The sequence below is a fragment of the Pteronotus mesoamericanus genome, unplaced genomic scaffold, assembly GCF_021234165.1.
Source record: "Pteronotus mesoamericanus isolate MK-2021 breed Mesoamerican mustached bat unplaced genomic scaffold, CSHL_Meso_final scaffold_507, whole genome shotgun sequence".
Classification (NCBI taxonomy): Eukaryota; Metazoa; Chordata; class Mammalia; order Chiroptera; family Mormoopidae; genus Pteronotus; species Pteronotus mesoamericanus.
Window position 1 is genome coordinate 7771546 of NW_026555319.1, and position 576716 is coordinate 8348261.

The 576716-nt window shown below is 43.7% G+C and overlaps 2 protein-coding genes and 1 non-coding gene across 5 annotated transcripts; all 3 read right to left on the bottom strand.

Annotated features, from left to right (window-relative positions):
• Window positions 1–55652: 55652 nt before the first annotated feature.
• MED13L (mediator complex subunit 13L) lies at window positions 55653–309190 on the bottom strand. Of its 3 annotated transcripts, none has more exons than XM_054594117.1 (31): window positions 308953–309190; window positions 275572–275809; window positions 180065–180149; window positions 167933–168016; window positions 111036–111181; window positions 108341–108532; window positions 107774–107962; window positions 103757–103922; window positions 101595–101699; window positions 98497–99228; window positions 97448–97673; window positions 96348–96453; window positions 95905–96029; window positions 93231–93330; window positions 89496–89713; window positions 88986–89191; window positions 84595–85532; window positions 80753–80932; window positions 79937–80160; window positions 77634–77826; window positions 76392–76818; window positions 75601–75820; window positions 74303–74491; window positions 70686–70909; window positions 70353–70495; window positions 67188–67346; window positions 65730–65906; window positions 64237–64394; window positions 61193–61354; window positions 58978–59090; window positions 55653–58486 (listed from the first exon to the last, which is right to left on the bottom strand). In XM_054594117.1, the coding sequence occupies exons 1-31, from the start codon at window positions 309022–309024 to the stop codon at window positions 58354–58356; spliced, it is 6630 nt and encodes a 2209-aa protein (XP_054450092.1). In that variant the 5' UTR covers window positions 309025–309190; the 3' UTR covers window positions 55653–58353. The 3 variants fall into 3 exon arrangements, with proteins under 3 accessions (XP_054450092.1, XP_054450091.1, XP_054450093.1); XM_054594116.1 differs by having other exon boundaries at window positions 89496–89716; XM_054594118.1 differs by lacking the exons at window positions 275572–275809; window positions 308953–309190 and adding an exon at window positions 220841–220894 and having other exon boundaries at window positions 89496–89716.
• On the bottom strand, window positions 131231–132040 carry LOC129087297 (actin-related protein 2/3 complex subunit 3-like). The gene has a single exon (XM_054594119.1). The coding sequence runs from the start codon at window positions 132018–132020 to the stop codon at window positions 131514–131516; it is 507 nt and encodes a 168-aa protein (XP_054450094.1). The 5' UTR covers window positions 132021–132040; the 3' UTR covers window positions 131231–131513.
• Window positions 309191–485940: 176750 nt separating the features above from the next.
• LOC129087519 (U6 spliceosomal RNA) lies at window positions 485941–486046 on the bottom strand. Its single transcript, XR_008530906.1, has one exon. It is a non-coding gene; the product is annotated as a U6 spliceosomal RNA (small nuclear RNA).
• Window positions 486047–576716: the final 90670 nt, after the last annotated feature.

Sequence of the window (576716 nt, forward strand, 5' to 3'; positions counted from 1 at the left end):
GCCCCACCACAGCGTGGCCCTGGGGGACAGGTGGGGGGCGTGCTGGCTGCCCAGGGTCCCACCCAGGGCCACCGCTGCTCCCTGAGCCACACCGTGCAGAGAGGCCGAGTGTGTGTGCGTCTGCCTGTGTGAGTTCATCTAAGCTCTCGCATAAACTTCTTTTTCCTCTTCTCCGTTCTCCACAGACCATGTCACACACCAACACAGACTGGACGTTTCCTGGAGACCCAGGGACTCCCAGACTGTCCCCTCACTCACTCGTCTCCTGTGCAGCCGTTCATTCTTCAACTCTTCACGGTGCATGGGTGTGGCGGGCACGGCTGTGGGTTGAATTTTATCCCCCCGAAAGGTATGGCCAAACCCTAACCCCAACACCAGTGTCGGGACCTTATCCGGGCATGAGGTCCTTTCGGAGGGAGTCGGGTCCACCGGAAGTCTCGCTGGGTTAGACTGGGCTCGCGTCCTGTCTGGAGCGCTGCGACGGCCGCCGCGACGGCTCATTCTGGGTGTGCGCTTGGCCAGGCCATGGTCCCCAGGTATTCGGTGAGACATCAGATGTCACCAGGAAGGTATTTTTCTTAGCTGACGTTAACATTTCTCAATCAGCAGACTTTGAGCAAACCTGATTACGCTCCACCAGTTGAAGGCCTTAAGAAAGAAAGGCTGAGGTCCCCCCGCACCCCGCCCCGGGCAGAAGAAATGCTGCTCAGACGCACTTCCGACTCGAGCTGCAGCAGCAGCTCTTCCCTGGCTCCCCAGCGAGCCTGCAGGCAGACCCCCAACACTCTAACGCACCACCAGCTCCGCTGCGTGATGGAGCTGATCCCTCAAACTCTCCCTCTCCCTCCCCCGCCTCTCTCCCTGCACACATACACACACACTCTCTCTCTCTCTGATATATAAATATACTATTATATATTTATATTTTACATAAATATATTTCTATAATTATAAGTTATACATAAATTACATACATAGTTATAAATTATAATTTATACAGTCTCCATTTTGAATGTGCGTTTTCCTTGTTGAAGAAAACAGGTCATTTTTTGGTTTCCTGTTTCTGCTGTAACAAATGGCCACAAACTTAGTGGCTTTATTATTTATAAATTATAATTTATACTTCATTTACATATGATAATTATGATTTATAATTATATATTTGTACATAAATGGCAATTATATGTAACATGTCTATTTCTAAATTATATATTTTACATATATAACTTCTATAATTTTGTGTAAATTACATATACCTTTCTAAATTACATACTTTTGTGTGTGTATGTGTGTATATATATATAAATATGCCTGCTCTTCGCTCTGTTTCTCTGGAGAACCCAGACCCAGCCTCCAAGCCAGATCCCCTGCCTCGGCCCGGCTCTTCCCATCCACGGCCATTTCTGTATCTTCAATCGTGAAGCTCCCTGTGCCTGGAACTACCCCCCCGTCCCAACTACTCTCCTCCCCCCGCCGCCCACATTCCCCTGCTTGTCCCAGCGCCAGCCTGAGATCAGTCAGCGTCTGACTGGAACCCCAGTTCCTTCATCTGGCCCCAAAGTCGTGCCCGTAACAATGGTTGCTCAGTGGTAAACTTGTACGCTAAGTCTAGTGAACATTTTTTTAATTCTGGGAATCTCCAATGTATATAAAAGTAGGAAAAAACAATATAATGAATCCCTTGGCCCATCTCCTAGCTTCAGCAGGTAGCTCATGGCTATTCTTCTTTCACCTGTATATATATATCAAGAAATCAGAGATATATATTGCTTTTATTCTTTGTTCACTCAAAAAAAAAAAAGTCCTTTCAACTTTTAGGCAAAACAAAATGATAATAATAGTCAAGAAAGAAAAGAGGTTTTCAAAAATATTTTTGAATAAAGTAGAGAAAAATGAACTTCCGAAACAAGGCAAAGAATTCGCATACCCAGCATGCTCTGCTCAGTGTCTCTGAGAGCACCGTTTATATGAACTCAATTTTCTGAGCACCAACACCTTTCTGGGGTCTCCATGAGACACCTGAAAACACACCCACAGGAAGGAAGGTCCTAGCCTACATTCAAAACAAAAACTATACAAACCAAAAGCACAGTGAGACACCACTTCGCACCAGTTAGGTTGGCTGCCTTAAAAACAAACCAAAAGACACAGGAAGGAACAAGAGATGTGGAGAAATTGGAGAAATGAAACCTAGAACTACTCTATGAACCAGGAATGCCACCTCTAGATACACACTCAAAAGGACTGAGAGCAGGGACTTGAACAGGCTTTTTGTGTGTTCATGTTTCTAGCAGCCACAGGAGGAAACAACCCAAGTGTTCATCCAATGATGTCTAGAAAAACAAAATGTGGTATGCCCATGCAATGGAATATTACTCAGCCTTGAAAAGGAAGGAAATCCTGGCACCTGCTACCATATGAGTGGACCTTGCAGACGTTATGCTGCCGGAAGTAAACCTGACACAAAAGGACAAATACTGCCTGATTCCACTTGTATGACCCAGAAGAGTCAAATCCACGGAAAGTAGTGTTGCCCGAGGCTGGGGGAGGGGGAAATGGCAGAGTTAGGGTTTAAGAAGGATGGAGATTCGGTCTGGGATGATGGAAAAGCTCTGAAGGTGGAAGGTGGTGAATAGCTGCACAGCATCACAAACACATGCCAGGCTGAAAATAGTTAACATGTTAACTTTTATGTTATGTATTTTCTACCAGAATAATAAAAAATGAAAGAAAGAAATACAAATGTATCTAATTTCCTTGCCACTGGAAAAGCCCTGCTCTCAAAACCAAGTACGAAGAAGAACAACCGTTTGCCAAGAGACATATAAAGAAGAAATTGTTCCAGGCAGGAGGAGGCGAAGAAGAATAACCACTTTGGGCCCAAGACATGGAGTTATTTTCGTTTTCTTCCTTTGTTGCCGCTCATGTTTTCAATTTTCTGAAATGGCTACATCTCCGGGTTTTCAAATGTCAGCGGCAGAAGGGTTCTCACCATACAGAATCCCCCAGAACGCTGTCATCAAATTACACACCGGTCAACCGTGCCATAAACATTCATCTCTGTCACAGCGGAACATCATATTTCACAGCAACTGGTCTTTTTTTTTTTTTTTTCCTGAAAGCAACTTTAGACCCAAGGATGTAAACTTGGCAAAGAGAGTGGAAAAAGAAGCAAGCAAAAAGGGGAAAACGCTTTTCAAAAGCTTTTAAGATGCGGAGGAAGAGCCATCGGTGATAAAATGTCAATTCGGTGGGAGGCAGGTACCACGGCTGAAAACACAGCCTGGAGTTACCTGCCCCCCTGGACTGGGAGAGGGACAGCAGGGGACACAGAACCTGGCCCCCTTTTGCGAGTGTATGGATTTAAATGATATGACGCCTTTTGGTTCTTCATCTTTACTGGTCTTCTGATTAAAAACTATTCAATCCATATCGATATGGGTAAATCAGAAGATGGAAACTTCATAATCCTATCGTGTAGAGAAAATACTTTTAACAATATTGGAAAACTCCCAAATGTTTTTCTAGGTAGAAACATATATAATCATATGTATTAGTGTATATGCAAAACATAATTATTGTACTTACATATAAAACTATATATGACATATATAATAAAGTATATATATTTTGGAAGATAAAATTTTCTCTTCAAAATTAGGATCATATACACCATTATCTTTGAACTTGCTTCTTTAAATTATCAAGCAACCGTGGACATCTCTGTGTATTGACGCATGTCTCTCTAACTTGACCTTTTCAATGGCCACGTCAGATCCCACAGACAACAGTGCTCACCCATTAACTTACTCCCCATTAATTCAGGACCTTCTAGGGGAGAGGAAGAGTGTATTTAATCCCTTCCGAAATCAAAGCAACGTGAAAGACACTTGCTAAAACCCTCTCTTTTCAGCCTACTGCAAGGGACTCAGGAAAGGTAAACACTGTCTCCTCTTAACGTGGATTCTATCAACGTCAGTTTTGACCGTTGCTATTGGTTGTCTGACTAAAAATATTCAATCCATATGGATATGTAACAGCCATAGAATAGGATCCTAGTAACTCTTCAAACGGACAAAATCGTCTAATGGATGATAATGAAATCATCTCCAAGGCATATTATGAAATGAAACGAGTAGGAGGTGTTGTATGATAGCATATGCCTTACAAATATTTAGAGCTCTGTAAAGTCTTTGCATGAACTATTTGCATAGAATAGCGTGTAAAGGAAGCAAAAGAAATGGCTGATTGCTTCCCAGGAGGGGACCTGGGTGGCTTTGGGGAAGCCTCACAAGCTCTTTAGGTAGAAGATATTATTATTAAGAGCACCTCGACTATGGGGTTGTTTGGTCAGTAAATGAGACCCAGTAAGCAGCAATCTGCTCCCTGCAGGGCTCAATAGAGAGGAGCCAGTTTCTGTAACAATAGTCACTAGTCTTATCATTGATTTTGCAGCTCCTCTCAGCTGCTTTTGCCAACAGCTCTGTGCCTTACAGGAGGCTGGGAGGGCTTCTGCCACACCCATTTTAGATAAAATCGAGGCCCAGATAGTTGGAGGCCACCAAGGTGGCTTCCGGAGGTGGTGGTGTCTGACCACAGGCTCTGCCACTAGATGGCAGGACGGAACCCTGGCTCTGCCCCTTCCTCGCGGTGGGGACACTGAGTGCCTTAATGAAGCTCTTCTGTGCCCCGGTTTGTGCATCTGTACCAGGGAAACACGAAAAGTACTACTTCCTAGAATCGGGAGGCTGGGATGAGGGGACACACGTTCATTACTGCAGCCAGTGGCCCTTTCCAACACGGAAATCAGGTCATGCGACGCCTCCCATCACCCTTCCCTGGGCTCCGATCTCACTTGGGAAAAAAGCCAGAATCCTTCCGGGAAGGAGGCCCCCACCGCCCCTGTCTTCTCATCCTCTGACTCATTCCTCTGCCCGCCTTGCTGGCCCTGCCTCCAGCCGTTGCGCGTCGCATGCCCCCTGCCTGGAACGCTGCGCCCACAGGCGGCCTCGGCGCTTCCCCGGCCTCCGCGGGCCTCGCACACCTGTCGCTCCCAGAGCCAGCCTTCTCCCCGCCACCCTCTTCCTTGTCCGGCTCAGTTTTCCTCACCGGCACTCATCGCCACCACATACCTGTTCATCTGGATATTCATTTCTCATCTTTAAATATAAGCTCATGCCCTGTTTTGGTCATGGCTGCATCCCCAAGACACAGAACAGGGCGTGGCCTTCCTTGGGCATCCATGACAGGTCTCCCTCGGGGAGGCAGGGAAGGGCGATGAGCCAGGGGCACAGCCTGAGCAGGGGCACAGGCTTGGGGGTGGGGGACAGGGCGTGACCCCAGCAGGGAGCCATCACAGTCCCTGTGACCTGTCTTCCCCATCTGTTATGGGAAACAGCCTCTGCCACCCTCAAGCAGCCCAAAGCATGGAGTCCCTGGAAGTCCAGCCAAATGCTCTGGCTGACAGGCCATCTGAACCCTCCCCGTCCCTTCCATCGTTCCCTGGGGCCACTGCTGCCTTAGTCTCCTGCCCCGAAGGCTAAGGGTCCGGGCAGCCATGGTGGGGGACTCCCCTTCAGTCCCAGCCAGAGGCTCTGGGGACTTTGGGGCAGGCTGTGTCACACGGAATGAGGCAAAGCGCAGGGGGAGGAAGACCCCCAGAGGGAGGCTGCCTTGCAGCACATTCACAGCCAAACGGCACAAGGAAAACTGGCAAGGGCCTGCGTCTCCTCTGTCCCTTTAAGAGAGACACCTCTGGACTCTGGCTGGAGGTCCCAGTAGGAAACCAAACACACACTGAAGGGCTTCCCGGACAAGTAAATAGTCGTTTATGAAGGTACTTGTCTCTCAGCAGGAAGTCAGCATGGGGAAGCCTCCCCAGAAGACCACCATCTTTAAGAGACAGAGTGAAAAACTTGATCTGAAACACTTGTCTCCAGATGGGACCCGTAAAATCCCAGGCCCTCAGCCTGGTTTCAAACCCCGCCGGCAAAGGAGGGAAAAAAAAAAAAAAGCAATGAACTTTCTAGAACCTTCTTTTGAGGGCAGAAAGAAGGGCCCTCTCCAGGCCGCCCTGCGGGCTGGTTCACCAAGGCTGCCCCCAGACTGGCTTTCTCTGAGGTCACGGCTGGGGCTGAGATGGCCGCCCAGCGACACGTTTTGTTTCTGCAAAGGGAGGCTGTCTCTGAAATGGAACCGGGACGTGGTCTGAACCAGGGTTTCCTGGTCAAGCTCTGGGCGGCACCCCCAGGCAAGCGTGGGCATCATCGCGGCTCTCCGTTCTTGCAAGGGCCCCCTTCTCTCCTTCCGCGGAGCCTGAGCAAGGCTTTCTCGCTTTGCCTGGAATGTTCTCTCTCCGCCCCACCGCCACCCCCGCCATCAGCACCAGCACCCCACCATGGGCTGGGTATCCCTTTCTCATCTCAGGACGCGGCCCCCCAGGAAGGCATCTCTGGTCACTGTGAGGGGTTCAGAGGCCTTGCTCTGGGCTCCCCTGTCCCCGCCCCTGGCCCCAGAGTGCAGCACAGCGACCATCTCTGTTCACAGTGGTGGGACTGTCTATTGCCACCCTTCTCCACTGCTCCTCTCATGCTCGCCTTGACAGCCATGGTGCGTGACACATAGTAGGCCCTCAATTAACGTGTGTTCAATGAATGAATAAATGAACCCTCAGAAAAAATAAGCGTGTACACCTCAGGCTCTGAGGCGAGGGTTCACACATGTGAATGCATATATGAATGAGTGAGTGAATGAATGCATGCGCGAGTGAGTAATCAATGTGTGAGTAAATAGATGAGCGAGCGAGTGAGTAAGCAGTCAATGAACAAGTGAGCGAATAAGTGAACAATGAATGAGTGAGTGAATGAATGCACACATGGAATAACAAATGAGTCTATCAAATGAGTGAATCGATGAATGGGTGACTGAGTGAAACTAAACAAGAGTGAGATGCATCACGCGCCGCGGCGGCGCCCTCAGGGTGACCCTATTGGAGAGGGCCCTTCCCCTGTCCCTCCTTGTCTCTGCGCAGTCCAAGGGCGAAGCAGGAGAGGATGGCAGGAACGTGACTCCAGCCAACACGCAGCAAGAGGAGGGCACTGCTCAACAGGGCCCGTGGGGGCGGGGAGCTTCCAGGCAGGAGCTGACCCCGAAGGGGCAGCTCTGTCCCTGACCCTTTTCACCTTCCCTTGTTCTGATCTTTATGGGGCCATCTGCCTTTTAGCATCAAAGGAGACAGCGGGCCGTGATTTGTCCCACAACAGCTCTATAAAAATGTAATTACCCAATAACCCACTGTCTGCAAAACAAACCATCTTCCTGTTTCTTCTCCTATAAAAAGCATTTGACAGCCCTGTTCTATCAGCTTATAAAACCTGGAGAGCGTTGACTTGGCCCTCTGTGGAATGAGGACCTGGGGGGGAGGGGCGAAGCCGGGAGAAGCACACCTCTGCTCCCCCAAGCCGTCAGCTGCGGCGTCTCTGGAGGTTTCCGGGGAAGGCAAGGGGGGGCGAGCCATCGTGGCCCGATGTGGGACTGGACAATGCAAGTCACACCTAGAAAGGGCAGGGGGCTTGGAAACTCGGAGAGCCCAGGCCGCCGCGGGCCCCGGCAGCGTCCTCCCCACTCCGGGAAGGTCATTCGTTCACTCAGTCGCTCAGCAAACATGGGCCAAGCCCCTACTAGGCACTCGGCATTAGGCTAGGGTTCAAGTCCGGCACAACATGTGCAAGGAACGCACATCTATCATATGCATTTATTCTAAATGATGGTGGAGCACTTTGATCTGAATTTATTGACATGTAAAAAGTATGCATAATCCATTTTTACATGAATGGGGCAGGTTATAAAACAGGATAGTATGTCTCCAATTTTTTTTTTAATTGAAGGAAAAAATAATGGAATTTGAGAGAGGGGTGATAGACTTGGTCTATGGCTTGACCGTGGAGCTATGCAGCAGGGTGAACTGGGTCTCCCGCAAACACCTCCACCGAAAGACATGTTATATCCAAGTCCCAGCTCCTGGTTCTGGGGACCATGACCTTATTTGGAAATTGGATCTTTGCAGATATAATTAATCAATGATAATTAAGGTGAGGATGAAGAAGAGGTCACCCTGGATTAGAGTGTGTCCTAAATCCAATGAGAGGGTCCTCCTCAGGGAAAGGAGAGGGAGGCTGGTCGCCCACAGGGGAAGAGGCCAGGGAGGTCCTCCCTGGAGCCTCAGCGGGAGGGAGCGTGGCCCTGCCGACACCTTGATCCAGACTTCCGGCCTGCAGAACTGAGAGGATACATTTCTGTTGTTTAAGCCACCAAACTGATGGCAATTTGTTACAGCAGTCATGGGATGCGGTTGTCAGTGAAAGGTTGGCTAAAATGGGTAAATTCTACTATATTTAAATTATACTTTTAAAAGTATTTTCAAAACAGAGAACAAGGACCCGAGCAGATATTTCTCCAAAGAAAACATCCACGTGCCTAATAAGCACATGATAAGAGGCTCAATGCCATTAGTCATTAGGGAAATGCCAATCAAAACCCCCAGGAGACACCACTTCACACCCCCTAGGATGGCTATTATCAAAAACAAAACAACAGAACAAGTGTTGCAGAGGAGGAGGAAAAACTGGAACCCTCAGGCACTGCTAGCGCAAATGATAAATGGCTCAGCCACAAGACTTGGGCGGTTCCTCAAAGAGTTAAACAGAGTCGCCACAGGCTCCAGCAAGCCCACTCCTAGGTACACACCCAGCAGCATTGAAAGCTGGGACCCAAACGGGTACTTGTACACTCACATTCTTAACAGCACCGTTCACAATAGCCGAAGGTGGGAAGTGCCCATAAACAGATGACTGAATAAACAAAACACAGTATGGACAGACAATAGAATATAATCCGGCCTTAAAAAGAAATGAGACTCTGACATGTGCTACAACATGAATGAACCGTGAAGACGATGCTGAGAGAAGCCAGGCACAAACGGATAAACAAGACATGGCCCCACGTATGGGAGGTACCCAGAACAGGCAAGTCCATGGAGACAAAATGTAAAATGGGGACCACCGGGGGCTGGGGGCGGAGCTGGCGTGTCCTGGGTGCGGAGTTTCTGTCTGGGCTGACAAAAAGGTCCTGGGCACGGACAGCAGCGATGGTCCCGCGATACTGTGAATGCGCTTACAGTCACCGAACTGTACGCTTAACACGGTGAAAATGGTAAATTTTTGTATCTATTACGTGTCTATCTAATATATTTTACTTATTATAGAGGTCTAAATAATAGAAAACATAAAACTTATCACTGTAGCCATTTACGTTATATACATTAATATATATATGAAAATAAGAGAGACACATAAATGTTACCAGGAACTTGAGGTGTTTTTTTTTCTTTATACTTGGTACTTTTTGGTGTTTCTAATATCTGTTTTACTGCGAATGCATACTGGATAAAGAACTCACAGTCCAGCAGGGAGACAGACAAGGAAACCGGCTATCACACTATGTGGTAATGCACACACAGAGCTGGAGGCCCCTCACATCGTGGGGTGCCACGGAGGGGTCCCCAGAGAAGGGCAATGAGCAGGGATGACCCTGGCAAAGAGGTGAGGGTGGCAAGGAGAGGACATTCTGGTGAGAGCCTGCACTGAAATCACAGGACCGCCCAGTGTGATTCTTGGCCTGGCTACACACTTGCTGTGTGTCCTCAGGTGAATTAATTAACTTCTCTGTGCATCAGTATCCGCTTCTGTAAAATAAGGATAATTGTACTTCCCCACTGGATGTTGTGAGCATAAATGAATTAAAATATATGAAGTAATTACAACAGTGTCTAGCATATGGTAAAAACCATATAAGAACTGGGGTTTTGTTGTGCTGTTTTGTTTTGTAATCCTTACCCAAGGATAGGTTCATTGAGGGAGGGGTGGGGGGAGAGAAACATCGACCACTTAGTGCCTCCCCTACATGCCCTGACTGACTCACTGACTATAAAGAACAGGAAACTTCTGGATACAGTACAAAAGAGGAATGGAACAGCTGACGGGGCCTGGGGAAAGAGCAGTATAAGAATCATCTTCATTGAAATAACCAGCAAGGAAAGCCTTCAGGGGCAGGGCAGGGGAACAAAGAGAAATCACAAATCTGGGCTTATGAGGACGGGGTTACAGCTTGGACCCAGACATTTATAGCTAACAAAACGGAGTCAAAACGGGTTTTGACCAAGCAAAAAGAGGCTGAGCGTGCACAAAGGAGTCAGCTCTTTGTCGGAGAAAGCGCCACTGTGTCCGCATTTGGGATCGATGAGCTGCTGGTTTCCTATGGGGCAGAAAGTGCCTTAACGTTTCCTGGTGAGTCTTCCTTCCTACCCCAGCACTCTCGGTGGCGTCCTACCCCAGCATAATGTCCCCGCTGGGGCACGGATGGGTGTGTGTACACAGACGACGTTTGGAACGTTAGCAGTTTGGAGGCTCAGAGCGGGATCTGCCATCTTCATCGAAGCGCAGGCAAATCCACGGCAGAAGCATTCCTTACGGTCACAAATTGCTGTTCAATAAATTCCAGAATGTCAAAGCCGTGGCGTGAGTTCCAAGCCAGACAGCATGGGAGCCTTCAGGGCTGGGTTCCAACCCTCCAGCCTCCCTGGAACCACAGCCTGGGGCTCTGGCAGCATCAGTGTGGCCCCTTCATCCTCCCCGGGGTGTGGGTGGTGTGTTCAGCCAACAAGAGACAGCACGTGCTCTGCAAACAGCCACAGCCTGTGCTTCAAGGCTCCCAGATCTGCTTTGAGATGTTAAATGGCGAATCTTTGGGAATCATTCCTCTGCATTATCATCTTTTAAATGGGTACAGCAATAGTTCTTCCTGGCAAGTAACGTCTTTAATCTTGACAGGAAGGGGGACTGGGTCAGTGTAAGACTAGAAATATTGGTACTTTATTTTGCATTTGAAGGAAAGGTTTGAAAACAGTCTTTTATCCATTAGGAATACATTCAGCTTCCAATGGGGGAAAAAAAAAATCTCACTACAGTGCCTTAAGTTAATTCATTTTTCTTACATAAGAAATACTGTGGAGGTGATCCGCGATGTGTTGTGGTTCAGCAGTTCAGCGATGTCTTGACTAAGGTTTTTGACAAAACAGCTGCTACAGCTCCAGCCATCACATTCAAATCCAAGACAGAGAAAAAAGTGGAAGTGGAAAGTTCTGCATCTGCCCCCTCTTTCCAGGGAAATAATTTCCCCCTAGAATTTCTTGAAACAGACCTTTTGGACAGAAATGGATCACACACCCTCCCAGCTGCAAAGAAAAAGACTGGGCAATTAGGGAGCAGAACTGAGACCAATTAGGATCCATACCCTGGGTCTGGGTTCACCAGGAGACACTGGACTCACTCTCACAGGCCGGCGGAGAGAGTGAAATGAAATCATCCATAGGGAACTGTAGGTACTGTGCCTAGCATACAGCAAGCATTCAGTAGGTGATAATTATTACTCAAATTCTGAGTTTCTGGGGTTCATTTGATCTTTTTTTTAGTTGTCTTGGCCTGCACAGTCTTTGAACCCAGCCATGCCCAATGATTAGTCCTTACAGGTGTTTTGAGATGTCTGAGATCAAAGTACTTTTTCCTAGTCTATGCAAATCAGGAAGTACCTAGATTAATGTCAAACAAACTGAACATGAAGAAATAAACCAAAGAGTGATGCGAAGTTTAATTTAAAATAAAGAAAGATAAAGTAACTCCCAGCTCTCTTAAAACCAGTAGTGGTCAGGGGAGGCCTAAAAGTTGGGCTCAAAGACATCTTGCCTGTTTTGAGCCATGAAGAAATTTCTCAAGTGATAGGATTGGGAACATACATCTTGATTCATTTGGGACTGTGTGGCCACATTAAGCCAAGTCAATAAGAAGAGTTATTTAAGCAAATGGAGAAAAGCTATTTATTATTTAGCACTTTAAATTTGCAAAGGGCTGATCTGTTCTCTAACCCTACCCGTTCCTGACCCCACGCTGCTAATTAACTTTTTCACCCATGGGCAGGTATCCTCGGGGCTTGGAATGAGCAGGTGCCCGACTTTACCAATGAAGAGCGTAAGGCAAGGAGAAACGCCCAAACGAGAAGGCTGGCACAAGGCCCCGCTGAACCTGGTTATCGGCTGAGGAGGTCAGAGCAGGTCTGACTGGGAAATGGAACCCAAATGTGGGTGAACGGACCCCAGATCAGCCGAGACGGCCGCCCACAGGTTGTGCCCCGAGAGTCCATAGACTCAGATGTCCTGCCCAGGGATCAGAGCTGTGTGAAACTCAGAGCGTTCTTAATAGCAATGAGGACAATAAGGACGTAGATGCTGCTGTTCCTCACTCTTTTCCAGGCACTGGGCTCCGTCCTTTGCATTCACTGCCTCTTGGCTCCTCCCCAACCACCTGAGGAGGCAGATTCTGCAGTCAGCCCCACTCTACAGACGAGGACACGGAGGCAGAGATGATGGTAACCTGTCCAGCACCCCTCAGAGAAGCAGCTGGCAGCATCCTGGCCGCACACAGAGAACAGACTCAACCTAGACACATGCCGGAGGGCAGGACGTACGCTGCTGCGGGCAGAGCTGGCGGAAGACGCAGGACAGTGCAGCACCCCGGGGCTGGCGCCAAGGCCGGCAAGAGCTGCCCCCCTACCCTGAGGCCCGGAGGGCTGGAGAGGAGCCCAGGGAGTGGGCTGCCTGTCAGGGGCTGTGACCTTAAACTGAGGGCACAGCAACCCCCACACCGAAGGGGTGGGAACAAGTGTCCCAGTCCCTCTGACTCCCTGCTGCTGCCCGTTGGCTGAGCCGAGGGCACGGAACTGGGCCCCGCAGTGGCAGAGGTCAGCCCCAGGGCGGAAGGCAGGGTGGGGAAGCAGAGACAGCGGATCCGGCAGGGCAAACGGAAGATCCCCAGCTGCTCAGGGACCCCGCAGCCTGAGAGTGCCATGCCCTCGCCTGTTCGCAGGTTGTGACCAGCAGTGATAGTTGTGACGATGGCCAACACCGAGCATGTAAAATAGAGAGAGGGCTTATATAAGAACAGAGGAGCAAAATCTCCTGCCACACAAGGTCCCCGTCCCCCCAGAGCCCCGAGCGTCATGGAGGCCAAGAACAGACAGTGGCGAAGCCGCAATGACAGAGAAAGCCCTGCGTGCTGTGCGAGCTCAGGGCACGTTCCCAGCTTTGGGGGCTCCAGGACCACTTCCTGGAGAAGGGGCCCCTGCCGGGCATGGGGTGGGGAGGGAGCCATGTGAAGGGGCAGAACACCAGGGCCAGCATCCTCAGGGCGCGGCAGAGAGGGCACCAACTTAACTTCAGAGAGTCCCCTGGCTGAGGGTGGCATCTGAGGCAGAAGAGGTGAGAGGTAAGGCTGGGGCCAGCCCACGCGGAGCCTCGCAGACCGTGGGGATGAACTTGACCAAGAACCTGGGGGCAACAGTGAACGCTGGAAGAGATTTATTTAATCAGGTGAGCGACGCTGTCTCCCGCACCTAGAAGAGAGTCAGAGGGAGAGAGGGGAGAGGGGGAGGGGAGGATGTGGAGAGATTGCGCACATGTGTGGAAATAGATCCTGCGACCGGGATGGAGCTTTGCCTAGAACCAGATATAAGCGCGGGAGTGTGTCTGGTGTCTAATTTCTGCTGGCGTGTGCGGCCAGGAGAAGCACATGTGTGACCTGACCTGGGAGGAGGTCACAGTGACCCGCAAACAGCTGAACATTCCTGATCATTCTATTTCCAATCCAGGAGTTGTTTCCAGGAGCTCAGCAACTTCTCCTGGCCTGCAACGTCCGCCCACAGGCAGCATCTCCCGCCCCCGCCCCCGCCCCCCTCGCCCCTGCATGCTCAATTGCAGAGCTTGCCCAGCTGCCAAAATGCAGCGGGGGGAGGGGCGGGGGGAGGGGCGGGGGGGCGAACACTTCAGGACTCAGAATGACACAGACAGATTACTCAGCAGACAAAAGAGTGACCTGTCCTCCTGCGGACAGGCACTGCGAGGGGGGCAATGAGCTGTCAGGTATAATTAGCCTAAGTCCCAGCAACAGGCTCGGTGCCCCGTTCTTGTCAGCACCCTTCTCCTCGCATCTGTTTTGGGCCTAAGCACCGGCACTTTATCCAGCCCCTGACCTAGGGAGCCTCCCAGCAGAGGAGGGGCCTGGTTTTGCTCTTCCGTGGGCGTGGCCACGCCCAGGGCCCTAGAAAAATGAATAATCATAATAATGAATGATGGCAATAACAGAAGTAATAACGATGCCATCAAAGCCACCACCTTTGGAGTATCCACTTTGTGGCAGGTGCTCAGTGAGGTCCTGAACGTACATGACCTCGTTTAACCCACCCCCTAACCCCATGCAGAAGGAAATCTTATCCTTGTTTCCAGATGATGAGAGGCTCAGAGGCCTTTGAGTGAGAACAGCAAACTTCGAACTCAGGTTTCTGGACTTCTAAGCACAAGTTCTTAACTGCCATGTCCTACTGATCGGTCCTGCCGACCAGGGTGGCTTCTAAAGCGCGCTGCCATTGGCCGGGCTCGGGAGCGAGTTGCAGGCTCTCGCCTTGGATTCTGAGCACTGGATCCGCTGGGGACTGACCCCACACTACCAAGTCTTCGTCCCCCTGTGACCAGCTTGCAGCATGGTGGTGAGTAGTGGTAAAAGGGGAACTCGGTCCCCTCCTTGGAAGGCATGAGAGGGGCTGGATGAAGACCGTGAAATTAGCTACGCTGGCCTCAGTGCTGATGGCTATATTCCAAATGCCCTTCCCCAGCCCGGCTTCCGTAGTAGGGCCCGCAGGTAAGTGCTCAGGCTCCCGAAGCACCGACGGAGTCCCTGCCAGATACGGTGGGCTGCCATCGGTGCTCTACCAAATGCAGGGAGGGTCCCAAGGATGACCCCCCAGCAGATTTACTCATCAACTGAGGCAGGAAACCGCTTCTCCACATAAGGCAGGGGTGCTCGTCCCAGCCTGCAGTCTCAAGGCTCCCAGCCACTGTTGGGTGGCACCTGGGCGGACAAGGAACCTGGAGACAGCGGGGTTCTCACCTCCCAGCCTCCCAAGTCCACGGTTCCCCACCTCCTCGCCAATCCTCCTCCGTATCTTCTTCCAGCTCTCTCTACACATCCTCGAGGTGAGAACAAATCGCCCCCCTTCTCATTTCAGAATCAGCTGCGCCTTTTGGGCAGCGGTGCACATGCTGATAGAGTCTTTCTGAGGGGATCCGACCCAACCCCTCTTATACCAGAAGGCCCTGTTTACCCATTAGCGCAGCTTCGGCCACTCGAAGCAGACAGGCTGGCTCCAGGGCATTCAAAAGGTCACGAATCAAAGAGCCCAGGGAGGGGAGCTGCTGGGATGCTGGTCGGCAGAGCCTCAGAGAGGAGCAGGACTTTCTAAAAGCACCAACAATGTGCTTTGTCCTCAGAGAGAATGAGGCCCAGGGTCAGAGGGGCCAGAGGCGGCCCATAACCCTTGGAGGCCTGCCCTTGGCTGGAAGTGTTGCCCAAGGCCTGGGGAAACGGGGGCTGCCCTGGGGTAACCTGCTTGGAAAAAAGTGAGGCAGTAAAACAAAAGGGAATTTGGCCACATTGCTGGAAGCTGCTGGAAGCCATGGGTTCCTGAAGGATGATCTCTAATTCCAACCCAGCAGTAGAGTTTGTTTGTAAACTTAACAGAGTCTTTTAAAAATCACTTTCAGGCCTGGTTGGGTAGCTCAGTTGGTTAGAGCAGCATCCCAATATGCCAAGGTTGCAGGTTCAATCCCCGGTCAGGGCACATACAAGAATCAACCAATGAATACATAGAATAAATCAATGTTCCTCTCTCTTTCTCTCACCCCCTTCCTCTCTCTAGCAACCAATGAATGCATAAATACGTGGAACAATAAATCAATGTCTGTGTGTGTGTGTCTCTCTCTTTCTCTCCTTTCCCCTCTCTCCCTAAAATCAGTAAAAATTTAAAATCACGTTCAGGTACTGGACATTCCTTCTGAACCCTACACATATTATCTCACCTAATATTTGAATCCCCATATTACAGGGGAGGCTCAGGGAGGTTGAATCTCTTGCCCAAAGTTATCCAGCTGGTTAAGGCGTGAGGCTGGGCTTTGAACCCCGGTCTCTGAATCTAGGTTGGCCTGGTAAGGGTGCCGGGTGAAAACGGCTGCCACCCGGCACTCGGGAGACAGAAAGGACCTGGGGCAGAGAGCTTGGTGAAGCCCGGATTGGCGGGAAAGGGAGGTTTTTTTTTTTTATTCGTGTGTTTGTTTTTCCCAGCACAGTCCTGGGAGGAGGCGGCTGACCGGCTGAACCAGTCAGACTGGGGGTGATGCTGTGAAGGGCCTACAGGCCCACGATGACTCACCTCCTGAATGTTTTAGGGCTGGGAGAAAACACAAAGGCGCGAAACTGGCTGGCTGGTATCTTTGAAGAAGAAACTCTCCTCATTTCATAGGTGTGGACACAGCTGGAAAGTGTCCTGCCCCCGTCCGGACGGGTGCCTAGAACACTCCTTTTTCAAAGATCAGTAACAAGCACAATAATAATAGAAGCAGCCAGCATTTTCCTGAGTGCTCAGCGTGTGTCAAGCCCTGGGCTGAGCATCATGCATGCACGCTATCCAGACTTCACCAAAGCCTCGGGGATAAGTTCCAAGGCGCAGAGACACCGGGTTAACAGCCCAGATCACACAGTAGTAAATGGCAGAAAGGAGATTTTAAACCTTAGCCTGACTCCGGAATTGGAACTTGCAACACCCAGGCTAGGCTTCCTCTATAGAACGGTGCTCAACATTGATTAGGGCCCCAGGATGTTCTGGAAGTTCACTCTCCGCGAACTCACCAGATCATCGAAGAAACGGACACATAAATGGATAATTTATTAAAACATTTTAATGGGGGAGGGAGCAAATAATAGCCTCAGGTGGACAAAGACTATCAACAGGGGTTACATGAGCTGGGTTTTAAGGGATGAGTAGGAGTTCACCAAATAAGGGCAGAGACAGGTATTTCAACAGAGTAGCAAAGCATGAGGCAAGAGCTTCAAAGAAGTTCTCTAGAGAACAGTGAGCGATCCCAATGAGCAAGGACATGAAGTGGGGAACGGGAAGAGAGGAGACTGAGGCAAAAGCCCCAGTGCCTGTCAAGTAAATCAACTTTTAAAAATTGTGGCGTCACTATACGATGGAATAAAGAGAAACAAGTAATATAAGCAACAATATGGGTGGATCTCAAAGCCATTATGTTGAGGGAAAGAAATTAGAACCAGACACAAAAGGATAGACACTGTATAACTCTATTTAAATAAAATCCTAGAACACCAGCAACAAAACTGTGTGATGCTGATAGGAAGCCAACCCGCCATTCCCTATGTGGGGGAGGGACTGCTAGAAAGGCGAGGAAGGAAGATCCTCCACATCCTGATTGCGGCAGCGGTTGCATGGGCATGCGAGTTTGTCAAAACTCATCAAGGGAAGCTTGTAAGATGCGTGTGTTTCATCACGTGTAAATTATACCGCTGTTTGGAAGGAGAGAGAGAAGAGGGCACGGAGAGGGAGCGAGGGAGAGTCCGTGTCTGGAGGACTGAGGGCTGTGAGCCTCAGGTCCCAGCTGGGCACTAGCCAGAGGCCACGCTCCTCACTGCTTGCCCCACAGGCCTCCCCAGCATGGTAGCGTGCTTCATCAAAGCCAGCTAGCAGGAGTCTGCCTGCAAGAGAGTGGCTCCAGGCTTGCGTAATGGAGCCAGGGGAAGGACACCCCACCGCCTGTCCTATGTTCCCCTGGAGAGAGGCCCGGTATAGGCAGTAACCAGTAGCGAGTGGTGAGACCCCTCCCACGGGGCAGACCAGGTCAGCCGCCGGCGGGGGAACACCAGCAAATGCAACGTCCTACCCTTGGCCAACGCTGAGCAGAGGCATGAGCTGCATCCCGAAACAACCAACCAGTGCTCACGCTTGCCATGAGCCTCCTCCGTTTTTAAATGCCACATGTTCTGCATTGCTTTTGGAACTCATAGAAGTCAGCTCTCAGCCCTGGCCGGTGTGGCTCAGTGATAGAGCACCGGCCTGCGAGCCACAGGATCACCGGTTCACTTCCCCGTCAGAGCACATGCCTGGGTTGAGGGCCAAGTCCCCAGTGCAGGGGGCACAAGAAGCAACCACACATTGCTGTTTCTCTCCCTTTCTTTCTCCTTCCCTTCCCCTCTCTCTAAAAATAAATAAATAAAAATTAAAAAAAAAAGTCAGCTATCACTACTGTCTGTCTCAACTGCCAAGGTTCTGACCACAGCCCCACCCTGGGCTTGTGCTGTAACCCCTGGGCTTGTGCTGTAACCTCTCTGTGCCTCAGTTTCCCCTATGTAATATAGGGATAATATACACTGTGAGAATTCAATGAGACATAAGTACAAAGTGCTTAGAATAAAGATGTAAAAGCATCCAAAAGTTAGCTTGAGTTATTTTTGTTTTGGTATCATGTTGATAAATTATTCTTTATTATCAGCATTCTACCACATAACCTCTCACAGGAAAGAGACTGAATCGACAGCAACCGGGAGTGAGTCCCTTCACAAGCAAAGATGACAGCACCAAGAGCCTTGACCCTTCCGGAGCTCTCAGGACTTGAGCCTTTTGCCAAAGACAGTGACGGCAAGAACGCGTTTCTTTGCACCCACAGGCCGGCAGGGAGACCGCCACGCTGGGACGGAGGGGCCGCAGCCTGGAGGCGCTCATCACCCTGAGCTCTGCTTGGAAACCCCTACTAAAGGCAGGACCTGGGGGGAGGGGGGGACTCCGCGATCGTGCCCTGAGATAAGAAAAGTAGAAAGGGGGCCTGGTTGAATAAATCGATGACTTTTATCTGGTTTTAATCCCATCGCTGCATCCTTTACTTTGTCTCCAGAATTTGCTGGCAGCCTGGCAAAGGCCAGGAATGCCCAGCAACTACGTTCGCTTTTGTTATTTATGTGTCTTAATAGGTCTATTTGGACGGGTTCTCCTAACGCCCACAGAGGCCAACACAATCAGCTGTCGCTAGAGGGAATTCCACGGCCTTGGCTGAAGGTGGTTCCGGGCCGTCTCCTCTGGGTGGCTACCGCGCGCCCAGAGCCCGAACAGCGTTAAAGTAATTAAAGCAGCTGGGATTGATTGGGGTCCTGTGTGACCTTTTGGTAACTCACCTACGCCTGCCATTTAGAGAAAGAATAATTTATGATGCGAGTCAAAGTGCAGAAAACCAAGGCAGACAGAAGGAGAATGCTGATTAGCCTCCAAGAGGCCCGCTGTCAGGAGGGGCTCCCGGAGCCCCTGGTGGAAACAGGCAACAAAAGCAGGAGACACTCAGGTTCGCCCCGACCCAGGCGCCTGCGGCCTGGGGTGCGCCTGCTCTTCCCATGTACAGAACCCAAGGATTTCAGCGCGGGGCAGGACTTGGAGGTCATTGGGCCCATCGACAAAGCTGGGCTATGAGTGGTTGATGAACATCGTATCAACGTTCAATCTCTGAAGTTGGTACTTTCGATGTGGTTACCTGAGGCTACCTGTATCCTTTGGATATAGACACTGAAATACTTAAGGGTAAAAGGCCCCATTTGATGTGAGCAACTTGCTCTCAAACTGAATATAAATTTCTGAAAACTATATATAAATGAGAAAAAAGGAAAAAGCAAACAGTAAAATGTTAACAGGTGACCCTGGATAAAGGACATACAGATGTCCTTTGTGCTCTTGTTATTTTTGAAACTCCCCTGTAAGTTTGAAATTATTGCCAAATGAAGAGATTTCTGCAAATTGTGGGGTGAGCCTGGAGACACCTCGTATCACATAGTTCTGGGTTTTCATCTAACAGCCCCGTCTGCAAAGCAACCCGGTGAACTGCCACCCGGGAGGGGCCCGCGGCTGGGCCCACAGAGGAGCGAGCATGTGACTCCCACCCTCCCTCACGGCCAGCGCGGCCAGTCAAGGCGACGCCCTTTCTCAGTCCAGACACGGCCTCTGAATCCTCCTCGACCCAGCTCCTTCCGGTCCAGCCGAGCTGGCGGCTACATGGGACAGCCAAGGACTGGGCCCCTTCTGACAATTTCTCTGTTCCAGGTGGGGGCTCATCAAGATTCCCAGTCTTTCTTGGAAAGGCACGTCAGCCCCTGGAACGCCTGCGTAGACAGCCCTTGAGCGGCAGCTCGCTCAGTGCTTTTTCCCCATCAAAACACAGACTTGGTTTCACCTTCGTGCAAGGAGGGTCTACATGGTCGGAAGAGTCTAGTAGCCCGATATCTTTGTGTTGGAAAACCGCCTCTGTCACTCTCCAACCTGACAAGTCGCTTTAACTTTCCCGTGCCTCAGTATCCCCATCTACAGAAAGGCGGTCACGACCCCTGGCTTAGGTAACGCAGGCGAGCGATGGCACCCTTTCCAGCTGAACGGCGTGGCTCTGGTGACTGTGAGGATCGACGTCATCACAGTCACCATCTTTGCCCTTTGTTGCCTCTCTGACCACCCCCGCCCACGCAGCCCTGTCTCTCCGCCCTGGGCGCACGCGGTGCAACGCCCCCTCTGCCCCAAACATTTCCAGCGTGGGTTTTTCAGCTGCCTGCGGAGCTCTCCTGCCTTGAACCTGAGTCATGCTGGAGTTTCGAGAGGGCAGTTCCATGTCCATTTTCTTCGATTATCACGGAAAGGTTAAGTGCCCCGGCCCTCAGCCCCAGACGCCCATCTCGGGTTTCCATTATGAGCCGAGCGGGGGAACCTGGGCTGCAGCTCAGTCTCTGGCCCTGGCCCGCCTGCTAATAGAACCTCAGCCACTCTCTTGAGCAGAAAGCTTTCTCCCCGGGCACAGCCGACCAATTTAGATGGCACTCACGGCTCATGGCCGCATGTCATGGGCTCGGAGCGCTCCCGGGAGCCCGAGCAATAGAATCTATTAGGCCTCCTTTGTCCCATCTTGTCGTGAACTTCTAAGAAAAAGGCACTAAGAAGATCAGTACCCAGAAAAAGCTTCATAATTGTGGCTTCTACACAGCGAATGAGGACAATTACCAAGGCAACCGGCCAGTCGTTCTGGTTAAGGGCAGAGGGAGTTGAGTCAAGAAGAGGCTGTTGCAAACATCTATTGTGCTATAATCAGAGAGTAACCAACATTTTAAAAGGTCCTTGTGTAAAAACAGGAGGGATGGCAGGGGAGGGAACGAGGAGGGGGGAGGAATTAATTTCCTCCCATTTCCTGCCTGCCCCATTGATTGTGGTCTAAAGGCAAAATGATGCTCTGTCCCCTTGCACCTGGGGCCACGGGCACTGGCCGCCGGGCAGGGAGCTTGTCTGATTGTACATAGGCGTTTATTTATTTTCCTCTCTGGCCCCGGCATATGCAGCGCCCACCTGGTGTCAGGTGTGGGGAAGGAATCATTGAGAATCTTTAAGGACAGTCTAGGGCCCCTTCTAGTCCCTTCCTGCCCTGTGAGAGTCAGGATAACCACGCATTCTTCTTTCGCCAGCCTCCCCCACCTCGGGTGCTGGTTGGGGCAGATCATTGTGTGACGACGTTGTTTTTCTCATCAGAGAGTCTCCTGTGAATGTAGGTTGGAAATCAAGGTAAAGTTGCAGTAAAGTGATAGCGGGGACTTGGCGAGCACACAAAACAACAGACGTGCTCCCCACCGGGGGCTCTGGAGACTCTGGCTGGGACCGAGCTGGGGGCTGCTGTCTCCCTCCCGGGCCGTGTGGGAATCCTGGAAGGGTTGAGGAGAATTGGTGCACAGTGTCTGTGACTCCTGCCTCCCTCCCCACCCGCGCCCCCTAAACCTACCAGCCCTGGCCAGCAAAATACTCAATGACCCGCTCCATGTTTGTTCATCTTCCTGGTAGAAGGACCAGCCCACTGGTGAAGTAAAAAGCTACCTTTCCTGGTAATAAGCTCCCCATGACAGGAGGTATGAAAAAAAGGAGGTGTCCCTAATGGAGGAGTTTCATTTATTCACTCCACAAATACACACTGGGCGCCATTCTTCCAGCATTTAGATGCAAAAAAATCATCCCCACAGCTCTTTCTAAAGAGCAGTCGGCAGCCCTGGTTGGACTGAGAACAGGAATGAAAATAGCGGCAAGGCCCCTCCTCAGCTCCTCCCGATCACACCCCTGCCGATTCGGGGACCCGGCCTGCTAGCTCCTCCGACTCTTGGGAGAGAACTCAGAAATCCAGGTTCATAGGCAAAACCTTCCTATTTTTAAAAGACAAAAGATTTATACGATCTGAAGAAAAACCAGAGTATAAAATCTTCCTATTTTTACAAATAAGAACAAGTTACCCAAAGAGCACCACCAAAATAAAGCGGGACAAAACCACCACTGTGGGGGCCAGAAAACACGTCCAAGGGCCCCCAGTCTGCTGCCCCCCCTGCAGACAAAGCCGCCCAGAATCGCCAGGCCCTGGGGCACTGGCCTGCCTCTGAAGCCACTTCCCTGTGGGCCTTTAAGCGTCCACCACGGTGTCACTAACTAGTGTCACCATGCGGCACATCAGGTCCCCAGAACTTGCTCCTTTGGCATAACCGCAGCCTTGCGCCTTTTGTCCACATCTTGCCCCTTCCTGCCCTGGAAACCCCCAGTCTACCTCGGCGTCTCTGAATGTGGCTATTTTAGGTTCGACACATTTCACTTCGCTTCACGCCCTCCAGATTCATCCGCGTTGGCACAATATTGCAGGATTTCCTTGTTTTTGAAGGCTGCCTAATATTTCGCTGCAAATCTCTATCACTTTTTTTTTTTTTTTGTCCACTCACCCACCAAGGAACATTTCGGCTGCTTCCAATTCTCAGCTATTGTAAATAATGCTGTGGTGAACGCATGGGTACTGGTATCATTTCGATGAGATTCTGATTTCATTTCCTTCCGATACGTTCCCAGAAGCGGGGCTGCTGGATCACATGGTGGTTCTACCGTTTAATTTTTTGAGGAACCACCACACTGTTTCCGTAGCGGCCGCACGACCTGCATTCCCCACGCTGCCCACGGGCTCCCTTCGCTCCACATCCTGGCCGACACTTGTTACTTCTGTCTTTTTGATGACAGCCATTCTGACGGGGTTTTTTCATTCAAACAGTATTTTATCCTTAAAAAAAATAGATGATCTGCATACAAGGCATATAAATTCTCCTGTAATATCATGTACCAGAATGGCCTAATTGTTTAAGGTTCCCCAGCCTGAGAGGTAGAAGCGCCTGGAGAGACGGTAAACACAGAACAGGCGGGGCGTCGGCGGAACGCCCCAGAAGAGCGGGATGCGGTGGCCAGGCTGTTCCCGGGTGAACCTCTGCTGCGCCGTGGCCCCTCCCCTTCACTCCCTCCCCGCGTTCATTCTCCACGAGCAGCCGGAGTGGGCTTCTCAGACCATCATTTAGGTCCCACCACCCCCTGCTTAAAGTTCCCAGGGATCTCCCTCCCATCACATTTAGGAAAAAAACCTCAAACTCCATCAAGACCCCGCATGGTCTAGACCAGGGGTTGACAAATTTCTGTAAAGGGCCACATCAAAAAGATTTTCAGATTGGCGAGCCACACGGTATCTATGGCAGCTGCTCCACCCTGCTATGCATTACGAAATCAGTCATAGGTGATATGTAAATGATTGGTCCCAGCGTTGTCCTCATAAAACTTCATTTGTGGGCACAAGTGGAGGGTCGGATTTCCCCCATGAGCCATGGTGTGCCTGCCCCTGATCTGGACTCTTGTCACTCAAAGTGAGGTCCAAGGACCAGCCGAACCAACGTCCCCTGGGACTTTTTGGCACTGCAGACATCACCCTAGACCCACTGAGTCAGAATCTGCATTTTAACCAAATCCCGTGACTCTTACCCACAGATCCACACTAAGCTCCTCCTCTCTCCCCTTTACTTCCTCCTATCCAGGCCCTTGTCTTCCTGTTATTTTTTAACTGAGAAACAATTGACATGTGACATGTGCTTTCATGTGTACACCGTAATGATTCAATGTCTATATATTCTGTAAGGATCACCCCAATAAGTCAGGTTAACATCCATCACCACACATAGATACAAATTTTCTTTCTTGCGATGAGAACTTTTAAGATCTACTCTCTTTACAACATTCAAATCCACAAACAGTATTACCATCTGTAGTCACCCGGCTGAACGCCACAAGCCCAGGACTTGTTTTAACGTAAGTTTGTGCCTTTCGACCACCTTCTTGCGATGCTTGAAAGATTCCAGGTCCTCTCTCACCTCCAAGTCCTTGCACTCGCCTTGAATATTCTCCCTCCATCTCCCCCCATGGCTCCATTTCCAGCAGAGTCTTTATCACCTTCTTGAATTTTCCTGCTGACTTTTTCTGTTGACTTGTTTATAGCCTGACTCTCCTGTTAAAACAGAAGGTCTGAGTCCAAGGAATTTGTCTGGATCACTCACTGTTATATCCCTTGAGCCCCAGAACAGCGTCTGAGGCAGGTGGGTTCGCAATCAAAGTTTGCTGAATAAAAAAAGGAAGCAGGATACGGAGAACTTCCCCCACCCCCCAGGATAAGGAAGACAGGGACATATGAGGAAGGAGGAGAAAGAGAATTTAATTATAAGAGCTACCTGTGAGCCGTATCACCTAGCCACAGGTTCTGGGTCCTAAAAACATCACACCCACTCATGTTTCAATTTCTACAGAGGGCTGGAAACGCTGGCATCAATATTCCATAGCTCTGTAACCTGCCGCTGGATTGCGGACTGGCCGGCGACTGGCTTGGACTAACAGAAAATGGTAGGAGTGACATTTGGGGTCCCCGAACTTAGGTCTTCAGACACTCTCAGCTTCCACTCTCATTTTCTCGGCACCCGGCCCTGTGCCGTGGGCCCAGCACGCGCAGCGAGAGAGAGCTCGTGGAGAACCGAGGCCACCCAGCCACGAGCCGGCGCCGGCGCCAGCGTGGGAATGAAGCCCCCTTGGGCTTTCCAGCCGCCCCAGCTCCCCGCTCAGTGCAGCCACGTACGTGGCCCCAGCCGCCACCCGCCAGAGTGGTCCCAGCCAGCCGAGCCCTGAACAAATCACAGCGTCGAGAGCCAATAAACGGTGATATTTAAGCCGGGATGTCTTGTTTACAGCGAGAGATAACTGAAATAATGCCCTACAAACATTCACCCCCAAGAAAGCATTCCCCAATCAGTGTATAAGAACCCGAGTTACGCATATCAGTGACTCCCGTCCCTGGGCAGAGTAGAGGGGGGGTGGGGTGGGAGGGGCCTTTTCCGGAAGGGCCCAGGAAGGACCGAACCTTTGACTTTTGGGGGGCCCTGCAGCTCACGAATTGCCGTTTTAGTGTAGTAACATACACATAACATACACTTCACCATTGCAACCACTTTTAAGTGGACGGTTCGGTGACATTGTCCATTTGCAATGTGGTGTGACCCTTGCCACTGTCTAGTTCCAGAGCGTTTCATCAGGCAGGAGCCCTGTGCCCCTTAAACAGCCTCTCCTTATCCTGCAGCCCCTGGGAACCACCGGTCTGCCCTCTGCCTACGGATTTGCCTGCTCAGGGCAATGCATATCAATGGGCGGGCCATATGCCATGTGACCTTTCGTGTTAGGCTTTTGCTGTTAGCCTGCTGCTTCCAAGAGCGCTCGGGGTCCTCGCACGCACCAGCACGCCGTTCCTTTCTACGGCTGCATAAACAGTCCTCCATCTGGACAGAACACAGTCTGTCTTCCTGCTCCTCCGCTGATGAACATTTTAGCTATTGTGAGTAGAGCTGCTGCGGTTATTCATCACACGCGTTTTGATGGAACCCAGTGGTTCTCAACCGAGGTCCTTGTGCCCCCTGGGGACCTCTGGCAATGTCTGGAGATGACTTTGATGGCCACCGTGAGGGGCGGTGCCGTGAGCCCCTAGGGAATTCTGGCCAGGGCTGCTGCTCAGCATCTCACCACGCGCGGGAGGCTCCCAGAACAAGACGTGCCCAGCCCCGGCGTCACCAGGGCCGAGGCTGGGAGGTCGTGCCTCCCCCAGGCTCCAGGCGGGTCTAGAGATTACTCCAAATTTTCAGAGCTCCCCAGGAAACGATAACTTGATCTCCTCCCCAGCTCAGAATTCACAACCTGGTGGCCAGTTGAGAAATAACCGTGATTCTTTTTTAACACCCACCATCTCCGAGAGGCAAATCAAAACAAAACCCTCCAAATCAATTTGTGGGAAAAATAAAAGGATATTTCTGATGTTTTTCTAAGCTTTTCATCCTTTTTAAAACCGGGGGGGATAAGTGGCAACCGAGGAATAAAAGCGAGTGTTCAAAAGCATCAGCGACCAAAAAGTCCCCAGAAAATCAAAACAAGCCCGGCTCTCAGTGTGCGTAATTACGGGTCCAATCAAGTCATGAAAGCTTTATTAGTTTAATGTGATTCCATCAAGTACCAAAAAGTGGGAAGGAGTGGGAGAAAGAAAGAAAATGCACATGAAAGAGGAGAGGGAGGGGGACACATGAAAGGGTGTGGAAGAGCAGAGAGGGTTAACCGCGGGTGCATCTGTAATTAAATAAACTATCTGCCCCGTGTCAGGCCCGCGTCTGCCGCAGGCAGCGGCAGCCCCGGGCGCCCTCCCCAAGCCCTGTGCCTTTGCATTGCTCCGCAAGTCCTCTTCCAACCCTCTGTGCTCAGCACTGGTTTAGGCGGCAGGAACCCAGCAAGGAACGAAAAAGACCCAGTTGCTCCCTTTCCCCGGGTGCTTACACTCCGGTGGGGAAAGGAGACAGTAAATGCAATCGGTGCACGATGCTTACGCAGAGGAACATACAGCCGGAAGGGGACAGAGAGAGTCAGGGATGGAGGGTTTTACGGCAAGTGGCCTAGGAGGGGAGGAGAGGCAAGCGAAGACCTGAAGGGAGTGAAGGGGGAGACGAGGGCGGGCGGGTCCAGGGCAAGACCAGTGCAGGCAGAAGGCAGAGGAGGTGCAAACACCCTGGGGTGGGGCCTGCAGGGCAGGAGAGGGAGGTGGCCCGTGTGGCTGAGATGCGGCAGGCAGGCGACGCAGGCCAGGCCCCGCAGGGCCTTGGAGGGCAGAAAAGGGCCTTCGGCTGCTGCCCTGAGTGAGAAAGGGGCCCCGGGAGGGCTCGGGACAGAGGAGGGACACAGGGCTGCTCCAGCTGCTGGGTAGAGAGGACAGGGAAGCAGGACAGGGACCAGGCTGAGGCCCCGGAGGCACACAAGGTGGGACAGATGCGGACTCTTGGGGCGCTGAGGGCCTCGCTCACACCGCCCAGCGCCAGCCCAGAACAAAGGGCTATTCATGCCTTCACGTAAAGAACCCGTGGTGCTTGCTGACCACCCCACCCAGGGTATGGCCTCCCATGCCAGCCCCCCAGGATGGCCCTAGATGCCACTTGCCACCTCGCCCAGGATCACACCCCTTCCCAGGCTGCGCTTGTAGACCTAGACGTTATCATCATCCAGGTATGATAGGGCCGGCAGATGGGAGATGACCGCCGCTGACGAGACAGTGGGTCCTGCTCGCGGGTCCCAAGAAAAGGGGGCCTGCTGGCCATGGGGCCACTCGGGGCAGCGCCTGGGTGGGTCAGGAGGCCTGGGGAACGGGGGGCAATGTGAACAGGAGCCTTCAGGGGGGTTCCCACCGGACAGAATGAGCCAGGCGGTGTAAGCAGACTTAGATGGGCTAGTTTGAATAATGTCAGGGGCTCTGGGGTGTAGGGTCTGCCCCTAGGTGCCTGGTATCTGGCCCTGGAGTAAGGAGGGTAGGTGACCCAATAAAGGAGATTAATGAGGGTGTGGACTCAGAACTGGGCGGTAAGCTTGCAGGGGGTCATCCATTAGCTCTGGGGACTGGACAACCCTGGGGAGGGGCCCAGACATCAAAACATCAGAATAAAAACACATGCCTAATACAGGGTGGCCTGTATCACCCTCACTGGTCCATGCAGGGGTATGGAGGCCTGGGCCTCCCATTTTCACTGCTGTATAGTATTCCACAGTACAAATCTATCCAGTTTTCTATAAGACTATTATGAACACTTAAGTCAACAGGCAAATCACAAAAGAGTTTCTCCAAATGGCCAATAAACACAAGAAAAGATGCTCAGCATCATTAGTTACCTCACAAATGCCAGTAAAGACCAAAAGGGGGCACTGCCACTGCCTACCCCCCAGAATGGCTGATGTTTTAAAAAGTGGAAAATACCAGCTGTTGGTGAGGACATGGCGCAACAATGCTGCCCTCTCTCCAAGCCTGGTTCCTGGCTGAGAAATTGGCTGTGTTCACCAGAACCCAAGGAAGCCGAGAACCCCGGCGATTGCTCAGAGACTTCAAATCCACAGGGTCGCTCCTCCATGCAAACACCAGCCGGGCAAGTTCCCCTGCCCCCCGTTCCCCCTCCAGCCCCATTCCAGCTCGGCTTTCCCCTTAAGACAATGAACCCAAGCAGAGCGGAACAGGGGCATACATTTGGCCACAGCTCCAAACCAAGGAACAGAGAACACACGTGCCACCTGAGATGCAGCTGCGCGCTGCCGCCCGAGACGGGAGAGCCGGTCAGGCGGCGGACGGTCACATTTCTTTGACGTATCGCCGGAATCAGGACCGCGTCAAGCCTTGTTCAGCTCTGGTTGTTTTGATACGCATCCAAATGGCTTTCAAAAAATAAAAATAATCTAAGAAGTTACCGTGATGGATATTGAAATCCGAATCCTAAAAGCCCTCTGACTACGGTGCTCCAGGTGGCTTAGAGATATGTTTTTTTTTCCCCCCCTTTTAATCTAAATCATGTTCCCAGACAGCACAGAGCCTGGTATAAATTGTCTTCTGCACTAATCTTTTATATACTTTTATGCTTGTCTGAGATGATTGAACATGACTCATTCATGGTTCTGTTTTCAACCGCCACTGGTCTCTTCCAGTCGGCAACATCTGGTTTTTTGCAGTTAAAGGTTCCCTTTGTCTATCACGTGGCTCTGCGGTGTTCTTAGGAGAAGGGGCGTCTACACCAAAGGCTGGTCAAATGCCAGCAACTGCCATGCATGATAGTAGAGGCCGGACCATCTGCTCTATTTATTGATGCTGATATGAAATTGGATGTCAGCTGAATCAAAACTGCCAGCTCTGTGGTGTAGACTGGTGGATTTCAACCTTTTTTATTGTTTTGGTTGCAAACCTCCCCCGCCCCCTTTTTTTCCCAAACAACATTGAAATAAAACTTTGAAAGGGATTCGTGGTCTGGGAGCAACACGCCCTCCCCTTTGCTCTCAGAGAATTCCTGGTGCACCTTCTCCGAAGCGCCAGAGCTCCGGAAGGCTGCTTGAAAGGCATAGTATAGCCCAAGTTCATGGTCGCATTCTGGCTCATGCAGGTGATTTTGATTTTTCTTCTGCTTTTTCTGTATTTTAAATTCTCTATGACGAACATTTATAACTCTGTAATCATAAAATAAATTGAACGACTTAAAGAGAACGAGTATTGTTTGACGTTCCTTAAGCATACCTCATAAAGCATCAAGCCAGTTTCTGGCAATCAGTCCTTAAGTATTAACCGAGTGTGAAATGTGTGCCAGGCATCGCTCTTGGCATCGAAGATACGGTGGTGAAAAAGATGGATAGCAGCTGACCTCAAAGATCTGACATTTTAATGGTGGGAAGACAGGCGCGGGAATGGCTCCGCTCACCAGCACCTTCCAGCAACTTGCTTGAGGAATCTGTGCTTTCTGTCCCTGTAACTCTGTGGCTTGGAGGTCGTAGGGCCCACAGGGAGGAGACTTCCGCCACAGGACTCAGTAATAATCCCAGTTAACTCAGATCTGTGACTGTCTCCAGCCACTCTGGGCAGCTCAGGCCAGCTGGCCAGCAGGCAAAGCCGTCACTATGCTGGCAACAATGAACTTACCCGTTCTTCTGTGGACGGAAATCTGGGTTTCCGGTGCTTAGTGACTATGAATGGAACCGCTACAAAAATTCTTGCACAAGGTTTTGGTGAACGTTTGTATTCCTCTTGGATAAATACCTAGGAAAGGAATGGCTGGGTGATCGGGTGGACGCAGACTTAACTTCCTCCAAAAGTTTTCCAAAGTGGTTGTACCATTTTACACCCACACTGTGTGAGAGTTCTAGTTGCTCCAAATCCTTGTCAACATTTAGTATTGTCAAATTTTTTATTTTCACCACCCCAGGGGGTGTATTGTAAAATGATCTCTCGTTGTGGTTTCAATTTGCATGTCCTCAAAGGCTCATGAGGGTGAGCAACTTTCCATTTGCTTATGAGCCATGCCTATCTATTTTCTTCTCAAATGTCTTTTCAAGTCTTTTTCCCATTTTATTGAGTTGTTCATGTTTTTATTATTGATTTATGGCTTTTTTTTTTAACATATACTAGATACAAGGCCACAACAGATACAGATACATGTGTTATGGCTATTTTTCTCATGTGGGGCTTGTTTGTTTGTTTTAAAGACTTTATTTATTTATTTCTAGAGAGAGGGGAAGGGAGGGAGAAAAGGAAAGAAACATCAATGTGTGGTTGCCCCTCACACACCCCCTTTTGGGGACCTGGCCCACAACCCAGGCATGTGCTCTGACTGGGAATCGAACCGACAACACTTTGGTTCACAGGCCGGCCCTCAATCCACTCAACCACACCAGCCAGGGCACAGGACTTGTCTTTTTTAATAGGGTCTTTTGTTCAACAGGAGTTTTAATTTTGATGAAGTGCTATTTATCTTGTGTTTTCTTTTATGGTTAGTGCATTTTGAGCCTTTCTAATAAATCTTTTGGCTACTCCAAAGAATGCTAAGATATTCTCTAACATTTTCTCTAGAAATTGTATAATTTAGGTCTACAACCCTTCTCCAGTAAGCTTTTGTCTATAATACAAGGCAGGAGTTGAGGTTAATTTTTCACACATTTATCTAGCTGTTCCAATACAACTGGCTAAAAAGACCTTCCTTTCCTACTGGAATTGGGGTATTTGTTAAAAATTATATGTGTGAGAATCGATTTGAATCAATTTCTGGGTTTGAGATTCTGTTCCATTGACCTATTTGTCCATCCCGACGCCAGAGTCGTGCTTAGCTTTTCTCCCTGTCTTGCCATGTCCCCCCCACCAAGAGAATTCTCTTCAATCACTTGCATAACATGCTCATCATTCTTTCCAGGGAACTAGACCTAAGACAACAGATGACTGACATGCAGGTTAACCGTTAAAAGAGCCAACGTTCACGTGCTCATTACTGAGAGGAATAAGATAAAAACGGCAACGCTGTGAAAAGGAACCGGTATGGGGTGGGAGCTGGGGAGTCCAGAAAAGGCCTCTCTGAGGCAGTGACATTAAGTCAAGCCCTGAGGACTGACAATATAATTGGGCGGTGGAGGTCGGGGCAAGGGGCCAAGAAGGTCTGGGGACTGAGACAGGAGAATGTGAGCATTAGACCTTGACCAACATCAAGGTTGAAGCCCTGGGCATGATGGTGAGGGGGGATGGAATGGGGGCCAGAGACCTGCTGCGCCAGGCAGGGCGTCCGCTGAGAGGCCCTTCAAGTGAGCTGGGGGCTTTGGAGGGGGAAGGAGTGCAGATCAGCTCACAGCATCTGTGGGGAGCACGGAGGACGCCTAGCCCCCCAGGCTGATGCCCTCGGGGCCAGCAGGAGAAGGTCGGAGCGGGAGGCGGCCTTGGGGAGCAGCCGGGTGTCATTTGGCAATAATTTGACCAATGGTTCTCAAATCTGAGCATGCAGCAGAATCGCCTGCAAGTCTAGTTAAAACCCAGATTTCTGGCCCCGCCCCAGGGTTCCTGATTCGGAAGGTCTGGGTGGGACCCAAGAACTTAGATCTCTCACAAGTTCCCAGGTGCTGCAGGTTCAGGGAGCACACCGAGGACCAATGACTGACAACAAGAGATCCAGGGAGATTTGAGTCGTGGTGGGTTCGGTGGGTCAACACCGGCAAGGCCACTGACAGTTTTTGTTAATAAAGTTTTACTGGCACGCGGCCACGCCCATTGGTTCCCAGGTGGTCTATGGCTGCTCTCTAGAAACAGTGAAAAAGATGAGTGGTTGCAACAGAAGCCACAGGGCTTGCGAGGCTTAAAATATTTACTGTATGTTTCTTCATAGAAACAGTTTCCCAACTTTCATTCTGTTTTACTACTAGACTGCTGATGTTTTTTCCGCCTCACCTGAGGATATGCTTATTATTTTAAAGAGCGGGGAAGGAGAAGGAGAGGGAGAGAGACTTTGATCCATTGCCTCCTGTATGCACCAGGACTGGGAATCGAACCCACAACCTATATATGTGCCCTGACGGGGAATCGAATCCACAAACTTTTGGTGTTTGAGAGGATGCTCCAACCAACTGAGCCACCTGCCAGGGCCTGAAATGTCTTGATGCTGTGCCTACGGGTCAGGTGTAAGCGAGGAAGCACCCAAGACCAGCAGTCACCACCTCTTATAACCTAATTTCCTCTCTCCCGTCCTCTTTGAACTTGTAGGTTCGTGCTCTTAGAGCATATTTCACTCTTTCATAGTGAGTTTCCAGTAGGAACTGAAATATATATGTTGTCCACCCACAAAGACAATGATGTTAATTTTTAATAGGCATATCTTTTAATAGGCAACGGGTCCATAGAAAGGAGTCTTTACCAAACTTCTCAGAGGGGAAGTAATTTCTACAAAGAGGAAGCGGAACACCCTGCGCCTCACCACCGTGGGCTTCTCCCTCACCCACCCTGGGCCACTTCCTACTGGCAGCTCAGATGAAGATCTGCTGCATCTGGACCAAAATGAAAATAAGAAAAAATTTTTTTTGTTTTTAAGTAAAACCAAGCATGCTCATTGTCCGTTATTCTAAAACCCTCTTCCCAACTCTTCTGGTGTTAAACCTGTGTTTTCTTAAAAAAAAAAAAGAAAAGAAAAAGAAAACCCACAAAATAAACAAATGTGATTCTTGAATGGCAGGGACTTCTTAATTTTCAGTCTCTGCACAACAAGAAGTGGACCACCTTGTGTTAGTCACTGTAACTTTCAAAAATTACACTCATCTATAAAACCCAAAGCCTGGGAGGAAACGTGCTAAGGTATCATAGTGGTTCTGCCTGCAGGTTTCGCCTCCCTTGCCCTCACCCTGCCGCACTGTGTTGAGTGGGATTCCGAGGGCCCGTCTGATCGCACGGGGAAGGGCGCGGTGATCAATTAATGATGTCTGCACGGTGCGGGAAGTCAGAGTCGAGCCTTAGCGGCCCTGCACCTGCCACATATCATGAGCATTATTATCAGCAAATGCACATTTATGGGTCTGAGCTTGAGATCAAGGTAGTTCCAAGGTCACAGAGCACACTGTGGACAGTGACCTAAGGTTGCAAGAGAAGGAAATCGGGGGCTGATACACACCCCCCCTGCAGAAAACAGCTCGCTCACAGGACCTCAGAGGTCACCTGGAAGACAGAAGCAATCGTGGAACCATGAGGTGGATCCCGCTTCCCCACAGAAACAGGTCACAACAGGTGGACCTGGCCAATGATGGCCCCGAGGAACCCAAAATTTAATAAAGTGGCACCATGCGTGCGATGGTAAAATGTAAATAGCGTCTGAGCTCTTTTCATCGGCACCTCCCCCAAAATACACACAGCTTTTGTCACCCTGGGGGTGACAGCTCCCTCTTCCCATGGGAGTGTGAGGACAGGACAACGTCAGGGCCAGTTTACGAGAAGCTGCCTGCCTCCCTCAAGCAGAGACGCTGAGGACTGCGGGGCCAGCCCTTGGCGATGGAACCGTTCACTGGTAACGCTCGCTTTCGGAGCCTTTGAACTGCGAACACGCATGGCCTGTTCAAAGACAGACTTCAAAAACCAAAGCTTCCAGGGCCGTCATTTCACAAGGGAAAGGGCGTTTGCTGATGACCAAAGGAAAAAGAAAAAGCACCGCCACAGAACAAAACCCATCTTTCGCCACTTTGCCCGGGATTAAGAAATGAAACATACAGTCATACTGCTGTGTTTCTCTAAATGCGAACATTTAAAAAAATAAACACTTACTGTGCAATATGGCATCGCATGTCATTGTTTTCTTAACAGAAGGCAGTTATTTTGGGCAACTCTTAGGTGGTTGGTGCAGCTTGAAGTAAAAACTCATCCAGTGTTTTCCGGCCAGTTGTTTCCACCATTTTGTTGTCCACAAACCCCCTCCCCCGGGAGTGGGGGACACACTCGGATCCGCACGCTCAGCGGTGGTTCAGAGGCCGGACTGACCTGGGAGAAGCCGAAAGGACCCAGCAACCAAGGCTCTGGTCCGTGGCCACGGGTCCGAGTCTCAGCCAGCAAGTGTTATCACAAATACGTATTTCCTGGACTAATTTATTTTTTAAAAAACTAACCTATCACTGGGCATTTAAAGGACTTACTAAGGTCTCAAAACAGCCGCACAAAGTAGACACCGCATCACCCACTTCACAGTGGGGAACATGGGAGCTCAGAGCCGTTGGGGGACTGGCCCGGAACACGCTGCACGCGAGCCGCAGGGGCAGCATCCAGGCGCAGCTCAGCCAGCTGGCCGGGTACTCACCCGGGACGCTCACAGGCGGTCGCAGCTCACGCGGCGCCGGCTCCCTTCTCGCAGCTTTGCGGCCAGGAGGGTGGCAGCTGAGGGGGAAGGAGACAGCCAGGAGTCACAGGCCTGAGGGTGTTCTCGCCTCGGGTGCGGGGACAAGCCCTGGCCCATGTGTGGACTCGGGCTGCTTCTAGCACAAGCATCCTCTGGGCTTCCCTATTCATGCCGACCCCAGCCGGCGCCCCTGGTCATGTGCAGGTGACACCTCGCCTAAGGAAACGACTCAGGGACACCAGGCTTGCGGAGCAGCACGGGCCTTTGAAGGAGACAGGTGAGTGCTCATGCCCACCTAGGCCAGGCCTGTCTACCACTCCCCTACCCCACCCCGAGCCTGGAAACCATTTCTTAAATTTTAAAACGCGGCGCCTAAGCCGGGAGAGTTGATGAGAGGCCGCCTTATTATCACAGGAATCGGGGGCCCTCCTGGCAGAATCGTAACAAGATCCTTCACGCAGGGAACTCATCACCCTGGAAAGTTTTGAGGGTAGAGGGGGCAGAGACATGGCCACAGCCAGCCCAGCCCGGGTCCCCGCAGGGACCCAAATAAGAGACCAAATCTTCTCGGCAGAGCCCTGGCAGATCGGCCTGACTGCACCTGCCAGGGCCGGGTCTGTGCCTGGCGCATAGTAGGTGCTCAGTGAACCGTCCCTGCAGGAAGTCACATCCAAGGACTTCACGTCCACTTCCCTCACCCCTGCTGTCCCAGGAGGCCATCGGCTCCATCTGAGCAGCTGGGTCGCGAGCAGCTGGACAGACATTTCCCAGAGCGGAAACCTACAGAATTGGTTCTCACGTGGCAGGCACTTCCGGAGTTGACGGCAGCACACGACCAAAGCCACGAACCTAATTGCCACCTCTTCTAACTACTCTCAGGGGCTGTACCGGGACGAGCTGGCCTGGTTTCCTTACTGGTACCCCCAAAGGAACACACGCTGGCCCCTCTCCACGCACTTGCCCCAGGCCTTCCTTCCGCGAAGAATGGCAGCCCTTCCCTGCTCTAGGCGTCCTGCTGGTCCTTCAAAGCTCAGCGCAGGTGTCTCCTGCCCAGGGACACTTCCCTTAAAGAGGAAGGACCCCCCACTCTGGCTAGGGACAGTCGACTGTTGACATGTCTACATTCTCTGCTCCGGGCTAAGACACACCTGGGTAACCTCAGGCAAATCACTGACCTTGCGGAGGCCTGATCTTTTGAAAGCCTCACCAGAGCTGCTGCCGCCAGCACACCGAGCGAACATAAAGCGCAGTGTGCGTACTCGGCAAGCCCTTGGTCGCTGGGAGTTGTTTTTACTGAAGACGAACCCCATTTTCTGCACCTCTCTCCACCCCCAACACGCACACACTCCTCTGAACACGGGGGTTGCTCAGCTGGCTTCCTTGGTGAACGGCTGGTGATACAAACAGAAGAGGGCGAACAGTGCATCTTGTCTCTATTAAGCACCTACTGTGTACAAGAACTGAACTTCAGCGGGAAATGAGGAAGGAGAAATGGGCTGCGTGTTGTGTGCGTGAGGGAGCCAAGAGCTGCCAGCTCCAGGGAACAGGGCCTCCTTCCCCAGACTCTGCACCTTCCCCAGACTCTGCACCTTCCCCAAGGCCGCATCCTCACCTGCAAAAGCGGCCGGGGCTGCGTGAGCATTGGGTAAAAGAATCTGAATAAAATGCTAGTGCAGAGGAAGAGCTACAAAATGTTAGCCTTCGTCAACAACTGTTGCTAGGGGTACCAGCCCCTGGAGGAGCGTTGTTAGAACCTTGGGGAACAAAGTGATGAAGTGCTACCTGGGCCTGGGCCTTCCTTCTGCCCTGAAAGAGGAAAGGGCCGGCGCTGGGAAGAACTGTCCTAGTTAGCAACGCGCTCAGCCGCAGGGAAGCACCGGGTGGGTCCCGCCAGGAGCGCCTGAACCGCGGTTCCCTGTCCCCGCCTGCCACGGCCAGAGCCGGCCAATGCTGGTCACACACGTGGCTTCCCGTGCTTCCCGAGAGCCAAGGAAGCCGGGGGGGGGGGGGGGGGGGTGCACGGCAAACAGAGGAGCCGGGTTTACCATGACTGCTCAGAGTGGTCGCATCATTCACACCCCGGGGCTGGGCTCTCCCCAGGACTAGATGCTGCCCCCTTCATCCCCTTAAAGAAAAAGGCGTCATTAAGAGCACGTTGGTGGGGGGACACTGTGGCGCCCACCATGATCTCCTTCCCTGGGGTCACATGCTGGGAGGAAAGAGCAAGAGACCTGGGCAGAGAGGGTCCCATCCCCAACACCCCCAGGAGCTGCAGGTCAGTCAAGGCCTCGGGTGGAGCCTGGGAGCTGCCTCCTGTGTGCCCAGCGTTGGGCCTGGCCCTGGGGGAGGCACAGGGGACACAGGCCCTCGCCCTAAAAGGACAATGTTGTCAAGCCATAGATTTAAGACACACACACACACACACACACACAGAGCGTCTAAAGGGTGGACAGCATGAGCAGGTCCCACTGCCCCGAAGAGCACAGAGCTCGAGGGGCGGCCAGGTGGGAGGGCCGGGCCCCCGGGGGAGGGGCGGAGCCTGAGCAGGGGCAGAGAGGAGGTGGCGCTCTCTGCCACCCCGAGTACACTTCCATTAAATGTCAGGGTCCCCACGGAGTGAGGGAACCGGGACAGGACTCCCAGTCCCTGTCCTCCGTGAGCTCACCGTCCCTCGTCCCCAGCCGATTTCCATACCGCAGCCCGTGACCACAGCGGCCATACACGGGGAGTGTTTGCTGCCCCAAGCACCGGCACAGGCATGTTCACATCCGATGGGCAGAGCAGCCCTGCCGCGGGCACCATCGCAACCCACATTTCACCGATGAGAAAACTGGGGCACGAGGAGGTGAAGTACCTCGAGAAGCCATGGGATGGCGACGGTGCACCCCAGCAGCGCGCGAACATCAGCTTGCCATCCAGCGCCACAAGGATTCTCTGTGACCCTAAGCTAGTCCCCTCCCCTCCCTGGGCCTCAGCTCTCCCACCTGTAAAAGGGCGCATAGAGCTCTGCGAGATGCACGGTTCTAAGCCTGTGGTTCCCAAACATTGCTGCACATCGGAAACACCTGGGGACCTTCTCAAACTCCTGGTACCTTGGGCAGATCACAGGCCACTTAAGTCAGAAAGCCGAGAGCAGGCGGCAGGCGTCCATGGTTTCTTTCGTTGCTTCTTTTGTTTTCGGTAAAGTCTCCAGGAGACTCCAACACACAGCAACGCTGGGGGACCACTGGTCTCAGGATCCCCGTTTCCTGGCCTCCTGCGGAACAATGAGGATGGTCTGGTATAGAGAGAAAAGGGGGGTCCCTAATAAAATTAAATTAAATATCCAGACGAGGCACATCCATAGTGACAGAAAGCAGATTAGTGGTGGCGAGGGGCCGGGGGAGGGGAGGGTGGGATCACTTTTCGTGGGGGATAGAAACTGGGCAGCGCAGTGGCTGCTCGGCGTTGTCAACGTACTACATGTGCTGAACTGCACACTTTAAAAGTGTTAAATGATAGGTTTTACGTATTTTTTTTTACCACAACAAAAATATTAACAAGCTAGAAATCCATAAACAGAACACAAGTAATTCAATTAAAAACAAGATGTGTCAAGCCCTGACCGGTGTGGCTCAGTGGCTTGGGCGTGGTCCCCCAAACCGAAAAGTCGGGGCACATGCCTGGGTTGCAAGCCAGGTCCCCAGATGGGGGCGTGTGACAGGCAACCAACTGAAGTTTCTCTTACACATCGATGTTTAGCTCCCTCTCTTTCTCCCTCCCTTTCCCTTTCTCTAAAAATAAATAAAATCTTTAAAAAATAAAAAAATAAGGCATGCCCCCTGGAAGGTCAGAATGTGGTCAAGCAAGGAGACGCAAGGGTCAGAGCGTGGCTTCCGGTGGCAGACCTGAGTTCGTTCAACCTGCTAACTGGGTGCTGTGCACCCCTGAGCAAGGGCCTGACCTCTCTGTTCCTGTCTCGTTCTTTCTAAAACAGAAGAAAACTAAGAATTCAGTGAGTTATTCTGAGGCTCAAACAGAAAATGCAACACACTGTTAGTGGAAGTTATTATTACTCTGAGCCACCGAAAAGCATCGCGGGGTTTTACGAGACCAAGGAGGCTGGGGCCCAGAGGGTAAGCGGACTTGCTCACAGTCACCCGGAGGAGTAGAGTCCCAGCAGCAGCAGGAGCACCTGGGTTGGGGCCTAGTCACCTGCCTCCCCCAGCGGGGCCGGGGCCCTGACTCACCTGGACCCGGGCGCGGGGCGGGGTTCCCGCGCTCTCCTGGCGCTGCAGGCGGCCCACACCCGCCACCCGCCTTTCATCTCCCTCCCTGTGGCTCCGGGCACTGCTTTCCCAATTGCCCGGGTGACGCCAAGGCCCAGGCACCCGGCTTCCGCGGGGTGCGGGGCGGGCGGGCGCGGCCGCCGCCAGGTGGGGCCGCAGCCAGGTGAGGCCGCTTTGCCGGAGGCCCGCCCGCCGCGCCGCTTCGCCTCCTTCCGGTCTGTGGCGACACCTGCTGGCCGTCCGCGGAAGGACACAACCTCTGCACCTACTACTTAGTTCAATCCTGTAAATTAATTCCTACGCACCATAGAAACGGGGTAAAAGTAATCCAGGCAGTGCAAACAGCTTGTGCCAAGGCCCTGAGGAAGAAAGGAGCCTGGCTATTTGTTATGTGACAAAGACCAGGAGCTGGAACATAGTGAGTGTGGGACGAAGTAGGAAGAGACCAGACAGACTGCGCTCTCACTGTTGTCTTGGGAGCATTGACACCTGGAGGGGAAAGACAATGCCCTGAGTCACAGAGTGCGGCAGAGACAGCCGAGTGTAGTGGGCTCCCAGCCCAGAGCCCTATCCACCACTCCATGCCAGTCGCGACTGCTGTTGGTGTCCAAGAATCCACTCATCCAAAAAACATCCCTTGAGCAGCTATTATGTGCCAAGGACTGTGCTGAGCATTAAGGGCATAATGAATGATAAGTGAGACACATACCTTGAGGTGTTCCTAATCTAGTGAAGGTATCTAACCAGAATAGAAGATTAGAGAAGTCTCCCCTTTCCCTGCAAGAGGCGACACCAAAGGAATGAATCTCTAATGGTGGAAATCTGGGACACATAGAGGCCAGGAGAGGAGCGACTTCAGCACTCTTCAAAGCATATCATAGGAAGAAATTATTTTAATTAATCTTTACCTCTGTACTCTGACCCGGCTCCCAAGTCCTCGACTGATTAAAACCAAAGAAGGTTTATAAATCACCGTCCCCATTCCAGCACCGCAGTTTGGGGCTGGGACACCCAAAGGAAAGGGCCACCCTTGAGCAGCTCACAGAAGGGGCAGGGGATATTTAAACAAGTAGGTTCAAGTTGACGTGATAACATCCTGCCATGGAGGTCACTTCCAGTCCCGAGGAAGAGGAGAACCCTTGAGAGAGGCGCACGATGGGAACCACAAGTATGCGTCTGAATCTCTAGTCCAGTGGTTCTCAAAGTTGGTCCGGAAGCAGCAGGGCTTTTATCACATGGGAATGTGTTAGAAATGCAAATTCTGAAAGTGAAACTCCAGTGTGGGGCCCAGCGATCTGTGTTTTAACACCCACCTCCCAGGCGAGTCTGGTGCTCACTGAGGATTCAGAACCTCCAGCCAAGGTGGAGGAGCCAAAAGCCTTGGGTGCTTGTTTTAAAAAAAAAAAAAAAAAAAAACAAATTTTAAAAAACCCTGTTTTTAACAAGTACCCAAGCGATTTTTCTATGATCCGAGTGTCTGGAAATGGTTCTTTTAGCTGGAATCAGTGATTTTTCTTTTCACCCACCTTTTATATTTCCTTTTTTTAAATTTTGTCTCAGAATTCTTGTCTTGTCTTAATCCTGTGAGTGTATTTGTTCTCATACAGTGTCAGGACCTCACCAGAAAAGCAAAGCTCAAATGTGGTCGATTAGGGATATAGCGACCAGTCACCTGTTTGCCAGGGACATGTCTGGTTTTAGCACGGGAAGTCCAGGGCCCAGGAAATCTTTCAGTCTTGGACAGTTGGTCACCCGAGGTGGCCATTTATTTGTGTGCTTTACTGTGATAAACAACGTGAAATGCTGAGAGCTTCAAGTTATCATTTCTACAACCTTTTTTTATGCCAGTGCTAATCCCAACCTGGACTTTGTCATCTGTTGTCTTCATGATTTCGTGTTTCTGACCCACTTTAATGAACAAAGCACAAAGGCGAAACACCACACATTTCATTTTTAGGGCCGTTGGACCGATAAATATCATTGAAACTTAACTGTATAAAGTCAGAAGCAAACATCCTCTGATGCAGCAACTCTGTCCTCGGGAAGAACTTTTAGAGAAATTAGATACAAGAAAGTTCACGGCCACCCTGGTTGGCATAGTCTCGAAATGTACAGCCTGGCTGATCAGCAGGAGTGGAGAACTGTCACATCGCAGTGTTTTCAAACGCGGCAGTGAAAAGGGATGAACCAAAGCTGCACGTGTCAGCAACAGAGATAACGTTCTCTTCCCTGTGTTCTTTTACCCATTTACAGAGATTTCTATAAACACGTTCTCTGCGCCAGGTACCATTCTGAGTGCTTTATACACATCGACTCAGTCAATCCTTCTAACAAGCCTCTGAGAAAGGGACTACTCTTGTCCCCATTTTATAGGTGAGAGAACCGAGGCACAGAGAGGCTGAGCAACTTGCCCATGCTCACCCAGCTTGTAAGCGGCAGCGTCAGGGTTCAAACTCGTGCAGTCAGGCTCCAGAGCCTGGCTTCTTCACCACTATACAGCACTGGAAAGACCCCATGGGAATGTATGGAAACTAGTTCCCATATCATGTCTATTGATAATATGTGGTGGGAGGTGAGAATGCTTCTCAGCAGGGAAGCATTCCATGGAAGCATCCATGGGAAAGTATGTGCCCCACCGCAAACCCCTAGGATGGCCCCCAGCCCGTGAAAGCACTTGGGAGCCCATCCCTGGATTAATGAATGAATCCAAAAATATTTGGGTACAACCTCATGTTCCATAGCTTTTTCACATGGCCAGCATCTAGCCCAGAAGTCAGCACGCAGTAGGACTAAGAGATGGAGGGGTGGAGAGGGAGGAGCAGTACTGGCTCCCAGTAGGCCCTCAGGAAATGACCGATCAATTAATGACCGGCTGGTGGTGTCTCTCCTGCTTCCTGTCACTCCGTGCCGATTCTCCCTCTGGACGGCGAGCTCCAAGGGGGCAGGGAACCCCGCCCCCAGCCCCGCGCCTGGCACACAGTAGGGGCTCGGTCAAAGCTAAGAACCCGTGACCATGCAGAGTGGGGCCCGAAGTACATGCATGACCTGAGCCGGGCAAGTCCTAGGAGCTTGGGTAGGGTGACCCCAAGGGCCAGCACCCCGGCTACAGCGGGCAGCTCAGGATGTCGCCCAGCCGTGCCCAGGTGAGGGGCGGCAGGGCCCACCCCAGGGGGCGCAGGGGCCTGGCTGGAGCCTAGGGCCAGGCAGGGCCCTGGAGGAAGACTGCCGGCTGTCGGCTGGGGGTCTGTGGCCCAGGCGGCCCCCTCTCCACCAGGAAAGAGCACCCTGGCCCCGAGGGATAGGCTCATGAAAGAAAAACATGACAGGCTCCCCCCAGAAGGCCCCCTCCGCCCCCCACAAAGCCTCCCTGTCCACCCTCACACCCAGGAAGAGCCTCCTTCTGCCCGAGCGCCCCCAATCCCACCCAAGAGGCAGTATTAACAACCCAGCCTTTCTTCTCCCAGTTGGCCCGGGCCTACCCACCCCTCCCCAAACTCAGTCCCTTCCAGCCCTTTCGCTTCCTCCCCTCCGGGAGGGGAGACGCCCATCATTAATTTTTGTAAAGGTCCACGAAGCCTCTAATTGTGGGGCTCTATGTAGTCCATTAGATCTGGGCTGTGAATTGCGCGGTTCCAATCTTCCGTATTCTTACTTTTCATACAGCTCTCAAGTACTGAGAGAGGCATGTTAAAATCTTCCACTGTAATTGTGGACTGGGGCCATGTTAAGTGCATACAAGTTTAAAATTATTAGAGCTTCCTGTAAATTAAGTCTTCTGACACTGTGTTGGTAACCTCTAGTTCTGACAGGGCTCTTTGCCAGAAAGTCTTTTTGGGCAGATAGGGATATGGCCCTGCCCGCTTGCGTCGGCAATGGTCTGACTTGCATTTCTGTATCCTTGTATTTCTAATCTTCCTGCATGCTTACGGTTTTAGCTGCCTTTTATATACAGTGGGTAGCTGGTTATTATTTTTATTTCTGGGCTTAATTCGGTAAGACAATGTTTCTTTTCTTAATTGGTATTACCGATAGAGTTTGATTTACTGTGGTTGCTGATCTTTTTAGATCTGTATCTAATGTCTTACTTTTTTTCACTATGTATTTTGCTTTTTCTCCACGGGTCTTCTTTCCTTCCTTTTCGGCCTTATACTGGACAGGCTGGGTTTTCTTTATTTCCCCCTTTTACTTTTCAGGGGTTGGAAGCTATACATTCTGTCTGATAATTTCACTTATATTTTTGACTCGTCCCCTTGGTTTCAAGCTAATTGTGGGTGAATGAGTTAACCAATGTTTATACCTCCCTCTCCAACAATATGGAGACTTAGAACACTTTTGTCCAGGTTATCCTGTGACAATATTTAGTTCCACAGCATTTTATATTCTCAAAAAAAAAAAAAAAAAAAACCACTGTTTTTTCAAAAAAATACAATTAGTGCATTTCCATTTACCAACTTCTTTGCCAACTTCTTTGTGCAATTTCTTCCCACAGCCTGGGCCTCTCCCGCCTTTGGTTTCCTTCTTGCGAAAGGAGGTGCGTAAGTGGCCGCTTCAACATGTCTGTTGGTGAGAGAAGCTTTTCCTTCACTTATTTGAAATTGTGTATTTCCATGCTCCTTCCTCACCGGTCGTTTGGCTGGGTATAGAGCCCTGGGCTGTCAGGCACGATGGTCCCAGCACTTCGAAGACGGTGACATTCACATTCTGCGTTGCGCTCGAGGAGTGCGACATCAGGCCCTTGTTGGTCATCAGTCTTTCAATTGATTATGATCTTTTCAAGTGTCTGCCATTCTTTCTTAGGTCCTGTGCCACAGATATATTATGACATGGATTTACTTTCCTTATCCTACCTAAGGGTGGTTGTCTGTTTTTAACCTGAGGATTCATGTCTTTCATCCATTATGAAAACCACTCTTTGATTGATGGCTCCGTCCAATGTTCTTTACTCTCTCCTGCTAAAATTCCTATTATACTCCTGTCGGACCGTCTCATTTTAATGTCAAGGCCTCTTTTTTATATTTTCTGTCTCTCGGTCTTTTGGGGTGTCATTCTGAATACTTCCTCACATTGTCTTCTAGTTCTTTGTCATGTCCTGTTTACTCTGAGGTTATCGTCATTAACTTTGTTGTTTAATCTTGTTTCATGCCTTAACTTTTAATTAAAAAGCTCATATATTATTATAGCAGAACTTTGTTTTTAATACTTAGCTTTTGTTACTATAAGACACCTAGTTACACTTGAGTTTCAGATAAATAATGAATACTTTTTGAGTATAAGAATGTCCCAAATATGGCATAAGCTATACACACACTGAGAATCATTTGTTGGTTATCTGAAATTCAAATTTAACTGGATTCCCTGTGTTTTTATTTGCTAAATATGGCAACCTTAGAGCAAAGGCACCTGCAGCAGCAAGGGACAGAAGGAGGTGGCAGAGGCGAAGCTCGAACATGGCCTCGGCTTGCGGGGGAGGCGGGCACAGCGGTCACGTCATCGGTAAGGACAGTGGGTCCTACGATGTGGCCTGGAAGTGCTGACCCAGGGAAGGTGGCCAAGGGCCTGGAGTCCACCCCCTGCCTCTGTCCTTGTAAAGGGACAGTCAGGTGATACACACAGACAGTGGCCACAGGAGGGAAGGGGAGGTGCCTGAAAAATCCCTTTGGTGAAGGGGGACCACTGCCATCCCAGAGACTGGCACCGTCAGGCTCTGGCACAGAACAGGGTCCCCAAGAACGAGGTGTGTCCCGCTGCACACGCACGTCACACACACACACTCTGAGCCCCATCTGTCTTCTCCAAACTAAACAGGAGCTTCCCAGATCAGCAGGGGCAGGACACATTTTGTTTATAATCAGGAAATGCATTACCTTCCAAAATGAAAAATGAAAAAAAAACAAACAAGCAAAAACAAAACAAAACAAAACAAAACAAAAAACCACGCAAAAAACCCTGCCCCCACACTCTACAGAATTTACAGATTTTTAAATTCAGTTCTTTATTACAAAAAACTCCAAGCATCCAAAAAAGAGAGAGGAGAGCACAGTAGACCTCCGTGCACTTGTCACTCAGGCCCAGCGAGAGCAGCGCCGGGCCAACCTGGCGGCCCCCGCGCCCGCGCCTTGCTGTACGCACTCAGACGGCGTATTGTTTCATCCAACTTTCCAACTTTTAAGGGGTTTGCACACCCGCCAGGCACTCTCTGAGAGGTGGGTATTACAATCCCATTTTACACATGTGGAAACTGAGGCTCAGAAAAGGGAGGTCCTTGTCCAAAGCGACGGAGGTGTGCAGTGGGACGGGCACCAAGCTGTCAGGACCCCCGGCCCTAGGGCGCCCCTCTGCCCGCGAGGCCCCTGGCCAAGCCACGGGCGCCCAGAGCTGAGCCCCCGCCCCCAGCCCTCCTTCTCTCCCCAGGGCAGGGCTCCAGACAGGCAGACTTTGATCTCTGCCAGGGCCGAATTCCAGATGGAGGCCTCCCCAGCCCCCTCGGGCCGCACGATTGATGGGGTGTTAATGATGTCAGGGTTTACAGACAAACTCCGGGCCTGCTCCGGGCGGAGGGCCGACCATCAGCGGTGATGGGAACCAGACACCTTGGCCCCCTCGGCTCCCAGAGAAGGCGCGGAGCGCGCGGAGGCCTGGGGCTTCCCACGCAGGAGCAGGTAGTCCAGGCCCCTCGAGGCCCTCCAGGTGCTGGGGTGTCCTAGAGCTCTCCACCGAGGACCCGGTGGGAAGGGCCCCTGACAATGACTTTGCTCCCTCTCTCCCTTGAGGCCTCAGCTTGCTCACCGATAAGGAAGGAGTTGGGATTAGCTCAGGGGTCAGCTAAGCTTCCCCGGAAAGGACCAGATAGCCAGTGCTTCAGGCTTTGCGAACCCCATGGTCTCTATTTCAACTACCAGCCTCTGCCATTACGTTACAGTGTGAAAGCCGCCATAGACCAGATCTCATTGGGTGGACGTGGTTGTGTTCCAATAAAACTTTATTTACAAAAACAGGTGGTGGGCCGGGTTAGCCTCCTGCTGCAGTTTGTGGAGCCCTGGGCCAGCCACTAAAGGCTCTTTGAACTGTGAGAAAGGCACCGGTCAGAGATCGGGGCTCACACACGTGTGGGGGCCAGGCAGACAACAGGAATGAACAAGGCAACAGCCCTCACGAGGCATCAGGGAGCAGCGAGGACTGCAGCCAACTGGAGAACCTATGCCTTGACTGAAAGCAGATGGGGCGGGGTGGTCTCTACTTGTGCCAGCCGATTGCAGCCAGATGGAAAAAAAGACCAACTGGCTCCCAGGTAGAAATGACCTCTGCTTTTTAAAAAATGGGCACTACCCAGCTTTGAAATGTTGGCTGCTAACTCCAGCTTTGTGTGGCCCAAATCCCACCACACATGGCTGCAGGTCACACGAGGCCCGAGGGCCACCCATGGGCAAACTCTGCCTTCCATTCAGAGTGCCCCTGCATTACAGACACGGCGTTAGAAATTTCTAGGAGCGCAGAGATTATTCGGAAGCTCACCCCAAGTGGGCTGGGTTTTTCTTCCACATTTGGAAGTCCAGAGGCTGGTGGGAGGGTCCTGAATGTTGTTGAAGGAAGGTCTAGCCAGGAATAAGCCTCCTGGCGGGCTTCTCTGCCTGGGGCTTGGGAAGGAAGGAAGGAAGAATGTTCCTCCAGCCACCTGACCTAAGTCCGCAAATGGCCAACCCGCTCAGGCCCCTGGGGGCTTGTCCCTCTGAGCTGACTCCTGGGAAAGGCCCACACTGCCCTTGTAAATCACCTTCTTCCGGGCCGAGGCCAGGGTCCCAGCCTGTCAGCGAGCGTTCTGCTGCCAACTGTCTCTAAGGCAACATCCAACCAAGATGCGAAGTCCCGGAAATGGCTGCAAGGGGCAGGGGCAGAGTGGGCAGATGTGTGGGGTGAGCCCAGGATGGAGATGTTTATTTTTATTTGGGGGCACTGTAGGCCTGGGAGCCATTAAAAAATGCCTATTAATCTTCCTGCTGATCTCAGGGGACAAAATTAGAGCCAGAAATGAGTCTATAAGGACGGGAAGATATTTAAAAGCTCTGCCCATGCAAACCCAGTGAGGAGAAAGGGACGCCTTCCATCACTGCCCCGCCTGAGTTATCCACTGTGTCCTGTTTTCAAATCTTTGGAAATCAGGCTTACTGAGGTGCAATTTGTTTTCAAACAAAGGCATCCATTCTGGTGCAGCCATGGTGGAGAACAGTGTGGCCATCCCTCAGAAGAACTAAAACTAGAACTACCATAGGTCTAGCAGTTCCACTTCTGGGTATCTACCCAAAGGAGTTGAAAGCAGCGTCTTGAAGAGATGATGATGTGTCCACGTTCGTAACAGCATCTTTCCTAATAACCAAAAGTCGGAAGCAAGTCGAATGTCCCTGAATGGATGAAAAAAATGCCATCTCTCCCAGCAATGGGATTAGTCAGCCACGTTACCACATGGGTGAGCCTTGAGGACATGATGCTTCATGAAAAAAGCCAGGCAGGAAAGGACAAATACTGCCTGATCCCACTTATAGGAGGTACCTGGAGTCATCCAATTCATAAAGACAGGAAGTGGAAGAAGAGTGGTTGTCGGGGGAGAGGGAGGAGAGAGCACGTTGTTGTTTAATGAGTAGAGTTTCCGTTTGGCAAGATGAGGAAGTCTGGAGCTCGCTTGTACGGCAAAGAGAGTGCTCTTAACACCACTTAACACCCCGAAGTGGTTAAGACAGTCAATTCCATGTTGGGTGTTTTTAACCACAATTAAAAATTAAAATTTAATTGGGGCGGTGAACACCTAATACAATATACAGATGATGTATTATAGAATTGTACAATTGGAACCTATATAATTTTATTAACCAATATCACCCCAATAAAAATGAAAAAATAAATTTAAAAAAAACATTAAAATGTAAAAGAATGCCTCCTATTTAGTGTAAAGATCCTCGGCCTTTGCCAAATATAACATCACCCCCATCAAAAAAGAAACATTACACTCACCCCAGAAAGTTCTCTCGGGCCCCACTTCAGTCTAGACTGGTTTTAAAAGTTTGGCCAAATTAACATTTAATTCCATAGGAGCGATACCCCCGCTGCCCTGGGGTCTGGGCCAAGCCTACTTCTCTGCGGCTGCAAAGAGCTGTTCTATACTGGGGGCCCCTTCCTACCTGGGCCAGTGGGTGGGGCTGGGACATTGGCTTTGGCTTCTTAATTTCTAACCGGCTGCCTAGGTATTGCAAGCACCAACATGAACTATTCCCAGCCCAAACACACACACACACACACACACACACACACACACACGTACACACGTACACAAATACACACCTATACATGCACCATCCTCCTCCTTGGCTCGCTCCTGAGACACACTATAAATTTGCCAAGAAAAGGCCAGGTTGCTTTTCAAAACCACCCCCACACCTGGGCCTGACGCCCAGTTTGGAGTCTGTCCCCTGGGGCTGTTCACCCAAGTGAGGGGTCCCCTGGGAGAGTGGACTCAGGCCAGCCCGCCTGACCTGCCCCCCACAGCCTTGGCCTCCTGCTGTTCAAAACCCCTGACTTTGGCCCATAAAGATTTGTCGGTGAAGGTCGCCCCCTGGTGGACATTCTGGGACAGAACAAAAATATGTCTGCTTGAGGTGCCGAGTAGAATTTACTTGAGCTCAAAGTAATTGAGGGGGGGAAATAATAACTTGAGAGTGAAGAAACCGGGAAGACACCACCTTATCCAAGTGATCGAGATTAATGCCACTTACAGTGGCCCAGAGGAACATCATGCACTGCGCGTGATGTGCTGAGAAGGGTACCCTTTCTGTAGTATCCTTGCCCCAAAATGTGTAACCTCAGCTCAACCGTAAGAAAACCTCAGACTAACCCACGGAACGACATTCTGTAAGACAACTGACCAGCACACCTAAAAATGTCAAGGTCGTGGAACAACGAGGAAAGACGGAGAAACAATCGCAGATCGTAGGAGGCTGAGGCGCGATGAGGTGAGTAAACAAACGGGCATCCCGGACCAGAAGGACATGAGAGAGAAAAACGTGTGCCTGCTGAGGACAGCACAGAGTTTAGTGAGGGTCCTGCACCAGGTTAACTGTCTTAGTTCTGATGATCGTCCCGGGATTATTCCAGGCGTTAACCCGAGGGGAAGCCAGTCAAAGGCATGCAGGAATCTCCATGCTACGTCTGCAACTTCCCCACAAGTTTCAAATTTTATTTCGAAATACAAAGTTAACACAAGATTGTGTGTGGACCTTCTTTCTGTATCAAAAAAAAGCCCTTGTCTCCAGGTTGGGGATGCAGTTCCTGCCTTCACGGGCCTATGTCCTGGTAGGACAGGCAACAACACCCAAACAAGCCAAAAAGCCGTGTCTGTGCTGAGCAATAAGGGCTGAGAAGCAAACATGGGAAAAACACAGGGGCCAGGCGGCAGCTGGTGGCTGGGGGGTCAGAAGCGAGCTTTCTGTGAAGATGACTCTGGAGTGAGGACCTGGATGGAGGAGGGAGCCCCGCCACCTCGTGCCCTCATTGAACAGCTGTGTTTCCAGCCCGGTGCCTGGGGATGCAGCCGCAAGCACATTCCTGCGTCCCTCGCCCTGCGTACCTTCTAGAAGGAAAGAGAAAGCAAGTCATCAAGTAATACCGAGTGTCTGCTCATGCTCAGTGCTGGGAACGAGTCAGGGGAGGAGCCAGCAGCATGGGAAGGGGGTGTGTAAAGCAGAGGCCCGGAGGAGGGGGAGGGAACGGGGCGTGAGAAGACCCAGCAGTGGGAGTGTGTGTGGCGAACACCTGGGCCGGCAGGACGGCCGACGTGGGGGGACCCATGGCAAGGGAGAGGCGCTGGGGCCGGAGCATGCCGTGTTCTGTGGGCTGCAGTTTTGGGGTTCATTCCCACCCTGGTGGGGAGCCGAGGGCGTGGTTCACTTTCTGAGACCCACTCTGGACGCTGGACAGACATGCAGGGAGGAGGCAGCCCGGCGGTCCAGGGGGGGCAAGTACTTGGCTTCGGGATGGTCAGAAAGCAGCCTCTGGTCCATCTTGAAGGTGGGCTCACAAGATTGGAAAAAATAAAAAAGGATCAGATGCAGAGGGTGAGAAAAAGAGGTCGGCTAGAGCAACCCTGAGGTTTGTGGCTTGAACTCCACACCTGAACAAAAAAGGTTTGTGGAGGGGACACAGGTTTAGGAGAGAAATCGAGAACCCCATTTAAGCCATGTTCGAAGGCCTATTTACCAAACACGTACGGGGGCAGGGGGCTGTGGTAAAGTAAGCCTTGTTGCAACTTCCAGAAAAAAGCAAGAACTGACGTTTACCGAGTGGCTACGGCGTGTTGCGTGCTGTAGCTGCCACGCGTGGGTCCTTTCATTTCATCCTCACACCAGGCGAAGGGACGGCCACTGGCTTCCCAGTTCTGCCAATGAAACAGGCAGAGGAAGGGACGGTGGGGTCTGGCTTTGAATTCAGGACATTGATGGCAGATCTGGACGCAAAACTCCATATTTGTGACATGTTAGAGAGGAAACTGGTGTCAAACAGACCTACTCTTTCAAGTTTAGAAGGTTCTAGAAAAATGTCCAAGCCAGGAGAGAAGGACTCATCCACCATGGCTCATGAATCCGCTGGCTCATCAAAGGTCTCCTGCGGGGCAGACAAGCAGGGTCCGTGGGGGAAATAGTAAGCTGGTAGCACAGTGCGGTCACGTCGCAATGGGGGAAACGACAGGCAGCCTGGGGTCCCGGGAGGGACAGGGAGCCAGACAAGTGAGGGAAGGGTCCTTAGAGGCCGAGACGCGCAGGCTGAGACTTTGTCTGCACCGAGACTGGGGTGAGAAAGGCATCGAGGAGAGCGGGCCTTTCTAGGTGTGAGCCACAGCGCAGGTGGAGTTTTGGACTATGGCGTGGAGACAAGAGAGCAAGACGCCAGGGTCCCCAGAGCGAAGGACAGCTCTAGGTGAAAAGATTCTGCCCGGACTGCAGGTCCCTGAGTCATGAGAAAATGGGAATGGGAATGGACTTGGACAAGCAGATCCGAGAGGGTTACTTTTATTAGAATGGGAATGTATGGAAGCAGGGGCACCATGTTTGTGGGCTGTTTAAGGCAATCACGAATGGAATTCAAAAACGAAGATTTCTTTCCAAAATGCTCTAAAAGATAAATGCAAACAGCAGAGTCCACACACAAAAAAAGGCAAAACTGAAAAGCAAATAAATATATACGTGCGTTTATACGAAGCGGCTGGCAAGTCGCTGTGTAACACAGAACAGGAAACGCAAATGGTGAAAATTACCCTGTCGAAACGGAATTATCATTTTGTAAAGTGATCAAATGTAGCAACTTGTATAAAGAACACCTAACACAAAGAGGGAAAATAAATGGGTGGCCAAAGATAATGCAGGAATTCTGATAAAAAGGGGTGATAATACTAATAGCGAAGGGTCACCGAAAGCAAAGACTATTACGCAGGATGAAGAACCACTACACAGAGATAAATCCTATGACAGACACACATCAGAAAACTTAGTGCAGCACTGATGCAGTACAAAAGAACAGACCACCCCAAACTGCAGTGGGACGATTTAACCTCTACTATGGGCCTGTGACAGACCTTGAAGTCCACCCAGACAGGGGCGTGGCAACCATTGGATGGACATTCAAGACAGAATTCATCGATTTCAGGTCGCACGCCCGAAGTCTGCACTGCCGGGCAGGGTAGCTAGCTGTATGTCTGCTTGACGCTTTGAGAGTTGGCAGGAGGGGCTGTGGACTGATGTTTAAATTTTAATTAAATTTAAAATTTAAAAACGGAAGCAGTATAAAATACATTTTCTGTTAAATGGGACTTGATGGTTTTTGTAGATCTACATCTTGCTTTAACCACTGAAAATTTGGCATCCAAGTAGATGTGCCATAAACATAAAATAAATACCCGATTTTGAAGACTTATTGCAAAAAATAAGCAAAACATGTTACCATTTTTATATTATTCATTTTAAAATAATAAACATTTGGATATGTTGGATTTAAATAAAATGTTTTTGGGTTTTTTTTTAACCTTTTGAATGTGGCTACTAAAAATAGAAAATTATACTTTATGGCTCACATTGTATTTCCACTGGGCAACCCTGCCTAAGAAATTGGACATACCTTGTTTTGAAGGTTTCAGAGAATGTTTGCAAAAAGCAATCATTACCAGATTACACTGTAGTAAGAGAAAATTATAGCAGGAGAGACTTCAAACCCAGAGAAATTTCCTTTATTAAAGAAAAACAAAAAACTAAGAGTCTAAAAATAAAAATGAAAACAAACATCAAAACTTGCAGGATACCATCAACTTTAACATAGTCCCAAATCAGTCATTGTTCATTGCTTTTAGGGTCAGACACCTCTGATCACCCTCTCCCTAAAAAATGCAGACAGACAGAATTTTGCACAGAATGTGAGGAGGGCCCCACCCATCCAAAAGCCCCCAGGCTACCAGGGCCTGTATCATCAAAAGTGAAAATAAATGAACTAAGCAGGCAATTTAAATTCAAGGAAAATGAAACAAAACCCTCAAGGAAACAAGGAAAAGAAACTGCAATATAAAAGCCAGGAAAAAAAACAGTGGAATTGTTCAATCCTTGAGGTATTTCATTGAAAAACCAAATGGAACTGAAAAATGGCAAAATGCTAAAAAAAAAAAAAAATCCATCAGTAAAGGAAAAAAACCACATAAATATTATAAGAAATAAGGAAGACCATACATTACCAAAAAAACGAGTTTCAGAATTCAGGGAATACTCTGCACAATTGCATAACCACACGTGTAAAAAACCAATTTTTTTTCTGTAAAAATCTAAGTTACCCAAATTGACAAAATAAATCATCAACCTAAAACCTAAATCATCAACAGCAAAAATCCCTTTATTTTCTAATAAATAATATATTCTCTGCTCCCCTTCCCCCACACAAAGGGCATCAGGATGTGATGAAATTGTTGGTACCTTATTTCAGATTTTTGAGGTTCATTCCGAATGGTCTGTGTTCAACAAACATGTCCTGGGCGCTGACCCCTGGCCCCTGTAGAGTCAGCTCAATACGGTGTCACTGTCATGTAAGGTACACCCTTCTGGGTCACAGAAAATGGCTGGAAGACCACAGGCTTATCTTACAAAGTACACATGACCTTGATCTCTAATAAGAGGGACAGCTTCCTAAGCTTTGCGGTGATAAAAGAAATAATGGGAAAAAATATGCGTGTGTGTAGATAAAACTATGTAAACATCACCTCCTCCCCAATTCAAGAGCACATACTCAAAAAGGAAGCCGACATAAATTACTTATGGAAACGAAGCAACTAAGTAAGAACAACATCCTCAGTGAACAAAATAAGATTTACATAAGAGGAGCTCATAGCAAATGCTCATTGAAAACGTTCAAGCTCAAATTAAGTAAGACAATGACTATCTCACGCGTTAAATTATTTAAACTGATGCTCCCCTCCCCCCAGCAAACATCTCCTCGCGTTAGCCCTCTAATTTTCGCTCTCGTGGGGCTGATTTTCCCGAATTCCGTCGCATTTTATTTAGCGGGTACATTGGAAGGCGCCGAAGCTGCTGGCCAGGCAGCAACCATCAGGGAACCGCTGGGAGGCGCTGTTCATCTCACCGCGTTTGCCTGTGCGGGGTGCTGGGTCACTCTAAGCGCTCCTTGCGCTCCGCGGCAGGCTTGCCTTGCCGCCTGCAAATGAACGGAGCATTTAAGTGACAGACCAAATGCCGGTTTTAGATTAGTAAAACAAAACATGTGCTTTTCTCACTTCCCTGGGTTTTTTTTGTTTGTTTTTTGTTGTGAGACCGCCTCGGTGTTTGCCTGCTTCTTCCCGTCACCTGGTAACTAATGCTCATCGAGGAAATAGCTTTTCCAGAGAAAAATCAATCCCTTAGTCTTACACAAGCTCTTCCCTGCAGATTAACCTTTCTTTCCTCATCAACTACTCCTTACCTGCTTCATTACTTTGGAGTCCCAGCCAGAAGCAGTAAGTGTCAAAAAACCTTTTTTAAGCCTGACCTGAGCGTTTCCAGGGAAGGGGCGAGAGGCTGGTACATCTGGTTCCAAGCACAGCAGGGCGCCCTGGGCGGTCAGTGCTACCACATAATTACCTGGCACAACAGAATTTCCTAATGGCGTCTCATTAGGTATTAATGATTTGAAATAATTACTGTTAAAGTGACGTTTTTGTCAAGGGGATGTAAGCACGCGAATCCTCTGGCACGGAGATAGCACAGTAATACACTAACGCTGTGCTCTGAAGGGGTTTTAGCATGGGGTGAATTTAAAGGTGAAAATCTCCTTCGTACCGCGGCTTGCGTTGTATAAACGGCAAGCACCAAAGACTGTTTTCAGTGCGTGGCTCATGCTTGGGCATTTAAGTCCTTTATAAGATGTCTGCTTTTAAAAACTTCTATTGACAAAACTGCACTTTCTATAAAGATTTTTATTGGCTCTTTGATACCAGTAGGAAACAAATCCCTGGCCCCGTGACTTCCTGAATAGCAGGAACATAAAACTAGGCTATGGCATCGTTGGAGGGGTTGACTTGGGGTTTAGCAGAATCTAAGCAAGGAAAACGGCTGAAAGCTGATGGTGGTTCCTGAGTGCCAAGTCAGATTTATCTACATCTAATTTGCAAAATGTATAAATGCATTCAAGAAATAATTTTTCCCACCTCAAAGAGTCGCTGTTGCCAAATTGGTAGAGCTAGTAGTGGTTATGAAAACAAAATTCCTAGTACAAATAAAAGCAACATTCACTAACGACTGGACAAAGCACCACCCAACGCATGAGCAAAGCTTCGAGGCTAACGAATGCTTGTAAAATACCACCTAATGTTCACACAGGAATCATTGGTGACTGACCGGATTACATAAGATCTAGGAAATGTGTGAACAATTTTTTAAAATGTATTAAATTCTTGTATACTGTTCTTGGCACGCAGCATGACAGTGTGGCGACACCTGGACAGGAGAGAGACCAAATCATCTTTGAACTGAAAAACGTGGCCTTGTTTTGATCCGCCTTTGTCAAAGGCACACCTATAATAATGAAGATACGGCTTTTGAGTCCGCAAAGCATTTCCCAGGGAAACGCCTTCCTCCCCTTTGCAGATCAAACAACAGAGGCTGAGCGGTTTCAATAGTTTTGTCTTTACATTCGGATAACCTTAGATTCAGAGCAGTATGTTTCTAAATAGACGGAGGAAAATTTACCGAGATACCCCATCCCTAGAGTGTGTGGTTTTTCCTACTGGATGAATTCGCGGAGCACAACACAGTGGGCACCACACAGCCAACAAGCGCCTCGCTTGCGAGCGGTGTGTCAGGTGGCATGTGACCATCACAAGCCTGCAAATCAGGGAAACGTGAAGGGAGATGTGTCTGTTATTTCTAAGGAACGGCAAAGAAACTGGCTGGGACTGTCGAGAGAAAGAGCTACAGAGTTGTAATCTGTTCTAGGGTGGACCACAATCCTAGAGTTGGGAAACATCGTTAAACGTGACTCAAAACAGTTTAAAGAGCCCAGCACCAGGGCTCCTGACTCAATGGTGTGTGCGCTCTGACACCAGACCCGAAGTGACCTTGCACCTTCAGGCAGGAGAGTACCGTCTGGGAGCAGCTGTCGGAAGGGTGATTAGGGGGCAGTGAAATGCTCTGGAAGGTGCCCCGTCATGAAACGTTCAGTCTGTAACACAGACACCACGCGAGTAGGTGTAGGTTGCTTTTATTACAAAGGCAGGATGGGAGCCGAAAGAAGCCACTCAAAGTTTCAGTAATTCAATAATTTATTCCTCTAAAAAAGTGTGTAAAAGTATATAGCTCTCATTCACAAGGTATATATGAATGACATTTAAAATGGAGGCCTTTTAGTATTGTTTCTTTTTATCAAAGTCTTTTAGTGTACTGTACCAGCGCTATACTGTAGTTTTTTTAAATGAACTTCACATATTTTTGTATTCTTTCAAATTGTTTGCTATATATAAAAGAAGCTCACTGCAAAATGCCTGAAGGAAAAAAGGAAACAAAAGGAATTCAGAACTTCCCAGAAATGTACAGCTTTTACATGTAAAAAAGGTTCTGAGATGTACATACAAGCATGCCGGACAACCCTCCCCTCGCCCTCCCCGCTCCCCTTTTAGTTCAAACCAGGGTAAGAGTTCTGATTTCTGCAGAATTTCAAAAATTAAAAATAAAGAAAAAATAAAATAACTTCTCACTCTGTAGCAAATCCAGGGCTTGTACATTTCAGATTAATTCAGTAAAAAACTCACAAGTAAAATAATGCATATTTAAGGGAAATATTATACAGACTTTTTCACACAGAAGTACATAATAAGATTTTTTAAAATCTATTGCCATTCATTTATTTTTGCACAAAAACGTATAAATATGTCACCAGCTTTTCTTAACTTAAAAAACTTAAATAAAAGACACCAGATGAAAACTACCCTTTGCTGCCTTTTTTTGAAAGTATTTTTGTAGGGGTTTTTTGTTTTTTGTGGGTTTTTTCTTTTTCTTTCTTTTTTTTTTCTTTTTTGCTTAGAATTGGGTTCCTAGGGAAGAAAAGCCCCTGCATTAAAAACAGCCCATTTAAAAAAAATTCAAAGTTCTGATGAATCCTGGAAAAAAAAGCAACCCCAAAGTGGTAAAAGATTACAAATATCTACTTTACAATTTGTCTTCTCACCAAGATAATTTTATACAAGTTTACAATCTTCAACATCTTATGCTCTTCAAAAGGCCTTGAGAATTTTTCCTTTCTGATTAAGAAAAAATAGCACTGCAATATTTTAAAGTCAATTTTACACTGTACACATTAGATACAAATGATTTTGATATATCAGATTTTTTAACCTATACATTGCGAAAGTTACCCCCCCACTGGTGGAACAGAGAACAAAATCATCCATTTACAAGTTCCTTCTCTGCTTTCACGTTCCCACCACACCACTTTTTTTAATATAATGTTTTAAACGTTAGATTATTTCAAGAAAAATACTTTTACAAAATCCTATCAGTTACTACATTTTTCCTTTTTTTGTTAATAACCAGGACATGGTAGTCTCTTGGAAGAACTTTAAAATTTGCATGATTCTCTCCACAGTGCCTAGCGCTCAGCAGCCCGGGCAGAGCGGCTCCGGGAGGCCACCAGCGCCGCCCTCTGACAGCCGCCGCGCAGGGCGCGCAGGTGAGGGTGGAGGCGGGGTCTCACAGGCAGCCCTCTGGGGCCTGGAATGAGGAGTCATAAAATACTTCAATTAGCCATTAATGCTCTAAAAAGGCATTTTTTTAAAAAAAGTCCCACCGGGAAGGCTCAACTTCAAGTACTAATTTAATGGTTAAGTTGTAATATTTCTTTGAAATAATGTTCCTATGGTCCAGAAAAAATTCACCATATTTATAACTGATTTTATGAGCAAACACTTTCAATTGTAGTATGTACATGAGTCCCTTTTGATCTAATGAGAGGAGAGACCTGGCTTTCAGTAAGAATTCACTAGAAAATATACTTCCATTGTGACTGTATAAAACTAATGAAGGTGCGTGCCTCCGTGGCGCTGGGTTGAACTGGACTGCCTTCTGTATGAAAATATTACCCTTCAGGAAGCGCTGGCCTTTTCACAAGGAACATGGCAGAATGTCTACCCAGTGTGTTCTCAGCAAGCCTGCGGCTGGCGGTTTGGGATATACTACTTTTTAGGCATATGCTCTCCCAGATTTGTCTCACTCCTTTTCCGGCTTCTAGGACAGAGGTATGTAGTCAAAGAATCCTATGGTGGATCTGAGTTGGGTTTCAGCTACTGTACCTGGTCCTCATGAATTAAAAAAAATTAAAACAAAGTCACAAAAACCATATGACAAAACAACTTAAAATAAATAAACAAATGGAGATGTCTCCAGACCTTTTGTGTCTACACACAGGTATGAAGTTAACCAAAGCACTCACGCTGATCAAGATGGGCGCACTAGGGAGAGAGAAACCCCACTGTGAAATTGTGTATTTGAGCTGGTTCTTATTTTTAAAAAGTCCCAGAATAATGAGTTCAGGTAACCCACAGGCCATACACCAATAACTAGAGGATTTTATCCAAGGGCAAACTACCCTTATTTTTAAACAGAGACTGAAAACACAGACTCTTGTGCAAAAGGATACTGTCTGTTTCCCTCTTAAAAATCAACACCAACAAAAACTTCCTGTGAAACCAGTGTTTTAGGGTTGCACACCCCCCAGCACTGGCTGAAGTCACTGCTTACGGAAGTTTCCGGGTCCACGAGAGAAGTGTCAGTGAGTCACTCTGGTAATGAACGCTGCAGAAACGACATGTGCCTGCGGAGGAGGACCCACAGTGCAGGACTGCGGAGAGTGGTCTCGAGAAGAGGACGGGGCCTTTGCAGAGTGTAGCGGGTTCCTTGGACTGAGGTTGCAGGGAGAAGGAACTGAGCCAGAGAGAACAAGTGCTTTTCTAATTAAAGTATATTCATGATGGCATTGTACAACTGAGTGAGCACCACAAAGTGGACGGGAAGGCAGGAGGTCCGGTCCTGGGTGGCCGGATTGCACGTGAGCCAGGACAGAGCATTGTACTGCTCCAACACAAACCTGCCGGAGAGAAGGCACAGGTCAGGGTGCGAGGCACGACGGAGGCAAGGTGCTCCGCAAATTCCCACGTTCCCCGTGTCCGCAGGAGGAAGGCCTCCCATGCTTCCCTAACTTGCCCCAGGCGCTCTCCCACGTCCCCCTCCCTCAGACCCCATGGTCCGGTCCGAGGCGGCAGCCACGGGGCCATGCGTGAACGCACGAGCTCAGAGACTTCGTATTTAAAAACCATGTAAAATAGCTCCTGAATGTTTTTATATTGATCGCAGGTGAAATATTTCGGATATATCTGATGTTATTCTGATTATTTTTTATATAACTGGTGAATTTATTACTAAAATTAACCTCACTGATTTTTTTTATTACAGTGCCACTCGGCACAGGGGTAGCATCTCCTCCATGAATACCACACTTTAATTACCACACTTGGAAAACCAGGAACAAAGGAATGTAATTTTAAACCGGGCCGCCACACTGCCTGGGTCTGAACCTACCTCAGAACATCAGATGTGGTTTTGGAGTCGAGGGGGTGCGGAACCCGCTGAGAATTCCTGGCAGGGAGCAGCTCGTCCGTCTGTGCCACCGAGATGTGGTGATGCAGTGAAGCCTGGAGAGAGACCAGAGCCCGTCACCCTCCCAGCCTACCAGCTGCGGGGCAGAGAGAGGTCACCTCCCGCCCAGAGCACGTGTTCTTAAGGTTGCAAGTTGGGGCTTCTGTGTGTCTCTGAATTTTAAGCTGCTCAGTAACCCCAATGTGATCCTACAAAACTCTATATTCTAGAATTTGGCGGGGGGGGGGGGTGTGTGGCAGGGGCCGCGGGGGGCGGGGAACGCTAGCATTGTAGATGAATAAACAATGTGCCCCCGTGGGCCTTAACCTGTAGAAGGCCCCACAGTGCGCATATGGCTCACTGTCCCTGTGGCCTTCTTCTCTCCTGCTTTCCATGAGTTGACAGTTCTCGAGGCTCAGTTAGGTCAAGGTTATGGGGGGCGGGCGGGGGGCGGGGGACGAGACGAGTACTTTATAACTGGCGCTGTGCCATTCTTATCACATCACATCAAAAGGCACTTAATGTCTGCTGTCCCGCTTGCGTATAACTGATCACTGGATTCAGGAGGGACCGGCATGCTCCATCCATTATAAAAGTTCCCTATCAATTTTTAACTTAATGGTTTTAGCATAGTTTAATTTATTAAATAACTAAGAAACATAATATGCAAAGGAGAAGGAATATAAATGCTTGATTCTTTCTCTTTATTTTTCAACTTTCAGGACAATGAGCTGCTGCTCTAGCAGCTTCAGTGTTTTATTTTTCAGCATGATCATGAACGGATGGACTCACTTCAACCCTCTGCTACTGCCGCTCTTTTGAAGACCAAATGGCACCATTCCTGGGCAATGGAAACCCCTCCATGCTGCTGGGCTCTCTGCTGAGATTCTAATAATCTTACGTAATGTCCTTGCTTTTAAGCATGACAAGATGTCCCAGGTTCATCTTGCATAAGTCTTACTTCAGACCTGGAATCAGTCATTTCTCCAAAGAATTCCAGTTCTTTTCAATACTAAATGGTGTTTAGGAATCACAGTCCTGGCAAGAGAGGCGCTTATCGCTGCTAAGTTGTCACTGCTCCTAAGTCTTTTCAGTAGACAGAGCTAAAATATGTATATACATTATAAAAGAGGAGACAATAAACCTAGCTTCACACTGATAGTTTTAATTAAAAAATAAGGATTACAAAAAATGTTATATAACTTCTTTGATTTTGTAATAATATGTTAAAGTCTCCAGGAAAAGAAAATCCCTTCAATCATGTTTGGTTCTACCGCTCAGGGGGGTGCGGGGGAGTGTGTGTCTCACACATTACTGCCTGGTAATCTATGTTCCACAGATGATTATATAAAAATATTCCTCATTTTGTTATGGGCAACCAATACTCCACTGCTATAGTTTATTCAACCAGTTCCCTACTGTTGGACATTTCAGCTGTTTCTAATCTTTTACATATGCCATTTCTTGTTTTTGCCAAAGTTTCTTTTGAGTAGATTTCTAGAGTTGGGATTGCAGCATCAAAAGGAAAATGCGCAGGGCTGTAGAATCTGGCTTATCCCCCAGCCCCGCCAACAGAGTGATGTTGTCAACCCGTTGGCTCTTTGCCAATCTGTGGGTGAGGAATGAATTTCTTTCCAGTTTCCTTCTTCCAAACTGGAAGTGGGTGATCTTTCGTATTTAACCCTTAATTTGGACTGAAAGTTTCCAAGCAATACACAGGAAGGAGCAAGTGTGAACGTGCTTAGCTGGCTCTTGCCCCACCCTCGTGAAGCATGTGACAGCCTGTGGCAGAGGAGGAAGGAGATAGCTCCTCACTGCCTCCGCCCAGGTTAGCTTCTCCGACAGCAATGCAGTGGGACCAGGGAGAGAGACAGCAAAGTGGAACCATGTGTCCATCCTAGAGGTACCCTTCGGGCCCCACACTCTCCCTCCTTGTGTTAGTGCGGTTCACTTCTTTGCGACATGGTTTTGGATTCCTCTTCTAAATTGTACTCTCCACCTCTAACTGTACCTACCCTCAGAGCACACAGAGATATGAGACACAGGGAACAGAGTAAGGCCGTGGTGACAGGGAGTCCCAACCAAAACTGAATTTAAGCGGAAGTCACTCACTCATTCCCCTCCCCACCCCCAACTTCAAGTATGACACCAAACCAACCTTTAGGAAGAGGGGGCACTGGTTCTGAGCCTGGGGACACGATGACCAAAACCACTGGGGGAGATTCTCAGCTTTGGCAGTTGATACAAAATACCCAAGGGCCAGAGGCTGCTGCTTCAGCTCCTCGGGGGCTTCTCTGGAAAGCAGGCGCTCACCCTGGCTCTGAGACACAAACCCCGAAAGCACGATCAGCATTTACCACCACGTGAAACTTAAAAAAAAAATCAATGAAAAAAACCTGAAATATAATTGACATAAAACATACTAGTTTCAGGTGTCTAACACAATCATTCCTATTTCTATGTTTTTTATATACTGCAAAGCAATCGCCGCAGTAAGCCTAGTTAACATCCCTCACCATACACACTTACAAAAATTGTTTCGATGTGGTAAGAACTTCTAAAATCTACTGTTTTAAAAAGTTTCAAATATGTAATACAATATTATTAACAATTGGCTTCTTTTAGAACCGGAACTCTGTGCCTGTTGACCACCTTCGCCGATTCGCTGTCAACCCCCACCCCCCCGCCCCGCACACTGACATGAGCGAGCCCCCTCTCTGGCAGCTCCTCACACGAAAACGCCAGGTAACCAAGAGCGGTCAACCTGGGAGGCGCCGCCTTTGCCGCACACAGATACCTCATGAAAAGTATGGCTCAGGCAGAACATATCAGCAAAACTAATGACGTCAGTCGTTTAGGTGCAAATTTATTGTCTTTGGTTCTCTGCAGAAGGTCAGCTCTGTTGCGTGTCACTATTAGGTATCAAACTAAAAATGACGAGAGCGAGTCTCTGCTGAAAGCACCTCCGCGCTCCGGTGCTCTCTCACCCGCAACCAGCCCAAAAGCATGGCCTCGGCAACGCCGGGCGGGAACACAGGCGCTTCCCTGGGGTCGGCAGGGACGGGGCCACTGCCCACCGGCAGCGCGCGCTCTGCTCGCGAAGAAGCCTTGTTTTAATTTACAGCGGTCCCCTTAATAACAGGCTCCTACAGAGACGTGTTGTGCATCCCTTCATCTGGGCATTTCCTTCGTCTGAGTCTTTTAGTTAGTTTCAAGAGTTGAAAATACAGTTTTCATGTAAGCAATAATAAATAATCTGTTTTTAAAAGCCTTCTGTTTCAAGGAAAAATTAATCAACTACTACACTAAGTTGTATTAGTTCCGAGATAGTTAAAAAATAAAACTTACTGCAACTTGGAACAAACTCTTTCCCTTGTTGTAATGTCTTAGTTAAATATCAAAGAACGCTTAATGGTTCAGAAAGAGGAAATGCTTAAAACCTCTTGGGAGTCACCTGGCTACAGGTGCTCTGGGTTGAAAAAGGCCACCTGACTAGCTAGCTTCAAAACAGTGCTGTTAAAACTGTGACAGTCAATGAAGGCCTTTAGGGCTGGAGTCTCCAACAAAGTGAGAAAATACAGCACACTTCTGTTTCTTATAAAACTAACATTACGGTTCAATTACCAACTCTCTGTTCATGGATAAACTGAGTTACAAACACCAGCATTGGAGGTAGTTGCTATTATTTCCATTTCACAGATATGGTGACCAAGGCTGAGAAGGCAAAGTGAGCTCGTCCAAAGTCACAACGCTAGTGAGCTGGACAGCTGGAGGTCAGAGCTGCGTTCATCCGGGCTGTGCAATCTTAGCTGCTATGCCATTCACCTCTAGAATTCACATTAATCCTAAATTAAAACTATCCAATGTAAAACTTGTGTTCCTGGTTCCTATCACAATAGCCTCCAGTGAATTAATAAGTTGTCATTAACGGGCGAATGATTTTGGAGGAACTGAAGACATTCAAAATCGCTTCCTTCCCAGAGGTAGAGGACAGGCAGTAATTTGAGGGCTGCCCAGTGAGCTGACCTTCCGTGGTTTCATGTGCTCTGTGACTGAAGTTTTGTTTTTTGTTTTTAAGATTTTATGTATTTATTTTTAGAGAGAGGGGCAGAGAGAGACAGAGAGGGAGAGGAATAGCAGTGTGTGGTTGCCTCTCGTACGCCCCTAACTGGGGCCCTGGGCCACAACCCAGGCACATGCCCTGACTGGGAATCAAACCGGCGACCCTTTGGTTCACGGGCCAGCACTCAATCCACTGAGCCACACCAGCCAGGGCTGAAGTTTTAAATCTCCCTCCTTTTGATTAAACTCAGGGCTGGCAATAAAAGTCCCCCTGACAGAAACTTAAGCCCTCTAAGTACATCTTTGTGTCTAAATGAGTGTGAGCAGGGCTGCTCATACTTGCCCAGTTTAATACATTAGACCTAGCAATTTTCTCTGTCTTAACCCCTCAGTCTCTGAACAGTTTGAATAAAAAGTACAATGGAGTATTAAGGCGCGAATCACCTAGTTTAAACAAAGTGAACACGAGTTACGGCAGCACCTTTTACTCTTCAATCTTTTGTTAATCCACCTCTAATATCCCTACGATATTTAAAGATGAGCACAGTTGTAAGCTCTGTTTTTTTTCCTTAATGCTCTGGCATCCTCCTGACCATTCCCCTGTGTCAGCCTCCAGGGACTACGCCGCTCCCAAGGGCTGGCCACAGGGGGGAGCAGACGGCGCAAACACAGGCACCTCGCCACTGAACAGACCGGGCAGGCTCCTTTCAGAATAATTAACCATCCACAGTGTGGTCTTCAATTAACACAGTTACTTTGCATTTAAATAAGCAGGACTGTCAAACTAGCCTCTGAAAAACCACTATTTTGGCAAAAATTTAAAAATAAGTAGGAAGCAGCAAGCAACGAAAACTAATTTCTGCTAAGAAAACAATAATTGCACACAACCCTTGCAGCTGTAATAGGTCTATTCCTCTGAAAAAAATTGATCAGGAATAATAATACATTTCTTTCAAATTCCTGCCTTTATCCAAAATGGGATAACTACAGAGTCACTTTCCCACACTGGTCTCTCTCATATCGGGGACCAAGACCATCAAGGAGAAAGGTGCATGCAGTAAAAAGATGGTCACGCTTTTTGAGGATTATTTTCCTGAAGGCCAAGGTTGTTTTCAACAGCCTGCCTCAAACCACCCTTACCCGGCTATGCTGGAAGTGGGAGCCCACGCCGATTCCAGAAGGAGAGCCTGGGGACGGGACTGGGGAGGAGTTGGGGGAGGAATGGAGGTTCCCAGTTATTAATATGCCAATGTCATTGTCCATATCGTCTGGGAATGGAAGGTCAACGAACATGTCATCTAGAGGGGAGGGAGGAAAAAAACACAACAACTTTAAAAAATTACCTATCCATATCCCCAACGTATTAACCAATTCACTCTTTCTGGGGGACTATGACTATTACAGGCAGGTACTATTAACAAATTAGTACGATTTAATGTGTGCCTACTGAGTGCAAGGTGCTGCAAAATTATTCTTTCATTTTGTACCATCTCCAATGATCTCCTAATGTGAAATATGAACAGAATGAATAAAGAAAGAAATATGGATGGCAGAACTGCTAAAGAAAGAAGAATTAATTATTTAATTACTTAACAAAGAATTGACACCATCTAGGAAAACAGCAGACTCCATCTATGCAGCCAATTAGCATCTAAGATACTGGAGGCTGAATTACTGTATGTTACCAGGCTTAGTAAACTTGCCTTGAAACTAAAGGCCCAGTCCACAAGCAGATCAAAGCACCATGTTGTCACTAAGAAATCCCCCCCTCCCATATCATACAAGTAAGGTACATGCACATCAGGAAATCTGAAAAGTATAAAAGAGGAGAACTTATCACCCATAACCCAATTACCATGAACATTTGTTCTGTGATTCTTTTTCTTATTTGTTATTCTACTCTGATCAGACTACACATGGTATGAACGGCGGGGCGGAGTGGGGGAGTAGGTTTACAGTTGTTCCTATGGAAAATAATGCAATAATAAATAATAATACAAGCATAAACTCTGTGTTTTGTGTACTCACAGCTGTAAACCTACTTTTGCCCCAACTTGTATACATACATAGAGTATGGTGTCCTTTTACCTTCCCCCTTTAATGAAATAAAATGCTAGTAGCTGTTAAAAATTCTTAAAAACACAATGCAAATGGCTGAATACTGAGCATTTATAGTTTATAAATAACCATTTCTTAATAAATGCCTTAATATACTCAAACCAAAAATATTTATTAATAATAATCAAGTAAAAGTTGTTTTAAAACAAATTGGATTCCCAATGATTAGGTAAAAGCAGGCACTGTCATTACATTGCCTAGTAGTCTTCAAACATTTCAAATCAGATCAAGAAATATTTACTGAAAGAGTATCACCCATGTACTATACACTACCAAATGGATATTACTTTTGCCTTTAATGAAAAACAAGAGAAAGTGAATTACCCGAAAGAGGAAAGTATTTCTTTGGTCTTGGTAACAGAGCAAATTAAATCTTCAAAACCAAAAAGATTCTCTAGCCTTCAGCCCCTCCTCCTGTTCCCCACGTTGTTTACGGCAGCACAGAGCGGCCCGCAGCAGCCCCGGAATCCCATGGAAGGAGCTGAGCTTGAGGCGCACGTGGCCCCCCCACTCACCATTGTTGGGGCTAAACCCATCTTCATTGGGATAGTTGGCCGGAGCCACTTGGATGGTTGACGATGTTGGGAACACCAAGATGTGTGTACAAGAAGCATCTTGAGGGGTGTTGAGCTGAGATGACTGCATGTTTAATGCAGTACTTCGGCCAAAAACAGAGCCCATCGTGACAGCATCTTAAAAAAAGAAAAAAATGTAACAATTCCTTTTGTGCGGCAGTGAATGACTCCAGAAATGACGTTTTTAAGAGGACGTGAACTGGAAAGACACAAGTCTGACACAACTGTCACGATGAACAAACACATTTAAAGCTGAGCGAATGTGTTTAAGTATCTTTAAGAAATTGACTCTGGGCATATAGCTACGATAACCCAAGCCTCATTTCATACTGGAAAGGTTAACATAAATCGGACCAAGTCTACCAAATGGGATTTAATTACTTATATAAGAAGTATTCCTAAAAATAAATCTCCCATGTTCCTTCTTCCTGTGGTTGTTCACAATTTATAAAGCACTATTCTCCTAAATGATACAATTCTGTAGAAATGGTACCATTCAACTAATAATTGTTAGAAGTAACATTTATTGAATGCTTAGTACATCCCAGATTCCGCGCTAAATTCTTTATTCACATCATTTCATTCAATCGTCATGGCCACCTCAAGGTAGGAACTATTACTCCCACTCTGGGATGAGGACAGAGCACAAAGCAGCTGCGTGATTTGCCCAGGTGGTGCACCGGGCAGGCCAACACAGGCCTTCTGTCTCTCACACCACGACACCATTTACTTTTACAGGCCATGAGTGGACAGGGTCTCCCCTTTGATCAAAGAAACATCTGGGTGGTAAAAACAGGCTTAAAAGTATAAAACTGCTTTGTTTTAAAATTACACAATAGCTTAGTCACTCATTTAAAAAAAAAAAAAATCTGTGGCCACAACGCTTTGGCCATCCACATACTGGCACCAATGGAGAACGTGCCGTGAGCCAGGCATTCCGTGTACTAGCTGCTTCACCCCACGTGCCTCACCATTCATCCTCACTGTGTAAGCGAGACTCTAAATATGCTCTCTTAAGGCTGCTTAGAGATTCTGTCAAACATCTATCTTCAAAATGTGCATCATGCTGGTGTCCGCGTTAGTCATTTTTGGAGGGCGATCCTGATAACCTAATAACAAGCTGGGGTCAGGCAAGAGTCATTAGCCGTGACTCTAAGACTGCTCAAGCACATCCAGAACATAGGCTCTCTCCCAAGCTATGATCAACAAAGATAATAAAATCACAAATTACTCCCCTTGGAAGAGACCAAATAGTTTCCCTTTTTTAGCCCTAAGTACAATCTTCTCTAATGAAATAAAAAAAATAAAGATACATTCTACACTTGGCTATAGACTTAAGTTCGAATGTACTGAACCGATGTGACACCTCATTAATGGAACTGACAAGAAGAGATTTACCTGGCATCACTACAAAGGACCCCTGGGGCTCCATGGCAACCAGGCAGGCACTAAGGATAGAAGGAGAGTCTGCGGCAGAGATTCCACACATCCGGCACACGTCCTTGAGCCGTTTACTGATTGTCTGTAGTGAACATTCTCCAAGGAGGATACTCCAATCTGAAATCAAATATCACAGTCATACACAGTCTTTAAAATTCATAGTGCTATGAGGTTTGAGTGTTTTACCAGTTTTGCCTGGTAAGTGAATTTCCAGGATTGAGCTTTAATGGGAATGTGGCTTTACAGAGGTTCCCCCTCTTTGCCACAAAGGAAATGTTACTGGACTTTTATTACACTTCATTAAGAAAGAAACAAAGGCCTACTATTCTGTAGACGGCAGTCAGGTCTGAAATGACCTGTGAGAGCCCAGCACAGACCTCGGTAGATTTAGATACTTCAGATGCTTTTTAATGATGATGCCAGTCTGTTCTCTCCTTCTCCTTCTCCAGGTCTGGTTCTTTCACAGCCCCCATCAGCACTTCTCTTTAGAGGAGAGCACAGTTGGGCAAACCTCAGTTCTGCTTACTGCCGGCTGTAAATTGGTTGTTTCCTTGAAAGGCAAGGAGCAGCAGAAACAAAGGAGAACCTTTTTTTTTTTTTTTAAGATTTTATTTATTTATAGAGAGAGGGGAAGGGAAGGAGAAAGAGAGGGAGACACATAAATGTGCGGCTACCTCTTGCGTGCCCCAAACTGGGGACCTGGGTGGCCACCCAAGCTTGTACCCTGACTGGGAATCGAACCAGCGACCCACTGGTTGGCAGGCCAGCACTCAATCCACTGAGCCACACCAGCCAGGGTGAAAACCTTTTCTATAAAGCCCAAAAGCACTAATAAACAATGGGTGTCAGTAAAGTGCTCCAAATGATGCCACAATAATCACGCAGATTAAAAAGTTGGCACAGGAAAATTAAGACAACTGTAATAGAATAAACATGATTTATACATTTTAAATAAGTAAATAAACAAAAAAAAAAGTTGGCACAAATTTTTCTAATATTTGGTTCATTGTTTCCGAACAAAGGCACTACATCTATTCACAGAGGGTAACGGGTTATATTAACTCTGGGGATTGAAAGCACTCGGCCCTCTCTTTTGACCTCCCTGGCACACGTGAAGCATGTCATACTCCGGCCATAGCAATGGCCATCATGTTGCGTTCCACTGATGAAATGACACTCCTGCAGGTTTCTCTCACTCTGTATGTTTTCAAACAAGCTGTTTTCCTCTTAAAGAGAAGGCGAAAATTTTTTTTCATATTTCATAATCCTAATTAACCTCAAACTATAGTGGCTGAAATAAAAGTGGCCGAGAACACAGACAGGTATTTTTAAAAACCACAGAAAAACAGATGTGAGTTTTGTACTTAAAATCAAATAAGAAGGAAAAGGTGGTTTCTGTAAATATTTTTTTATCACAAAGACTCTGGTGATAAAGAACAGAAATTCACAAAGCTACTCTGAAATCTATAGGCTCATATCTGATACTGCCCCACTGAAACGCAACGTGTGCAGACCTCTGACCCCTGAAGGGAGAACTGCAGGTCAGTAAACTGATTTAGGCTCTTCTCTATGTTTTCATTTCTTTAAAGTACATTTTCTTTCCTCTTCCGACAGAGCCCTCAGTCATACTTAACACTCTGCCCCTCGAAGAGGTGAGAAGGGTGTGCCCCTCCTAATAAATCATACAAGGGAAGGCAAAGGCCTTAATAATTTTCCAAAATACAAAGTGACTACTAAGCTACATTTTTATCCCCTCTTCTCCTTTTCTATTACATTCTAACTTTTCCCAAGGGTTAAGAGTAGCTCAAAACCTTTAAGAAATAAGATTGACTAAGAGGCATACTAGGAGAGAAGATAGGAATTCTGACAGAAATGAAATGATAAATCCCCTAACGTATCAGACCTCCAGGCTACTGATAAAACATTCATTATAAGTATGATTTTCTTTAAAAAATGAAAAGGGTGATAGTGTCTATTGGTCTACAATATAATTACTAAAAAATTTATGTACAATAGATTCCTAAGAGAACATTTAATGCATACTATGTAATATTTGTATAACTGCTGATACATTCTAATAATTCACTCACTCAGGCTCTTGTTACCATGCAAGTTCTATCCATATCAAAGATTTTACTTCAGGGGTTCCACAAATATTTGACCTAAATTTCATGTAAAGAAATAATGTGTGTAGCCTAATCCAAGGGTCAGCAAACTGTGGTCCCAATGCCAAACCCTGCAGTTCTGCTTTTGTGCAGACCTTAGAAAAAACTTATCCTATCTATATGTATATACTGAACTTTTTATAAACGTGTCGCTAATTAATAGGGCTTTTAAAAGAATAATCTAGGCTTTTAAAACTGTACAAGTAACTACACTGGGGTAGTAAATGAGCTGGGCTCGCGGCCTCGCAAGACAGCTGCTGGTGGCCAGCTGCATTATGTTACTGTTAGTGCTTTGTGACTGACTATTATATTTATAAGAAATATAAGCAGTTGGTAGATATATTTGGTGATTCAACTTAAAAAAAAAAATCTCTTCAACTTCCGGACTAAAGAATATCAGACAGTGGCAATGTGAATAAAGACTTTCAATCTGCAACTACTAGTAAATAATCTAGTAAATAAACTACTTGTAAATCAGGATTATCTTGCTATTGAGCTGCTGAAGCAAAACACAGAAACACACAACTCATCACCATCAATCACCAAAATAAATGAATGAAAGAAACTGAACGCTATTCTTACATATGACCTCTACTATTGCCTATAATCTCTGACATAAAATTTTTGTGTTAAAACTGACCTGTTCGGGTCCTTGACTCAATATACAAAAATTGTTAGAAGTTCTAATACATAGGGTATCACTTTTATACTCATAAAATATTGTCTTTCTGTATTATACATTGGGGTTCACTATTCAAGACTTTCTTAAGGTATATGGTTTTGTTGCCAATGAAGAGTTTAAAAACCACTGGTTTTGTGTACATTTACAAGAGTGTGGGAATATAACCTGCTTTATTCTTACTACCAGCCGCACGATTTTCTCCCTTAGTGCAGCGAAGGACAGTAGCTCAGCCCCGTCCCTTTGTTTCTCGTGCACACCGCTTCAGGAATTTCTCACCTTTAAGCTCCCCGTGGCCCAGGCGCCCAAGCCGCCCGATAACAACCCTCCAGGGCAGAGATGTCATCTGGACAATGCCTATGCACCATTCCCATAGCTTCTGCAGTCCGATTTTACGTGCAGATACTTTACTCCTCCGCGACCTAAAACAGAAAGAAATGGGGAAAAGGTCCCCAAATGAATCAAAGTTATCACTTAGACAAAACCCAGAAAATTCCAAAGAACCCACCTACAGGAGACCCACTGCATTTAGACAGAAGAGTGAGAAAGATTTCTATCTAGGGAAAGGCAGAGCATCAGCTTTCATGCACCACACACAGCAAGGCTCCTCACCTGTTTGGTAAAGCAATATTTACAATACAAGTTTCTAATAACTCCCCATGGAGGTCCGTGCAGGAAGCCAAAAGCCAGCGCTGGTCGTGAGACAGACAATAGCCCACAAAGAGCACATTGTATTTCTGGCTCGCTTCGCCAAACGTCTCTCCCAGCTCTGTCTGCTTGTCTTTGATTGGGGCCAATATAAAAGGAGGGGAGTAAAGCTGGATTGGGCTGGGCCTCTGAAATCGAAATCAAAATCAATATCAACACAAAGCCACTCAACTTCATGTGTACAACAAAACCTAGAAGTGTACTGAATGAAACCAACAGGAAATAACAACAGTAGATTGCCCCCCACCAGAACTATCTACGTAAATAGCAATGATAACACAAGCAACAGAAAGATTGTTTAAATGATCTAAGCTAGGGGTACCCAACCATCCAAATATTTCCTTATTAAAAGAAATTACTATTTTAGAAAGTAAACTGGCCCGACTTCATTAGTAATTAGAAAAGTGGAAATTAAAACTACAATGAGACACCACCACACACCCACCTGACCTTCTGAAATAAAAGACAGGAAACACCAAGTGTGGTTCATAACTGCGTTACCATACCCGCTCTAAACAGAAAATAACCTGAATCCCCACCAACAGCAAGATGAAGGACACACTGTGATAATAGTCAATCAGAATATTAAACAGCAGAGAGAAGTAAAGAACTACCACTAAAAGCAATAAAAAGGATGAATCTCAGCACTGAATAAAAGAAGCCAGACATAAAAAGATTATCAATTACATGATTCAATTTATATAAAAGAAAAAAAGACAAAACTATGTTGCTTTAAGTCAGAACAGTGATTACTGTTGGACTGACTAGAAAGGAGAGGTTTCTGGGTATTTGCTATGTTTTGTTTCTTGTGCTCATTACATGGTATTTTTACTTAGTGAAGATTCATCAAGCAGTACACTTATGATTGAGTACTTTTCCACTTGTATGTTATATTTAAGTGTATATGGGTACAATTTAAGAAATCAAAGCAATAGCTGTTACCTAAGATAAACATGCCAGATAAACTGTGACATTTAATTGTCGTCTTTGCTTACAGTTATTACACACTTTAATATTTAATAAACTATAGCAGGGTCAGCAAACTTCTATGCTATAACACGGATGAACCTCAAATATTATGCCAAATGAAAAAAGCCAGACATAAAAGGTTACATATTGTATGACTCCATTTACATAAAATGTCCAGAACAGGCAACCCCATAGAGACAGAAAGTAGATTAGTGATTGCCAGGAGCTGGGGGAAGAGCAAAATGAGGAGTGATTGCTAACAGGCGTAAAGTTTCTTTCTGGACTGATGAAATGTTCTAAAGTTAGATAGCGATGACAGCTGCAAACTCTGTGAATAAACTAAAAAGCACTGGACTATACACTTTTTACAAGGGTGAATTTTATTAACATGTGAATTATGTCTCAATAAATCTTTTTTTTAAAAAAGGGAGCAGTTGAGGTTGCCTAAAAAGTTTTGTGTGAAACAACAGGTTAAATGTCAAATATTTTAGATGCAACAGATAGCCTGTGATAAGTCACTAGGTACCACATTCTTCTCAAACTTTGTTTTTGAGATGGTGGACGTTCTATCAAAAACAAAAGTGATACTAGTGACAAGATTTCTTCCAACACTTGAATGATAAATACTAAAGTACATTCTTTTTTATGTGAAAATGTGCTTGCATGAGACTGGACCATTGCAGAGAACTAGAACTCTTTCCTAGAAGCAGTGGCCTGTCACTTCGGTTCCCTGTGCATCCTCACCACCTAACAGGGCGCCTGGCACACAGCAGACACTCAGCAGCACCCACTGAATATAAGTGCGATATTCTAGCTGCAGGCCGAGGGGGAGGCAGCGTTTGGCGACTCATCGTCACCCGTAATGCAAGTGAAAGTGTGGAACCCTCGGTGACTATTCAGAGCATTTGGTTCTTTTGTTTTTAGTAAAGTCAAGTGATTCATTTCTCTCTTTCTGTTCCAAAACAAAAGGGAAGAAAGCGTATTTTTGGCATTTATTTTCCCTCTAAATCTCGCTCTATCTCAGGAACTCGTCCAGATGGTGTTCTGCCAGAATGTTATAATCTTTAAAAATGTTATGTCATGTCTTGGGATATCTTAACATAAGTAGTCAGCCTTTACTCTCCTCTATGAAAATGCAGAGCACTATTAATTACCATTTGAAATTGTGGTAACTTCTTACCAAAGCATAAGAAGTGACTGCATTTGAATTGTGGGATAAGCACAAGAAGTGAAGAACTCAGGTTATTTTAAAAAGCAGTAACTCAGAACTTCTGGAGACAAAATAAGAAACAAGTAAAAACAAATTAATTTTTTTTTAATTTTAGAAAAGCTAATAGAGAAAACTGATCAACTGCTCACAAAAGTGAGAAATACAAACTCGAAAGAGTACACTAACTTAAAACTGCCAAATATAGAAATTTTACATAACCCCAGAATGAATGTAGGTTGTCAGCGAAGCAGCTTTGTCTCTTGGGACCAAGTTGACATGAACCAAGTTACAACAAATGCAGTATTATCTATAGTTGCATCATTTTTCCACTTCTAAGTTTTCACTTACAGAAGGGATAAGCATTTTATAGACTTTCCCCAAAAAACTTTCATTTCCAACTAAAATCAGCAGTTTTGGGGCTTTTAAGTTCTCTTATGATGAAGAGGTCTTTGTTGGTTTTTTTATAGAATTTTTTTTATCCGCACCCGAGGACATTTTTTCATTGCTTTTAGAGAGAGAGGAAGTGGGGAAGGGAGAGGTGGGGGGTGGGGGTGGGGCAGGGGGAGACATCTCAACTTGGTGGCCTCTCCGAGGCTCGCCTGCGACCCTCCAGTGCACGGGACAAGGCTCCAGCCGCACCACACTGGCCCGGGCTCGTTGGCTTTTATTAAGGGGCAACCTTCCATGCAATAAAGTTTGGGGAACTGATTTTTGAAGGCTCTGAACATTCTAAACATTGACTTGTGCTTCTATCTTCAGAGTAAGGTGATCAGTAAAACAAAGTACGTGTACAACTTTTGTTTAAAACAGCTTGGCTTTGGTGTTTTAAAATTCCCTGTGAGGCACATATCTGTGGGAGGTAGGTTTAATAAGACAGAGAGAAAAAACATTCATTTACATACAGAAGTCCTGAGACAAGAGGAAAAGAAAGCAGACCCCTGAAAGAATGTGGATCAGAAAATGCGGGGCCCTTGTGAAATAAAACACCCACACAACTGCTGACCAAGAGAGAACTAGAGAAGGCAGAGAGTTAGTGATCGAAGACACAGATTAGCTTCAAAAAAATAAAGAACAAGATAAACACTGGGAAGTCAAACATAAGTAACAGTGATAAGCAAATTGTCACCTTAGGCTCTACATCAAAAAATACCAAGAGTTTCCTGCCTCTTTTCTCAAAAAATTTTACAAATTCAGGAGTATCTCCCCTATTTTAACTTAAGGATTAAAGAAACCCACCACTCTTAAATAAAGGGAGAAGGCCAACCAAGCCACCAATGTTCCTGGCTTGCATCTTTAGTATAAAATTCCCTTTTTTGCAAATTTCTGCCCTGCTACTACCTACCTCCGGGTTCTTGAGCGTCATCTCAATGCTGGCGGCAGGCCCGAACCCTGTGAGGGATTTAATGTGGATCTGTGTAGGCAGAGGTCGCCTGCACTGGCAGTACACTGAAAATGCCATGGATTTCAAGTACTGAATGTAGAAAACTTGTTCATCCTTCATTGTCTGCAGCATGGACTGGCAAGGCACAATCTACAGACACAGACACAAACAAAACTAGAAACTGGGATCTGATCCGCTAACAACAACGTTGAAAACGAAATGCATGAATTCTTAACTTGAATGGGAGAGGAAACGAGTTCTAAAATTATAAATACCAAACATATTATACCTCAATCTTAAGTCCTTCCAGGTATATAAAATCCTGTATCCAAATATATACCAGCAATTTAAGAAGAGATACCATTCTATGAGCTAAGTCACAGTTAACTTAGAAATTACCCTGTTTCTATTTTAGCGGCAAATTCTTAATACATTGTCTCTATTCCTCAACATTTAAAAACCTGTTTTTTTAATAGATTTCTCATTTTTATAATACATAGATATAGTGTGCATGGCATCTTTGGAATTACTGTCTAATCATTTGAGAGACAAACTTCAAAACAATAAAAAACTATTAACAACCTATTCTAGTAACTTAAATTTCAATTTTTGTATAAGATGGCTGCAGTTAAAGTAACAGTAAAACAAAACCCAAACAACCAAGGCATTGTTTTTCTCCTACTATACAATTTTTAAAAAATTTATTATGCTGTAAAGCTGTCAACAGGGCAGTAAAAATGGTCACCCACTCACTGCTGAAAGAAATGTAAATAAGTATACCTTTTTGGAAAGGAATTTGGCCATGCTTATCAGTATCTATATCTAAGAATCTACTTTAAGAAATGACCTGAAAGGTGAGGAAGAGATTTTACAGAAAGATGTTTGTTATCAGTTTGTTTATGACAGTAAAAAGTGGAAGCAGATTAAGTCACTAACTGTATAGGCATGATCAAATTTGGAAGATGTGCGGTCATTAAAAATGTTGCTTTTGAAAATAACATGGAAAAGTATTCATGAATAACTTTAAGTACAAAAAGTCTATAAATTATATTTTAAAAACTATGATCTCAACTGTGTAAACAAACATACAGAAAAAGGCTAGAAATACACCAAAATGGTAATGATGGCTAAATCAAAACGGTACAAATAAAAATATTCTTTATTTTTCTGTATTTCCAATTATTTAAAAAATCATGAACTTGTATTTACTTTCATAAAAACAACAATAACAAAGGTAAAAAAAATAAACTTGTGAATACCTGGAGAATGAAAGAATTTCTCATATGCTCAGGTAAATTATCCAGCATCTCTGTGTAGCAGCGCATCAGACTCAATAGCCAAAAGTTCCCGGAAGTGGAGTCTTCCTCTGCAGTATAGGTGAAGGGGTCCACCATGTAAATGACGACAGCTGGAGGGTAGGCTTGGCTGTCTGCGGAGTCCGGTTCTGTGGGGATTCCTATTCTCTCCCTCTCTGTAACACTGCAGAGAAAGTTGCTCATGAGATGTAAAGCTAAATATAAATTACATAAAAATAAAACCAATTCTAGAGCATGCAGACACCTTGGACAATGGTTTAAGATTAAATGTAACATTAACACATGTCATATTACTGAAATGAAGGCAAACCAAGCCAGTTAAGCATCAAGATAGGAATAAATGACAGTAACTGCTTCTAAAACAGGAGATTTCTCTTTCAACTCCCCCTTTTTCCCTACGGCTATAGTCTACAAAGATGGTTCACAATATTATATTAACAGTAACAGCTTACTGCTACCCATATATTATACTCATATAATAATATTAGTATTAATAGTAATAGCTCACTGTTAAGTTGATGAGTTTAATAATGAGTTGATAAGTTAGATCACAAGTCTCAAATTTCTTAACACTGAAGCTACTGATTGACAGCTGTTACTTTCACTTGGGAAGAAAAAGAATAGATCACTTGACTGGATTTGGAGACTTGTGAGGTTGAAGAGCAAGAAGGATGTAGAAGAGCAGAGAAGGGGCCCAAGTTGAGGCTACCCACCTTGGTCAGCGAGCAACGTACCTTTCCTGTCCGTCTTGTGAGGGCTGAGAGGAGCTCTGCCCAGGCTCAGGGTCTCCACCACAGCCTATGTTCCCCTGCGCTCTATCAGCAGAACTGGCCCCAGCGCTGGGGTTCTGCCCTCCGACACTACCGCTGAATCCTGATGAAGAGGTAGTGCTCAGCTGGTTAACAGTGGGAGCAGAGGCGGATGATGAGACGGGTGGCATGGAGGAACCAGATGTGGAGCTACTTGCTGCAGGGTTCGCAGAACTGCCATTGGAGGTGGGATTAAATGCAGTGCCAGCCGAGGGAGCTGCTGATCCTGAACTTGAAGCTAAAGGTCCGGCATTCCCAGGAGTAGCTTGTCCCTGTGCTGCTGCTGGTGGGGTCTGGTATTTAGGTGGTATCAACAGGCTGCTATCGAGCTGCAGAGTGGCTAAATAAGGTGCTGAAAGAGTACATGCAGAGAGGTGACTTTAGTGAGGCTCTGCAGGATTACACAATCAAATTCAAAATGGTCACTTTAAAAAATAATATTTTATTTATTTATTTTTAGAGAGAGGGGAAGGGAGAGAAAAAGGGGAACAGGAACATCAATCTGTGGCTCCCTCTTGCATACCCCCTACTGGGTTGTGGGTCCACAACCCAGGCATGTGCCCTGACGGGGAATTGAACCAGCAACCCTTTGGTTTGCAGGCTAGCACTTAATCCACTAAGCCATACCTGCCAGGGCAAAAAAAAAAAAAAGGTCACTTTTTAAAAAAGTATGCTTTAAGGCTGCAATGCTCTGGTTATGACGCCTGAAATGCTATCTCCACAACTGAACATACGCTGCAAATATAGAAATGAACATGGAATTTATTATAAATACTGAAAAAAAAAGCTATTTAAAAAGAAAGAAAATTAATCATTTGTAACATCTTCCTTTCAGACTGACTCCATACACCATCACTGAAAAATGAGAGGCCTTCCATATATTCTACAGCCACTGAGATACATTACACTCATATGTATATATGGCTTTACAAGCTTCTTAGATTCTCGCGGGAATCTGGGATAAAAATTAAACAGTTAATGCCAAGCCATGCTGCTAAGTTTTCAAAATCATGGAGTAAATTAGTTATTAACTTCTTTAAGTAACTTTAATGGAACATTAGACAAAAGAAGCAAAATGTTGCACCCTAACAGGTTTGGGGATGGGAGGGCAGTGGATTTGGTATTTTACCTCTCAAATTCTACTTTGCCTAATCAATTCCTATTTACCTAGGTGATGGCGGCAAACTTGCGCATAAAGTTTGAGTCTGGAATGATTGTCATTCTCCTCGCTGCTCCACGGCTGGTTAAACCACTCACTCACAAGCTCATCGGTCAGCTTCTGTGCCACAGTCTTCCCCACGCGCATGATCCCATCACGTAGCACTTTGCAGATGGGCTTGTGCTGCCCAAGCCTACACATCTGATACCACAAACAAGATCATTACTTACAACAGGAACCACTGCTCTGTTTGGCACATAGCTTTAGCGAGGGAGATTCTGTACCATAAACATGGAAGCATTTTCCTTTTTCTTTTTAGTGTGACTGCATGCAACCAAACGAACATTATAAGCTGGTCCTATCTGGTAATTACTATGAACCTTGAAACAGCTGTTTGTGTCTCCAAAACCTGGACTAGCTTCTCTACAGAGAAATAAGTGTTTCTTCTGAAGAACCATCAATTTTTCTGTGCCCCAGCCCACTCCCCCTGCACAAGGGAAGGCTGCTGAGCACTACCTGATTGCTAGCGGTCAAAGAAGGATAGCCCAATCCCTGCCTGCTGAGGCTGACTGAGACATACGTCCGCTAAGACTTCCTAAACAATCCCAACTCATAATGCTTTCCCGTAAGATAACATTAACATTTTATGGGCCATCTGTTGGACCATTACAGACATTTGGCGATCACCAATACCAGAGGCCACAGAAGTGCTGGATAAGCCGGTCACTTTCTAAAAGTAAAAGGCTGTTTTAGCACGAGAATCTGTTATTAACCTCCAGGACACTAAAGGGCAGCGAGCTGATACAACTGCCAAAAGTAGGTTACTTAACTACCTGTTCACCAGCAGGAGAGCCCGTATTATTATCCCTTACTAGAGTTGATGAACTGAAGCCTTACTGGCCTTACCAAGTCCCTACAAAATTGTAAGCAGGCATGCAATACTGCCAAATGAGCAATTCTAGTAGAGTTATTAAGATCTAAAAAGATCCGGCAAGCCTTTCTATGTTTTGTTACTTATGTGAAGGCTTCATTCAAGAGAATGGCTGGGCTTTGAAATTACTTAGACAAGTTGTCTGTGTTAAGGTAAGTATGGTTTAATATTATTACGTATCCATGGGCCAGGCACTGTTTAGAAATTATTGTATCCAAGGGCTTTCTTCAAGGGCTTAATTGATGCCATTACCTAATACGTTAACATCTCCTCACTTCTTTGCAGCAACACGTAAGTTTACTACTTCATCTGTACTCTTTCTTATATTTATAGAGTGGATGCTCTGTTACGGAATATTTTTGAAATTCAACTTGGCATCTTATTTAACAACCACATTTGTAATACTTATAATATGCCTATCACAGTTCTAACCACTTTATAAAAATCTTAGCCAATGTCACCCCAATAATTTTTTTTAAAAAATACTACCTTATTATAATCTTCCCAAATATAATGATACTAGAAGTAAAAAGCACAAAGAACTTAGTGTATATGATGTGGCAGTTCCTCTTCAAAGACAGATTTGATTCTAATTTTTCAAAAGTAACATGAATTTGTGTACTAAATATATAAAATTATCTACTTGGCTCTTACTTCATTATGGTTATTACATTATTAACCTGTACCACAATCTTAGTTATCAAGGTGAATGTAGTGTTAAATAAAACATAACAGGGACATAATTCATTAAACTTATCTTTCAATTTAGAAGTTTTCAAGCTAAACGTTTTATACAGTTTTCAGGAACTTCCCCCTTCTCCCAGCCCCCGTGAAAGGAGTAGATGTGCCTTCTTTTTGTAAAGCTCATTTTCTGAACAGTCACTTTCACTTGGTGAATAATACTTTTATCTTTTATTCTTTTTTAAAGATCTTATTTATTTCCTTAGGGGACGGAGAGATACATCGATCGGTTGCCTCTCGCACACACCCAGACCAGAGACTGAACCCACAACCCAGGCATGTGCCCTGACAGGGAACCAACCAGCAACCTTTTGCTTTGAGGGATGCCACCCAGACAACTGAGCCACACCGATCAGAGCAACACTTTTAAATCTGAACACATAAATGGGGAAAACAGCAAGAGGACTTTAAGATATGTGGTAAGGGCTGGTAGAGGAAAGTCTTCTAAATCTAATAAAATATAAAGCCAAGATGGGAAAACAATTTACTTCTAGAAAAACTTAATTCTATCCTTTATCCTCCAACTAATTGCAAGTTTTCTCTGAGATCTATTTTGAAGATATTTATTCTTTTAAATTTAATCATAACCAGAAACAACCTGAGGACTCATGCTATAAAAACTACGTCCAGACCTCTCACCTCATATACAGCGCTCAAGTCCCTGAAGAAAGTTTTGGCTCCTTCGAGCAAGGCCTCATTTTCTGGACACACCACAATATAGGCAACATCACGGTGGCCCCCATACGGGTCCAACAACAGCCTCTCCCAAAATGGCAAGGAGAACGGCGAGATGGTGAGGAAGTCCTTGTCATAGCCTACCAGCAGAGTGGGGATCGGCAACGGCTCAGGAGATTCTTCTGAACCTGAAACAACACTGCAGTTTAGGAAGGTGCCTGACAGTCTGTTAGCCACAACCTGAACAATATAGATGCTCCCGGCACATCAGTCTTAATTCTGGCATCAGACGCTTCATTGTACTCTGAGCATCATGTACTCAGGTCGACATGATACTCTTAAAAGTATTTTCCAAACCCTCGCATTAAACGGCCCCTGATAAAGAACTTAACCAAATGAGTCAGAGCATGGCTACAAAGGTTCAGTAAAACCAGAGGGCAGAGTGAAACAAGTTAAAGTTCCTTTTCCAAGAAGCATTATGTCACTTCCTTTGTTCCTGACTATGAAGAAGTTCATTCAAATGAAAATGCATAAGGATCAGGAAGATGAAACTCTAATAAAAATACTCCACTTAGGGATTATCTTCCTCATTGACCCTGAGGACCAATGTTTAGAAAACTTACTTCAATACTGACTTTAGGAAAACAAAGAGAATATAAAACTTTAAAGTCATCAAGAAAAAGATTCCATTTTGTCAGTGAAGCAAGGACTCGATAGTAACTAAAGCTGCTTTTCATGAAACAAAAAGATGAGCAGGAGCTCAGCAGGGAAGGACCGTACCGTAGGTGCCCCGGCCTGCCATTTTGTGGAACTGCTGCCAGGTGAGCGGCCCCTGCACGTGCTGGATGTTCTCCCAGGTCCTGCCCGTGCGTTTCTTTTGGATGGCGTCTTGGAGAAAGGGCTGCAGGGACAACAGCATACGGACCACGTCTTGGGAGGAGAGCATGCTGATGTCTAGCACTGGAACAGACATTAAATGAAAAGAAACAAAAATCATAAAGGGAGACTAGATTGGTCCTCTCTCTTGCCATCATTTTGGACATCCATGACAAAGACATTGGTGGAAGAATCTATTTTTAGTAGATTCTAAAATACTTAAGAGCCAGGAGGAAAGATATTCTTGCACTGAAGTAGAAAAAGTAATTTATTATTGGAAATAATACAAGGGAAAATAGGTTACTCTATATAAATAAAGAGGTTAACTGTAGAACTGCTTAAAAGTGGAAAGATGGATAGACCTGACTTGTTAAAATCATACAACCTGTTTCCAAGGATGCTCACAAGAGAGCTGCAAACGTTTCTTAATTATTGTATAGCCTTAACTTACAAACATCAATGGTTTGATTATGTGGTAAGTGGGAAAAGGGAAAAGCTTTTGGAAACTTTAAAAAATGTTCTTACTATAAAATATTTCCACACAATACAAAATGTGTGACGGAAAAGAAACCCTTCAACGCAGAGAGAAGCATATGAAAACATGGCAGAAGCAACAACAGGACAGTATCCAGAGGAAGGGAGGGGACTCATAGTTTCAGAACAAATGTCCCCTTGCTGGCAGGAGGGATTCTTAACCTAGAATTTGAAAAAACACCTGACACTATGCAAAACTGCATGCACACATGCATGAACATATGTTTATATGTTTCCCAGGAGAGAAGGTCCATAATGCTCATTAAATTCTCAAAACGATCTAAAGAACTAATTAAGTTCAAGGTGATCGGCTATGAATCTACACAGCTGGGTTCCTTAAGACCATTCTTTCCTCTTACTTGTCTAGCTGATTGGGAAAGGGTACATGCCCTTTCCCTAGGTAAATCTAAGGCTTACCTATGAAAAAATCTGAAACACAGGGTGCTTAGGGGTCTTAAGGCATTTTAAGATTATGTCCTTTAATCAAACACAGGTAACAAACTGATGGGACCACACAGTTGGGTTTTTTTTTAAATTTTGAGTAATTTTCTCCAGGAAATCTCATGCAAAAATCTACATCTCTAGCTTTTCTTTAAATAAAACTGGGAGACCTGGCAACCCTGGGGCTGAGACCATATTCCTGCACGATCACCTCTTGCTGGAGCAGAGGAGGGACCAACCCTTCAGACAGTTCTCCTCGGTCCTCTCTGCTGTCTGCCTGAGACTGAAGCAGTGTTAATCATCTTTACTCTCAAGCCTGTGCTTCTCTTTTTTCTTACAAGTAAAGAAAACAGTAAAGGATTTCTTGCACCCACAGCTTTATCAAAAGCAGGAAAATGACAGACCAAGAGAACCAGATTAAAAGCAGAAAAACTGCCTGTGAACTCTATTCCTGTGCATAGAGAACAGAATGTGTGCTGTGGAAGGAGACAATTCGGGGCACTGCTTCTTGCAAATCTGGCTCCCTGCGTCATTCATTTACATGATGTCTGGTACCTCCAAGCACCTGAATTTGGAACCCACCCCTCCCCTGCAACAAAAGGTGCTTTTCTTCATATCCAAAAGTGTCACTACTGTTCCTCCACACAGGCTGCTTTTCTGTCCGGAGGCCACTATCTAGTAAAAGGGACATCAAGATAATCAGCCACATTTCTTTAGGGGAAAGAATGTACTTTATTTCATAAATTCATCCAGGAGATATAACTAAAGGCCTGTAAGTACAGGGCAAGCTGCTTAAACCTAAGCAGTCATAAAAATGAGTATGACTTTTGAGTAATTCCTTAGGAGTCTCCACGTCCAAGAAGTGTCCCTCCTTGGCCAGCTCAGAAAGCACCTGTCTTTCCCTACTCCACGGATCTTTGTCTTCTGGGCATACTTTATTATTCCAGCGCTCAAACTGTACCTAAGAAGCCAGCACAACCTTCGCCCCTACAAGCCTGGAGCAGAGTCTGCGTTTCATTCGCGTAATCCCTCTAGCCTGGCCTCCGTTCCCCTCATTCCACTGAAGCAGCTCTCACTGTCTGTGCAAGACTGCCCTTACCTTAAAAGCTCAGCTGCATTTTAATGCTTGTTGACCACTCTCTCCTTCTTGAAATGTGGTGACTTGGCAGAAGTCAGCAAAGCCTGTCCCAGGCCCTCCCCTTGTTCTACACTTTCCTCCTCCCCAGTGCCTCTGACGTGTTATCTGTATGACCACTACTCTTTCTCCTCTGAGTTTCAGGCTCGTCAAGTCCCAAATGTCTACCTGACGTTTGCACCCAGATATCTCAAAACAATCTTTACAATTTCCAAAACTCAATCAATGAACTCTCTCCTCAGACCTGGTCTTCCTCCAATCTACTTACCTCTGACCACCACCACTGTCTGTCCAGGTATACAAGTCTCAAATCTGGGTGTCTTCCTTAACATCTTGCTCTCTCCCTAAGCCCCCAAAATTCAACCAATTACCAAGTCCTGCAGCGCTACTTCCTAAACATTTTTTGAATGTTTCCACGTCTCCATTCACTTTGCTAAGGCACTAATCAAGCCACTGTTTCTTACCTGGTCAACTATAATACCCTCCTAGTGTCCCAAACCCATTTTCTAGTTCACAGCCCTCATCAGGGTAAGAATGCTTTTTAAAAAAAAAAACAAACCAAAAAACACACACACACAAAATCTGATGTCAATGCCTCTTCATAAAACCCATCAAGACTTGTTAGGACTCTATGAACGAAGACCCAAGGGCCAACATGTCTCCAAAGGCTCTTGGTAATCTAGCCCCTGCTGGCCTCTATTCATTTCTTTGAAAGCCCCAAGCTCTACATAACTCTGGGCCATCACACTTGCCACTCCTTCTGCTCCTTCTGCCTGGGACACAATTCCTTGCTTCTTATTCTCTTTACCCAGTTAATCTGTATTCATCGTTGTGACTGCAAATGTTCCTACCTCTTCCAGGAATTCTTCCCGGACCTCCAGCCCAGGGTGGTTCTCCTACTCCTTGCCTTCACCATTTGCAACAGTTTGTAACAACATGCTTCTGTGTAATGTCCATTTTCCCTAATACATTAGAAACTCCCCCGAGGACAGGTACCTTGTTTGTTTCAGTCACGATTTTAACCCCCAGGACGCACCACATTACTGATAGTGAATGAATGAGCAAAGGAGAGAGCAAGCTGCCTGGCGCTCTCAGAGTTCCCCTCCAAAAATGTTTGTCAAGGGGAGCTTTTAATAATAGGAGGGCCAATGACATGGCCCAGTAACCGCAACACAAAGTCAAATGTGATCATTGTTATAAGAGATAGAAAATATTGAAAAACAGGAAGAAGGAGAAAATACAGTCACTGAGGCTATAATCTATGCATGGTTCTAATGTAGCATGGACACCTGACCTAGAAGAATGAGTGGATTTAAACATGAAAGGTTGTGTGAATTATCAGTCTGTATACTCTTCACGACTTAGACACTCTGCAGTCACAGGTTTCCATTATGAAATGCCTGTAGGAGTTAATACAGGAGGAAATTTTCACAAAGTGGTTACTCCTGTCCACAGGTGTTTCGATGTAAAACATTCCCCCAGTCCTTGAAATTAGGATGATATTGACACAGCTCATATTTTGGTTGTCTTATTTTTTAAGAAATGAAATTTAAAACTTTGTCAGAGAACAAAGAAAATGTGTAAGCTATCACACCAAGACCCTCTCCAAAACGCACCTGTATCCTGGGACACCTACCGTTGCTATGAGGCCAAGAGTGCACAGTGGCACTTCTCACCAGCGCTTCATCCACTTTCCCACCCGTGGGATTGTCCACATACTGCCGGCCCTGCTCCAGGGCGTTAAAGCATTCCGTCCAGTAATCATTGTTATCTGCCTGCACCCGATCATAACTCCAGCTCACGCAGGGAAGAGTTTGGCGATTGTTAGAGGAAATGTAGTCCAGGAAACTCAGTGAAGCAAAAGGTTGTGTGTGTTGGTTCTGGAGGAGGAGGAGAAGGCTTACAGGTGGCTCCAGGGGTTTTCTGGCTGCCTCCATCTGAGGAAGGAAGGTGGTCTGACACATCATTAAGCGCCTCTCTGCAGCCTGACCGATATCAGAATTCTTCCCAAAAATATCCAACTCATCTTCCAGGAAGAGTCCTGAATTGTAGCCAAGTTTGCGATTCATAATCGCACTAAACCCACAGGTACAGCGGTACTGGTCCTCGTTGGAAGAATCGGGGATGTAAAGCCCGACATCTGCTCCTTTGATATTCATGTTGCAGGCACAGATGCAACAGCTGTCAAAGTTTCTGTCTTTAAAGATATTCATCACAGAATCAGAGAGAATCAGGGTGACATAGAGACTGTGGGCTTCAGGGATTGGCTGCATGGTGGCAGGCTCCACAGAGTTAAGGGGCCGCGTGGTAGAGGGGGTAGAGGCTGGTGACCCCTGGTCGGTGCTGTCATATTTAACAGACCCTTGACCACTGGCAGTGCCCCCACCTCTGGGAGTTCTTGGGGTCCTGGGGGTTCGTGGCGTGGGGACAGAGAAGCGAGGGGTTGCTGGCGATGGCAAAACTCCTGCTCCACTGTTGCTGGCCGGGGCAGCGCTGTTCAACGTCACGGGTGTGTTCATCTGCGGTGTGTTCAGATAGTCTGGGTCTGCTAGGCTCCCGACACTAGGCACATTGCTGCAACAGCACCAAGTGAGAATCAGAGGCCTGCCACAGATGCTGGGATGCACATGTGTCACCCTGACCTGGCCTGTGCATTTCTTAGCGCTTATGCTTGCTATTACTTGGTATACTCAAATTTCTCTTAAAAAAAAAAAAAAAAAAAAAAGGAGGATTCAACGGAGTCAATGTAGTATGTGGGAAAGCAAAAAGCAAGGAATGAGGAATAAATCATTTTCCTTCTACTCATTTCACATTTAAGCAGTCCTCATCTTAATCTTTTGAGGGAACTTTTAGTATTTTTACAGAAAACATGATGCTGGGTTTGGTCAATGTAATTCTGAAAAAATGATGACTACTAAATGGAACTTTAACACATGCGTTCAGATGCTAAATTAGCTAGAAGACCATAGGATGAAATTTCCATCTAATTTGCAATTACATTTTTGTCATTTTTTGAAATTGAAAGTCTGCTGGCGTACTTGTTCTCTGAGGCTATAATCTATATATGATTCTAAAGTAGTTATAATCAAATGCACATGAAAATTTAACATTTTTCTAACTTTCAAAATGCAGTCCTATCTAGGCTTGCATTTTAATAGTAATGTGTGACCATGAGGGAATTCTATTTTAGGAAATCCACTGGCCGGTACTACATTATAATAAATAAAAATATATATGCTGTTAAGAGGTGTCAGTATTAATTAGATGGTGGCACAAAAATACACATATTGTATTATAATTTCCAAACCTGTAAGATTTCTGTGGGGTGAAAGGCAATTCTAGTTCACTTATTAATTTCAATATGCTATGTATTACCTATAGCACAATTACTTTTAGTTCCTAGGCTTGATAGGACTGTGCTATTTTCTCGTAAGTAATGGCTTCTTTTTGGAATAACCACATGGAAAACAGAACAGTATCTGCAATGTCTGCTGTTTTATTACTGCAGAAAATTTTCTTGATGTACATTCTTAAAGATACATGTAAACCAGCACATGAGACCATTCTTTCTGATTAGAAAGTATCAAAAGAACACGGCTTTTGTTTAATGCTTGGTATCCTTTTGAAAGCTATTAATAATGTGCTTAAACTAATGTTCCTCCAATAAACTACATATTCATAAAGTAATGGCTCTTCAAATAATTTTCTTGTGATTTTTAATTAGCTATGCCTAAACGACCAGCCTGAAAATCCAAATCAGGCTCTCTAAAGAAATTTTAAATCAGAGGCACAATGGTATTTTTGAGCACAGATAAAAAATGACCCAGAAACCTTGATTAGCAATCACTGCTATCTCTGAGACCAAAATAATGTAAAAATGATCTTTACTCTAATTGGACTCCTTTCAAATTTTCCTGTTCAACAAATTCTAAAATTATTATGCGGTTCTGATCAGAAAAGGAACTATGACTACTAACTGAAAAACCTTTATAAATAATTAATTGCTCCCTAGGTAGTAAGAATGGTTTAGTCTGTATAGTAACCTTATTTCTCACAGTCAATAAAAATGAACTGAGTACCAGCCCTATACTAGATGCTGGATATTCAACAGTGAAAAAGAGGAAGAAAAGTTTGCTCACAGCGACTGTGATAGGCATCATGCAAATGAGTGCTGGTACGCTGAGTGTGACAAGCATGTGTGTGGTGGGGGCGGGGTGGGGGGGGACATCCAGAGTGATGGAGACACAGCAGGAGGATTTTGCATACTCCAGAACTGTGCTGTTCTGTGCAATAAGGCAGGCACTAACCCCGTGTGCTAAATTTAAATTCACTTAAATAAAACTAAAAATTCAGTCTGGATCTCAACTAGCCACATTTCACGTGAGACAGAGCTACACCATGAGGGTTGTAGATGCCGCACTGGAAAGATAGATACAAAACAAAGAAAGTTCTATGAACAGTGGCAGTTTAGAATATCAAGACTCTTTAGATGGCAAGTAATACATTTAGTAGATCTAAACAATGATCTAAATTATTATTTAAAACTATCATAAAGCGCAGGGTTTCATGTCAGTTTTTTGTGTGGTTTTTTTTTTAGGAGCCTATGTATGTCAGAGATTCACCTGTCAAATGGGTTTCTGAAGGTGCTGCATCGCCTGCGTGCCAGCCCCTTGTGAGCTGGCCACACAAGTCTATAATTAAATAAGCTACAGCAGAACTGGAGCACAGCCCCAGAAGACAAGCCAGGGACTCATATGCCTTCCCAGTGCTGGTGAGTTGTTATTTCCACAATACTTTGACAACCATTAGTTGTTGCAGCCTTTCAAAAATCTGCGTGAGAGGCAGGGCAGGATGATCCATTTTAAAGAAGGGAAGACAGGTAAAATGGTCACTCAAGGTCATACATAAAAAACAAAAAAGACAGAGTCCTCTGAGGGTTCTATGACATTCTAGTGATATCTTCCCAGGAATACGAAATACTGCTTCACTGTCCCAGTTTTTCATTCTAATACTGACTTTACATACATAAGCATAAAGCCCATTTAAAGCATTAAAGCTGATATCATCAAGATGGTTTTCTACAGTCACAAATAAGTACCCTACAGACTGGATCTGGACCACAAATTTGTCTTATTGCCTCTTAAAATGCCACTTTGAATTAACTGACAACAAATTTTGAATTAACTGTCAACATATTTAAAAAGGAAATTTACACAAAAATCTAGCCCTCTAGTCTCCCACTTTCCTCCCTGAACAACTGGCTGCAATTAAATAGCAAATATCCCTTTAAATGGTATGTACTCTCAACAGCTCATCACAGACCCTGGCACCTGCTGTCCCTCACAATCCTCACAAAGACACTGAGCATCAACAGCACCAAGTCTTTTGTTTATCTAGTCCATTTAATCCCCATATTGCTTAGCTGTTCCCAACAGAAATTGGAGTTTGTGGCCTTGTACTCAATAGCATTTAAATTACTTTATTAGGAAGTTATTAATTATATAGGAAACTGATTCTACACTATTGATTTAAGTACCACTTTCTGTATGTAAGTACCACAGTATGAAATTGGTCCAGGATGCAATAAATACCTCCTTTTCCTTCCCCCATACCACAATTCTGTTGCTGCTTTCTTACATGATGTGGGGTCAGTGACGGAGACACTGTCTACGTTAATACTTTGTTTTAAAGGGTCTTAAGTAAAAACATTTAAAAATCACCAATTTACATAAAACAAAGTACTTGCCATCATCCCCCTCAAAATATTACCAAATGAATCTAGTGCTTGATTTTGTAGTAACCACTGATTTGACATTGAATGAGTATGAATGCCATGATTCTCTACAAAAATAATCTTAATTTCTACATATATATGAAATTTGGTTTAGAAAATAATGCACATTTTCAACACAAAATAATGTGCACAAAAACATGAATGGCCAATACAAGTTTCAAATAATATACTACTGCCATCATTTTTAATAAATACTTAGTTGAGATAAAAATCGCACTGAGTGCAGCACATACTTGTAGCCATCTCTAATGAAAGTGGCTGCAGGTGGCATGGGCAGTTGTTCAATTTTAGGAGGAATTGCCCATGAAGGCCGAAACAGACAGGCATCAGGTATCTTCAGAGGTAGCAGGCACTGGCTCGGCAACATCTTCAGTGGAGCAAACATGGAGGACCCCACAAAAGGTTGAAAAGCTGGAACTCTGTGCACATATGAGAAGTCCTGCAACGACAAGGTGAGCTTGGTGACGCTGGTAAACGACTTGGGACACAGCACGGTAGGGACAAAAACGTTTGTAACTCAGAATTTCTCTTATCTGATCAGTAGAAAATGCTAATGCCAAAATTTTGAATTAATCAAAAGACACTATAATTAATACACCAAGCAATGTACCTCATGATCCAATTCAGAGAATTCTCGGCAACTTATGTGTATGTGGCATAAAGACAGTATTGTTTTAAACAAGATGTAGTGAATTTGCTTGAAAATAACTCTGGCTTGGTAAAGTTAATATAGTGGCAATTACCTTTATTTCCTCTGGCTTGGGACTTCCCAAGCCATCTTCCACCTCCATTTTGAATTCAGTGAGCTGTGCTGAAACCATACTGACCATAGGACTCTCCATCATGCCTAATGCTGTCACTGTCTCTGAACTGATTCCGTCTTTATAATTCATCACAGGAGAAAATGCAGGGTGCTGTTCCAAAGAAGGAGGGGTGGGGAACATCCTTTGCAGGTCTGCAACTGCTGAAAGAAAGAAAGGAAGGAAGGGAGGAGAGGGGAGGGGAGGGGAGGGGAGGGAGGGAAGGGAGGGAGGGAGGGAGGGAGGGAGGGAGGGAGGGAGGAGGGAGGGGAGTGAGGGAAGGAGGGAAGAGAAGAAAAAAGAAAGAAACCATTTTTTTAAACAGGCAGGACTTATTAAAAAAAAAAAAAAATCCCAGTTCATAGCCAGGAACCCTATTTGGCATTGGAAGTAATGCTAAATGAATGATCAGATTAGTCACACAACAGAATATTAATAATGGAAGTCTCAGAGAAGAAGGCCATCAGCAGAAAGGTACACTTCTCTGAAACTTTATCACTATTCTCTTGATCCTTTAGGTCTATTAAGGGTGTTCAACCTGCAGCCCAGGATGACTATGAATGCGGCCCAATGCGAAATCGTAAATTTACTTAAAAACTTTTTTTGCTCATCAGTTTTCATTAGTGTTTGTGTAGTGTGTGGCCCAAGACAGCTCTTCTTCCAGTGTGGCCCAGAGATGCCAAAAGGCTGGATACCCCTTTAGGATTTGGCCTCACATTAACGAAGTGAACAAAGTGTACATACTTTTTTCTTTCAACAATTGATTCCCTGAGAAGTCTAAGAAGCTGGAAGCAACTGGAGGGAGTAACCGCTTTATTAAAAGTTCTATCACTATTACAAGTATGTATGAAATATTTCAGAAATATATAATAATTGTTATGCAGCAAATTTTACATAGAAAAATCCACCAAGCACTTGTATTTTAGAAAAGAAAAATTGCTTAAAGCTATAATGATGGTTTTTATGTAGTAGGATTACTCAGCTAGTTTGACATATCCACAACATTCACTGTTCTTTGAGAAAATGGTTCCACACTCTTTCCAAATTGACATTAAAATTAAACTTCATAGTTAGGACTAACAAACCTACCTAGAACCGAAAGACGATTTACTGAGAACTGAGAAAAAAAGTATCTTTCAAGAAATACTGAGAAAAATCCATTTAAAAAATTATTTTAATGCCCTAGGTTAACCATTATCAACAGTAACTCATCAAGGCACTGATTCTTAAAAGCAGGAGTATATATAATGTAATGCAAGTTGTGGTTGTGAAATATGGCCACTAGGGGGTGCCCTGTACAGCAAATTCACTTATAAATCTGGGGCCACAAGTTTGAGTCAGTGATTTGGAATGGCATCCGATGTCCTAATTTCCAATCGTATTGCTGTTTCTAGCAACCTCAACATTTAAACAAGCAAATAGTAGCCACTGAATAGATGATGATGTGACTTCTAGCTCTGAATCAGAAATTAATAAAGAATAACTGCACCACGCTCTCCCCTGGGCTAGAGTCTAAGGCACAGCTGTCTAAATGAGAAGCAGTTCCACAATCCAGGTGCTCCCAGTGCAGCACTGGTATGCTCTCGTGGCGTCCTCTCTAGGGACCTCAGATCCTTCATCTAAAAAGGAAGGCTTGATTAGATGTGTGATTCTCACCAGGCTTTGCTTCATTCTTTTGTCTTATAGGGGGAGGGGGAAGCCTCCACATAGGCACACAGAGGCAGAAAAGTGTTGAGCACCTCTGGATTCAATGATTTTTACAATGTTTCCTAGTTAAACAATTATGTAATTCTGAATAATTTACCCTTTCTTGGTCTCAGGTACTTAACTTGATATTACTAGTTGTTACTTGCTATATACCTAGTTGTTACTGCATGTTGCTTTCTTCTTCATTACAATGAAGGATGAATAATTATGGACCTGTACCTGTCCAACTCCGAATCCACTAGCCACATGCGTCTACAGAGCACTCAGAATGGGCCTTGTCCAAAGTGAGATGTGCCCGCGTATGTAAAATATACACCAGGTTCCAAGGAGTTAGTACAAAGAAGAATGTAAAATATCTCAGTATCTTTTATACTGATTGCTTTTACACTGATACTTGTAAGATGACAGTATTTTGGATACTGTCATTATTTAATATGTATTATTAAAGTTAATTTAATATTTTTTAAAAATACAAGTAGTATAAAATTTAAAATAGCTTGCGTGTATCTCACTGGTGGCTCACCCTGTATTTCTATTAGATGGTGCTGTTCTAGACATTAAATTTCATGTCTGTCTCTCTACCCCAACATACAATAAAGCTACTGCCATGCTATTTTCATTGTCCTGTCTTGGGAGGAAATACTGTGTATATACCCACATACACATACTTCTGTACACATGAAAATAACCTTCTTAAATCTTACATATCTGTATTTTCCTGATGTTAATATGTTTGTTACATTTCAAATTCAATGACTTTTATCAAACTGTACTTTAACAAAATATTGAGTAGCTTCCTTTTAAAACAATTTGATTTTGAATAAAAATGAGGGAAATAAGAGAGTACACCATATACTTTACTGGGCAATGACAGTAACCAGAAGGATGGCTTGTGAATGAATAATCTTGGACAAGTTATCAGACATGTTAACATGTAACATCACTGCATATCACTTAATGTCAAAAAGATAGAGGATTAACTAGTTTAATACAAGAAAAAAAATTCACTCATCTGACATATTCCATATGTATCTACTTTAACACTGGTTCTTTTAATCTGTGAGTTCCATGTTTGTAAAATTCTGCAGTGCAGAGTAATAAAAAAAGAAAAATGTTTAATTAAAAAAACTACAGCAACTGGCTGGCTATCATTATTCATTTCCATACATGTCATGCTTGAGAAAGCCTTGCATATTTAAAAAAGCTATGGATCCACTAAAGCTGTCAAAACCCAATCTCTGTATTTTCACACTTCTACATTTCAGTAAATCAGCTCCACATTTATAGGTTCATAAAACTTTTTGACTCATCCCTATGACATGGTGGTTTTTCCCCTCAATTTGTTCTCATTACCAGCTAAAGTTAATGAGAAGGTATTAAAGAATGATTTGCAATGGGATTATGTTTCTGCTTCATAGTATCCATACAAGCTACGTTGACTTTCTTTTCTTCTGTAGAATAATGTGGTTTCTTGGGGTAAAGAATAAGTAGAAAAAAGGAAGTTTCTCTTCTTGTCAGCATACATAATATTGATCTCAAAAGGAAACACAAAAACTTCAGTATAAATCAGGAAAAAACCCCACAGAAAACAAACAGTACTCATCCTTGTGTGAATTAATTTATGAAAATTAAAACATTTTACAGAAGCTCTTATAGTGGAATATTGCTCTGAAAAATTACTCTGTGCTAGGAAAAGGGCTATTAGAAAAACAAACACTGAACATGTTTTCCACATTTTAGACATAAAAGTTAATCCCTAATTTGAAAACAAAGGGCCAAGGAATTCAAATTAAGATGGTCTTTTAGCTGCCTGCCATCTTAGGGATGCCAATTTATACAAGTTTAATTCACAGTTAATATTTTGTTAAAAGGAAATAAAAAAAGGAGAGGGTTCTCAGATAAGGCACCACTGAGTACGATATTACATGTATGTTACAAGCAGTAAGCCAAAGCTCGATTTCCTTTTCTTACTTGGTGGGTAAGGAACAGCAGCTCTTCCATCCTTCCCAAGAGGTCGGTCTTCAGTCCCAACCGTAGGCATTTTTGATGAACGAAGTGCAGGTGACACAGCCTAAAAAGAGAAAAGATGATCCCTTATTAAGTGCTCACCTGGTGAACTTCTAACAATACCAGAAAACAGTGAAACAAAGGAGATGGTTACAAGCTTCTCAACTACAAGGACCTGGGTGCCGGAGTCTTCTCGCTCCGGTGAGGGCAGACAGCACCCTCAAAGCAGAGCCCGCAGGTCTCAGCAAGCCTTCCCTCCCAGATCACCAGAGGAGGGGATTCAGGGACGCAACAATTACACTAGGGCGGTGCCTTCACCGAACAATTGGCTGTCAGTCTGGTTTCCCCTGTTTGGGAGAAAGCTGCTAGAAGAGATGCCTCAAACTCTCTCAAACAATTATTCTTTTACTTTTTACCACACACACAAAAAGGTGTATCTTCTGCTCCTATGTTCAGTTACTGTTCATCTTCATAAAAAAAATAACCCTATCTCATAAAATATTGAAATATACACAGAAGGATTTGTTATTCAAAACAAATTCTCTTAGTAGGCAAGATTATCTGTAACAACTCAAATAAATTGGTAGTAAGAGAAAATAAAATAAAGCAAAATAAAACAAAGATCCTCACAAATCGAAGACTTTTAAAAAAAATGTATACTTATTCAATGTCAGACAGTTAAAATGTAAAATAAAATTCAAAGACATTTGAGACGAAAATTTGGACAACAGCCTCCCAACACCAGATACTAGTTAAGTAAATTAGCAAAAACAATTCTAAGGTAAACCATTCCCTTGATTAATTGCCAGGGTGAGTATCAGAGAAATAAAAATTAGATTGAAAATGTCTAGCTCCCCTTGTACAGTGACATTATTTTACTAAAAATATACTCAAGAAACAAAGTAACCATTGCTTCATTTAGTCCACAGTAGTTCATAATTTATACAGAGAATAAGTACAATGAATGGCTCACAATCATGAGGGATGGTGGTTATGAACAGTACTGAGCTATTCCACAATGCTTGCTTTTTTTCCCCTTTTCTCACTCCCTTTCTACTTCTTTTTTATTCCTTTTCTTTTCATGCTTTGCTCCCACCATCACCAGCAAAGCACCGAACCTAGCCCTCAGGAGCATTAAAACCAATCCTAGGTCATGCTTGGCTTTAGGGAGATCATCAAGTTTAAAAAGGATTTCCCATGTCTGGATCAACAACAAGGAAATGTGTCCTTCTACCAAAGTTCGCCACGCTGCCATATCCTTTTCCTTCATGCAGCCCCTGCCTGAATTCAGGTTCTCGCGCGCTCCTGCTTTGTGTGCCACACCGACAAGAGCCAGCACTCACTGCTACCAGGTCAGTTCTACTCTCAGCAGCCTTCAGAGGACCACGGTGCTGGCACAGCTCAGAGTCCACAGCACTGAGCATAGCCGAGAACCTTCCTAGTCCCACCGATCTTACCCATCATTCTGAAAACAGACCCAGGGAATAGTCTGTTCATTATCAGCCAAAGCCCAGCTAGTTTGTTCTCACTGTGTAACCAGGACTCATTGCAGGCTCAAATTAATGTCCCTCCCCCACATCCCACTAACCCAGTCTTTCCACATTTCAAGTCATATTCACTCTTTGAGGCCATTATGATCTCATGATCTTCTAAGTACTTAAAATACTAATGATGTATAATATCTGTTAATCAGATACATTTTAGAGTGAGAAAGGGCTTTAGAAATCTGATTCCTACTTAACCTTCCATCCTTAAGTTAAACACTGTTCGTCTGTCATTTTTGTACTTGAGTATCCAGCATCCTTAGATTCAGGTTACTCCCCTCATAGCAATAAGCATAATTTTAACTTTATTTATATGTTGTTGCTCCTGAAGTCTGTGGGTGTTTCAACTATAAGAATGGTAATTTGATAATATTTGTAATCTCAAGTACCTGCCACAAAGGAACTAATCATCAAATGATTAACAAATACATAAAATAAATGAATGGGAAGGAAGATAAAACATAAATAAAAGAAAAATAAGCTAATAAACTGATTTCCTTGGAGAGAGAGCCGATCTTACTAATTTCTAGGCACCTCAAAAATAACAGGCACTTCTGTTGGTCCAAAGGCACTGAGCTGGTGGGGAGGACAAGAATGCAAATTTCCTGATTCAGCGCCACTGTTCTCCAAAGAATGAGAATTATTATCTGTCACTTTAATCACATGATGCCTTGTATTATTTAACATCTATGTGCATAAATTCTATTTCCCTACGATAATGCCATAACCTTAAGAAGTATATATTATACTGGTATATTCCTCAAAATGCAGAGCTAAAAGAATTACATAATACATTTCTATTGGTCTTATTTAAAAGGATTTTGAAAAACAAATTGAGAAAGATTTTAGTATTTACACCAGGAATAACATTAATAAAGAAAAGCCATCAATAAGTAAAACCCAAGGAATGTTACAACTACACTAATAACTATTAGAATCCTTTCATAGTACACAAGTATTTTTTGAAGAATATTTAAGAATCTGAACTAAATGCCCCCAAGTTCAGCAGACTGAACTATAAAGAAATACTGTGACACTGAAGAAAGTCCTTCCATTTAGGAACATTTTTGTTTGTGTGGCTGTGGCAGACTCACCCCAAGTTCGTCGTCATCAGAATTATCAAAGATGTTGTCTAAATCATGCAGGGAAGGTGCCAAATCTGTCACCTGCGTAAGGCTACTGGAGCCAGCTCTGCCAGCAGCATTATCCTGCCGGACATCTGTGGAAAAGGAGACAAAAGACACAGAATGAGCAACTTCATTAAGAGAGAAGTAGTGAGGAGAGGGCACGGATCTCAATGTGCAACACCTGCCTGTGAATTTTTTCCCTATGTTTTCAGCTAAATTTAGAGACAATTATTTCCAAATATGTTTATCAGTTTTGAAAGGAACTGAAAAACAAACTATGAAAAGTATATTAAAGATGAGATCGAATTACTGCTATTACAATAAGAATATAATTTTAAAGTGAGAAGCGTATCTCCCTCGCATTTTATTTTAGCAACAATCCAAGTGAGGCAAATAATCATTGTACACACCTGTTTTAGTAGCAGAACTGAAAATAGACATGGCATTTTTCCCATCAGGCACCGGCGTGGAATGACCTGGTGTAGTGACATCCTTGGTACCAAATCCATCCTCTGACTGTATAATAAATTCAGCCAAACAAAACACATGAACACCAACCCAAAGTGTGGAATATGAGGGAGAACACAAAGAATTAGAGGGTAGAATGGAACTTGTTATGAGCACAAGTATGATAAACCATGGTCTATGCAACCAAAAGAAATAAAAGATATGTCCCTGTCCCTGAATTTAAACAGAATCAAAAACCCCCACACTTTCCCCTCAATCCTATGGAGCATTCTGAGTCAATCAGGGTTTTATGCCTAAATGGTACTGGTGGCCTTTGATTACTGACCTGCCAAAGTGTGAAAAGCTGCCTTTAGCATTTTGGATGCTGAATTAGTTTAAGTTTTCTAGATCTAGAGAAATCTCTGTAAAGGAACGTAAGTAGCAGTCTCCTGAAATACACTGGCCTCTTTTAATTATCTTACTTCTATGCTCAAGAATACCTCTTTAAGTGGCGCAGTATTTTATAGCATTTTAAAATTTAAGGCTAAAGACAGCAGACACCCCCAGTACTCATTTCTGTGACAAGGAAATCAGTGAAATTAATACTGACACAGTCTAGAGTGGTGCTGATAGTAATTCAGAGAGACACAGAGATAAAGCGCTCGGCACAGTAAACACAATGAGCGCTCAACAGACAGTAGATACTGTTATCAACATTTTCTCTTTACATTTTGGGTATTTTGGAATCATAATGAAAAGAAATAAGCAGGGAGCATAGGCCAACAAGAATTAGCATATGAGAGGAAACATGCACTGTACAAGCTATAGCCTGCAAAATATGAGGCTTCATTTATGTTCGGCTGACTTTTAAACAAAGGTGAGCCATGACATAAAGGGGAACAATATGCTGTTCAATACAATAGTACCAAGAGCATGAGTATGGGGACAGAGCAATCAGGCAAGACTATTTCAAACATTCTGCCTCAAAAGTTTTCCCACACGCGTTCCACTGACAGAGACCAAAACCCACACCATGTTGGACTCTCTCTCTGTTAAATGGTACCTTATTCTTTTTCAGGGAATCTTTTTCCGCCCCTTGTTTGCATTTCTTGTTTGCTGTGAAGATGTATTTTATGTCACCATCCTCAAAGGTGTATGGGTCGTTGACTTCTCCCAAACTGTCTCCAGGTTGTTGTGATAGAGGCAATGGGTCAAGGAAGAGGAGTGGCTGCATCTGGGGCTGCTTGTCGTGCCAGATTTTAAACCGTTTATTAGGTTGTGCTAAGAGTCTAAAAGGGAAAATAAATGACAATGTAGGCAAGATAAAGTAAAAAGATTAATGTCTTAAAAAGAGCAGCATTTATGAGTTAAAGCATTTGTAAAGCTTAAACTAAACTTAAAATTAATTCATCTATAGTGAATTTCTTTTAGTGACTATATTCATAATTAAATAAAACTTAGCAGCCTTTGTCAGGAATATATGTTTTTGTCTCTGGTTCCATGGATTCCACTTAAAAGCACAGATGGGCTCAGGACAGATTGTTTAGGTTTGAATTCCATCTGTGTCATTTACTACCAGCATAACCCTAGTTTCTTTCTTAGCTATGAAATTAAGGTGGTAATATGGTTGTGGTGAAGATTAAGTGAGATACCCTGTGCAAACTGTTAAGAATGAGCTCAAAAGCACTGTAAATATTAAGTATTATTACCAGACAGATAATACATAACTGAATACATACAAAGCCTTCCTTCAAAGTGTCAAGAAACAAAGTACTGACTGTAACACGGAAAGTCTCATAAAGCTATATTCTTCGATTAACAAACAGCAGGCCCAAAACAAAGGAATGCTAGTATATTAAATGCCACAATGAGACCTTTATATGCCAGCATGTTTCAATAATGGCATGTGTGTTAAACCTCCCGAACGACAAAGCACTGACTTCTAAACATTTTCCAAATGCAGACTGTAGAAGGGTGAAGAAAGCCTCTTTCATTTTGGATCTGAAGGTCTGGCCGAAAGAGGGGAGGAAGAAAGCCCCCGACTCATGGAGCCTGTGGCCTTGGCCCTTCGTTAGAGAGATGACCAGGCAGACGGTGTGGAGAGTCGCTTACCTTTGCAATGCAGTGCTCTCTGGGTTTACCTCCGTTTTGGCATCCCACCTCTCACCCTGGAGCTCTGGAGGCCGGAATTCAGCATCATCAATGGGTGGGAGGCGAAAACTATGCCACCACTTATCTGATGACTCCAGGTTCGAGGGCCTGATCCCACAATATAAGGCTGTCTCGCTGACCTCTGCCATCAGAGGCAGTCTTTGGCCTACGAGGACAGTTCTGTCATCCAGAGTAGACAATTGCTGGAGTTCTAGCCCATTTCCATAGAGGGCCGGATTCACAGGGACAGATGGTGGGTCCAAACTCTCTGTTTCCTGACCTCGTGGCTGAGGGCTGAGTGTTGGTGGCAGAGGGGAAATAGGGGAATGAGGAGAATCCATAGGATTCAGATTCATTTGCTTGCTTGTATTTCTGGAAGGCACGGCCATTTGCTTATCATACTTCCTACTGCTAGACACCTCTAAGGAGGAGTCTATCCCTGCCAACCCTAGTTTCTGTCCTGGTGTATCCTGTTCCATGCATAACTCTTCGGCCACAGAGGGCCTATGGTGAAATGGTATCAAGGGTCTCTTTTGCAACTTGTCTCCCTTTTCCTGTCTTTCTGTTGTTTTGTGCTTAGAAGAAGCAGGAGGTGGTAAAGATGAAGATGATGATGGTCCTGCACTGAACCCTGGTTGAGATATTGTGGGAGGTCGATTGGGTCCTATGGCACAACGTTTTAAAAGTTTATGCCTGAAATGAGAATTAAAATGAAGTCAACAAATACACAGATGAAAATAACTGCATCATTATAACATTACAGAAGAGATGCCTCTGACGAGGTTATGTCTTTTTAAGTACTCATTAGATGTACTAATACATAAAAAAGGGCTCTAGGTGTTAATTATATTTTTAATGACTAAAAACTGCAAAACACCCTGATGGAAAGTGATAAATCAATCACATACAAGTTAAGAACATAAGAGATGATCTTGAGAAACAAACTCATACATTGCTAATCCCTACAAAATTACTGATTTGAAAAAATCCCCAAGTCTTTCGAATTTGGTGAGGGTCTCAATAATCTATTCATACTGCATCTTAAAGCCAAGAGTTATGAGATCATCTCCCAAAAAAAGCAAGAGAGAAAAAAAGCTTCCAGTTTCTATTACACAACACTTTATTAGCTCCAATATAGAATCACTTATAATGGCTTGTAGTGTTGTAAATCAGGAATAAAATAACTGCGCAACTCTCCCCAAAGTGTGAAACTAAGATAATGAGTAATGAAGGTGAATCCTAAGGACATTTAATAGCCCAAATGTACTAGAAACCTTATATGCCACTATTAATCTCAGAAAGAGGGGAAAAGACGACTTTGAATCTTATAGATACAAGTTAAAATGAGGCATGTAAAAAAGGTAGTTGTGAGTAAACACACATCCAAACTCATATGAAGTAACTAGGCAGGAACAGCAAGTCTGCTCTTATCGTAACATACTTCTTGGCAAGGATGGCTATGAGAAAGTGCTCAGAAAGAGTCCTCGATGATGCCAAGGTTTAATCTGTGCAACCAAGTTATACAGGAGGTCAGCTAGTTCCTCCCAACATATAAATCACTCCCAGGGAAAAATGTAAGCTCTCCAGTAACTCTCTGAGGCCACTAGGGTGGCATTAAATTACTGCTGCATTGCGCTAAATGATGCCCTAGTGGGCAGTAAAACGGATTTGTGTGGCATAAGGGGGTGGTTCGGTGGGGCAGCAGGGTGGCCGCCCTGCCCCACAGGGCCATTAAACAGTGTAAGGAGCGGGCCATTCCATGATGGGTTTGGTAATCCTGCCATAGATAATCTGAAACTCTCTTGCCAAAGTCTTTGCTCCTCTAAAAAACAAAAATCCAGACTTTGAAGAAGGCTGTTTAAGCATAAAGCTATTGTCACCAAGGCAAAAACTGTGCTTTCAGTCCCCAGAGCACAGTATCACAGTAAGAGATCAATGCCTCATCTGAGAATATCTCAATTATACCTTCTAAGGGTGCTTATTTTAAAACTGACATTCTAAAAGTCATTTACAGACAACTTCTTGGATTTTCTCAGAGAGCATTTAACCACATCTGTCCTTTGATAGAGATTTTATGGTAGCCTCTTCAAAGGAAGGGCTTTTTGCAAAGTGAATAATCTTATAAAGTCTTATTTTGTATTGCATTTAATGACTCAGCTACATTGTGAAATGGTTAGAATTAGGAATATGCCAGTAAGTAACCAGCAAGTATTGCAAATTTCTGAACAGAAAAGGACCTCACTGAAGCAAGCAGCGGGAAGATCAGCCTCAGAGGGCTAACGACACGGGTGGCCCAGTGGTGGGAAGCAGCCAGAGGCAGGTCCAAATAGTGTTGAAACACATGGAGGCTAAAAAAGTGAGGAAAGTAGAATGCCTACAATGGACATTTCAAAGGAAGTCATTTTAAAATGCAATGATAAAACTGATCTAGGAAATAAAGAAAAGTAAATGTTGAAGTTTCTAGACTGAGAAAATTGTGATAAAAATGACCACAATAAGGTACGTGATTTGGGAGGTACCCTAAAAAATACAAGACTAGAGTACCTTTGAGAAGTCAGGTCTATAGATAAATATTTGGAAGTCAATGGACTAGAATGCATAACTAAAAGAAAGACCCCAGGGATACAAGATATTGGTGAGGAAACAGAGCCATAACTCCAGAATACCCCCCCCCCAAAAGTATTGTTTGTTTGTTTACACTTCAGGTAAAAACAATTCAAGATAGAAAATAAAAATGTAATAGAAATCAATAAAGATTTTTTTTTTTTTACATAGTGAAAAAGGAAAAGAGCAAGGTAATAAGACGAAGAAATAAAGTTAAATATGCTTATATTCTTACGTACTTTCTAAAGGTGAACTAAACCTGAAGAAATCCTAAAAGTGAAGAAATCTTGACAATAAAACTGTATCATCTGCATATAAGACGTATCCTTTTCTTCTCTCCCGGAGGAGGAAAATTTAAAACAAAACAACCAGGCAGAAGGGGTCTTGGGCAGGACAGAGCCAACAAAACGTGCTACCATTCCATCAGACAACCGTTCTGCCTTTTTCCTACCTACCTAGAGCAAGAACAGCTGACTCTTTGGGTTGGATCCACAAAATCCCAAGTAGCAGGATTGTTAGCAGGCTCTTCTTCAAGAGTTGGAGTTGACATTTGGTTCCTCCTAAAAAAGGTTAAACATGTGACTTGTGCAAACATAGTATCTTTGGAGAGAAAAATTATTTAAAGTACCTGAATACATTCTACGTAATAACAGTATCCTGCAGATAGATAGTTCCGAGAACCCGAGGGGGTCAGTGGAGTGGAGCGCAGTGGTGGAGGCTACTACTTGTTCTGTGCACCAGAAGAAGTCTACTTAAGTTTAGTGCATATTTTAATATGGGTGGTACACAGGGCAATTAAAACACTATCTGTTGTCACTTTTTTAAAAGCCACCTGAATTTTGCAAAAGTAACCTAAATTTTTAAAAATTATCTTTTCACAGCATCTGTAAATTATATACCCTTTGATATATGCAACTCCTATATTTGCTAGTATTAAGGGCAGCACTCCAAACTTGTAATGTAAACTAAAAGACAAGAAACAAAAATATCTCCTACATGTCACTGACAATTGGTAGCAAAGCGGATGCTTATTATAACAGTGAAAATAAGAACACTGGGCCAAACTTTTTATTGCTGATTTTACTATAGTTAACACTGCAAAGTGTTTCAATGATGGCTCTACAAGGAATTCTTTTGTTCTCCACCCTTCCCTGCCTTTCTGGGTGTCTCATTTCTCTGTTCTGTGTTGCAAATAGAGGGGATATAGTCTATTAGAGTTGGTGGAGATAAAAGGTTAATGGTGATAAATATAAAACATGGTAAATGAAAGGAGAAAGAAAATGTTAATTTGGAAATTGTCTAGGCATTGCAAATAAAAGGAAAATATCTGTACCAATTATTCTAAAAGAAAGGATCATTTTTAAGTGACTAGAGATAACTTTTTCATTCTAGAATGTGACATAGGATTTTTCATGACTACCTGTCCCTTAGCAGCCTATCCTAGAACCAATGCATTGAGAAATATATACTATGAGTTGCTAAAAGCTAGGTCCAAAGGACAGGTTTTGAATCTGTACATAAAAAACAGTGAATAACTGTCATTAAAAAACATCTAACTGACTTCTACATGAGTGGAGTTCTTAGCAGTCATTGGCAAGAATATCCATATTTATTCTATTCCAGAGAATCAAGACTCTTTGTTTACTTGCATCAGTTAAGAACACGGTCATCCCCATTATTTCAAAACAGATATGAAAATATGCTGAGTATGTTTATGTAAATATTGATAAGTGGAAAAGCATTTATTGACTACTGTTTGACATTATCATTCATGCAATTAAAATAATCACCAGTAATCTCTTATTATAATAAATTCTTCCTCTTTTCCAAATGTATATTAAGGAAGGGAGAAATGGGAGGCAGTAAAGGAGGGATAAAAGGAATAAAGGGTAGAAAGGAAGGCAAGTTAAACAGGGGAATAAAAAGAATACAGTTTTCCCCAAATCAACAAACAGAAGTACAACAGTGGGCAAATACCCCTCTATTTGTTGATTAAAACCTGTGGTACACCTATGGTGCCCTAATCAGCACCGTGGTTTGGTTGGTTAGGGATCGTTCTGCAAAGTGAAAGGCTGCCCGTTCAATTCCTGGTCAGGGTACATGCCTAAATTGTGGGTTCAGTCCCCAGTCCAGGCACGTACAAGAGGCAACCATCAATGTTTCTCTCCCTCCCTTTCTCCCTCCGTTCCCCCCCAAAAAATAAATAAAATATTTCTTAAAAAATAAGTAAAACATAAGGCCAATGTACAATAGGAAACATGGCAAAGAAGGTCATTGCACCCCGTAACTAGGAAACATTCATAAATTGGTATACAAAGGAAATCCAAACACACTGATTACTCTCCTAAGCCATTCTGTGCTAAAAAATGTCAGATGAACACCATGCCAACATGGGATGATCAGGAACTTCAAAATTTCCTGACTAATCAAATCAGGTGAAGTTATCAACTTACTTTAACATATAAATTTTGTCATATTATGTGCAAAAAGATGAAGTATCAATCCAATGATTCCTCAGGTTTGGTCACACAATAGTGCAGTACAATTGACCCTCTTCATGTAGTAATCAAAGAAATGGTTACTAAACCACAATCCAGATGAAATGCAAAATACATACTTGGACTGGGTTCTGTTGAGGATGCATTCCTTCCAGACTCGATGGACCATATGATTGTGGAGTTTTGGAGGAATCTTCCCCGATCTCTTTGGACTGTGCATAGTTACCATACCCCCGTCTTGGGAACCTATATGACTGACAGCACTCTGCATACCTCCACCCTCACCTGGAAAAGACAAATAGGAATGTCATTTTTCTGAAAATGTCTTCTAGTGCATAGACTGCTGGCTTACTTGACAAATATTTTAATTGTTGAAATTCATATCCATTACCTCCTTGCAATAACACTGTAGCTATGAGCAAAACTTGTGTCGGTATAGTCTTTTGGGGGGCACTTTGTACGATTCTTTGTGTTCTCCCTAAAATGCTTTGGTTAACCACACCGGAACCCACAAACTCACACTTCTTCATGAGCGCACCCGTGCGGAGGCGCCCTACTCCACGGGCACCGGAGATGAGTTGCACAGACAGGTTCACACACCATAATATCAAAGATATAAACATGCCTGGAATCACTGGAATCATTGGGCTGTTTTGAATTTTGAAATCCCAATGCAGTAAATAAGTTTAAAAGAAAACAAAATAGTAGACGGAGTTTTGTGTTTGTTTAGCTAAATGGCTGTGTAACTACTACACGCAGTGACCTAGAAAGAAGAAAACACTTAATGGCACAAAGCTTTCAACAGGTCAAATTTCAAATTTGCATGTGGAACTGTTTGTCCTTATGCTTGACACTATGAAAGCGCAGCATTAAAACACTGAAAGAGGTTGTCTCAACATTTTATATCAGAGGATTGAAAATTCACTGGTTTCTCCTTAACTCCATTTTTTTTCTCCAACTATAGTTGGTATGTAATCCATTTCTTCCTATTATGTCCATTATGATTGCTGAAAATAGTGATTATTGGTTATGCCATGAGTATTTTACTACTTCTATCTCACACAAATCAAATACTGAAGTCAACTTTCAATATTAAATTTCAATTACTTTCAACAATTTGATTTCATAAATACATTGTGGATTTTACTCTGAATAGAACTATGATGCAAAACATCTTGACCAAAATAATCAATTTTAACAATTCTGGAAACGCCTACTCTAATCTGAAAAAGAAAGAAGCAACCTATATAACAAACTAATATTCTTGGTGTAAATGCAACCAAACCACTGAGTTGGGTTAGGCTCAGCATTATTTAAAAAAAAAAAAAGAAGAAGAAGAAGAGGAGGAGAAGTCCTGGCCAGTATAGCTCAGTTGGCTGGAGCGTTGTCCCATGAACCAAAAGTTTACAGGTTCAATTCCCAGTCAGGATACATGCCTAGGTTGCGGGTTTGGTCCCCAGTCTGGGCATATACAAGAAGCAACTGATCAGTGTTTATCTCCCTGCCTTTCTCCTTCCTTTTCCCTCTCTCTAAAATCAATAAGTATGTTCTCAGGTAAGGATTTAAAAAAAAAAAAGAAACCAACTCCAACTGCTTACATTCTAAGAAACTGAAGCTTTCTTGTTCCCTAGGAAAGTACTGCTGTATTACAAATGAAATAAATTAAAGGAGACAGGAAATTTGGTTTTTATCACTACCTTTTATCTTAAAAGGTCCCTGACTTGGTTCATTGTGCAAAATAATTCATTTTGATTTTACAATGGACTTTAAAATGCCTATTCTAAAACTAAGTAAAATGAAGAAACAAAGAGTAGAAGAAGTAGCTAACATAGCCCTTTGCCCATAACAAGCTATGATACAGCTACAGAGATAACATCCCCATGCTATTAAAAGAAGTAATTTATGACCAATAAATGAGAGGGATAGGGAAAACAAGCCACAGAGTCTTTTCTGATTAAAGTTGGGTTGATGCTTTTCAGCCGCTTTTAATGATGTAGCTAAAATACATGAGTGATACTTTATATGGAATTAAACTAGACTTGTACTCCATGCTGTTAAGTGCATGTTGAACAGTTTCTTAAAATTGTCTTCATAAATGGAAGAGGCATGCTGGTGTGCCTATCCATGAGTGATTTCACCAAAACTAGTAGCCCTCCTATGTCCCCTGTTACTCTAGGCAACCCTTTCTTGGCCATCTGAAGGGGCAAAGTAACCCACTTTGTCCTAAATCTGGAAGACCATAGTAATGCTCAATATTAGTCAAGTGCAGAATGGTAAGGCTGAGCAGGACTCTTTCCAATGGAGTATGAAGAGATCTGAGGTGTAATTTAACATTACATGATATAAACATTTGGACTAATTCATTTCACAACAAAGATTCCAGTAGCTTTATGTAGGTTTTTTTGTTTGCTTGTTTTAGGGAAGAAGCATCAGCGGATTATTTACCCAGGGCCAAGCACAATGACATACAGAGATAGAGGGGAAGAAACTGGAAGTCCACACTGAAACGCAACATAAAAAAAACCTCTGGGTTTTGAGTTACGAAATGTAGAGTTCTGAACTGATGATGCATCAGAGGTCAAGGCATTATGCACACAGCAGGCCTTCAATTTTAAGTTGAATACAAACTTTACTAAATACCAGGCAAAATAAATAAACAAAAATGAATGACAACTGATGTCATGCAATTGTTAAAAATACAAACCTTTAAATGAAATGCTTAAAACTTTTCAAAATGCTGAAACTTCTAGTCCTTCTTTAATATATCTTCTCTATGATGACTATTATAAAAGACTACAAAAGTATTTTTCTTTTTTCAGTTTAAAGTGGTTTTAATAAAAATTTGTCAAGCAAATCCTTTCACAAGGAATCATCCAAATTCTCTGCATTATCATGTTAGAGCTGGATAAGTATATATTTTCACCATCTTAGCAACTACATGGCTCTTAAAAACAGAGGCTATGTGTTGTCCATTTCTATATCTCCCACATAATCTCTGAGTAATTCCTTCCACACGGCATAATATGTGCTGAAACTGGAGTTTTGAGAACTGCTTTAAGGTTTTACACGACCATTTGTATATTGCATAATTGCTTACACAGCACGGTCAAGTACAATACCTAAGACACGTAACAACCTTTTGGTGTATGTAGTATTTAACAGAGAAGGAAAGTGAGGTTCGGAACAAATAGGAGAATTAAATAAGGTCACTCACCTAGTAAAAACTATGAACAGGTTTTAAAATTAGGTGTGTTCAATCACACAGTCTACATTTTTCCCAACATACTGTTTAACAGAATATCCACTATGTGCCAAGCACTATGCCAGAAACTAAAATATTGCATCAAATGCTCATGAAAACTACCATGTTAGTATGCATCTTGCTTGAGAATGTTTTCGAAGTTTGGCAGCCAAGATTTTATTTACTGATGGTCCTGGCAACATAGCCCCCCTATTAAATGTCTATAAATAATCTTATTTCAGCTCAAATATGATGAATAGCTTTTCCTTAGTGACTAAATTTCCAGTTAAAGTCAATTACCACAAAATTTAATATATGAAATATACTACTCAACAAAGGAAAAGTCCTCCCAATTTACATAATTTCTTAATATTTCCATGGAGGAACACTGTCAAAATTTTCATATTTGACAGTATTTCTCATTAATGCAGAGAGATTACTGGTAGGGCAGAGCATTTATTCGGAGCTCCTGAACGCTAGCCTAACTTTATAATAGAAAAAAGGACTATCTAGGACACGTCCCCTGTCTGGCAAGGGTCAACTGAGAAAATTATCAGCCATTTTATGATTTAGGCTTTTTCCATTTGTTTAAAATAAAAAAGCAGCCTACATCTTGGCTCCTGCCCATATGTGTGCACATGTGCACATGTATGTATCAAGGGGCAGATGTGTATGTAGAACTTAACAGAAACAACTACATTATTTAATTGTAGTAAAAACTAAAATTCTGAAGCACATAAATTCTGTTGTTTAAATTTTTCCTTTTCCATTTTGTAAAATTCTCATGTTACTCTACCTAGATCTCTTCCACCAGGAATTTCTCACGTTCCAAGGCAAGGGAATGACATGATCTCTTGTGCGCCCTTCCATCCAGGACGTTCCCAGCCGTACTCACCGATGATGGCCTGTTCTGGAGAGGTGGGAGGAGTGAGAGGCATCCCGCAGTTACTTGGGTCTTTCACACTACCAAGTCCCTGCTGCCCGACTGTAATATGGCCCCCAGCACTGGCAACACTCTGCGGAACTGGGATGTCATTCTGGGAAATCAGAACGAATGCTGAAGGATACACCATCCGCACACCACCTGTAAGGATGGCACGAGGAGAAATCAGGCCTGAGATAAAGTGCGCACTGGACTGCCAGCTGCATCATTCCAGCGGCCACAGTCAGAGCTCTCTGGTGAAAATGAGATACTCATTAAGTATTGTAAAAAGTTTCATTCTTCCGGAAGTTAATAGCTGTTTAAACATGTGCTCCAACATTATGATAATAGCATTTGGAATACAGGGACCATTGGTGCTTCAGGCAAGGTAACTACTCAGCATATACCACTGTGTCAAGAGAATAAAAAAATGGGAAAATTATGGAGATTATTTTTGATGAATCTGAGTGATTATCTTTTTAAATTAAGGAAGATGAAGGAGAGAGAATAAAGTTCTTCAGGCAAAATATTTTCTCTTACCAACAATTACTTCGACTGCCACAGGGAAATCATCGTCATATCCCAACTCCTCTTCTTTCAATTCTTCTTTCTTTTTCAGCACCATTGGATAGAAATACTGCCATTCCTCAATCAACTTACGGGTGGCTGGGTCTGACATCTTGTATGCTTGGCCCGTTAGCGTGCCGTTTAATCCATAAGGACTTACCAGTACTAAGGCACAGAGGAAAAACATGTTACAGATCAGAGTAACAATTCCTACTTAACTGTAACACTACATACGTACGTGGTAATTTTAGGTTAAAGCATGGCATCACTCAAAGTATACTGCTCTTTATTTCTTAATTCCTTTCAAAGTGTTTTAAAAGTTTCTCATTTTACTACTTACATATATGCCTCTCAGCTCACATCAATTTTTGAAGGAAATCAAATGTGAGAGATATAACACTATCATTCAGCTCTATCAACACACAATATATAAACTATCAATACATTAAAGCTTATACCCATCTGTTTGTTAATGGTTTACATAATTTAAACACTGATATCTTCCTTAACAGACGAAAAGCATTCAATACATACAACCCCAAAGCCTGCCAAGAACTTGAACACTCTTCCTATGGTTCCTGACACTTCCTAAAATCTGTGGTTAATTAAAAAATAATGTATAAACAAAACTTTTAATTAAAAAAAGACCTAATTTACCAACTCTGAAATATAATGCTTAGTTAAAATTTCAGTTATGACTGTTTTGGAGGTCTGTTGATGAAACGACTCCAAATAAAGTGCATTTCACTAAAGGACTCGAAATCCTTCTTTCTCTTTCAGTATTTGACCTTGATGTCATTTTCACTGAGCTAGACACAAAAATGTAATTAATACAGTACTGTGTATAGCCCAGCCAATTCTTAGCCTCAGGAAATTTCAATCATCTGAATAACACTTTTCTGGGAATAAAGGTCACTTTTTCTTACTCCTAATTTTAAAAAGTCTCAATATAGTTATTAAATGGGATGTTCTTTTTTTTTTTTTTTTGATGGCTTCATTTTTTTTAAAGCTGGATGATATATTGGATCAAGACAGAGATGGCTGTAGACATCACATATTTCTCAATGCTTTTCTGCTGTTCCTCACTCATTCAAATGGGGTAAAATTACTGACTCCAGTGAACACATTTAATCGAGGGCAATTTTCCTATATTAACACTTCTAAGAAACCCCCACATCGGAACCGTTATGTTCACTACAGTTATCTATAGGCCAGCACCTGCGCTAAGAATGTACCTCCCCCACACTAGTCACGAGAAATAAGCAGGATGATGTCCCACAAAAGTCTTCCATGATTTGAGGAATTAGTAACAAACCAGTAAGATCTAAAATAAGTGGTCCCTATGGACCCCAGGTATTCCTAAAAGTATCTTTACCAACTTAGGTTAATTACCTCCCCTTTAGACTAGTATCTCCTTTTGTTTCCATAAATGAGTATTTTTTATTTTGAGTGATAAAGTCTAGAATGAAGTCAGATGGTCTTCAGCACCTTCACAGTCAAGGAAACACAATATTTAAATAATTCTGGCAATCTGTAATATGCACATACTGTACAATTCTTGAGTGCACACTTTGAGAATTGGGTTGTTTTTTTATAGCAGTTCATACATGAAACACCTCAAACTACAGAATAATAAAGAAAATAGCTTAAAATGTGTTGCAGGGTGGGGGGGGCGGTAAGTAATAATTAGGACACAGTTAAATGAGCATTCAATGTTCTTTTTTTCCTTTTAAAAAAAGCTTAATTATCTTTAGGGCAAGAAACAGATGCTTTCATCAAATTAAATCAGAATCGTCTGTAGAAAACCAAAAGGCAATCATAAATAATATGGAGGATAAACATTCATGACAGGCTGTTACATCAATAAAAATACTTCAGTCATGTCTGTTAAAATATCAGTGTTTTTAAAATTACATTGTGTGCTATACTAAGACTATTTTAATCAGACATTTCTAGTAATGATAAATTAGACTGAACCAAAAAAGATACTTCCATATGGTTCAATCTAATATTAAAACATTTGAAAAGTTACTCATAGAAAACTCTGAATTCCAAAGACAAAACCAAAGACAGAAAGAATGTACAATTAGAAAAAAGGTACATGGAGTTATTTTGGTGATATTTAGGTGATAAGCTGAGAATTAATAAAAATATGTATGTTAAATTACAACAAAATACCTACAATCTATGCAGTCTATAAAATAAAGTAAGTTATTAACATCACTGAACAAACTATATACTACACAACTCTAGAAATATGCTTTTGGTTGAAATTTCAAATACTAAATCTAACAGTAATTACCTGTAAGTCATTACATTCTTAAAACCATGGAATAAACAATAAAAACCTTTAATTTATAGAATTTACCAATTACTCACTGATCTTCTTTTGTCCTGAAGGAAATTCTTTATATTTATTTTTCAGTACAGCTTCACATAAGACCACATTGAAAATACAATAAATGTTCAGGGGGTGAGGAGGAAACCTAGCAAGCTATTATTATTTAATTGGGAAATGTTGGTCTTTCCTTTCTTCTTCAGAAATCTTATGCTTACCTTTAAAGTGTCCATTTAAGAGAACATCTCATCCTGCAAAACTTTACTGGGCAGGGTGGCTATGTACTATATGGAGGAGGGGCGAAGAGCAGGGGCATCCCCATTTTCTTACCTTGGAACGGTGCAGGTGAAGACTGAGCCATGTGTATATGTTCCTCATTGATCAAATAAATTGGCTGGTGTTGGGCAATCTCCACACTTGTGCATACATTACTTTCCCCATGGAGAAAGAATGTGAAAGCACAGGACAAATGCTCACTAAAAAAGAAACAATGAGAAATTCAACTCTACATATGGATTTTAAAAAAAGATGCTAAACACAAGAACTACAGACTGGATATAGCTTTATCAACCATCCAGCAAAGCTTGCCTCTAATGATATTAACAGCATAAATTTACAGTTGATTGTGGACACGTAATATAACAATAACCTGTTAGCAAACTAAATTAAAGGTGTCAGGTAAATCTGAAAAATTAGTTATGTACCATTGTGACAATTCGAAAGCTATTGTGCAGAACGCTTCCTGTTTTATTTGCATACAGTCTCCTGTGCTGACTTACAAAGTCTCAAGAACAGAAAAAGAATGACATTTTTCTATTTTCTCATGTAGTAGTATCTGACTTGGCTTTTAACTGATTCTAGGGACAATAAGAAAATAGCTGTGCTTAGGTTTGGTATGACATAACAATAACATCAAACTTACAAGCTTACAACATTACAGGAAGGTTAAAGCTACTGATTTTTAACTAACAATTAAACATACTACTGTATATAAATTCTCAATGTATAACAGCTAAGGTAAGACAAGCGCTCAAAAAAGCTGGTAATCTATTACATTTATTTTTGCAATTTTACTTCTAACCACAAAGTTTTATGAAAGCATTCAACACATCCCAGTTTTCACACAATTAGCTAAAAATTGACAAAAATTATGTGTTTTGAAAAAAATAATTTCAGAAGTACTACAGAGGCACATTATTTCAAAGCTGTTAACCTTGGCCCTAGCCCAGCCATAACATCTCCACTTCTCTGGGCAGCTTATAAGAACATGTGCCCGATGAGCCAAATCACCGCGGGTCAGGCAACCACCATTTAAAAAATCATCTCCAAAATTTGCTTTTCAAAAGTTATTTAAAATATTATAAAGTGTATTTTTAGTACTACTCAAAACGTTAAGTTTTGTTAAAGTAAAAAAACAAACAAACAAACAAACAAACCGAAACCCGTAAGGCTTTAAGGAAAAATTGAAATAAAAAATGATAAATTTCCACTCTATCACATGGTGAGGTGCATATATTCTTCCTTGACAAGTATTTTAAGATAACCTGAGAAAATTTTGTGTTTTACTAGAATGTGAACTTTCATCAACAGGAAACATCAAGTCTTGGCATGTGGGTATTTAACACAACACAGTAGACTTAAGACATTAACTAAAATTTATTAAAAATGTTTAAAAAGTTAAACATCCCCTTGATACCTTATTTTTTAAGTTTCAAGTTCAAAATGAGAAAACTATGCCATGGGTATAAAACTATCACTAATAATAATAAAGCGGTGTCCTTTATGAAAATGACACCAGAAACACATCATCTACGGATAAACAACATTATGCCTGGCACATAACAGGATCAAAATATAAGTTTACGGATAATAGGCTGGAAAATTTTCCATCTGTAAATTTCAGTAAGGCGTTTGCGCTGACTTATTCCTATTTGTGCCTACTATCCCTTATTGTCAATAGCATATTTATAAAACAACTGGTTAGAGGTAGAGACGTTGAGAGGTAGCACAGAATACGTTCTCTTTTCCACTGATTCCAAGCTGTTTATAAACAAATGCAGCCAATATTTATCCTTCAACTAGTGAGCACAGTGAATGGTGCAAGGAGCCTGAAGTGACGCTGAAAAAAACACGGTGCTTGCCATCAAGAAGCATATAAGCTAACAAAAGATTGATATGAACACACATCAATAAAATAAAGCCAGGCAAACACAGAAGCAAAAAGGAAAAACAAACTGCAAAGGTGTACTGATTTGTTCAATATGGAAGATCCAAATGCATCAAGAAGACAAGAACCAGTAAAAATAGGTTATCAGTAGCGCAGAGAAAAGAAAAGGTAAGAGAGACAGCATGAGGCAAGGGGTAGAGTAGCTAAGAGCAGAATATATTGGGTTGGCCAAAAAGTTCGTTTAGTTTTTTCTGTAAAATAAAAGACACATTCTTCATTTTCATCAATAACTTTATTGATTTGGATATCCTGAGTATGTTGGCCATCTCCCACTATTGGCTTCTAGTGGGTGGAGGCCGGGGTGCTGCTAAACATCTTTCAATGCATAACACAGCCCTGGAGCAAAGAGTTACTAGGCCAAAATGTCAATAATATCAAGAAACTTCACAAACCATTTTGAACACATTCGATCAGTCACAGCACCTTCTCCATACACTGCACAAATCTTTTTTTTTTTTGTATTTCAGTTGCATTTTTACTTTCCTTGAAATAATAAAGCATAATAAGCAAAAAATATTGCATATTCTCTTCCAACTCCAATATTAAAATGGCTGCACAAAAACTCACCAATTTTGATTTTTTTAAATGCACACTGATACGATAGCCGTCACAATACAATTTAACGAAACTGTTTTGAATGACGTTAAAGACAACTAAGCACTACCTGAACCATCGTATGGAAAAAACTAAAACCTTTTGGCCAACCCAGTAGTTTGGAAATTCTAAAGGGAGGAATGATGCGACATGATGGGAAAGGAGTCTGAAAAAGGAGTCAGAGGTCACCTTTTGAGGCAACAAAGAGACTTGTATGTGAAAAATAACAGGGAGCCAATTTAAGGCTTGGTTTAAAAAAGTCAGCTGAATCTAAAGAATCATGATGAAAATTTCAAAATAGTATTCATTTGATTTTGCTACATCCCATGAGACACAGCAGAGAAGCACAAATGACAAAGGTAAGAAATGAAGCAATGACTTATTTTTTATATTGATAACCTGAAAAACAAAATGTCTTTCTAAATTAAAATAAAACAGCAAGCTATAGTTGAAATGTAACAAAGGCCACCAATAATTATATAATTTTTGGTAAGTTACTTTACCTTTCTGAATATAGTTTCCTTATACATAAAATCAGCTCCTGGCACAAATTGCTGCCCACCCCCCCCCCCGCCCCCGCAGAAGTTCTGATTCAGAAGGTCTGGGGTGGGCACCACAAATTTGCATTTGTATCAAGTACTCAAGTGATACTGCTGCCACCTCTAATCCAAGGACCAAATTTAGACCACGCTGGTCTAAGGGTAAGTAAATCCCTTTCCAGCTATAAAATTCTACTTTTTCTAAAGCTATGTGAAGCAAGAGGGCAAGGATGGCAGTACTGAGACTAGGAAGGAGAATTCCCCTTTGGCCTAGCAATACCACTTCTAAAACTTTATTCCACAGAAAAGAACCATTGTACAGTCATTGCTTGTAATAAAGAATAAAAACAGCCACCATATCTATCAGTAAAGGACTAGTTAACTCAACTATGATATATCCCTACAAAGAAATACTGTGCAACCATGTAAAAGAAAATGACCATACTGACATGGGGAAAAACCCCATCAAGAACTCATAGATACGAGAAAAAAAACAAGGTATGAAACAGTGTGAGTAATATACTCCCATTTGTATAAAAATGGGAAAGGGGAATTTATATGCAAACACAATTCGCTTACCCTGGCAGAAAATTTCTCTGGGAAGATGCACTTAAAAAACCTAATCATCTTGGTTGTCTAGGGGAATAAAGCGTCATGACTGGTGGAAAAAGAGAGAATTCACAATAGTCTTTTATACTTTTTGAATGTGGGGCCATATGTCACACAGAGAGTAATGGATCTGAAGGAAGCCCCTGCCTCCTATCTTTGTGCTTGTTGGCCCAACTAGAGGAATGCTCTAGAAGAATCCATGGTGTTTCACCTTGTCATATTGTATTTCACCTTGTTGTATTTGGCTCTGAGTTGAAGCCTGCTGAGATCACCTTTGATTCTGATTCTGTTATCTAACATCCCAGCTATTTGATCAGCAAGCCATCAATATCTTCACCCACATTGCTGATAAAAATGGTGGAAAAGACTACACTGAGGATAGAATTTTCCCAAGTTACAAAGTCACCCATTTACTATCTCTTGTCTATAAAAGATAAACACAAAGATTATGTCAAATGTCTTAATAAAATGCAGATATATAACAACCATCCTGTTTTTCTGATCTACAAATTTACCTAACTAAAAGTAAAATTCAGGTAGTCTAATATAAAAGCCACCCCCTCACCCCTATTTAAAAGATGAGAAATTAGGGCTAAAAGCCTGGTTTCCCAATGCCATTTTAGAGCCACAACTGGAACTAGACTTAAAATTTAACATTCTTTCCGCTAGCCAGCTTGCTATAAATGAGGGTATTAATTACTATCTCTACCACCTTATATTTTTATATAAGTAAAATGAGATCACATTTGTGAATGAATACGAAAAACAAAGGGCTCTACAAACACAATTACAGATATAATGTTAGATAGTGTTATTAGAAAGTTAGGAGGTAAAAGCTATTACAAACTCCTTACCTGTTTTTTGCTTCCTCTCATCCATCACCCACTTTTACCTGAATCTTTAATCACTCAATTCCATCTATTTCATACAATCCATCATTTGAGAATTGAAAAGGGATTTAGAGATGATAAAGCTCAACCCTTTTCTAATTCAAGGGGAAGGCAGGTCAGTGCCCAAAGTTACACAAGCAGTTTAGAACATAGTTGGAACAGGAATTCAGGTCCTCCTTCTTAACATAGTGTTCATAATAAATTCATGATGTTTGACCTCAGATCAATGCTACACTCACCCTACAGAATACATCTGCTCATCAACATGATCACACATGTAACCTAAACCAGTCCCTGCATCATTTCTACTAACACCCTACTGGAACAGACCAGAAGGTACTATCAAATGAATACACAGAACCAAAAACATGGTCATTTCATTCAAACTGAAATTGGAGGCTCACCCCTATTCTCTTAGGACACTCCACTTGACAAGTATTCTAAGCCTTCTCAGCTCTGTTTATTCTCCACATTTTTCTTAGTAAATCAAGCCTGATTCAGGTAATTCTTGATTTAACCTCTTTTTCACCTTAAACATGTCTGTAGTTACACTTCTCTCACTCTTCCCCATAGTCCTGATGGACTACATATTTTCTTTTCTCTGAAAAGGTACTCCCATACTCATTCTCTTGTTATTTTGACCCCTTTACTTGCTCCAGGTTCCCCAACCCTGAAATACCTTCTGTTGACTACGTTAACCCCTTTAAGGATATTATCTTTTTCCTTGTACTACCATCAAATATCAATATGTAGGTAAAATGATTAGTATAATATAATAACATCACTCAATTATCTATAAATAACTTCTGAGATATAAAAGAAGTATTCAAATCAAGAAGTTGGGGGTAAAATACAAAAAAGTACACTCAATGAAAACAGGTGAGTCAGAGACAAGCTTCTCTGAAAAAACGGGGAACACAGGGCTTGGATCTTAAGAAACAGGAAAGTGGTGAAGACCATTCCAAGAAGAGAAAATGATATGTACAAAGGCATTGAGTTAGAGAGTTTGCCACTCTAAAGGAAATTTTTAAAAAGAGGCAATGTGGCTGTATCACTGTAAAAATGAAGATGAATTTGGGAAGATAAAAGTCATTCATTACCTGCCTTTCAAAAAGACAAAGACTGGCAGAGTGACTGAAAAAATTAAGCAATCCATCTCTATAATGCTTACAAAGGCACACAAAGTAAAATCACTCCAAAAGAATGAAAACAGAAGGTAGAAATGACATACATGGCAAATTTGAATAAAAATAAATCTGGTATAGAAATAACAATAAAATATTTTTAAAAATTAGGTTCATCATTACATTACAATAGAGGAATTCAACAAGAAATTTGGCTAATCTTGAACATGTATGTATACTGCCATATGGCATGCAATATGACTTAGAAATGTATTTTAAAATGATAGAGTTACAAGAAGAAATGCACGAATCTGCAATTAATAAAGATGATTAAGAATACAAAAAACTGGAATTACAAAAATATATAAACCTGAGTATTTACGTTGGCTCTTCAGAAATAAACCATCTATTCTCTTTCAAGAACACATGGAAGATGTATAAGAATGGACTGGGTACTAGGATGCAAGACCAGCCCTTAATATCAAAGAATTGATATCACACAGACTACAAATTCTCTAACCGCAGTTGCAATTTAGTTAAAAATGAACCATTTACAAAAAATGTTAAAATAAAATCTGCTTGTTTGAGAACTTAAACATACACTCCCTAAATAAATCATGGGTTACAGAAGAAATCACAACAGCTATCACAAAATATTTTAAAATTGAGTGACTACAGAATACCTGTCAAAATCTGAGAAAAACAGTATTTAGACAGTAATTTATACCCTTATTGCCTAAAAGAAAATCTTAAACAAGTATTCAAATAAAGTTGGGGGTAAAAAACAAAAAGCCAGCTCAATGAAAAGAGAAAGATAAAAATAATGACACAAACATATGAAATAATAAAATAGAAAAAAAGAAAAGCAATTGAAAAAATTTACAAAATCAATCCCTGTTCTTCAAACAGACTAAGACAAACCACTGAGCTCACTGGTTTGAGGAAGGGATGCTGGACAGATGACTGTGCAAGGAGGGAGGGGACATAAACAAACTATCCTGGGAACCAAAAAGAGGAAGTAACCACAGAGAAAGTAGGAATGCTTTAATGATACAAATGCTATACGTAACTTTATGCCAATCAATGAAACACATGAAATGAATAACTTTCCACAGACTTAGAATATTTTAAAAATAACTAAGAAATTCACTTACCCACCAGCTTAGAAGTTTTTATAAAACTGTCAAAAAACAATCTTTACGCAAATTGTTTCAGCAAATGATAAACAAGGAAGAGCCTCTCAACCTTTTCCATTAGGCTTGTACACCTTGGACAGCAAAACTAGGTGTGGTTATTTACCAAAAAAAGAAAGTAATCACCTAAAAATTTCACTTGTGAACACATATGCCAAAATACAAAATTAAATAACAGTAAATTAAAAACAGAAGTGGTCCAGAGATCTACAGTACAACCAAGTATGATTTATGCAGGAATCCAAGAATGGATTAGCATCAGCAAATCTATTATCGAAAAACAATATATAAAGAGATGAAGGGGAGAAAAAAAAATCAAAGAATCTATCTCAATATAAAGTGAAAAGCATATATTAAAATTTAAAAATCTTGTAATTATTGTTTTTAAAATAAACTCTGAACAAGCTGGGAGTTGAAAGAAACCGTCTACTTAAACAGATAAAGCAACTATCTTACCTAATGTTAAAACTTTAAAAGAATTCCTTTCTTTAAAAAAAAAGAGAAGCAACTTCTTGAACCTTTTGGGTTTATAAGACAGATGATTCACTTATGTAAATGATTAAAAATATGAAAAACTAAGGTGTTACAGTGACCCACATGAATAAAAATTGTGCCGTGTGATTCTGGAAATGGTGGTGCCACAGTTTAGTCATTGGGGTAGAGGGAAAGCTGAAGTTGGGAAAGGCCCGTGTCATTGGCCAAACACAGAAAATGAAGAAATACAGGTGGTGGCTTGATTTTTAAGGTGCTATTCTATTCTCTAAAACAGGTATCTAAATCATGTGAAATTTAGATACCTACTGAGGTTGGGTTAAAATCTCTGAATTAAAGTGACCAATATAATCCTTTTACAGTTCAAGGAAATGTAAGGTTCCTTCCAAGCACTGTGGCCAGAGAGAGCCTTACAGGTCAACGTAACATTTGAACTAAGCTTCACGTAACTCATTGCATTGTGATAACTGAAGAGACAGGAATAGCATTTACTCAAGTAATAAATTTTTTGAGTGCCTACTTAAAAAAAAAAAAGGAGCAAGACAAGGATATCTGCTCTTATATACAACACTGCCCTACATGTTCAAGTCAATGCAATAAGACAAGAAAAGGAAAAAGAGTCATAAAAACTGGAAAAGAAGAGGTAACACTCGTTATTTTCAGATGATATAATTCTCTTAGGTTTTCTAGGTAGACAATAGGTAGACTAACAGAAGTAATAGGAGAGAACAAGAGTCAAGTTAGTAGACACACAATCAACAACAGCTGTGTTCCTACAAGCCACTTAGAAAATACAGTGAAAAAAAATAGACCATTAGCAATAACAATGAGTACCTAGAAAATAAATTAATAAAAGACATGTTAGGCTTGAAGAACATAAAAGAATATAAAAAATCTTTTAAAAAATGTGTAATATGTCTGGATGTATCAATAAAGATTACAATTTTCTCCAAATTGATCTATGATTTCAATTTAATTCCAACCAATATCCAAGTAAGTTTTTTGACAAGCTGATGCTAAAATTCATCTAGAAGAACAAAGAGTCAAGAATAGCCAATGCAATTTTAAAAAAGAACGAAGCAAGAGACTTAACCTACTAGTGTCAAGATTTATTATTAACCACAGTAATTACAACACGTTATGTTAGAACTGCTTAGTTTGAATATTTGTAAATCTTTAAAAGAAAGCATTTATTTCTAAGTATAAATTAGAGGTTTTGATAAATAATTCATGTATCACTGTTTCTTTTGCTATGCTAAAACTTTAAGGGCTTTCCAAAGAGACCAACTTCTCTGCTATCAAGGGCACTTACTTTCTGTTTGGCACCTGAAATATTGGAACTCATTTAATCAACGAATATTTACTAGGCATGTCTATCTATCTTATGCCAGACACTGTGCTAGATTTAGGGATATGGAAATAAATAAGACCAGAGTCAGCCCTTGAGTATTTTATGGTTTCCTAAGCAAAGTGCCTAAAAAACTTTAAAAGGAACAATACTGACATGAAACTATGATACTCACTGACATGAATAGCAAGATCTCAAAGAATTCAAGAGATAAAAAAATAAAGATGGAGAATTTCTGGTAGGATACCTCAGTAAAAATTTCTGTACTTTAATACTGAATCTTTTTAAAAATCATGTAACTATAATATTCTGTATTGGTTTGTACCCTATGCAACCTTAAAGAATTATCAGTTGGTAAGGAATGACATGAACCCATGGGAATAAGGGGAGGCTGGCTGTATTCCTATTATTTAAAAAATATCCTATATTCCACCTTATTCTCAAATTTGCTAAAATTCTACATTCTCTGAGGTCCAATAAGTAAAACTATATTCTATCTTTCCAACATCATCTCTCTTTACATTAAAATTCATATGTCCAATGCTTCCATAACCCAGTTTTTTTCCTCACAGGGCTTGTCATAATTTGCAATAATTTATTTTGATGGTTATCTCACCAAAAGGTAAGCTCCCTGAGAGGAAGAATCATGTCTGTCTCACTGCCCTCTGCATCCCTAGCACCTAGCACAGCTCATAACACATAAAACTTAATATTGTCACCTAATAAATAACCGTTTTAGTCACAACCAAAGACCAAATTACTCTTCTTTAGAAAGTTCCGTCATGAGACGAACATTTGATGTTCACAGAGAATACTTTTTTAAGTGGGAAGAAGTTTAATTATTAATAGAAGGAGGTAGCATGTAATTTCCAGTGATAGGGAAAAAAGGGCAACTTTTAAAACTCTTCAGTTAGGAAACACAGGGGTTGGAGTGGGTTGTACCTGTATACCTGGGAAAGCACTTGCAGAAATGCAACCCAAAACGGCTAGTATTCCAAACTATTTTAGCCTCTTATAATATTCTAAATCTTAAGTTTTTTTTTAACTTCTTACATCGAGTTTTCAGAATGCAATGTGTTTTCAAATGCATTATGAATATTAATAAACTCCTATTCTTTTCATGGTGTTAAGAGTGTTTTGATAACAAATTCATAATGCAGAACGCATTTATATAATTTTATCTTAAAATTTTCCAAGTTGTCATAAACCAAATCTCTCACAAGAAGTAATTTGCCTCACTCTACAGACACTCATTTGGGAATATTTTGCTAATGTTCCTTTATCACTTCCTTTCCCTAAAAATATACCATTCACTTTGGCAGCATTCACAGACCATGTCAAGATCCTTTGCTCACTAGCATATTAACCTTTCTCTTATTAGACAGGCCTTCATTTTCATCTTCTTTTTAAAAGAAGGTGGTGGTATAATATTCAAATAATAAAAGCTGATTAAATTATCTTATAGAGCTCTGCGATGCTTTCACTTGCTATTTCATATATCTTCCCTTTAAATTATAAGTTAAACCCGATTACAAAGGCAATGAAAATGTCCAGGGAAAGTTTATGGCATATATATTTTTTAAATGAAGGGTAGTACTTAGAACTGTTAAATTAGCATCACCATTCCATGAATAATCACTCTTCTAAAAAAAAAAGTTACTAATTACAATTGTTACAATACAACATTGCTTCAGTGATCAGTTTGCCTCCATATATAAATATGTATATACATGTGTTACACACACACACACACACACACACACACACAGACACACACACAAGAAATTAAATTAGCAAGCTTTGTGACTTCCTTTCTACCATTCCATCCTCACTGGGGCAGTACATGAGTTCTTGATCACAAAGGGACCATTGCTAGCAGTGCAGTGGTAACACACAGGAGGAACATACCTTGCATTAATGCAAAACAGTGCCCTAGTGGCCTGAAGGATGTCATGCTTCTGCCCGGGTACCTCACGCACTAGAAGCAAGGACAGTGTGGAGGCACTCAGTGTGTCCCTGACCCACAGGCTGGCAAAGTCTGAGGATTCCCATCCTGATTGTACACAAACTATGTAAGATAATTTTTAAAATGCCAAAATAGACAGTGATGTGTGCTCGCAAATCAGAAGCCAACATACACAAAATATGAGGAGGATTATGAAAGTCATCTTATTAGAATCTCTGATGAGTTACTAAACTAGGCCAGATCTCTACCACAGTCCCTCGCCAGCCCTCTGAAAATTCAGTGGGAATGTGTCTGGCACAGAATACAGATACAAGAGACATTTATATTAGGTAACTCACAACCACCGAAGTCCTTTTATTGCTTACTTTAAAACATGCCTGGATTCCTTTTTTTTAAAAAAGTATTAAAAAAACAAAAGCTTTTACCCTTGTTTTGGTGGACAGTAACAAAGTGGAGGGTAGAGAAATGGAGAGGGAGCTAATGCAGAAGCACATAAAATTTTCTACTACTTTTCTCATTAAGTACTACTAAGGCATTATATATTGTGAGAAAGCCAAAATAATCAACTGACACTAAAATAGCTAAGACTTGATGTATCCTTTTGCCTCTCTGCCTGAGAGCACAAACTTGTTTTCTCCTTTGCTTCTTACTGCTAAAGGGAAATGCTCTATCTTCCCAGATTGCAAAATACATTTGTACAGTCCATCTTAAAATCATCAATGTTTACTTATCTTTTACATAAAACATCCAACAACTAAGACAGATTTCCGAGGAGGAGCCCGAGTGGCAGATATATGGTGGAGTTCTTGCCAGCCTGAAAGAAACACAGGGACAGACCCCTGACATCTGTCTAGATTCCCACATCCAGTTCACTGTGGGAGAAATGACCTGTCAAAAAAGTGTAAAGCAGATGGGAATTCCAATGTGCTGCCATTCGTCAGGTGAACAACAGCAAGTAGGACTTCACCTACATGGTCAAACAAACAATGGAAAAAAAAAAAGGAAATCTGTTCGGTTCCAGTGCTAGGTGTATAGCATTTGCTTTCATAGTGTTATTTCTCCATACTCCACTACTGCACTTTCCATCACAAATGATTATCAAACTCTTACTATTTTTCCTGTCTCATTATATTTATTATACGTAAACTACCTTAAATACTTCTATAATGGGATGAGACAGGAAAAAGAGAGGAGGATCCATACTGAGATGTTCTTTCCCTCTCATACCCCAATTCTATTTAAGGAACTCACAGTGTCATAGTATTATTTTACAATATGCATTTAATGGGAGCTGATATATAAAGAGTACAACATCAGACAATTACTTTATGACCCTAGTCACAGTAAAGGTTCTGGTTATATTTTTAAAAACACTGCCTACAATAAACAAGCAGGGGGAAAAAATCTACCTTTTTCTATCAGTCCATTTCAGATTTAGCAGCTGCCACTCAGTGCGGCTTGGCAAGTTCTTGAAAAGGCTTTCCACCATTTGGCATTAGTCTACCAGGGAGCAGGGCCTTTTATATTCAGCTCTGTGGCAAAATTTCTCACTCACCAGTACTCAAAGAAGGTCACAGTTTTCCCAGCAAAAGGAAAGTAAAATTGGAGTTGACACTTATTTCGTAGAATGCTGTTATCAGCAAGTATATATCTTCCATACTCTTCCCATGACACAGGCCTACACCAAGAGCTAGGTTTTCTTTTACTTTAAACAAAACACAGTGCAGCCTTTAATCAGCAGCGTTGCTTGTGATCCCAGCTCCCCTATCCCTAACATAAAAAAATAAATCTGATGGCTGAAACCCACAGAAAAATAAACAGAAGCTCCTTCTATACTTTTCTTATGGTCTACTTAAAATTATGAACTCAAGATAGCTATATACATGTTTTGCAATACGTTATACAAATTCTAAACAGAATTAACTTTGATTCTTAAGAGTTAAAAGCAATTTCTCCTACTAAGGTAAGTTTCAACTGAGAAGATATAAAAGAGGAAACATTAAAACTGAGAGTCATTAGGTACTATAAATCTGAAGGATAATATTTATTCAATATAAGACTGGCACGAGCATCTCATTGAAGAGACAAACAGAAAACACAAGGTCCTTCAGGTGATACAGCAGCACATAAGTTGGTACCACTCTTCAAACTATTCTAATGTATACAGTAGTTACGCAGACAGTGATTTAATGACAATCACTAACCATCAGCATCTGATCACTACCCCAAAATACGAATGCTTAAAATTATGGATGTTCACTATTTTTTTGAGAGCACTAATTTGCAAAAGGTTTAACAATTACAAGTTTCTGACAGAGAATATCCTCTCTTCACCAGCAGCTTAGGCGACTTTCAGTTTACTTGTTCATTCAACACACATGGAAGCAATGTCCTATATGCTAAACGCACCAGAGTGAGGAAGGCCCAAGGACTCCTGATTCTCACAGAGTTTAATTCTGCTGGGACCAGGCCAGTTTAAAAGTTTCCTAAAAGATGATTCCAGGGAAAAAAGCTAGGAAGAAAACAAAACAAGATGATGTATTTGAGAGGGGCAGTGAAGGGAGGCAGGGCAAAGAGATGACACCTTAGATGGGAGGCAGTGGTGGGCGTGGAAGGGAGAGGAAAGAAGTCAGCCCCCTCGCCCCTGAGAGATCTAAGAGAAAGGGTTTAAGCAGAGGGCACATACAAAGGCCAGAAGTATAGAAACAAGCTTAATGTGTTTGGGGAACAGAATGGCCACTATGTATGAAGCTTATAAATAGGAAAGAGACAGGTACAAAGTGAGGTCAAAGAGGTAAGCACGAATTAGATCACGTAAGTATTTCAACAATGGGATGGGGCTTGCATTTAATTCTATATACACTGATAAACCCTGCAGGATTTTAAGCAAAAGAATTAACAGGGCCTCATTTATATTTTCAAAAGTTAACTTTAGTTTCTCTCTGGACAATTCGTTACAAAACGTTAAACAAGGAAAACAGCTAGACGGGTATTTTGGCAGGTCGGGTGAGAAAAGCGTGGCTTAGAGTAGGCTGGTAGCCGGAGAGACAAGGGGGCAAGGACTCGAGATGTATTTTAGAAACACAGCGGGCAAGTCATGCCAAGTACAGATCCCATGAAGTACGTCTGGACACATCAGTAAAGAAAAGAGGTGAGGGTGAGATACCACACTGGGGGCGGGGGGGAGTTTACTTGCGGTATTTAGAGCCAAGGGGATGTGAGGGAGCATCGGTATCTGAGTATGAGAGGCTCTACCGAGAAAAAGGGATACAACACAACTTCTGCTTTGACATTTTCAGGTTCTTTTAAGGGGGAGTGGCAGTAATGCTACCATGTTTTCAGTAAGCCAGTGTGTAAAGCATATATTTTAATGATATTTCTCCTAACAAGGGGTAAAGAGAAAAAAGAAAGTTGTGATTTTGCTTAATTTTTATGATAGGAGCCTGTATCTATCTGTCTGTCTGTCCATCTCTCCCTCTCTCTCCTCCACCTTCCCCTCTTCTCTGTTTTTCACTTGGACTTTAATAAATTTAAACCAAACAAACCCATTCATCTTTTATCCTTTCAGAACTCTCTTTTTAAAAATTAGAATTCACTAAGTTTAGTAACAAAATACACTGAAAACAAATGAAGTTATAAAATACTATTTAAATCAAATTATCATCTGAATAGATACCAGTTTTTCTAATTAGTATCACACCTATGAATCTGATTAGTATCACAATCTGAAGTAACAATAAATGAGGCAATCACATCTATTTTACATTAAATTCAGAGATTTCCACATAAAATAATTTTTCTCTTTCATAATGCTAATAAATGTCGGGGAGAAATGTGTTAGTTGCTTTTCTCTGGATAAGGCTGGGCCATTTACTCAAAAACAAGAGACTTCAGATCTACTACTTTCTCATTGAATGACTCTGGCCAAGACTTATTTACTAATTTCAAACATTTATCAGGACTGAAAATTACCCAAACTCCAATCAATAGCACAATGGTAATAAATTGAAGTAGAGTTACACAATGGAATGTTTCTATACAACAATCAGAATAAGTGAACTGCAACTACACAGAGCAACCTGAAAAACTACCACAAACAATGTTGAACAAGAAAAGACACAGAAGAATACATACTGTACGATTTATGTAAAATGCAAAAACAAACGAAACTGTTAGAACTCAGAATACTACTTATGCTTGGCAGGGGAAAGGAAGTGACTTGAAAGGAGAATGAGAGAGGTTTTCTGAGGTACTGGTAAATTTCTATTTCTTGATCTGAGTGCAGGTTACATAAATGTATTCAGTTGGGGAAAACTCACTGAGCTGTGTATACTTATGATATATGTATAATAAAGGCAGATGGAGTTAGCCTAAAATTCAACCATTGCTTGCATAAGTGTAGGACTTTCCAAAGAACAACTAGAGAGGGTTTTAACTGACAATAAGAGGTATTTAAATGTAACTGCCAAAAGAAACTAAGGCAATCCTAAGATGCAACAATAAACTAGATGCAGAATACACACCACATCACAGTTGGGAAGTGGACGGTAATTAGAATTCCCAAGGGAGGCTGATTTTCAAATCAGACAAGCCCATCTCTCCTAAAAACCACTGGCCTAGTGAGGAGACGGTTCCTGATAAGTATTTGCCCCATGCATTAGATAGGCTGGGGCAGAAAATGTGAAAAAATCACTGGTTAAGAACAAGGGAGCTAAGGATGTACTCTGCTCCCGCTGTAAGCTAGTCAGAGAATGCTCAGGGTGTTTAGTCTAACTCTGTATACCACACTTAAAAGGATATTAAGCAAACTGGAACCCGTTCAAAAGAGAATACAGAAAGAACTTAAAACCACTCAACATGATGACATGGAAGTATATCTATTTAAACCAAGAGATGAGACGACTTAGGGAAGAGAATAAACAATCTTTGACGCACAAGCTACACTCAATTACACCATGCCATGAAACCTATTTTTGCTCATCGTTATAATAGTATATGCTGTTCTCATTATGGCAAATATCAATTGTACACACTGGTCAAAATGTAGCAACATACTTTTCAATACTTCATGGTACACCAGAACCATGGACACCAGGTGCACAGAACTCAGGCACAACAGTCAAGCACCACTGATGCAGATAAACACTACAGAAAAAGAGATTCCAAAGCAATATAACAAAAACTTTCTAAAGAAAAAAAAAAGGGTTCTCATGAAAGGCAATTTATTTGCTATCCTGAAGGTGTGGAAGAAACTCAAATGTATTGAAAGAGGTGAGGGACAGGATGACCTTTAATGGTGTCTTTGAAATTCTGAGATTCTAATGATTCTATATCTCAGTTCTAAGCCACGCTGTGCCTATTTTAAAATATCCCATACAAGCTAGAATACTGAAACTCACAGCACATCAACTAACAAGGGAAAGAGGCACTGCAACAGAGCAAAGAGAGGGATCTAAAAGACCCCACTCTGAAACCTGAATTGTGTATTGCTAGCAACACCTCAAATACACAAATTCTTAAATCAATCCAATGAGCCAAAACTTTTCTGCTCTCCCTTTATTACCAGGATTACTATTTGAAAGCAGAACTTACATAAATACCCATTTATAAAAGCAGAAAGTAACAGAGGTAAATAAACAAATTTATTCTCCCTAGAAAGGAGACAGGAGTCTGGCAGCCTTCAAGAGCGGCATCCTGTCAGACAGAAGTACCAGTCTGAGTTGGAATGAGAAAAGTCGATATTGTTTGAATAGAAAGTTACAAAAGAAGAAAATTGTCCCTGAGCATGGTGCTATTACACTATCTTACCCTCAAGAGCTGAACTCTCAATTAAAATCTTTGAATGATAAAGGGCTGAATTTACACACTGTTAGCTGACATTTTTTGAACGATGTACTCACAGATTGTAAACCTTTACATTTCCTATTCAGTAACACTTAACTTCTGTGCCTGGAGTCATCACTGGTTAAGAGTTCCTAAAAATATTCCTTCTCTGGAGATATTTTCAGCTACCCTGGAAGAACCACCATCCAAGCACAATGGATGGTTCTATTCCTCTCTCCCATTTAATCATTATACACGGAATCCCCTCTACGTCAATTAAGCATACAATACAGTGCACTACATAAAACCACAATAAGCAATACAAAAAAAGGATTAAAGCCATGAAAATGCATTAATTTATTCTACGCAATGTACTTGTAATTCTTCCACGTTCAGTCAAGATCACAGTACAGTTTAATAGTCTGGTTCAGGGACCAATTAATCCTTTTATATTTAAATCTATCACTGATTCCTCTCCGAATAGAATAATTTAGCTTCTACATGCTGCCTCCCATTTGATGTCTTTGGGGAGAGAACACAGTTAACCCTACGTAGCACATTAATCATGCTTGATAATAGCAAAAGAAATGCATTCTCAGAGAAATCTCATACCGAAAGAAGGGAACGCTCTATAACATGTTAGCATAATCAGTATGCATCCTTATTTTCTCAATTAAAACAGGGAGGTTAACCTGAAACTAAAAGTGTACCCTACATCTGGCTTTTCACAGTATGTGAGCATGCATGTACATATTTATTTTGATTATGCATAAAATATATATCCAGAAATTAAACCACTCTACACAACTCCTCTCCTCACTACTGTCTGTTTCCTCTTTGCCATCCCAACAAAGAGTAAAATGACTCGATGAGGCTTAAGCATCAGGAAGGGAGGAAACTAACAGAAAAAGTGTGCATTTTATTCAAACTGGCATGTGTTTGGCACCTTGCCACAAAGCCGTGTCTTTCTCCTAGAATAACTCTAAGGTCTAATTAATAGGGTTAATTCAATGCAATAGTCATGTCTTATCTAAAGATTTTTACCTCTGCACGTAGAGCAGGTGTCCATGTTTTACGAATATTTTCCCTAAACAAGTGTGTCAAGAAAACATTAAGAGTTAATGCGTATAAGAATGACAACAATGTACTAATGCTACTTCTTTCTTTGACCAATAGCAAGAGAAAGAGGTCTTCTTTTCATTCCTGGATCTTATTCACCACAAGAATAGCCAACTTTGTATTCTAATGGCCACACCATGGATTATAAATGAATGATTTAGCTTCAGAAATTTCAAAGCAAACATCAGCACTTTTCAAATGGTCCACAAGTGTTTTCCAAAAAAATTTAACTGATTCATTTTAAATGTAGATCCAGTACTGAAAAAAGTGGAGTTATATCTTGGCATAAAACAAATGCACTGCTGACTCAGGAGCTATGCCAGTTCAAACAATTCCAAAGGGAGGAAAGCACAGTGAATGTCAGCTCTCTGCTCACTTCACACCAACACAGAGAAGTCAAATGGTAATAGTTTAAGATCAGCTCTGTGATACTTAGTGGGAGAAGGGTTTTTAAAAGGCCATGCTACAGGCAGTAATCCAAACTCATAAGAGCACACAGCATCTAAAAACAGAAATTCAAATGCCTGCCTACAGTAACTGTCACAATGAAGGAATATTTCTCAGGGTGTGTAAACTGAAAACCTTTGAGAATTTGGTTGACAACTATGACCTGCAAATAATAATCAGGTGGAAAATATTGAGTGTTACTCCTCTCTAATCCCCAGAACAGTCACATCAAAGAGACATCTGGAGAAAACACAAGATTTTTTGTCTGTTTTTTTTTTTTTTAATAACTCAAAGTAGAACGCAACACTGCTAATCAAGATTCAGCAAGTTAACCAAAGCTCATCATCAAAAATCATCCCCTTGTCCCTAATATATGAAGTCACACCAGCTAACAAGCTACCATCAGTAGGATGCTTGTATCTTGTGTCGATTTCATGGTGGCTTGAACAAGTGTGTGTGGATTCGTTCACACTCCCCTTTCTAGCTTTCCCTTGCTAAGCAAGAATCTGAAGTGCCACACATAAACACAAAGATGGTAAGTGACCCTACAAGACCACTGCAAAACACACAAATAAACACCAGCAGTTAAATGCAAGGGGTGGTGGGAGTCTATATGTGTTTGGGTAGAACGCACTCTCTATTTCAGTGACTGTACCTCTCAGATGGTGAATGCCAACAGAAAAAATGTTACAAGTTCTTTCTGGATTCGGTTTAGGACAGTGTTCAAAACCAGATCATAAAATGCCAGAAACAGTTTTTTGAACATTGGTGGAATCTGTCCTTTTTTCTCTTCTCCGCTCTTAATGTAGCTGTCACAGTTCTGTGCCCAGAGAGCACTGGTCCCGTCTGGCTGAGACAGCCAATGAAAGCTTCCCTTGCCACAGCCCCAAAGTGCTCCTCTTAGGCTTAGCTTCTACCTGAACTGCTCGGGACAGCTGCCTCGCATCATCCCACAGCAGAAGCTGCACTCAGCTTCGGGATGGGATCTCAGGTACTTCTTAAGAGCCCTTGATGTGGTGGGTTCTCTCCTCCTCTACTAGGCTGTGTGGACTATAACTGACTATTCCTGTATCTAAGGCAATGTATAAAACCTACCCTAGAAAGAGACTAATGCTTAAAAAAGAAAAAACAGGTTTATAAAGCATCTCATTTGTAAGCCAATATTAGAATTCAGTCTTTCTCTCTCTACATTAACATACCATGTCTAAATCACGATAACAGAGTGGTTTATAAGTCACACACAGAAGAGAAAGAATTCTTGATTCTTCTCTTATTTTTCAAAGTTGAATTGGTTAATTTTAAATAGTCATTGTAAAAACAAAACAAAACAAAACAAACACACTGAGTATTAGCATAAAAAGCCTTGAAATGCCCTCCACTGGCTCATTTATTTAAAAAAAAAAAATCAAAAAAGAAATAGTTAATAGTGTGATGTAAAATCCAAAGCCAAATGGATGTAAATAATTCTATCTCCCAAAATAATAGCTGGAATAGCCATTTAAAAGAAATTTTGGATATTTAATGCCTTTATTTTATATTTTATTTTCTTTGTTAAATTCAACATTCAAACACAACTCCAACAGTACTTTGAAACAAAAAATATAATTGGAAATAAAGAACAAACTGACAGTCACCAGAAGGGAGGGGGTAGGTGGGTAACAGGGAAAAGAAGGGGAAGGGTCAAGTCAAGGAACTTGTATAAAAGGACCCATGGACAAGGACAATGAGGGGGGAGGGGGGGAAGGGGAGGGGGACTGAATGTGGGAGGTGGGTAGGGCAGGGGAGGGTAATGGGGGAAAAGTGAGGACAACTATAATTGAACAACAATAAACATATATATAATTAAACATATCTGATCAATTCATATGGAAATTTTAATAGCAAATTAGTATTTTTCATTCCTACCTGTGTACACATAAACATTTTAAAACAGAAAGAAAAAAGAAAATGCCTTTCTTTACTTAACAACCAAGTAGGGCACCCACCCAAGTTAAACATCTTATAAGGACATAAAAAAAATTACAAAAATGTCTAGCTAGTTGTTTTATAGATGTGTATACAAGAATGTTGACAGTGGGAAAATACTATTGCTTTCATTTTGATAAGTGGGTTGTCTTAGGTTAGCTATATGGTAAAATGACATTTTCTTTTTTTTTAAATGTTAAAAATTTCTTTATTATTATTTATTAAGCACCAGTTTAATACTACAGAAAATTTCAAGTCACCCTTTGACAACTTATTATTCCACTCCCCCTCAAATTCTTGATAATGAACTTTTCAAGTAAAGACTTGTGCTCTTCTATCTTCTGTATAAACTTCATGAAATAAAGGCAAAGAACCGTGTACATCTATATCTTGCTGGAAAATGCAGCCCTCGGCTGTGGAGACAGCGTCTGCCCAGGCTCCCTTTACTGTCCAGGTCCTGAAAGACTCTTGTTCATGAACTGTCTCTTCCCAAAGCAGGTCCACCACTTGCTGGGTTTATCATTCTGAGGGTCAAAACTTTCTCACAATGTCTCAGACCAGTCTCTTGTCTTAGCTGCTGTAAACAGGCCCTCATCATTTCATCTTCCTGTTTGTTTGCAGGTTTGGCATAAATTCCATTACATGGAAAACCAGGTTCTCCAGGAATGGGAAAATTAGTGGTTCCCAGTGTATACATTTCTTTCTCACCTTGGCTTTTGAAGTTACACTTTTGGAGTTTCTTTAGAAACTGAGAAATGTAGAGTGTTATGTATATCAAGGTTCTATCAGCTTCATTCTTAATTTCATAGTTTTTGAAGAAGACACTGGCCTTGAGGTAATAGATGGCTTCATCCACAATGTCTATATCTTTTGTCTCTCTAGGCGCGCGTCCTTTGAACTGACTTCTGATAGGCAACAGTGCCGTGTTTCCAATGAGTTTGGAGTCAGGATCCACGAGAGAAGAGTGGTAAGCTAGCATGTTTGCAGCCCCCCGCCCCCCGAGTTTCAACCCAGCTCTTTTCTTGACAGTCAATATAACTGAAGGTAAAATAATGTTAGTGATTAAAAACTCCAAATTAAGGAAAACATGATAATGGGGAAATAGGGGCTGATTGTGAAAAGGTATAGGGAAAGGAGTGAAGAGTCAAAAGATTAGTACAATATCTCAGAGTGAGGTGATGAAAACCTAGATTAGAACACAACAGTGAAAACGCAAAGGAAAAAACATTTTACAGGTGCACAAACCAAAAAGTATAACTTGTGATACCATATCGGTATGTTCTTGAATTAGTGATGTTTAAGACATAAACAGAATGAAGTTTTGTCTTTTTAAATATCCAGAAAAACCATTTTTCTGGAGAAGAGCAGAAAAATAAGCTGTTATCTACATCTTACTTGGAGTATTATCTTTTGCCTTTTAACTGGGAGGTGGGGGCAGTGCATCAAGTTACAGACAGCCATTATTACTAATGCTGATTTCTATTTTTAAAATCACTGGTTTTTTAATAGTGTTTTAAAAACTGAGGAGAGACAATGATATTCTAGTATTCTTGCATTGTCTCTACTTAAATCTTGTTCCCAAGGTAACAGCTAACTATTCAATATCAGGCGCTGCATAATTATTGACTACAAAGGAAGTATGCTAGAATGAGACATTTGCACTTTAGCAGAATGAAACTGACCTGCTTGTCTTTTTGCTTTGATATCGAACAAAAGTCTCTGATTTTCATATAGAGACCAGAACTTTCTACTAGACATATGCTGACAAGAATAGGTTCCATTACTTAACATGTTCTTGGCAGCAGAATGTTACTATTTTCAGTGGCATTCTATTCTAGATTAAAACAAAGACAACTGAAACCACCTTTATTTTTAGACACTAGTGACAGCCTCTTCTGGAAGAGGCTCAGCTTTGAAGTCATTCTGTTACAGCATAAATGGAGATAATTGCTCATAAACCATCATGTATGAACATATTTCCCAAGCCCAAAAAGGCTTAAATAATGTTAGTGATTAAAAATTCAAATTTAAAGAAAAAGATTAAGATAATGATTTTATTAAAATGATTTAAATTCAAATGATTTAAATCATTTAAATTAAAATGATTTAAATTTTTAAAATTTATATTTTCAGCAAAAAAGCCCAACATAAATTTTCTTGAACATATTATATAATTTCTGTAACATTAACTATAAATCTCCTACCTTTTATAATCAGCCCCTTTTCTAGAAAACACTTAAAATTTTAGCATCGCAAAAGATACAGTGATATATGATCCATTTGCAGAGTTAGGAAAAAGTAAATGAAGTATGGAGGGTTCATTTTCACAATTACTGTCAAAACCTCTAATTTATACTTATAAATAGATGCTTTTTTGTTAAGCATTTACAAATATTCAAACTAAGCAATTCTAGCATAACCAGTACTTGGTCTAAAAATATAATGCACACGGACATTTTATTTTGACCCAAATAGTCAAGTGACAAAGGTAGGTTGGCTAACTGAAATCTCAGCCTTATTTAGCACTATACTTGAAATTAAAATAAACACTGATTAAGAAAATATCCAAGAAATAAAATTCTAGCACAGGGTTTTTCAAATGGTAGGAGCCATAAAGTCAATTAGTAGATTTCAACCAATATTTTTTATTTAAAAAGAATAGAAAAAAATAGAATTTCAAGCTCAAGAAAGCAAGAGAGAAACACACACAAACACATATACTAGGCTGCAATGTAAGATCCATTTCTTTGAAGGTAGTGTAGAAAAATTTGAAAGTACTTTAAAATATAAAAATACTGTGATAAACCTCAATTTAGTATCTCAATAACATAAAGATTTCTTATTATACTGGCCTTTTAAAATGTCCTGTTAAAGACTCAAAACATAATTCTGCATGACTGCATGAAAAGTCTGACTCTGAGAGTTCAATTAACTCCTTCAGGATACAAGATACAGCACAGCTTTCCTAATACTGGTACCCTATTATATCAGGATGGTATAGTATTAGAGAACAACTGGGAAGATGCACAAAACCTGAAAATTGAAATGACAATTTCACCAAAACTTTATTAGGCAAATGTGCATGCTATAAAATTTCTCTCTGTACACATGGGGTCAGGCCCCATCAATACTAAAACTCTCTATAAACTAAATGTATCTACTAAGTGGAAAATTAAGAATGAACACCACTGAGGCATTCTTATAACCAGTGGCAGGACGCCAAGCCTGACTAATACAAAAGCAGTAAAATTAACTGAGACTCTTTCCTCTGAATTAAAAGCACAGCCTACTTAGAAGATGGTAATTTTTTTAATTCAATAGTTATGTCAGTTTTATTTTGATATCCAAATTAATTTAAGCTCATAGTTCAAGAAATACATTCTTCAAACTTAGTAAAATTGCTCATTTTTCAAACAGTTAACAATAAACTTTAAAAATACATATATTGTATCAAACTGTATGCATCATATTACCTCTGTCACTGAGCAGTAGAAGTTGGCTATAGGGTCATATGAAAAGAGTAATGATAAATGACAACAATTATATTAAAAGAGATATAACTGTCCTGTGTCTCAGGTCATCTCTGATGATGGAGTAGCCACACTGCTATTAAGGAATAAGGTGAACCAGAGCCATACTTCTAGCATTTAAAGAGATGTATACATTAAGAAATCACATGCCAAAAAGTCACAATCAAATTCTAGCTTGTCCCTCAATGTAATAGTAACAGTAGCCAACCAATTTTCAAAAGTCTAAAGTTAACTAACTTTCAAAAGCACACTTCAAACAGCTGAGAGGCAGAGAGACAGTTTCTTGGGGTAAATGACTTGTACAATGCAACCAAATCATTAGGGGGCAAGAATTAGAATTCTAAGCTTCGAGTGACTTGTCTTTTGTTAGCTCAAAGAGATGACCTGATACACAGGACAGAGAAACAAAAAGGTCAGACTAAAAGGCTAATGAAAGTCGGTAGGAGATAAAAGGTTGAAAGGGAATACTGCCCTGACCAGTGTGGCTCAGCTGAATGTTGTCCCTGCAAAGGTCACCAGCTGGATTTCTCCTGGTTAGGGCACAACGCCTGGGTTGCAAGCCTGATCCCAGGTCAGGGTGTGTGCAGGAGGCAAGCGATCGATGTTTCTCTCCCTTTCTTTCTCCCTCCCTTCCCTTCTCTCTAAGAATAAAATCTTAAAAAAAAAAAAAAAAAAAAGGAAGAAAGGGAATGTTGCTAGGTTCAGTATTACTGGGCTAAGACCTCCATTTAGAATGCCTAAAGGCATCCAGTTCTGCAGGAGATTGAACCTAAAGACCGTAACAAATGGGAAAACTTCTTCAAGACTATACTGAGCTATGCTGTAGAAATTAATGCTTCATCATCATTGAGAAAAATGTGTTAGTATCATTCTAAAAAAGTTCAATCCATTGTGATCTTTGTGGGGAAAAGCTGGAAAGCATCATTCACTCTTAAGTGTCAGCCAGTTAAGAACAAAAACCACTAATCATGTGCTGGACTGTGGTTTGCATTACATGGCTTTGACAAATGAACCATTCCAATCTTGTTTTGCTTAAACTAATATTACAACCTGCTTATATACTCAAGAGAGCAGGGGGACAGGGTGCTGGGTGCATAGGACAAGCTAAGCAAGTATGAAAGATTAATAAAGAAGAATTTACAAGATTTAGAAAAACAACCCATATGTGGGTAACTGAAGTTTTAATGCATTTTGATTAAATGAGGAAGTCAAATATTTTTCAAATAAAACAATAGGCAATGTAGATGTAAGTTAGGGTTCATCATTAATATCTTGCAAAAGCAAAGATATATAGTCCATTGTTCATTTATAATATTATATTTTATATTCGTTATATAATATGTAATCCATTATTCATTTTTTAATGTAAAAGTCTTTCTGAAAGAGTTACAGAAAACATTTTCTCCATGTGTCATGCACTATGTAAGAAATCAAGAAAACCACAGTACTAATTTTAGAGTTTCTTATTAGAGTATAAAATCTCTTTATTGGATGACTTCTAAATTCTTGGAAAGATATCACATAATTAGGGATTTAAAAGCATATAAAACATAAAATCTATCTTCAAGGAACTTATACTGTAGGACAAAAATGTAAAATATAGCCACAGATAAATATAACAGCTCCAAACTGTCAATAAGCAAATGTCAATAAATGGAATATAGAAATTAATTGTGGTATATTCATACAATAGATTATACAGCAACAGAATGAACAAATTGCAACTGCACACAACATAGCTCATAAATACAATGTTGGGAGAAAGAAGCAAGACACAAAACAGTGTAAACTGACTACGATTTCACCTAAATAAAATTCAAAAACAAGTAAAAGGTGCTTATGGTGCTATTGGGATAGCAGGTCCTTTAAGGGGAGGTCGTGGTGTAAAAGAGGCACAGACGGGGCTGCTGACGATGTTGGTAACGTTCCATTTCCTGATGAGAATGCTAGACATAAGGATGTGCTCATTTTATACAAATGGATGGAGCTAAACACTTATGACATGCAAATATATATGTATATTTCAATAAAGATTTTTAAAATTCCAATAAGAATATAATTGTTTATAGAAGGCCCACTGCAAGTAGGATAATTGAAATGTGTCACTGAAAAAACCACGTTAACGTGTAAACTTACGATCCCTACTTTCGGTGAGACTAAATGAAAAAGCAAAGCATGTTCATGTGACAAGTTAGTTCTTTAAAAAAAATTCCCTCCTGTGAAGACTATTATTTTAACAATGTTTCTAGTGGACCTTCCAATGGAAGAGTCATAGAACTACTGGTTTTTAGCTGTAAAAGGCCCTTAGAAAATGCAACTGCCACCCCTAAAAGAGCTAACTTAACAACTTTAGTAAGTTTCATTAAATATCTGGGATGCTAATAATAAGCTCCATGGGCAAAGTAGGAAAGGACTAAAGCCAAGATCTCAGGGGCAGTTCAGGGAGCTGTTGGTAGCTCAAAGGTGAGTTTGTTAAAATAGGACCCTGACCACAACACCAGCAACACTCTGAGAAGACAGGGAAATGGTGGAGTAGAGCCATTACAAGCAAGTGTGTTAGAATCAGACCCAGATTTCAGATCTAAATGTATCACCTTGCAAAACTACTTTTTTTCCTTATCTGTATAATTAGTACAATGAGACCTACATACTAGATTATAACCTAGGATTACTGTTAGCTTTAAAGGAAGGTAACATACATGTACAAGTATTTTACAGAGCACACAGTGGCTATGATGGTGATGGTGACAATAATACAAGATGTAGCAGTCAGTGGTAGTTGTGTTCTGGGTATAACATACAAGTCCAAAAGAAATGGACCTGGGGAAAAGGCACCTAACTTCTGAAGTGACTTTCTGTAACACAGGGCATGGAAACAGTGGGGCAGGCACGGCTGCACAGCTCTACAGACTGTCATACGGAGAGCACTGTGATCTGGCTGTATTATACCACAGTGACTAATTTTATCTACAAGTGCATATACTTCCTAACTGATTGATAAATAACATTTCTTTACTCATAGAGCCTATCTAGATCTGCAGGACCTTAGTTAAGTATAAGAATCAGTTCCATCTATTTCAGGTGATGATAAACTCACAATCGAACTACATTTGTTTTCTTTGAATTCTCCAAGTAGCAATAAGAGGAATTTGAGAATCATCATCAATTAAGATTCTCTAAGAGTCTTTAAGAAATTACTTTTTATCTAATCTTAATGACTGCATAATTATAGGATAAAATTAATATCCTGGGTACTAATTCAAGTTGTACTTAATGATCTTAGAGAATTAAATTACCATAGATAAAAGATACATTTTTCTTGGTTTCTGATCTTTATTTCTGTCTTTAAATCTTAACAAACCTCTTTAATTCATCTTCCTAACTTGGCAGGTTTACTGAAATCTGGAATACAGTGCAGTTACTTATATGTACTTAGTTACTGTATTTCCTCCACAACTGACATAGATAATATTCGTAAAGGAATAAAGATTGTCTTTTTCCCTTCTCAGAATTAAGTATATTCCCGTGTGAAACAAAGTTAACCTAGAAGCAAAAGTGACCAGCAGCAGAATCCTTGGAGAAAATTAGTGGAGCCATTTAACAGAAAATGAAGTTGACTAACACCTGAAGGAATAATCATCATAGCAGATTATTTCAAGTTGCACAAACTACAGCCTATAAAATAAAGCTCTATGAGGCAGACAAGAGTCCCAAAGAGATTACATTTAATAATCCTAAAATGGTAGAGGAACGTTCCACATGAAAGGTAAAACAGACTCTTAAAGGATGACAAAGACGGTAGCCGTAAACTTGAGAGGAGATGCCAAATCTCTAGCACCCAAACTCCAAAGTCTGTTCAGGGATAGAGCTAAATTGCTGCATTCTAAGTGGCTCGGTAGGCATGTGCCATGCAGAGCTGCACACCACCTTACTGTCGGCTGCCAGAACACTCTGTCATCAGCACTTAAATTCTAGAGAGAGCTTTGTAGGCAATGATCTAGTAAATGAAGATGCAGCATTCTATTTATGAGATGCTGGTGACTATTCCTCTTCTTCTGGATAAGCCTAGTCCATCCCAAACTCAGATAATGGTCTTTATTATGGTCTCTGAAACAGTTTACAAGGAGATAGACCGTCTGAAAGTCCATTTCCGTATCTCTATGTCCATCTGGCAAAATATGATCATTTCCCTTAACTACTAAAATATGCTGTCAAAAATATGCCCTAATTTTGAAAACGTGGTATTCAAAATACTAACTTTAGAAAAGAGACTTAGTATTTTCTTTCAAAAAGCTGATGGTTACAAAAGGAAACTTCAAAAGCTTATTTTACATCAATGACCTACCTATATCTAGTACATTTATAAATAGGATTCAGTTCATTAAAACATATTACTTTATGTTTTTCATGTTTTCAGAGCCAATGTCTTATGTACTCTGAAATGGCATTATTACTTGGTTAAGGACTTAAACAAAAATTTATTTTTATTACTTATTTCTGGCAAGACATATAATAGAAAAAGAATTAAAGTCTTTAAAGTACTAAAAATGATCCAACAATACTTTCTTCCTGACCAAGCTAACACAATTAAATTGAAAAGTGGTGATTATTTCCTATTTGATAAGTTTTTAAAAAATGCATCAGATGAATATCAGAATGCTAAGATTTGACATTACATTTGAGGCATATATCCTTCTCAGCTGATCTGATTTCTCATTTTAGGATGTGAACAAGGGCACTGGAAAAATACACCCTTATTTGTTTATTTTCAACCTAAGCAATAATAAGCATCTAAGATTCAAAACCAGTATTTCCCTCATACATATACTTGAGATCAAGTCTGTGTAATATTGAACTCATAAATCTGTACATGTAATACAATTAAAATAAATGCTGAGATTATTAAAAGTAAAAAAGTTTATATTATAGCATAAACTGGCAATAAGACCTTATACTTTGTAATCTTTATCCACAATGGAAGAGAAACAGACTATGGGTTAATGTATTATCTTGTTAATGATTTATATAGTTATTTTTAACTCCCAAAATATTTTTTTGAAGATCATCAAAAGATGAAATAGAAAAACTTTCTATTAGAGATAAGTCATTAATAACTATTCTTAAACAATGTTGTTGGAAATAGAATGTCATCCAATAGAGGAAGATGAATTTAAAACAATCTAGCCAAATGCAAAACAAGGAAAGGATAATGGAGTGCACAGCGATTTACAGACTTCCATATTTAGCATTTATGTACTTTCAAATATTTTCATATTCCTCCACCTCCCTCAGTAACATTCTATAACATTAGTTTTTCATGTTTTTTAGTAGTCAGATTCATGTGCACAAATGTAAAATACATCAATGGAAAATCATAATACCATACAAGTATATACAGGTGTTACCAATAAAATAACAAGGTGTTATGCTTATAAAAGACACATGAAGTAACTGTTTCCATTCACAGGTTTATATTAAACACTGAAGATGATCTCTGACTTAAGATTTTTCAACTTTATGATATATAAAAGCAATACGTATTCAGTAGAAACCGTACTTCAAATTTTGATCTTTTTCCAGGCTAGTGACATGTGGTGCGATACTCTGATGATGCTGGGCAGCAGCGGCAAGCCTCAGCTCCCAGGGTCACAAAGGTAAACAACCAATACCCTACAGCAGCGATTTTCAACGGATCTGCCACAAGAATTTTAGAAACATGAAACACCTATTTGGTTAGGGGCAATGACCTCTTTTCCCTTAGATTCTCAAATTTAAAAAAAAAAAAAAGGACAACAGCCAACACAACAATAGCCAATAGGCGTGAATGAATCAAAATTATACCCTTTTCTTGTCATATAGAGAAAAAATACATTTTTTTGTGTGTTACAGAATTTTGGTAATTAGTTTCTATGTGCCACAAGATGAAAAAGGTTGAAAATCGCTCTTCTACAGTGTCCTGTGTGGCCAGCCTTTTTGGACACTATGATTCCTGTTTTCACGCCCCACCATGTTTACAAAATCTCCATCTGTGTTTCCTCCTTCGGGTGAGAAGAGACAATGACTCTTGAGATGAAACTGAAGATCATTGCCCAACCATAGGCTAATGTAAGATAGGCTAGGCTAAGCTACGATGTTCGGGTAGGTTAAATGTATTAAATGCATTTTAGACTTACAGTACTTTCAACTTGCAATAATTTGGGGGAACATAACCCAAATAACCGATTTCAAGAGCATCTACAGCTATAATAAAATAAAAGTTTACAATGTATATGACAAGTTTGCTCAAGCGAGCTTGAATTCACAGGCAATGCCCCCCCATCAACCCTCTAAAGAATAATTTTACACTTTTAATCACTATAAAAGTGTTTATAATCTAAAATACATTAAATGTAATTGATTAATACTGGGGGAAGTTATTTGAATAACGGAAAAGAAGAAAAAAGACTCAGGAGTAAAAGACATGAATAAATCACCAAGAAGAAGGCTTGAAATGATAATTTACATCTGATTTATTTTATTACTTTTAAGTAAAATAGAGAAGTAACAAAAAATATTGCTTCTTGGCCTTTTGGCTAAGATCAAGTGGAGACTAACAAATATAAATCACTGCCATAAAATCAAACATTATCATCTAAAACAAAATACTTGGAAAAAGTCCTGTTTTTCCTCAACTGTGGGGCAAGAACCCTTTCAAATGCTAAAGTTATACAAGTCAACAAATGAAATTCATACATTGTGAGAAGAAAGCAAAATAAATTCAAGATTGCTCCTGTAGGTTCCCAGGACTATCTCACCTTCTCCGAACTTGGAGCATTTCTCTGTGTATCACTGAAAGTGTCTGAGGTGGTGCCAACTTTCATTCAACTAGGCACATTTCTAATGAGCCTTAAAATTTTTAAATTAATTCTGAAAAATTCATAAGACAGGTAGAAAAACAATGATGACATACACTTTTGCAAATGAGGACTAAGTGGCCAGGAGAAAAGCTACTTTGTATTGAATACACTTAGTATTCAAAATTAAAGAACTATTTTAAAGCCTGAGATGCTAAGAGCAACAATATGTATACCAATAATTTGATAATTTAACCATAGATTAAAATTATTAGATTGCATGGGGGAGATGGATTTTATAGTCAACCACACTGTAAGTTTACACATACACAAACACACAAGTGACACTTGTTTTATGAAGCTCTAACTTTCGTAGAATTATTAGTTCACTGAAGATAAATGAGAGTGAAAGCATGGAGATGAGAAGAAAGTTAAAGATGTGAAACCATGGTATCATCTTTAAAGAGAAAAAGCAGAAGCTCAAGATGGCACATGAGTATCTGTGTTTCCTGTTACTCTCCATTCCCTGATTTCCTCCCCCTTCCACTGTGGAGCCTCAACTCACATTTACAAGCAAACCAGACACTAAGTTGAGGCTTCTTTATGAGGTCTTAGCAAACTATCTTGATAAGAATACAGATTACTGTTATCATCCTTAATTTAAAAAACTGAAGTTAGTCATTTTAAAGTAAGACTTTCCCAAGTCACAAGACATACCTATTTCCAAAACTAAAATTTCACTGACTGTTCTGACTTTTAAATTATATCTTCTAAAGTTGTCCACATGTGTATTTTAACCCAAATGCATTTTTTTTGCTATTTATAAATAAACCACAGTTATAAATAATATGCTTATTTTAATGTAAGGCAATACAATCAATTTTTAATTGCTCACCACTAAGAAAGGCAATGTCAGAGGGCCTTGCAATGAGGCAGACCTGAGTTCAAATGTGTCCTATTATTAGTGGCCTGAAGTTAATTAACCTCTCTGTATTTCAGTTGTCAATGCTATAAAATAGAGATGATAACGCCTAACAAGGAGCGGCATGCATATTAAATAAGATGTGATCATGCTCTTGATAAAAGTTAGTAAAATTAATTAAAGCCCCCACTATAACTTAGAGTCAAATCATCTGCTCAACAGCAAACATCCCAAATTACCTATTGTAAGTATGGGATGTAATTTAAATCTTACAATTCAAGTACACATATAAGAAAACATACTAGAAAGGAAAATCCACTCCAAAATCCAAATAACAAAGTATGACATAGCCACATCCAAACAACAATGCCTTGAACCACTTCTGTTCCATTGGTTTTCAACTCTTTCCAGCAATAATGCATTCCTTTCATATAAAATTTTATACATGCCTCAATATATTTTCAAAATAAAAGGAGGAAAAACTCCAGAGAGGCCCAGGCTAGAGTGACGGCTCCTTTCGCTCAGACGGCCTCATGGCCCTGCACGCTGCGCCCCATCCCAGAGCTGCTTCCAGTAGCCAATCAGATCTGTCTGCACGATGTCCCACACAGAAAGTAGACACGCTCTGTGCCTTTCCTGCCCTCTTCTAAAATACTGGCTCCTCCTCCTTCTTGTCTACTTTATTTCTCAAAATAAGTTCAAGATTGTTCTTGTAGGCTTCAAGGATACAGAATAATACTGAACTTGGAGCACTTTTTCTGTTCACTCACCTGGACCCTAAGGATAGCATCTTGCTTACTACTACTCAACTCAGGCAGAGTTTTTATCTTCTGTCCACACCTAGCTTACCCATGAGGGCAAGGTATGTGTCAGCCTCTGGGAAGCCTTGAAGAGAATCTAGAAAGCCACTTTTTGTATTAGTAGTAGTCACTGAGTATAATTTGAGGTGGGAAACCCCAGTCATTTTAACTAAGCATTGTTTTGAATTATCTAAGCTACTGTTTCCTTCAAACAGTAGCAAATTTTCTAGTTTCATATACCTAAAAAGCAGACTCTCATTCAGCGGGATGAATTTAATATCAGCAGGGCCTAAGACTAATCAAGCAAAAGCCTTTTTAAATCACCACCAAAGAAAGTTTTAATTGAAATTTATAGCTTTAAAACTGTGCCGTATATATTTGTATATGTAAGTATACACTTAGTAATTATGATACCGATATGACATTACTAACACAAAAACATAAACAGTAGTTACTATTTATTTCTTATGAGAGAGGTTACTTTGATTATACTTCTCTTCCTAAAAACTTTGGAATCTGGTGCTCCAGATGCCTGGAGTATGACTTCCTGGGGAAGAAAGCATGAGTGAGAAAGCAAGAAGCCTTGACGACAAACAGCTTAGTTATGTCTCAGACTGCAAATGGTGTTCCCAGGGTCTCATTAATACTCACAACGTCTAGAGGGCTGCTTTGGCAAAGGCAGACAGGAAGACTGCTTAAACACACAACACAGCAAGTGAGTCTTCTACAGTACTAAGCTTAGTTCCTCTCCTTATAGCTCTTCTGACACAGCTGCACTCCTGACTTGACACACACTACTACATGGCCCATTTCTACTCTATAAATACTACTCAAGTGTAAATGGCATGAGGGCAGGGACCACATCAATTCTGTCCACTGCTATACATCCCTTGCATTCAGAAAACTACATGGCATGCAGCAGACCCCTCAATAAAAAGGAAAACTGTGTGTGTGCGTGCCCACGTGCGCGTTGCAACAAGAAGAGAGCATTCTCACTCTCACCATCACAATGACATTTTACAATGTGACCTGAAGATACAGTTTTAAAATCATGTGAGATGTATCACATTCATAAATTTTTGCATAAGGCAGGATTACAGGTAGAACATTTAATGTTATTTCTGGCCAAATATGAGTTTTACTTATAAACAGTTTAGAAGAATCTGAAGAATATACAATTGCAATACAGCAGAATCTCCAGCATTCTGGCACCACATCAAAAACTTGCCCGAACAGGCCTAATATTGCATGGTCAGCGAAGAGGAAAAGTGAAAGGAGTCTTCTACTTTGCTGCTTCTCTGAAAACGGAATCACATTAGGCTGCTAAGTAGTCAGATACATTATTTTATTGCTTGCAAAACCCTTGGGTAATAAAGAATGAGCACAAATTGCCACAGGCAGTTTTGGAGGAAAAACAGAACTGTGCAAAACAATGCCAGCTGCTCGACTGCAGCGCTGGACTACTGCAGCACACAGTGCATCAGCTGTCGCTCTGCTGCTCAAGTAGAGCGCTCGGCCGCGTGTGAGGAGGAGCTACACAAGCACATAATTCTGCAGAATCTGGGGGTAAAGGCACAAGTAGAAGAAAGGTGAGAACAGTGTAAACGCATTTTATGAAATCCACCATGAGTCAGATTCGGTCACACTGATACATTTCCATTTTCTTCTAAATAAGGAAGACCTATGGGCAGCTATAGTGAAAAGCACATACCCCTTGGGGACACGTAAGTAAAAGAAGTAAATACGTGGTGTTGAGGGGGAACATTAATGCTTTTCCATGAAAATGCTAGAACATAAAAATAAAAAAGGATGTTTCTTTAACACAGTCTATAATCTAAGAAAACAACTTACTTGCCATTCCAAGAAAACTAACTCACGTCACATCTTGTACAGGTAAATAGCAAGAATGTGTGGTTTATTTCCATGGGATTCAGAAAATAAAACTAGAGTAACATCTTTAATCTTACTTGAAGGATGTTGTAAAATGTCATGCTTTCTTCTGAAGACCAACTGTTCTACTCTAACCTCTTTATTGCACTATTTTAAAGCCTATGTGACAATTTTGTTTTATACATTGCTATATATTAAATTTTTTAAAGTATGAGAATCCTTTAATATTATACTTATAAACAATGTAACAGCTTTACTTTCAATTGCATATAGAATCTCATTAGAAAATTATGTAAGAGTTTTATCTATGACAAAATATAGAAAAACCCCTCTTTCAGAATTCTCAACTTTCAAATTTTCATCATGAAAAAAGGGAAAACCTCTTGAGTAAAAGAGTCAACACTACCAGCTTCCAACAGATGGCATCAGTGGTTATAGGCAGCCACACCAGTACCTGCTATTTCATCCTCTACAGTCAAGCTTAGTTTTTTCTTTTCTTTTCTTTTCTTTTTTAAGAGACAGACAGGAAGATAGACAGAAGCACTGATGTGAGAGAGAAATGCCGATCAGTTGCCTCCAGTACACACACCCAACTGAGGATCAAACCTGCAACCTTTTTGTGTACAGGAAGACGATCCAACCAACTGAGCTACCAGGGCAGTTTTATGGAGTTTTAATAAGATAACTGACCCTTTGATGTTCAACAAACACAAAAAAGACACAAATAAGACATGTATAATCAACAGAAATAAAATCGGAGATCATTTTGACAACTAAAAGTGTTCATGAATGTTTGTCAGTGGAAATAACTGTAGAGGACAAAGTGAACCCTGCACTATTGGAAATAATCAACAAGAGATGAGGAAGTTTTAAGATGGAAAGATATTACTGCTGATGATCAGCATCAATCAGTGTTTGCTTACTAGCCTAATAATATCAGTTGAGGAGAATTTAGAAGGATCAACAGGGTCAAAATGTAATAGAGGATGCATTCAATGAATGAGTTCAAGGCCAAATGAAATCTGCACACCATTGACTGAAATGAGTGCTAAGTCAACACTGCTCTCTGACATCTCTGTCAATCATCAGATGGCAGGCGATCATCACCTGCCTCAACACTGCTAACACGGGCCTCAGTGGTACACCCTTTGGAAGGCACTTGATAGTACTTATATTGGCCAGAGTGCACTTGGTAACATAGATGATGGGAGGAATTCTAAGCAGGAGAGAGAAAATTTGAAAAAACAATTTTGATTACATACACCTACCAATGAAAAAATAAGTCAGCACACATCCCCAATATGTATCTATTTGTTTGTTTTCAAATTTTCTACATGTACCTCTATATTTAAATGCATCTAAGATATCATTTTAGACACACTTTATTAACCACTAAGAAAAAAATGCTAATTATAATTCTTATGTAAGAAATATCACAATTTGAGATGTTAAAATGAGGAGGAAAACTATGTTTTAGAATCAATGAAATGTAGTACTTGACTAATACTAATGTATTTTGTATGTTTTAAAATACACACAAAGTTGGAATTGTTAATAGGAAGGAATAAAACAAAATAGCATTTTTTCCCCAGCACTTCAAGAAACTGTATTTTGTATACCAGTTTGGCAATCCACTATCAGGATAGAGGATGAAAGAATGAACTGGTAGAAGATGATGTTAGAGCTCAATAAACACTTAACTGAAAAAAATAAGTAGATGCTTTATCTCTTCTTATTACATTCATTATACATCACATGAACATACTCTTTAACAAACTCAATGAGGAGAAAAACCAGACAATAAATATTTCTCATAAAGCCCCCACCCAACCCCTGCCGCCGCCGGGTTCTTCATTAATTAGACTAATGTAACTGTTGAGGCAAAGGGCACAGATTTCAGAGCAGACCAACTGGCTCTGTAGCATGACTGTCTATGCCACCCACTGTGAAAAACACTGTGGACACTACAGAGTTCTCCTCTATAAAATGAAGATAACAGTTCTTACCTCACAGGATTAAAATGGGGGATTAAATGAGTAAATGCACATAAAGCTTTTAGCTAATGCTCAGAACATAGCAAAACTCAATAAATGGCAACAAAGGGATCATTTGTGGAAATTTATTTCATCTACTAAATTACTTTAGGTGATCTGAGTTGTTGGATGGAAAGATGACACCTGAAAGTATTTGACTTAAAATCGGTTTTATTCACCAAGGCCACTTTTAGATGTTACAATCACTGAAAGTGACAACAAATACTTAAAGGAAGAACCCTCAGATCAAAATCCATTTTTGCAGACAAACTTTAGTGAAGATCAAACAAGGGAACTGAACCAAAAATTACATGCTGCCTTCTTTATCTGACATCAGGTTCAGGTGGTGGGACGCTTTGTTAATCCAGCGCTGGGGAGTTAGGGCTCTGGGCCTCAGATGAGTCTGACAGCTGACAATGCTAATGGGACAGCAAAACACACTGTCGACAACACAAAGCCAGGAGAATCTCCAGAACAACAAGGCTCATTTTAACAGGGCAGTTTTCTTAATGAGTGCTTTTAAAACAAGTAACTAAATAAAATTTTATTGATAATCTGTTCTCTAAGACTGTATTCAGCCAAATACCACTTTTCAAACACTAACATTCTTCAAATGCAAACACTCCCAATATATTGTTTAGGATTTCCAAATGATTAACTAGAGCATTTCACCGTGGCATAATCCCATAGTGGATGGCAAAACACTGGCTACATTTGTGGTAAACAGGACAGTAGAATCACTGGTCTATGAATCTGTTTCCTGACTCCTGCCTGCTTCTTGTTTATTGCCTTAGGATTGGCAACAGCTATTCTCAGAATAAGAAATCCAAACTCTATCTACTACCCTGAATTGACTTTCCATGTACGCTTTCTCAGAATGTCAGTGTTTTGGATTTGAACTGTTAATTTACATTTTAAGGACTTTCAGTCTGCGTTCTCCCTGGAATAATACCTGCCTATTACTGTTGTGCACAACAACATGCTAGCACTGGCATCACCCTTTATGCACTCATGGTGGGCCACAGGAAAAGAGCATGTCTCCAAAATATAAAAATCTAACGGGGGGAGAAAAGGCAGGGCCCCAATTTAAGGTTCGCAATCTGACAGCTCTGGTCCTCACCTAGGGAAAGATCTGAATAAAAAAGCCAAGATACTCAAGAGAATGCAGCACTAAGGTCATGCCCTAGTCCACAAGAACCATCAGGGTACTACTCCCTCCCAAGAGTGACTGAGAAAAGCTCAAAGCCCAAGGAACACAGAGGCTCTGCCTCATTTGACTTAAACATCCTCTCACTGCAACAGCTCATCAGCCAGATGCTTGTAAGCCAGATACTTAGTAGTGGAAATGGGAAATACTGCCAAAGGAATCATGAACAGCCCTATTAGGGGTGATACTTGGAAACAAGATCTGCTAGCCAAACTCATCCCCCATTTAGAACAATCCTAGTTTTTGTCTTTTTCTCTAAAAGATGCTGCCTAGCCTAGCTTCAAGTCCAGACAAGTTCTTTCAATTGGCTTAGGATCCCCGTCTTCAGCCAGCATGTGAACTGCTCGGTCTGGTGGCAAACCTGCCCTGATCCACATTCTGACCCAGGCCACCCAGTCCTGACATGGAGCTATCAGACCCCACCCAAGTCCAGGGGACTGAGGTTCAAGAGGCTGTGGCAGAGTGTTAGGGAAAAGGACAGGCTCTAGAGACACACTGCCAGGCTCAAAGCCCAGCAGTCCCCTTTCATTTGCAGGCTGGCTAACTTTCAGCAAGTTACTTAACCTCTTGGCACCTTAGGTTTTACTCATCCATACATTACTATATTATTTCATACATTATATGTAGTAAGATAATTATTACCTATTAGAATTGTTATCAGTATTAAGCAATCTATTAAAAATGCTTAGAAAAGCAATACACAGTAAGTGTACTATTTATATTTATTTTATTTGTATAGTTTTATAAGGACCAGGGGCTTACCAGGAAAGAAATACTGCAAGAGTATCATTTGTTGCTTATTCGTCTGTTTTACAAAAGAAATAATAACTAGTTATATGTTGATTATAACATATCTCAATAAAAATGGGGAAAGTTTTTTTTAAAGAAATAAAAAAAAACTATCACAGGAATGGGGTTTAACTCATAAATTCACCTAACCTTCTCTGACTTACTGAGATGATACAGAAAGAAGGGGGACGGGACTGTGATTAACACATTAGCTGTCAGTCAAGCATCTGTTGAATGGGGGCGGGGCAGGAGAGAAGGGAGAACCATGGACACAAAATATAATTACAAAAAAATCCATCACCTCTTGCAGTTTCTGCTTCACAGATTTCACAAAATCAGTACCAGGAATCACTCTGCTCCACACCATCACTTTACATGTAAAAACACTGGTATTCAGAAAGAAGACTTGTATAGAACCTTTAACATTATTAACAAATTATTTTATATTAATGTAAGCATCATGCATATTTGCTACTTGTGATTACTTAGAAGCACATTGTATGTATTTCAGAAATCCATATAATGAAAATATAAATCCATATTTGGACAAATATTTTTCCTTAGTTATTAAAAAGTAGGGGATTTTCCAGTTATTGGCTCATCATAAATAATACAACTACAAACACCTTTGAGAAAAAAGTTTTTTACACTATACCATTTGTTAAAAATAGAATTATGTGGTGAAAAGACAACATGAATTCTCTAACTCTCATTTTGTCATGCTCACACAAAGCACTGTTCACACAAAGACTAGACTTATTGACATTCACTCACACAGCAGCAACAGGTAAGTGTGTGCGTTGTCCTGAAGAGTCACCAACTGTTTCGTATTTTTATTTTTTGCTTCTTTAATGGACATGAATTTGTAATTCCCACTTGTTTTTTTCTGCATTTCACTTAAGTAATAAGTAGGTGAACAAAATTTGTTTCTTGGAAACCTTCCTGTAAACACTAAAACTGAGCTTTTGCCTCATAAATGCACCACTCCCAGAGGAGAAGAGCCTAATTAATATATTCAACTTCAGTATTTTCTGGACATTATATTTTATATTTTCTGAACATTTATCATGTTCAGTTTGTTGCTTTTCTTTTCTGAGTGTTGCTGGTTTTCAAGTACTTTTTGAAAATTTTTATTAAAGCCATGAAAATACAAATAAATTATCATTGTTATAGTAAGTTTTTAAAAAGCTTTTAAAGCACAGACAAAATAAAGTCTTCTGGTATATATGCTTTTAATAAAGATGTTCCATTTCATATTTGGCATTAGTGCATATATTCTAAATTACAAGTTTCAGGTTTTTTGAATATTAACACAAACTTTCCCCAGAAAATTTATTATAATGTTTCTTTTCCCAATGATGTTATTTCACCCAAGCAGGTATTTGTTACACTCATATAAAGATGACTCTATTCTAAACTATGTGTCTTATTTAACTGTATGGGGAGGGGGGGTTGGAATATCAAAAATTTTAGAAAACTTTCACTTTCTGTATCTTAGAAACCAGGTAAGACAATCCCCCATACGCCCTTTTTACCCATGAGAACCATGTCTGATTATTTTTTCACACATACTTGACCATAATTATGTCAAGTTTTATAAAACATAAGCATCACTCACTCTTGCCATGATGCATTAAGGGCTAAAATAGATAAAATAACTGACAGGAACATGTTCAAGTGCTACAGCTATTATAAGACAGGCACTTATAATCCCCACACATTTTGTAGTCTGACAGCCCAGAATTTAAATCCCAGGTCCACAATAAAAGCTGTGTGACCTTAAGCAAATTATATAATCTCTCTGAGCTTTGCTTTTAACATCTATAAAATGTGAATGCAATCATCTCTTTCTAAAGGTTCTTATGAGGATTAAATGAGGTATTTATTTGACTAATAAACAAGCATAAACTATGTCAGGCACTCTTCTAAGCACTTTGTAAATTTAACTCATTTAATTCTCATAATAATCCTATAAGTAGGGACAATAACTGCCTCTCTTTTACAGACAAGCTGAACAAAAACATTAAATAACTTTTACTTGCCTAAGGTCACACTGAGAGCAAGTGGCAAAGCCAGGATTTGAACCCAGGCCACCTAACCTCAGAGTCTATGCTCTAAAGTACCACACTACAGTGCCTCTTAAAATACCTGAAGCACATGCCTGGCACTTAGCATAAGGATAAGGAAGATGATAACACACACAGTGCCCAGTCTAGCACAGTAGCATGTAGCGCTCTAGAGACACAAAGAAGGCTGGGGGCCACGGTGTTAGGATGACACGTAAAACACACAAGTGCTTCCAGATTAAATTTACATCATATAGAAATCTCTAAAAATACAAGTTGATACTGATGCTTTAGGAATTTTTAAAAAATCGCTAATGAATTATTTTGAATCACTCTCCCAGCACTGGGAGCCTGGATTTCCTTTTAGTATTGTTAAAATAAATCTTGCAAGTAATTAGTAGTTCACATTTTGGTCCTATCAACATTTAGCACTCAATTTCCATTATAAACTACAGGCACTAAGTTTTAAAAGAAAATACTATTTAAAATAAGCTTACTTCAGTGTAAAGTTTCAGAAGAAAATTAAATATATTCTGTTTACCTTTTAAAAAAATTATTTTTCTGCTTAATAATATAATATGTGTTAAATGTAAAACTGAGAAATACAGAGATATAGAGAGAAGAAAACAAGAATCACCAGTAATTCAACATCATCTTTCCTTTTCAACTTAGTTTGAGACATTTAATTTCAGATGATGACAGCTTCTTTCTTTCAATTCTGAAAACAGATGAAATTCCATGGACCGAAGCAATTATCGTCAAGGTGCTTCAGGAAAGCAATGTTCTTCAAATAAGTGAGAAACATTAGCTCCACTTACCATTGTTTTAAATAATGAACGCTTTCTCCACTTCTTATGCTTAATGTAAACTAAGTTCCATCAACAGACATGATTGACTGAATTCAACTAAAACCTTTTTTTAACGTATTTTAATAAAATAAAAGTCATATGTTTAGAAACTGATTATTAATTAACGACAAACACTGGAATTAGAATTCATTCTCTTCCGTACTTCAGATAAGGCTCCTTCTCACTCAAATCACTCAATTGATATCACTCAAGCATAACATGTTTTAGTTTGGTTCCAGATATGCTAAAAAATTGAAACAGAAAAGTAACTTTTGTTCTTCTAAACATAGTGTCCTATGAAAACAAACTTTCAGGCAAAACCAAGACACTTTAGGTAAGTACCTATTAGAAATGCATTTACACTCTCAGTATATTTACATCAATAGTCCCCAAAAGCCAATAGCAAAATCCAGGCCACTGTATCAGCCAATAAAAGGTAAGGAAAACAGTAATAAAAAGTGGTAAAGTAAACTGCTCTTCTCCCGCCCTCATATACCCCAACAGTCTATGGAATCTTTCTGGGTTTTCTTCCATAAAACCAAAAGCATATTTAATATGATTTCATTTTGCTCTAATTTACAGGGCAGATAAGGCTCCTTCTGCACCTTTCAATCTTTGAAACTACTAACAAAACTTAGTTTAAAATGATTCCTTTAAGTATCCTTTTTGTCATTTTGAATCTTAAATCAGTGAATTCACAAATCAGTTTCTTAAAAGCACTCCAGTACTGTGGTAATTCAGAATTCACATCAGTTTTGGGAAGTGACTGTTTATACCTCAGGAAGTTTAATTTGCAGGAGTTTTCAGCTTCTACGTCTTATTTGATTTAATGTTAATCAAGCTAACACTGGTTTTTATTATATGCTCAAATAGGTTTTTATCCAAGTTGTTGATATGCTACTTGAAGAAGCAGCAGGCTTGTCATTCTGCAGATACTCCTGTCAATGACTCTTTACGCCCTTTTTAGGCAGTGTTTAAGCACTAAGCATATTTTCTTTATATTTCATTAATAGTGATGAAACAAAACAAGAATTCTTTAGCTGAATTTCATGAAACCTAGAGTTCCCATAAACTTCACATATGGAAACCCAGTGTACCCATGGCTGATTAGTACACTACATTTTATTGTCTGTCAGGGTAACGGGCAGACGAGATTCCTGCTGAGTCCTGGTAAACGTTATTTACAGGGGCCACGCTCTCTACCCCTCACACTATACCACCACCAGCACCGCCGCTTACATTCCAGTCAGCTTTCTGCCCCAAACATCATGCCCCCATTTCCAGCCATACCCCCTGACATAAGAGGCACTACTGGCTTATAAATTAGCTCACCGAAGTATGCAGAACGAAGTTGAGATCTGGCCTGAAATATGTGGGATTAGATTTTTATTCATACTGAATGTTGCCTAATCAATCCTGACTCCATGTTGCAACTTTCCACATCTGTAAAATTTCGTTTTAATTGGAATCAGCAACTGAAGGAAAAAGCAATTGAAGCAACTGGCACTAGCGCACCAATCCCTGCAGCAAACAAGCAGACTCTGCTTGCTAGGAAGTGTGGTCAGGCCTAGCCCCTGCACACAATTGCTTTTGAGTCTAAAGAAACATAGCTTGATTCCCTGAGGACAGAATAAAACTAAAATCATAGACATTTGTTATGCAAAGGTCCTTAAAAATGACCTGGTCCAACTCCCTCATTTTCTTGATGAACTGTGAAGAATTAAATTTTTACAATCTCAATATTCAAATATGTGCTATGTGTTGGGTGTTAGTTCACGGTTTTGCTATTGTAAAGAGATTCATTTAGTACAAACATGAAACATGCCTGTCTATGATATATATTTCACTTCTGAGTCTACAAAATGAACTGAAAGGCAGAACAGATTACTGGGAAGAGCAGAAATATAAACCTTGGAACCACTTAGTGCAATTAAGTACAGTGGAGCATATGCAAATCACTTAACCTTTTCTTTAAGAAGCTGTCTTATTTCACAGGTCTTTCCAAGTCCAGTAACATAAATCAGATTCCTTTGTTAAACAGTAGCACTGAGTAGTTTGAAAGTCCACACTTGGACACCAAGAAATTGAAGTAAAATGGCAAGTGTTTATACTTTTCCTTAATTTCATGGTAAATAAAAATTACCCATAAATACAATATTTTAATTTTCTGAATAAAATTTCCAAAAGAATACATAACACACCATTCACAGCGAACATCTCTTGCTGACTGGATAAAGGGCAAGGGAAGCAAAAGAGGCAGGATTTCTGCTGCCTTCAAAATGACCTAATTTCCTCATGGGCATGTATAATTTTTTTAAAACATCAATTAAAAAAATTTGCACTTCAATCATGGGAGGAGACAGAATACAGCAAAATGTACAACGAACTAGAAAAGGAGAGAGAAGAGTTCTAGCCTGGCTCTGTCTTGCTCTGTGCCCTTTATAAGTATATCTGAGTTACAATATTCTAGTTTTCTTATGAAAACAAGAATGAGACTGCTCATTCTGTCACCAACCCACTGGACTCAATTGTATATAAACTGGTCTTAGTTACTTTTCTCTCATTTGGTCATTCGGTGCATACATCATACACTGGAAGAACAGCAGGAGCTAAACAAAAGCATTAGAAAAGAGAGTGCAAAATTATTTCCCTATACTGAAAATAATTTAAAGCTCAAAAAACCTATCAGAGTTCTGAAAATGTTTTTATTTGCTGAGGAAAAAGAAAGGAGGGATAAAAAATAAACTTGGTGAAAACCCAAAATCTCTTACTAAGAAAGGTAAATAACTATATATTCAGACCTTGACCTAAATGTTTCATTAGAACACTTTCAAACATATGTCAGTAAAGTAATTAAATTAAAAAATTATTCTCAATCACATAAATTACAACTCTGCTGGGGTTAGGATACTGCCTTCATCTTAACTGATTGATGGATTATACTTTCTGTCTCTAAATACTAATTCAATTATTGATCTTCCCTAATGATGGATCTCAATGCCTAAAATTATTCTTTGTACCTTAATATTCATCCTATATCAGAGAAAAATAGTTTGTTACTGCATTTTCCTTCCCAGCTTTAAGAGACTATCAACAGGATCACGTGGTTATCAAAGCAATTTTCTCATAATTTATTATTAATCTGTACCACTCTATTGTAGTCTTCTCCCATTTCACATCTCTTGAATATATGTTTAAATATTAAAACTTAAAGTCTTCTTAAGCATTTAATAAGGTATGCCTGATTTTTGAGCTCTAAAAAAATGCTTTTTCTTAGACCTTGTCTAACAAATGAGTAAAAGGAAAACAATATTTCTTCCTCTATAATTCTAAGTTTGACTAAATGCCACAAATAATCTGTCTTTTAATTTACTAATAAGCACCAGTCACTGATTTTTTTGGTACACCTTCAAGAGGCAGACAAAAAACCTCGCTTCTTGTGTACCCCTGATCTCTCTATTCCTTTGACCCAAAGATTCAAACTGATCTGAGATAACCGAGTATACTACCCATTTCCCCTTTGGCAGCTCTAGGGGAAGATACAAACCATGTGACCACAAGGGAGTCCTTGAGAACAGCTTCCAGCTTAGCCCCTTAGGGCAAGTGCCATGACCACTGCTTATTAATTGAGAGAATGCGCAAGGATGGCAATCTCTTTCTTTCTTCCAAATATGCTTTTAAATACCCGAGTTGGGGCTTCACTGTGCAAGCAAGGTCCGTCAAAGAAAAGTATGATTAGACAATCTCCTTCAAAGCCTGAACACTACCACCTCTGCAGCCTCCCCTTTGAGTCTAGTCTCCACAGTAGTTTTTCCATTGTTTGCAGTTAGACTTTATAAAGAGTAAGTCATCCTAGTTTTTATTTGTTCTACGTTATTTCCATTAACATTAAGCCTCTGTGTTTAACCTTCCTCTTTTTCATTTTTTAGAGTACTTATTATTTGTTTGTTAGGAATAAGAGGTAAGAGTCTTGGAAGCAGATGGATCTGGCTCTACCCGTAATAGCACTGTGACCCTAGGGCATGTTATTCATCTCTCTGTGTCTCCATTCCTTTCACTAAAATTGGGACTATCTCTACTCCTACCACTAATTTCAAAGAGCTGCTGTGAGGAATAACACAAAGTACCTAACAAGCAGTAGGTGCAAAGCAGTAGCTGCTCTTCTGGAAAATACTCTTCTTAGCTCTAGCACCTTCTAACTGTTGCTGAAACTCTCTTTTTCTCATCCATAAAACCAAAGAAAACAACACAAAGCTCCAGGTATAGAGTGATTAGAAATAATTTACATAAAGCAGTTAGCACAATATCCTAACTTACAAATGTTCGCTCCTTCCCTTCCAGCTTGAAGTTATGCGGCCGAGCATCTCTAAATTGACTGCTTTTCACTTGACCATTTCGACTTGTCCTTTAATGAGCATCCAACCCTGTACGGCAGGCACCAGGAAGGAGGACTGCCTTTCTGCTGGTGGCTTCCCTTCAAGTTTGAAGTAGATGCCAACTGATTAAACACATACGGAGAGGCGATGAGCAGCACCAGCGAGCACTATAAAGAAACTCTGGTTAATGCTAAAATAAGGTTTAGGTGCTTCTCAAGCACAATAATGTGAGATCTACTCCAGCTTTAAATAAATTAACCTGAGAGATAGGAGTCTACAGACTATAAATACTAAAATTCTTGGCAGAAGACCAAATAAGACAATACAGAAGGCACTAATGAAAAACAGTCCCATGCTATGTTAATAAAACCTGAAGAAGCAAGAAGTCAAAAGCAACAGGGAAAGGTTATACATGTAGCCATAATTTAGTTGTAAGTTGGGACGGGATCCTCAAAAGCAGGCTCAGTTTTTCTGAGCTTTACTTTTTAAGCTTTAAAAAAAAAAATCTTTAACTCTCCAGCCACTGCTTATCTATGGCTCTGGAATTCTGCAATTCTTAAATTCTAACAAGCAACTATCCTAATTTGTTACTCATTACTAGAACAACCAAAGTATCCTAATGAACTATCACAATTCATCTAAGTTTTGTGACTTTCGAATTTTATCATGGTTCTAAACTTGCTATATTGATGTTATGTGAATTCTCAAAGAGCATATTCTTTGTCCACATTCATTCAGCAAAATACCTAAACAAAAGCCTCAATAATCAATCACCGTGGCATATGGCAGTATAATGCCTATGAGCAATATTCACTCACAGCAGTTCTCCACCACAAATGAACATCTAGACAGTCTGTAGGTGATTCTTAGTACAAGCACATGACTTCAATCACATACAAGCCCTTACAAAGCAATTCATCATCTTTTATATATCGTGGGCCCACGGCAGAAAGGAAAAGACATAAAAAGACTTTCTTTATAACTCTCCCGATCACTCGAGCAGTCCTCCTGTTAGGCATTACCTCTTATTATCTGCCATTGCTGCTAAGCATGCACTTTCCTCTTTACGCAGTCCAGTCTTTCCTTGAGACAGCATGGTGATATGTCTTCGTTATGCTATTTTCCTCACCATAGTTCTAACCCAAGCCATCCAAAACCTTAGATCTGTCAAAGCCCATTTATTAACTTCATGAATCTCTTCTCTTCACTAGAACCCAAACCAAGAACTCCCAATTTTCACCGTCAGTGCTTATTATCTATTGCTTTAAGTATTTACACCTTACCGTCCTAATACTACTATATTATTTTGCAGAATTTTTATCAAGTTATTTTACTCATGTGCACCAAATACCAAAGCAAGATCATTTTTTTAAAAAACTGTTAGAAAAGATATTCATGGAATATAAATAACAAAACAAATAAATTCTAAAATTAATAAGTCTGATAGAACAAATGTTCAGAGTGAATACAAAGTATGTTTCTGCTTTCGAACAGCCAATAGTCTTATATGCATATACTTGGACTGATCTTCAACATTTCATCACTAGCTACTAAGTAAAATGAAGCAATGGAAAAAGGGCAGAGTATGTATACCATTTTATACAGATACACTATCTGTATAAAAAATAGAAATATATACAAGCATGCACATATATCTGCATAAACTAATCTTTAGAAAGATAAAAAGAAACTGGTAATAGAGTCTAACACCTACAAATTGGCTGACTGGCCAGTGAGTAGGGAAGAGACTTACTTTTTCACCTAAGTCGTTTTGTGCTATTTAAATTTTATACTATATAAGTGTATTTACCACTCCAAATAGTATTTTAAACAGAATAATTACTTAGCTTGTCTGTTAAAAACATTTTTAGATATGTGGATTTTAGAGAATTAACCCAAGAATTAAGATGCTCTACTATACATATGATTCATTATGATAAAGACTCACACTCATCTAATCATTTCTTGGGTAACTAGGGAGATTCTCAATGATAGCCCCTATACAACTTTATACTTAAACTTTTATCTTAAAAAGTTATCTATAGTCACTTCTACATTACATCTGTAATCATTAACCTTACTAGTGAAGACAGAATGAAGAACTGAGAAAGACAGTGTTGTGAAACCAGAAACACAGGATGGCTCCCAGCTATGAGTCAACTCATCTGAACAGCAATTCTCCTGTTCAGGGCAGAGGCCAGGGCCAACTCCAGCCTATCACCTCTTTTTTGCAAAGTTTTACTGGAAAGCTATGCCTGTTTGCTTGCGTAACTATGACTGTTTTTGCAGTAAAATGTCAGACGTGACTAACTTTGACAGAGACCATATACACCTTACAAAGCTGAATATATTCACTATCTGGACCTTCATGAGAAAACCTACCTGTCCCTACCTAAAAGTGGAATGCAGAGAGACCACATATACAGGGAAATTTTTTGTAAGCATTAAAAAATGTAAAGCTCCACTCCTAGCAGGCAGCACATCAAACCTATTTTCAGAATAACATGAAGACATTATTTATCTTTTCCTCTGATTTCCCCCAAGTGTACCATGGAGCTTTCCAGAGGCTACACAATATGTGATGTCACAACAGACTACATGCAGAAGCAGACATGAAATACAGCTGTTTCCACTTAAGCCAGGCATGAAAGAGATTTGAAAAAACAGGGTTAGTCTTCTGACTAAATGTTTTTTCTTTTAGGGAATTGTTATTTTAGTTAATATGGGCTATCTGTGTTAACATGAAATGGGTTTATTATTGTTAATTTTAGTTTTCTCAGTTTTAACTGCTCTTAGTAAATATTGGTAAATTAACCCACATAAATAAAAGCTTTCTTCCCTGCTCAATAATGTTTATAGGTGTTTGGAGACCAGGAAGTTTGAGAATCCACTATACTACAACTCCAATGCATCCGAGTGGCACAGCTAACTGGCCCCCCAGAGCAGCCTATATGCTTGGCAGGGTTTGGATAAACACAGAGTGGAGAGTCTACCAGAACATCAACACCACCAGCACCACCATCCAGTAGGCAGTTTAAGGAGAGAAATTTAACAATTCTAATTAGAAGCTCTCTGGAGTACTTGTTAAAATTTTTTACTAAAAACTCTGAAATGAAGTCAACTTGCCCTCTCAATGTCATACAGGGGAAATGCCCATCCAAAGATTATCTACTGCCTCCATTTCCCAATGGTGACCACAGCACCCCAGACCCCTGCAACAGCTTCACAGGGGTATGGCAGGGTATTATTAATTTTAAGGGGTAAACAAAACAACATTTGTCAGAGACTATGCAAACTACCAGTTCAAGGTAGTACATCATTTGAACATCAAATTGATTAAATTGTACTACATTTCCTGCAATAAAGTCAAATCTTTGTGAAACTGGGTTTTCAGTGGTGATTGTGATAATAAAGTAAAATCACCATGGACAGGAAGTAAGAGCAGATGTTGTATAGTGCCCAACAGGGTTCCAGGGTTTGAGACGTTGTATAGTGCCCAACAGGCAGACACATCCTAATAATAATAAGCAATTATGGTTATTTAATAATAAAATCTTATTCTTTCAATTCATGTGCATTATTTGTTCAAAGAGCTTCTACACTGTAAGTACATAAACACTCATTTTCTGTAACAATCTAGCTATTTTGACCTTGTTTTACTATCTCACTAATTAATTAGTTGATTAAGGTATCTGGCATTTGTTCATTTTTTATTTGCACTAGAGTTCCAATTTTACCTTTTTGTAAATTATACTTTAATAGACTGAAGTTATCCTTTTCCAGTGTGTCTAGAAATACATCTATTTTAAAAAGCTAAGTTTTAAAGATTTCACTAACTCATTACCAAGCACTGCAGAAGAATGAATGTATAGGAATACATAAACTATCCAAAAAGACTTCACATACACTCTCTTGTTCAATTAAAAGACATATTTATATGTTAGAATAAAATTAAACAATCAGATAATTCTATGTGGTTTTAAGCATTTTTCAATTTTTAATAAATATATCAATCCTTCTGTAATCAGAAAAATACACTGTAATTTTTTTTAATGTTTGGGATGATTTATGAACATATTCTTTAAAAAGAGGAGTATTAATGAAAGCTTTAAAAAGTGAGTGGCATTAAATTAAAATTCTGTCCAAAAAAATAATTTAGCACTTTTTTTTATTAAACAAAGGAAAAAGAAACAATGGCCTCTGCCCACCTTTCTGTCTGGGAGAAAGATGTCCTGGGGTCGCCTTGATGCTAGACACTGCAGTCCTTCCCTGTATGCCGTTGGTACCTTTCAAGCTGCTACCCTGGTACTGGAGCTCAGAGGGTGTGAGCTGGAGTAGGTCCATGTGTGGGTGTGTTAAGAGGAACTGCTCAGGACTCCAGAAGTTTCTTTTCTGACTCAATCCCCACTGGTTTTTGCAGCCCCAAGCTATGTGGACTTACCATCCTCCCAATGGAACCCTGGGCTGGGAGGCCTGGTATGAGGCTGGGGCTCCTAGCTCCAGAGACATCCTTCCCAAATTTTTATTCACCACACATGGATGTGGCTTCTTTAATTCTGTCATTGGCAGATTTCCATTCAACTTGATTTCTGAGACTTCTGAGTGATGGTTGTTCTATAATTTAGTTGTAATTTTGACATGTTTGTGCGAGGAGGCGAGCTGTGTTTACTCATGCCACCATCTTGACTGGACAGTTATTACAATATTATTGTAATATGCTGTACTTTACATATCCACGACTATTTTAAAACTACCAATTTGTGCTTCGTAATCCCTTCATCTTTTTCACTCAACCCCCCTCCCCTCTGGCAATCATCAAAATGTTCTTTGTATCTATCACTGTATTTCTATTTCATTGTTCACTTATTTTGTTTTTTAGATTCTACATATAAAAAATCATATGTCATGTCTTTCTCTGTATGACTCATTTCACTCAGCACAATACCCTCTAGGCCCAGCCATGTTATCACAAATGGCAAGATTTCATTCTTTTTTTTTTATAGCTGAGTAATATTCCATTGTATATGAGGTCTGTCCAGGAAAAGTCCAGCCATTGTTAATAGAACTGTTTGTGACATCAATATAACCTGGCAGCCAAGGAGAGTAGACTGGAATGAGCATGTGTGAACATTGACAACTACACTGTACTATACTCAGTGAAGGCAGTAGACGCCATTGAATGAGTATGTGTACTGTATGGCTGTCGCATTCAAAAATGACAGCGAAAAGAGCAGTGAATCTGAATCAAACTTGGCATCAAGCTTGAACATTCCTCTGCAGAAACTATTTGGATGACTCAGAAGGCTGTAGTTATGGGCAACTGGTGATTGGCAGCTTCATCATGACAACGCACCCACTCATGCATCATGTCCCGCAGCTGTTTAAAATGCAGCTGCTGCAACACAATTTACAATAGCCAACTGTTGGAAGCAACATAAGTGCCCATCAATAAATGAGTGGATCAAAAAACTACGCTACATTTACACAATGGAATACTACATAGGAGAAAGAAAGAAGGAACTCCTACCCTTCACAACAGTGTGGATGGAATTGGAAAGCATTATGCTAAGCAAAATAAGCCAGGGGGTGAAAGACAAATACCGTATGACCTCACCTATATGTGGAACCTAATCAACAAAACAAACAAGCAAGAAAAATATAACCAACACCATTGACAGAAAAAACAAACCTACAGTAACGAGACAGAAGGAGGGAGGCTGGTAACGGGAAAAAAGGGGAAGAGTCAAATCAAGGAACACGTATGTATAAAGGATCCATGGACAGAGCCAAAGAGGGGAAAGACTGAGGGTGGGAGGTGGGGGTAGGTGGGACAGGGTAAAGTGATGGCAGGAAAATGGAGACAAATGTATTTGAACAATAAAAATAAAAATAATAAAATGCAGCTGTTTTCCAGAACAATCAATTTTATTCACCTATGAGAATGGTCTATTGGATAAAATGCAATATACTTCTAGGGTGTTTAGATTCAGTCCCTAAAATTTATATGATGAGAGACACATATAGACAACATCCCAAATGAGACTTAGAGGTAAGAGCAAATCAAACAGTACTTCGTTCACATTACAAAATCATTTGAACCTCCATTCATTCGTCCTTACGCTTCAGCTGATTGTTTTTTCCAATAAGGTAATTAAGCAGCCTTTTGCTAAGAAATCTTAAGCAAAGGTAAAATAGGTGGTCGGCTACATGATAAAACTAAGGAACACCTCAAGTTAATTCCAGCTTGGTACCTAAAATTTCCTCTTGCCTTTTCCTAATCAGATCATGATTATCATTACTAAAGAAACCTCCCATACCTTTTGGAAAGGAAATGTCAAATCCTTTGTATTGGTAAATAAGGAGTTACTTTCTGCTTGCAACAAAACCAAACACAACCAAGACAATATGCTCCTGGTGGTAGAATAAAGACACATGCACGAAGGTGCATGTGCATGTGCATGTGCACAGGAGCAAAAAGAAAGAAGGAATGTAAGACATTTTAGAAATAAAATAAACGCAAAAAACTAAAATTCAGAGGGATTCATTAAGTCCCATAAGGTCTAATCAATAGTTAACAGAAGAGAATCCATATTTCTGGATGATGTATGGTCTACTGAACAAAGAGAGCTCTGTTTCCAGCTTAGCTTCAGTCCTCTACCAGGAATGAAGGGGGAAAAAAAAAAAAAGGAATTACACAACAGTCACCCAACCTCTCTAGTAGACTTAAAATCAAGGTATCCTCTTTCTGTAAGGTGTTTAAAATCCTTTTTGAAAGTAGACAGTGTATCTTTAAACATTTTATTTTAAAATGTGAATCAATCATTGATATTGAGGATATATGTTCTTGTATACTATTTAGACCACTAATAGGACAAATAAAAAATAAAAGCTAATGGTGATCATCTCTTTTTGGTTATTAAGAAAAAAAGGAAAGAAAAAAAAAAATCACAAACCCACCTGGAAAGTATACAGCTGTTTTAACTATCACCACCACTGGCTGAACTGATCTTTCAATGTAACATTCTCTTCTATGCATAATGTTTATGAAAATATAAAGCAGACTGCCTAGTATATGAAACAAACTTAAAAAAACCACAGACAGTATCAACTAGTTTTAGCACAGGCTCTTATTAAATGTTTGTCTCCGCCCTTCCTATATGCCACTGTTTTCATTTTGCAGCTACTTGTAACAAACTACAGCAAATACCTTCACTGCATTCAGTACCTTCATTTTAACTCTGTTGAAAACTCAAGTTACTACCATTGGAAATTCACCACCTCGCTGAAACTGCTCATGTTATGTTCACCATGTCTACATAATTGCCTTATCTACTAGTATTCTTAGTATGGATTTTATATGACTTCTACGGCAAACACAGCTGACTAATCTTGAAACTTTAAAAAACCCTAGTTGTGGTGACACCAATCTTTCCGGTTCTTATCTCTCACTGACCTTTCTTAGTTTCCTTTATATATTCCTCTTTCTCTACCCATCCTGTAAATGTTGATGCTCTCTAGTACCCCAACCTCATCTCTCTTCTCACTTTTCACACAATTCTCAAGAATATTCAAGTGACAAAATACACAGTATTTTTGATATATTTTCTAGCAGATAAACTAGCAGAAAATGACTACATATTTTATAGACCTATGGGGGGGAAGAGCTGTAAAACAATGATGTATGATTAGATAAGTCCAAATTGTCCCATTAATACTCTTTTATAGATTGCCCATCATCTAGCCCTTTTTTAATAGATAAGCAGCAAAAGCACCACATGTACAAAGTAAATTTATGAGAAAAACTGAAAAAAATTATCACTAGTGATCTTATTTTTCTGAACACTTGGAGAGGATTCCCTTTACCCTTCACACTGTAAATATCTGTTTACATGTCTGTTTACCCTCTGGATAAGAGATCCCTTTCCCTGCCTTTTCGTCTTTGCACCCCTAGAAGGAAACAGATGACCAGACTATCACAAGGAGAATACAGGAGAATGGGAAGAAAAGTGAGCAGTGAAGAGAAAGGGGAGGGTGAAAAGAGGAAAGAGAAATTTTAAAGTGCTAAAAAAAAAATTCTGCTATATAAACATATTTCATCTTGTTATATAAAAATCACTTTTTGCTCTTAAACGCAAAAGACAAGGCGCTTCTTGAATATGTACATTAGGTAGTGTACGAACAAAAAAGTAATCCCAGGCTTAAGACCAGAGAAAATATCCACATGAAATAACACAAAGGCAGTCAAAATAATATATTTCCAATTATGCGTGAGTGTGCACACACGTGTGTGTGACATACAAAAGTGATTTAAAAATTTGAAAGTGTATAGAGGCTATTTGTAGCATTATCCAAGAGCAGAGGTAGGTTTGCCCGTTAAGAAAAGACAGCTAAGCCCTGGCTGGTGTGGGTCAGTGGACTGAGCATCAGCCTGTGAACCAAAGGGTTACAGGTTCGATTCCCAGTCAGGGCACATGCCTGGGTTGTGGGCCAGGTCCCCAGCAGGGGGCACACAAGAGGCAACCACACACTGATGTTTCTCTCCCTCTCTTCCTCCCTTCCCCTCTGTCTAAAAACAAATAAAATCTTTTTTAAAAAGACAGCTTTTTTAAAAAACTGCCCTAGCAAGTTGGTTATTTGTGTTAACCAATATTTGTATTAACCCAACTACTTTATACCTGATACCTAGAAAAGATCAAAGGTGTAAACTGTTATGGGGGCAATTATTTGGCTAAAAATGGCATTCAAAGGCTAACGTGTATACACTGAAAATTCTGCTGTAATCAAATGTGGGCTGGAACTAGGCTGCATTAGAAAATCAATAGCTCCTAAAGGAAAGAAACTGTGTGATTGGAATAATTTCTCGATCATATTAAAAATGTATTTTTCACTGGTTTGTTTTTAAATATATACTGACAAAGACTTTTTCAAGTTCAATATACTTTAGAAACCAGAATTATTTTATGTTTGGTATTAGTTGTCATTACTCTTTAGGAGAAAGCCAAAGTTTTCTTTCCTACTTATTACATACCAAAGGATATGAATAACAAAGGATATGTCACTAAAGAGGAAAAAAAAAGATATGAATAAATTTATTTTTTCTTCTTGCTGCTGCATGGTCAAATTCTGTATTATTATATATGTAATAATTGTTCTAAAACTATCCTGAGCATCATTTCATATCAAACACTGAGAAATCTATTTTAGAGTTCACCAGCAAATAATTTAGTTTTGCTACTAACACAGGGAGAAATTACACGTATATGCTATTATAAGTATGTACTATTAAATTATAAGCAATGCTATTAATCCAACAGCTGAAACCTATTCATCAATATATTCATTTGTTTCCACTGTTATAATTATTTTAGCTACATAAAATATGCCATGTGTTCAATCATATTTTTAACACATTGAACAAAAGTGAATGTGTTAGTATTACTGTACTTTGTATTTAGAGTATATTCCTTTTATTCATATCTAATAGCATCGAATAAGAGCATTCCTAAAAATAATTTGTGCATACAATTTGTTTAGCACTGGGCAGCAAATTTTCCTCTTCATTGGTCACTAAACTGATATATACAAAAAATAAGCTTAAAGAAAACTTATTTTTGCTTTTTCTCAAGTTATAAGCTAGCCACATAAATTATGTCATTTGAGTCCCACAATAATCCCCTAACACTGTAACTGCTACTCAATTAACAGCAAAAAGCAAAAGTTCAGCTCAGGAAAAACTAAACACCTGTCCAAAGCAAGTAACTTGGAAAGAAAGGCTAGAATGTGATACCAAATCTTATAGTTATAAATGTCCTCCTCCACAGTGTCATTCTTGTCCATCCAAAATGAGGTAACTGTCAAGATCCTCTTTCAATATCCAGCAGGAAGTTCTATGAGCTACTCAGCAAAGAATAGTGAAACAGTCATCACACTTACTCTATATAAAACAGGCTGGTAACTACACTTGACTTTTAAACACTATTTTTCACTAATAAAATACTGCTACTCCTTCAATCATTTTATTTCTACATTTCCTCTTCATCCCCCAAATTCCTGTCACATCATCACACAAACACCTCTACCTATTGACAAACACCTATACTGACCCAAATATTTGGGACAGGCTCAGTTAATTCATCAGTGAGCAGTTTTGGGAGTGCATGTAGAGGCATACTAATAATGGTATAAAGATCACTATGCTAAAGCAACTCCATATTTAACCATTCAGACTCAATATTAAGAGCCATAACTTTAACCATTCAGAAAATTGAAGAAAAATGCTAATTATGTCCTTGGAACATCTGTATTAGCCAGATCAAACCATTATATATATAAGAAAAAATTTTCCTCTCTATCAATCAAAACATCTGTAAACAGAAACACTTTTACACACCCATATATACTGGCACCCTTTTAAAAGTATCTTTATCCTTTCCAAACAAACTTTAATATACTGTACATAATGCATAATAGAACACAGTATGTTCTATTTAAATACACTTCTTAAATAAATCCTAAAGGATTTTAAATGTACTAAAGAAAGAAAAATATTTCAAGGAAGTTCATGGTGATTTAATCATGGCAGACAGGGGCAATCCTGATTTTTATTTGATTTGAAAAAAGAGATCCCAATTTTCATAAATTCGGTTTGGTTAGTGAGGATACAATCACTTCGACAAAGCTTTAAGACATAAATGTTGCAGAGAAGGCTGATAAATGAATCTCTGATAAGAATAAGGAAATTAAAAAAGTAAAGGTTTCAAAAGAGGCAAGATTTGACAGCCAAAATCCTGGCAAATACCCAAAAGCTCTAACCTTACAGCTACCATAAAAGGCTTCAAGCGCTTTTACCTACAGCCAGGAGCTGAGACCCTTAGCTTAGGGCAAGTTCAAGGGCAGTAAAAAGAGGATAAAGATTGTGTACCTTGCTCTTTGGAAATGAAATAATCATTATCAACTTATGATTCCAATTAAGTCTATGTTGTATTCAGACGTGAGGTTAAATATTTGATTCTGAGGGTTTTGTTTTTTGATTCTGGTTTGATTAATCTAAACCTCCATGTTTGTTTAATATCAAGGACTGCCTTTGATGATTAAAAGTTTAGCACTGTTTAAAAGTATCTCACAGTCCTAGTTTGACAATTATCAAGGAAGTGTTGACTGACTTTTAAGGGGCACCAATCAATTCTATAAATATTGTCACCATTTGAATTCACTTTGCTGTTTTTAAGGTTATGCCATATAATACTTTAAGGATATTAAAGTACTTAATTTTATTGTATTTTAATTTTATTTTAAGGAAAATAAAGAATAATAAAAAAATTTAGAAAACAGAGTATTTCAATTCTAAATATGTAGCAATAAGGAGTTTCCACATAGGTAGTATTGATAATCATATTTCTAGTTCAATTTTTAATATTCCACAAAAATTTTATGATACAGTATTTAATAAAATGTGATCCAGGAATCCATTTTAGTACATCTAAGTTACTAACATTGTTAGAAAATAAATAAGCTGCTTCCCCACCAACCTCTTCCCCAAAGACAGTTGTGGTCAAGCAAAAGAAACCAATAAAACCAAAAGCATTTTAAACACTCACCTTTTGTTGACTGGCTTTTCATCCTTTTCATACGGACGGACAAACCATTTCCCAATCCTAACGAAGTTCTTATCCATTAGGCACCTATGATAATTACATCAAGAGTTACTTTTATAGTTATAAATTAGGAAGTCATTGCATCAATAATCACAGATAATGTACACTTGGAAATAAAAACATCACCAATCAAACTATCAAAATGTTTCCCTATCACTTAAGTTTTTATGATACACTTACTGAAAGACCTTTCTGACTTCAGACATAGATTTTTATAATATATTATTAAGCAAAATTAATTGGTTGATGTATTCCTGAATTATACTTCTGAATTACTTCAAATCCAATCACACTTGTGCATTACTTCAGTTCTAGGTTATCAGGAATGCTGGGAATGCAAGCAGCATATTTTAAGAGCACCTCAAAGATATTCTTCCAAGTCACTGATGCCCATTTTGCAAATTTTAATGCCGGCTCTTTCTTGTTTGGCATGTGATATGCAATCCTTAGCAATGATTTCAGTTTTAAAAAAAAGCACAGCAGAGCCTATTCTATTTAGGTATTTTCCTTCTGGAGGCATAATAAAGCACTTGGTTATGGCTTTGCAAGAAAGCAAAGAACTATAGTCATTTCTTCAATAACAAGTATTTGCTACCCTCATAACTATGTTGTGCCCTGCTTTTGTGCCCATGATATTTTGTGTACATTGTGTTTCAATGTCAAATCACTGAGTAATCTTTCTGAAGACACGTTAAATGGCAATTGAACTCAACCAACAATGCACACAATTAAACTGAAGTGACAACAATACAGACAGCCTTGACCAAGTTCACTCATGTGCAGGCAAATGGCGACTGTATTCTAACTGCCATCTAGCCAATTGTGAGATGCCATCATTTGTAAGGAGTATCCTTGATTTTAAAAGTATGAAATTGTAGGAGAAATTGTACATTTTCAAATTGATGAAATGCAATAATCTCTAACATTATTCAGTGAAATAACACAGATTTTGCCAGGAAGCTTGATGTGATTCTTCTATACAAGGTCCTACCTACCAGTGAAAGAACAGTATGGCAATTCTTTACTCAATAGTCAGGCAATTCTGCACGTGGCTGTGCCTCTGTAATTTCCACACCATCAAGGAGAACAAAAGCAATTCAAACCTTCACTCAACTCATTAAAGGTTAGATAGATTAGTAAGTGGCAACAGTTTCTGCTGGCCACAATGTAACTTTCAATGGGCAGAGACTATTTGGAGCACAGCTGTATTTAAAAAACTCACTGATTTTAACTTGGAAACAAACTTCTACAACAATCTTCCTTGCTCACAATGAAAAAAAGTCATTTTCAAAGTAACCCACTCTGTTTCCCTAAGACTATAAATTAACTTACTTTCTAGGGTTAAAGACAATGTGACTCCATTCAAGTTAGGATAGGAAATATGGAATACCAAATAATGTTCAAGTACTCAAGAAGCAAAACTGAAAAAGTATCTTACCCAAGAGACTTAATTGTATTTTTTATCTAGACTACATATATAGATATTTCCAATGGAAAACTCCAGTGCTGGATATCAGGTTTCTTCCTCCAATAATACTACCCAATAACTACTATTACAGTCACTACTACCACCACTGTATTTCATTACTAGGCCCAGTATGTCATTTAATCATTGAAATAATTATATGATATAAATGTTACAATTTCAATTTTTATACATGAAGAAGTTGAGGCACAGTGAGCATGTCACCTTGACAGGGTCATACAGCTAACAGCACTGCTGGGACTAAGCCCAGGTATATCTGATCACAGAGTCAGGACACTGAACTATTTTACCATATACTGACTCTCATGTTGTCACATTTCCTCAGTGCTTTCATTTTTGAAACCCAGATGCATCTTGTAATTGATGAGTCTATTTAATGTTTCTTTATTCTCCAAAAGCTGTTATAAATTGAAGGTATGGCTTAAAATCAATGATGCTGAGAATGAAAGCAACAGGGCATGTAACATACAGAATCACATCAAACACTAAAGTTGTCTTCTACTGACATGCATCCCCACTTAATAAATACCAGTTTAAATAAAATATTCATTCTCTCATATATATCTTGAATGCCACAATTCAAAAAAAATCATTTATTCAATAACAGAGAAAACAACATTAATTTACGGTTTGTGGATAGGAAAAAACATCCAAGGCTTTAGACAATATGAAAAAAAAAGATAAAATCTCTCTCACTAAGGGAGACAATGTGTAAAGTTTGTTTCAAAACCCTTGCCCTTCTATGAAGTAACAGCCACAAATTTTATTTGCTGATTTCATCTAAGAACAAACAAACAGGGAGTTTGAGGGATGGAGGAGCAGCATATAGACAAGACCACTCACGGGCAAAGACAAAAGGCAAAAGGCAAAAGGCAAAAAAAAAAAAAAAAAAAAAGTAATAATAATAATGGAAATGCCGCGATTCTAATTCTCTGTGCTAATATATATCTCCTGGAGTCCCCACTACAGATATTTCTTTGTCAAGCAATGTCAACAAAAGGTCATCATCACTACTACCCAAAACACTCATGGAAACTACTGATCCTTCAATCCGAAGCCATCTGGTTCCAAGTGAAGATCATAAATTACTTATGTGATTTTCAACTGCTAATCAGTTTCCATGTGATCAGTGATGTCCTATATACTGAAAGGAAAACATGAGAACACAATTGTGCTGGATGAAGTAATCTTTTTACTCAGTTTTCTAGGTACTGGATTTGTAACTGACATCTCTGCATAAGTAAGCAACCAGAGCCATGCTGTCAGCAGTGATAATGGCAAAAAGTTAGCCAAATCACCATGTACCTTACGTAAGTTTGGGACCAAATTATTGAAAGTGCTGAGTACTATGCTCCTTGTCTCTTTCCTGACTCCCAATCAATAGAGAATTAATTGCTCAGTCAGATAGAGAGATGTGTAAGTATGACCAAAAGTCTTCTTTTACTCAAGAAACAGGTGAAAAGAACTCAGCAACTATCATAATCAATTTCTACACTCTTCAATTTCCTAAGACTCAAATCTGGCTGGTACAAAAAAAAAAAGATTCACTAACTTCACTCTCTCCACCAGACCCCCTTCTGTCTGTCGTCTCTCTCTCTCTCTCTCTCTCTCTCTCTCTCTCTCTCTCTGTCTGTCTCAACTTCGAGTTATGGGAAAATATCAGAAAAGTGGGTGCTGTCTTTACTAAGGGAGGCAGTCCTACTATATTACTGATACTTGGGGTTACATGGCTCAGTAGCAGACTATACTGAGATAGTAAGCCCTTAGTTCTCAATTATTTGGGGATCATGATTCTATGATTATTAAAAATCTAATGCGTTATTATAGGCTCTTTCTCCTGAAAAACATGTAGAAGAACAAAATATCACATACAACTCCACATAATTACTGAACTCCCTCAAGCACATCCTAGATTAAGAACTTCCATACTAAATACTACCATTAATCACAACTAACCCTGCTGTGGCCTGGAATCCTACTCGTGTCCCATTCTATCCCTTCCTTATCTATTTAAATCTGTTCATCTCTCCTGTCCCAGATCAGCCTGCTCAGTACTCTTAACATCTGCAAATCAGCACTTTCACAACTGAACTGTACAATAATAATTCACTTCTATGGCTCTCTTCTGCTAAGAAACTATAATAATGTGGGGAAAGACAAGAGTATCTATCCTATTCACTAACAATATTAATAAATATTTAAGTGTCTATTATGTAACATACCTTTTGTTCTTTGTCCTAGTAGGTGCTCAATAAATATCCGAGAAATGAATGTTATACACCAAGGGTGTTTTCCCACTAACAATAACACTATTCTTCTTGTAACCACAAATCATGAACAGCCTCATACTATTAATTAATTTATTTTTTGTTTGTTTGTGTTCTCTCTAGTGGGACAGACACTCAATATTTGAGGAGGAAAAAAATCTACATATTTCACTTCTTCATAGCCTATGAACTCTCGCTTCAGACTAAAATCATGGTAGATATTCAATATGTAGGGAATCACACAGATGCTAAAAATGTTTTAAAAAGACTAGCACCACTGCCAATATGCTTTAATTATACTTGAAGAAGAGAATACAGTACAGCTTTTTAAAAGACATAATTCTACGATAAAAAACTTAAAGAATACCAAAAGTATAATCTCCCTTTTGTATATTCTATCAATCTGTATTTTATTATTTTTGAGCGAAAACAATTTATATTTAACTGAAATAAATGAATCTAGCAGGCATACTCCATCTGCCAAAAAACTGCTGTAAATCAACATCATACATAGTGCTAAGAATACGTATCAGTTAACTCTGGTTGTCCATTTAGTAACCTCAGTCATTATTATTGAAATTTTCAAGATTACCTTATTATTAAGATACAACATAATTCTGTAAAGTAGTGCAATATTATCTTGCAACATCACTATGTAACTCCAGATTTATAAAAATGTTCAAGTGCCCTGGCCAGATGGCTCAGCTGGTTAGAGCACTGTCCTGAAACACCAAGGCTGCAAGTTCAATCCCTGGTCAGGGCACATACAAGAATCAACCAATGATGCATAAACAAGTGGAACAACAAATCGATATGTGTCTCTGTCCGCCGCCCCTTCTCTCTCTCTAAAGTAAATTTTTCAAAAATGTTCTTCAAGCAATGATCCTTGGAAAGCATTTCTCTTTAGAAATAATTCCCAGATCCCTATTACTGCCCAAAAATCACTTTTTCAAGAAGAAAAGAAACAGCTGTTGGAAAATGAAAATGAAAATGAAATCGGGTTTGTGTGTGTGCGCGCGCGCACATGTGCATGTTATGCCATATGGCTCTAAATAATTAACTGTAAGAGTAACTTGACTCCAAAGATGGCAAGCCCCAACCTCTAATCCTAAAGCAATGGGCAGACCTCATATAAGATGACAGGTGTCACAGCAGCAGCGTCAGCAAGCCATTTCCCAGATAGGACAGTTAGGAGATTTACAGGGAGCCACCACTCTCTCTGACTCCTTTTGCGCTCCTCAAATTATAAAATTATGCAAATGTGTCAGTTTTCATAGATTAAAGTCCCAGGATAATGTTCCTCTACCACACCCTCAACCAAACTGCACTTGAGTGTTATCATCTAGTTACAGAGCTGCTCAGGTAGACTAATTTTATATAACTTCATAGAAGAATAACCTCACCATCATCAAAGCCTTTTCCTTACTACCTTAATCTATGTCAAACACATATGCAAAGAAGTCTGCTTTTTAGAAACTGCAGGGCTTCCAATTCCCAAGCAGATAACAGAAACCCCTATAATTTAGGGGCTGAAGAAACCTTTCAGCTGGTTCCTTCTATCTCCATTTTATTGGGTTCCTTCTGTGTCCTAGGGGATGCTACCTCCTCTAGGCAAGCAAACCCTATTACTTCTGCTGTCTCCCAAATTTCTGTATGGTTGGGCTCCTTTATAGGCCTAGTCTCACCTGAATGCAACTCACTTCTAATGCAATTCCAAAGAACCACACAAAAATTTTTTATTTTTTAAAAAATTTAAAGTCTTAATCTCTCCCTGTCCTAAAAATATTAAATAAATAGATAATATGATTACTGTTACAGTGAACATGTTTCTATTTATTTACAATTGGTCATGTGCTTTCATTCACTATGCCTTTAATGACTACTGTCTCTCCCTTTAAAGCATACACCCCTTAAGTCTAAAAGGCTCATTTTCTTACTGTCTTTTGAGAAGTGCACACTGTTATAATTCAATACAATGGGATTTTACTGATTCCTCTCCTGTAACTACATTATCCTCAAGGACTCTCAATGTTGCAATGTTCTGTCACCACTTCTTCACCTAGGGCTGTACCTGTTGCCGTGCTCTGCTGAATACATGGCAGGCAAAAGTAAGTTTACTGTTGTGAGTACTGGAAACACAAACTTTATTCTTGTATTATTATGTATTAATTATTGTATTATTTATTTGTATGACGACTATAAACCTGGCTTTCGCCCACCCCTGCATGTTTCCTATTTTGAAACCCCTGGCCCACCACACCCAAGGACTTCGCTCACTTGCCCTCTGATGATCACCTCTATTGGATAACAATACCACAGGGCATTAAAAGCTAGTACTTTACAAATATGTTGTTACCATAATTATAATTCCAATTTTAATTTTATGTTTACTGTATCTTTCCAAATGAATATCTTCACTCCAAAGAACAACTCTTGGCAAACCAAGAGGCTCTGGGCCAAAGGCAATTCTACAGCTTCATTACAAACACTGAAGGGTGAGTACGCTGACAATCCATTTAGGAAAGCAGCACCAGTGGACACCTCTGAAGAGCCATTATGTTTTACAAATGCCAGACACCCACAGATGAAAGTCTCCCACAGTAAGGATGGGCAGGACAGAGGGTAACAGCTTCCAAAGACCCATGGAATCTTCTGCTGTGTGCAAAGCAATCATTTGCATGTTAGAAGGAAAAAATGCTTTTCCATCAAAATAAGCTTATGTTTTATTCTAAAAAATTATGATATTAACATTAAGGTCTGTTACCACACACGAAAAAGCCAATTTGAAAGCATTGTGACATTTAAAATATTTCTATGAAGTCACAAAAGCAAGATGGCCTGAAGTCCCAGAGATGGCACAGCCCACTGGGGCAACAGTAAAAACTCAGGATGACATGAACTGCACATATTTCCCAGGTTTTTATTTTTTTAAACTAGTTAACCCAATGCTTTACTTCATTTAGCTACCTGAGTGAGAATATGGTATATTATTAAAAAATATACAAAGGAGACTAACATAACAGTGATAGCCATTAAATCTGTAATACTAAAAATGGCAAATGAAGAAACTCCTAAAGAAAAGACTGCAGATTTCTGTTTCCCCTTATCTAGTCCCAGCCAAAGCATTTTTCCATTAGTGAGCAGTGGGAGACAACCTAGACTACTAAGGTTGTCTCCTACTTAATAAAATACTAAGAGTAACCTTTGATAAGTTCATTATAAATATATAACAAAATCCCACTAAATTGCAAAGCCTAATGAAAAACAACCTGAACTAGTGTAATAGGGCAAAAGAGAAGGAGGGAGGGGGGAAGGGGAAAAAATCAAGTCAAATTAGCAGAAGTTCTATATAAGTAAAAACCAAATTAATGGTACTTCATCATTCTGGGCATTTCGCCAAAAAGAGATAATCAATCATTAAGAAAATAGGGCGCTCTATTACCTTCTCAGGAAAAAAAAAAAAAAAGCATGACTGCATGATCTAAAATTGTAATAGTTGGAAGGCCTAAATATTCAAATATTGAAATTCTAAGAAATCATAAATGGAGAAAATACCGAAAGACGCCAATATGGCTGAATTTTTAAAAACACATATTAATACATTCATAATTATGTTTTAGAAACATATCTGTGTTAAAGTAATACAACCAACACCTGTTTGGAGAGTACATTATTAGAAGGGAGAGAACTTTAACTGACAGGACGGCAGACTGTACCCTTTTCTCAAATATATGCTGTCCCTCCCTCCTCCACTGCTATCAGGCCTGGCCATGTAACATTGGTTCCTCCCACTAATGGATATTACTTTCTCATCCATTTGACTTTGGTGGTAAAACATCTTGGCCAGTAAAATGTGCACAGAAATGACACACATCACTTTTGAAGAGAGGCTTCAATGGGCCATTATGTACTATACCACTGCCGTCTGCAAGGAGCCCGGCAAGGCTGTCAGGGCTGCTCTGTCAGCACAGCTCCTGCCTGCAGGAGAGACAGTGCTGCCGCAAAGGACTCACAATGGACAAGTTGCACGGGCAGGATATACCTCAGCTGTTGTAAGACAGTCAGATCTTTCAGGTCTTTTGTTTTTGAAGAGCAACTGAACCTAACCTGATTGGTGAAAGAGGCCACTGCAAAACTTCATGAAACACATGACATCTTAAAAGTAGGCCAGTGGCAACCAAAATAAAGAGAATGGGACTGACTACAGAAATATCTGGAAGGCTGAAGGAAAGGTTGGATATTCAATGTTGCAGGATGGGAACCACATGAAAGTAGAATTAGATGAATTACATATGACCCCCAAAGAAAAGAATTATGGTAAGAAATGAAAGTTACAGGGTGACAAATTTCTGCTCAGCCTAAGAAAGACTTTCTAACAATGAATGCTCTCCACAGATAAAAAGACCTCCTCCGGGAAGCTGTGCTCACATAACCAGAGTATTCAAGAAAAGAATACATGACCACATAAAAAGGATATTATAGAATGGGATTCCAGAATCACCTGGGTAAATAGCCTGATTTTTAATGCTGTGCCCAACTCTGAAAAGTGACATCAATACTCCTAGTAGCTGATATTAAGAGCAGTTAACCATTTACTGAACTCTGCGCTGAGCAAAACAATCGTTCACCATTTTATAGGTAAAGAATAGGGGCTCAGTGAGCTTGAGTCACTCTCCCAAATCATATAGTTACACAATTGGCAGAGCCATGACCCAAAATATCTCCTGTCTCTGAAGGCAGGGAAAAAATGGACTTCTATAAATGTATGCTCCTGTACAGATATAAAAAATTAAAGCCAGATATGTTAGCTTCTGTGTGAACCCTTGATGGAAAATGCTCCTGAATAAGCTGCCCGGGGGCGTGCGTGTGTGTGCGCGCGTGCGTGTGTGTGTGTGTGTGTGTGTGTGTGTGTGTGTGTTATGGCAGAAAATGCTGGTAGACGTACATACTATATAGCATATTCAAATACCTAAGATTTATAGGAGAAATGAGTAAATGAATGACAAAATATGTGAAGTCATATTACCCTAGAATCAAACTCTCCACAGTATTAATATAGTATTACCTCAGTACCAATCAATAGCAACAAGAAATGAAATTGTCTTATTCTGTGGGAAGTCCACAATGCTACCTTAATTTCTGTAGGGAAATTATTTTTTAATAAACCAATGCAGTGACTTATGGTTCTGTACACACTAACCACCACCACCTTTTGGAAGAAAAAGATTGATGTATATGACTCCTGCTCAACTATAAGTGAGAGTTTCTTAAGGTCATTCATGAAATTCCCTTTTAATTAAACAAATCTATATGCTTAAATAAAAAGCAGAAAAATAAATCACTTGTAGAAGCTTTTAACAGGCAAACCTAAAAAAAATGGTTCAGGAAGCACAAATGCCCTTCAAGTGATACATTCCTTGGTGATCTGTTTCAATAACCTCACTTCTGACTTTCTACACTAGAAACTCCAAACACCCACACTGGGAAACCACATGGATCTTATCTGATTGGAAGTGGAATGGCATAACAGAAAGTTGCTGGAAATAAGAGAGTAAACTGTATTTCAATAAACTGACACTGTAAACAGTTAAGTAAATTACAGCAAATGGTCTAAACTATGAGAAGAACAAAAGGGCAAGCCCAGATTAGCCAATCCACTTTCTATTGACAATGAATAGAGTGCTAAAAACCACCATTTAAAATGCTTCCCTGCCTGATGAGTACGGTAATTTTCATTCATAAAACACAATTACTTAAAGTTATTTTAAAACACAAAAGAATCAATTTTTTAAAAAACAAATCTCAATACATCCATTCTAAGAGCTAAACAGCTTGATTATTAATAATTTTCTAAAATAAGCATTATTTGTTTCAAAATAAACTCTTATAAAATGAAACCAAGGTATCCAAAATAGTAAATATATGGGGTAAAAGAATTAATAATTACTGAACGTTAACAATAGGCCAAATATTATGCAATGCACATCATATACATCATCTAATGAAATCTCAAGGTGCACAGTATCCTATACTTAATTTAAAGGGCATTAACTAAGACTGAGTGAGGTTAGGGCAACAGGCCCAAGTAACAGATCCTCAAATCAAACCAAGGTCTAACCCAAGGTTCTTTAGAACTATCCCAAGCTTTTATTGCAATACGTATTGCAAATGTCACAATTAACTTTCTTATAAAAGAATTCATTATGACCTGGACTTCAGTTTTTATCACCAATTCTGTATTCATGAGCACAGAATAAATGAATTATCTGCATTTCTCTTCTCTCCCAGTATTTGTTTTCTAATTTCTTCCCTCTCGCAAAAAAGGAACATGCTACCATTCAAAATACAAAAAACAAACAAACAAACAAAAAAAACCCTGAAAAGAATTCAACCACAAATTCATTAGTATTTTTCTAAAATTAAATTATAAAAAATAACAATGACCTACAATTTTTAAAAATACATACCTTGTCCCTTATACATTAAAAACTTAGGTAAAAAGGATTGTGTTTAAAGATACATTAATTACTTTATAGCTATAAGAGCTTGACCCTGAAATAAGATTATGAAAACAGTAAAACTTCCTTATTTTCCTGGACTTTGTATGTACTATGCCTGTATTTTGTCCTCCTTTGCAGTAGGAGAGAGAAATACCAAATACATGGAATATTTAAGACTATTCAACTCGTAAAATCAATGCTTCTAAAATATACTGCCCCTAGTAACAGACTGCCTCTTTGTCTACTCCAAATCACAGAGGGAGGAACTAAAGTTCAGAACGAAAAAACAGGTAAATTTTGTGGGAAAGGTCTTTCTGAGTGACTTCAATGATGACAACTTAATCAACTGTAGCTTAAGAATCCTAAGCAGTGATAGTATAGTGATATTACCCTAGATAATAGCTTAGATAAGAAACAATGACACTAGGATGTCCTTTGATCACCTAGAAGTACTATATATAAACTGGGGAAGAGAAGTGGAAAAGATTTTCCTATAGAACTAACCTGTTCTTTCTTATCTATTTCTTCCCTTAAAACACAGCCCAGAACCTGAACATACTGTTATGCCAGGAAGTAACAAGTGCTCAAACAATGATGAGGACAAGTCAAAACACGTAGGAGCCATCATGAAGGGGCCTCCCCTAGCCAAATGTGAAAGAATTCAAGCATCAAGATAAATAAGGGCAGTTAATTATAATATATTGAATAAAACAGAAATTCATTTTTCCAAATTTATACAGAGATAAAGATTAAGAGAGATAAAGACATAAACACATTCATACATGGGAGAAAATGGAAAGCTCTTCCTTTCAATAGAATGCCAACTAATAAAAGTAGAAGGAATAGTAGCATTCGAAAATTAATATTACAGCCATAATAGTCTAACTGATTTAGACATGGACCACGAGTAGAGGCTAAAACAAGTGAGGCAAAATTTGATAACAGGATAATTACACAATCTCTTAGGAAAAGGCCACAAAATACTTATTAACTTTACAGAGAGAATTAAGAAATATAGTTAACAAGCACTTATTAATTTACAGTGGAGAAGCCTGGCAAAATATCACCTCAAAGATGTGATCAACAACGTTTATATCATTAAAAACAAAATACTGAAATCATGGGCCATCTCCTATGATACACTGAGAAGGACACAATATCACTTCTATGGTATTCCTACTAAAAAGCATAACCTAAATCTAATCATAGGGAAACTATCTCAAATTAAGGGACTTCATATAAAACATATGGCTTGAACTCATTCAGAATGCCAATGTCAAAAAAAGAAAGAGAAAGGCTAAGGAACTCCTTCTAGATTCAAAAAGGCATATGAACTAAATATATATATGACCATGGACTGGATCTTAGGGAAGGGAGGTTAAGCTATAAAGAACATAACTGGGACAACAGATAACACTAAAACTGAACTACAGATTTGATAATGGCATTTTACCAACATATGCAAATGACACAACTGGTTCAGGGAATGAGTGTGTGCATTATATATACATGTGCGAGCATGCAGGCACACATACACACACTCCCAGGGAGGAAGGGCTTAGGACAAGCGATCACACTAACTAGAAAGCAAACTGGGCACACAAAAATTACTGGTGAATCTATGTAAAAGGATATATGAAGTTCCTTGTGCTATTTCTGAAACTTCCCTAACTTTGAAATTGTATCAATATAAAAAAAGAGATTTATAAAATTTTCTTTATAAAACTGTGCATGGAAGCATTTTGAGAACTACAGGAATCCTCTGAGTTATCTAGCATACTTAGGTTTCTCAAAACCACCTTGATGCTGTTTCTTCTCTTACCTTTCTAACAGATTGTGGATCGCTTTGAAGAGCAGCGTCCGACATTCATAGGAAAGGCCATTTTCCCAGAGTCCTTCTTCCACAACTGAAAAGAAAAAAGAAAAATGAACCAGTAAGTGGGCATCCAAATAAAAAACTCTAAACACATGTTTTCTAAAGTGAATGAGTAAATGTAAATAAATTATTTCACACTGAAACAGAGGAAGTCATAAAATACAAAATACTGAAGGGAATACGTGTTTAGATTTTGAAGTCTTTGAAATATAAGCATGGCATAGAATCCCTCTCCCATAAGTCTTTCCAACCTGCTTATTCCAAGTTTAAAGTCATTTGAAATTCTCCAATCAACCTGTCTACCTTATAGTGCCACAAAAACTAAGTCTGTTAAAGTTCTATTTAAAGGTATTTAAATAGAATTAATACCGAAGTTTCACACATATTTTCACAGGAAAAAATCAAAAGGAAAAATGTCCAATAATGTCAGAATTACACAAAACTTTTTAAATGTTTTGAAGGCAGTTATCTGGATAGGAATTAAGGACATGATTTTAGGGAGAAAGTCAGAAAATTAAATCTTAATATAACATCAATTTATTTTCTGGACTCATAATTTCATTAATGTTTGACACTTGGGAAAATACTGTACTTGCCTTTGAAATATATTTTAACACTGAGCCACAAGTAACTCTAACACCAAGAGAATCCAACAGACAAACAATGCCCCATGCATTCCTAACATTCTTTTCATATATAAAAAGACATAAAACGCCCTAAATATAGCTAATTTTCTTTTAAATTGTATTAGTTCAATTCAAGATAGCAAAAAATTGGAAGGATGGAAAAGACATTTGCAAAAGAAAATTTCCTCTCCCTTTTACTTGTTATCTTGACAAAAGCATTCACCAGAAAAAATTCTGACAGAATTAAAACACATGTTAAATCCACAATGCTTTTTTAATGCTCTTATCACACTAACTGACATCTCAAAATGTATCTCTTTATTCTCCAATCAGGTAAACTTTGAAGAAGTATGTTTACATTCATGGGTTTTATTTATAGGACTTTTTAAATGCTAAAACAAGATAAATATTTTTTGTCTTCATATGTCAGATAACTATTTTCCTGTCTATGTAGCTCATAATGATACACCAAATTTTCCCAAATCAATCTCTGGCAGAAACATTGTATTTTATTGATAACCACAGAAATGAAAGTAAAATAAAACAAACAAACACACAGTCCTGCTAACAACAGACTGTCTCTGTTCAAGACAAAACATCCAAAAGTTTTCTACAATTCTTTGAAGGTGTCGTGAATCTCTGTTCTCATACATTTATCTTTTGAGTAGACCTTTTCCTGGGTAAGAAAGACAGCTACCATTTCAAAAAAAGAAAACACCCCATATTACTTTGCTTTTCCTTCTTAATGTGTTTCACTGAATGTAAGACATGATCAATTTTAAGATATAGCATTATTTTATGTATCACTGGAGGTGGATGGGTAGGAAGAAGCTCCCTATTAAATTGTAACATGGTTTCTAACACTTAGAATTTTTAATTTCTAATTATTTAAAGAGCTCCTTTAGATTTACTGAGATATATTTTTCAATTATTATACAAACATAAAATGAATAATCTGTTCAAGGAGGTAGGTTAAAAATTCCTAACACTTTATCGACACTCAAAGTCCAACTCTGAGCCACTCTTCAACTCAGTAACTCTACATAGTAGTCTTTTGTGCCATAAAAAGTACTGGAGATGCAGCATTTGTGAAATGAACATCAGCTCTTCTTTCCAAGATCTTCTTCTAAGTTGGTAATGGCTATTCTGTACATTCTTTAAAAACCTTTTGTAATTAACATCTTCAAACACACTTTAAAATAGAATAACAAGTCTCAATAAACTCCTAAACCAAAATTATCAACATTGTGCCATCTGCTTCAACCACACTGCTTCCTCTTTCCTCCCTCCCTCCCTCCCTCCCTTCCTGTCTTTCTTAATACACTTTAAAGCAAATCCCACTTCTAAGTACTTCTGTAAACATCAAATCAGAATCTAAACAAGTTCGATCAATTGCTCTCAACTTATATCTCTTAAGTCTCTTTACAACAGCTCACCTCCTTTTTTTCAAACATGCCATTAACTTATCAAAGCAATCAGATTAATTGTCTTATAGGATACCCCACATTCACATCTAATTGCTTCCTTGTGACATCATTTTTGAATGTTGGTGATACTTTGACCTTATCAGAAGATATCAAAGAAAAGTTCTCAGGCAGCAACCAGAATTCTTTATTTCTCCTCAAATAGTCCACAAATACTTTAATGGAAATGTTAAAGAGGTATAGCTGTCCAGTCATGCAATATGGAATACTAAACAAGTTTGCTAATGAACATGCAAGGCCAACTACATCACTATTTTAAGATATCACTATGATTTCATCAACTAAATTTTTTTTGGGGGGGGGGGGGAATGTGAAAAAAAGCAATTACAAAAAAATGTACAACTAACATCATACCTAATGTTTAAAAAGAAACCTTATTATTTCCCTGCTAACATATCAAGAACAAGGCAAGGATGCCGTTCTCATCCCTCCTATTCCACTTACAGAGGACGTCTTAGCCAACACAATAAGGCAAGAAAAAAAATACCACACATACTGATTGGAATGGAAGAAATAAAACTGTCTCTATTCAGAAAGAAATGACTATCAGACCATCCTAAATAGTCAACAAAAGAAGCTACAGTTCTTTGGCCAACAGTTCTTGACTGTTATCCCTGAAGCACCAGGATAGAAATTAGGAACGCTCTCAAAAGCTCCTGAAGACTTTGAAAACCACTGTGATTTAAAAACTACTGTGAGTACTTTGTAGAACACATAAAATGTCTTTCATTTCAAAATGATAATTATAAAATAACTTTTATTTTTCAATATTGGTTTTCTATCCAGAAAAAGAATCTTGTTCATTTTCTGAGGCTTTATTCTATGTGCCAAGTTTTAAATCAAGAACACTACAACTAAATGGGGTGAATGCGGAGAGAACTTTTCACTACACTATGATACAGAGTAAATGACATGTGCCCTTCGCTTTAGCCACTTAGCATCGGACATCTTCCTGTCACTGCAGATTGCCTACTTCATGAATTCTGGTTGGAGTCTAAGATGGTTACCCCTAACAGGAGCTGAAAATACTGATTCTCTCTTTTCCACACCCTCTTGCCATGTGGACAAGGTTATATGTCCTAAACTTTGCAAGATGTTCCTGCACCACACCTCTGACTCTGGATCTAGAAACACAAAAGGGAGTGGAAGAAGAAAGATCTTTCCATTGGCATTACAAGCAGTAGCAGAGGTGCCACTACCTTAGCACTTAGTGGTGATAGCACTAGCTTCTCATCAAACCAATTATGCAGCAATGGCCCTTTAAGTGCCAAAGAGTTCTGTGAACATTCAATATTCTTTTAATCAACTCCTTTTCTTAGTTTGCAACTAAGAATTCTGACAAATACTGTTCATCCTAAACTCCATTATACAAATGAGAAAACTAAGGCTTAAAAATCTTAAACTTTCCCAAGGTCACATAACTAAGTTCAAGAATCTAGAGTCAAACATAGCTACTACACTCAGCAGCCAAAAGGATTAAATGTATTTTATATCTACTTTTAGAAACAGTAATTATTCTATTAATTAAACTCATCAAGGGAGTTTATTTTCATAGCTGCAGCGACTAGGATATTTCAGATATTCATAAACATGTGTTGAGTTGACCTGATAAACTCCTTATATCTAGGTTAAGAGGATTAGTGGCAAAGATGAGATTCAAATCCATGTTTTCTGACTCTAACACCCATGTTCTTTCCATGAAACCATACTTCTCCATATGGTTACTGTTAAGTTAACCCACTTCATCCCCCTCTTTTACTCTTAGTACTGGCCAGAAAGGCAATTTCCAACACTTAAGTTAAATTACCCTTTGAATCCACCATTTGCACTTTAAATTAATGTTTTCTAAATAGCTGCAAGTAACCTTTTCAAAAGTTAAACAAAATTAAAATTGCATCTGCAATCTATTTGTACAGCTCCATGGTAAAGTAAAAAAAAAATAATCAAGCTAATTTATATGAGACATCCTCTTCCAAAAGTAAAATTTAAACCAACACTTCATTTGCTTGAGATTGAGATACTGAGATTCTTCAGAAAGCATCCTTTGGCATGGGGTGGGAGAGAGCAGTTAGTCTACGTTAAGCTTCTATAAATGATGTAAGATGCACTTGCTACCTAATTCCCATCTCCCTTCCAAGGTGGACTGAGGAAAAAAAGCGACTGCAGAGCAGTTTATGAGGCCTGCAGGTGCTAGGGCCTGTTGTTACAAAACCTACAATCTCCCAAGGGTATACTGTCTCCATATTTTTTTAAAAAGCCTTTCTAATTCATTTGATCTTTCAAGTTGCAACTTAAATGCATATTAATTACTTCAGAATATAAAGCTGCAAGAAGACAATCTCTATAGACTATATTCATAAACCAATTTACATATAGCAAAAGATAATTTTCTAATATTTTGTCAACAGTATCAGAGCAGAAAGCACCAAGAGACCTAAAATGTATGAACCATAGAGGAGTGGCACGCATCAGCCAGCACAAAGAATTCCTAAATTAAAATGTTCTCCTGCTGTTGTGTGGTCTATGACAGCCACACTAAAACTGAAAAATAAAACTAAGTACCATCACAGCTGCCTATTTACAAAGAAAAACTATTTTGGGCACTAAAGTTATCTCACTTATACTGTAAAAGCTATAATCAGAATATTTTTAAATTGCTGTTATTCAACCTTTTTAAAAATAGTAATCCTCATAATCAAATACTTAAATTGCAAAAGAACTACATAAATTTTTTTTGCAGAATGTAGTGTTTTAGAAAGTTTAATTATCACTAATTATTGCTCAGTGCCCAAATTAGTTTTCAAAATCCTCACAAATTGTAGTACAAAACTATTAACTTCACAAAATACAGCTCTTCGCAGAATTAGTAAGTTTCTCTGAAAGAAAAACCATATAAGTTTCAGAGGGGAAAAAAGTCAATATGACAAAGTATCAAAGCAGTTTATACTTCAATGATTGTGTGTTTCCCGGCAGAGAACTTGGAAAGATATACCTTCCAACTGACAAATGAAACTGACACACTTCACTTGAAGGGGAAAAAATAAGAGGAGGGGGAAAGGAATAGAGTAGGGAGGAGCATAAAGATGGAAACCTTTAAGAAATTCAAGCTCATCCACTTAGAATTCAGGTCACCCTGCCTTATACAGTTTAAAAGTAGAAATACTTTCAAAGAATACATATTTCCTCTGAGCTATGATACATATTTCCTTTTAATGTATCATATTGCAGCAACAGCTGAAATGAAGGTCTAGACATCAAAAACACTTCTTACTCCCACCTACTGCTTTTTTACCTCAGGCATCAAAACTAATGAAACCTATTATCCAGAACATTGAGTTCAGTAACTGCACTGGCCATTGCAAATATTGGAGGGGGAGGGGCACTTTCAGGGACGACACTCCTTATTCAGCCATTAAAATTACTGAAAATCAAATTTTGCTCCAAACTCCAGAAGCACAAACAGATTAAAGCAAGGCACATGAAACAAGATTATTTCCCAGTTAGATTTCAATGACAAGCATAAAGATAGAGCAGCTCTGCCACCAATCGGCCCCACTGCCTTTGTTTTCACCTTTATCTGCACTACGTAAAGCAGGCTACTTTTTAAATACTGTTTTTAGTTATTAAATGTACTACCTAAGAATTGCACTACAAAGACATTATAAGAAAACATAATTTATTTCATGGGTTGCATCAAATGAAATTTAAAGATAAACATAAAGAGAATTTTTAAGTATCTGCTTTCTTAAAATTGACTTACAAAAAATTAAATAACAAAGTAGCATAATACTACATTAATTCTGAAATATAGCATTATACACATAAAAATCCAATTACGTACAACACTATTGATTGATCACAGTTGTGCCTACATAGATTGGCTTGTAAAATCTATATCTGAAGTCATTAATAACTAAATGGTTATTACTTCTATCAAATTCAACCCACTTAGAGCTCTGGCTTCCTTGAATAGCTTGTATCTGTGGCATATTTGGTATCACTTATCAAATCTATGTTGAAAATGGATTTTAACTTTCCCCATGTCAATTCATCAAATGAGAATTAGGAATAGAAGATGTGTATCAAAATGCTCCATTTGTTTTGACCTATTTGCAACTTTAAATGATTATGAACACTAATAATATTCATCAGACAGAAGCAGAGTTGTGATTCAAATCTTAACAGTATAATGTCTTCCTAAGGAGTCTGGCAGCATGAGTTCTCTGCCAGTTACAGGATAACCAGAATTTTAATGATGGTTTCCACACAGCATTGTAGCAGTTGAGAAATGACCCAAGTTAGCATTTCAATGGATCACAGAACTCCATGTAAAGCCACTAAACTTCAAATTGAAGGAAACCATAAAACTAAATTTCTACATAAATTGAACAAGGCCTTCAAAAGACATGCGCTACAGAAAACAGGTTACAGTGTTACTTTAATAGCTACATAGGGAAAAAGAAAACTTGTGCAATGACTGTCACTGACTTCAAAGAATGAAATTTGCCCCCACTTGCTACTCCACTTAAAGATTTTTAAATAATGATTACATTTTTACCCTTTAAAGCGACGAATATACTCTTAATTTTGTTATATAATAAGCATAAACAAATAAAGACCTAGAAGAAGAGCCATCAAAATTAACAGCTTCTTAGGTTGCTGGAACAATTGTTTTTCTTTACCCCTGTGTATTTTCCAGGTTTTCTTCCATGAACATGCATTTCCTTTACAAGCATATATCACACTTGAAATAGATCTTTTTAAAATAAGGCTATTATGTATTAAACAACTATATGCTTTAAAAAGCGACAGGCTCAGAAGTTACAGAAAAGGTCATTATCAGGACCGGAATCACAGGATAAAATTAAATTTACAGAAAGAAAACCAAATATATGATTGTTAGAACAGTTATACTTAAATCCACCAATACTACAAAATAAACATTTTATAAACTTCCTCTAACACAAAGACCTTCACCAGGCTGACTCAACTATTGATTTCAACACTGACACAAATGATCAGTAAAAGTTAAAAATATTTCCACCCACTCTTCAGACACAACCTGATTTGAAATATACACATATGCATGCACACATGTGTGCACACACATGGCCCTAGATTGCTACTGAAAGTCTGAGAGGGCAGGTCCCCAAATTGCCTTTTACACTAAAGCTCAAACAGTTGTCTGTTGTCTGTCACTGCTATTACAGTGAATAATCCTTGCAGCTGTAACTGTTTGAAATGCAGCTGTCTTGTTGGTATTCTCTCCCCAGCCCCACTCATCCAGCATTTCTGTTCTTGCTACAATAATCTTAAAGAGCATTTTACAGGAGGCTTAGCCCTAACTGAGGGCATTCTACTGCGTGACCGAGAGAACATGGAAACACGATTCATTAGACACGCCTGGAGTGATAACAATGGTGTTGCTTCTTGCTGCCTTTCATTTCGTACATCAGTCTGAGACTAATGCATTCTCATTACACAACAAGCGCATTTATAGACAGGAAAAAGCTGTAATCACCTTTGATTAAGAGACAGCATATTTTTCCTATATGAGCCGCCAGTCATACTGACATAGTAATTATTTTTTTAACTGCAGGTTAGAATAGCAAATGTAGCAAAAATAACATCAGAGAGAGAGAGACAGAGACAGAGACAGAGAGACAGAGAGAAATGACTACTATGAAGACTCTGTACACAAAGGTTTCTGTAAACCAGGCTCAGTGCCAAATCCTTGAGACCCAATGGTTACCTCGCCTGTATTTAAACTAGACAATCTATGGCAAATAGACTAGGTCCTTATTAAGCAATCCTATGTTATATATCCAATTCTTTGGAGATAAAAAATACAAAATGCTTTTGTCATTTTAACCGCTAATTTTTAATTTTTCTTTTCACTTCTTCTGCCATAGGACTACAAAATTCAACAGCAGCATTAATCTTTTTTCTTTTTTCATTATCTTACTTTTACTACAAAAAATGGAGTTGTCCTCTCCATTTTTTGTTATTTAGCTTCACTACAAAATAATTTGTTTCCCTTTATATAAAGTGCTCGGCCAAAACAGAACACCTGCTTTCTATTTCAAATAAAACTAATAAAAATGTAATTCTGATTAAAAACAGGAATGTAGCGTAATTATTTTATAACAATCTATCATTTAACCCAACTTCCATCAATCACTGGACATGGCAAAGGTTGGAGTTTGTAAATATAAAAGCCCTAACTTAAACTGCTAAAAACTGAGAGAAAAAAAGGCACCAACCACATTATACTGACAACATGTAGAGTCAATTTTCTAAGAGGATTCTGAAAAGTGAACCACTTCCCACACCCATACAGTTGCAGTCTTCTGTGGATTCATGCATACTTGTATGTGTTACTGGGTGGGTGTTTATGGTGAGTTTGGTAACTGACAGAAATATAAATATGTATTAGCCAGTAACTGAGAGATTATAGTTAAACCAAAATAATGGAAAGTATTTTTTCAAGGTTAGCCAACTCTGTATAACTAAACATTTTTTTAAATGGTCAGTCCCTCTTTAAAGTTTTCTATAACACTACTATATTTTACACTAAGAATATGTTACAAAACATTTGCACATGTGGAATTCTGTTACAAGACTACAGGACCAAATATAAGCAAATAACAGAAAAAGTTAAGTCTGGCTCACAAAACTCTGAGATGTAAAAGAGCATTTTTAAAAAATGGTTATGTAGCACAAACAAGTTTGCGTAAACAGAAAAACGCGTGGGCAGCGTTTTCTAGCTGCTGGGTATTAGAGTTTTCTGACCTGTGCTACCACACCAGGTTAGAATAGGAAACCTGCAGCCTATCTTTCATGTGTCTGTAAGTGAACCAGTGAGCTAAAACTTGCATTTAATTAAAAACAGCGTGTTCTGAAGAGAAGTCCGATGTGTGCCACACTATATTAGAAGTACACAAGTTTAAAATTTTTATCATTTGGAATAAAGTAGCAAGTCTTATTACAGAAGATAACATCTATACAATTTCTACTCTAAAAGTGTCCAGGTCTCCCTCTCTCTTCTTTAGTATATTTTACTGATTATGTTATCATCATGGTCCCACGTTTTCTCCTTTTGCCCTGCTTTGCCCAGTACCCCCTTCCCTCTAGCAATATCCCCTCCTTAGTTCATGTCCAATGGTCATGCATATAAGTTCTTTGGCTTCATCATTTCCTCTACTATTCTTAACATCCCCCTGATCCTACTATTTTGTTCCTGCCAATTTAATCCCCGCACCTTTTCCCCCATTCTCCCACTCCCCTCCCCCTCAGTTATAAACCTCCAAACAATCTCTATACCTATGATTCTGTTTCTGTTCTGGTTGTTTGCTTACTTTGTTTGTTTAGATTCAGTTGTTGATAGCTGTGAATTTGTTGCCTTTTTAATGTTCACAGTTTTGATTTTCTTTTTTCTTAAATCCCTTTAACATTTTATGTAATAATGGCTTGGTGATGTTGAACTCCTTTAGCTTTAGCTTGTCTGTGAAGCACTTTATCTGCCCTTCCATTCTAAATAATAGCTTTACTAGATAGAGCAATCTTGGTTGTAGGTCCTTGCTTTTCATCACTTTTACTTTTTGCCAGTCCCTTTTTGCCTGAAAAGTTTCTTTTGAGAAATCAGCTGACAGCCTATGGGTACCCCTTTGTATGTGTAACTCTGCTTTTCTCTTGCTGCTCTTAAGATTCTCTTCATCTTTTACCTTTGGCATTTTAATTATGTGTCTTGGTGTGGTCCTCTTAGAGTCCAATTTGTTTGAGACTCTCTCTGTTTCCTGGACTTGTATGTCTATTTCCTTCACCAAATTAGGGAAGTTTTCTTTCATTATTTTTTCAAATCAGTTATGAATTTCTTGCTCTTTCTCTTCTCCTTCTGGCATCCCGACTATTCAGATGTTGGCACATTTGGAAATGCCCCAGAGTCATCTTATACTATCCTCATTTTATTTTTAAATTCTTGTTTCTTCTTTCTGTTCTGGTTTCATGTTTATTTCTTCCTTTTATGTTGTTTATGTTGTTGCCATACTAAAGGAGTTCTCTGAGCATCCTGATCACCAGTGTTTTGAACTCTGTATCTGATAGGTTGGCTATCTCTGTTTCGTTTAGTTCTTTTTCTGGGGTTTTGTTCTGGTTTGTTTTTTTCTTATTTGAGCCTTATTTCTTTGTCTCGTCAATTTGGCAACCTCCCTGTGTTTGTTTCTGTGAGTTAGGGAGAGGTGCTTTGACTCCCTGTAAAAGGCACCTGTAAATTGTGTGGGGTGGAGCCTTACATACTCACCAGGGTGGGGCAACCCACTTCACACTGCTTATGGCTCTCTGTGGGGAGTGGGAGGAGGGCTCGCGGAGGGGGCGGTGCTGCTGCCTGACTTCTGGGGGTTTGCCTGGCACTCACCCATGTCCAGTCACTTTACCCACTCCTTGTATGTGACTGGCACCCTTCCAGCTGTTTCCCTAGTGTTGAATCCCAGAGTGGGTTGGTGTGTGTACACTTTAAGATCATGCGGACCTTTATGCAAAGCTTTCTGAAAATCCAGCAGTTTCTTCTGCCATCCCAACCCCCACATTAGATTTTACAGCCAGATGTTACGGGGAGTTATCTTTCTTGCACTAGAATCCTGGGCTGTGCAACCTGGCCTGGGATGGGGATCACTCATTCCCAAGGTATCCCTCCTGATTTTTATCAACCACACGTGAATATGGGACTGCCTGAGTCCGTTCCAAGGCCATGCCACCTCTCTGCATCAGACCGCGTCTCCTGGCCCTTCTGGCCCACTTTCGCGTCTCTGCCCCCCAACCCCTCTGGATGAATGCAGCTTCTTTAAATCCTTGGTTGTTGGGCTTCTATACAGTTCAATTTTCTGACAGTTCTGGGTGTCATTTGCTTTGAAATTTAGTTGTAATTCTTTTTGTGGTTGCACAAGGAGGCAAGGTATGTCTACCTATACCTACATCCTCTTTTTTTTTTTTTTGGTTTTTGTACTGTATAAAAAGCATAACTTTTCCCAAACTAATTAAAAATTACTTCTCTAAGCTTTCCCTGCCATCGCTGTTTGGAAAATATAAAACCATCAACAATATAAAACATGTCATCACACAAAAAAATTACTTTAAAAATGTAGTTTAAATGAGTATCTTATTAATCAGAACATTTTACTTCAATAAATGACTATTTGGTTCACACATAGGTTTCTTTTATATTAATCTGGTTCTTAGAAGAATCACAAATGTATTATTCTTCACTTTTAAAAGCCGGAACATATAATTCTCCCCTCGAGTCTCCAAAATTAGTTTTTTAATTCAAAACAACCTATTGGAAAGCTATAAATGGTCCTCAAACTTTAAATTGAAACATTTCCAGGAAAATATTGTCTTTATCCAAAACTTTTAACACACTAAAGCAGTTTCCAACTCATAAGCAAAAAATTAATAAATGACCTAAATATTCTAGCACTGCCAACATTTTCACTTCATATAGGTGTTTCGACACTACTAGATTCCTTTGCATTAACACAATTCAATTTTGAAAACTCCACGTACTTTGGGAAATAAAAATCAGTTATTACACATTGGTGTGAAATCAGTTCAATCCCATTGTCTTCCTAACTTGGCCAGAATGGCATTTTGATTGGAGGGTGCAGTGAGCCAGTAATTTGAGATAGGACACAATGTGGGGTAGGGAAGGGCCACATAGGTTTACTAGCGCACGGGGGCAGTGGTCTCTCCTTGTGGTCCTGGGAGTACTGTGCCCTGTGGATGAGCCCCAGCAAGTCTGGCCCTTTCCATCTCCACATCTTAATGAGTATCGCTGCGGTTTTCTCCGATTATCCTTTTATCCATTATAAATAATGGGGTTTTACAGAAAGTTCATTTGAAAACATAAATAAGTCAAAGAGTTTGCAAAGAACAGAACTTGCAAACCACCAGAAAAGGAAAAGGAATAAACGGGACCAGAAACACTTCCCTGGTTCTGCTGTTTCTTTAGTAGCTATCTCGCCTTCCTTTGAAATTCTTTCCAGCTCTTAAATTGCGTGATTCTAATGAAGTTCCTTAGAATGTGGGACGCTTTCCCAGTTAGATGGTAAGGATTTCAAAAATTTAGAGGCAAGTCTAGCCAATCCACTCATTCTCATCACAAAACCTAGAACACAAACCAATACTCAAGTTAAGCACTGTATGTTAAATCAGCTTTTTATAGGCTGCCCTTAGAATTTATCCACCAGTTAGAATAGGTTTTTCATGAGGGGAAAAAAAATATATTTTCCAAATAATTAACTCATAAATGGTCTTTTAGAACACGATGGTATTAATATTGACTTGCTTTGTCAACAGGTATTGTTGGCCCCTGTTGATTCTCCTTTCCACAGTTTAATAACTAGCTATTATAAAATATAACAATTAAAAGTTACTTTAATTAGCATTCACCACTTAAAGAAAAAGAAGAGAATTTTGTTAGTGAAGCAGTACTCCAGAAGCTTCTACGGTGCCTGTTTATTCCTTCAAGGCTATCCACTTGATTGCTAATGAACAATAATTTATTATTTCGTATGCAATTCTCCATATTGATAGCTCACAATTTTAAAGCTTGTTTTCAACTATACTTCAAAAACAAAAAATACATATGAAATAATGAAAGGTTAAAAGTTCAACTGTATATATACTATGAACACAACTTTTAAGATTCACATCCAACTGTGAATTATAATGAAATAAACAGAATTTATAAATGCTATAACTTTAACCAAACCTTTTAAACTACATTTTAAATATAAGTACCTTTATATAGTCCTTAAAATAACATTCAATGCCCTAATTAAAATACGCATATATTCAAAGGGAGTATTACCCCAAATATGACTTAACAATTCAAATATTTATCAAGTGATAAAGAAAATAGCCTAAAAAAAGAAATGCAGCCCTGGCTGGTGTAGCTCAGTGGACTGAGTGCGAGCCTGTGAACAGAAAGGTTGCCAGTTCGATTCCCAGTCAGAGCACAGGCTTGGGTTGCAGGCCAGATCCCCAGCTGGGTGTTTGGCAGAGGCAATCAATTGATACATCTTTCACACACTGACGTTTCTCTCCCTTTCTCCCTTCCTCACTTTCTCTCTAAAAATAAATAAATAAAATCTTTAGAAAAAAAGACAAGAAATGTGGTAAACATTAAACAGATGCTGTTTGGACAGAAGATACACTAACACTCTATAAAGTACAGATACTATTAAGTTTCTTTTACAACCCTGCTTTATCAAGAAGCAAAAGCTTTGTAACTGCTCTTACTGCTTTCACGCAAGTCCATTCTCCATGAGAGAGCCATCACTCCACAGCATGCTTCTGCTTCTAATAGCTTCAATAGCTTCCAATATAGCTTCATATGGCATTAGTAATTTAAACTCCTCACCTTGGCCTACAATGTCCATCTGATCTCATCTCAAGCAATCGCTTCCATTTCCCACTGATTTACCAGTTTCAATGGCACAGGCCGTGTTTCTGTTTCTCCAACAAAGTGAGCTCAAGTGTTTTGCCCTTATTTCCCTTTGGCTGGGCTGGCTTATCCCCAGGTCTCAACTCAAATGTCATCTCCTCCCAGCAGCTTTGCCCAACTAAAGTAGCTCATCCCCAGTCGCTCATTTTCTTATCAATTGCTTTGTGGCAAATAACCACATGAAATTATTCATTTATTTGTTTATTACACCTGTCTTTTCACTCAGAGAAGAGTGTCACCTCCAGATACACAAGGATACTGTCAATACTTGTATGCTTACTATACTGCACAAAACCGTCCAAAAGAAAAGGAGTCAAAGTGGAGCACAGGCAGCCTACCACCCAAAGATATGTTAATGTTAAGCTTTGCAGGCAGGAGAATTATATATGTCATGGCAGCATGGTATACTATGTGTCTAAGAATTCTGACACTATGTATAACAGCAAAATAGACACTTCCATAAAAGATGTAGCTTTTTTCCTACTGATAAGTTAAGGAAAGCTGTACACATTCTCAGAGTTGTGATTTTATATTGTTTCCAAGGAAACCAAACAGGGTCATAATTAAAGCACAGAAACATTTCTATAGAAACAAGTATAAAGATATAATGAAAATAAGATCTTATTTGAACCTGGGATAATTAGCAAGATTAGAATGACTAATGAGAAAAATTCTTGAGGGGAAAATCAAGAAAACTATACTAAATTAAAAGGCTTTATAATAATGACAATAAACTATCACAATGTAAAGCAGTTACTGTCATGAAGTAAGCCTCCTATGCGTTTTGTGTGTTAAAATCAGACAATTCTGAATTTTAAAACTTCGATCCCAATGAACAACATTTTAAAGTAGAACTAACTCTTTGTCTTACCTAGGCTGATTCTAGTTATCATTCTATAGGCTATTGTTGTTGTTGCTATTATTCTTATCATCATCATCATCATCATCGACAAGGCTTTCTCATTTCTTTAAATTCACAATGTCCTCTAATTTCTAATGGCTGTCACTCCTGTGCATCAAGTTTGGAGTAACAAAATAAGTTACATAATTATGAAGTAACATTAAGTTGTTATATTCACATTTTACATTGATATACTGAATAGAAACAAATACAAGATACAATAAATGTGGTATCTGTCCCACTCTATTAGGTACAGTTAGCCAAAAGTTCCTACGTAGTTATCTAAAGCCACATCTACAAATGGGCCCAGGGAACCCTTTTATTTTTCTTTGGGGATTGACAGGGGCAGAGGAAAACATGAGAAAAAAAATTTGTAGAAAAATATTATAGAATCATTTCTATGTAAGTTTTAGCAATTTTTTATGATTTTCTTTCTGGGACATTAGCTTCACTATTATTATTCTCAATTATCTCTGGCCTATTCATGGACACCCACTTTTTGTGACTCAAAAAATTTTAAAAATAAACATATTTTTAATAAAGTATAACTTAGATATGAGGATCAGTGATAATTCTTAACTTGAGAGGCAATATTTAAAAGATGTATTCTATCTATTTGATAATAACCCAAATATTATGTATACACTGCATGAGATTACTAAAAATCCCATTTTCATCAGCAATGCTTAAAAATGAAGGTAGAGAAGAAAAACAAACAATGGCTTTATTAAGCTGACTAAGCAACTATTCACTCTTCATATTCATTTTGTATCCTTCAGTCTAGAAAAAGCAAGGCCCCTTCTAACTTTCAATTAGTCATACACTATCCTGTTTAATTTTTCTCTAACCATTTCGCTCTTTTAAAGGTGAACTTAAGTTAAAGACATATAATAAACAGACAGTCATTTAGAAGTGGATTTTTGCCTCCCCAAACCAGACAGTATGCCTTGCCAACAGAGAAACTCTGTATAAATAAGACTATTCACAAGATAGGAAGCATCAGCTCTTGCCCATTTACCTCCCGGGCAGTTGCCAAAACTTCAAAGCACCACTGAGCACAGCATCAATGCTTTTGTCTACAAGATCTCAGAGACTATGAGTGATCTTGGTATCATTATATCTATGACTTCCCAGGAAACAAATGGGTTTCTTATAGTCACAAGCAACAGTCTAAGCATTTCTTATAAACTATGAAAATCAGAGCCTCCTCCTTTAAAGGTGAACACTCTGTATGAGTTTAAGAAAAAAACTAAAAACTTGTTGCCACATTGAAATAACATAAAAATGTTTTATACTTTCTTTACTATAATTCAGGTTAAGAACAACTATTTTAAAAATAAAACTCCCCAGATTGTGTGGTTTCAATTTTCCACTGCTCATTTCTATGACAATCTGACCAAGAATTTCCCTGGGGAGGAGGGGAAATGATATTCTGAAACCTCGTTCTCAGAAAAATAAGTATCTTTGATAACATGTCCAGTTTTTCTGAAAATATTAATGAAAAGGTAATGATAGCATAAACTGAAAGCCAGTTTTAGAAATGAGCAAGTCAATCTCATCAAAAGGCCAGAAAGGACTTTCTGGAAAGAATGATAAGCATCTTGGAATCTCACTACTCCTTACTCCTCTCTCACACTGAGCTCCAATCTGCAGCCGTTTCCCTCGGAGCCAATGCACTTGATGGGTGTGATAACAGATGGATCATTGTATCTGCCAACTTCCTGTGATGTACTGTATGGGGACTGATAATTTAGTAACTACAGAAGTCCTACAACAGACAGTGCAAGCAATCCTGGCATTCAGTAAGTAGCTGCTTACAGTCCTTTGACAGTCTATAGGTGTTGAATATGTGGATTATTGTACAAAGTAAGCTCTTTGCAAGTATCTATGCCACTGTAAAAAAAAAAAAAAAAAAAGAACTGTAAAACTGGGCAAGCTAGGAACTGAATAGAAAAACAGTAAAGAACGTGCATCTTATGTTTAAAGTGGCATTTTTCACTTAAAACACATGAAAAATATATACTGCTCAAAGGTCTTATTAGAGTTTCATGACCAGATTAACCAGAAATATCCGGGTACACAGAAAAAGTATCAATTGTGGGCTTGGTTTTCAGATTTCACCACTTGGGTAACATTAGCATTTTGGGTGAAATAACTCTGTTGCAGGGGCTGACTTGCGCATTACAGGATGCTCAGCAGTGTCTCTGGCCGACCCATGAGATGCCAGTGGCACCCTGCCCCAAGCACTGACAGTCAAAAATGTTTCCAAACATTGCCAAATGCCCCCTAGGGGACAAAATCTGCCCCTTACTTTCCACTCCCCTCTACATACACACCCAGTTGAGGGCCACTGGAAAAGATAATCTAGAATTGCTACTCCTTCAATTCTAATGTTTATTTTGGAGGGGACTGAGAGGGTATAAGTAAAGGGAGTGATTATTTATGGAAATTATTCACTAAATAATCAAACATCTACAGAGTGTGGACCAGTTATGCACATATCATTAGAAAGAGGAAAGGCCATCTGAAGATCCAGAATTTGAAAGGCAACTCCCATTAACATAAGAAGTATACCAATTCTCTCTGCAAAACAGAAAAAAAAAAAATCACAGCTCTGCTACAATACAGTATACAAATGATACTGATGATACTTCACAAATCTTAAGCAAATAAACCGCATTAGGCTGGGCACTCATTTACAGAATTCTCAACTTTAAAAGATGCTTAAAAATGAAACTTTCTAGGTGTTAAGTTCCAGTATTTAAAAAAAAATCTTCATATTTATGCATTTACATATGTGTGTGTGTGTGCGTGTGTGCATGTATATACACTCAAAATTCCAACGTGATCACACTTTAGAAGTATTAGCACCAAATTAAGTATTGCCATGTTATTTTACTTGCATATCTCTGGAACCTGCCAAATTTACTCAAGTTATCGGGAAGAGGATTAGTCTGTCATTTTTGCAGCAACTCTAATGTAATGGTATTCTCTTAGTCTAAAGCACAAAATCTCTTTTAAAATATTGTTTTAGCATACTACACAATACTAATGCTTGGAGTAAATGTCTCATAATCAAATTAAGTGTGCTATTTGTACATGGAAATGTAGTTCTCTTTCTGCTCATTTCCTTCTGCCTGCTCGTTCTACAAGTTCACTACTTGCCAATCATGAGCTACAAGGTGGAAGAGAACGGGAAGGGGAACTAACTAGGAGAAATGAATTCCATGTTACTTGCCGCACAGTACCTATTCTTCGATTAGGAAAATCAGAACTAGAAAGTCTTGAAAACCATCAGTAAATCTGGTTTACTAATGATGATACAGGCATAAAAATCAACGAATCCTTGGTACTTTGACAGAAGGACCATAGTGAAGGGGCAAAATTTCCAAATAGCAAGAGGCCATTATCACAACTGAACAAAACCAGAACTTCTGGCAGGCTGTACAGTTTTTCTTCTTCCCACACTTCTCTCTCTTTTTTACTATATGAGCAGCCTTTGTTTTCAAATTCACAAAGTGCATACATGAAACATAGCACTTTACCCTGCGACACTCACCTAACCCGTCAACTCAGCCTAGATGAAGAGAATCCAGAACTAAGCCTCCCCCTCTCCTCCTGCCTGCAGGGCTCCTAAAACAAAGGCTCAATCTAAGTAAGAGTAGAAATGGGAGCTCGTAACAATCTGGGACTGTCTATGTGTGGAGAAGAGCTAGAGCCCTGGTATGTCTGTAGCTCAAGCTAATACTACAACTTGTGCTCTGCTCAAGAAAGCAGCCTTAGCAGGCCGGCTCCAGGACTGTGGTGAGTAACTTGAGACCTCTGGACATAGACAGACAAGCCCTCAAGGTTATAGCTCCCTCAGGCTGACACAGCCCGTTTCCCAAAGATGGCTGCTGTAACATACCGCAGCTTCCATGATCTTTCTATACTGTGATATCACTCTTCCTCTCAAGTGGTAGGGTCTGTGTCTCCTCCCCTGAATCTAGGTGGCTCTCTGGAACTGCCTCAACAAACAATGTGGTCAGCGTGACACTATTCCAGACTTCAGGTCCAAAGCTTCGGATACTGACAGTCTCCACATCTTGCCTCTTGGAAGGCTCGTTTTTGGAATCCAAAAACTGAGCTGGAGAGGCCCCATCATCATATGGTTATTCCGGCCAACTGTCTCAGCTGAGGTCCCAGCCAACAGCCAGCATCAACCACCAGCCATGTGAGTAAAAACAACTCCAGAGGATATCTGGCCCTAGCCGTAAGAGTCGCTCCCCAGTTTTGGATTCATTCCAGAGGAGCCCTCAGACATCCTGGAGCACAAACCGGTAGTCCCTCCTTGGTGCTCTGTCTGCGGTTCTAACCCGGGGTCCACGGGCATGAAAAACATCGCTGTTTTTGCCACTGCATAATTCATCTAGCACAACCACTGTCCCAGGCAGAGGAGATCTGGTGCCTCGTTCACATAAACAAAAACATTGTATTACTTCACACTAGTTCTGCTGTAATACAATTATGAATGATTTATCATTAGGTGATAAATCATTAAGGTAGAAGTGTTATATTAACAGTAAAAAAGACTGAATTTTAAAGTTACATGATTTTATTACTAAGCACAACATAAACAAAGATCTAGAGATTCAGTGAAACAAAATATTTAGTTTATAATTAACATTAAATATCAATATAGGAAATTCTATGAGAAATAGTATGACATAATCGAAAAGGCACTAGGATGGTCTCAGCTCTCACACAAACTGGATATGTGGCTTTAATTCACGTATTTATTCATTCTATATTTACTGTCTATGATGAGCTAGGCAATATTCTAGGGCTAAAAATCTAGCAGTGAAGGGAATAGGTGCTTATGTTCATAAAAATTTCATTTTAACAGAGGGGACAGATAAAAAATTTTATTTTATAAAATTATTCCAATCCATGTTAAATGCCATTAAGACAATAAAACTATTGCTATAAAGGGCAATGGAAGGACCATGATGTTACTTTATAAAACATGATATGGCAGTTTTAAAACATGACCCTAAATTTTATGACATTCCTTCCATTGAGAGGTAGGGTCTGTATCTGTTCTCCCTGAAGCTAGGATTAATTTGTGATTGCTTCAACCAACGAGTGGGATGAAAGTGAAGTCAAACAATCTCTAAGGTTAGGTTAAAAAAGTCATGCAGCTTCCACCTAGTTCACTGGAACACCTTCTCTAAAACCCTTCATGTATTGAGTCTGACTACTCTGAGGCCACTACGCCGAAGGGAGGTCCGAGCAAGTGAAAAGGCTCTTTACATTGACACCATTCATCAGTCCCAGCTGAGCCCAGCCTTCAGGACATCCCAACCCTGAATTCAGACAGATGAGAGAATCAGCCTCCAGATGATTCTAGCACTCAGCCTTTCAATTAATTGTTCCAGTTCCCCCAGCTAAGGCTTCAGAAATCATGGTGCAGAGACAAACCATATCTGTGAGTATAATAAAATGGTTGTCATTTACACCAAATTTGGGGTGATTTGTTACACAGCAATAGATACTTGGAGTAAGTGACAACAGGAAGACCACTACAAGGAGTAGCATTTGTTCTGAGATTTAATGCTATCAAACAGCCAGACTCAGGAGGATGCGAGAGAAAAGCTGTCCAAAAAGGGAGAACAAGAAGGAACGAGGAGGTATGACCTAAGTCAAGTCAATCAGATGGCTGAAGCTAGATGATGGGGAATTTTGTATGCCTCGATGAGTTACTTAGAAATTATTTTTACTGTACAAGGAAGCCACTGTAATGCTTTAAGCAGGTCAGTTTTCAAAGTTTTGGCTGCTGTGTGTTTCTTGATGTTAAATGAGGAAACAACTAAATGCTATGGTCATTTAGATCGACCATGCAAAGACTCGGTGTTTCTCAAATTGGGTCTCTAGAAAATCCTGCAGCTCTCTACAACACATCTATCCTGTATTTAAAAAAAAAAAAAACACAACAGTAATCTTCCAAAATTAGAGCTTATTTGGATTCATCAAAATGACCCCATAACTGAAAACCACTGCAAATTTCCATGTGCATGCAATGACGTGTATATTTCCCCTATAGGTTTAGTATACCTATGATAACTTCACACCAAATGAAGCTACTATAAGCTGTGCGAAGGGAAGTTTAAACAGAAGAAAATGGTAGAAGAACCTAGTCATAACACCATCCACAGCAGAACAGGCAAGCCAAAATTAAATGGAGCTGTTTCAAAGCAGACGGGGCCAAATTCTTGCTATGAGCCCAAAGTTAGATTCAAGTAAATATCAGGTAACATAAAATACTATGGTATAAATCTGTTTTTATTGCTTATATAGTTTTGATTATTATATTTAAGCTACAAAATTGTTTCAGTTTTATAATTATTTATGCTATAAGAATAAGAACATTGATTCCAAATTAGTAGTATCCAAGTTTCTAAAATGTTTATGTAATAAAATGCTTTCATTAACAACAGTGAATAAAAATTGGTGACTTTCACATCATACAATATTAACATGCTATATGTAAGTTTTCATAAACATTTTATTTTCCTGAGTAAAATAAGATCCCCCTTAAGATAAAATAAGGTCACCCTTAAGATCCCAACTGACCTATGTCAATTATTTTAAATTAACATAAACAGATGATAACTGAGGTAAAGAACCAAAAGTAAGTTATTCGGAAACAACTATTTTAAGGAATAGCCTTCACCTTCTCACTTTGGTAAAATCTTTTTCACTTCTCAAAGTCTCATTCAAGTACCATCTCTGTATATGAACACCCCAAACCCTTGGAGCCCAAATTCCTATGAACCCCCAGACACTGCCCGCACCGTTCCCAGGCAGGCTGCCCCCACTGCTAGCTACTGTGTGTGTTCTTGTCAGCAAGATGTCTGATGAGGACATGACAACGGTGATGGTGGTGGTGGTGCAGTAATGACAATGACAGCAGCTATCATTTCCCTAAGTGATACTTTAAGTTCCAGGCACAAAATTCACTCTCCATAGTGATCTCCATTTTAGAGATACAGAAACTGAGGTAACAGGTTTTATGTAATTTTTTTCAGGGTCACAAAGTGAACAAATGAGCTACATACTCAAAAACCCTGGTCCGTTTTGTAACACTAGTGCTAATCAAAGCACGGGACCTTTGGAAACTCTACAGAATCACAGGGGATGTAAAAAATTAGATAGAAATTCTCATATATGCCAAAGTACATTAAAATCTCAGGGAGATGGGCTTGAGAATCTACTGACAAGCTTCCCAAGTATATTCTTATCGGAAGGTTGACAAATACATTGCACCTAATGCTGTTCTGCCTCCATCTAGATTATACTTTTTGAGAATATGAACAATCTTCATCTATATAGCTCTTCATCTAAAGAATACAGTAGTATACCTTGCAAAATAGTAAGAGCCTAAGGTAGGTTGCCACACTTTTATACTGACATAAATAAAAATAAGCCATTTAAATTATATTGCTGTTGAACTCTAAAAATTCTGAATTACTCCATGAAATAAATTTTATAAAACATAGTTCCCATTCTATATGTATTTACAGCCTAGACTTGGAAAACAATGATAATTTCCATGGTTTCCAAGGGTTTTTTTTTAATATACACATATTAGAGTGTGTTGATGTTAGGGATACAGGCTGGAGGACAGGATAGAGAACAGGGTGGTAATAACATGGAAGGCTGGAAAGAAAAAGATTATAGAGAAAGTGAAAAAAACCAGAGACCTCTTGGGTGGTCCCTGAAGTTCTCTCTCAATGCTCTATTCGGCATGAAAACCACAGGCCAAACTAGAATGCTCCCAAATCTACAGTGTCTTTTACTCGTTCCATCTAGCTCTAGAGTTTTATGATTCGGTGAGGTGGGTGGTGAGTTAAGTTGCTATCTTTGTATACCAAGCATTTGTCTGTGACCATCAGGATAAATCTGGGGAAGCTCAATTAGATAGCTTTCTGGAGAAGGGGGATTAACACGTATCTGAATCTTGGTTAAGTCACAATTCCTTTAAAAAAACATCTGCCATTCGGTGACCTACCAGAAAACTGTAAGCAAAGGTTACAAGCTGGCAGTGAAAGGTGTGAAAGCTTTATTGTGTAGCATTTTTTTGTTCTGTTTTGTTTCACTACAGTTCAAGGTGTTTCAAAATAACTGAAATCTTTACCTTAGGATTTCTTTAGTACCTAAATCAAAGGGAAAGCGCTTGCGTTTTCAAATCAAACCACCCTTAAATGCCTATTTTATTGAAACTGATGAAATCCAGAGCAATTAACCCATTCAGTTAGTGGAAGACACCACAAAACCATAATACTGTTGAAAAGTATTTCTGGATTCTCTGAATCCACAATGATTACCACCTTAGTTGTAACAAACGGATCAAGAATAGGATGTAGATGAGACACACTGTTCTCACCTAGAAACAAAAAACAAACCAACAAAAAAGCCAGAAATGCAATAACATGCCATGCTTTCACACTGCTAACCAAACACCCTTTGAATCAAGAACATCATAAATCACGTTTCTCAAATTTTAACTATGCCAACATTTCGAAGTCCGAAGAAAGGAAACAGTCTATCGCCCAGTATCTTAGTGATTGTATAAACTAAAACATAAAGCAGATAGTGATTCAATGTAGATTAACAAAAACTTGGTAGGTTTTTCAAATTACACTCAGCAGGAAACAATGCATCATAATGTAGATTCTCCATTATTTCAAAGAGGGGTATCGCAATCTCCACAGAAAATATTGCTTTTTGGTGGTCAGTATTATAATCCCACAAAGGGGGTCCCAGTTCATAATAGTCTGTCATCTGAAGTCAAAGCTAAAATGTTTTGTTATGCTTATCTTTTTCTAAGAAAAGAAAAACGACTCTTCCACAGTTACCATAAAATGTTACTTTGTTTAATATCTTCCCGGCCTGATTTAAGACTACTTAAGGGCAGAGAACATGTCTTTAGTCTCTTTTATCTCATATAGTAAGTACCTAGCACACGATAACATCCTTGCTGTGTATTTACTAGATAAATAGATGGATGTGAACTGTTCTAGTTTCCAAGGAAGACAGAACCTTTAAAACAATTTTTATAACTCAGCTAGGAACAAAATCATGAAAAGAAAAAGCTGCGTGAAGTGAACAAAAAGCATACTCCCTCCGCTTTTCTAGCATGCTCTATCCTCCTTATCCTTCTTATATTTTCTCCAAGCATTTACCACCATCTGACATACTGTATATTTATATGTGTTCGTCTGTCTCCTCAACCATTCCCCAACTAGAATGTAAGCTTAATAAAGGCAAAGATTCGCTTGCTTTGTTTGAAGGCTACATCCCCAGAACATTCCCTGGGATATATTAAACATTCAGTAAGTATCTGTTAAATCCATCTTTGGAGTTCCTTAACGATGCTCTTACTTCTCCTTGATTCATCTATTTAGAGATCTAGTTTTACATTAACAAATGAGTAAGTTTTACAGATATATATATGTAAATATATATATATGTACACAAAAATCATTTCATCCCTCATAAAATCCAAGTACCTGGAGAAGGGCATGTTTGAGATAACAAGCCATCACAGTCGTGTCGAATCACAAAAAAAGAACCCAGAAAAGCGCACAATTACTAAAACTGGTCTGAAACCATAATCTTCAATAATAAGCGGTCATCACTACAGTAACTGTTGTGCAGCAGCAAAGATCGGAACTCAGCACTGACTTGGAAACTACCACATTACTAACACTATTCCTGCAACATCTTAATTTATTCTGGCTAGGTTTCTACCTAGTGTTATTCATATGCAGCAATAAAGCAGGGGGGTGTGTGGCTAAAATGATACAGTCATCACATTTTAATCTAATTGCTTTTTAAGTGTTTATCTTCCTTGTTGGACTCTAAGTTCCTTACCTATGGGGTCTGCATCCGTTGTCCTGTTTGCTTCCTTCAACTACTAAGTATTTCATTATTTGCTTACTTTTTTAAACCTGTCCTCTAGTCGTCAGAACATAATCATAAGGGCAGAGACACAATGTGGCTGAGTCCAAAAAATAAGTATTTGTTGAACTGAAGTCAATACCGAGATCAAGATGCCAATAAAATTAATTCTCAATCTACAACCTTACTGCTAGATAATTCAATTATCACATTAAATATCCATACCAGAAACCTAATATGAAGGCAATTAAAAAAGCCTCAATTAATCTGGTAACATTCTGTTTCAAATTAATATTAAAACTGTGCATAACCAGTTATTGTAACTGTAATTATATAAATGAGTGGCTATAAACATTAGGTGGCAGTAGCAGTACACTGCATTATAATCATGAAACTGATTTTTTATATGCTCATATGTAGAAATCTGATCCACCTAAATGGAATTACACAAGTAGTCCCACATATAAATGTGCAAAAGGAACTGAAAATATAACAAAACATAAAAGTAACTATCTCTTTGTATGCAGATTTTCCCAATATTTTCTATAATAAAATAATTGAGCAATATCAAAAAAGCACTGGCGATTTCTACAAATGTACTCAAATTTTTGCTTTTCACTTGCTCTCTCACATACTACACATCCAAGTTGCCAGCTCCTACCTTCAAAATTGTATCTACAATATGACCGCCTCTGACCATCCTCACCACTCGCACCGCTACCAGGGCTCACCTGGGTCTTTACGACAGCTTCCCTAGGTCTGCGCCTTCCCAGCCCCTCCCCACCCGCAACACAGTCTACTCCTCACACCGTAGCTAGAGGGATCCTTTACAAAAGTTCAGTCACCTCATGCCTCTGCTCAGAACCCTTCAATGGCTTTCCAACTCAGCGAAAGGTTTCTACTTTGTCTCTGATACCCTCTGTGAGCTGAACCTAACATACCCAACCCCAAATTTACCCCCACTCTTCCCCATGTTCATTCTACCCCAGAAACAGTCCATCATCAGGTCAACAGACGCTCTCCGCCTCAAAGGCTTTTGCATTTGCTCTACTCTTTCTGATACGCTCTTCTGAAAAATAGCCACCAACATGGTTTCCCCCCAAATCTTCTTCAGGTCTCTGCTCAAATGTCACCTTGATCTGTGAGGCTTTCTATGACCACTCTATTTAAAATAGCAAACATACTCCTCCTCCACTGCTTCATTTTTGTCCATAACACTCAGCAGCATGTGACATACTTAATTTCATGTGTTTACTCCTTTCCTAGAACTTCAAGTCCACAACAACCATCATTCTAGTATGTTTTCTTCACTTTTTTATTCCCAGTGCCTGGTAAGTAGTGGCAATTAAATATTTGTCAGTAAATGACTCCTATTATCAAACAAGCATACAGCAATAGTTTTATAGCTGTTTCTCACTCCAGATAAAAGACTACATTAAAAGTTCAAGACTACTGCTGATTTATTTACTATTTTTAAGTTCAAGTATGCACAAATTCATGTGTGAGTATGTATAAAAATAAAAGGACACTTTTGTAATAGGTAGGCGTTAAAGCAATGTGAGTTGAAGTCAAATGTGTTACAGTGGCCATATTAATATGTTAGAATTATATATTTTAAAAATTAGAACTATTTTTACAGTGCCTTTATATATTAGAATTGCAAGCAATCAAGATCTTCTTTATACTCAGATCAAGCAGGTGAATTCAAAACTGCCTATTGTATTTCATCTTATCTCCTGACAAGCTTTGTGGGTTCGGGCTCTGCTGGCTTCAGAGCTAGAAAGAATTACAGGTTTGCTCTCCACCAAATGACTCTGCAATCGGTGTTGATTGCTTAATTCTGAACTACATCAGTAGCTAACCACCAATTATGAAATGCCCAGATTTATTTTATTTTCTTTACTGTTTACACACTGTAGAATAAACTTTTGGGCAAGAGAGAGAACTACCAAAGAGCCTCAAGAAACTTGCAAAATGTAGTATGCCTCTAAAATTCTCACATGACCTTTGTCAGGATGATCAGTATTGTGATTAACCTCCTAGAAAGTGACTTAGAGAGCATCGAAACTAAACACGTATGTGAAAAAGCCATCACTGTCACTTCTTTATTGTTAAATGTGGCAAGAGCCTTTTTTTTTTTTTTGCATAGCACACTTGTGCATGTACCAAAGAAAAAGTTACAAAATTGCTTGGAAAAGGTTCTTTGTTTTTCTTTGTACTGTTTTGTTATTGTTCTTGAGGGGTGGGGGGATACAGAGCACAAAGAGAAATTTTAGAATTTACCCAATGCTAAGTATTTTTCCTTCTCCCTTCATGCCAAACTCAGTGAGGGCATGTGCTACTTTTCCACACCAATGTACACAGAAAATTCTCATGTTACGTTTAATGCATATAATAAATGAAATACAACACAAAATTACTTCTTGGTCACAAATTAACTAAAGAGAAACAATGACCACCAGAGTCCTGGAAATTTAGGCATACCCTTGGCTTCTTTAAAGTTGGTTTAGAAAGATCTCAATTACAAATGGGTTGTGTTCCAAAATTTTATTTGTAAATCACGGACTTGGAATTTAGAACTTTGTTCTCCTACAGAAACAACATTCAATAAATCGGTTAGGTTCCCAGTTTGTCCATAACAGCTGATATTACCTTAATTTACACATCCACTTAGGAATTGACTCACCTCCATTATTCTTCTCCGAGACCCCTTCTTCTAAAATGTTTCAATTAAATTGTGCATTAACTGATTATGTGGTCTAAGCTACATATATAACCACCATGCTTGTTATATATTGCTATGAAAACAAGCAAACGAACTGCAGGGCAAGGCAAGAAAAGACGAAAAACTGAAAATACTTTCTTTTCTTCATGTCTCCAGAAAGTAGCCGCTAGACTAGGGGTGTCCAACCTTTTGGCATCTCTGGGACAAAATGGAAGAAGAGCCATCTTGGGCCACACATTAAATACACAGACACTAAAGAAAACTGATGAGCAAAAGAAAGGTTTTAAGTAAATTTACAATTTTGTGTCGGGCTGCATTCATAGCCATCCTGGGCCTTGATGCATTCATTGTTCATGTTCACAAATGGCACATATATTAAAGTTACAAATATTAAATCATGTAAAACGAGTATATGAAACCTATTTCCAAGAAAATCGTAGCAATTTCTACCTTTACAAAAACAGAAGACCACACACATACATACACCTCCTTCAAATGCCCAATTATTTAGCCAAGGCTACAGAACGCAAATAAAAGCCAGGTGGCTACCCAGAGCCACAGAACAGGCACATGTGCAGCTCATCCTTGCTTGCCTTTTCCTTCACTCCTGTGCTCCATACGCCACATACGAGAAAGGGTCCTGAATGAATTGAGCAGTTCTTGCTATTCTACTGTCCCAAAGGTTTAACTCACCCTTTGGAAGTACTTACAACATGATTCCATTTAAATTAATGTTTGACAATAAACTTTCCTGATTCCTAAATCAAATGCAGGATCAATAAGGCCATATCCTCATACAGGGTGAGAAAGCAAAGTTGGTGCTCAAGTATCCCTGAAAAACCCCCTATCTCCTGCCGTGTACTGTCCCAAAGAGCTCAGCTCACAATATCCAACACAGTGATTTTAGATTCCATTTCTGAAATTCTGGGGGATTCCAACACTGAGTTTGGTCTAAAGATCTTTATCCCAAATCTGTTTTCACATGCACACACAAGTATCTTTCAATGAAAGAACCTACTCCAGAACATGGAATTTCCGTTTAAAGCATTCTCAAAATGTATTCTCTATGTTAATGGTTAATCAGTTTGACTAATATAACTAACTTACTGTAGCCACAATGAATGCATGGTCTCTCAAGCTCCAACTACTTCATGGAGAGATGTTTAAGGATTAACTAAGATAATACCTAAAGGTACTGAAAAGTGTCTCTGGAAGAGAGTAAAGGTACCATAGAAGATTGTGATAGCCTGTGCACAGAAGCAGTCTGACTGCTGCATGCTAACATGTCTCAGGGATTTAATTATTTGCTACTAACAGCCAACATCTGTGCTCCACCCACTTCAAGCTGCACTTCACAGTATCAATGCTGTGCTCCTGCCTTGTAGTTGTCCCACTTAACTCATCCCACACACTTACAAAGGTAGTTACGTGTTTCGTGGTGTCGAACAACATAGCATTGCAGAGCACATTTCTGTACACTAAATTCATATTATAATCCCATTATTTTCATATGGTCATTTAAGTAAAATTGGTTTATCACCATCATCTACAGATCAATAAATACCTGTCTGAACCAAGGAATCCTGACAATTCACCTCTATGCACATCACTGTGTATCCTTTGAGAAAGGAAAACCAGAGTATACATACAAAGATTTCCTTTTCCCAGGTTGAGATGGATTTTCTGGAGCTGAGTCCCAGGGTAACTGTATGCTTGGCCTGGCTCACCTTTTGAAGTTCCGTTCCAGCCCTGAGATTCGTCTATGTTCTCTCCTGCTGCTGTGTGGTTTTCAAAGTAAATGGCACATGGTAGTTCCTGAGTTACTGTTCAGAGTACTTTACCAATTAGTCTAAGCTTATTGAGGGAAAACTTAAAAAATTCCCAACACAACAGTTACAAGTTTTAACAGCAGGTTCCAGACTCTCTGCAATAGCTAAACAATTCAATAAATAAGAAAAAAATATGAATCCTTTCCTATTTGTGACAAGAAAAGTTTTTAAAAATACTAGCAAGAAAATTACTTTAAATTTTGATTAAAATTACTTTAAATTCTCTAAATAGTGCCAACTCGAGAAGAGTGGCAATAGTCTAAGTACAGACAAAAAGTATCAAATATTTGCCTATTAAAACAAAAGTAACCATCTCTCAAATATTTATGGTATGCCTACTATTTAAAAGAGAGTATTATTAAAGAAATAAGAAAAATAATTACACCCCTGGGCCTAGGCCCTCAGAGACAATAAGAAATATATCCATTTAACTAATATTCAACAACTATTTATTATGCAAACTCTGTGCTTATTTAAAAAGCTTGTACTATAGAAAAAGAGTGGTTAATGCAATCTAATATAGTCAGGTTTTGGCTAAAATGAAGAAAAGGTAGTCAATCAAAGTTATCGAAACCAGCTTTTTTTCTTTTCCTACTACAAATGTAAAGAATAGCCTTTTTCTAAAGCCCTGATATAATTTACCATTTCACATATTAAAAGCAGCACCTCACTTTGCTACATTTGTCAAATTTGGCAATATAAAACTGATTCCTTAATCTAAGAAACTACCCTATTGATATTATTGGTGTTGAATAACATGAAATCATTAAATATACTGCTAAAAGACGAATTTTTTCCAAGATGCTAGGAGTGAATTAGTGTTAAAAGCCATTTATTTTCATTCATTCATATGTATGCAGATACACACATATTCATTTATTTAATTACATGAAAGTTCAGGAGAGAAAGAAAAAAGTATTAAAGGAACTCAAGTTATTTATTTAATTTTCAGTGTGCCAGTAACTCTCAACTCTTCCATCTACAATTATACTTGTTTCTTTAAAGAACAAATACTAAATACCTCCTTATGGAATCATGCAATAATATTATTTACATAATTTGTTGCTGGTTTAGCTTTATAAATGTGGATTATATTTCTCTCCTACAAAATGAGGAAAGCTATGGTAGCTCAGAAAGAGAAAAAGAGGGAATAAAGTCTGGAAAATTCTAATGTCAATAGCAAAAAAAAAAAATGCTTAATATAGTGACCACCTAAAGATAAAATTAGCAAAGAAATGATGTAACAGGTTGACAATCTATACCAAAAACCTGTTTGCTTTTTATTTATGTCTGCTCATTAACCTGGTCTGCATTTGTACCTAAAATCACCCTGGATTAAAAAAATACATATTTTTTATATATATATACATAAAATAATAATATATAAAAATATATAATAAAAGTAGCTTATTTTGATTTTGTTATCTTGGGGAGAGGATAGTAAAAGGAAGGGAAAGTAGTAGAATTTAGGGTACCTTCTAGAAAGGTACAGAATTGAATACGCTATCTAGCCAATTAATACCACATTTTGAAATATTACTCTCCTTCAGTTTCCCATAAAAATTTGTTCCCTACTACTGCCTTTGATCTAGTCTTCTCACCATTTCCCAAGTTGTCTTGATAAAACACAGCTCTGATCATGTTACTCCATTGTTAAATTTTTTTACTGCCTAAAAATAGAATTCAATGATCTTAGAACTGTTTGGGGGTTTTTTGTTGGTTTGTTTTTGCCCCTCCTATTTGTTAGGTTTTCTCTGGGTACCTCCTTTTGTCTGTATGTTCCCACCCACTAACAACTCATTTTAGAGACTTTAAACATACTCTATACATTCATACCTTTGCTCATTCACTGTACCATGTATCTGGAAAAGGACACCCTGCTTCCATGTTTGCTAATATGCCATGTTTTCTAAAAAACATCCCTCATATCCCCCAAGTGAAATTAATTTCTCTCTTTCCTGACTTCTCAAATCATTCTTGATTATGTTTATATTACAAAATTTGTCAGGTCTTGTCATGTATCATAGCTATATATTGTACAAGTACAATACCCCCCAATAGATCAAAGGTTTATCAAAAGGAGCTGCAATCATGTCCTATTGTTAAATATACCCTCCCCCAAACAACCCTTAAAAAGAAGTCCGCATGTTTTAGATAATCAATAAAATGTTTCACCTGTGATTTTATCTGTGATCCATGTTTTCACTGTTTAATTCTCATTTGACAAAGAGAGCTAGCTTTATGAATGAGAGCCCAGGCTATGTCCAAAGAGTCAAACGGTTTGTGACTGAACAAATAAGCAACTTAAAGACCAGTATCTAGTATTTGTGACAGAAGTTTCTAAATGCCAAATCCTCCTATTATATTTAATCAGATCTTGAAAAACAGGTGATGATCTGAATAAGGAAATAGAGACATTAAGGAGCAACTGGCCAATAGAGATGACCCAAGCAGAGGAAACAACATGAATACAGGTACAGAGAAAACAGGCAGTGAGACTAGCTAAGAGATGAGTGAGTGAGCAATGTTACGTTCCTTTCATATGTCTCCATAGAACCTGGAACTAGCTGGTAATTAAAAAAAAAAAAAATTTGGTAAATGGATGATAAAATACCTTTCAAAGGAGACAGGGTGGAGGGGCGAGGAAGGGGGCAAGGGGTACGAGAAAAGCAGAAGGAGTGGGAGAGAGAAGCGTAACAGTTCTTTCATTTTGGCCTCTGATCATTACATTTTTAAAACTGACTATAGTAGTGACATAAATTGACTATAGTAGTGACATAACTGACATAAACTGACTATAGTAGTGACTCATTTCCCTTGAATTGGATTATATACCCCCCCCAAAAAACCCTAACTATATATATTTAATAAATGTACACATGGAGAGATTTAGCTGTCAAAAACATGGCTCTAACTGCAAAAATCTCTGCAAAGATCTAATTGGAATCAGAGATGACACTGAGATCGCTGCTGTACCAGTATGGCCTTAAGCCAAACCTCTTATTCTGGCTGACCATGCAGCCTATGTCACCAAACATTAACTTCACACAATGCGCAACAAGCCACCAAGTGTCTAGTCCTCTTGTGTCTGCCTAAGGCCAGATCCTACCTCCACTTACAGCAGAGCCAGCTTATCAACATGCTCAAATTATTACAACAAAGTATTGAAAAGAAATCCAACAGGGCAAAAATAAGGTGATTTCTAGTCTTGTTATTAATATTTACATATTGTCATAATTTAGTAAACCGCATTTCTATATTAAGTGAAGTGAGAAGGCCTTAAGATTCACCAGGCTGGCACTCCAAATCTCTCACAGCCAGGCCCAAGCATCCATCCTGGTCTCATCTCCTGCTCCTCCTTTAATGTACCTCTACTCTCCAGCTAAAGTTCACTGGCGGCCCCCACATAAGCTTTGCTGATGCTCAGATTCATCGGTTATTCCTCTGACCTTCCACAGAACTAAGGCGCACTGCTCTCACATTTGGCATTTCCTAACTTTTATTGTTAACTCTTTGCAGGACTCTAAAGCCAGGAAGATAGTGAAACCTTACTTTATAGATGGGCACTTAAGAATAATGGAAGTACATAAGCTTTGAAATTAGATAGGTCTCGATTTGAAAGCCAGATCTGCTGCTTCCTGGTTGTTAAGTCATAGACAGGTCTTTAACTCCCTCAATCCAACTTTCTTCTTTCAAACTGTATCACTATTAATGGCTCTGAGAATTAGAGCCAGTATACATAAGGCTTCCGGTGCTATCCTAGGCCCACAGCAGGGACTCGATACATGGTGGCCGTTACCATCATTCAGCCTTATACCTCCTGCACACCGCTCTCCACAGGTCCAACATATCACCTTATTTAAAAAAAAAAAAAATGAGAAAAATAAAGTCATAAAGAATAAACTGGGCCCATAATTTAAGTCTCATCTTAGGCTTGCTGCAACCAGAATTGCTTGGGGAGGGGGGAAGGGAATCTTTGGCTATAACATTGTTATTCAAAAGAAATGTGTATTAAAGAGGTCTTCATGAAGAAGCCAATTTTCATATATAATAGTTTAAGATATCAGAAATGTCTTAAGTTACTATAGAAATGTCAGAACTGTTAAATGCTTTAAGTGAAAATGTTTCTTCACATCCTACCTATAAATTGCTTCTTCAATAAAAAAATTATTTTTAAAAAGAATCATGAAGAAGCTACATTAGCAAGGGGTTATGACAAAAAATTAGCAATATACATAAACAATGGAATTCCTTTGTTACTGATTTTGGACTAAAACACAGTGAGACGATATTACACATGGCCTTTAGGAGAATGCGGGTATGACACGCCCCGCTGAGTGGCTGAGCCTGAGCAATGAGAAGCTGCATTACAAAAGACCTCACTGCAGGAACAAGTCTACATCGAGTTTTAGAAAATCAGAATTTACCATTATGTCAGAAAGCCAAATGATGCCTTCTGCCTACAGTGGCTGTAATAGGGGAGCCATGCAAACCCATGTATGCCTACTGTTAACATACACAAGGGTGAAAGTTATTAAAGACAAAAGCACAGAGACAGGGAAGCAAAAGGTAATGCAGGTCTTTCAGAAAGACCTTTCCTAAATCTAAGGACATTCAAGTGTATTAACACTCAATTTCTATTCCCCGTGCTTTTTCAACTCTATACTGCTATGTGCCTTCTTCAGTTTGCCCCAGATGCCCGAATGCCAAATTCTCTTTATATGGACCATTCAAATGCCATCTCTTCCCATTCCCCTACACACTCAGTTAGAAGTAGTCCCTCTCCCCCTCACTATGTCCTAAGCATTTTCACCCCCTCTGACTTGTAGCACTTCTTCCATCTTACATGGAATGTATTTTGTTTCATGAAGGTTCTCTCTCCCCTACTGGATTATAAACTTGCTATGAACGGAATGTTCTTATAAAGCCTCCAAGGGTTGTGAAAAGAGTAAATACTCAGTAAATGTCTGACGAATGAGAGAAATAAAAATTTTTGCAAAGTCTGAAATTATGTTTAGCATAATTATACTGGCATAATTATATTGTTTCCATGTCTAAATAAACTTTAATAGCAACAATGGTTCATATCCTTCTAACATGAGGGAGATAATGAAAAGATATGTACCTACATACGTACACGCGCGTGCGTCTGTGTGTGTGTGTTGTTCTGTTGGGAAATAGGTGATTGAATTGTCAAACTCTGCGTGTGTGCGTGTGTGCGTGCGTGCATGCGTGTGAGTTGTTCTGTTGGGAAATAGGTGATTGAATTGTCAAACTCTGCAGGTTTCTTCAACTTCCAGCATATGTCTACCACTCAGAGAATGCAAGCTACATTTTACACAACACCTCAGGGGCTTCCTACTCTCTTTGCCCTCTTCTTGCCACTTACCCTGTCCTGGTCCCTCTGAAAGCAGGAGGGTATCCTAGGTAAGAATTTGGAGTCACAAGACCCACTCTTTTCAAAACCCACTGGTACAGAAAAAAGAGAAGGGGAGAAGGTTGTTCAACATAAAAAAAAAAATCTAAGAGCAATAACTAAACAAAGTGTGTGAACAGAACAGTGTGGTTATGTAGGAAAATGCTCTAATTTTTCAAAGATGCATACTGAAATAAGAAGTGTCATGATTTATAAGACTTGTTTTAAAACTTTCAAGAAAAAAATTTATAAGATGAACATGGCAAAACAGGTGAGCAGTATGTGGGGTGTTTAGTATAATTTCTACCTAGCTTTTCAGCTATTTCAAATTTTTCATTAAAGAAGATAAAAAGAATTTTAAAAATTGAAAAAGAGAAATCTGAGTCTGTGAGACCTGAATTCCAGTCCCAGCTAAATCATGTATTACACAGGTATAGCTAAGGTACTGAACCCCAGTAGTAAGCCATAGTTCTTCATTGGTTTAAAAAAAAAAGAAAGAAAGAAAAGGCAGTAATAGAAAAATCAAAGAGTTGTTCAAAGATTACATTGTTACATAATGTAATTAGGACAGTGATATCAAACAGTAATTATACAATGTTATTAGCTATTATTAATATTCCTGCTGAAAGAAGGAATAACCTGGTCAGTCAATCTTTCTTCTCACTGTACACAGAACTTATTGCCTTAGGGGAAGAGGGGGTGCCTGGAAGAAAAGATCAACCACCCTTCTTCAGCCCCACATTTGCCAAGAAACTACGGTGGAACCTAAAAGCTACAAAATGGAACAAAGGAAGCTAAAGTGCCACCTCCATAGTAGGGATCTAATATATGACAGCCATTACTGTCCCTACTACAGAGGTGGCAAGAGAAGACCTAGCATACTCTGTGACTGGCAGCTACCACAAATCTCCCACCTTCCCCATCTCCACGAGCACCACAAATAAGTTAAGAGAAAAGAGAACCAGCCCTGACTGGTATGGCTCAGTGGGTTGGACATCCTCCCTCAAACCAAAAGGCTGCCAGTTCGATTCCCTGTCAGGGTACATGCCTGGGTTGCAGGCCAGGTCCCCACTGGGGATGGGACGAAAGGCGGGCCAATCGATGTTTCTCTTGTACATCAGTGTTTCTCTCCCTCTCCTAAAATAAATTTTAGAAAATCTTTAAATAAAAAAGAGAACCAGAAGCAATCAATTTCTACAATAGCAATAATCTGATATGTCATTAATAACAAAAATCTGTTTTTGTCCATACTATAAAGAATTAAAGGTAAGAGCTGTGAACACTTAAAGGCCAAAAGCAGGTTAAATCCACTCTCCTAGAAGAAATAATGGTCAATATTCCAATGGCACATCCCCATGGGAGGCAACTGTTTCTCTCCTCCTGAAAGAAAGGGACCAGAAACAGAAAACATCTGCTTCCATTTTAACCCATTTCCCTTACTGCAGGAAGTTTTGTAAACAAACAAAAAAAACTTTCTAACTTAAATATGCAAAGAGTATTTAGCTTAATTCTTCTTTTTGTGCTTAGTACATTCGTCCATAAGTACACTGAAGGCCTACTTATACCATGGCCTCACAGGTCCTTCCCTTCCCCAAGTGGACAACATTCAGATCAAAACAAAAAATGACCTCTTTATTAAAAATAGAAAATAGAAAACCTAATACATATACATATATTAATGTCAGTGAAAGGAAAACTAAATTAATAGTAGACATAACAACAAAATAAAGTCATAGGTGCCCGGAGCTTTGTTCTTGTAGTAGTAACAGAAATGGTGATGTTGACATTAACAACGCTTATACTTACAGTTTTCTATGAGCTAAGTGCTGTGCTAAAGTGATTTCTATGTATTAAACTCATGTAATCCTGAAATTCAATCAAGTGTTATGATGACTCTAATTCCCCAGTTTGCAAACAAAGAAAATGAAATTTAGTGGTTTGCCAAGAGTCACAGAGCTGGCACCCAGGAGAAATGGGATTTAAACCCAGGTTTGACTCCAAAGCCCATGCTGTTAATTATTGTACTTACCTAGAACCCTCTTTCAAATGGATCCCTACCCCTGCCATTAGCCTGGACCTAGGACTCGGGTATTGTCAAGGCGAATTAGTGGCACTAACAAAGATAAAGCAGAGTCATCTTCCCATCTCCCAATTAAAAAACTGTTAAAACCTAATTCTAGTCAGTACACTTTCAGGAGAAAATTCTACTTTTTAAAAAATTTGTCTTTCCAAAGTTGTCAGTTCAAGCTCACCTTATCCAGAAACCTCTGTTTTGAATGACTCATTCTGAGGATTTCAGATAACTGAAGAGGTACAGTACTGAAGAATGGAAAATGTGTGCAGCACTACTAGTTCAATAAAATAACGTATAAAGTACCAACAGTGCATAAAAATAGAGACTCTTAACTTTTTCTTTTTAAAACCTATTAAAACATAGATATTTAATTCCAACCAAAGAAAATAAGTACTCAACTTTTACAAGTAATATTTTTGGGAAAAAGACACTCTTTTTTAGACTCTGAATACTTCCAAATCCCATATTTATCTTAAATTAATTTAACGAAAGGCCAATAGGCTAGATAGAACAAACCTACCACAGTTCAGTCACAGTATGTACATTTCATATTTGCCCATGAAAATGTTTACAACTTGAAATAGGAGAAACTTTTTTATCTGACCTTATTAGTACTAGGGGCAGTGCTGAGAGTTCATTTAACTGTCAGAGTAGCATTTTGCCACACACACAACATCTTAAAGAAGTGTCTGGTTCACACTTACATATAACTAACAGATAAAACAATCAAACTTGAAACTCTTAACATATTAATTATCCTTTACTGCGCCTAGTCACAGAATCTGTCCTTCAAAAGACTAAAACAAATATATTGATTCTCAATTCCAAGTATTCAATCTTTCATTTTAATAAAATGATCAAAGATATGTAATTATACATACAATATACATTTATGATTAGAGTAGTAGTAAGATAACAAGTAGAAATTAAAATACCATTTCAATTATGTAATGTACATATAAATTTATATTCCGGTTACTTTTTATTCAACTGAACAGCGGAAAAATTTCTGAACATCAATTATTTCCATGTTTCTAAGACAAGTCACTCTTGAATGGTTTTCCTTAAACTTTTTACTTATAAAAATGTTCCTTCAATCTGTTACTGCAAACAACTGTCATGGTTTTATTTCTTTAAAATAAAAGTGAAATTCTTAAAGTTTCTGTTACTTCAGCAACATGTTAAGGGTCAAGTTCATCACCTTTAAATTTATTTTTGCAGTGGTACTAAATCTCTCTCCAACTATATGATAAACATTTTCCAGCAAAAATAAGCTACAACTTACAACTTTTCACTGAAGCATATACTCTATATAAAACATGAGTACATCCATTAAGATACTGTTTTCTTATTCCAAATTAATAAAAGAATACTGGATTAAAGGCAGCACAGGATAAATGTGAGGAGCCTCCAATTCCTGAAAAGATGCTTTAATAGGCCAATATTAAGTTAAATACATGTGACGGGAGAGAAGTGATGTTAATTCTAAGCCAAGCATCAGTGGTAAGTTAAGGAAACGATGCTGTACACTGCAGGCCAGGTTTCCACGTGCTAGCCTTCTTCTTATATATGAGTATCAAAGCATCTAAGAGTATAAACAATAATTATAGGTGTATGTATGCAGAAATATAATAATAGGCAAAGCAAAGTCAGATTTGGTGTTGTTTAAATAAATGCATGATATTAATTCTTGAGAATCTGAAAGAAAATAAGACTATAAGAGGCACTCTAAGAGAGTACATTCCCAAAAAGCTTTTTCCTTTTTTTCCCCATCACCTTACACTTCCACAATAAAAGATTCAACAATTGCAAATACGAAGGAACATGTAACACCAACAAAATGAAAGATATAAAGTAGACATGAAATGATGTAATGACAAGAGGAACTGTCATGTGACTAGCATTTTAATAATATTGATAATGATTAGTAATTATCGGACATTTACTATGTCATTTTAAATACATTATCTCATTTAATAATTTTTATAACCCTATGAGGTAAGTACTATTAATACACCCATTTTACAAATAAGGACATTAGAGCATAGAAAGCTACAGTAATATTTCCAAGATCACATGGCTAATGAGTGGTTCATTTGGATTCAATTCTTTCCTAGTCTATAACAAACCCAGAAATTTAAGAAGTGTCAATCACGAACCAATAGTTGTTAAGATTTCACTTCTGTAGGAAAACAAAAAAATTTCATTTCCACTTCCTTCAACTACAACAAAAAACCCACCACTGTTACTTACTAGGAAAGAATTCTCTTTATTGAGTTTTTCTAAGTTTTAAAGGAAGGGCAACATCTAAAAGTTAATAATCAACAGTATAATATTTATTTAGAAGCTTCTTGAAATAAATGAATTCTCTTTTCTGTGTCACTGAATACAATAGGGTCAAAGTAGAAGCTTTGAGATTATACGTCCAACAAATGAAGGTCCCAATCTCCAAGTTTATGTAGACATTACAAAAACCTTTTCAATAGTAAGCATTTATTTCAGTATTGGCTCTCTGCCCAGAGAGTGCCAGAACACATTTTAACCAAGTGGACAGAAAACGAAGTGGGATGGATATGAACTTCACTTTAAATCTACTCAGGTCTATATAACTCCACAATACAATTTCCTCTCTCGTTACTTTTATATCCAAGTAGACTTAGGAGGTGAACAGGTAATTTTTTTTAAGTTCCTTAATTCACTTCTTATAATTTTAACTTACAGTTTACAGTTCTGTATACTTCAAATGTATATTTTAACTGAATTTTGGAGATTTAAAGAAAAGAAAAAAGCAGCCTTGGCTGGTGTGGCTCAGTGGATTGAGTCCCACCCTGCAAACCAAACGGTCGCCAGTTCAATTCCCAGTCAGGGTACATAGCTGGGTTGCAGACCAGGTCCCCTAATAGGGGGCATGCAAGAGGCAACCACACACTGATGTTTCTCACCCTCTCTCCCTCCCTTCGCCCCTCTCTAAAAATAAATAAATAAAATCTTAAAAAAGAAAAAAAGTAATAAACCTTGATACCTTGTTTTATAAGGTGCTGCCTGTGAAAGAGTTGTAATATTAAGAGTATACACAAGTAGTATGTTTAACTGTCTGGAAAGAACTATAAAGATTGTACTGTGTTTCTGAATATATGTAAATATATAAAGTTATTTATAGATCATATGTACAGCATCTATATTTTAATTCTATAATAACTGCTTCTCTCGCTTTTTAAAGTAAATATTGAATTTTACACTAAGTGATTCTCAAGAGGAAAGAATTATAAATGTGCCACATCCTGTTCTTTATGTAAAAGCATCAGGGTGAAATAATAAAGAGCTAATGTGGTCCTGACAATTACTGTAGTCATTGAATTAGTTATGCAAACTCTGTGATTTCTTCTTCATAAACATTACTCCACTATTTGCACAGGAACAAAAATAACATAAACTAAAAAATAATTTATACCATTTTTACTGCTGAGTTTTCCAATAATTCTATTACAATTCAAATCATCACCACCAGATCAAATTTCATTCTAGTGAAATTGACAGAAACTTCACATTTTTTCACAAAGAAATATAGAAGTCCAAATAAGTGTTCATTAACTTATGTTAATACAGGTCTGGCACAAATAATGCCCCTTTTTTATTGCAAAATCTTTTATTACAAAATCACAAGCATGTAGTTCTGTAACATAACACCATCACACTCAAGCATACCATATGACATCTTAGGTGAACTGTTCAAATTAAAATAATAAATTATTACACCCATATTATTACCCTACCAACCACACTCAAGCAGGCCTTACTTATGCTGGAACCTTTAGTTTAAAAATAGTGACAACTAATTTTTAAGCAGTAGGGTTTTTCAATTTTCAAAAGCAATCGCCCTGCCTTTTTTTTCAACATACATTTCAATGCTACTACATGAAACAAACTTAATCAACATAAAACAATTTATATGAACCATGAGGCATCACGATAGTGACCACCTCTCTTTGTTCAAAAGGTTTGTGGGCACTGCAAGGAACACCCCAGAAACACCATGGTACAGCAGGAGACAGCACAAAGCAAAGCAACAGCAGCCAGCATGCTTGCTTGTATGAAACTGGACAAGTCATTTAGCACCTTGGGGTCTTGGCTATCATCTGTAGGAGCTAGATTGTTAGTCTGCAAACTTTTAAAGCAGAATCCTGGCTACTGTCAAGCCCCCAGAATAAAATGAATAAAAACAGACCTGCACTGAACTCCCTTCAGTGGCAGCTCCAGAAGCACATCTGGGCAGCACCCAGGGCCTCAGCAGAGTGCAATCTCAACACCCAGGAGTTTGAAAATAACTATGACCTCTTGAGCAATCTCCAGTACTAACCCCCAAATTCTTTGTATGTAACTAAGTTTACATAAGAACACATTAACTGCTCTCAAAAATATCAGTAAGAAACTAGATAAAGCAATTATATTCAATAAATATTTACTGAATATCTACCTGGAGCTAGATCCTGAGGATTAATGACAAAGACAGAGTCCCTCCCTTAAAAGGAGCCTACGAATTGTAAAGGAAACAGATACAACCAATTATACAAACTAGCAAAAGCTGTTGCAGAAGTGGCAGAAGGTGCTGCGAAGACACATACTAAGGGCAGCTTACTCAAACTGGAGATGTCACATCGTTCAGTGAATGAGCTGACCCGACCTGTCTATAAACAATTTAATTTCCTCAACCAAAATTCTTATGTCTACAATAGAAAAAAAGCTAGTAACAAAAAGGAGGCTAAGAAATAGAGCAATAAAATATTAACGAGAAACAGTTTTTGTTTATTTATTTAAGCAAAAGAGAGGCTGCTGCAGCTGCAAAAGCCTCTTCTGACTGATGTGACATGAGTTGTTACATTTAAAAACAGATACTTTATAAACAGATGGCTATTCAGCTAAAGGCTGGAGACATTATCTCCAACTCTCAGTCACATGTGCCAAAGACCGGGGCACCCGTTTTCTACTACAGCTTCAATATAGATACACTGACAATTACACGTAGGACTCAGACTGGTGATAAAAACTGCTAACCAATGTCACTTTGCCTGCCATAATTTACATTTAGAAGATGGTTGTGAGTTATGAAGAAACACCAGGAAGCAGAATTTGAAGCCTAGGTAAAGAATTAATTTTATTCCATTGTGTAAAGGTACCGGAGTTTTTTAACCTATTCATCTACGGATGGGCACTTAGGCTGTTTCCAACACTTGGCTATTATAAATAACGCTGCTATGAATATGGGCAACCACGTGGGGACTGACTGTGGGAGGGGTAGGGCTGGGTGGAGGAGGGTAAAGGGGGCAAAACTGGGACAACTGTGACAGAATAAACAGGAATTAAAAAAAATAAATCCAGCAAAAAAAAAAAAATGTTATTTTAAATGCCTTAAATATAGGCTATAGCTAATGTACAATTCAAAGACTGCCCTGTATTAATAAATACTTCAGGCTGTGTTTACTCCTGATGATTCACTCACGTCGGAAGTGTCCACTGCCTAAGCAGCGAACATACCCACAGGCATTCTCTCCAGGAGAGCCGCACTGGTCTTCTTTCATTCCAGGAGTCTACCAAACCTCCTGTCACCAAGAAATGCTATCTTCCCTGTCACAGAACATTGTCACTCCTCTCTTCACCTACTTCAATTCTGAATCTACTTCTACTCCACATCTCAGTTCAAACGGCTTCCTCAGATAACTCTCATTTCCTTTTATGAAGTTCCAGATTATCTATGTTACCACATAGCTCACAATTGCCGTACTTAGTTGCAATTTTTTTCATTTATTTTTGTGATTTTTTAATGCACACCCCTCCCCCACCGTAGCCCAAATTCACAAATTGCAAGTTCAAGTTGTTTGTTCTTGCCACTATATTCCCCAGTGCTTATCGCACAGTGACTGGCACAAACTAAGCCCTTAATAAATATCTGTTGAACAAATGAGTCAAGAGGGGGATTAAAAAAATCAATATGTATCTTTCAGTAGGAAAATTTATTACCACATTTTCAATAGCAATCCCACAACAATTTATTTTCACTGTATAGGAAATTTGTGAAAATTACTCTTTAGGGACCAAATTTTTCATGCTTTGACTTCAAGCATTAAGATAAAATTTTTCATACCTGACCCCATGAATTTACATCACAAAAATAATAGGGTACTCTAGACTTAAATCTTTAAAAACCGGGCTGTGCTTTAAAGAGACAAAAGATTAAAGATGAGTTTGTAAAGACAGAGAAATAGATAGGAAAATGGATTAAAAAGAAATCTCAGAACATAAAGAAATTCCCTGAAGATAATAGTTTTACACATGAGAATATATTTCAATTTCTGTTAGAAAAAGATACAAGGTATAAAATTATTGGCAAGGTAAGATTATTATGATGTTTTTAATACATGAAAAAGCACTCCTCAAATAAAGGCAAATTAAATAACTGATTTTTTTTAACTGAGAAGCAAATTAGATGCCAGCCTGCTAAGGGTGTAACACTTCATTTTACAAATGTCACAATCAACAGCCCAGAAGATACTGCATATCACTTATTTTTCCTTTTTAGAGTTATGTTGACTTACAGATTTGAAGGTTTAATTTTTCCCCATAATATTTACACTTCTAAAAATCTTATTCTTTAGGTAAGGGCCATATAAGTACTTATTTTATGTAGAGATCACTTTAAGGTATCAAAAGATCGATTCATCATATTCTACATATTCCATTAGGACATAATTTACTGTGGAGAGACCCAAAATTACAGTATGTGGTGACCATCTAAATGTAGCGACCATAAATTGTGTAAGCCTATGTGCATATTCCAGTGTGTTCTTTTATCACCTAAATTTTCATTTTCTTGACTTTCTTGTTCATTATTACTTCACTGCTAACATTTCCTTTTGATGTGTATTGATCATGCTAACAGCTATAATACTGCTTTTTATGCCTGGAATTGAAGGACTGTATTTTATAAAAATCCATATGAATTGACAAATGAGTTTATTTAATGATGTTTATTCAAAAAAATGACATTTTCTAGATATTTTTACCACATCCAAAATACTCGAGATAAAATGTTAGCTTTAAAAAAAAAACTTTCAGAATCACCTTAATACTTCATCATAATTCACATGTAATTTTCAGACCACCTAAACTACAGGTACCATCAAGTTTCCATCACCAGAGCCTATTAGGCCAACCTAATCTTGTGCTCTCTACCTGTTCAAAGTATAAAACAGCCATATGTGAGTGTAGTTTTCAGTATAAAACAGGCATATGTGAATGTAGTTTTAAGTATAAAACAGCCATATGCGAATGTAGTTTTCAAAGTTTAAAATGAAGAAATTTTTATTCATAAGTACAAAATCCTAAATGTTACAAGATTTAACTAAATTAGCCATGAGAATAAGAGTACAGTACTAAACAGAAGTAATATACCTCTTTATTTAACTCTCAGAAGAGTAGTACCTTGTGCTTTTAATAAACATAAACACTTTTCTGACTGAATGAACAAATTAAATAGCACAAATATTTGTGATGAGACACTATTAGGCTCCTTCACCACTCACTCCCTGGCCTCCAATGAGAAGAATGACAAGGAAACTGAACATACCTTAAATGTGGGCAACCCATAAGCCTGCAGAATCCAACTAATTCTACATGCAAAACTATTTAATCTTGCCAGATACTTCTTGGAAATCTTTCTGTTTTATAAAGTCCTATTATATTAGTTGGAACTTAGGGGTGATTCAAGGCAAGATGCAAACTAAAATAAGAATTCTCTTCTTAAACATCCCTGAAAAGCCAGTGCTCTGTTTAAACAATTCCAACAACGGTTGTATGAGGGAGGAAAAAACAATTGTCAGGCACATAATATAGACACTCAAATGCTTTTTGAAAGAACATAATCCAAAATGGAAATCCACCAGATATTACAGGCAAGGCGGAGGACAGGGCATGTGGAGGGAACCCAACCTCTGAAATAAAAGCCAATAAAAAGGTATAAACAAGCCTAAAGGAGTCCTCAAAGAGTGACAGAACCAAGATGTCCTGTGAATCCAATCAAAGGGATCAGAGTTTGCCCTTAGAAAAACATTACTAAAATGTAAATATTACATACAACAGTCAGAGCACTGAGTCAATTATGAGACAATGGGCCTTTGAGTGACTTTTTTTTTTTTTAAAGGAGTTTGTCCAAAGCAGAAAAAATGCCAAACATGACAGGCACTAGGCAACAGAGACACGCAAATACTGTGGAGCACAACACAATACTAGACTTTCTCATAACCAGAGCAAAACATCCAAGAAACAAACCCAACCCTAATCTTGTGCTATTACAACAGAAGAATCTTTATTACCATTTTAGTGGATATCTGGGCAATGGAGCTCAAGAAAGAAGAGAAGACACAAAGTCAAGAAAATGAAGCTTAACCAAAGGCAAGGACAAAAACGTTCTCTGGAAAGAACAAGTGGTAGGATGTGTCCAAACTCAAGTCAAAAAAAAAAAAAAAAAAAAGAGCCCTGGCTGGTGTGGCTCTGTAGACTGAGTGCCACCTTGTGAACCGAAAGGTCGCTGCCCAACATCAGTTGGTCGGGGCGCATGCCTGGGTTGCAGGCCAGATCCCCAGCCAGGGCAGTGCGACAGGCAGCCACCCCATGTGCCTCTTGCACATTCACCAGCCTATCACTCTCTCTTTCTCTCATAACCTCATTTATAGCTTCACTAAGGAAAGTAACTGAAAGATAGTTTTCTCAGACTCCCAACTCAACATCAACCGAAATACCAGAACCTGGTGCTCTCCTCTATTACCATAAATCACTGGTACTAAACCTGAGCAATTCTGACCTCTAAGGAACATCTGGCAAATTCTGAAGACACTTTTGACTGTCAAGACTGAGGGAGTGGAGTACACTACTGATATCTAGCACATGGAGGCCAGAGATGCTACTAAACATCCTACAATGCACAGGACAGCCCCTCAAGCAAAGAATTAACCAGTCCAAAATGTCAATCGTGCCAAGATTGAGAAACCCTGACATAGATGAATTTTCCGTGTTCCTATCTAAAGCCAAGTCCTTGGAAGGTGCACTAGATTCCATCCACTCTCAGCTACTACAGAACACAGGTCCAGCAATTCTCACCTTTCACTGTTACATCAATTTGTGTACAGTAAGAGGGAGAATCTTAATTTAATGAACCCAATAAATTTTATTTAAAGTCATATATATTTTAAGATGTCTAAAAATTGATTAGTCAAATTTAAAAGATCCAACCAAAGCTGTTGCAGTTCCTCCTTAACATATACTATTGTTTATACATGAAAGAAATTTCTGAAGAACATGAAAATGAGTTCTCTCTTGAATACAAACGTTCATCTTGAAATCTTATCTGCATACATCATTTGAGTGTTTTCTTTTTTTAAAAAAAGTTACAATCCAACTTTAAGATTTTTTCCCCCCAATTCAAGCATTTAGCCTTCTGTTTAAGAATATTCATGACATCAGCAAAACCTAAATTTCCTTTGCACATCCAACTGGAATCTGGCACTGACAACTTAGAAAACAGGAATACAAAGCACTCTCTCGTCACCACAAATTACGTTATAAGACAGTCATTCCTTTAAAGTAAATCAAAGTTTTCATTAAAATAATGTTTGTGAGATGGAACAAAAGAGGATAAAAAGATCGCATCTCTACAGTTATGCGTTTGTTATTTTTTTAATTGGAACACTAGGAGAATCTCAAACTTTGTTCTGGTGGTGGGAGGTTGGTTATTTCAACAAACTCTCACTACCTAATGCTAAGCCCTAATATCGTATTTTCAACTGCTATTGCCACAACAAACTTTGGGGAACTGGAAACCTCATGGAGGTTGTAACTCACAGGTTCCACCACCTTTCACTATCCTTCATGCCTTCTACCATTTAAATTCCATGGCTGGTCACTGTAATCATTCCCGTACATCAACACTCCCTTGGCCCCTTCTCAGTCCTTTGCACACTCTGGCGAAATCCTAGTTAAATCCAGTTCCCCGGCTAATCTGTGCCTGAACCTGTGCAACTGAATGTGACTACAAAAACCCAAACCCACACAAACTGGTCTTGCTTTAAGCTCAAAACCACAACTTAAGTGGGCCCTTGCCATTGTATAGTGAATTAATAACATTTCCCTAAGCCCTTTACTTTACTGCTCTCCCAGAAGACTAACTCTTTTCTTCTGTACTTATCACAAGCCTGTGACATCTCTTCCTCTATCTTTGCTCTCAAGTGATGACCTTGCTTCCTTTTTTCAATGACAGAAACCACTGAAGAAGAAATTCCACATTCCACACCTACCACCTTATCTACATCTGTACTCCTCAATTCTGCCTTCTCTCATTACCACAGATATGTCCTTGCTCTTATCTAACACCAACCCCCTCCTGCCACAGCCAGGTGGCTCAGATGGCTGGAGTGTCATCCTGTGCACCAAAAGGTTGTAGGTTCGATCCCCAGTTTGAGGGCATACAGGAGGCAGCTGATGGATGTTCCTCTCTCATGTCAATATTTCTCTCTCTCCCCCTTTCTCTCTCCCTAAAATCAATAAACATATCCTAGGATGAAGATTTTTTTTTTTTTAAATTTAAAGCCAACCCCTCCCTTGTGTACTTTTCCCCATTTCCTACAGCTTACGGAAGAACACCTGACAGTGTTCCAGCAAAGTCTACCTATCCTCTCCAACACTTTCTCATTCTCCATTGTATCAATCCCAGCATATAAAACAAGTTTTAAAAAAGCAGAAAGGAGAAGCACGGAAACATAGATACCTCCTCATAAATTTAAAGATCCACAAAACACAAAGTGGAAACCAAGGGACACCAAAAAACATCTTACCTTTACTCTCCCCACCCTGAGATCTTGGTCGTTATTCAAGGACCACCCCCTTCAAAAAATTTCCTCCCTCTCCTCCTACCCAAAGTGCCTGCAGGGCACTCGGAGAGCACTTTGATGGCCCTGCTAACGTGCTGCTCGCTCTCCTCGATCTCCGAGTACTACAGAGAGATACCTATGTCTACCTCTCTTCTTGAGATCTTAAACTCCTTGAGATTTAAAACTGTGTTTTAGTAACTACACTGCATGGCACATAGCAGGTAGGCAGCAAATGTTCATCGGGGGAAGGAAAGAATTATTTTTTTGCATGAATTTCTCGTAGTTTACAAATCTGAAAAAAAGTGACCAAAAATTTGTTGTGAAAAAAGCTGATTTAAATATGTTACCACTACCTTTGAGGAGAATCAGAGATGGATTAGAAAATAATAGGAACCCATAACTCACAAAAGTTAATGAACAGCTACTTGCTTGGATGTGAATATTGGGAAATAAATTCACAGTGGTTAAAGTGGCTCTGAAGATTACAACTGTGCTAAAAAAAAATCTCTGAAATTTTCACAAACCATGTTGTGAGCAAATAAATATTTTAATAGTTTTTAAATGAAACATCACCTATGATCAACTTCTTCAGTTTAGTAGGAACCTCAGGCTGCATTTTAAAATGACATTTTTAAAATCACAATCTGTAAAACTGAGTTAAAACATAATATTATAAAGCGCAGCAAATAAAATGACCAAGTATCACCAACAAAGACATTTGATTTTAAAATACCAAGTTTCTGAACATCACCTTATAAATTCCGAAACTGCCCATTCCTAGTTTTTATGAACAAACATATCTTTTGGTACTGAGGCCTTTAAGTAAATTTTGTAAAACACGCAAAACACCCATTAAGGTAAAATGTCATTTTTCAACTATAAGACAAATATTCCAATATGTTCATAATTTCTGAAAATTTATTTTGTTTAAAAATTCATAGGACTCCATGAAATTAGCACTTCTTTAGTATGAAGAAAAGAGAGAAAATCAATATCGGATTCTTTCCCCAAGCGGGTTACAAATTCTCCTTCTATAGAAAAAAAGTACATGCACATGTCTGCGCGCGCGCACGCGTGTGTCTGTGTGTGTGTAAAGATCAACAGCAACAACAAAAGGCTGCCTTGACAAAATAAATGAGAGAACTGTCTTTGAAATATCGGGTTAAGACAAAACTCCAAGGTCTGTAATGTCACACTGCGGAAAAGCCAGCAAAGCTCCAAATACAGTTTACAAACTACCATGCCAACTCCCCGTAAGCCTCATTTAAGAAGGATTACTGCCTACAATCTAACCTCACTGTGCCACTGCTTTAGTGGTGAATCCAAAAAACTGATTAAACAAACATGGGTTTCAGTAAATGTACTCTTCATTAACTACAGGGACACACTGAAGAAAGCTATTCAAAGTTCAGAAAGTCAGACCCCCGCTGTAAGGTGGCTACAATCTTTAATTAAACTTTAAACTTTCAGGATAATTATAATCAATCTGCAGTAAATGTGGTGGATGATATTCTGTTGCAATATTAAATGATGAAAACTAAGAGAAGTAAATTAGCAGTTACAGAACATGGCTGGTATGCAAAATAGAGTTTTTAAAAGTGCATAAATGGAAACTGTATACTTTCAGGAAATGTGAAGTTTGTATAACAAAGAAAAGAGGGATGTTTTCAACTAAGTGGCAACTAGCCAGTGTCTCACTTTGAATCAAATCTGTCACTGAAATGAGATTTTCCAGGAAGCAATAAGAATAACAAAACTCTGGGCTTCAAAGAAACACAGTTTAAGAAAAAATTCTGGGGTAAATACTCAAAATGTCAGTAAAATAACAATAAATCATTTATCCAACCTGAAATCTGAACAATTTCCGGAGATTTCAATTACACCAGACCTCTATCTAAGTTGCAGGTTTGGACTACTTCCCTGATGTCAAATACTCACACATCTACACAAAATCAATAAAAACCATTATTTTGATTTAAACCACATATCTGAAAACCATTAACTATTTATCACTTGAATTGGCATTCTGGCTTTTACAAGAAAACGAAAAGTCATTCCTACTAGTTTCAATACTATGCAAGGCTTATTTGACAATCACTACCAAATATTCATGACCCATGCCTGTTAGAAATAGCGTTGTGCATAGTGGAGGGATTTTTCACAAGAATACAGTATTTGAGTTTCAAAGACAATACTTAGGAATAGCATCACAGGAAGTGTCTTCAGTGCCAGTGAATCACAAAAGACCTAAGAAAAGCCCACACATCCAAAAAATTTGTTCTGTATTATCAGCAGACACTAACTCACACAAATTTTATCCAAAATGTACATCAAGAAATTTTAACATACAAATGTTTTTATTCTTGAAATATCTTGTTTGGTAAAAAATTTGTAATGGTCGAAGACTGGGATTCAATTTAATCTAAGTATGAAAAACCACAGATTGTTTCATTCTCCTACAAGTAGTCAGAAATATTATGAACCACCAAAAAGAACAGATAAAGGCAGCAACATTTTTATTTTTAAAAATACAGAAATACTATATACTAATTGGGATATGAGTAACAAGACTCACTTGATCACTGTAACACAAGTTCATTCCTGAAGTGTTATTTCCAACACAAATTTTTGGGGTGTTTCCAAGATCTTGGTAAGCCTAAAACTGCTGTAAATTGCTCTCAGGTAATACCTTAGGAAAATCAACAGGATTGCTGATCATAACATTTAACAGCATGCAGCATCTAAAATTCCTTAGTATACTAATCAAGGCCCTTGGTAATCTAATCCCAACCTACATTTTTTACCTATTTCCTATTACTCCCGCCCTGCCCATTTATTACAAAAACACCAGTTTTCTGGTCACACACTCTTCTTCCGCCATGCCTTTATTCATTATAGTCTCTTCCCTGAAACATAATAAAATCTCTTCAGCATCTCATCACACTTCTTTCAAAGCTCATCAATTTCAAATGCTACCTCCTCCACAAAACTTTCCCATTTCTCCCAAGCAGCAATAATCCCTCTTCTGAATTACCACAGCATAGCTATAATTACCGCATGAAATATCATTATGTATGTAACATTATACTTAGTTACATATCTTAGTATGTTCTCTCTCCCCCACTTGACTGAGTGCCCTTGTGACTGGGTCACACCTGCAGAATCAAAACACTGAGCCATAAAGCCCAAAGCCAGAAGAGATTAGATAATAGCTTTGTAGAAAAAAGCAGTCCTCCTACTCACCCCATGGGAGAAAAGAGAGATTCGATTTCTGTATCTGTATTTCCATTCCTATTTAGGGGCTTTATTGCATACCATATTGTTTTTTGGGGAATAGTTTATATGAATCCAATAAATTAAAAGCCTTAGAATATGTCACTTAATTGTCACAAAGATTCTTACTTAGACGTGTGATACTAAGCCCATTACACAGCAGAGGAAATTAAATCTCAAATGATTAAGTAACCCATTACAAGGTCATTACAGTAAGAAAGTGGAAAACGCTAGTACCAGAATGAATCCAAGCTTTTGTTTCACAACTATCCTGCCTCTGGATAATCAGTTGCAAAACTAAAGCATAAAACTTACAGTAGGGCAGACAGAATAAAGAACAAAAACACGGTGATAACCTCTGTGGTCTTCTCTAGTTGTAAGACCCCACAATTAATTCATCAAATAGATTTCTGTTGTTCCTCTAAACAGCAACCTAGAAAATGTGTTCCCAGGTCCACACTTCGCAATCCAAATTTCTTACCCTAACTAATCTAACTCATCTTTTCTACTGCGCTCCCAAACTTTCAGCTCCCAACAGCTGCTTACTGCTCCGCCACATACAGCATTTTTATTAATACCCAATGCTTTGTGCTCAAGCTGCTATCACTTTACTACCCACACTTGTCCTAATTTTTTGTGTTCTCCAGGCAAACTGCCTTAATGACTCCAGCCCACAGATTTCAGACTCCTATTACCTATGAAATCACACTTTGCTTTTTATTATATGTGCTCTTCTCTGCAGAAGTCAATGTAAAGGAGTGGCTAAAACCAAAGATCTTGGAGCCAGATGTCCTTCTCTATCATTTGTTAGAGAAGGACATCTTTTTTTTTTAATTTTCAGATATTATGTATTTATTTTTAGAGAGGGGAAGGGAGGGAGAAAGAGAGGGAAAGGAACATCAATGTGTGATTGCCTCTTGCTCGCCCCCTGCTGGGGAGCCTGGCCAGCAACCCAGGCACATGCTCTGACTGGGAATTGAATCCACGACCCTTTAGTTCGCAGGCTGGCACTCAATCCATTGAGCAACACTAGCCAGGGCCCATTTGTGCGTCCTTCGGGAGGTTATTTAACTTCTCCACGCCTCAGTTTCCCTATCTATCAAAAGGAAATCATACGATAATCCCTACTCCACAGTAATGATATCATGTTAAATGAGTTAATAAAAAAAGTGCTTTGAACAAAGCCTGACACATAAATAATGCTCCACCGTTAGCAGCTATCATTGTCATTTCTTCCAGTATCATGGTTAGTTTTGTCTCCACAGACTATTAATTATCCCACAATGCTAGACACATACTGTGTTATTTATGATATATTTTAATGATAAACTTTTAAGTCTTTTAAAAAAAGGTCAATTTATCAGGTTTTCTCGAACATACATCTTTTATTTTATAATGCAAAACAGCGTATGTTAAAATTTTATTTCCATAATACAGAAAACATAACTATGCTAATCATAAGGGATATACAGCGGTGAATATCTGCTCCATTAAATCTGGAATCTCTACTGATCCAACTGTTCCATTTAATCAAACACCATGCGAACTATTAAGAGTTCCTTCTGACTTTAACAGCCAATTTCCCAAAGAAAAAGCAAGTGCCTGATAAAAGCTCTTAATAATCCACAGGGCCTGGAGAGTACTGCCTTTTTTCTTTTTCTTTTTTAAGTTAAAAAAGGCTTTTCCTCTCAACAGAAATCAATGAAAAGCCTCTTGAACACAGCAAGATAAAGTTGATTTTAGCTACAATGTAAGTCCCTGCAGAATTTCAGAGTGCCAACAATAGTGTCACTTTTCTCATTCATTGAATTTATTCCTGTTTTTTCAGGACTAAAATAATCTGAGCAATGTTACTAACACCTCACTAGTATTACATTTTATGTAATACAATTAACAAATTATAAAAATCATTGTCATATCCCAGCTGCTATTATTAGTCCTAAACAGAAAGTCTAAACATGAAGGAAGAAATTAATTATATTATGACCAACAAGACCTATTTTACATTTCTAAAACCATGTTTTTTAGGAGTTTGAAGAGAGCTAAATATTCATGTAAAAAAGTAAAGGGGGGGGAAATATCTATGCCCAAATTAAAGGATGTATTATTCAAAGATCCTCAATCTTCAAGCACCTAAAATAAGATGGGAAAAGTCATGAAGATACATATTGATCTGAGTTCAAATTTTACATAGCCAGTAAACTACACAGATGCCAAGAAGCTAAGTAAAATAGAAAATAAACCACTATCTAATGAAAAGAAAAATGATCCATTTATGTTTTTAATTGAGCATCTTACTTTGAGATAATTGTATATTTACATGCAGTTATAAGATATAATACCAAAAGATCTCATGTATCCTTTATCCAGTGTCCCACAGAGCTAAGTGCTTTCAAAACTAGGATACAATATCACAACCAGGTCAATAACACTGATACATCAAGGTAAAGAACATTTCTATCATCACAAAGAGCCAAACTTTTCCTCCCCTTCCATTGCTACCTAAACTCCCATCAACCATTAATCTGTTCTCTGTATCTTAAGTCATTTTAAGAATGTTATACAAATGGACTCATACAGTCTATAAACTTTGGGGTTTGCTTTTTCTTTTTAATTGTTGTTCAATTACAGTTGTCCCCATTTTCCCATTACTCTCCCCTGCCCTACCCACCCCCAACTCCCACATTCAATCCTCCCCCACTCCCACTGCCTTTGTTCATGAGTCCTTTATACCTGTTCCTTAATGACCCTCTCCCTACTTATCTCCCTCACCCCTCCCCTCTGGACACCGTCAGTTTGGTCTTTACTTCCATGTCTCTGGATCTATGTTCCTTGCCTGTTTGTTTGTTGATTAGGTTCCACTTATAGGTGAGATCATACGGTATTTGTCTTTTACCCCCTGGCTTATTTCACTTAGCATAATACTCTCTGGTTCCATCCATGCTGTCGCGAAGGGTAGGCGTTTCTTCTTTCTTTCTGCTGCATAGTATTCCATTGTGTAAATGTACCACAGATTGCTTTTTCATTGAATATAATTCTCTGGAGATTTATCTAGGTTGTTGAGTGTATCAATATTTTGTTCCTTTTTATTAACCGGTAGTATTTCACTGTATGGATGTATCATAGTTTAACCTTTCATGTGTTGAGGAACATCTGGGTTGTTTCCAATTTGGGGCTTTTATGAATAAAGTTGCTTTTAACACTGGTGTACAGGTTTTTGTGTCAACGTACATTTTCTCTTATCTGAGATAAATGTGCAGGAGTGTAACTGCTGGGTTGTATGGTAGTTGCATGTTTCGTTTTTTAAGAAATTGCAAAAAACTGTTTTCTATAGTGGCTGGGTACCATTTTACAATTCCACCATCAATGTAAAAATAATCCAGTCCCTCCACACCCTCTCTAGCATTTACTGTTGGCACTGTATTTTATTTCAGCCACTGTGATAAATATGTAGAGATAACTGATTACAGTTTTAAGTTGCATTCTCTTAATGGCTAATAACATTAAACATCTCTTAACGTATTTGCTTCATATACCTGTCTGTTCATATCTTTTGGCCATTTTCTAATTGGACTATTTGGGTTTTTACTACTGAGCTCTAAGACATCTTTACATGTTTCATATACTAGTTCTGTGTCATCTATCAGGTTTACGAATACTTTCTCCTACTCTAGCTTTTCTTTGCAACCTCTCAAAAAGAGTTTTTGCAGAGCACAAGTTTTTAATTTTGATAATCGATTGATCAATTTTTCCTTTTACAAGCTGTGCTTTTGGTATCAGGTCTAAAAATTCTTAACCCAGCCCTACATCACAAAGATTTATATATATATTTGGTGGGGAAAGAAGAGGAGGTGGCAAAAGTTTTATTGTTTTACATTCAAAACCTGTGGTTCAATCTGAGTTAATTTTTGTATAAGGCATGAGACTTGGGTCAAGGTACTTTTTTTTTGCCTATTGATGTTCAATTACTCCACTACTAATGGTTGAAAAGGTATATATTAATTTTCAGCACATGAAATTTGTGCATGTTTTGTTAGATTTACACCTAAATATTTTCTGAGCAATTATAAATAATATTGTATTTTCAATTTTGTTGTTCATGTGTTCATTGCTAATATATAGAAATACAAATGATTTTTGAATGTTTATCTTATATCCTATTACTTTGCTGAACCTATTAGTTCTGGACCTTTATTTTTTGTAGATTCCTTGGAATTTTCCACAAAAACAATCATGTTATCTGCAAATAAGAACAGTTTTATTTCTTTCCTTTTCATCTTCATGACTTTAATCCTCCTCCTTTGGGGGGGGGCTTACTGCAGAGGCTAGAACTTCAATATTACACTAAATAAGAATGGTGAAAGCAGACATTCTTGCCTTGTTCCTGATCTTAGAGGGAGAGTATTTGGTCTTTCATTATTAAATGTGTTACCTGCTGGTTTTTGTAGGTGTCCTCTATCGAGCTAAGTAAATTCCCCCATTACTATTTTTCTGAGAATTTTTATCAAGAATGAATAACTTTTTAACTTGAGTTTGTCATAATTTGCAAAAGGAATTCATGAAGAACTTTTGCTTTGAAATGGTTTTCAATTTTGTTCATTTTTCTTAAGTTGAAGCTTGTGAACACAGAAAAATTGCTCACTACATAATTTCTGAATTCCTCTTTATTATACAACATATGCCTTATAGCAACAGCTTCAAGTCTTATTTTTGTCAGGAAGCAATCCAAAACATGATCATTTGGGCAACATGTCAAACAATCTCATATTTTTTGTTAAATCAATTCATCAAAACTAAGTGCTCCTTTGCGTTCCATGCTTTTACAAGTTCACTTGTTATAACTGCAGTGTAAACTGTGATGTAGTACTATACTGTTTTAAACAACACAATTTGACCTTGTCAATGAAAATGTAAGAGACTTTCCTATCATGGGATGTTTCTGTTGCTACCTTGAAAATCACAGCTTAGTTCAGTCAAGAAACAGTCATTTCCTGTCAAAAACCTCAAATAAAATTCTGTCCTCTAATCACTATTTATCTAGTGTTTAAAACTGCAGTGGCACTCTCAAGAATCAAACTCTTAATTTAAACATACATCTGTTTCTAGCTCTCAAGTTTAAAACTGAGAATTTTAAGGGCACAAAAATCTAAATTTAATTTACATGTACGATAGCATCAAAATTTAAAAGTCCAATTACTTCAAATCACCAGAGATTATCAAAGGGAACATAAAGGAGGGGATATACTCCAAGTATATTAACAATCTTATCCTACCTAAAATGGCATTTATTTTCTTAGTTAACAAGGTCAATAAATAGAAAAAGTAATTAAAATGGGTATGCTAAAATAGTTAATATTCAAATGCTAGGAAAGCAGATAAAATGATTAAGGTAATGCTTTTTTAAGGGCTTGAAAATCACTGAAACAACTCATGAAAGGAAGCAAAACAGCAACAATAAACTTACAGGGCGAGGGAAGGGCTGCTGGTTTTTGTAGGTGTCCTCTATCGAGCTAAGTAAATTCCCCCATTACTATTTTTCTGAGAATTTTTATCAAGAATGAATAACTTTTTAACTTGAGTTTGTCATAATTTGCAAAAGGAATTCATGAAGAACTTTTGCTTTGAAATGGTTTTCAATTTTGTTCATTTTTCTTAAGTTGAAGCTTGTGAACACAGAAAAATTGCTCATCGCCTTCATAGGGCCGCCCCCCCCCCCGCCTCCTCCTTTCAGGGCCAAGACCCCCGCCCCGCCCTGACCTCATTTATTTATGTATTATGTACCCGCGCACTCTTCTTGCCTCCCAAATAACAGAGCACAATAAAATACTTTTTGAACCAAGTATACCAAAGTTTGAAAACAGCATAGCTGCAGAAAATTTAATTCTCTAATATTTAACAGTTATGTTTGCTTTAAAGATAAATGAAACAAACAGGATTTCTACCTGCTCAATCTAAAAGAGAATAAAGAGCAGAAAACGAATACAAATGGAAAAAAACTGACAATAACAAAAATGAAAATTGTAAGTTAATCTCATTTACACACATTTCAAAAGAGAAATAAAATCTGAGTTAGCAGACCACTAACAAAAGGGTTTCATGGTCTACAACTTCGTAAGACTTATTCTATGAATACAGGACTGTTCTTCCTGAAGTTACATTAAATGCATATATTGGCAACCTGAATATGACAGTGTTAAACTTGTGTTACAAACCTACGTAGTAAGCTGGACAGTTCAAGACTCTTCAATTTCCAAAACAGTGACAAGAATAAGTAAAGGGAATAAGAAAAACTGACTCTTTATTTCTATACTTCAACACTAAATTAATAATTTTAAAACTAATTTCTTTTAAAAATAATCAGAAGTATTTTCAATGTAATATTCAATGTAATGGAAGTATTATATTGTCAGTACTTTGCCTCAGGATAATCTAAACTTTAAATTTAGATAAGCATGGACATCAATTGGAAATAGATCAACATATTAATTTATTATTTTAGAAATAGCTTGAAATGTCAGTCATCTACTTTTTCAATATTTCTACATAAAAGCTCTAATAGTATATTTAAATATATTATCAAATCTAATCTAGGTAAAAATCTAGCATAAGTAGAAATCTCAGGGAAAGACAGCTCCTGGCAGTCGCCAAAAAAAAAAAAAATCCCTCAAAAAGATAGGTAATTCTTCCTAATTCCTCAACATCAGTGTCCCCAGATAAAATAAAAATATCTATTAACTTTTCCCTCTAAATTTAAAATAGGTAGAAAAACAAAAAAGCTGTCAATGTAGGATGCATTTACACTATGAAATTTTAATTTTCTTTTTGGTCGCTCAGTTGTCCACATGGCTAAATAATCTACTGGTTTTGTCTAAGCGAGTTAAGATACACAACTGGTTAAAGTTTTGTATGTTTTAGCACTACTGGATTAATAAAAGTGCATTAATTTTAGTATTACATGGACATGGTTTCAAACAATCATCTGCATTAATCATTTATTTTGATGGGAATATATATCATTAGAAATCTTTCAAAGATACATAGTCACTTGAAAAGTAACCATGTAAGTCTGAAACCCAAGTTACAGATAGAACATCAGTTTGGTATTCCCATCACGAAGTATATTCTTTGCTGAGTAATAAACAGCATATTCACATTAATCCAAATCTCCACCCAGGTGATCCATAAAATTACACTGAGTTCTAGTGGATGAAAGCCCAGGAGCTAATGGCAGAAGTAGAACTGCACAGAGCGGAGAGCTGGCCTTGTTAACCTGCACCGTTCAGGGACACATTTTTGTGACAGCACAAGAAACACACCACGTGCTTTTCCAGATATCTGTCCATGTCAGTAGGCCTTTGGCTTGCTGCCATAAGAAACACTTATCTCTGTTCTCTGCTTTATCTCTTTGTCCATTCTTCACTCATTTAGCACAACCACTACTCTATTTTCATCAATAAGATGTTCTTCTGAGACAAAAATGGGAACTCTGCCTCAAAAGCAGTTACTCACCAGCTGCTAGCTAAAATCATGAAAATTAGAAAGCAACACTTTATGATTTTTTAATCAAAGGAGCATAACATTTCGAATTGGCATTTACCACCCAGTAATCCATCCTCTTTTATAGAGAGCCAAAGGGGGAAAAAAAGTTAACATGTTCAAAAGCAATCACTTTGATAAGAAATTTTTACATAAGAGAACACTTATTTAGAAAAGGCCTGTGAAATCACAAGCTCATTAAGCAGAAGAAAGACCATCAATGGTGTTTATGTAAGTATGGCAGATAACTAAAACATGAGCTGTTATTCATTACTTTCCTTCCACATACCAAAATCTCAATATTTTTTTACTGAACATAGAAAATAATTTAAAGGAAGTACTAAAGAACAAAAATAAAATTTAAAGTATTTCATCTTTTCTCCTACTCAGATCTGACCTGTACAATCAATCTTACATTACAACTTGGTCTCCATTTGCTTCTTCCTTCCCTGCTGACATAAAATTCTACGTTCAAGTGACCTAAGAGTATTCAATGTATCCTATGCCAGTTATATATTTCCCCCCCACACACAAAAAAAAGGGAAACATGCCTTTCTTATGTTGTCTGCCTTGAGTAGCTTTTCCTTCCTCCCCTCCTAAACGAAAGAGTACTCTTCTTTAAACACAATAATAGTTCAGCTACTTCTGCAAAGTTTTCATCAATAACCAAATAGAATAAATTGCTTTCTCTCCACACAGAAGTTTTGGCCTACCTCTTCACATTGCAACATGTATCACAACTTCACAGGACTGAGGGAGCAGTGTTTCAAATGGAAAACATTCTGAATATTACTGTTGTCATAATTTACAGTGTCATAGTTACCTTTCCCTTAGTGTCTATCACCCTGTCTCTAACACCTTTAGACTAAAAGCTCTTTAATGATAGGGCCTCAAGAAATGCCTCTCTTAGTCAGAGCTCTCAGCACTTACAGCTCTCCACATAGTAAGCATGCAAATATTGTTTGACAAATAATAAAAACTGAGTGTATTAATGCACTCTAAGAAACTGAGTACAAGGAACATAAGACTTTAAAAATATAATTACACAGAGTTAACATCTACTACTACCTCCCTTAAGTCCTTATTTCCTACCTCCCTGCCCCTAGAAACCACTGAAATTTATATATCTACAGCTTGACACACTGCTTAGGGACTGTACAGGTATTATCTGATCCATTCAGAGAAAAAGTTACCATTTTCTTATTTGCTGTTCTTTCTCTCTGCTATAAGCATCTGATACTGCCCACCTGTGATTCCCTCCCCTCTCCAGTCCACTTGTCTTCTCATCTGTTCCATTTTCTCTCCTAGATCAGCTTTTACATGAGAAGGCTGACCCACTTTATATAACACTAGTCAGCTAGAGAAATACATTTTATTCCATGCAGTAAAGCAAGCTTTAATTTTAATAGACTTAGTAAACATAATCTCAGCCAGTTCTGCCTAAGAAATCAAGAAGACAGTTTAAACAAAAGTGATAGAGGCTTCATGCATGCTTTATTTTTATGTCAAATAGATAGCTTCCTACAGCAATACCCTCATCTGCAGGAAACACTAAGTCTTTATTTAGGCACACTAAGTTGTGTCACACCTGAGGCTTACAGAATTTATCTGATTTTTAAACATTCTCTATCTATTAGAAAATACTTTTACCAAATGCCAAAATCTCTACTTTCAGTAAGGGTGTAAAGGCATTAGCACTGATTGCCCTAAAGCACTTTCAAGAAAATAGTTCCCATTTGGTTATACAGTCATCAAATTTTAAGACTGGGACTCCATACTGATAGAACACAATTTTTTTTTATTCATACCTGCACCAGAGGAAATGATATTTTGGTCCAGTGCCAAATCCCATTCTTTCCCAGAGCCCTCAAAATAAAGAAATGCATCTTCTCTAACATCACACCTCCAACACTGAAAAAGCTAATAAAATAAAACTAGATACCTTTATACACTAACAGACACTGATTCGAAGGACAAATTATTTTCCCAGCAAAATATTTTCAAATTGAAGGTTATATGAGCATTTCCAATCCTGGACTGTGTTTTCCAGGTAATATAATTTAAATCAGCAGACAGGCAAAATACAGGATGGTGCAGAAGTAGATTCATAGTTGTTTGTATGGAAAATACAGTAATTAATAAATAATAATACGAGAATAAACTCTGTGTTTCGTGTACTCACAACTATAAACCTACTTTTGCCCCACCCTGTATTGTTATGGTTGAAATAAAAGAGGAGAAAACAAACATATTCTAAGTAGCTTATGTGAAGAAATATGTGATTAAATTCACCTACAAATGTAAGATTTGTTTGATAAAGTGACACCAATCCTTTTCCTTTTTTAAGTGTCTCATTTCCTACTTAGCCCAGGAAAAAAAGCAGTTAACAGCCACATGACACTCATTCAACATTTTCAAAACACTTTTGTACTTTTTACAATGTTAACAACTTAATATTTTTTAGCCACTTTTCTCATCACACACCCAAAAATGATGCTAAGCCAAGATATCAATTATATTCACAAAAAATTATCACACTTACTAGTAAAATACCATCTGCAGTTCAAAATAACTTGAAGCACTGAGAGAAATAGGTGAAGAAAAATAATCCTTCCTCTCAGGTCTATATTGTCAAACTACTGGGAATATATTCAACTAGAAATTGTTCAAATCTTGTTGAATTATTTAGCAGGCACCAGGTTAATAGTACTAAGAATATGTACAGGGACTGCCCTCAAGAAGCCCAAGGCCCACTGAGAGGGGAAAAAAAGCACAGAAAGCAAACAGTTCCGGGGCATGGGCCCTATGATAACATTACTGAGATATACCAAGTGCACTTCAAAGACAGTACCCTCTCTGAACCTCTATTTTCTATCAATAAATTTGAATTCTTTTAATTGATGAAATTGGCAAGTACTAATCAGCAAGTCAAATTTTTGAAATAAAAGGGTGGAGATAGAGTATCACAAAAGATCCTGTCACATAGCAGATATCATAACTACTGTTGCTGTTATAACTTAAAAAGTTGGGGGCAGGGAGCAAATGGGCCCATCCTCTGAGTTCAAAACAGAGATCCAATTCAGAGAAAGCTGCAAAAGAAGAACAGCCATTCTCAAAATTAATTAGTAAATACACCTGCTAGCCTTGAAGCCATTGGCAAGATTTCAAAATGTAAAAGAAAAATGACTATACAAAGACTAGAGCATCAACTAAATATAGTAACATGCGTCCACTAGTCTGATAAACAAGCCCCCATGGCCTGCCACATGAGAGTGTCTAGCTTACCCTAAGGCTCAATTTTCTCTTTAAGTATTCTATCCCGAATTGAAAATATCACTTGGAAAGAGTATCACAGAAAGTATAAAGGAAAGAACCTCTACGAGACAAAATGAGATATTCACGTTTTTATTTTAATACCACATAAAATCCAAATAAGGGCCTGTGATAGTAAATCAAGAAACCCTGAGGTGGATGTTTCTTTCACTGAAAACAACTGTAAGGATGAAGAAAAATAAAAACATACAATAAGACAGGGAAAGAAAAATGGTACATTTGTAGATCAATACCATATAGTATTTTTTAAATAGTGACTTAAATATTTTATAAATCTACAATCTGTGTAAGAAAGGTAACTTTGGCTCACAGTCACCAGCATTATCCATGTCCTCAGTGGGCTTCAGGGGATCTGCCCAGGGGAGCTCTGTCTCCCCACAACTAACCATACAGTTTTAGGAGCATGTCCATCGATGTCTTTTCTAGGAAATCATGAAAAGCTTTCTGCAAATTTCAAGTGGGTAAATGACTTAGAAGAGTTAAGTGACACTCATCTAAGACTGTAAGTTTCCAACATTCCTAAAGTTAATTTTCCTTGAAAATGAACAATAAGAAAACAAGTTACAAGAATAATTAGATTAAGAACAAGAGTAAAATAAGCTATCATCAAAATTCCATGTAAATCTTTTTACAGCATGAAAGAAATATACTTTATTCTATTTGTAAGCTGTAAATTTGAAAATTTAAAATTTTAGGAAACTAAACTAGCTTTACAAAACAGATGTTGTTGCCTGGGCCATTTAATCAATTCAAGTCACATTCCTAGAAACAATATAGCCATCTGATGAGTTCAGCGTCAATGGAATGAGCCAAATCCACACAACAGCATTTTACAAAAATAATCAGTGGTTTAAAGCAGGGCATGTGCAAGATTCCTGAAATAACACATACATAATTCACTGCCAAACTCAGATCAATTCAAAATCTGCAGAGGCAAGAAGCATTATTATGGCTCTGAAATCCATATTCAGTAAGGCTGTGTTCAGAAAGTTTCATTTCAATTTCAGGAAAATAAATGACTAGGGAAGCTTGATAATGATTTTGGCAGATACCAGTACCCTTCATTCAAAGCAGAATCATTTTACACAGCTTAAGATTTTTTAAAAAGATAAAGCAAAACTCCAATTTATAGGACCTAAGTCTTGAATTTAAGGATGAAATTCATCTACTGAGAAATATAACACTATACTTTCTCAGCTGTTACAGCTCTCCAGACAACAGAGGCGAAAGAGTGCAATGGAAAAGGAAAAAGCACAGCCTCATTGGAGATGAGGTTGCCATTCTGGCTCTGCCACTAACAAACTACATGATTCTGAGCAAGTTGCTTCAACCCTTGTGTGCCTTGGTTTACTCATTTCTAAACTGCCTAGGCCCTGATGCACAAGGAATCCCTAGAGTCCCCTAATAAACCACCAACCCCTAACCACCACGCAGCCCTTTGGGTTCTTCAGAGCCAGCATCTTCCCACAGTCTCACTCAAGTCCTCCTTACCAAAGCAATTTTAATGCTTTAGGAAAATTAAAGTTCCTTCTCACAAAAGCTTGGGAGTAAATGCAAAGACAGAAGATTCTCAGAAATGTAAGAACGTCTTGCAAAAGAAGGATGAAAGAAAAATTATATAGCTTTACAAAAAGCAGTGCTGTTCTTTCTAGAAATCAATGCTAAGTACCTGGAAACAAGAAGGACGGGCTTTGCAAAAGCTTTTGAGATTTATTTCATCGCTGTTTTCCACAGAAATCTACACAGGACCTTAGTCTGAGTTTTAGCACCTGCCAGCGTGGGAGATTTGGACTAAAATCAATGGGCTTCCAATCACATTGCTCTCAACTCATAGGTTCTGCGAAAGTGCCTCACAGGTCTCAGGACAAATACCTTCAAGCCATCTTCCAGAAGGAAAAATGACAGCTATATTGTTTTATGTATGTTTCACTTTTACAAGTAAGGTTAAACTACGTAAGGGTTCCGTGTAAGATGCAGTTTTACAAGTAGGTTATACTTAATTTTTGCAGATGATGCATAAAGAAATGGTCCTTAAAGTTCTCACATTCTTTAAGCTTATGACTATCTTTTTGAAATGGAATTTAACAGTAAAATGATATTTGCCATATAGAAACTTGCTTTGCAGTACATACACTGATAGGCTAAATCTATTTAATACTCCAAGAGATACCTAATATTACTTTTCAAGTACTATCATGGTATGTAAAAGTTAACAAAAAGCCTCAATGCAATTCAAAAAATGAGTAAAATGAAGATGCATTTATTAAATGTTAATACTCTTACTGAAACTCATTCATTCTTTCAATCAGAACAGAGAAAAATGTAAGTTAAGATCCCAGAAACTTGAAAGGCTGACATTACAACTAAAACCCCCACTAAACTGTACATTATTATATTATAGGGATCTCCCCACCAAAAAAAACACACACAATGATGGATGGTTGGATTATTAAATAGTAGGTCCCAATAATGACAGCATCAAGACATTTAGCATCATGTTATACAGCACTTAAAACCGAACTTTGAAAGAAACTTTGCAACTTGAAAATTATAGACATACTAAAGTATTCGATAGCAAAAGTCAAAAAGGGGGGGAGGGAGAGAGATAGTGTTTTGGTATTTAATTATTTTATGAACATGATTTAATTTTAATCCACTAGAACTTCTAGGAGACTGAATTCATTCAACAAAATATGTAACAATGGAAATTTCAAAATTCTTCTATATAATAAACAATTTTCAATCATACAGTTAAAGTACTGAAAATATATAACGATGGTTTTCAAATGTAGTACTAAAATTAACCTATATATCCTCAAAGACAAATAGCTAAGAGCATCACTACACTTTTAAAGGTGTGTGAGAAAATTCAATAAACATTTAGCCTTTCCTTAATAAAAGCTCAAACAATAGTGCTTACTTTTGTATTTCTACAAGGAGGAAATTTATGAAAAATGGTAGTAGTACGATGGGCATAGAAAACATGGATAACAGAAGGTGTATACTAACACATGACAACAGCTATAGTTATTTACACACTGATGAAATTTCCAAATAAGAAAAAAAATTAATAATCCGAAGAAACCACATATAAGAGAGGGGACCCAAAAAAACCCAGAATTTACTTATAAAAATTGTTTGTTTACTCTTGCATGTTTAAATTTGGGTCACTTTCAAAGTACTCTGCATTTGATGCAATACAACTATAGAGACATTTTTTCCACTGCTCAAAACAATTTTCCAACTCATCAATTTTGGTGCCTAAATTTTAGTGCTTCTGCCGTTTTTTGTTTCGCCTCTTCCATATCAGCGAAACATTTCCCTTTAAGAACTTTTTTCATCAGGGGAAACAAACAAACAAAAAAGTAGCTTGGAGTGAGGTCAGTTGAATAGGAAAGGTAGGGCATGGGAGACATGCACTTTTTAGTTAAAAACTGCTGAACACTCAGCATGGTGCGGGCAGGTGCACTCATAAATTTCCCACCATGAAACGGGCAAAGTGTTGAGTCTTCAAAAAAAAAGAATTCACTGAAGCCAAACACAGCTTCTCACAACAATGCCAACTAGTACACTGATACAGATGGGTTCCTAGAATACTCACCTAGCAGGGGAGGCCTGTACTATAAAAGGCCCACCCTCTAGAAGATAATTCCAAATTTTGGGGGGAGTCCCCCCTTATATGTCTCCATATAAGCAAGACTATCATAGAATTACACCACTATATTTATCCCCAGAACTACTGTATTTTGCCATGTATAGTGCACACTTTTTGCCCAAATTTTTGAGGGAAAAATAAGGATGTCCATTATACTTAGACACAATGAGTACATACCATGGGTATAATAATCCCGTGTACAATGCGCACAAAAATGTGCTTGCACATCATATACTGGAGCACATTATATACAGTAAATGTCCACCTTGAACAAAGTTAACATCTAAAATGTTATTTTCATAAAGTTCTTCTAATGGGAAACCATACCAAAAAACTGACATGAGAGTTACAGAAATAAATATATGCTGTTTAATTCCTCGATGTCTCTTTTAAGAACTTTATTTAATATGGTTAGAATCATAAAATCCCTGCAACTCAACAATTACTTAAGGTAGTATCAATTTACAAATAAATCAGTATAAATTTTCAAAAGAAAATCTACATATGAAGGGGAGAATACAGAGAAGATTCTTGGCATTGATAGATGTCAAGTTTTCAGTTTCAACTATTCAAGACTCAAAGAAAGGGCCACTGAAATGTAGTAACCTGCAGTTTTGCAGAGGCTAGAATGGGAACTGCTGGCAAGCTGAGGCTGGAGAAAGGGAGCAGTCATTTCACTTGCAAATGAGCTCCACATGTGGGTTGTTTGTAATTTTGTTGTTGTTTATGTTTCTCTATTTGTTGCCAGAACACAGTAACTTCCCGGAAGTTACAGTTTTAAAAGTTTTTTTTTTTAATCAGAAATGGACATAAAAATTAAAAACCAGCCAACTGCTAGAGCTGGCAGTAGAGGTGGAGGTTTAAGGAATGGGCCTGTATTAGACAAAAATACAGGGGGGAAAGTCATTGGGGATCACTCAGACTTATGAGCTAAACCAGCGAACCATATGCTTAGTCAGAAACATGAGAAAGCCATCTGCAAAAATGTTTTTTGGTGAGTGGACCAAACAGGGCAAAAATTTTATTTTATGAGGGAAAATTATGTCAATGATATCTGCAAAAATGAGACTTCTGGAAGGCTTCAAAAAGCATCTCTTTCAAATGTCAACAACGTGCTGTATCACAGTAACATAGTGATCTGCTTCCAAAAGTGAACCTAACTCAAACAGATCAAGACTTTATGGACCACGATCTAGAAATTGGTCTAGTAGAAAGAGAGAAAACTAACAGAACCTAACTTACCATAAAACTCCAGTGATTCAGATCAGCTGCTCAAGAGTCATGAGCTGCCAGATGGAAAGTGAATTGCTGCATTCTCTGCTGTCATCTGGGAGCAGCAGCTACTGCCCAGGAAGAACCTGTAAGAACTTTCAGGGCTAGGAAAGACTGCTGTCTCAGTAGCCTCGGCGCAGGTGGTTCATACCAGTGCTCCCAACAGTCCTCTTTTTCTGTGAAGATGGATGTTCTGATTCCTGAATTATAAACCTTTAAACCACTGACTTTCCTCTAGTGTGTGTCCTGGTTTGCTTTTAATATAGAACCCTGCATCACTCCCAGCTATAAGCTCCCTTTCTTTATCTTACTTTCTATTGCATGTGCCTTCGTTTAGCCTGCTCCTACTCTGTTTCAACCCACTGCACTCCCTACACCTGGCTCCTGCTCTTAAACCTAAACTTCCCTTGTCTTGTGTGTGGACTCCAGTTTGCTACCTATGTTCATAAGTTAACCCAGCCAGAGTCCTAGATGAGTTGGCAGAGGATAAGACATGATCCCTTTTAGAATACATGAAATGGCTAAGACAAACAAATAGGAATAATATCATTGCCAAGAAAAAGCAGCAGTACATTACTGGTGGTGATCACAGTTGGCACTCACTCACTAATACCACTTCTTTACCATCTCTTCTCATGGATACCAAGGACGTATCACAGAGTGGAGAAGGAGGGCCCTTTCTTCCAACTTCACATGGACTCCTACAATTACCCAATTACACATGCGGTTTGCCTTCTAGGGCCCATGGGTTAATTTTCAAAACGATGCCAAAGCCTAACAAAACTGAGAAAACAGTGATGGAAATGGCAAAGGTATCAGTTAAAGGAAGCAAGAAGCCAGATTGTACCTTCATCTGTTTGTGCTAGAGTGCTGGCCTCGCACACACTTCAAATGCCACTTAAATGTGTGTTGCAATAATGCCTGAAAAATGAGATGGCACTTCAAAGAGATGTACTATAAAAAAAAAAAAATTCTTCCAAGTCATTTTTACCTCTTTTTTTTCCTGGCTTATTTTCACTCAGGGACACTCAAATAGGACTAGGACTCTTCTCAGTTACTAAGGACTCAATTACTAAGGACCAAAGACATGGCTTCTTACTAGATTCTTTCCTTTCCACCCATGAAGAAAGCACAAATGGTCACTCCTCCTCCCTCAAAAAAAAATCACCTTCTCAACTGTCCTACAGATAAAAAGGAAGGATCTTTTAAAAAGAAAAGCTAACTCTTTTCCACCACTTTGTTTGGCCAGAGGAAGGAGGAAACCCTCAGCTACCACTTCCATAAAGAAGAAATTGGGTTACAGATGGACACCAATCTAATCCATCTGAGATTATTTTTCTACCCAGACCTTTCATTCAGATCTACCTTCTGCCATTCCTGGAGCCTGAGGAAGCAATAACAATTCCTGATTTGAGGAAATAAAACCTTCATCACTTGGCTAATCATAAGCACACATATTAAATCTCCCATAAAAAGTATGCATTTAATATAATTGTTTTCTTCTTTGAAGAATTTAAAATATATTGCATATCTAAAATCATGGATCTTTTATGTTATATAAACAAAACATGAAACTTAATAATGATAATTTGGACATTAAGAAACCTACTAACCTATAGGGAATTAACTTCAGTAACTACAGTAGTATTAAGTATTATTGTATTTCAAAAGTTGTCAAAACATAGGAGCATCTAAAACCTTATCTTAAACTCAAGCTAACAGAGCCAAGAGGTACTACTTCTAATAAACAGAGAAGGAATGATACTTCTTCACATGGGAGACAGAAATAAAGTTATTTATATCAGTACATTCAAGACTCATCAGTCTCAGCAATGAACATCTATAGTGAGGAGGAATGACAATAATTTACAGAAAGGGGAAAAATGATAATGAGATGAAAAATTAGTAAGTCAAAGGGACAGCAGGGACAACATAGCAAATAGCCTGCCTCACCCCCCCACCCTTTGAACTTGCTCTCCTCTCTTTATTATTAATTACCTGGGGATCCTGAGCATAAGGGAGATACAAAGGCAGTGATTCACAACTTTATTATCTGTTCCTATTAAGATTTTCCAAAGTAGGATAAAACCAAAGATAAATCTACAGCCTCCAAACAACATGCTATTTACCAAGCTAAAAAATAAAACGTGTGTTTCTACACTTGTTCAAATATGCCTGTTTTGTAGATTTATTTGGCTTTGGAATCACATTTTTAATAATTATAAAACAAGATTAAAGTTTTAGGACAAACCCTAAAATATTCAAAATAAAATAAAACAAACATGCCTCACTATGTAACCAGTTGGGTGATAAATCCGCAGAGTAATTATTCTGAGTGATCCTGAAAAGCATATACTGGCTGGCATATACACAAAGGGCAACAAAAAATTATCAGTAAAAATGCATATATATAGATATCTATATAGATATCTATATAGATCTATATAGATCTATATATCTCAATAACAGAAAACAACAATAAAAAGTACTGCTTTCACTAGAGCTATTTTTGATAGCAGTGTTTGTATTCTAAGAATATTGTATTTACAGTATGGGATAAAGCAAATGAGAAACTGTGGGGAGCATAAGTACTTTGGGCATTGGAGACAGATGATACAGATGTAAGAATGATAACATTATATAAAAACTCCATAGTCTTGAACCCGAACTGCTAAGTTATTTGTATGAATTACTAGGACATTTATCTTAAAAAAAAAAAAAATACATGTATCTAGGTCTGTTCACTGAAAAGACCAAAAACAAAGACTGAGTTACTAGTAACAAGAATTCCCAATGCTCAGACTATGATCTCTGAATACTAGACTCCACTTAAAGGAGCAAAAATTCTTCAGCAAAACTGCTAATTCCAGATCTGGATCAGAAAATGTTCAAGAGAAAGTCTAGAAGACCTTGTCACGCCAAAAAGCAAGGAAGGTGTCAATGACTACTGAAGCCATGTCAACTGGACTCCGAAGCCATCTAGAGTAGGCTTCTACCCGCCAAAGGTAGGACGATTTGAACATCAAGAAGGATAACAACTGTAATCGACTGAAACAATGTTTAAAACCATGAGTTTATAATTCAAAAATAAAAACTCACAGGTCATCTTCGGAGGAACAATTAACTATCATTCCATATAGCAAAGTAAACATATAAAAATGTCTTTAGAAAGTTTTCTTCAAATACCAGTCATATCACACCTGCCATTTCAATAATAACTCGTAAGATTTAAATGTTCCAGTTAGGGGAAAGGGGCAAAACTAATTCATATATTCTCTATGAAAAGTAATGCAGCAGAATAAAAATGAAAAAGTGTTACTTGGTCAAATGTGATATAAAAAATGGAAATGTTAATCCTCCTCCCAAAAGAGTCATCATATCTATTTTATGCATTCCAACTTACATGTCTGCATATATATGTTTTGGTAAAGTAAAATGCACCTATGCAACAATTATCAATGCTTATGGGGAGTGCAGGGAGCCTAATGGCTTGTTAAACTGTCAACACTTTAGGTACCCATACCAGGAGAATTTAAATATCGCAAGTGTATTACAGAGAGGGTAGGCTTTGAAGTTTCCAGTTCTGGAGGAATAATTAAAAACGAAGGAGATATGTCTCCATGTTCAACATCCCTTAATAACTTCTACATTGGATTAAATGAAAACCCAAAGTCCATACTGAGGAAATACTTATAAATTGTCCTGAGAAAAAAATCATATAGGCTAGATGTTATTCCTTTAAAAATTCATGGCTTTGTTTAAAAAAAAATTTTCTTCTGTAACGGTGCCACTTTATTAGTCTCTTGCCCTTTCTGATGCCTTGTCTAGCTAACTATTACCATCTGTGCTTTTTTAAAGCACTAACAAAAAAAATCACTGCTTTTCACTTACTTTACATACCCAACCCAACTATCCTCTACTGTGTTTTCCTTCATAAGTATGTTTCCTTTTTTGTTTTGTTTTAATTAATTTTTTACTGAATTTATTGGGGCAACACTGGTTCACAAAACCATACAGATTTCAACTGTATAACTGAACAAAACATCATATGCACAATGGATTGTGTGTGTGCCCATCACCCAAAGCAAAGTCTCTTTCCATCCCCATTTCCCCTCCTTTGCCCACCTCCACTATCCCCCACCCCCTTTCCCTCTATCACCGCACTGCTGTCTGTGTCTATGAGTTTTATATATGTATTTTTGTTTGCCTACCCCCTTCCTTCTTTCATCCAGTGTGTTTCTTACTATTTTTCGCTGCTTCCTACCAAATGCTGAGGGAGTGTGGCCAGATTACTATTAAGGCCCACCTCCTACCACAGTGAGATTTGTCCCAAACCTGCTTGCACAGTACCAAGGCCAAAATAAAACCAAGATGCTATTTCCTCAAATGACAGAGTCCTCAAACTGCGGTAAACCCATAATATTTCTAAGTGGTTCTACTATAAACCAGGCCTTTAATGCGAATGACATTTAACCATGGTTTGACCAGAATCAGGCTTCCTCCTGAAATACTCTGAAAAACTCTTAAGAATTTCCCTATATTTTTCCAATGTTATAGGCAGTCAATTGCCACAAACTACACTAAGCCAATATGAGTGAAGATAAATGCAAAAGCATTCCCCTCCTGTTGCAACTTACACATTAAATGAAATAACAGCATTGTGGGAGGGAACACAAGCCAGTTTAGTCTAAAGAACAAGTCTCAAAAGTATGGTTAGTTAGCAGTGGCACCGTGAAATGATTTCCAGTCACCACAATGGCACACAGACATCCTCTACACTATATTCAAACAATCAGAATCCTCAGTGAAATCATTTCAGGACAGAGTATAAATTGGATTGCACATCTGGGCCTTCAGTTATACTCAAAGAACAGAGACTGCTCTGAAATGCTGCCATACCTACCTTCCTAAAAGAAATCAGGAAAATTGCTGAGCAAGTGCTATGAATAATTTTCTTACTTCTCTCAAACCTCTGAAAGCATTTAATAAATGTTCAATGGAATAAATAGCATGTCACGTTTCTCTTTTAACATCTCTCCAAAATGAATAAACAGACCAAAATCAATCTTAGAAGGTAACAAACATATGTGTGTATATTTCTACAACAGATACCAACTACAGGTCTTAAGGGAAAGTGACTATGTTCTGAGGAGCAACTAACATTTGTTGCACAAATATACTACCAAAAGCCACAAAGGACTCTAAAATCCAAAACTGGCACAATTAATCTATCACATTTATTTTCACACATTAGCAGAACTGTACCAAAATAAGCCTCCACGAATCTGGCCTGCATTTAGGGAAAATGTAAATAGTAAACTGGCCAAGGTTAGGAATAAAGGAACCTCTAAATAAAGCTAATAGAAGTGGCGAAATGAAAACTCAACAGATCAAAATAAATCATGCAAAAAAGTGAAAAGTGCTCTCAGGTTTACCACCTGAAGCTATGAACTTGAAAAGCCTAGGATGGTTTTCATCAAGAAAACTAGTTCCCTATCCTAATAAGTAAGTTTAGTTTATCAGCTTAGAAAGAAGGGAGGAGCAAAGGGAGAACTTCGGGAAAACTTCATGATAAACTTATGGAACCCCAAGCCAGATGAAGAAAACTTGTTACCTCACGGCTGTCTCAATGATCTTCTGTTAGAAAACTTTTAGTGCCTCTTTCTTAAGACAGATCAAAAATGGCCCTTCTGCCTTTTCCAAAAACCACAGGTCTGCCCCTTAGACCAGCACTATCCAACAGAACTTCCTGTAGTGACAGAAATGTTTTGTATCTGCACTGTACGGCAGGGTAGCCCCTGGACACATGTGACTAATGAGCACCTGAAATGTGCCCTGTGATTTAGGATCTAAATTTCTCATTTTATTTAACTTTATTAATTTATATTTAAATAGCCACACATGGAAAGTGGCTACCATATCAAACAGTGCATCTCTAGAGTCAAGGTGAGTAAGCCTGATATTCTATTGTTGAAGGCAGTTTTCCTAACACAATACACCTGTAAGATAGAAGGGCAGCTAATTGACTTAGGCATGAATGAACAGAAAAAAAATTTTTTTCCTCGAAATATCAGCCATGTAAGCTCCTAAATACTAAAAGGCATGCCCTAACACTGGTTTATTTGTACTTCAAAAAAGCTGAATTTGCGGGTCAGAAATAATTTTTATGATACAGAGGAAAAATAAGTGACAAAAGAATTGAATAGAAAAATAAATAAATCTACACATTTCCAAGATTTTTCTTAGTTGAACATTTTTAAGAAATAAAAGTAACTATTCATCACAGGTCCCAAACTGCCAATCTTTATATTCCCAGTTTTAAAAGTTCCCTTCTTAATTACTGTCTGTATCACATTTTAGTCTTCCATTACATTCAGTTTAAAAACTACACTGTGCATGGCTCTGTTAAGTAGCATTTACTAACAGAACTGTGACAAAGAATTAAGAAGACTATAAAGCAACATGAGAACAGAACTAATAGTAGCTCTATAAATAACTACTGAAATAAGTTGAAATAATAAAAACCTCTTTTTTGAAATGTTTATTAAATTATGTCTATATATAACATTTTGTCTGAGGAGGCCAAATCTGCTAGATAACCATATTATACCTTTGTAATTAAATTTTAAAATTTGCAAACAGCACCCTCATAGAAACCCATGAGATTAGGTGACTAATTGTTTAATAATAATTGTTAGTTTTTATAAGTAATTAAAGTTCATGCTATTATTTTTTTCTATTTGAATAAATACAGCTCAAGAATAATAAGTTCTCTCATATGAAACCATCAAAACTTCTAAGTATCAGAGAATTCTATCTTATAATTTTCTTTGGTAGTTTCATCTATAACAGTATTTCTTGTAAGATGGCCTTCCTACTAGAAAGAATTTTTTAAAGGCCAATTACAGATAGTTAAAATTATACCATAACAGTACATATGGAACATGTTAAATAAAATCTACTTCTCTAACCTAACGTGGTATTCAAATTTAATCTACTGAAGCACATATAATCAAAAAAACAAAAAAACAACAACAAAAAACCTTTAACCTACAGTCTGAGCAAACCACATAAAGAAAACAAAGTCAATCATGTTCTGCCCTAATCAATCAAATTATACAAAACAACAGCCTCCAAATAATAGCAGGAATCTCAAGTGATTCTTAAAAATACATAGTCCTTACAGACAACAAAACTATAGCAGGAAGGACAGAGAGAATTATAATGTACATTATCACCTTCCTTTCAAAACTAAAATTTCCGGTATAATTTCAGAAAGTCAAGAGTAATGCTCAAGGTAACTCCTTGACATGCTTCCATCAGATCAACCAGAATAATGTCTTCTGGGATGTTGCTATGGCAATCAGAGATGGCTATCCTTAAAAAAAAAAAAAAGCTATTACTACTGTCAATTATAGTCTCAATACTAGCATATAAAAACAAATCCAGTGCTAGAAGAAATGCCATTTCATAAATTAAGTATAAAGCTTACTGCTCCCATAATTTGCACGGTCTGATGAACTTCTACAGTTTAGACTTCAGTTCTCACTCTCCTTCAATAAACCAACCAGGTGTCCTTCCCAACAATTCCCTTTCACAAAAATAGAAGGACCAATAGACTGAAAGGGGGATGGGGAGGGGGACAGGAAGAGTAAGAGGGAGGGGAGTCCTCCCAGCTATATTAAGAACAAATCATGAGTTTTTAACCTTTAAACTACTTCCAAATCAAAGGCAACTATAGAAGGGCAAATAATTAGGAGTTAAAAAAAATAATATTAACACTAAAATTATTTCAAAGTTTCTTTTGAGATGCAAAAATTACATTTTTTTACATTTTATAATTTATTGTTCCTAATTCCTAAATTTGATGCTTCCAACTTAACAGTACATAATAATAACTACCAAGTAAGAGATCCTTTTATTTCAACGGGCATATTATTAGTGGAGTGTTCATTTATCTACAAGTTAATAAAAAAGCCAGAAAGGCTTTCTGAAATCTTTGCTCATAAACCCAGAATTTAAAGTTCCCATCTTGCAAACACAGCGTTACATCTATCTTGTATAGACTGCCTTTATAACCCCTGAAACACACATACACAAACGCTGGAGGAAAAACTCTGGCCGTATCTTTAAAGGCACAATTAAGTCACACAGTAAAGTGTAGGATTATTTAGTGATGTAGACTACTCCAATAGATACGAAGTTCTGAAACTACTTTTTACCAATAGGCCAGGTTAAGTAACAGATACAAAATATAAAATTCTCCTGCCAATATGTTGTAGTCATGATAATAATAAGAACAAAAAAACCCTATACTGTTCTTTGGACCATCTGACTCATCTAGTCATAATTACTCATCTGAGAGTTTAAAATCACTTAATAAAACTGGAATTACCAAGAAACCATCTTTTTTCCCTCAGACTGCCAAAAGGTTGTAGAAAAGAAAAGAAAAGAAGCTTCACAACACCTATTTCAAAGGTGTGAGACTGGATCAAATATTTTTGAAATAGTAACTAAAAGACTAATTAACACAAAATCAAACTTGAATACTATATTAATACTCATCTAAAATTTGGATGAAATGTAAGTATCACTAAAATTTCTCCCTATTTAGATAACAATATCTATGAAATATATGATTTTTTTTTAATAACAGCTTGCTTCTCACAGTCTTCTTCAAACTTAGACAGAAATGAGTAGAAATGGTTGGCTCAAAATCACTTCATTCAACAAGCTTCAAAGTAAATGAAATAGTCCAGTCCATATTATCTATATAACTAAAAACCTTTTATCTGTCTCACGGCAATGTCTATCAAGTGGTCAAAACAGTGTATTTAGTTAGCTCTATACTCCTTTATCTCCCTCAAAAAAATCATACATACATAATAATCTGTGCTGCCCCACAAATACATCCTTTCATTAGACTGATAAACTAAATTCAGGCTACCTTATTTGAAAATGTAAGCCCACCAATCTGACCTCACATAACTACTATGAAATAAGTGTATCCTAATATTTTCAGGACTCCCTTAATTATACAAATTATCAAAATCTACATAAAAATTTCAAAGGGTATCATTATGATACATGCACAAATTGAACTAATAATAGGTTAATTCCTTTTCAATGTCCCAATAAAAAGGTTTCAGAGGGAGGGACGATTAAAAATATTTTATTTTTGCTTAATTATGACCAACAATCTATTATATTGATTACATGCTTAATGTATTTATATGTGATTATTATATGTAACACTGATTATATACAAATGTTATTATATGATCTCTGTGCTTTTCACCCATGAATGAAATTGTCTAAATGATAATTAATACTGTCTGTAAGCGAAAACTGCCTAACAGCTTTCTTTCAGAAATGACAAACGCATATTTCCAGGTTATTTTACTCGGCAATCTTCGAGAAATCTGCCACCAGGCATTCCATATAACCTTCAAAGTCTTTGTCCACTGTCTAAGGGTTAAAGCCAAGGAGGTCTTAGACAATCTGATTCCTATTTACCTGCCTGTCCAGCTTCAATGACCTTCCCCATTCTGTCTCCTGTTCTACCACACATTCTATAAGCCCCGAACACATGTACTCAGCTTCTATCCAATTCAATTTCTCCTATCCTATTAAAAATATAAAAACCTAAGGTGCTAGAATAATGTCTTTCTTACTTTTAGATCCACTGTATATAGGAAACATTATTTGTCCAATGCATGTTAATGGATTAATATGAATCCAGCCTCTTTTCCCTACATTTCAGGTTGATTAATTTTAACATTGATATCGATAAATTAAAACTCACATAAAAGTTCAATATTTAAGAATCAAAAAACTAAATGTGATTAAAAATATACAAAATGGCTATTAAATGGTTCTCATGGTATTTCACCAAAAACAACTAAACAGACTCCTAATATTCTCCTTATCACTAACTTCCTTGCTCCAATTTGTTTAACACATTGCAGCTCAGATTAATCCGTCTAATTGCTCAAGACTCCAAAGGATCTCATTAATGGTCTATTGAATGGTGGCAATGCCTTAACCCAATAGTCAAGGTTCCCCATAACTTGATTTGAACTACCTTTCTGAACTTATTTCCTCCTCTTCTCTTTATCACGCCCTTCTCAACAGCCAAGCTGAAATTCTTGCTGTGATATACTTCTTCACAATGCGTTTACACTTGCTAATCTCTCTTACTGTCCCTGAACCCCACATGATTTTAAATACCACTTCCTCCAAAGACTTGCTTAATCTGTACTCTTCCAAATTTCCAGGGCACTTTATCTGTACCTCCATTATGATTTCTACTGCAGGATAAAGTGCATTATTACTATTGATAGTCATCACTCCTACAAGGATCTAAACAACTTCAAGAATCAATGTTTGTCTCAGGAAAGGACACAGAGATGCTCCTGAAGGGAAGCTATGTTATGAGTCTCAAAACAGTTGGAAAAAGAGAAAACCATGGCAAGGGCTGCTCAAGAACACCAAGTTTAAATATGTGCTGATTGGTGATATAAATACCGGGGGGGGGGGGGGGGAGTCTGAAAGGTCATTTTACTGGTCAACGTGAGAAGCATGCAGCTATGCTGAGATTTGAACCATTCTCTTTTGTTCCAAACTTTCGGCATCTCTAGGCCACACTGGAAGAAGAAGAGTTGTCTTGGGCCACACATTAAATACACAAACACTAACAAAAACTGATGAGAAAAAAAAAAGATTTTAAGTAAATTTATGATTTTGTGTTGGGCCACATTCATAGCCGTCTTGGGCCGCATGTGGTCCGTGGGCCACGGGTGGGGCACCCCTGCTTGACTAAGGGATGCAGCTGGCCAAGAGAAATTTGATGGTATATGAGATGATAATTGGAGCAAAGACCAACATGCTCTTGCTGTGTTTGACATTAAAAATCCCAACAAAGATATAGCTGGCTACAAGACAGATCTGGTATGTATAATATTTTTTTTAAAAAGTCATAATAATATATGCAAATATCGTAAGATCAGCAAAGGTGATACTAAGAACAGAAAACTGTGGGCAAAATCCATTGTTTTCTACTAGAAAAAAAACTAATTCTTTGACATTTTGACAAAACCGATAATTTAGCTTTATAGAACATTAATTGAAGAAATTCACTCAATTTGATTAAAATGTCTAATCTCACCACTTAAGATTATCACTGCCCAGGAAAGACAGAGCAACACACGAGCACGAATAAAAGGTTGCTTAGGCACCTATCCACCTAAATGAAGATAACAATCTATGTCGGAAAGAAGCAGGAACCTATGAAGAGAAGGCAAGTTTTCATAAGCGACTGTGGTACTAAGGGCACAACATGAAAAAATCTGGGGATGCAGAAGAAAAATGACAAAGCAAAATTTTTTAACTTTACATTTGGGCCTGCATATTTAGCCGTCATGAACCCTAACTACATCCCCCTTGAGTTTCATTTTTCCCTCCTATCTTGAATTTATGGAGGTGACATTGGTTAATAAAATGATACAGGTTTCAGGTGTAACATTCTATAACACATCACCACTCCAGTCAAGTCTCCTTCCATTACCATTTATCCCCTCCATACCTCCTTCTACCTGCCCCCACCCCTTCAAACACAACATTAGTAAAGTTCTATAATCCTCTTCCCACCAAAAAGAAAGAAAGTTCATGTCCAGCTCTTTCTATCATCCAAGGTAATGGCATCTTAAAAAAGACAAAACTAAGCCCTGGCTGGTGTGACTCAGTGGACTGAGTGCTGGCCTACGAACCAAAAGTCTGCTGGTTTGATTCCCAGTCAGGGCACATGCCTGGGTTGTGGGCCAGGGTCCCCAGCTGGGGACATGCAAGAGGCAACCAATCAATTTATCTCTTACACGTGAATGTTTCTCTCCCCTTCTTCTTCCCTTTCCCTCTCCCTAAAAAGTAAATAAATAAAATCTTAAAAAAAAAAAAAAAGACAAAACTCAAACTTAGTTGGCTAAACATTCTAAACTGAAGACAGAAATCTCTGATGTCACAACAGGAACTACAACTCAGAGTATAAAACATGAACAGAGCAGAAGTACTACCCCTATCAGAACATTTGTCAAATTGTATTGTGTACTTATCTAATTGTCCCATTATAAACTCTAAGGGAGCCAAGAATTGAGTTGTCCAGTTTACCAGTGAATGCTGAATACCTAGCACATATCTGGTTCCTGTTAAAAGTACAACATCTTAAGACTGAATAAACAAAAAGACACGGTAAGAGTAAAGAAAACCCACTTAAAACCTCACAAGCATCCTGAGAACTGTTCCAAAATAAAGTGCACTAAATTCATATATTTGTTAATTAAATTTCTGGAAAAAATGAACACCTAATTATATACATCAAGCTCCTGGAAAGCAATGATCATGTATTCCCACACACAGCACAGTGCCCACACTCAACAAATGCTTGTTGAATTGAACTCTGTACTTTCCTCCTCCTCCAAATATAAAAGATTTGGTAACAGAACTACCTAATTAGCCTCATTCTAATTAAACCTTTGCAGGTCATTTTAGAACTACTGAACTATATCTTAACCCAGAGGCATCCAGTGGTCAAATTTACCTCACATGATACTGTTTTTAAAAAGGTGAAACACAGAATAAAATATGAGATTTAAATTTTTATAAATTTTCCTTAATAGTATCCTTAATCTTAACCTTAATCTAGCACTCTATGAAAAGAAGAAAAAAAGCTTCTTTAAATCTATTATTTAATACATTGGGCAATTATTGCCAACTATCCCTAAGTATAAGCAAGTCAGGACCAGTTTTCACTCCGTTCAACAAGCATTTGAACACAACTCCTACAATGCCAACAATTATAATTATGTCAACCAGCCACCATTTACAACACAAAAAAAACATGTGTTTATATCCAACATGCCTTTATCCTAACTCTGGAATTCATAGTTCAGTACTCCATGTACTTTTGGCATTTTCCAGAAACTCAACCTTCAGAAAACAGTTTCATACTTACATTTTCTCTTATGACATTAAAACCATATTTTTAGAAAAGGATAATGAAATTGTAAAATAATCTCCAATTTCAAATTTCTTCTCCAAATAACCCAAGACAAATTCTGTAAATTAACAGAGTACTAATCAGAATTATGCAAAGCACTTAAGACTACCAGTAAAATATTCTCAATGCTGGGTTTTCCAGAGAAATTACTACATTCATAATTCAATGGTAATTTATATTTCCCTCACTATTTGCATAAATCCAAAAGCTCACAAAGGATAGCTTTAAAGACTTTTTCAATTATCTAAGGGACACAAATGAATTGGATATATGAATATAACTTTTCAGCGATCTAAACAAATGCCTACCTTAAGAATTTAATCATAGTTCTTACAAGTTAGAACGAAAAGTGTCAGTGAACATTCAAGATATAAAAGCCAATTCATAGATCATTTTAGTCAGTTCAAAATATGTTGGAAGCAGACAGAATAGCAATAATAAAGAGATGAGCATTTTAATTTTTTTCTCCTATACATAACTGGACTCATTTTTTATTTATATACAGAATGGAATTTTAAAAATATATAATCAAGGAAAATGAAATAAAGAGGAAGGTGCCTATTCATAAACATGAAGAATTAAATTCTATTTGGTATAGTGTAAATTTCTGCTACATCAAAAAAAAAGTTTAGCAAACTGTTAAAGGTGAAGGCAAATGTCTATTTCTACCAGCGTTCCAGTATTATAACGACCTATAGTGGTACCTCAGTACTCACTTTTTATTCTTTCTGGAACTTCCAAGTACCAAACGATGAAGCACTTTCTCTTGCAGGGCAGCGTCCTGACTCTCCAAAAGCACTGAGCAAGCGCCCAGACCTGAAACACTTTTTTCTCATCAAAATGTGACAAGTACAAGGTTTGACAAGTTCTGAAGCTGACAAGTACTGACGTACGACTGTATTTATAGGATAAACTTAAATTAGCATATATTGTAAATATAAAAACGAAGAAGTTTATTTCAGAAGGAAATAAAGATTTCTATACCCAACTCATTAATTTTATGACTCCTTTTTTTTTTTAACTTTTTTAAATTTATTGATTTTAAAAAGAGATGAAGGGAGAGAGGGAGAGAAAGAAACATCAACCCATTGCTCCATCCCGACCCATGCACCCACTGGCCATAAACTTGAGAATTAATTAACCAAATAAGTTATCAGGTAATCTTTTGGGCACAATACTTAACCTTGGGAAAACCAAAGGGAAAACACAGTGTGGTTCTCCCATTTGAGTAAAGCATTTCAACCATAAACTACTACTAAACTAAAAAGTCAGTGATTAGTATGAAGTCCCTCTAGTGTTCAACTAGTTACATTAACAGTCTTAGTATGGAAAAGACTGCTACATAGTTATTTCATAACTTCTAAATCTGTCCCACATATTAAATAAAAATGGATTTAATAAACATAAAAAATGCAAAAACAAATCAGTGAATCTTAAATTTTTCCCTGTAAATCATTCAAGATTCAGAAAGAAAGAATAAATCCAAAACTACTTTCTACTCCCAAGACTGATCATCAAGCACCCAGCATGATGCCTAGCACACAGCAAGTAAAACTATAAATATTTGATTATTGTCTGGTTTCTAGTTTCAACATGTACATATTTCAAACCATCATTTATTCTTAGTTTACTGTGCTACAAAATTAGGCACAACAGGCATAAATAAAAACTATTCTGCACATAAGAAAACAAATAGGGAAATAGGCTTAATGTGGCATGCAACATGAATTTGGAATAGTAATCCTTGCTAAGTCTGTATTGTGTAATAGTCAACAGAAAGTCCAAAACACTGGTCAATTGATAATTAACATATACCATACACTTAGTGCAATATTCAAGGACCGGATCATTATCCCTGGTTAAAATAATATGGAACATCATTTTAATTTTTTACTCTAAACTCCCTTTAGGAGCAAAGACATAGGTATTATCAACCACTCTTGCACAGCCAAAACAAGAAAATGGTCAATTATAAAAAACCTTTTTTTTTTTTTTTAAGTCAAATGCCTATATAATTTAATTAAGACAATGCTGATAATGTCAGGTGAAAAAGGATTCAAATTTTATCTGCAGGCAGAAATTATGGATAAAACTATGAATTATAAAGTAAATTGATGAAGATTTATACATTTTGACAGTGGAGTTCATTAAAGGAAATGTATGCCTATAAGCTCATGATCTTCACTTCACATTATATCATAAAATAAAGCTGTAATTCCCATACTATAGATAAGAACAAAAGGTGAGCTAATCTAAATGACTTCTCTATGATGACATATTGCAGGAAGAGGCATAGTATGAATATCCCCTCTTATTTTTAGTTTACTTACCATACTAATGGTGTCTACTTCTCCAAAGGTAAAGGGTAACAAAAAAATGGTAAATTTCTTCCTGGCCTCTGTTCCATTTTGGATACATCAGGGTAAAGAGGAGGAAGTAAGCCACAATCCATGACCTATACATCTGCTGACAGCCAGCTGAGCTAAGGTCACCAATGGAAAAAAAGGATGACACATGGTTCCTGGGCACAAAGGTATTATTATTCACTAATGATGGAAGGACTCTTCAAGCACCTTCTACATGACTGCATGCCATGTGTTACAAAAATTACACCCAATATAGGAAATTTGAGTTACTGCAGGTATATTGCAAAAACATGTTTGCAAGGATCTTTTGAGGGGGACAGATCAACTTTGCTAACAGTCTTTGAAAAATACCATTTTAAAATTACAAAACTTGCAAAGTATTAACTTGCTATCTTAAATGTTTAAGAAGTAGATGAAACCAAAAGGCTATCTTTATGCAATAGAACAAAAAAATATACACCAACACTAAAAAATGTCTATTAAGGATTTCACTGAAAATGTTTGCTTAAATCGGCCCTGGTTGGTGTGGCTTAGTGGACTGAGCACCAGCCTGCAAACCAGAGGGTCACCCGTTCACTTCCCAGTCAGGGCACATGCCTGGGCTGCAGGCCAGGTCCCCAGTAGGGGCATACAGGCAACCACACATTGATGTTTCTCTCCCTCTCTTTCTCCCTCCCTTTCCCTCTGGCTTAAAATAATTTTTTTTAGTTTTTTAAAAAAGAAAATGCTTGCTTAAATTATACACTGACTCATTCTATCATATAGTGTATTTAGCCATGATATTTACATTAGTTAATAATTAATTTGGGATTTCAGGGTGAGAGAGAAAAGTTCAATGAAAGCTTTCCAGTCATTTGATCCTACAGTGAAACATGCAGTTCCCAGAGAGCCTCAGCTAAGCAATCTTAGCTCATCATTTTTATGTAGGAAGTATCAACTCTAGTGTTGGGCTAGCAATTTATAACGTAAGGAGAAAAGCCAAAGTCATTCAACCTGTGATGTTAACAAGGATTCTGACATATAAATATCATTACACTCCTTTACCCAATAAATAGCACTCTTCCATAACCAATGCTCTACACAGTACCACTAGAACATAAGTTGTCATTTGTCTAATCTACCTGCTACCTACAACGTTAATAATTTATGAAAAATTAATTTTAATAAAACTTTTTAAATTAAACTCTAGATAAAAAATAAGCAACTGCCAAAAAGGAAGAAAGTTATATTACTTCTTTTCATATGCAGTTACAAAGAAATCAATTCACCAAGAAAGTCTTTCCAATGTGGTTGATATACTCCATTTAAAACAGTCTCCTATAACAACAGGATGTTCTCCTGTGTGATCCAGAATACTGAGAGGACCTCATAGTATGCAGTAGTGTTAGACTGATGACCTTTATACAAACTTCTATTACACTCATTCATTTACTAATTAATTTATTTTTTAAAAGATATTTATTTATTTTTAGAGAGAGGGGAAAAAAGGGAGAAAGAGAGGGAGGGAAACATTCATGTGTGGTTGCCTCTCGCACACTCCCTACTGGGGACCTGGCCTGCAACTGAGGCATGTGCCCTGACTGGGAATCGAACTGACGACCCTTTGGTTCGCAGGCTGGCACTCAATCCACACCAGCCACACCAGCTCGGTAATTAATTTATTCAACAAATATGCACAATACAATGATGGACAAAAGTTGGACGCAGGTCCTGCCCCTCCATGCTATTTATAGCCTGCAGGGAGCTTCCCATCTAGTCCTGTCCGAAAACTCTCAAAACCCCCAACTACCTATTAAAACCAAACTCCTTAGCCTAGTGTTTAAGCACCATCACCATCAGGCACAAATATGCATTTTCAATCAACTTCTCACCTTTAACTCTTCTCCAATAAATACTCCAAACTTTCCTCCTCTATATCCTTATACATGCAATTACATACACATAAAAAATGTCCTTTCCCTGATATAGCCATATATGCAAATACACAAATTCTTCCATTCTTGGAAGGCTCAGTTCAAGAATCAACTTTTCCTCAAAGCTCCGCCTCCTTCCAAGTAACTTCAATCACACTGTGTGCCTCTCTTAAGACAGCTGTAATGATGGTCTATGTACATATGCTATCTTCCCTATGAGACTGCCAGCTTCTGAAAAAGAGAGTATGTTTCTGATTCATTTCTTTCTTCTGCATAGCACCTAACACAATGTAGGCTCAACAGATATCTGTTAAATAAATACACTGTGTTAATTATAAATACGAAAGTGTTAATCATAAAACAATGATAACACTTTATAAAGCTGAAAGAATGCTTTTAAAACATCCTTCACACATTGTTTTATCACTGTTACACAATACTATAAATTCAAATATGGGGGCAACTGAACTGAGTCTGTACTGAACCCAAGACAACACATGAAAATGTTTTTGCCCCTCCTTAGTGTCTTCTAGCTCACTGCCCCAACAACACTGGGAACCAAAATGGTATCTGTATATGCCTGGACCAATCACTGACAGAGTATTTCACTCATTTAACCTTTTTTTGCGAAATGGTATATGCTTAAGGAGGATGGGTTAGGAAACTAGGGAGTTGTACATTTAAATCTGTTTGAGGGCTCCAACTAAGTTCTGGTTAATGAAGCCTTTCCTGGAGCAATGGAGGTAACTGCCCCAGCCATACTTGCTACTTAAATCAAGAGCCTTTCTTTGTTGCAATCTTCCAGAAACCAATAAATGGCATGATAAATTTTTCCACAGTAGAGTCACTGTCAACAAATGTTATTTCCTCCATAAACAGAGTTGTATGTAATCTGCTCAAGGATACCAAGGCAACAATTCTTTCCATTATTAATATCTGCTGGACCACTTTTAAAATAAGTTTAAAGTATACTGCCTGAAACTGAACTGAGAGTATCTAAATTTTTATTTTAGACTAAATATATTTCAATGTGAGAGTAACATGGAAACATCAAAATCGCTTACTTCAAACAAGTCCATGATTACCTGTGAAAAAAATAAAATAATCTCAATGAAGAAACCTCATCTTGATGAGGTTCATACTTCCCTTATTCATGCAGTCCTTTCACAAATATTTACTTATTTCCTACGCTGTCAGAAAGTAAGCTTTCAAGATTAGCAAAAAGTCTTATCTCCCCCCACCCAAGGCTAGCAAAGTCGTAAATAAAAGTAATTTGTAAAATGGAAAATGTTTTACAGATGACATATGAAATAGGAGGAAGAAATTACTATTAACAGATATGTGAATGCTCTAACCTTCTTATTATCAATGTACACATAATCTTTTTCCAAGAGAAAAATACTTCATGTTTATCTAATTTTTAATTTTTTTTAAATCAAACTATTTCTGTTCTGCTGCATGATTAACTACAAACTGCAGGGTATTATTCTACCACAATACCCTGGCAACAAACTCATATTCAGTTACACTATCACAGTATTAAAAAAAAAAAAAAGAACTAATTGTATGATCATGTGGATATTGTGGAAGCCATTTAGTTCAATCCTAGATGGGCCTCAAGAGGATAATGCTTATTCTGTTGAACTCGCTGCCAAATCACAATATGAAAGAGCCAGGATCAAAACAAGACCCAATTATACAAAGAGTGCATTTTATCAATGTCAGGTTTATAATAAATAGGTATGTGCCTCAGTACTTGTGAAAAATTGTTCAAAAACATTTACATAGATAGAGCTTTAAAGAAAATTATCGAACACTTACTAGCCATAATGATATTCAATGAGAATCTCTTCAGGTAACATCAGGACAGCAGCTCAGTCATGAAATACTTTAAGTAACAGAATCCAGTTTCATAATTCTCTAGTGCTTACCACAAATTTCTAAACTGTTGAGATCTTTTGGGAGAGGCAAGAAAAAGCATATTTATGTGTTTCTACCATCAAAACATTTTTTAAAAGAATTAGAAAAATCTTAGCTCCTAGTGATGCTCATGGTTGAATTTATCTATATCAAGTTGTACTTAACTATTTGCTCAAGCATCATAAAAACAAAACAAAATGGCAACCATTTGTAAATATTAATACTTTTTTCAAACAGCTATTCATCAAAGTTTAAGCACAGACATCTATCAATCAGTTTAGTCTACTATACTTTAAATAGGTCCAAAAACCACGCAATTTAACTAAATGGTGGTCTCAAGAACTACCTCCTGCTAAACCCAAGAGTTACCTTGTTCTTTTACTATATACTTCTGATTTTTCAAGATCTAGGACTAACATAATAGATCTATTAAAAAGAGAGAGGAAAAATAGAACTCTAATGACGACAGATATATAATTCTACCTTTTCAGTTACCTCAACAAAATACTTTAAAAAAGCAAATGCTAATTTCATATTGTTTAAATATCAAATGTATTTGTCATTTTCATAACTCCAAAAGTATTTTTATTTTATTCTTACTTCCCCATTATCAATTTGGTATGCTCAGATCAGAAGATCTAGACACTGGAATTAACATTTGCCAAGGGTCACAGAAAACATTTAAGATCAAAATGTTTAAGATCAGGTAAGTTCTCTGTCCAGAATACGCAAGCCAGTGTAGTTTCTTTAAGTACTGAATACAGATTCGATTTGATATTAATAAAATTATAATAGTTACATGGGTTTTATTTTAAAAGGTTTGGTGAAGTATGTTACATACAGCTTCACAGCCAATAATGGTTTCAATATGAAAGGATACAAAGTATAGGTTTGGGTTTACTATTACTAGTGACTGACTAAGTCATGGACTTTTTCTAAGCTTCAGTAACCCTTTTGTTATGCTATTCACAACAGTGTAAATGGGGAGAAGACACTCACTGAGTCCTCTTGGTTATGACCCACAACAGCATTCCAATCTTCTTCCTTCCTTAAAAAAATCCAGTTTTATTTTAGGGACTTTTTATTTCACTTCCTATATAAAATGCTCTAAACAGTAAGACTGATCTGATGTCATCTGAATGTGTCAGCAATAAATCTGCTTGTAAATCTTGTAGCAAAAGGTTTTTTTCTGTATTTGTAATTTCACATCTCTTCCGCATTCAATTTTAATGTTCAAACACTTATTTTCTTGAATTAATTAGGCCCTTAATTTCTACTAGTACCTAAATGTTTTCTACAGTTTACCACATTCAGTTTCTGACATCAACCTCCCTCCCTGAACAAGATAAAACAAAGAAATTTTTTTACTGGACAAAGAAATCTTTATACCATTTTCATGTACAAGAATCTCTTCTAAATCTTGAAGTTACCTATTAAAGAACAAGATTTTGAAATAATATATTCAAAAACAAGAGAAGGAAGAATCAAACACTATCCTTAAAATTGCTAAACTAATACCTATATTTCAGTCACAATGTATCTATGACTATTATTTCAACATCAAGGGAAAAAAACTACTACACCAAGTAACAGATTACCTAGTTTTAGGTTAACTTTCAACACTACTTGCTCCATTAATGGGGGTTTTACTCAGATTTACTTTATACAAGTAGGTAATTTTATATCATAATATACCATAATTCCTATACTTACCAAAACATAAATTTCTCTCACCAATCAACTGATTAGATTTAACTCTTCCCTAAAGCAACATCTTTAAATAATAATTTTTACAAACTGTTTAATTTTCATTTCATTAGAACATAAGCCCTTTACATGCTATTTCACCACAATCTCAGTATGTCTCATTTTTCATAGAAAAAAAACAAATTATATGGTTCAGTAAGTTGCCTGTGGTAACACAACGATTTTATTTACATCCAAAAGTTAGACTTGAGCTTGTTCTGTCGATTTCAAGCACATTTAGCTTAATAATTCCATCTAATACATTAGATGTATTTTCCTAGGTATTACTATATTTTATTGAACTTACTGGGGTAACACTGGTTAATAAATAATCCATTAGATCATTTTTCTGTTCTTCATATGAAAGAATTCTGAAGTCATTATGATCCTAGCATAATTTCTAATATAAACTTACTGCTTACCAAAGTCTTAGTATTTCATTTTTCTCCTTTAAGGATATAATTTATAAATTTTTTCTATTAAATCTGGTATTTCAGTAAACATGCATTATAATCATTTGGATAATCATCACACCATTTTATAGCTTCAGCAAACTAATTCTTTCAAACTAAACAAAGGAAATAACAGAACACAGTGTAGTAGTTATTTTAAAAATCTGAAATTTTATATGAAGACTTGAATAATTTAGATCCCAGTAAAAACAAGGAGCATTTACTTTATAAACTACTTAGGACCAGCTACCATTTACCATTGGGCACATTTTCCCTAAAAGTGCTTGTTTCTCATGAAATACAAATGTGTTTTTCTATTATCCACAAAGTATCAAATATAAAAGTTAAAGTAAAATTTACTTTTCAGATGCATTGTGTTAACAATCTCAAGAATTATTAATTCTGCTCTGGCTGGTGTGGCTCAGTGGACTGAGTGCTGGCCTGCAGATCAAAAGGTTTGCCAATTCAATTCCTGGTCAGGGCATATGTCTGGGGTGAGGGCCAGGTCCCCAGTTGGGGGTGTGCAAGACGCAACAGATCCATGTTTCTCCCCCACATCAATGCTTCCCGCCCTCTCTTTCCCCCTCCTTTCCCCTCTCTCTAAAAATAAATAAATAAAATCTGTTTAAAACAGAATTATCAATTCCATGTAAAATAACATCACATACATGTTGACACATAAAATACAACTCTAGAATACTATGGAATGCTATAATTCACCCATTTTTAAAATCACCAGTATTGTATACTTGAGGAGTAAGTCCAAGCAATGTAAAAAATTATTTTCCAATTTAGTCAGAGATTAATTTCAATAAATAATAAATTGACCACCAATAATGAAAAAAACATATAAAACCAGGATGGAAAGTCAGGGATCAGATTTTCTCTTTAGAAGAAATTTTCAAACTGAGTAACATTTTACCTAGAGATAATTTCACTCCCATTAATTTTATATGTAAAAGGATCATTACTTTCACAAAAAGCAATTTCTTTCATTTCAATTGAGAATGAACTTATTTACAATGTTGATTATAATTATTTCATTTTAGTCAGATAACCAGAAATCACTAAATATCACCAAAAATCAACTGAAAATTCAGACTATAATAAGATATGCACTAATATAGTCCTACATACTTGTCTATGATTTCAGAAAATTCAATGTCAACATCCCTTTTTAGTATGCTAAGCAGTAAGAGGGTTATTAGTTTTCAGAGTTTGACTTTACTATCAAAATTTGCCTTTGCTAGCTCTACAATATTTTTCTGCTCCCCTCTTTCCTGTGACTTAATAATGAAGTCCTCATTTGATCTTTTAACCGTTTCTATAAAAGCAGATGATTCAAGACATTTTCTGTTGTTTTCAAGTAGGCTCAAATTTAGGTTTTTCCTCAAGCCAGAGTGAAAACTTGTTGGGGAAAAAGGTATTCACACATTCTCAAGTCCCAAATTTACTTAAGCATTTCAAAAGTAAAAGAGTATATTTCTACTGGAGCCATCTGGCAGATACTACCTTAAGCAAGTAATCAAACTTAGTAGGATCAATATTGGGACAAATTAACATGATGTGCCTCTGATGTGATGTCCCAGAAAGCACACATCACCTACGCAATATTCTTGCCAAAAATGTTTAACCTGAATCTAATCATGAAAACAATTAGACAAATTCAGAATATGGAACATTTGATGGGACAACTGCTCCTATCATATAATACCAACATCATTGAAGGACATGTACAAAAGACAACTTGGAAAATATTCTAAATGAGAAACTAAAGAGATTAAGACATCTAAATGCAACATGTGATCCTTGATTTCCCCCAATAAGCTCTAAAAGGCATGATAGGAACAACTAAAACATTCTGAATTTAGGCTATATAGTAGATAATTTAATTATATCAATGTTAAATTTCTTAAGTGTGATAATAGTACAATAATTATGTAGGACAATGTCCCATATTCTCATAAGAGTTACATGTTGAAGTATTAAGGGGTATGATTTATGTCTGGAAATTGCCTTCAAATGGTTTGGACAGAAAAAAAGGTGTATGGTATATATGAAAAAAAATACTTTTGAAAATAAAAAGTTGAGGGGAGGGAGTTAGGGTCTCCCTTGGAGATACCTAAACAAAGTTTTCATCAATTGCATCATTTGAGATTATAGATTATATTCTATATATACAGATGGTAATATTAGCAAACTGGCTCTACACTCTCTTCCCTCAGTGTTGTTCTATCCCTACAAAATGCCCACTTCTCCCAGAGGCTTGCAACAGTGCTATAAACAATAGTGTCTTATTTTATCTTACAACTGGTCACACTCAGAAAATGAGATCCATTTTTCTGCTCTATTGTCTAATACTGTTTTTGCAATGGCCCACACCTCCTAGCATAGGTTGCAGCACTCTGGAAAATGGAAAAGCATAGCACTTATGACTGTAAACATAATAACAACTGCCATTATGCACCTACAATGACAGTAAAGCCTATTCCTAAGACTTCTAATACTAATATTAAACAATCATTTTTTTAGAAGTGGACAAATGTCTTCCAATTATAATTTACATTTGTCTTATCAAAATGAAAAGGGAAAGTACACATAAATTAAATTTTTAAATAAGATGGTGCACATTTACAGCTAAATTTCTATATAGAACATACATAAAATACAGAAGTAATAATGCCAATTTTAACTGTTTCCATCTCGTCACATAATCAAATCACTTAAAATTTTACATACTTATAAGTCAACCTTCTGAGGGTTATATTGTGTTAGAACCATGTAAGACAGATTTCATTCATTCAATCAACAAACATTAAGTATATACCAGACTCTATATGATACTTCTCCTTCTGGACTGGGGACTCTTTTAATGACTTGGGTCAAGCCACTGCCAGCCCCTAGAAGTTTGTGCTTGCTCTTTGTAACATCTTGGGGTCAAGGATGCATATTTTTCCTACCACAGAATACTAGGCAATAAAATTACTGTTTGCCTATTGATTAGAAGAAGTCAATTTAGTGTACTATGAGTATATTAATCTCTAAAATTCAAACTGAAAATGTGGAAAAGAATTTAGTAAGAAAGAAGAGCAAAGTTAAAACTGGCAAAGACTATTAATATAAAGTTCAGTACACAATCATTGGTATTTTTAAATTTAAATAAATCTGTATCCTAAGCTGAACAGTGCTTAAGTTCACAGCTCAATTTGAAATAATGTATTACCATACTAAGGTCCTCCTGCTCATATTCACCTTGTGTATAATCTTCCTAATTCTTTATTTTTCTGATCATAAACCTACAAAAATTCCTCAAAATTTATCAAATTAAGTCCAAACTCCTCACCCCTGCTTCAGTGCACTCCATGCTGGGCCACCATTCCCAGGCTTTCAGTCTCTCTAACTATTTCAGTGCCCTAAGCTCTAGGCAAACCTGTTCTTTCCACAACTCGTTCTCTACTCATAGGTTGTTTGTACAGACTACTCCCTCTGACTAGGACAAGTTCCATCCCAACCTCGATAACTCTTACTCATCCTATAAGCCTCACACCTCAAGTCTGACCAACTCTAGGCTTTCCAATCATCTCCCTACTCTCTGCTCCCCAAAGCTGAATCTCATGGTTATGCAGGATCCCATAACTTAATGATTTGTAGCTTACTTCCTTGTATTGTAATTAAGGATTCATTTAGTTATTCCAGTAAGATGGTGAGCTCCCAAAAGACAGGGACTCATTTTACATACCCAGGACTTATCACAGGCTTTGCCTAATAGAGGTTAAACAGACAAACCAGAAACCAAGAAGGTTATATACCTTGGCATTAAGACTCACAGTGTTCTTGCTATAAGTTTACAGAACACCTATGCATTAGTCCTGAACATCTGTCCATTTGGAATGCAGTCAATTTACTATATTTCTCTTACATACTTAAGAGTATTCTCTGCATCACAGATATTTGTGTGCTTGTCTATATACCATTTTTAGACTGTAAACTTAACAAGGGCAGAAATTACATCAAACCCCTATAATTGGACCCACTGATATACTCATTGATGGCATAAGAGAGCACATGTACATGTACTTACTGTTCAGCCAGTACCCTGCTTCAACACCACCAAGTTGAGAAGGCAGTAAAGTTACCAATCTACCTCACAGGGAGGTAAGAGAAGTAAATCTTAAGTTCTGACCTCTTTATAACACAACTTACGATTTGTTATGCAACTTTGTTTATAGTGTAAATCTAGACAAATTTTATACGAGCAGGGTTACCTTCAATTCTAACATTATTCCCAGTTATTCTACCCAAACATTAAAACTCAAAAATATGATTACTTCAACCTGATAGTATACTCTAAAAATATTTGACAAACATTAACAAGCAGTGGATGTCATACACAACAGGCCAATTGTTTAAAAAATACCAAAATGTTTTACTTTTGATGTATGAGTTAATTGTTGTCATTATAGCACCAGCAGCAACAGTTACAATTACTGATTAACTGTTCAACTTTATCCTTATAATCCAATTTACAGTGAGGAAACTGAGGCACATTATGTTAAATAATGTGACCAAAATACAACGCTAGCAAGGATTCAACCCCAAGCCCATTCTATGCACCACTACGCCATAGCAACAGCAATAAGTGACACAGACAGGCTGTAAGTGGATTTTGATCTTCTCTCAAATTATTTCATAGGTATTTCAAGCATTTAAACAAAATGTCTAATATTATAAAACCAATTCTTGTGTGTATCCTCCGGATTATTCTCCATAAGGATACTTTAAACATTTACATTTAAAATGACTGCTTTGGTATCATATTTTACTGTCAGGTTTCTTAGAAGTATCCGACTTTGAGTACACTGCAAGTGGCAAAGTGAAATGCCTAATAACATAGCCAAAATGCATTTTAAGAAACAGTAAGTAAAATGGCCCTATAAAAAGAGAGTGTTACAAATATAATGGTACCATGGTGCTTAATGTTAACAGCGTTCTGCTAAAAGTTGTTTTACCCAAAATGAAATGACTCTTAAATATATTAGTAGGGAATGAAACAGATGCCAGAAATCCTCAATTTTATAAAAAGCAATCAAAGCACTGCCTTCATAGCCTTCATTTTTTTCATGATTGCTCTACCTGTTATACTCTCCCTCACTTGAAACAAAGTTGTGTTTATGCCCTTCATTTTTCTAATTAAGTTTCAAATATTTTCTGATATTAGGTTGAAACATTTTAAATTGCCCTTTTAACTACTTTCATCTACAAAATTAGATGCTTCATATGCTTCAATCTAATAATCCTCACAAGTTCAACATTAAAAAGAGCAGATGTACTTAAGAAATTATGATTGTTCCATCACTGCAATACTTTCCTGGTGGTTCACAAAGGAATAAACACTCTACACAGTCTTTGGACTCAATAGGAAAGAAAATAAAAATAAATTATTCTCATGAGAAAACATTCACACTTTATTGTTAAGGAAAAGGACTGAGTTTCAAAACAGTATGATACCAATTTCATTTATACATAAAAAACACCAAATATTAAAACTGATTTAGAATTCAGGATTTTTGTTTCTTTGTTCTCTGGCAGTTCTGTTTTCCTAATTTCCTAATTAAAATGTAGTATTTCTATAATTTCTAAAAACAATTTAAAAAGAAGTTAATCTTTGCTTAATTCTTTTCCACAAAATACTTAATACTTTCATGAATGTACATATGCAATCTAAATATAAAAAAATTTAAATAACGTACATCCTTTTCTTATCTCAGTAACAAAGACCATGAGAAATAACACAGTAACTTATCTCTAAGAACGTTGATCATGTGTTTTGTTGAAATAAATAACTTTAGACATCAACTAAATAAGCTTCATTAATATCAGGTTTGTATCATCATCATTATAAAATAATTTGTGCTGCTAACAAATAAAGACCAGACCAAAAAGTTAAAACAGAAAGGATCAATGTGGCATGGAGAAATGAGTCAAAAAAACAATCATGAAAAATAAAGGTGAAAACAACTAAAACTAACAAATGCCACATTACTCTACAACATGTGTAAAAAATTTTTTACACACACAAAAATATGTTTTGCTACTAAATGAACAAATATAAATGTCAGAAGTATCTTCTAGGAGGTACCTTAGTTTTAAAATTTTGATCAATGGAATCCAGATGTTTAAAAAAGTAATTTTACCTGAGCTCAGTGCTACCTAGATGAAATAAGCTCTGAGACATAAATTCTTAGATTTTGCTGATTAACCAGTTAACTTAGCAATCTTACCCAGAATGGGTTCTTACATTTACAAACCAAATACTCTAAAAAATATTGGGACAAAAGTTTGAGTTGAATAGACAAATGGGCCATAAAGAGAACAAACAGCTCAATTAGTCTACTGTGGTTTACTGCCCTCTGGCTGTTGTGTCAGGAGATACCACAGATAAAAGTGGCTGCATGGAAAAGCTAGGAAGGTGTCAAGTAGAAGTTAGCAGGATCCTTTAGGCAAATTTAGAAGCTTTGGGATAGCTTCTCAATACACAATAAAATGAGTTTTACTCCTTCCTTAAAAAAAAAATTAAACACATCAACTAACAAAATATTCCAAATACTATCTGAAATGTCTAACCACAAATTTAAAAAATATACAGTGGTTTGGACATAAAAGGTGGCTCTAGGAAATTAAATCAAAGAGTAATGCCCTACCCTAACTAAAGATCAGAATTAGTTTTGATTCAGAAAAATACCTTAGCATACTAAATGGTAAAATGGCAAAAACTTTTATCAGAAACTCAAAAATATTTTTGAATTTGATAAAATTTTCTCTAGTTATGAATCTGTGGTAGATATAAAATATAAAGCTTAGAATAATGAAACTCTTACATTAATTCAAAATTTCCAGGTATCAGATGTAATCTGAAGTTAAAAATTAGGCAACACTGGAACAAATATTTCCCGGAATCACCTAATTATATAAAAAGCTGGAACAAAACAAAGGAAAACTTCCTATGCCAATATCAGACCAGATCCTTCATATTAATCTTCTTCAAAATACTAGCCAATGTCATCTCATAATTTTGTCCAGTAAGTCCTGCGCTAAGTTTCTGTTATAATTTTACAATTTTCCACCACAGTTCTGCTGGCAATGAACCGCAACAGCCACAGCCCAAGAAATAACAACTCTGTTTATTTCACTGACTTGCTAATTACAATTCACTATCATTTTAAAACAGTAGAACTTAGCCTCATTTCCAATCCATCACACCCAGAAGACGCAATACTTTCCTTTAATAATAGTGGCTCACAAGGTTTTGATTCTCAGCAAGACTGGAAAAGAACAAGAGATTTTGAGGGGGAAAAATTGGGGGTGGAAAGAAGAAGGGTGAGAGCAAGGATGTTCCTTTGAGAGACATACCCATTAAACACTGTGATTTTTCTTCTCAGCACTTCTTAATAACCTCTTTGGAATTTACCACTGTTCAAAAAAGATATGTTGCAATTAATTTTTAAGAAAAACAAAAACCTTACCTTGCAGTTCATGATGTATTACACCTACTAGGTTGGGTTCGTCTCCCCACCAGAATATCCATAACTCTTTGCAATCTGGTTTGACATCACGACGCCACACACAGAGCAAGTTGGCTTGCAGACAGCGGATGAAACTTAACAGGATTGGATCATCTTGGGCTGGGGCTGAAATTATGGGTCCACAGTCCCCATGCCCTCCAAAATTGTACCTACGCCATTTGATTCCCGTGAGTTCAGCCTGCAAGAAAAACAAAACAATTACAATAGTTTTGATTTTTCTTTTTAGTTACAGAACACTAAACACAGGTTTCTATACAGATAAGCAAATTTGCTAAATATTTACACTATATTTAATCATATTTCGCCCACTGAAGAATGTGTAACAATACTTCTTGATTTTTAAAAGCAAAAAATTTCCTTTCTTCCTATCAAGATTTCTCCATAGCTCTTTATATGAAAAGCAAAATACAACCAACAATCATTACTTCCTTTTAAATCATTTTTACCTTAATTTCCACCATTAAGTTTCTATACATAAAGCTGCTTTCTACATTATTATTCCTTTGCTGATTCATTATTTATATTTAATTATAAATAAATAAGAAATTTAAAACTAAGTGTAAAAGTGAATTAACTTCTAAGAATTTCCTCAATTTTTTCCAATCCAGAAACTACAGTTCAAATCCTTTTTAATTAAGGAAACAGTCTGAATGTAGTACACCAGTGCTTCATTACGAACAAATTCGATGCTAATACAACTGATGCAAAGTTATCAACAGTTTACTCATCTTACTTAACATGCAGCACAGAGAAAAGCTTTGTTTCTGTGACAGTTCCCTAATGTGGTTTGGTCTTTGATTTTTTTAAACATATTTTAACATGGGAATTAAACCAGCTGAGAGCAGAACCAGTTACCTTTCCTCCATTACCCAGATTTGTTATTTTAAAAATTTCTCAAATTTTAAGGAACCTCAAAGATGTTTCAAAACAAACAAAAGTTGTATTTCTTATTTAAGTAACTATAAAATTACAACTATGTATTCACAACTGAGAGTAAAATTGATTCATAATATAATTCTGTATCAAAGAGTCCATGTGTCCCTTGCATTCAATTCTTACTCAGCCTCCCCTCCACCTGCCACCATCAAGTCAATAATTTTTTGTCAAAAAGTTGTTCAAAAAACAAGTACCACAAGGTAGAAAGATAACCATTTCTTCTGCTTACATAACCCAAACACATTTAAAGTACTGAAACAATCAATCACTATAATGAATACATTTAAGAATAAATTTCAACTTTCTTTGATTCAACAAAAGGCTTTGCTTCAAAAAAAAAAAAAATGGTTCCAATTCCAAAAATAATAATATCCAAACTAAAACTATCTGAAATTCAAAAACCTATCCTTTTACAATATGAGACATGCAAATCTAATCTTTAATGAATATTTTTAGTAAAAGCTGGTATTGGCATCATTTAGGCACTCATTTATGCCACTTGGTTTCCTCTGACTATAAATAAAAGTACTACAGGGCCAATGCAAAAAGTTCTTTAGTGAAATAATATAAAAAGAAAAGAAACTAATCATACCAGAAATAATTATTTTCCATAATCACATCAGAGATAATCATAAGCATCTTATTCTACGTTCTCCCTGTTTTTTCATATACATTTTTAAATCTGAACCATAATGCATGATTTTATATCCTTTTTCAATTATTATGAATATGTTATTACTAATTATTGTTCAAAAACAATTTTAATGTTTGTATGGTATTCTATTCACTGGAAAAAAACAAGTTTATTCTATAACAACTGGGCAATCTTTCATCTTTCACTATTAAAATTATTGTAACTGGGGAACATGCTTGAACATTGTTATTTTCCTGATTATTTTCTTAGGAGAGATGGCTTGATGCAGAATCGCCAGTCGATAAATGTGAATATTTTAAGACTTACAGATGAGTGCTACCACATTACTTTTCAACTAATAGTCCCACCAATACAAATAACCTCCTCCCAAATTGCATCCCTTTTAAAATACCTGCAAAGTTAATAGAATGATATATCCTTGTACTAATTTTTAGTCCTTCTTCTGCTTAGAAGAAATTACACTCATATATTTGATCAAAGGTATAACTGCGGGCCAGGCTTCCGTGTTTTGAATCACAGCTCTGTACTTAATAGCTCTAAGTAGAGCAAGAAAGCAAGTACCTAGCAAGTCATTTAAACCTTTTTTCTCAGTTGACTCGCTAGTAAAATGAGGGTAATAGTATTTACAGAGTTGATTAAATGAGTTAGTATATATAAAAAGCACTTAGGGACAGTACCTAACACACAGAAAAAGATAAAGATGATACTATCATCATTACCAATAGTAGTAGGACTACTCCTTGAGTCGTCTATCCATATCCTTTATGATTTTGTCATACAAGTTCCTTTCTTTCTTCAAATAAAAGCTGAGTGTTTTAATCAGAAAGCCTAACATCAATTTTTAAATAAAGGTCAAAAGAGGAAACTAAATAAGAAAACTAAAAGGGGCCAGCTGAAATCAGAAAAGTTAGGTAAAGACTAAATTTCTTATTATTGTCCTAGGTTAATGTTCTGTGCCTAAGGATTGGGGGTGGGGGCGGTAAGGAGGGAGGAAAAAGGGAGAATAAAAAAATACCAATATATATGAATAGTTAATACTTATATTAACTGTATTCAAAAGGTTGGAAAATACAATATATTAGATTTAACATCAGGTGAGTCAGTCCCCAAGAAAATCTTACAAACAGCAATTTACTCACTAGAATATTTTTTCACCTTTAACATCTGGCATGGTTCAACAAACAAAGTATTTGGCTTTTATTCAGGAGAATGGTTTCCTAATCCTCACACTTCCACTAACTTCCTAACAGTGCTTCTACGGTCTCAGTGGTAAAAGAAAGCCGCTGCCACCTGCTCTATACTCTTTATGGAGTTGTTCTAGCGAGCGATATAACACAAATGCAAGTGACATAACAGCAAGGCTACAAACTTAACCACTTCATAACTAATTCAGTCAAAATAACTGAAAAATGTCCAATTATTTTAAAACAATTTAGTTCCTCTATCTTAAAGCTAAAATTGAATATCATTATAGTAGTGTTCACTGGAAAGTGTAACAATGAACCACTGTTCAAGCCTAACAGGGAAAACTAGGTATAAAACGAATGTTCGAAGACTTAGCTTTTAATTTTGAATTAATGTTACTAAAAGGAAAGACAACTCAGTATTACTAAAATTTGTCCAAGAAAAAAATTCCTATCATGGATGTGTACATTCAATTAGACTAAAATATGTCCCTATATACTATGATCACATTTACAATTTAAAATATATTCAACACAAAGTTCTGCTGACCCAATTTCTGACAAATGTATATATCTCCAAGACTCAAAATTTTTTAATAATTTCAAAACTATAAAGCAACCCTGTAAGTATTTCTAGATGCAAATTATTCCCCCCCCAAAAATGCAGTATTTCTCATTGTCAAAGATGAACAATCCATAATTAGATGTAATATAAGTTTAAAATTACATGGTGTTTAAAATACAGAATCAAGGAGAAAACAGTATGCACATATATATAATAATAACCATAACCATCTTCATTTCTCCATCATCAACTTAATACCAGGCACCATACTATGGTCTTCACAAATAATTTCTAACATGAGGCACCATAGTAGGGTCTTCATATATAATTTCTAAACTTCACAAACAAACAACTAAAGAAATTAGGACTCAGGTTAAGTAATTCTCCCACAACCACACAAGTAGCAAATGGCAAATCCAAAATATAACTAAATTTAAAGCATAACTGAACTTAAATTCTTTCCACTCTGCCATGCTGCTTCATAGGGCTAATGGTAAAAATTAGCTCTAGAGGCTTATAAAATAGTACAAAGAAACTGTCATCAACTCAATTTAGCAATGACAAGAGCTCATGGCCATATTTTCTAATTTAAGAAAGTTCATAAATCTTTCTTTAGTCTTCATGAGGTATTAAGAAAACTAGTATAAGGGTACCCACACGCCATCCTATGAATAGAAGAGATATTTTTATTTCACTGAGATAATTATATGCCTCCTTTCACGTTACCACTCTAAGACTGTGTCTGCACAAGCTAATTCTTAGAGGATATGCATAACAAGCCAAGAAAATAACTCTTCTAAGAGCAAGAGGGACTGGAGGGAAATTTTCTCAGCAACGGCTGGTATCTGTTGCACAGGTAAGGTAGTCAAGGTTCTCAGAAAATTGAACTTAATTGGCAGAGACTCCCCTAGCCCAAACAGAAGGCCACTACAGTCAGTTCAGAATGGTTCGAATTAAGTAGATTACAATAGAATCAGGATAAATGCACTCTCTAATAGCATGAGTGTGTTTAAAGAAAATTTATATTGATTCTCAACGTCCTCTTCCGTAGGTACTACACAGAGAAAACGAGCTGATAAATTCTCCCAGCGGAGGTCATTTATTTGCACTGACCCATCACAATCAGATCCCTCATGACCAACAGCATATATTATACTGGCAGTGTGGCTCTCCAGAGTCAAAACTGTATTCAGAGGTCATGGAGCAGGGCCAAACTAACAGGCCTTGAAAGCAGTGAACCCAGGGTGTAATACGATGGGAAGAACACTGGCTGGAGGTCAGAAGTCTAGGTTCAAATCCTTGTTTTTCAAACATTTACATATATAATATTAGAAAATCTCCATCTCAGGGCACCTCAGCTTCCCAACCAGTAAAGTGATATGGTTGACCTAGATACTATAATGAGTTCAAGTCTCCTGGCCCAGGCTAATTACTCTGCTCACAAAGGTAACTTGTAAATGAGACTGAACCCTTATTAGACACCTTAGTGATCAGCAGGAATAGGAGGGTTGCCAGAAGACATCCGAATTTTCAAGAAAGCTGAAAGAATGATTTCTCAAACTACAGAGCAATTAGCTTAATTATCATTCCTGGACAGGAATCTAGATGGTGTAGAGAATAGGCATATGTGATCATCTGGGGCTACCATGAGTGTGCTAAGAAATTCCAAGTCTGCCTCAACTCCTGTGATAGGGTTACCGTTCTAGTAGATCAGAGAAAACATACAGTAAACATACTAAGTCACCTCTTAACTCAATTCACAGGAGGGGAGCAAAGTCAGGATAATAGAAAACTTCTGTTAAAACGTAACTAATCAGCTCCAGGTAAAGACGGCAGAGTAAACACACACATCTGCTTTTGCTCTCACTTAAATCCCTTTAAAAAACATCAGTAAAAAAAGTTGGGGGTTTTTGGTTTTGTTTTTTTTTTTGGGGGGGGGGGGGGGGTGTTTCTTCCTTAAATTATAAAATCACAATGGTAGTAGGTAGGAGAGGAGATGAGAGCATCAACATTTCAAGATTTTGAAAGCTAAGAAGCAGATGCTCAAGAGGTAAAGATACTTAGAATACTTGAGAGAGCTGAATCCTAGCTGTGGAGAAAGCAAAGAAATAGCCCAATTGACACAAAATCCCCTCAGCCTCAGGGATTATACATACAGGCACCTGTGGAAGTAGGGTTGAAAGGCAGAGAGGAGATGAAATAAGGAAAACTGCCTGAAAGTCTGCTCAGAAGGCACTCAGAACCCAGGTACCGTCCCCACTGCCTGTCCTTAACTCAATAAATAATTTATAATAATATCCTTAAAGAGATAAAATAGTGAAACCATTTAAAAAGGGTATTCTTTGGGTCCAGTAGAACAGAGGCTGTCTGGAGAGAGAAAGAAAGGAATAACTGAAAGCTGGGAAGCAGAACAGTGCATTAAGTGAGCAAGTACAGAATGAAGGTCAAAAACCGCACTCTCCCACCAACTCCCTCTAAGCACCCAGAAAGCTGGCAGCCAGTCTTTTGTCCCCAGAAAGCAGTCTGAAAAAGTCTTCCCTGGATCATCTGACCAGCTCAAGAGAAAAGACCTCAAGATGTTGACATCAGAGGTTCCTCAAATAAAGAGCCCACACCGATCAAAGTGCACAGTAAACAAATGCCATTCGTATAATCAGAACTTCCAAGGAGTTTTTAGCCTACCATTCCTAAACATGAACAGACAAGCAGGAATTACTAAATAGTTAAGGGAAACCATGAAGAATTATAGAGACAAAAACAAGTAGAAAAGTAACTTGAAGGAAACAGACTACACTGGGCGAAGAAAACTTAAAAAATCTATCAGTATTCTAAGAGATAAAATAGTGCAAACATTAAAAAGGAACAGAGAACTAAAAGAGAGCTATTGGAAATTTTTTAATAATGATGCCAGACATGATAAAACTCAGTAGAAGAACTGGAAGATAAGGTTTTGGAAATGGCCCAGAAAGTAAAGCAAATAAACAAAAATAAAAAATGAGGGTGGAGGATAAAATTAGAGGAGTGGCCCAGGAAGTTCAAAACCAAATACAAGATCTTTCAGAAAGAGAAAATACTGAAAATGAAAAAGAAAATGACTGATAAAATAATTCATGAAAATTTTCCAGAAAAATAAATGTGAATTTCTACATTGAGAGAACGAGAGTTCTGGGTTTCCAGAACGATAGACTAAAAGGGGATCGTAGAAAGCATATTATAAATTTTCAACACACTGCAGACAAAGAGAATGTCTTTGAAACCTCTGTCCAAGGTTCCAGACAGTAAAAAGAAGTCACATACAAAGAATGAGAAATCAGAAGGATTTCTGACTTTTCAACTGCAATGGCAGAAGCAAGAAGGCAATGGTTCAGTAACTCCAAAATTCTACAGAAAAATTATTCCAAACTAGATACTAGATCTACATCATCAAGTGTAGAAGTAGAATTGATACATTTTTAAATATGCGAAGTCTTTAATTAAAAAGTACCCTTTTCCAGAAAGCTACTGGAGGTATGTATGCCGTACCAAAAGGAGAAATTAACCAAGTAAGAAGCCATGAGATGAGATTTAGAAAACAGATCCAACATAGTAAGGAAAAAAATAATCCCTACGATTAAAGGGAATAGTTGTCCATGCACCACTGTAGAGGGGAACCAATCCAGATTTTGACTGATCAGATGGCTCCAAGAAAGACTCTGCCAAGACAATGAAACTGATAAAACACCTGACATACCTGAAAGTCTTAAAAGGAGCCAGACAACATGCAAAAAGTCTAGGGATTCATTGGTTAAATATACACAGAAAAGTAAAGGGTCAAAAAAAAAAAAAAGGAAGATAATTACCATGTTCAACACAAAAAGAAAAGGTAATCAAAGTTTACTAGTGGGCTCAGCCATATGCTAACATAATCAAATGAATGTTAACACTAAATTTAGAAAAACTACTACATAACCATTTTGGTAAAGCAGAAGGATGGAAAAGGTATGTTTGCTTTCTAAGAGACAGAGTGAGCTAAATCCTTATCTTTAATAATGGAAAATCCAGAATTTAAGAACTTTAACTAAGTTTTAGTGTTTAGAAACATTTAAGTAAGAATCAAGATAATCAACAAAAGGAGGTGAAAATGTTTGTGTCTGGGTGAGGTAGAGACCAGGAGCAGTAGAATGCTGTTAGTAAACCTTGGAGAACTATTTAGATTCTTTAACTCTGCAAGAGTACACTCTGATTTTTAAAAAGAAAAACAAAAATAAAACAAAACTGATCATTTTATAGACTGATGCGAGACAAATTCCTAAGCTTAAGAACAAGGTAGTATCCCATAAATTGTATTGCAAAAGCCAAAAGGTTATTTACCATGTGTTAAAATAGTGTTCCTGTTATCTCTTTCTGTCCTCCTTTTTTGGACTATTAAAACTCCAGCTGTGCAGAGACGTACTTCCAGCTCCATGCTCCCTCCCACCTGGCTCTGCTCAAATTCTTCCACAGCTAAGGGGTTTGCCAGGTCCCTGTGCAGAGAGGCTACGGACAACAGGATACTGAGCCTCCCATGTAGCTCCCATCAACATGATATTTTCATGTTGTGAGAAATGCAACCTGATAACTCTCCATGCAATGAAGTTGTATATCACAGGTGCCATCTAACATATGCATGCATACACATGTGTACAGGTGCACACATGCATGCATGTATGCATGTGTATTTATACATACTTGCTGGTTCACAATTTTTTTCTTCAGTGTAATTTTCTTTTCAGCCTTCAGTTCACTAATATTATCATAATGATATAAAGATAAAAAATAGGAAACTGGTTTAACAGGAGTATGAGTGAAAGGGACTCAGGTTTTACTGCCATCTTAAGCTACATTAATAAAAGTACAGTATCTAGATTCTATACAACGGATCATACTTATCAAGTAATTAGTCAATATCACTTTCAGCTCCTAGCTTCATATTTTGCGAGGAATCTAGACAAAGTGAAACACATTAACAGATGAAGGACTAGATGAGTGATGAAATCTGAACAAAGCATTCAGCTAGAGGCTATAATGCTTCACGTTCAACCCTTTCAATCAAAGGAACATAGCAGCAAAAAATAAAATAAAAGCATAAAGCGGCAGTTGAATTAATTTGAATGAATTTAATATAGTGTTAAGAAGATTCTGAGTAATTTGAAAATTCTTCAATTCTATGAGAGACTGGTATACGGAAGATGAAACTGATCTGCTCAACCCAGACCCAAAATGGTAGCAGAGAATCAAATGGAAAACTGCTTATTAAAACAACTGCGAGGGCTCCAACAAAAGGGAATTTCTGACTGAGATCCCTGAGAATCTCAGATATGGGGGGTTATGGAAAAACTGGTCAATACCAGATGCGGCTTCAAACATCAAAACGTTGGTTCAAAAATATGATTTATAAGGCTGGCCACTTGTTTTTGTAAATAGTTTTGTTAGTACACAACTATGCCCATTTATTTACATTTTATCTGTGGCTGCTTGCGTGCTACAACCATAGAGGTAAGTAGTTGTAACTAAGGCTGCATGACCCACAAGCCTGAAATAATTACTCCTTGTTTTTACAAGAAAAAGTTTTCTGGCCCCAAACTAGAAAAACACACACAGGCAAATACGACATTTAAACTATAAATAAAAAGCACCAGAACTGCCCTCCCACCATAAACTAAGAAATAAGACAAAAAATACAAAACAACTGTTTTCAGATATTAGAGAGCAGGCAGCACAGAGCTAGGGTCTCTGACACAGGTGGATTTTGTGAGAGCAGACCACCAGAATGGAGAGCTATGCAGAAAGAGAGCTCCAGAGATCTGATAGGGGTTCTTTTTTGAGACTTTTCCAAAACAAATGCACATATGAACAAAAAAAAAAATTCTATGGGGCCAGGCAAAGAAGGGCTAGAGAGCTATTATTCTAACAGTTCACACAAAGCTGCGAGAAAAGTCTAGTTCTGAACAATCAAGAGGAAAAATATTGTTATATACCTTGGGCACTAAATAGAGATCACAGAAGAGTCATGCCTCAAAAAATAGAAAAACTGGCCTAGCATAAAGACTACTTCTACCCACCCTAATAGAGCCTCAAAAAAAAAAGTAATAATAATAATAATAATATCCACAAGTAACTTAAGTGCCAGTCAAAATTTAAGGACAGAAATGAAAAATTGCTTTTTTAAAAGAAAATATGAAAACTAAAAACATTTGACTAGGGTCCCAGAATGTAAAAGTGGGGGAACAAAAAAAATTTTTAAATAATGGTCAAATTGTCTCCGAATTTCATGAGAATAAATCTCTTAACCAAGGAGTTCGGTGACCCAAAGCAGCATAAACAACAAGAAACCACACCACAATGCATCAAATTAAATTTCTGAAAGCCAGGGACAAAAAGAAAAATCTTAAAAGCTACCAAAAGAAAAAAAGACATATAAGGGGAAACAAAGATAATATTTACAGCAGACTTCTCATCAGAAAATATGCAAGCCAGAAACAATGGATCATGCTGAAAGAAAAATATCTCCGTATCTAGAACTCTAGATCAAGCACAAATGTCCTTCAAAATGAAGATAAAATACTATTTTTAAAAGATGAACAGAAGTCAATGGAACTGCACTATAATAAATTTAAAATAAATATTTTAAAAATAATTCAAGGAAAATATCAGATGGAAATCTGGATCTACACTGAAAAATAACAAGCACCAGAAACAGTTGATATAAAAGTAAGTATAAAATATGTTTTCTCATTTTTTACATTTCTTGAAAAGCTAATTAACTGAATATAGCAAAAATAGTAAAGCACTGTGAAATGCATACTAAAAATAAGAGAAAAATGTGTAACACAAAAACAGTACAAAGGCCAGAGGAAAAACTTTTGGAAGTATGCTGTTCTAAGGTTTATACATTATAAATAAAGAAATGTAATACTATTTGGGGGTAAACTGTGACAACTTAAAGATGTATATTATAAACACTTGACCAGTCCTTAAAAAGTGACAAAGAGATATATCTAATAAGCCAATTTTGAATATAAAATAGAATCACAAGAAAATACTCCAATAATCCAAAAGAAAGCAAGAAAAAAAAATTATAAAAATAGATGGGACATATAAGGGAAAAATATGAGAGCATACTTAAACCCAACCATGTCAATATAATTATATTAAATATAAACAGTCTAACTATTGTATTTAAAAGACATTTATTCTCAGAATGGATAAAATTTTAAAAGGCCCAACTATATATTGCCCACAAGGAATGCACTTTAAATATAAAGACAAGTTAGGTTAAAGGTAAAATGACTGGGAAAAAAGTATATCATAAACATAAATTACAAGAGAGTTGAAGTGCCTAGATTAATATCAAAGATGACTTCAAGAGTACAATCTCTACGAATAAAAAGTTTCATAAAAATAAAAATGTCAATTCTTCAAGATGACAAAAATCCAGAATGTATAGGCACCTAATAACAAAGCTTCAAAACATATGAAGCAAAAACTAAAAAGAGAGGATGACAAACCCAGAATTATAATTGGAGAATTATTACATTTCTTGAAAAGCTAATTATATATCTAAAAGGAGATATATAATCTAAAAGGAGAAATATATCTAAAGGAGAAGCTGACAAACCCAGAATTATAATTGGAGATTTCAACAGGCCTCATCTCTGCAACTAATAGAACAAGTAGACAGAAAATCAATAAGGATATAGAAAACATGAACAAAACTATCAACCAACATAAGCAAACTGACATTTATAAAACATTACACTCAACAAGAGAATACACAATTTTTTCAAATGCACATGGAATATTCACCAAGAGAAACCATATGCTGGGCCAAGAAGTATCAATATATTTTTAAAATTTGAAATTTCTACTTCTGGTCAAGATGGAGGCTAAGTAGACAAATGCCGCCTCCTTGTGCAACCATAGAAAGAATGAAAACCAGATCTCAAAAACAAGTAACATCCAGAACCATCAGAAAATCGAGCTGTATGGAAGTCTGACAACCAAAAATTTAAAGAAGCCACATTCGTCCAGACGGGTAGGAGAGATGGAGTTGCAGAGACGCGGCAGAGAGGCAGCAGTGGCACTAAAGGTCCCACATTCACATGTGGTGGATAAAAATCAGGAGGGATACCCTCAGAGCAAGCAATCCCAGCTCCAGGCCAGACTGCACAGCCCAGGGTTCCAGCACCAGGAAGATAAACCCTCATTACCTCTGGCTTTAAATACCACTGGGGTTTGATAAAGTGGAAGAAACTGCCAGATTTTCATCGCTTAAAGGGCCCGCACAGGCTAAGAACATATGAAAATCCCAGGGCAGCAGCTAGAAGGGCGCCAATTGCATCCAGGAGGTGGGTGATGTGACTGGAATCTGGGGTAAGTGCCTAGCAGGCCTCCAGAAGCCAGGCAGTGGCACCGTCCTCCTCTGAGCCTCATCACCAACACACAGAGCCACAAAGTGTGAAGCAGGTTGCCCTGCCGTGGTGATTACCTAAGGTTCTGTCTGACTCACACAATTTACAAGTGTCTTTTACTGGAAGTCAAAGCAGCTCTACCTAATACACAGAAACAAACATAAGGAGGCCGCCAAATTCAGGAGACAAAGAAATATGGCCCAAATGAAAGAACAGAACAAAATCCTACAAAAAGAACTAAATGAAAAGGAGATAGCCAACCTATCAGATGTTGAGTTCAAAACACTGGTGATCAGGATGCTCAGAGAACTCCTTGAATACAGCAGTAACATAAAGAAAGAAGTGAAGGTTACACTAAGTGAAATACATAAAAATATACAGGGAACCAACAGTGAAGAAAAGGAAGCCGGTATTCAAATCAACCATTTAGAACATAAGGAAGAAATAAGCATTCAACAAGAACAGAAAGGAGAGACAATTCCAAAAAACAAAAAGAAGCTTAGGAACCTGTGGGACAACTTTAAATGTTCCAATATCCAAAATCATAGGGGTGTCAGAAGGAGAAGAGGAAGACTAAGACACTGAAAATGTATTTGTAAGAAAAAAAGAAAAAAAGAAAACGTCCCTAATTTGGCAAAGGAAATAGACAAAGCACAGAGAGTCCCAAACAAGTTGGACCAAAAAGGACCACACCAAGATACATCATAATTAAAATGCCAAAAGTTAAGAATAGAATCCTAAAAAAACCAAACAAACAAACAAAAAAAAAAAACAGCAAGAGAAAAGCAGAGAGTTACCTAGGAAGGAGTTCCCATTAAGACTGTCAGCTGATTTCTTAAAAGAAACTTTGCTGGCTACAAGGGACTGGCAAGAAGTATTCAAAGTGATGAAAAGCAAGGACCTACAACCTAGATTACTCTATCCAGCAAAACTACCATTTAGAATGGAAGGACAGATAAAGTGTTTCCCAGGCAAGGTAAAGCTAAAGGAGTACATCATCTCCAAGCCACTATTATAGGAAATGTTAAAGGGACTTACTTAAAAAAAAAAAAAGACCAAAACTATGAATATAAAAATGATAATAAACTCACAACTATCAACAACTGAATCTAAAAAATAAAAACATAAACAAACTAAGCAAACAACCAGAACAGGAACAGAATCATGTATATGGAGATCATTTGTTATTTTGGAGGATTATCAGCGGGGAGGGGAGAGGAGAATGGGGAAAAGGTACAGGGATTAAGAAGTATAATTGGTAGGTACAAAACAGACAGAGACATGTTAAGAATAGTGTAGGAAATGGAGAAGCCAAAGAACTTAGATGCACGACCCCTGGCCATGAAACGGGGGATGGGGGGTTAGACTGCTGGAGGGAAGGGGGGTACCAGGCCGGGGGGCGGGGGGGCTAATAATTGGGACAACTGTGATAGTATAATCAATAAAATACACTAAACAGAATTGAAATTTCCAAAGATCATTAAATTTTTAATGAACAAAGAATTGAGAACACTCCCCACACAAAAAAATCTGGAAATTAAACAGCACTTCTAAATAACACATAGAACCAAAAAAAAAAAAAAAAAAAAAAAACCATCACAGGAGAACCTAGGAAATATTTTTAACTGACTCATTATAAAAACAATATAAACCAAAATATGTGGGACACAAGTAAAGCAATGCTCAAGGAGAAATCTGTACCTTAAAGTACTTACATTAGAAAGTAAGAAAGATGAATATTCCTCTAGGATTCTTCCTTCAAAAGCTAGAAAAAGTATAAACTAAGCCATATGTAAAATTGAGCAGAAGAAATAATTAAGAACAGAGAAGGAGTAAGTGGAATATAAAAGACTAACAACAGGAAAAAAACAACAAAATGAAAAACTGATTATTTTAAAAGAGCAATAAAATTGACAAGCTTCTCACTAGGTTAATCAAAAGAGAAAGAAAAGAAAATTACCAATATCGGGAATAAATGATGAGAAATTATTTCACATCCTAAAGACACTGAAAAGATAATGCAATTACTATAAATAACTTTAGGTCAATAACTATAGCTTAGATTAAATGGACAAATCAAATTCTTTAAATGACCAAACACACACACACAAAATAGGAAATCTGAATAGCTCTGTATCTGTTAAAGTAATGGAATTCATAATTTAAAACCCTCCCACAAAGAATCTTCCAAAAGTATCCTCCAAGGCACGATAGCTTCACTGGGAAATTCTATCAAACATCTAAAAAATAAATACCACCCGTCCTAGTCAAACTTTTTAGAAAAAAAGGAGAGATTACTTTCTAAGACCAAAGACACTGCTTAAAAAAAAGTAATCTACATGCAAATATCCTTCATGAAATAGATATAAAAATTGATAACAAAATATTAGCAAATCAAATCTAACAAAACATATATTGATAACACACCCTCCACATAGTGTTTATCTTAGGAACTGAAGCTTTGTTGAATTAGTTCAAAAGTCCATCATGTAATTTGAATCAAGCTTCATTCAAAATCCCATCACTGTAATCACCCATATTAACAAAACAAAACCTATGATCATCTCAATAAATGTAGAAAAAACACTGAACAAAATTCAGTACCTCTTCATGGTGAAAATTAAGCAAACTAGGAATTAAAGGGAACTTCTCAACCTGATTTAAGGGAATCTTGGAAAACCTACAGCTAACACAACCATTAATGATGGAAGAACAAACACTTTTTGCCCAGTCTGGTACAAAGCCAGTTTGACTGCTGTGTGGCCTTGGTTGCTAGACAGCATCTAATCTGCAGACAAGTAAGAAATACTAAAAAGGAAGAAGGAACATCTGTGGGGAATTACATATGTGGTAATTTAGGAATTTTTTAAAACATCACACGTATCATATGTATAAATAGAAAAGATATAAACAAATTCTGTAAGGAACTGTAATTAAAGAACATTAAAAATGTATTTGTTTATAGATGTAAAAATTAAAAACTCTGGAACAAAGCAAGGATGTATACTCCTACCTACTACTTCTATTGAACTTTACTGTAGGTCCTAACCAGTGAAGCAAGAAAAAGAAATAAAAGGCATACAGGTTGGAAAGAAAGCTGTGGTAACACCATCTTTATTTGCAGATATCATCATGTACACTTAATAAATTAAAGGACTTTACAGAAAAGCTACCAAAGCTAATAACTGAGTTTAGGAAAGCTTCAGTATGTAAGATAAATACACAAAGTGTTTAATTGTATTCCTACATTCTAACAGTGAACAACAGAAAAATATTTAAAAACAATGCTACTTATAACAGCATTGAAAAATAAGAACTACTTAAGGATAAATTTAATTACTTATGTTCCAGACCTGCATACCAAAACTACGAACGACATTGAGAGAAATTGAAGATCTAAAGAAATGGAAGCTAGATCATGTTCATGGACTGGAAGACCTAAAATTGTGAACATGTCAATCCTCCCCAATGTGATCTATACAGTCAACAAACTCAAAATCAAATTTCCCCAGGTTTTTAAACAAATTAGCAGGTTAATTCTAAAACTGAAATTTATATTGAAATGCAAAATATCCGTAAGAGCCAAAACAATTCTGAAAAAAAAAAAGTTGGAGAATTTACCCTGATTTTAAGACATACTATAAAACTTCAGTAATCACGATGACACGGTATTGGCATAAGAGACATGTAGAACAAAAAGAATTACAGAGTCAAGAAATAAATGCATGCAGACACATACACATCAATACATTCCATCAATTTTCGACAATGATATCAAGATAATTCAAAGGGAAAAGCACAGACTTCAACAAATGATGTTGGAACAACGGGTACCTATACACAGAAAGAACTTCAACCCTTACCTCCAACCACCAAAAACAAAAACAAAAAAACCAACACACACTTAAAATGGATCACTTACTCACAAACCAAAACCTAATAATTACTATTAAAAAACTTCTGGAAGAACTCATAAGAGAAAAATCTTTGCTACCTTCGAACAGCAATTAGAAATCACATATAGCTGGTGGGAAGAAAATGGTACAACCATTTTTTTTTTAAAGTTTAGCTGTCCTTTATAAAGTGAAACCTCTATTTCCCATATGACTCAGCAAGTGCACACCTATATCTACAGAAATAAAAACATATGCCCCACACAAAAAACAGTACATGAAGCTTCATGATCATCAATAATGAATAGATAAGCAAACTGCATTATACAAATACAAGCAACTACTATTTTGTAATAAAAAGGAATGACGTACTTAAGCAACAACACAAAGCCAGACAGAGCTGTCTATAGACTATATAATTTCGGTTATTAAAAATTATAGAAAAGGCAAAATGAATCTATTATAACAGCATGGTTACCTAGAGGTACCGCAGTTTCACAAACACATTTGTCAAGACTCATGAAACTGTACTTACTTAAAATGGGTACATTTTATTGTATGTGGAATATATTTCAATAAAGATAAACAGAAATTTATGTATTAAGGGAAGAAACCATGTAAAAAAACTCTCAAAAAAAAGATTTACTTTTAATATACCCAAAGTACCATCTTGCACATATCCAAGGTAACTGTGAATCTCTTAAAAGTACATAATATTTTCAAGAAAAATTATTTTCATAACTAAATACATCAGAACGCCAGTTAATGACATATTTATTAACCTTAGAAGATAATTCTTGTGAAATTTCTGGAAATTGAACTATTTAATGAGTCCATTAGTGACATCAGGATGATTTCTTGCCCAACTGCAATAACGGACTATAAACAGAAATTTACATTATTTTCTCTGTATAGCAGACACTGCTAGTTGCTAACCCAACATGAATGGCTCCTTCCCCTAAAGTAACATATACTCTATATTGCTGGAGATAACAACATGCCCACTTAACTACATTTCCCAGTCTCCCTGAGGTTAAGAATGGCCAGATGCAGTTGTGAGGAATTTCCTGGAAGCTTCCTTAAAAGGAGGGATGTGGTCTTCCTGCATTTCCCACTCCTTCCTATCCAGAATGCCACCATGGTGACTAGAGTCTGAACAGCCATCTTGGACAATAAGCTACCTGTGATAAACTAAAGATGATGGATGGACTAACAAGAAAGACTGAGCCTGGGTCTCTTCAAGACTGATAAGTAACCAAACGAGTTCTGAAATGCCTCCCTCCAAGCTGCTTGTATATAAAATACAAATTTTCAGCAACTGGCTTTTTATTTTTAAAAACGAAAAGACTTTTAGTGAGGCGATGAATTTTGATTAAAAAGAAAACAAAACTATGCAGTTAGGTTTTTACCTTGCCCCAGTACCGATCAAAAAAATTAAACTACCCTAATTTTTCATTTCCAAATGACTCCTCAATTTGGAATAAAGTAATCTAAGAGAAAAGAAAATCTATCCGCCTATCTGTGGGAAGAAATTCTAGGCTGCATTATTGTTCCATTAATCTCTGATGAAACGTAAAAAAAATGTAAACTATATTATCACTCCATTAATCTCAGGCAAATCTATATGCTCCAGTGATTTCTACCTTCATGCCTGCACTAAATTATACAGTCTACACTGTTAATTTTTAAAAAGGCTCGGGAAAAAAATAAACCAGTGTTTGGAATAGCTAGGGGGAGCTTCACAGCTCCCCCTATATTAGAAGAAAAAAGAGCATACAATACAATGTCTTAAGTGTTCAGTCTCTAGTCAGTGACTCAGTACTATCACTTGCTGGCTGTGTGAACTTGGACAAGTACTTAAATTTCTTCAGTTTTCTCAGTTTTCTTATCTGAAAAATTTTTTCTTGATGAAAAAATCCATATACATGGCAAGCAGTGAAGTAGTTCCAGGCATTCAGTAAGCACTCTTAGAAGAAGCAAAAGATCTGAGGTGAGACTGTGCATATGGAACATCTAAAAGTCTGACTTGTAATAACGATTCCTATTAGTAAGTGGCTGAAAATTTTAAATGGAAAAAAGAAAATAAAAGACTTATTAGCAATTAGAAGCTTTTGAAAAATAAGGAAACTCACAGTATACGTATGCCCGTGTGAATGAAAAGATGCTCAAAGAAACTACAAATTAAAATACTGAGAAATGTTTTTTGCTCAAAATGGAAAAAAATTAAAATGAATAAATTTCACCATAGACAAGGATAGACGAAATGCCCATATGTACTGCCCAAAGGAATGTAAGCTGACATAACTTCTCAAAGAACTTATGTCTAGAACTATCAAAATTTAATGAATAACTGTACTATTATAGAAAAAATTGACTCTTAATGTTTCTCACGGAAAAAGCATATTGCCAGAGAAGTTGGAGAATGAGCCCCTATCTGTAATTTTCTAAACTACAAATACATTCATCATCAATAGAATGCATAAGTAAACTGTGGTGTAAGAGTGAATTACAATTTCACATTATTGGAGCATTAATATTTAACTAAAAAAGCAAGTTGCAAAAGAATATAATATATTCCATTTATAAAAAGTTCAAAAACATACAAAACTATACATATACACACATATATATACACATACACTAAACGTTCATTGTTAAAACTATTTTTTAATAGGGAATGAAAAACATACAATTCTGGGTAATAGGAACCTCTGAAGGGAGAAGGAAGAGAATGGGAAGGTAAAGGCACCATAGGACTTTTAAAAAGATAAAATACTCTTTTTCTTACTCCAGGCATGAGGCACAAGGGGTGTTCATTGAATTGTGATTCTATCTTATGACTTATACATACTATTTTTATCTATTCCATATCTAATAAAAAGTTTTAAAACTGCATATGTATATAGGCAAACACATATATACACTAAAGCAAGGGGGGAAAAACCCTAGAATGATAAAGATTAAACTACTGGTAGTTATCTCCCCCGGGGGAGAAAACCTTCATCCTCAATATTGTTTGAATTTGAAAATAACTATGTAATGTTTTATTAAATTTATAAAAATTAGACTTTTCTCTTAAAATTGTAATTTTGAAAATTGTAACCACATGGAAAATGTTAGCATGTACAGATGAATAAAGAACTATGTTTACTGTGATTACATCTGTGTACAATAAACAAGCACATTAAGAATAATAGAAGAATTGGGGTAAATCTGATCCAGTTGAGTGGCTGGCTTATGGGTAATTTTTTATAGTTTTAATTTCTTGGAAGTTTTATTTCTTAGAAATATTTTGTATTTCATTAGTACTACCTCACTTGGAGAAAAACTGAAGAAAAATGACTACTGCAAGAAAGCTAACTCTCTACCTTCAGGGTACCCAAGTGAAAAATCTACCCAGGGGAAGACTGAATGAACTACAGCTCACTGACAATAGACAGCACATGCTGTGCCAGCAAGTACACGCCAAACAACTGGAGGATCCCCAACACACCAAGGAGATCACATCGAAAGGTTCCAGAGCGCATATGTACATTTTACTACTTAACTGAGAACTGGCACTGCCAAGAAAAAGTGCAACAGGGGCAGGGACGGCTCCAGCACACGGGGAGCCCAGGACTGTGCTGGGAAACAAGGGGGTGTGGAGGGATGGGCAGAGAGAAAGGAAGGGAGGGAAATACAGCCCTGTTCATTCCACCTCCAAAATACTACCTGACTCCATTTCTTTCTCTCCATTCTTACTGGCCCTGCATAATTTTTCACATCTAGACTACTGCAAGAGCACTCTCTCCACCTTTGGTTTCTCTAATACAACCCACACTCCACAGGGCCCACGTGAGTTTTCCCTCTGAATCGTAAGTCTGATGTCAGTATTCTCAACTTCAGGCCTTCCCCTGTGCATACAGAATAAACTTCCAGCTCCTCCGTGTCATCCAGTCTAGCATCAAACAGCACCTTTCAGTCATCTCCCATCTATTAAAGACTACGCATTAAATAAAAGGTAAGGAAATGTTTTTAAAAAGATAATTTCCCAGGATGTTTAGAAATAGTGTTGCATGACTTACTAATGTAATTACTTACGTAACTGACAAATTCATTCATCCCAACCATATAATATGATCACCAAACTCAAACTTTTACAAAATAGCTAAACAAAGTGCTATCCACATACTGTATTGAAATTGGATTGGGCTGTTTAAAATATTTCAATTTTCAATTCCAATATTAAAATGTAAGATAGACTAAATCAGTAATTGTTTTCTAAAATGAAATTAGTTAACATATATCACCAAATTTGTTGGGTTTTTTGAAATTGTTAGTTCTCTTGAGTTCTTAGCAGTGCATCACACCTATCATATGAGAAAGTCTTGCAATAAAATCAAAGTTACGTTAGAAAGTAAGTGCCGACCTAGGTGAGTCCTGTTCATTTTCCACTGAGAATATTCCTTGACTTGTATAATATAAACTACCAAAACAAGTTACTCATCTTAACAGAATCATTAGAAAAGTTTAAGAATAAGCAAATGTTTCCTTTTCAAATCAAACTTGTAAATTTTACTAAAGAAGCCAGTTTATTAGCTTATACATATCAAAGTATGAGTTCTCACGAGAATCATTCCACTGTTTAATTAAATGTTACAGGATCTTGCTGACAGACACAAGAATAGCACCATCTGTCTGGGTTACAAAACTCAGTTTAACCACATAACACCAAACAGCAACAAAATACCATTTTCATAGGTATCTCTCTCAAGTAATTTACAGACAACTAATGAATTTAATCTACTTAGGATCACAACACTTAAGTCAATCCATGCAGATGATTATACTTTGTATGTAAACCAATATTCTTTGAAAAATGCTTTTATTAACTTAAAACTCCTTAAGAACTTGTATTTCAGGAGATAAATATTTATGGTCCTTAGTAGCTAAAATGTAGATTTATGCTCTGGTATAAACTCTAAATGCTAAATCACTTCAGTGTTATATAAATCTATAAAATTAAAAAGTGCCCATTGTTACTTATTTAGAATAATCATCACGTACGTAAGTTTTCCTAAAAAATCTAAGGTCTAGAACTTTATCACCATACTTTTGACAGGATTTCAACTCCCTTTTTTAAATGTGAATACTTAAACAAAAGAAAAAATTATAAAATCATATATGTAGTCTAAATACAGAAACAAAACTGAGAAAAATCCCATATCCTTGAATTAAAAAAATAGAAATACCTCTGCAACTCATAATCTTAACAACAACTAATAAAGGCATGCTTGCTGTAGGTAAAACATGCTATACACCTCCCCTAACACTGAATATTAAGGCAGATGACAATAAAGTAAAACCCTAAACATATGAGTGCTATTGTCCTAATCTTCAACTGTGGAAGAAACTGCTGAAAGAATATGAATGGAATAGATACTAGGTGGCTTAGTAGGCCATCTCAAATGAGGAAAAAGCAACACTAAGTGGGCAAGGTAAGAACTGTGGTCTCATAGATGCAACTTCCTGTAAAACCTTAAAATTTTCTCAACAGGATACTTTTCTTTATCCCAAGGCTTTTATTTTTTTTACTTTTTTTTTTCGGGGGGGGGGGTATCCTCACCTGAAGACATGCTTACTCATTTTAGAGAGAGGAGAAAAGAGGGAGGGAGAGGGGGAGAGAACATGGATCAGCTGCCTCTCCATGCTTAACAGGAGTGGTCAACCTGGACCGAACCCGTAAATGAGGCATCTGCCCTAAACAGGAATCGAAACTGCGACCTTTTAGTTTACAGGACTAAGCTCCAACCCACTGAGCCACACCCAGACAGGGCCCAAGGATTTTCTTAACGATTAACTTCAGTCCCACCCAATATGGACATCCAGCTATGTGAGGTTTGCTACACAGACAAATGGTACAACTTACAGTTTTACTTCCCCCATTGAACCTGGCCCAATATCTAGGCCTACCAATCAATGGACCACTGAAGTCACCTCCACTGAAACCGTAGGAAAACACAATACACTGAAGCACTATAACGGGAAGCTGGGTGGCAGCCATATATATGAGCAGGCAGCAACCCTTGGCACAAATCTGCAATGTGTGCATGCTGGTACATCCAAAAGCAGAGTTCTTCCCAGGGTTTTTGCTCATCATCAGTAAGACCTCCATCAGGAGGTAATGAATTGCTGACTTAGGCAACAATTTAGAGCAAAAAATGGAACCGACAGTAAGTATACAGAGACAGAAGACATGACACAGACCAGAGAGGCATCCCTTAAAATAAGATTTTTCTGGGGTGGTTACTAAACTCCAAAAGCAATTCCAAAGGACAAAAAAAATATTATGAACAATGGCCTTGGTATTTGATTCATTTCAAGGGGGCTAACTTTGAAAAATACTTCTCATTTGGGCAGACGTATAAGTTCTGGTGTGACTAGCTGAAAATCAGTTTTATAACTGTAAAGTGCATAGCATATGACCTACTTAAAATGACCATTAAAGGAAAATAAAAATGAAGATGGCTGACTGCAACAGCACATCAAGTAAAATGTAAAATTTTTAGCTAAAACATTTTTTTAAATATTTATTCGGGCTCAAATTCAGTATCTTCAGTTTTTGAATTTAAAAGGCACTCAAGCTGCAACTGAGATTGTCCTCACTTTCTTCACACTTATTTCTTACATCCTCACATCTTTGATTTCTCAGAGGCTGTTTTACTCTTCTTCACTACTATCCCTATCACCTGGATTCTTGATACCATCTCCAGTCAGACTTGTTTAATCAACTTCCAATTTTTCTTTTTATCTTCCATCTTTCTTCCTGTCTCTCCACTATTGTTAATCATAAGCCTACAAACACAAATGAGGCTTTTACCTGATAAAATATTTCCTTCAACCTACCTTTCAATCTCTTACCTTCCCTACTCCCATGTCCCATCTTGCTTCACAATCAACCTTCTTCAACTGAAAAGTGTACCATTCGTCCAATCCACAACCCACTATAATCTAGAGTCTACCCTCAACAGTCAAATGTAATGATTTCAACTAACTGCCAAGCTGTCCCAATAGCAAACTCCACATCTTTCACTCGTTAACCTCTCCCATTCAATGTCCACCACAACTGCCTTTGAAAATGATTATTCTCTTTACTTGTATGTCAGAGAAAGCAAAATTATATTACCTACTGAAAGTATATATAACACATACATTCATAACTTAAATGTCTAGGCTTCATGGGAAGTAATCCTAGACAAAAATTTAATTTGTTTTAAATGCGTAAAATGTAAAGAATGATAGGTTACATAGTTCAACAATTTTAATTTGTCTGTATAAGAGAGCAATCCTAGAAAGGCTTTTAAACACATTATTAAATGTAATAGCATTTAACACACTTCTTTTTCCTCAATTCATTTCTCATAATAGTTTCTATATCATCTTGGATTATGTCCTGCTTTGAGTTTCATATTCCATCTGCTCATTTAAGATTCACGTCTGTCCAGTTTCTGAAATATTTGTCACTTCAGTCATTAGCATTTTGAGTAATATAGCACTGTTTTTTTTAAAGTTCAGAACTGAATTATTTTAGAAAAGTAATGATTTTAACATCACCATTTCTTAATCTAGATTGGCCTGCCCCCACTTCAAATTTTCCACTTAACAAAAATGAGATTTCAATAGAGTTTTGTACTGTTTTTTAGAAGAAAACCATGACCATAAATTGGAAGCGCCCTTCATCACACCACTTCAGTAAATAGTCTCAAGGACAGACTCAGAGCTGTCAGCTGGGCTTCCAAGCAATGTCCTTTCCACCCCTCTCTAGCAGGCCACATCCGTCCATTTCTTCAAGGTGCAGTTTAAAACTCCCCTTCTGAGTTTTTCAGGCTGTGAGGCACTATCTACCTGTCCATGTTGGTCTCTCTCCCTCTGCACTTAAAACATAGCATCTTAGAAATTAAATAGTACACGTAGGTCTTTTTTCCACATATAAGACCCATAGCCTTTCTGTAAGCCTAAGCCATATTTTAACCATTTCTGATGTATGTACACTATTCAAAAATGAATTATATATCCTGTTTCCCAAATATTACATACAAAACAATGAACATTTCTAAATACTAGTTTATTGGTTCAGAAGTCCTTTACTGGGACTCAGAAGTCCTCATTTACCACACAAAGTAGAAGGCAGAAAGCTTGTCTCTAGCAGTGAGTGAAAAAGAAAAAGTAAGGAAAGAGCTAAAGGGCAAAGAGATGCAAAATCTTTACCTCAGGACATCACCAGACCTGCCACTATTCTCAACGTTTTAATAAAAGTATCAGCAAAGAGGAATCAGTGGTAGATACCTGCAGGAAAGTGAAGGAAAACCTGCCTCAATCCTTACTCCAAAACTGCTGCGCTTCCCACCGGGAGCCACCCTCACCTCTCAACGCCCTGCAAGCACCTCCTTCAGGCAGCAACCCTCTCCTTGGCCTAGAAAGGGGCTGGGAGCCTGGGCCGGCCTTCCTCCCCGTGCCTGGAGCCAAGAACGGCTTTAGGAGCGCCTGCTCTGACTGCCAGCTAGAGGAAAGGCGCTCCTGCCATTCTCCATAGGAACAATAAACGTAAGTTCCATCCCATAAAAATGCTGCCATAAATAGCATGAGTTCTCTAATACCAGTATTAGGTTGGCCAAAAAGTCCGTTACATTTTTTCCGTAAAATGAAAGACACAATTTTCATTTTCACCAATAACTTTATTGATTTGGACATTTTGAGTATGTTAGCTCTCTCCCGCTATTGGCTTCTAGTGGGTCAAGGCCAGAGGTGCTGCTAAATATCTTCTAATACGTAAGAGAGCCCCACAGCAAAGAATTATTTGGACAAAATGTCAACAGGACCAAGGAACTTTGCAAACCACTTTTGACACATTCAATCAGTCACAGAACCTTCTCCATGTACTACACAAATCTTTGTGTTTCAGTTGCATTTTTACCTTTCTTGAAATAATTGTGCATAATACACCGAATTAATTTTCTTCCATCTTCAATGGTAAAATGTCTGCACAAAAATTCACCCATGTTGATAAGGTTTTTTTTAATGTATGCTGATATGACAGCTGTCACAATACAATCTAACAGAATTGTTTCAAGTGAAGTTAAAGACAACTAAGCACTACTAGAGCCATTTGGCCAACCCAATATTTAAGTACAATACAATGTAAATAGGCTAACCATCACTTGTAACAATAGAAGAATGGGTTTTAAGTGAAAACAAACTTACAAATTAACTTTTTCTAATATTTTATACTGTTGGAAACCACCTCCATGTAAAAGTCTACATCTCTAGAAAAAGACTTAGTGCAATATTCATATTCAACATGGCTAATACAGAAACTACAGATTTGTGGGATTGGTGGGGGGTGGCTTTCCTTCCTTCAACAAGATCTAAACAATATTTTTAGATGTTGCGACATTACAAAATGTAAAATAGAATTAGCCGGTAGTTGAGGATATATACTTTGTTCAACACATAGTAAGGGTTATGACACCCATGTCAGACTAAAAAGTGATTTAGTCTTTAAGAAGAAAAAGATATTTATTAAGTACTATTCCTGACATTCCCTGAGACAAATCTCAAAATGTTAATAGAACTGCTATTTAAAGTTCAAAGAGCACTCCAGAGCTGCCAAGGAATTAATAGCTTAAACTACCAAATAAGAGACAGTTCAATTCCCAGCCTCAGCCAGCCACAGCTCAGAGTTGGTACAGCAAAATCACCCAGCATATTAAAGACACCACGCCACTATGAATCATATACAAATGAAAAGTTTTAACATCTAAAGATGAAATTCAAGTTTTCTGTCTCAATCATGGCTTATTTATGAGGACAGACACAAGAAAAACAATTTAATCTTCTGCTCCCCCCAAAAAGGAACAAATTGTAACTGCCATACTTCACACAAGTAATTTTGCCACTCCAACTTCCTGATTAATTGCCTAGGGCTACTAGACAGCTTTAATTGTAATTTGCTAGAAGTCTGTTCCTATTAAAGAACATTATCGAGTCATCCAGAGTGCTCTCCTTAGAAGGTACTGAAAGTGATTTTTCACACTTCCTACCCCGTTATTTCCATCAAGTTTACAGAAAGAGAAACTGAAGCAAAAAACAAAAAACAAAACAAAACAAAAAAAAAACCTGTTATGAGACAACCTGATCTGAAGAGTCACTAGTAAAAAAAAAACTGAATACCATTCAACCTTCCTTATTACCAGTTCACTCCCCATATTAGTGCGTCAATGGAAAGTCATCTTGGAACTGAAAATTAAGCAAAAAACCCTCCTACATAGCTTGAAGAATGGAAATGAAGGAATTCTGGTTTAAGCCTTAAACAAAATCTCCAACGGGCTCCAAAATCTATAGGTTGCCTAACACTATAGAAAATTTAAATACTAACTGAATTCCTATTCCTTTGAAGTATGATAAGCACACATCTCTTGATCAGTTGGATTCTCTTTAATAAAAAGATTTTCTAGAACTTATCTAAAGTATTACCAATCCACAGTACATAAATCCTAGATGATAATCAAAACACGGAGTTAAATATCTAAATAAATTTTTTAAAAAATTATGAGCAGGACCTAAATGGGCAATGAGAACCTCCTTTGGGAGTAAGATAAAGACTACTGTCCAACAATTAACTCATTTAACAAATAGTCAATAAGCACCTAACTATGAAGAGAATGCAAAGATGATTTAGAGAGTGTCATTTGCTTATCAGAGGCACACAGAAGGGGATACACATAAGGAGTAAGAGTGACTAGTTCTACTTGTGGGAGTCAGGAAAGCTTCACAGAGGTGACATACGACCTATTTAAAAGATGAGCAAGATTGTGCCAGGCATATACAACATGTATGTTTTCTTTATTTCTTTAGGACATTAAAATTCAATCATGAAAATTGCCGACACAAAATGTTTTTACACTCCAATTATATTCTTTTGAATGCCTTACTTACTACCTCTCAAATTAAGCCCAGATGGATTTAATCATCTTTACTATTTAATGAAATAATGTGGAACTATGTGAGGAAGCTTCATGTATCTTACGCAAAAAATGCTTCCTTAGAAATTTATCAATGTTCTTCATGGGAGAAAAAAGTCACAGTAGTTTTCAAGTTTAACACCCTTTTGGATGATCAGTCTTTGAAAATTTCACTGAATATTATAAAATTTATGTTCACAATTATATTTTATTGGAAACAAATCATTACCTCAAATTTAATTTTAAAATCAAATTATTTTAAATGTATGCAATTAATGCAATGATTTAATACAAATAAAGACAATTATTACAGTAAGAGGTCTAGCAAAGATTGAGAAAACAATATTTACCTGCAAATTTACCTAATTTTCTTAACCCTCTCCTTTCCATTTTTTAAGTTAACATTACAAATTTAAACTATGCAAAATAAAGGTACAAATGAAATTTTAATATAATCAACTCAGGAGTTTTCTTTAACAGTAATAGAAATTTCGCTGTGCTAGAAAAAGGACAAAATGTAAAGAGCTGTCAACCAGGGCTCTGTGCTGTTTCACAGTAGTAGAAATACAGTTTTAATAAGATTCTACCATAATTCATCTAGAATGAGAAAATAAACATTCAGAAATACACATAATAAACCAGAGGAGGGAAACACAAATGACAACACTTTCCTTGGACATAGCTGAGTCTCCTAAATCTCATCTAGAAAGGAAAAAAAAGTCATCTTTCTCCTTTTTTTCCCAGACTGAAATCTAAATGTACTCTAAAAGACATCTCATTAGCTTAAAAAAGGAAAACAACTTTACTCCAACAAAAATAACTAAAACATGCTAATATAAATGCAAGTAAGAGTTCCTATAAAAGAAGACTACTACAGCCAGTTCTTGAGGACAGAATGTATTCTATACTACAGATGACTTTAAAAATCAAGTAACAAAACAATGCAGTAGAGTAGGAGAACTTTCTCTGAAATAAACACACACCAATCACAGCATTTTTACAGAATTGAAAACTATTTTATATCAATGAACACAAATATAGAAAACTATGCTGGATGTGCGTAAGTGACTTTATACTAAACAAAACTGAGCAAGGATACATATTTCATTCATGCAAATGAATCTGAATTGACAATTCCTAGTGTATGTTAATATTTACCAAGACTAATGGAAAATCAGCTCCCCTATGTAATGAAGTGAATTCCCCCAACAGAACAAAGCTAACACCTTCAAATCTTTCCAATAAACAATGAAAGCATATACTATAAAAGGAAATTACCTGAATAGAATCAGAAAGAAATTAAATGATTCAAGAGGGGTTAAAAAGTCCTAAATTCCAAGAACACATTACAAATATTGATTCATTAATTCCAGAACTCTAAGCAAGTCCTATGAACAAATGTGCATGTGTGTGTTCTTTTTTAAACTCTTCCCCAAAACACATTTTGAGACTACCTAATTACCTCACTTTGCAATGTATTAAATGTAATTTCTTGAAATAGGAATATTTATAAAATGACAAGATCGAAATTCTGGTAGCCAACACTGCACGACACGTGTAGTTTGGAAAGACTGGCACACAATCCATTTTAAACAAATGACACAGCAACACTACAGAAATCCTTTTTCTCCGTTTCTAACAAATGGTTACAATGCACAGTTCAGTAATAATAATACCTAATACTCAATTATATTACTATTTCTCATAAACTTTGTCTCATCTGCCTCAATGGCTATCTTCTGTGAAATAAATGTATCACCCATTTGTGGGGGAGGAGGGGGGTGGAAAAACCATATCAGTACCTTCTACTACTAGTTTAAAGGAAGGGAGTATTATTTTCTTTTATCAAAAATAAGTCAAGTCATTCGAGCAAAATATCTCATCTTTCTTTGAATCAAATTTGGAGAGACAGTTGAATTAACCATTCAGAAACACAAATTCAAGTTAACAATCTTATTACTATTTACACTGAGCATCTTATTTTAAATAACTTGACAAACAACTACAGAATATACTCAGCTTTTGTAAATGGTTATCATAATTTATAGCATATAGTACAAACTGGCAAGAGAGTGCCTTTTTTATTAATCTCAAGAGTAGAGGAGATCTCTGGAAATGTTTGATGAATACAATTAACTCACGATTAACTAGGCTAAATTAGCCAGTGAACAAAAAAGATGAATCAGTTTTTCCATACATAATTAGCATAATCCACACTATATCTTAATGTTACTCAAAGAAATGCCGGGAGACTTTTTCCCCTAATAAGTACCTGATACAATCATGAAAAAATGACCAAATCATTCCAAAAAAGTGTTAAGCTATCTAAGCACCTGGCATAAACTCAATAAACCCTATTGTCCTAAAGGCACCCCTCCCACCTTTATTCTCACAAAGAACAAACCCAACCTAACTTCCTCTCAAATGAACACTTCAAGTAGTAACACAGAAACATATTTTGTAGCACACAAATCTTGGGTACTTATTTTCTCTTTAAATTATGAACTTGCCCTGGCCAGGTAGCTTAATTGGTTAGAGCGTCATCCAGGGATATGCCACGGTTGCGGATTCCATCTCTGGTCAGGGCACCTACAAGCAGCAGCCAATGAATGCATAAATAAGTAGAACAATAAATCGATGCTTCTCTCTCTACCTCCCCTTCCTCTCTCTAAAATCAATAAATACATAAATAAAATTTAAATAAAATTATGAAATCACATGTACAAATGGCTCTTAAAATGGTCCAGTAAACTGCTACACTCTGCCTTAAATTGCTGTCTATTATGTACTTAAAAATATTTACTAGCAATTTGAGTTTAATATGGCAACTATTACTGGGTGGCAATTATTGCTATTAAAAATATATAAATACTGTAACACTATGTGCTACTAACAACAGAAGGCTAAACAGAAAACACATTAGCAAATTATACACATTTTCATTAAAGAACATGAACCATCATGGGGGGAAGAAGATGCTTTAAATGTAAATACTAAAATTGGATATTGGGATAAGAAAATACCCTGTATATGTATGCTGACACTTCAGAAGATTGGAGGAATCATTCCCTTTTTCTCATTGTCAGTTGAGAATCCTGAAAAGATAAGATCTCAAAAGTTTCTACATTTACAACTATATTCCCTTTCAGTAAAAAGTAAATCTCTTAAACAAAAAGGAACCAGGTCAACAACAGCTTGAAATATAGAACTAATGGTCCTTAATAGGAATTAAGTACTAATGTGTGGTGTGTGGTTCAATTCAGAGAGGAAGAATTTGATATCATCACCCAATTACCCCATAGTCAGGGATATTCTAAGCAATTAAAGCAACACGAACGTGGAATATGCATACCTAAAAATCAGACTGCTTCATGTCAAAGAGCATATACTTAAATCTAGGTAAAGGACACGAAATTGCCTTTCTCCATATCAATAGAGAAATAAAACTAAAGATATACTTACATCTGGAAATCATAATGTCTTCCCACAAGGGTGACTTGACATACCATAAGGTGCACTGTTACATTTTCCGAAAAGGCAGATTTAACGCACTTAACTGAATTATAACTGAGTGGCAATATAACAAGAATCTCCCAGAAATGTGATGGACAGCATGGGAAAACAGTTTTAAGTCACAAAGGCACAGCTATGCATGCATTTAATGCAGTAGCTACAAATCTCACAACAGTAAGCATAAGAAACACATACAATGACCCATATCATATACACACAATGGCATTTTCACATTAGGAAAGGGGGATAGAGGTTCACAGAGAATTTAGGAAATTTGATGCCACAGAAACTAATGCAGTAGAAAATCAGAAAGCAAATTAAGTAAAGGACTAATAAAAATCTTAAGGCACCTGACTGCAAAATCAACTTTTGCTAAACCATAATGAACATCTCAAGTTAATAGAAAGTGGGTAGGTGATTAATGTGGTACAGAACTTTAATCTCTAGTTTATATTTTAATCCATATTAACATGAGTATCTAGTTAAATTCTCTATAAACAACACTTCGCTCAAAAAACCTGCAGGCCAAAAGGAAAAATATATACTATTAAGTACACAGAGTTCTGATAATGCAGGCTTTATTTTGAACAGGTGATGATTTTATCTCCTTTAGAAATAACTATTCTATACAATGTGCTTTAGGCAAGATATTTTTAATATTCTAGGTTGCTCCTGTGATTTTCAAGAAAACTTCTCAATGTGGAATGAGAAAACTGTATTATTAGCAGCTTTTTAACAGACTCATAGTTTTTCTTAGAATTAGCACCTTACTCACTATAAGCAAGAGAATGTAGACATTGTAGTCCTTAAAAAAAAAAAATTCTCCCAATGCATTTCTACAGTTCTGCATTTCCAAGTTACTACCTAAAGAGTAATTCTGTTTGGGTTTTTTTTTTTAAGTATACTCAAAAATCAATTCCTGGCTTAATGGTTCAGGAGAGGAATACCCAAAGCCCAAACCTTTAGTTGACCATAAAGCAGAGAATCCTCTCATACAAAATTGTTTCTCCAAAAGAATCTCAAGCATCTTATCTCTATAACATTATCACCCTCCTTAAACATTAAATAAAGAAAAAGATAAAAGAAATGATATCTCCCAGAGACTGGCTATACATATAATATTCATTAGTCTACAAAACCATGTGTGTGTGTGCGCGCGCATGTGTGTGTGTAAATTAGCCACCTATACACAAGCCATTACCAGTCAGCATGATATATAGTAATTTGGAGGATCTCTCCTCACTAACACTGGCCTACTTGGTTATTTTAACTACCTGTTAAAGTGTCAATGTGGTCACCGGCCGCCAAACAAAAACCATTTCAAATACCACTTAATCAATATATTTGTTCATCTATGAAAGTCGCTAAACCTGACTGATACTAAACCATAGACTGGGGGAGAAAAGAGAAGGTAAAATAAGTTTTATTCCCATATATCAAAAGATCAAGGGAAAATCATCACAGCACTGAGAAGAATCACAACTTATAATTGAATTTTAAGATTAAGTGTATGAATAAAAATGTTGGAGGAAAAACTGACCTGACCTCACTACAGTGAAAACAAGGATACTGTGCCACTCAGTCTTTGTAGATAAAAATCCCATGTTTTGATTTTTTTATCTGCATAATGAAACATTTAATGAAATAACACATTTGAAAAGTTGGCAAGAATTTGTATTTCTCCACTAGTCTCAAAGAAAAAAAGCATCTATGCTACCCATAATTAAATGTAACTAATTACAATTTAAACACTAAATTATTTATCCAGTGTAAACAAGGATTAAGAGAAAATGTTTTTATCCACAGAAAAGGTTACAAAAACAATTTCCAAAGTGCATGCTGTTCAAAAGGCAGCCACCCCCCCCCCACCAAAAGGGTACATAACTTGAAATAAGTTTTTTTTTTTAGGTTAAATTAAACAAACCGTTCAGCCAATTTTCCAATTATATTCTACGCTTGAAACATAATTGCCTTACATCTGTTTACAAATCTTTGCTCAATATTTAAACAAATTCGTAGTCTCCCGGGCACATAGCTATACATACAGTAACTCATGCACAAAGCACATATTTAAAGACCACGCACTGCAATTATTAGCCTAAACGCCAGGTTTAACAACGTGAATGTTTTCAGAGCTAGGCAATACGACCCAATAAAAAGCAAAGATGGCATTTACCACCAAATGTCACTGCCACCGCCAGGGAAGAGTTGCTGGAACCCTATACATTTTTAATTTCGGTGAATCTAGACGCCGTCGTCGGGTGCCAGGCTTCCAGGAGAACAATTGACACCCTAACTGCTTCAAGATTAAGGCAGGCGATTCAAATCCGAAGGAAAAGTTGTCAATTATCAGAGAGAGAGCGCGAGAGAGGCGAAGGCAGATAAAAGCGATGTTATCAAACCGCCCAGCTTGTTGCTTTTGTGTGTGTGTGTGTGGATTCGTTGTTAGCATAGAGAAAACAGTTTTTAAAAGACACAGGAGGAGAGAAAGAAGAAAAAGCTTTCTCCACCTTCCGTCGGCTCGGTGCAATGGCTTTACGGCTCTCCAGCGTAGTAAGCCCCGAGAGGCTGCCGGCTGTCGATGTTTACAATCGCGGGAGCTTCGGGTGCAAGAGTCCTTTACTGACACAATCGCATTCAATCAACTGTTTTCGGGCGAAATTGCAGGTGTCATTATGGAATTTTTTAAAAAATTCAAAAGGCGGGCGGGCAGGCAGCCGATCCGACAAGGGGGGGGAGAAGGCTGCTTATCGCAGGCGCGGGCAGCACAAGGCAAAGCCTTTCACATTTAGGGGGAAAAAGGGGGGTAAAGGGGAGGAGAAGGGGGGTGTGATCGCAACCGAGGGTGGGCGTTCGAAGTGCGACCCAGAATCAGCAGCGCTGAGACTTCCACATGCAAATTCCACGCCGAGCGCCGCGCTCACAAACGATTTTTAAAGAGCCAAATAAACACTGGATGGAATCCAAGGCGAGGGAGAGACGATCCAAAAGGGGGAGAATCGGCAAGAGGCGAACGGCGGGGAGAGACGAGGGAGGGGCGAAGTCCCGGCGGCAGAGGAGAAAGTTGGTCGGCGGCGGAGGTCGGCGGCAGAGGTCGGGGACCCCCCCCCCGATACGGCCCCCCTCCCCGCGGCCCCGCTACTCACCAGCGAGAAGAGGTTGGAGTGACAATCCTCCAGGCTCGCCCCGTTCGCCACCCAGTTCGCTGCCGCAGTCATGATCCTCCGCGAGCCCGGCCGCCAGAGCGGGGCATGTCGGAGCGAGGCGTCCGAGGCGAGGCCGGGCCGGGCGGCGGCGCCTCGCCGGGGAGCGTGGGGCGGCCGGGCCGCCGCCGCCGCCGGGGGAGGGCGCGAGGGCCGGCCGGCGGGCGGGAGGCGCCGCGGCGACGCCGCGCCGGGGGCGGCGGGCCCGGGCCGGCGGGGGGGTCCGCGGCGGCCGCGCGGCTCCTTCCTGCTCGGGCGGCGGCGGCAGCTCCCGCGGCTCCGGCGGCAGCGGGGGGCGCTGTCCGCGCGGCCCGGCGCCCTCCCCGCCTCTCGGGGCCGCCGCTGCCTCCCGGGCTGGCGCTGCGGGCCGGCCGCCGCCTCCGCCTTCCCTGTTCCTCAGCCGCCGCCGCCGCCGCCGCCGCCTTGTTTATCTCCAGCCACCGACTCCCCCTCGGCCCCCGCCGGCGCGTGAAGGGAGGCGAGCCCCTGAGCCGCCGCCGCCGCCTCGGAGCCGCCGCCGCCGCGGAGCGCGAACTCGCGAAGGGGGGGGTGCGGACGAAGCCAGCGGGCGACCCCGGCAGCCGAGCGACGTCCCCTCCTTCCTCTTCCTCCCCCCCCCCCCCTCCTCCCCAGTCAGCCTCGCTTCTCCTCCCTCCCCGGGCTCGTTCACTCTGACAGCAATGGCGGCCGCCGACCGCGGCTCGGCCCGCCATTGGCTGGTGCTGGGTCACGTGACGGGCGCCGGCCGCGCGGGGGGGGGCGAGAAGCAGGCGGGGGAGGGGTTGGAGCAGCGGCGGCGCGACGGCGGCGGCGGCTCGCGGGCGGCGCTGCTGAGCTGCTCGCGGCCAGATTCTCCGACTAAGAGAGGAAGGGAGGGAGGGAGTCGGGGAGGGAGAGAAAGAAGTGCGGCGGCTCGGCTCCTCGGCGGGCGGCGGCCGACCGACCCGAGGCTGTCGTGGGCTGCCGCGCTCGTACACCGCGCCCCGCCTCCTGGGGGGCACAGATCTTTGTGGGGCGCGACCGTGAGTCCCGGGAACGCCTGTGTCGACCGTAGCGAGAAGCTCGGGTTCCCTCGCGTGTGCCCCCGACCGACGCAGCCCGGCTGGCGTGGCGGGGGCTCCCTGTGGGCCAGGCAGCCCGTCCAAGTGCTCCGGGGAGTGTCTCGTGCAGGTCGCACTACGTTGTCTGCGTTTTGCAGATGAGAAAACTGAAACACAAAGAGATTAAGCCACTTGTCGAGGTCGCACAGCTGGGAAGAGGAGGAGGCAGAATTCGAACTGGTGCGCCCGTGCACAGTGAAGCCTAGCTCTTGCACTAGATTTAATACGCCTTGCCCAGCGATATTAATGGTGAGCAATTGCTGTGTAAAGAGGCACTATGCACTGGATACAGAAATGCTTTTGAGCCCTTTCTCCTAGGCACAGCGTGGCCTCATCCTTTCATTGCATAAATCTTTCCTGAGCCCTTGCTACCAGGATTTGTTCTAGCCGCCAGGCACCGTACTAGGGCTGTGTTGGCATCAGACCCTCCTTCTTGACTCCATTTATTCAATAACATTTCCTGAAAGCATAGGGTCTGGGAGTCCAGAGGAGAGCAAGTATGGAGAGGCTCCTCCAGCACGCACAGCTTTTGCTTTCTGCAAAGGCAGGAAGGACAGAACAACTTCTTGACTAACAAGCCCCCAAACATAGAAAACAGGAAAAAGATGGAGTGTAACAAAAAGGGAGAAGTCTTACCCCTGTTAATTGAGCTTTGGACCTACCACAAATAACTGCTGAAGCAAAACACATGAGTAGCATGTTATAATGTGTTATTATCATAGCTGACACTATGTTATAACCTGCTAACACTGTTAAAACGAATACCATACGTTATTTCACATAGCCCTCAGAACAACCAGACACTGTTATTGTCCTTAGACTATAATACCTCAGGTCTCAGAATTGCAGTGACACTTCCAAGCTCTCCAGTTAGTAGCTCACGCTGGGTCTATCTAGCAAAGCCCAAGGCTGAATCCAGAAGGCCCTAGGAGCAGGTGCCTGTAGTTGGCTTGGGCAACCCTGGTTGTGTTACATTGACCCATACATTAGTCCCTCATTATGTGTGGTTTCAGTTACCCGCCATCAACCACAGCCTGAAAATATTAAATGGAAAATTCCAACAGTAAACAATTCATAAGTTTTAAATTGCCTAACTGAGTGACTGCTTATCAGTGTGATTGAAATCACACTGATCTGAGTAGCGTGATGAAATTTCTTGTCCCCTGTCCCATCCTGCCCAGGACAAGAATCATTCCATTGTCTGTGGTTCATGCTGTATATGCTGTCAACTTGGTTGTCAGATCCGTTATCAGAGAGAGACCAGATTCCATAACTTTAATTACAACATATTGTTATAGTTGCTCTCTATCTTATTATTAGTTATTGTTGTAATGTCTTACTGTGCCTAATTTATAAATAAAACTTTATCGTAGGTATGTACTTGTAGGGAAAACATAGTATCTATACGGTTCAATACTATCCATGATTTCAGGCATCCACTGGGGTCTTGGAATGTATCCCCAGCTGATAAGGCGGGACTACTGTTGCTTAATTCTATGAGCCTCATTTCCTACTCTGTTAAAAAGGGATCCTAATTGCTGACCCACTGACCTCAAGCCAATGTTGTGCATTTCTATTGAGACAGTACTGGTGAGAGTGTTTAGGAAAAAAAACCAAAGCACTTTATCAACATGCATGGTAGTACTTAAGTCTGAGCAATGAGACAGCATGATGGTCCACCATATCTAGGTGTGTTTACATCCCAGGAGGCCTTCATCCTACACTAAAAGTCTCCCAGAGTGACTTAATAGAAAAATTAGCAAAGGACACAGACAGTTTAGAGAACAGGAAAGACACGTGGCTTTTATATATATTAGAAGATGCTCAACGTCAGTTGTTGCGGTGGATTGAATGTTCATGTCCCCCTAAAACTCGTATGTTGAAACTCTAATCCCCAGTGTGATGGTATTTGAGGGTGGGGCCTTTGGCAGGTAATCAGGTCATGAGGGTGGAGCCCTCATGATGAGATTAGTGCCCTTATAAGACAAGAGAGAGAGATTGCTTTCCCTCATTCCCCAGGCGAAGGCAAAACCAGGAAAAGGGCTCTTACCAGGAACCAAATCAGCCAGCAACTTGGTCTTGGGCTTCCCAACCTCTGAAACTCTGAGAAATAAATGTCTATTGTTTAAGTCACCAAGTCTACGGTAATTTGCAGTCCAAGAAACACTACGATACTTTACCATAAGAAAAACAGGAACTAAAACCATAAGTATAGACAGTATTTTAAAAGCTTAGGCTAATGTGGAGGGAACAAGAACTCTTATACAGTCATTTGGAATATAAATTAGCACCGCAGCTTTGGGTGTTAATTTGGAGAATATCAACATTTATAATGCACATACCCTGTGGCCCAGTAATTCTACTTCTAGGAGTTTATACTCCAGAAATACTTGTACAGATGTATAAAGACCTGTAGAACAAGGCCATGAGCTATAGTACTGTTTGCAGGCCAAATACCGAAAGCAACCTACAAGTTCATTGTTTCAGGAGTAGTTAACAATATCATTTAATCCCATGCAGCCATTAAAAATAATGAGTTAGCACTAAATGTACTAATTAATATACGATAATCTCAAAAACAGATTATTAATTGGGATATCCCTGGAAGTTAAGGAGACACTAGTAACATCACAGACATGAGTGAGAAAAGGATTATTTGTCACTATTTCCTTCCTTCCTTCCTTCCTTCCTTCCTTCCTTCCTTCCTTCCTTCCTTCTTTCCTTCCTTCCTTCCCAAATGTGTGTAGTAGCCATTCGATCCATGAATTCTGAACAACATAAATCAATAAAATTGAAAACAAAATAATCAAATGGCACCATAAAAGTAAATGTAACAGCAAATAAACAAACACAAGACAAACGAAAAAACTCTCATCTGAGGGGATTTCCTTGGCTTTCAGAGTCAAGGCCCCAGGGTGGAAGAGAAAAGGCCAGAAGTGTGGCCTGTGATTGTCCTGGCAACAGGAGGACAGAACAAGGGCCCAGGGCCACAGGGTCCTAGTCTCAGAGGGGCTGCGGAACAGCCCGGTTATCTTAAGAGAAGCCGATCCACCTGTCTGGGCCTCAGCTTCCTCATCTGTGGGAAGGGCGGCCTGGGGCCAGCCTTCGGTCTTTTCTAGCAACGAATCTCTGTGACTCTGCACAGTTGAGGTGACCGGTGAAGGTCTTCAGAGTTCTTACTCAAGAGAGAAAGCAGAGGGAGTTGCTGGGAGGCCCTGGAGATAAGATGAGAGGCAAAGGAAACAAAAACCATCTCCTGACTTCTAGGAAACGGCCCCGCACCAGGACTGCGGAATCCAGTTCCTGATGTGGGGGGCTCATAACATGCACCTCTGTGACTCAGTTTCCCCCTTTATTGGAATGCCTGTTGCCCATACAGGAAGCAGACAGTCCACTCTGCACAAGCCCCAGGTCTTCCTCTGAGAACAACAGTTTAGTTCCCTTTCATGGTCATCAAACGTAATGGCAGAGAGAAATGGAAGCAAAACCATGACCAGCAGGGAACCACAGGAAGCCACCCCAGCTGCAAGGCACAAGAGAACTGTGGGAGCTGAGAGTGTGGTGGCCTCAGTGTAAAGACACACCTGGGTTTCAATCCCCGCTGTCACCCAGCAGGGCCGAAGGCTTGAGCACCTCCCACAACCCCAGGCCACGCACATTTCTTCCTGTGCTTTGACCCCCACCCCCCTCCCCGAGACTGCATGGCGAAAGTTCTTAGCACAAAGCTCCGCCCGAAGAGCCGTGACCAGCGATCTTAGTAAGTTAAAACTCACATGTTGACCTGTCCATTCCCCGGACAACTGAAAGCAGTAGCACCCAGTCACGTCGCTTGGCGGGGTTTTCTCCCCTTTATCCTAAGCTTTACTGGATTTATTTTATTGCAAATAACAAGTGTCACGAGATGCTAGGATAGCAAGTCAAACAATACAGGACTATACCCAGAAAAAGGACGTCCTCTTCTCTGTCCTGCGGAGATCGCCCAAGTTAACGCATTGATCTTCGTCCTTACCTTACTTCCTCCGTGCAAATAGTTTAAACACATTTCTAAGGGAATTTTTTCAGCTTCTTACCAAAATGCGATCGTGTCACATTATTTAGCAATCTGCTTTTTTTCACTTAATAATTCATCACAAAAACACTTCTAGGTCTATATATCTAGATCTACCTCGTTCTTTTATTAGTTGTATAATGTTTCATAGAGCACCTGTACCATAATTTATCCAATTATTCCCTTATTCCCGAACATTCATGTAGTTTCTGGTATTTTTCTCCTCTACATGAGGGTGCAATAAATAGCCTTATCCATGTATCCTTATGTCCTGACACTTTTATTTCTGTAAAATTAAGCCCCCCAAAATAGGATTGCTTTTTTATTGTTAATAAATGTGTGTTTTTATTGTGAGTAAATACAGCCGGAAGACTCCCCAAAGATTGTAGCAATTTGCACTGCCTCAAGCAATCTGGGACACTGTCCGCTCCCTCGCCGCCATGCCAGTATTTGCATGTTGCCAAATCTTTCTCAATTTTTTTCCGCCAACCCAATGGTGGAAAAATGGTACATTCTCACTGCTCCAATTTGCTTTCCCCGAACTCGAGCAAGGTAAAGCTTGTCTTCCAGGTCTCACCACCTGCATTTCCTCTTGAACTGTTCACTACTCGAGACGGAAGCTTAGAATGGAAGAGAGCTCCGCGCAGTTCCAGTGAGAGCAGCGTGCGGCTTGGCGCGATGACAGACACTGGCTGGCCTGTGGTCGCTCTCCCCTGGCGTGGACAAGGCAGTTCATTCCCTGTCTCCATAATGACTCTTCTGCATGCTTCCGTGCAGCAGGCCCTTTCCGTTTCCTTCCTTCCTTTTCCTAATTCAATTTTTAAGTTGATGCGTTAAGTTCCCTCTGAGAGAATGGTCTTATACCAAACAAGCTCCGCTGCCCTTGGGCAATAACAGCTTTGCTCATAACCACCAAGGATTTCCTAATTGTTCCAACCTCTCCCCTAGGACAGTGCAGAGGATGAAGTAGAAACAATAGCAGTCGTTGCTGGAACACGGCTTGAAGTCCCAGTGAGAGCAAGAGTTTTAGAGTTGGGCAAAACCTGGTTCAAGTGCCCACTCCGCCCCTTACCTTCCTGACCCCTTGGGGCAGTGATGGAACCTCTCTGTGCCTCAGTTTCCTAAAGCAGGGCCATCCTTGTATCTGCCTCTTAGAGCCACCGTGAGCATTCAGTGAGTTACAAAGCACTCAGCAGCCCAGCCCGATGCTTAATAGGTGTTCAATAAATGTCAGCTACCCTCGTTAACACCCAGAGCTCTTTTCATAAAATATAGGAGGGGACTGAACTCCAAGAAACACCATCAAAGAGATAATTTAAGCAATAATTAAAGTTGCTAAAAATTCCAATAAGCTGAAGTTAACTGTATTCAGTGGCATTTTACCTATACCTTTTGCTCACATAAAAAGGACCCTTTTGCTTCTGGTAACACTGATGTTAGAATAAATTGAGCAGCCCACGATGAGATGCTTTCAAATAGCCAATAATAAAGAAGTATGTGACCGACGTCCCCTAATATTTTTCGGTGACTACACTGCTGCTCGACCAAAGACAAGTGACTATATTCATAATTTTCCGGCCCGGCCTCCACCAAGTTTACATACCGTAAGCTGTGCCCTTGGCAGGTGGCAAAATGTGTCACATGAAATTAAATTCTGTTTCTCTAGATGGACACACACACACACACACACCTGATTGGCCTCAGTCTGGGTTTGAGGGGGAAGAAAATCATTTTAAAAAGAAGAGAGTGTGGATTCTCTTACTCTCCCTGTCTGGGGCTGTGCAGATGTGAACCTGATGCCCCTGAAAGGAACAGCGCTTGGCTGGCCCGGAACCAGGCCGAGCTCTGGGGGAGAGGCAGACTTCTCCGGCAGCTCTGCCGACACACCTCACCCTTTCTGTGTTGTGCTGCAGGCCAAACCCAAGCGCCCAGGGAGTTAGTAAAGAAGACAAACGTCTTTTCACCGGTGGCCTAAATCAGGGACTTCAGCCGCAGTGTGGATAGGTGAGAAGCGACCGATCCAGCCACCTACCTCTGTGATACCGTTCTTTGAGAGCTGACATCCAGGTCCCGGCATGTTAGACAAAGGCTGTCATTCCTCCAGGGATCATGCCCAGTCCCTCCAAACTGTCTGGCATTTTAAGTTCGAAGTCTGAGAGGTCCCTTTCCTGCTCCCAAGCACAGGTGTCCTGTCTCCCTGCTGGCAGGATCCCGCCCCGGGCCCGGACCTTGCTTTCTGCAACAGATCATTTTATTTAAAAGCAGCCCTTGGAAAGAGCTCCCTCCTCACTCAGGCAACAATTTGGAGGCAATAAAATACTCCACATGTGAAACTCGAGTCACCCTTTTGTCTTCATTTGTCCCGGTGACAGGTTCACTGGGCTTCTCCGTCAGCGGGGTTATGTGTTCTCAGCAAGGATAAGGCAAGCAACACATCTCTACTGCTTAAGTCTCAGTTTTTCCTTTTTAAAATGGGCTGCCAACCTCCTCAGCTGCTGGTGAGTTATCATCAATTGGTTTTTCAAATTGCGGACACAATTTTTCAATTTTCAAATGTGCTGACTGCAATAGTCTATCGTGGATGGAAATGGAGTCACTCTCTTGCTGCTGTCGGTATAGATCGCTTCCCCAAGGAAATAAATTACATTTCATTCTCTATATATTGTTTACTTTATAGTCTCTTGATCTTACTTTGCTGACTTCTTGTTGTAGATTTTTCGGTAGCTTGGTTCCCACTTAATCACAACAGCTTCTGTAAATGTTAGCAAGTTGTGTTATGAGGATTTGCCACCAGCATTTTCACAGTGGTTACAGAACACAGAAGCCCCTTCTTTGTTCTACCAAAATACCTCGGTAAATATTACCCTCACTTTAAGAAAATAATAGACCCTTAAAATGATTTCCAACCGGCCGACTTTATTCCACGTTAACCATGCAATAACTCAAAGCACATTTTGCATTGTTCTTTATTTGTGGTTTTATGGCGAGGTCACTGCGTATGCAGCATGCGCACCCCAACGAGCCTGTTCATTATAATCTAATCAGTCACTTCTCAAAATCCCAGCAGAAGAAAAGCTTGCTTCCCCCTCCTCCTGGCAGAGCTGTGGTGCAACCGAAGAAGGCCAGCTAAGACATGCCCCCAGCCACACGCGTGCTCTCTTACACCGCCCCTCACTGTGGCATCTTTTCAGGAGGGCGCTGTTTGCTGAGTGTGTTTATTAAGCTCGTTTTAGGCCAGGGATCTAATTGTCGCAACTATTTGAGGAGTTTGGTCCTATCCCAGGCCCCATTGTGCAGATGAGGCAAGTGAGGCTTCCAGAGGTGAAGTGACTTGCCTGAGGTCACTCAGCTTGGAAGTGCAAGGCAGGCTTTGAACCTTGGCCATGAGCGCCTCCTGCACTGAGACAACACCACAGAGCTCGCCCCCTCCCCCATCCACCACTGCTGCCCCTTGTTCTGAGCTTCCCATCTGTTTTCTTCGTTGGTCAAGGGAGCCTCCCCACAGATGACCCACAGGGGCCTGGAGCAATATAGCTCCACCACTGACCAGCCATCTACTGTTGCATAAGCAGCCTCAGCCCCTCAGAGCCTCAGTCTTCTCATCCATAATGTGGGCATAATTCTACTGGCCTCACGGGGCGGTCAGTAAGAGTGATAATGAGCACAGGCGTATTTCCCCAGCTCTCCACATGCGCCAGGCACAGGGCCAGGTACTTTACGCCATGATCTTGTTTAATCCTCCCAATAAGCATATGAGGGAGAAACTACTATTCCCCCATTTTTCAGATGGGGAAAGTAAAGGATGAAATGGAAGTATCTCAAACGTGCCACGGCCCCCCACCCCAAGCCTAAGCCACCCCAAGCCTAAGCCATGGTCCTCTTGTCGTTCTCATTCCTTCTGCGCCAGCCCTGCTGTGGCCTCCCGTCCTCGCTGCAGTCCTGGGGATCCTATTCAAACCCAGATCAGAACACATCACTCCTCTGCCCTAAAGCCTTCCATACCTTCCATCTCTTTCAAAGTAAAAGCCAAATACTTTGCTTTGGCCTGCAGGGCCCTGGGTGACCCAGCCTCTTGGCTCTCCAGTCAGTATTGCCCCGCACTCACCCTGCGGCAGGCCCACGGCTTTGCCGGGGCTCTGCTCACGTTCCTAGCCTCAGGGCCCTTACAGAGGCTTACTCATATTAGAAAAGCCCTCTCAGACCATTGCATTTAAACTTTATGCCCTATCCCGCCTTCTCTAATAGAATATAAGCCCCATCAGGACAGGGTTGTTGGTTATTTTCCCCCGTTTATTCACTACAGTATCCCCAGGGCCTGGCACATTGTTGGTCTTTAACAAATATTTGTTAAATGAACGAATTACAAAATAATACTCAGTCATAAGTCCCTGGGCAGTGCCTGGCAAAGAGCAAGTGTCAGTAAACGTTGGCTGTTATTATCAGAGGCATTAAACCACCTTGGGCCACAGGCGGCTCTTCTTATCAGGAGGACAAGGGTCGCGCCAGCTCTGAGCCTCACTCCACCTGCATCCAGAAAAATCAGTCCTGTGGGGGAGACCTGGAGGGACAGTTCCCTTTAGCAGCAGCCTAGAGGGGACAGCAACACTCCCTTGCTTAGAAAGACGAGGAGGTCCCCAGCTGAAGAAGAGAGGGTTTCCAGGCTTCTAGAAGGATCTGCGAAGTCACAGTGTATCACAAACAGCATGAGTGGACAAATGCCTTCCAGAACCAGAAATGGGTCAAATCGTATAGCCTGAGCATCTCGGGTGAGTTTTGCTCATCTCCGCAGCAGCCTGGCCAGCACAGAGGAGTAAATTCTGAATAATTTGATTTCCCCCCAATACTGAAAGTAACACATGCCTTGTAAAATATTGAAACATCAAAGAAACGTGTAATCTAGTAAATGAAACACCCCTTTCCCCCAACCCAGATAATTTACTGCCAATTTGGCATGTTGGATATTCATCTGGAACTTTTTTTCTGAGCATACTCTACCATTTATTCATGTTCTTCTTATTTACAAAAATGGGATCATACCATATATAGCTTTTTACCTTGCTCTTTTTCCTTCATTGGGTTATTGAGGTATAATTTACGTGTAGTAAAATTCAGTGGTTTTAGTATAGAGTTTTATGAGTTTTATGACAAAATATAAAGGTTTACTACAGTTTCATCTCCCTCCCAAATTCCATTGTGTCTTTTGTAATCAACTGCTTCCTTGACCCTAGCTTGTGGCAATGAGCAATCTGTTCTCTGTCCCTATGCTTTGACTTTTCCAGGATGTCATTTAAAATAAAGACAGAGAGTCACAGGGTATGCAGCCCTTTGCTTCTGGTTTCAGCAGAAAGCATTTAAGGATCCTCCATGCACTCACATGAATCAGTGGCTCGTTCCTTTTTATTGCTGTATAATATTCCACTGTATGGATGTACCACTGTTTGTTTACCCATTCACCAGTTGAAGGACATTAGGGTTATTTCCAGCTTGGGGGTAATTACAAATAAACCCACTATAAACATTCACATACGAGTTTTGGTGTGCATGTATGTTTTCATTTCTCTCGGGTAAATCCGCAGGAGTGGTATTGCTGGGTCATATTGTAAAGTACATACCTAACTTGATAAGAAACTCCAAAACTGTTCTCCAAAGTGGCTTTTCCATGCACTTTGCTTTGTATTTAACCTAACACATATGTTACTACCTGATAGCATGAATCTATTTGCTTGTGAAAAACTTTTCCATTAGAATGTAAGCTCCATAAGGGCAAGAACACCATCTCTTCTGTTCACTGCTGCATCCTCAGCCTAGAATAGTGCCTAGCACATAGAAGGTCCTCAAGAAACATGTGTAAGACGAATGAGCCCCTCGGACCTCTCCCTGTGTGAGGACATATAGATTCGTGTCACATGTTCTGCTGTCTAGCTGTGCCTCACTTTTCTCCACTTGTCCCCTACTGGGGGACCTTGGGGTTCTTGAGTTTTTCATTTCCAGACCAGGCAACATCTATGGGCTTGCGTATTGCTTTGCAAACAAGGGTGAGCTTTTCATTAAGACAAAGTTCTAGAAGTAGGATTGCTGGGTCAAAGGATATGGAAAATCGCAAGTTTCATACATATCACAAAACGTTATGACAATTTATACTCGCACCGAAAGTGAGGCGAGAGCCTGCCTCAGGAGAGTACCAGCTGCCCCATAGCCTCACCCACCCTGAGTACTACGAGTCGGGACAGGTGTCGAATCCACACCGCTGGACGTCCCAGAGTCAGCAAGTCCGGTGCCTCCCTGGTTTTTGCATTCCATACATGGGCACAACCTCCGGAAGGAGTGGCGGAGACTGACATTGGACTGGCAACGCCTGTTTTGCTAGGAAAGAACCAAAAACTCAAGGCTAAAACAACTCCACGAGCTACACAACGTAGTACCTCATATGGTCTTATTAAGGAAAGGGCATTTCACTCCATTGAAAAATTTGAAAGGCAAACTCTGAAAATAAAATCAATCTAATTGGAGCACATTTGGACTTGGTTTTTCTATTTCACTGTGAACTGGGGGAAAGAATACCGCAGGGGTCCCGTGATGGCTTTGGATGGGAGCCTAGTTCCTACCAGTAGGCCTGCGTAGGTGACCTAGCGTGGGGACTGAATGAGAACAACAAAAAGTAGTGGGAAAAAAAATGAAACTGAATGGGGGGAAGAAATGAAAGTGTTACAATTAGGCAATTGGGCCCAGTTCTTCTGGATGTAGCTCTATGTTCCCCACTGTGCGCGGAGCTCTTCTCCACATCAAAGACCACTGCACCCCTGGAGAACAGGAACCAATATTTATGGAGTGCTTTGAAGATCTAAAGTACTGCTTAAATGCTAAGTATTATTATTATTATTACTTTAAATGTTAAATACCTTTTTTTTTTTTTTTTTTGGTGGGAATTTTTAATATGTTTGCGATTCTTATTTAACACTGAAAGTGAGCCTGTCTGCTGGCTCACACCTCGATTCGGGCAGGGGCGAGGCAAGAAACCCAACGTGTCTTCGGGATCCTGCACCAGATTCAACCACTCTGTCCTTGTAAATTGTGTTTTCTGGGGAGATGAACACTGTCAATCCGATGCTGTCAGTTTATGTAAGAACATGTCTCAAGATCTAATTGAAATACAGTATCTTTCCAGGCAGAGTTGATAGAGTTATCACATTACAGATTTTATTTGACTCTACATCTCAATTCATTCCTTTGTATAGTTTCCAGATTTCTTCATAAAACAGAAATTAGACACAGTCTTGACATTAGAATTTCACGAAGAAGCAATCAAATCCAAATTACTTTGAAGAAGGAAAGGACTATAAAAGTGACTAAACAAAATGAAAGAAAAAAAGATCCCGGAGGGTCCTAGTTCATGAATTAATTTTCTTATTTGGTCCTTGGGACAAATCCAACCTGATTTAGGAGGTTGCCAGACATAAAAAACCAGAAAAGATGTTTGCATCTGTGATCTGTGGCTACCAAGAGCTTAAAGATAAATATTATAAAGTTTGAAAGTTTTGTTGACTTTTCACTCTTTTGTTTTCTTTTTTGGGCATAGAACTTAGGCAATGAACTCAACCGGTCAGTATCCCGTTCGTGTGCTCACTGTGTACTAATCGTTTATTTTTACTTTTATTTTTTAGCATTGGTGGGGAATTTTTTAAATTAAAAAAACCATCAAAGCTTAAATGAATCGCCCGGCATAAAACTTGGATCCAAAATGGAACACAGTCATTGGCTTTTGCAATTTCCTACGGTAACCAAAGACCAAGCTGTGTTTTAGAAACTATTCTAGTAATGAGATTCACAAGAGGTCTCAAGTTACTAAGTGGCCTTGAGCCTCTTTTGAAGCCAAAGTAAAGGAAAATCTCATTAATTTGAACTGTGCTAATTATGGAATTTGTTATAATTCAACCTGGCCTAAGCTGCCGTTTGCGTCCCATCTACCTGAGAAGAAAAGTTGACCAGAGTCCCCGTGTAAAGAAGACTGTGTAAGGCATGTCACATGTCTCGAAAAGAATAAACTGTTTTAAGGCTTTTAGCACCTCACTCTTACCCAAATAAATTCCTGCCAGATCCAGATGAGTTTTAAATGTTGATTAGAGCAGACAGGAAGTAATGCTACTTGGGAACCCTTTCTTTGTGAAATTCTTCTCTGTTCTCAAAAGGAATAAAGGTTCATTTTGTTTAAGGGTTCTAAACAGTCCCTTTAATGCAGACGGATCTCTTAACCTGCCTTTCATACCAATTGTCATGAATGAATGAGGTTTTATTGAAGCGGTGGCAGAGATCTGTAATTACAACCACTAACAAAGGAAGGAACTCCAAATAATGTTTTTTCCATGACACGTATGCGGCAGGCCGTGTGCTAAGAACTTTCCGATTTCTTTACACTGAGCCTGACAGCCAATAGGCTCTTAGTCAATGGTCACATTTACTATTAAAGTAACTTGTACCTACCCTGACTGGTGTGGCTCAGTTGGTTGGGTGCCACCGGTTCGATTCCTGGTCAGGGCCCAAGCCTGGGGTTGCAAGTTGAGTGGATAGATAGATGGGTGGACAGAGAGATGGATGGGTGGGTGGGTAAGTGGATGCATGAACAGAAAAAGTACCCAAAGCAAAAGAAGCAGGGAGAGGTGGCGCTTTGGACATGCCAGCCAGTTTTTAGTGAATGGTTTTTTCTCTCCATCTCACCAAAAGCTGTGACAGGGCACATTAGGAAGTCAGCTGTGAACCAAGCATAAACACAGCCCTCCTGGCGATCACAGCAAGCTGGCTTTGAACTCTGTGTTTGGTGGTCCTCGGAAAAGGTCTCAAGGCTGCAAGGGAACCAATGGGAGGAGCCCAGCAGCCTAGACGTCATCTGTGAAAGAGGCTGCAGAAAGTGGGCGCCTGTGTGTGCCAAGTACGAGGTCCTGCAAACTTAAAGGATTGGTTTGATCCCACGATGCTTGAGTTTGGTTTTCCTACCACAATATTCCTTAGTGGATGTCATTTAATGGGTACCAAATTCCTCCTCTTTCCCAGAAGGAAATGCCTCAAATTCCTGCCATTCCATTCACATTAAAAAAAATTTTTTTAACTTTTTTGCTTCATCTGATTATAAAAATTATACCAAAAATTAAACAAGGTAAAGTAAAAGAGAGAAAAGTGCACACAGCTCTTGATTTTTTTAAAAATCAAACAATATAGAAAGATATTCATGAACAACTGAAAATGATCTGTCATTTTTGACAAATGATTCCGTCAGTCAGTGATATCCAATTCTAACATGTTGGTAAATAACTAATTAAGCAATAAAAATAATATATTTAAAGAACAGTTATCATGTACCAGGCAAAGGAGATACAAAGGACAAAATACAGTTACAGTCTCTGAGTTTAAGGACTCCATAATCTGCTAGAGGAAACAAATTAAACAAATTATTACAAGTGTGATGAGCATTGTGTAACTTGCTTTTTGCGTTCAACAGTGCATCATAGTTGTCTTCCCATGTTTCCGTATATAGATGAGATAAAAATATTTCTTATGAATTCATCATTCTTTTCCCTTACTCTTTCTTCTAAAGGGGATTCGCCTTTGCCTGCTAATCCCTAGACCTTGGTGGGGCTCATCAAGGACTGAAAGAGTTAGGGGTGCATACAAAGACTGATTGCACTGGGAAGGAACCCACACTACCTGGGATAGAATAGAGTACCAGGGGTGTGCAACCTTTCGGTGTCTCCGGGCCACACTGGAAGAAGAACAGTTGTCTTGGGCCGCACATTACATGGCAACATGTAATCACACAAAAAAATCGTATGATGTTTTAAGTAAACGTAACGATTTTGTGTCGGGCTGCATTCATAGCCGCCCTGGGCTGCACGCGGCCCGTGGGCCGAAGGTTGGACACCGCTAGCGTAGACCAAAGTGGAGGAGGGAAGGGACTGAGAAGGAAGGAATGTCTGAGGACAAAAAGAGAACCCAGGTGGAGGCTGGGAGGAAGTAAAGAGAAGCATTTGCAAAAGCAGCTGTTGTGATGAGGGGGACTTAAGATCTTAAGGATTTCTTAATGTGGCTCCAATTAAAATGTCAATTTCCCGATGACTTGGGGATCAGGGTCTGCTGATTTCGGGAGTGTGACACCATGTGGAGACTGGCCACAAAACGGCCAGTGGTATCTTGATACCGGTAGAACGACCTCACCCTTCTGATTGGCTGAGCAGTGTTCTGTGGCAAGGCTCCCCCAAACATCATGGGATCCTCTCCTTATGGGCAGATGTGGAGGTTGTTATAAGTGCTTCTATTATTAAATGTAAATGCCGTGATGAACACCTGTACAAAAAGGTTCACTTCTGTAGGTAGATGAATGAGTGATACAGTTTGAGGGAAGGAAGGGAGGAAAACAAACAAACGGTGATAAATGTGTCCAATAGAATACTCCTCAGCAATAAAAAGCAATGAAGTATTGATACATACAACAACATGAGTGAATCTAAAATTAGTGTGCTGAGTGAAAAAAGCCATTTATATAAAACTCAAGACAGAAAGCAGACCAGCAGCTGCCTGGGTATGAGGACACAGGGCAGGAAGGAAGGATGACAAAGGGGGACAAGTGAATTTTGGGGAGTGACAATACATTCATTATCTTGATTGCAGTGAGTTTCATGAGTGTGTACGTATGTCAAAACGTATCAAAACGGACAGTTTAAAAGGTGCTCATTATTACATGTCACCTATAACTTAAAGCTGTAACATAGATGATAATAGACAGGTGGGGGGGCTCATTTTAAGGTGAACAAAAGATTTCCAGTAGAGACTGGTTTAGGTGCCACTTGGTTGCAGACAGGGGAGAGAGGAGAGAGGCCATTGTCATATAAATTCCAGGAGGACCCCACAGCGTGGCAACAGAGCCCTGATAATAGGGCTTCCAGGGCTGAGGAGACAAGCAGGAAGAATGGCCTCACGCCTGGTCCCCAAACCGTACTAGATTCCCCTCCACCCGAACGGGCCTGTTCTTGACCATCTGCCGCAACAAAGATCGCCCAGAGCCCATGCTGTGCCTGGCACATAGCAGGCACTCAGTAAACGTTGTCGACATGACCAGGCTCCACCTAAGCCCTGCCCAGACAGCACTAACACACAGGCATCCCGGGGGACCCCAGCCCTCCTTCTGGCAAAGGCCTGGACCACCTCCGCCCTGCTGGTCTGACGCCCGGCCCCATTCCTACAACCACCCCCGCTCTGGTCTGCCTCCTGTCTTCCACTCAAGCTTGTCTCTGGGACCTCAAGAACAAATCTGCTTCCCCAGCCCTACGCTGGGAGCTTGTATTTAAACACAGATCCATTTTCTTCTCTGGCTTCTGCTGATGTGCCCGCAGCTTCTGCAGAAGGCGAGCTCTCAGAGGGGGCTGAGCGGATGAGACAGCCCTGGGTGCATGCCTCAGCTCTGCCTCTCTTGAACTTCATGATTGTGGGCAGGTGAATTCCCCTTCCTGAGCCTCAGTTTTCTCATCTGTAAAACGGGGATAGTACGTATCAACCACAACAGTGTCACGAAGTGCTTGGCACACTGGGCGGCACACAGCAAGCACTGAATAAGGGCTTATTTTATCTTTTACATAGCAGCTCAGAGGTTAAGAGCTGGGACTCTTGAGCCAGGCTGACCCAAATTCAAATCCCAGGTAATCACCCCTGGGCAAGTAACTTAATTTCTCTGAGCTTCAGTTTCCTCCTCTATAAACCGGAGATGATAACAAATGCAGGAAACAGAGGGCACATTCAAACTGGGTAATTTGAGGAGAGTTTAATAAAGAGATTATTTGCACAGGTGTGGGCAGGGCCCAGGGAGACCAGCAGGGTCTGTACCTGGGTTGAGCTGAGGAGGGCGCTGTTCCTGCCCAGGGGTGGGGGGCTTCAGGGGTACGGGGAAGGATTAATTCTGGCACCTGGGAAGGGGGCTGCCTGAGGACACTCACCCAACACAAATGGTGGCTTTTGGAGGCCGCGCAGTCAGCCCGCACCAACACGCAAGGAGGAGCCCGGGGGATTAATGGCCCTGTCATTGTCTTCCTTCCTCTGATCTCTTCTCTTCTTGGACAATCCCAGGGGCCAGCACCACTGATGCCACCCACCCAGGTCAGCCTGCTGGACTGGGCGCTCAGGGAGAAAGCAGTGAGTGAGCCTGGAGAGGCAAAGAGACGAAATCCCAGTATGTAAAGGTTCCCCCTCGTGGGATCAGTGGGATTATCGGAGATGGCGTCCACATGGATTTAGCACAGAGTCAGGCTTTGCAGGGGCAGCCCATGGCTACCCCAGGACCCACCCAAGCCTGGCTTCTCCAGGTTGGTACCAGGCCAGCCTTGATCCAACCTACAGGGCTGGGAGTGGAACTGAGCTGATCTGCTGCATTCCCTGTTTACTTAGAGAAAACTTGGCTGCTGAAAGCAAGAAGAGGTTGGCTGTGGTTTTCTGCAACAGCTGGGGGGGAGGGGAGGGAAGTGGAGAGAGGGGAGCTGGAACTTACTAGGGCTCCTGGAAGCCAAGGGACCCCAGAGCCCTGGAATCTGAGAAGAGTCCACGTTGAGGGCAGCGTGTGCCTGCATCCTCTCGGCCAAGGTGACTGTGGGTTTTGGGGCTGAGGGGCAAGTCCCAGGACCTCATCCCCAGGAGGGAGGGCCACGGGGCAGCACCCAGTGCGGGCCATGTGGAATGTGCCGCTCTTGGAACCAAGGCTCTTGCTTTTTCAAACTGGCTTGTAAATCTCCATATAATTTTCAGGGTTTAGGAATTCTATTTTATCTGGATTAAAGTCATGTTCTGCTTTGGCATCGGAAGGCGTTTATGACTGTTAAAACAAGAAATGAAAAATATGGGCCTGGAATCGGGGAGGCTGCGCCCTGCCAGACGCGCAGGGGTTTGTCTCGGGGGCCAGGCCGAAGGTGTCCTGCCTGCCACCCCAGCGGCCCTGGCATCTTTAATAACTGGGGCCGGCTGAGCAGCGAGCCCCGAGCACAAGGGTGCACAAGGGCCCCTCAGGATGCAAACCTTTATCTTTGCCTAGGTGAGCTTGGCGACGCTCGTCACTATGTGCCTCCCTTAAAGCACACCCTCCAGGACCTTGTTTAAAGGGCTTTCTCAAGGACACTGTCATGTGGTTGCTCTTAGTCAAGGGGGCAATGGCTGCAGACTTTTGACTCCTTATTCTGGGCTAACTTTGAACTCCCCCAAATTGCAATTTTGGGCAGGATTTAAATAACTGAGCTTCCAGCTTTCTTGACCCAGTTTGCCACTTTCTCTATTCCCTCTTGCTTTTAAAGCACAGCACCTGTGCACGTGTGTGCACACGCACACACACGCAACCCCCATTCCTAATGGCAGGGGTTATATATGCTTCACAAAAAAACCTGGAGAGCAAAGAAAAGCACCGAGGAAGTGGGGGTGGGGTAGAAGGAAAACCATGAGGGAAAAATCACTCAAGCATTCGGCAAAGATTCTTCTAGTGTGTTTCCTTCTACCTACCTACCTATTGCTTTACCCATCCTTTCCAAATACTTCCAGACTACGTGGAATCTTGTTGCCTGTGTTTTCATCTCTACTTTGTGAGCCTTTGTCCATCCCTACAGATGATGCATCGCATTTTCTGACACTAATGATAATGACTTCCGCGTAGGAAGCACTGAGGTGAAGAATTCAGCCTTTGTCATCAGAGGGATCTGGGTTCGAATTTCAGCTCAAATTCTAGCTGCATCTTTGGGCGAGTTGTTGAATCTTGCTGGGCCTGCTTTTTCTCATCTGTAAAATGGGGACACAATTGTATCTCCCTCAGACGGAGGGTCGCTGTCGGGACATATAAAATCCTGTTAAATAAATACGAGCCCAGGGATTGGGTAGGTCCATAGTAAGTGCTCAATAAACTACCGCTCCCGCTCTCCCTGCTGCATTCGGCAGCAGCCTGCGTGGGACATGGGCTGTGTTTTTTTGTCTCAGGAGCTGCTATGTGCAGCCGTCTCTCTAAATCAGAACTTTGGATCCCACCGCATTTGTTTCATGGTAAGCAGCGAGATGATTTTAAACCTCTATCTTCCCCCAAGAACACTCCACAAAATTGGCAGTCCTTACTGTGCAAAAATTCACCCAGAAATGGAAGAGAGGGACATTTGCACAAGCTGGGTTGTGTCTACAGAATTAGAAGGCACAGTTGGACTAATTTTAGTGCCTGAAAATTGGAAACATTTGAACACATGCTTCATGGGAAAGGCAAGTTCTTGAAAGTGGCAAAAAGGGACCCCTCAGGATTGGCTGAAATTGGGGACTGTTTCCTCAAGGGCACTGTCCCAATCTGTGCACAGACTCCAAGTGGCTGGAAGTTAAAAGGGTGGGGGCACAGAAGGGGTTAACTGTCCTTCAAGTCTGCAGGTTAGAAATGCCTGCGGATCTCTGCGGTGTTCACACAGCCTCTTCACTGTCTTAGCTTTCCCAGCTATCTGCTTTCCTTTGTCCTGCCACAGATAATTTTGATCCTGAGCCCAGGCAGTCACTGTGTTGGGACTCTCTGCTATTTTGTCCTTTGGGATTTCTGAGCGCAGCGGGCCCCTGTGATTGGCCTCACGTGGGCAAACTGCACACAACTCACTTTGTATCTAAGGAGCCAGCGGGGGCCTAGCTCCTTTTGGCCGCAGCCAATCAGGCCGGGGCTGAGAATTTATGAGATGAAGGCGAACCACTTTGAAGAAAGGCGCCCTTGTCTGCTGCCTCGCCATTGCTCGCTGGTGCGCGTGGGGCGGTGGGGAGGGGTGGGCATGGCCAGAGGGCCGGCGCCCTGGGGATGGATGGGGAAAGAAAAGAATCTGAGAAACCAGGGTCAAAAGTCTTTCTGGGAACAGGAAAGAAAACCGAGCAGGCTGCCTTCCTGCGTGCAGGTGCGTTCGCACAATGGGGAGCATGGTCCTCCCCAAGGGGCGGGAGGAATGGGCGCATCACAGCCCCTGCCTGCCTTTGCCCCCGACTCCCACCTCTCCTCCAAGAACCAGAGAGGGTGGGACCAAAACATTTCGAGAAGCGACCATGGCAGCCAAGACTCTAGAAGCAATAACATCTGCACCCAGGCAGAGAGGTGCAGCTCCTAACCTTCTATCTCCACGGGCTTTGCCTTGCCCTCTCTGAGCCTCAGTTCACTCACCTGTAAAGACAGGTGGTTAATCACAGCGCCTTGTTCACGCGGCTGTCGGGAGGAATGTGTGCAAGGCGCCTAGCGCAGTCACCTGGTACGCAGTGAGTGCTGAATAAGTAGAGGCTATTATTATTAATGGCCATCATATTTGATTTCAAAAAGGATATTCTGCTTTCCTTAAAGCCGAAAATCAAGTCCATTCAGTCCATCATTCTTTCATTCACTTATTCAGCCAAACTACAAACACTCAACCAGCACTGCTTTGTGCTGGCTAATTTTACTGGAGAGGATGATAATAGTAGCTGTCACTTTCTTGGGGCTCTACCATGTGTTGGGCTCTGTTTTAAGCTCTTCCTGTGTCTTAACTTATGCAAGCTTCACAACCGCTCCGTGGGGCAGGCATTAAGACATTGGTCTTGGCCAAGAGGACACAGCAAGTCAGATTGGGAGCTGCAACTTAAACTAAGCACTGGCCAGCTCTAAGCCACTAAACAATACGTGGTTCCTGCACCCACCCCACCCCCAACCCCCACCCCGGGGCAGATCTGTCCCCTAGAGAACCTTCTGCAATGAGAGTAATAATCCGTATCTGCCCAGCCCTTGTGGTTGGTACCCCACTGGTGGCCACTGAGGACTTACAATGTGGCTAATGCAGCCGAGGAACTGGCTTTTACATTTTATTTACTTTGCGTTAGTTTCATTGAAGGTTTAAATAGCTATGCATGGTTAGTAGCTCTTGTACGGATGACCACCACTCTAGGAATTTAGGATCGAGGTGAAGACGTTTACGTCATCAAGGTAGGAAGTGTTGCACCACACTCAGCCCCAGAGAAGCCCTCAGGCCTGGGTGCTGGGTGCTGGGTACTGGGTGCTGGGCGTGGCCTGACCTGAGGCCGCAGGAGGCTTCCTTCCCTGAGAAAGTCGTCTCCAAGCGGAGTCTCAGGAAGGGGCAGTTGGCAGGAGGGAAGGTCATTTTAAATGGACCCGAATATGCGGGGTTTCATAATAGAGCCTGTGCTCAGCCAGTACTTCGGTGGAGGCTGACACCTGGAACCAAGACCCAGGGTCTCCTTTGAGCTGCGGGATAACCAGAGCTCACCTCTGAAAGAAGGGAGATAGAATACTGAATGCGGGAACGTGTCCGCTGCTTGTGTTGGCTGCAGGTATCCGCTGGTGCTTGGCTTTTAACCATCTCCTCTCTGAGGATGTGAAAACACCTGGAAAACAAATTTGAAAAATTCACTGGCTCATCAGAATTCTTTATCAATACCGTGTGAAACCAAATGTTCAGGACTCGTCAACCAGCCCTAGGCAGACAAAAGAGTAGTAATGATAAGGCGGCTAATGATAATAATAATGAAAAACAGTTACCACTTATTAAGACATTTACTTTGTGCCAGACCCCATGTTAAGTGCTTTTGTGTATTGATCGTCTCACACAATCCTACAATCCATTCTCTACGTGGCAGCAAAGTGGCCTTTTTAAGACATAAACTCTAAATCAGATCATGCTAGTCTCTGGCTAAAAACCCCTAAGTGGCTTCCTATTAGAATAAAACCTAAGTTTTGTGCCCTGGCCTGCAAAGCTTGGCCTGCACCTACCTTTCTGCATCTGCTCTCACCGTCTACCTACTTGTTAAGCTCCACGCACAGAAGACTCCTCCCTGGTATAAAGTGCCAAGCATTTGCCTGCCCCAGGACCTTTGCACTTGCTGTTCCCACTGCAATAAGCAACTCAACTCCCCACCCTAACCCTCCGCTGGAATGAATGTGCTGGAAGATAGGGCCTTGTCTCTTTGATCACTGCTGTGTCTCCAGCCTGTAGGGCAGTAGGCACTCAATAAAAATTTGTTATATTGTATGATTTAAAGATTTTCAATGGTATGTACTAGGCATTCTTGTCCTCATGTAACAGATGAAGAAACTGAAGGTCAGCATGGCTAATTTGCTCAAAGCCACACAGCTTGTGAATTTCCCACTGCATAGCTGGAGGATTCTGTCTATTTTCTCCTTGTCAGCCAGCTGTGCTGAGGCTGCACAGCCACCTCGAGAGGAGAAGCATCCTTCAAAATGTGGTTTTCATCCCTTCACTCTGCAAATGGCCCTGGTTTGCCTCATGTCGTCCTTTATTGCCAGGATCTGTCTATATAATAAGAAACCCTAGCCTGCAAAACTACCCAGTCTTCCTCTGGCTTTTACTTGGTTTTTCTTTGATCATAAAAATGAGTATTGTAGAAAGAATCAAAAGTGTAGAAAGAATAAAGACGCTGAGGGAAAACCCACACGTGACCTCACTATCCAGAGGCAACTCGGTTAATGCTTTGGTTTCTTTACTGCCAATCTTTTCTATCATAAAATGCAGTTGATATCATAACTGTATATAATTGGTGTCCTATTTTTATCCTTTAACTCTCTATCTTAAGAGTGTTCTCCAGGCATTTAATTTTTTCATAAGCTAATGATGGCATACTATTGCTTCACTTGGGAACACCCAGTTTACTCAACCAAATGTCTTTTATTTCAGGGGGGTGTCCTTTTTTTCTTCTTGCAGGTTAGTGAGTCAGAATTCAGACTTAAATGTAAGGAGGCACATACACAATTAACACTTAAATATAAAGAATGCATGGACAATTATGGTTCCCTTTCAAGATCAGAAAAAAGCAAGCCTGTGTTCCATCTGAATAGTTATTGCTCTTATTTGACCATTTCCTGAGCTTTCATAATATATGGAAGTTGTGGATATTCCAGAGGAAAATCCTGAATTGTACTTAAACACCTTCACCCAATGCACAGGTCTTGAGGCTGTGCTGACTCTCAGCGAGATCCCCGGGTTGCGTCGTCAGGTAGAGTTTCTGGGCCACCAACTCTTCCTACGATGCAGCAGCTGTCACTGCGACCAGTGGGGGCGGGCAACTGAAAAAGAGCCAGGGATCTAGAGGCCAGAAACCAAGGTTCGAGGTCCAGCCTCAGGGCTCAACTGCGTGTCCTTGCACGTGTCCCTTCTCCTCTTTCCTGAGGAGAAGGATGATAGTCCTTGCCTCAGGACTGTGACGGTCAAACCGAGGGATCCGCCTGGGGATCTGTCATAAACTCAAAAGTGCTATAGAGTCATGTGAAATTCTTACAACCCAATGAGTTTTGACCACGGTGGTTATTTAAAAGGGCTTAAAGGTGACCAGAGCCAGTGTGCTCCAGCTCAAATCTTTAAAAGGCTGTCTATTGCCATAAAACAATCTATAGAAGCTGGATTAATGGGTCCTCTGCCTGTGGTAAATCCGGGGTGGAGGGTGTGAAAGAGCGAGCGTAGGCTCAGCTGGTTGCCTACCCAGTGTCTGTGGTCTACCTGCCTGGCCTTCGCAGAAGCCGTGTGAGTGAGGCACTCGCCAGCTTCCCACACGGCAGGTCACTCACGGCACACTGACCCCACGTCCAGCTCCAGCGGTGGGCCTGATTGGTCTAAGGATAATCCCGCCCCGTGCCAGGGACTGGTTCGGCAGAGGGTGTGTGCCCCCATTCTGGCCACTGAGACATGTGGGGCGTGTGAGACAGGTAGCAAAAGATCTTGCACCTAACAAAGTATCACAGAAAGAGGTATGTTCCCTTTTCCCTCTGGGCGCCTCACTTCGAACTGTAGCGGCCACCTTACTACGAGACTGGGGGATGAAGCCAACACAGCAGAAGGGACGAGTGGAATGGGGATGATGCTGGGCGGTAGGAACACCAACACCACCACCACTAACAGCAGCAAACATTTACTGAGCACTCACAGGTTGCCAGGTACTCGTCTAACATGTATTATGAGCTTTAGCTCAGGGAGAGGAGCCCAAACTATTTTGGTGGCCTGTGAACTAAGAATGGCTTTTATGTTTTTAATGGTTGAATAAAAATCAAAAGAACAATAATATTTTACGACACATGAAAATTATATAAAATTCAACTTTCAGTGTCCATAAATCTTATTTGTCTATAAATCCATAAATGTCTATGGCTGCTCTCATGCTACAACAGCAGAGCTGGGGAGTTAGAGACTGCCAACTGCTCTGCGAGGAGCAAGACCTTATATACGAGGTCTGTCCGGAAAAAGTCCAGCCATGGTTAATATAACGAGAACGGTGTGTGTGACATCGATGTAACCTGGCAGCCAAGGAGAGTGGACCGGACTGGGCATGTGTGAACAATGGTGACTTCACTGTAGTAGTCAGTGGGCGCTGTGGACACCAGTGAGTGAGCACGTGTACTGCGTGGCCATCGCATTCAGAACGACTGAGCAAGTACAGCAACAAATCTGCATCAAGTTTTGCATTAAACGCCAACATTCCTCCGCAGAAACTGTTCAGATGGTTCAGAAGGCCGTGGCTACGGGCAACTGGTGACTGGCAGCTTCATCAGGACGGCGCACCTGCTCATGCCTCACGTCTCCTGCAGAGCTTTTTCACAAAACATCAAATCACCCAGGTAAGGCAGCTCCGCTACAGACCAGATTTGGTGTCCTGAGACTTCTGGCGTTTCCCAAAACTAAAATCACCTTTGAAAGGGAAAAGATTTCAGACCATCCATGAGATTTAGGAAAATATCATGGGAGAGCTGGTGGCGACTGGGAGAACTGTGTGAGGTCCCAAGGTGCCTCCTTAGAAGGGGACTGAAGGTTCATTGCCCTGTATACAACGTTTCTTTTATTTTGTATTTTCTTCAACAAGTGTCTCTATTTTTCATATCACATGGCTGGATGCCTTTTGGACAGACCTCATATATGTGGCCTTTACTAAGAAGTTTTGCCCACCCTTGCCTTAGTGCTCATGACAACCCTATAATTTGGTGTGGCATTATTATCCTGCTTTTCACATAGGAGAAGACTGAGGCTCAGAGAGAGTGAGTAATTTGTCCAAGGCCACAGATCTACTAGGAGGGAGACCTGAGATTCACTGCCAGCTAGTCCAGCCCCAGAACCAGGGCCCTTAACCACTTTGGGGAAGAACCTGGATTCCCGATGACACTGCTGAGACACTGAGTCAACCAACCCCACCCCTGCCCCACCGTGGCGCTTGCAGGTTTAAGACGGACAGGGCATTACCGCGTTGTCGAAGCCCGTGAGAGACTGCATTGCCGTCTTTGCCGGTGAGAGCGTCCCAGCTGATGCCGTCAGAAAGCACCTTGGGAAGGTGAAAACGGAAAGAAAAAGCAGGCTCTCAACTTCTTGGACCAGCTGCCTTTTGTCTTTGCTCAGGAGAATCAAAGCTTTCTTTCTCAAGTCTCCACAAGTTCTGCCTTTTACAAGGGATTAAGAAGGAAATCCTATTTTAGAATTGCTGCTGCTTTTGGCAATCTGCAATATTAGCCTGATGAGGAATTACACTCACTAATAAAATATCTCAAGTTGGGTTGAGTCTAATTGTTGCAAATGCTGGTAGTCATAGCCTGTTGCGGGGACTTCTGTGCCGGAGCATCCCTCACTTGGCTAGGGCCCATGTGGAAAATCAATTTCCTCTAAATGTTTGAAGAATGGCACAGAAGGACCTGATTTCTTTTCCCTCTGCTGGAGTCAATCTGGAGACAGTGAGCCTATAAAATGAATGAAAATAGCTACAGTTGCAAGATGCGGGGGGTGGGGCGGGGGGAGGAATGCCAAGCTAAGCAGAGCCTGGTCGCGAGCTCTCGGTCTGGCTTTTTTGTCCTGAGGCCAGAGATCATACACACGCGTGCTCCCAAATTGACATGCTCTTGAAAAGTCACAGAACAGAAAGGATTTGACTTCAACCCAGCAATTTCACTTCTAGGAATCCCTTCCACAGAAAAACTCCTACAAGTGCGGCAGAACCTAGGGGCAGGGTGCTCCTTGCAACCCGCTTTGTGATGGTGGAAACATCGGAGGCGAGAGAACGGTCTGACCAGGGTAGACTGGTTAAATAAACGGCGATGCACCCATGCTCCGTAGCCATGAAGAAGGAAGAGGTAATTCTGTATGTGTTCATGTGGAAAGATTCTTGTGACACGGTCTTGAGCGGGAAAAAAAAAAAGCAAGTAGCAGATTAAGATGTATAGCATAAGTTCATTTTTGTAAAAAACATCCTTGGACAATGATGTGTGAATTTATAAGTAGATATTTGCACAGAGCAGAGAAAGGTCTGAAAGGGTACACACCAGGTCCTAGACGGTGGTGGCGAAACCCAGCGGTGGGGACGGTGCAGGGGAGAGGGAACTTCCCTTTTATATTAGTGAGATTTTCTTCCTGTAACAAGGGGATATCGCTTTGGTAATGAAAAAGGAAGTAGAGAATTAGCTTTCTGGCAATTGTGAAGAACACTGTGCTAGGCTTGCCGCTGTTTCTGAGGATATGGAAGGCCAGGGCTCAATGCCACAGTGCTTACCACCCAATCACGGCACAGATACAACTCTGCTCCATGGCCACGTGGGGCAAGTCCCAGCTCTTTCTATCTATGTCGCCACAAAGGAACTTCGTCCTTAGCTTCCTGCCTACCCAGTCAGAACCAAACCAAAACATCCTTCAGCCAAGACCAGAATTTAAAAATTTACTTTTAAAAAATCGTGTTAAAATATACATAACATAAAATGTATCGTTTTAATCATTGTATAGTGTGCAATTCAGTGGCGGTAGGAACACTCACTGTGCTAAGCCAGCGTCCTGGAGTTTCGGAACCTTTTAACCGCTCTGAAAGCAAATCCCATCCCGACGGTACCACTCTCCGCTCTTCCCGCCACCCAGCCCCGGGGAACCCCTAATTTGCTTTCTGTCTCTATGGACTTGCCTGTTCTAGACATTTCACATCAATGGAACCATGCTATGTGTGGCCTTTTGTGACTGGCTTCTCTCACTAACAAGTTTTCAAGGTTCATCCCTATGGTACCACGTGTCAGTATGTCGTTCGTTTTCATGGCTGAGTAACATTCCATGGTAGGGACATCCCACAATTTGTCAGTCCACCCGTCAGCTGATAGACATTTTGGATGTTTTTATCTTGTAGATATTGTGAGTAACACTGCTATTAACATTCCTGCATGCATTTTTGGTTGAACACCTGTTTTCAATTATTTTGGATGTATACAGAGGAGTAGAATTGCGGGGTCATGTGGTAAATTTATGTTTAACCTTATCAAGGTTTGCTTTTAAAACTCCAGAAGACTGGTCTCCTGACAACGCAGACAGGTCACGATGGGGAAAATCTTCCCTGAGTTCCTCTATTACATCCCCTGCATCTCTGTAGTAAGGACATAGGTAAGACGTAACTGCCTCACCCAGAATTAAAGGAAAAAAATCTGCTAGGACCCTGCTTCCTCTAGAATATTACAAATATTGCTATCACACCAGCAATTGGGGAACTGTTATTCAAAATACATTAATCCCATGATTCATCTGGGATTTCTCACGTAAGTTTCACTTTCTCTTAAACTTGCGGACGCCCTGCAATCCTGGCTGTTCCTTGGCACAAGGACACGGACCCTGAACTGTCCCGGTGCAGACCAGGTCCCTCCAGTGGGGCTTCTGCTGGACAGCTTCTGGCAACGATCAGCCTGCCTCAAGGGGGGACCATTTGGATTTAGTAAAACGTAGGTCAGTGGCTTTGGGTCAGTAGGACCTGGCTCCAGTCCCAACTGGGCCCCTGAGTGGCCTCGGGGAAGCCACGTAACCTTCTGACTCCCGCAGTCTGTTTCTCTGGAACACAGGGCCAATCATAGGGCACAGTTCATGAATTAGTCATTCATTCAACAAACATCTATTATAAACCTACTGTGCAACAATATTGTGTACCAGCACTGGCTAAAACAGACAAGAATCCCTGCCCTTGTGGGGAGAGACAGACAATAAATAAAAACATAATTCACAATTAGAAGGTAGTTAGCTGGTGATATGTTTTACGAGGAAAAAAAAATAGAACAGGAGGGCTGCGGGAAGGGCTGCATTTTAAATGGTGTGATCAGCATAAGCAGTGCTAAGAAGGGGACATTTGAGCAAAGACTTGAGGAAAGGAAGAGGGCGGGGCAGGCGGACATCTGGGAGGAAAAGGAACAGGTAATGCAAGGTCCCTGAGGCCGCACTGCCCTGCCACATGCACGCAAAGGCGGGGCGCCGGCAGGCCGGACCAAAGTGCATTGGAGGCAGAACCAAGTGCATTGGAGGCAGAACCGACGAGCCAACTTCCTGCGCCGCGGTGAGGACCTTGGACTTTCCTCTGAGAGAGAGAAGGAGCCCTCGCAGGTTTTTGACCTGAGCTGACTCACATTTCAAAAGCATCGTTCACTGTGCTGTGTTGAAAATAGAGCGCGGACACACAAGGCAGCGGCCGGGAGACCAATTAGGAGCCGGCTGCAGCGATCCAGGGGAAGGAAGACGGGGCCTGGGCCACAGAGGGAGCACGAACTGGTGGGGAATGTCTGGGCTCTGCATACGTTCTGACCGTAGAGCCAACACAATTTCCTGTTGGGAGGATTAAATAAGATAATGCAGGCAAAGCTCTTATCACAGAGCCTGTGTGTAGTTAGTACAAAATACTGGCAGCCATGATTATCATCACGGTGGGCTCAGCATGTGCCCCTGCAGGGGCTGGTCAGCGGCTGAAGAGCACGTGAGCGAGCGGGAAACTGTTCAGGTTCCCATGTGATTTGCAATGAGTTGTAAGGCCACCAAAGGTAACGAGGCTTTAACACAACTGGGACCAGGGCTTCTGCACCTTGCAGAGAGCTGGAAAGCCCAAAGCATCACAGTCTGACTCTATTAACTTAGACCAACATCAAGATTTTAGGGCCAAGTTTTAAAATTAATTGCAAAAGTTTCTTTCTCGTGGTGTAGAAAAAACATCATCAGTGGGGAAAAATGTTTGTTTCTAGAATCCCTGGCTTTGGCAATATTTGCTGGAGACACCCTCGCAGCCCTGGCATTTTGGGTTTTTGTTGTTGGGGGGGTTTTTTTGGTTGTTTTTTTTTTTTTTTTGTTTGTTTTGTTTTTTTTTTTTTGATAGAACCGCTCTACTCCAGAATTCCTTTCAGGAAGAAGAACTGGTGGCGCCAAGAGACAATTGGATTCCTTTCAACTCACCTTCCTTCTCTTTGCTCCAAATTCCAGAGAGGAGACAAGAGGTCGTTTCTGAGGCTGATAGAGATGGATTTTTCCAGGGGAACGCCAATGCAGCTCCCCCCGCCTCTGCAAGCCCTCTGCCAAACTCTTCCCATCGGACATCTGGCCCCAGCGGGGGGACACAGGGACCAAGACACAGATTTGGGTTTCGGCGTCAGCAAGGGTAGGCTGGTTTAATTCATCATTAGCTCAAATTAAAACCTACCAACCCCTCCCTCTCTCCGCTCTCTCACCTGCCTTTCTAGGACTGGCAGAGGTCTCGTTCTCCTTTTCTTTTCATTTTGCTCTGGATTAAGGTATCATTTTTTTTTTTACAGTTAATTAGAAGATAATCATGCCAGCGAGCTTATTGTTAATTGTTTGTATCTGTACTTAATACTTATAAGTGTGCTCAGGTCTCAAGAGCTAATATTTGGCTTGTCAAATGTGTTAGTCATTGTAATTAATTGAGCCCATCTACATTTACTGGGGCTGTGGGTAGAGTTCTAGGAACAGCGGCAAATAGGAAACGTCCCTGCCACCCTGCACTTATCCCTGGAAAGAGAACTTTGGGGGATGGGATCCTTCAAGTGACATTTACTTTTTGCCTGTCGAGCTTCTTTCCCCACGCCTCCCGAGAGGGCCTTCTCTGTAAGACCCTCTCTATCCGCTGGCTCTCAGCTCCCTGTTAATTACCTTTGTAGCATCAGGCCCAGCTGCACTGTTGGTGGGGCCCAGAGCAAGATACAAACGCAAGTCCCCTTGTTCAAAGTTTAAGGATTTCAAGGTGGTGAGGCCCTGGCGGAGTAGCTCAGTTGGTCAGAGCATCGTCCTGATATGTCAAGGTTGTGGGTTCGATCCCTGGTCAGAGCATATACAAAACTTAATCGAGTGCATAAATAAGTGGAAAAACAAATTCATGTTTCTCGCTTCCTTTCTCTCTCTCAAATTAATTTAAAAAAAAAAAAAGAAAAACGATGGTGACAGTGAGCACTAAACCAAATTCAGGGCCCATGTGACTGCACAGGTGGTGTGTCCGTGAAGACAGCTCTGAGGACCCCTCGTGGGATTGTCCCTCTCCCCCAAATGCGTCTTCCCACCGGAATGCACCCCAGCCCTCCTCTCTACAGTTAGAACAGCGCACAGCACCCAAGAGGAGCTCAAGGCATGAGCAAAAGGATTTTCCAGAGGCAAGCTTGAAAACTGCAAAGTGTCACCACGCAACTCCCCTGCTTAAAATCCTCCTGTGGATGGAGCCAAGGGGACTTCCTGGAGGATCAGGAATGTTCTATATTGATACAGGGGTAGTGGTCACATCGGGGTAAACATTTGTCAAACTCATCAGACTGTAGGCTTTAGAAGAATGCATCATACTGTGTATAATTACATACCAATAAAGCATAGTATGTCTAAAAACATCCCCAATGGCCCCATATTACCCTCAAAAGCCTATCCTTTGTGACATATCACACAAGGTCCTTGCCCAGAGCCCATCCTTGGTTTCCCACTCTCGCCTCCAGCACTTCTGGGGCTCCCTATTTCTAGCCCACCGGCTGCCAGCATGTCCTACACCTCGGGGCCTCCTTACTCAACTGCTCCCTGGCCCAAGAGTGGGAAATCAAATGCATAGCAACCAGTACAGCATCGCAGCACCAACTGGGAAGGAGGGAAGCGCTGGAAGAGAGCCCAGCCCTGGAGCTTCCTGCAGTGCCAGGGGTTAACCCTTTAGTTTCTACCTTAGGGGGAAGTGGACAGAATCCCAGGTGAGAGAGGCTGGGGAGAGGGGCCCTTGGTGGGTCTCAGGCCCTGGCTATTAACCAATCAATATGAAGGCAAACAAATATTTTCCTAGCATTGCCACATTAGTATATGCCTGCTGAACCTGCCTGAACTGCAGGCTAGCCCTTCCTTCTCGAGTGATCCCTCCTCCTCCAGCTTCAAATCCCAGCTCAAAGGCCTTCTCCTCCAGGAAGCTCTCCGTGACTCCCTCCCGTCTCTTGCTCTTTCTTTCCATATCTCTGTAATGGCATTTGCCACACTGTCCTAGATTGCTACACTTTCCTGTCTTCTCCATCTCTTTAGGGTGGGGATTATGACTTCCTGTTCTGAGTCCAGCAAAGCGCCTAGGTGCACCCATATGGGGGAAGGGATTTTCTTGTTGGCTTTTGTACATGTGGTACAGACACAGAGAGAAAGGCATGGATGAGTGAATGGATGTGTGAACAAATGAATGAGGAAATTTCCCCTCTCCCTTATCTATATTTTCTTTCATGAGAGAGTGTGGATTCTTCATACAAGGGTTTGGAGAGAAGTATTTCAGCATCTGAGACCTTGGACCCTGGACTCGGCAACCTGGGAAGACCCTGGTGTAACCGAAAGCAGCTCTGCTACGAAAGCCAACAGTTGAGAGGCAGGTACTGGTGTAAAGGACAGTGGTTTATTTTCATGGGCCGGCCACCTGGAAGACGGGGGACTCACGTCCCCAAGCCCACCTCCCTATCGCAGTGGAGGCAGAGGTATTTCTAGGGAGGGACGGTGGGCAGGACAAAGTGATCAAGAGAGGGGTGTGAAAATTTCTCAACGTGCAGACAAGAACAGTCCATTCTGATAAGGCAGGTGGCGGTCCGGTCGGTGTGCACCATCCAGCTTCGCGTCATCCAGGCTCCGTGTCATCCAGGCTCCGTGGATGAAGATCAGCAAATCCCCTGGAGCTGGGATACTTGAAGGTCAGAGTCTATATCTTTTGAAACTAGTCCCTAACATTCTTACACAAATATTCTGTTCATCTGCAAGCCACACATTAGTCACAGTCAGCATGTACAGGAACAATGTCAGAGAGTGGTGGGTGGGGTGGGACTCCCCACCGTTACAGTTTTCCATGGTTACACTGGTGCCTGGTTGGCATATTTGGGCAAGTGACCTGACCTCCCTGAGCATCGGATCAGGTCATCATTGATCTGGCTTCGCAGGGCTGTTGAGAAGTTCAAGTAAGACGAGACCTGCAAAACAGCCATCGGCAGCCCTGACTAAAAAGAAATTGCATCTTGTTCTCCAGGGGACCCGAAGCACTAGATGTGGTCACTAGAAAACAGGAAAAGGAGTCACTTGCCATCTGCAGCCATCCCCACAGCTCTAATTTTGCCTTCTGTCACCTACCTGGTCTCCCGGGTCACATGATTGCACAACAAAAGCGAAGATTTCCCTGCAATGAGAGTGTAAGTTTTGGCATATGTTATTGAACTGAAATCTGAAAGACAATAAAAACGGGCATTTAAAAAAAAATTTCCTCCCACTCTCTGTTTCTCTGCTGGAATTTCAGCCATGTGACAGAGAGGACAGGGGTCTTCAGTCTCCCAGATAAACCAGCTTGCTCATTGTCTTCCCAGTCAAAACGACTAGTGTTCAGCCTTTCTGGATTTTTCTGCCCAAGAATAAATCTTGCCTAACCATGGGGTCAACGGTCCCACAGCCCCATCTGTCCACCTCCTTCTGAACCACGGCCTCCCAACAAAAATCCTCAGTTTCCAACAGACGCCAGTTTTCTCTTGTCTAAGAGCGAGGGCTCCAGAATCAGACATACCGGAGCGCCACTCCTGGCCTTACCAGTTCCTGGCTGTGAGATCTTGGACAAGGCTCTTAACCTCTCATATTTTATTTTCCTAACCTGTCTGGCAAGGAAAAAATAGTGTCTATGTCACAGAGTATCTGTGAGGACTCGATGATGTAACCAAGTGGCAGAACTTGGTGAGAGTTCATTAAGCGTTGGTTGTTATTATACTCATTGTTATAAGAGGGTATGAGACGGCAGAAGTGTTTTTTTATGTTTTGTAATAAACCCTGCAGGCATGAAAAACTGGAAGGACTTTTATTGGATCAATCACTGGCTGCCGTGAAAGATCCAGAGTTAAATCCCTAGAACCTGGGAATGGGACCCTATGGGAAAACTTATGGTTGCAGGTGTAATTAAGACTCTCGTCAAGATGAGATTTTCCTGGATTACAGTGGAACCTAAATCCAACACAAGTGTCCTCAGAAGAAAAGAGGGGAGCCTGGCACCTGGGAAGGCCATGCGAAGACAGAAGCAGAGACTAGAGGGATGCAGCCACAAGCCAAGGAAGCTGGCAGCCACCAGGAGCTGGAAGAGACAGGGAAGGAGCCTCCCTAGAGCCTTCGGAGAGAGCACAACCCTGACTTCAGGCTTCAGGTCTTCAGAACCGTGTGAGAATAAATGTTTTTTTAAGCCCCCCAGTTTGTGATCATTTGTTACAGTCTCCCCAGAAAACAAACACATCCCATGGCATCTTCAATGGGGAAATGTGACAACTTGCCTCCGCTGGACAGTTCTGAGGATGAAGAAGCTGATTCTGCAGGTTTCCTGCCTTAGGTTGTTTTGGTAGAAACCAGCATGGGGCCCACACAATCTCATCATCAAGAGCAGGGAAGAAAAATGCCAGCTTTTTCTTCCCTTTTAAGAGCTGTGCATTCTTGGATAAGGGACTCTCCCTCTCTGAACTTCAGTGTCTTCACAGGAGGAGAAGTAATAGACCCATCTCTCGAGATAATGGGATGATTCAGAAGATAAGTCTGATGTGCCTGATATGCAGGAAATGGTTGAAGAACGGGCTGCTAGAACGACTCGGGGGCAAATCCACCGCGCATGCGCATGCGGCCTGGGGCTGTGGCAGGTCCGCACAGCTACACGGCCTGAGGGCTTTGAACCCGTGGACGGTGCCTGCTTAGCCCCGCTCTTTCCTTTCCAAAGTGAAGGCCTGGCTGTCTCCAGGTGCCTTGTGAACTAGCCAGGCAACCCGGGCTCGTGCTCTGCTTTCCTTGCTGACGCCAACGGTGATAGGAAGCCTTGGCAGTCAGCCCCCCTGGTCCAGGGCACTGCTCTGTGCTCTCTGAGCCTTCCCCAGGCAGCGCCTTCCAACCACGCAGCTGGGACACCGAGGCCGGTCCTGCGCCTGTGCGCAGGAGGTTCCACCATCCATGACCCTCCTACTTACTGCCTACCAGGGGCACATCCTCTCCCCTCAGTTAAAAGGACGTTTTCCCAATGAGACCAGGTCATGTTTCAAACTGCATCGCCAACATATCGGGAGCCGGTAAAAGGGGGCATTTAACACCGTATTTATTTTGACTGGCAAAACAGGTCATGGCTGTAAAAGAAACAGCTCCTGAGAGCGAGGCAGCCCAGCCGACTCCGGGCTCACTCTTTTCTACCCACACACACGCTGTTTAAAGCATTCCAGGGCTGCTGCCAACTTTCCTGGCAGGGCTCTTATTTCTTTACATGTATGTTGCATTCCATCTGTTTAATGTGCGCTCTGTGCCATGCGTGGATTTTGGCAGGGCTCGGTGAGGTGGCATGGCATGCTCAGGCTTGTTCTAAGCAAAACAGGGCAGGAGGTGGAGGGAGACGGGCTGGCCTGGGCAGGAGTCCTCTTTCGCGTTGGCTAAGTTGGGGGGCCGGGGGCGGGGCTGGCTCCGCAAAGGCCAGAGGGCAGGCGCAAAGCGATTTTTCTCCGGAGGCGGTGGGATCCCATGCGTGCCGCTCCTGTATGGGGGTCTTGAGGGTGCGGCATTATGGTTTCTGATACATGGCCAGCAAGATAGAAGTGATGGGGAAAGGTAACAGTGGGGAAAACCCACTCCTACTCATGACTCGGGGGTTTCCCTAGAACATTCCGAGGCCTTGAAGGCCAAAAAAATGCAAACACCTGGATCCAATCGATAGCCCCAAGGCCCCAAGAAAACTGAACTCAAGTTGTACGTTATTCCCGAAAACCATTAAGTACTCGGCTGGAGAAGCGGCCGCAATGTGCTGTGATTTGAATCTCGTTTTCTCCACTTGAAAGACAGGAAAGCTGGGTTTCTGCACCGCCAAAACCTCTGGTGAGATTCAGTTTAACAATGAAAACGTACCAGTCCGGCGGGGAGAGACCAAACCCTCTATAAAGAGCCGTTGGGTTGTGGGTGACCCAAACCACTCCATTGACTGGCTCAAATGTCCGCTTTTCCTCTGGTTCCTGTTGAGCAGAACTCTTTGAAATGAGGAAGGCAGAACAGGGAAAAGAAGATTCCAGGGTTAAAAAGCACATAAAGATTCTCACCTTGAGAAAGTTTGCGTACACTTTTGCCTGCCTGCCTGCCTGCCTGCCAAATGTGTGAACAGAATCCCCCTGTTAAGAAGCAGAATTACTCACCTGAATTGGGAGGGATGACATGGCACAGGAAAAAATAAGATACAGGTTCCTAATGAGAAACAGCCGCATGCGGAATAAAGCGAGCGTGCATTGTGTAATCCCGGTTGGCCGGCGGTGAGGACAGAGAGGAGAAGGGAGCAGGGGAACGTGTTTCAGATGTGATTCAGGAGATCCTGGAGCCTGTCCTGACCCTCTGGGTTGGAATTTCTGACTCTCTTCTCTGCCTTGACTCAGAATAGGAAACCGTATCCTGACCGCGCGTTGCTTTTTATAGCATTAAACTTTCTTGCCAACTTCCTCCAGAGCACAAGATCATCCCTCATCGTCTCTAAACAATACGCCAATCATCAGATGGAAGTGAGGAGAGTGCTGACCTGTTTGCACCAAACATAACCCAGGCCCGGAGCACAAGACAAACAACGGGAACAGCGTTTGGCTTTCGTGCCCGGCCTGGTAAATACAACATGTTCATACAGGTTGGAAAACCGTCTGGCTCATCTTTGTACTTTCCCTCTTTCTCCCATTTCTTCTGACTTGGATCTCATCGTGCGGCGCTGACGTTGGCCAAGTTCACGTTTGCCAGTTACCGAGTGGATAATGGATGGTTTGTAAGATTAGTAATACGCGAAGGATGAGGAGTCGGGCAGCCAAGTGTATCCTGTCTATGTGATAAAGTGACTTCTCTGGATCCTGACTCCCCACGCAACCTGAGAGACTAGCCCCTGAAGATAGAAATCAGCGAGGGTGAGGACAGAATGACCTAATGGCTCTTCATTCTGTAACCATCTTTGCCCTGGCAACAACCCCCCACGCCCACCCCGCTACCCCTTGCCCCGGGCAGGCAGTCAGTGGGGGTCATTTCTTGTGTGTTACGAATACTGGAGCTTGGAAGCCCAGAGGGGACATTCAGAGAATGCAGAGTGTTTAGTGGCCCCTCATTAAAAATGGATTTTGTTTTCAGTGCTTCAAGGATGGGAACAGTGGAGCTGGAAACTGTTCTTGTAATTGGGAGCAGGTCTTCTGCCAGATCCTAGCAGCTTTAAGGGATATCCAGTTTTAGGATTACAGTACTACATTCTGGCTCATTGAAATTGCATCTAGACGTTGCCAGAATGTGTCATAAACCACAAAATCTGTACAAAAATATATCGACATTATGGTTCTGTCGCCTTAAGTCAGAGGGGTCGGGGAGCAGCATTTCCCAGCAGCATCGTTCTCGCGCCGTCTCATGACAGATGTGGGTCACCTGGGACAATTATCATTCACGGGATTCCGACCCTGGTCTGACCAGTTGGCTCAGCTGCTTAGAACATCCTGTGACAGGGCCAGGGAGCCGGCCTCGCCCTGTCCTGTGGCCACGAACGGCATCCCCACCTGGGCCACACCAGACCAGACACGGGCCTGGGAATCCAGCCCAGGGACCATCCCCACTTGCTCCAAGAGAAAAGCCCCACGTGCTCTGCTCACCTCCCCGCTCTCAGCCCCACTCCCCTTCCGCTCATGGGGCTCCGGGCACAGAGCATCTTCTTCCGGATGCTCCGGTTCGCCAGTTCTCCCTGCCTCCGAGCCCTCGCCCCGGCCCTTGCCCTGCCGGGCCCCTCCTCTGTGGCTGATCCCTGCTCTCCGTCCAGCCCTCAGGTCACAGTCCCGTTTTTCACGGAAGTCTGACCTCTGTAGCTTCTGAGTCCACTTGGGCTGCTGCGATAACAAATATACCACAGTATTTTAAGGGTGACTTAAACAAAACATTTTTTTTCTCATGGTTCTAGAGGCCGGGAAATCTACCACCAAGGCACAGGCAGATTTGGTGTCTGGTGAGGGCCCTGGTTTGGGGACCGCCGTTTTCTCCCCATGTCCTCCCGAGGAGCTTTCTAGGGTCCCTTCTATAAGGGCACTAATCCCTTTCATGAGGGGTTCACCCTCATGACCTAATCACCTCCCAAAGTTGCCATCTCCTAACACCATCCCATTGGGGTTAAAATTTCAATATGCAAATTTGAAGGAGCTACGAAATCCAGTCCATGGAAGTGGCATTTATGAAGACTGTCACTGAAAGCTTCTGCTCCATGTTTCCTTGGAACACTGCTTCTCAAACTGTATAGCGCACATGAATCACCTGAAGATCGAGTTAAAATTTAGGTTCTGACTCAGCAGGTCTGGGGTGGGGCCTGAGAGCCTGCATTTCTAACAAGCTCCCAGGTGATGCTGATGCCAAAAGTCCTCAGACCTCACCCTGAGGCAGTGGTACCAGCCTTTCTCAACCAGGCTTCCATGAGAGAAAAAAAGTCTGACAGAAAATGAGCTGGGCTCCTACGTCCTCCATTCTCCTAAAGACGGAGCTTAACCAAAACCATTAGCCAGAAGTGAATTCATGGCATACCTTGGATGCCAGGTTGCTCAACCCCCAGACCGCCTGCATGTGGACCCGGGTCATCCTTTGTGGTGGGTGCTGTCCTGGGCATTGTCGGAGTCTTAGCAGCACGCCTGGCCTCCCCCAACTAAATGCCCGTAGCGCTCTCCCCTAGCTGGGACAACCAAACATGCCTCCAGACATTGCTCAATGTCACTTGGGAAAGAGCACCTCCCCACCCCCGCCAAGAGAACCATTCAGTGCCTTAGGACATCGGGGCGCCAGTGTCTGGCCGAGCTGGCTAGGAAGGGCGGGAGGCGAAGACAGCACTTGGTCCCAGGCTATGATCCCGTCGTCTAGCACAGTGCTCTGCGTATGGCAGACCCTCTGTATGTATCTGAATAAACGAATGAATGAAAATAAATGAATGAAAATGAACTCCAAAATCCTGCTTGGCTGGTGGGTGAACAGAACTGCATTCACACAGCCTCCAACCTTCTCCGCCCCACTCCCCCCGCCCCTCAAAAAACCATCAAACTTGCGGGCCAGTTGTCATCCAAAGCACAATTTTTCTAAATGGAGCATTTTCCAAAGTAAATATCCTTTTGGAAAAAAAAATGCAAAGAAAGATTCTCGCTTGAGATCTTTTTATAAATGTCTCCAATGACTAAAATCCTCTTACAGTAAGTACCCAGAGGGTTGCATTTGCTTAAAGAAAATAAAAAAACTGCTGTTTTTAGTCTCAAGTGTAGAAAGTACTTGAAAATCATATACTTTTTTTTTTTTTTAATCTGGCTGGGCAAATTATAAAATGGTAAACTTAATTTTGGTTCTAGATTATTTCTAAATCTCCACCTCCGACTATGGCCTCACAGATAAAGTAGCATCAGGGACTTATTTTTTTTAAAACCTCCTGTAGTAAAAACACCAGGAATGTGGGGAAAGGCAGTAGTTGTAGGGTTTGGGGCAGGGAGCAGAGAAATCACACGTGGCTCAAGAGGAAAATGTCAAATAAAAATAAATCCGCACCTGGCAACAAAGCTATGGACTCAAGCTCTATTAAGAAGTAAGGTGAATTCATTCAGCTTGACTGTTCTGCACCCTCAGAGGCTCTGACACAAGTTTTCAAACCAAACTGCTGTGCGGAAAACGAAGCCTTTCCACTCCCCTCTTCCAAATGTTTGGGCAAATGGGACTTGGAGCCCTGAAGAGGTTTCTGGAAAAAAAACGCAGAGGTGGTGGCGTTCCAGGGCTCCTCTAAGTGTGCCCTTCTTTACCCGGCAGAGGCAGAAAATCTTTCATGCCTTGTGTACGGAAGATTTTCACTGCAATCAATTGGTAGTGGCTGTATGCAGATTTTTGGAGAAGAGCACTATGATCATCGATTGGTAATGTCTGCCGCAGGCAGGGCCGGACAGCGGTGGACAGCTGTGTGTTTGCCATCCCTGGATCCTGGCATGTTTCCTTCCTCTAACATAGGCATCCTAGGGGAAAAGAGAATGTCCAGGAGGGGGCTTAGCAGGCCTCCCTTTGTTTCACAGACACACCAAACCAGCACCCCAAGACCCTCCCGCGACAGATGTGACACTGAACAACACAGAGGGAGGGGATTTCCTTTCCTTCTCTGGAGGGGCCAGAATAGGACACCGTAGGTATGGCTCCCCCTCAGGGGACTTAGGGCCACAACGTGCCATGTACACCCGTCAGTCACCTGACATTCGACTCTGTCACTGTGACATCACACGCTACCGAAACAACACATCCTCCTTCCTTGGAATAAAAAGGTCTTTTCGTAAGACTTAGTAAGCCTGAGTATTAATCATATTCACCATTATTCAGTCGGTTTGCTGTCTACAATACTTAAATGAAGGGAAACAAAAAATAGAAAAAGACAAGTTCAGGATCTTCAAGATGCTAATGAATAAGTAATGGTAGGGGAAAAGCAATGGTGACCATAAAAAAGAAACAACTTGAAGGAAAAAAAGAAAAAAAATCTACAAATAGACTCTTAACCTTCAATATTCATCTTTATTTCAAGAATAAGGAGATGGATGATTAAAGAGATGAATTCACATTTGAATAGAGTCCAAATGACTTAAGAATTATTTGGATTCTAATATTTCAGATGGACAAGGAATGATATTAGAGTTATGTGATACATTAGAGGTTGAAATGAAATGGAAATATTTCTTTCATTTAAAAGCAATTTTCTTGCCTTTGCGTTCCTTGCGCGTTTTCTAGGTCGTGAGTGACAGCCACCCTTCTCCTCCTTTGCTTTGGATTCACTGGCTCCTATTTCAGGTCCAGCCTGTTTTGGGGGGCGGGGGAGTGGGGTCTGTGTGCTTTGACATGTGGCTACAGGGGAGCGCTTTCCATGCAGAGCTGAAAGGTCCGTAATGTCAAACCTAAGTTTTAGTAAAGGCGGGGGGTGGGGGTAGCGGGGAGGGATAGCACAATCACAACTGAATTTGATGCTGGTTTCAGAACCCCCCTCATGGAAGATCCGCGGTGAGACCTATCAGTGATGAGTGGGGCAAAACAGGAAGCGCCAGCTTGGAAAGACAGGAAGCAGGTGGCCCAGTTCTTCTCCACTGCATCTCAAAAATAGAGCAGAGGGGGTGGGCCCCATCAAGTAAAATTTAACCTCAGACCCAGCGGACATTTACTGAATACCTACTGTGTGCCAGGCGTTGCGCCAAGGGCTCTCACCTGTGGCATCTCATGAAACCCCTGTGACAGGCAGAAACCTCCTCTCAGGCCCCACCCACCTCCCTCTCCACCTGCGGATTGGACTGTCACCAGTGCAGGGGTTCTCAGCCGCAGCACCGCTGGCATTCAGGCTGGACAGTTCTTTGTTGTGCGGCCTTCCTGTGCATTGTAGGAAGTTCAAGCAGCAGCCCTGGCCTCTACCCACTAGATGTCAATAGCACACCCCACCCTATTTATGACAACCAAGAAAATGTCTCTAAACATTGCCCCATGTCCCCTAGAAGGGCACACATACCCCCCGGTGGAGACCCAGTTCCTCAGAGATGGCGCGGTTCGAACGCGCAGGCAGCCATAGACAAACATTCCTTCTCTTCCCTCCAGGGGCCAGACTGGGTGGTTCTCGAACCTGAGCGGTCCGCACACGGTGCCATACACACTGTGCTCTCTGGGCGGGGGGGGGATTTTCAACGGTAATTTGATTCCATCCATTTTTGCCTGACGTGCTAATAATGAGAACCGAAACGCTCTCAGATGGAACTCCACAGCCTCCCTGGACAGCCCGGCAGGGCGCACAAAGGTCTTTCCGACGCGGCCTCTCCCTGCTGCCCCTGGCTTTCCCCGTGAAGCCAGTGAGGCCGGGCGCCATTTGTGAAGGTTTCGCGCCGCGGCGCATCGGGCCGTCTCCCCACGCCCTCTCGTCGACACGGGGAGGTAGGCACTCACCCTGCCCCGTTTCAAGGGGAGACACGGGGGCTCACATGTGTTAAAAAAAAGCAACTTGCCACAAATCACAAAGCTAGTCAATGGTGGAACCCATTGGATGCCAAGCTGTATTGCTTTTCAATGGAAAATATGCACAGCATACACTCAATAACTATTAGCAACTGTTTACTAGCGGGAAACAAATCTGTCTAATTTGATCATGAGCCGTTGTTACTCCGAATTATTTCCCTGAATCGGCAAAGACTGAATCGGCCAATCCTCCCATCTTGATGGCTAGCGAGGATATAGATACTCAGGAGGTATGTGTGTATGTACCCCAAAGTGTGTTTCTCTTCCAAAACACAAAACAGAAGCTACCCAAATGTCATTAACTGTCAAAACAAAACATCATTTCATTTGGAGCTACAAAAGGACTGGAGTGTTGGCAGGTACTAGGAAATAATTGCAATCATACTTGCCACGTCATAGTATCATTACACATTTGCTACTATATACATTTCCCCACGTGAGCGGGTGTTTCTTGAGGTCAGGGGCGGACTTATTATCACGAGCCCCTTACCCCATTTGTTGAGTTAGTGAATAAGACATGAAGGCACTTCTTAACCTAACACTTAATGCAGACTCTGTCTCCACTCTCAGTAACTGTGGGTGGTCTGTATGTTTCATATCCTCGTTCTCATAAGAGACTGAAGCTGAGGAAGATAAAGCGACTGGCCCTCGGTAAACCGTGGATCCAGGCTTGAAACTCAGATCGCATGTTTTTACAACAAGGGCTCCCAAGGTAAAAGTGGGTTGGGAACCTCAGGTGCTAGATTTGGCCTTGACATCTAACATCTCTGAACTCTTTGCTATTACTAAATACAGAAATATTGTATCCGACCAGCCTTTAATGTGCAAGGATTCAGCCATGTACGCGTGGGGAGAAAGAGGAACAATGTAATCAGTATAGACAGTCCCTACAGCAGACTATGGGATGTGCGCACATCCAGCGTGAGGCCTGGGCAGGACCTGGCATTGGCTGACCGCTTGTCACACTCACCTACCACAAGCCCCTTCGCATGCGAGGCCCTTGGCTGCCCCTCATGAGTGGGAGCCCATTGTTTGTAAATGATTTTAAAGTGTCTAAGGTCCATCATTTCTCCTACAGTCTGTCCCCTAAGTACAAGAAAAATGCTTCATCTGGCTCTCAACCAAAGAATAGTATGGGATTCTGGCTGGGCAGAACTTAATGCATTGAGAGATGGTCTATGGATGACCAATGTGGCTGCTTCCTAAGGGATTTTTGAGGAATATGAGTAACTATCACCAAACATGCTGATTTTTGATCCCAAGACATACCTGAGAATTATTGGGAAAATACCAAAACCAAATCTTAATTTATGAAGACATGAATTAAAATAAGAAAGACAACTTTGACTTTTTTTGTGAGTGCTAGCCATGGTTCCATGAAGTTCACAAGCGCGCGCACACATGCACGCACACACAAACTCATTTAATCATTAAAACATGCCTACTTGTTAACTTGCCCAAGGACATAGCTAGGAAGTGGCAGAACCAGGATTTGCACCCTGGCAGACGAGGCCCCCCTCCACCAAACCACATTCGTATCTCTCCAGCCAGGTGGTGAGCCCCAGGAGACTGGGATTAGAGTTCCTCATCTTTCCATCTCCCCCAGAACTGACCCTGTCCTGTTAACACTGGAGACTCAATAAAGACTTGTCTCGATGTGAATCGACCTCTTAGATTGTTGACAGTCCTTTAAAATTCTTTGACAAGGGAAAAAGGAACAGTTCAACATTTCAGGGCCATCAATAGCTTGGTAAACACACCGAAAGGAGTGGGAACAGGGTGACGAAATGAAATATTAAAGAGCCTCACCATGATCTGCATAGAATGTGATAACACATAGGGGCGGCTGGTCACTCTCCATAGAAAACACAGCCTCTTTGCATATTTAGTTTGTGTTACTCTTTGTTAGTGTGAAAGGCTTACAAATAAAAAGTGAAATATTGTCATCAGAATTGTATTAATTGGGCTAGGGGTTAAATGTGGTCTGTATTTGTCCTAACGCTGAAAAACGCTTTGTGAAGCCCAATTCTTTCAGGCGAGGTAGCAGGGGAAAGGCTTAGCCTCCTTGAGACAACTGTTTTGAAGCAAGTTGACACCCACTTTGCGAGGGTTCCTTTAACGAGCTTATTACAAAGGGCTCTTAGGTGCTCTGTGCAGCCAGTCCTAGAGGCCTTGTACTTAAGAAACACTGTGGTCCTTAGCACCTGAAATACCATAAACAGTATCAACTCTCAAAATGTATAATGCAATGAATGTCTCTGCCACTTCAGACTGATCTGTAGTCGTCAGGCTTTTTTCAGTTGCAAGCAACGGAAAACCAGTTCCAATTCGCTGAAACAGAAAGGAATGTTGGCCAGCATTAGGCATGGCTGAATCCCTGCACTTAAAGCATGTCAGCGGGAATCCGACTTTGTCCATTTTCTGGCTTTTCTTCCTTTGTGTTCGCTCTGCTCTCAAGCAGGCTTTTCCTAAATGGTGTTAAAGCTGTTCCTGGCAGTTTCAGCCTTACATTCTACCAGCTTAGCACCCCAGCCGAAAGAGGGCAAGGACCTATTTCTTGATAGTTCCAGCAAAAAAATCCCAGGGCTAAGATTCTTTAGCTCTGATTGGCCCCGCTTGGGTCACATGCACACCCTCGAGCCAACCCCAGTGGCCAGAAAACGCAGTAGTCTGATTAGTCAGGTTTGGGTCACACCTACCTTTAAAATTCCTATGTGAGCAGGCCCACTGGAACCACAAGGATCTAGAGGAAAGAGCATTTTCCCAGAGAACTATCCAGATTCTGATGCCAGACATTGGGGTAGGGAGAAAGAGGTGGTGGATGCTGAACACAAAACTAATGGAAGTCCTTGGAAGCTTCTCTCTAGACGATCTCCAACAGGCAAAGTGTTGCTAAGCAGAGGAACTCCGTGCGGTTTACAAGCATAATTTAGATATTTGCTTAGATATCTGAGGTTTAAAACATGGCCTGCATTGGCTACAACATTTTGGAAATATTTTCTGCAAATTGTACTCACCCACATGGCTTGAAGTTTTGGGATTTTTCTTTCTTTCTTTCTATCTATCTTTTTTTTTTAAAAATTCTTGGAACAAGTCCTTAAGAGAAAGAGGAACAGAAATGCCACAGAATGATTCGAAACAGACGACTCCGAGAGCAGCGGAGATGGCAAATTAGCACACAGTTGACATTCCTTCTGTCCCGATGACATTTCTTATGTTGAATAATATTCTCAGGGTTCCTCTCTGCCTCTCCGTTTTTGTTTTTTTTTTTTTGTTCTTTTTTATGTTAAGGACTTTGTTCCTAATTACAAAAGCAATACCCACCCAGTTCAGAAAGAACTGAATGCATCCTGAAAGCACTGTACACACACGCGCGCGTGCACGCGCTCACTGTCCCCCACTGTTTTAGTTAGAAATGTCTATTTAATAAGCACCACGCCCTCAGTGGGTCCAGCACCATCGTGGCCCCATTTCACAGCATCCAAGGTGGTAAGCGGTGGGCCTGGGAATTGAACTGATGTCTGTCTGCCTTCAAAGCCCTTGTCCTTGTCACTCTATTATTCCTCCACTCTGCCGAGAGATTTCCAAAACTAACCTTACAGAAATGGCGGGTCATTCGTCCTGTTTTATGAACGGCTTCCTTCATATGCCATGTTTCCCCATGTCACTTAACATTCTTCTATGTAACTTTTCTGTCGGATGGATGTACTATCATTTATTCAACTAATCCCCGTTTGTTGGACATTTAGGTTACTTCTAATTTTTCAGCATGAATGCTACAGTGCACCACCTTGGGGGATCATTTTCACATACATCTCTGATTATGTCCTTAGGAAAATTCCTAAAACTGCTGGACCAAAGGGACTGTGTATTTTTAGTGTTTAATACCTATTATCAAATTATTCTACAGAAAAGCAGGCCCAACGTACCATCCCACAGCAACATACGAGTTTCTGTTCCCCACTCTGTCCCATTCTGCCACTTCCTCGGAGATTACTAGTCATTAGCTAATTGTGCCTCCCATCCTCTGCAATGGGGAAGGGGGACCCTTTCAAAGCACACATCACTCAACAGTATTCAACTGGTTTAATGCAAATGCAGTGGTAAAAATGTGTCAGTAATCATTTGCATCTGTATCACTGTCTCCCTCTGAATTGGGAAAGTTCATAACCTTCCACCCCTCCCACCCCCGGCCCACGGGTCTGAATCCACAGCCTTGGCCCAGGACTCTAGCAAGTACCATGAAGATACCTGTGGGTGCAAGTCGGGATCACGCGCTGGCATAAGCGAAGGACAGTATCGGGCTGACCTGCGCTGCGAGCCCCACTCCTGCCGGCCAGTGGCTGTGATGACATGGAGCCTGTCCTCCCAAACTTCTCTTTGCATGGAAGTCACCCTGCCTTGGGGAACAACAGTCAGCTGCTTTGGGTCCTTTGCTGGGCCCTGACCGGACAGAGGGCATGGCCTGTAATGTAGCTGCACTCAGAACACCAGAGAGCCGGGTCTCTTTCAGGGATCTGAACTTAAAGAACTGAAGTAACCAAAGACAAGTGGAGTAGTTGAGTCCATTGGCGGAGAGGAGCGCAACGGAGGACAGATCCTGATGGTCATCTGACGTGACGTCTGTCCTGGCCGCCCTCGTCCTGCGGTGGGGGGTGGCCGGCCCACCCCTCCTTTAATTCCAGAGTTACCCCACGACTTCCCAATAAATAATTTCTTTGTCCATGCGACTCTGTTTTGGCTCCTTGCCATCACGTTATCCTAACCCTATACTGATCTTCATGCTCAATGCTCATTTGCAGAAGAGGAAACTGAGACAGGGACTTGCCTCAGGTCCCAGAGCCTACATCACTTGTACCCGTCAAGGGGTGGGGGCTTTTCCTGAATTCCTGTTGCATGATCAACAGCTCTCTCAGAACAAGACGTAGGCCTGTTGCTGTGTTTTCTAGCTCCCCACTAGTTTTTGGCCACTGACCTCCATGGGGCTCAGGTCCGTCGGCTCCTAACTCTCTCGCGGACCATCAGATGGTCTAGGTCCGCGTGCCCGTAGCCACTCCCCACGCTCCTGCCCACTCTGGCTGGACTCGATACAGAATTAAAGCCGTCACATCGGGGCCATTTCCACGTGTCAGGACCCAGCCATGGTGTCATTTGTTCATTCGTTCATTTGGATATTTATGGAGCACCTGCTGTGCATGGCCCTGTCCTAGAAAATCGGAGGAGACTAGATCCCTGCCCTCATTAAACTTACAGTCTAGCAGGGGGAGTTAAATAGCAAGTAACAAATCATAAAAAAGAAGCAAATGATCCAGTGTCTTGAAAGGTTATAAGTGCTCTCGAAGAAAACATAGAGCCGAGCAAGGGGGATTAGGAGGAAGTAGAGGAGGGTTTATGGTTTTAAGGAGATTACGAAGGGTGGTCTCACTGAAGAAAGGCTGGAGGAAGGAATGGGCGCCTGGGGAAGGGGCGGTCGAGGCACAGGGATGACCAGTGCAAAGGCCCGGCGTGGGGAGCTTTAGAATCCAGCAAGTTTAGCTTTCAGTCCCTCCTTCTCCATTTTCTTCCTGTGTGAGCTTGGGAAAGTTAATTAACCTCTCTGAGTTTCCGTTTCTTTCTCTGGGAAATGAGGATAAAAATGAGATCGTACCCTTGAAGCAGCTGGAACGGAGCTGCTAACTCACTAACTGTTGTTCAATATGGGCCTTGCCCAATCCCAGAGATTTAGGGATAGCTGCAGGGAAGTCCAAGGTCACAGTGGTAGCCCTATTAAGAGCTTCAGCGGCTCCAGCTGTCATTTAGTAGCCCTGTGACCTTGGGCTAGTTTATGTAACCTCAGTCTCCTCACTTTAAAGTAGGATAATAATAGCAGCCACATCAGAGTGTCATTGTGAAGGAGTAAATGAGTGCATCGCGGTAACATGCTCCGGAGGTGGGCTTGGCTCTGAAGAAGCACTCAGCGAATGGCGGCTATTTTTTGGCTGAAGCCACGGGGAGGGTGGCTTTCCTTCCTCTGCAGGATTGCTAAGCTTGTAGAGTGTGAGCTGGCAGCTGCTGGGGGCTACCTGTGGGAGGTCCTGCCTGCAAAGGAAGCCAGCCTGAAGGAGGCGGAGCTGAGACACAGACTCCTGATGACTTTTTTTAAAAAATGTAACTTTAAAAAATCACGTTAAAACCATATAACCTTAAAGTTGCTTCATACATGCAGCATTTAACATATGGAAATTCAACTCTACCTGCTTGCCTGGTAATGAGGAAGTGAGTGCGCTCCCCAGGAGGCAAAGGGGCAGGTAGGATTTGCCCTCGGGACAGGTGAGGACCGCATGTGTTCCTTGGTGGCTTCGGTAGCTGAAGGAGGCACAGACCAAACCCCGCATTTGCCCCTGCAGCTGTGGTTCCCAGCCACCCCTCTGTTCAGCACCAGGGTGCCCTTTAAAATCCTCCACAAACCTCACCAGCCCGCCCATGACCCTGTTGTTGGAGAAAAGGCAAAACAACAAAAAGCCACTATGAATTATTCCTGGCTTTTAAAGAAATTTGCATTTTTTTTTCATTGCACTAGCACTGAAAATCTAGTCATCTGTCTCTGTGGAGGAGGTATTGTTTATTCATTCTGTGGACAATTCCAACTGCCCTTTGGGAATGCAGGCCTGCGCTCGGGCTCCGGGGCCCAGCCCCCAGACCTCTGCAGCCTGCAGGTCGCTAGGGAGCAGGTCTCGGTGTTGGGCCTGCGGCCCACCGAGTGGCTCCGGAGCCCTCTCCTGAAGGCCACAAACTAGCCCCGAAAGGCACAGCCTCCCTCTGATTCTTAAGAACAAGTAACACCATGTACACCCATGGATTTCCAGCTTTATGCATGACTAAGTGCCACTTTCTAGGAACCTGAGTTACTGCAATTTACTAGTCATAACTAAAATTAGTATGCTACCAGGGTTTACCACGAGCTCAGCTGCAGGAGGCCTGGCTCCGGCTCCGCGTTTGCTGACGCTGTAGAACTCCCACTGCACGACGCAGACAGTGGGAACTGGGGCGGGGGCAGGGTGCAGGGTCTTTGGCCTTGTCTAAGTGGGCCAAAGGTCACATTAATTTGAGAGCCCCCTTTCTAGGCTCTGCAAATTCAGAAGCCCCATCTCTCGGGTGCTTTAGTCACCCACCCTCTCTATTTAAATAGTCCTGACATTTTCAGCCACCCCTCCATCAATCCTGACTCTGCACATTTAAACCACAATGAGTTACCCACACAACAGACTTGAGACAACTGGTATCCATCCACAAATGACATTCAGATTCCAGTTCTGACCTCCAAATGCTGAGAACCTCCCTCGCACACTTACATATTCATTAAGACTCTACCGCGTATCAGGCGTGTGTTAGTTCTGGGGCACACGGTGGTCATGAATGTTGCATTCCCTGCCTGCATTGAGCTTACAGTTCGGTGTGGGCAAAGCAATTATACAATTCTAGGCACTTAAAAAAACCAAACAAGCATTTCAATAGACTAGAACAGCAGGGGAGGCCCTATTTCAACACAATGGTTAAGGGGGGCACACCAGCCAGGGTTTGGTGGATAGAAGCAACAGAATACGATGCTGGAAATTGGAGCAGGGGAGATGTGGGGTGGCTACAGAAGCAATGGAAGAACTAGAAAAGGCACAGGGAGGACAGGAACCAGAGAAACCCCGGGGGCCTGGGGAGCAAGAAGGAACAGTGTGTCTTAAATGCCTCACATCCAGGGTGCGCCAAGGCCAGCCATTCCGCGTCCCTGGCTCGTTTGGGTCAAGGGCCCCTCTCGGGCTGGTGCAGGGGGCGGACGGGTAGGGCACGTTGCTCCAAGACCATATGGAGGGGGGGAGGGGCCTAGGGATTCCAGGGCAGATCGCCAAGGCTGGCCGAGCCAGTATGCATTTCCGCCTCCTTCCCTTCTGCCTGCTTCCATTGTCAAGGCTAAGAAAGACGAAACCCTTGCATTCCCAGCCTCCCTTGCACAAAGAGGTGGTCACATGACACAGGTCCAGCCAGTGAAACAAGCTGCTGCGAGTGGGGAAGGGTGGCTGGGTAGGGGGTTGTTCTGGAAAAATCTATGTTTTTGAATGAAAGGGACAGATGTGGCAGCTCCCACCACTTCCCACGTCTTCCTGTTTTGAACCTGGAGGTAAAGCCTAGGTGGTAGTCATCAGCTTCGTACAACCAGGAGAGAAAGCCCAAGAGAATCACAGAGACACAGTCTTCTGGGTGTTGCTGTGTGGCTGAACAAACTCGGGAATCGCCTGAGATCTCGTTTTGTGAGAAAAATAAACCTCTACCTTTTGAAAGCCATTGTCTGTCAGGTATTCTGCTGTTCCTTGAAGCCAACCACTTTTTAGGCAATTGTGGGCAATTGTATTATTGTTCCCAGCTCTTTGCTCCCTACCCTGTAACAAGATTATATATCCTGCCATTGCCATGTGACTTGCAGCCCAGAAGTGGGGTGGCCTTCCCCATCCCTGACAGACTTGGCCATGTGACTTGTTTTGACCGATAGAATTTTAGCAGATATGACTCACATTCATATGCTAAGGCTGAACCAAAAGCCTTAAAAGAGATTGTGCAATTCAGTTTTGTCACCTGCTGTGCTCCCTCAGCCATAAAGGACAACTTGTCCCATGTAGGGACTACTTCTTCAACCCGTGTCCCAGAATTAAAAAATGTGTGGAACAGAGGTGTAGCTGCTGAAATGTGACAGACATGAAATAGATGTGCCGGTGTAAGCTGCTAAACGTGGGATTGTTTGTAACTGCACCGAAGTTGACTCATACACTGAAAATGATGCTGTTACCCGCCCCCGAATTGGGACGGATGTTGGGTCGGCAAGATTCATGAGTACTGACTCGTGCAGGCCTCGCTGAGGAAGTGATGATGAGCCCTGGAAAAGGGTCTGCCGTGCGGGCGCATTGGGTGACGGGCACTCCAGGCCAGGGGCCGCCTGCGCGAAGATCTGAGCTAGGAAAACACGTGGCGTTTTTAAGACATCGCGAGATCGGCATGGCTGGAGCATCCTTGTTCCTACTCCTTACTGGGCTCCCATTCACCCTGGTTCCAGAGCCATGGCTTGGACTCCTGTCGCCGGTGCCAACTGTCATCGTCTTGCACTTGCCGATGATCCACCTCAGATCCACTGACCCTGACCATACACCTTTCCAAGGACGCAGCTCGCAATCTCCTCGGGCTCAACCCGCGCGTAGCTGTGTGGGATATCCTGCTTGCCTGCGTTTCAACTCTGACCCCCAGAACCAAACACCAGCCTGGACCCAGTGGGGACCCCCGGGGGACCCAAGGCCACACAGCAGACACGGTGGGCTTCCTCCCATGGTCACCGCCCCGGCTCATTGCGCAGGGCTCCTCTTCAGCACCAGGGAAGTAGGAATCCTGCCACTTCTTCAGTGGTGGCCACACACAGCTTGTTAAGCTTAATTAATGAGGCTTTATCAACTCATTCCTGATGCCTTGGTGGAACGTTGAATTCTACATGCTGGCTGGGAAAGCAGATGGGTGGGTGTGTCCTTGTGGTTCTCCACGGTGAGCTGTATTCCTGGTGGGTGCCCCTTGGCTACGTGGTTGAAAACAGTCAAAATCCCAGGCTTCTTAAGCTGAATGATATATCTGCTCCTCAATCACGTGAAACCGACCCCTCTGAGACACTTGGCCGCGCACAGTTTCTGCGGCTGGGAACCGGCCTCTGCTGACCTTGGAGAGCCTCCCAGGGGCTCCCCCCACTCAGGAGGTTTCACTGATCCCCTGTTTTGGTTTCCGAGAGGGTTGTGTTTTACAATAAACCCTACCTTGCTTGGGGCAACCTGAGTGGATCTCTGCTCCTTACAGCCGAAGATGCCCGGATCTGCTCTGACTTTCGCCCACAGCTGTGCCACCCGGCAGACACTGAGGAATGGCATCTGGAGAAGGGCTCCCCCCGCGCCCCAAGCTGATCCTTTGGGAGAAGGTTTGGCTTTTTCCACCGGGGAGCCACGGGGAGTGTGTGCAGAGAGGAGCGGGGGGAGGGCGGGGAAGTGGAGACATGGCAGCAGGAGCCTGGAGGGTGACCGAGAGATGGGCGGAGCTGCTGGCCCTTCTGGAATTCACAAGCTGGGGTCCCCGGGGGCCAAGTTCAGCCTTGCAGGCAAACATGTTTTGTTGGGCTGGGCTGCAACCATGATTTTTAAAAATGGGAGTGTAAATGCTTTGGGGCAAGAATGTCCTTTTTTGTGGGCCGTAGTTCCCACCGCTTCCTATTGCCACACATCCAATAGCTTCCTTCACGTGGTCACATTATCCAGCTGGCTTCTGGAGCCCACTGAGTTTGTCGTCTGTGCTTTATGTAGAATACTTGATAAGAAGAGGTTAGGAAGGATCTGTCATTCAGTTCAACCCCAACCTCACAACTGAAATCTTTCTGCTCGAGTCCCACCTTCATTAGCCTTATTAGGATCTGTTCATTATATTACTGCATCGAACGTGCAAATGCGCACTGAAAATAGAAGGCGCATCTCACATTGCTTTTGGACCCCATGAGAGATGGAGAACACATACCTCTCCCCAGATGCCGAAGCTCAAGTAGGAAAATAACCTCAAGAATTCCCTTTGGAGGGAAAGAAGGTGCTCATTTCTGCCTTTGGGACCACCTGACTTCTCCCTGGAGGAGAAGCCAAAAAGGTCTCTTCAAACTAGAAGAACTGGAAAGAGAAAAGGCACTTTGGGACAGCCACGATGGGGACGCCCAGTCCCGGGGCAGGGCCGAGGGCAAGGGGCAGTGTGTCTGGTCAGTAAGAGACTCTCCGGCTGCCTTCCCCGGCTCAGCCTGAACTTTCGACCCCATTGTCTACTCTAATTACTGGAACCAGCAGGATTAATTCCTCGACCTACTTTCCAGTCCTTTCTGCTGCCGCCGAGTGATAAGGCCTCACTGGGCTTCTCCCTGTCATTTTTATGCAGCAGAACTGGCTGAGAAGTTACACGCAAACTCAGACTCACATTTGAACCAAAGGAGCATCTAGCTCATCTCTGAGCTGAAGAAAGCGACTGCGGATTGCTCCTTTTCAGCTGATTCTAACATCCAGCTTCTCTAAAGTTACTTAGCAAAGAGCAATCAAACACATGGGAAAAAAAAACCCAACACCCTACTTTGAGAACAATGGGATATGGAAATGGAAACAAGATTATTTTATATCTACTAAATTAGCATAAAATGTGAACTGCTAATACCAAACGCTGGTGAGGTTTTAAGACGCCTGTACGTTCAGGAGTTGCTGGTTGGCGCAATTTCGTAATACAGCAACGTACAGCAGCGTTCAAAACATTGCTCTCCATTGATCCAGTAATCTCATGCCTGGGAAGTTATCCAAAGGAAATGGTTCAAAAGAAGGAAAAAGCTGTATACATAGAGACCTTCCCTGCAGCACAGAGACGGGGTGGCAGTGTGACCTACAGGCTGGCAAACCCACGGGCTGACTTCAGCCTCAGGCCTGTTTGGACACGGCCAACAAGCTAAGAGCGATTTTTTTTTCCAAGCATTCTTGACAGATTGTTAAAACCAACAAGCAAACAAAGGGGATGTGAAGTTCGCTGACCCTGGAGTAAGAGAAAGCTGGATGAAAACTATAAAACAACATGGGGAAATGTTTACAACACAGTGAGCTTCGCAGAATATAAATGGAATGTTCACGATGGTATCAACCACGTAAAAATATGTCATGTGCACGCAGACAGGACGAGAAGGCAAAAAACAAAATCTGGTGTTTGGGAGTAATTTCAAATGATTTATTTTTCTTAAGCAAAAAAAAGATTCCTGCTTATGGAAAACAACCCAGATATTCTCATGGGTAGGGGGTTTATTGCGTAAATGCTGCATTCTTGCGACGGAGCACTATGCAGCCATTAACAACAGCGCTACGGGGGGGAGCCCTGCTGGGTAGCTCAGTTGGCTAGAGCATTGTCCTGATATGCCAAGGTTACAGGTTCGATACCAGGTCAGAACACATCCAATGAAAGCATAAATAAGTGGAACAACAGATCAACATTTCTTTCTCTCACTCTCAAAAAAAAAAATCAATAAAAAAAATAGTGCTGTGGGCCTGTATTAACCAAGATGGAAAGATGCTCACGACATCTGGCAAGTGAAAGGCACCTGATAAAACAGCCTGCACCACATGACCTCATTTACATAAGCTGAATTCTATCTCAGTGATGCTGCTTAAAAACTTTATCTGTGAATACTGAAATTTGAATTTATGTAGTTTTCATGTATCACAAAAAATTATACTCCTTGTGATTTTTCTCCCCCCAAATGTTCTGAAACGTTCTTAGCTCGCTGGTAAAATAAAATAGGTGGCTTGGCCCACGGGCTGTATTTTGCAGACTTCTGAGTTAAAACATGGGAAGCGCTCGCACGGAACCCAACAAGCAAGAGTTTAAGCCTAAAACGGGCCCCTTTGAGGCGGGTGCCTCTGACAGCCGACGACCAGCACCTACCGCGTGGCGATGGTAAGAAAATGTGGGTTACACGCCTAGACCAGAAGCCGCCCCTTGGGGTATCGATATGTAGGTTCTGCAGGCCCCAGGCAGCTGGCTCATGATGGGGGCGGGGGGTTGAATCCATTGGGGTCACTACTTCCGGTCCATCACTCTTCGGTCTCCTTCTGTCGTCGACAGTCCCTGCCTCTCGCTCCTGTTCCTCAGCAGAGTTTGCAATGACTGTCCCAGCAGCCTCCACCCGGCAGCTTATCTGCTCCATTACTGTGTGACACGGCAGTGGAGCCGCAGATAACCCTGGCTTTCTGGGCAGGGGGGCCGCTGCCTTATCAGACACAGGCTGCAATAATTAACCGCGCGGGGAAATAAAGACAAATAATGGACAGCGAAGGCCTCATATGTGACCGAAAGCCCCAGGCTCAACCAAGCCTGTGGCTCTGCTGTCTCCTTATGGCCCTGCCTCTGCACTCACTGTGGTTGTCCTGAAATTTTGAAATTTCTACCGTCCGAGCTCCTGTTTCGCCCACCTGTTCCCTGTGAGGAACAAACCCCCGTGACTTGGCCCTCCAGTTTTCATTCATTCTCGCCAGTGGGGGAGACCTTTCCCTCCTCTCCCCTTTCCAAGTCTTTCTGCCTCCGGATTCTTCCACTTCAACCTGGGGGGTCAGACCATCACTTGATAGAAGGCTGTTTTGTTTGGGGTAGCAATGTGCCAGCCTCTGAGGTTGGATTGTGATGGGTCTAAGTCTGTCTGGCCATGTGACCCAGTTTTGGCCAGTGAGGCCTAAACAGAAGGCTTTTGCTCTCTTGACAAATGACGTTACAGCTGGCATTGCCTTTGTCGTCATCTTCCTGCCTTGAATTGGGAAAGTAATAGCTGGAGCTGTGGCAGCCACGATGTGATTATGAGCAAATTATCAAAACATTCTCAGAGGCAGTAATCATGACATGACTGAGCCACTCAACCAACACGGCAGTCTTTGTTTGATGAAAAGATAAGCCCTTCTGCGTTGAGCCACTGTGATGGTTTTGGTCACAGACAGCGCCACAGGTAATCCTGACTGACTGAGCAGGACCGATCCCAGACAGGCATTGGTTCACCGCCAAGAGCACCAAACCAAAGCACCAAGTCATGGGTGTCTGGGGTCTAGAGTCAGGTTACCAAGCAGGCTCAGCGATTTGGAACTCAGGCGCTTGCAGTGGGACCAGGACAGGGACACAAGAGAGTTGAGCCCCTTTTCTAAGCCACAAACCTGGCAGCAGATGCACTAGAGGAGGAAAAAGAGCCTCCATCCAACCTGGCAGGAGGGGGCTTGCCGGGCCAGAGGAGTGAGTCTCCTGAAGGGCCAAGAAGGGCTGGACCGCCGAGACACCTGACTAAATCTGGGGTTCTCCCTCCGCTACATGCCCTGCCCACCTCCCACCCCCGGCTTCCTCTGCAGGTTCTGGCATCTTGTTTCTGCTTCTCTCTCGATGTCTAACCTCGGACCCGGAGTCCACAGCGTCTCCCTTTGCGGCCGTGTCGCCCCCGCCCCCGTGCATTATGAATTGCTGAGCGAGTGGCTGAACGTGTGCGTGAGCAGCTCCCGTAGACTCCACCCCGTTCCTGTCTGTGCTAATCCAGGATAATTTCTATTTGACTTTGGAAAGCATTATGTAATTTGAATTCTGCAAATTTACCTTCCGAATTATGTTCTTCTTTGGCTACCACCGAAGTTGCTTGGCCCAGACGGGGTGATGCGGGGGAGGTTTGCTAGGTGCTGGGGTCATTAGGGAGGTGACCGTCCGGTTGGCAGTCAAGAGCTGTCTGTGTCAGGAAGGTCAGCCGGAGTGGCGGTGGAAGCGTGGGCAGTGCGTGCGCGCGCCTGCGCACCTGGTCCCCTGCTTCTCCGCCGGCCAACCCGTGGGGGCTGGGCCTACGTCATACCCTGCCTACAGGCCGAGCCTCGGCCTAGACTTCCCGACCTGTCTTGTCACTGCTCTGAGAGTGAGTTGTGTTACACCTGGCCCTGTTCAGACTTCAGGACCTCAAGGTCGAGACTAGTTTCCCAAGTTAGTGTACCAGGTAACTGGATACTGCATTATTTCTCTGCTTGCCCAACACAAAAAAGAATGGAAGGAAGGAAGGGAGGGAGGGGGGAGGGAAGGAAGGAAAAGCTCTTCATACAATAGGTTTCCAATCTCAGGTCTCAGGGGTCCAGGAATAACCGTTCTGTGTCGCCCTGCCTGTGCCATCATCTGCCTGGATCTCCACTGATTGACCCTCTGTTTAGGCTGGGGCTGGGGTTCGCTGGGATGTTAAGAGGCTCCACTTTCCCCTGGAAGGGATCCCAAGTACCCGACTCCGCTGCAGACTCATGCCCCATGTGCCTGGGCCTGGGATGCCGGATTCCTGGGCTCGTTCCAATATTGAGGCATTTGACAGGGCCTGGCTTGGCCTCGTGCCTCTAAGGTGGCAGGTCTCACCCCAGCCACCTGGCCAGTATTCAATACAAATGAACCTCTGTGATCTCATGGTTCCCTCCTGGATAATGGGTCGCATTTGACTTTGTAACCCATGGTTGTGTCAGTGAACTCCGCCTTCCCTCAGTGAAGGTTTGCACCGTTGCCTTTGATTGTATCGCCTCAGCAGCTTCGGGTTAACGCTTAGCCTAATCCAGGACCCTGGGTCCACGGCATCTTCTGTCTCCTGGGACCGTGCGGCCTCAGGACCTAGAGCAGGATGTCTATGCCTGCGGGTCTCTTTGAATCGCCAACACCGGCCTTCCCTGATCTCTCTTCACAGCTTTCGTTCATCAAACATTTATTAAATCCCTACTGGGCGCCAGGCACTTGCCGGGCACCAGAGGTCTAATAGCAGCCTAGACATTCTCAATTGTCACACTAGAACCTCTGGGAGGGACAGACATGTAAATGGGCAATGCCGCGCGTTAAGAGCCAGAAGAGAAGCATGAGAGTTCTGTGAGTTTATCACAGTGACCCACCCCCGGGCAAGGAGAAGAGGGAACTACAATGTGCGAGATGAACTTGGCCAGGTGGCTCAGCTGGTAGGAGTGCTGCGCCGTGAACGAAAAGATTGGAGGTTTGATTCCCGGTTGGGGCACATACAGTAGGCAACTGATGAAAGTTTCTCTCTCACATAGATGTTTCTGTCTCTCTCTCTCTCTCTCCCCCTCTCCCCTTCCTCTCTCTCTAAAATCAGTAAACATATCCTTGGGTGAGGATTAAAAAAATAATAATAAAAGAAAATAGTGCCAGTTACTAGATGGGTTCCAGTGGAAACCCCAGGGAATTGCTGACCCTGAGTCCAGACCCTCGTGACCAGACCCACCTCCTCCTCTGGGGGGAAGCTCTCGTGGCCCAAGAGGCCTTGCCTGCCTTCAGCTATTAGGGATGCAACCCGCTGCTCCAAGAGCCAAGCTCCGGAGGGCCCGCCAGGCACTCTCTGCACAGAGGAAAACTTGATCGAACCTCGCCTTTCAAAAGCAGTGTTGCTCCAAAGCACATGCGGTGTTTCTCCCCAAAAGGCAAGAGTTGGAGGAGTCACTGAAAACACAATGATTGCAGACTCTACTCAGAGACAGTGGGCACGAGGGCTTTTAAAGAACTCTCTGATTCTCAATAAACGTTACAAGGAAGTTGGGCTCTTGTCTCCGTGAGATGAGAAACCAAGATGCAGACACCACATGGAAGTCCTGGGGTAAGACCGCGTCCGAGCAGGGAGCAAAACAGATGCATGAAAAGTAAGGTCGGTGCCCTCTGCCCTCGCATACGTGTTTTTAACTAGTACTCACAGCACGGCACCTGGAAACTTGAACTCACCAAAGTGAATGATGTGAGCAGAGAAAGTCTAGAAAAGTGGTTCAAGTGATAGAATGTATTTGGAAAGACATTATTTAATTACCTGGAAAAAAAGTAGAGTAGCAAAAGAAGTGGTGTCAGGAAGTGGTAAAATATTTACTTAATGAAAATATAAGGCTGATTTGGTAACAGAACATAACTGTTTTTATACAAATGATGCCTAAATTCTTAAAAAAACAAAACTGGTTTCCCTTCCTCTTCCTGCCTAGATGGGCTTCCCCTGCATCACATGCTCTGCTTTCCTGCAAGGACATTTACTCTGCTCTCCCTCCCCTCCCTGCCCCAAATGTATGGTGGTCAGGGTGCAGGGAGAGGAGGGGCTTCTCAATAAAGGAAGGCCCCAAATGCAATCCCTGTTACACTTTGATACTATTCACTTCTAAGTCAAAACCTTTTCTATTAGTCCTGCTTCTCCTAGAGGAGGCGAATGGGACCGAAAGCAGGAGGATTTCATTAGGCGAAAGCCTGTGTGAGAAAGGACTGGGGGGAGTCAGTAAGGGTTTGGAGGCCCATCAGGCCCCGAATGAAGAGGAGAGGGAAGGAAGGTCTGGTGGAAGCATCTCAGATAACCAGAGATACCTGGTTATCTAACTCAGATAACCGCGCAGTCTAAGGGCGCTTCTGCAGGACCCTTGGCATCGTGCTGCTGTGCTCATGGGCTGGCAGCAGCAGCCCTGGGGGTATCAGGCCCTTGATCAATAACACCCTCTGCATTACGAGGTCCTCCAGAGACACTCTCATGCGAGTTCCGCCTCTCTTCATAGTTACAGTGGCTCCAGTTTCAAGTTCCCATCCGTGTATGTCTGGAGTAGGAGTTTCTACGCGCCTTTTGAGAACGGGAGGCAATCAAAGAGACAAAGTTTACATACTAAAATAGTTTAGTTGCTGAGATAGTCTAATGGTTTGTGAGGAGCACTGGGGTAAATATCTAAAATCAAGGCAGAGCTTCTCAAGGGTAGGCCTTTTCTGGCAGAAAGGCTTGGGACACCCGTTAAAATTTCTTTATTTCTGCCACGACTTGTTGAATCAAAACCTTGGGTGTTGAAAACCCAAGTTCTAATAGACGCCATGATTATCAATTGCACCGAGGTCAATGGAAGCGTGTTTGAGGAGGGGGCACACCAAACTCAAATTAAACAATACCTGAACTAGTGAAACCAGGCTATATTTTAATGTCACAACCTCCCTACATTTTTTCTTGCCACTAGGAGCTACATACACCCTTCTGCTTCAAATCCTTCTTTCCAAGCCCTCCCTCCAGACAGCTAAAAACAAAACCAACAAAAAACCCGTTATGATAGTTTCAGAAAACTGTGCTTCAGAGAGAACAGTTAGTAACCCAATTGTTTTCCCCTTGTTAATTTGAGGGCCTTAAGTTATACAGATGGTCGTGCACACATTTGCATGTTCAATTCACAGGCCTGAGCTACCGATCTGCAAGATAAAATCAAGCATAATGGTTCAGGTAACCTGTGTCTGATTTCTCTTCACCCAAACTTCAGGGCTGACCATGTTTGAGATAAAGGATAATTAAATCACTTAGGAAATGTGGGGCAAGGGGTGTGTTGGTGCGGTGGAGATAGTAAAGATAGGGTCACAGAGCCAACCCCTGCCTCCATCCCTCCCGGATTGCCCACTTTCTCCTTCCAGGCCCCGCTGGATTTCATAACCTCCACAAGGCCCCTTTCCCAGAAGGGACTCATGCACCAATGCCAGTTCCAATCCTTAAATCTAGCTGGGCAGGAAGGCCAAAAGGGGAGTTTGTCCTCTGTCTGACGTGGGTAACCTTAAATATAAAGAAACCACCACAATACTGATGACCCTGAATTGAACCAATGAATTGCAATATGCAGATTAGGAAGTCGGAGCCACTCGTCCATTGGTTGATTGCTGGTGTGATGTCACAAAGACCCAGCCCAAACATGTCCAGAAGTGCTGTGGGCAAGTTTCTGGACAAGTTGAAAAGCTTTTATTATTTGGTGTGTGTGTGTGTGAGCCTCCCAACCCCCACTTTTTAAAAAATCAGCTGGTGCTGGTTTCCTGCATTTCCTGTGTTAGATGGGAAAAAAAAGTGTTCTGAACAGCCAGAGCTGAGGGATTCAGGGCCAAAGAGCATATTGCTCTCTTGTGTGGTGCCTCTTAGGGTTGACCTGTGTTTTGAACAAAAACGACACAGGGGAAAGCTGTGAATTTTAAATGAGCTCATGAACCTCTTCGGCTTAGTGGTTTACAAGAAGCTGCAGGCAGACCCAAACTCTGTGAGCCAACTGGTGGAAGTCTTTGGCTGTGATCATGACCCCAAACCTAAAGAATTACAGGCATGGGAGGTTGGGGACCTCCCTGACTTTTCCATACCTCTCTGTGCCAGGTTCAAGTTAAAAACAGAATCAAGTTCACTGACTTGTGAGCTTCTCAATGTGAATCTCCCAATTTCAGTGCCTCTGAAGAATTGAAGAGCCAAGAGAGAAAGCTTATGTAGAGATAACAAAGTAGATACCTGCAAGCTTCACACAGTCTGAACGCTTGTCTTTCCCAAACAGTTGCCCTAGAAATGTCTGGCGGCAACTATGACGCTGCCTACTTGGTCTCCTAAAACCAGCGGGAATTTCCCCGGCATCTCTCGCCACAGAGCATCCCTTCTCCCAAGCCAACACAGGCAGAGATGGTGGGTGACACTCTACAGTTTTTGTTTGATTTGTCAAGATACCATTTTACCTCCTAAGAATAGAATTCTTTTTTTCTTCCTTTGGGAAATCATTCCACTCTCATTGTCAGTCTTTGCTTGGATGGAGGGGATCCCCCACCCCCAGATTTAGAGGTGAGCACGTGTCCTGGGCTGGTCAGTCCACGTGTTGCATTTTCCTGGCTACACAGGGACTGGGTCTGAACTGGGCACGGGACACACGTGGTCCAGTGATGGTCAGTTCTGAGACTCGGAGGGGAACCTTTAGAGAACAGGTGCTCTCTTTCCCCACTGGGGGTGCTAAGCTGCTGGAAGGCAGCCATGGAGCTGATGGTGACCATCCTTGTCCCTACAAAGAATGAGGCTACTCAATAATGAAGTCAATTTAAAAAAGAGAGAGAGAGCTAAAAGAGAGTGAGAGATTCTGATGTGGCTTGAGCAGCCGGATCCAGCTGTGCTTGAAACTAGCACCTGTACCTATTAGTTAATGGAGCCAATACATTTTCATTTTGGTGTAAGTCAGACTGGGGTGACTTTCTGTTAACTCAGTAAAACAGTTCTCACTTGTACATCCAACTACAGGGCCAGCCTGACTCTAGGTGGGCTTAGGGCTACATTAGTCCCCTCCCTGTGTGGTTTCTTCTTGGTTCCTTCCACTTGGTTGGTGGGGGAGGGGCAGGGGGGTACGATGGCATGCAGGGGACTGATAGGGGAGATTGGTTATTCTGGGACACAGCACAGGGGTCACATGAAGTGTGCTGGGGTCAGCGAGAGCTGGGCACCGACCATTACCTCTGTGAGGCTCACCCCTCTCAGCTGTAACATGGAGGGAACGAAAGTCTCTCCCTCTTGGTGCGGTGTGGAGGTTTTGTGCACATGTCTGCTGCAGAGTAAATGTTCATGAAATAGTGGCCATTAGCTAATTCTACACAACCCACCGCTGAAGAGCTGGGCTCTCCTCTCCTGCTCTCCCGTGCACTGTAGGGACAATGCCAAGGGCTCTGAAAGGCTTCGCTGTGGTTGCAACCAATGACTCTGAGCCTCAGTGGACACTGCCAGTCACAAGCACCTGCCCGGCCAGCGGCATGCACCTGCCACCTGTGCAGAGTCTGAGATCTCAGCTGTCATTCCGAAAACCCAGCTGGGCTCTGTTCATTGCCTGTCCCCCGCCTCCCTGCCCAGAGCCTCATTCCTTGATCCACTGCCTTCCATGTCCTAGGCACTGTGCAAAGATCCCCAGGAGATACAAGGAAAGACATCTGCCTTAGGAGCCCCTTCTACCTGCCGTGCAGTGCCCTGCAGTTACGCAAGATGTTTCCGTTGGGGGAAAATGGGTGAACGGTACAAGGGATCTCACTGTCCTTTTTTTGTTTTTATTTTTGGAAACTTCCTGTGAATCTATAATTGTTTAAATTTTTTTGGGTTAAAGAAAGCACTGTGCCTAGCACATAGTAAGTGCTCAGTAAATAGTAGCTATAAACACTCCTGTACACGGAATAGGGAGATAATCAACTCGAATACAGAAGGTGGGAAGAGAGGGGGCAACAGGAATATTCTGTGAGCCACAAACATAGCTTCAATATCTTCACAGCCACATCAAAAATGCGGAAAGATAAAATTAATAAAGTATTTTTTAACCCAATGTACCCAAAATATTATTTCAATACATCATATAAAAATTAGTGAAATAGTCTACATTCTTTTTCATTTCTGGACTACATCTTTGAAATCTGTGTGCAACTGACTATAACACATCTCAATTCAGATGTTAACTTTTCATTGAAAAGGCTTGATCTGTATTTCGATTTCATAAAACGTACAGTTGAAAAAGTAGATTTGTTGTTCCAAACATAAAGTTTTTTAGTAAGTGAATGTAGTATGAGTGTTTTTGATTTAGTTTTAATTAAAATTAAATAACATTAAAAATTCATTTGGTCACCCCAGCCACATTTCTACGTTCAGTGGCCACAGCTGGCTCTTGTGCTGAGCTATGCAAGGGGGAAAGATGTGTGCTAGACAGGGGATTCCAGGTACGGCTTTAGGAAGTGGTGACATTTGAGCCAAGCCTCGAAGTAGCAGTGTGATTTTAACAGGGAGGGAATATGTCAAGTACACAAACTGTCACAAACAAAAGGGGGCGGTTTCTACTGGTTGCCCACCCAATAGCTATATGTCCTTTTCCTTAGCAACTAAACTCTGATTTTTGTTAGGACTGGCAGTAAACCAACTGAAAAAAACCCTACATTTCCCAGTTTCCTTTGCAGATACTGCTGCCAAGGCATTTCTGATCAATAGTATGTGGAAAATTAGTTGGGTGGAGCTTCCAGAAAGATACCCTAAAAGATGGAGTTGACTCAGCCGAGACACCCTTTTGCCCTTCCCGCTCCCTGCCTCGGCATGCCCGGAATGAACGCATGGTGGTTGGAGCGGCAGCAGCAATTCTGTGACCTTGGCCATGGAAACCATGCACTAACAATGACAGCAAAAGACAAAATTAACATGGAATATTGATAATTTGGGAGACATACCATGCCAGCCCTGAATTTCTCTTTAAGTGAGAAGAAAATGTTTCCCCCTCCCTTGCTTAAACCACTATTATTTCAGATCTCCTGTTACTACAGCAGCCAAGCAGAATTCCTAACAAATACAAGGTGTGAAAGCGTCAAAAGAAAAGCTAATAGTTCTGAGTGATTGGTCTTTGATATAATCATCCTGGGAAAACGATTGATGTATTCAATACTGCTCACAGGGCTGAAAAAGTTTAATCTGTGAAATCATTTTGTAGATGAGGAAACTGAAACCCAGAAAGATCACGCATCTTGGTCAAGGTTGCAAAGCTTAACAGGTAGTGGGCTTGGGCTTCAAGTCCAGGCAGTGCGACCAAAGGGTTGAATGGAAGGAAACCAGTTATGGCTGGATAACGTAGAGGAGTTTCCACTGAGTTCAGATACAGGAACCTTGGCCTAGATGTACAGATTCCATTTACGTTAGTGCCCCAGGCCCACGTGGGTCTGTAAGCACCGACCTCAGCTCACCTACTTGGATCCACAACACCAACGTGTCCCTCCACTCAACCTCATCCAGACTCTGGGCCACACTCCCAGAATTTTCACCCCTCAACAGTGTGCTGACTGGCTTCGTGGACGTGACCTTTGTCACATATCATACTCTCTACGCCCTGGTGCTGGGGCCAGAGCTGCTATCTGCACCCACGCTGTCTGGCCTAGTAGGGAGCTCCCTCATTTCCATCCCAAGTGCAGTGATTTTCCCAGGCTGGGACACACGGTGTGATGAATTGAACTCAGCCTCTCAGGGGCAGGTGTTCAACAGGTAGTCATTTGCATGCTCCCTGTGTGCTCATAGCTGGTGTCTGTTTCTGACAGGCCGCTGGCCATGCTGTGCCGATTATTAAAGATTTTTAATGTTGCCTGTGCTTGGATTATAAACTTTGCATCTTCGCAGTTGTGGGATCCCAGGCAAGTCATTTCACCTCTGAGTTTTAATGTGCTCATCTATAAAATGGGAATAGAATACTGACCTCCGGGGTTTGCTGCAACAGCAAAATCAGATTGCTCTGGTAAGGAACTTCACAGCACACCCAGCTCCTTGACAGTGTTTGGTAATTGCGAGTGATTATTATCCTGCTGGCGAGATGGCTCAGCCTGAGCGGGCAGGTCAGCTCTATTGCTTCCTGGGTCATGAACTAAAGGGCAGGGCACCCTTGAGATTGATTGCTCACAGCCTCTCGGCTCTGAGCCTTAATCTGCAGTGGAGGGAACGCTGGTCTTGGATTTAGATGACCTGGGGTCTGGTTCCAGCTCAGCTGCTAATGTGGGCCAAGCTGCCACTGCCATCTCTGGGCAGCTCTCAGCCAGGGGACTGTAGACAAAGACCCACAGGGGCCAGGGAGGTTGTGCATATGGCAGAAGCTGGGCAGGTGGGGATTCAGGTCTGGGGGGGCCGGGGCAAAGGAAGCAGGCACAGAGCACAAGGAAGGAGAGGATCCTCTTAAATGTGTCTGTCCCGGCAGCCAGGGGGACTCCTAGCAGCCTTGTGAAGGAAAAGGAGGTAAAAAATGAATGTAGATTAAGCTCCTGCTAAACTCTTTGTATATTATCTTCCACAACTTTTATAACATGATTCCAGAAAGACATTTTAATCCCCATTTAATGCAGGAGGCGATTAAGGCCCAGAGAGGGAGGCGACTTGCCCGAGGGTCACTCACAGTGGGGAGGCAGCAGAGCCGGGAAACTCGAACCCAGGCGGGCCTGACTGTCCGCGGGGCGTCATTCTGGCCCCTTGAAAAACACCCACCGTTTGCCTGTTGTGGGTTTTTCTCTTGCGGGGGCTGCTCCTCTGTCTGGAACCGTCTCCCTGGCCCCCAACCGCCTCCCAGGCTGGCGTCCCCTAGTCCTGCAGGCTTCGGTGTAACCGTTGCCCTTCGGGGAGGTCTTCTGTGACCCTCTGCCCGACAGGCCACACCTGCCAGCCTTAGGCCGTCTCCCGGTGCTGCTCAGGGCGTCACAGGCTGCAATCATTAACTTTCTGTTTGCTTCCTTTATCTAGACAGGGGCTTTACTCTTAAGGAGCTCACATTTACATGGAGAAGAAAGGCACCGAACCCAGAAACAGAGAGTTATCCAGGGTGGTGATAAGTGTTGAGAAGAAAATTAAACAAAGCAAAAGGCTAGAAAGTGACGGAGAAGGGAAAGAAAACTTCGATGGGGGTGGTCAGATTAGGCCAGCTGAGGAGACACTGTTTTAGGTGAGACCTGAGAGTTGAGAAGGAAAGAGTCCTGTGAAAAATCCAGGGAGGGTGTTGTCCAGACAGAGAAAACAGCCATGTGCAAAGGCCCTGGGGTAGGAATGCATTTTGTGTATTCGAGAGACAAAAGAAAGCCAAGTGGCTGAAGCTTGGCATCCCAGCGAGGCTGGTAGGAGATGAGCGAAGGCCAGGGGCCAGATCCTAAAAAGCTTAGAGGCTGAGATAAGGAGCTGGTGCATCCTTATGGTTCCTCTTCCAGCTAAACTGTGAACTCCACGAAGACATGCACCTTGTCTGTGTCCCTAGACTCCAGCCCAGTGCTTGGCCCATGGCAGGCACTCAGTAGATACTGGGTCTTACCACGCTGTTTCCTCCACTCTCAATATATTCCCTGAATATCTACTGAGTGCCTCTTTCCTTCCTAGCCTTCCTTTCTTCTCTTTGGTGCCCCATTCATCCCATGCCCTGACTTTGAGACGGTACCTCAACCACATGAGGTTATCTCCCCAAAGACGCGAGGGCCCCCCCTTCCAGCAGAGCCGCACCCATACAGCACATTTCAGCAGGCTCCCCGCAAGCTTTGCGATCTCCAACGGTGGGCTTTCGGGCCTGTGCGCATCTGTGCTCCTGTGTGCGTATGCACACCCCGAAGTCCTAGTGCCCCTCGGATCAGCGCAAGGAGGCTGCCCCCACCCACCAGCTGTTAGGAAACTCGGTCACATCAATAATTCCTACGCCTTGCTCTGCACCAGTGCCCAAGGGAGCGGGGAGTTAATTAGCTTTGCTAGAAAGGGCCTGTGAAATGTTTGGAACTCTGCGCCTGAGAACCCTCTAAACTCAAGGTGCAATTCTGCATTCCAGCCCCAGCCTGGGCTCACTCAGCTGGATCTTACACCTGTTCGCTGCATTGGGTGGTATTTGCAAACAGTGGACACTCGTGGGTCAGTGGGAGGACAGGACTGAGGACGCCCCCCATGCTGCGTCTGAGTTGTCGCAGAGTTAACTTAATGATGAAGCAATCACCATACATTCTCCCTTCTCCTGGGAGCACAAATGGCTTTATAAACACCAGGCCTAGGGCCAGCAAAGGGGTGGTGGTGTGCGTGGAGGCGAGGGTTTACCTTGGGTGGGGAGTGAACGCGCAGTCCATTAAGGGGAGTCTAAGAGCAGAAGTTAATGGTCCCTCCAGGCCTGGAACTTAATTCGGCCTTGAAATAGTTCTCCAAATCCATTTGTGGACCACTTCGGCCCACCCTGACCTCCGTGCTGCACCCGCACGTACCTGGTTCGTGGCTGCTTGCCGCCCGCCAGGTCCAACCCACTCCTCGCCTCCGGTCCAGGAAGCCACCGAGCTGGGACAGGGCTCCTCAGAGCGGGAAACGCGTTCCTTCCGTACGTGTCACAGGGCTGGGATGGGGGCGAGGCCCTCGCCTCTGAGTCACAGTCACAAGGGCTGCCCAAAACTCAGTAATCAATGCAAAATATTTAACACAATATTTAAAAATGTAACATTAACGAGCAACATCCATGATGAACAAATATCAAAATTTATAATAAAGACAAAGATCTTATCCTCACTCATCGGACTCTGCCCATCGCTCGAAGGACCATGACCCCCATTTGCATGACCTTGACCCTCACTCCCATGACCTGACCCTCACTCCCATGACCTGACCCTCACTTGCATGATCTTAATGTCCATTCATGTCACTATAGTCCCAGCCTTGATGCTCGAAGATTTTTAGGTAGTCACATGTGAACAATTTTTTAATTTTAAAACTTAAGGTTTTTTGTTTTGTTTTGTTTCTTTAAATGATGACAAGTGATCCCAGCTTTCCATTCATGGTAGGGACATAATACTTTTTCTTTTAAAATACGTTAATTTCAATAAGTAAAGAACCAAGCCCATTTAAAGTGATTTACTGAGTAAACAACAGCACCGGTCTGTGGGTGCGGCCAAGGCCCTGGTCAGGGTACTTGGGCGGAGGCGGGCCAGGCTCCCTTTCTTCCCACTCCTCGCTCTAGGACGACTTCTGGTCTAAAATAGGCACCGAACAAGACGAGCTGAAGGCTTATCAGAAGAGTGACAGTCACCGACCCTCTCTGAGCCTCTAAGATGGGGCTCACACCCCTGCCACACAGGGCGCTCGTTCCGGTGCACTGAGCAGGGACCAGCAGGGCCACATCATGACTGTCATGGGCCCCGTTCCCCATAAAAAACATACTAAAAATTGTATCTTATGGCTGCATACATATGGTGAATACAATCCAGCCCCAATCACACACTTCCACCAACACAGCCTCTTGCTTTCGCAAGGAGGATTTCTGTGAGCTCCCGTATGTATGGATGCGGGCACTGGGCCTAACAGAGTAGCCGATGCTCCGTACGACAGGCAAGCGCCCTGCCTTTTCATCTTCACCACGCCCCCGGGGAGGCTCTATTTTATAGATGACAAAAAGAAGGCCCGGAGAGGGTGAGCAACGAGCTCAAGGTCCCACAGCCCGTGAGTAGCAGGGCAGAGGTCTGAACCCAGACCCGCCTGCTTCTGCAGCCTGCCCTCCTCCCCTGTCTTGGGAAGCGGGATCATCTGGAGAGCGGCCAAACCCTGAATGATTCCATCCCTCGATAATGGAAGCTGCTATTACGTGCGGGGCCCTAGGTGCAAGTGATCAGCACGAGGAACCCAGTGTCCTGGCCTCCGGGGCACCTGCCAATTTGGGTAGAGGCAGGTGACATGCTCAGGCTGGACGCTTGAGGGTCTATGGGCATTTAAGCCGCGACCTCCAGGCAACACGGTGTCCTTGGCGCCTCTGAGGTGCTGAGCAGCAACCTCCAGCAGAGCAGGCTGCTATTAGCTTCGTGCTTCTGTGTTCTTGGAAAGGACAAAGAAAAAGAGAGATAAAGAACTTTGGAGGCACACCAAAGCCACTCAGGTTTTTAGCTGTGTGTCCCCTTGCAGGCTCCTCAGTGAGGAGAGCCTGACAAGTGTCACCTGAACGAGGGGTCAGGGCCATGCCATTCCATGCACGCGACGCTGCAATCTTAAACAACTGTGGCCTGAGACAAAGATCCTCCCGGGGAAGGAAAACCCATGTTTGCAGTTTCCGGCACTGGCGCTTCTTGAATTATACATGGGCAGAACCCCCTGGAAGGCTGCTTTCTAAGCTGTGAGGGGAAAGCATATAATTTTGGTCTCTGGCATTCTGCTAGAACACTTGCTGAAAATGGGGCCCCTCCCCAGCCAAGTGGCATTTGCCTCGAAACCAAAGGGGGGACGTTTGCGACCTCAAATAGCTTGAAGCGGCCAGCATACAGGAATGCTCAAGGGACCAGCTCTTTCTCTCTTTGCCACAGTCTTGTCTCCTCAGGGCTGGAAGGAACAAGAACCTGGGCTTCCGCCCCCCCGGGGTCCCTCACCTTGCGGTGGTGGCTGGGACACAAGGCACAGTCACATTCCTCCCCTTCCTGGCTGAGGGGAGGGAAGGGCGCTATATCCACTCAGAAAGGGAGGCAGGGGACTAGAGAAGTGGCCCGGGCCCAGGACTGCAAGGGGCAGCCAGGCCACGCCTCGGCCTGGGAGGCGGCAGCTCCAAGTCCAGAGGGGACAGTGCTATTTCAGGCTCTGGTACCAGGGCAACCTGCATCCAGTGCTCTGTGGCTGCCAATGCCACCCATCAGAAGGGACCCCCGGGCACTCTTCTCTCCCTTGGGTTTGCGCAAGGACGGTGGGCAAGGGCATGTGAAGGACGTGAGTCAGCCGAGGTCAGCTGGGTCCATGGCGGCTGAGGGTGTGGTCCCTGGTGACAGTCATGGGTTGGGATAGCACTTTGTGACTTACTGGCTGTGTGACCTGGGGGACGCGAGTGCACCTGGGGGACCCTCAGCCTCCCTGTCGGTACAAAGGGCTGATTAGGTGCTTCCAGGGTCTCTGTGAAAGGAAAGCCACGGCCTTCAGCTCAGTAACAAGGCCGAGTGCCAGTGCTCCAAAAGCGGTAGCCGTCGCAATCATTTGCATCTTGAAGACAAGAGATCAGTTCCTGTTGGCAACTCAGAGGGTACGTGCATGTGTGTGCGTGTGCCCAGGGTGTGGATGTATGCTAGCGAGTGTAAATGTGCGTGCATGCGTGCAAGTGTGAGCGTGTGTGCCTGTGAGTGTGTGTGCGTGTGTGTGCGCGCGCGTGCACCACACACGCCAACCCAAGGTCGGGAGAAGAGCATTCATTCTCCGCCTGCTCCAGACGTGGAAACCTGAGAAGGGCAAATACTTCATTATTTAGATTCAAAAGCTACTCATTAGGCAAGACTCGAGCACTTAGGAAGAAAAGCTGACCTACAAGTGTAAAATGTTATTATAAGTAATGACAATGATTATAGGATGAGGGTGTGAGCTGGAGAGGGAGGCCTGAGAGGTTAATGTCCATTAACTACCTCGAATTAGGAGCTTCGCTTCTGCAGACACTTCTCAGCTAAACCTAAAGGTCTGTTTATTTACCTCACGGGGAGCCCTTAGCACATCAAAAAGGTATTTAAAACACAACCCCCCAACAATTAGCTTAAGGAAGAAGAGTAAATATGGACGCAATTTATCACTCAGAGAGCCTGCCTAGCTATCAGGGGCAGTTGCCTTCAGTTAAATAAAACAGACCCTGCGACCCTCCAGGAAGATCGGCCCAGAAGCAATCGGCTAATTTGCTGGTCAGTGGTGGACAGTGGGCTCAGGGGCTCCGTGAGACATGCAGGCACAATTCCTGTCTTTCTGCCAACTCTTAGAACTCCAGTTACCTGCTCCTGCTGGCACCGGAGGTGGGGGTGGGGGGGGTGTCTCAGGAATGGGTGGGTCAATTTCCCTGGCTCTGTCCATCTTTAATTTGAGGAGGAAGTTGGATAATGACAAACACAGGACTGGGGCTTTATTGTAGGGGTACCAGTCGTTCCCGTTTGCCCGAGACACTTGGGGGTTTCTGGGATGTAGGACATCCAGCGCTAGAGCTGGGACAGTCCCAGGCAAACAGGGACGACTGGTCACCCTGCTTATGCCCCTTCCCCAGTGCAAGTGTCAGTCAATCCCAGCGGGAGTAGCAGTGGGCAAAAGTTGGCCAGCGGCTCGCCTTTAAGAAATTCTACCTCCCCCATACGGCAGCGCAGCCTGTGAACCCATTAGCGGCAGGAATGTGGCGTCACGTGGGACCCGCACAGCCAAGGGAAAGCCCAGGGAGCGACCGTGATAGGCAAAGGCGCCGGCCCACAGGCTGAGCCTGCACAGAGAGCGGTCAGCTTTCCAGGGAAGGCTTCCTGAAGGTTGGCTGAGCCCCGGCGGGCGGAGCCCCACGACCCTGCAGATTCTGGAATCTCTGCCCCCTCCTCAGCACAGATCTGAGCGTGTTCCGTAAACCAAGCAGTAACGCATGCTACACACGCGAAATGCACAGAATTCTACCGTTTCAGCTGTTTCCACCGCTTCTGAGATTTCGTATATAAATATCTATGCATGTGCGCTTGTGTGTACATTTCCTGACATATTTACGGAGTCCCAGTTTGCCAACCTTGGGGGCATAATGGAAGAACTATTTTTCATCCTAATCTGCTGTAATGACATGTTTTATTATACTATTTCAGCTGTTTCCATTGCTTTCGCTGTTTCATGTTTTATGTATTTTAACTAATGCTTTAATTTTAGCATGTTGTGCCCTAAGGTGATTTCACAAAGACGTACATTGGCAAATCGACGGGGATTCACAGTCATGCCGGTTGGAGGCTCCACCCACACACAGCGCGGCGCAGAGGAAAGAGGGGCTGAATGGCGTTTGAGGGTCCCGGGAGGCCGGCCGTTTAGGGCCTAGTGTTCAGAACACCGAGTGGAGGGGACTCTGGGTTTGCCTAGGTCTTCTGCCCCATTTTAGCCCTGAAAGTCTGGCACCCAGGAACCCCCTGTGATCTGGCCAAAGCAGGACGGCTGGTCACCCTACCAAAGCTGCGGCTTGACACTTGGATAGTCTCTGGTTCTTAGGAGACAGGGGCGGGGGGGCGGGGTTCGGTGTGGCCTAGAAAGAGCCTGGGGTCTGGAAAGCCCTCTGTTTAGTTTCGGCTCCCAGCGCTGCCAATGCCATGGCAGTCGTTTGAATTTGCGGAAGTCACTTAAACCCACACTATGCCTCAGTTTCCTCATCTTGCAAAAAAAAAAAAAAAATCTGCTCTAAGGGATAGAGGAAGTGGTTCATGTTCCAGGCCTGGCACATAGGCTCCCTGCCCCCCACCCAACAATGAGGGGGCTGCACTGGGTGCTTTGGAAGTGCTCAGAGTCCAGGTCCAGTGACCGAGGCCTCCCCCAGACCTCCCAGACTTGGGTGCCCGTGTGTCCCCATGGCCCCTTTAGGCCCTTCGCAGCAGGAGCTGAGGGGCTCGAGGGGTGCAATAACAAGAGCGGTAATTATGATAACGATAACAGCTCCTGTTTATTAAGTGCTCCGCCACCCCATCGGATGCCCCAGCGGGCCACCTGCGGGGCCGGTGAGGCTGCAGCCCGCATTTTGCGGATGGGGCAGTGGAGACTCAGAGAGGGGAAGGCACTTACCAAAGGCCGCACAGCATGCAAATGTTCGACGGGGCATTTGAGACCACGTCAGCGAGGGCGCAGGGTCTCTGCCTGTTACCACGATGCCCTGCAACCTGGTCCTGGGAGGGATGGAAAGACCCTCGGGGCTACAGGGCAGGGTGGGGGGTGGTGAATGGTCCGCAGACAGAGCTGAAGAGCCTTCTGGTTGCTGGGCCTTGAATACCACTCCGCCCAGAACAGTCCCCTCTGTTCCTGACCCAAGGTGGGGTGTGGGGAGAGGCCTGATCTTTGACACCTGCCTTTCTCCTTCCCCTTTTGCTCCTGCACTCCACACCTGCAGTCCACCCAGGGGCGCCCTGCCTTTGTGTCTAGGCACATGCTGTTCCCCTGAGCAGAAATGTCATTTCCTTCCCTTTACCTGGCTCACCCACTCTTTGAAAACTCCTATTCACCCTGCAAAGCCCAGACCCTTGTTCCTTAGATTTCCAGTAGTAGCTTAGCTGCCTACTTAACCATCACATCTGCCCAGAGTCTGATACAAAATGATGGAAAGTTGGTGGAAAGTCTGTTGGTCAGAGACATCTCAGCCGTCTTACCCGACCTGGGTGACAATCAGCCAACGTTTTTAGGACCGAGACCATGTGCTGCCATACACCCCTGGGTTTAAGTCTCCCTGGAACCCCAGGAGGTGGGCACCATCGGTCCCATTTTCAAGGTCATGGGTCAGCAAACTGCAGCCCCAGGGCTGGCTGGCTGCTTTTGCCAGTAGAGTCGTCTGGGCACAGCTGTGCCCTGAGGCCACGGCCGCTGTCCCGCGCTACAGCAACGAGTTCAGAGAGTTGCCACAAAGATATTGATCGCTGGACCCTGTGCGGAAAAAGCACAGCAGCCCGCTAACTCAAGATGAAGACCTGCAGGTCTTCACAGGCTGCAGGTGAGAGCGCCTTCGCCACTTGCCCCCGTTAACTTCAGCCAGGCAAGAACAGCCCTGGGGGTCAAACCTGGAACCCCGGACTTCCAGGGGGTGCTCCTTCCCTGCCCCAGATGCCCTCCTTGCTGTCCTGCAGGACATACCCCCACCTGCATCAGGCCGCCCAGGAGGCTCCCCCCCCCCGGCTCGGCCAAGGGCAGCCGCTGGCTGCACAGCCACCTGGGCGCAGGTGTGGATGCTTAAGGCACAGAGCAAAGGAAGTGGGCTGAGGAAGTCTTCTTTTATTTTTAAAGAAGGAAAACGCATCCGATTGAGCCTCTCCCGTTTTCCTCACACTTGGAGACGAGTGCGCACTGCCAGCACGTCAGCCGTGCTCGCTCAGCTGCGGGCTGTTTCAGGTTTCAGGGGGGCCACGTCCAGCACAGCCTGCAGGGGCCGGGCCGTCCCTGGGTCTCCAGGCTGCCCCTCATGGCAGGAGACAGACTCCTTCCCATTCCCACACCCAGGTGCCTCCGATGCCCCCGCCCCCAGCCGGCACCCACCTTCCCGCCTCAGCCCCCAGCGTCCCTCGGCCGCGCACCCCGGGGGTCTGCTTCCCCGCCCCGCCCAGGGAGCTCTATTTCAAACTGAGATACAATCACAGATCATGTTCTCCCCCTCCCCTTTCTTTTTAATAAAGCTGTTTTGTGTCTCCACCGCCCCCCCTTTCGCATTCCTCCCATCTTAGTCTTCTCCTTTCCCCCTCCTGTAGGAAATGTCTTGGATTCTCTCACTGGGGTGTAATGGTTAAATTGCTACCAGCTGATTAAACAGCAGAAGTCGAGGCTGTAATCCTCGGCGTTCGGGAACCCGGGACGCAGAGACAGGGCCCTGACCTGCTTAGCTCCCGCTGACCCCCCTGCGCTGTGCCTCCCCTGGCTTCACTCCTTCCATTTGTCCCCGGCTGCCTAAAGCATCCTTGGGAGAGGGACGAGGAGACTTGAAGGGGAGGAGAGGGGGCGGGAGGGTAGGACGGAGGGGCAGGGGAGGGTACCTCCCCCAGCCCTGGCCCAACCTCCTAGGAATGTCTGCTCCCACCCCGTCCCTTCCCTGCCCCCTTGCAAAACCACACACACACACACACACACACACTCACACACACACAGGCACACGCACGCTCATGCTCACATGGTCACATATGCATAAACACCCAGGCTCACGCACGCAGACGTGAGGCACGCACACTTGCACGCTCACCCGCCCAGGCGCTTTCCCATGCTCTACAGAATGGAGACTGGATGAAGGAGGGGACCCACCTGTCTGCCTTCCTCCTACGGGGGGACCTGGCTCCCACACCGTCCCCCCACCGCTGGGAGGGGTCATGGAGACAGAAGTGTGAGGCCAGGCAGGGGTCTGGGAGGAGGGGAAAGGAGGGCTTTGGGGATGGCAGCCTCAGGGCTGATGGCCAAGCACCACAGAGTCGGGGCTGCCCTTTTTCCTGCCCCTCTGCGCCCCGTCCGCGGGGGGGAGGCCAATAGCCATGCCAGGCAGCCGTGAGATTGGAGTGAGCCCATGCGCCTCATGGCGCCCAGCCTGGCGCAAAGCCCGTGTTACCCCGAACGGTCCGTGCGGGCCCTGGGGTGCTGTGCGACCAGCATGACCCTCCAACACGGGCCGCCCCGAAGCTGCGTGCCCCAGGGCTCCCTACGGTCCTCCTCTGACCCCCAGCTCTGCCCCTGCCCGCTGCCATCGCGGGGCGGTCCTGCTGGGCCTATGACGACGTGAGACGTCACTCAGGGCAGGCTCGCACCCGAGCCGGAACTCGCCTGCTCCGACTGCCACTGCGGCGGGCTCGGCTCCGGGCGGAGGGGAGCAGGGGCCAGAGAGCCTGCCTGGGAAAGTTTCTCTTCATGGAAAGTTCAGTTCAGACGAGGGAGAAGCTGGCCTGGATTCGTCCTCCCCCACACTTACTCAGACGCCAGAGGAGAGCCTGTGGATGAAGGGGGAATTGGCTACAGGGACACTGTTCTTGGAGGCAGCCCTTCTCCGCGCATGGGGGGAAAGCCTCCGTATTAGTCAGGGTTCTCCAGAGAACAGAACCGGCTATATCTATATATAGAGTTCTCTATATATAGTTGTATCTACAGCGATAGTTCTATATACACATGGAGATACGATATAGATGAATCTATATAAAGATTTAGATATGATATAGATATCCCACGTACCTATATCTAGCCATATCAATCTCTCAAGAGGGAGAGGGAGAGACTTGCTGTAAGAAATTGGCTCATGTGGTGCATCTGTAGGCAGGGGAGGGTAGGTGCAGCTCCGGGGGGGCAGGTGGGGAAGGGCCAGCCAGGAGGAGGCTGAGGCCCCGGCTCCAGCACAGGCCGGGGGCGCGGGGGCGGGGGGTGGGGGTGGCGCTGCCCCTTCCCCCGCCCCTTTGCTCTGCCCTCAAGGGGCCCACTTAGTGGAGGGCTCAGTGGGGGGCCGCAGGCTTTACTCAGCCTACCTGCGAAACGCTAATCTCGTCCTTAAACCCCCCCCAGAAATCACGTCTAACCAAATATCTGGGCACCCTGTGGCCCTGTCAAGCTGACCCAGAAAATCACACATCGCAGCCTCCAAGGGGGAGAGCGGAGAGCAGAGGGTGCTGCGGCCCCAGGGCCGAGGTCAGGCCCGTTTCTGGGTGATGGGGTGGAGAGTGTCCCCCCACATTCACGTCCACCCGGAGCCTCGGGGCGTGACCGCGTTTGGAGGGAGGCTCTTCGCAGACGAAGCTAAGGGAGGGTCGAGGGGAGCGCTGACTGCGGCCGGGTGGGCCCTGCATCTGGTGCGAGTGTCCTGATGAGAGACAGGAGAGGACGGAGACACGCAGGGAGGGGCAGAGGCGGGAGCGGAGGGACGCCGCCGCAAGCCGTGGAAGCCCTGGGACCGCCAGAAGCTGGGAGGGGCAAGCAAGGTTCTCCCTTCCGGCCTTCGGAGGGAGCCAGGCCCTACTGACACCTTGATTTTGAACTTCCGGCCTCCGGAAAGGTGAGAGAGAAAAATTTCTGTAGTTTTCAGGCACTCAGTTTGTGGTCCTTTGTTACAACAGCCACAAGAAACTAATGCATCCTGCAAAGCACACATCATTGGTCCCATTTTACAAGTGGAAAAACCAAGGCACAGAGAGGGAAAAGTCCTTGGTCTAAAATCATACAGGTAGTTGGAAGCAAAGGCAGGATTCCAGCCCAGGTCTATCCAACTCCAGCATCCAGAAGCTGCACCCCTGAGTTCACCCAGGAGGGACATTTCTGCAGGAGCGAGGCATGGTCAGGGACAAGCACTGGCCTCCTTGGCGGCCAGCAGGCAGGCTGTGAGGAAGCCGTGGCCCAAGACAGGGCCTGCTGTCTCAGGCATCCTTTCCTGGGCTCCGGGTCCATGCAGGGCTTCTGAAAACGTTACTGGTGTCATTACCAAATCTCAAAGCTCTGAATCCTCCTCTGAGCCACCATCTTCAGTGTCCTGCTCCCCAGGGCAAGAGGAGAACGGAGGAGAGCGAGGGGAAACGGGAGAAAGACTCTGGTTTGACGAGAAGGGTCTTCCCATCTGGCAGCTGCCTGGAGTTTGGTGTGGGCAATAAGCTACCAGCTGAGTGTTTACCTAAAGGCAGGGACCAGGCGGGCACCGAGGGCGCAAAATTTAAGGAGGCACTCATTCCCTCATAGTCATGCAAGTACCCACCTGTAACAGCAGAACGGGAGAACGAGCACCTCCTTAAATTTTGCACCTGCTTGCTTCGCCCTGGTCCAGACTGTCCCAGGGATAATTCATCAGAGGCACGGAGGATATGCTTGGTGTTGGTGGCAAGTGAGCTGCCATGGCACACAGACTGGGTTCAAGTCCTGCCTTAGCCACCTACTAGCTGGGCGACCATAGATGGGTCTACTCTTTCCCTTGAGCTCAGTTTTCTCGTATCTCAAATGGGGATAATGGAAGGGAACTTGCCTCGTAGTCAAGTTACCGTGGGGACTGACTGAGAGTCTGCACACAGAAAGCCTGGCACTCGGTGATGCGAACGGTTGTTGTCATTTGTTGCAGGCTGGAAAGCGGAAGTTAGGGGGCAGCGGCATGAGTAACGGCTGCCTCTGGGAACAGAGCAGGGGCAGCCAGCCAAGGGGATGAGCCAAGCGGGTGTCTCTTTGGAGTTACCAAGAACTGGGAATTTCTCGTGTGAGAAAAGCCCGGGCTCCGACTGGAAAGGCGAGGCTGGGCAGTGAGGCTGCGGGGGCTGCCGCTGCGCAGGAGGCCTGGCAGCCCTGGCAGCCCTTGGCCCGCAGCCACGCTCGCCCGCCTCTTCCTCCTGTCTGCGCAGGGGCCTTTAAGGTGCTACAGCACCGCCAGGCAGGTCTCCTGGTGGAGGGAGGAGAACTGAACACGGAGCCCAGGTTCCCGCCAGACTCAGGTCCTAGGACGTGTGCTGGTCACCTCCCGCTGTCCTGTCGTGCCTGTCTGAGCCAGAGAGGGTGCTGAGTTGGGCCTCCGGCAATAAGGACAGGTTGGGTTGAGCGACTGAATCTTATTCAAGCACCAGATCGTTCCTAAAGCTCAGCTCCAGTCTGTCCCCTGTTCGGCGGGTGGTTCTGCTCGCTGACCCCACCGTGAGCTTACAATTCTGCCAGCTGAGGCCCTACTCCCCCACCCGCTGGGTGATGCCTCACATCATTCTACTTAAATTTTTTTTTTTTCTTGTATTGATTCTAGAGAGAGGGGAAGAGAGGGAGAAAGAGAGGGAGAGAATCATCGATGTGAGAGAGAAACATTGATCGGCCACCTCCTGTGTGCGCCCCAGCCGGGGACTGAACCCACAACCCAAACTTGTTCCCTGACCAGGAATCGAACTGGCGTTGCCCAGACACTTGAGCCACACCAGCCATGCCACCTGTTTTACTTTTTAAGCTCATCCATTCGCTCTCCTGATCCTTGCTCCCACCCCAGAGGGAGGGGCTTACATCCAGTGCAAGGGGCAGGCTCAAAGTTCCTATTTGGGTTTCTTTTTTTAAGGTTTGGGCTGCATATCTGCCCCACTCTCTCAATTTTCCAGCTCGCAAGGCAGACCCTCCTGCTTCCTCATGCCTGGCTTGAACCCGGCTCCTTCCTCTGTCCCTTTGCCGGGCTCCCCACCTGACGTTCACACTTCTCCGTTAGCACAATGATCACATTAATACTGAGAGCGTCTACCATTTATTGAGCTGTTACTATGTGCCAGGCACTGTGCTGAAAGCTTTATCCCACACTACTTCATTAGAACTGGCAATAACCCGAAGAGAAGAGGATTATTTTATGGATGAGCATAAAACAATTATTTTACACAGGAGGATTATTTCACCGAGAGGATAAGCTACTTGACTGAGTGAGTCCATCTGGGGAAGCAGGCTTTGAACACAAGTCTGTTTGACTTCACATTTTAGGCCCTAAACTTGCCAATAAGCTATACTGTACTTCAGTTACCTGAAGACTTGTCCCCTCAATCTTAATTTTGGTTGCCCTTGTCCCCCAAGGTATAGGATTTGAGAGAGCAGGGAGGCACCACTATTATTTTTAAAAGAATTGCGTAAATTTACAATTAAATACATTATATTAAAAACAATGAAAATAAGTGCCTAAAAGTCCTTACTTCTTAACCAGTTTTCCACATTTTTCTATTATCTCTGCTCTTGATATGGTTTACGTCTATTATGTCTGTATGGTGAATCTCTTCCCAACTCTGTTCAGTGACTTCACATTGGTAGTTTGAAATAGATCATGGCAGGAGTATTTACACCATGGTAATAGGCCACTTTTACAGTTTGGGGTTTTCCTCTAGAGAGTCCATTATTAAACATTTACCTGCATTCCACTGATCATAACATCTGTGGGAGGTATTATCACCCCCTTTGGACAGATGAAGCAATTGAAGCTCTGGGATGCTAAGTCATTTGCCCAAGGTCAACGGCTAAGAAGTGGTGGGGCCAGGATTTGACCCCAGTTTAGGCCTTTTTCACTGCATTGATATGCCTTCCAGTCTGTTAAAAACAGGCGAAAAAAATCCAGAAGATCACTCCTTCCCAACCTACCTCAACCTTCAGCTGCTGCTTGAACCTGGTGAGCAGAGGCCAAAGGCAGGCAGAGATTCCAGCCATGCCGAAGGTGCCTGCTTCAGAGAGCACACTGGTAAGTTCTTGGCCTGGGGGAGAGGGGGAGGGAGACAAAAAAAAAAAAAAAAGGCAAGTTCAAGGTTTCAACAGACAGAAATTTCATTCCTCTCACTTGCGTATTCAAGAGCTACGGCTCAGTTGGCCAATTAAAAGTAATTTCATCTCTAGCACTTCTTTCCAGGTTATTTAAAGAAGACTTAAAATTTAATCTTTCATTGATCCCAAGAATAAAACGACATTCCCCCCTCCCCCTCAGATTGACTCACTCTTTTCAGAACGATGCGGTGCAGAGTTAAATTCACCTTATTAAGCGTGCACCTGAGCGGTAGTTCTTGCGTGCTCTGTGGACCGAGCACAACGTGCTGCCTCTTTCAGTTACACATGTATTTTTAAGTAGATTCGAAGTCCCTCTCGTGAAAGAATAATGAGCTCAGCAAATATCAGAAAAGCCTGAAACCCCTCGGTTGGTAAATATCATTTGTTCAGCCTTTAGGAGGGCAGGGGAGTGGGCCAGGGGACCCTGCAGGGACAGCCTCCTTGCTCCTGAGAATTTTATAATCTTGTCAGGGCTTCGGAACCAAGCACCTGCTATAAATGGCTGAAGAACGGTTAGAGAGGAAATGCAGATATTAAACAAATATGGAGGGCCATTCAACAACTGTTATTACAGAGATGCAAGTGAAACACTTAGAAATCATTTTTACTAACTTTTCAGCTAGCAAAGTTGAGAGTGAAAAAAAAAACCAATAACTCTCCATGCTGGTGAGAATTTGGTGAGTCGGACATTTTTCATTCAGGGTGAATAGTGCAGGCTTTTAGAAACAAGTCAGGTAGATAATGGCATTGGCTACAAATTCCCTCAGTTCCTTTGTTAGGAACCTTTACTCTTTGTCCATTTTGGAGCCATTCTCCCTCCTTCCGGTAAAAGCACCCCTATATTCCTTGGCGGGGGGGACCATGCCCTCCACTCTCCATCTATGTAGTTCAGGAGGAGCTCACTTTACCTGGCTTGTACAGGGGTGTGGTAGGCACTTCCAAGGTGGCCCCTGGGACCCCTGACTCTTGGCGTCCACACACATTGTAATCCCTTCCTCCTGAGCAAGGGCTGAACATAATGAGTGGCTTCTAATCAACAGAATATACAGCAAAAGGAACAGGGTGTCTCCTCTGTGACGAAGTCACAAAAGACTCTGATTGTCATCTTGCTCACAGGCTCTATTCCCCTCTCATGTCGCACGCTTTGATAAGTAAGGTGCCACGTGGGAGAGCCCAGGTAGTGAGGAACTAAGGGCAACCTCTAGCGAAAGCCATGGCCCGTGAGAATCCGAGGCCCTCAGTCCAACATCCTGTGAGGGACCCAAGTCCTACCAACAGCCATTGAGTCAACTTGGAAGTGGACCCTTTCCCAGTCCAGCCTTCGCATGAGACCGTGGACCTGGGCCAACTCTTTCTCCACAGGATCCTTGTGAGAGAATCCACTAAGCTCTGCCTGGACTCCCGACCCACAGAAACTATGAGATGATAAATGTGGGTTGTTTTCAACTGCTAAGTTTTGGGCCAATTTGTACTTAGGAACAGATGACTAACATCGGGTGAACATGTGACCCGGGTCTAACCAAAGACCTGAGTCGCTGTCATTTTTTTTTTTTTTTTCCCCAATGTAGACATGCCCCATTGGCTGGGTCTGGACAGACCGGTGTCCTGAACCACCACCTCAGGGGACTTGAGAAGGAAGAAAGAAGAGGCCATTGGGTGAGTTGCCGAGGGTGTCCATGACCACAGGGGTGATTATCCCAAGTTACATCTTTTGGACACTTACAAGCCACCAGGCTCTAGCCTAAGCACTTCACGTGCGTTATCGCACGGAGCCTTTGCAGCGACCCTCTGAGACAGCTTCTACTCCGCACCCGCGCCTCAAGGGGTCAGTTATGCCCCCTCAGATGCGTAAGCTAAAGCCTAACGCCCAGCACCTCAGGATGCAACCTTATTTGGACATAGGGTCATGGCAGATGCAATCAGTTAAGATGAGGTCGTAAGGGTTGGCCCCAACCCCCATGACTGGTGTCCTTATAAAAAGGGGACATCTGGACACAGGTACAGACACACATAGAAGGAAGACACGGGGACGAGACGCAGGGAGGAGGCGGCTGCCTGCGCACTCAGGAGAGAGGCCCGGAACACAGCCTTCTCTGCACAGCCCTCAGGAGGCGGCGATCCTGCAGACACTCGGATTTCCAGCTCCCCCGGCAGAGCTGGGAGACACCCGTCCCCAGCGTGAAGGCCACCCACTTTGTGGGGCTTTGCCATGGCGGCCCTGGCCAACAAATACACTCTTCACAGAGTGAGGCTGGGAAAGTGAAGCCGATTTCCAGCCCAGGTCTCTTGGACCCCAAAGGCCATGCTCTTCGCCACAACTGGATTGCGTTGTGCAGGCAGTAGGGAGCTAGTGAAAGTTTCTGAGATCAAAAAGTTCTTTTTCCAGGCTGTTGCCAATTTCTTTTATCCCAGGCTCACTGCCCCTGGCCTGGTTTCTAGGAGACAGGCGGGGCCCCTCTTAGAGGCCTCCTCATAAAACCCCCTGCAGACAAGAAGTAGGCAATTAAGTCCCTTCCTCTCTAGGACCTGTGGTCTCAGCCTTTGATCTTCTCTCTCTCTGCCCTGACGAGCCTCCCCAGCCACCAAAGGAGGTGTGAAAAACGCTGGGTGAGGGCAAGTGTCTCCAGGGACCCAGGACTGACCCAGAGCCAATGGGATAAGGAAGAAGCGGGGGGTGGGGGGTGTGGAGGTGAGGTGGCCTGGGACCCTGGCCTGCCCCTGACCTGCACAATAGGACGATGGTGAGCCCTGGACCCCCGTCCACCCAGGGAGGTGCTGACGATGCTACCTCTAAGGTCCCTTCTGGGGTCCTGATCTCCAAAGCCACTTAATAGCTTGGAGCCTCTCCTTCCCCACTTCAAAAGGTTAAATGTGTACATCAGGGCAACATTAGTGGTTAAAAAGAGAGAGCTAGAGGAAGAGTGAACAGAGAGAAGGAATAACAAGCTGGTTCTTATACCTTGAGTCATCATAAAGCCCCTTTCCCACCCCTCCCACCCCCGGCCCCCGCCTGTGGCCACCTCCCTCTCCCCTCTATTCCGTTTGCATGGCTGTTTTTCTTGCCAAATGAGTCACTGATGTGGGGAAGTTAATTTATTTTGGCAGACTTCACTGCTGCTCCGAGAAAGGGAGACTATGTACCTACCGCCGCAGGAGACACAGTTACCACGGCAATTCATTCATTCCTTCCTTCCTTCCTCCCTCCCTTCATTCATTCATTCATTCATTCATTCATTCATTCTCAGAGTGTGTGACTGTATCTTTCACATACGCACATGGGCAGCCTCGCCTGTTGTTTTCCATCTCAGGGAGGAGATGTGCGAGTAACTCCCAGGAAGGTACATAAAAATTTTAAATAATAATAATAGTAGTAGTAATAACTAATCTTTTCTGAGCATTTATTATGTGTTAGGCTGCACAGTCAGGTTTTTACCTGCCCTATTTATTGCCTTTAATCCTTATGCTACTCTGCACAGGGATGATTGTTATCTTCATTTCGGAGATTCAGAAACTGAAACTCGGAGGGGTCAAGGTGACCTGGCCACGGTCATTACCCAGCTGATAGGTGGTGGAGGGGAGCCAAGCTCTGCTTCCTCTTTTCATGACCCGCACGTACAAGGTGTTAACCGCGCAGCAGGCCCTGGACTTAGAACTTGCTTCTCCTCTCCCTTCCCACGTGCTCTGCCCATGAGCCTCTGACGTGGACACTGTGTTTAGCATCTCTGTCAGAGAAGCGGGGCAACTTGCCAAATGAGGCACGGCTGTCACACAAAGAGCTGGGTGGGAGCGGGCTGTCTGGGTCGGGGGACGCTCTGTCTTCACTGAGAGCAGAGCCTGGCACTCAGGATGTGAGCGCCCTGCCCTTGTTAGCCACCCTCACCAAGGACACTCCTCAGGTGCCTTCACGGCCCTGGGCGCATGTGTCAGAGGCAGTGACGTGCAATCACCAAGCCTCACGTCCTCCTGAGACACACAGGCGGAGCCCGGCTGGCAGTGAGGTGGGTTCATGTGACTGAATTCTGAGCAGTTGAATGCGGCGGTAAGTGATGGAGGTGGCTTCCAGGCCTGGCCCTGAGAAAAGCCCACGGTCCTCTGTTGGCTGGCCAGATGCACAGGCTCCGTGGACGACTGAGAGCCTGGAGCAGGGTGGGGAGGCGTGGAACCACTGAATGCAAGATGCCTGGGTCTCTGCGTGCCTGCAGGGGGCCAAGCTCCTCCCACCTCCCAGGTGAGCTGTCACTGGACAGTGATGTGGACCTCAGCCTTTATTAGGGTGCCCAGCGAAATGAGACTCTTTGGCACAGCCATTGGCCTATCTTCACTCATGCAGATTTTGGGTTTTTAGATTTTATTCACTTATTTTTAGAGAGCAAAAAGGGGAGGGAAGAAAGAGAGGGAGAGAAACATTGATGTGTGAGCAAGACATTGATCAGCCACCTCTCACACGCCCCCAACAGGGGCCTGCAACCCAGGCATGTGCCCTGGCTGGGAATCCAACTGGTGCCCCTTTGGTTTGCAGGCCGGTGCTCAATCCACTGAGCCACACCAGCCAGGGCTCATGTAGATGTTTTTGAAAGGGTATGTGCACATAATTAAATTCTCATCTAGGGTTTCCTTGGGAAAGGGCTCGCCTTCACCAGAACTCAAGCTTCATAAAGGTAGAGCTCCCTGTGTTGAGTGCAGGGCCTGGCACACAGTAGGTCTTCGACAAATAATTGCGGAAGTAACTAACTGAACCTCCCATCTCAGAGATCCTTGGCTCATGGGGAAGCCTCCCGGATGGCGATGTGGGAAGAAGGTCTTAATCAGGCCCCTACCCCTCCATCCTTTCCTGATACTCTCACCAGCTAATCTTTGTCCACCTCCCTGTACATCCCCAGCACAGCGCTGGGGAGGCAACCCCAGCAGTAACATCTAGAACCTGCTTGTCAAACTTAACTTCACTCTACAAATATCAAGCTGACTTCATTCCATCCCACCCGGCTGTCAAGCCCGGGAAAAGCCAAGCAGAGGAAGCCCCGAGCTGCACGAGCTACATTCAGATGTTTGCAGAAAACCAGTGCACGAGGATTTGCTCAAAAGCTAAATTTCCCCTCAGCTAAAGCCCAGAAATACCTTTTAAACCCTGAGCAAATAAGCCAGAGAAGAAGGCATTTTCCCTATGACGGAGCCTTTGGAGCCTGGAGATCTTCAACTTTTCAGGAAAAGAAGCTCGCTGCGCAAGGCGCTGCGCAGAGGCTCCCCGCCCCCTGCCGCCAAGCAGCCTTCGAGAACTGCCCTTCGGCCCCACGCCCACGGGGTCGACAGTCACAAGCCCCCGCCTGAGTCACACCGCACATGAGGCCACTTCAGATACACAGCCAGGCCTGCTTAAAGAGAGACCATTGGCTCCAAATAAAATAAAAATAAGCCACCGTTAAACAATTAACCCACCACCCAAAGCCCGTCCCCCGTGGGGTGTTGAAACGGGTGAGATGTGCCCTGAACAAAAATTTGCTAGAAACATCACTGACACGGAGAATATGGAGACTCGGCTGCTTTTGGAAAGAAAACTGTCTTTGAGTTATTGTAAGGCTTCTGTTAATTTACGGAGTCCTGAGAAGGTGGGTCGGGACCGTTTTTGGTGGGGGTCTGATTCCTTCACGGAGGAGCAGAAGTTCAGAGGCACTTGCCCATGCTGGAAATTCTTTCATGTCTGTATTGCAACTTGCTTTGTTCACTCGTAATTGCCTTTTTATATGATGAGGCTTAGTTGATTCATGCTAACCACTGAACAGTATTTTAATTTGTATATAAACCACAGTTTATTAATCTACTGTCCTAGCAAGAGACAACTGTTTCCTAACTTTTGCTGTCAATAATACCCATCTTTGTGCACATCTCTGTGCACACATGCTAGAATTTCTCCAGGGCATACCTCCGGCAGTGTATTTGCTGAGGCTTAGGGTAAAATGTATCTTTAGTTTCATTACTATTTCCAAATGTCTCATCCACCAATAAGGGCCAACCCATCCCCCATAAATGAGTTTTAACTTTGTCACATTCTTGTCAACACTTGGAACTGTCAGATTACATCCATTTTTAATCATCTACCCAGTATGAAATGGTGTCTCCTTGTTTCTTTACTTGCATTTTGAGGAGGATATTTTGTGAGCTAAGTCAAGGCTAGGAAGGAGAGGGACCGACCTGCTTCTAGCCTGGGCAAGTGGAGCTAGAATTCTCAGCGAAAATTCTGCCTTTTAAGCTCTTCCCTCTGAGGCTGGACCCCAGGGGGCACCTCCTGCCTCCCTCCCTCCACGGCCGTGGCCCATTCCTGACTGAGCTGCACATGGGACCCCAGGCCTGCTGGCCCCTCGACAGCAGCCCCGTGAGGGACCCCAAGCAGCAGGCCAGCAGAAGCCTTGCCTGGCCTCTGGAGCCACAGGAACTGTAAGTTTGAGGCCTCTAGGCTCCTGGGGAAACTGTTATGCAGCAATAGATAACTAATACGGCCCTGGTCAGGTAGTTCAGTTGGTTAGAACGTCGTCCCGATACACCAAGGTTGCAGGTTCGATCTCTGGTCAGGGCACATACAGGAAGCAACCAACGAATGCATAAATAAGTGGAACAACAATGTTTATCTCTCTTAAAAAAGACAAATAAAAAAATAGATAATTAATATGGGATGGAAGGACGGAGTGCCAGCCCTGGATTCCATGGGCCCCCTTATTGGGTCTGGGCTCCACCCCATGAGACAGCAGAGGACCTGGGTCCCAAAGGCCATCGTCTGTTTCCCTCCTGTCTCCTTGATGTCCTGTCCCTACAGGCAGGGACCGTGCCTATACTCTCAGTGCCGTGCAGAGTGTGTGGCACAGCATGGGGGACCCATTATTGTGTCAAATGCTAAACCGTCTCATGATGTCCCAGGCCGCCTGGAGGATCCGGGGGAACCCGGCTGCCAAATACCCTGAGCCAGGCCCGCGCTTCTCAGGAGCAAGCCTGGGCTGAACGGCCCGTTTCATCTCTTTGTGTGAGGACCACCAAGGGGGCCCCGTGGGACGTGTGAGCCTCACCCAGACCAGGACGGTGTAACCACAGCTGTGCACCAGGCGGAGGGCGGCTTGGGCATTAGGGGCCGTATAGGGCAGTGGTTAGCAGGAGGGCTCAGGCGCCCATGAGATATGGCCCAAGAGCCCGACTCAGCCTCTTCTTCCAGGTTCCATTTCTTGGCCAAGCCTCAGTTTTTCATCTCTGAAATGGGGGTAATAACGGCACTTATCTTGCAGGGTCAGTGTGAGGGTTGATGAACACTTTTAAAATAATTAGTCTGTAGGAAATGCTCAGCAATGCCTCTCATGAGAAATGCAGTTGAAAAAATTGCCTGTGTGCAAGCTGGCGAACGCCAGACAGCTAAGATCACGTAGCCTGGAGTTGAGTTTTCTTTTCCTGAGGCCACAGGAAGCTGGCTCCACCCGCCACATGCGGGAAAGGGGAGGAAGCCCCGGGTCAGGGAGCCTGCGAAGTGGAATGGGGTGATGCTGTCTAAGAAGGCACCGGTTCCTCTTTCTCTTTCTTCGGGGAGAACTGAGGCCCAGACCCGGAGTTACTGGAGACAGGGCTAGTAAACAGGGCAGGAACCACGCAACTGAGATCATTGGAGGGGCCTGCAGGGGACCCCCCCAACCCCGGGTTTCCACTGCTCAACCGGCTCCTGGGCAAATGCGGTCTGCCAGTTGCCTTACACTCAACCGCCATCTATCTAGTGTGTGATGTGTACAGGCCATTGTGGGAAAAAGACCCACACACATCTGTCTTGTACTTTACAAGATACTTGAAAAGCTAATTTGATCATCCCCACAATGCTATGAGGTTGGGATTTATGATTATCCCCATTTTGCAGAAACTGAGGCCCAGAGAGGTTAAGAGGTTTACTTCAGGAGGTAGTTAAGTGGCAGAGTCAGAAAGTAAACCAGTCTGGTTCTCTTTCCTTTCCTTTTTTCTTTCTCTTCCCATTTCCCTTTCGCTTTCCTTTCCTTTTTCTTCTCTTTTCTCTTCCCTTTTCTTTCTTTCTTTACTTTTAGAGAGAGGGGAAGGGAGGGGAAAAGGGGAGGGAAAGAAACTTCAATGTTAAAAAAAACATCGATCAGTTGCCTCTCATATGCACTGCGACCAGGAAATAAGCCTGCAACCCAGGCATGTGCTCTGACCTGGAATTGAACTGGCAACGTTTCGTTTTGCGGGACAACGCCCAACCAACCGAGCCACACCAGTCAGGGCGTGGCATTTTCTCGGTCATTCCAGCTGTTCTCACAAAGTGTACAGAAAACAGACAAGTTAGCAGGTCAGGTAAGTGGTCAAGGGCTTTTCCAACTTGGCTCCCCAGTGCTCTAGGGGTGCCCTGGGTGCTGGGGGCGGGGCGAGGGCGGACGGGGTGGACGGCAGTAGGTCTTGAGCTCCCCACACTCCTCGGTCAGATCTTCTCCCTTTTCTCCTGTCTCTAGAGGAGCAAAGTGCTCAGTTTGCCAGGGGAGATAATACAACAGAAAGACCAAACAAGAATTTCTTGAATGTCTATTGTGGATCACGCCTGGAGTGGGGTGGGGGAGGGTCACCTCAGGGAGTGTAAGTGGAGCTTACAAAACAACCCGCTTGTGGAAACTTGAAGAATGATAATAAAATTAAATAACGGCTCAATCTAGCAACCGATGAGCTGTCCCCCTGGCTGCGTCTGGTTACTTAATTAATTGTCTCAGCGATGACTTGGGTGGTCAAGGGAGAGTGGGTCTGTTTAGCTGGGAAATGCGGCACCACCCATTTATCAGCAACAGGGAGCAAGAGCCTGGAGGGATGAAACCTGGGCCCGGCAAGTTTGGACAGGGAGGAGGCTGGGGAAGGGACTCGGTGGGGGGTGGCGAGGACCGGCGGCAGCAAGCTCCTCTGAACAAACGGCAGCGCCCAAGTCAGGTAGGCCGCCACTGCCGCTGCAGGCTGCACCCCCATCCCTGGCGGGCCGGCTGGCCCCGGCTGTGCATCCGTAGATAGTCCCACAGACCTCGTGGAAATCCAGCCTTGCTCTCTGTGACTTAAATACGTGGATATTAACAGCCACCTTCCGGGGCTGCTTGGATAGTGAACTAGATAATGCACATAAAGGGCCTGGCACCATTAGTTCCTGGCACAGGGCGAGTTCTCAATAAATGTTATTGGCTATTATCTGCAGCTACATTCAACAGGGGCAGGCTGGGAACAAAGCTCTTCCTGGTTTTTATCCATTCATTTAACAAGCATTTAATGGGCACCTGCTCTGTGCCAGGCACTGCGCTGGGAGCCGAGGCCAGAGACTGCAAAGTTCATTTTCCTTAAGTAGCTCCCGCTCTACTGGGGATGCAGCAGCGTCAACAACTCCATTTCCGTGTGAGGGTTGGAACGCCTGCTCGGGTAGCAATGAGGCTAGTTAACATTTATTAAGTGCTTGCCATGTGCCGGTTATGATGCACTTTGCATGTGTTATCATCTCATTTGATCCTGACGATCCTTCCTGATCCTTCCTTCTCCAGACGGAGAAGCCGGGGCTCCGAAAGGCTTTGCAAGGCCACGTCTTCGGCCCAAGGTCACGAGGCCAGGAGGCAGCAAGTTGGGGCTTCCGATCCAGGATGGAGAAGACCTCTCCAAACAGGGCCACGAAAAAAGAGTTTTTGGAGGTCTGCAAGATGATGGAGAAGGCAGAATGGGTGAAACAGAAAATGCCTGAAACCGTGGACCCCTGGCAGGTGGTGCGCACCGTGAAGCAGAGCCAGCAGGAGGAGGCAAGCAGCCGACTCTCAAGTTCAGCCTCACGTATGATCAGCCTGAAGCATTTTCCATTTACAAGACGACTAAGTAGACACGCAGCACTTTGCTTCAGGAGTATGGTTCAGGGTGGGTTTGGGTTCACGCCTGGCACAAAGTCAGTCCCGGGGAGTGTGAGCTATTGTTTATTCTTATAGCGGTCCTGCCTCAGCGTGGTCCTGACAGGAGTGAATTTCAGTTACTGTGTTTACCAAGTAACCCTAGGCCCCCCCCCCCGACAACGTGGTTTGAATTTCACTTACGTCAGTATTTTAAGGTGAGCGCTGACACAAAGGACAACCTTTGCTGCTTGCTCTTCAGTCCACAAATCACTACGTAAATAATAGTGAGTGTCATGATCAGTGACCGATCTTGTCACTTCTTTCAAAGTCTGGTGGATTGGTCACTGAGCATCTGGTATTCAGTTCACACACGGCCAGCTAAGTGTGAGCTGTGCTGTCTCCTTATCACTCAGTGATAAGCCATGTGACATTTTACACAAATAGATTAAAAAAAGAAGGGACTGGCCAACAAAGATGAAAGTGCAGTGCAGCAAAGAAATGAAAGAGCGATGCTGGAAATGAAATTTGAATCGAAGGTCGATGTCTGTTATTAGTCAGGCTGCTCCCGAGAAACAGAACCAATAGGAGATCAGTATGCCTGTCTGTCTATCTATCCATCCATCCATCCATCCATCCATCCAACCCTCTATCTGTCTTACAGCTGTGATGCATATAAAATTTATGATACACAGATATGATATGTATACATACTCTCTAGATAGACAGACAAAGATAGCGGAGGCTGGTTTAGTCCCACCTCTGCAGGGCAGGATGGGAGTTTGGAGATCCAGTTGATGCTGCAGCTTGAGTTCAAACACCGTCTGTTGGCAAAGTTTCCTCTTCCTTGTGGAAGGGGCTGGGGAGAGAAGCAGTCATTTCTTGTTGAGGCCCTCAACTCATAGGATGAGGCCACCCACATTAGGGAGGGTAATCTGCTTTACTCAAAGTCCGCCAATTTAAATGTTAATTGCATCTGAAAAATATCTTTACAAGAATGGCCAGAATGAGGTTTGGCTGAATATCTGGGTACCGTGGCCCAGCCAAGCTGACGTGAAACACCATCAGAGGACTGACAATAGGCTTCTAGAAGAAAAAGATGATCGTGGGAATGTTGACACCGTCTCCATTGAAGGGGCTCTTGATCTGCTGCCGAGGGAAGGCAGACTTACCGACATGCGTGAGGGAAGCGGTTGTGACAAAGAAGGTGAAGATGTCCCAGAGGAAGCGAGGCCAGCCTGGACTCCTGAAGATATTTCACGACATTGAAAGTGCAAAGGACAAAATGTTGGAACCTGATCCAGACTTAGAGAGGAACACGACAATTTGCCAAGGCTCAAACAAGGTGCTCCCTCCGTATCACTAAACAACCAGAAGAAGGCAAGCGCTGTTCAAACTATTCTTAATCATTTTTACACAAAGGAATACAACGCTTCAATTTTCAGTGTTACCCAGGTACTAAATTAAAGTATACTAAAACACATGTTAGTTTTACTATTATTTCATTTCCTTAAACATTGCTGACCAACAGTGAGTTTTCAATATTTTGACAGAACACGTTAAAGGTCCCAGAGTAATCTTATTTCATCCCGTCGATTGTTAAGGTCGTTTGCACCACTTCGGCTTGCGCGGTCCTTACAGCCTGCACGACTGTGCAAGGCAAGGGCTGTCGGTCGTGTTTGTAACATGAACGCCATCTTCATCGTCCTCACCAGGGTCACCCCCACCAGGCGGGCCTGGCAAACACCCAGGGTGCCGGGCCGGGCGTCAAGCTCCTTTTGACACCCGTTTCTCACTCAGGACAGAGAGTCCCTTGTACAACCCCAGGCCAAGGCTCTGCCCGGCTCTGGCCAACTCCCGTCACCCTCTGCAGAGGCCGTGGGACTCCCCACAGTCCGGGAGGTTCCCAGAGAAGATGGCTCGGTTTACACAGCAATAAAAATAACTCAGCGTGACAAGCAGCCCTACATCTTCAGGGCAAGTCGCTCTTTTGCAACGTACCTGGATTTCACAAGCCCCACATGGCACCAGGATGACAGGAGCGAGATGTATGCCCTGGCGGACACCCCTCTGGCCACGCTGTCTGGGGACAAGTGACTTCGGTGGTGACAGGGGATGATTCATTCATAGCAGAAGACACACTGAAATAGCGCAGCCTATCAATTGATTGATTTAAATTCATGATATTTCTTTTTACTTTTTCAAATTTTGGAGCTGGCTCTATAAGTAATGGATGGCCTTAGGAGAAAGCGCAGAATACACGTAGGCCGAAAGAAAAAAGTCGCACCACCTGTAGTCCAGCCATCAGAGAGCACTGCTGTCGCCTTCATCCTTTCAGACTTTTCTAGAAGGTAAGTATCAAGAATGCATGGTGCTGGTAGTGGCATGAAAACAGACACATAAATCAATGGCACAGAATAGAAAGCCCAGAAATAAACCCACATGTATATGGTCAACCAATCTATGACAAAGGAGGCAAGAATATACAATGGAGTAAAGACAATCTATTCAATAAATAGTGTTGGGAAAGCTGGACAGATATGTGCAAAAAAATTGAACTAGACCACCTTCTTATACCATACACAAGAATAAACTTAACATGGATTAAAGACTTAAATGTAAGACCCCATAAAACTCCCAGAAGAAAACATAGTAAACTCTCTGATGTTGCTCTTGGCAATATTTTCGTTGATATATCTCCTCAGGCAAGGGATACAAAGGAAAAAATAAACAAATGGGACTACATCAAACTAAAGCGTTTTGTACAACAAAGGAAACTTGTCAACAAAATGAAAGGACAACCTACTCCTATGATTAAGAGAAGATATTTGCCAATGATACATTTGATAAGGCGTTAATATCCAAAATTTATAAAGAACGCCTACAACTGAACACCAAAAAAAAAAAAAATTATCTGATTAAAAATAAGCAGAGGCCCTGAACAGACACTTCTCCAAAGAGGACATAGAGATGGCCAATAGACATATGAAAAGATGCTCAACATCACTAATCTTAAGAGAAATGCAAATTAACACCACAGTGAGATATCACCTTATACCTGTCAGAATGACTGTCATCAATAAATCAACAAATAAATGTTGGCGAGGATGTGGAGAAAAGGGAACCCTCGTGCACTGTCGGTGGGAATGCAGACTGGGGCAGCCGCTCTGGAAAGCACTGTGGAGGGTCCTCAGAAAATTAAAGATTAGAACTACCTCACGCCCTGGCAATTCTACTTCTGGGTATTTATACAAAGGCATCCAAAACAATAATTTGAAAAGATATATGCATTCCCATGTTCTTTGCTGCATTATTGACAATAGCCAAGATAGGAATCAACCTCAGTACCTATTGATAGAAGATTGACTAAAGAAGAGGTGACACATAAATATACAATGGAATATTACTTGGCCATAAAAAATAATGGCATCTTATCATTTGTAACAACATGGATAGGCCTAGAGGGTATCATGTTAAGTGAAACAAGTCAGACAGAGGAAGACAAATACCATATGATTTCACTTACATGTGGAAACTAAAGAACAATATAAACAAACAAAACAGAAAGAGACACATGATACAGAGAACAGACTGATGGTTGCCAGACAAGAGAGGGCTGAGGGGCTGGGTGAAAAAGGGTGAAGTGAGTAAGAAGTACAAATTGGTAGTTACAGGGATATAAAGTGTAGCATAGGCAATATAGTCAATAATAATGTAGTAACTACCTATGGTGCCAGGCGGGTACTAGACTTACCGAGGGGATCACTTCATAAATTACACAAAGGCCTAATCGCTATACTGTACACCTGAAACTAATATCAAATAATATTGAATTGCGACAGCAACTGAAATAAAGAAATATATTTGCTAAATAAATAAATAAATAAATAAATAATAAAAGAATGCATGGTACACGGCTTCAGACTCCGGAGCCAACCCACCCGGTGGCTTAACCTCTTGCAGAGTTTCCCATCAGTCAACTGAAGGCAACAATGGTGGCCATTTTGTAAGGTTTTGCCTACAGAGAAGTTTCCCATTTTTTTCTCCCCTGGGAAGGAGGTCAAGAGGAAGACCCTGGTGCTTAAGTGTTTGTGGGCACATTCTTAATTGTTTCTTAGGGATGAATCCTTGGGGCTGCAGCGATGGCATCAAAGCTCAAAGCAGATGCACGCTGGTGGCTCTGTTCATCTCTTTCCAGGGCAGGAAGCTGATTAAAATGGGCCACCTGGGACCTCTGTGGAAGTGGCACTTGGAACCATGGCCCGTGGGCTCCCTCCTCTCAGGAAGGGCCCGGAAGGGTTAAACTTCCTGCCGGGGCACACAATGATGGTCACCATTAGGATGTCAGCTACATGAGGGCAGGGACGGTGCCTGTCCTGCTCGCTGCTGTGTCCCCGCTGCCTCCTGCAAGGACTGAGTCTATTTACAGAACCAGGATTTTCTGGGGCCACCTGGACTCCTGAGGCCTCTGTACAGTTCTGCCAACCACCTTTTCATAGACACTCACCTGAACGCTGTTGCCACGCAGGCTTTGTTAAGTTCTGTAATGAATAAAATATTAGCCAACGCACTTCAAAGAGAAAAGGAGGGTGTAAGAAACCCCCCAGAAGGAGGAAGCCGAAACAAAGCAAGCCAGCTCAGAGAGGCCGAAAACAAATAAACGTATCATTTGAAATGTCGTTTGATTGACACGTCTTGAATCATTTATGACGGGCTCCACCTCTTTCTAATATTATGGAAATCAGGAACACGATGCGTTCAGTCATGATGAAAAGTGAGTTTGAGAGAACATTTACAGGTTGGGCAGAGATACCCCAGGGGTGGCACAGACCTTAACATGTTTGGGGATTTGTGTGTTTCAGAGGGCAGACACCACGGACTTCCCATGGTGCGGTGGCCACTGACACGTGGCCAGAGAGGGAAGTGTTGCTTGTCCTTGTAAAAATGATCACCCAGTTGCCACACACTGAGCACCCACCATGCACTGGGCACTCTCTTATATGCCAAGGTGGCACTGGGACAAAATGCAGCCCAAGCGCCTACAGTAAAACCAACAGAAAGTTAACAGCCAAGTATGGAGAGCAAGACAGGTGCAGAAAGAAGTAGCCACCTCTCCTACCTGGGCAGGGCTTCCTATTTTTAAATGTTTCCTGTGTATCAACTACTTGATTTCACCCAGAAGCCTTTGAAGCCACAGGGCTGAAGAGTCTTCTAGACTCAGGCTGACCCAGCTTTGGCTCCAGGCTTTGCCACTTACTAGGGAAAGTGACTCACCCTTCCTGGCCTCCTTTTCTTTATCTGCAAGAGGAAGTGCTACCAGATAAAACACGAGATGCCTTATTAGGGTAACTATATCCCAACCACTGCATTGGATATATTTGTACTGAAAAATATTACTCATGGTTCCTCTGAAATTTCACTTGAACTGGGCACCTGTTGCTTTGGTTTTTCGCTAAAGCTGGCAACCCAGAAGGGCTGGTTCCTGATGGATAACTCTCAAGAGAAGGGTGTTGAGCGAAAAAGGCAACAGAACAGGATTCATGGCTCAATAATGTCTATGTAAATTCAATTTACACAAAACAGTATAGATTTTCACTCACAAGTAAATCAACACATAAAGTGCTGGTCTCTGATATGTGGTCAGATGGATTGAAAGAATATGTGCTAAATAAGTGGGTGCTGAGCTTGGGGGTGGCAGCTGAAGAGGAGAGTGGAAGGGGAGATGGGGGTAGAGAGGAGTAATAATAACATAAAATAAAACAGGGCAGTGTTTTACACAGAGAGATGATGGTATGCCAATGCCTGGAATGTGCACTCAATCGTAGCCTTTCAGGGACTGCGTTGCCCAGATTTCAGTTAGAAGGACCTGGCTTTGAATCCTGGCTTGGCCACTCATTGACAATGTGACTTTGGACAAGTGACTTCTCTGGGGTGTTTTCCAACACTACCAATGGATTCCCTGATTCTTCGGCCTTCAACTGGGTGTCCTACAATTCAATTCAATTCAATTCAATTCAACTCTGTTCAACTCAACTCAATTCAGCTCAGCTCGCTCCTGTTCTGACAATGGAGTTAGAGCAGGCCCCCAGGTTAAGGGTTCATTTCCATGAGACTGCTCGACATCAGACACAAGTCCCAAGTCCCGGGGTCACCTGTGCTTTCCATCAACTAGCTATCAATCAGAGGTTCTCACAACCTCCTCTTTTCATTTGATAATTTGACAGAATGGCTCTTATGACTCAAGGAAACATGGATTTATATCTGTCAGTTTATTATAAAGGGCAGAGTTGAACAGTCAAATGAGGAGGTGCAGAGGGCAATGTTCGAAAAGGTCTTGAACATGAGAGCTCCTGTCTCTATGACGCTGGGATGTGCCGCCCTCCCAGTGCATTGATGTGTTCATCGACCTGGAAGCTCCTCCCATCTCCTTGCTCAAGAGTTTTTGTGGAACCTGAATCTCCACGCCCACCATCCCCTCACTCTGCTGGAGGTCTGGGGCATAGTACTGAAAGTTCCACCTCTCTAGTCACTTGATCTTTCTGCTGACTGGCCCCAGTTGGGGCTATCTGGGCCCAATCCTAAATCACCTCATTAGCATAAACTCAGGTGTGGTTGAAAGGGGTGTTTATGAATAACAGAAGATTCTCACTCTGGAGCTATTCAGGAACTGGAGACAGTTCTGCCAGTTACCATCAGGGGCCCACTTTATTTTCCTGAATCTCATCGATAGTCTGAAATCTCTTCCCTTTCAAAGGGGATTTTGTTTTGGGAAAAGCCATAAGTCGCAGGGCACTGAATCTGGGCTGTAGGAGGGCTGAGTCACCTGGGTGATTTGATGTTTTGTCAAAAAGCTCTGCACGAGATGTGATGCTTCAGCTGGTATGGCGTTGAGATGAAGCTGCCAATCACCAGTTGCCCATAGCTGCGGCCTTCTGAATCATCCAAATAGTTTCCATGGAGTAATGTTCAAGCTTAATAGAAAACTTGATGCAGATTTGTCGCTCTATTCGCTTAGTCATTTTGAATGTGGTGGCCACACAGTACACACGCTCACTCAAGGGCATCTATGGCCCCACTGACTAGTACAGTGAAGTCATCCTTGTTCACGTATGCACATTGGAAACTGTTCTTATATTACCAGTGGTTGGACTTTTTCCAGACAGACCTTATATATTTATTATATCACAATATCACAATTTCCCTTTGCTGAATCTTAGTGTTCTCTTCTGTGGTACTATAAGCCATTTCCTAAGGAAGGTTGCCACAGAGTTAGAAATGATATGTGAACAGGACTGGGCATCTTGTCTGACAATCATCATGAAGATATTAGTAGTAGAGTTGTACTAATTCATTATTCATATGAAACCAGAAAGAGACAGCACCTTTGTCTCTCTCTCTCTCTCTCTCTCTCTCTCTCTCTCTCTCTCTCTCTCTCTCTCTCTCTCTCCATCAATTAATCTTCATTCAGCTCAATGCAACAAGCCATGTCGTTGGTACTTAAGATGAGTCAAATACTGTGTGAGGTACTGGGGTTCCATAAATACATAAGACACAAATATTGTCCTTTAGAAGCTCACAATTTGAGGGGAAACTGTTACATACCACAAGGGTCTCAAGGTCTGGGCCATTCTTACTAAATGCTGTTCTTTCTGAACAGTTAAAAGTTAGCACAGTATTTTGCAGATGCAGCTGTAAACAGAATGAACTTGACAGGAACCCAACCAGATAAATGTAGCCAACTGCAAGGGAGAAATCAACGTGTAATTAACCAAAGAGTACATGTAAGCAATGGCTAAGCCTTTCTTGGTGGCAACAGCTTTGGATGTGAATCCTGTCTCCTTTATTCGCTGCAGGCCTGTGAAGCTACCTAAGGACAACCACAAAAGCGGGGGTTACGATCACCCCAGGTGTTATGTGCAGAGGCAGAGGTGGACTCAGGTTAGTATGGGAGCCTGGGGCACGACGCACCTAACCCAGCTCAGCAGGTGCAGCCTGTACCGGTCAAGAACCAAATCTCCTACATGGGGTACATGTTGTTTATTGGAGGATGTGGCCTTTTGAGGGTCATGTTCTCACGGAAAGGGAGACAGGGAGGCAGGACAGGGCCGCAGGAGGCGCTAAGTGAGCCAGCACCTGCTGGAGTCTCAGCCTGGTCCGTGAGAGCTGGCGGCGTGAGTCACACTGCCACGGTATGCCCTCCATTGAGGTAAGCAGGCGGGCCTTTTACACCCTTGTGAGTCAGTCATTGGGTGCGCTGGGGTGGCGTAGGCCGGGGACGCAGCCTCCTTTGGCTGGGGATAGCTCTCCAAGCAGGGTGCAGCTGTGAACTGTAAGCAGCCAGGACCCCCAGAGCAGGCGGAATAGGGGCCCCACCGGCCCTGTGAAGATGGTCTCAGCAAGGCACCCCGAACAGCTTGCTCATTCCCCGCCTTCAAACCTCCTCATCAGGCCGAGTGCCAGGGCCAGCCACATTGCCAGTAGAGAAACCAAGTTTGCAGGTAGAAATCACAGGGTGTCCGCTGAAAAGACCCTTAAAGATAATCGCCCAAACCACGTCTCTGGCAAGGCCTGGAGAGGTTCTGTCGTGGGCCTAAGGCTGGGGCTGCAAACTCCAGTGCCGCAGAGGCCAGCCACGAGAAACGGATGCTATCGAAGACTATAAGGAATGGTAGGAACTGCGGCAAACTGGGGAGAAGGGGCCTCTCGAGTGGGGCAGCAGAGCCTGCTCCGCACCGCCACGAGGGGACGAGGACGCAGAGTGGTCGGGGCTGCCGAAATTCTCCCGGGAAGCAGGGGACCTGTGTGTGCCACATCCAGCTCTCAGTTTTGAAATGTTGGCATCTAATTGGAATATCTTAAGTGCACTGTATGAGCCAAGGAAAATATATCAGCAGGCCAGACTGGACTCAGGGGTCACCGCGGTGCAATCTCTGGCCCGCGTCCCCATGGCACATCGGAAGCACCGCCAGGGTTTCCGGGCCGGGGTGCCTTCTGTCACTACGATGTGGCAGGAGGAAGAAGGAAGCCCCCGAGGGGAGGAGCCGGAATGGAAAGCCCGAGAGAAAGGCCAGGGCGCGCCTCCAAAGTCTCCAGGGATTTGGTGAGGGAAACCCCCTCGCTCACTGCTGTTTTCGTCTTAAGGGAGGTGAAATTCTTCTAATATAAAATGAACCATTTGAAAACGTACAGTTCAGTGGCATTTAGGACAATGGCAATGCTGTGCAGCCATCGCCCCGTCTAGTTCCTAATGTTTTCATCAGCCCCCAAAGGGAACTCTGTGGCCTTTAGCAGTTGCTCCCCCTTCCCCCACCCCCAGCCCCTGGCAACCCCCAACCTGCTTCCTGTCTCTGCGGATCTGCCTATTCTCGACATTTCATACAAATGGAGTCACACAATATGGGTTTTTATGCCTGGTTTCTTTCACTCAGCATCATGTTTTTGGTGCTCATCGCTGTTGTAGGTGAATCAATACTTTATTCTTCTTACGGTTGAACGATATTCCATTGTATGGATAGACCACATTTTGCTTCTCTGTCCTGTGATGAATATTTGGGTGTTCCCACTCCTTGGCTAGGATCAGCACTCCCGAGGCTTGCTGTTTAAGGGGAGGGAGCTAGTGTTCGGGGTAACTGGTGTTCAGGGACACCGGGCTGACTGACCCATTGTGTATGGCAGGCATAGGACACACGGCCTACAGAAACGTCTTCATTTCTTTCAAAATCAGAAGAAGAAAAAAAAGACTTCCAGGGTTAAAGAAAGTATTTTAATTTTTAATTTGGCCTGGGTTATATTTGTCTTTATACCAACGCAGCCATAAAATATAATTATGGAGGAAGTGGCCCATGAATGCAAGAGTGCCCAGGGCGCACAGTGGCCTTGCAGGGACCAGGAAAACCAAGGACTCCGGAGTCAGGAAGAGCGTTGGGAACTCCTGGTCCCCCGCTTACCAGCTCCGCGAACGTGAGCGCAGGGCTGGGCTCTTTGTCCCGTTCCCTGCTGCGTCCCTCACCGCCAGAACAGGCCTGGCACATAGTAAAGACTCAATAAATATTGTCTGAAAGAATCAATTCCTCTGCGATGAGTCACGGAGCTTTTCTGCGCCTCGATTTCATCATCTGAGCCATGGGAAAGATGATCTATGTCTCGGGGTGCTTAGGGGAGAGGATGACTCTTTGCCCCATGCCAGCACGGGAGAGAGCCTTCCAGAACCCACTTCTTTTGCCTTGTTTTTCGGCAGCGTGGGGGCAGGGTGAAGTTGAGAGCTGACTGGGGAGGAGCAGATTTCCCAGAAACCCGAAGTGCATGTAGGTGCCCCGTCTCCCTGAGACTCAAGGCGCATCAGGTATTTCGACGTCTTGGCTGAGGATCCCAGGGTCTGGAGGCAGAGGTTGATGAGCAGGCGAAACCACCAAGAACCCAGAAACCAGTGCTGACAGGGAAGGGCCAGTGGGCGGGCGTGTGTGTCAGAGTGTGTGAGCGCCCTCTGGGCGCGTGCACCGGCCGGGTGTGCGGCAGTGCCCACGTGTGGGTCCAGGAGGGCCTGTAAAAGTGCCCTGTGCGTGCATGTGACAACTGTGGTTGAGCCCTTGTGTGTGCACACGTACGTAGTGGGTAGAGGTGACAGGAGAAAACGCGGGAGGAGGGCGGGGGAAGCAGCCCTGAGCTCTGACTGGAGTCCTCGCCTCGCCTCGCATTCAGGCTGGGCCAGGGGCGGGGAAAGGACTGGATCTGGGTTTTGTCTTGATGAGAGGAAACTCTTTGCCGGAGGCCACAGTCCCCCTGGGGTGTGCCCTCCTCTGAGGGTGACTGGGGACTCCTGAGAGCCCAGCGAGCCTCTTCAAACCCAATTTGCATTAGAAATCAGCGTGGGTTTTCTTTTTCTTCTTGAGGCCCTGAGACGCCAAGACCCTCGAGCAAGTAATAATGATGCTTTTGAGGCCAGGACTTCAGACTGCTTAGCTGTGATTAGTCTCCTTTTAAACACAGGAAAACTGGGGTGACTAGAAGGAATTCCGCTGACAGGTCAAAGGAAGGCTGGTGCCTCCCGCCAAGGTGACCCCTGGGGTCACGGGGGCCTCGGCCCCATGCCGGGCCCCACTTGCCGGGGGCTGAGGCTCGAGGAGGCCCTGCTGATTCCGGGACAGAAGTAAATTGAGCCTCTTGTTGATGTCTGGGGGGCAAACCCTGCAGGCTGAGGAGGTAGGCTGCTTTTAGAACATTCTGGAAGACCCTTCTCTGGTCAGCTCTGTCTGGAGGCAGCAGAGTGTCAGAATAAGAGGCCCCTTGTTGGTCAAATGGGGTTTGGGTCCTGCAGCAGGGGCCTCGGTTCCCTTGTCTGTAAAATGGGGGCAGCGTCCTTCTGCACGGGGTCCCCGTTTGAGGACCAGAAAGACGTGGGAAAGGCTCGCACCACGTGGCAGCACAGAGCCATGGAGTGGTCGTCCTCAGAGTTACGATACCATCATCATCATCATCTCCCCAAGAACAGGCTGCCTTCAGCAACGAACTTCCAGAGAGGAGCTGAGGAAGCTCGCCCCGCCCTCCTGGGCCCTTCCTGTCAGTGTCGCTGAGGGACAAGACAGCCTCTGCCAACGTGACGTCCAGATTTCCTGGGAAGAGTTTGCTGTCCCCTGGCCTCCTGGAAAACCTCGGCAGGAGGGGCTGAAGAGATTCCAAGAAACCCAGCCTCGAGAATGTGTGACTCCTCGGTGGAATGTTTTCCAGATCTCTGCAAGACCTGGACCAAGGTTATGCGCCTGTCTCCAGTTCCCAGAAAGGTGACAGGCTTGGCAGGATTCCAGAGTTGTAGGGTCCTCGGTTCAGGTCCCACCTCTGATGTGCCTCGGCGGTGCGGGCCTGAGCAAACAAAGCCAGAGCAGCACATCCCCTTGGAATGACAAATGTGAGCCACACAGTAGGAGGTCCAAAGGGGCGGCTCTGCTGCTTGGATCAATTTCATCAACGAATGCATCAGTTTTGAGATGATCAAAATCAGTCTCTGTGGTGAGAAGGGGGTTTGTCCAGCCCACAAATGTTTACAAAGAACCTGTTACATGCCAGCTCCTGGGAGCTCCACAGCAAATGCAACTAGCCGCGCCCCCGTCTAACGAGGAGGGGAAAAGAAGGAAAAATGCAACCGCGCATGGATAATGTAATGTGACCAGCAGCCCTGTCCTAGAGACACGCTCAGCACAGGGCGATGCGCTTCTCTCAGCAGCTTCCCTGGCAGACAGGCCTCCTGTGAGGGGGCCCAGCCACAGAGTCCTGAGGGAACTGCCCTGGCGGTCCCCCGAGGTGTCACAGGGTGATGTCCGAGGGTTCTCCAATCCCAACCAAAAGAAAAACGTTGCGGAGCTGTCGGTTGGGAGGGTGTCCCTGGACAATAGTGACGTTCGGCCCAGTTCCAGTGGAGCCCAGAGAGGACCCTGTGCCACCTGGCCTCTCAGAGGCAGAATGACTCCTCTGGCACTGCCCACAGTTCACACAGCAGCCACTGGGCCACCAGCAGTCAGCCAAGGAGCCCTCAAAGTGTTGTTTGCTGATAGAAACAGGCTTTTTTCCCCCTACACTCAACCTGCAGCTGGCCCGTAGCATTGGCTGAGGACAGATTCCTGAGGAAAAGGAAGGGGGAGGGAAAGGACCGGTCACTGCAGCCTTGCGTCTTTGAGCCGAGCGAAAGCTCTCTGTGGTTTCTCTCTGATCAGGGGCTGAAGCAGCCTGGAGCCCCGGCTTCCCAGGTGTGACCCCGGCAGAGAGGAGACAAGCGGGGTGAAGGTACGACGATGGGGACGGGGCGTGTGTACCAACCGCCCCGCCTCCCCTGGGCTCCTGGGCACGAAAGCCCATCTTGCCTCCCAGGGCTGCTGCGACAAAGTGCCGCAAACTTAGAATCACAGTCATAGAAGCCAAAAGTCTGAAATCAAAGTGCTGGCAGAATCATGCTCCCTCCCAAGTCCCTAGGGGAGGACCTCACTAGCCTCTCCCAGCTCTCCCTGGGGGCCGGCGGCCCGGCATTCCTCGGCTCGTAGCTGCCTCACTCCAGTGTCGCCTCTCCCTTCCCTGTGCGAGTCTGGTCTCTCTGGCCAAATCTCTCTCTTTTTATAAGGACACCAGATTACACGACCCCAGGATGAGCTCCTCTTACTAATTATACTTGTTGAGACACTGTTTCCAAATAAGGTCACATTCACAGGCCCAGGGTGGCCATGAATTTGGGGGGACACTATTCAAGCCTGGCTAGCACCCAAGCACTGGGGTCATTAAGTCCTGGGTTCAAACCCTGACTTTGTCACATACGGGTTGTGGACTTCAGGTCTGCTCTTGAGCCTTTTCTAGGCCTCCGTTTCCTCATCAGGAAGATGGGGCTATAACGCATGCCCAGCAGGGCTAGTGTAAGGATTTGCACCGACGTATCTGCATGCAGAGAAGGTCTCAGAAAGCAGAAGAGGTCTTTATCTTTACCACTGTAGGAACCCGTCCAGGATCTGCCCGCCCCCTGCAGCTGGTGTTTCCACCCGAAACCCGCCAGTGCCCCCTGCGCTTCCTGTGGGTACATGCTCAGCTCCTGCTGCCACCGCTGCCGGCCTTCCCGGGGCCCTGCCTGTCTTCTGGGCAGAGGTCAGCAAAGAGCGCGTTCCCCAGAAGAGGAAGGCACGTGTCCAGGGAAAGCCGAGGGCACAGAGCCGTGTGATTCTAACTGGGGAACGTCCGCAGGATTCTTTCCGTTGTCCCAAGGTCCCGGCTCCTGGGCTGATGGGGCAGGAGGGAGGATGTGCCTTCAGACAGGAAACCTGGCTTCCCAGAATGTGGCATCTGGCTGCGGCCGCGCTCCGACATCTGCGTAGGCATTATAAATCTCTCTCCTGGAGATGAGGTGCAGAGGCTCTTGGCGAGTCCTGCTGATGGTAAATCTGTCAGTGCCCGCAGTGCAAGCCCTGGACTCTGAGAGCATCAAGGTGAGACTGTCTGCCTCCCTCAAGTCTGTTAATTACACCTGCAATCTATTCCCCTCCAAATGTGGAAGGCTGTCTCTTTCTGCCTTGGGAGCGTCAGGGGAGGTTTAACTGCAGAGCACGCTGAGCCTCAAATCCGACCTAAATGCCTCTGAACCTGAGCTCTGCCCTGCCCACTGTCTGCCGGGGGGAACCCTCCGTGGCAAGACGCTGAGTGATCTGCACCAGTTCATGCTGGATGGACAGTGTCCCTTGGGGACTGGACTGTGGAGCGTTGCATGGTTTTGCTTTGTTTTTTTCTTTTTTGATGCTTGTTCGTGTTTTGGTAGTCTTTCTTTAAGTCTTCACTTTCCAAAAACGTGGTCATTAGCCATATTTTGATCTAGAGGATGTGAAATCAGAAGTTCTTGACCCAGATTGATCACCCCCTCAGAGATGCATGACTTTGAACAATCCCTTTATCTCTTTTAGATTGCCCATTGTAGTGAGATGAATATAAAACCTTTCTTATCAGCTGGACATGAGGATGAAACAAAATATTGTGGCTATCGATCAGAGTTTTACTTAGACACAGCCTGTGGGATTGCTGATAAATCAACTCTTCAGAAACAAAAAAGCTCTGATTTGTAGCGCTCTCCAATTTCCATGGTGTAAATCCTCCCTCCGTGACCGACATTAAGCTACCGTGGTGACTATATCACTGAAGGAGGAGCCGGGAAGGGGAGTGAACAGCCGGCTCTCCTGAGCTGCCATGGACTGGCGTCAGCACAGTCCTGAAGGCAACAGACAGAGACTCTAGCTAATTTTATCAGGAAAGAAGCGTGCCCAAAGGATATGGCGTAGCTCACAGGATTCCCCGCTGGCAAATTAGACTTGGAGTTTGTGCAGCCGGGGGTTATACCCTAAATCGCCCCAGAGGTTGCCCACCTTTGAAGATGCTGCTGCTGTCCCCTTGGACACAGATATATCTGCTCTGTCATCGCCAAGAATTCTGGACACTGGTCAGTGCCGCTAAAGCGGCAGCCACCCATGTCTCTGAAAACACCGCCTCGCTGCTGCCGCCACTGTCCTCAGCAGCACGGAGAAGGCACGGGAGAGGTATGTTCCTGATTCCTCCCAATATCAGCTTCTCATTTAATCTAGGAAGATGCATCTGATTGGCAGAGCTGAGTCACATGTCTGCGCCCTGGCTGCAAGGGAAGCTGGGAAAGGGAGTGTATTAGTGTCCTGTGGCTGCTGTAACAAATCACCACCAACTAGGCACTGGGAAACAACAGAAATTTATTCTCTCACAGGTCTGGAGGCCTGAGGCCCACAGATCAAGGCACTGGCAGAGCTGCACTTCCTCTGGAGGTTCAGGGGAGGGAGCCTCCCTCGCCTCTTCCAGCTTCTGGCAGCCGCCAGAATTCCTTGGAGATGCTTCCCTCTAGTCTCAGCCTCGAGCTTTGTGGGCCTTCTCTTCGCTGGCTGTTGCTGCTCTGTGTGGCTGTTCCACGAACACTGGCTATTGGATTTAGGGCCCGCTTGGATAATCCAGGACAATCTCGTCTCAAGATTCCTAACTTGACTGCCTCTTCAGAGGCCCTTTTACCAAAGAAGTTCACATCCACAGGCTCTGGGGTTTAGGGCATAGACATATCTTTTTGTGCCTACCATTCCACCCACTGCAGGCAGTATCTGCTTTTTCAGCTTCTATTGTAGGCAGTGAGCGTCACCGCTTTAAATAGGAGATTCCTGGATGATAAGAAGGGGTTCAGAGGTGAGGCAGCCAGAAAAACATCCCATGTCTTCCAGAACTGGAGCTGCAAAGTTTTTTCTGTAAACAGTCAGAGGGTAAGTCTTTCTGGTTTTGAAAGTCATCAGATAACAACCGCTCACGTATGCCATTGTGGTGTGGAAGTGGCCATGGGTGTTTTGTAAGTGGCTGGGGGTGGCTGTGTTCCAGTGAGACGTTATCCACAAAAACAGCTGTCTGCCCAGATGTGGCCCGAGGACCACAGGTTGCTCCCCCCGTTCCAGAACCTGAAGGAGCCCAGCATGTCCTGAGTACTCGGGACACATTGACAGTGTCTTCACTCCTCAGCGTCTTTGAAATGTATTGAATATAGAGGACCGAGCCAGGGCAGAAATTAAATTTTTTTAAATTTGATTTGAGAGGGACAGAGGAAAGGAGAGAGAGGCAGGGGAGAACCTTCAGTTTGTTGTCCCACTTACTTATGCGTTCATTGGTTTCTTCTTGCATGTGCCCTGACTGGGGATTGAACCCGCAACCTTAGTGTATCAGGATGATGCTCTAACCACCTAAGCTACCCAGCCAGGGCCAAGGGAAGAAATTAATAAACAATGAAAACTCATTGCTAATGCTCTGTGACCCAAGTTCTTAAAAAGACTATATAAGAGTAAAGAAGTGTGGTCTCTAACCAAAAAAAGAAAAAAGAAAAAAAAAGAAAAGAAAAAGAAAGAACGAACAGTCAAGTTTGTGAGAGTGTTACCTGTTTTCGAGCCTAGGGCTAATGTCTGAATTTTGATCCCTGATTTCACACCCAGTGACAGTACCCCGGACCCAGCAGAGACCTGGCGCCCACGGTCACATGGAGGACCAGGGGAGAGTGTGAGGCATTTCCACAGAGTGATCCCATTAGAGGAGGAAACGGGGCAGAAGCCCAGCATGTCCTGCTGGCGAGGAGGAGAGCTAGCAACCGCCCCCAGGAGGGGTGGATCACGTGGACTCTGGGTCTCTATTTCCGGGATTGTAAAACAACACAGAAAATGGTATCTAAAAGGCAGTGCTATTGCTTGTCATAAAAAACGCGTTGGCTTTGACGGCTCCAAGATCTGGGTCCAAGTCTCAGCCCCTCAGTGACCCAATAAAACACCAGCCTCAATTTCCTCACCTGTAAAATGGGAAGAGTTAGATCCATCCCACTGCACAGTTAGGAGGCTTAAATGCTACAATTTCCATATAAAACTTAGCACCTAGTAAACTCTCAGTAACTAACGCTCTGCTCCTTACAAGCTTGACTGTGGAATTAAGAGTGAACTTTTGAAAAGCAACATGCCAGAACGTGAATGTAGAAGTCCGTGTGGTCCTTTAAAGGAGGCCCCCGGGGAGCCAGACCCGTGGCCAGCCAGGCTGCCTCGGAGTGGTGTGTCTGGAGAGCGGGCTGCTGCAGTTTCTCCTGACTTTTCCCATCCTTGGAGAGTGGACTTGATTTCTGGACAGAGCCCAAAGTTAAATGGAGCCAGGGCTGATGAATAGGGTAGGAGACGAAGCTGGCTGGGCTCGCTTTGGGTAAGAAAAGACCTGTGATTGCAAAATAATGAGCAAGGGTTACTTGTGCGGCTTGGAACCTGGCTCTGAAGGCGGTCCCCAGAGAGCAGCTCCGAACGGGCGTTGAGCGGCAGGAGCTTTGCTGGGATAAGCGACTTAAGTCCCTGGAGGGGTCTTAAATCACTGATTCCAGCAGGGGAAGGGCGAGTCCTGGCCACTTGCAGTCTCTGTATGTATCTAGTAGGATTCACTCATTCGTTCGTTCGTTCGTTCAACATTTATGGAACGTTCAGCCCAGTGCCGGGCACTGGGTATGGTGCTAAACGTAGTGAAATCATCCCTCCTCTCAGGTGTATAGCCATAAACTGATAGTATTACAATTCTAATAAAGGAACAACTAGCCGCGCCACTGTGTCCTACGCAGACAGCGCCTCTAGCATTATCCATTGCACAACATGGACAGTGGTATGTGGCAGCCTTGCTTTACGGGAGAAAAATAAAGACATGAGTTATACTCGTAGGGTGAGGGAGACATTTGATCTGGATCATTAAAGAGGTGGAGGAGTTTTCGAGGCAGAGGGAACACCAGACTCGGAACGGTGTGTACCAAAGCACCAAGGAGAACGAGGCCTGAGACATCTGGTGGATTCCGGGAGGAGGCTGGCAGGCTGGGGGCAATGCTGCGGAGGGGACTGATTTCCTGCGCATGAATCAAGATCCCCCGGGGGCTTCTGGGGGAGTTAGAGAGGCCCACGAATGTCAGACATTCCATTCCTCTGAGCTGGCCTTGCAACCTCCGTCTGAGGGAAAGACTCGAGAAAGAACGCAGGGCTTGGAGCGGCAAAGCCGAGGTCTGGATCCCAGCTCGGCAGCGGAGGCGGGGTGTTCTCCCATATGCCGCTTAACTTCCCTGAGCGGGAGTTTCCTAATCTGCAAAATGGAGGTCACAGTGATGCTGGGGGTTGGGGACTTGGTGAGATGTGAAGTCAGAGACCCAGTGGGAGTTGCAGAAGTTAGCTTCTGCCCTGGCCGGTGGGCTCAGCTGGCTGCAGCGTTGTCCGGTAACCGGAAGTATAGGGAATCGATCCCTGGTCTGGGTGTGGGCGACCCCGGCTGACCAGTGTAAGCCCCCACCCACGAGCAGATCCCGGTGGGAGTGTGGACCGAACTCGACCAAACAATACTTCTCTCGCATCAATGTTGCTCTCTGTCCCTTCCTCTCTCTCTAAAAGCAATGGGGGACAAATGTCCTCAGGTGAGAATAAAAGTTATTTTCTTTCCTCTCCACGTCTTGATCTCTGTCAACTTTTGTGTAGGAGACAGAAACCAAGAACAAGGGTTGATAGCCCAGCCCTCTGTGCGCCAAGTGCGGAGGCGATCAGTCTCGTTTCTCAAAGTCTCAGGATAGTTGGCCCCAGTCCCCATGATTCCCAGGGGGTTAGTGAGCATTTCCTTGGTGTTTAGCAGCGCCCTCCCTCGGTGGTCTTTTAAAATGCAAATCTGTCCCTTTGCATCCCCCATACAGGGGGAAGTGACCTGGAGTGGAAGGGTGGGCACAGAGACAGGGAGGTGCACGTCTCCCGCTAGGAGGGTAGGGGTTCACTTCCTCCCCTCCTGGAGAGAAAGAGAGAAAACTCTTCGAATTAGAATCAAAAGGAAGAGGGGAAAGAGCCCTGAGGGCACATTGAACCCGTGCCCCGCACAGGGTTGTGTGCGGTCCAGCCCACATCCTGTAGTCCCTGGGTCTGCAAACCCAGAAAGAGTCCCTGTTCTGGGCAGACTCACAGCTTATCAGACATGAACAGACAAGCAAGGCACCGCGGGGCAAGGTGGTGTGGGCACTGTGATGACTACCTGTTCTGAGCCCCGGGGAGAGTCGGGTCCTGGGCTAAACATCTTCTCTGTTACCGCCACCCTGGGGGTGGCTGCTAGTACCCGGTCATCTCGCACAGAAGGCAGCTGAGGTGAACATGCCTTGCCCCAGGTCAGTAAGGCAGCAGGTGGCAGACTCCAAACCCAAATTCTTGACTGCTCTGTTGTTCAGCAGAATCAAAAGACCAGGGCACACAGCTGAGGTCCAGTGATGGGCGCCGCCCCGCTGTGGCCTTTCAAGGCGGCGTCTGGGACCAAACCAAACCCATCCGAGCCTCTTGTCTCCTGCATGAAGAGGGCCGCCCCAGAGGCCCTGAGGGCCAGCCCAGCTGTGGACGTCTGCCCGAGACAGCCCCTCCTTCTGCCATGAGCCTCTTCCCATGTGCAACTGGGTCTCACGTGGGAGAGAGACAATATAGAATAAGAGAGAACTGCAGATTTGAAATAGTGCCGTATGAACATAGGTGTATGTATGAAATAAAGCCTCCCTTAGGTGCAAAATGGGGAATAATGCAAATCTCCCCAGGTTTAAGGAGGCACGAATTATTGTATCAGTTCAAAACCGAGCGCCCGAGTGAAATTTAAACAGTGGTGTGTTACTGCCATGTGTTGGCAACATGTTAATGGATACAGAGACATGCTCACCGCCCCTTTCTGGGTGTGCTTAGATTATTGGAGGTTTTAATTACGTAAAGATCTTCAAGAATACATTCCTTTTAAAATTGTGAACGCCCTTGTGACTGTTTGTGCATGTGTATAAAAATATGTAACCCATATAAATTATGGGTCCCCATATGGTTCCTTCCAGGGACGTAGTTGCATGCAAAGAGCTGCAGCCCCGTTATCAAATAGCAATTCAATTCTCTCGGTATGTGCAGCTGTGAGCCGCTGGACGCCGCGGTTACGTTCTGAGAAATGCGCCGTTAGGTGATTTCATGCGAACACCACCGAGTACGCGCACACAAACCGATGGTCTAGCTTACTACACACCTGGATGGTCTATGGAGACCACAAATTCGTACAGCGTGTCGTTGTATAAAACAACACGAGACGAAATCAAGCACAAGAGAAAAAGGTGCAATCAAGAGACGGGATAAACACGAGATGTACAAGGCATAACACAGCCTACTGTTTTACAGCAAACTTTTATCCTAAGTAGGAAGAGTACACTCTGAAAGAACGATAAAGGGTATAGTATAGTAAGCACGTAAACCAGTAACACAGTCGTTTATTATCATTATCAACATAATTGCGTGTACTATATACTTTTTTACGACTGGCAGCGCAGGCTTGTTTGCATGGATGGCCATGATATCAGTAGGCGATAGGAGTTTTTCAGCCCCATTCTGTGTGGCCTGTTATTGACAGAAACACTGTTACATGGTGTGGGGACCCGCATGGCTTTAAGAAGCCCTGTAGCAGTGCCGGGTGCAAGCCTGCCCTCCTCTTCCCCGCCCTCACTTCCCCCACTGCCAACCACACAATCCCACATAGTCCTTCCCCGCTCTGTAGCCCAGGTCCTTGTTATCAGACAGAAGAAGTGTCTCTACAGAGTCCTCCCTCCCTTTCTCACTGGGCTCATCATCTGCTGTGTAAGGGGATTCCCTGGAGGCTAGATTTAAACCTGGCGAAGACTCCAGAAGGAAGAAAGGGAAGGTGGTCAGAAACGCCAGGTTGGGGGACTGTGGAGTCCTCAATGACCTCTTTTGCCTTGACCTCTCCCTTGGGCCCCACCCTACCCCCCTGACGGCCATTACCGGGCGGGGTAATGCCCCACCCCACACACCAACATTGCCTGCCCATCTGCACCTTCTTTATGGGGCAGCCAGGACATTGTCCTGATGCCCATCCCTAGCGCCCCCAGGCATCCGTAGCCACTGCCTCCTCTGGATTACACCATCTACATACCTAAGTTCTTGACAATGACCTCCAACAGTCTGTTTATAGGTCAGTTTTATCCCTGGGCTATGAGCTCCCAGAGGACAGAGTGGGGCCCCAGCATATACAGTAGGGGCTCCAGAAATAACCAGATGCCTAAGGAAGGGTTTCAGAATTGCACGGCACTGAAAGGAAGGGTGAAAATGAAACCGTCTGAGCATATGGACTGACACTCTTCTGGGAAAGGCCTGGCAAAGGCCGATTACCCAGTTCCTTATTTGTGCTGCCTCGTATGTCCTGGGTGAGTAAGCAGGAACCCTTGGTGAGCTCTCTTTCCAGGAAGTGGGGTAGATGGTTTCCAGAGAGGGTTGAGAAAATCACTCCCATCTCACAGGCTCTTTTGCAAAGGACGTTGTCACTTCTCCCATCCAGGGCTGGCCCTGTGCCTTGCTTTGAACAATAGAATGAAGCAGAAGGGAGGCCAGTCAACTTCCAGGCCTCAGCCCTCGGAGCATCTATTTTCACTTTCTTAAAACCCAGCTACCGCGTAAGGAAGCCCAAACTATCCTGCTGGAAAGGCCACACGGAGGAAAAGCAAGCACCACAGCTCGCAGCCAGCGCTGGCGGCGGACACCTGAGTGAGGGCGCCTCGGGTCTCCCCGCCCCGGAGCGCAGCCGCGCACACGAACCCAGCTGACATCATGTGGACCTGAACTCCCTGGCCATGCCGCACCTGAGCTCCTGATCCATGAGCAATGAAACAGTTGTTAGTTTATAAGATTTTATTTACTTATTTTTAGAGAGAAGGGTAGGGAGGGAGAAGGAGAAGGAGAGAGACAGCGATGTGAGAGAGAAACATCGACTGGTTGCCTCTTGTACAAGGCCCCACCAGGGACCGAACCTGCAACCCAGGCATGTGCCCCGACTGGGACTCTGACAGGTGACCTTTCTCTTTGCAGGATGATGCCCAACCACCTGAGCCATGTCAGTCAGGGCAATGCTTGTTACTTTAAGCCACTGTATTTTGGGGTGCTTTGTTACACAGCAATAGATAGCTGATCCGTCGACTTTTTTCTGTATAGGCAACAAAAATTGGTGGAGGGGGTACCTGTGTCTTCTCAGACTGGGAGTTAGAGAGGCTATTACTAGAATTCAAGCTGTTCTGTTTTTATATGTGTGTTTGCTTGCTTTTAGCTATAAAATATCAAATGAGCATCACCAGAATGTGGCGAATTGACAGCACGTGCCACCTGGCAGGAGGCACTGAGCGGGATGCGGCAAGGTGCTGGGTGAGATGCGATGCTCCAGCGGGTGCGTGTCATTGCCAAGCACAGGGCCTAAATGTAAGCGTGAAAAAAACATCTGACACATCCAAACGGAGCGACGTTCCATCCCATAACTGACCTGTGCTCCTAAAATGATGTCAACGTCAAGAAAGGCAAAGAAAGACTGAAGCGTACGTGTAGCATGCAGGAGGGTAAGGAGACATGACAATGGGGTGCGTACGTGACCCAGCGTTGCCTTTTGTTATAAAGGACAATGGAGGGATGGCGGCGAGGCCCGAATAAAGTTCGCTGGTTAGATAATAATGCTGGGTCAGTGTTAACCCCCTCATTTTGATAATTATAAGATATATTTTTAAAGAATGTTGTTTGTTTTTAGGAAATATACACTGATGTATTCAGAGGTAAAGAGGTGTTCTGCCCACAGCATTGTTTACCAGAGCCAAGATATGGAAGGAACCTGCGTCCATCGTAGACGACTGGATCAAGAAGAGGTGGCACCTACGTACAATGGAATATTACTCGGGCATAAAAAAGAATGAAATGTTACCCTCTGTGACAACATGGATGAACCAAAGGGTATTATGCTAAGGGAAATAAGTCAGACAGAGCAAAACAAATACCATATGATTTTACTTACATGTGGAATCTTAAAAAAGACAGACAAACAAAACAGAGACAAACGCATAGATACAGAGAACCAATTAATGGTTGTCCGATGGGAACAGGTTGTGGGGGCAAGGGCGAAAAAGGTGAAAGGGATTCAAAAGTACAATTTGCCAGCTGTAAGAATAGTCACAGGCAAGTCATGTACAGCATAGGAAATGTAGTCAACAGACTGTAATAAGCATGTATGGTGTCTGGGGGCCATTAGACTTATTAAGGTGACCACTTCGTAAGATACACAAATGTCTAATCACTCTGTTGTACACCTGAAGCTAATATAATATTGTATGTCAACTGTAATTTAAAAATAAAATTTAAAAAACATTTAAAAATTTGAGGAATCTTTGCACTGTTTTACAAATTTTTCGTAAGCCTGAAATCATATGAAAATGAAAAGTCATTTTTTTTTCTGTTAAAGAAGCAAGCCAGCTGCGGCGTGTGCACCGGCGCAGTCAGGAGACAGCCATCCGCCTGCGGTGGAACCGGCCAGGTTCCTCCCGGGAATCCCTGACCTCAGCCCCCTTCTCGTCTCCCTCCTCTTCTGCCCCTTTCTTGTCTCTCTCCGGTGGCATGCGCGTGACAGGGAGCCGCTCCCGGCCGGGCTGCCTGCTCCGTGGCCCGCCGGCCGCCCAGCATCTGGAAAGGGTCAGTGGCCCGGCTCGGCTCGGCCCCTCCACCCTAGCGCACACTCGGAAGGCAAGGCTGGGGCTGGACTTTTTACAGGGAGAACCCACAGGCTCCAAGGGGGCTGTTAGGAGTCCTTCCTGCGAGATCTGGGGAGCGCTCTGACGAGGCCCCAGCTACCGTCGCCTTCCTTGCTTATCTGGATTTTGCCCCCTCCCCCACCCACGCTGCCCCAGCAGCATTGCTGAGGGCGGCTACCTGGAGCAGTTGTGCTCACTTTACCCACCGGGGCCAGAGACCAGGGAGGAGAGAGGAAAGAGAGAATCCAGTGGCCCAAAGGAACAACAATGCAGGCAGCACCACGCGACCGGGGCCACCGCCAGACCCAGGCTGAGCAGTGCCACTAGGGCATGTTTCCGGCCGAGCTCCCGGAGGGCAATGGGCTGGGCTGCAAAGAGCCTGCAGTTGGGGATCGGAGAGACCCAGGAGGACAGCCTCAGGCTTGCCACCTCCTGGCTGGGTGTCACTGTCCTGGAGACTTCTCTGAGAGCTGAGCTTCAGGCCCGCATCTGCGAAAGAAGTGATCTCACACACCTGAGACGTGGATGAAGCCCTAGGAGAGGACTCGGCGAAGCGTGGGTCCTGGCGCCAGCTTGGGGCCTGACCCAGCAGGCCCCTGGGGGTGCCCTCCTGCTCCCCTGGTCTCCAAGGATGAAAGCATGGCCTCCCCTCTGCCTTCCTCCACTCTGTTCTTCTCAGACGACAACATCGCGACGCAAGCCCAGGTGCCGACTGAGCCTCTAGGTTCAAACCTAGGTCTCACCTCCAAGTGGCTGAGGTTAAGTTACCCAGTGCATGTGTGCCTCCGTTTCCCCACCCAGCAACGGGTATGGGGGTAACACCCACCCCTTAGATTGCTGTGGAGATCAGCTGACCTCGTCCATGCAAATCCAATACTAACAGTCACTGCTCACGTGGCAGTGCTACATGCCAGAGACAAGACAAACACCCTGAACTCTTATCACCCCCGTTTTACAGGTGAGAAGGCCAAGGTACAGGCTGCATAATCTCCCCAAGATCACAGAGCGAGTTCAGGGCAGAGCTGGAACCTGTCCCAGGAGCCCGCGCGCCTAGCCCCTGAGCACTGGGCCGTGGGCAGACAGTGAGTGCTCCGCGCCTGTTTGCTGTTAGTCACTCTCCTGGCCAGGGCCAGCTTAGGGCTGGTGCAGTCACACAGGGCCTGCCGCTTCGAAGAGTGACGCTTGCTAATGCTCTGCTGGTGCTGTCTTGAAATGAACAATGTTAACACGGACCCTGCCTGCTCCTTTTGTGCTGGGCCCAGAAAATTACTTAGCTGGTCTTGCTCAGAATCTTTCAGAATCTACTTCTCTTTCTTCCTCCCTCCCTAGCCTGTGAGCTCCTTAAGCTCTAGCATACAGCTACCCTAGCAGGGAGCAGGTGTTCTGTTCACATTCTGGTCCGGGAGGGGCAGAAGTGGCCAGCAGGGACAGCAGCTGTCCCCACCCCACTGCTGTCACACCCAGAGAACAGCTTCCAGCCCAGGAGCCTCAGGAACTTGCAGAAGAGAGCTTTCCCGATGTGTGCAGAGGCTCTGGCCAGCGGCCACCCGAACCAGGTCTTTCCAGAATGGCAGGGAGAGGGAGGTGCAGCCAGGAGACACTAGCTTCTGCAACCGGGGGAACTCCCAGCCAGGCCTGAAAGACCCTAATAAACAGCTAATTATGAGGCTGGCTCTGTAAATAGTGGCAGCCTAACGTGTAATTACGGCTGCTTGGAGCTGGAGGAGGGCAGGGTTTTCTCCAGCCTGGGACACGGGGGATAACACAGATCCCCAAGTGCAGGCTGGGGTCTGGGTACGAAGGCAAGCACGGCCCTTCCTACGGGCAGACAGGTTCAGTCCAAAGGTTCAAGTGCGGCGCTCCCGACGGTTAAAAGAATTCCCCCCCTTCCCTGTAGGGAGAGGACTTGTGAGTGTGTGTGTGTGTGTGTGTGTGTGTGTGTGTGTGTGTGTGGTTGAAGGGGAGGAGCAAATGCTTGTTCAGCACCTATTTGGCCTCTGAGTCTGACTGATGTGATGAGAAAGGGGTTCGGAGTCAGACAGGAGGCAGGCATTTCTGGGGACTGGGGCTCCACGTCCTTCCTCTCTTCTGCCTGCCTGCCCTCCCCTCCTCCCCTGCCCCACACACATTTCTAATTGCTGATATTTTAAAAACGGAGGTGAAATCCACATAACATAAAATTAACCAAGTTAAAGTGTACCATTCAGTAGCGTCTAGTACATTCACAGTCTTGTGCAACCACCGTCTATGTCAAGTTCAAAAGCATTTGTACCAGCCCAAAGGGGTGCCCTGTGCCTGTTACTCATGGACCTCCCCCACCACCTCCTCCTCCCCTCAGCTCCCGCAACCATTGATCTGCTTCCGGTCTCTATGGATTTATCTATTCCAGGTATTTCATAGAAATGGGTTCATATCGTATGTGGCCTTTTCTGTCTGTCTCCTTTCACTTGGCCTCATGTGTCTGAGGTTCATTCACATGGCAGTGTGTGTCGATGCCTCATTACTTTCTTTATTTTAATCTCACCCTAGAACATGCTTATTGATTTTAGAGAAGGGAGAGGGAGGGAGAGAGAGGGGGAGAGGCATCAATCTGCTGCCTCTCATATGCACCCCAACCAGGGGCCAAACCCGCAACTTTTTGCTTTATGGGACGATGCTCCAACCAAGGGACACATACCTGCCACAGCTGCCTCATTATTTTTTATTGCCAAATAATATTCCATTGTCTGGATTTTCCTTGTTTTGGTTACCCATTCATTCATTGACGCATGCTAGGTCGTTTCCACCTCTTTGGCTTTCAGGAACATGTTATGAACATTTGTGTACAAGTTTTCCTGTGGACATATGTTTTCAGTTCTCTTGCATCTATACCTACAAGTGGGATTGCTAGGTATTATGGGATTCAACATTGAATTGTTCTGTTTTCTGTAGCAGCTGCCCCATTTTGCAATGCACAAGGGTTCCGATTCCTCTACATCCTCGCCAATGCTTATTTTCTTTAAAAAAAGTCACTGATTTTTCATGGAGGCCGAGGGAAGCCCCACCTGCCGCTGGGCTCACTCACAGAGCCAGCCGCGTCTTCCGGATTTACAGGAAAAGCTCGCTATAGGCAAGTTGCAGGAGGAGCACTTTGGGATCGTCCTGAAAGAATTCACCATGTGGGCAGAGCCGAACGGAAAGAGCAGCTCCAGGCTGCGCCCCTCCCAAAGGGCCTGGCAATGGTTTCAGCATCGGCAGCTGCCCCAGGGTGACACGTGGGTACCTTGGGGTAAAACAGCTGCATGTGAGTTAAGAGAGAACATGGGCCTTTGGATACCAGGCAGCTTGGCCCTGGACGCCTCTGAGTGTCATGAAGGGAGGCAGCATCTTGCCCACTGCGCCAGGGTCCTGATGGCCTGGGTGGGATGGCAGGGGCAACGCTGACAAAAAGAGAGGCCACTCGGGTACTAGGAGCGGGTGGGAGCAGCCTCTGTGAATGGTCACGTGGCTTCTCCCGCCCACAAAGGGGCCAAGGAGTACAACTGTATTTTGCTTGGAAGAGGAGAGACCCAGAAATACTTGGCAAACAGCAATAATGACCAGCACATATAACTGACTGTAAATAAGGTGTTGACTGTAATGTGCCAATAGGTAAAGCACAATTACAAGAATGGTAACTGAGTGCTTCCCGTGTGCCAGGCACTGTGCTCAACGTGCCGTTTCATGAATTCTTATGGTGACCCGGGGGCAGAGGCATGAGGATCTCTACTGACGCTCAGAGAAGTCAGGTTCTGTGCCCGGCTGTTATTCAGGGCGCTTTGGGCTGCAAGTCACAGATGGCACAACTGAGCCAGGCTCCAACTGCCTTAAACAATAAGAGGAGTCATTATTTTGCATGATAAGAAACCCAGGGAAGGGCACACACTCCAGGGGCACTGCCTGCGGCCACAAGGCATCACCAGCCTCGGAGTCCCGCCCATCCGGGACCCAGCATCCTCTGGGGTCACCTTGTCGTGGGCTGCCAGGTTTCCAGCATCACAGTCAGACAGAGCAAGACCGTCTGCGCCTCCCTCTCAGGAGCGAGGGGGCGCTCTTCCAGAAGCCCAACAGGCTTTGCCACCCGCCTCCCTGGCCGGCATTGGGGCCTGCTGCTGCCAGTGACCCAATCGCGGGCCTGGGACATGAAGGTCCCATGCCTGGAGTCGTCATTGGGTAGAGCAGATGCTGGGGACATGGGAGGGGTGTGTGAACCAGAGCTGCCTGCCCTTGACCTCTGGAGCCCCAGGAAAGCAGCCCTGGCGAGGCTTGCCCTGGGCCCCTCTAGCCCGGTGCCCCCAGCCTGGACTTCCTTATGATCCGTGATTTCCAGCACCTGGACATCACCTGCCTTCGACGTGCTCTCATCACCCCCGCCCCCACCCCCCTCCAGCTAGCCAGTGACCCTGCAGGTCCACCCCCATCGGCCAGCGCAGCTCAGAGCCAGGCCAGAGAACTTTCCGTCCGGCCCCTGATCGCGTGTCCACCCGCATCAGCCTTTCCTGGCTGCCCGCAGGGCCGAGGCCTCTCAGACAAGCTCCTGCTCCGTCACACAGAACCGGCTGATCAGCAGTTCTGGGCGGGGTGGGGGGTGGGGGGCGCCAGGGCAGGGGCCTTCAGATCCTCTGCCTGTCCGCATGCATCAGCTGTTCCTGGCCCTCATCTGCGGCGCCGCCCGCCGGGCAGCATGGCCAGGCTCGGCCTCGGCCGTGGAGAACGTGGCGGCGGGGGGTGCCGGGGGTGCAGCGGGGAGCCCCTGCGGGCAGCATGCAGCCTGCCTGTTCAGGAGGCTGGAGCCTGAGGGGGGTCTGGTGGGGGGATGGACAATGGCGATGAGCGTTTTGGAGGAGTGAGAGGAAGGGATGACAGAGGAGAAAGACGAGAGAAACAGAGGGCACAGGAGACTGACACAGAAAGGGACCTGTCTGCGTCCCCAGCACCTGACAGAGTGGGGGAGAGCCGGGTGAACTGGCCTGAAAAACAGGGAGAGAGAAGCTTCCAAGAGGGAGGAGGAAGGTGGAAGGAAGAGGGAAGGAAGAGGAGAGAGAGACGGAGAATAGAGTGGAACGCGGGACAGGAAGGGGTGCGTATAACTCCCTCTCGTTTGTCTTTGCGTCTCTCCATTAGCGCAGTCCCTGCTGCACTGTGCGTCTCCACAGACGTTTATCTTGCTGAACTAAAAAGATGGGGAGAGAGCAGACAGAGTCGGAGAGGGAAGAAGATGGAAGGAAGAGAGACCGCAGTGGGGGGCGCTGGGGGGAGAGAGAAACCGGAGATGATGAGAAGAGAAAGAGAAAAGAAAGGGGAAGACAGGAGAGGGAGAGGAGGGAGGAGAGGGGAGGGAGGGGAGGGAGGGGAAGACAGCACTAGAGAGAAAGGGAGGGGCTAACTGGCCTGGTGGTTGATGGGGGGGGGGGGGCGGGGGGACAGGCAGGACCAACCAAGCAAAGGAAGCAGAAGCAAAAAGGTTAGGCAAGCGATGGGCGCTGGAGCAGGCTCATCCCTTTGATGAAAATGCACATTAGCAAACGTGCTGGGATCTGACAAGTGCCAACAGGCCCATCGCAGAGTTAAAAAGTGCTACATCTGTCAGGGTTTCAATTTTTAAGTCAGCACTTTCCTTCTCCTTCTCATGCTGGGATTCTGCAACCGTGGTTTTCCCCGCATGGCTCCCACAAGCACGCGGGCTTGTCATGGAGCCGTCAGACTTCCAGGGAGCCCGGCGGGGCAGGGTGGGCACGTCAGGAGGGTCCTCCCCGACAGCAGCAGTGCATGGCTGTCCTGCGCAGGAAGGGCGGGAGGAAGCAGGGGAGGTTTTCAGCAGACGCAGGGAAGACCCAAGGCAAGGAACCTCTGTATTGGGTTGAACAGTGTCCTTCCAAATCCATGGCCACCTGGCACGATGCAGGTCTTCCCAAGCCTGTTTCTCTCCAGCCCTGAATGGTGATCATGGCCCACAGAGCGAGGTGGTCTACATGCTCTAGCAACATTGAAAGACTGGACGCAAATGTATGAAATTATTAGGAAGCTGAAATTCACAGTGACAAGTGACTAGGATTAGTGCAGACTAATTAGGACCAGGTCTTAGGGGGCGTCATGGCTAGAGTGACCAACTCATCCTGCACTTGCCCAGGGAAGTCCTACGTCCCGGGCAAACAGGGACAGTTGCTCACCCTATGTGGAGGGGACAACTTCCTGAAATCATCCATCCATCCATCCATCCCTCCACCCACCCATCTTCCTCCCTCACCCTAAACATTTACAGAGATCTCACCATAGGCCAGACTCTATTAGGAACTGGCGAGACTGGGCACAGCCCCCGTGGTACTCACATACATGCCTGCATGAACTCATCCACTCGTTCAAGAAAGCATCTATTGAGCACCTACTATGTGCCAAGCACTCTCAGGTGCAGTGGAGGCAAGGACAGGGGACATTGTTTCTGCCCTCAAGATGCTCAGATCTAGCAGCGGGGCAGGGGAGGAGGGCAGGCAATACCCTCCATGTGGGAAGGGCTGTTGCAGCATCTGGTACGTGGAGAGGCCTCAGGGAGAGAGAGGGAGAAGGGACTTCCAACCCCACACTGGAGCAGGGACAGGGAATGTTCTGGAAGGAGGGGGTGCTGAGCTGACTCTGAAGGGAGAGCTGGCAGGAGCCAGTCAGAGAAATGGGGAAGGGTGTCGAGACAAAAGGATCAGCCCGGACACAGGGAGCCAGGCAGAGGGAGTAGGGCGGCACAGGTAAGGTGCTTTGGTGCAGAGAGGCATGGGCCCAGGGCCAGAAGCAGGTAGGTGGTCCAGATGAGAATGGGCAAAGGGAGGGGAGGGAGGGAGGGAACCTGATTTGCAAAGGCACAGAGGGAGTAGGCAGGGTTTGTGGAGAAATAGTGGGGTCTTAGCCGAAGGGAGGTGTTAAGACGCCGTACACACCCTGGCTGGGGGCAGGACACCTGCTCTGGCTGGCAGTCAAGGGTCAGGACCAAGGACCTGCTGGAACAGAGCAATGCAGAAGACACATACTCAGCCTCAGGACAGACCAGCCGCTGGGAGAAACACGGAGAAGAAAAACCAGGCTGGTCTGCATTGGAGAGACTGGAAACCACCCTAAGCTCAGGCCCTGGCCTTTGAGACTGTAAGCAGCACAGAGCCTTCCCTGGCGTTGGGTTCAAAGGGGGACATTGGCCCTACTTACCCTATAATTGTTTCCACCCAATGAATAAATACTTATTTGGGCACCTTGGAGCTGGGCCCCTCTGCTAGGAAAGCAAAGCTGGATGTTGGAGGGAGAGAGACCTGGGGGACCAAGGGGACTGGCCACAGTGATTCAGCCCGGCCAGTTCCGAAAGACGCAGGGAGAGTAGGGGTGTTCTGGGCAGGGAGCAGCATGGGCAGATATGCCCAGACGTGAGAACAAGCAACTTACATGCAGGGGACAGAAAAGCCAGGTAGGGTGGGGTGGGAGATCGGGGCATGTGGGAGGTGACGCAGGGACAGAAATGGGCCAGGGTCAGATCCAGCCTGGCAGAGGTGAAAGGTGAACAAAAACAGTCTCATTCTCATTTGACACCGAGGCCCCAAGAAACCAGCTGCCCTCGGTGGCACAGCTTGTTAGCATCCGAGTTGAGGTTAGGACCCAGGACTCAGGACCCCGACTTCCCGACCTCCTCTGGGTCTGATCCCGTTCCCCTTCTGGGGCGGTGAGGACAGCCGCTCTGCAGGCAGCAGAGGAGACTGTGCAAGGCTCGGGTGCTGCCCAGGGAGTCACTTGGCGAGCCTCGGAGATGGGGCGCTGCCCCCAGAGCTCACGGCCAGCCTGGGGTTCTGCTACAGTCTGCCTGCCTGCCCCTTAATTTCCAGGCCTTTCAATTTCCTGATCTAAGAGAATTTTACAGACACAGTATGCATGGCTGGCTGTAATAACCGTCTGTTGAATAAATGACCCCTTCTGTCTTGACTTGCAGGTAGTTAAACCTCATGCTGAGAGCAAAGGTGAAATAGTCGGGGGCTGGGGGGCGGGGTTTGCTTTGCCGGTGACCTGCAGGCTGTCTTCACCCTTGGGGGCTTCCATTTGTCATTGGCAGAACATGACTAACAATGTTTATTTAACTCCTTTGGAGTTTGGAACTCCTTAAGCAAAAATATTGGCATAGGAAATGCTTCCTGAATTCTGTTGTTGGGTCCTCATGGCCTAGCACCTCAATTTTCCTCTAGGGAGCCACCTCTTCCCCACTGTCCCCGTGCACAGTCCTTGAGCTTTGGGAAATACTAAATGCATCCTTCAGTTCCAGGCGCCATGTGACTTGGGAGTGGCCAATGAGAACACTGCATTCTCCTGGCCACAAGGATTGGATCAGAGATGGGCATGCAGTCCAATCAGAACCAATGGGACACATGATCTTTTTTGCTACAGCCTTTAAAAAAGACTACTCTCTTTTCTGCTGGACTTGAACCTGGAAAAATGTGGCAGGAGCTGCTGGCAGCCATTTCCCTGAGAATGGAAGCAATATGGAGTTCTGGTGATAGGTGCAACCCTAGATCAAAGAGAGCCTGAAGCCCACATGTACTGTAGACTTTTCTGTTGTGTGCATCAACAAACCCCTCATTTTGCCTAAAGCAACTTGAGTTATGTTGCTGCCGACCTGGAATCCAGAGTCCCAACACACTCATCATTTAGACTAGGGATCAGCAAACCATAGCTTGCAGGCCAAATCCAATCTGCTGCCTATTTTCCCCCTCCTTGAAGAACTGTATTGAGATTTAATTTATATAAATTAATTCACTCATCTTAAAGTCTATAATTTGAAACATTTTTGTAAATATATACAGTCATGCAACAAACACCAAAATCAATTTTTAGAACACTTCAATCCACCCCCCAAAATTTCTCTCATGTCCTCCTTTCAGTTTTGTTTTATCAGTATATAATTTTTCAAATAACAGCTGTATGGAGATATGGTTCACATACTATAAAATTTGCAGAGTGTGATTCAGCAGTTTTGAGTATAGACACAGGCATGTGTCACCATAACCAGTCCATTTTAGAATATTTTATCACTTCAAAGGGAAACACAGTATCTCTTAGCCATCACCCCACTCAACTTTCCCTGGGTTCTCCCTACACAAGCCCTAAGCAACCACCTATGCACTTTCGGTCTCTATGGATTTGCTTGCTCTGGACACTGCAAGGGAAGGGAACCATACAATACGTGACATTTGTGTCTGGCTTCTTTCACTTAGCATTATTTCAAGTTTCATCCACGTTGTAGCGTGGATCAGTATTTCATTCCTCTTTAGAGCCATGTAACATTTCCCATTGTATGGCTAGACCACATCTAGTGTGTCTGCCTGGCAGTTGACCGACACTTGGGCTGTTTCCACATTTTGACTACTATGAATAAGGCTGCTGTGAACATGTGTGTACAAGTTTTTGTGTGGGCACACGTTCTCAGTTCTCTTGGGTATACACCTAGGAGTGGAATTGGTGAGTCACATGGTAACTCTACATTTTACTCTTTGGGGGTCAACAACATTGACATTCCCACTAGCAGCGTGTGAGGATTCTGTGCCACCACCTGTTTTTGTAAATAAAGTTTTGTTGGAACATGCTCACACTCATGTATCATTTACATATTCTCTATGGCTGCTTTCACGCTATAGCGGCAGAGTTGAGAAATTTTGACAGTTTCCAGTCTATGATGAAAGCCAATCCTCTCATTTCTCGTAAGAAGAAAGTAAGGCCTGGAGACATTAAATCTCTCCCTAGGGGCACATAGCGCCGGGGCTGGAGCCTTTCTGGGCCTCAGTTCCCTCATCTATGAAATGGGATACAACATCACGTGATACGGTAAGAATTAAATAGAGCAAGGTCAGCAAAGTGCTTAGCCCAGAGTAGATACTTATTAAATGTGTCACTTTCCTAGAATCTGAGGTGTCTGACATTTAGTTTGATGGTCCAGCTACCCCAATTTCCACTTCAGCTGAGTTACTAGTCGGAGAGCTGAGCCTTCCTTACCCTGATTTGGGGAAGCCTAAAATGCACACTGTATATGAAAATTAGGTTCAGGCATCTGGAAATATCAGTTGGAACACAGAAGAACGGAGCCCATCTTTTCTCCCGCGTCCTCTCCTCCCCGCTAGCCTGCGCACGTTCCGCGTGCTGCTGCTGCTGCTGCTGCTGGTCAGCAAGCTGCCTCCATGTCAGCAGGTCAGCCCTCCTCTGCCCCCGTTGTTACCCCGCCCCACCATGCAGCCACGCACCGCAGGACAGGCCACGCCCCAGTGGTGGATAACATGGGCTCCCATTGACGTCAGGCAGGCCAGGGTCAGGTCTGACCCCAGGACCCCGTGCACAGAAGCCTCTCTTGGTCTTAGTTTCCTAATCTACAAAATGGGGACCGTCTTAGGGCTCCCCTTGAGTAGTAAATGAGCTAAGAGAAGGGTTTAACCAATGTGTTCCTGGAAGAGCAGGTGCAGAAAAGAGCAACCCTCTGTGTTGCATCTGTGCAAAGCGCTTTATGTGCATTCTTCCCATTTTGCAATGGCAATAGGGGCTAAGAGATGTGAAGTGAGCTCCCCAGGGCCGCACAGCAAGTCAGGGACAGAGCTCCGCACTTAACTTCCTGTGCCACCTCAGGCCAGGTCTTTGCCCTCTCCAGGCCTTTGTGTCCCTTATCCCTGGACTGATGGTCGGGATGGTCTCGTCCTGTGCTGTGCCCAGTGTCCAGCTCCTGGTGGGTACATCTCCTGGGGGAGGTGGGGATGGATCATCACCTGCCCTTCATCTGGCCTCCTGAATGGCTCAGGGCACACAAGTGTCCCACAGTCTTTCCTCCGTCCCCCAGCTTCTCACCCCTTTTCTTTAGCTGAACACCATCTCCTGCTCCCTGCACAATGGTCTCAGGGTCCCACAGGTGACTCTGCCCCTAGTTATTTGCCATCACCCAGGCCGATGTGCTGTGCTGCAGGGCTTCCTGCGAGCGGGGGTGGGGTTTGCCGGCAATGCTGCAGCAGGGCCCACGAGCTTTACTCAGCTGAGGCTCACAGCAATGCCCCCTCTCAACAAGCCCTCTCATTTAAGTCGGCTGCACAGGAATACTGCCAACCATGTGGGACGAGACCCCCGGTGGGAACTGACATCTTGACAGTCCCTCTGCCTGGCACGGCTGTCCCTGCCCAGTTCCTGCCACTCGCTCCCCCTCTTCACAGCTGATTCCTTCTCTTCCTTCAGGTCTAGTATAAAACATCACCTCCTCAGAGAGGCCCTCCCAGATTGCTCATCTGCCCTCCATTCTTCTCATCTTTGCTTCCTGTTTGCTTCCTTGAGTGCACAACCCAAATTACAAGTGTCTGTGTTTCTGCTGATTTATCTGAGTACTTGTTGAGTGTAGCAGGTTCCAAGTGGGACAAGGCCTCATCCGTGATTTTTGTCAACCCACAGCTCAGCTCTGTCAGTGCCTAGCACATACTAGGTGCTCAATGTAGTCTTGTTAAATGAATGAAAACCGTGTTTGGAGCAGCAACGGAAGCCCGAGGAAGCTGCTCCTTGGCGGTGAGAACACGCTGAGCCACAGGGCACTCCTGAGGGAGCTGACGTCATCCCTCTTGTTCCTGTCCCCGACCTTGTCCAGAGGCTATGGAGCTCCACGGAGGGAACTGTGTGTACAACTATTCTCACAGCTTTGCAGACTTCCAAACAAGCTGCCCTCCCAGGAAAACACATTACACAGAGCCTTCTTCCCCTCCTGCTCAGCCAGCCAGGGTCCCAAGGAACAGCCCTTTGTTTATGACAATAAAGCGGGGGCCATGGCAACACATTGTGATGTCATGGGAGTGTGAGGTCATAAATCCTTCCAGAGGAAGAACGGGACGCAGCAGACACAATAGGCGCAAGCCTCCCGGGCCTGCCTGGGGCTGCGAGCTAGATATGCTTTTCTTTTATCAAGTGGTTATTTCTTTATCTTTTCCTTCTTCTCTCTCTCTCTCTCTTTCTCTCTTTGTTTGGTCCCTGAAAAGGGGAAAATTAAAATAAATAAATAAAAGTTTTAAAAGACTCTGAGTGGAAAGATTTGTCCCAGGAATTTCCTGTTGGCCGACGTCCAGTGAGCGGGAACGCCAGCAATAACGCGAACAACGCTTGCTCGTCCTGGACCTGCAGCGGGAAAACTTCCCCGATTCCCCAGTTTCATGGCTAAAATATGGCAAAGGCTGGGAGAGCTCCTGACCGTGGGGTTTGCAAGGAAGTATTTCTCCTGCTCACGCCCTCCGTCTCACCGTGTCCTCAATCCTTCTTTTTGCTCTTTCTCGATCTGTTTTTCTTTCCATTCATCTCAATCCGTCTGGCTCTCTGTCAGTCTGGTTTCCCCCTCTTTCTCCACTGCTCTCAAACTGTCTCCTTCCATTTCGGTCTCAATCTCTCTTCTTCGCCTCAGTCTGTGTTTTTCTTTCTCAGTGGTTCTTTCTCCTGCAGAGTCTGTCTGTCTCTCCTCGTCTCTATCTCTGTCAGCGGCACTGTTTTTGAGTCTCTCTCTCCTCTCCTCTTTCCCCTGTTCTCATGTTACTGAAACAAATCGACATTTCTGATGTGGAGGACCGAAGGGAAGGCCGCTGCCTGGGCTCTGTGATCAGCAAGCCAAGTGGCGAGGGCCCACGGTTCCCAGCGGGGGCCCCGAGGGAAGGCGGCGCTCTAGCACAGGGCATCCGCACCCACTCGAGGGGTGTGTTGCAGCCGTGACCTGGGAGCTGTGCACGCAGCAGGAGGGAGGGTCACTGTGGTCTGGCATCTGCCAGGGCCTGTAGACCTTCCAGGGACATACACGTCTCCCATGTGCCATGGCCCCCAGCACATTGCGGGTCAGGAGGGGCACGCGCTCTGGGCAGGGAGCGGAGCGGAAAAAGGGTGCCCCTTCATCTCGGGCTGCCCAGCGGCCCTGCTCCTGCCCGGAGCCTCCTTCTGACAACATAATGTATTCTGTACCAGCTCTCACTTTTAACCTAAATCTGGGTTTTCTGCCCCAGATCTACTGACATTTGGGTTGGTTATGTCTCTGTGGAGGGGGCTGTCCTGTGCACTGTGGGGTGCTGAGCAGTACCCCTGGCCTCTACCCACGAGGGGCCAGCAGCTTCCCTCTCCCCTGAAATGTCGCCAGACACAGCCAATGCCCGCTGAGTGGGGGTGAACCTCCCCTGGTTGAGAACCACCGTTCTAATCCATCTCTGCTCCTCCCCCTTCTAGCCTAATGCCTCGCTCTCATGTCCTCCCTTGCTAAAATCGTTCATGGCTCCCTATTACTATGATGATCATTATGATTATCATTACTATCACAGCAAACATCTCTATGGGACTGGGCAAAGGGCTCTGCATACATAGAAACGAATTCCCCAGCACCTACCCCACAGGGCTGCTGGAGGGGACCCGTGGTAAAGCCGTGCCCCGCTTAGCCCTGTGCTCAGTCAGTCGTTTTTATCACTGCTGCCCGTGGGTCTTAGTTTTCCTAAGCCACGCCCCCTCAGGCCTCTGGGTTTGCACCAGCCCTTCCCCCTGTGCGCATGGACCTCGCTGTTGTCCCCTTCCTCCACCTGGCACCCTCCTTCTCATCCCCCAGGACCTGTTTCTGGTCTGATTGGTTCTCCAAAGACTGTCCTCAGGGCTTGGGGTGCCCTGGGGCTCCTGCACTGGAGGCTCCTATCTCTGCTTGAACAGTTGCCCCATGACCCACGGGCGGGCTGGGAGCTGGGGGTGGTGGGGCAGAGGTGATGGTTGACTCATCGCTGCATCCTAGTGGCTGACAGGGCAGGGCTTGGTGACCGCTGAGGGTTCTGATGAGAGGAGGGCAAGGAGCCTGGGTGGGAAGCCTGCATGGGGACAGTTCTGGGTTCCCCCTGCCCAGCTCCTATTCCCCTCACCCTGTCTTGGTCCAAAAGGTCCAGCCACACTCACTCACAGGCTCCAAGGGACCACGTGACTCAGGTCTAGCCACTTGGAGGAAGCCAAGTCCCCACCATAGTCATTGGCTCATGGGTGGGCACCTAACTTGACTTGGTCCAATAAAATTTTTTGGAACAAAATGAACTGAAAGGTCAACCCCATGCTTCCAGCAGCCTTGTTGGCACCAGGGGATCAAATCAAAAATGAGAAAGGACAGACAGAGATAGAGCAAGAGACCATCTGAGGCCCCATTTGAGTCACCATTTGAGGCCCCAGGGCAGGCAGGGCTGGAAGTTTCCACCTTGAGCCCACAGGAGTGGTTTCTGAGACCAATAATTTGCCTACTTCATTGAAGCTGTTGAGAGGGAGCTTTCTGTCCTGCTGGACTCCCAAACCAATGCCCTCTGCCCGGAAGGGTCTCCTACCCTGCTCTTCAAAGCCGCCCTTGCTAGACAGCTCCTCATCCTTCTGATCTCAGCCCCAGGAGCTCCAGAGCCGATGAGGAGCACCTGAGGGACCCTGAGCTCTGCACGCTGTTTGCTGGGCGTGCTCAGAAAACTCAAGGTGATACTTCGTGAAGGAACTGAAAACGCACCCGCTAGTCCCGAGGGAGGAAGAGGGGGCTGCTGACTGGCTCTCACCTTGGGGTCTGTCTGCTTTGTGTCAGATCAAGACACGACGGCCTCCCACGGAACAATGAGAGACCCGAGCAAGGGCTGAGCTCATCAGCCACACCTGCACACTCCCCTGCCGGGAGGTGCACAGGGCACCCCTACTTCCACCGCAACCCGGTTTTTTCTGTGCAGAGTCCTGCCCCCACCGGCCCCTGGTGCTCAGACAGCCCGCTGAAGAGTGAGCCCTGGAGAACGGGGGCAAGGTGCAAAAATCACTAAGGTAGACGCAGCTGCACTTTCGAGAACGAAGTACAGATGGGCAAGTGTATGCATATGTGTGCGAGCCCTGGGTGTGAACCAGCGCGCCACGCATGCTGCCGACCGCATTTTCAAACCAACGGCGTGGATTGAGCGCATTAAGCACATGCGCGCATGCGCGCACGCGCACACACATGAGTGCACACACGCCTCGCGTTAAGCACTTTGAAGCGCCACTCGATGCAGGATCCTGAAATCCTAAATTGGGGACAAACATGGGGCATGGTGCTGTTAGTCGGTGAGCGTTGGTAAAAGCCAAGAGGCAGTTCTTCACGGCACCCAGGGTGTCCTCCGTGATGTCTGAATGTGGCGGTCCCCCAGTATCCGGGGCTCTGGGGGCACCCCACAACTCAACTGCCTCCCTGCCACTCCCCCCTCATGCCCAGATGGTGCCCGCGGTATAATCGCTGTATAACTCCCCTCAAGGCTTCGAGCCATGGAATAAATTTCAAGCCATGCTATAAACTGTGCTTTTGGATGTCATTGAGCGCTCCTGTGCCAATGACATCACTGTTTCCATGGCAACTAATATAATTAACATGAGAGAAAGTGCAAGGAGAAAGCGAAGGGAAAGAGGGAAACACGGAGTCCAACCCCAAACAGAGCAAATTACACGGCGGGGGAGAGAAGGGGGGCAGAGGGGCCTATAAAATGTTTTACTGCCACTTGTTAGAAAGGCCCGACAACTCGGCGCACGGCTGCGGAGGTGATGAGATCATTTGCGAACTGCGTCTCTCACAAAACACAGAAAGGGCTTTGTCGCCTTCCCAGTTTATAGAGTTGAAGCTGAGGAGCCTGTTCCAGGTGAGGCAGGAACACCTCGGCCTCCCTCCCGTCCCAGGTTCTATGGAGACGCGGCCTACTCCCCGCAGGACACAGAGGCACCGAAGGAGACCTGGGCTTGGCCCCCTGGGCGCTCGCAGCCTCTCACAGGCGGGGCGGACGCCTTGAAACATATCCAAGCATGAAGCTGAAATGGTCAAATCGATGAAGCGAAGCCTTGTACTTGGTGGCAGGGGACAGCGACCACGCCTCCTGGCCAGGTGGGGCACGCGAGCACACACAGGGCCCGCGGGCGTTATCGAGGTCGAGCTTCGCCCCAGCTGCCTCGGGCTCTCATTCCATAGAAGAGCCCAGGAAGGCGAAGAGAGCAAAGAGTGCTTGCCCGAGGTGGCCCCGCTGAAACGTGACCCTGGCTCTGTCCACCTCCTAACACGGCCTTCTCTCCACGATCTCAGGGCTGGCTCCCTCGCTCTGGAGCGGCCAGCCCACTTGGGCTTCCGCTGGGCGAAGCCCCGAGCCTGGCCCTGCCGTTCGCGCTGCGTGTGGAGGAAGGCACGCCATTCGCCCCCCTGTGCTTCAGCTTCCCAGGTCTCCCCTCCTGACGAGAGCGAGCTGGAGTGGCCCCGGAGAGCTGAGCCAGCCTCCAGTCGGGCCAGACAGGCCTGCGAAGGTGCCCGGCCATCCCCGGCTTTCACCCTCCCTCCGACAGAGACGCGGGTTCCTTGGACAGACTCAGGGTGCGCGGGGTGGGGGGGGTGCTGGGAGCCGTGGCAGCTGTGGCTGTGCAACCTGTGGTGCCACGCAAAACGGAAATGCGGGACCCTTGTTCACCAGGGAGGAATGGCGTTGTTCGCAGCGCTAAAGTAGGAAAAACATTTTCCTTTCTTCTATGGCCTCTCTCCGCCCATGGCTTGGTACACTCATGCTGCCCCGCAGCTGCCGGGCTCCCCCACAGCCAGCAGGGCGATGTTCCATGCCCTGGTGGGGAAATCGAGCCAGGCATCGTGCCGCCCACAGGCCTGCCGCCCCGTCTCCTGGCGGAGGGGCGCCTCCCCAGGGCTCCGCAACCTCTGTCCTGGAACCTGGACTGGGCGTGGGCGTGAGGCTTGAACCATCTGAGCTGCCCGCGGAACGCACCACGGTGGTCAGCCTGGGGTGTGGGTGGTCACTGTCATGCCCCACGATGTTGCAGGACATGCATGCAGACCCTAACTCTCGCCGCCTGCAGCGCCTGCCAGGGACAGAGTGGCAGCGGTCACTGGGCGGGGCTGGGGAGCAGGTAGAGGGAATCTTCCGGGAGAGACGGGGAGGCAGGCGGGGCCAGGCCCGAAGGTCAAGGCCCCAGCCCTCGTGCATGTTGCGTTTCCCCACCCACTTTCACTCACAAAACAAATCCGAAGAGAAAACAATAAAGAATTCTAAGAGAGCAGCGGTGGACCGTTAATCCCCACGTGTGGGCCCCCGTCACCGGCCCGTGCACGCGGCCCCTACTGTGGGTCTTCTCAGCTGTCATTCTACGTAAGAGTTCATGCAGGGGAAACAGAGAAAGATTCTCCAGCTAAAAAGAAGGTTAATTGTAAATGGTAAAAACTTAACCCGTAGGGGAAACAACACTTTGCAGTGGGAAACCTGACCAACACGACCTCAGCCAGGTGATCAAAGTCGACATCAACAGGGTAAATCAAGGTGACAATATGTGCCCTGGATGTGATGTGGGGAGAATGCGCTTTACCTCCAGGGTCTTTCTCCCCTAAACCCGTGACCCCAGGCTAATCATGAGGACATCATCCAACAAATCCCAATAGAGGGACACCGTACAAAAGAAGTGACCAGGACTCCCCAGAATCAGCCAGGGCATCTAAAACAAGGGACACCTGAGAAACTGACACAGGCCAGAGGGGGCTAAGGGGACCTCACCCTGCTCTGGAGAGGCCCCCCACAGGGAGGAGCATTGATGCCCACCCAGGACCCTTCCTGGGCATCTCGGCCGCGCTGCCCACCTCTGAGGCCAAGTGCCAAGCGCGGGAAGAGGAGCCCTCACCCCACAACTGAGCCCGCGGGAGCCGGCGCGCGAGACCTCAGGGTGCTCCCGAGCCAGCAGGGCCTTCGTGCTTCTCCTGTGCAGCGTCCACAGTAGGGCGGCCAACTCATCCCATTTTGCCCGAGACTTTCCCGGGTTTAGCACGGAATGTCCTGAGTCCCAGGATGTTCCCCAGTCTTGGGCAAACCAGGATGGCTGGTCACTCTCCAGCTGGTAGCAAATATAATTACTACTTGCACTTCTGAAGCGACCTGTGTGCTTGGCATATGTTAGGTCACTTAATCGTCACCACCAGCCAGTGAGGAAGGTTCTGTTATTATCCCCACCTCACAGATGAAGAAACTTAGGCTCAGAGAGGATAAATGACGCAGCGAAGGTCCAATGGGGGGCGAGTGGGGCCTGAGCTCCGTGGTGGCCTTTGGGAAATGGGCACCCTTCCCTGAGTCCCACAGCGGCATGTGTGGGCTGGCGGCAGCTCTGCGGGCCGAGCGGGGGTTCACACTGCAGTTTGCATTTCTCCCGTAACTGGACGCTTCACCACTAACCAGGTTATCCTGCCATGAGGAAGCAACCCTGCTTTCAACATTTGCCATAGCCTTGGCACTCTGGGTTGAGACAGTTACCAGATCAGATCCTTGGAGCAGCTGCCCAGAAAGGGGAGCGACTTGCATCAAAGGCGGTGATTTTCCTTTGCAGGCACAAGGAGCAGTCTGCTGTCGGGGATGTCTTGTGCGAGGTAGGCAAACACTGCCAACCATAGACATTGATGTTGAGAATCGTAGTTGGGCTAGTTATCAGCGGCCCGGGCTCAGGCAGACTCACAGGTGGCCCCTGAGCGACGCGCCTGCAGGATGCAAAAGGCAGGGCTCGCCCCGCCCCCGCCTTCCCTCCCACTGGCCGAGGTGGCCTGAGCTGCCTGGCTGTGACCTTCCTGGGCTCAAAGGCCGTGGCGTGGCTGTCTCCTGCAGGCCGCCCCGAAAGCAGCGGGTGCTTCCCAGGAGGGACTCTGGCACGGACCTGGAGGGCAGCTGGGATTGTTTTAAAAAAGCGGTCCCGCCCACATTCCAAATTCGGAACTCAGAGGCTGGCAAACTCCAGGCTGGCTCGGTGCTCACTCCCCGGGACAGAGCGCCAGAGGGCCCCGGCTCCCCCACCACCAAGCGCTTCACGCAGCTGCAGAGCCCCTGTGGGACAGAAGAAGCTGTGACTCCCTGTGCGTTTGTCGGTGCTGCACGCCTTGATCGCCTGCCTCCACTACCCTGCCCGGCTCCCTCAACCACCTGTGCGGCTGGGGCGATTCCTACGCAGGGCGTCTGCTTCCGAAACATTCAAGTCCTCCTGGGAATAGCGCCTGTCCCTTCTCTAGAGGCCTGCATTTCCCTCTCCCCGCCATTTCCCCCAATGCCCTGGGTCAGATCTGTGGCACCTGGGAGCCCCAGGTGACATATCCAAGCCCTCTTCACTAGGGTGCACGGTGCGGGGGGCCGGGGGGCGCAGGGAAGGGTCTTTGGTGGTGGTGGGGAGCAGCCACATTACTTTGCAGGATGGAAGGGGGCATAAGATGGCAGGGAGAGCCCCATTTCATCCTGGCCAGGACGGTTTTCCCCAGGGCTGCCTCAGCTGATCACCATAGCGTGGCAGGACTTCTGCTGGGTGTGGCGTGTGACAAACCTTCCTCCGTCAAACAGGAGGATTAAATGCAAACGCAAGGGAAGCATCAGCACCGTGCTGATGCACAGTGACTTGCTGCTGCTGGTACCCAGGCTAATGATGCATGCCAGCCCGCGTCCTTTCCCCGCAGTGTCGCCATCCTCCACACTTACAAAGCCCCGCCCCATTACGCACCAGGCCCAGGGGGCAACGCCCAGCTGTGGAAAGGAACTGACTGCTTACCTGGTTCACCAGGTGCTTTACCTGTGCTGCTTTGCTTAACGCCCCACCCCACCAAGAACCCTAAAAAACCCTAATAGGGAGACAGAGCGACCCTTACATTATACATTCAGAAATTGAGGCGCAGAGATGTTAAGTCTCTTGCCGAAGGGGCGGAGCTGTGGGACCCACGGCTTTCCTCCGTGGACACGGCCCCGTGTGCAGAAGCGCAGTGCTGCCTCCATGAAGCTATGGTCTGCGGCGGCGCGGAGACACGCACGGAAACACGGAACCACGGGACGGAGTCCGTGCAGCGTCCGTGCGGCCCTGTGAGCCCACGGGAAGCGGACTCCGCCGTGCGGAAGGCTTCCTGGTCGCCCCGCTAAGCAGACATGGGGGGATATTGGTGGGAGCAGGTAGACAGGACCCAGAAAGAGAAAGCTGGGCGAACTCAGGTGCCAGATTGGCTTCAGGGCAAGGAATGAGAGAGGAAGTTTTGATGGCGGGCGGATGGCAAAGCCCTTACTAAGTATCAGGACAAGCTCAGGCTTTGCTCTTCAGGCAATAGGAAACCCTTGCTGGTTTTTAAGGAAGAAAGTGATAAGGAAGCAGCATCTTGGGAAAATCCACGCAGTGGTACATCATCATCATCATAATTGTAAATGCTGCTACTACCCTTCATTCACTCATTTCTCTCTTTATCAGCTCGGTTGCTGAGCCTGTTGATGCCTTATGTTATTATCTAAATGGTACTTTGAGGGAGGTTTTATAATCACCCCCATTTCCCACTGTCCAGCCTCTATTGCCAGATATTGGGGTAGGTTGAATGTATTTTGCATGTGGGATGAAGGTAAATTGGGGGACTGTCGTGGGTTTAGTAACGTCTCCCCCAAATTCACGACCACTTGGAACTTCAGACTGTGACCTTAGTTGGAAATCGGATCTGTAATGAGTTAAGAACCCCAAGAAGGAATCGTCCTGGGCGAAGGGGCAGACCCTGAATGCCATGGCTGGCGTTCTTATAAAGAGAAGAGAAAACGCAGAGACTAAAGGGAGGGAGGCGACGTGGCTCTGGGGTCAGAGATTGAAGGGGGTTGGTCACGAGCAAGGGCATCCCCAGGCGAGCTGGAGCCCCGCAGCCAGGCAGCGGCGCTGAGCAGATCCTCCCGCACAGCCCCGAGAGGAAGCCCTCCTGCCGGTCCCTGGCTTTCAGACTTCCGGCCTCAGAACTGGGAGGGAACCCCCTTCTGTTGTGTTAAGCCTCCCAGCTTGTGGCACTTGGTCATGGCACCCGCTGAGTTGGGATTCTGACTCCAGGGCCCAGTCCTTCTCTGCTTTGGCCTGAGAGAGATAAGCAGCGAGCAGTGGACTGACGCCTGCTGTGGCTCAGCTGAAAACAGGGCTTTGTGCACAGCGATGTGTGCCCAGGGCCCGGCACACAGTAGGAGCTCTGGGTGTGCCAGCAGGGAAGGGAGCTGTCTGCTCTGCTAGGGGCTGATCTCTGCTTGGGCATGTGAGCACCTCAGAGGTAGACTGAGTGAAAGGAGGGGCATGAGAGAAGGCAAAGGGATCTGGGTCAAGCTTTGGGGGCCCGGAGGTAAGCAGAGGCTGCTCCCTCTTCTCTGTCCTTTGGCCATCAGAGCTTGGCTCATTGGAAGGCTAGGACCTCCATCACATGTTTCAGAAAAACTTAGACCTGCTTCCTTCTCCAACCCAGAGAGTCAAGATAATTCTAAGTGCCAGTCTATTAAAATCGAATCCCTGTACCCTCATCACTCACCAAAAAATCCACACAACTCCCACAGCAAAAAGTCCTAAATGGTCCCCGTGATTCTGAAGGGCCAGAAAGCATATTTATCTCTCTCTCTCTCTCTCTTTTTTAAATTCTCATCTCTCTCAGCATAGAGGAGAGATATTTTTCAGATAGGCTGATTTTTTTTAATCAAAAGGAAATTAAAGAACAGGGAATGATGTATATTTCTTACGGGGAGAGCAGGAGTCCTATTCCTTGCCTGTCTTAAAATAGCCTGCCAGATCGCAGCATTTGCATTATGCTCAGGGTCAGCTGCTCTGGGGACTGCCGCCCAGCCCTGCCTGCAGAAGGGAGCGAGGGGCTGAGTTCCGAGATTTACTGCATTAATGCTTCTCCAGTTTCTGGGGAGTAGCCACTGGAGAGAGGCTTGGCTGCAGATGTAGTGAAAGTAACACACACAGAAACGCAGTATCAATAACTAAATATAACTCACATCCGAAATGCCTTTCGCTGCACCCAGAGTGCTTTCCAAATATATTATCTCATTAAATCCATACAAAAGCCAAGAAAGGTAGGGTCCTCTCTCCCTCCTTGTATGAGGGAACAGAGATTCCAAGTCCAGGTCTTGTGATCGCATGAGGAATACCCTTTTATCTGCACTTACGGGCTTCCACGTGGGCTTCTCAAGGGACCGAGACTCAAAGGGGGTACCCTGGGGGCAATAAGCAGGGTTGGGCTAAGGCAATGCCAGCTGCTGTAACAAACCAACCCCCAAATTTCTCTGACTTAACACAACAGACGTTTATTTCTCATATGTGAGATCCCAAATGGGCGTTGCTGGCCGGCCGGCAGCTCCCACATAGTTATTTGGAAACCCTGGTTTCTTCCAGCTTTTGATTTGGTTCACCTCTTAGCCTCAGCATCCTCTGCATTAAGCCAACAGATGGGGCAGCGTATTCCAGGCGAGGCCTGGAAACGCCCCCCATCACTTCCACCCACATTCGCTGGGCAGAGCTTGGTCACATGGCAAAGGAGGCTGGGAAATGTAGTCTCGCTCTGCTGCAGGAGGAAGGAGAGTGGGTGTGGTGAAGAGCCAGCTCACTGTGGCCCTTCCCCTCCCACTTCCTGCCCCAGCACAGCGGCTCCAATTTTACCTACTTTATATATTGTCTGTCGCATAAGATTAGTTTGAAAGAAGAACCCCGGGACTTAAAAAACCCTGTCAAGGCTCTTGACCGGTGGTCCTCAGACAGATTTGATAAACTGGACCGCTAGGGGAGATTGTGAGAAATACAGATTCCTGGGCTGCTGCCTCAGTGATTCTGATCGGTAAGTACGGGGCCCGCTGTGCATGCAGCCGTTGTACAGCTGGGCTTTATCACGTGCCCTTGCGAATCTGTGAACAGATTGGTAAAGGGTGGAGGTGGCCGGTGGTCACGGTGAACAAGGGACAGGGACTGCAAAAAGCGCTGGTGAGGATGTGGAGGGACAGCGGCTCTTGCACAGCCACGTCCTCGGGAGAGTTGAAGATGTGCGTGGTCTACAATCCAGCAACTTCCACCCTGCACCTAGGATCTGGAAAAACTCTGACCTACGTACACTCGTTGGCACGCAACAATGCATCCCTGTCATGATCGCCAAAATCCGGAAATGAGCCAAGTGCCTGTCCCTGGTACAGAGAGAGGGCTGCCGCATGTTCATGCAGTGGAATACAACACAGCAATGAAAACAGGCGACCGGCGGCTCTAGACAGGAGTGCGTTTGACTCCCCCGGACGTTCTGTCGAGCATGAAGAAGCAAGGGGGAAAGAATATATGAGCGTGTATCTATTTATAGAAAGTTCTGAGTCAGGCAAAACGAAATAGTTTAGGGCTGTGAATATATGCAGCAAAACAATTACAAGTAAATACCTAAAGAGTCAGAATGGTAGATACATCAGGGATAGATGAGCAAGGGGCCCCTGAGGTGCTGGCTGTTGTCTGTTTCTTTGCCCAGGTGGCTGACACATGTGTGTTCGATTTATCATTATTTTTATATTGACATGTATGTTTCGTGCCCTTTCCTATATGATGGCCTTCTATCTCAGTAAAATGACACAGAGGGAGGGAAGGCATCATCTGTCTCTGCATGTGGCTTGGGCAGAACAGCACAGGATCGAGAGAGCAGCCTCTGGCCTCACAAAGTCCCTGTGTCAAACCCCAGCTCTGTCCCTACTTGCTGTGCATGCTTGGACCAATGGCCTGGCCTTTGGGTCTCTTGGTTTCTTCAGCTCTACATTGAAAATGAAAAGCTGTCCTCATAGCAGAAAATCTATAATGTGCTTTGTATCCTTGTTGTAAAAAATATAAAATGTGTTTAGCACAGGAACCAACACATAATAGGTGCTCAATACAAACAAATACGTAATACGTGAGAGCCCATTGGTGGCTGGATCCAAGACAGCAAATGCCAAGGACACTGGTCATTGTCCTTGTACTGGCCTTGTTACCACCTCTATTTTCTGCCTCTATGTCTGTTTGTCCCATTTACTTCCTTCCCATTAATGTCACGGAGCTGGATTTTTCAGAGCCCGAGGGACTGCCTTAGAAGATTATGGGAGGAGGCATGTGGACACACAGACACATAGACATCCATCCTGCCACACGACCTCAATGCAGGTGACATCTGGCTCCTTTCACACCAGCACCGCCAGCCTGGCGCGGTCTCCACGTGTGTCTCGGGGCTCCCCACTGCCTCAGCCCCTCCTGCCTGCCGCTCCTGGGGCGGCAGCACCTTGCTTCCCTGGCTCCAGCCTCATCCCCTCCTTGGGCTCCTTCTCAGTCCAACCTGACACCGTCCCCAAGGTCACACGCCCATCACCGGCAAAGCCAGGCAACAATTCTGCCCCAGCTGCGAGAGGGTTGGAAAAGCCGGACACACGGCGGTGCAGCCACCGTGTCCGACCTGACATGGGCTCAGGCCATCGTGGAGGCCTGGGGTCCTTCCCAGTCACCAGCAGAGGGCATTTGTGAAAGGGGGGAGAGTTCCCCCGGAATCCTGTCCGCCAACCCCCTCCTCCTGTGATGGTCTGCGCTTCCTTTACCTGATTAAACGGCCTTTCTGCAAAGACTTGAATCAGCAGAGGTCGCTGAACTATCTCAAACACAGGGTTTCCAGAAGGGCAGCCAGGGGGTGTTCAGGGCTGTCACATGAAAGCAGGGCTCTGTGGTCAAGTAAGTTTCCGCGCTATCTGGTTCATCACAACGAAAAAGACACCTTTGCTGCAGGACCTCTCCGAGGCTTTGATATGCTAATGGTCTTGTAAAACTCCAATGGAAAACTACCAACGAAGCACTTTCCAAATTTACCACCATGTTACTTGCGAGACTAGTGTTTCCCAGAACACACTTTGGGGAAATTCTGCTGTAGCTGGAATTTCAGGCCGACGGCACAGGAAACAAGATCCGTGCTTTCCCTGGGCCCACTGGGCGAGCCTCGCTGCCGAGGGAGGCGAACCAGACCCCTGCTGGCACTGTGCCTCGCTCTACCCGGCAGCAAAATGGGTGCAGGGCCCTGAACGCCTCGGTGTCGAGGGAATTCACTAGACGTTGTCGGGTGACTTTAGAAGGAGACATTATTGTCATCAAGGTACATAACAGTGGGCAGCTTCACAGCATCATGTAATTTCTGGATGACAAAAAGGGTTCTCATTAGATCATCTAATTGCTTCCTTTGGTCAGAACAGGAAGGTACAGGTTAATCTAATCATACCCTTGGCTTTATAGGCACACCTTCCAGTAAGCAGTTCAAAGGGCTTCTCCCTCATTAGGGTCAAGAGTCTTTCTGGAGGTGAGGGAAGAGGGCAAGGGGCGGTTTCCTCAGCAGCAAAAAGCAATTCATTGTTTCAAGTTACAAGCATCATTCCCAGGCACTAAATGGCAGCCCTACTGGCATAAACAGTTACCACCATCCTACAGTGGAAACTGCCCCAACGACACACAGAATCTCGGGTTTGGGTGGCACTTTAGGAGCTCCAGGGTTCAGCGCCCTGCCTCAGGGCATGGCTGCTTCCACTCCAGCAAAGGCTCTGTGCTCACACTGTAGCACACGGAGGGAGGGACCACGGAGGCTGAGCCTATGACCTTTCACCTACTTGATTTGGAATCAGGGAGGCAGAAATGTCCATTTATAAACAAGAGCTGATTACAGGCATTTCCTTTACTGCTGGTGCACACTTTCTATTGAAAAGCATGACAACTTGGGGTCCAATGGGTTCTACCACTTACTGGGTGTGTTACGTGGGGCAAGTTATTTAACCTGGGTGAGCCCCCGTGTCTCCCCTTGAAACGGGGCAGGGTGAGTGCCTACCTCCCCGTGTCGATGGGAGGACGTGGGGAGACGGCCCGATGCGCCGCGGCGCGAAACGTTCACAAATGGCGGTCGGCATCACTGGCTTCACGGGGAAAGCCAGGGGCAGCAGAGAGAGGCCGCGTCGGAAAGACCTTTGTGCGCCCTGCCGGGCTGTCCAGGGAGGCTGTGGAGTTCAATTTAAGGGCAATGTTAGGTTCTCAAGTCAGCAAGTAAGGCAGGAATGGCGGAATCAAATTACCCTAGAAAATCTGCCCCCCCCACCCCCACCCCCGGAGAGCACAGTGTGTATGGCATTGTGTGCGGACCACTCAGGTTCGAGAACCACCCAGTCAGGCCCCTGGAGGGAAGAGAAGGAATGTTTGTCTATGGCTGCCTGCGCGTTCAAACCGCTCCATCTCTAAGGAACTGGGTCTCCACTGGGGTGACTTCGCCCTCCCAGGGGACATGTGGCAATGTCTGGTTATGGACACTCTCATGAACTGCTGGTGGGAATGTAAATCTGCCAGCCGGCTGTTCTGGAAAGCATTTTGGCAAAAGTAGCAATGGCCTTAAAAGACGCGTGTCCCTTGACCAGCCATTCCACTACTGGGAATTCATCCCAAGGAAATAAAAGAGTGCTCCATGTGCCACTTGGCTGTAACGATATTCGCCGCAGTTTTGGCAAAACAGCAAAGGATGGGGACCAACTCCAAAGCCCAACGATAAGGAACTGATTGACACATGATATAGACATTAAGAATGATGCAAAAGCGGGTGCTGACATAGAGGTGTTCGTGATGTCCTGTGGAGAAAAGAGGCAGATTGTAACAAAGCAGAGTGACACATTTTTAAAACGTCTGTGTCTGCACACAGTATAGAAAGAAGGCTGGTGGCCAGAAACACAGGAAAAGGTGCCCAGCTTGACGGTCCTCAGGAAAATGCAGATCGAGATAACATATCATGTTTACCCATGGAACTGACTCCCCCTCCCCCTAAATATTGAAGATTGATAATTTCCAGTGTTGGCAAGGGTCTGGGGATCAGATTTTTCTCATGCACTATAAAGAGAAGTATAATTTGTTGCAGCCTTTTTGGAGAGGAATTTGACCATCTCTATCAAACTTTGGATCACGTAACTCTACAATTTCATTTCTACGACTCTTTCCCACAAAAATACTTGCACATGTGGACAAAGATGTACACTTTGTATTAGTGGTAAATTGGAAACAACCTAAGTGCCCATTAGTGGGGGAGTGGGTCTCTGTGTTGCAGTTTGTTGATGCAATGGAATGTTATCCAGTTGTCAAAGAGAATAAGATCTAAATGGGTTGGTACAGAAAGCTCTCCAAGGCATAGTGTTAGGGAAGGGAAAAAAACAAATCAAAGAAATACCATTGCATGATCCTGTCTATGATTTTCCCCCCCAAAATACTACACATATATCTCTATATATACATGCATGTCTACAAAGGCATAGACAGATGCTGGACAGGTTCAGATAGGAAGTTAACAGGAGTAACCTCAGGAGAGGGGTGGGAGAGAAGGAAAAAAGCACTTTCTCCTTCATAGTCCACATCCGTCTTTTTGAATAGTTTGCACGCACGCACGTAATGAGTGGCCAGATTTTAAAATTAAGCAAAGGAGAACCCTGGAAAGGTGTTCTGAATACTGGGTCTTTTCTACAGTGAACAGGTGCTTCCTGTATATCTTTACAGCTTTTCTATTGTGACAGAGACGGTAGTGACGGAATACCGTATGAAGGCATTTTAACAGAGAGAGCTCCAGCAAAGTGTACGACACAGCTCCTGCCCTCAAGGGTTCTGCCATCTAGTTGGGGGTGAGGTCTCTCTGTCTCTCTGTCTCTCTGTCACACACACACACACACACCCCCAAGACAGGCACAGGCAGTAAGTGCTTTTAAAGGCCAAAAGATGATGGGAACTGTGCGCAACGGGGCGGCAGGGAAGGCGCCTTGGGGCTGTGGCAGTTAAACACTGCCTTGTAGAAAGAGGAGGGCTTTAATAGACAAGAAACCCTCCAGTAATTGAAATTCTATTATCAGTGCCGGTGGCATCCTGCTCTGGGGATTAATGAGCCTTGTTATCAATTAATTCTTCCTGGATTCCAAGCTAGATATCGGCTGCTAGGGCGTAAGCGGCTTTCTTTCGCTTGTATCCTTTGTGGACATGGAGACCTTTCTGTACATCTCAACAGGAAAAATAAGATGTGTATCCCATCCATCTCCTAGATTAAGACCACAAAGAAAGGAGAGGAAACTCTCCCTGATGTGAAAACACAAACCGCCCACCACCGCCACCACTGGCTGGTTGTCAATAGTCAATAGAAAAAAAAAAAGCTCTCTGAATCCTTTTCCTCGGCTAGGTCTTCACGCCTCCTGTCTGATGTGTGTCTTCGTCACAGGCAAACTGCTCTCACCAAGTCACCTCCACCCTCAAAGTGACCCTGGGAGGTAGCTGTGATCATTCCCATTATATGGATGGAAAAACTGAGGCTCTAACCATCAACAGACTCCGCTGCAGAGACCAAGCTTGAGGCCTGGGCACAGGGCATCTTATCTGCATCATCCCTGCCCTGAACTGATGAGGTCAAGCATTGAGGTGATGTTCTCTGAGCTTACGGATGTCTAGTCCCCTATGTGGTGACTCCAGCTCTTTGTACCTGACCCGGGACAGACACGGGGGCTTCCAGGCTCTGCAGATCAGACTGAGTCGCATCAGCGGGTATCCATGCCAGCGCACGCTTTTCTATCCAAAGCAGAAGCTCGGCGTGAGTGCAGGTGCTGGGGTCAAAGACCTCTGCCCCCAAGGGCTCACAGGCAGGTGTGGGAGGCAGGCCTTGAACACAAAGCTTGAGTACAATGAGAAAGGTGCTGTGGTCGAAAGGGCCAGCGCTTGGGAGAGGTTGACAGGGGCTTCCTGGAGACAAGTGTGTGAGCTGAACCTTGAACAAACCAAAGTTTGCTGGTTAAGGAGAGGAAGAGAGGTGACGCCAAGGAAACGGAACCAAACAGGGCATGGTCACGCCAGACAGCGCTTCTTACGTGCTGGCAACGGAGCTGTTTTTCATGGATCACCTCGTTTGACAGTCGTCCAGTTCTGTAAGACAGGCACCATTTCATCTCCATTTAAAGTGACTTGCCCAGTGCCGTGCAGCTTGGAGGGCAAAGGAGTGGATCCGGGCCTGTCTGGTTTGAGAGCAGGTGGCCCTGACCCTTCGGCCCACACACACCGAGCAGTGGCTCTGTCTCTGCGGGGCACCCAGGGGCAGCTGGGGAAGATAATGCAGGAGATGGAGCTATGGGGCAGGCTGGTCAAGGTCAAAGCAGCCTTGGCGTGGAGCTGGGAGCGGGCCTGCAGACGGAAGGGTTTGAAGTAGGGGCAGATGTGTGCTTCAGGATGATCGCCCTAAGTGCAGGGGAGGACAGCTCGGAGGAGAAAGGGAGAGCCCCGTGGCAGGTGGAGGCAAGGTCCGGGGTCCAGGCAACTCGGGGGCAGGGGCAGAGGGACAGAGGAGACAGAGAAGCAGCTCCTCTGAGCCGCTGATGGGCTGACATCGCACGTCCCACTATGAAGGACGGTACATTAAACCCTGTAAATGAGAGTAGTGACCTGATTAGAGATGGAGCCCAGGGGCGCCCCCTCGGGAGGCACACAGATTAGCACGGTTATCCAAGCAGCCCGGGCCGCCTGTGGGGAAGGACCCCTCAGCCGGGCATTCACACCCGGCCTGTGGGTGCTGTGGTCCTCACCCTCATCCCCATTCAGCCTGCTGGGCGAGCCCCGCACAGGCCCCCTCCGCCTCGGCCCCAGCCCCTTGTCCTCCTCTTCCCTGGCCCGTTCCGCTCGGCCAATCTCCATCTGACAGCTGAGGCCAGGGCTGGCGAAAGCGCGCAGCCCCCGTGAGGATCCGCTCTGGGTCAGCACCGGGTGGGTGGGGCGGGGAGGAGAGGGTGGGGTGGGAGCAGGGCCTTTCCTCCGCTCCCCTACCCTGCCCCAAGTCCTCGCTGGGGGCGGGCAACTTTAGGGGGAAGGGTGGAATTCATTTGTTCAGGGGCTCCAGATGGAGTCACTTGGGCTGAGCTGAATCTTTCTGCCTAATCCTGAGGATAGGAGGCCCTGGAAATGGACCTCCAAGGGTTCCCCACTTTGGGTTAGGCCACCGGCTGCTTCCGTGGCCTGAGTTTTTGAGCCCAGCGACTCCTGTTGCTGTTGGGGGCGTGTGTGTGTGTGTGTGTGTGTGTGTAAATGTAAAGCCTTCCTGGTATAGGGACAGCCTCATTGCATCTTAAATCATGAATCTTGTCGGCCCCCCCACTCAAAAGCCTCTGAAAGCCCCCACAACTACAAGATGAAATCTCGCATGGGCCGGCGGACCCCCATGATCCCACCCCACCCAGCACTCTGACCTTGTCTACTAGTTCCCTCCTAAAATGAACCTGCTGCTCCAGCCAGACAAATCTCTTCAACATCCTCCAAACTGCCCTGTTGATGCTCAGCCCCAAACCTTTCCCGAGGTGGGCTCCCTGAGGCTCCTCCCTCCAGGCTCCACCTGCTGCGTGCACCCTCGCAGGTGAATATCCTGCCTTTCTGTTCAGTCCCACCTCCTTGCAAAACCTTTCCCTCAGTCTACATTTTCCTGCAGTACCTCCTACAGCCCTTCCATATTTGGGGATGGGGATGTGCGACCACCCAGCCCTGTGCTACTCAGGGCTTGTCCCCGGGTGCCAGTTCTTGGTGGATGAAGAGAGGCAGTACACATGCATAATCAATGAATTTTTATTATTTTTTAAATTCTCCATCTCCAACACTCCCTTCCCCACACCATCCCTAAGCACTCACGGACATACCTTCTGTCTCTATAGATTCACCTCTTCTGGACTTTCATGTGAATGGAATCATACAATCCATGATCTTTTGGGGCTGGCTTCTTTCACTTAGTATAATATTTTTTAGGTTTATCCATGTCGTAGCATGTACCAGGACTTCATTCCTTTTTATGGCCAAATAATGACCCGTTGTGTCGATATGCCACACTTGGTTTATCTGTTCGTCCTTTGATGGACACTTGAGTTGTTTTCACCTTTGGCTACTATAAATAATGCCGCTAGGAACATTTAGGTACAAATTTTTATGTGGACATATATTTTCATTTCTCTTGTAGTATTTTAACAGCTTTCTTTTTTCCCTGGCCATGTTTTATTTTGAAATTTCAAATAATATAAAAACAAGAAATAGCTGAGTATATGTAGAGAAGGCCCGGGTTTAACAAAACCTTAGGAAATACTGCTCTTTGTAATAAAGCGCCTTCCCAACTGGACAGAACCCTCTGGAGGGGCAGTGACCACATCTTGGCTTTCTTTTGCATCCAAAGAATTGCTCGCCAAGCTCTTGTTGAGTGATGTGAATGACTAAATCAATTCAGATTCTACCCATGTTGACTGCTCCAAGTACTTTCAGATGCCTGGGTTCACTTATCCTGCCAGGGCTGGGATACTAGAGAAAAACATTCACGCCCATTTAGCGGATGAGGGAACTGAGTGAGGGGCCAACCACTGAGCCCTGTATCTTTGAGGCGTTCTGGAAGGCAGCCGGAGGCAGGCGGTTGGCTTTTTATTCTGCTAGCCTCCCCCGTGGGAATTAGATGCTGGGGGCTCCACTTTAAACAGGAAAATCTGGATTGTCCCAACAGATATGGGATCTGGTGTTACTCATTTACAAAAGGATTCTTTATTGTACAAAGGGACTGAAGAGCCCTTCCCTGCCAGGTCCCCGGGGGCCTGTGCTCTGTGGTGCCCGCGGCTGCGGAGAGCATCATTTTACACACCAGCTGGGCTTCTAAAGAAGTTGTAAGTCAAAGTTTCGTAAATTGGATCATATTTTAGAGACTAGATAAAAAGAATAAGACTCTGAATCCTTGGGAAGAATCTGTGCATGAGGTGATAATCAGAACCAGATTTATGATTTCTGTAAAGATCAAAATCAGAGATAAATGTCAACAACGCCTGGAATCCTGTGATGATTAATTAGGTGTCTACCAGCATAATAGGCACTGCCCTAGCTTTAAAGATGTGTTCTCATTTAAATCACACACATAACACACACACACAACTATTGAGTTAGGTGTTATTTACCTCCAGTTTAGGGTGAGGAGACGGAGGCCCAATGTCACAGAGCTCGGGGGGCAGAGGTGGCGGGGGGATGCCATCATGCACGCCCGCCCGTGTCTGGAAGCCCTGGCTCCGTACAGGACCCCGGGCAGTGGCTGCTTGTCAACGCGGAGGTCAGACAGCCTGGCTGGGTTCCCAGCTGCACCCCTCACTCCCTGCGCATCTGTTTCCTGGGCTGTAAAATGGGCTGCAAACACCCTCCCCCAACAGATTGTGGTGAGGTTTCAACGAGACGGTTTGTGTACAGCACCTGGCACACAGCTAGCGCTCCAAAGGTGTCAGCACTCACCCTGCTGAGTGCCCCGCCCCCAGCCACGCTCCATCCCAGAGCGCTCAGCACCAACAGCAGCCTTTGTCAAGCAGCTGCAAGGCGCAGGGCAGCCCCACGCCACCCGCAGTATCGCACCCCAGCGTTAAAATTGGGCCACCTCTGCTCCATAGCTGTCCTGCCACGTATTCATGGGGATCTTTGGCAAATTGCTTAAGGTCTCTGATCTTCAGTAATGGCTTTAGCTGAGACCTCAAAAGAAAAAAGAAAAAAAAAGAGCTATGTAATATGAAGTGCCTTAAACTCGGAATCACTCAAATTGTTGTTACTGCTGTTATTCTGTGCTAGGACCTTGACGCACGTCATTGCGAGTGACCCATGGTCCTAGAATGTGGTTTTAGGGAGGAGGAGGCTGAGGTCACAGAGGTTAACTGCTGTCCTGGTCCCATGAGCCGTCCAGGTGGAGCCAGGCCCGGCGCCCAGGCCCCTCGGACGTGGCGCACACCCTGCGGGCCACCTATCGAAAAGCCGCTCCTCTGGACCTCGCCCTCCCGGTTTTGTTCGGGAGTACACCCTTCCATGCACAGGGACTGAGGTCCTAGACCTGCAATTTGGGTCCTCTGGGAGGCAGCCGCCAAGCCGATAACAGTTGTGTAAGAGTTTTGTGAGGGGGTCGCCTGCGAAGAATGGGGTTGTGGGAAGCAAAGAGAGCCTTCAGGTTGCCGTGCTGGTCTGACACCTGGGGAGGGAGGGGGCGTGGGTACGAGGAGCCTCAGACGGCAGTGTGGCTCTGAGAAAGTCAGCCTGGCTCAGGTGGAGTCAGAGTCCCTCAAGGGACCAAAACTGCCCAACTCTAGGACCGCTGCCCTATAGAGTTACTGTCTGGGAGCAGTCTGAGGAGAGCAGGGTGTCTGCATGAGCACAGGAGCGGATCCGAAGCTCTAACCCCTGTACGTTCTGTGGAAGGGACATCTGAGCGGCATACCTCCACAGCCACCGTAGGTGCATGTGGTATTAGACCCGGTCCATCAAAGTGATCCTACTTGCCCTGGCAGTGGGCAGGAGGGTGTGATGTGCTTGGACCAATGAGATGTCTGGGGAAGTCTACTGGGGCTCTTGTGGATGAGGTGTCTTTTCCTCTTACACTCAGTGCAGCTGTATAGGGATGTGATGTCTGGAGCTGTGGCAGCCACCTTGAGATCATGAAGGGACAAACGGGAAGACAAAAGACAATGCCCTCTGGACGGCAGAGTAGGAAGATGAAAAAAAATGTGAGTCCTTGATGATATCAATGAGTCACTGAATTAACCACCCTGGAATATCTTCCCTCAAGAAGCTTGTGTGATAATAAATCTCTTATCATTTAAGTTATCTGTTGCTATGTACCAAATTACCCTATAACATAGCAACTTAAAACAACAAGCATTTATTGTCTCACACAGTTTGGAGAGCCCGGAACCTCAGCTGCTTAGCTGGGAGGTTGTGGTTCAGAGTCTTTCATGAGGTTGCGGCCAAGGTGCTGACCAGGGCTCTGAAGGTTTAGCTGGGCCTGAGGGATTCTTTCCTGAGATGGTTTCCTCCCAGTGACTGGCAGGAGGCCTCAGCTCCTCACCCCGCGGGCCTCTCCCTGTAGGACAGCTTGCGTGTCCTTACAACATGGCGGCTGGCCTGCCCCAGGATGGGCAAGCCAGGAGGGAAGGGAAGGAGTCACAATGCTTTCTCCAGCCTCCTCTCTAACATCACTCTTCACTCGCAGCAAATCACATGGGCCAGCCCACACTCGAGGGGAGAGAAATTAAGCTCCGCCTCCTGAAGACCTCAAAGATTTTTTGGATTTAAAACCGCTACAGCTACTTCTAGTTGGGTCCTCTTTACATAAAAAAGATCCCCAAGTCAATATTCTTGACACCACCCAACAGGGGCAGCTTGGGCGGGGGAAATGGTGTGGGGGAGGTGAGGCTGACCCAAAGCCCTTCGGAGACCTTGCGACCCGGAAACTCTCCTGTTCTGTGCGATCCTCAGGGCCGGCCTGCTTAAAGGTAGGTATACCTGTAAAAGTGTGTCCTGCCTAAAAATACATCTAAACCTAATAATTCATTAGGGAATATTTAAAATATACAACAAAGGATAAAGAATAATCCAGCAACTTCCAAGAGCCACCACCTAGCTTAAGAAATAAAAAGTCCCCATGTAACAGAAGCCCCATATGTTCCCCTGAGAATGCTGTTCTCGCCCCCAGTGGGAGCCACTATCCATATTTCATTCCCATGAGTTTCTTTATCACTTAACTGCACACAGTGTAGATCTACATAATGTATGGTATTGTTCTACATGGTTATAGAAATGGGGTCACACGGACCAGATTCTTCTGCAACTTGCTTTTTTTCTCTCCATTATGTCTGTGAGATTCGCGCTAGTGAGGATGTGAAGGAATTGCTGGTAGGAATGGAAAATGGTGCGGCCCCTTTGGAAAATGGCCTGGCCGTCCCTGACAAAGTTAAACATAGACTTGTTGTATGGCCCAGTGGTTCCTCCCCAGGCATACACTCAAGGTGGCTGAAACATATGTCCGCACAAAAACCGGTCCATGGGTGTTCACAGCAGCTTCACTCCTAATAGTCTAAAAGGGGTGAGAACCCAAACGCCCATCAGCCGAGGGATGGGTAAACAAACGTGGCCTAGCCATCCACTGGGGTATTATGCTGCCATAAAAAGGAACGGAGCGCTGCCCCGTGCTGTGTTGTGGACGAGCCTTGAAAACATCACGCTAAGGAAAAGAATCCAGGTCCAAAAGAACACGTATTGTGTGATTCCACTGATAGGAAATGCCCAGACCAGGCAAATCCAAGTGGACAGAAAGGAGGCAAGGGGCTGCTCGGGGCTGGCGCTGGGGACGAATGGGGATGCACGCTAGCGGGAATAGGGGTTCCCTCCTGGGGTGCTAGAACGTCCCGGGATTAGACAGTAGTGACGTCTGCACCACTTCGTGAATACCCGGGGCAGAAGTAGGTTTACAATTGTGAGTATACAAAACAGTTTATTCTCGGATTTTTATTTATCATATTATCTATTGTATAAAAACTGTAAACCTGCTTTTGCTCACCCTGGTAGAGTGAAATCCATTGCACTGTATACTTTAAAGAGTGAATTTTATATGCGTGAATTATGTCTTAATGAAAAAAGATTCACGCATGTTTGTCCTTTGGCCGGTTCGTTCATTTTCACTGCTGTATATTCATCCATTAGCACGCACGTCCTGTGCCTCTCCGCTCTCCTATCCACGGACGCTGGTGTGGTCTCTCACTGCGTCGCTCTGACAAGCAGTCCTGCCACAGCGTTCCTTGCAGATTTCTTTGTGCACATGCGAGGCTTTCTTGGCGGTACATACTAAAGAGTGTGCTCGCTGGGGCGCAGTTACACGCACTGCGACACCACGCCTCTCTAGCATGCCTGTGTGAGTCTGTGAGTCCAGGGGGAAGAGGCAAGGAAGCCATCTCTGCCTCCACCCTTGGCCCCTGCAAACCACCTGAGGTCTCAGAAAATAGGGCAATCGAAATGGAAAACAAATAGCACAAATCCAGTGGTGGGCTGCTTCCCCTGCCACCGTTCGGAGACCCGCCGGATGGGCAGCGGGGCCTCTCCCCCCAGAAAATATTAACAGCATTTAATGAATATTCACAAGGATTCATTAAACATTTCCCCGTGTGGCTGAACAAAACAGTGTTCAAAGCCCCAAGCCATTAACAAAAAAGGAAGAAGAAATATTACAGGGACGATATGCACAAGCTAAAAATGCCACAGGCAAGAAAGAGCTGCTTTTTTTTTTTTTAAACTCCATCTTCTTCATCTCACTGGTGTTTAAAATGGGTCCAGTGTCCTAAGTCTTTGTGACTTCTTGGAATAGGACAGTCCTGATTAAGAATAAGAATATTAGAATTTCTACATCATGTGCACAGAAAGTTCCCTTGGTTGCTGCAATAATATTTAAATGAGACATTTTCGTTGAAAAGGGCTTTTCTATGAGCCACCTTGTTGGGTCCTGGAAGCTATGAGAAAGGGTGACTCAAGTACAGCCATCATCCGTCATGTGACAGACAAGGCAACAGACCCCCGGTCATAGTGGACTCACCCAGGGTCCGTGCTGAGATGAGACTACTGTGGCCTTGGTTCTTTGGCCATCGTTGGAGGAAAGCTGACCTTGTGACCTCACGACCTCGCCACCTTGACCACAGCCACATGGGCCAGACATGGGCTTGACCCAGAGACCAAGAGTCAGAGGTGACCTTGTGTGAGAGGAGAAAGGAGGTTCCCTTCATGACACCGCACAGTGGCCAGCGAGTGGTTAGACCTTCCGGCGGCGGGACTAGTATGAAGACAGGGAAGAGGTGGGCACTTGGACAGCGGCCGACAGACCCAAGATGTACTGTGTGCCCTACTCTTGGGAGTCACGCATTGTCACTTAGCCACATTCCATTCCTCAGAAGTGAGTCATTTAGCCCGGTCCACACTCCTGGGGAGAAAAGTCAGGTTCCACCTTTTGAAGGGAGGAGCATCAAAGAATTTGTACATATTTACAAACCACCCGAGGGCTCCAGCGTGCTGCTGGCAGTTGGGAAATCAGGGTCGATCAGTCCATTCATTCCGCACACACGGGTACCTGCCTCATCTTTGCTCTTCAGTGTGGCAGCTGTTTGCCACGTAAGCCACTGGGCACCTGGAGAATGGCTAGTGTGCCTGGGGAACTGTAGTTTTACTTAATTTAAATGTCAGGTTAAAAAATATTCATTCAACTACTGGAAAACTTTTATGCATGTTTGAAACAACTTGGGCAAATGAACCTGCACTCCCCATAAACTTTATAAAATCTAAATGAGATCAAGTATTTCCAATGAAAATTTAGCATCCTAACTGAGATACGCTGTAATATAAAATACATACTCAAATTTTGAAGACTTAGTATGAGGAAAAAAATGTAAAACATCCTAATTAACACTTTTTTGCATTGAACCGTATTCTAGAAGGATAACATTTAGAATGTATTCTTTTTTACTTTTTGCATGTGGCTGTTAGGAAGTTTTAAATTACACACATGCTCACATTATATATCTATTGATAGCAGTGTATGACTTACTAAATGTTCTGGATTCTACTTTCCTGGAGTTTATGGTCAAAAAGGAAAGACAGATATCACGTAATTAATCCAAAGAATAACGAGTGTCACGAAGCAGAAATCAGGGAGCTGTGTGAGTTCCGCGGGGGACTGACCGAGATGGGCCTGTCCAAAGCCAGCCTGTGGGGTGAAGGAGAGGGAAACAGTTACAAAGCCCACGCTGGGAGCAGCGAGTGGCAGGGAGGGCCTGTGCTGTGGGCACAGTGCCAGCTCCTGGGGTTTAGGGCCAGAGGAAGCGGATGTGCCAGGAGCGTTGCTGCTTTGATGTGCAGGTGGTGAGGCGGCAGGGAGGGGCTGGCTGCCATCAGCTGTCAGGTTGGCACTTGCTGGCTCTGCCCACACACTGGCTGGGCTGGGAGGCCTGCGGGGCCCTCGGGTGTGGCTCCTCAGGGCCACGCTGGAAAGTACCTGGGCTCCTGGGAAAGCCAGAAACAGGGGCTGGCCTCGGCGCTGACCTGGGGCCTGCCCCAGGCTCCTCCCAAAGCAGAGGCCGGGAGGCCACTTTGACAACAACACTAGGACAGGGCTGGAACACTAGGACTCACTGGTCCCCGCTCCTGGCCAGTGTGTTGTTCAGCGTTGCTCCAGATGACTCAGCTTCCATTGCCACCTACCTGGCCCCCTCGTCACGTCTTTCCTTCCCTGAACCTGCCCTTTGCATTGTCACCCAAATTCTTACAGTTCCAGAAACATGCCCAAGCACATGGCCGCCTCGGGGCCTTTGCACTTGCCGCGTCCTCTTCCCAGAGCCCGTCCTCTCAGGTATTCACGTGGTCTCAGCTCCAGGGCGACCTCTGGCCCTGGCTGTCATTCTAAAGCTGCCTCCACACTCTGCCTCTTCACACTCTCTGTCTTGTTTCCCAGGAGGATTTCTGTCTGAATCACATTCTTCACTCAGAAACTATCTTGCTCATGTATTATCTTTGCTGTCTGTCGCCCCAAGAAATAAGCTCCGCTAAAACAATATCCCGTGCCTAAAACAGTTGCCGGCACATGATAGGTGCTCAAAAATTAGTTGTTGAATGAATCCATTCATCTTTCCTAGATCTCAGTCCGGAAAACAATTCCAGTGACCTCATCGGAACGTGGACAAACGCATGAGATGGAATGCTGGGTGAGAGGAGGAGGGGAAGATGACACTCTCCAACGGGGTGCCTACAAAACAGGGAAATGCAGGGACAAAGCGGGCAACGCACAAACCGAAAATAGTTACCGCGGGGGGTGGTGCGGCTATAAGTGATTTCTATTTTTAAAAATTTACTTCATGCCATTTTAGTTTTTTTTTGACAATAGCTCTCTCAAGATATAATTCCTACACCAGAAAGTTCACCATTTTAAAGCACACAATTCAGGGGGTTTTAGTATATTTTCAAAGTTGTGCACAGATCTAATTCCAGAACATTTTTGTCCCCCCTGAAAGAGACCCTGTACCCATTAGCAGTAAGTGTCATTTCCTCCCCTTCCCCAGTCCCAGGCAACCAGTAATTTATTTTCTGTCTCTATGGATTTGCCTATTCAGGGTATTTCTTATAAGTGAAATGCTATAATATGTGGTCTTTTGTGTCTGTCTTGGTCACTTAGCATCATGTTGCCAAGGGACATCTGTGTTGTGACATGTATCAGTACTTTGTTCCCTTTTATGGCCAAATAATATCCCATTGTGGAATATCCAGTGTGGCTCTACCACATGTAGTGTATGTATTCATCCACTGGTAGACATTTAGATTGTTTCCCTTAAATTGTTTTTACCATCACCCCCAGCCCCCAAACGGTGAAGTGGGACCTTCTCCCTGGAGCTCTACAACTGTGATCTCGTCAGTCCCTGCTCCAAAATTGTTGAGGCTTCTCAGTGCTTACAAGACACCATCCAGCCTCCTTTGCTTGCACCGTCAGCCCCTGACGTACTCTTAAGCTCCACCTTCTGAGCCCCTCTACACTCTGTTCCGCATACTGGCCATGCCCCCTCAGCCACAATGCCTTGGCCAACGCCATCCCGTCTTCCACTTCCTGCAAAATGTCATCGTACTCTGCAGAATTCAGCTACAGTGTCATTTCCGTGAGCAAAGGCACCCCTGCTCACGGGCCTTTCTACAACTCGCTCTGTTCCTAAAAGGCTCATTATTTTGTTTATTCCTCCACCTGGTTCCTGCCTTGGCCTGTGATCGGAGAGCCCTTGGGGTCTCGTGCACCTTTGCCTCCCTGGTTTCTAACCTAACGCTCGCACCCGTCGGGTACCCGTCTGACTCCAATGACTGCACAGATGAATGGCGCCGTGAGCCACCGCGATCCACTGAACAGGCACCCGACAGTGCCCACCTTTGCCAAACAAGACATCAAAATGTCCAGGTTAGGAGAACAGGCTTTGGAGTCAGATGGACTTAGTTCGAATCCTGACTGGGCTATTTGCTAGCTGGGCGGTGGCTCGGAGAGCATTTACTCATCTTTAAAATGGGGACACCTGATGGAGCTGTGTGGCTTTCAGGGCAGGTGGAACACTTAAGTGTTGTTTTAAATTGCGGGGTAACATACATAACATAAAGTGGCGCATTTTAAGCGTGCCGTTTAACGGCATTAAGTACATCTAGATTATTGTGTCAGTAAGTGTTTTTATTGCCACTACTATTATTATGTCAGAGGCTTTAATGGTGTGAATTTTCCTAGAGACAGGACATGCTATTCCGAACCAGTCATGTTTCAGTCTACGACTCTGCTTTACCTAAATTATTTCACCATCTCAAGGCTGGTAAACTGCTGGGAGGTTTATTGTGCCCTTTATACTAGAGGCTCCGGGGGTTCTAGTGACACGGCCAAGGGCACAGCTGGGACGGCCCCCAGCTCCGGGCGCCTCCCACGGCCTGCTGAGTTCTGATGACCCCATCCAACGAGCCACTCAGACGACCCGCCTGAGGTTCTGACTCTGGCCCTGGGAGGGCTCTGACTAAAGGGGAAAAGAGGTGGCACCTTTCCGGGGGGCGGGGAGGCCAGGAGCGTCCGCCATCCTTAGCTGGGACAACGCGTCCCCTGTGTGGCGTCGCGGTGACAGGGCAGGCGCCGGGCTCTGTCGAGCTGCTGATGTCTTTATGTGGCGGGGATGGACTCCGCGGTGGCAGGCCCGCGTGCATCACCCCTGTGACAAACGATAAAGATCTCATTCAGCCTCTGAGATCCACTTGAGGAACTGAATGGAGACAATTGAAAAGCGCCGCACACCAGACACCGAAGCAGAAAGCCCGCAGATTCTGCTGATTTAAGGTCTTCTGTGTGGATTTGCTGATCCTGGAGAATCTGGGCCATTGGGGCTTTTTAATAGAGTCTCCGGGCCTCCTTGCAGGGAGCCGCGGTGCCAGAATGCAAGCAGGACCTGTCTGGTGGAGTCTGCCGCATCCAGACAGGATGCCTGTCTGACACCCGGTCCATCGCGTTTCATTCTGATGACTAATTACGGCCGCTTCCTAATTCCTCGCTGCCTCCCAGGGAAATCCTTAAAGGGAACCCCTCTTCCCAATTTTTTTTGCCCTTGCCATTGGAACCCCTCCTGCTGCCACCATTACTGAATCTTAGCAGCTCCTGAGAGCCCGACAAATGCTAGTCAGCCAGCTAACTGAAGCTACAACTGACCCCTTGAGGGTGTGACAGAAGAGGACAAGTGGCTGGTGACATGCTCAAGTCACTCACTCATTTGTGTCCCTGAGTTTACCATCTGGGCGCCTCTTAGTAAAAGAATCTCACAGCAGGTGATTCGACATGCCCTTGGCTACAATCACAAAGTTGGCTAATGGATTTAATAGTCACAGCTAACGTGGGGAGAGGGTGCAGGAAAAAACCCTGCAGAGGCCTGACCCCGCAGGGCGTCCTGGGTGCGCATGCTCTGGCCGCACCAGACCAGCAATGCTCCTGCCTCCAACATAAAAAGTGTTTCAAAGTGAACTGGACAGGGCGAACGAAGGGTGGCCCGTGCGGAACGGGGGATGGCCTACAGGCGCTGGAAAGAGAGAGGAGCCTGTCCCACACCTGGCACTGCTCATCTGACTTCTCGCCTGCACGCCTTTGCATCTGCTGTTCCCTGCATGTCGTGCTTTTCCGTCTTTCCCAGCCCTACAGCAACACGCGTTAGGGATGCTGCAGACGTCCAGCGCATGAGCTGGCTCACACGGTGTCCCCCCCAGGGGTTCACAGCGAGCCGGTTATCCCGCACCCGGGGGTGGCCTGCGGAGGCAGCTGGAGCGGAGGGAAGTTGATCTTTGTACGTGAGAAAGAAGAGGTCCACAGTGAATAGTTCAGTCCGAAAAAGTAGGTTACAAGCATGTGTGTTGTGACCCAATTTTTTTGTAGTAAGAAAGCTCCGTATTTACATGTTTGTTTATGCATAGAAAAATCTGGAAGAGTACACAGTGCATTAACAGCAATTATTTCCAGGGAGCCGGGTGGTGGAGCAGAGGGTACGAACAAGAACTTTTTGCTTTTTATTTTCTACTTTCTAAAGTAATTTATCTTTTTTCCAATGGGCATTGTATTAATTTTATAATTAAAAATCTAATAACAATTTTAAAATGCGCTTGGGGAACAGAATAGCCATGCCTCCAAAATATTTGCAACTGGCCTTTGTCACAGGTATACTAAGCTGTTAGTTATCATGTTGGGTGAATGTATTTTATTTCTTCAACCAGGCTGAGCTCCAAGAGGGCAGGTACTGGGTCTAACAACAGTACTAGTAACCGAAATCCTGATGCTGACTGCACCATTTGCTGAGTGCTAAACATGCTACATACATTGTCTAGTTAATTTCATTTACCTGTAAGTCCTTAGATTCCCCTATAATGCTCCGGGAAGGAATAGGGCTCAGTAAATACCTCTGATTGAAGACTGTGGTTGGCAATGCTTTGGGGGAAATATACAACCGGAGCTCCCTTGTTCTGCGAACACTTTTTTTCTATGGGAGCGGGACTTTCAAATGTCTCTCCTTGCAAAAGGAGCCATAGGCCGCAAAGGAGAGACAAGCTCAACCCCCAGTCCAGGCCGGAATTATGAAGGCATGAGTTCCCGAACACTCTGGGTCATGCTTCCCAGAGCGGCCCTGCACAATGCTCTATGGAAATGAGTCCCATGATCTGGAAAACGCTCCTTACCTCTGACCCTCTCCGAGATTCACATGCCTGTGAGCACATCAAAGGTCCTGAAAAGTCTTGCAGCGAAGCAGCAGGTTCATTCAATCCCCAAACTTGCCCAAATCATTCGGTTACAGAGCCGATAATTTCATGAACTCTCATAGATGTGTGTCATGCAATATGCTTTGGAAAATGCTGCCCCAGAGTGTCGTCAATCAGCTGCCACCAAGAAATGTGTCCTCTTACTTGGAGGCAAGGCAAGGCACCACCCCAGGCTTGAGAAGGTCAGTCCTGGGTACTCCAAGTTCCCTCTAATCTGATCACACCCCAAAGATGGCATGGGCTTTGCAGTGTGGATGGAAGCAAGACATCCACCTCCCCACCGCTGAGGGGACCCCCACACTGAGGCTTGGTGCTTTCTGGAACCGAGGATGTGATCACACGCACAGCAGCACGAAAGGAAAGAGAGATCTGGGGTCAGGCAGACTTGCTTTTGAACGTCAGATCTCCCTCAGGCTCCCTGTGTGGCCTCAGGGTCCATCCCTGGGCCTCGCTGAACCTGTGGCCACGTTTAAAAATGGGGATAAGAATGCATCCCTTGAAGAACTGTGAAGGGCAGACATCCTACACAGGGGGTGCTTGAGGAAGGAGAGGCGCTGTTGCCTGTCCCCCAGGTCTGTCACTGCTACCACTGCTCTTCTGTGCCATGGCTGGGACCTCTCTTCGCCTGCCTGCCGGGGTGTGCTCTCTGCCGGCACTGAGAGCGTGCTCTGAATCAGAAAACCTTGGCAAGAAAGGCCACCTTACAGCTTTCTCATTGTTCCACTAAAGGCAACACAACATCATCAGCCTCTGAGCAGAATCTTGTGCTTTTAAAAATAGGTAAGGAAAAAAAATGAGGTACTCGCAAGCTTGTGACAGAAACAGATACAAGCACAGCCTCCCACGCTGCCCAGGCCGGGGGCTGGAGCAGCCGCTCCAAGGTGTCCTGGCTGGGCAGCGCTGGGTAAACTACTCAACATCTCTGGGCTTCCGATCCCTCACCTGGGAAATGGAGAGGAGGTGGAGCGCCAAACCTCTCAGGAGTTGTGATGTAAATGGTGCAAGGGCCGGCGGAAGACCTGGCTCAGGGTCCGCGCCCACTGTTACTACCACTACGGCGGCGGCTGCTGCTGCTGCTGCTGCTGCTGCTGCTGCTGCTGCTGCTGCTCGGCTGTTGCTCGGCTGCTGTTCACTAATAAGCACGGAGTTCCCATTCCTTTTGCTGGTAGCTCGTCCTTTTCCGCACTTCCCCGGGGCCACCTCCCCTGCATCCCTTTCTTTTTTCTATCGATGCAAAACCAAAAAGCAGCGAATGCTCCTCAAGCGTTTTCAAGGAGTGGGGCCAAGGTCAGGGGCGGGCGCCTGCCCCCACCCCCACCGCACCCCACCCCCTGCAGCCCCTCTGGGGCTGAGATGCATGGTCCCAGGCCGTGCCCGGGTTCTCCAGGGGCGGGGCTGGCGCGGAGGCGTCACCCACGGAGAGGGTCACCGCCAGTCACTGTGCGTTGGCTCCCCTGCAGGCTGGACGCGGTGGCCCCAGGGCGGCTGCCCTGCCCTCGCCCCTGTGGGCCGCTGCTGCTCTCCTGGCCTCGTGCATGCCAATTAGGCCCTAATTTGATTTCTGTTCTATCTGTGCAAACCCCATTAAAACTCAATTCTGCTTATTACCAACAGCTTTCCTGCCACGCAACGACTCTCCCTCCCGAGGCCTCTCTGGCGCAGAGAGGAGCAGGCTCGCGCACAGACCCCCTGGCCCGACATGCCCGGGTCTCCAGGCCCAGGTACGGGGCCCAGGCTGGGGCTCGGGCTCAGCTTCCCAGCAGAGTCACCGGGCGTTTCTTAGGAAACAATGGGATCGCGGAAAGCTGGAATCCAGCGGTGCTGGGACCGCGGAGGTCAGTAAGTCCCGCCTCCCACATCCCGCAAGAATTCCCTGGATGAGGAACCAACGAGCCGCAGTCCCCATGGCTGGCTGCCGGCTGGTTCCCAGCCCTCGGAGCTCCCTCCCTCCCGCCGCCCTCCCTCCAGGAAGCTCAGCTGGGTTCAGGTTCCCACTCCTCAGCTGTGTGACCTTAAAGAAAGCTCTTGACCTCTCTGGTCCGCAGTATCGCGGTGGTAAAACAGGGGCGATCACGCTGCCTCCTGGGACTGTGGGGAGGGGAGGAGGGCCGGGCACAGAGTGAGGCTCGGTGAGGGGCCCGCGACGGGCACCGCAGAGCCCCGCGGGGCCAGGCGGGTGAGGCTGCGGCGGCACCACCGTGAAGGTCGGGACGAACATCTCAGCAATCAGGGTACGTGATATCTTAACACAACATTTCTAAAGCGGAAAAGTAATGCCCAGAAAACAAATCATTGATGAAAGGATTATGAAAAATTTCAATGCAGACAGACAGGACTAGGGTCCGGGTGCAGCAAGTGAGGTTTTGCGAGTGCCAGGTGGAGTCCTGTTTTTAAATTGTAGATGTTTTGTTCGTTGTGGACTTGTGGACATTAATTTTGAGTTTTAAAGAAACAGTGCGTTCAATACTGTTCATCTTGAGCAGTGAGTTTTGGGGGCCTCTTTAAACTTTTGAAGCCAATAATCCTGACCCCCAGTAGCAGCTACAACTTTAACCCTCTGAGAACCTCAGGTTCTTAGCTGTAAAAGGGCCTGAGAATAACTATTTATAGGGATAGTTTAAAAATTAGTAAGCAGGCAGCATAGTTAAAGGCATCTGCTTTAAATCCAGGGCAAGTTCAAACCCCTCCTCTGCCACTTAATAACTGGAGCTGTCACAAGCTCTCTGTGCCTCTGTGTCCCCATCTGGACAGTGGGGGCACTAACAACTTAGCCTGGAGAGATTGGGGGGGTTAACTCCAATGCCTCTCACACAATACTTGGCACGGGCTTGGCATATAGCAAGAGGTCAACTCGTGTCTGCTATTATTAGTTGCAAGAATATACTCAAACGTAACTGTTCCTGGCGTAGCATTGGCCCTCAACAAGTGACATCATTTTTGGAAGGGGCCTGGCACACGGTAGGTGCTCAGGGGACTGAGTGCCAGAAGTGCAGAGACCACTTCCGACTTGTGCCCTGCCACAGCCCCTAAAGGCTGCACATAGTGGGCCTGCAACAACTTGCATGGAATGAATCATCGTGTAAGGGATGCCAGACAGTCCATTCCACCTTTGGTTTCCGGAACTCTTGGGAAACGTCGTCCAAGACCGGACATCCTTACCCAAGTAAACAGCAAGAGCGCTGACAGCCAGCTGTGGCCTCCTGCTTACCCCCACCCCGCCCCAGCGAAAGGGCCTTAGCCAGCCTCAATTCTCAAAAAAATAGATAAAACACATGGAATGACTCCAGAAGCTCTCATGTTTGGCCCTTTGGCCTCACAAGAGAAAGCCAAAGGAGGAGGACAGAAATTTACTCCTTCTATGGAACCTAAAGCCAATTTCCTGACATTATCTGTGGGCTGGAAGCCCTCCCGCCACGAAAATGCTCTTTGTGCTGCAAGAATTACAGAAGTGCCTTTTGGACCTGTGTTCAGGCCGCCCCAGTATTAGGCTCAGGGTGGCTGCTTCACTAGCTAACTTGTAGGTGACTGCCCAGCTCCTTCGGGCATCTGGGCTGGCAACCTCTGGTCCATTTGGAACACTCCCTGCCTGGACTCCCGGGTCTGGCCCTGACCCTCGCCTGCCAGCTCCAGAGCTGGACTTTCAGCAGAGCACACACAGAGTGGGGTTCACAGATTGGGAGGTGCCCTGACACACGCCGGACACAGCACCAGGGGTCCTGGTTCTAGCATCAGCATGGGATGGGAGTCTGCACACCTCATGCATTAGTTTTCTAGGGCTGTTGTGACACATTTTCACAAATCTGGGTGGCTTAACACAGCGGGACTGTATTCTCTCATGGTTCCGGAGGCCAGAAAGCCAACATCAACGTGTGAGCAGGCGCGATGCCTCTGCCAAAGGCTCGGGGGGCAGGGTGGGGAGGTGGAATCCTGCCTTGCTTCTTCCAGCCTTTCGTGGCTGCAAGGTGTTCCTTGGCTTGTGGCTGTGTCCCTCCACTCCCCGCCTCTGTGGTCGCATGCTTTCTCTCCTTCTGAGTGCATCTGTTCCTTGCATGTGATCCCATTTAGAATCTACCTGGGTTACTCAAGATTATCTCTTCAGCTCAAGATGCTTAATGTGGTGTGCAACGGCCCTTTTCCCAAGTGAGGTGACGTTCTCAGGTCCCCAGTGTCTGATGGAGCTGTCTCTTTGCAGGGAGCAGGGTCTACCACGCTCATTTCCCTTCTTCTGGTCTCTTCTGGAAAATGACAAGAATTCCCTCTGGCTCTGAAATCCTACAGGGGATCCTCAGGCAGCAGACTACCTCTGGCCTGAATCGCCAAATTCTCAGCAGCGGCACCTCAATAGAGCGTCTTTTTCTGATGCATTTTTATATCTGTTATTTTGCTCGTGATACCAATCTCCTAAATGAGGCACCTAGGGAGGCTAAGAGTAAGCCCATTTAATGGATGAAGCAACCGAGGTCATCAGAAACTCCCAACTCACTTGTTCTCTAGCTCATGAGAGCCAGAAGCAGGCCTCTTGGTTTCCCTGGGCCACACTTCTTCCCATTGTATAGCCTCTCACCATGACGGTCTTTGTTCTGGAACCCAGAACAGTGGATGAGTCAAAGCCTGCCGCGAAGCTCAAAGCCAATCCAGGGCCCCTAAACTCACACCCATTTCTAGGTGTGGTGCTGGAGGGACTTCATTTGAAGTTGCTGTGGTCCGGGTGGCAGCAAGTCCTCAGGGTCTAGCTGCAGGCACATGGGTGGAGACCTCTTCTTCCCAGTGGGTATCTTCCTAAGCAAGGGGATCGTCTCAAACCTAGAAACTGAGGGGTTATTAGAAAGATCTGCCTTGCCTCTAGGCAAAAAAAGATTTCAATAGTGTTAGGACAGATTCAGTTCAGGAATAGTGGTGTAGGGACTAAGTCCTTATTCCTAACCTCACCTGCCTGTGACTTGCAGATCCGGGCAAAGAACTTCCTCTTCCAGCCTCAATTTCCATGAAATGACATGGACTTGGTAGGAGGAATTGGGGGGGGGGTGGTATAGAAGACCCCACCTGCACATTTTAATCTAACTCAGAAAGGAAGATGAAGAGATAATTACAGCCAAGTGTGTGGAGCTTTTGAGAAGAAAGATGCAACATCAACACAAGGTATCATTAACTTTATTACTCGTCAGGAAGAGGTGGGGGAACCAGTTAGGAATGAGTACACTGCTTATGATCCCTGGAGGGTGTGGTGGGTGGATGGGCTGGAAATGACCATTATTTATTTATTGCTTTTGTTAAGTGCCTGTAATGTGCTGGGTGCTATGCTGGATATGTGTGGAACGCAGACACACATAAACCATCCAGGGTCAACCTTCTGTGGGTGGGTGGAAGTTAAAAGCTCTTGCATCTTCTCTTCCCGCAAACGAGAACATCTTCCCCATGGGCCTAACATGGTGCCAGAAATCCCCCCACCCCCCTCCCCATTAGCTATTGCTCCTTGGGGGCAGCCTGCCGACGCTGTGTATCTAGGTTAAGGCATCTTATTACCTGGGAGGAGTAAGGCAACGCTGGCTCAAGAAAAGCACATTGATTCAGCTCATCACACCCACTCTCGGCTGCTGGGGCAGCGGGGACCTGGGGGCCTCCCGCATGGTCAGCGCGAAGGGCTTGGCCTGGGCTGAGGCACTGCTGTGGGGCGTTCTGTGTCCCAGGGAAGCCGGGGGTTAGCACACCTGGAAGGTGGGAGGGTAGGGTGGGCGCAGACCGCCTCCTACGCCAGACCAGCCTACGGCTCAGGGGAGGAACACAAGGCACTGACAAGCCAACGTTTAACTACACCTCAGTGCAGGAGAGCAACGTCGAGGGCCAAGAGCAGTTCCAATGTCAGGCATACACTAACTTTTAAGCTTTGGTGGATCATGAGTCTCTGAGAGACCGAGGGGAGTTGGGGTCCTGTCCTCTGAGAGATGCACCTGCAGGTGTCTGCAGGCACACCACATGTACTTCGCAATTCCAGGGGGTCCACTGATCCCTGAAGGCCGTCCTAGGACCCCAGTGAGGGACCCTTCTTTACCAAGTTCAAACACCAAGTTTTCACTTCCATAGTCTGAAAGTTCTCAGCAACCCTGGCCGGGAGAGGGGGCATGACCCTCTTCCTTATACCATGAAATGGAGACCTCGGTCATGCCAATGGTGAGCATCAGGGCTGGGCCTGGAGCACCCGCTACACGACTCTAGTGTCCCCATTTCACCCAAACCCCACGTGGTGCTGCAAGGCATGCCCTCTCCAGAGAGCACAGTGGACACGGGACCCCTTGGACTCAGGCGGTGCAGGCCCTGGCAGAGCCAAGCCCGGGCCCTCTGATAACGTTCCTCTGGAGCTCATTCACAGGCATATATGCAGAGGGGCCAAGTAAGCGATAGCGCTAATGGGTCCTGGGGGAATTCAGATAGGGATGTAATTGTCAAAGACTTTGATGCCTAAGCTTCCAAATGGAGGACTATTTATAAATATCCATTCATCCAGCAAATTCCCATGTACATTTCAGCCTGTCCACCCTCAGCCCCTTAAGTAAAATTCAGACTCTTTTAAAGGGTCCCAGTGCCCGGCGGGTCCCAGTGCCCGGCGGGGCCTGCGCCTTGCCTTCCCTCTCCCTGGGGCTCCCCACGCTCCTCCTCGTGCGTGCGTCGCACTCCAGCAACCCTGACCTTCTGTCAATTCCGGGCTCTTGCCCAGCTTTCCCCACGTCAGGGCCTTTGCACTTGCCGCTCCCGCTGCTTTGGAAGGGTCTTACCCTGGCTCGTCGCAGGGCTGGCTCAGTCTCAGCCTTTAGGTCTCAGCTTGAACGTCACTTTTTCCGAGAGATTTTCTTCCACTTTATCTAAGAATATCCCTCCACTATTCTCCAGCCATCTGTTTCTTTCTTCTTAGCGTGTGTAACAATCTGTAACTGTTTTATGGCTTCATTTGCTTAGGTGCTTATCATCTCCCTCTCCCTGGACCCGGAAGGTGGGTGGCGCCGCCCTGTCCGCCGTCACCCACCCCCCCACCGCCCCTCGCGCATCATCAGGGCTCACCTGTTGAAGAACCGCGTGCTGACGGGTGTGTTTGGAAGCAGGAGCTTTCCTCAGCCACCTCTTCGCCCTGCTTCGTACAGTAACGCAATCAACAGAGGGCCCCAGCGTGTGACGCTGCCCTAGTCTGGAGCCAGAGGGAGCGGGACTCTCCGGGATGACAGTCTCTAAGGCCCCGCCAGAAGCCCCGCTGAGAAGATGAAGGTCCTGTAAGTCCAGCTTTGGGGAGCAGGAATGCATGTAGCATTAGGGGAGGGTCGTGATGCTCCTGACCTCAGAAAGATGAGACAGCGGTGCTGGCTTGCTTTTTTTTTTTTTTTTTTTTTAAATAAGGTCTTGCCAACCGGATCTATCACGAGAGGAAACGCCCCGTGGACAGTTTTATGACAGGGTCTGAAGCGCAGGAAATGGGCCGCACGGGAGTGTCAGGGGACTTTTAGAAGTTGTATTGCTTTCTTAGGAAAAATGCTGCTGGCTGCTGCAACGGCAGTTTAATTAAATTCAGTTGGCCGGATACCTTCAAAGGCTGTTCCAGGTCCTCGCCAGCCCTCGCGGAGGCAGGCGTCTTCCGGGCAAATGTGTGAGCGGGAGCGTGGTGGTGAGGCCATCCCCGGCGAGATAAGGCCGGTATTCTCCGCTCAGGAACCCTTCCACCTGGGTGCGCGGTGCGGCAGGAGGGAGGCCGCGGGGACTGTGTATCCTTTCTTCTCCACCCCCGGCCCCGCCTGCCCTGCCTCCCCAGGGACAACAGAGGCCAGACAGTGCTTTCTCCACGGAGGTGGGACCAGACATCGGGGCTAGCAGAGAGAAACCAAAAGGGACGGACCGACCCGTGGCCACTGAACTCCTGGCTGTGAGCTCCGGCGCGTACCCTTCCTGGGTGACTCATCTGCCCCCCAGGGCTGAGATGTGCGGAGCAGTTTTCTCAGAGCTGATCTGCAGAGGAGAGAGGTCTGAGGGCCACAGGGGTGCTGTCAGATTGAACTGGCCCTCGCCACGCCTTACGAGAAGCCCAGGGCCATGCACGCCTTTCATCCCATTGGACAGTGTCACAGTGCAGAGAGAAAGGTTTTGCTACACCCATCTTCCAGGTGATGAAATTGAGGCACAGAAAGGTAATCATTACTCACCCAAGATCACTTAGCTTGTAAGTGGCTAGAGGTATACGTTGAGATGGCTGAGGCCATGCATTTGGCCTCACTTCTTGATGACCTTTCACTATTGCTTGTCAGGCACCATTTTGGGTGTGATGGATGTAATAGTAAAAACAAATGCAATCCTTGCCCACAACTAGTGTACTCGGCCTTTTACACCTGAGGTCGCATAGTCAGGAGTGTATCTGTCTCATTTCCCTATTAGGCTGCCAACTTTTCAATAGCAGAAGCCTCCTCTTAGCTCCCAGGTCACGGGCCATGGGCCCCTTGGGCGGTCTGGATTCCTTTTCAGAACCACGCGTTGCTCTTCAATGCATAGAATAAAGCATGTGGGATCGCCAAGGAAACCAATGATACTGTAATACAGATATCAAAGTACGGGCGAGTGTGTGAAATGGCGACGGGTGAGCTCCTTCGTTACGCCTTCAGTAGCCAGATCTAGCCGCTATTCTATTTCCTCCTGCAGTTTCCATGGTGTGAGGAGCGCGTAGTTTGATGTGTCTGCACCAGCTGTTGGTGATACGAAAGTCTCTGATTTGCAGGAGTCTAAGTCACCGGAACTGCCAATATCACAGTGGTTCGTCACCTGCGTTCCTAACAGAAGAAAATGCTACCTTTCTAGCAGAGGTTAGTGAAAGTTAAGATTTTCTTTTTCCAGCTAAATTTGTGGACCCCCAAATTCTACCCTTGCACCCGCAAGGGATCTGAGGACACCAGGGTCAGGACCCCTATTAATTGAGTGGCATTTTCCCACAGTGTGTCCACAAGCACCCAGGGCTGCCGAGGGCCTTAGGACCCATCTGGGAAGGACACCTCCCGAGGTCACTGTCCTACCTTGTTCTGCGATTGAGTGAGTGACCGTTCCGTTTTTCCATGTCATCGGGGAGGATACGTTGATGACACATGGAGATCAAGCAAATAAAGGCAGGACGGAAGGGGTCACAGGAAATCAGATTCACACTGGGATGCCCCCCACTCAGTAGTTTTGCATGTGCCCTTGGGCGGATCAGAAACGGGCAGGACCCAACCCTGTCATCCGTCCACTGGGGCTGAGGAGGCCACCCTGGCAGGTCTCTGTGCCGACCTGGTGAGATTCGCAGTGAGACGTGCTGGTACGACGCTGTGCAGGCTCAAGAAAAGTGCTCAGTAAAAGACACCTGTTTGAGTGACACCTTGCACTTCGATTGTTCCTCTGCTGCCCCCCTCCAAACCCTGCAGGGCACAACAGACAGCAGTAGACCCACAGGCTTCCAGATTGCTGCTTCTCCACCTCGTCGAGAACCCCACACTGGGAAGCAGCTGGTCACAGACAGACTCCCAATGGGCGTCTCCCCAACGCCTCTCTCTTCCTCCCCACCACCTGGGCCGGCCCCAGCTGATGAGTTTGGGGAGTGCACACACAGCGGATGGCTCGATGGCTTCCCTCCCCTCCCCTCTTCTTTTCTTTCCTCTTTTTCTTTCTTTCTTTCTTTCTTTTTTTTTTTAAATTGTCCACTGAAGCCAAGTTGCTGAGTGAATCGTTAAGGGAGCGAATTCCAAGAGCGTGAGCTTCTCTTGTTTCCCAGGACAGGTTTGGGCCAAGACAAACCCTGGTGATGCCAACAGCAGTTGCTTAAACAGTGGAGCTCAGAGCTGGCTTTTTGGCCTGGCTGGCGGGGTGCTGTTTGAACTTTCTCCTCTCTCCTTCCACCCTGTGATTAAAAGAACCACATGGAACTTTCTCTTTATGCCTCTTTGCCCGCCCCTCCCCGTGCACCCCCTAGAAAGGCGCTTCAGAGTCCCTCGGTGTTTCTCAGAGAGCCCAGAGCTGCGGCCTCTGGATTTCTGTTCACTTGGCAACGTGAGGCTGAAATGGCCCCAGAAGCCTGAATAACTGGAAAAGGGAAATGGAGAAGGGCGGGGCTGGAGAGAGGCTCTGCCTGTGGCTGATGCTCAGCCCTCTCCCCCCCCACCGCCCCCCCCACCGGAGCCCTGGGGCCCAGAACCTGTGTGCCAAAGGGAAAATCAAACCAACTGGCTGGAGTTCGAAAAAGAGGTCAAAGTTGTTCAAAGAAAATAACGACTTTTGTCTTTTCTGGGTACCTGGTGACTCCTTGGGTTTGCTCCTTCCACAGGTCCCTCCTCCTGTCCATTTTGGGTTTCATGTGTGACCCTGGAGAAATCCTCGAAATTTCAATCCCCTAGTCTGGCCCATTTTAAGGGTTCTCTAAGCGTTAGTTAAATTAAAGAATTTTTATAAAAGTAGTTGGAAGTTGACTTTGTTTTTTTAGTTTAGTTCTGTTATGTGTCTTGCCTGGGCCTCCGTAACACGAGTTCATATCCCCATGAAAGTACAGCTTTCATCCCCCCGTATAAGGCCCTGTCACTTCCCAAATTAGATCTCGAGCGATTTGAGGGCAGGGACTATTGTTCCCTCCTCTCCCTCCCTCCTTCACCTCCACAAATGTTTACTGAGCACCTACTACGCATCATCATCATCTCCCCTCCACCACACTCCAACACTTAGCATGTCAGTCTCCTAATAGGCGCTTTGTAAGTGTTGGACGGATGGATGGAGGAAAAGGTAGTGCCTGGGGCAGAGCTCCAGGAAGTACACCAGACTCTTCCGTTCTCCTAGGAGTTGTACATGCGGTTAACATCTCAGAATTGGGAGCAAACAGTGGAGAGGTGGGCTGGGACCCGAGCAAGGAATAAAGGACCCCTGGTTGCCAGTCCCAGCTTGGCCACTGTCATGCTGTGTGTTTCCGAACAGTCTGTTTAACCCTTTAAGCTGCAGTTGTCCTATCCATCAAATGAAAGCAATCTCAAGACTTCCTGAGAGTTCTGTGGTTCTTCAAAATCCTCCGTCCCCAAAGCCGATGAAATGAGATCCTGCCATACAAGAATTAGGAGGCTGTCAGATTCACTCCCAGCTCACTCCCTTCTTGGACTGTCTCTTCTTGGTCTGACTTGGAACAGCCTGTGTCTTTTCTTTTTCAAGAATCTACAGTGGCTCCCTGTCATAGCCCGTGTGCTTTCCTCTCTCTGGCTTTCAAAAGATAGACAGTCTGCCCACAGCCCACAAACTCGCCGTAGCCCTCAGCACTCGGCACCTGGAATCTCCCACGCTGGTCGGGCTGCCCTCCTCCCTACTGCTGACTTGCCTCTAGGCCTTTCCTTCCATGCCTTCTTCCATTTATGACTTCTAAATCTTAGCGATTTTGTAAAACTTCTGTTAGCATCCACCAGATGTAAGTTGGTTTTAAATAGATCGTCCCCAAACAGGAACTCACTACAGGAAAGAAAAAAAAGTCATCCCTGTTTCCACACCCAAAGACAAACTCTGAACATCTTGGCTTATATCCTTCCAGTCTTTTTTTCTTTTAAAATCTGAGTAGGGTTTCAGGGGATGAACCACATAATTTACTTATTGATCACCTCTGGTTGGTTGGCTCTGGAGGTTGTTTCTTTCACCATAGTCTCCGTGTTGTGAGGAACACCTTGTCACTAAATCTTTTTACCTGTCTTTAATTATTTCCTTGGGCTAAATTCCTAACAGTAGAATCATTGGGATTAAGGCTCCTTAAGGATGGGGGAGGGAGGTTGGGGTGGAGAAAGAGAAAACATGTGGAGATCCAAATCCTTCTGTGAGTCCAGGGAACATGTTGAGTGAGAAAATGACAGTCCTTATTTTTTTTCCTTTGGGAATTGGCCAGTTTAACAGACGTCCCAGCACCCTCGCTTCCCAGCCTCCCGACGTCCTGGCCCAACACCAACCTTCTGTGACCTCTAGGAGGTTCTCTAAAAGCAATGCACTAAAGAAAAAATCACCAGTATGTTCTTAGCTGGACTGAGGATTCTGGAACGAAATCTCCTGAGTCCCCCCACCCCACCCCCCCTCCTTGGTTGATGGAACTGTGCACTTGGACATGTGTGATTAACTGTGGTATTAAGAAAATATGTATGACACAATGTTTTTTAGCTTTTTCCAGAGATATTTATATCATACAAATGGCATGTTGGTTTTTCCCCCTCTCAACCACTAAGAATGAATAAATCAATTGTCCTAATCAAGCTAATGGAGAGGGCATGGGCTAGAAAGGTAGGTGGGAGGGGCCCCTTGCCCGAGCCTGCTGCTCCCTTATTGGGGGGTAGGGAGGATAGCCAAGTAGCCTCCTATCTCTGGGCCTCTGCCTCCCTGCCTTCAAGATGGTCATGGTGATATCTGAACGCCAATGACTGCACAAGGATGAAGATCATCGGAAGCATTTGGAGTTCCTTGGAAGAAAGTCGCTGCATGAATTTTTAATCCTCTATTTTCAGCTCTTTGGAGCTGCATGTAGGAGCTGAGCTGTAAACACAGAGAACTCACCCCTACATTCTAGTTTATAAAATTTTTGTCTCTCACAATCCTACAGATCTGACCTTAAGAACGACTGAGAATGGGGGGAAAATGCGGTTGGTTGTGGTCACTGTTATTACATAAAAATTAATGACTTGGCAAACACAGGGATCACCCTGTCATGCTAAGGGTCATGTTTACACTGAGCAAATATATTTCCAGTGCCTGAACCTTCAACAGCACTACAGGGCAGAACCGACACGATTCCCACACAAGACTCAGAATCCCGTGCCAGAGTCTCCCTGGCTCTTAAGGGACACATCAGTGACGATTACTCTACAACCAGACTCCCATCAGCCTCCAAATTCCTTATGGACAAAGGAGGTTTTTCACTTCCTAATTTATTGAGGTCTGCTAACTCCGCCGAGCAGTGAAAAAACAAAAAGGGGAATCCATAAGGACAGGGGACCTGGACTAGGATCTTGTCCGTCCTTCACCAAATATTTATTGAGCACCTAGAGAACCTAGAATACCTGGGACCATGCTAAGTGCGGGGGATGCAGCAGACAGCAAAAACAGAATTGTCTCTGCCTGGGGGAGGTTGTAGTCAGGTCAAGAAGATGGACATTAATCAGTACTCACACGAGGAAATGTAAATTTACAACTGAGCTGGGAGCTAGGAAAGGAAGGCGATGAGACTGCCATGCCTCAACATAGGGGGATTGGATCTAGCTTTGGAGATGAGAAAATGGAAGTCTCTGTATATGTAACAGCCCCTTTAAGAGAAAGTGGTATATTTGAGGATGCGAAAGGCCAGAGTAGTAAGAGGGGGTGGAGGAGAGAATTAAAAGATGGAAGTCGGCATGCCCACTAGAAAGGCCATAAAAAATGGAAAATAACCAGTCTTGGCAAGGATGTGGAAAACTGGAACCCTTCTGTGCTGCTAGTGTGAATGCAAAATGATGCTGTCACTATGGAAAACAGTTTGGCTGTTTCTCGATGAGTTAAACAGAATTACCATGTGACCCAGCAATTCCACTCCTAAGTATATACCAAAAGAATTGAAAACAGATGTTCAAACAAAAACCTGTACACACTTGTTCATAGGGTCTCTATTTACAACAGCCGAAAGTTAGAAACAACCCAAATGGTCGTCAGTGAATAAATAAAATGTGGTCTATCCATACGGCGGAATATTATTCAACCATGAAAAGGAATAAATCCTGACACAGGCTGCAACATGGATGAACATTAAAAACATTAGGCTAAGTGAAAGAAGTCATGAAACACCACATGTCGTGGGGTTCCCTGTATATGAAATAGATTGGTGGTTCGCCAGGGGCAGCGGGGAGGGTGGAATGGGGAGTGACTCCTAAGGGGTAAAGGGTTTTCGTTTGGGGTGATAAAAAAAGTTCTGGACTTGATAGTACGAATGCTTGCACAACAGTGTGAACCTATGCTTTAAAATGGCTAACATGGTAAAGTGTATGCTTTCTGTATTTTACTATAATAATAATGATAATAATTTTTAAAACGATGGAGCTAGAGAGGCAGGCCAAGCCCTCTGGCGAAGGGTCTGGACAGCGCTTTCATGTGGAGAACAGTGGCCGGGCCATCCTGGCGCCTGGTAAAGAGTGGATGGGGTAGGCGACAGTGTTAGGAAGGGGACTGGTGAGGAGGCGGGAGCCGTGACCCAGGAGAGAGGTGTCTTGGACCAAGGGTTACAGTGGTGATGGAGAGAAGTGGGCAGATTTTAGAGACACATAGCTGGTAAAAGCAAGAGGGCTTGGTGAGGGATTGGCTATACTGTCATTCCAAACAGACTCTACTTGGCTCCCTCATGCACGGCTGAGCTCTTACTTACAGGCCCTGGAGGAAGGAAGTGTGTTCATAGTGGGGCTGGGGAGCAGACTGGAAGAAGACTATTGGATTCCATGAATTTTTTTTTTTTTTTCGCTGCCAGACCTTGAGCAAAAAACTTTATTCCTTGTTCCTCAGTTTCTTCCCCTGTAAAATCGGGACCCTAAGACCTACTTCATAGGTTACTGTGGGGAGACGAGAAGAAATAAGCGTAGTGGGAAAACAGCACCTGTCCTAGCTATCTCCCTGGATTCTCGAGAGACCCAAACGACTTGTCAATCTTTCAAAGCCAACACAGATTGCCTAGGGATGGATGCTGCTGGGGCTGAGGTCACAGCTTTTAGAAGGGGGCCCCTTGAAAATACTCTCCACAAGCGGTGACTTTACAATAATCTCGAAGGCAACAGATTAGAGTTGTTACAGCTAGGATAAAAAGGCAGAGGACTCTCGGAAGCAGTGTGAGCTGAGGAGCAGAGTCGCCCACATATTACTGTCTTTCTTTAGTGCTTGCCCCGCCCCTTCCAGCGCGGGCCACGCCCCCGGCTAAGCCCCACCCAGGCTCCGCCCCCGATGTTAGCGCGGGCCTTGCCCCCTCAACACCCCCAGCTGCCCGGGCTGGACGCTCTCATCAGCGCTAAGCATTTGGTACCCGGGAAGGGAGGAGAGAAGACTTGATGGGTGGGGATGAGAGGGCTGGAGATTAGCAGGATGAGCACTGGGGAGCCTAGTCTGAGACGCATCCCTCCCCATGCCCGCTCTTCACTCACCCTCTTGTTGAGGGCCTTGGCTTTTGCATAATGTAAGTACTTATTTAATGCGCGTGCTGGCTGGAGAGCTCTTCATTTGTCTTTCTGTCCTTCATATGCCACCGTGCTTCCGCCTCTTGTCTGTCTAGGTTGAGGCGCTGGGAGAGGAGAGCGCTCCCAGCAGCTCCCGCTCGACCCCAGCCCTGGCCAAGGGCAGAGAGAGGCTGGGGCGGGGACCGGGGAGAGCGCCATACGACAGGATTCTGGAACCAGACCCGATGCCAACTTGGAGTCTGTTTTTTCCTCCAATAAAAGGAACTTTTCACTTTTTTTTTTAAAACACGCTTTATTTTTATTTTTTAATTTAAAGAGACTGGTTCCTCTCCATCTGACTAGAGACATCACAGTGCAAAAGAGAAGCTGAGTCCTGCACACACCCGTGTGCGCGCACAGGCGAGCGCGCGAATGCGCGAACGCAACCACACACACACACACATGCACACACGCGCACACACACACACACATTGACACACACAGTCCTCTTGAGGTTTTCCCCTTGTATCTACTCCGGTTACAACTAGAAGCAGCCCCTCCCCCATCTCGCCTTTCCCCTTCCTCCCCTCAATCTTGGGAGGAGCATTCTCGGTGCCTTCCCGAGTCCCCGAGGGGGACCTCCTAGGTTAGAATGGGGTGGGGGGAGGGTCATATAACGAAAACCAGAGAGAACAAATTAGATAATCAAAAGAATTATAGTAATTGCTTTCACTTTCCCGAGCCTGCTCTGCGGAGTCTCCTCCGCCCCTTGCTCGGCTTTCTGTCTTTCGGGAACACTCGGTCTTTCCGACCCCGCCCCTCCCCCCGGCGACTCCTCTCCTCTCCCCTCGCTCCCGCGTTCCCTCTCTCCCTCCGTTTGCTGGTGTGCTGGAACGTTCAGCGGAATATGATGAATGATCACCTGTCACGGCTTGTTTATTATAATGCAGGCAATCAATTACACATCCCCAACGCTGGCCGGCCTGCAGGAAATTTATATGCTCAGCACAAACCAATGTGAAAATGGAATCTCATTTGCCAAATGTCTTTCTCCCCGTACAGCACGATGATTACAGTCTGTGTTTGTTTCAACAGTCGTGTACAACTGACAGTGCCATCATTTACTGCCTGGCTCGGGTCACGTTACTCTAAGACTTTATTTATTGGGTTACGATGGCCAGCACAGGAAAAGGACAAAAGTGTCTGTCAGGGATGCCACCTTATTAAAAAGTGGGCGGGCTGGGCCCAGTTCCTGGGCAGCGCTGCAGCCTTAGCCCAGACCCCTGCCTCCCCAGGCCACCACCCCCAGCGTCCTGCAGGCAGGACTCCAAGGTCCCCGCCCCACTCCCCACCCCCAGAGGCAGCTCTGGGCATCGGAAGCTCCACAGGTCCCGGAATCAGGACAGAGTTCCAGCTCTGGCTCTGCTACTGTCCAGCTGTGTGTGGCCAAGGATTCAACCTCCTCGCCTTGAAAACCAGAGTCTTAATACCCGCCTCGCAGGGTTACTGCGATGCCTGCCGTAGCAGAGATACTGAAGAAGGCTAGATCTGGGGACCTCAGGTCACACACCCTGGCCAGACTGAGGCCCGCATCGGCAGAGGCAGAGGAAAGGGGCTCCCTTGGAAGAGACGTGAGTTGGAATTCACACCCTGGGTTAAAACTTCCTCAGTCTCCACCCTCGGAGACTTGGCTGTCTCAGGGTCCTCTGTTTCCCTTCTGGGTGGAATTCTGCATTTTCCCTTCCTTTATACTCACACACAGTGTGGCTTTGGGAAAATAAAATGGCCACTTCACTCTGATTCCATGTCTGTCATTGTAAAAAAAAAAAAGAAAGAAAAGAAAAGAAAAGAAAAGAAAAGAAAAGAAAAAAGAAAAAAAATAGCCTGAGGATCCAGGACCCAGAGTGCCCGTGGGTGTCAAAAGTGCCAGGAAAGTGCCGCTGTCACCACTCTCCGACCTCTTTCTGTCAGGAGTTCTGGCCGGTCCTCAGGGTTGTTTTGCACAAGGTGTGCTGGCCCAACTTTGTAGCCCCCACAGCACCTGGTATAAAGTGAGAAGTCAGTAAATGAGGGGCCGACAGATTCTCATATGTATATCACCTTGACTTGTTGTCTGTTCTGTATTTCCTTATTATTTGATATAGGTGTTTATTTAATGGCTGTCTGCCCCGCCGGGATGGAAACCCTAGGTGGAAAGGAACCAGGTTGATTTTGGTCACCTCTGTATCCCTAGCACATAGCCTCTACTTGGCACAGCTTAAAGAAATCGGTAAATATTTGTGGCTTTGGTGGATGGATGAATGAATGAATGGCTACATGAATAAGTGCAACATCAGAGCCATCTCTGCCACGCAGAGGGTGGGTCCTAGGGAAGGGGTGTGTACAGGTATCTTCACTATTCCTTCCCTTCACAGGATCCGGCTATTTCACATGGGCCCCGCCTTGTCCTAGTGCCTAGGGACTCAACAGTACCAGCTGGTGACAGATCTCAGACGAGTCCACCTGGCTACTCCTACTCACCCCTCAGACCTGCATCCCTCGAATAAACTTCCAGTGACTCTTGTATCCCAAGTTGCCTTGAAATCTCTATGCCTCCCTAAATCACGGGCTACTTATAGACAGGCAGCTACACCCTATTCATATCGGGGTCCCCCAAATGCCCAGCCCAAGGCATGCCGAAAGCAGATGTTTTCAATCAATCAATAAAGATGATCTTCTCTAAACACAGATAAATAGAAAACAACTTACAAGTTCATTAAAATATGCTTGGCCAGAAAACTAATGATTTGAGTTTATATTTTAAAAAACAAAAATTTAACAGCTGCCTCGTATATTTCGGTCAGGGGCTTTGAATCTGTGGGAGGGGTCTCTTGCTAGAAATATAATTATTAGTCACCACGGTTACACTAACAACTAGGGGGACGGCCCGGAGCCGCTCTGCCCCAGCAGGGTGGGCTGGGTAGAGCAGGTATTCCCTCCGCTGACTTGCTTCACTAGCTGACTAACAGACCTTATTCCCTGGCCGAGCGGATCATATCCTGCCAACTCCAGCTTCCCAACGTGGAGAGGAAGTGAGAGCGAGCGTTGTGGGATCCTGGGGGAAAAGCAGCCTGTGTTTGCTGCTGCTTTGACAGTTGAGGCTCCAAGAGGGGCTGGCAAACAATGGGAAATGAAACATTCAAGTGGTTGCAAAAAATTCCGTGGGAAATCCCCCCGGTGGTATTTCTGTGCAAGGGCTGTGACAAGGGGAGCTCAGGGCTTTCGATTTCAAGGGCTCCTGGGCAGACCACAATGGGGTCCTACGAGGCAGTCTCCAGGGCTCCCCTGGGCCACAGAAGACCAGGCTATCTGTCCAGGGGAGATGTGGCCATGCACATAAAGTTGAACTACAGCGGTCTGCTGGGAGTTCGTCCATAGTTGTAAAGCCTGGACCTCCGAACACTCTGCTCTAAGACAAATCCCTCTCAACTGCTCCCCCACATTCTCCCTGGCCTCGAGAGCCAGGGGACGTACATGACTGAGGGAGTTTCCTCGGGCTCAGACCCACCTGCAGAAGTGTGGAAACCAGGGCCCCCTGCCAACATCTCCTCCCACCTAAATGAAAAATCCCAAGTCAAGGCCTGACTGCGCTCCCCATGGCATCTTCCCGTTACCACGTGGCCTCTTCCTGCCTCCCCGCTCCCATTTGCAATGAGCACTTACGTATTTGTCTGCTGCACCCCCACCCTCATTTAGAGAATAAAGTGGCCTGATAGTAACCAACCCTTGTTTTGCTTTCCTGAGAACTAATAAATATTCAAAATACTTTACCACTCTCGCTAATGTCTTGCTACTGCCGCTGTGATAGAATGTATGTGTTTATAGATCCACTTAAAGGTAAGGTTTATAGATTTTTAGAGACACTTAGCAGATGAGAAAACTGAAACTAAAGGGGTGAGATAACTTGTTCTTGTGTATTAGTCATAGGGTTTCCGTTGCAAAGTGACAGACTCCTAACTTAAGGGGACTGGAGTCAGAATAAAAACGCACTGGACTATTTGACTGAGAAGCAAGGGCTGTATGAGCTTCAGGCACGGCTGCGTCTAGGCTCTCAGTTAGGTTTTCAGGAATCCGCCTCTCCCCATCTCCTTGGCTATGTTTTTCCCTGCACTGGTTTCATTTCGGGATTGACTCTCTCCACCTGTTGTACGTCATCCCAGAGTCAAACCCAGGCTTTTTCCTGGTTACTTCCGTGAAGTCCCAGGGTTAGGTCTGTTGGTCTCTGAGAGATTCAGCTGCCCGTTGCCAAACCAATGACCATGGCAAGGGGGATGGAATGATCTGCTGGTCCAGGTCCCGGTCACATGCTCCCCTCCAAAGCTTAGCCAAACCACATGAACCAAGTGAGACTGAGTGGTTCCCCAAAGAATATCGGGGAGCTCTTACCAGCAGGAGGAATGGATGCTGGGCGGGCAGAAAACCCTGATGTCCTACACTCCCAAGTCACACAGCTGGTGCAGGACACGCAGGCCTGCACACAGATTTGCCACCTACCTGCTCCGTGCAGCTGGAGGCCACCTCTGGGCCCCCCTCATGCTCCGTTCTGCCCTGGGACTCCAGCCCTATGCCTGCCCCATGAATTCATTCTAGCCAACAGTTTTCAAAATGTGCATCTTAGGAGCTGCTGGAGGGAGGAGGACAGCAGAGGTGAGCAAGGAGGAAGGTGACAGAACCTCAGTGGCTGTTAGGAATCCCCCTGCCCCTATTTCAACCATGCAGCAATTCTTGTATCTGTTTTTATATTCACTTCCTTTATACACTTTTATTTCAAACAAACAGCTCCATTGTCCTCTCACCCACTTATAAATGAGGAACAATAGCTCCAAGGGATGCAGGAACCTGACCAAGGCCACACAGGCAGCAGCGTAGTGCAGAGCGAGTCTGAGGAATCGTGTCCTGCAGGCCCACGTCCTGCCCTTCCCACGTGCCGCCTTGTGGGCGGGTCGGAGGCCTGTGGTCAGGGACCACCACATGCAGACCCAGCTACATCCCTGGTTTACCAGCCAGGGACGCAGATCTGAACACTAATGGAGCGGCCTCCCAGAGCAGAAAGAAAGAGGAAACGCTTTTGCAGCTTTTTTCGAGTCTTGGGGTTCCCTGCACCAGGCAGGCAGCTGCTGGGGACACTCTGTAGGCAGTAGGATCCTGCCAGGATGGAGAAAAACATCGAGATTCCTGCTACTCCCCGCTTGCTTGTACCCGGGGCTTACATCACCATTCCAGAACTTACATGAGTCAGCCATGTGCTTCTGTTTAGGATGTTTACAAACAACCGTTCTGCTCTGCCCTCCCGGGTCTGCAAAGCTGCACCAGCCCCGCCACATCTTTCAAACACACCCTTCTGCAGTGCTGGTCACGCCATTCATCACAGCTAACCTTCCTGAGTGTTTACATGTTCCTGGAACTGCGTGTAAGCGCTCGATAGATTCCATTTCACTGACCCCACCCAGTAACCCCACTCAGCAGGTACCATTCTTACCCTCCTTTTACAGGTGAGAAGGCAAAGGTGCAGAGAGATGAGTCAGTTTCTCTGAGGTTCTGAGCCAGGCTCAGGCTCAGGCAGTCAGAGTCAAGAGAATGGGCTCTGAGTTCTGTTGTGACACTAGACACATGGTGAGTGCTTTGGACGAGAAAGATGTAGATTGTTCTGCATCTGCACACAGACAGAAAGTTCTCTGCTTCCTTAGGCCCTTCCTTCCACTGCTCAGGGGCTTCCAGCTGAGCCTGAGGATCACTGTGTTTCCCTTTTTACTTCTCTTGCCCAGTGTCTTCAGCAAACACACACAGGGGATTCCAGCGATACAACTATTATATTACACAGTGGCATGGCTCACAAGGTGCCAGCAAACACAGGTAAGTCAGGTAAAGAAAGGCACACGGTCTCATGACTTAGGCTACCTTGCAGGAGCTTATTGAATTAGTGTGATTCTTAACATCTTCAAGCTGGATCTCCTCCAGGCCGGCCAGCTGGTGCACTCAGTACGACTCAGCTCGCCTTAACTCAATTAACCAAGCCGGGCCGAGCTGAGCTCAACAAGTATTTCTTAAGCACTGAGCTGGCTGCAGGGGGGAAAAACAAAGAAGGGCCAGACGCAGGTGCTGCCAGACTGGGCCCTGGAGGAGATGCCTTGCGCTCTTAGTGGAGAACACGGTGCCATAAGTTCTGAAAGCCGCCTTCACAATTTCCCCCATATCCGCACTCCCCCTGCACAACAGCTGACGTCATATTTTTCTTTAATTTTTCTTGAAGTAAATTAATTTCCTTTTGAAAACTGAAGTTTTTATTAGTGGGGCGAAATTCACATAACATAAAATCAACCATTTTAATGGGACTAATTCGATGGCATTAAGTACGTTCACAGGGTTGGAGAGCCACCCGCTCTGTCTAGTTCCAAAACGTGTACATCAGTCCAGTACAAAACTCCACACCCATCACGAAGTTTCTCCCCGTTCCCACCTTCCCTTAGCCCCACTTCTGCATTCATGGATTTGCCCGTTCAGGACATTCTATGTACATGGTACTCTGCAATACGTGGTCTTTTGTGTCCGGCTTCTTTCACTTAGCATAATATTTTAAAGCTTCATGCACAATGTAACATGCATGAATAATTATGGCTGAATAATGGCATTTTATGATTATACCACATTTTGTTTATTCATTCATCCTTTGATAGGCATTTCAGCTATTTCTACCTGTTAGATATTGTAAATAGTGCAGCTAAATAAGCGTACTTTAATTAATGAAGATATAATTGACATCTAACAGTGTGAAAATATGAAACATTTCATGAATTTGCATGTCATCCTTGCTCAGGGGCCATTTAATCTTCTCCGTTTTGTTCCAATTTTCATATATGTACTGCCAGAACAAACACTAAATAAATTGATTTTAAACAAAAAATTAATATCGTTATTGGAAATAGGAAGCCTATATTTTTCTAACAGATAATAAAATAGATACTTAACTATTAGGAGTAAAAATTTCACCTGCATAGCACATAGAATCACCCTGCATACTATCAGACGCAGCAGTAAAAAGCTCAGGGCTGGATGTGGCTGGCCTTGCATTTGAATCCTGCCTTTGCCATCGGTGTAACTCTGGGCAAATGTCCTGTCCTTCCCCAGCTTCAGTCTCCTCATTTATTAAATGCTAATACTTAGAATGGCTTCCTCCTGTAGCTGCATGAGAAGTAAAATCAGGCAGATAGTAAATGCTCAATACGTGAGAGCTGGTGGGCAGGCACCCAAGTCATAAACACAGTAGCAGTCGCAGTGCTGGTAGCTAACAAAGCGAGGATTTGCTGTGTGGCAGGAACAGGGCGAAGCGACATGGGTGCGTTATCCCATGTAATCCACATAATGCTCTACGAGACAAATTATTACCCCCACTTTGCAACTGAGAAAACAGGCAGAGAGGTGGAGCCAGTAGGGGAAGGTCACATAGCAAAGACTGGAGCTCTGAGAAAGTTAAATGACCATCTGAGAAGTAACCAAGAGTCCCCTAGTGTGTCAGGGCTGTCCCCAGGTAGCGACGGTTCATTGCACAATGGCTGCCGGGGCCCTTGAGGTCCAGAGCCAGCCTGGCTGCGCCCCTGGCCTGGAGGCTCGGTCCTTGCTGGAGCCCTCCTGGCAGAGTCCCGTCCCCTGTCAAGCGGCTCTTTCTCAGGTCTGCCAAGACGGGGCTCCCCAAGGGACTGCTCTTGGCCTTCACAGTTATGCTGGTTGGCTTAACTCTTGCGGGTAGTGGGCTTCGCGGGCCTTCCCTGTGCCCTACTGTCCCCCAGTGTCCCTAAAACTGCCCCTTTCCCTCCATCCCTTTCCATGCTGCATCTGAGCTTTCAAGACCGTCTCACAGCCTCTAATTATCCACCTCCATTGCAAAAATTAGCGCTTCTCTAGTTTGCATGCATCCATTATACCTTCATCAACAGGGTGTGGATGATTCACAGTTTCAGTCCGCATGGGGAACCCTGTTCGCCCAAGGATGACACTAGCATCAGGGTGGTCTTGGTTTTCTGGGCTGCCATAACAAATCGACACAAACTGGGGCGGGGGGGGGGGGGGCGGTGGCGGCGGGCGGTGGCAGCGGCGGCGGCACTTAAAACAACAGGAATTTATCCTCGCACAGATCTGGAGGCCAGAAGTCCAAAATCAAGACATCGGCAAGGCCACTCCCCTCTGAAGTTCCCGGGGAGGATCTCCCTCACCTCCTCCAGCTTCTGGTGGCCCCAGGTGTTCCTTGGCTCGTGGCTGCACTGCTTGCACCTCTGGCCCTGTCCTCTCATGGCCTTCTCCGCGGGTGCTCCTACGTGGCCTTGACCATCTCCTATGAGGACACTTACATTGGATTTAAGAACCACCCTAATCCAGTACAATCATCTCAATCCTTATATTAATTACCTCTGCAAAGACCCTATGCTTTCCTATGTCATATTCTGAGACTCCAAGTAGACATAAATATTTGGTAGATACTACATAAGCCACCACAGAGACCTTCAAATAGAAGGGGTGCTTGATATTCCTTGGAACAGGTTTATTGTGTATTTGAGCCCAGTGGGTGCAAACACAGAAGGGCTTAATTTTCCTCCAAACTCCGAAAGTGATCAGCCAAATTCTTACAAAGCTCCCTTTCCTAGCCCTTCGTGGCACCATGGGCAGATGCTGTCACTTCCTGGCCAGTTTCTAGTCCCATCCAGGTCAGGACAGTTTAAAAGCCTCTGTCGTGTTCTCCTCCATCTTCCCCAAGTCCTCTCTGTCCTGGGGCCTGAGAAACCTGGCCTGGGCCCCTGCAGCCCTGCCCCACCCTGTGCTTCTGGTCCCCACAGTGCACCTAGTACGATGACTCCTGGGCACCCACATTCAGCCAGTGCTGCCTTATACCAAGTTACCCAGGTGTCTTGCTTTAGACTTAGCTGGTGAGTGGATGTACGTCCATGAGTGGATGGTGGTCAACCGGAGTCAGCCCAAGAAACCGTCTTTCCCCAGAACACCCCACCACCCTGGTGTTCCGCAGAGCACACTTTGAGAAATGCCACACAACATAAAATACCGCAAAATAGAAAGGGTATCCACAACTATTCTGTACGCACTGCCATAGAAGATGACTTTTTGAGTAAATACACCAACTCTGGAACAATTTTGTGATTTATTCAGAAAATTGGCTTCTGGACCACTGTGGACAGGATCCAAGTTGGCTGGGAGGCTGCGGTCCCTCGGCAGAGCCACACGGACACTTAAACGGGCCAAATGTTCTTCTGAGAGAGGATCAGAGACTCAAAGTGCTCCGATTTCCACAAGCCCCGCTTCAGCAGCCAAGAGGGCGTAACTCTCACACTGAAAGACGAGCACTTTCAAGGAAAATTTACACTGTGGTGTAGTCTGGTAATGTATGCAGTGCTGGTATGTACATTCAATGACAGGGACTCCAAGACTAATAATAATAGTAATAATATTAATATTAATAATAATAAGGGAAAAGAATAAATAAATGCAAGCGCCAGGCATGGTTTCACTTGCCGTTTCTCCAGGCGAGACTCGGGGGCCATTTAGTAGTCTCAGCCCTGAGCACCTGTCAGCCCCGAGCATGGGCCCACTGCTTAAACAGCTGCTGTTTTTGTATGATATGGCCTCCAAAAGTTGGCCCACGTCTTCATCGGCTGCCCCGCTGGACAGTGACAACCTCCAGCACCGGAGAAGCCCTAGCTGCACTACACCGACTGGGAGAAAGCATGGCAGCCTTCAGTGTGGTCTTCCCGAGAGTTTTTAAAGGCAATTTCTGCCCATGGTCTGTGTCTTCCTCAGGAGTCCTAACCATAGGGCTACACAACCACATCAGACGTGATCCCCCCACCCCCCGCCCTGTTCCTGCGGGTCTCAAATCTGAACAGAACGTGATTTTGCCCATAGTGTAGGACTAAGCCTACCCTTGGGCTCTGTAGGGGCCGTGAAGATGAAAGGTCTGAAGAAAGGCAGCATCACTCCATGTCCCCCATTTCCCACTCCCTTCCCACCTCCCCCCACCGCAAAGCATAGTGGGACAGTTTCAGTCTGACGTGCTAAGTAAATGGCGTGGCTCTTTAATTCTCACTAGTCCACCCAAAATCAGTTCCTCCACTTAGCCAACAGCCCCCTGACGGTCAGAGAGGGCAGGGACTCAAGGTTAAGCCCAGTGGGAAAGGCAGAGTTGGTGCGCTCTCTCTCTCTCTCTCTCCCTACTTTGTCCCCTGCGTGGAAACGCCTCCGTCCACAGGATGATGTCCAAACCCAAGGACCAGCTCGCTTCATTCATTCATCTGCAAGCTGCCCAGCACTGAGCACAGATTAGGGTAGATAAGCCAGAGCTCAATGAGTGACTGTCAAACGAGGGGGAAAGGAACCCGTATGAAATGTAGGTACCACGTGTGCAAGTCTCAACATAGTGTTGTGTCCAAAAAAAAAAAAAAAAAATTTAACTGGAGAGAAATGCAAATCGTTGCCAAATTTCTCAGGAAACACCCCTCCCTACCACACCAAAAAATCCTTTTTATAATGGGAAAACAGAAACAGACTCATAGATACAGAGAACCGATGGCTGCCAGAGCGGGGAGAGGGGTGGGTGATAGAGGTGAAGGGGTTGAGGAGGACAGATTGGTAGTTACAGAACAGTGACAGGGTGTAAAGTCCAGCACAGGGACTATGTTCAATAATATTGTAATAACTGTGTAGGGTGCCAGGTGGGTACTTGAAATAGCAGTGCAGGGGTACGCTTTGTAAAGCATACGAGAGTCTAACCACTCCGCTGTACACCTGACACCAATACAAAATAATATCGAATGTAAACTGTAATTGAAAAATAATATACATCGAGATAGGTATAATGAAAAGGAAATCCTTTGAACTTTCATCCCACCTCCATGGCTGGCGCCCCAGTCTCTCAGATCCCCCCCCCCCCCCCCACCGGACTCTCCTTCAGATCTAGCTTCGCTCATCCCCTCCGGTCTCCCCTTCCGAATAAGCTCCCGCCGCTTCCTCCAAGCACAGGGTAGCTGGTTGGGAGCTTGAGTTCTGGGCTTCAACCTGCTAGGTTCAGGTTTAGCTCTGCCACTCCAAGTTGAGCAGAACCCTGGCAGGTGTAAGTGCTCAGGAAACGAGACCTATGTAAATCCACTGGTTTCTCCTGTTTTGTTTTGGTTTTTTTTTTTTCCTTCTTTGGCCCATTTTTCCATTGATGCAATGAGAAACCTACACTGGTTTCCCAGGATTGCTAAAACAAATTGCCACAAACTTGGTGGCTTAAAACAACAGGATTGTGCTCTCCCTCAGTTTTGAGGGCCAGAGGTCCATAATCAAGGGGCCAGGAGGGCTGTGCGCTCTGCAGAGGCTCTCGGGGAGACGGTTCCTTGCCTCTTCCAGCTCCTCGTGGCTGTGAGCATTCCCGGGCTGGTGGCTGCACAACTCTAATCCCTGCCTGTCTTCACATGGTCTCCCCGTGTGTCTCATAAGAACAATTATTACTGGATTTCGGGCCCACCCCCATAATCGAGGCTGATCTCATTTTAAGACACTTAATTATATCTGCAAAGACCTTTTTTTTCTAAATAAGTCACATTTACAGGTTCCGGGGTGGGGAGCAGGGGAGTATACCTTTTGCGGGGGGGGGGGGTACCATTCAATCCACTGCAAAATGATACTGGGTCACTCCTTTTGTCGGTGGAGGGTGGAGAGTGGGCCTATAATTCTTTTTTTTTCTTTTATCTTTGTCATCATGAATCAATCAAGGCAGCAGCCAGCACCAGGTACTTGGGAGCACAGAAGGGAAGAGAGGCAGATGGCAGAAAGGGACTGTCAAGTTCCCCTTTTCACTGACATTCATCAGCTCCTTACATGATGCAAGTCTGCAGCCACAGAATACCTAACTGCCAGAGAACTACTGCATCCTGGGGGTGGGATGGGGTGCAAAAAGCAGTGGGTTTCAGCCACAGAGGCCGACCCTCAGGCAGACACATCCCGGGACAGAGCAGCTCGGCTTTCCCACTGAGGCGGTCAGCTGTGTGCATTGCTGGCTGGGGGTGGTTCGGGTTAGTTATTTATTGATATCCTGTGTTGCGATTCCTGCCTCGGCTTCACTGAAGGGATCAGGGAGGCAGTGACTTCTCTCGACTCAAATTGCAGTCAGCCAGCCTCCTGGCTCTGTGTTTATCTCCCCAGACTATTTCTGGTGTGTGTTCATAGACAGCACACACCAAAGTATTTGGTATTTGAGATGCAAGTGTTAAGGATGATTAAAGTTAGCTGCTAATGAGCATGCCTAGAATAGATGCAGTCTGTATGTGTATGTGTGTGTGCGTGCTCCATGTGTGCGCTCCACTGCGTGTCTGCAAAGCAGATGTCTACAAAGCTGCCCTCAGGTGACCTCACCAATGTCCTGGATCACGTGCATGGACGAAAGACAGAAACGGATGAAAATTGGCCTGTCTGCAAATACCACCTTACCAGACACCTCAATTCTTCCATCTATATTCTGCCTATCCTTCAGAGCCGAGCCTATCCCACCCTAGCAAGGAGCCCTGCTTGACCACCCTCTGAACCCCCAAACCAGGATTCTACCTCCAGGGCCAACTCGGATCAAACTGATGGGGAGGGGATGCTGAAGACTGAGATCTGGGCTGTGAGCGATGCCGTGGTAGTTTCCTAGGGGCTATAACAACGTACCACAATCTGGGTAGTTTGAAACTGTAGGACTTTATTCTCTCACAGTTTTGGAGTCTAGAAGTCTGAAATTAAGTTGTGGGAAGGACCACAGAACCCTGCTCCTTCCAAAGCCTCTAGGGGAGGATATTTCCTGGCTTCTTCCAGCTTCTGGGGTCCCCAGAGTCCCTTGGCTTATGTCTGCATCACTCTAATCTCTGCCTCTGTCTTCACTTGGTCATCTTCTGTGCGTGTGTGTGTCTATGCCCAAATCTCCCCCTTTCTAAGGACTCCAGTCATCAGACTAGAACCCATCTTAATGACTTCATCTTAACTTGGTTACATCCACAAAGACCACAGTCACAGATACCAGGGGTTAGGACTTCAATGTATCTTTGGGGGATTCAGTCCAACTCATAACAGATACCACGCGCCATTGGGGACGTTCTTCATGGGTGAGGGAAGGAAAGGGCCACCAATTTGACATGTCTGCCCTATAGCACTTACTCATGGTATCATTTTGTTGGAAATGAGCACACGCTGCCATGACTACTAATTATCTATCTATCCATACATCCATCCACCCCATCTATCCATCTATGATCTATCATGTCTATCTATTTGCCACCCACCCATCCATCCATCCATCCATCCATTTATGATCCGTCATGAATATCTACCTATTTGCATTCTTAAGTAAATCAAAAGTTCCTTGAGAGCAGAGATTCTATCTCTCTTAGTTCCCTCGGGCAGCTTATAAACAACAAAAATTTATTTCTCACAGTTCTGGTGGCTGGAAGTCTGAGATCAAGGTGCCATGTGGTTGGATGAAGGCCCTCTTCCTGGGTCATACACATGGCATCTTTCGCTGTGTCCTCACATGGTGGAAGGGACGAGGGCGTTCTCTCAGGCCTCTTTTATAAGGGTCCTGATCCCATTCATGAGGGCTCTTCCCTAATGACCCCATCACTTCCTGAAGGCCGCACATCCCAACACCTCCCAATGAGCATTAGGATTTCACATATGAATTCTGCGCAGGGGCTGCGGGGGGGCGGGTACACAAACATTCAGTCCATACTCATAGCTTAAATCCTTTACATTTTCCCACAGTCTAATAGAGGATCTAGATGAAGTAGTTACTTAATCAATTCTTGGACAGTAATTAGTTTCGCTCTTCGGACTCTGAACTTAGGTGGGGGGTGGGGGGAATCTCTCTCTGAAGCACAATACCCTAAAGGCATCTGAGGGTTGGATGCCTGGGCTTGCTGGTCTACCCCCTTTCTTCCCAGCCCTTCCGTACACTCTGCAGATCTCATCTACTAAATCCTACATGTGCACAGGGTTGTCCCCTCTAACAGGATGGCCCTGAAACTATTCAGCGAGTTGATAATGTCAGACTCATCCATCAAGCCCTCCTCGAAGGAGTTTGGTTTTCCTAATGGAATGCAGTGTCCTAAAGAATGGGAAGCATCATAATGTGGGGTTTTGTGCAGGCTGGTTTCTAGCTGTGAGCTATGGACCTGAAATGATAGTTAAATCGATGGAGAGGCACTAAGCTATCCCCTCTGAATCTGGGCGTCTGTAAAACCCAATTATTGACAGCCCTGAGTGGATGGGTTGCAGGCTGGCTCTTCCAGGCTTGATCAGAGCTTTTCTCTCACTGCAAACAGCAGCAGCCCAAGAGAAATGGAAATGTGATGGCTAGCTGATTGTTTTCACAGTCTGCATGACAAACTGCCCACCCCCCAACAAGACTCTAGGTCAAGTGCTCTTCTCCATTCTGTGGAGCTAGTGGGGAGAAATTAGCTCTCGGTGGTATTCCCAATCATGGAGAACAGCGGTTCTGCCCTGATCCAGCTTTAATGTGCCTGGCACTGGACCCAGAGGCAGGAAGCCTGCCTTCTCCTCCAGCCTCGCTCACTGTCTCTAGCCATGACCTTAGGAGGTGACCTAACCTCTCAGCTTCTTTGTGGTCTCATCTGCAGCGATCCACCTTTTATCACTTCATAGTCATGCTCTGGGATAAATGAGACAAGCCTCTACCCCTTTTAGTTCCCCAGAAAGACTGGAACCAGGCAAATGCAAAGGATGGCCGTTTCTTTTGTTTTGTTGCCTGTGTTACCAACCTGCGAGATTTTTGAATAATGGCAAAAATGGATGGATTTATACGACTGTTTTCCTTCCCTAGGAGCCTCGAGGCATCTCACCCCTTTTCTGGAGTGGATATTGTTGTGCCCATTTCTTACTCAGCAAACTGAGGGTGGCTGGCCTCGAAGTGATGGGTTGCAACTAATCTAGGGATGCTGCTCTGCCAGCGCACAGACCCCTACGGGACACTCAGGATGCTGGCTCCGTCCGACACAATTACTAAGCCACATCTTAGCTGTTCTCCCGCCCTCCCATCGCTCCAGCTATGCTGTCTTTTACTTTTTTACAAGCACCAAGTGCTTTCCAAGCTCACACTATGCACACCTGTTCTCTCTCCTCTGTGTGGGAGGCGCTTCCTCCCGCACATGTGTCCTCTGGCCAGTCCCTACCCATCCCTCAGGCCTCAGTCCAATGTCACCCTTGCAGTGAAGTCTTCCACGAGCCCCATTCTATGCTCGCACAGGCACTGCACTTTTAGAGAGCTTTTCACATTTGTACCTAAATAATTGTTAGTTTAATGTCTGTCTTTCCCACTAATGATGCGTTCCATGAGGGCAAAGATCTATTCGTCTTATTTATTACTGTGACCCTAGCACTCAGCAGGCACCCCATCTGTAGAATGAGTGGATGGATGGATGAATGGATAATAGATTGAAGGATGAATGGGTGGGTAATGGATAGATAGAGAGATCAATCCAGATGAGTGGATGATGGATGAATGAATAAAGTATGTGTGTATATATGAGAATGATCCAAATTACCAGTATTCATTCATCATCGAGAAAAAGTTCTGAGAAAGTCCTGAGTTCCCAACGTTCAGAGAAGTCCACGGATGCACGCCTAGGGTGTGTGCCAGCCGGGCCACACTCCCTCTGAGACCCTGGGTAGAAGCCTTCTTTGCCTTGTCCTGGTCTCTGACGGAGGCTGCTGGGCCTTAGCAGTCCGTGGCGTGCACCTGCGTCAGTCCAACCACTGCCTCCACAGCCACCTGGTATTTTCCCGGGATGTGTGTCTTCAAATTGCTTTCCCTCTTCTTATAAGAACACCAGTTGTATGGGATTAAAGGTCTACCCTATTCCAATATGAGCTCATCCTAACTAATTTTACCTATGACAACCTTGTTTCCAAACACGGTCACATACTAGACAGTAAGGACTTCAACATATATTTTGAGGGGACTCATTTCAACACATAACGATCGAGGGAACAGCAACACCCTTCCCCGGTGTGTATCCAAGAGACATGGATGAGGACGTTGGTGGCAACCAGGTTTGTCACAGCAAGACGCCAGGATGACCTACCTGCCCATGGCTGGGGAAACGCATAAACTAAATATGATACATGCAGATGATGGAAAAATATGCAGCAGGCAGACATAATATATGGCATTTGCATATATCATCATGGATAGATCTTAAAAATATAGTGTGAAATGAAAAAGGTAGCAACTAGACTGAGATTTATGACACAATACTATTGACATAAATCTAAAATATACACCCAAAGAACAGCATTATCTACGTTTCATAAGCATTGGAAAGTGGGCTGAGAGGATTTATTTTGAATACACTGGAGCTGCTGCCTGTGGGAGGCAGTGAGAAGTGCTAACAGCAGAGAAGTCAAAAAAATAACGTGAGATGGCACGAGAGGGGCCTTGACGAGACGGGCGCCGAGTGTGTGGCATCCACGGGGAAGGGGGCGTCTACGAATGTGTGCATCCAGGGTCAGGACTTCGCAAAGCGGGAAGCAGCGACGCGAGGGACTACTGAACGACAGTTGTGCTGAGGGCTCTGAGGAGTCCAGGGCCCTGCAAGCGCACGGCAGGGAGACAGGACCCGCTCCGGGGCGCTGGGGACGGCGGCGCAGAAAGCAGCGCTTCCGCTCTGTCCTGCAGAAGAGGCGGAGTTGTGCGGGGAAGAGCGGGACAGGAAGTCGCGGGCAGAAGGACGGCGTGTCCGTGAGCCTGAGGGGGCCCAGGCCAGCGCCGTGCATCAGCCTGGGAGAAGGACACCGTCCCCGTGCCATCACTCTGCCCTCCCCAGCGCCCCTCAGGGAGAAGAGGGACAGAGCTGGCCGTGGATGTGTGTCGTCCACTCAGACACCCACAGGGACCAGGGGAAAACTGAGACCCTTGCACGGTGCTGGAGGGACCCAAAATGGCTCAGCTGCTGCGGAAAATTGACAGGTCCTTGAAAAATTACCACAGAGTGACCACATGACCCAGCCATTCGCCTTCTAGGTATGTACTCAAAAGAGCTAAGAGCAGGCATTCAGACCAGCATATCCACACGCATGTGTACAGCAGCACTAGTCACGGGTATGCAAAAGGTGGAAGCAAGCCAAATGTCCATTGACAGCTAGATAGGTAAACAAAGTGTGGTCTGTCCCTACAATGGAATATTATTCAGCCACAGAAAGGAACGAAGCACTGACACGCAGCAACGTGGATGAACCTCAAGACATGATGCTAAGTCAGTGGGCCACACACAAAAGGTCACATAGTATATGGTTCTATTTGCATGAAATGTCCACAACTGGCAAATCTATAGAGACAGAAAGCAGATTAGCAGTAGTCAAGGGCCAGGGATTTGGGGCTGGGGTGGGGAGAAGGGGGCGGAGATGAGTGAATAATGGGTATGGGGCTTCCTTCTGGGGTGCTGAAATGTTTTGGAATTAGACAGGATGGAGGTGATGACTGCACAAGATTGTGAAAGAACTAAATGCCCCTAAACTGTTCGCTTTAAAATGCTCACATTTCTATTATGTGGATTGCACCTCACTTTTAGAGAGCTGGAAATATTGTAAGTTAAATATTTCAGGAAAAAAATATTTGTTTTGAATATATATTGAAAAAAATATATTCATTGGGGGCCAAATGAAAGGAGCCCGCAGGCTGAATCTGGGGCCCCGTGTGCCGCGTCTCAGTCTGGTGCGGGGCGTAAGTTAGCACACGCCCCACGGACTGGGACGGAAGCTGGGGCCCCAGGAGAACAAGCGGTGAGACCAGGGTCACACGCAGGAGTCAGGGCTGCAGCCAGGGCGGGGTCTCCAGGCACGCTGCTCCCCTGCTCCCTGCGGCGGGGACCACGGGCTGTGAAAGCGCAGGAAGAGAGGGTGACAGCTATTTAAGCAGGTGGTGGCAGGAGGTCTTGCCTGAGCCGGAAGTTCTGAGATTGCCTCGAAAACTGTCACCTCCCTCACCAGGCCCAGAGAATGTACTCGGAATTCACCGTGCAGAAGGCTTGTGCTACGTGTGAAAACAGTAAAAGCAGCAAGTGCGAATGCCTCAGGGCTTGCTCTCTGCAAGGCGCGCTCTAGGCAGGGTCCCCTCCCATGCTCACAGTCACTGTAGGAGGCAGAAGCAGGGCGGGCGGCCGAGGCCTGCATTTAACTCCCATGAATTCAACCACATGCCGTTGACCAAAGGAAAAAAAAAGAAATGCTCATTGACGGCACCTCCTGTCATGTCCGTCCCTGGGCAGACCTGCCACTCAGCCACGGAAGGTGTGGACCTGCTCTCCTGGCAGTCCCCAACCCGGGGCCATTGCCAGAATGGGTAGCTCTGGATGTGATGCGAAAGCTGGGTTTCACACTCTCGCCACTCACGACATCCCGGGCTGGGGAACCGTTTGCCGTGAGGGGGGACCGGTGCATTGTAGGATGTTTGGAGGCTCTGGATTTTCATGGACAGTTTTGCCGTCACACTGACTTTAGAATCTAGTATCCATATGTGCTGCAACTCAAACATAGTATAACTTATCCCATTCCACAAGTGAGAAAACGGAAGGTCACAGGGAACGAGTTACTTGCCCGAGGTCTCAGAGCTAACAAGTGACAAAGAAGTGGTTTGAGCCCAATCTGTTTTTACTCTAGAACCTCTTTATTTTTTCCCGGTGTCTCACTATTTTGCTGCCCGGTCTGCAGGAGGTGCCTACAGGAAATCAGCGTGCCAGAAAGTAGAGACGCCGCAGAGCAGCCAGTCATCTGCCTGCCTCTTGGTTCTGGATGAGGGCACAAGTAAACTCATATTCAAAAAGGTGTTTATTTCCCTGGACAGGTGGCTCAGTCAGTTGGACATCATCCCAATGTGCCAAGGTTGTGGGTTCAAACCCCAGTCAGGGCATATACAAGAATCAACCAATGAATGCATAAATAAGTGAAACAACAAATTGATGTTTCTCTCTCTTGAAAAAAAAACTTATTGAGCTTTGTATTACTTAGGACTCTTCTGAGTGCAAGAGACAGACGCCTAACTCAGACTAGCTTAAACCCAAATGGAAATGTATTGGCTCATGAAGCTGGGAATTTCAAGATGGGGAGGGCTTCAGGCATGGCTGGATCAAAGGGTCAGGATACAGTCACTCCATGTGTTTTCCTCTGTACTGGCTTCATTCTCAGGCAGATTCTCCCCTCTTTTACATAAAGAGAGCCACCAGCAGCACCAAGTTTTAACGCTGATCATTAAAAAACGCAGCCTATGTATTTCCTCCATCTCAGTAGTTCAAGCAATGTCCTTAAAGTTGGCTCTGACTGTCCTAACTTGGGGCCCACGCACACCCAGGAACTAATCCCTATGGCCTGGGCAGTGTGGGACTCCCTGTGAAGAGGCCCGCGCATCTTACAGAGGGGCCTGAGGAGGACGAGAGAGGAGGACGCTGCGGCCAGAAGGCAAGGGGGTGGGCCTGGGTGGTAGAACAGTCACAGTACACTTTCAGGGGATGCTAAGAGCTGGGTAAGGCACGTTCAGTACACAACGTCCTTTAACCCCCGTGACAACTTTCTATCATTATTACCATTTCACAGGGAAGGTCCCAAGGCTCAGAGGCCGGCATCTCACTTCCAGGTGAGGAAACAGCTCCCCATGCCCCAAGCACCCTCCCCTTAGATGGCAGAGCAAGGACTTAAGCCCAGATCAGTGTGGCTTGAAGTCCACAGCTTGTCCCCTGTCCCACAGGAACCCAACCACACTGGTGAGCCACGTGACACCTCCTCAGTGCTTGTTCCAGTCTCTTAACTTGCAAACCCAGTCAGCGAGTTCTTTATTGCCACAAATGGCACTATTAAACTAATGGCTCCAGGAACTCTTGGCTGGCCGGGGAGTAGTCACCCATATCGCAAGCCTTCACCAAACCCTGGCTTCCGGAGAAAGAGAGTAGAAGTTCTGGGAGCCGAGGCCCATGTGGAAACGTTTACCAGGCGCCATTTTGTTTCGGGATGGCAAAAAACACCACACACCTTGAACTTGAGCTCCTTGTGCAATGTCTAACCGGGAGGTAAAAGTGGCCGAGGTCAGTTTGCTCCTCAAAATGTCTCTTGTAAGGGGTGGTGGCAGCCCTCAGAAGGGAAAAAGCTGAGAAACCAGGTTGAAAGAGAGGCCTCTCTGTGTTTGGTCAATAAGCAGCTGTGGAGGATGCGTAGGATGGAGCTAAATTTATTTGTTCCTTTCTTTCTCGGAACAGCAGCAGCAAGGCTCAAAATGCAGCTGTCTCGCTCTCCCGTGAGCCTTCTGCAGGCACCAGCACGCGCAGAGGTCGGCCCTCCAGGACTTGGATTCCGTTCCGGCCTGTCCCCTCCTGCTGCGGGCAGGCCTCCCAGCGCCCCTCTGTAGTCAGGGGCTAGAATCCTGTGCCAGGGGGTAAAAGTTGGAGCTGCCTCCCAGACCCAGGGTGAAATCATCACCTTTTAAAAACAGGCAAGCTGCAGATCATAGATACCCCGGTCTGGTGAAGGCAACTCGCGGCCACACCCTGGAAAACCACAGAAGTCCCGGACGCCTCCGCTTTCACTGCTCAGACCTGTGGGAAACTTGTAAGACACAAGCTGTGTGAGGAGGGGGCAGGGCATCTTGGGAGGGGCCGTCCAAATACAAAGCCAGGCTGGTTTGGCAGAGTCTTTGCCGGAATCCATGTGTTTTCGGGAAGCCTCGCCGAGGGCCACGCTCAGCCAGGCCTGGAACATACTGGTTGAAGTGGTTTTTTAGAAGTGCTTTGTGAGACTTTCAGAAGGTACCCACGGGTGGGGAAGTGAAAGGAGGAGGGGACTGGGTTAGAAACTGCTTCTTTATTTCTAGCCTCGCTTGAACGGCTTCTTGACGGTTACTGCTCTGGTTTTGCTGAGTCAGAAACATCCCCCAGCTGCTCACCGGAAACACAGCTGTTAGGCGAAAATAACCACAGAAAGGAGCATCGCGCACCTTCCAGAAAAGGGGCCAGAAAACCTCAAAACAAAAGAAAAATACAAAACAAAGAGGCACTGTCAAGAACCCACGGAGGCTTGCTCACTTATCCGAGCCCAAGGCTCTCTCCTCGTCAGCCACAGTCCGAGACACAGCCAAGTTTCACTGCTTTTCCACTGCTCCCCACCCCCAAAAAGAGATGTGACCCTGTCCTCAACCCTGGAACCTGTAAGTCTGACCTTACTTGGGAACGGGGTCTTTGCAGATGTAATTAACTTCAGGATCTCAAAATGAGATCCTTACCTGGGCGGGCCCTCAATCCAATGACAGGTGTCCTTATACGAATGAGGCAGGAGGTTAGACAGAGAGACACAGAGGAGAAGGCCAGCTGAAGACTGAGGCAGAGATCGCGGTTACACAGTTCCAAGCCAAGGAACACCAAGGAGTTGTCATGGCAGTCACAGGACACGGACAGAGCCCCCCCGTGCCCTCCAGTGGCCAGGTCCTCTCCGGCGACTCTTTCCCCCTTACCCAGACTGGAAGCACCCACAGCATTTTGGTTACAAGTTGTCTTACATGGACATTGAGGTTCCCTTTGTAATGGTCAGGAAGCAGGAGGGGCGCCTGGAGGACTCCAGGGCCTCAGGAGCCACTAGTTCTAGATGAGACTCTGCCCCGGCGCAGGTGTGTGACCTCCCTTACTGAGGTGCCTGAACGTGGCGCAGCAGGACACAGGCTCTGGGTCTGAATGCAGGCTCTGCCGCTCACTAACTGTGTGGCCTGGAGTGAGGAAGTTAATTAGCCTCTCTGGGCCTTAGTGTCCTCATCCATACAAGGGAGAGAGAACCTGAAAACCAACCTGCTATGAAACATACAGAGGTGTTGAAAAGAATAATCATTTTTAATGCGTAACAGAGTTTCTAGGGAAGTCAGGGCAATTCCCAGGGGACAAAAACAAAGAAGTAAAGAAAACCCCAAGCTGATGGTGCAATACCAGCAACTCTCCAGTAGGAGCCTAGGGACAGGAGATATCACCTTGGGTCGCACAAGGCTGGGAACTGGAAAACCATCATAAAGCTGGGTCTTCCAACCTGGCCAGCCTGGCTGGTTCAGTGGATTGAGTGCCAGCCTGTGAACCAAAGAGTCAACAGTTTGATTCCTAGTCAGGGCACATGCCTGGGTTGTGGGCCATATTCCCCAGTAGGAGGTGTGCAAGAGACAACCACAAATTGAGGTTTCTCTCCCTCTCTTTTTCCCTCCCTTCCCCTCTCTAGAAATAAAGAAATAAAATATTTTTTTTAAAAAAAGAAAAGAAAAGAAAAAAGCTGGGTCTTCCCTGAGCTTGGGGCTTCCACGAGCTTCCCCCCACCCTATGTAGTTGTAAATTGAGTCAGTATGTGCAAAGCTGCGCCTGGATGCGGATGTACTTGACAGATCTTATTGTCTAGTACTTTATAGGAGTCACAGAAATGCCTGTTGTTTTTGGCAGTTCAGCGTCTGTGATACCATCTTTTGATGATGGCATCCCAGTTTACCTTGAGGAAACCACATCTCTTCTAGTCCACGCCCACCGCCTCCCACCATGTTCCAGGGGAGGATGTATAAACCAGATCTGGTCCAGAATCAGAGATTAGTTCAGGGATGGACTTGGGATCCAAAGTGGGTTAATCAGAGTGAATAATTTCTAAAACCATTGGGAAAGGGAAATTTGCTTTTTCTTGGCTCTACAACATAAGAGGGATATGAGCCTGGGGCTGCTGGAGGTTCTCTCTGCCACACAACCTCAGGAAAGCCGGCTTAAAGGTGATGCCAAAACCAAGCAGAGACAAGAGATAGAGATTCATGACACTGCTTGTGTCCCTGGATCCAGCAGTGCCTGAAACCATTAGTACCTCCCAGACAAGAAATATTCTTCATGCTTAAGATAACTTGAGCTGGTCGCTTATGAACAAAGGCACCCTGACTCCCACAATATTTTATGTGATAATCTCAGCAATTCAAGGAGGAAAGCATCTTATTATTCCCAATATATGAGAAGAAACTGAGGCTTAAAGACATTTAATCACTTGCTCAGACTTGCACTGCTAGTAAGTGGCAGAGAGCTGTGATTTAAACCCAGGGCTGTGATCTGATCTATTTAGCCTTGGAAGGCAAATAGTGATATGGTTATGCACCAAGGCTTTTTGCTTATGCCTTGGGAAAGTCATATAAATCTCAAGGCTCCCCGTGGCTCATCTGTAAAATAAGAGTTGGTATATTTTTAAGCTTTTAAAGATATATATGAGTACAAAGGGTACAATGACAATAAACCACAAGTTTTCAGTCCATAACTAACAGATGTTAGCATGCGTCATACTTTCTTCAGAGACAAGGTAAGTTATGAAAGGCATAATGTTCCTATCTCTATGTCTTGATTCTAGATTCTGAAATGCCAAGGCATTTTTGACTCCAGATAACTTGAATTAAAAAAAAAAAAAGAATACAAAAAAGTCTTTTATATTGACTCACATACTTACAATTTCTGGTATCCTTCATTCCTTAGTTAGATCTGAGTTATCTGGCACCATTTTTATTCAGCCTGAAAAGAACTTCTTTTAATATTTCTGCTAATAACAAATTCTACCACCTTTCGTTTTGTCTGAAGAACATTTTTGTTTCACCTCTGCCTTTTAAGAATACTTGAGCTGGATATAGACTCTTGGTTGAAAGTGGTTTTTTAGTTTATTTCATTTTATTTTTAATTCAATGAACTAAGACTGCCATTCCATTGTCTTATGGCTTGCATTGTTTTTAAGGAAAAATCAGTGATTTTTCTTATCTTCGTACATAATATATAACATGTATTTTTATCTTGGCTGCTTTTAAGGTTTTCTCTGTATTGCTAATTTTAAATCATTTGATTACAATGTGCCTTGATTTTGTTTTCTATATGTTTATGCTGCCTCAAATTTGCGGAGTGTCTTAGGCATGTAGTTTTGTAATTTTCAGAGCTTTAGAACATCTTCAGCCATTACCATTTCAGGTATTGCTTTCACCCTCCTTTTCTACTGGGACTCCGATCACAATGTAGGATCAGCCATGTAATATTGTTGTGGAGGTCTCTGGTACTGTGATCGTTTTTTCTCATGTTTTTTCTCCTTGTGCTGCAGTTTGAATAGTTTATATTATTATTATTGTTTTCATGTGATTAATGTTTTGCTTCTGTAATCTTAATATGTTGTTAAACCTATCCAGTAAAATGTTCATTTTAGATGCTGTATTTTTCCTTTCTAGAAGTATCATTTGGTTCTTTAAAAACAAAAAACTTCCACTTCACATTTTGTTTTTTGTTTTCCTTTAAATCTCTGCACATATTTGTAATTGCTGTTTTAAAGTCTTTTTCTATCAATTACATCTTCTTTGTCATTTTGAGTCTATTTATATTGACTGCTATTTCTCCTGTAATGGGTTGCATTTCCTTGCTTCTTCATGTGTGTAGTAATTTTTTTATTGGATGCTAGACATTGTTAATGTTATGTGGCTGAATGTCTGGATTCTGTTGTTTTCCTCTGAAGTTCTTTGGAGCACTGATCAGCTTGATTTTTTTTTTTTTTTGAGGCTTTTAAAAAGTTTTGTTGGGGGTGGGACCTAGAGGAGCCATTCTTCTAAGGCTAGTTTAGCCTTACTGTTATACCAAGGAGTGACTTCACTGTGGTCTTCAATGAATGCCTTGGATGTCCAATTAGTTCTATTCTATACTGCTGAAACTTGAACCCTCCCCCACCTCCCAGTCCCGTGAGAGCTCTAGAAATTATTCAGCTTATACACCCACAATGGTTGTTCTTTGACATCCTTGCAGCATTTCACCCAATGCCTGAGCAACTTAGTATTCAGGAAGTGACTCAACGAGCTCCCTATAACAGATTTCTGGTCCTGTGTATCTGTCTAGCATCTTCTCTGGAACATTACCTCAGAAATTCCAGCTTTTTAAATCTCCACATATACTGATCTATGTCTTCTCAATTCAGAGATTCTCTGCTTGGGACTCTCCTCCCTGTGCTGCAATCTAGAAAGTTCTTCCAGGCAGACAGCCAAGGTGATCACAGGGCTCACTTTCTTTCCCCCCTTTCTTTCAGGGCTCATAGTTCTGCACTGCCTATTGCCCAATGTCTGAAAACAGTTGTTCGATATATTTTGTCTAGCTCTCTAGTTGTGTACATCTGGAAAACATGTCTGGTACCAGTTGCTTCATCATAGCCAGAGGCAGAAGTTGACTTTAACTAACTTAAGCTTAAAAAAAGTGCATTGGAAGGGCCCAGGGGGATTCACAGAAGTAATAGCCAAAGAACAGTCCTTAGAAAGGACAGAGATCCAGGGAACTAAGAGATAGTCTCTTCAGGGTGTAGACACCAGAATGAATGACTTCCAACCCTGTAGAGCCCTTCAATACTTAAATTTCTGGGGGAATAGTCTGGCCTAGCCACTGTCATGGGCTTACCTCTTGGCCAAGGAAGGCAAGACAGACACTTTGATTAACAATACTATCAAGATGATAGCCAATGGCAGAGGACTGCCAAAACAAAATTGCATCGTTCTTTTCAGAAGAAAGGAAAATAGCCACTAGGTAGGCAAAAACAACGACGACGACAACAAACAGACACATTATACAATGTTCACTAGAGAACAAAATCTTCAAATGGGATTGGGCTTTAAACTCAGAGCTACAGAGTTTCGTTCTGTTATTTAACCACTGGACAGCACAGCTGCCTTCTCTCCCCTGAAATCCCCACCTTCCCCTGCAACATGGACTTTCCCCATGAGAATTCCACTTTATGGTCAACAAGTAGACAATACAAACTTTGCATCAGGCCAGAAACACCAGTTTGGGGCTCATTGGGAACAGGTTCTCTGAGTGTGCCAATGTTCAAGGAATAATTCCAGAAAATAAAATTTGCTTGAGGGTGAAAGACAAGCTTGAACCTGTGTCCTGGGAACAGAGCAAAAAATGAAACATGTCCACTCCCCTTCTCTACTCATAACCACCTGGAGCTGGAAGCTCCATGCCTGAAAGAGAGTGTGTTGTGTTTCAAGAGTGAGCATGAGGTGGCTGCAGGCTAGTTTACATAGTCAAGTAAAATCACAGCTTAATTCAACCACACATATAGACAAACGAACCAACAGGTAAGGGAGCCAGATGTTCTCTACTTAGATTATTCTAAGGAAATTCTGCTGCTCCTACTCTGCCTTGAGGCTAATCAGATAATGTGTGCATGTGTGCATCTACAAAACACCGCCAAGGTCTTTAAAATTTTCCATAAACATTACTATCTTGTATGATCGTACCCATTTCTGAGGTACAGTATGTGGAACTGTGAGTCAGTGATAAAACCAAGAGTCATGTCCATGACTACAGAAGAAAGATCTCTTGATGTGCTTTAAGAACAGCGTTGAAAGCAAAAGAGAGGGAGTAGAGGGAGCAGAGAAGGGGGAAAAAGGGGGGAAAAAAAGCAAAACAATCTTCAAAGGTACCGGGGTTTTGGAGACTTGAGAGATCCTTGTTCTCGGTACATAATTAAGATTTAAATAGAAATCACAGTCAAGTAAAAGCCCATTATATCACATGCCTAAGATTTTTCTCCAGCTTTCTTTCTTGCTTCCTTTCTTCTTTCATTTGTTTGTTTGTTTGTTTTAGCTATGTCCATTCTCTGTTCAATTTAGAAAGAAGACTTTTCATTCCTCATGGAATTCTCTCTTTTCCATTCTCTTCCCAAGAAAGAAATAATGGTAATTTCATGCTAATCAAGAAAAGGCCAAAATAAGGTTGTAAAATTACCTCCTGGGAGGGTTTTAGTGACCAGTATCTTGTTGACCGATCTGTAAGGTTAGAAAAAGAGGGTGGGGGCCTGCAGGGAGAGAAGGAAATGGAATGTAAGACACTGAGAGGAAGAATGGTGGACTTGGGAGGCAACTGCCAGGCCAGCAGGAAAGAGATTTGGGATTAGGACAGCATGATGTTCGGCCTTGACCAGTGTGGCCCAGGTGGCTGGGCAAGTCTTGCAAAGTGAAAGGTCGCCGGTTTGATTCCTGGTCAGGGCACATGCCTGGGTTGCAGGTTTGATCCCAGTTGGGGCGTGTCTGAGAAGCAACCAATCAATGTTTCTCTCCCACATTGTTGCTTCTCTTCCTCTCTTTCTCCCTCCCCTCCCCTCTCTCTAAAAAAAATTAAAATAAAATAAAATAAAATTTTAAACAGGTTATGCTCACTGTTGTATTTCGGATGCCAAGCACAATGTGTGATCCATAGTAGGCATTCAATAAATTATTTGTTGAATGAAAGGATGGTTGTGAATGTCCAGTCACTTCTCCCCTACATATTTGCCAAAACAGACTTCAATGCTTCCATACCTTTATGCACTGTTACCATTCTTTGTTGTCCTCGCAATTGTCCCCTCTGCCTTTCAAGGCCATGGATCTTGACTTTTTGTGGGTCATGAACTCTTCTGAGAATCTGGTAAGAGCCATGGATCCTCATCTCAAAAAAATGCACCAACTCATATCCACAATTTTTCGTATCTTTTCAAGTTGTGAGCGAACGCCCTGAACCTCACTCATGGTCTCAGCCTAACTCTTTTTCCCAACACTCTCTCCCTTTTACCCACAAAGTCATTTGCTCCTTCCCTGGGTTCACATGGCACTTTTTCCTTTTAGTTCACACCAATGATACTTATTTTGCTCACAAGCCTGTCATTTGGGCAGGGCTTATGCGCACCCTCACTGCTCTACTCAGTGATACTGGGGTGGCTTGAGGCGGGGGCCAGAAACATTGGAAGCCTTGTTCACTCACCTTTCTGGAAGCTGATGCTGAAAGACCTAGACAGCTGGAAGCAGAAGTAGCTGGAAGTCCTTGACCAGCTCTACCTGTCTCTTCATGGCATCTCTTTGCAATCTCTCTGGCTTATGCAGAGCACTTTAAACATACTTCTCATGTTTAAATAATATTCACAGCTTTGTAGTGATTATTTATGCCTGCTGATTGTGGTAATTCACTTATTCTGTTTCACTAGCAATACTGTAAGTCTTTCAGGGACAAGGGACACAACTTGTTCATTTCTATTTCCCCAGGGCCCTAGCAACTACCTTAAGTATAGTAAGCATTTATCATTAATCCATGCTAAGTTGCAATATGTATGTAGGTATATATTTATTTTATTACTATGCCCCACTATATTTTTTTAAAAAGGTTAAAAGATAGCTTATTTATATACATCGATACAGTAAAATAAACATTTTAATACAAAGAAATAGGGACTAAGTGAAAATAAAGGTAGAAAAAGTATGTTGGAATAAAGGATAAGATCGGTATCCAAAATCTGTACCAAAGAATTCTATACCATTATTAGTGGTGGCCCAGAAATCTGGTTTGAGCATCCTGGCAGTAAGAGCAAAGAGGGAAATGTAAGCAGTTACAAAATTTGTTGCATAAGCTATAAACAAACTGACTGCTTCGGAGAACACAGCCTTTACGGGCTATGTAAAACTGCAACCTCCCCACAGTAAAAATGATGGCAAGTTTATACAATTTCTCCATAATGTCCCTCAATGCAGGCTAAGGGAAATTCAACACAAGCAAATCTGTAAGCGGCCAAAACAAAGGGGCTAAATGTTGCAGTCCTCTGGGGGTCTGGTTTTACCTCAGGAAATGTGGAAGACTGCCTAGTCCAGCTTTTTTCAAGGGTGCACCCGCAGGTCCCAGGGAAGCTCTCCCACAAAGGGCTCTGTGGTCAAGGAAAGACGGGAAACCTACCTATGTCTTTCTCTTTGAACTTCGCAGTGAATGCTAGCAATTCAAAGGCTCTGCCAAGTCCTGCAGTAAAGAAACCCAGCACGTCCCAAGCTCACATGACCACTGTTGTGTAAGAACCTAGGGATAGTCTCCAAATGGCGCCTGAGTCCACTGGTCCTGCTCTAAAATTTTCCTTTCTCATAAAAACAGATGGGATTAGCAGACTGCTATCCTTAAACAAGGTAAACCAATATCTCTTTCTTTTGTCCTTTCTTGAAAGGACTTAGGAAGGAAACAAAGTTATAGCTGCAAATCTGCTTAAACACCTCTGTTGAAAATCCTTTTTACTTGCTGTTTTTTAGAGGTATGACTCCTCCCAACCCCCCCCCCCCCAAAAAAAAAGATTATGGAGAAATTTGTTCTTCCAAATTCCAAATAAGGCACAGGACAAGTGTAACTGAATGTCACCAAGAGCCCACAATCTCTGCCCCTGAGAAAATAAAAAGGAGTCAGCACACTCATGTCCTTGCTGGTCACCCCTGCAGACATCAGACAAGTCCCCCCCGCCCCCGCTATCCCTAACCCTGATCGCTAAATGAGCGGTACTTGCACAGAGCAGGCAGAAAACTCAAGGGCCTCACCTTCAGCAGATGGCCGGGAGCAGCGAGGGCGACAACTGTCTATTTATTTTGGCATCGCACATGCAAAGAAAGAAAGGGTAACGTGTGCTACCCTTTGTCCACTTCCTGTGTGTGGGTACACGAGCATTTCCATGTCAAAGGAATCAAAGTGCCATCCAGTTCAGAAAGGGAAACCGTGTCTCAGAGGCCACAGAACAATCCCAGAGTCTTTTTTTCACAAAACGTCTGTTCATTACCTACTTAACATTCTGTGGAACACTGTAGAAAACTGATGAAATAAATGGAGGGGCTGCAGAGCCTTTAAGTCAACAATTCTCAAACTAGGTTCCAAGGAGCACCGGGGTTCTCCCAGGGTCTGGGGAGCTGCTGGAGGCGGGGGCAGGGGTTCTCTGTAGATAGAGAGCTGAGCCCCTAGACCCTGACCCTGTTCAACCATGGCAGCTCTCCTTTATCTACCTGAGAAAATGTTTGGGGGAGGGAGGGAGGGAGGGAGGGAGGAAGAGAGAGGGGAAGAGGGGAGGGAGGTTTCTGTTGCTAAAATTTAGAAAATGTTTGAGAACCACTGCTTTCACAAAGCTCCACACACATTATTTCTCAAAGCTGAGATTCTGATAAGAATTGAAAAGCAAATGGTTTCAGTTATAAGTCTTAGCAAGAACCTAGGAGGGACAGAAATTCAGATTTATTTTAATTCTAAGTAGAGACATGGAAAACATAAAATAAACAAAGAAAATATTTGCAGGCATATAATTAATAAAGATTTAATATCCCTAATTTATAAAACAATCCTACAAATTAATAAGAAAAAGACCAACAACCCAGTAGTAACAGGGGCCAAGGCTACAGAATTCACAGAAGCAGAAATGCAAATGGCCAATAAACATATGAAAAGATGCTCAGGCTCACTTGTCAGGGAAATGCAAATGAGATACTATTTTTTACCCATCAGATTGGCAAAAATGGAAAATATGTGTAACATCCAGAGTTGGAGAGGGTGTAAGGAATCCAGTTCTCTCAAACACCATCGGGGGAGGACTGTAAATTATTATAACGTCGCGGAAAATCAACTGTTGGTATTTTTGAAAATTTAAACCGTGGCCCAGCACTCCCACTTCTGGGAATATATCCACCAGAAATGAAAATGCTGGTTTAAAAAGACATAAATATATGAAGTTTATTGCAGCATCATTTGTAATAGTTTAAAAAAAAAAAAACCCTGGAAACAATCTGAATGTATGTTAATAGGAAAATGGTTGAATAAATCGTGATATGTTAAGGAGTACAGTGCAGCTATTAAATATTATAAAATAAAATTGTATATATTAACTGGGGGATATGCTCACAATGTCTTGTTAAAGAGATAAAAGCAAAGAGCAAGTGTGATCCTATCTTTATTTTAAAAAAATAAAAAGGTCAAAGAAAAGTCACACCCCATAAGTGGGTTTCTATATGTTTTTTATAAATAAAGAAAAGAGTAGGAAAACATTTATACCAAATTGTTAACAGTGATTACACTGGGGAGTTGGATTGGAGAGGAGTAAAGAGACTATTAATTTTATGTTAGACACTTCTTGGCTGTCTGAATTGTTACAAAAGATACGTATTACTTTTGTAATTCAATTGATCGTAATTTCTAAAAGCAGAATTAGGGAAGAAAATTCAAAGCAAATCAAATTATTTGAGAAAGACTGGAAGGCCGGGTGGGGGGCCTGCTGCTATGGAATCGCGAAGTACTAAACCCAATGGTGTGCGTGGCGGACAGGAGGCGCCCCACCTCTGCGTGGGGGTGGGCTGAAGGGCAGCCTTTGAGTACGGCCCACGCTTCCCTTGAACAACAGGCCTGTCTCTTGTCTAATGCCTGCCAAAGGACAGGATGAGGCCCGAGGTAATGTGCGTTAGAACAGGGGTTGACAAATTTTATGCTGTAAAAGGGTGGACAGCACATATGTTAGGGTGTGCGGGCCATCCAGTCTCTGTCACAGCTACTCAGCTCTCCAGGTTGTGAACCGACGGCTATAGACAATAGTAAATGAATAGGCGTGGTTGTGTCCCAATAAAACTATTTATAAGACAGGTAGTGAGCCGATTTCCCCCGGGGGCTATAGTTTGATGACCTCTGCTACGAACCATTGGTATAATTTATTTTAAAACTAAACTCTTCATTTTGTTGATGGTTTCCTTTGCTGTGCAAAAACTTTTTAGTTGATGTGATCGTGCCATTTGTTTTTGTTTCCCTTGCCCAAAGAAATAGATCCAAAATATGTACAGGGTCTGGCACATTTAACGCCCCTTTTTATTACAAAATCTTTTATTACAAAATCATAAGCATGTAATTCTATTGCATAACAATATCACACTCAAGCACACCATATGACATTTTAGGTGAAATGTTCAAATTAAAACTATAAATTATTACACCCACGTTATTACCTTACCAACCACACTCAAGCAGGCCTTACTTCTGCCGGACCATAGGAGCCACATCAAAGACTTTCCTGCTTATGTTTTCTTCTGGGAGTTTTATGGTTTCAGGTCTTACATGGAAGCCTTTAGTACATTTTGAGTTTATTCTTGGATATGGCATAAAAAAGTGGTCTAGTTTTTTCTTTCTTTTTTTGCATGTATCTGTCCAATTTTCCTGACACCATTAGATAGATTATCTTTACCTGATTGTATGTTCTTGCCTTCTTTATCAAATATTAATTAACCATATAGGTGTGGGTTTATTTCTGGGCTCTCTATTATGTTCCATTGATCTATGTGTCTGTTTTTAGACCAGTATTATACTGTTTTAATTACTGCAGCCCTGTAGTATAGTTTGATATTAGGTAGCATGATACCTCTAACTTTGTTTTTCTTTCTTAAGATTGCTGTGGCTATTCCATATAAAATTTAGAATTATTTATATTACTAATTCTGTGAAAACTGTCCTTGGTATTTTGATAGAGAGATTACATTGAATCTCTAGATTGCTTTGGGGAGTATGGACATTTTCATGACGTTAATTCTTCTTATCAATGACCATGGTATAAGCTTCTGTTTATTTGTATTTTCTTCCATTTCTTTCTTCAATATCTTATAATTTTCTAAGTTCAGGTATTTTACCTCCTTGATTAAATTTACTACTAGGTATTTTATTTTTTTAGACTTATTGCGAGGATTACTTCATAAATTATATAAATGTATTACTCCTGTGCTGTACACATGAAGCGCAGATTGAATGTCCAGTGTAATTGAAAAATAAGTAATAGAAAAAGTAAACTTTTTAATTGAAGTATATATACAATGCATATGATAAAAGTACACAGACCTGAATAATTTTTATAAAGTTAATGCATCTTCATAACTGCCACCCAGATTAAAATGTAGAATATTACCAACACCCCAAAAGTGTTCTCCATGTGCCTCCCAGTCATCCCCGTCCCCCACTACAAAGACAACCACTAATTTCACATCTGTTTTCATAATTTGATTTGCTTGGCTATAAACCTTATGTAGGTGGAATCACATAGCCCCTTTTTCACTCAATGATATATGAGGAGATCCATCCATGTCATTGTGTGGTTTTGTCCAACTGCATTGCTATATAGTGTTACAATTATAACATTGAAAGGTATGCCGCACTGTATGTATCTGTTCTACTATTGATGATACTTAGGTTGCTTCCAGTCTGGGGCTTGCTATAGACTGAACGTGTGTGTCCCACTAAAATTCATGTTGAAATGAAATGTGATGGCCTTTAGGATGTGATTGTCATGAGAGTGCAGCCCTCAGGGATGGTATTAGTGCCCTTATACAAGAGCCCAGAGAGCTCCCTCATGGAGTCACCTCATGGTGTCCTTCTCCTCTACGGGAGGACACACTGCGAAGGGGTCCTCTGTGAAGTGCTGTCCTTATACACACAACCTGCCAGCACCTCGATCTTGGACTTCCCAAGCTCCCACACTGCAAAAAAGAAATGTTGGTTTTTGGAAGCCACTCAGCCTGTGTATTCTGCTACAGCAGCCTGAACTGACTGCACAAGGTTGTTACCCACAATGCCGCCAGGGGCATTCCTGACCATGCCTTTGGGCGCATACACTTACGCACTGCTGTCGAGCATATTTGTAGCACATATGTGCCGCATTTGGCTGGAGGGATAGTGCTGATCGGTTCTCCCGGGCGGCTGTACTAATGGACACGCCTACCTTCAGTGGACGGGACTTACAGCTGCTCCGAGTATGGCCAACGCTTGGTATCAACGGGTTTCTTGTTTTTTGTAATTTTAACATTCTTGTATGTGTATGTGTAAAATTTATATACAGTAAAATGCAAAAATCTTAGGTGTCCAGCTGAAAGTTTTTGCATATGTAAAAATTTTCATTGTGGTTTTAATTGCATTTTCCTGATGACTCATGAGGTTAATTCCCTTTTGACAGGTTTATTGGCCATTTGGATTTTTCTTTTATGAAAAACATATTCATGTGTTCGGCCCATTAAAAAAAAATTGGGTTGTTTGTCTTTCCCTTATTGATTTAAGGATGTTCTTTAACTATTCTGATTATGAGTCCTCTGTTGGATGTCTTTATTCCAACTATCCTCTCACTCTGTGGTTTGCATTTTCATTTTCTTAATGGAGTCTTTTGACGAACAGAAGTTCTTAATTTTAATGATATCCAATTGATCAATTGTTTTCTTTATGGTTAGTAATGTGTGTGTGGGTGTGTATCTGTGCTGTGTGTGTATATGCTGCCTCAGAAATGTTTGCTGAAGAAAAACTGTTTCTCTACTCACGACACTTGTGACACCAAACGTGGGACATCAACCAGTTCTCCAACTCTCGGGACACCAACTGGGTGTCAGTTCAATTTGGATCCAAACTACGGGCAGTTAGCATCAGACCCCACAGGTTAAGTGCTCAGTATGACCCGACTGCCCCAACTCAGATGCCCCCACCCAGGTTCAGTGATTCGCTGGAGCAGCTCGCAACATTCAGGGAAGCACTCACTTATGTTTACCCATCTATTATATAAAGGACACAGGTGAACAGCCGGACGAAGAGGAACACAGGGTGAGGTCCTGGAGGGCCCCAGCACAGGAGCTTCTGTCCACCTGAGGCTGGGTGTGCCACCTCCTGGAACGTGAATACGTTCACCAACCCAGAAGCTCTTCGAACCCCATAGTTTAGGCATTTTTATGGAGGCGTTATCATGCAGGCGTGACCTATGATTAACTCCATCCTCAGGCCCGCTGCCCTCTCCACAGCATAGGGGGTGGAACTGGAAGTTCCAAGCTTCCGTTCGTGGATTGATCTTTCTGGAGACCAGCTCCCACCCAGAAGCCATCCGGGAGACCACCACAGGTCACCTCATTTGAACAAAGGGTGCTCCTATCATCCAGGAAATTCCAAGGCATTTAGGAGCTCTGAGTCAGGAACCAGAGGCAGAGACCAAAATATATTTCTTATTATATCACATCGGCCTGTCCTAGAGTCATGAAGATATTCTCCTGTTGTCTACTAGAAGCTTACTGTTCTACTTTACACATGTGAGTCTACGACCACCATCCTAACAATCTCAACCAGGAACATGTAAGGGCGTGCCTTACCCACCGCAATGTTTTCAGTCCCTCCTGGTCTTCCCGAACCTTGCCTTCTGCTATCAAGAAGTGGGATCTAATTCCCCTTCCCCTCAACCTGGCCTGGACCCTGTGACCGCCTCGGCCAACAGAGTGCAGCAGAAGTAACTGCACAACTTCCAAGGAGAGGTCATAGAAAGCGACATGGCTCCCAGCTGGCACTCTCTCTCTCAGGAAGCCACTCTGGGCGCCCTGACCACCGCATAAGAAGCCCTGCCCCCTGCAGCCACCACACTAGAAAGACCTGTGGAGAAACCACATTGGGATAGAGTGCACCCCACCCCTCAAGGAGCCCAGCTGTCCCTTCCCCCAGCGGTGCAAGTCTCTCCAACCCCTACACTCAACATGAGCATGAAGACTTGTGGGTGACCTCCACCCCAGCCACATGACAGAACTGCCCAGCCAAGCTGCTTTTGAACCCCTAGCCTAAAGAAACCACTGTTTTACGCCGCTGTAGTTAGGGCACGGTGACAAGCAAAAATAGCTGGGACAGCGGGGAAGAAGGGACCCATCTCTCTAGGCTCTCGCCTAGCAGAGTGTCACTGGGGAAACTAACCTGTGGGCTGGGGTAGGCTGCTCTCCACCCCTGATTCTTATTTCAGGGGTCTATTTTCAACCCCCAAAGTCAAAGGAAGCTTTGGTTTCCCCTCTTCAAGACCCATTTTAATCTCCTTAGTGTCTATACAAGTGAAAGAGTATATTCCTGAAACAGGAAATGCTCCTGGAGATTAAACAGATGGGAGAGATGAGATAAGACAGAGCAGCCCCCTTGGAAATGCTTGAAGGGTAGTGAATGCAGTGAATGAAGTCTTGGTGCTCATCCAGAGAGATTAGCTGGCCTGATCACTTCATGAGCTTTGGTCAGAAAGATAAGACCCAGAGGGGACAGGGGTCGAGGGGAACCCTTACCCCATCCAAGAGGAACACAGCCAACTTCACTCTGGCATCCTCTGTCACTCGGATGCTGGCTCCAGTGACCCAGCCGCTCAGGTGAGAAAGAGCTCCTTCCAACCAGGCCTCTCTCTGACCCAGCCAGAGGGGAATGGCTGCTGCTCCTTCCTCAAGGTTTAAGTGGAGCAGGCAAGTCAGGGCGGTAGATTAATTAACAGGACGGCACTTTCACTTTTCAAACGTGCTTGACGTGCCAATAATGGCAACACCTACTTCTATCTGCAACCATAGTATTGACCCATTTACCTGCTTATTCCCTGTCCCCATCCCCACCCTACCACACAAACTACAGGAGATCAGAGACCTGGGTCGCCTGTCCCAGTGGGTGGCACAGAGAGGGCTCAGAATTTGCTCCCTGAATGAATGGAGGAATGGATGTGTGGTAAAGGATAATGGCGACTCTTCGAGTGCCGACTTGGTGCAGGCGCTGCTCGCCATTGCATGTCCTCCTCGACCAAGGACTGCTCCTCCTGGTTTTTCAGAGCCTTGGAAGTTTGCTCAAAATCCCAGAGTCACTACGAAGCAGAATCCGATTTCAAACCCAGCGGATCTTACTTGCACCCATGCCCTTTAATACTAAGCAGGCTCCTGGACACCCGGGAGCCTGCAGGGAGGCTGCCCACTTTTTCTTTCTGCAGATAAGAACAGTGTTCACCAGGGCCATGGAGACTGGAGTCTGGAACTCCAAGCTGCTGTGCCAAGTGTGGACCAGGCCCTGCAGCCCCAGACAGAGCCTCTGGCCCAGGCCAGGGTTCCAGTCCCTCTGCTGTGGCCTGGGAACTTGGGGAAGGGCAATTAAATTAACAGGGTCATGGAAAGAGGAGGAGGGTGGGAAGCTGGTGGCCGAATCCAGAAAGGCCAGATTTCAATTTGCATAATAATTTTGTTAGCAACAATGGGCATCCAGGACATCTATTTAAAGGCTGTAATGTTAATTTAATGGGAAAAAAGCTAATACAATTCCCCCAGAATTTTTCAATTAAATTAATGTGATGGGCTTTAATGGATAGCTTAAGTAGAGAGTGCGAATAGGAGAAATATTGTATAAATTATACATACACTTACATATATGCTGCCCATATATATAATCTCTCTGCTCTAAGGTTTTGACATATGAGAGGCCTTATGCTTTAACCTGGCAACGAGCTATAACTCTGTTTCAATTAAAGTGACCATTTTATCATCTGAAGAAGGAAAGGGACCCTCCCTGAGGAGTTTCTGCACGCCCCTTCCCTTCAACAATACACCAGAAGATTCAGATCTTAAAGAAACAGAACTCACTGAACAATAAGCCACGGCAACACACATGGGCACAAAAAGTCAATGATTTAAGAAATCCAGCAATGCAAAAGTCCAATTCCTCGATCCCTAAAGACATCCAATGGAGCAGTAAATGAAATGGACTGAGTTTCAACAGCCACGTTAGTTTCTTGAGCAGCTATTCATTCCTACGTATCCTTTGGCAAGTGGGTTCTGAACAGCCACTGAATGCTGGACACTGTTGCAGGTGCATCTGGGAATATTGTAGCAAGCAGCCAGCCATGAACCCTGCCTCACAGAAAATTCAGGATGCATTCAGGGTGACCTCGTCCTGCTTCCATTTATTTTATCACTTATAAAATAAAGATGAGGAGTGTGGTAGCCACCCAAGAGGCCCTCGACCTGTTTTTCTCTCACCTTTGTGTAGGACCCTCCCACACTAAAGGGTGTATCCAGTAGGATATTGATGGAATGGATGCTCAAGTAGCCCTGCTGGGGGGTCCACGTGGTGAGGAGCTGAGGCCTCCTGCCATTGGTCGGTATCATCTTGCTAATAGCCATGCGAGTAAGTCACCTTGGAGCACCTCCTCCAGCCCCAGCCAAGCCTTCAGATGAGACTGCAGTCCCTGCGGACTCCTCATCTGCACCCTGAAGCCTCAAGAGAGATTCAGGGTCAGAACCCCCTGGCTGGGCTACTCTCAGATTCCTGACCCACAGAAACCATGTGAGGTCATGAACATTTATTGTTGCTTTGAGCTTCTATGTGTCAGAGTAAGCCATAACACACCAACAAAGAGCCGACACAACATTCTTCCTTTCCAGCCGGTCCTGGGTGCAGTTGCAATGGAGGCAAAGTGGGTCGCCTCTTCAGGACCCACACCTGCTTCCTGCCTGCCTTCCAGCAACAGTGCACCCCTTCCCTAAGGCCTCACGCACTCTCTGCGCCTTTGCTTAAGCTTTCAGCTGATACATAGGCTCAACGTTTAATATGACCACTCTCAGAGGTATTGTCATATTAATTAAAGTCTTTTGAAAATCAAGAAAAGATTTCAGACCCAAAGAAATGAAGGTCTCCAGGTGAAACCTTAGAAACAAAGGAGTTGTTAGGGGATGAGGCCCCCCAGGGATCCTCCAATCACATCTCCGAAGGGCCCATGCTTTTTATGCAATTGTAGCAGCCAAAAGAGAAAAGTAACACAATTGCTAACGTTGACTCATTTCCAGTTTTTAGCATCAACCTTTGTTTCCCTGGGCTATTTTTTTTTCCCTTATAGGCTATGATGGTTCATGAGTTGCTGTGAGAGAGGTAAAAATCTCAGTGAGGTTTTCCTTGATTAAACTCCAAATGGGCCAGCGGTGAACATCGGTGAGTTGTGGCCATGCCAGGCCATGGAGGGGCTGTGAACTTGCAGGCAGCCCAGGCTTTGAGTCTTGGCTCTGCCACTTACAGGCTGCGTGAGGATGAGCATGTCTGCCGACCTCTCTGAGTCTCATTTTCTCGTCTGTAGAGTGAGGATATTAATAGCTGTCTCACAGGGGTAGGAGGGAGCCTGGCACGTTGGAGAAGCTGCTCTTGCAGGGCACCCCATGGAGAGCGTGGCAGAGGCAGCAGGAAATAGCCTTTCTGCTCAGCATCCTGCAAACTGTTTAATTGAACCACACAAGAGCTGATGCCTAGGGGAGGTGGTGGGTCTGCAGCGCTGGATGTGAGCTCTCTCTGTCCTGCGAGCTGGGCTCCAGAGGGCGGCCCTGCTCCTAATAACCCCGCTCCCCGCACCCCGCCCCCCTCCAACCTGGGCACAAGTGGTCCCTCTGGGCAGATTTCCCAAGAGGGTTTCCCTCTGAGACTGACTGCTGAGTTCGCTCTCTTCCCAAGGGGCCTGAAGGCAACAGCTAGGGGAGTGGGGAAAGCAGAGGTCCTTAGGGGCGAAATGCGATGCTCTCCCAGGTGGGATCAACTCTGATTTAAAGAGTAAGCAAGCTAGGACCTCATGTCTCTCCAAGGGTAGGACATTCAGGAAAGTACAAACCAGGACAGTAAAACCAGGAGAAGAACCTGAGCATCCTGTCTGCCTCCAGAGCACCACACCCAGGACGCCTGAGTTCTTCTACTGTGTACAGTTCAGGGAAAGGCAACTGTCTTTCTCCACAGAGCCAGAAACACTTGACTTGAGGGTTACCCCAGCCGTCTTCACCACCATGTGGATGAAGTCTGTCTGCAGGAAGAGAGGGGGAGACACAACTCCTACTTCTTAACTGTTTCCTTCTCTTTCTGAGCAGACACCTGGACCCCTGTCCTTTGCAGCATGGTTTGTCAGTCCTTAATGATAAACAATAGAATCAAAATGAAATTCACTAGGCAAATGAGCATTAACTCCCCTGTACTATAAAAGAAAGTGAGTAGGTTGTGTCACAGAAATCAGGTACCAGACAATGAATCGATGAGCCATTTGCCCTTGATAGGAGCTGCTCTTTGCACAGGAGGTTGTAACTGAATGATGACTACGACAGCATCAACTCAGCCCTGTACTCGTGCATCCATACAACAGCTTGTCCACCCATCCAACCATCAACTCATCCGTCTGTCCGTGCATCTCTCCATGAATCCGCTCATCCACCTGTCCATCAATCTATTGATCCTTCTATCCATCCATCTTATCCTTCTATGCATATCTACCCACATACCCCTGCACGTATTCATCCACCCATGCATGCATCCATGCATTCATTCACTCATTCATTCAAAAACTTTTATGGAGTACCTACTACATCCTTGGTTCAATGAGAGATTCCCAATTCACTGAGAGCCTACTCTATGTCTGCTGCACTGGATGCTGCATTTGCAAAGGGGAATAATAAGGCAGGGCCCCTAAGGAGTTTACAGTCTGGTTGTGGGTGGGGACAGAAAAGTAAAAATCTAGTAGAGGGAGGGAAGTCCTAGAGAAACACACAGGAGACCAAAGAGCCCTCGGTTCAAGCTGGCCCGCCACAGCGGGCATGGGGCTGCCCAGAGGCTTTCAGTCCCCTCGCCCAGGCTCCACCATGTGTGACTGAGCACCTGATGAAGTCAGTGAGGGAAGGACAGAGTTAGCTCACTGCACTGGGCAAGTGGGTTTTGTTTGACCAACACCTCTTGGGGGAAGCACTGCCCCCGCTTTCTTAGTCGTCATGGTTCGGGTGGAGCTGATCTCACTCATTCACTTCAGGCCTGGCCAAGCAGAGGACCAAACACTCCAGGAATAGGTCCTGGGATGTGACCATGAGAGCCCTCCTCGGGACCGTAGTGGGAGCCTGGGAAAAGGACAGGCTCTCCTTCAAACTCAGTGAGCCTGGGGATGCCGGGACCCATGCTTCCCATCACGACACGAGTGTGTCCGAGAATGATGCCCATACAAGGGAGGCAGGACCCACAGGAGGGAGGGATGGCAGCCTGGCTTGCACTCCTGGATCCGGCTGTGCCTCTCCCAATATGTGAGCCAATAAATCCCTCTTTTAACCTCAGTCAGTCCGCAGTCCTTTGTGTCACATACAACCTGGAGTCCCCAGACACACTGGGGAACCTTCAGAGATAAGACCCTTGTCCTCAGAAGCAGGAACTGCTTTGCCAAGTAACCTTGTTTGTATGTTGGGAGATAAAGTGGTGAACGGTGGGTGGATAGAGGAATGGGTGGAATTGCCAATGGACAATATTTTGATCACCAGTGAGTAGCAGCCTCATATACAAAGAGCAGCTCCTATCAAGGACAGGCAGGGCTCACTGAGTCTCTCCTCCAGGAGAGAGGTGACCTAGATTTTAGTTTCAGCCCTGCCTCTAATCTGATCTTGGGCTAGTGGCTGTCCCTCTCTGGGCCTCAGACACTTAAACTGTAAAGTGAAATAATATATGAGATCCACATTTCTTGAAGCATAATCAAGTAGAACAGTAGTCTTTTGAAATGGAATAGAGAACATTATTTGTGTGTGTTTGTGCTTAGAAGCTGTTATGAGTTGAATGGTGTTCCCCTCCACATCCCCCCTAAAAGATAAGTTGAAGTAATACCTAGTACCTCTTAGACTGTTTCTTTATTTAGAAGCAGAGTAATTGCAATTAATTAAGATGAGATCATACTGGAGCAGGGTGGGCCCCTAATCTAACATGTCTGATGTCTTTACAAGAAGAGGACACACAGGGACACATGGGGAAGACAGTTATGTAGACGGAGGCAAAGATTGGGGTGATGCAGCCGTAAGCCAAGGAATGCATGAGAATGCCAGAGACTTGCCAAAGTTAGGAAGAAGCAATGAAGGACCCTTCCTAGGGAGCATGGCCCCCAAACTGTAAGCCAATAATCTCTGTTGTTTTCAGTCCCCCAGTTCATGGTAGGTTGCCATAGCAGCCCCAGGACACTAGCAGAGAAGTCAGGGACATTGGCTAATTCTGTTTACTGTATCCCCTTCGAGATCCCCCAGGCACACACTTGCGTTAAAGACTCTAGCAAGGCCTCAAGTAAAGACCCCTTTAAATGCGTCTAATCCAGCATTTCCGCAACCTCTTGGATCACTCCTAAGATTCCAGGATCTCTAAGATCTGTTCCAAATGTAACTTTGTGGGGCCAGGTGGTGAATGTGAGTAGGTCTGGTTGAGTGTTCATACTTTTTATATTTTAATTTTTTAAAGAATACATGTTTGTGGCTTAAAAATATTCAAACAATAAAGAAACTGTGCAGGGAACATAAATCTCCCTTCCACACCTCTCCCCCAGGCCTTCTCAAGGTACAGCCCCCATTCTCTTATTTATTCTTACACAGCTAATTCTATGCATATATAAACACAAATGCAGATATGCTCCTGGTTTTGCACAAATGGTTGTCTACTATATTTATTGTTTCACGCAGTCCCTTTTTTTTTTAACTTACCATCTCTTAGATTCCTGTGTCAGTAAATACAGGGTAGGGCTCCTCAGTCGTGGCACTATAGCCAGGTGGGGCTGCCTGGCTCCCCGCTGGGGTGGGGGCTGTCCTGTGCAGTGTAGGAGGTTCGGCAGCATCCCTGGCCTTTACCCACCAGATGCCATTAGTGCTGTCTCTCTCCCCTCAACTGTGACAACCAAAAATGTCTCCAGACATTGCCACATGTCTTCTGGCGGCTAAAGTTGCCCTTGGCGAGAACTACTGATACAGATCTAACACGTCTTTCTTTCTGCAGGACTGTCCAGTCTTCCATTGCGTAATTTATTTAACCTGTCCCTTCCTGGTAGCCATTTAAGTTGTCTCCAGTCTTTGGTCAGCATAAACAATGTTCTAATGAGTATCTTTATACATGTGACTTTGGCACAGAAACTTAAGTTTATCTGTGGGACACTGCCTTGTTACCACTCAGTAAATGCGGGTTGAGTAAACATATGAATGAGGGGAGAAGAATGTGAACGGGGAGCTTCCAAATCCTGTCTTTTCCACCAACAGGGGCAGGTTCTGCCTGGGGCTGGAGGAAATGAGACCCAGGCAGAGCGAGAAACAGCACCAAGATGGAGTTCTCCTTTAAGCCCCTAGATCCAGTCCTGCCTGAAGCCAGCGACTACTGGATTTCCCCATTCTGAGTCCATGTATTCTTTTTATGGCTTAAGCCTGTTAATGGCCAAAACTCTGTTTGGGTTTTATAACTTACAACGTAATGAGTAACCTGGGTATCAGCAGAAGTATTACTCCTCCCAGAAGCCTGTCCTGACCCAATGCTCTTCGCCAGGCTCCCACAGACACCCTTGCTGTGTGTGCTCAGCCAAGCCCTTCCTGGGTGAGCGTCACTGTCCACTCATCAGTCTCACTGCCTCCTATCACTCAATCTGAGCCACACGGTTGAGAAGCGATCATTGCCTGGTAGCTACAGGGCCCAGGCTGGGTGCTCGGAAGGATGTGCTGAATGAATGAGTGTGAGTCCCATACAACTCACAGCCTCAACGCCTCTCTGCTAAGTGGAGGCTCAATAAATCCACGCAAGGAGCCTTCTGGCAGCCTCTTAACTTGACTCAGGAAGCTCTGCCAAGGAAGCAAAACAATACCCGCTCCAGGACCCAGGCCTGTGTGGGGAGGGAGGGGTTCCAAGCAGGGAGGGGCTGTCTTCCAGGAATTTCTGCCTCCTGAGCTGCCCCAGGAATCTCTGCCTCTTGAGCTGCCCACCCACTAGACGTCACTGGGCAAATGGCCCAATGGCCCCTGAGGTCTCTGACTGTGCTTAAACTTTCCAGTCACTTCTAGAACAGGTTTGACTTCACTGGGGACTATCTTGCTTCAGCAAATTATGCCCCACCTACCACAAAGCACACCATTTACGTCGTTAATGTTTTCAAAGTGCCCCAAATACCTTGGACGAGAGCCTCTGCACAAGTACGAAATATTGCGGGCCAGCAGAGAGGACGCTCTCCTTGAATGGCTCCCAATCTCTAAAGTGGCCCAAGTCCACACCAGTTCATACAAGAGGCTCCCAAAAGACTGAGGAGAGAGGAAAACAACAAGCACACGTGCACGTCCAAGTGCTAGGCACGTCCACACGTATCCCATGCTGTTAAATGAGTATCTGCTGCGTGCCAGGCACAGTTCTAGACACTGGGTGAAAACAGCTCTAACTCTCACAGCGGGAGGCAGACCAAGAAAGAGATGAGTTTCAAATGCAAACAAGTGTTAAAAGGAAAAGAGAACAATGAAGGTGGGATACAGAGGGACCTGGGAGAGGTGCTGCTTGAGGTTGGGACATCTCTTTGGTCGCTTAGTCAATCCCCACAACCGCTGGATGTCACTGTCCCTATTTTATGGAAGAATAGGCTGCAGGCAGGAGAGTACAGTGACCTGCCTCAGTCACAGGGACACAAAGAGCAGACGGCTTTAACAGTACCAGGCTCTTGCTTTCTTCAGGTTGGTAGGCCACTCAGGCATGCACACGACCACTGACCACCATGCAGGAAGAGGTTTATTATGCCCCCAGGTCTGTAAGAGGAGGAGGCAGAGCCCGCCTTGCCAGGCCGCATGGGGAGCAGCAGGTGGGACAGGAGGTGGAGGAAGTGGGGGGCACGGGTGAGAGCCTTTACGGAGGTTCCCACGGAGTGGGATGGGTGAGGCAGGGCAAGCAGGCTTAGAGGGGCTAGCCTGACTGATTTCAGGGGGCTCTGGGATGTAGGGGCTGTCTTGAGTTGAGTAGGGCAGGTGGGCAGTGGCCAAGTGTGCGAGCCCATAAAGGATGTGGTTGGGGTTATGAGCTCTAAACTGGTTGGACTGCATTAGGAAGACAAGCTTCCTAGCGAGCCGTGTGCTATCTCTAGGAATTGGCTCACTGTGGGAGAGGCAGCCCCTACAGGGTAGCAAGGTCCCAAGACCTCAAAACATCAGAATATAAAAAATAAAAGACATGGTTAATAGGGAGACTCAGCCTGAGGCTCAAGATACCCCCTTGGCTGCCCATAGTCACCGCCGGGAGCAAGACCCTGGCTGGCTAACAGGGACCGTCTGCCTGTGGGGAGAATGCAACAGGTTGGCTTCAGCTACAAATGGAAAAAACAGCACTGCTTTTTTTGTCACTTAAGACACTCTCCTCGCATAGGCTGATTGATCCTCATGAGCCTGTGGATAGAAGGGTAGAATGGGGTATGGAGAGGCACTTCAGTGGCGAGGCTGGTGACAAGGAAAACGAGTTTGTGCTGGAACACCCAAGGATTGTTTTATTTTCTTATAAATTCTGCCCCATTTCCATTCAGAGCTTTTTGTCGAGGGCAAGGGATGGCGGGTGGTGCCCTTGATTAAAACAACACAAATACTGTTTTCAAAAATGTAGCTGGCTGGGGCCCATGTTGCTTTAATTTGTTGGGACCAGATTGTCCAGCCCTCGTGGACTTGATCCCAGACAGGCTCGTTTGACTTATTCAGAGAAAAAACTGTTTTCAGCCACAAATTGTACCCCTCACCCTGGCCAAATATGTTGCAATCCTTGCTAAAGGCCCCAGCAATCGTCCAGGAATCCCGAGGCCCTACCTTCTGGATCCCAACTCCACGTGCTACCTGTACGCCTTCCGCGTGCCCCTGGGCCCAGGGGGAGACCATGCAGCTGGTCTAGGCTGAGCTTCAGAGTGAAGTAAGACGAGGTACAAGCATATGGTAGGTGCTCCATAACTGTTTGCTGAATGAATAAGTGCACAGTTGGACAGATGCATGCATGAAGGGATGGATGAACAAACAAATAACTTCAGTGGATGGAGGGAGGGAGAGAGTTCGAATTCTAAAGGGCTAGTAAAAAAAAGTTTTCTCTCTTTTTCAATAAAATGCTTCCATCCCCATATTGACTAGAACAGCTCTCTTCAAAAGAGCTACCTCTTAAAAAAAAAAAAAAATCAAAAAACTCAAAATAAAACTACCATATGACCCAGTAATCCCACTTCTGGGTATACGTCCAAAAGAAACGAAACCAGGATCTTGAAGAGACATCTGCACTTCCATGGTCCTTGAAGCAGTGTCCACCACAGCCCAGACGGGGACACAACCTGAGCGTCTAGCGACAGACGGACGGCCAAAGAAAATGCGGTCTAACCACAGACAATGGAATATTATTCAGCCATAACAAAGAAGGAAATCCTGCTGTTTTCAACAACAGGAACCTGGAGATCGTTATGCTGAGTGAAATAATCCAGACACAGAAATACAAACCCTGCATGATCGCACCTATATGCCGAATCTAAAAACGCAGATCTTGCGTGACGGCAGCCAGGGGCTGGGGGGTAGATAGGAAGATGCTCATCGAAGGGTACAAACTTTCAGTGAGAAGGCGAGTAAGTTCTGGGGTTCCCGCGTCCAGCGGGGCATCTGTCGTCAATAACACTGCCGTGTATACTTGAAATCTGCTACGAGGGTAGACCTTACATGTGCTCACCACACACAGCTCATAACTCTAAAAAATAAGAATCCACCTCCGTCTCTTTCACTTTATTCTTTTCTCTACCTTTCTGCCTCAAAGCGAGGCCAACAGCCCAGGGAGCACAGGGAGAGCACGAAGACAGCTCTCCTTTAAAAACGACCATGATCTCACTCCTCCTCCCGCCTGGTGGAAACTGGAGCACGGCTCAAGGAGACCTGCTGTCACAGGATCCTGCTTACGGGCACAAAAGCCGGGAAATTTCAGAGCCAATCTGGGCCAGGGGAGGCCGGGCTCGGGAGCTGGGCCCAAATGATTCTTCCAGGCTGCAGAGGAGCCAGCAGCCTGCCCGCCGGCCAGCCTGCCCAGCGGCAAACAGGAAATCCCAGAATTTATAGATGACCCCGTTACAAGGCAAATGTTTTGGAACAAATTGTTCTTCTTTTAAATCCTTGTTTTCCACTAGTTTTTCTTTCTGGATTCCCCCCTCCTTTCCACCTTCCCACTGTCCTTGTTAAACCGGGGCCACAGCGCCACCTGCTGTCCATCATGGGCAGCTGGGATGGCCCAGGGTCCTCTCCCCACCTCCCCTGCTTTACAATGGGTGGGAGAGAGCCTTTCTGGCTCCTGTCCGGAGACTTTGTGCTTGAGATCACGTACCGAGCTGCAAGAGAGCTGCTCCTGTGGTTATTATATGACCTGTCCTCTGGGATGGCCAGAACTGGCGGAAAAAACAAGTCATGTGGCATCACCATCCAAGGCTAGGTCTCCAGTCTCTGCAAACCAACTGCGCCAGCTGTGACCAACACATCAAACCAGCAAGCCTCAGTTTCTTCTGGACTGAGCTACAGCTACTTTTCTGGGTGCTGTGGAAGACACGTGCGCCTGTGCCTGGCCGGTGCAAGCTGCTTCATGAACATCTGTCTGTCTCCTTTGGAGCGCTACTCTCTGGGGACAGCCTAGAGTCACAGAGTCAAAGGCCTGACCTCATAATAATGGCACGTTTCTCTCCTTACAAGAGTGACAGCCCCACAAGAACAGGCCACACCAGTGCCCACAACGAGCCTCAGCGAAGTCCCTGCTTACAAGTGGAGTGACCTTGTATGTGTTGCTTCTCTTCCTCGGTCTCAGTGACCTCACCTGTGTCCGGGGACAGTAACTGCGGCCATACCACAAAGGTGGTTGTGAGCACTCACATGAGGGCACAAACAGAGCGCGGTAAAGGGACTCGCAGGCAGTGAAGTCCTCTATGGCCCTCGCTATCACCGTCACTGGGAGATGACCGTTGTGCCTGGCACGTAACGAGCATCAGTAAAATCCTGGGCATGAGTGAGTGGAAACGTCACAGAACACAGGTCAGAAGACTCCGATTAGTGAGGGTCCAGCCAGCAATGTGCCATGAGACACTGCACATCACAGTGCCTGCCTCTCCTCATCCAGAAGGGTTTCCTTACTGAGTGCAGGGCGCCTGCCCTTCTCTCACCCGGGGAGGGAGAAGGGCACACAGTGAGTCTCCACTACGACCACTATTTGAAGTGGTTCCTGGCAGCTGACTAATGGACTAGATGACATTCGGAAGCAAGGCTGGGCCACCTCGAACACCATGAGGGGGCATTCCAACCTCCTTCGGGGGGTCTGGGGAGCCACAGAGAGTTCATGAGCAGGGGAGGAACAGGTCCAGAAAGAGAATTCAGGAAGCCACATGAGGGATGAATTACAGCAAGGACTACACAGTTCCTTCTATGCTACATGAGTTCATCGACCAGCTAACTATCCTGGCTTGCCCGGGGCAGAGGAACTTCCTGGAACGTGGGATCTTCAGGTCTAGAAGTAGGAAAGTCCCAGGACAAGCTGGCTGCCCTAAGTCACTGAAAAAGCACTTCCTGGAGCTGTGCGATACAGTCAGTGATTCCGACTCCCGTTCTGTAGGCCACGCCTTTCTGAACCTCCTCGCCTGCTCTCAAAAGTAACTTCTCTCCTGCCCCAGCCCTTCCCAGTCTATCCTGCTGGCAAATAACTAGTTTAGCAGGTTAACACATTGTCACGGACTGCATGTTTATCCTCTCTAGGCAATATTTGGTGCATTTAAACAAAGGCCTCCTGGAGACAACACTTTAATCCAACGGAAAGACTAATAGACATTTTCAGCCCAGGAGAGAGGGGGAATACTTGGGAAGTGAGTGGGGAATTGCCACATCACCCCCTGCCGACAGTCGCCTGTTTTACCTTGCACAGAGCAGGCTCTGTCCTCCTGGCTCTCAGCTCACCAGCCTGCCCTGCCAAGCAGGCCTGCAGGAGCCTGGGCTGCTTAAATATTCTGTAAATAATGCTGACTGCAGAACTTTATCGATGGACTCACGGAATCATAGCAACAGAATCACAGAATGTCAGGGTAAAAACAGATGCTCAGCATCATAGAGTTGGGGGTCAGGAAACACACTGCACTCCTGCTGACACTTCCCCTGCCACGCCCATAGCAGACATCACTAATCAATCATGACACTGCCTAGCTGAGCGCACTGGTAGCCCTAGAATTTTCTGAGGCATTTCAGGAAACAACTACTAATTATCTAGGCTCTACTAAGAATAGCTAAGGTTTATTGAACACACTTACTGTATTCCTTTTCCCACACCCTCTTCAGATGAGATCGGGCACACGCAGGGTAGTGTGGCTGTAGACCCCATACCCTTTTCATTATTACCATTTGAATCACCAACTGTTCACCAGGCCCTTTTTATATCAGGGGTTCTCAACCTCAGCACCACTGACACTGGGGCCAGACTATTCTTAGCTGAGGGGGGCTGTGCTATGTATGCATTGTAGGACGTTTAGCAGCATCCCTGACCTCTACCCGTTAGATACCAGTAACACCCCACCCCCCATTCCAAGTTGTGGCAACGAAAAATGTCTCCAGACATTGCCAAGTGTCCCAGGTTGGGGGTGGGGGTGGCGGTACAAAGTCCCTACTGGTTGAGAACTATTTATTTATGTATTTTCTCTAGTCTTCATCACGTGCTTCTAAAGATGCTCTGGATTTTAATTTTACAGACGAAGAGACTGAGGCTAAGAAGGAGCCTGGGATGAGAGAGTGACAAAAGCAGGAGGCAGGGCCAAAATCCCCCTCCAGAGCTCGTCCTCCTCCAGCCGGGAAATTCCATTCAACTCATTGTCTTTGGCTGCAGACTCTGAGGGAGGACTGGAACCTGCGAGGCTGAGAAAAACCAGATGCCTAATCGATGTTCCTGCCTTTGACAAGGGCGCAGAAGGTGGACGGCCGGTGTGGTGCTGCCCATGTCTCCGGCCCTGTCCGCCCTGAACTTGGCTCTGGATGCAGGGAGAGCCTGGGGAGGAGGCTGTCTGGGGCCACAGTGCGCTTGCCAGTGGCTGTTAGAAGTGTAGCAATACTACTAATAATACTCCCCTTCTCTGAAACACTGACAGGCTCTCCCCACTTCATGGGAAGCATGTGAAATCTGGCTTTGCCCCCAGAGATTTGGGATTGAAAACCTGACAGTTTGGACATACAGCCCGTGGGCAATGTTTCCCTTCTCCCGGGCTTGTGTCTGTGCCAAGAATTCCTAACAAAGGGGGAAAAATTAATTAATTTTTAAAACCCATAAAAAATGCTCACGAAACCGACTGGTTAGAAACTGTCCATTTTTCTCCTTGGTAGCGATCAAAATGTCGCGAGTTTCTACACACATATTTTACAGACGTTCCATAAATCTTCCTGATGTGCTTCTTCCCTATAAGTGAGGTCCCCTGGGAAGTCATTGAGTTTCCTCACTACATGTATTCAAGAGAAAATTGGATGTAACACTTAGAGAAGGCGGCGGTCAGGGAGGGGGAGGCGGGGTGGCGGGGAGCGGGGCAGCTGAGAAGAAGCTAGACTGAAAGTTCAGTGCCAAGGACAGGGACGCCCCTTGTCTTGGAAATTCCTGAGCTTTCCAAACCGTCTTTCGCTTCTAGTGCACAAATAATCTCTTTGTGCTATCTTTTTATCCTTTTTATGTATTTATTTCTGACTGCAAAATTACCTTTTTTTTTTTTTTTTTTGCACAAAATCTGAAAGAGTAGAGGAAAGTAGAAAGAAACAGAAGAGAACAACAACAACAACAAAACCCCACCTCAAATCCAAAGGTTTCTTGCTATGTTTTGTTTTGTTTTGAAGATTTTCCTGGGCAGTTTGATGGCACCATTTCAGCACCGGGGTCCAACAGCAGTATGCATGACATTCGCCCACGGAGTTTGTTAAAACTGCAGAATCTCCAGGCACGCACCCCTGTGAGTGGGAGTCTGAGGGGTGGGGGTGGGTCCCACGGATCTGGGTTGTTAACAAAGCCCTTGGGTGACTCTGATGTGGGCGGCCACTGGACCACACTTTGAGAAATAATGAGTTTCAGGTTTTTCAGACCCTGGGCAAATCAGAGACGTGAAAATCCAGATTTGCAACAAAAATTGGGGGGTAATGATTTGTTTTCTGAAGGGCTCAGCTTCAATAGGCATTTCCCTCAGTGCCGTTAACATATGATTCTGTTCACACTCGACGATTCAGCGATGCAGCCAGGACTTCATCTGCAGCACTCTGGGCCAACACGGCATACCGCCACCTTTTTACAGAGCAGCGCTGACACCCATCTGCTCAAATAAATTAACGTTTCCATCTCAAATAACTCATTTGGCTGGATCATCAAGGTTACCCGCCAACTCAGAGAGAGAGGGGTGGCGGCGATACAGAGGACGGGGTGGGGTAGGAGAGGTGTCTGCAATGTATAAGGTGCAAGTAACACCGCTGCATTTTTGTAGCCCAAAAAGGGGGATGGGTGGAGAAACACAGCTATAATGTAATTCTCATGCACCCATCACTATCTCCTCTCATAATTCCTACTGACGCCTTGAGGTAGGTCGTAGCCGGAGCTGTATTAGCTGATGGGAGCGGCAATCTGGGGCAACGGGCGCTGTGCAAAGACACTGTGGAGCCTGTGTGAGCGTGCGCTTGTGTGTATGTGTATGTTTGGGGGGGCGGTGGTGAGAAGTAGGGATTGCTCTGGACAGTAAGATCAAATTCAGTGAAAAATACAGAGTATACAGTAGGAAGGGCACACGGTTTCTTTCTTTCTTTTTTTTTAACTTTTTTATGTTGAAATAATTTTAAGGTTACAGAAAAGGTGTGGAAACAGTACAGAGATTCTCTGTATATGCCTCACCCAGCTTTCTCCAAGGGTAACATCTTACGTAACTATTGTACAATGATCAAAACCAGGAAACTAACATTGGTACATGACCGTTAACTGAACTACAGGTCCTGGCCCAATTTTGCCAGTTTTACCACAAACACCCTTTTTCTTGAGAACAGGTATTTTCACATCAGAGACATCGGGGCACAGACCCCAGCTCTGTCACTGTGAAACTGCCCATGCCATTCCATCTCTGTGAGCTCTGATTCTTTTCTGTAAAATCGGGGATAACCATGTCCACCTACGAGGGTCCTTGTGATGATCACAGGCAAAAATGTAGGTCCAGACCCCTGCACACAAGTAGGCAGTGATATTGATTGTATTCCCACCTTCTTTCAAAGAACCACACTCCATCCTCAAGGACAAACGGGCATTTGCGCAAATTGCTGTTGGGCCAGTCTGACTTAATCTCTGCTGCTGAATCAAGTGGCACACTTTTGGAAAAAATAGACAAGACAGGAGGCAAGGAGATTAATTGGGAACCTATTGCAACAATCCATGTAAGCTAAATCTGCACAGTGGCAGCAGAGAGGTAAAGGACAGGAAAGGTTTAATAAGCATTTCACAAGCAGAATAAAGACGAGCTGATGATGGACTAGATGTGGAGAGAGGAAATAGGAGGGGCTGACAATTAGCAGATTGTCCCTTTAACTGAGATGAGGACAGGGACCCAGCTCAGGGGAGGAGAGTTGAGGAACAATAACAACCCTACCCAGATCTTGTGGAGTGCCGGCTGCAAGCCTGCCGGGCAGTGTGCTCAGCACTTTCCAAGCACGCCTCTGAATCCACTTAATAACCCAAGAAAACTGTGACAGAGAAATTAAGTCATCTGTCCGTGTACTTTTCTGTGACGTCCTCAAGTCCGAGGTACCTGCGGGCAGGACCAGCTGGACAATTTGCAGGGTTCACTGCAAAATGAAAATGAGACCCTCTTGTTCAAAATCTATTAAGAATTTCAAGATGGTGACAGCTGAACACTAAACCAAGCACGGAGTCAGTCCTTCTGAGGTCAGGGTCCTGGGATCGCAGACCCGTGAAATGGCCCTGCGCAGGAAGCCCCTATGAGGACGGGCATGAAGAGGGATTTGAGAAGAGGAGAGCTAAGGAAGGGCACTGGCCGCAGGCCTGTGCTGTGGGGCCCACTCATTGCAGCCAGCGAAAGACACCCGTAAGGAGCAGTCAGCAAGTAGGACAAGGAACAGAAAGACAAATCAGAGCCACCAAGAGGGCAGGAGGCACGAGAGAGAAGGTTAGAGGCCAGGGGATGAAGGCGCCCCTCTGTTTGCAGAACTGGACGCTGCTGCTAGCCTTGGGAGCCCAGGAGCCCAGTTTCTCAGGAGTGCAGGAGGCCAAAACCAGATTGCAATGCACCAGGGACTTAATGGAGGAGGGAAGTAGCAGAGCAGCCCTGACCTGCTTATCTCAAGAAGTCCTTCCACAGCCAAGATCAGAGGGCAAGTTTGCGGTCACATTGAAAGTGATTTTTTAAAAAATCAAACCACCTTCAGAATGCTTCTCATTTGGGTCCCACAGGCACTGAGCAATGCCTTCCTCCTTCTGCTTTTTCTCCTTCCACTTAGCCTCCCAAATGGTCAGCCGACTCTATCCTTAAGTTGTGGCCAGGGACCAGAGCTGAACACGCCTTTGAGAATTCTTGTGCAGCGACCACTAAAATCTCTTTCTGAGACGCAGATGCTGCCAAGGCTTCAGAGTGGTCAAGGGGGCTCTGATTTGGGAACAGGCTACTTTTCTTTGTTTGGACAATTGCAACCAGGAGGGACGAATCATCGTGTACTGGTTATTTATAGACACCGGCTGGGCTGTTGGTCTCATTCGGAATAAAGATACTAGAAGGAAACCGGGCAGCTCAGAACTCGTAGGGACCCAGCTTCACACAAAGCCACTTGCCTCAGTGTTGTCTTTCCAAGTGATTTTACCCCTTTTTCCTTTCTAAGCCAGAGTCCCAGAGCCCCAGGGTGATTGGAGCCCACCGAACCTGCTGGCCTTACACCCAAATGTGTAGATCGCCACCTGTGTTGACACTGAACACCTAAATTTTCCACGGCTGGTGAATTCCCCAATCTAATAATTTGTGTTTTCAGGAATTTTTGTTTCTAAAATCATAGGAATGGTCAATACCACAGCAAAATTTTAATTAAGAATAATAAACTTCATTTTTTAGAGCAGTTTTAGGTTCACAACAAAATTGAGAGTTTGTGTGTGTGTGTGTGTGTGTGTGTGTGTGTGTGTGTGTTCAAGACCCCCTCACCCCACACACAGTCTCCCCAGCTATGTACATCCTCCACCAGAGTGGGCCATTTGTTACAATCAATAGACTTATACTGACCTATCATTATCACCCAAGGTCCACAGTTTATCTCAGGGTTCACTCTTGGTGTTGTCCATTCTATTTAGACAGACATAGGATGACATACACCATTATAGTATCACAAAGAGTAGTTTCACTGCCCTAAAAATCCTCTTTGCTCCACCTACACACCCCTCCCTCCCCTAACCCAACCCCTGGCAACCACTGGTCTTTTACTGTCACCACAATTTTGTCTTTTCCAGAATGTCGTATAGTTGGACTCATAGAGTACATAGCCTTTCAGAGCAAAGCTTCATTGTTAGTAAATTTTCTATCTTAAAAAAAAACAAAAAACCTTTTTAATGCAGAAAAATCCAACTGTACAGTAGTGTGCACAGTTTCCACTGTGAACTAATTAGTCTGGTGGGCTCTGCTGTGCTGCAGCACCAAAGGTGCCCTGAGATCTCAGTCGCTCCTAGCAAGTTCATTTCCCACTTAAAGCTGATGCAGGACAACAGGACTCCCTGGTCCACACCTGGCTTCCAGGTCATCGCAGCAAGGGGGGAGAGAGTAGAAAACGCTCACTTGCTTTAAATACCTCCATCCAGAGGGGACACACAGACATGCTCACTCGCAGGCCAGGCCTGTCACTCAGCCCCAGTCTAACGACATGGAGAGGAGGACCATCTCTGCCGCAAACTGAAAGTGATCTCCAAGCCCCGATGCCTCGCTGCAGGGGTAACTCACCCTGTTAACCGCAGGCCAGTGTCCTTCGTGGCCATCCTCTAAAAGATGCTTATTTATGCACATTACTCATAATTCCCCCACTTTCTATTAATATGGAATATGTAAACCTCCTTCTTTTACAAAAATTGGGCCATGCTTTGCATGCACTCTTGCAACATGCTTTTTCACTTGACAGTATATCCTGGACATCCGTTCCCATGGGGATGAGTGAAAATGTGATTTCACAACAAAACGGCAACATTAAACTGTATTCTTGGGTACTCTCTGCTCTGGCTAGGAGCTCCTGGGCCACAGGGACAGCATCTTGTCACAGGCACCATTCACTGGGACTTTCCTGTTTACCAGGCAAGGTGCTAAGTGACCTTCCCCACTCCCAACAACGCTGTGAGGCTGATACCATGACACCATTATTATTCCTCTCCAGTGTGCAGATGATGTGCCTGCAGCCCTGAGAGCTGAAGCAGCGTGCTGCCCAAGGTCACACACCAGTGAGTGGCATGAGGCGATCAACTGGACTGCAAACTCTGGGCGTGCTCCTTCTTTTGCCTGCAGTGCATTTTCAAAGCCTCAATGCCTAGCCCAGGCTTGGTACATCATAGGCACTAAGCAGTATTTACTGAATAAATGGGTAAGAGGTGCCCTAAGACTGAATGGGGCAGTGCCCCTGGCCGTTCCCCTGGCATTTCTCCTGCTTCAAGTGTTTGGACAGAACAGACCCAGCGATGCCCCTTCTTCCAGCCTCCGACCACCCACCAACCTCCTTTCCAGTCTCCATCTTCGGAACAACCTCAGCTACCCTCAGCCTCCGAGACCAGCAAGCCCGTTTTTGACCTTAGCTCATTGCCGAACAACCCCGAGCCCCCAGATTCGTCAGAATAACTCCACCCGGGCGGGGGCTGCCCCCGACCACCCGGCCACCCAGCACCTGCGGGCCCCCCACGCTTACCTCTCTGTGGGCTTCTGTCTCAACCGCGACCACGTGGCTCTGCAGGCCGTGGGCCCCTGTTCCCCGAGGGGGCCGAGGAGAAGCCGTGGGCGCCGAGCGCCTCTTAAAGACGCAAAACCAGCGCGGTGCGCGTTCTCTTTCCGGAGGCAGCGAAGCCTTCCCAGGATGAGCGGGGTGACTCTCAGGACACGCGGAAGCCGCCACGGTCCTGGAGAAGAACCTGACCCAGGCCCGTTCGGACCTGCCTGCCCTGGGTTCAGCCCGCACAGACCCTCAGCTCTGGGACTTCCTGCAGAGCCGCGTCCTGGGTGAGCAGGTGAAACGCGTCGAGAAGATGGGCCACACCTGGCCCCCCTCCTCAGGCTGGTCGGCCCCCAGGCTGGGCGGGGCGGTGTCTCTTAGAAAGCCCCCCCACCCCAAGCACGACCAGGAGTCTTTGGAGCCCAGAGGCCTTTGAGGGGCCCCCGTGTGTCCCCCTGGTGTCTGGCTTCTGCCTGAGCCTCTCCCTGAAACCACTCAGCATCCTTTTAATCCCCTGGGAGCCCTCTCCCATGCATTGCACGCAATGGGAACAAACTTTTTGCAGGAAAAAAGGCTGAATGAAACCTCTAGAACTATATGGAAATGGCTGTAAGCAACTATAATATTTAGTGCTAGCACTGGTCATCAGACTCTTGAGACAACCTGTTTTTGTCTTCTGATGATATTGCAAGTTCCTAAGGACCTAAATCACCTTTGACTCCCAGACAGACAAAAACTAGGCAGAGTTTTAGGTGCATATAGTAAGTAGTGTCCAGTTCTCTGAATCAGACCTTCCCAGGTATCCTGTCTAGATGGCGCCAGCAGCCTCCCACCCGGTCCCCCCATCCCCTTGGCTTCCACAGGCTGTTCTCCATGCAGCGGCAAGAGGGACCCTTTGGAAGGTCCTCTGAGCATCTTGCTGTCCTGCAGGGAAGCCCCACAGGCTCTGCAGACTTAAGCTGAAATCCCCCATTCGACCAGGTGGTATGGCCCACGTGTACCTCCCCAACCTCTGTGCCTGAGCCCTCTGCCCCAGATGTCCTCCACTCCCCTTGGAGCTCTGCTCCAATGTCCCTCTCCAGAGGCCTTTCCTGACAGTGAAGAGCACACTTCTGCTTTCTCTGGCCCAGGGGTCCTGAGCCTCGGCACTAGTGACATTTAGGGTCAGACAGTTCTTTGTGGTGGGGCTTTTCTCTGTATTATCAGATGTGGAGCAGCATCCCTGGCCACTCCCCTCTGGAGATGTACTTTCCGGCGCCTTTCTGGAAATGGCCCTAACCCTAACCGTGGCAGTTCTAGAAGGAACCTAGGACTGGCCTTCTCCTAAATAGAATTAGACCTTCTAAGCAAAGGTTTTCTGTGAAACAGGCTTTTGGGGATGTACAGAGAGAAAACTCCAGTTCCTTCTTTCCTTACTAACAAGCCACGAAAGGGGAAATGGATAAGGGAAGTGACGAGTGTTTTGCATTGTGGCATCCGAGAATTTCTGCCTGAAGCGCTGGCTCAGGAGCCAGGTAGAAGCTGCTGACCAGAGCCGCTGGGCTGGGAGGCGGAGGCAGAGGGCTGGCTGAACGCTCTCTCGGGGCCTACTCGAGAATACGTGGGGCTGACGTAAAGTTGTCTCTGGATGAATAACTAACCCGATGCTGTGGTTAGGAACACAAGTGCAAGACGCTTACAGATGAGAAATTCATGCTCTAAATGGTGACAGTTGAGCCAAAAGCAATCAAATGCATTCATCTGGGACACCCTCTCCCTGGGGGTTCTGGCTACAATGGGACAATCCAAGTGTGTGCTTCAGACCTTGTCATTCTTCCCCAACGATGACCCCAAGGCCGTAAGCCAACCAGGGAGCTCCTACACCAGCCCTGGGCTGAGGGCTGACTGCTCTAAGAAGTACCTTCAGCCCCCATCAGGGGAATGGGATGACTAGTCTGCTTCCTAAATGATTTTCAGCTTCATTCACTCATCCGTTCTTCAGATGCTGACTGGGCGCTCCGGTGTTCCTGGCGGCACACGACCGAGCGGTTACGGGTGCTGCTGGCTCTGAAAACAAGACCATTCGCTTAAATGCCAGCTCTGCTTCTTACTAGCTGTGTGACCTTGGGACACTTACTTAACTTCTCTGAACCTAAGTTTACTCGTCTGTAAAGCAGGAATAAAAATGCCTATCTCTGGGGATGTAATAATTAAATGAGATAACGCATGTAAAGTGCTTAGCAGAGGAGCATCAGATGGCAAGTAGATACTGGTATCATCATCATCATCATCATTCTGCATTCAGAAACATTTAAATAGCTCTGTAACCCTTGGACACAATGCAAAGGGGATAGGGGAAAGAACGAGACAGTGGTTGGTAGGTAGAACAGTATCATTTCTGGCTAAGAGTACATAGAACCATAAAATTTGAGAGCAGAAAGGAATATTCACAATTATTTGGTTCACTTTACAAGTAAGGAAGCAAGACTGAAGTACACAGATGTCGGGTGAAGTGACTTGTCCAAGGTCACAGAGAAAGTCAAGGGCAGGCCTGGGCCAGAGCTCAGGCCTCCCGGTGCCCAAGGGCTGCTTTCTCATTGCCTTATCTATCTCTGATGAGTGGATAGAAGGGAGGTACCTCCTCCCTCAATGTAACCCAAGTCCATGGCCACAGGCAGATGTTCCAAAACGCTGCTGGTAGAAAATTCAAGTTGACGTAAGTATTTTTAAAGAATGTTTCCATAAAGATGTGCAAATAATTGGGAACAATAATCCTTTGTGCCGACAGAAAAGAACCGTTCATTTGAACAGGACATGTGGAGGGAACAGGAGTGATGCGCCCATCCTTGTGGAGCGTGGGCAGAGGCCAGGCTGCGATCTGGACATTCCAGGGTGAAAGGCCACTGTTCCGGAAGGGGGCCCGGAATCTTCTGTCAGCCTTGCACGCTGACGATGCCCGGGTACGTAGCCACACTGCACAGACCTGCACTGGACCCTTCTGTAAGACAGGCCCTGGCTGAGGGGCTGACCACACAGTGCCAGCCCTCTCTCCAAAAACATTTCTGCCTACTCTTGCTGCTGTAACAAATGACCACAAACCTACTAGCTTAAAACAACACAGACTTAAAATTTCACCATTCTGGAGGCCAGAAGCCCAACATGGAAGTGTCGGCAGGGCTGGCTCCTTGTGGCGGCTTCTCAGGGAGTATCAGTTTCCTCGCCTCATTCTACCTCCAGAGGCTGCCTGCCTTCCTCGGCCTGCAGCCCCTTCCTCACATCGCTCCAGCCTCTTGTTTCTGTCATCCTATCTCCTGCTACTGACGACAGCACAGGGGCAGGCATGTGCTAGCTGAGGGACAACTGGAAAGGTACTTAACGTCTCTGAGCCCCGGTTTCCTTATCGCAGACAGACGCGATGGGAACACATCACGCGAAGTATGTGTAAACGCTGAGCGCTGTTGCCCGCACACAGTAAGGACCCTACGAAGGCTGCCATCTTTATAATAGCAATGATTACTGTTACCACCATCATCGCCGGCCAACGCTCTCATGTTTCGTAACAGAACTTGGGGGACACAGATGGAGAAGTGTGACAACATCTGCCTGGAGTGTCGGGAAAGGCTTTTCAGAAGAGGGGACCCCGAGCTGGCCCTGATCAGATCACTGAAGGAATCTGACCAACAGATCTGGGGAAAGGGGGCATCCGGACAGAGGGACCGGCCCAGTGGAAGCCCTGGTGTCAGGAAGTACGTGGGGCATTTGTAGCATCGGGAGGGGTCAGTGCCAGGAGGCAGGATAGGGAGCGGAAAGCTCCAGAGTTAAATCTTTGGAGTTAGGCCTGGGTTCACGTGCTGTGGCTCCCCTTAAGCGACCTCTGACGAGGGACACTTCGTTTATCCTCTCGTTCCACCTTCATAAAAAGTGGATGGTAATGGTGCTTAGCTCTAGGACTGTAGTGATTGAAGGCCACTGTGATTTGCGAGAGGCCCCTGGGAAAGGCACAGCAGACCCGGCTGAGCAGCTGGATTCTGGAGAGTCAGTTCCAGCCTTCTCACCGAGCCTCCCCTCCATGCCGTCCATCCCTCTCCCTCGGCCGGCAGGAAGCCTGAGCGCCGCCCTTCCTGATCTTTGGTTTCTGTCGCTGTCCTCCTGAACTTAAATAATAGATTTTTCACAGGTGGAAAAGATGTTACGAGACCTTTGCTTGTCTAGAAAATGTAGGTGATGATAGCGCCAACCTCATATGGCTGCCCTGAGGATTCAGAGAGAGGGCGTACAGAAGGTGTTTGCTATTATATTGTAGGAGGTTAATAGCTTAGGCTCCAGAGTGGGACAGATTGAGCCCCAATTCTGGCTGTGTCAGTTACTAGCTCTGTGATTATGGACAAATGACGTAACCTCTCTGTCTTAATTCCTCATCTGCAAAATGAGAATGATAAAGCCAAACACAGAGGTGCCTGGGGGGTGGGGGGAGGCAGTAGTAAAAGACTGCCTAAGATATGCTTATTATTATTATGATGTGATTATTGTTATTCTGTCCTTTTTATTTACATATGGGGAAAATTAGGCTCAGAGAGGGGAAGTGCCCTGCCCAAGGTCACACAGCAAGTTGGTGGCAATCCATCACACAGACAGCTTCCTGTCGGATCAGAGGTCCAGGAGGATTCCTGGCATGCATTCCAGGGACTGAAACCTGAGATGGTGCAAAGCACTCCCCCTTCGTAGGCTGCTTTCCTGTGTGAAGGGCAAGGTGGCATCCCTCACCCGCAGCCTATGGATCCGCCTTGGTGGCCCTGCATCCCAGAGCTGTGCAGCTCCGCCTGCTGAGGAATCAGATGGCACCAGCAGACGGTCTCTCCATGCTACTGGAGCCTGCCTCGCTCTCATCATTTATTTTGGACAGGACACAAGATGGGATATCAAAGGAGTCAGCTGCTGGTCAGAGGAAACAGCTAAGGGGCCAGGACCCCTCCTGGGGCCTCCAGGAGCAGAGTAAACACTCCGTGTGAAGCAGAACTGGCTCCCCCATTTTAATCCAACCTCAGTAATTGAGACAATCGATTCAAAGATAGGAGGCAAACTATTTTCTTGGCATAAAGCTTTCTACTAAGTTATTTATACTTTAAAAAAAAAACAAACCTGGATGTTATTTATAGAATTCAAGTTAAGATTGGAGAGTCTCAGGCAACAGTGGAGGTGTGTGAAAGCGGAAGGTCAGGCTCCTGGCTTTCCACCTGCAGATGAGCCAAAGGGTGACCTCAGACACATCCACACGGGGTTTTATTTTTTGATTATGCTCTGCTGCATAACTGAGCTTCTCAGACCTTTCTGGAACAGATGCCGGTATGAAGAAAGCCTTCCTTTGCCCAAGGCATAACACAGACACCCCCTAATGCCCAGCCAGTGGGCCCAACAGATTCCAACTATTATTCAGGCCAACAGGCACTACTGCAATTAAGAGATGATTGTCAACACCCTGCTTTAACAGCAAGAACACTTGAGGAGAACGTTCTGGTGGGGTAGCTCTCAAGGGCCACCAATATCAGCGTCAGCCGGCTTCTGTTCTGAGTGTGGGTGACCAGGTCACAAACGGGTTGATACTGACATTTTCCTTGGCAAGTAGAACACAGTGGAAAGAGCAGTGACCTCAGGATCAGGAGACCCAGGGTCAGACTCCAGCTGCAGACCAAGTCTGCCCTCATTTTCCCCATCTGTAAAATGGGAAACCCACCAAGTTTTTGTTCTGTTTTCAGTAGACTTTAATTTTTAGGGTAGTTTGAGGTCCACAGCAACATTAAGCAGAAAGTAGAAATTTCCCATAGACCCTCCTGCCCCCACACATGCACAGCCTCCCCCATTATCAACACCCCCCACCAAAGCGGTACTTTCGTCATAATCGATGAACTTACAAGGACACGTTATTATCATCCCATGTCCATAGCAGCGTACGTTAGGGTTTCCTCTTGGCGGTGTACATGATGTGGGTTTTGACAGCTGTATGACGACACCTATCTGCCATTACACTCTCATACAGAACAGTTTCCTTCCTGAAAAGTCCTCTGTGCTCCAGCTGCTCATCCCTCTCCCCACCCGACACCTAATCTTTATTCTGTCTCCGTAGTTTTGCCTTTTCCAGAATGTCATATAGTTGGGATCATGCAGTTTTCAGATCGGCTTCTTTCACTTAGCAATATGCACTTACGTCTCCTCTGTGCCTTTTCATGGCTTGATAGCTCCTTTCTTTTTAGCACTGAGTAATATTCCATTGTCTGGATGCACCACAGTTTATGTACCCACTTGCCTACTGAAGGACATCTTGGTTGCTTCCAGGTTCTGGCAATTATGAATAAAGCTGCTATAAACATCCATGTGCATGTTTTTGTACAGACATACATGTTTAACTCTCCAAGTTTTAAAATCAATCCAGTTGTGTTTCAGATGTACAGCACCCTTCTAACAGTTCGCAGTGTGTAGGTGAGCCTGAAGGAATCTACTCTGGTTGTGTATGTCTTATGAGTCACTAGAACCTGAAAACATTAGCTGAGAAAACCAGGAAAATGGCTGAAGTGGAGACTGGAGGGAAGGAATTATCTTTATACCTATGGGAAACAGCAACCTTTTGTTCAACCAGTTTTTTATAGCAAAATCAGAAGGTTATCAAGGTACTTACCACCACACCCCCATCAATTACTATTGTTAGGATGAATAACAATAGTTTGCCCTCCACTTCAACCTGTCTAGGATTCAAAAGTGCTTTTCGAATGCTAATCCATTCATCTTTAGAGTAACCCTGGAAGCATTCCATTAGGCAAAATCTGTATTATTTTTGCCACTATGAAATATGTAGTGCCTTTCTCTTGATGGAAAAAATAATTGAGCTATGGTCTGAAAAGAATAGTGCGGAGAAGAAGCTCGAGTGGTCTGAGCTCACAGGGACAGTGTGAGTAACCCCCGGAAGTCAGTGCTGCACTCAGACCTCTGCCGCGGTGGGAGGTGTTGCTTTGGAAGGGTCAGGACCGGGAAACACCTTCTGATGATCTGAGTACCTCAGGGCCCCAGGAAGCTCCTCTGAGTTCACTGAGTTTGAGTCTACTGAGATAATATTATTTATTATTCTTGGCTATGAGGCTCACAGGCTGGGTGACTTTAGGAAATCAGGTAACCTCTCCACTTTCCTCGCTTGTAAATGGGTCCGTTGTATTTGCCCACGTCTTGGAAGTGCTGTGTCACCAAAACAATTCATGGGGGCACAGAAAGGCCCTTTACTCATTTGGTGGGCCGCCTCATGCAGTAAAAGAGCTGGATGTCTTGCAGTAAAAGGGCTGGGTGCCTTATGTGGATGTTTGTGGTCCTGGAGAGCAATCACCAATTGGTGATCCAGTGTGCAATCAGCAAACTAGTGCCCAGGTTCGGGGAAGCGGAGGGAGGATGGGCCTGGGGGAGTGCAGGTAAATGCAGGGGCTTCTGAGTGAGAAAGACCTGGGCTCAAATCCCAGCTGTGCCACTCGGTGGCTCTATGACCGTGGGTAGGTCGCCGGACCTCTCTGAGCCTCCGGATCTAACTCCATGAACTGGGAAAGCCCGGTCTCTCCGGGTTGCCATAGGATTAAAGGAAGCACCCGGCAGTTAGTAGGCGCTTGATAGAGGGCAGCTGCAGTGAGGGCCTGTTGTTTCCCACCAGGTCTAAAAAAACGTAATGCCGTTCCCAAAATGTGTGGTACTTGTACCACATACGGGAAACAAGGAGAGGATCTTAGGTGGTATGTAGAAATTCTTAGAATTGAGTACGATAGAAGGGACACATCAAACCTGTGGTTTTATGACTGTTACTCATTAGAATGGGGCTAAATTTTTAGAGAGTAAGTCGATTTAAAAATTATAGTTACTAAATAGTTCCATAGGTGGACACAGACGGGGTAAGGCAATCTGAGGGTGGAGCGTGAGAGTCCAGCCGCTGTGACTGGTGGCACAAGAACAAGGGCGCAGGGCTGGGAGCGGGTCTGCCCTCAGCCGCCGGGCGGCTGCGTCCAGGCTCCCGCGAGTCTCTGAGCCTCAGTGTCCTCGTGTACAACATGGGATAATAATACCTAGGAAAGTAAAAATAAGGCGATAAAAATGAAAGCTCCTGGCAAACTACAAAATCACTGTCCAGCAAAAGATGGTTTATTTGTTAACCCTGAATATGGTTTGACAGAAATAACCTACACTTGGCTGCCAGCTGGTAACACTGTAACGAATAACGTTCAACATCAAGGATGGTTTCAATCCCCACCCTGCCTTTTAGCATCCTGTAGCCTTGGGCAAGTTATTTAAGGACTCTGGGCGCCAATCTTCTCATTGGTAAGGAGGGGTTAACAATAACAATATGATTTGCAATTCAACTCAAAGGGCCAAAAACCCAAAGAAAAACAGGCAAAGGATGTGACGAGACAGTGTACCAAAAATGAAAAATTGGGTTGGCCTAAAAGTTCATTTAGTTTTTTCTGTGTGATGGTTCTAGTAGTGCTTGATTGCCTTTAACTTCGTTTGAAACAATTTTGTTAGATTGTATTGTGACAGCTCTCATAGCAGTGTGCATTTAAAAAAACATTAAAATTGGTAAATTTTTGTGCAGCCATTTTGATATTGAAGATGGAAGAAAATATGCAACGTTATTGGTGTATTATGCTTTATTATTTCAAAAAAGGTAAAAATGCAACAGAAATGCAAAAAAAAAATTTGTATAGTGTATGGAGAAGGCACTGTGACGGATTGAACATGTCAAAAGTGGTTTGCAAAGTTTCTTGATACTATTGTCATTCTGGCCAAATAATTCTTTGCAGTGGGGTTGCCTTATGCATTGGAAGATGTTTAGCAGCACCTTGGCCTCTACCCATTAGAAGCCAATAGCACGAGACAGCCGACATACTCAAAATATCCAAATCAATAAAGTTATTGGTGAAAATGAAAAATGTGTCTTTCGTTTTATGGAAAAAGCTAAATGGACTTTTTGGCCAACCCAATACAAGTGGCTCTTCAACATATAAACATATTCTCTATCTCACTCACAGGAGGCATGCTAATTAAAGCTACACTGAGTATGATTTTTTTTATCATCAGATCTGCAAAGATCAATTTGATAAGGTTGTATTGATAAGGTGTGGGAAATGGGTTTGCCTTTATATTGATGAGGAGCAGTAAATTGTTACAAATTCCATGAAAGGCAATTTACACTTTATCAAGAGTGTAAAAGTGCATATATATGCTTTGAGGTAGGCTGAATGCTGAGATCCACATCCTAATCCCTGGAATGTGTGAATGTTACCTTACATGCAAAAAGGACTTTGCAGATGTGATTTAGTTAAGGACCTTGGGATGGGGAAATTATGCTAGGTTATCCTGATGCATCTGATGTAATCACAGGGGTCCTTATAAGACGGTGACAGAAGGTCAGAGAGAAGCCCCTGTTGACAAGCAGAAATTAGAGTCATGTCCTCTGAAAATGGAGGAAGAGGCCGCAAGCCAAGGAATACAGGTGACTACCAGAAGATGATAAAGGCAAGAAAACAGATTCTTCCAGAGCCTTCAGGGGGCACCTGACCTTCCAACACCTTGATTTTTGACCTAATGAAGTTGATTTTGTACTTCTGATCTCCAGAATTATGAGAGAGTAAATTTGTATTGTCTTAAACCACTAGTTTGTGGCAAAGCAACCATAGGAAATTAATACATACTCTTCCATTCAGCAATTCCACTTGGTAAAAATGAATACAGGAAAAGTTTTATTAAATGGAGTCAGGAGGCCTGAAGAGGGCGCTCTCACTACCACTCAATGTCAATTGCATACCCTCAGTGTCAGAGTATGAGAAAGACTCACACCTTGCATTGTCAATAGGAGGTGCCTCTACTACTCCAGCAGGAAGATTTTCTTTTTGCCCAGCAATAAGCCCAGCCAATGGAAACTCACAGCTCAGCCAATAAGAAGATCTCACCATCCTGAACTCTCACTTTATTCCCATGAACTTTTATTCAAAGCACCTCCTCCTGACTGCCTCCTTTTTCTCTATAAAGTAACATTCCTATGGTTTGTTTGCTGGACTTGTCTATAGTTTTTTGCTATAGTAGGCTTGTCCTGAATTGCAATTCTCTGATGTTCCCGAAGAAACCCATCTTGCTGGTAGACTAACTGGCTGTTTTATTTTTTTAAGGACAACTTCTAGAACTTCATACTACAGATACATCTGAATAGGTGCAAAATGATTACGTACGGGGTCATTTGTTGCTATCTGCAGGTTCAGGTTGACTTCCTGCCATCTGTAGGGCTCAAGGGACTCCAAGGCATGCCTATCTTTCCCCCTCCACAGAGACTAGAAGGCGATGCTGCTCCAGTGCACCTTCCCTCTGCCTACACCCAGCATTGAAATGACAGGAGCATCAGCACTCAGCAGCAGGCTTCCAGCGGCAACCCCAGGGTCAAGCACTACAGACCTCCCTGATGACCTCACCCTGAGAAGCCCACGCGTGAGTCCCAACGGAGCTCTTCTCCATCAACAAACACAATACATGGTTCTTTGTCTTCGGTGCAGAGCGAGCCTTTTCCCTGACATGTGAGAAATACTCCTGCGTGATATATTAGAATTCCTCAAAGAGGGAGAAAGAGAAAGGTAAAATAAATGTATTTTCACGTCTTCAAGTACAAATCCCTGTGCGAGGCCTCGTGCGATCCTCAGAGCTGGGCTAGAGCTATTTTAAAACTAATGTTGTGCATGAGGCAAACCTACTCAATTGAAAAATCTTCTGTTACAGGATAGAGATGGGCAAGAAATCAGCGCTGGGGCTCTGGAGTGCTTGATTGCGGTTATAAACATCCCCGGCTGCCTCAGCAGAGCTGCTCCAAGGCGGCCGTAAACCTTCTGTGGGGGGCTCGGGAGACAGGGCTGACATGGCAAGTTCAAACCCAGAGCCCATTCTGCCCAGAGTCTTCCCAGGCTGCCCAAAATACCCAGAGATCTGCCTGAAGCAGGGCAAGCAAGGGCTGCCTTTCTCTCCTCTGCCTCCCCGTCCCCTGTGAGAAAACGGACCAGATAAGGAGGTGGGGGTGGCTGGGGCAGCAGGTGAATCCAACATGTGTATGGGGCAAGGATGCTTGCTGTGCGCCAGGGGCGCAGGGGTGCTGCCTTATGCCGAAGGCGCTTAGATCGAGGTGAGGGGCAGCACGGACTTTGAGCCAGAGGCCTGGGCTTGAATCCCTGCTCTGCTACTTATACTAATTTGTATGGCTCTGTGCCCAAAGCATGTAGCTTTGTAAGTCTCAGTTTTCCTATCTATAAAATGGAGCTGATAATACCAAGCTGTGGACTCCAAGCTTTAGAGATGATGTACGGTGAGCACCTGGCACAGACTGGGCCCTTGACAGGTGGTAGCTGTTATTACTGCTGTAGTAGTCAGAAGAGAAAGATCCTTAAGTGCAGTAAAATCAAACAAAGAGGAGATGGCAATCACACACAATCCCAGAGTTGTACGGTTTAGACAGCAAGCATCAGAAAAATTCCTGGGAAGGATCCTGTTAAGACTGCACGCAGTCTCTGGTCCACAGAAGTCTCTCCCCTGTGTCTGAAGCCAGGGAAATCCTAGATCTCTTCAAGCCTGCCAAATTTGCTGGGGGTTGGTCCTTCCTTTGTAGCATGATTGCACTCTTCATCCATTTGCTCTTTCTAGAACTGAACAGCATCATTCTTTCTCTGATACTCAGGTAACCCGAAAACATCAGGTGAATCAGAGGGTTTGCCCTGGTAGCAGAGGCAGGGCGGTGCTAGTGGATGTGGCACGTGCATCAGTCAGAGGTGAATCAGAAAGGCTGACCATTATCACACCTGCCTCCACTTCCAACACCACCCACAGGTAGGGTCCTCAGGCTGCCTGCACAACTCACCAGCTGGCTACAAACCAGGGGGGTTCCCATGACCCACTTAGGCTAGATAATTCTCTAGAACAACTCATAGAACTCAGGAAAGCACTATACTTATAATTACAGTTTTATTATAAAGGACACAGATCAGGACTGGCCAAAAGAAGAGACATATAGGGCAAGGTCTGGGATAGTCCCAAACACAAAGTGTCTGTGCCCTCTCTCTGTGGAATCAGGGCATGTCACCTTCCCAACACATCGATGAACTTCCCAAGCATCCATGAAGCTCTACTGAGTTTCAGTGTGCAGAGTTGGTCCTGGGTTTCATTAAATAGGCATGGTTGATTGATCACTGGCCACGTGATTGAACTGTTTCCAGCCCCATCACGCCCCAAGAAGTCAGGCTGGCTCAAGGTTCCGACATTCTCATGATACAGTTGGTCTTTCAGGTTGATCAGCCCCATCCTGGTCACAGGACCCCATCTTGTGTCAAATCATCTCTTAGCATAAACTCAGGTAGGATCTAAGAGGCTCGTGAATTAACAAAGGCACTCCTATGACCTGGGAAATTCAAAGGATTTAGAGTCTCATTCTCAGGAACCAGAGATAAAGGCCAAATTCTTTATTATACAACAGATGTAAAGTGGTAGAGGTCAAGATCATGTTGGAATACCCAGAGGATGGACTGAAACCCATGACCATTCTTGATGCTTCTGGTATCAGTGTCCTGAGGAAGCAGAGCTGAACACACACACTTGGCCCAGCAGTTGGTGTTGCTGATGAGAGTCCGGGAGAAGATGGGCAGGTGCAGGCCGGGCCCTGTCCCAAGCCAACGAGGTGGGCCCACAGGTGAGCAGCAGATAAGCTGACTCACTTCCACGCTCCAAATCTTTCACAGGGATCCCTCTTGCCCTCATCAGAAACACACAGGGGAGGGAATTCTGGGAAGTGCAGCTGAGCCCAACCAAAGTGGACGCATGATAAAACCACCATATACGTATAGGAACAGTGAGAAGCCTACAGCGAAGCAAGGACAACCCTAATGGTCATGGTGGAGGGCAGGGAGGGGCACCAGTCTCCGTGGTATACATTAAGGGGCGGTAGGAAAGGTGTCTCCAGAACAACCGCGGAGCCCCTTAGATCGAAGACCATTCCTTTGATCTTTCTAAAGAATGCAGACGCCCTGGGTGAAGAAGTCATCAAGACACAATACACAGTCTGGGGAGTTTCTGGCCCTTTCTCTGCATCTAATTTTTTTCCTCGTCCTTGACTGACTTGAACCTCCAATGCAGCAAAGTGGACTTTACCCATGGTCTGTAGAATCGAGTTAGTTTTTGGACTGTGTTTCTACATGAGCCAAAGGCAGACTCAGAAGACCTTGAGCTGATGGCTCTGCATGTCCCTTCCTGAATCCGCTGTTCCCAAGACAGGGGACATACAAAGGACTTAACATGCACCACAGGCTGGGCGCAGCCCTGGAGCCCTGCTCCCGCAGGCACACAGCCATGACAGCGCCTCTCCTGCCAGCTCCCTCAGCTGCCCCCCAGCCACTCACAGCCTGCTGGCCCTTCTGTCAGAGCGAAGGAAACTGAAAATAGTTCCTTTTACCACCTGCACACCTGTTTGGAGAAAAAGGATGGAGGGAGGTGGGAGAGCTGGATCTAAAATGATGACTCAGGTTATCGGTTCCTCTCAGTTATTCATCTACAATGTATCTGGGAATAATTAAGATACATAAAGAGAGTAGATGCAGAAGAATATTCTGGATAATTGATAAACTACTAAGAAACAGATAGACAGAGCCACAGTTTCTCAGGAATTGTTTAATTTTAAAACTCCATCCTACTGCTGGGTGATACAGCTTTATTTTTGCTTTAAACAATATGGTCAAAATATCTATAGACTAGAAGCCCGCACCTGAGCAGGAATCCTTGGTTCTTCTCTGTCCCTTCCCCTGCACCCAGCCATTTCCAAGCCCTACAGATGCTACCTCCAAATTGCCTCCGAAGTCCCAGCGCTGCTCCTTCTCTCCTTCCAGAGCAGAGCCCCAGGCTAATGCCATCAGCTCTTGCCTGTGTGCCTGTAATGGCTTCCCAACTCACTCCACGTGTCCTTCCCCTGTTGATGTGGGCTCCTGTCTTGTTCCTGGAATATGACATATTCTTGGCTGCCTTTGTGGAATAAAGAATTCCCATCACGGGAGGCCCACCTCCTCAATGTTCTAGACATTAGAAAGCAAACTCCAAGGCCCCCTTTGTGAGCACGTGACCTGGAACCCGCACACTGGCTGCTCCCCATGCAGTGAGTCTCAAAGGTCCATTTGCGTGGATGTAGGTGGCAACGGAAACTCCCAACAGCCTGTGGCCAGAAGAGCAGTGGTGGTAGCCCAAAGGCCGCCGTGTTAGGACGTGACACCTCCGTGCTGGGGCGGGGGCAGTGTGGAAGGCTGTGCTCCTGGCACCTGGTATTCAGCAGCAGAAGCAGTGCAGGCCCCTTTGCAGGCATTGTTTTGGGGGCTGCTCTTAGAAGCTTCTCTTCAAATCTGGTTATTTCCAGCCCTCCAAATAACTTTGTGAGTGGCCTCATATCCTTTAATAAATAAATCTCTTTTCTGCCTAAACTAGACAGAGTGGATTCTGTTGTTTACCCAAAGAGCTGACTAATATACCCCTCTTCAGTCTGTTCTCCAGTTGGCAGCCAAAATGATCTTTTAAAAAACAAATCAAATCCCTTGCCTCCTTGAAAGGCCCTGTATGCCGGGGGTCCCACTCGGCCGTCTACCTCATTTGACCTCATGCTGCATCTTGCGCCCCCTGCTGCAGCCACGCGGGCTCAGACGCAAGCGCTTTCCCATCTTCAGACTCCGCACCAGCCATTCCCTCTGGCTGGCAAGTTTTCCCTCGGCCCTTCCCATGCTTGACCCCTGGGCGGCACTTTCAATGCTACCTCTTCCAAAAGGCTTGCCGGGACCACCCAGTAGCCAAAGAGCATGCCTCCCTAATTGCTCTCCATCTTACCACACTGTTTATTTCCTTTGGAGGATGCACCCCAATCTGTAATTATTTCACTTGCTTACTTGCTTATTGTTGTACTGCATTGCTGTTTATTGCATTACCTGGTGTTCTGTTGATTGACCATCTCCTTCACTATAGTATAGACTCTGAGGGCAGCGATCATGATTCCTCATTTACACAGGTCCCTAAGGCTAACACAATCTCTGCTCATTGCAAAAACTCAATAGATCTTAGTTAAATGAATGAATCATAATGAGCATTTATGTGCTAAACCTGTTTTAAGCACTATATATATGCATATTAAGTCATGAAACTTATCACTAACCCTATGAGGAAGGCACTATTAGTATGAGTAGAATACTATTATTCTCCCTGTTTTACAGATGAGAAAATAGAGCACAGAAAGGTTAAGTAATTTGCCCAAGAGCACACAGCTACTACATGAGAGAGTGGAGTTTGCTCCTAGAGAGTCTAGCTTAGAATCCATGGTTTCAGGTACAGCTGCCTCACGGGGGAGAAAGGGCAGCGAGGGAGGGAATCAAGTACTGAATGAGCACATGAGTAAAAAGTATTATATAAGTCCAGTATTTTCAGAAGCAGGGTGATCTCTAGAGATTCCTTTGAGTCCTAGGACTGTCTTATTTAATTGGGTAGAAGCTGACTGGAGTTGCTGTACATAATGAGAATTCAACTCATGGATCACTTGGGTATTTTACCAATTCCCTTGCCAGATACTGGTAAATATTATTACATCCACATTTCACAAGGGAATTGGGGTTTCAGACGCAGAGTCACGGATCTTTTACTGTGTGCTGAATCACAGAACCTCCTGTGAAACTCAGAGGATCTCCCGGGGGAGAAAAGTTTGAGCTTAAGCAATTTAAACCCTACAGGAGTAACTGGGCTGGTCAATAGGTCTAGGCTTCAGCCAAGAAGAGCCTTTAAGACATTTCACGTCACTCTTGAGCACCGTCCAATGCACGCGTTAGCTAATGATTCTCTCCGATACCCTCCCCACCCCCACCTTTTGGGCTGAATTCTGAACAAGCTAAAGTGCATTTTTCATCAGCAATAGTAGAATATACCAAACATCAACAGATTATGCTGTGAATTGTAAACTCTCTCTGTCTGAGTCTCTTCTGAGTATCTAGAATAATCACGATAGAGATATGGTGGAGACAAGTTATACTTTCCCCAGGCCATTAAAGAGTAAATGAATGAAATACAACACTGGCCAGAAGATTTGTGACTTCATTGTTTTAAAGATTAATGAAGGGGTCTGCACAAAAATATTGGCAGTGTTTTCCACAAGAACTGAGGCTCCAAGTGATCTCTGCTTTGCTCTTTGTATTTATAGTCTCTATATATTTATATTTTCTTTCTATTTCTCCTCATATTTCTCTGCATTTTCTGAGTTTGTTGGGTTTCTTTGTGAGCATGTTCCATTTGCTTTTATAGTTAGAAAAAAAATAATAAACCTGTTTTTGAACAGGTGCCCCAGGAAGGGGTCCGATAACTAATTCCAGACCGCCATCAGCGTGGCCATTCAGTGAGCTCCTAAAAGGTGGGGTGAGGGGGTGCGGGGCATTGCTGATGGAGCTCGGGGGAGACTGGGGCAAATGCCTGGAGACCAAGGACTCAGGGATCAGAAAGAATCAACCTGGAGGGTTTAGGGCCCATGTAGGGTAGGTGGCTCTCCCCTTTGCAGCACTGAAAATCCCATGTCCTGGGAACCCTCAATCCCGGGCATACAAGGACAGTTGGTCGCCCTACCAGGGCAGCGATGCAAAGAGACAGCAAACGTAGAAGGCAGCTGTGACCACCCTATGACTTCGATCTGCCACCTCCACGCACATTCAGAGCGCTTTAATAAAATGGCTCGTCCGAGAGGCCTGGCCTTCCTCACTCCCCGAGAGGCCCCTTCCCTTCCTGAGAGACGACTTTATTCTCCATTTGTTTTCACAGTGGCCTCTTTAAAGTCTCAGCTGTTCCAGGGAGAGTAAATAGGTTTTAAAATTAATTATCAATTAAAGGGAGGTTAATTGGCACCAGGCTAGTCATCTATTTTGTCTGTAACTGAGGCAGCTCACCCCTCCCCCTCCGCAGAACCCAAAGACCTACGCCAGGGCCAATAAACCCCAGCAGTAGAAGCTGTTCATGTGTGACCCATGGGCTAATGAAAATAATTCTTGGTATTTACGTGGTTCCTTTCCTCTGCTGGAAGGTGAATTCCGTGGTCGTTATGATTTTCCAGTTCATCAGTATGTAAGCCAGCCTTCTAGGTGGGCTTACCAAATTAAAAAAAAAAAAAAAGTGTCTCACAAATATTTTTATTGGCATAAAGATTTTTCACCAGTCCCCACTGCACTTAGGGAAATTACCATGATAGAGTAAATGAGAGTGGCGAGGCCCTAAGGAGCAGCACATTCGTCACCAGGCGTGTACTCTCCCCTGTAATTAACATCTCGCTCATCTTCTCCTGTCCTGACTTCATTCCAGCTCAGTCTGGTTTCTTCTAAGCTCTTGAAATGTGATCCTGTGACTTCCTTGCTCCTATAGGAAGGCACAGGGTCCCTTCAGGAGGGGAGAAGGCAGTGGTTTGTGTTAATAATGATCCTTTGCTGAATTCCACTGTTTTATCTGACCTCATCATTAATGAATATTTATAGAGAGCCAATAGGGAGCATTTGTAAATTGAGTTCAGATCAGACAGGTGAGCGCTTGCAACCAAGACAATTACATCATCTGGTGTTAGGATGTGCACGCATACTAAGATACACCAAATTGCAAACAGGACCCAAGAAGACAGGGGCCAGCTCCTCTCTGCATGCTGTCACCAACCCAGAATGCCTTCCAATGCAGAAAACAGGACTTGCAGAAGCCACACGTCATTTGGGTGTTCTGGGAATATCAACTGATGATTTGAAACAAGCAAGTGTCTTGGGAGTTAGTGTGGCGTGATGGCTGTTCGTGCTGGGCGCAGACACGTTTGGGAGCTGCCCTGTAAACGAGGCCATGCTTTCTCCCCACTCTAACTGCCCACCCTCCCTGTTAGGCTCAGAAGGGTGTGACCTGTGCACCGGTGCTGGGGTGACATGGGCCCGGCACAGGCCACGGTCAACTCCTCAAAGCACCTTACAAAGCTGCTCTCAGCCACCAGGTCAGACACAGGAGGCTGGGCTCCGCCCCACTGAGCACCCCCTGTTGAGAACCACTGTCTCCAATGGAGCAGCAAGTTGGCACTGGGGACGCTGGGCCCAGCCTGCTCCTCATCCCCGACTCTCCTCACAGCCCGAAGGCTGCACACTCACTGTCACCGGTGGACCCCGCTGCATCCACAACGTCTCTCCAGAGTGCATCACCTCAGATGAGCCCAGTTTACAACTTTCTCCATAAACTCGGTGACCTTGTAACTCCTTCCCAACCAGAATCCTCCTGGGAGTGAAAGGGTATGGCGTTAATAACGGCGCTGGGGCGACAGGTGTAAACCGAGACAGTCCTGGGCAGGTGGGGACATATGGTCACCTTAACATAAGCCTCTTCTTATAAGACGGTCACGTTCAACTTTTAAGTGGCTGGCATTGCACACCTGGACTGGGTTCACCAGCTTCCTGTACTGAGGAAGAGCTCACCAAGGGAGGTCCAGAAAATAGACGAGGAATAGAACTGTACTAAAGGAACTAGGCTAAGCCTGTTCATAGCAGCACCATTCATAATCGCCAAAAGGTGGAGGCAACACAAGTATCCACTGATGGGTGAATAGAAAAACAAAATCCTGTATATACATATAATGGAACATCTATCATTCAGCCTTAAAAAGGAAGGAGATTCTGACACGTGCTACAACATGCATGAATCTTAAGGACATTCTGCTGAGTGGAATAAGCCAGTCATGAAAGGACAAACTCTGTAGGATTCCACTTATGTGAGGTACCTAGAGTAGTCAAAGTTGTAGAGAAAGCAGATTGGAGGCTGTAGGTTGTCAGGGGCTGGCAGAAGTGGGGAACGGGGAGCTAGTGTTTAGTGGGTATGGGGTTTCAGCTTTGCAGGGTGAAAAGAGTTATGTGGTTGGATGGTGGTGATGGTTGCACAACTACGTTTAATACCGTTGAAGTGTGCACTTAAAAATAGTTAAGGTGGTAAGTTTTACATAGGCATATTTACCACAATTAAAAATAATAATAAAAATTATTCAAAACATAAAAGGAATTAGACCTGTGTTCAACAGAGAAAGGCCAGGGGTGCGTCAAAGGCGCTGGGGCTGGGCATTCGGATTCCTGTCTCCGTGACCGTATTTGCTCCTGTCCAGCACGGGAGGAGGGGCACTGTATTTGTCCTAGGAGCGAAGTTGTGCTCCCCCAGGCCAGACAACCCCAGCTAGCAGCAAGAGCCTTAGAGAGCATTCTCGAGTTCTCCAATCTGACTGCACCCCCCGCCCCATTTTTAAAAAATCAGTCATTGTCCTAACCCAATGCAGCTCACAGAAATAGCAACATCCTCCTTGTGTGTCTCTGTGTGGTGTGCCTGCGGTCTCTTGTTTGCAACAATTTTTTTTTTGAGACACTATTTTTAAATCCCCTATTAGCAAAAAGGAAGGCTGCGTCTTCTACCACTGGCAACCTCCCCCCTCCGCCCAGCCCAACCCATTGACTCCTTCCAATGTGAAAACTGAAAACTGAGAACAATTTGTTCTGATCTGCCACTGTGAGTTATTAGAGGGAGGCTCGGCTGTCACCTTCTCAATGGGCTTTATGCAAAGCACTCCCTTCAAGGCTGTGTGCTGTTCAGTGGCCAGACCGGCTTCACTGGGGCTCTGAGTGGAACTTGCCATAAATGGGGTTAATCTATACGATCCAGAATGAATACCAAAGGACTCATAAAAGCAACAGAGTGCAAGATTGGAAAACCTTGCCGCTCCAGTCTGTGCAGAGTGAGGCTGGCCCCAGTCAGTGCTTAGGAGAAGCGGGGGCCGAGTACGACGGGTCCTGGAGTGTGCGTGCGGGCACGGGGTCCATTAACAGGGTGAAAGGGAGCAAGTTGTCCAGATTGCTGTAGCATTCTTTATTTAACCCGCAGAAGGAGGCTGGAATGAACTGGACAGCTGAGGATTCTGAAGGGGACAACTATTTGGGGGTGTCGGTGTGTGTGTGGAAGGGTCTGGAGACAACTTAAGATTTCAGGCAGAAGCGAGACGCCCTGCTGCTCTATCTGCTGAGCCATGAACGCCTGTCTCAAACAGCTGAAGGTCAGAGCTGGTGAGGCTGGGTAACAAATATTGGCATAGCTTTTATTTCAAGCAAAGTCAGGCTATTTCATCTTTTACCCTGCTCCTAGGGAAAATATTTTCCAGGAGCTGAACTATATCCAGACACAAAACCAAACTCATTCACCTCGTTGGGAGTTAAATATGGAGGGAAATGGAATTTAGCATGCTTCCGTAAATATTCATTAACTCAACAAAATGACCTGACCATGGGCAAAGCACGGTGCTACATAGCTCTGTGGATAGCAAGATAAGAGCATTTTAAAATGACATATGTTTAAGTAAAAATACCTTGTGTTTAAACACCGACGTATCTTTCCTAATTTAGGACAGAGAGTAGATAAAGGCCCAGTGTGCAGGCGGGGACATAACTTTCCGTGGATGACAGGAACAGTTTTTTGTTTGCTGTTACTTCTGCTAACTACGTTTCTCAGAGTGAAGATAAACATGAAGGCCAAGGGAGCTTCACAAATATTTGTTCTCTGGTTAATATTAATGTTTGCTCATGTTTGCTCGAATTTTCAAGTATACTCCGAATTGGTACTGACTGGCCATAAATGAACTCGCAGCAAAACTGTTAAGAGCAGGGACAAGACAGGTGCTAGTTTCTTCATAACTATTTTCAGAGCCTTTAAATGGTGTCCTGGTGGTTCTTTTTCCTGTACTTCATCTTTATCGCCAATATTAAGCCCCAACATTAAAGGACAAGAAACGAAGCACTCCTATGTTAAGTGTTTTAAATTCCTGTCCCATTTCACGACCTTTTTCAGTCCTTGGCCAGCCTCCAAGAAAGAATTATCATTCCCATTATACAGATTTGAGGAAACGGACATAAAAATGAAGTCCCTCACCAAAGGTCAAATAATTGGCGCTCCAGTCTGTGTAGCTCTGAAGTTCTCCGTAAGTATGCAGTAAAATGAAATGATACACTTTCCTTTATGAAGGAAATATGGAAAATAAATGAAATCAGTTAGTTTTCCCTACTGTATTATATAAGTTTTTTTTTTCAGATAATTAATCACTTAATAGAGAAGGGGGAAGGGTTGGGGAAACTGATAACTCAAGAATCCAAAACCACTGTTGGTTGATGATGATGTCTTGCTGAAATCATAACGCTGATCAGCGGGAAGATACAACTCAATTTGAAATGTTTGATCTACACCCAAATCTTAGTAACTTCAAGTACAGCATAAATTGAAATAGACCATGAGGGCAGAAAAGCAGGAGGTGCATTGGGAAGATGACAGGCGTTGGAGTTAGGTGATGCCAGACCTGCATGCTGCCTGCTACTTCTAAGCTGTGTGGCCTTAGGCAAGTGCTTAACCTCTCTGAGTTTCAGTATTTTCATCTATGAACCAAAGGTAATAATACTTCAGCAGGGTTACTGTGAAGTTTAAGTCGGATAAACTACACAAAGCACCCATCCCATTGGGGATGATCAATAAATATTAATTTCCTTCCCTTCCCCATTCACTAGATATAAAATTATCACTGAAGTGACTGAGGCTATTTCTAAGGCTAGATTAAAAATGGTACTAATAGACTATGAAGAGATTAGAAAATAATCCCACTGGGAAATTTATTTGAGGCAGAAAAATGATCTATCTTTATGACCCAAATATGTGCATCTATGGCCTATGTATATGCATTTGTGACCCAACTGTGAAGAAGTGTCCATTTCTGGATTGGTGCCACCAACATGTCAAGAGACACAGGCCTGCTTCCTCAAGTCAAAGAATTCATCAACACAATCCTTCCCAATGCCTGTTTCTTAAAGCTCAAAATCATACATATTTCCTAAATAGAAAGCTAAATGAGCCTTATGTTGGTAAATCACAACATAGTGTATTACCTCTCCCTAGGAAATTTTAATAAACTTTAATGGCAAACCTATTTGACCACTGAACCCTTTTCCAGTTAACACCTATTATTCATCTTATGAAATCAGTGTCCCGATACACATGCTGGAAAATGCTGGTTTTAGTTCAGTTGAAACCCTATTGCATTTCAACAGTATTAAAAGTAAGAAATATAAATTTCTAGTCACTTCTAACTTGACCTCTGCAATGGGAACCAGTTCCCACTGGCTTTCTCTTTCAAAGTCATTTGGCTTTTACATGTCAACACTTTAGTTTATTCTACTTACTATAACAAAGGGCAAATTATTCCTGCTTCAGAACGTGAGAGCTAGACTATTCCACCACAGAGGGAAATGGCATTGCCAAGAATAAGGTGTGTTTCCCACATCTAATGTCCCCCACAAGGAACGAACAGAAAGGCTGTGCTTGTGTCAATGTGGGCGGATGTTAATTTTCTGTGTTTGAAATTCTTTAAAAGTTCAACTGTCCATATTTGGCACATCAAAGAGGATTTTATTGGGCACATCAGAAGGGTATTCCTTTCAAAAGAGCCACAGAATCAAACAGGGCATAAAAGTACAATTTATCACTTTGTCAAGGTTCAGCAAGGTCCTGGTCCACATGCTAAGAGCCCCTGAAGTTAACAGGAGCCATTCACTCAATAATCAATGATGAGTCAGTAGAGACACTACCAACAAATTTGAAGAATACTATTATACTTTAAACATTGTTGGCCAATGTCAGCCATAAAGCTGGAATTTCTTGCACAGCTGGTGCATTAAAACATTTTGAAGCCATGGTCAGCAAAAGTCCCATTATAGTGTTTGTGACATATGTCTTGTGGGAAGCACAATTCTAAGATGACCCCTCAAGACTCCCAACTCCAGCTGTACATATACCTTTTCCCAGTTAGTCAATCAAATACTAATCCAGGGACCGCTGAGAAGGGATGCTGCAGAATCAATGAAGGTCCCAAGTCAACTGACCTTAAGAGACAGAGATTACCCAAGTGGGCCCCGTCTAATCACATGGGCCCTGCAATGGTGGGCCTAGATATCAGAGACGGTAAAGTCAGAGAATCAAAGGACAAGGATTTGATATGCCATCGCTGGCTTGAAGATGGAAGAACCATGTGGCAAGCAAGAAAGGTGGGCAGCTGCCAGGAGCTGAGAGTGGCCCCAGCTGTCAGTCAGCAAGGGCCTCACTTCTATACACACCAAAGAGACTGAATTCCATCACCACCAAAAATGATCTTGGGAACAGAACTTTCCCCAGAGGCTCCAGATAAGAACTCGGCCCAGATAACACCTTGATTCCAGCCTGAGCAGAGGACCTAGATCTGCCACGCTAGACCTCCAACCTATGGAACTGTGAGCTAATAAGTGGGCCATGTGTTACACAGCAACAGGAGATGCATACAAGCCTCTCCCAGCAAGTCTGGTAGTCTGGGGACCACAGGAGACTGTGCTTAAGTAAAAGGATGCAATTGCTTTCACCATCGATCTCCTACTGCTTTTCTAGGTGTAGTATCTCAGTTGACAGTTGGACATTAGAATTAAAATAAAAAAACAGAACTGGCAGAAACATAATCACAATGAGAGATCACCTCACACTCACTGGGTTGGCTATTAGAAAAAGAAAAAGGAAACTAAGAAGTGTTGATAAGGATGCAGGGCAACTGGAACACTCTCCCAGTGCTGGTAAGGACATAAAATGGTGCAGCCACTTTGGAGACAGTCTGGCAGGTCCTCAGAATCTTAAACATCGAGTGATCATATGACCCAGCAATTTCACTCCTAGGAATATATCCAGAATTAAAAACATATGCCCACACAAAAAACGTGAACATGAATATTCATAGCAGCATTACTTATAGTAGCCAAAAATTCCAATCAACCCAAATATCCATCAATGGATGAATGAGTAAATGAAATGTACACCCATAAAATGGAATGTTAGCCATACAAAGGTGTGAAGTATTGACACATGCTACAATATGGATAAACCTTGAAAACATTGTGTTTAAGTGAAAGAAACCAGTCATAATAGGCCATATGTTGTATAAATCCATTTACTGTATTTTGCCATGTACAATGCATTCCCATGTATAATGCACACCCATGGTTTTGGCCCAAACATTCAGGAAAAAAATCTTTCATTTTAATTTTTTCATTTAATTTTTATTTATTTATATTTATATACTTGTTTTTTGTATTATAAAGGAATTTTAGCATTTATTTTTAACATGTTATAGTACAAGAAATTTTATGTAACGAATAATTATAAAACACAAGAACAGATATAAGGTATTTCAGGTACTACCCATCTATAATGGGCATCCTCATTTTTCCCTCAAAAATTTGGGCAAAAAGAGTGCATGTTATACATGGCAAAATAGAGTATATAAAATATTTAGGATAGGCAACTCCATTGAGACAGAAAGTAGATTAGTGGTTGCCAGGGGCTGGGGGAGGGAGAAACGGAGACTAATTGCTGATAGATACAAGGTTCCTTGATAGAGTGGTAGAAATGTTCTGGAATTAGATAGTGGTAATGTTTGCATAATATAATGAATACACTAAAAACCACTGAAATGTACATTTTAAAAGGATGAATTTAATGTTACCTGAATTACATTTCAATAAAAATTTATGTGACAAAAAGCTCAAAAGTGTCTTTTTCCCAAATACATCTATTCTCTGCGTTTTATTCCACCCCCTGCATTTTACTGTGAAAAGTTCTGAACATATAGTAAAATCAGAAGAATGAATTCCTGAATACCTTGCACCCATGTTCAACAACTTGCTAGCATTCTGTTATATTTGCTTGACTGCCCTCTTACTCTATTTCCACACATGCACACACATGGTTTGGGTTTTTTCCTTAACTGGATCACATGTGCTCATCTTGCCCATACTACAAGTACAAAATTTTTTAGGGTAAGTAACTTCTTTGGCATTCCCCAAGCCAGCTACCGCTGGTGAACGCCTCACTCATCTCCAGAAAACACTCTTCTCTAGCGGAGTAGTTGTCAAACACTTTTTAAGTAATAGAACCATTCTTTTGCTTGACATTATTCAGGTGAGCTTCAGCTACCCAGAAAACTAACGCCTGTGAGGATTAAATGCAGAGTACTTGATACACAGTGAGTGAGTGAGCAGTAGCTGACAGTATTTGGTTGCAAATAAACCAGGTATTATTAAAATAGTAAATGAGCAGCTAAATCTTGGTCATAAACAACAGGTCAAAGTCTTTTGAGTTAGGTTAGTTAATTAGTGAAGTATAACATCTGCCATAGGCTTATCATCTGGTGCAGAGGTGATAGACAGGGTTCACTGACTTCCCAGAGCACTGGGTTGTTATGATTGATTAGTGATGTCTGCCTTGGCACCAGATGTGGTCTATCCTGAGTCGATGTTTCCACATCTGATTTAGATTTAGAAATACAGCATGAATGCAGAGGAGAGGCCTGTCCAGTCAAAAATCAATTTTGATAAAGACATCTAGGTTCTTACTAAATGCTCTTCACCGCGCCTGACTTTTGCTTCCTGGTGTCATTTTCCTGCTTACATATGCAACCTCCCATGGTCACTTCCCTTGAACCGTCCTCTTTCTATTACCCAGATGACAGAAGCCACAAGAAAGTTAACAGACAAAAACAACACATGGTATGACTACAATCTAATGCCAACATTTATGAATGCCTAGAAGCATGAAGAGATGAATAATCGTCATAAAAGTAAATCAGCCTTTCCTGCCCCCTTTCAGCTTGAAATAATTCAGCATTTCTTCCTGTCTGTGGGAAGTGGCTTCCAGGTATAATTCCTCAAACAGGGAAGATTTTTAAACGTATCTACATCAGAGCCTTATTCAGTATCTTAAGTGAAGACTCAATATTCCACGACAGGGGGATGGTTTCTATGAATATTTTGGTATTTCATTCATGATGCTCAGTCATCTCTTTTCTCTTATGTAAAGACTTTCTTACGAACCCACTCTAAATAATAATAATCCATTGCATCTATATAGCAAAATATTTTTCAAAGAATTTTTACAAATATTGTCTAATTTCATCTGACATAGATCAAGAAGAGTATATTATGATTTTCATTATATAGATGAAAACTCAGATACTCAAGTATTGAGAAACTAAGTGAACTCGCTGAAATCACATAGATGGTATAGCATGATCCAGTATTTCTTCCATGAACATTATCTGGAGGTAATGGGAAGAGCCTGGCCCACTGACTAGCTGCATGAGAATTACAGGCAAGACACTAAACTTCTCTGAGCCTCAATTTCCTTATCTTTAAAATTATAAAATTAGGTTTGAAAAGAGGGGTAAAGATGTATAGAATTCATATCCCCTTGTGGTATGCTAAAAAATGGCCCTCCAAAGATATATATTTACTTTCTAAATCCCCAAACCTTTGACTATTACCTTATATGGCAAAAGATGTGATTAAGTTAAGGATCTTGGGATGGGAGGATCATCCTGGATTATCCAGGCAGGCCCTAAATATAACAGAGGGACAGAGGGATATTTGACACTCAGACCCACAGAGGAAAGAAAGTCATGTGAAGAGAGACGCAGAGATCAAAGTGATGGGGCCACAAGCCAAGAAGTGCCAGCAGCCACCAGAAGCTGGAAGAAGCAATAAATAATTCTCCCCTAGAGCCTTCAGAGGGACTTGGCCCTACCGACACCTTGACTGTGAACCCATACATATGCACCACAAGTGCATGAATACACACCATACATACCTACACACCCACAAAATAAGAGTAACAATACCTTTCTCATCAGATCACTGGAAGATTAAAAGAGATGATGGCTCTTCCAGGTCTACTGCAGTTCCTGGCACATCATTACCACTCTGCAGTTGCAAGCTGTTTGTCACAATAGGACGGACCATTGTCTAAAAGTAAAACTCAAACTTAAGGCAGAAATCTGAATGAGTGTCCTGGGGCTGCTCTAGCAAATTACCACCAGCTGAGTGGCTTGAAACAACACGAATTTAACTCACGGTCTGCAGGTCAGAGGTCTGAAAGGCTTGGAAGGGTCATCCATGTTCCTTAGGAGGCTCGAGGGGAGAACTCATTTTCTTGCCTTTTCTGGCTTCTAGAGGTCACTCCTGTCCCTTCACTCCTGGCCCTGCATCACTCCCACCTCTGCTTCCGTGCTACCTTCTCCGACTCTGACCGTCCCGCCTCCCTCTCCTAAGTGCCTTTGAGATTACATTAAACACACCAGGTTAATCCAGGATAATCTCTGAATCCTTAACTTAATCATATCTGCAGAGTAAGGTATTATAACATACTTACAGGTTCTGAGGATTAGTAAGATGTGGACATTTTAGGGGCCGTAACTCTGCCTACCACAGAGACCTTTGATGCTCTGCTTTGTCCATCAGAGGGAAGAAAAGTCCTCCAAATGGACCTGGGTTTTTTCCCCAATTGAATACAGTAGGAAAAGATGGAAATGTGCATGTAAATACCATATCTATACCCTGCAGACACTTTTACATGTTCAGGAGCTATTAAATTAGGAGACGTAGAATCCAACCGGCAGATCACTTACCTCATACACATAATGGGGACGGTAAGAGGGACCTCAGATAATGTTCCTCACTTTCTTTTAAAACGTCAGGAAAATTATCACCCAGCAACATTTCTGCTGCTTCTTGTCGGCAGCTCATGTAATCAATGGAACATTCATCCCAATGATGTTACCCGCCATCTAATTTCCATGACATCATCGCATCTTTTGATAGAAAAGAGCTCTGCAAACTTTCCCAAAGGAATACATTTGGCTTGACCCCAACTTACTCCTCTGCATCGTCCACTTTCTTTCCTTCTAAGAATCTTCTAAGCCAGACTGTTTGTACTGGTTTCTTATAAATCTGCTGCCTCTCTGCCCCATAGTGTCTGTCCCCTCCTTCCTTCCTCTCTGACATCGCTTCCTCTCTCTCATCCTCTGCCTGGAAAAATCTTCTCACTAACACAGATGTTCAGACATGACATCCAAAGGGGAGGAGGTTGTCAAATGCTCAGAATTTTTACCACTCAGTTTAAAAGTAGTGAAGTGCCTTCCCAGGGTGGGACCAGGTAGGGGACAAGAATGGCAAGTGACTGCTAAAGGGTATGAGATTTGGGGGGATGGTTGCACAAATTTGTGAATATATTAAAAATCACTGAACAGTACACTTTAAGTGGATAAATAATCTCTTAATAGAGCTACTTTAAAAAAATAAAAGACTCCGTCTAATAAGCTCAATAAATAAGAACAGACCAGGTTCCCTTAGGAAGTATACCTGTTTTCTTGATAATCCAAAAGGCTGTATCTTTAGTATAAATAAATCCTAGTGATTTAATAGGTAATAGTAACAAAAATTTCATACCTCCTAGAAATTTAATCCATCCTCTCTCTTCACGGGGGTTCATCTTACCAGCTGGGCATACAAAGTACAAAGATGATCATACAGGGTCCCTTCTCAAGGAGCTCTGTGTCTACCAGCGGAGACAGTGAGGTTAATGGACTGTGACACAGTAACATAATAAGACCCGTGACAGAGAGGGGCAGAAAGAGCTTCAGGAACACAATAGGAACCAGCAGAGCTTGAATGAGTTTAGCCTGCCTGACCCATCGAAGCCAGAAAGCCAGCCCTAGCAAAAGCGCCCCTGCTGCCCCGGGACTGCTCACAGTGTCCCCTGGCCTCACCCCATCACGTCCTCCATCACCCTGCCCGTCAACCAATACCTGGGCCCCTCAGTCCATTCCTCTTCTCTGCCTTGCTGCTCTGCCTCAGCCGGCCTGGGCTTGGGTGGGAAAGCAAGGTGTGCTGTTTTAGGGAAGTCTTCCAGCAAAGGCGACATTTCCTCCTGGTTTTGAAGGACGTGTAAGAGGTAGCCAGGCAAAGAAGGGACAGAAGAGAGGATTTTAAGTCAAGGGTACACCCGTCCAAAGACACAGGGCTGGAAGCATATTTAATCTAATTCCAGGAATTATAAACAGTTCTGGTTGGCTGAGCCGTAAGATTATATGCCACAGATGGGGCATAGGAGGGGCCTCATGAGGAGCATCATGCTGAGGAGTTAAGACGTTATGTTGAGAGCTGTGGACACTCTTTAAAGGCCCATGAGAGACACAACTCTTTACAGCAGCACTATTCACAATAGCCAAAAGATTTAAGCCACCCAACTGTCTATCGACAGATACATGGGTAGACAAAATTAGATGTGTCCTTACAATGGTATATTATTTAGCCATAAAAAGGAATGAAGTGCTGATACAAGCTACAACTTGGGTGAACTTTGAAGACATGATATGAAGTGAAAGAAGCCAGTCACAGGGAATCAATACTGTATAATTCTACTCTACTTGTAAGAATTATCCTGACCAGGCAAATTCAGAGACAGAAGTACATTGGAGATTCCCGGGGACTGAGGTGGGGGGATGGCAAGTGGTGTATACTGGGTTTCCTTTGGAGGTGATGGAAAAGACTTGGAAGCAGATTGTGGTGATAGTTGTACAACACTGTGAATGTCACTAGTGCCACAGAATTTATTGACACTTTAAAATGGCATATTTTACCACAATAAAAACATTTTTTAAGTATGAGAAACGTAACTGTTCATAGCAGCATTATTCATAATAGCCAACATGTGGAAGCCGCCCAAATGTCCATCAACAGGGGAATGGGTAAACAAATTGTGATCTACCCCGACAGTGGAACATCATTCAGCCGTAAAAGAGAAGGAAGTACTGATTCAGGCTACAGCTTGGATGAACCTCCATAACACACGCTAAGTGTAAGAAGCCAGACACAAAAGCCACACATTGTACGATTCCGTTTACATGAAATGTCCAGAATAGGCCAATCCACAGAGACAGGCTGGTGACTTTCAGGGGCTGGGGGAGGACAGAATGAGGAGTGACTGGGGTTTCCTTTTGAGGTGATGAAAATATTTAGCAACTGGATAAAGGTTATGGTTGCACAACATTTTGAATGTACTAAATACCACTGAATTATATTCTCTAAAATGGTTAACTTTAAGTTATGTGAATTTTACCTTAATTTTTTAAAGTATAAGAGGAATAGCTTCCCAGTTCCATATATATCTATCCCACAATTTAAGGGGTTCACACTGCTGAACAGACCCCAAACCCAGGGCAGGGGTCTTTGTTCCGACGCCACTTCTCCAGGACCTCGGGAACACCTGCCAGCCCGTCAAAAGAGGGGGTGCTTGTGCTCCACCATACCACGCTGCAGCTTGCAGAACCAAACCAAAGGTAAGAATTGTGTGAAATAGGCAGGCTCAAGGCCATTTCCAAGTAGGAAGCCCTCTCTTCCCGCTTGTTTCAGCCACAAAACAGAACTTATGCCTAAATGGGTGACAATCTGGTCTGCCTGTGAACGAGTGGCTTCCCCTCTGACCCGGGGCTGCTGGTTCCATTTCTGGAAACCCCAGCAGGAAGTGCCCTGGTTCGGGAAAGCTCAGAGCAGCTGCCGGGACCCTTTCTCCAGTGCTCCCTCTCACATACTGTTTTTAAATTTCCTCCCGGTGCTTTCCACCCCTGGTTTTCAGTCTCTGTCTTACAATCACAGTCTTATTCCTTCTAGTTCAGTGGGTTGCGGAGAGACTCAGCAAGGGCTTTAGAGGACTCTGGGGCGTCCAGAGTGGAGTTAGCACGCTCCGTGTATGGCAGCACTGGCATGCTCTCTCCAGTCCCTCAAGTCCTTGAGCCTTTATGAGAAGCAGGGGCATTCGTTTTTCCCTCTGTGTGAATGAGGCCGCCCACAGGTCCCAGGTGTATAGAGGCAGGAGCAAGGAAAAGCCAAACCTACTCATGAGATCAGGATAATATTAAAAGGAAAGCAAAATAAAGAGAAACTTGGATGAATTTTGCAACCTTTACATTAAGCTTAATTTCCAACTACCTTATAGTATTCGATAGTGGCTCTCAAATGGGGGTGATTCTGCCCCCAGGGATGCTTGTCAATGTCTGGAAACCTTTTTGGTTGTCACAACTGAGGAGGGGGTGCTACTGGCATCTATCGGATAGAGGCTGGGATACTGTTCAACATCCCACAATACACGAGGCAGCCCCTGCAACGGTTAAAGAATAATCTGGTCCAGCATAGCAATAGTCCCAGGGTTGAAATAAAAGACTATTTTTATTTTATATTTTGTACACATGTTAGTCAATCAGAAAGACATTTAAATAGAACCTGAAATGTTTATCCAGAGTATTTTCTAGCAGTGAAATTCCTAAACCAGAAAATTAAATAACACAGAGTCCTGAAAGTTTCCTCATCCTTTCCATTCATCTGCACATCGACAGGCCAGGGACTGTTGGAGTATGTACCTGAAATGCCCATGGTGGAAACAGCTACGCCGTGGAAAAAGCCTAAAGGGATTCTGGCTCTGAGTTCTAGTCCCAGATGAACGGGGTGGCTTCTGCCCTCGGGCTGCACTCGCTGTGACAGACGGCCTGACATGAATGCAAAATGCTATAGAGTTAGACAAAGAGGGGGTTCACTTCTTCATGAAAAAGAACCAAGAAGGAGAATGGTGAACGGGGCCCTCTATTAACTATTCAAGAGAACAACATGAAAGAGAACATTTGAGAAAGAAAAAGACTAAGACATTGTTATGTGTTGAATTGTGCCCCCACTCAAAAAAAAAAAAAAAAAAAAAAAAAAGATACTGAAATCCTAGTTCCCAGCCCCTGAGAATGTAACCTTATTTGGAAACAGGGTCATTGCAGATATAGATGCAATTAGTTAAGAGGAGGTCATAGTGAAATACATGGGTCCTTAATCCCATAGGCTGGCGTCTTTATAAGAAGAGAGGGAGCACAGCCCCACGGGGAGAACGCCACACGGCGGTGAAAGCGGAGACCGAGGTTTGCCGCTGCAAGCCAAGGAATGCGGAGGGCTGTGGAGAGCCTCCCGAGAGGCAGGAAGGAAGGTCTCCTGCAGGTGTCAGAGGGCACAGCGCCCTACCAACACTTTGGTTTTAGACTTCTAGCCTCCGGGATTGTGAGAAATTAAGTTTCTGTTGTTTTAAGCCCCCCAGGTTGTGGTACCTTCCTCCAGCTGTCCCTAGGAAACCAATACAGTCATACAAGAGCCGCACAACATAAAATTCCTTCCTTTTGAACAAACAATTGGATAATTGTTTCAATAATGTGGTGAGTAAAGGAAGATTCAATGTTGAAAAGATACCAGAAAAGCCGTCAAGCCTTTGAAGGCTACATGGAGGAAGTGTGACTGTGGGGGCTGTGAAAAAGGAGGGAAGTGACAGAAAGAAGGTGGTTTGATGAGCTGAGACTTATGCCAAGAGTGGCTCTAAATTCTGAGATATCAGGCAATACATAAACTAACATCAATGCCATCATTGACTAAACCATCAACTGGGACCTCTTCAAACCCTTGATATTAGCAGTGGCAAGGATAAGAACATGGATTTAAGGCTTTAATGGCAGGTTACAATCAGGGAGGAAGAGATAACTGAAAAAGGAAGAAGAAGAGGAGAAGGAGGCAACACACAATTGGAAGTAAATAAAAATACAATTCCATTTACAACATCAAGAAATGTGGAATATATTCAACAAAATATGTATAAAATCTGAAGAGTAAAAGCTAAAAAAGATTTCTGAAAGAAATTTTAAAAGACTAAAATAAATAAAATGATATACCATGTTCATGGATGGGAAGAATCAAATAGTTACAGTGTTGATTCTCCCCAAATAAAGCAATAGACTCAACATGACCCCAAGCAAAACTCTAGCAGAATTTAATAAAAATTGAAAAGATGATTCTAAAATGTATGTGGAAATGCAAATGACCTAGAATAGAAAAGCAATTTTTAAAAAAGAACAAAGGTGAAAGAATTAGTTGACCATGTGGTACTGTCTGAAAAGACAGACATACGGAACACTGGAACAGAAGAGAGTTTAGAAATATACCCACAGGTATATGGCCAATTGATTTTTGATAAAAGCATGAAGGTAACCAAATGAGGAAAGAAAAGTTTAGCAATAAATGGTGAGGGGACAACTAAATGCCTACATGGAAAAAAATAAACATCAAACCTTACTATATAACACATAACAGAAATTAACCAGGAATGGATCATAGACATAAAAGTAAAAGCTAAAACTACAAAATCAGAATAAAACATAGGATAAAATATTTGTGATCTTAAGACAGGAAAAGATTTCTAAGACACAAGAAACACAAACCATAAAAGGAAAAAATTGATAATTTGACTTTATTAAAGTTTAAAACTTTGATGTATAACAGACACAATTAAGAAATAAAAAAAAAAAACTGTGATGAAGAACACACACACACACACACACACACTTGACAAAACACTTATAGCCAGAATCTAAAATGAACCCTTATAACTTACTTCTAAGACAACCTCCTTTTTTTAATGAGCAAGAGGTTAGAAAAGACACTACGAAAAGAAGGTATGTGAATGACCAATAAGAACATGAAGAAGTGCTCAATACTGGTCATCAAGGAAATGCAAATAATAACCACAATGAGACACCACCACATACCACTAGAATGGCTACAATTAAGACTGAGACTAACAAGTGCTAGCTAGGATGTGAAGCAATTGCAACACTTATACATAGTTGGTGGAAATGTTAAGAATAGTAGATCTGCTTTGGAAAACGGTGTGGCAGTTTCTTAAAAAGTAATGATATACCTGCCATACAACCCAGCTACTCACAGGTGTTTACCAAGAGAAGTGAAAAAAAAACATATTTCCATAAAAAGACTTGAACAAAAATGTTTGTAACAGTTTTATTCATAATATCCAAAACCTGGAAATAATCCAAATGTCCAACAACAGGTGAATAGAGAAACCAATATGGAATGCTACTCAATAATAAAAGGAAACAAATTGCTGATATATGCAACCATGTAGCTGAGTCTTAAAAGAGTTACATATCATCTGATTACATTATATGAAATTATGCAAATTGTGAATCTAGAGTGAAGGAGACCAGATAGTGGTTGCCTGAGGCCAGAGGTGAAAAGGGAATTGACTTCAAAGAGACTAAAAGGAATTTGGGGGAGGGGGGAAGGGATGTAAATATTCTGTACTTTAATTGAGGTAATGGTTACTTGGATGTACACATTCGTCAAAACATCAACCAGTACACTTAAGATGAGTGCTGTTTATCCTCTGTAAATTATGCCTTGATAAAGTTGATTTCAAAAATAATGAAGGCAGAGGCAAAGGTCTCCTTGACATTTTTGGAGCCTAAGGAGGTTTGGCCAGGTTGTGGTTTGATTCTGCTGTGTGTGTCAGCAAGCGACAAGATTCAGGCATTTTGTTGACATGCAGCGAGAGACCAGGATTCTGAGTTTTTCTCTGCTGACTTATGTGTATGTCTTTCCAGCACTCAGTAAATGATGATAGTAAAAGGTTTGAGATCAATTCTCATCTGTGTGCTCTGCGGCAGGAAACTCTGATTGTGATTCACAGCATTCTCTCTCTGCCAGCCTCTCTTGGAAAACGCAGACAGAATGAAAAGCTTGTCATTTACCTGAAAGAGGGAGGCCAGTTTGGGTGAGCAGCAGACTGAATCAAGAGCCACTCAGCACAGCCTCTGACTGGGAAGAGCTGAGATGCTGGGCTCCTCCTTAACGATCTTCAAACCAGGAGCACTAGTGGGGTCATCTGGACCCAGTGTAAGGAATCTGACCTATTAGGAAGTGACAGTCTCATTGATTGATTCCCTACCATGTGAGCTTATGTCACAGACTCGTAGAACCAGACAGAATCTTGAGAGCCACTGAAAGGCTCACCCCTTGTTCAGGCCTGATGCTATCTAAGCCACCCTGGACAGGTAAGGTGATAATTTGCCCTACATTCTGGGGGGAAATGAGTCCTTGGACAACCAACTATTGTGTTGACAGTGAGTGGCTATGTCAGATGACAATGCAGCAATAGACAATCTGAGGTTCAAGATGTGGACTGACCCAAGGCCCAGGGTCAATCCATCTGTCACTTTGGGGTCCAGGCAGCCACTGCCTGAGGGCCCACATAAGCAGGGAGCACCCAGCAGGTGCCCCGGGACTCGTTAATGAAGCCAGAAGCCTTTCTGTGCAGTGCCATTGGCCAGGAAGCAGAAGGACAGACAGACGGTATAGACTCCCGTTAGCCAGCCAGGTGGTCTGTCCACCTCCCTCCTCGTCCCCACCCAAGAAGCAGAACGTCCTTAAAATCGACTGCATCACTTCTCTTTTCCAAAAGCTCCAATGGCCTCCATTTGAATTCAGGATAAAATCCAGAAAGCCTTAATGTGGACTGTGGAACCCCGAGCATAAAGTAATTCCCTCGGGCTCGCTTGCTCAGCACATTCCAGGCTCTTTGTCCAGAGATGCTGATTCCGGGAGCTGGAGTTGGACCCAACGTCTGGAGTTGGACCCAACGTCTGCCACTGGGCCTAGCGCCTGGGATCGTGCTCATGCGTGTGCCCCACGGACCCTGCCTCAGAAGTTCTGGCCTCCAGATCAGGCTCTCTGCCTCTCCTCTCGCCTGCGCTGTTCCCGCTCCCCTGGCCCTTGCCTCCAAGCGCGTGAGTCTCTTCTCTTTCCTGTGAAGGTGCAAAGTCCCTTCCCAACGGCGGGATCCAGGAGGTCTCGCACAGGCTTTAGCCACCAGCACAGATCTCCATCAGCTCCTCCCACGCGCATTCTTTGATTTAGACAATTCTCATCTCCTCAAAGTCAAGTAAAGTGCTATTTTAAATTTAGCTTCAAGACGAGTTATCGACATGTGTCTTTGAGACAGAAAATTCTGGAGCTACCATTGTTCTCTCCTGTTTCAAAATGTTCTGAGGGCCTGTACTTCTCTACCTAGATCATCAGTCTCTGCCCGATGCCACCCTGTCCCATTCTGAGTTAACAAAGTTAATCCAAGATCTGGGAGGCCTCCAAAGTGGAAGGGAAGAGGGAGGTTAAGAAAAGTAAGCAGATGAATAGGTCCTAGGCCAGAGAGGAACAGCGGCCTGCCCCTGGGTTCCCTGTTGGGGGACAGTGCAAAGGCTTCCTCATGTGACCCGGGACAAGTCCCACGGGTACCAGCAGCAGAGAGGGGCTCAGTCCTGACACCAGTTAACACTGGCAGATGGCCCCACTGTGGACCTTTACATCCTGCCCCAGGTGTCATAGCTCAGCTCAGACTGAGGAAGTACCTGCAACAGTGGGGCCTGTGCTCCCTGCCCATGATCATTCCACTCTCCGGGGCAGAAAGACAGAACCATGGGGCCCCAGGGAACTTGCCCACCCTCATCCTGCCTCAGATCCCTTGGAGACCAGATTCAATTCGCCTGGAAATCAGTTGCCTTATCTATTTTTTTTTTTTTTTTTTTTTTTGCCAGGGGTGAGTAGGTTTAAGGAGAAGCTCTAGTGAACTTATTTTCCTTGATTTAAGGGTAGAAAAGATCTGGGTCACTTTTAAGGATTCCTTCTCCATTTTACTGAAAGCTTTGTTTATTTGCTTTCCCAGCAGGTCTACTGTGATAATTAACTGAGCCCCTGGACTGCTCCTAGGAGGTGCATGGCTTTAGTAGGTCATAAACCCCTTGTGGATATTCGTCAGTTTTGCTGTGAAAGACTGTCAACCATTGGTCTAGTAGAAGCAGCAGCATCTTTGTAACCAAAACACTGTGTTCAAACTCCAGCTCCACACCTTACAAATGAAGTCACTCTGGGCAGATCGCAGCCATCACATGGGAGTTCTGCACAGGGCTGCGGAGGGGTCTTTCTAGGCTGTCTACATGGAAGCCCTCCTGGCTACAAAGGTCAGGGTGCACGCACGTCCTCTGAGAACCCCGGCCAGGCCCCCCGTCTCTCCCCGCAATCACTGCGCACCATCCATGCAGGGGCTCCCATCCCACAGAGAAGGGAGCTGAGGCCAAGGGAGGTTACTGATTGTCCCAGATCAATAATTGAAAGAGGCTGAGCCTTGGAAGTAGAAGGGAAAAGAAAAAAGAAAACAAAACCAAAATTCATGCTTCTTTGTTCGCCTTCTGGAACTCAGACTCCCAACTCTCCGAAGCGAGCATTACGCTGAGTTCTGGAATGTTTTTTGAGAGGAAGATCGCTTTCCCATCCTGTCATGTTTTTCGCTCTCCTCTGCTTCCCACCTGCTTGTTGCTGTCTGCTGGCGTCACACCTTCTGCACGCGCGGAGCTCAGAGCAGAGCTGGGCTGGTAAAACCGGGGCTCCATCTGCCCGCCTGTGTGCAGGGGGTGTCTGAAGGTAACTTAGCGCCGGCACCCTTTGCCAGCAGCCTGAGAAGCCTTCTGCAGTGCCACCCGGCTCCCGTCCACTCTCAGCGGAATACGCCAGCACCAAACCCAGCCCCCGGTGCCACCCAGCCAGATGGCAGGGGAAGCAAAACAAAAGTGACCTTGTTAGCAGAGTGTGTCTTCCCCGGGAGAAGCTATTTTTGTTGTGGTTGTGAACTGAAGTTGTCTCGGCTGAATTCGTCTTCCCTGCTAGGGCGGTGTAATGTTAATTTGTTCCAAAGTTCAGTATTTTGATTAGAACCAGGAGTGCCAGATTTTGACAGAAACATTTTGGAAGGGGGTGGGCTAGAGAGTGCTTGCTCTTGGTCTCTCTCTCTCTCACTTGGCCGCTGTACAAAGTAAATGTTGTTGCAGCAGCTGCTCTGGGGGAACAGCCCATCACAAACTGAAGCTGAGGGGTGAACTGGCTCCTCCCTGTGTGCAGCCATGACTTCATTGCCATAGAGGCACAGGCTGGGGACCGAAGTGGAGCAGCACCGTTAGGACACACCCTGGGTTTGCACGAACCAAGAAAAGAGCCCAACACAGCACCTGGAAGATAGGGGTCCTTGGTGAACAAGTGCATGCTGGGAAAGAGAACAAGCTTCCCCGAGGCTTGAAGCCGGAGGAGGTTCTGCTGCCAGGCGGGTGTGTTCAAAGGCAGCTCTGGACTCTGAAAACCCTCTCTCTCCCTTTATCTTTGGTTCCCTTCCCCAGCCATCTTCCCTTTCTCCCTCCCTCCCTCCCTCCCTCTCTCATGAGTTAGAAACCCAAATAATGTGTGACTATGTTCTGCACTACACAATAAACACAACAAAAATAAACAGAAGAAGAAAGAACCCCCAACCTCGAGCCCCGACCCTCGCCCTCCAGCCCTTCCCAGGGGGGATCAGGCACAGCCCCTTCACCGTAGTCCATCAGCACTTGATCGTATCACACCTATTATTTGTCATCAGTCTGGTGGATGAAAAGTGCTTTTTGGTTGTTTTGTGTGTTTGTTTTGTAGCATAGTTGAGCGGTTAGAAGCATGAACTTTGAACCCAGGCTGTGCAGGACCTGATCATAGCCCAGTAGTAGCTGCAGCAGCAGTGGCAGCTGTGTGGACGAGTTACTCAGTCTGGCTGAGAGTCTGTTTCATCATGTGCCAGAAAGGAAGGACCCCTGGTTCCATCACAGGGTGGCTGGGAGGGCTGAAGGAGCGTGCACATGCAGAGGGCTCAGACCAGGGCAGCCCACGGGAGGACTCCAAGGGGCTGGCTTTTACCATCACTGCTGTGACTTCTTTGGTCACTCATGATGTTGAGTGCACTCACCCCCAACCCCCACCCCACACCTTCCCATTTCAATTCAGCGTAGGCGATTTTCCTGCGTTTCCCAGGTTCTATATAAAGGCTGTGAAAGAACTTCGAAGCAGTGAATTCTGGGTTTCTGATCCAGCCGCCACACGGCCCTGCGGCTTCTCACCGGCCTCTTCACAGCTCAGCCTAAGAGGAGGAAAACTAACTCTCAGGGTCCAGTGGCTTTCTGTTCCTTCCAGCTGGGACAACGAAGGTCGTAAGGGCAGAGGCACTCCTCAGAGACAGAGACCACTGAGACCGGCATCTACAAGACGGCCCCCGCCCCCGCCTCCAGGGCTGCCTCCAACTAGCACCCTGAAGAGCGGGGTTGAGGAGGATTCTGAAGTACAGCGGAGCTTGCTGGGAGAGAGGGGCTGATGGGGAGGTGACGCGCAGCTGTGAACACAGGGGGAGGGCGGGAGGGTGCTGGGCCCTGCCTGCCACCCACGCACAGCCCCACTCACCCCTGCCCCGTGCCTCACACCCCCCGCCCCCATGCTCTGCCTACCAGGACACAATGCCTTCACGGAGAGTAAGGAACGGAACCCTTGTCGGACACAGGCCACTCAGGCTGCGTTTCTGGACAGCTCTCTTCCTCTGCCTGATCTAAAGGGGCCTTGGTTTGGGGTTCGAAAGGGCCAAACAGCCTATGAACAGTCTCCTCCAACCGGAAAATCGGCATGCCCTGGGCCACTCCCTCGCCCGGCCAGCCAGCAGGAAGGCTTGATAGGCTTCTCCCGGGTGTTGGAAAATGCAGTCGCACAGCCCCTGGGCAGCAATCACTTTGGAGGCGAGTAAGCCTGAAGCTAGACTTGGCTCTCCAAGACGCCGGCCTGCACTCTCTCAGCCTTGGATCAATACTCGGAGAGGAGGAGCAGATGTGCATGCTGTGTACACAGAGACACCGCTGCTGCTGGAGGCTGTGGCTCGAGAGGGGCCTGGCCGCCTCCTCCTCCCTCTCGTTTCCCCTTGTGGGGCCAGGGAGGCTGAGAAGGGCTCTGCCGCAGCCTGCCATCTGCTGCTGCCAACATCTGTGCTGCTGCCTTCCATGCAATAAACTGAATGTCCTTCCTCCTCCCTCACCTCCTCCTGCTCCTCCTCCCCCTCCCCTGAGAAGGTCATTAAAGTGGGTGTGCAGATCGCAGGCCAATGTTCAAGACATTTCCTGGCCTGTCCAGGTACAGGGCAGCCAGCACTTCCTCGTCGGTACCTGGAGAGCCAGATCTGCAAGCCTCCAAATAGCTCACAGACGTGCCATGCTTTGAGAAAACCCAATAGGAACAAAGTCCACATTTGCAAAGCAGACGCCTATGAGCAAAGTGTCTGCAGTGCACAGTGACCATTTGAACCAATTTAAGGGTTGCTTTCCTCCACTGGCTCTAGGTTCTCAACCAGAAGAAGAGGGCCATATGCACTGGGTTACCTGGGAGCTTTTTCAGCATTCACCTGGCCAGTCCCCATGGTTCCCATTCCCAGGCAATCAGATTTGGGAAGTAGCTGCAAGGTGTGCGTCAGCCCAGGTGATGCTAACAGATCCCCTCCTCTACCACTGCCACTGCTGTCCTCGTGCATTTCAGCTGTGATTTAAAATGCCTACATAATGGGGAAAGGATTGTCTCTTCAACAATAGTACTGGGATATCGACATGTAAAAGAATGAAGTTGAACCCTTAACACCATACAAATTAACTGTAAATAAAGACCTACTTAAGACCTTATACTATAGACCTTCCAAAAGAAAATGGGGGAAAGCTCCAGGACACTGGACTCGGCAATGATTTCAGGGATAAAAAGCATAGGCAACAAAAGTAAAACCAGACAAATGAGACTATCAAACTTCAAAACTTCTGTGCATCAAGGAAAACAATCAACAGAGTGAAAAGGCAACCTACAGATTGAGAGAAAATATTTACAAACCATATATTGAATGAGGGAATATCCAGGATATATAAGGAGCTTCTACAACTCAAGGACAGAAAAACAAATAAACTGATTTTTAAAATGGGCAAAGGACTTGGATAAACAGTCCTCCAAAGAAGGTATAAAAATGGGCAACAAGCATATGAAAAGATGCTCAGCATCATGAGGAATGCAATTCAAAGCCTCAATGAGATATCACCTCACACACATCAGGATGCTACTTTCAAAAGGATAGAAAGTAAGTGTTGGCCAAGATGTAGAGAAGCTGGAATTCTGTGTGCTATTGGTGGGAATCTAAAATGTTGCAGCCATTGCGGAAAACAGTGTGAAGGTTCCTCCAAAGATTAAGACAGAGCTGCCTTCTGATCTGGTCATCCTTCTGGGCACGTATCCAAAGGAGCGCAAAGCAGGGTCTCGAAGAGAGATTTGTACATCCATGTTCACTGCAGCGTTACTCGTAATAGTCCAAATGTAGAAGCAACCCAAATGTCCATCAACAGATGAATGGATAAAGAAAATGCGGTCTATTTATACAAAAAATATGATGCAGCCTTAAAAAAGAAGGCAATCCTGTCGTATGCTACAGCATGGGTGAACCTAGAGGTCATTGTGCTAGCACAGAAGGACAAATGATGTATAATTCCACTCACATAAAGTATCTAAAATAGTCAAAATCATAGAAACAGGAAGTAGAAAGGTGGTTGCCACGTCTTGGGGGGAGGGGACAGGAGGAGTAAGTGTTTTTTGGGTATTGAGTTTTAGTTTTGGAAAATGAAGAATTTCTAGAGATCTGTTGCACACAATGTAAATACGGTTAACGCTACTAAACTGCACACTTAAACATAGTTAAGATGGCAAATTTAATGTTACATGTTTTTTACTACAGTAAAAAACAATTAGTAATTACCTGCAGTGGACAAGGGTGGAGGTTAAAGCTGAACTGTTCTATATCACTGTGACCTTTAGATCAATTAAAAATGAGTTTTAAACACCTCAGGAAAAAATATGTTCATTTATTAGATTATAGGATTATATTTAAAAAATTTTTTATTTATACAAATTAGATCCAAAATACACTGTTTATACAAAATAAGCAACTAAGGCATGTTCCTGCCTCCGCAGAAGTAACTTTATTTCACAGAACAATCTATTTGTGAGTAGGAAGGGACCTTTAAAGATTCTAACAGTCTCCTTTAATAGGGATAAGGACTCAGGGAATTGACTTGCTCCTCCTAATATGTGTTGGGAGGCACAGGTCTATCAGCTCATTTCTTTATAGCCACATGGAGAACATAAGCCCCTTCCTGCTCAGGTACTATGTCTGCTTTGCTCACTGTTATATCCCCAGTGGCCAGAATAGCGCCTGGCCTGAAATGAGCCCTCAGTAAATGTTTGTTGAATGAATGAGTGAACTTGTGAAAATCTACCAGTAAAATGTTGCATCATTGTGATCTATGAGAATGAATTCCTACAACCATATTATTTTAATATGTCCAATTCTGCACATGTCTGCATTATTAATACATGTTTTTGTGGACTGACCACTTATTCTTAGAGATGATCTAAACAGACATTCAGGGCTACCTAGTAAGATAATTCAATTGCAGCACC

Bases quoted from the DNA above. Each gene is read 5' to 3' on its own strand.
- LOC129087297 (XM_054594119.1), bottom strand. From the start codon at position 132,020: ATGCTAGCTTACCACTCTTCTCTCGTGGATCCTGACTCCAAACTCATT.
- MED13L (XM_054594116.1), bottom strand. From the start codon at position 309,024: ATGACTGCGGCAGCGAACTGGGTGGCGAACGGGGCGAGCCTGGAGGAT. The intron at 89,192-89,495 runs GTAATTGCCACT...TTGTCGTTGCAG, and splicing joins CCAAGCCAGAGGAAATAAAG to GACTTCTCATATGTGCACAG. The intron at 76,819-77,633 runs GTAAATAGGAAT...GTACTCTTTCAG, and splicing joins AGTTTGCCGCCATCACCTAG to CACCTTATTTAGCCACTCTG.